The 576,716-nt window shown below is 47.7% G+C and overlaps 1 protein-coding gene across 1 annotated transcript; it reads right to left on the bottom strand.

The window, feature by feature from the left end:
• Window positions 1–143,263: 143,263 nt before the first annotated feature.
• SMARCA5 (SNF2 related chromatin remodeling ATPase 5) lies at window positions 143,264–557,249 on the bottom strand. Its single transcript, XM_069242595.1, has 24 exons — window positions 556,937–557,249; window positions 544,422–544,496; window positions 539,392–539,558; window positions 539,094–539,194; window positions 537,247–537,347; window positions 528,250–528,429; window positions 527,839–527,994; window positions 526,784–526,915; window positions 525,901–525,969; window positions 524,944–525,053; window positions 460,776–461,002; window positions 460,269–460,390; window positions 459,595–459,747; window positions 454,941–455,073; window positions 397,909–398,057; window positions 395,366–395,485; window positions 333,428–333,538; window positions 288,176–288,289; window positions 228,069–228,191; window positions 213,662–213,794; window positions 210,373–210,491; window positions 167,881–168,093; window positions 167,614–167,724; window positions 143,264–143,552 (listed from the first exon to the last, which is right to left on the bottom strand). The coding sequence occupies exons 1-24, from the start codon at window positions 557,048–557,050 to the stop codon at window positions 143,487–143,489; spliced, it is 3,099 nt and encodes a 1,032-aa protein (XP_069098696.1). The 5' UTR covers window positions 557,051–557,249; the 3' UTR covers window positions 143,264–143,486.
• Between the last annotated feature and the right edge of the window lie 19,467 nt (window positions 557,250–576,716).

The raw sequence follows: 576,716 nt of genomic DNA, 5'->3' as shown, positions 1-576,716 counted from the left end.
TCTCACAAAGTGCCCACAGTGCTGCCTTCGTAGGCTGGGTGTCTTGATGCAGACCTAAAATGAAAACACGACATGGCACACAGCCTGTGTTCCCTGTGCCCTGCACACTGCATGAACATATATAAGACACCCCTCTGGCAGGCCTTCCAACCCTAAATTCAGGGTACATTATATATCACATATGAGGGCATACCTGCATGAGCTATGCCCCTATTGTGTCTCTGTCGATTCGCAGACCTAGTAAGTAAATAGTGCCGCTGTTTTAAGTACAGGTGCTGGACACCGGTCATTACGAGCCTCCCTCATAATGGCTTCACTGACAATAGGGATGTTTGGTATCAAACCTCTCATAATAATAAATCCTCGCTGAATCCAGTAATGGATTTATTAATACGTGCACTCAGAGGGCACCGTAGAGGTGCCCCCTTGCAACCTACCAACTCCGTAAGTGGACACTGACTGGTCAGAAACAGTGCAGTCACTTTATACAGAGTTCTGGCCCCCTGAGGTGAAAGCCAATGATCAAGGGCTAGAATAAAGCCCTGCTCTGGGCAGAGGTCTGACCTTCTCTCCCAAGCAGGATAAACATTTTAGGGCAGGGTGCTTCAAAGGCCTTGCTGCCTTTGAAATTCGACCCAGGCTTCCACAAGTGGTGGAAGAGGCCAATCCCCAGTTCTTGACCCCACTCTTGGCGGCAGGACTGGCGGGAAAGTTAGTTAAATTAGGAGGAGTGCCCACTCCATGCCAGTCCCACCCCTAGGGTGGACGAGCTGAAGTGGACACTACCTTTGAAATTCCTCCATCTTGTGTGGAAGGCATTAGGCCAATAGGGTTAGGGCTATACCCACCTCCCAAAGGAAGTGGTCATAGGAAGGGTGTAGTGTCACTAAATGTGAGTAGCCCATTGGCTACCACCTGGCACTCCCTGTAACACCTCTATATTTAGTATTTAGGTGGCACGCCTGAACCCTAGAATCAGATTCCTGTTGATGTAAGAATAGCCGGACACTGTAGATGTCGCCCAGCAGAGAAGACTGAAGATACCAACTGACTTGGCTCCATCCCTACAACCTGTCTGCAGCCTTGAAAGAACCTGCACCCAGAAGACAACTGCCCTGAAGCCCATCGACCTCCAAAGCCTTTGGAGGACTGTCTGGCTTCAATAAAGAACAAATATTCCTGTGGATAGCGCTTCTGTCCAAAAGAAATATCTCCAAAGAAGAAAGAAGAAGTCTGCCAAAGGGAACTGAGAAACCGCCACCTGCAACCGCCTCTGCACCCAACGCCCACGGCCCGAGTCCAAGTGGTCCACCATTCCAGTGAAGGTTTCCCCGCAGTTTTGACCTAGAGTCCATTGTGGGCTGATCCCTGCCGGACTCCACAGCAACGCCTGCAGCCTAAATCTGAGGGCTCCCCGACTGCGACCTACCCAGTAAGCTGTTTCCAATGAAAAAAGACACCCCTGCACCCGGAGCCAATGGGCCTTTGGGAGCTAGACCACTGGTGTCCCTACAACCCCTGGCATCTTCACTTACCTGGGCAGCTGTGTGGTGACCACTTCCAGCCCCCTGGCCAAAGTCTGCAGCCCATTTCTGAACGTGATCTCCTTTATAGACTAACAATGGGAGCCCAACACTGTGTTGGCACTCTGCACCCGGCCGCCCGTGCCACTAAGGCTGTATGTTTGGTGCTGCCTTGAGGCCCCTCTTGTCCTTGCTTCAACCCTAGGATATCACCCCTGACCCTGCTCTACTCACCTGTAAGCAGTACTGCTGCAGCAGATGCCCCGTCTCCATTGGATAGCATTGGGCACCCAACACTGTGTTGGCACACTGCACCCGGCCGTCCCAGTGCTGCTGAGGGTGTACGTTGGGTGCTGCCTTATGCCCCCACCCCCTCTGGTGCTTGCCTCACTCCCCAGAGATCAACCTCTTACACCACCTGCACTTACCTTCGAGCAGTGCATCTTCAGCCACCCCCCCAACCCTCCTAATTTTCCATTGACAATCATTGGGTACCGACTCTGACTTCGACCTTGCCACCCAGCCGTCCCTGTGCCACTGTGGGTACACTCTTTGCACCAACCTGAACCTTGCTCGGTACCAGCCTGAAGCCCTGAAGACTAGGGTTGTAAGTTATGTACTTACCTGAGAAACTGCATTCTTGTTTTCCTTCCATAGGTTAACATTAAAGCCTCTTTAAATTGAGTGTCGATTTTGAAACAACAAAGTATTTTTAATTCAAAAACTGTTTACCTTGTAACAAAGTTCTTATGTTCAAAGCATGTATAAAAGCAACTGTTATTTTTCTAAATTGGTCTAGGATTTATACTTTGATTCTGTGTCTCATTTATTGCCTTTGTCAGTACAACAAATGCTTAACACGACTCCTTGATAAGCCTAGCTGTTTGCCCTCACTACCACAAAAAGGCACTAGACCTATCTATTTCTGTCTCTGCAAACCATAGGGGATCCACTGGACACTCTGCACAATGTACTTCATTTTAGTGCACTATATAGGGAACCAGCTTCCTACAGTGTACAGAAAAAAGGAGGGTAAGTATGATCACAACCCACCGCAAAGGAAATAGCAAATGAAGAGTAATGTAAATGTGGTAATGTGAACAAACTACTCTCTGACCCGGGGACAGAATACTATTCTGGCCCACCCACTGTGTCACCTAGACAAAATGGCACCTAAACCCCCTCCCGGGGGTCGGCTGCTGCCCCAAAACCCCTTGGACTATAACCCCTACCTCAAACTCCCCTGTCTTCCCCCCACTTCCTAGCTGGAAAAGTCCCCCCTACCCCCGGCCTCCCATATTTCAGCTCTCATCAAACTAATGTCAAACAAGAAAACCCTTTCAAATGTGTTTTCCTGCCTCACCACAAACAGGTTTCACAGCACACAGTGCTGGGTTGAGTGCTGCTTCAACAGTCTCACATTTGTGCGATTTTCACCACCAAAATGTGAATCCAAAACTCCTGGAACTCATTTTCTTCATGTGTTCATTGTCAGGGGAACTTCTAACAGTGTGTCAACTGAACCATTTTACCACCAATACGTGACCCACTAAGTCCTTTCCAAAAAAAACACCCCAAACTCCAAGATATATTTGTTACCCATAATGGACAACTGAATTCTATTTGGCCTAACAAATGAAAGTCATCCTGTATAATATTCCTATGACAAATCATGCTGAAACATTTGAACTTGCAAAACATCCACATTTTCCTTTACCTTTCTTTCATGCTGTCTCATAGCGTTATGCTCAAAAGCAGGGCCGTCTTTTGGGCGGTGTGAGCTGTGCAGCCGCACCGGCGCTGAACTCAGGGTGGCGCTGTGTTTAGCAATAAGTTCAGAAACTTGCGATTTAAAATCACCTGCTGAAAAGTTTCTTGTGTGTACAGACTCAGGAAACACTTAAAATGTCAAGATAACTCTTGTGATTAATGTTCCTTCTAGGGAGAGAGATGGGAGTTTTGCCTAGTGCCAGCTTTGACTCACCATAAAGTAGCATAGAGAGTTAATATGCCTGCTGCAAAAAACAGAACTATGGTGCAAATTTAAGAAAAGTAGCTCTGCTCCTTGCACACCTTAGTGCCCCCCCTAACACCACCAAGTGTGCATCATATTTAAAACACAGCGCACCACGGCGGTAGTTAGGAGACTAGCATCAGAATTTTTTATGCTAGTCCAGCGCTTTGCAGGATTAGCATAAAAAATGTTGGCGTTAATCTTCCAAAGCACTCAGAGGCCCACTGTAACCAATGGAAGCCTCCTTTTAATGCATACCCTGAGCAGGCGTTAAAAGTGCCAGAACAAAATGATCCAAAGAAATCTGTCAGATTTATTGCGCCATTTGTTTGGCCCCCCGCTAACGGGGGGATGCCCCCTTTGCATACATTATGCCTGGCGCAGTCATAATGTAGTGCAAAGGGTTTTAAAGTGGCGCAATGCATGCATTGCACCACTTTGTAAATATGGCATGGCGTTTTAGGCCTTCTAACGTCACATTAGCGTTAAAAACAAAATTACCCTAAGGTGGCGTTAAAATCGTGCTAGGGGCTCTTAAATATGTCCCTATATTTTATGTGGATAGCTGAGTGGATTAGTAAAGCCAACCTTAACAAGTGCTTTAAAACACATGAATGTGGGGGCGTGGCCGGACCGCAAGCGAAGATGGCCGCCTAACCCAGGAGCTCTGTGCCGAGGCGGACTCGTGGGGGCGGCGGGGGCCCTGCGGCCGTCGCAAAGCACGATAAAAGTCCTCCGGAGGCTCCCTGAACCACTGGGGACCCGATCCTTGTGAAAAAGGAACAGCAACAGCAGCGGGGAAGACCGCCACGCACTTCGCCAGGCAGGGATTGACTCGGGAAGGAGTCGCGTCTCCAGAGGCCGGAGAGAATCGGCCAGGCAGGAGGGAGACAGCGCCCCCCCCTCCCAATCTTGGCCAACAGTGCCCACAGCACCGCACTGACCTCTGGACGCCGCATCTCCCCCCTGACCCCCTCCCTACCATCCCCAGAGCGCTGGAGCCGGCTCTGGATGGAGGGAAGACGGCGGACTCACAATAGCCACTGCAAAAGGCAGCATAAGGCCCCCGGAGTTCCCCCAAAAACTTAAGGAGCCCTGACCTCAAGGGAGAGGGCCCAGAGACAACGTTAGCAGGAACCACTACACATCGAGAGGACAGGCCGAGACAGGGGGTGGAGCCACACCTTATGAGGCCTGAACGAACTGGCCTGTCAGGTACAAGGGCCACAGCCCTCTCCCATCATCAGTAACCAGAAGAGCAGGGCTGCACACCTAGGCACAGCAACCTCCTTCCCCGGTCTCCCTTCCACCATCAGGGAACAGTAACAGGCAAACAGAGAGGGAAGGGCATCCACCCTCACGGAGACATAAGGGGGCAACGAAGTACCGAAGCACCGAAGTACCGATACGGACCAACACTGGCTACTTCTCCTAGTCACCCAACCAACCACATAATCGCAATGGCACGGACATTAATTCCATAGCCAGAGACCTCCTTGCCACCACAAGGTGAATAAACCAACACCCCTACGGTCTCCTATGAATAAGACGAGGATCCTGCTAAACGGCCTCTCGCAGCACTGAAAAGAAAATAAATAAATAAATAATATAACGACCAGAAGAACGAGCAGCCCCACAGTGGTGAACCCAGTCCTGCAGCGCTAACAGAGGTGGCCGGGCAGTGACCAGCCCACGCTCTCTTATTTTCATCAGCCTATGAGAAAAACAGAAGGGAAAGGACAAGGGCCTCAGACCCCATAGGGCCTCTTCCACAGACTGGAACGGAGATGCCCGGAGGCAAGTCAGGCCACAAACCCACAGGTAAACCGTCACGTCAATTGCTGTTCTCAGAGGCGCTCCAACATAAACGTACTGCACCTCCGACGGCGGGACTGAACACAGCCCCAACGCAACCGACCTTCCACGATGGCAGACAGAGATCAACCTGCAACTATGGAACGGATACTGCAGGAGATTACCGCTGTCAGCCGCCGGATAGAGGGGATGGATTCTTCTATTTCCTCCTTGACATTGGAGACCAAATCCATACGAACAGACATCGCAAGCTTCCACTCTCGGTGACGGGATTGGAACACTGCATGGGGATCCAAGAAACCCACATGTCCACTATCCAGGACAAAGACCAAGACCTTTCCTATCTACGGAGCAAAATGACGGACCTGGAAGACAGAAGTAGAAGGGATAACATCCGCCTTCCCGGGATCCCCGAAAATGAAGAGGGTCCAGACATGCAGGCCTTCCTTAGCTCTGTTATACCCAAGCTAACCTCAATATCCTTCGACCCGCTGCTGGAATTCCAACGAGCACATAGAGTGGGCCGGAAGCACCCTGACGGGGCCTCAAGACCCCGCTGATCATTGCCTGCCTGCTATGCCACACTCAGACCCGTCAACTCCTTCAAGTATCACGAAGTCACGGACCCTTCCGGGTAGACAAATATGAAGTCTGCATAACGGCCGACTACTCCCAGGACACCAATGAACGCAGGAAGGCCTTTCTGGACTTAAGACCCCGACTCCGCCAGCTGGAGATGAAATACGGCCTTTTCGACCCTGCGAGAATGTGGGTCACCAAAAATGGGATTTCCAAAGACTTCTACAATCCAGAGGACCTGAGACTCTTTTTGGACTCCTTTCAGTACCAGGCCAAAGACCCTGCCACCTTGAACCAACCACATGACACTATGGAAGACGACGACCACATCCCTTCCTCTGGACCTGAGAAGGGAAACATGGGCCGGTACGACCCTGATAACTGCCCCAGAGGCAGAGACCTGAGCCATTGTTCCGCCACAGGGGCTATAGAGGGGATTCACTGAGACAACGATGAGAGCCACAGAGTGCGACTGCCACCAGCCCGACGGACAGATGAGTGTTTGTTCGGACTCTGCTTTTATGCTCCATATCGCCTTTATCGCCGCTGATAGAATTGTTACTATAGAGCTAATATGTCCCGTCCCCTATACTGTAATGAGAGACTATACAAGGCAATGTTAGAATGCAAGACACCTATAGCTCAACTCAGAGAATACAATACCTGTACTCAGACCAGACTCTATTGATACTCACTGTTCAAGCACAGGACAGGTTTCTGCCCCATACTGAGGCTACGAATGCATAGTCTGTCTGTTTGCTCATACTTCTCTAACAGACAACAGAATGCAGCGACAATGTAGCAGAAGCAACCTTTGGTCCTTCGCCGAGTTTATATTGCCTACATTAAGATCACGAAACGTTTATTTCCACAGATTAAACGTATGCCAAGGATTTGCTTTAAAATATAAAACATAATGTTTTACAAGTAGTGTTATGAAGTCAAGCTAGGGAGACATTACCTGTGTAGGATGAGACTCATGCGCACGATTGTGCCTCAAGGGAGTGCGCTCCTCTCCAGTATCTAAGACAGACCTTGTTGATACTCACTGTTTACGCATAGGATAGGCTTGCGGTTTACACCCTATGCAGATGTTAAGATACTATTGTTCGCTCGCCTCTACTCTCTCTTTCAACGTAGTATGAAGTAATACTGCAATAGATGCTACCTCTGTCCCATCGTCGAGTTTACATTGTTTATATTGTCAATATTGCTTATACCAAGACTAAGAATTTGTATACTTCCACTATCTACCCATAGATCATCGATGTGCCCCAGAATTTAACTCAACACCATCCATGCTATAATATGACACTAAGCAACAAACACATTTTTTTACCAATGCAGGATGTAATGCAATGTATGTACATGTAGAAGCTTGTATATTCTGAAATCCCCCCAGACCCACTGCAGGCCTAAACTGCCCTCCCCCTTCCGTCCCCCTTCCGTCCCCCTTCCCTCCTGCCTCTCTTCCCTCCCACCCGCCACACTGTCCCTATAACATAGAACCTTGCATAATAGCGACACCCAGACAAGAAGGTCCCCCACTACATTGTCAGGAAAACATATTTATATGAATAACATCAGCTCTTATCCGTCAATAGAATGACCCCCCCCCCATGCCCACACTTAACCGCCCTCTCCTTCCCACCGCTAACATAACAAGGCTCTATTTGGACACCAACCACTAATACACATACCTCTCCCCTCCTATATCAATCCTCTCCCCCCTTCCCCCTCCTTCTCTCTTCGATATAGGATAACCCCAGTACGGCCATTCCTCCCCACGACCTCCGCGACATATCTACGACACTCCTTCCCCCCTCTGGAGCCAGATAGCAAGCCTCTCAATAAAAGATAACGGCAGCCGCTCTTTTGTTCCCCCGCCCCCGACAGGAACCCAACCGTCGGCACCAGGAGCCCCTAAAGGATATGGACCCGCAGCCGACAGATCATCCACTTAGGGGAAATTTTTGCCCCTAATTCTCCTAACTTTGCCCCTCTATTCTATATTCTATTCTCATCTCTACCCTTTCCTGTCCCTTGTCTCTCTCCCTCTCTTTTTCTCTCTTTCTCTCTCCCTTTCCTTCTTTCTTTCTTCCTTTCTTTCCGCTAGCCTCCTCTCCCCCACCTTCCTTTCTATCTCCCCCCCTTCCTTTCCCTCTCAGCTCTACCTACCCTCCTCTCCCCCCCTCCCGTAGGATCACCCAGCGTTCACCAGCTACCCCCTTCCTGCCCTCACCATAATACCATTAAGACACTCTCCCCGCCTCAATACAAAAAAGACAACCCCCCACACTATCCTATGAATCGCTGAGACCTAACAACCACATCCAATATGTCAAGAGCTTCCCTCAGCGCGACACCCCCACAACGAATCATCTCATGGAATGTTCATGGCATGACAAATTACAACAAGTGAAAAAAGGTGTTGTCCTTTCTCCAATCTAAAAGAGCAGACTTAGCCCTGATTCAGGATACCCACCTGGACAATACGGAGGCCAGAAAGCTCAGTTGGGGCTGGGTGGGAAGGGTTTCCTTTAGCTGCTGTCCAGGAGACCGAGGGCCCAGAGGATGCACCCCTCGCAAATGCGTACTAGTGATTTTACTACGCAAAACCCTTCTGGTTACAATCATTAAAACATGGAATGACCCGGAGGGGAGATACGTATTTGCAAAACTGAAGGTAGGAGACACTTCCCTGTGCATAGGCTCAGTCTATGCGCCGACTGGCTCTAAAAGATCTTTTTTCCTACAGCTAAACCGCCTCCTGACTGAAATAGGGACTACCCGTTACATTATAGGAGGGGACTGGAACCTTGCCCAGGACGCCATATTAGACAGAACGGGACCGATCGGCACAGGCAATAATCACGACAGGGCATTGCTGACAGATCTCATCACTGACGCAGGCCTGGCTGACTATTGGAGGTGGTTACACCCAAAAGACAAAGAATATACATTCCTGTCGCCAGTCCACGGTACCCAATCCCGCCTGGACTATTTCTTAGTGTCGTGCACCATAGTTCCCCAACTCCACGATTCCAGTATACTTGAAAGCGGACTCTCAGACCACTCTCCTATCCTGCTCCAGATTCAAATAGGCCTTGCCTCCCCCGGCCGTAAGCCATGGCGATTTGCGGTGCACAGATACCATTCCCCCCAGGGGAAAGAACAACTGAGGACCCATATATCCACATACATGGTCGACAATTCCAGCACTGTGTCCTCCAAAAGAGTCCTATGGGCTGCGGCAAAAGCAACCCTAAGAGGCAACATGATGCACGACGCAGCATTGGCCAATAAGGACAGGATGAAACGCCAACGAACCCTCGAAGACGACATCCGGAGTTTCACCAGACAATACACTGCCCAACCATCCCTTGCATTACGCCTCTCTCTCGAACAAGCCAGCATGAACCACAACGAGCTTTACACTTTGCAGGCAGAATATACACTGCAAAGATTGCGCGGCATCCCTATGAACAGGGCGAGAAGGCGGGACGACTTCTGGCGGCACAACTTCGGCAACGAAAAGCGGCCTCCGCCATCCCGGCCATTACATCCCCCTCAGGAGTAGTACTATCCCTCCCGCAAGACATTGTAAATGAATTTGCGGCCTTCTACCATCATCTTTATACCTCTGAGACAGAGACCACTAAAGAGCAAACTGAGGCCTTCCTTGGTGCGACCAACCTACCTCACCTTTCGGAGGCGGGCCAGGCTCTCCTAGATGGTGGCTGTAAAGAAATGCCTCCTTGGCATGGTTACCCCCTGACCTTTTGCCTTTGCTGATGCCAAGTTGTGATTAGAAAGTGTGCTGGGACCCTGCTAACCAGGCCCCAGCACCAGTGTTCTTTACCTAAAATGTACCTTTGTCTCCACAATTGGCAGAACCCTGGCACCCAGGTAATTCCCTTGTAACTTGAAGCCCTGGTACCAAGGTCCCTGATGCCAAGGAAGGTCTCTAAGGGCTACAGCATGTCTTATGCCACCCTTCGGACCCCTCACTCAGCACATACACACTGCTTGCCAACCTGTGTGTGCTGGTGGGGAGAAAATGACTAGGTCAACATGGCACTCCCCTCAGAGTGCCATGCCAACCTCACACTGCCTGTGGCATAGGTAAGTCACCCCTCTAGCAGGCCTTACAGCCCTAAGGCAGGGTGAACTATACCACAGGTGAGGGCATATGTGCATGAGCACTATGCCCCTACAGTGTCTAAGCAAAACCTTAGACATTGTAAGTGCAGGGTAGCCATAAGAGTATATGGTCTGGGAGTCTGTCAAACACGAACTCCACAGCACCATAATGGCTACACTGAAAACTGTGAAGTTTGGTATCAAACTTCTCAGCACAATAAATGCACACTGATGCCAGTGTACACTTTATTGTGAAATACACCCAGAGGGCATCTTAGAGATGCCCCCTGAAAACATACCCGACTTCCAGTGTGGGCTGACTAGTTTCTGCCAGCATGCCACACACCAGACATGTTGCTGGCCACATGGGGAGAGTGCCTTTGACACTCTGTGGCCAGTAACAAAGCCTGTACTGGGTGGAGGTGCTTCACACCTCCCCCTGCAGGAACTGTAACACCTGGCTGTGAGCCTCAAAGGCTCACCGCCTTTGTTACAGCGCCACAGGGCATCCCAGCTAGTGGAGATGCCCGCCCCTCCGGCCACTGCCCCGACTTTTGGCGGCGAGGCTGGAGGAGATAATGAGGAAAACAAGGAGGAGTCACTCCCCAGTCAGGACAGCCCCTTAGGTGTCCTGAGCCGAGGTGACTCTTACTTTTAGAAATCCTCCATCTTGCAGATGGAGGATTCCCCCAATAGGTTTAGGGATGTGCCCCCCGCCCCACCGGGAGGAGGCACAAAGAGGGTGTAGCCACCCTCAGGGCCAGTAGCCATTGGCTACTGCCCTCCGAGACCAAAACAAACCCCTAAATTGAGTATTTAGGGGCTCCTAGAACCAAGGAAGATAGATTCCTGCAACCTGAAGAAGAAGGACCGCTGACCTGAAGCCCTGCTGTGAAGACGGAGACGACAACTGATTTGGCCCCAGCCCCACCGGCCTGTCTCCCTACTTCGAAGAAAACTGCAACAGCGACGCATTCAACAGGGTCAAGCGACCTCTGAAGCCTCAGAGGACTACCCTGCATCTAAAGGACCAAGAAGCTCCCGAGAACAGCGGCCCTGTTCAAGAAACTGCAACTTATTGAAACAAAGAAGCAACTTTTAAAGACCACACGTTTCCCGCTGGAAGCGTGAGACTTTCCACTCTGCACCCGATGCCCCTGGCTCGACCTGCGGAAAACGAACACTACAGGGAGGACTCCCCGGCGACTGCAAGCCAGTGAGTAGCAAGAGTTGACCCCCCCTGAGCCCCCACTGCGACGCCTGCAGAGGAAATCCAGAGGCTCCCCCTGACCGCAACTACCTGCTTCAAGGAACCCGACGTCTGGAAAACACACTGCACCTGCAGCCCCCAGAACCGGAAGGAACCGAACTCCATTGCAGGAGCGACCCCCAGGCGACCCTCTGCCTAGCCCAGGTGGTGGCTACCCCCGAGGAGCCCCCCCTGTGCCTGCCTGCATTGTTGAAGAGACCCCTAGGTCTCCCCATTGATTCCTACTGAAAACCCGACGCCTGTTTGCACTCTGCACCCGGCTGCTGAGGGTGTACTTTCTGTGCCTGCTTGTGTCGCCCTACAAAACCCTCCTGGTCTGCCCTCCGAAGTCGCAGGTACTTCCCTGCTGGCATACTGGAACCGTGGAACCCCTATTTCCATTGAAGCCTATGTGTTTTGGGCATCACTTTGACCTCTGCACCTGACCGGCCCTGAGCTGCTGGTGTGGTAACTTTGGGGTTGCCTTGAACCCCCAACGGTGGGCTACCTTCGACCCAACTTTGAACCCTGTAAGTGTTTTACTTACCTGTGAACTTAACATTTACTTACCTCCCCCAGGAACTGTTGATTTTTGCAGTGTCCACTTTTAAAATAGCTTATTGCCATTTTTGTCAGAACTTTACATGCTATTGTGATAATTCAAAGTTCCTAAGATACCTGAGTAAAATACCTTTCAGTTAAAGTATTGTTTGTAAATCTTGAACCTGTGGTTCTTAAAATAAACTAAGAAAATATATTTTCTATATAAAAACCTATGGGCCTGGAATTTGTCTTTGAGTGTGTGTTCCTCATTTATTGCCTGTGTGTTTACAACAAATACTTAACAATTCCCTCCTGATAAGCCTACTGCTCGACCACCCTACCACAAAATAGAGCATTAGAATTATCTCTTTTTGCCACTATCTTACCTCTAAGGGGAACCCTTGTACTCTGTGCACACTATTACTTACTTTGAAATAGTATATACAGAGCCAACTTCCTACAGTGACATAAGCAGGAAGGAAATAGTACAAGCCATCAAAAACCTCCCATACCACAAATCCCCAGGCGAGGATGGCTTCCTGGCTGAATTCTACAGATGGGCGGGGAGGAGGCGATTACTGCGGCCACTATTGTTTTCCTGCCTAAACCAGGCAAAGACCCCCTATTCTGCGGCAGCTATCGCCCCATCTCTATTCTGAACGGGGATGTCAAACTCATGGCCAGCATTTTGGCGGCCCGCTTACGGAAAGTGATACCGTCCTTGATCCATAACACCCAAGTGGGGTTCGTACCGGGCCGCACCTCCAGAAATCATGTGCGTACCCTCTGTCATACTCTACATGAATCTCTAAATATGCCGGAAGAAGCCCTAGCCCTGTCCCTCGACGTAGAGAAGGCGTTCGACCGTATTGAATGGCCCTACCTATTCGCTACCATGAAACATTTTCGCCTCGGAGAACAGTTTATCTCCAAAGTCCGCTTATTATATGACCATCCTACAGCATAAGTCAATTGCGGGGGCTTTCTATCGGACCCATTCCCCATTGGTAGAGGCACGAGGCAGGGCTGCCCTCTGTCACCGTTATTGTTCTTACTAGCGATGGAGCCATTGGCGTCCACCATACAAAATTCCCAACAGATACAAGGCATCCCCCTAGCAGGAGGTACCTCCAAAATCTACCTCTATGCTGATGATATCTTGCTCACCCTATCTGACTTGGAAAGGTCTCTGCCAGCACTACTCTCAATCATAGGGGACTTTGCATCCCTGTCAGGATACCGAGTGAACTGGGACAAGAGTGAATCGTTACCCCTCTCACAAATAACGAGGGCTGCAATTCATGGTCTTCCATTCAAATGGACACCAACACCCCTCAGATATCTGGGAACACTTGTCAATAGAGGTTTGGAGCATGTGATAAGAGATAACCTAGACCCTCTCATATCTTGGATGAAACAGGACTTCGCCAAGTGGTCGCTGCCGGGACTCTCTATGTGGGGCAGGACGCAGGCGGTCAGGATGGTCACCCTTCCGCGCTTCACGTATATACTGGGAATGCTCCCATTGCACGTGCCTCTTACTCTGCTTCGGGGGATAGGTGCCTCAATAAGAACCTTCGTGTGGGGCTCTACACGCCCGAGACTGACACCAGCAAAAATACTGACAACAGAGGCCTAGGCCTCCCCTCAGTGGAGTACTACTCATTGGCCCTACAGTTGTCACAATTGGCGTGTCTACTCCCCGGAAACACAGACCCCCCCCCAATGGGTAGCCATAGAGAATCTCCTACGAGACCATGGCGAAGGATTAGGAGGGGTATATGCAGACCACCCCCCCAACTGTCTAACCCGGTCATTACGGCAACAAATACGGCGTGGCGTGGGGCTCATCGTTTCTTAGGAGTGCACCCCTTCTTACACTCACAAGCCTCTATAGAGGGTAACAAAACCATTAAAATAGGGGGTAACACCCTAAAATGTCCCCATTGGAGCATCACCGGCATCAGCTATATAGCCCAAATCATAGATGGCGATCAGCTCCGATCCTTCGCCACCTTAAGAGACGAGTTTGACATGCACAATAGTCAAGAATGGCAATACCTGCAGCTCAAGCACGGTCTACATAAAGTATTGGGAACCCTATTGTGGGAAGTCAAAACCTCGCCAATTGTCGCCAATCTACAGACGTGGGGCCACCATAAGGGCGTAATGGCAGGTTTATATGGAGTGCTAGTCTACCACCTTTATTTGCAACCCCTTCTTGATAGCTTACGCCATAAGTGGCAAGACTGGCTTGGAACGACATATACCGAGGAGGACTGGTCAGATATCCTAGAAGCACTCAACAGGGGCACCCGAGAGGCTCGACTGAAGTTCTGCCTATTCAAAATCCTCCAAGACTGGTATTGGACCCCCATGAGGCTCTTCAGGGCGGGCTTAATACCACATGCAAAATGCTGGAGATGTGCAGACCCTCACTGCGACCTATTGCATATCTTGTGCCTCTGCCCCTCGAAACAACCCTTATGGGACACCGTGCGTCACACTCTTAAGGACACCCTCCAGATACCATGCCCGTTCCCATTGTTGCTCATCTTCCTCAACGATATGCGCCCGTACCCCTTCCTACCATGCTCACGGCTGAGATTACTGCACTAGGCATTAGCTACAGGCAAAATCTGCATACTCCGGCACCGGAGATCTAGCATGGCCCCACACCGACAGAATGGATGACAGCTATGATACAAACTGCCACGCATGAACGAGTAATCTATAATAACAAGACCAAGCGGCCCTATTCCTGGAAGTCTGGAGTCCCTTTCTGTCAGGATCGTAGGGGTCCTCATTACTTACTCACGCCACCACCTCTCTCCTGCCCCCACACACAATGGCTGGTGGACAGCCGGAGAAGGCCAACAAGACCCTCCCCTCCCTTCCTCACCCCCTTTTCTCTCCTTCCCCTCCCCAAATACTATGTAACATACCCCGGTCTCTTGCTCTACTGTACCTCCCCTTTCTTTCCTATGTTAACCTTTCCACCTCCCTCTTTCCCTGATTCCTAGCTCTCCCACTCTGGACGGCATCCCCCAATCCTGCGACGTCCCAAACCTCAACCAACAATCCAGTCTCTCCTTCTCCCCACCCAGACCGCGAGGTCTCCCTCCCCCCCTTCCTTCTACAACCCCCTCCCTCTCCATATCTAACTTATCATGGGATTAGACCACAAGAAATCCTGAGCCCCACTCAGCTCAAGGACACCCATAAAGACTTTCTCCGATCAGTCCCCTTACCCTACTCCCCTACCCTAGATCTTGTATCCTGTACCATAGGCAGACACGCACATATTCACACAATACCCAACATGAAAATTCATACCATAAAAGAAACTACTACTACACTCTCTGAGCCATCCCGAAGCATTGACCTACCCCCGTCCCCATCACCCTCTCCCTCCCCTCTCTTCCCCTACTCTCCCCTCTCCTCCCTTCCCCACTTATTCCCCCTGCCCAATTCTACCTTCACTCCCCGCCCCCTCCTTCCGTCCCACCCCTTCTCACTCTCTTACCTCATACCCCAATGTGCATACTCTATTCCTGTTAAACTAATATGTATGTCAATCGAGATTCCAGCCTTTGTCATCACCATATGGGCGCCACCCTATACTGTACCCTTTATCACCCTGTATCATTTCTCAATTTCCAACAAAAAGATTTAAAAAAATAAAAAAATCAATAAAACACATGAATGTATGTGAAAGGGGAGCGATGGAGAGACGCGTGGCACATTTGATGGGTGGTAGTGAGTGAAACTGAGGAGGAGGTCACAGGGGGGATGCCAAAATAAACTGTCGCACAGGGCGCCACCAGTCCTAGAGCCGGCCCTTCTCGAAAGCCCCTTACCCAACCCTACTCTATACAAAATCTGTCAGTGCTATATCCCTGCCCACAACCTCTTCATCTGCAGTAAATATGCCTTCACCACTTTTACATAACCAAACCGTCAACTGCACTAAGTCATTCTCTCTCAGATCTATCACCAACAAAACTGGTCAGGTTTACCCCTGGACCAGCCACGGTAACAATTGCTTCCAACGCATGCCACACATATCACCAACCAGTGACCAATAATCCAAATAGTGACAAGAGCATGTAACAGTCCCAGAAAGGGACCTGAAACAAAACAGACAAACATATTAACCCCTTCGCTGCCGGGCCTTTTCCCCCTCCTGTGCCGAGCCTTTTTTTGGCTATTTTGGGCAGTTTGAGCTTAGACCCTCATAACTTTTTCTTCACATAAGCTACCCACGCCAAATTTGCGCCCTTTTTTTCCAACATCCTAGGGATTCTAGAGGTACCCTGACTTTGTGGGTTCCCCAGAAGGAGGCCAGGAAATTAGCCAAAATACAGTGAAATTTTCTTTTTTTTTTAAAAAATGGGAAAAAGGGGCTGCAGAAGAAGGCTTGTGTTTTTTTCCCTGAAAATGGCATCAACAAAGAGTTTGCGGTGCTAACATCACCAGTTCCCAGCTTTCAGGAACAGGCAGACTTTAATTAGAAAACCCAATTTTTCAACCCAATTGTGGCACTTTACTGGGACATACCCCATTTTTACGTTTTTTTGTGCTTTCAGCCTCCTTCCAGTCAGTGACAGAAATGGGCGTGAAACCAATGCTGGATCCCAGAAACCAAAACATTTCTGAAAAGTAGACAGAATTCTGAATTCAGCAAGGGGTAATTTGTGTAGATCCTACAAGTGTTTCCTACAGAAAATAACAACTGAAAACAAAAATTGAAATTTAGGTGAAGAAAACTGCAATTTTTCTCTACGTTTTACTCTAACTTTTTTCTGCAATGTCAGATTTTTGAAAGCAATATACCGTTACGTCTGCTGGACTCTTCTGGTTGTGGGGATATATAGGACTTGTAGGTTCATCAAGAACCCTAGGTACCCAGAGCCAATAAATGAGCTGCACCCTGCAGTGGGTTTTCATTCTATACCGGGTATACAGCAATTCCTTTGCGGAAATATAAAGAGTAAAAAATAGCTATCAAGAAAACCTTTGTATTTCCAAAATGGGCTCAAGATAAGGTGTTGAGGAGCAGTGGTTATTTGCACATCTCTGAATTCCGGGGTGCCCATACTAGCATGTGAATTACAGGGCATTTCTCAAATAGATGTCTTTTTTACACAATCTTTTATATTTGGAGGAAACAAATGTAGAGAAAGACAAGGGGCAATAACACTTGTTTTGCTATTGTATGTTCCCCCAAGTCTCCCGATAAAAATGGTACCTCACTTGTGTGGGTAGGCCTAGCGCCCATGACAGGACATGCCCCAAAACACAACGTGGACACATCCCATGTTTTCACAGAAAACAGAGGTGTTTTTTGCAAAGTGCCTACCTGTAGATTTTGGCCTCTAGCTCAGCCGGCACCTAGGGAAACCTACCAAACCTGTGCATTTTTTAAAACTAGAGACGTAGGGGAATCCAAGATGGGGTGACTTGCGGGGCTCTGACCAGGTTCTGTTACCCAGAATCCTTTGCAAACCTCAAAAGATGGCAAAAAAAACATGTTTTCCTCACATTTCGGTGACAGAAAGTTCTGGAATCTGAATGGGGCCACAAATTTCCTTCCACCCAGCATTCCCCCAAGTCTCCCGATAAAAATGAAACCTCACTTGTGTGGGTAGGCCTAGCGCCCGCGACAGGAAATGCCCCAAAACACAACGTGGGCACATCCCATTTTTTCACAGAAAACAGAGGTGTTTTTTGCAAAGTGCCTACCTGTAGATTTTGGCCTCTAGCTCAGCCGGCACCTAGGGAAACCTACCAAACCTGTGCATTTTTTAAAACTAGAGACCAAGGGGAATCGTACAAATGAAAGTCAGGAAAATATGCTTTTTTAAGTGAATTTTGAGGTTTGCAGAGGAGTCTGGGTAAGAAAATTTTGGGGGATCCACGCAAGCCACACCTCCCTGGACTCCTTGCGGTGTCTAGTTTTAAAAAATGTCTGGGTTTGGTAGGTTTCCCTAGATGAAGGCCACACCCAGGACCAAAAACATAGGTGACCCCCCCCCCCCCCAAACACAGGTAGTTTTGTAATATATCATTTTGATGTGTCCACATACGTCTGTGATGTGCCAAACACTAAAATTGTGAAAAGAAACGTACTTAGGTTATGTGAAAAAGACCCCTCACCCATCAACCAAGTTGGTGGCATGCTTCATCATCGGGGTCCCACCCGAGGCACCTAGCGTGTCACAGGTGTGCTGCAACGCCTGATTACAGCGGAGCAGGTTTTGGCATTTTTACCACACATACTGGTTGGATTTGGCACGAGGGTGAGTGATGGTTCAGTGGATCAAATTTTATTAACAGAGATTTCACAAAAATGAAATGCACTGTTAATAACTGAAAGGCAAAAAACTGAACCAATGACTCACAGCTCGTGAGCTGTAAAGCCACGACAAGGCACCAACCGCTTTACAGTCCATTCACACACCTTTCATACATGACACGCACAAGACCATTCACACCGCCAGCCACGGGCCCAGCACATTACAAAACTCACATCAACAGACAGGGCCACTCAAGGGCCCATCACTTACATACGCCCACATGCCTGATACAACAATCACACCAGCTGATGGCAGTGTGTGGACTGATGTTTGGCTGGCAGTGTGTTGCAGTAGCCAACAGCAAGTCAATGTGTACACTATGTACACCCTCAGCCAAGCCCCACTCCACACACAATGGCATCACCTTTTTATTTATTTTTTTAAACAAAGAAACCCCTAACTAATTAGAAATCATTACAAAACTACAAACACAAAAGCTCTAACTAAGTACATGACAGAAATGCTAACCATGAAACTGAACACATGAAAATACAAAACAGACATGAGTTTACACTCATGGTTGTTCCCAGTAATTCTTCTGGGTTTGGTAATTCTTAAAACAACCACCCACACACAGCCCAGGCTTTGGAGGACAATCTGGGCAGTACATTCGAGTCTCTCTCCGGATACCTCTTCGAAAACACACTCTACATTTGTTAGCTGGAAAGTCTTTTTTGGGTGTGGGAGGAATGTGCTCAGCAAAGTGGCGATCTTTAAATCTAGCCACATCCTCCACCACTGCTTCTCTAGGAACTCTGGCCTGTTCCACCACAATAAGGCTCTCTATCACTGACTCCTGAAATTTCACAAATGTCATCTTTGACTCTGGAGACCTATCCTTAAACACAATAAAAGCATTAAAAGTTGCTAAGTGGAAGAGGTGAATTGCTAACTTCTTATACCAAACGTGAGACTTACGAATAGCAGTATAAGGTTCCAACCTCTGATCAACTCTATCTACACCTCCCATGTGCTTATTATAATCTAAAATGCACACAGGTTTGCGCACTTCAGCAACCTGGCCCCAAACAGTCACGGGGGAAGTACTCTCATCATGGATGGTACTTAGCATGTAGACATCCCTCCTGTCTGAAAACTTCAAAGCTAGCAGCTCATCATTCCGGAAGACACTGCACTGTCCCCTCTCAAATTTTTTACAGACAGGCTCCCTTGGATAGCCTTTCCGGTTACAACAAATTGTGCCACAAGCAACAGTGTCCACTCTAAACAATTCCTTGAACAACTGCACTCCACTGTAAAAGTTATCTACATACAAATGGTGACCTTTGTTGAACAGCCGTCTACCAAGTACCCACACAATTTTCTCAGTAACTCCAAAAGTGGGAGGACAACCAGGGGGGTCAATACTGCAATCCCTACCAGTGTAGACACGGAAATTATACACATATCCTGTACTACTTTCAGACAGCATATACAATTTAATTCCACATCGTGCACTTTTGCCAGGAATGTACTGCCTAAAAACCAAATGACCCTTGAAGAGGACCAAAGACTTGTCCACAGCTATTTCTTTGCCTGGAACATAGACCTCTGAAAACCGATCTACAAAATGATCAAGGACAGGCCTAATCTTAAAAAGACGGTCAGAATCAGGGTGAGCTCGTGGCAAGGCTAATGCATTGTCAATAAAATGCAGCATCCTAAGAAGAAGCAAATACCGATTACGACTCATTGTTGCAGGAAATATAGCTGTTGCCATCAAGGGACTAGTAGACCAACAAGAAGCCAGTGACGGCTTCCTTATCAACCCCATCAAAAGAGTCAAACCTAAAAACCTTTTCATCTCCTCCAAATTTGTGGGAACCCACTGGACAGCTCTAGAGTGCGGCCTAAGTCTAGCAGCGTTGTCCCTCAAATACTGCTGCGTATACAAATTAGTCTGCTCAACAATCTCTTCCAAAAACACATCATCCACAAATAACTCAAAGAAATTGACAGGCAAAAAGTTCTCAGTATTGACTCTACACCCCGGGAGACCAGTAAAGGCAGGCAACTCTGGCTGCTCCATGTTTGGGGCAACCCAGAGTTCAGGTCTTCTAACGGGAAACCTTTCAGCCCCAGGTTGCTGCACTAATGGCACATCAGTGTCCTCCTCTGAAACAGGCCCTTCATCTGCACTGAGTGTGGCTTCCTCATCAGAAGATTTGTCTCCGGCAGAAACTTCACTGCCAGAATCCCTCACTTCCTCCTCTGCCTCAGATGCAGAGTCCGTCTCATTATTATGATCAGACAATGACTCAAAAAGCATACCAACCACCTTCTGAGCGGTCATCCTGCGGCTAGCCATGATCTTTCCTACTAAAATTAACTGGACAAATGCACCACCAACAACCAGCACTGTGTAAGATAAGTAATAAAGTGTAGCTTTTTTAGTGAGAGTTATAAACTCAAAAACTGTACCGCTCACTTGCCTGAAAAAGCTTGAATCACCAGCAACTACTCTGCACAGACACAGCAATCACCAATGATATCCCACTAAAAAGAAAGAAAGAAAAGCAAATTAGAAATAAGACAACACAAATATCATTGTGCACAAATCTATGGCCAATTTCACACAAACCTGCATTTAGTACACCACCTACAAACATGTCATTCATGCATGGCAACAATACTCCTTTGGAGTAAATTGTTTTTACTTACCTAAAACATGCAACTATGCAAACCGCAGGTCAACCACCGCCAAAACCGCAAGGAGCCACAGCAAAGAAAGCAAAAGCTTTGAACTAGAACAAAAATGAGGAAAAAAATTATCAGAAATGTAAATACTTCGTCAGTTGACAAACATCCCACCATCAAGCATTTAGAAATTGGTGCCTAAGTGGATTCTGCCATGGGGCAGATGGGCCTACTAAAAAAAAGGCCTATCTTCCCCAAGGAGGGCAGAAAATACCTTTAGTAGTGTGCCCTCAAGGGCCCATCCCCAAACAAAAAACAAACCACACACACACACTATTCCCTGGTGCCTACGTGGCTTCTGCCCCCCTTGGGGACAGATGGGCCTAAAAGAAATAGGCCCATCTGCCCCCAACGGGGGCAGAAATGGCCAACAGTTCAATGCCCCCCTTCGGGGGGGTGCCCCTTGCCCAAGGGGACGCCCCACATAAATAAACATATTTTTAAAAAACCGATCTGCCCCCAAGGGGGGCAGAAATGGCCACAATAAAGATGCCCCCAAAAGGGAGCGACCCTTGCCCAAGGGGCCGCTCCCACACACAAACAATGCAAACAAAATGTAAAAAAAAAATCCCTGGTGTCTAGTCGATTCTGCCCCCCTTGGGGGCAGATCAGCCTAAAAATAATAGGCCGATCTGCCCCCAAGGGGGGCAGGAATGGCCACAATAAAGATGCCCCCAAAAGGGAGCGACCCTTGCCCAAGGGGCCGCTCCCACACACAAACAATGCAAACAAAATGTAAAAAAAAAATCCCTGGTGTCTAGTCGACTCTGCCCCCCTTGGGGGCAGATCAGCCTAAAAATAATAGGCCGATCTGCACCCAAGGGGGGCAGAAATGGCCACAATAAAGATGCCCCAGAAGGGAGGGACCCTTGCCCAAGGGGCCGCTTCCACACACAAACAATGCAATCGAGCAGCAGGAATGCTCAAAGAGACACCGGGGAAAAGGGAAAGCCTTTCCTTTCCCCCGGTGCCTCTTTGGCACAAACCCCCCACCCGACGGAGGTGAAACTTACCTGTTTCTCCATGGATCGCACTGGAAACAAATGGCTTCCAGTGCGACCGGCACTGGGTAATGAGGTCAGCGCGCGATCGCGCGCTAATGTCATTACGGGGGGGGGGAGTGGATCCCCGCCTTGGGGAGGTTGGGGGGGGATCCCCACGGAGGGAGCGCTCCCTTCGGGCTCTGTGCCGAGGACGTAATGGTTACGTCCTCGGCACAGGAGCACTGTGCGCGGGACGTAACTGTTACGTCCGCGGTACAGAAGTGGTTAACCGTAATACCATGGCAAAACCATTAGGCCTCATCAAAATGAAATCCCCAGCAACCTTTTCTATTAATGGATAGTCCAGAAAAGAAATATAAACACTCCACCTCTGTGGCTGTCTTAATGCGAAGTGAATGTATGTCAAACTGCTCTGCCTTTAAGTCCAGTGTGCACAGAACCTTTGTCCTCATACCCAATAACTGAAAAGTCAGACAATCCGGACCCATCCTAAAGGCAAACCCCCAAGTCCCTTCATGAGACACCTGAAAAAACTATACTACCTCCACACAGCTATAGGACATAAAGGGCTACCTGCCATATCTTTCAACACCATTCATAGCCCCTTATTTATGGATCTGTTTTCAACAGCCACAGTTACAATGACAATTCTTTATGCTTCAGCAAAACATGTTTGAACCGCATGCTCTGTCTTTTTCTGGTACTTAACTGTGAAACCATAAAATCTGCCACAAACAACCAAACCATACACAACCCGAACAAAGTAATGACAAAGTTGTAGTGTTATATGTAATCTATTATTATAAATGCGTATTACTCTATGGTCTATATTAGAGCAGGATTGCCTCGTGACATTCTTTCTATGTCCTGATGTAAACGCGTTCTATTCCATCATAGAGAATGTTACTTTTGGTTGCCAGGTGAGAGGCAGTTGATTCAAGGCTTCTCATCTGGACGGCAATGAAGAGCTGTGGCTCTTATCCTATGCTCTTTACTTTGGATAATTAAAAATCCTTGTTATATCCCATCAACTCGTGGATCTCAACTTTTTTACTGATACCCTACTACATTTGGTACCAGGAGTCGGGTGCTCAAATCATTGTGCAGGATTACGCAATGGGTAACGTGGTCTACAATGTTTACTTCATTACCCAAGAGCCACAGGTTGTCACAGTCGTCACACTCTCCGTGTGTATTGTTTGTCGTCGCATTTCGGATCTTGCTGTCCATTGAAAACTGGTTAACTGAAGGTGCGTAATGCTGACTAAATAATGGCAAGCTCTGATGTTTTATTTTGAATTGTTCATTTGTTTGCTGTGGAAGTTTCTATTTTGCCAATTCCAGCCACTTCAAATGAAGCCTTCTTCCGCTACATTATATCGCTTATCTTCAAACTTTATCTCGCGCTGCTGCTTACGTATGGTGTCCGTGCGAACAGACCGTGCATCTGTGAGTGCGTGAGGTGTTAACACGCTACGTTCAAGGGCCAATTTTCTATAAAAACAAATGTTTTGCCACACTTTCACTAAGCACTCAGCAGCCATTTTAAAAGGTTGGGAAAGTTTTCATTAACTGTTAAGAAGTGTTGGTTACCGTTACATTTCATTGCCTACACAATGAAATGTTATTTGAATCTTACGAGTCACTGCCACATTTTTGCTGTATTTGATATATCGTACTCTTTAATTAACGAAGTGTCTTTGAATTCTACATGTCACCACTACATTTTATATTGTGGCTTTGCATTTCAACTCATTATTCAGTCCTTTTGGCAAGAAGTTACCTGGAACATTACCACAACTCAAAATGTCATAAATACTCCACTGTTCTTATCAGAACCTGCAAACCAGAAATACAATGGAAATGGTGGATGTGCATTTTTGAAAACTATTTAGCGGCTATATATGGTCTCTGGTATGAACCACCTAGAAAATTTACACTGTTGTTTAATCATTTAGGAGTGGCTGGCCAGAATGTGTTTGACAACCTTCCTCAGATTCCCAATCCCAGCGGTGATGGCATATGGAATGTCTAAACTTAAATCATAGAAAGATTGAAAAAACAATTTGCTGAAGAATCTAGTGTGCCTTTAGGAAGACAGTTTCTTTAAACGCAAGCAGTCCAGCGATGAATCGGTGGAGGAATATATTGCAACATTACGAATTTTAGCAGCACCATGTGATTTTGAGAACTCAGTTACACTTCTATCAGGGATCAATTCATTTTCAACACTTTTTTAAAGAAGATGCAGGAAAGATTGCTCTCCTGTAGGAACCCATCTTCCAGAGCTTACTGACATTGCTAAAAGCACTGAATGATCTATAATTTCTACAGAAACTCTGATTAAGCAAGACGGACTCTCACCTGTGTCATGTATTTCAGATGACTATACAATTGCAACTGTAAGAAATGTAAAAGAAAAATGAAACAAACGATTTGCTAGAGATGTGGATCACAAAATCACCTAGGGAACTATCCCTTATGTCCAGCTGTTGGCAAGAAGTGTAAGAAGTGCAAGAAAATTGGTCATTTCCAAGCTGTTTGCAGATCTCAACCCTCAAGCTCAAATGTTAGAATGCATAATGTTGAAGGTGAAAGTTCTTATGATATTGATAATAGTTATGACACTCAAATTCAAAATTGTTCTAACAAATTTTCTAATGTAGTCCTTACTATTGTTAATGATCAATCACATGTCAACATTAAGGGTCCTATTTGTCAAGCCATAATCAATGGTAAATCTCTATTAGCCATGGCTGATTCGGGGCCGTCAGTCACTACACTGGCAAACAGTACATTTTATTCTCTATGGTCGATGACTTTTAGACTGGAAAATCCAGACATTAGTTCCAAAGCATTTGGTGACGAAGAGATTGAATTGCTTGGCTACTTTTATTCACATTTACAAATACTTGGCAGAAGTATTTGGACCAAAATGTATGTTGCCGTTAATGGGAGGAATATTGTAGGTTGGATGGATCTGGCCAAGTTAGGAATTCATCTCAAACCTGGACAGGATGATCCTATTGTGCTTGGGGAGATACCGGTGATATCTATTGAAAAAAGTACTGGAAAACTTGGAACATGGAGGAATAACTCACAATGAATCTTCTGAATGGGTTTCTCCCATTTTTCTTGCTTAAAAAAAAAAAAACAATCGGGAGACCTTCGCTTGTGTGCAGACCTTAGGTCACTTAATAATAACATCCTTGTTGATTGTCATCATTTACCACGGATATACGAAATGTCGGCCAACATAGAAGACGTATTTTTCAGTGATTGATTTACATGCTGCATATCATCAGATAACCTAGAATGCGGAATCTCAAGAGCTCACTACATTCATTACACCTTTTGGAGCGTACGAGTATTTAAGGTTACCTTTTGGTCTCACCTCGGCAGCAAGGGTTTTTCAGAGGGTAATGTATATTTTATTTAAAGATTTACAAAATGTGCAAGCATTCCAAGATGATATTCTGATCTTTACGAAAACTAAAGATGAACCTCTTACTGTTTTGGAAAAAGTGCTCACTATTCTTAATGATAGAGGAATCACTATCAGGCCAGAAAAATGCACATTTTTGGCACAACAAATTGATTATCTTGGTCATTCCATTTCCACTGAAGGCATCAAGCCAAAATTCTACAATGTGGAAGACATACTTAAAGCTCCAGCACCCACTGACAAAGATACACTAAAGTCATTTTGGGGTTATGTGAATACTATGCTTGCTTTGTTCCCAACTATGGGGGTCATTCCAACCCTGGCGGTCGGTGTTAAAGCGGCGGCCAACCCGCCAACAGGCAGGCGGTCAAAAAAATTGAATTCTGACCCTGGCGGAACCCGCCAACAGAGCCCGCCACTTTTTCACTCCGACCGCCACGGCGGGACAAACAAACAGCGCGGCGGTCACCGCCAACAGACAGGCGGGAGACAATATACCGCCCACCCTATCACAACCCACCAATCCGCCACCTTTTCCGGGGCGGTAGCCCCGCCGATAAAAACATGGCGGAAACAGCCATTTCAAACGGAAAATGCTCATCTCCATACACCCCACGAGGAATCTGGACAGCATGGAACCCGAACTACACATCCTACCAGCTATTGTCTTCCTGCTCCTCTACCAGGAGCACGAACGCCGGCGCAGAAGACAACGGTGAGTACTGCACCGACGACACAGGGGAGGGGGGAGGGAAAAAATTACGGGGACACACATACGCGACACACCCACCCTCACCCACAACTACATACACATCAATGCAGAGCAACAACTCAGAGTGACACTCCCAAACCCCCCGGAAGAATGCAAAGACAAAATAAAATGATCATGAAATTTGAAGTATATTGTACGGCTAAGTAAAAAAAAATATCAAACATCTATAACCATATATACATATGTAAATTGTCCAGTCCAAATTGGGTATTAGCCATTGTTCGTGGGCCAATGGGCCTAAACACATGGGCAAAGCCCACACAGGATACCCAAGTCCAATGGAGAGAACACTGCATCAGATAGCAAAACTACAGGCACCTCAGGGGGAAGGGAAGGGGGGGCACCTCAGCCAGATGAGTCCACGACACCAGATCCACGAGGCGCCTCCATGGCCACTGTTCAATCCTGGGGAGTGCAAAGCCACAGTCTCACAAGTCTCTACAGTGGGTGGATTGCCCACTGTGCCATCCTGGGGAGTGCAAAGCCACAGTCTAACAAGTCTCTACAGTGGGTGGATTGCCCACTGTGCCATTCAGCCACAGTCTCACAAGTCTCTACAGTGGGTGGATTGCCCACTGTGCCATCCTGGGGAGTGCGAAGCCACAGTCTCACAAGTCTCTACAGTGGGTGGATTGCCCACTGTGCCATCCTGGGGAGTGCAAAGCCACAGTCTCACAAGTGAATTACAGACTCCACTGGTTCTGGAGGAGGCATGGTGCCCAGAGTGCTTCGTGCAGCCCTGCCCGAAACAGATGCGGGCCTGCCCCTTCTGCCAATGGGCCAGCGGTGCTTGAGACGGCGGTGCCCAGCGGAGCGGTGCAGAGACGGCGGTGCCCAGCGGAGCGGTGCTTGAGACGGCGGTGCCCAGCGGAGCGGTGCTTGAGACGGCGGTGCCCAGCGGAGCGGTGCTTGAGATGAAGGGCCCAGCGGAGCGGTGCTTGAGAAGAAGGGCCCAGCGGAGCAGTGCAGAGACGGCGGTGCCCAGCGGAGCGGTGCTTGAGACGGCGGTGCCCAGCGGAGCGGTGCAGAGACGGCAGAGACCAGCGGAGCGGTGCAGAGACGCTGGTGACCAGCGGAGCGGTGCAGAGACGGCGGTGACCAGCGGAGCGGTGCTTGAGATGAAGGGCCCAGCTGAGCGGTGCTTGAGAAGAAGGGCCCAGCGGAGCGGTGCAGAGACGGCGGTGCCCAGCGGAGCGGTGCAGAGACGGCGGTGCCCAGCGGAGCGGTGCAGAGACGAAGGGCCCAGCGGAGCGGTGCAGAGACGGCGGTGCCCAGCGGAGCGGTGCTTGAGATGAAGGGCCCAGCGGAGCGGTGCTTGAGAAGAAGGGCCCAGCGCAGCGGTGCAGAGACGGCGGTGCCCAGCGGAGCGGTGCAGAAACGGCGGTGCCCAGCGGAGCGGTGCTTGAGATGAAGGGCCCAGCTGAGCGGTGCTTGAGAAGAAGGGCCCAGCGGAGCGGTGCAGAGACGGCGGTGCCCAGCGGAGCGGTGCAGAGACGGCGGTGCCCAGCGGAGCGGTGCAGAGACGAAGGGCCCAGCGGAGCGGTGCAGAGACGGCGGTGCCCAGCGGAGCGGTGCTTGAGAAGAAGGGCCCAGCGGAGCGGTGCAGAGACGGCGGTGCCCAGCGGAGCGGTGCAGAAACGGCGGTGCCCAGTGGAGCGGTGCTTGAGATGAAGGGCCCTGTTCAGCGGTTCTTGACTTGAAGGGCCCTGTTCAGCGGTTCTTGAGACGGCGGTGCCCTGTTCAGCGGTGCTTGACTTGAAGGGCCCTGTTCAGCGGTGCTTGACTTGAAGGGCCCTGTTCAGCGGTTCTTGACACGGCGGTGCCCTGTTCAGCGGTGCTTGACTTGAAGGGCCCTGTTCAGCGGTTCTTGACTTGAAGGGCCCTGTTCAGGGGTTCTTGACACGGCGGTGCCCTGTTCAGCGGTGCTTGACTTGAAGGGCCCTGTTCAGCGGTTCTTGACACGGCGGTGCCCTGTTCAGCGGTGCTTGACTTGAAGGGCCCTGTTCAGCGGTTCTTGAGACGGCAGTGCCCTGTTCAGCGGTGCTTGACTTGAAGGGCCCTGTTCAGCGGTTCTTGACACGGCGGTGCCCTGTTCAGCGGTGCTTGACTTGAAGGGCCCTGTTCAGCGGTTCTTGACTTGAAGGGCCCTGTTCAGCGGTTCTTGAGACGGCGGTGCCCTGTTCAGCGGTGCTTGACTTGAAGGTCCCTGTTCAGCGATTCTTGACTTGAAGGGCCCTGTTCAGCGGTTCTTGACTTGAAGGGCCCTGTTCAGCGGTTCTTGACATGTGTGTCCAGGTCACCAGATCCGGCCATTACATGGATTTCACTCGCCACCTGACATGTGCCTGCCGGGCCCTTCGTGCACATCTGTCTTCTCGCTTGCGCGGCCCTCCTGTGCTGCCGGCCCGGGCCCGTGGGTGTCCTCCTGCACACCTGGAATGGGGCTGGTGGGGCCCTCCTGGGCAGCTCGCCTGCTGCCGGACTTGTCGGGCGTGCTGCCCTTGCCACCCTTCCCTGCTCGTCTGTGGCCCTTTCCTCCCTTTGGCGGAGTGCCAGGTGGCACACCACTTCCTGACGGATGCCAGGGTAGTGCTTTTGGAGCCTGCTGTCTGTGGCCTCTCGCGCCGGGCACTGGCTTTCTTTGCTTTTTTGGCTTTTTTTCCAGGGGGTGGGCTGGCCCTCTCTTTACTGCTAGCCGAAGTAGCTGGCCTTGAAGGTAGTGGACTCCAAAATCCTTCGACTATTGTCCTTGTAGGTCCAGGTTTTGTGGTGGCTGAGGTGCTGACTGGAGTCTTATGAGATGGAGGGGGTGGGTCAGTTGTTGGGAAGAGGTCAAGGTTGGAAAGGAAAATCAATTTAGAAAGACAGGGACGGGTAGTAGTAGTGGGTATGGGAGTGGAGGAAGAGGATGTGGTTGTAGGAGAGTCAAGTCTGGTGTCTTTGGGTGCACTTGCTTGGGCTGGAGGCTGTCGTGAGGTGGATGGCTGTTGGGTGGGTGGCTGCCTGCGTTTGTGTGGTTTGGAAGAGGGGGTGACAGACACACTGGGAGAGGACACAGGGGACGTGCAAATGGTAGTGGGGGTGGTGACTGCACGTGTGCGGAGTGTTCTGGTGGGTGTGCTGGTGATGGACGTAGTGGCTGAAGATGTTGTGCATGCAAGTGTGAGTGGAGACGTCACAGGGAGGGAGTAGGGAGACGAGGAGGAGGGGGACACAGAGGAGGCAGTGGCTGTTGGCATGTCTGCATGTGTATGTTGCTTGTGTGAATGCTTGTGTGATGTGTGGTGCTTATGTCGGGATGAGCTTCCCTTGGGTGTTGAGGTGTGTGCAGGCTGGTCTGTAGGTGTGTCTGGGATAGGCAGAGGTACAGGGGAGTGGGACTGGGTTGAGGAAGTTGGAGGAGGGAGGCAGGAGACAGGGACAATGGCTGCCGTCAGTGCTGAGGCCAGAGCGTTGAACGATCGCTGATGGGCAGCCTGACCCGAATGAATGCCCTCCAGGTATGCATTACTCCGGTGCACCTCCCTTTCTACACCCTGGATGGCATTCAAAAGGGTAGACTGCCCAACAATGAGCGTCCTGAGGAGGTCAATGACCTCCTCACTGAGGGCAGCAGGGGTAACTGGGGCAGGGCCTGAGGTGCCTGGGGCGAAGGAGATGCCCACCTTCCTGGGTGAGCGGGCACGGGGCGAACGCTGAGGGGCTGCTGGGAGGGCGGAGCTGGTGCGCTGGGTGGCAGCTGTACCTGTTGTTGGGTGGGCACGGATGTTGCCGCCACCACAAGGGAGCTCCCTTCCGAGGACATGTCTGTGTCGCTGGTGTCACCACGTGTCCCCGCTGTGGAGCTCCCCTCGCCCTCCGTCTCACTGGTGAAATCCGACTCAGTTGCATGCCCTCCATGGCCATGTGAGATGCAGCTCCCTCGTGCTCCGATGCCACTTCTCCTCCGCCTGATGATGCTAATGCACACATGAACAGGAAGAGGAAAGAAAAGGGGGGGGAGAAAGAAACACATTTTGAGTGCATGCATTGACGACACCGTTGGCGGAGAGGACAGACACAGAAGCCCCCTGCACTATGCCGCGCACTTGGGGTACACTACTCAATCCGTGGGACATGGCCTACAAGCCTATGGACGTCAACTCCACACATAGGTGACACAGGGCCATGAATAGCTGTACTAGGCAACCTACAGAGGTGGGGGGCGGAGGCACAGGGCCATGCATTACGGAGGGGCCTAGCCTACAGAGATCGCCCTGGCCTAGGGATACCCACAGCCCTCCTCCCCCACCCAGACACCTCCACTGTGCGCAAAGTCAGCAGTATGTGCTTGTACTCACCCCCTTGTGTCTGCTGTGATGTCCTCACGCGCCCATCCAAATCGGGGTAGGCCACCGCCAGGATCCGGAACATCAGGGGGGTCAAAGTACGACTGGCACCCCTCCTACGTTGGGAGGCCATCCCCAGCTGAGCCTCCTCCGTCTTCCTGCTCCAGCGGCGGATGTCCTCCCACCTCTTCCGGCAGTGGGTGCCCCGTCTGTTGTGGACCCCCAGGGTCCGGACGTCCTTGGCGATGGCACGCCAAATGTCGATTTTCTGATGGGCGCTGACCTATGTGACATGTACAGGGGGAGAAACAAAGCATCACCTTCTGCATGCTTGATGTGAGTGGCCCCCCATCCCCACCCTTGCCATGTTGCACATGCTCTCATCTGTCGTTTGATGCATGCCTCAATCGCTCCCCTCCCCACCATCTTTCATTCACCACACTCAACACTGGCATTGCCCACAAAGCATGGTCCCAGTGTACTTACCTGTTGGTCTGGAGGACAGTAGAGTAGAGCATACTGGGGGAGGACCCCATCCACGAGTTTCTCCAATTCTTCAGAATTGAAGGCAGGGGCCCTTTCCCCAGTCGCAGCAGCCATTGCCTCTTCCAGACCGAGGTCACAGCAGCACTTGCAGTATAGGTCCTCTCCTGTGGATGATCAGGTATCGAGTGATTAAGCAGATAGAAAATGGCGGTCACGCCCGTGGCGGTGCGTACCGCGACCGCCGGGGCACATCGTCATTGGCTCCTGAAATGTTAACCAATGCGGCTTTGCGCCGCGGTCTTCGACCGCCTACCCCCACGGTGTGCCACGCCAGCGCATTGACCTCACATCCCACTGTCGCACTTCACAGGTCAGGCAGCCGCCATTTCAAGGGCCCACATGGCTTAATTTCTACAGCGTCACACATACCTAGGCCTTGCATCGACACTCATACAAGCCATACAATGCATTGAGAATCGTGTACTGTGCAAGCTGTGGGAACGTACCTGTGGGTTGATTGACTCTGTGCTCGCTGTTGTCCTTCCTAGGCACCGTCCGCTGGGACTTGCGAGGAGATGGAGGAATGTTCCTGTGTACAGACCGCTGGTGGACCTGTCGACAATGGAAGAAAGACATGTCATACTGACATACAGGCTTGACCGAGCCACTATACAGGAACTGTGTGCCCAGCTGGAGCCAGACCTGATGTCACCCATCCGCCAACCCACAAGGATTCCCCCTCCAGTGCAGGTTCTGTCAGTACTCCATTTTTTGGCAAGTGGGTCATTTCAATCAACAGTGGCCATTTCATCAGGGATGTCTCAGCCTATGTTTTCAAAGGTGTTGTCCAGAGTGTTGTCTGCCCTGATGAAATACATGCGGAGCTACATCGTTTTCCCTGAGGTGGGGGATTTGCCTACAGTGAAGGGTGATTTCTATGCCCTTGGACATATTCCCAACATCATTGGTGCCATTGATGGGACACATGTGGCTTTGTTCCCTCCCCAGCAGGAGTGAACAGGTGTACAGGAACAGAAAAAGTTATCATTCCATGAATGTCCAGGTGGTCTGTTTGGCTGACCAGTACATCTCCCATGTAAATGCCAAGTTCCCTGGCTCAGTGCATGACGCGTACATCATGCGAAATAGCAGCATCCCTTATGTGATGGAACAACTTCAGAGACACCGTGTGAGGCTAATTGGTGAGACTGGTTACCCCAACCTGTCGTGGCTACTGACCCCAGTGAGGAATCCCAGGACAAGGGCAGAGGAACGGTACAATGAGACCCATGGGCGTACTAGGAGGGTGATCGAACGGACCTTCGGCCTCCTGAAGGCCAGGTTTAGGTGCCTCCATATGACAGGTGGATCCCTAATGTACTCACCAAAGAAGGTGTGTCATATCATCGTGGCCTGCTGTATGCTTCACAACCTGGCTTTGCGACGCCAGGTGCCTTTCCTGCAGGAGGATGGTCCAGATGGTGGTGTTGTGGCAGCTGTGGAGCCTGCGGAGAGTGAAGAGGAGGAAGACGAAGAGGACGACACAGACAACAGGAACACAGTAATACAGCAGTATTTTCAATGACACACAGGTAAGAATCAACACCGGCATTTTACATTTACTTACAGTCTCCTGCCTCTCTACTGTCTGAGTTTCCCCCCAGTGTATGTTAACTGAGTTGTGACTTTCCCTTCCAATTTCAGAGATGTGGGCCCCACTGCGTGACCTCTGCTTTCTTTCCCCATGGACTACAGCTGTGTGACAGTGGTATGTTGTCATCACAATGTAACTGGACTTTTTGGCACGGTTATGTCTAATACATTTGTTAAAAAATACAGGCAGACTCCAGATTATTTTTGTGCAATAAGTGTGTTTATTAAAGTGCTCAATTTTGGGAAATGGTTGAAAATCGGTGATGGGTGATGGTGGAGAAATGTCCATGGCAGAGTCCAGATTCTCAGTCTCACAGGTGCATTGTCCATATCCCTGTGGAAGGTGGAGCAGGGGCAGTTTAAGGTTGGACAGGGTGACAATGTGGGACAGTGGGATGACAATCAGGGGGTATCCTTTCCTGGCGGGGTTCTTGGCATCCTACTCTGTCTTCTTCCGAGATCTCAGTCCCCGCTTGCGGGGTGGTTCTCCTTCTGCAGGGGGTGGGGTTCTGGTGGCCTGTTGTTCTTGTGTCGGGGCCTCCTGTCCACTAGCGCCGTCGGAGGTGGTAGCCTGTTCTTGGTCCATGCTAGTGACAGGGGCCCTTTGTGGTGCCACATGGTCCCGCAATGTGGTGACAATCTGGTTGAGAGCCACAACAATGGTGCCCATTGCGGAACTGATGTTTCTGAGTTCTTCCCTGAACCCCATAAACTGTTCCTCCTGCAGTACCTGGATCTCCTGGAACCTGGCCAGGACCGTCGCCATCGTCTCTTGGGAGTGGTGGTATGCTCCCATGATGGAGGAGAGGGCCTCGTGGAGAGTGGGTTCCCTGGGCCTGTCCCCCCCCCCTGTCGCACAGCAGCCCTCCCAGTTCCCCTGTTTCCCTGGGCCTCCGTCCCCTGGACTGTGTGCCCACTACCACTGCCCCCAGGTCCCTGTTGTTGTTGGGGTGGTGGGTTAACCTGGGTGCCCTGTAGTGGTGGACACACCGCTGATTGACGTGTCCTGGAGACAGAGGCATGGGCCCGCTGGGTGGGTGCTGTGCTGGTGTGCCCAGAGGGGGGTAGGTCTGCTGTGGCCTGTGGCTGTCTGAGGGGAACCGACTGTCCCGAGGTCCCCGATGGGCCGGGCTGGTCATCTGGGTCCAGGGAGACAGAGCTGCTGTCATCACTGGGGGCCTCTTCTGGGGGTGGGATGGCCATTTCTGGACCCTCCTGGGCGTTGTCGTGGCGTTCGGGTCCTGCAGGGGTATAAGAGTATGGTTATTGCTTCTGTGTGTGCCATAGCGTGCAATGGGTGGGTGCCCGTGTACCCCAGTGCTGGCATTCCCTTGTGGGGGCTGTTGTGACGGTGGTTTGTGGGGGGGGTGGGTATGTGCAGTGGGCATGCTTAGGTGATGGGTGTCCATGGTTTGTGGTGGCATGCAGGGCTTGGTGTTGGGATGGGTGGGTTGTGATGGTGAGACATTAGCAAGGAGAATGTGTGATGGGGGTGGGGGGGGAGGGTGGGGGTATGAGTTGGCATGCTGGTGGGTGGGGGGGATGAAGTAGTTGAGATTAGACTTACCAGAGTCCATTCCTCCGCCTACTCCTGTGTGGCCCTCAGGATGCAGGATCGCCAAGACCTGTTCCTCCCATGTTGTAAATTCTGGGGGTTGAGGTGGGGGTCCGCCGCCAGTCTTCTGCACTGCGATGTTGTGTCTGGATACCATGGAACGCACCTTCCCCCGTAGGTCGTTCCACCGCTTCCTGATGTCGTCCCGATTTCGTGGATGCTGTCCCACAGCGTTGACCCTGTCCACTATTCTTTGCCATAGCTCCATCTTCCTGGCAATGCTGGTGTGCTGCACCTGTGTCCCGAAGAGCTGGGGCTCTACCCGAACTATTTCCTCCACCATGACCCTGAGTTCTGCGTCTGAAAACCTGGGGTGTCTTTGGGGTGCCATGGGGTGGTGTGGATGAGGTGTGGGGTGGTGTTTGCGGTGATGAGTGTGGTGGTGTGTGGTGTTTTGTGCGTGGATGTTGTGTGGGTGATGGTGTAGTGTGCCTCTGTGTGATGGTGTTCTCTATTCTGTGGTGTCTCTCTCTGGCCTTCGTCTCTGTTTTGTGGTTGTAGTAGTTTGTGGGTGATGTGGGTGTGTGTTTTATAGTTAATTGGGTGTGTGGCAGTGTTGTTTGTATGTGTATCAGGTGTGTGTATTTCAAATTGTCCAATGTGGCTGTGTTTTGGAGCTGGGTGTGTATTCTGACTGCGGCGGTGTGTACCGCCAATGGAATACCGCGGTTGAAAGACCGCCGCAGGGATTCGTGGGTCGGAATGGCATGGGCGTATTTCTGTTGGCGTGAAGGTGGAGGCTTGGTCATCGCCAGTTTATCGCTGGCCGTTGGTGTGGCGGACTTTTGTGGATGTCGGGTTTTTGGCGGTTTGCCTCTTGCGGTTCAGAATGACCGTGGCGGTTTACCGCGACCGCGGCGGTGTTATGGCGGTCTTCTGACCGGCGGTAATCGCCTTTTACCGCCGAGGTCAGAATGACCCCCTATGTCTCCACAGTTCAACCTCTGAGAAATATACTCAAAAAAGGTGACAAATTTACATGGTCTACAGATGTTGAGTTAGCCTTTGCTAGCATCAAAAATCTAGTAATCAAGGATCCGGCTTTAACCTCTTAGCTGCTGGGCCTTTCCCCCCTCAGTGCTGAGCCCTTTTTTGGCTATTTGGGGTAGTTTGCGCTTAGGCCTTCATAACTTTTTGTCCACATAAGCTATCCACACCAAATTTGATTCCTTTTTTCCCAACATCCTAGGGATTCTAATGGTACCCAGAGTTTGTGGTTTCCCCTGGAGGAGACCAAGAAATTAGCCAAAATAAAGTGAACATTTTGTTTTTTTTTCAAAAAAATTGGAAAAAAGGGCTGCTGAAGAAGGCTTGTGGTTTTTTCCCTGAAAATGGCATCAACAAAGGGTTTCTAGTGCTAAAATCACCATCCTCCCACCTTTCAGGAACGGGCAGACTTGAATCAGAAAAACACATTTTTCAACACAATTTTGGCATTTTACTGGGACATACCCCATTTTTACTATTTTTGGTGCTTTCAGCCTCCTTCCAGTTAGTGACAGGAATGGGTGTGAAACCAATGCTGGATCCCGGAAAGCTAAACATTTCTGAAAAGTAGACAACATTCTGAATACAGCAAGGGGTCATTTGTGTAGATCCTACAAGGTTTTCCTACAGAAAATAACAGCTGAAATTAAAAAATATTGAAAGTGAGCTTAAAAAACCAGCAATTTTTCTCCACGTTTTACTCTAACTTTTTCCTGCAATGTCAGATTTGTTAAAGCAATATACCGTTACGTGTGCTGGACTCTTCCGGTTGCGAGGATGTATAGCGCTTGTAGGTTCATCAAGATCCCTAGGTACCCAGAGCCAATAAATGAGCTGCACCTTGCAATGGGTTTTCATTCTATATCGGGTATACAGCAATTCATTTGCTGAAATATAAAGAGTGAAAAATAGGTATCAAGCAAACCTTTGTATTTCCTAAATGGGCATAAGATAAGGTGTTGAGAAGCAGTGGTTATTTGTACATCTCTGACTTCCGGGGTGCCCATACTAGCATGTGAATTACAGGCCATTTCTCAAATAGACGTCTTTTTTACACACTGTCTTACATTTGGAAGGAAAAAATGTAGCGAAAGACAAGGGGCAATAACACTTGTTTTGCTATTCTGTGTTCCCCCAAGTCTCCCGAGAAAAATGGTACCTCACTTGCGTGGGTAGGCCTAATGCTCGCGACAGGAAACGCAACATGGACACATCACATTTTTACATTGAAATCTGACGTGTTTTTTGCAAAGTGCCTAGCTGTAGATTTTGGCCTCTAGCTCAGCCGGCACCTAGGGAAACCTAGCAAACCTTGGCCTTTTTGAAAACTAGACACCTAGGGGAATCCAAGATGAGGGGACTTGTGGTGCTCTGACCAGGTTCTGTTACTCAGAATCATTTGCAAACCTCAATACTGGCTAAAAAAAACAAATTTTCCTCACATTTCAGTGACAGAAAGTTCTGGAATCTGAGAGGAGCCACAAATTTCCTTCCACCCAGCGTTCCCCCAAGTCTCCCGATAAAATTGATACCTCACTTGTGTGGGTAGGCCTAGCGCCCACAGCAGGAAATGCCCCAAAACACAACGTGGACACATCCCATTTTTTGACAGAAAACAGAGGTGTTTTTTGCAAAGTGCCTACCTGTAGATTTTGGCCTCTAGCTCAGCCGGCACCTAGGGAAACCTACCAAACCTGTGCATGTTTGAAAACTAGAGACCTAGGGGAATCCAAGATGGGGTGACTTGTGGGGCTCTGACCAGGTTCTGTTACCCAGAATCCTTTGCAAACCTCAAAATTTGGCTAACAAAACACATTTTCCTTACATTTCGGTGACAGAAAGTTCTGGAATCTGAGAGGAGCCACAAATTTCCTTCCACCCAGCGTTCCCTCAAGTCTCCCGATAAAAATGGTACCTCACTTGTGTGGGTAGGCATGGTGCCCGCGACAGGAATAGATCACACAACGGTCAATGTTGGTCCTTACATGAGTCAGCTGTCGGCCCTGGGGTGATCCATTCCTGATGCAGACACTAGGTGTAGGCACTCAAGTGGGGTAAACAGGTGAGGAATCACTGGGTGGTAGGAATTCTGTGTATCCTAGAATATTCCTGTAGTTTGTGTGACAGAAATGCGAGAAAAATAGAGGTTTTTTTCAACATTTCAGACTTGCAGGGTATTCTGGGTAAGAAAACTTTGGGGAATCCACACAAGTCACACCTCTATGGACTCCCCCGAATGTCTAGTTTGCAGAAATGTTTGGGTTTAGTGTGTTTCTCTATATGGCTGCCGAACCCAGGACCAAAAACACAGGTGCCTGCCTTCCAAAACCAGTTTGTTTTGCGATAGATAATTTTGATGTTTCCACAATACGATTTGGGCAGTGGAATTTGGGGCTGAACTAAATTGGGGAGCTCCCAAGAGAGCACTCTCTCTCTCTGCTTGCTGCCGCATTCACCTGCTCTCTGGGTTGGGCTAACCCACTATTACCCAGTTGCACAGACTGCTTGCGAAGGGACAGCAGGACTGTCCTCATCACCTCCCTCATAATTTACTGGAAGAGGAGTTATCGAATGGGACTCCTCCGACTGAAAAACCACTCCCAGAGTCTGTGCCATTGTCCTATCCCTCAGATGCTGTCTCAGTATCTGATGTCTCAGTCTCTGATCCTATGTCAGAGCTGTCCTCTGTAACCCGAGTGACGGCAGCAGTCATCCATCAAGATGCCATCTCTGCTATTGGCTAAACTGTTGCCTAAAACACTAGCCTACGTAGACAGTCACATAATCGATGGTGTGTGTGAGATACGTGCAACAGTAGAGGCCACCTTACCTGCGCTTCTTCCCTCAATCAGCACGTTCTTTCAAGACACTCAAAAAACACTTTGCCACATACCATTCGTCACAGTCTTTAGTATCTCCTGCGCCCAGTCCAACAATCATTATTGGTGCTCCCACTCCCTCCTCCTCGGATTCCCTCATTACCACCCAGCAAAAGTGCCCTTCATCTCTCCATAGCCGCCCTCCACCCTGCACATACATTTCATTTGTATTATAGCGCAGGTAATGGCTGACTTTACTAATGTACTCAGCTATTTACATAAAATACAGATTTTCTCTTTGCAGTAGGCATATAAACCTTCTGCGCTTCTTTATGGCACTAAAACTGCCACTAGACAAGTTGGACCCTTTTGTAGCAGAAACATAATCACAATACCTACTTGACTTTTTTATTGCTGCCTAAAAGCTACAGTTGAAAAGAGTCAGTTGAAGTATGTGCATTGCTTTGAAGACGCAAGCTGCAACTGCAAGACAACTGGTGGCAAATATATATATATATATATATATATATATCACTTTTATATGTGGGTCTGGTTTTCCTGGGGGCCAATCGCAGCCCCCAGGGAAACCACACACGTATTGACAAAAGTGATATTTATATATATATATATATCTATATAAATATATATATATATATATATATATATAGAGAGAGAGAGAGAGAGATCTATATTTATTTTAGTTGTTTTATGGTTTCCTTGGGGGCCAAAATGGCCCCTAGGGAAACCCTACAACAACTAAAAAAAATATTGACCCCACAGGGGTTCGCCCTGCCCACGGGCGACCCCTGTCCATTTATTTTTATTTTTTAAATAAAATTTAGCCCCTGGGGGGGGGCGCGATAGTAACAGATAATGGTACTAATTTAATTTCCAACTAAATGAGATCATTTATTTTAAAATATGATATTAAACATCTTCAAGTAGCCTTATATAGCCTTTCTGCAAATGGTTTAGTAGAGAGGGTAAACCGTTTTCTCAAGGAAGGCATTCTATCTGCTCTTTCTTCAGGTGTAGAAGTAACGAAGTTTCTAAAAAATAAAATTAAGGCTTACCACTCTACTCCACATTCCACAACAGGTGTTTCTCCTTTTGAATTGCTAGGAGGAGGAAATGTATGTCAAAAGTTTTTCCCACTTGGTTGGATCATATACATAAATGTCCTGAGCAACTTGAATTGAGAACTTTGGTTCAAGAAAGGGTGCGAACTAAACAAACTCAACAAAAACACTATTTTGATTTTCATAAACACGTAAATGAGAAACATTTTAATGTGGGAAAAACCTTTCAAAGTTAAAAAAGGGATGTCTCAGTTATCTTCTCCTTTGGGAATTGAGCGTGTTTCAAACAATACTGTGCTTCTGACAGGTGAAGGTTGGTGGAATAAAAGTAGGTTAGTACTCATATCTGAAGCACAAAGGGAAATATACAACAAGACGTGTATGGCATTAGAGGATGATTCCATTGTTTTTGAGGCAGAGATTCCTAGAAATAATGAAAATCAAATAGCTTCCAATTCAAATGTTTTTGATTCTTTGGCTAGTTCTTCTGGTGAGTTGAATTCAGAACCATCAGAATTGTTGAAAAACAGTGTTGTTGACAATGATGCAAAAATGCCAATAGTTCCACTCCCTTTTCTTCACAGGATTCCGTTGCCAAAAAAAGAGAGTTTCCAAATTGTCCGTAAGACTTTTGGATTATGATCTTGGTTAATTTGTTTATGGGCGGGAGATGATGTAGCGTGATATGTAATCTATTGTTATTGTTTATTATAAATGTGTATTACTCTATATGGTCTATATTAGAGCGGGATTGCCTTGTGACGTTCTTTCTATGTCCTGACGTAAACCTGTTCTATTCTATTGTAGAGAATGTTTACTTTTGGTTGCCAGGTGAGAGGCAGTTGACTCAAAGCTTCTCATATGGACGGCAATGAAGAGCCGTGGCTCTTATCCTATGCTCATTACTTTGGATAATGAAACTTCCTTGTTATATCTCATCAACCCGTGGATCTCACTTTCTTTACTGATGCCCTTATTGTAACTGGCCCAGCATTGACACACTGCCCCTAAAGGATGCCTAGGTAATCTCTTTAAATTCTGCATTCTATCCCAACCTGCCGAAATTCACCTTCCATTTCTCCAGCTGATCGTTCGTAATCTCCAAAAGTATTTCACGTTAATGGCAAGACTGGCTAATTTACCCACAATTGTATCCTCTGGCGTGTGCATGTCAATCAATTATTGAAGAAACAGTTCTACCCTTCTGTCAACAATCCCGCCAACTTAGTTTGCTATCTGCTGTGCCCCACACTCCACAAATTCTGTTTGGGACTACTGATAACTTTGATTTGTCTTGTCTACTATGCCAAGAACATTTAACCAAGCTCCAGCACCCCTCCTCATCAAAGGCCCACACCCTGAAATAATATTAAAGTGCAAACAAACAAGTTACTTACCTTTCTTTACCCACAGGCACCAGACTGGATCTGAAGATTTCTCTCAGCAATTCTATTGTGAACTAGTAGGTAACATTGTATGTGCTCCACGCTGGATTCGTTCAGGGCTCCTACACAGTCTCCATCTCCACACACTGACATCAGTTTCTTTCTGATATCTGGCAGTATCGTCAAATGCAGAAATTAGAAATCATGTTGTGCCAGTGTGGAGATCTCTAAGATGGAAACATATTATATAGATTAGAAGGGTTCACTTCACAGAAGGAGGGTGGTGTGAGGAAATGGAGTTTATATATGGTGTGGTTGTGCAACCTCACCGTGTAATACACTCATCAACCCCTTTAGGACCCTAAGGTTTTTTCTGTCAAATCCTCAGCTCAACCCTGGGTACTGTGGCACTGAGCAGCAAGGCTTACACAGAGGAACACGTGCTAAGCATTTATACAACACCAAGACAATTGAAAAAGAAATTGACAACACTCAAGAAATCTGACACCAATTTATAAAAATAGACCGTATTTTTAGAAGAATTTGGACATTCGAATGAAAAAGATCCACTAGTGGCTTCTGGACATAGAGATTTTACAGGTAATAATAAATGAAAGACATTTCACTAAACTGTGAACAAGCCTTGGCAAAGTCAACAAATTTAACACAAAAACCTTTTCAGGGAAAACCTAGGTAATGTCAATGCAGTCATATGGAAAAACCTGGGGTGATCAACCCTGACAGGAAGCTGGCCAGCGGGACAAACAAGGTCCGCTTGCTGAAGCAGAAATTAAATGACAAAGTGGAGCCAACATTGGCACCAAAGGTGGCTGCTGGAACTAACAGTGAGAAGGGATGTCATGGGGATATAAGCCCCCAAATGAAGTGAGACAAGAGGGCTTAGGCAAAATACAGTTTGATAACAGCTTGTAACATCTGTAACATAGCAAAGACAAGAACTGAAAGTACCTGAAAGGAAGAGGATGCAAGGGGGGATTTGAAATTATAATGTATTTGTGCCTGTCATTCATCCAGCTTGTGCAATAAAGCTTAGTGGAAGGAGGATCCCAGGCTAGTCCACCCAAAAGTAAAAGCAAGCTGATTACACACACAAGTGAGACACATTCAGAGGAAACAGGGTATGGGCAAGGATGATTAAAAACAAGGCATGTTAGCCTTTGAATCCAAGAAAATAGTGTACATGCTGGATAAAGGCGTGGAGCCTGAAGAAAACATGGTGGCAAGGGACAGGAGGAGAGCGCACCCTATTACTGGAGATGAGAAGCAACCTGGCTAGAATAGACAACAGAGTTGCTTTAACACTGAGATTAGAAGCAATGAAATATAAGCTAGGATGCCATGACTCACGTTTGACTGTAGCTGAACACTCAGAGACATCTCTGAGACAGAGGATGGATTGAGTGAAGTGGCCCAAAAACAAAAAAACATGGAAGATCTAGAGAGAGCCAGGAGAAAGAACAAGGATTTGGAAGTGTGATTGTGAAGGAGTAACATGAATAATGTGAGAGGAGGCCTCTTTTTGCATGGTTAGCCCCCGCTTTTTGCTTCCTAAAACTGTTGTGATGCTTGGCACAATAGGTTATACTCTTAAATACCCCTGTAAGTTCCTAGTAAATGGGTACCTCAGTACCCAGGGCAAGCAATATTAAGAGTAGGCCCCTGGGGGCAGCAGCAGTGATTGTGCCACCCCCAAGGGCCCTGCACCCAGATGCACCCAGCATTGCCAATGCAGGCTGAAGGTACTGGGGCAACCCTAAAAAGATAAACTCGACATGGCACACTCTGTGTGCCCTGTCCACCATACACTGCATATGTTATGGGTAAGCCACCCCTCTAGCAGGCTTTTCAGCCCTAAGGCAGGGTGCACCATACTATATGTGAGGGCATAGCTACATGAGCAATATGCCCCCACTGTGTCCTTGCTAAACCTAGGACATAGTGAGTGAACAGGGCAGCCATTTTAATGTATGTACTGGGCACTGGTCAAACACGAGTTCCCCAGCTACATAATGGCCACTCTGTACCCTTTTTGGTATCAAACAACTCAGAATAATAAATCCAAACTGATGCCAGTATTGGATTTAACCTTAATTGTACTCAGGGACCACCTTGGAGGTGCCCCCAGCAAAAGCTAACCCTAACTGGCAGAGTTGCTGGCTGGTTCCGTCCAGCTGCACTCCAGACAGCCAACATACAAACCTGGGGTACAGCCCTGGTTCTCTGGTTTGTAAGACAATGCCCTTTCTGGGTGGAGGAGCTAACTCCTTCTCCCTCGGGAATGTGCAACACCCTGGCGGTGATCGTCGAAGGGCTACAGTCCCTGAAACTCAAGCCACCAGGCCTGCTACTAGCAGCAGAAGGCTTCCCGCTTTGCAGACCCCCACTTTTGGCAGGAGCAAAGGTGGGAAACCAGACAAAGGGTAGGAGGAGTGGTCTCACTGAGCATGCACCACCCCTAAGGGCTTGCATGCAAAGTGGACCCTCTGATTAAGATTTCTCCATCTCGGAATACAGAAAAACAGCCAATGTGGTTTAGGGAAGTGACCCTTCCCACAGGAAGTTGTCACTGTAGTGGGTGTAGCCACCCCAGGGTAAGTGCCCCATTGCACATTACTAGGTTCCCCCTAAAATGCCCACTAAATTCAGTATTTAGTGGGCTCCCCTAGACCAAGATTTCACATTTGAAAAGGACTCGAAGAAGATTCCAAGAAGACAGGAAAACGAGCACCAGAGAAACCGCTAGGACGAGAACTGAGGACCTGCTACACCAGAAGAGGCGCCAAAACCCTTGCTTGCTGCACCAGAGTCCCGACAATAGCGACAGCGGAGGAGCTGAACACTGGACTGACCCCAAGAAACCTAAGGGACCTCCAGGCTTCAAGCATTACCCCAGATCTCCTTCCTAAGTAAAGGCATCACTCAAGAAAAGCAAGTAAACTGCAAAAGACCAAGAAGGACACTTCACTGAATCGCCAATATCTTCGCGACCGGAAGTCACAGCTGGACCCAATGACACATAGACGACAGTCCAGAAGTGCCCTCCCCCCCCCCAACTGTACCATGTTTGGTGGCGCTGTGACCCCCCTAGTGGCCAAGATAGAGCAACACCCTGGGTCCTGGTCAGTTGACATCAGACCAGGAGAATACTAGGTCCCCCAGAGCTAACAAAGGATCAGGAGGAAGCCCTAGTCAAGGGACTTCAGGAACACCCTGGACCTCCGACCAGAGTGCCCCTGTTGTCCTGCAAGCGACCCCCAAAGAGACTTACCTCCAGCTCCAGAGGACTCAGTTGTGCACAGCCTCCAAGACCTCTAAAACCCTCTGCACCTGGCCGCCCTGGGCCTTACATCGAGGATTCTGCTGTGTGCCATGGGTCCCCAACCCCTTGTGACCTCGACAGCCAAAGGGAACCCCCCCCCCTAGGCACCACTTTGATTTTGCAAACCAGCTCCTTTTCCAAGTGGCCCATCCAGGTGGGCCTGTGCCAAGAACTTTGCCAACACTGCTCCCACCGGAACCGGGAGCTGCCCGAAGCTCTCCAGCTGGCACAAGGTGCCCACTGACTTCTACGACCATCCTGCAAAAGAAGAGACTGGTAACTCAACCGTACGATTTTTAATGGATTTTTAAAAAATGACTGCCTATTGATGCCAATGGTGCATAATTACGCACAGAAAGACTAACTTTGCTAAACTTTTGAAAAGTCCTAACAAGAAAAGTACTTAACCTATTCTTAAGATTTTGGTCTTAAAAATTATTTAAAAGTCAGAGGTATTTTGTTTTTATAAAATCTGGTTTTGAGTTATTCATTGAGTGTGTGTGGTTCATGATTGGATTTGTGAGTACAGCCAATACTTAGCACATCTCCTGGATTAGCCTAACTGCTCGAGCAGCTACCTTAAAAATTAGAGCATTAGGTGGTCTGATTTTTATCCCTGAAAACGTACATGTGGTTGTTCGGACCCTCTGCATAGTGTACTTGGTTTTTGTATACTACATAGCGGGCCAGCCTCCAACAAATAACATGTGAAAACCTGAAATAACAGTGATGTGGAAATGTAAGTCTTTTGTTAAAAAAAATGTTGGTAGATTGGGTGTAAAAGCCAGTCTCCACTGTTCATGGCTGAGCAACCATGGTGAAGGAGGTAGACTCTTCAGTTGATAGGCTAAATGTAAGAAAATGGAGGATGGTGTCAGAGAAGGTATGAAGACCACTGGTCACCTGTAGGTACAGAAAGAGGTTCTCATCAATATAAAGTTGAGAATTGTTTCCATTGTCATCAAAGTCAGGAAGTCTGAAATGCAAAGGAAGTGTCTCTGAATCTGGTGTTGCTTCTGTGGACAACACTCAAGGCTTCGGTCATGGCGCCGCATGTGGCATCAGAGTAGATTTCAGCCCCAGAGTCAAGGCTGACCCCGGAAATGGTTGAAGAGGAACAATCAGTGTCTGGGTCAGATCTGATGACGGCAGACCGACCGGCGGGCTCCATGGATCCATAGGTCCTGAAGGAGCTCCAGAGGGATCCATTAGGGTACCAAAAATATCAGGATGGCCTCCTTAAAAGCCTGGGTCTGCTTTGGCGTCGCAGATGGGTCCGATGACTCAGGTTGAATCAGGATCAGGGCCGGGATGAGTTCCACGGTTTGATGCAAAGTCTGTGACATGGACCTGGGGGCTGTGCAACTCCTCATGGCTAGAGTGGTGGACGAGGAGGAGCTGTGCTTTGACATTTCTCTGTGCTTATATAACTAGTGTTTTGCAGTCTGACTCCAATCCATGACTAGGGCAAAGTGACAGCTACACTTTATGCATACTTTCCAGACAGCCACAACACAGGAGGGGCTAGGTGTGACAAGAGAGGCATCTGCATACTGATAGTCTTCCCGGGTTGGGGAGAGGGAGGGTCGTTCAGACAGATCAATAGGCTGTGTCCTGATTTACCCCCTACTGAAGTCTGGAGCCAAAGCTGGGTTGAAGGGGGTTATGTTACACTTGAAAGGGTTCATTTGAATCACCCCCAAAACAAAGGCATTTTTGAGTATACATACAGGGGCTCTGACTCCATGATTTGGAGTGCATTTTTGGACCTGGGACTGAACCTCCGCCAGAAGGACTGCTGAGCTGCAAAAGGACTCATCTGGACTGCTCTTCTGCTGTTGCGCTGCTACCTGCTGGGTGGCATAAAATACTCACTGCATTGCTTTTCTGCCTGTTGCAGAATGGCCCAGTCACTACCAAGACTGCCAGGAGGAATGGCCACCCATCTAGCTGAACTGGCTGGTCTGCCTCTGTTGTTCCACCCCTAAGTGCCTCACAAGGAGCCCAGCGCCGAGATAGCACTGATGTCCTGCTCCTTGGCCTCTTCTAAAACCTAGTGAATGGAGCACACTTTTGTCCACTCCACCGATCAAACCGTGCATGCTGAGCGTTGTGCTGTGCCCTGGCGCCTTGTGAGCGCTTTATACCTTCCCTTTATTTCAAACCTGGCGAGTGCTGTATTTTTCTTAGGGCACTCCTGTCCCTCCTGAAACTGCGTAGTGAAGTCAGCAAGGCGCTGGCAACCATGAAGCATTCTCATAGCCCACGCTCTGTGTGACTTGAGACAGAGCGTGGGCTGTGGAGTAAGAGTCCAGCGCGTCCCTGGCACAATGTGTTTCCATGTCAAAACTTGGGAGTCGTGTTGGAGACTTCTTCCCCGGAGAGCCCCCCATAGGAGCCGCTGCCAGGAGACAACATGCCTCTGGAGCCTACAGCGATGCCTGGAGGGGTCACGGAGACCGCCTCCAACCTTTCGCGCTGTAGGAACCAGCACCACCTGCCTACGCATAACTTGATGCATTTTTCATGACCAAAGTATTTACTGCTCTTATGATGCTGTGTTGCTTTGCATTTTCGGAACGCCGAGTCCTACTACAGTAATTGCAGTGCAGGTGCCACATTTATGACTTATGTCACTTTTGGTCTTATGATATTGATATATATATATGCATAATGCAGGACCATATGTTTTATATAATCCTGTTTGGAGTCTCTTTTGTTGTGTAATTTATTGTGTCACTGGCATGAGTATGTTGCGTAAATGCTTTACACTACCTCTAGGGATAAGCCTGACTGCTCTGTGCCAAGCTACCAAGTGGGTGAGCACAGGTTATCTTTGCTGTGTAACTTACTTGCCCTGACTAGAGTGGTGGGTTCTGCCTGGCTTAAGTGCAAACCCTAGTCAATCAGAACACCCATTTCTAACACACAGGGAGAGCAGCCTTCTGACCTCCACTGCTAAGTGGAAAGTTCTGCTAATCTTCTTAATCAGGTCCTTCAGTCCATTCATGCAAGCTAATGGTGGCCCATGTATGATCACTCTGTGCCTTGTAACAGAGTGAGATTGGAGTATGTGATTGCAAGGACTTCTGAATCCATTTTGGTTATTCTGGGTAGATTGGTGTAAAAGATGGGGGAATGAAGAGAGCTTGCCAGACAGGGATGTATATTGTAGGTAGCCCCAAGAATGTTCTGAAGACTTTTGAATTAAATGAGACTCGTGTGAAAGGAAGGAGAGAGGCAAAATCTCTTTTGATCTCTGCAGTCTTCCTGCTCCATTCTTCCACAAAGGTGTGAAAACAAATGTTTTGTATGTCAAATGGGAAAGAGAAGCTATGTTCCTTTTGTGTCATTTGTCTTGGAAGCCCTAGTCAGGAAACACCTGGCTCCAACCGTATGTTGATAAATCTGTGGATCAATTAAATGCAGCTAAGTGTCCAGATTCGAAGAGTGGGGTTCATCTCACACCTAGTTTACCAGCAAAAGATGGAGAATACACACTTTTAATCATATTAGGCCAGTACATATAAAGGCAGCGTCCACAAATCAGTGTTCCATGGATTTCCCGCTGACCAGTGGCCAGGGTTTAAGTCATTGAAAGCTCAACTACTTCAAGTTCAGGAATGGACCCCAAGTCCTACTCAAAGTGTAGATTGGGAGGAGGCCTGAATGAGGAAGCCTGAATGAAGCTATCTTTGAAGAAACCGGTGTATTAGAGGTATCTCTATAGCAAGGAACTGCATAGAAGAGCAAACTGGACAGCTGAAGAACAACGCTGTACCTAGGAGTTACTACAATGGTGCTGTTTCATAAAGTGCCTCAATGAAGAGAAAGAGTTCTTGTGTATGCCATATTTATTCTGCTTGTGTACCCCTGGTCTTAATCATTTATTCACATTTCATGTATTCTTGTGTGCACCTTTTTATTACACATCCATGTTTTGAGAATGTAGAGGTAAATCATATATTGTTTAATAATAGTGTGATTAAAAAGTGTAATATTTGGCAAATGTGCAACAGAATGTGTATGCCACTTTGTGCATTTTACATCCCAAACCACAAGGACTGATTTTTTTCATAATAATGTTGATACGGTAATTTAACCCCTTAACTACTGAGACTCTTCTAGACCTTGCCCCTCAGACCCTCCCACCCCATTGCGACTGCGAGCCCCCACTCCACACAAGGTATCCACCACAGAAAATTAGCATTTTTTTCCCACCAAAATCCCGGGGATTCTAAAGGTACCCATGGTATGTGGATTCCTCTGAAGGGGACAGAGAATATGGGCAATATATAGCTACATTTTTATTTTTTTGGAGAAAAAATGGAAAAAACTGCTCTGAATGACAAGTGCTTTTTTCCCCTAAAAATGGCATTAACAAAAGGTTTGCTGTGCTAACATCACTATCTTTCCAGCTTTCGGGAACATGCAAAGCTGAACCAAAAAGATTTTGTATGTACGACAGTTTTGGCATTTTTCAGAGAGGCAGCCGATGTTTACTATTTTTTTGTGCTTTCAATCTATTTCCAAGTTGTGGTGGAAACCGGTGTAAAACCTATGGCTGATCCAGGAAAGCTATACATTTCTGGAAAGTAGGCAACAGTCTGAATTTAGCAAGGGGTCATGTGTAGATTTGTCAAGGTTTTTTCCGAAGAAACTAACTGTTGAATTTATTGAAATGATTTAAAATGAGTAGGAAAAAATGGCCATTTGTAACAATGTTTTCATCAGTAACTTTTTGTCACGATGGCCGATTTGCAAAACCAATATAGTATTACATCCACTGGGTCCTTCTGGTTGTGAGGATATATGTGATGGAAGGAAGTATAGAGCAATTCCTATGGTAAAATATGTAGAGTGAACAATGGGCATCATAGACCCATGTATTTCTGAAATGGGCACCAGTTATGAAGTTTAGAAGATTATTTGTATATCTCTAAATTTGTGGGTACCTATACTAGCATGTGATTCAGAGGTATGCTGCAAATTGTCTTCTTTCTTACATACTGGCTGCCATTTGAAGGCACAAAGACAGAGAAATCCAATTGATAACTGATTTTCTACTATTCTGTGCCCCATGTGTCTTCCGATGAAAATGGTATTTGGATGACCACTTTGGTGTGGCCCCCATAGAGGAAACTCATTTGGTTCAGTTCTAGTCTATAAGCTGGGTTGCCTCAGCAGCCGTTAATTGCAAGAAGCTGTAAAGCCCAGTAATAAAAGGTGCATGTCAGCCATGCCACTGTCATAGGGCTGTTGGCAACATTTGGGAAAAGCAATGTGCGGGAGTTTGCCTGCCCATAAGAAGGAACAGATGTTTGACGTGGGATTACAGAACTACCGCACTGGTAATGCCGAGGGAAGGTTTTGAAGAAAATAGAGTAGGCGTGATAGGATCATCATCTTGAAGAGTGCCGCTTTATCAAGGATATTCAGTAGTAATGCCTTCCAGTTTTGAAAATCTTGTTTCTTGCGTACTTCAATTGGAGTTCTGTTAAGGGACCAGGATAACTCTGGGAGCATCAAAATATATACGCCAAGATATCTGAAAGTGAGTCAATGGATTGGAATTCTTCCCTGCCATCTTTGTGTAGGTTTCCCAATTTAGGGACCAAAAGGGATTTAGCCCAGCAAGTGCGTAGACCAGAAGCCTCTTCTAAAACGTCAGGCCAGGAGCCAAGCAGTTGAGGCCCTCTAACTGCGGGCTCAATTACATAAAGGAGCACATCATCTACACAGAGGGAAATGAGATCCTCCCCACCAGGGCCCCAGTTCCAGCCTTGTATTTAAGCATTGCAACAAATGAGACAGGCCAAAGGTTCAATTGCCAGAGCAAAACGTGGGGGCAAAAGGGGGCAGCCTTGTCTAGTGCCCTGCATAATCAGGAATGGCTCCGACAGTGTGCCTTTGATGCAAACTTTCCCCTCTGGTGTAGAATAGAGAAGGCTGACGTATCCATAGATTCTAGGTCAGAAGCACACGTGTTCCAGGACTTGGTCTAGAAAGGACCAACGGATGGAGTCGAACACCTTTTTGAAGTCTACGAGAAGCAGGGCACATGTGTTGGGTAGTTCAGACTTAGGCACCAACGCTAGATGGAGGCACCCAAGACAGTGATGGGTACTGCGCCATGCCATAAAGCCATACTGATCCAGGTGGATAAGATCTGGAAGTACCCTCAAAAGCCAGCAACCAGAGCTTTAGCAAATATCTTGAGTTCAGTATTAATTGAGGAAATAGGCCTGTACGAGGCACAACGATCAGGGGGACGTTCCGCATTATGCACAACTACATTGGTTGCCAGAGCTAGGCCTTTATGAAATACACTGTTAATTGTCACTTCTAGGTAAAGGTCCAGTAATCAGGGTGCTAACAGGTCACGGAACCTTCAGGATTATTTAGTTGGGTAGCCCCCTGGGCCAGGCATCTTGCACAGGGCATTTCTAACTCCTTCCAAAATCAACCAGTACTTCAACCGCACAGATGCGGACTGTCCTCACTGCCACATACAAGATGCAGACTTTTTGCCGTCACCAGTTGGGAATTGGATAGAGTTCACAACACACTCAACTTGTTGCACGGGCCAAGTCAATGTGTACACCTAGGCTTACAACAGTGTGCCAAAAGTAACAAAGCTAGAACTCACTTCATAGATTTCACCCTTATCCTGGCAAAACATCTGCTCACCCCCAGGTGGAAGGAGGCACAAACTCCCACTTCCAATGCCTGGATGCTTTCAATGGTGGCCTGGGCCCAAGTAGAGTAAGGCATTACACAGAGAGGAGGTGAGACATCTAAGCAAATACCCCATCACAGAGAGCTAGGACATCCTCTTGGAGCAATTCCGTGAGGGTCAACAAATTCTAGAATAGCCCTCCTAACACAAGACCCAGGATGCTCCCCAACTCCATAATGCCAGCTTCAGATGGAAGTGACTGTTTACCTGTAGTCCTCCCCCAAGCTCACACTCTGTGAAAGTTGTTAAAACTTCATCTGTCTGGACACTCCCTCCCTCCCCCCCACCTCCCTAAGGCACATGCAGTGAGTGCAGGTCAGATACTTTTAGTATGGTGATAATCAATTCTGTTCTAAATCATGTTTGGCAGTCATGAATAACACCTTCCATGGGTGCATCGGTATACGCAACACAAAATTCCAACAGTGACTTTCTACTGTTGCAAAAATTGTTCAATAACCTGCTACATTGAAATACTTACAATGCACGTGCCGCTGCACACCTTGTCTCCTGTATTGTAACTATTTAAAAAAAATGCCAATACAAATTATTTAAATAAAAAAAAAACACATATGCAAGTATATGTGATCTCTAGTTGAGATTAAATTGATGAGGTGGCCGTTGGCAAGGGGTGAACTATGAGGAGCCTAGTGTATTGTGTTTGTAAGCTAGAAATTGTAACCAAAACTTAACAAACCGAAATGAAAACTCTTCCCTTACCCCCACCTCACCTCCCAGAAGCATCTGTTGCCCAATAATCCCATAGAACAAAACAGAAACACAGGAGAGGGAGGAGGCGAGAAAGAGACAGCCACGCCCTCACCAGTGCCGAAGGGCCTGGTCAGCCTCCACACCCGTCATGTTCCGCTGCTTCTATCTGGCCCCAACAGTCGCCCTCTAGTTGAACTATCTCTAGATGCAGACATACCTGGTGGTTGGCATTTAGGTATCATGCCCGATGGCCAACAAGTCCAGGAGATCCGCTGAAGGTCCAGCCAGAACCTATTGTAGGAAAGTACCATCTTTCTTGGCATGTTATCCACAATTTTACATGTATGTCAGTATGTTTTTGCCTGTCTCTCTGGGATCCTGCGAGCCAGGACCCCAGTGCTCATAGTTTGTAGCCTAAATGTGTATGCCTGTGTAGTGCCTAACTGAGGCTCTGCTAATCAGAACCTCAGTGCTCATGCTCTCTCTGCCTTTAAAGTTGTCACTAGAGGCTAGTGACTACATTTACTAATTTTAGTTGGCATACTGGACCCCCCTTATAAGTCCCTAGTACATGGTACCCAGGTACCCAGGGCATTGGGGTCCCAGGAGATCCATATGGGCTGCAGCATTTCTTTTGCCACCCATAGGGAGCACAGACAAACCCTTACACAGGACTGCTATTGCAGCATGCGTGAAATAATGCACACGTTATTTCACAGCCATTTTCACTGCACTTAAGTAACTTATAAGTCACCTATATGTCTAACCTTCACTTGCTGAAGGTTAGGTGCAAAGTTACTAAGTGTGAGGGCACCCTTGCTCTAGCAAAGGTGCCGCCACATAGTTCAGGGCCATTTCCCCGGACTTTGTGAGTCCGGGGACACCATTACATGCGTGCACTACATATAGGTCAATACCTATATGTAACTTCACAATGGTAACTCAGAAAATGGCCATGTAACAGGTCTAAGATCATGGAATTGTCCCCCCATTCCAAATATGGTATTGGGGAGCCAATTCCATGCATCCTGGGGGCTCCACTATGGACCACCAGTACTGCCAAACCAGTTCTCTGGAGTTTTCTCTGCAGCTACAGTTGCTGCCACCCTACAGACAGGGTTCTGCCCTCCTGGGGTCTGGGCAGCCCAGTCCCAGGAAGGCAGAACAAAGCATTTCCTCTGAGAGCAGGGTGTTACACCCTCTCCCATTGGAAATAGGTGTTAAAGGCTGGGGAGGGGTAGACTCTCGCAGCCTCTGGAAATGCTATGAAGGGCACAGATGGTGCCCTCCTTGCATAAGCCAGTCTACACCGGTTTAGGGAACCCCCAGTCCCTGCTCTGGTGCGAAACTGGACAAAGGAAAGGGGAGTGACCACTCCCCTGTCCATCACCACCTCAGGGGTGGTGCCCAGAGCTCCTCCAGTGTGTCTCAGACCTCTGCCATCTTGCTTTCAGAGGTGTAGGGGCACTCTGGAGGCCTCTGAGTGGCCAGTGCCAGCAGGTGACGTCAGAGACCCCGCCTGATCGGTGCATACCTGACTAGGTAGCCAATCCTCCTCTGAGGGCTATTTCTGGTCTCTCCTGTGGGCTTCTTATCAGATTACGACTTGCAAGAATCCAGCAGGATTCCTCTGCACTTCTCTCTTCGACTTCTGCCAAGGATCGACTGCTGACTGCTTCAGGACGCCTGCAAAACTGCAACAAAGTAGCCAGAAGACTACCAGCGACATTGTAGCGCCTAATCCTGCTGGCTTTCTCGACTGTTTCCTGGTGGTGCATGATGCCTGCCTTCACCCTGCACTGGAAGCCACAAATAAATCTCCTGAGGGTCGACACAATCTTTCCCCTGCTTCAAGAGGCACCAAACTTCAGCTACACCGGTACTCTGGGTCCCCTCTCATCCTGACGAGCATGGCCCCTGGAACACCAGTGGTGGACCAAAGTGACTAAGACAGTCCAGAGGTCCAACTGTCCGAATTTGGAGGAGCTAAGTCCTTGTCTCCCCTCCCCAGACAGTAATCCTGTGCACTGTGTGATCTGCAGCTACAAGGGCTTATGTGCACATTTCCAAGAACTCCTGCATGCACAGCCGAGCCTAGGTCCCCAGCACTCCATCCTGCGATGGTCAGCTCCCTGAATTGACCTTCGGTGTTGTGGGACCTCTCTTTGCAATGTTGAGACGACCGCCGTGTTCAGTCTTCTTGAACGCGTGTTGAAGGACTTCTGCTCGTGCTTCCTTCCTTTCCATGCTCTCTAAGTTGCTGAGGGCCCCCTCTGTCTCCTCTCCCAGGGTCGACATCCTGGTCCTTCCTGGGCCCGGGCAGCACCCTTTTTCTCTAACTGCGACTCTTGATGGTAGCAAGGCTTGTTTGTGGTATTTTGCCAAGGAAACAACTCTGCATCCTCAAGCACGCCGTGGGACGTCTTGTCAACTAAGAAATACCTTCTACCTCCTTTTGTTGGTGCAAAACCAGCATCTTCTTCCAATCGGGGGCAGCAATTTTGCACCTTCATCCGGGGTTTAGTGGGCTCCTGCTCCCCCTGGACACTTTAGTGACTCTTGGACTTGGTCCCCTTCCTTTGCAGGTCTTCAGGTTCAGGAATCCATCTTCAGTGCTTTGCAGTCTGTTGTGGTCCTTGCAAAATCCTTTATCACAACTTTAGTGTGTTTTGGGGGAAATAGTCCTTTACTCCTACTTTCCAGGGCCTGGGTTGGGGTCTCCTTTATACCCCTAGTGTTTTCTCACACTCCCAGTGACCCTCTACCCACTACACTTGCCTACGGGTGCTGTTGTGGTTTGCATTCCACTTTTAGTATATTGTTTGTGTTGCCCCTAGGCCTATTGTGTTTTACAGTGTTTGCACTACTTTCTGATTGTTTTAATTACCTGATTTGGTTAGTTGTGTATATTACTTACCTCTGAAGGGAGTATATCATCTGAGATATTTTTTGGCACATTGTTACTAAAATAAAGTATCTTTATTTTTTAGTAACTTTGAGTATTGTCTTTCTTATGGTATAGTACCTATAAGATATAAGTGGTATTGCATGAACTTTGCATGTCTCCTAGTTCAGCCTTGGCTGCTCTGCTATAGCTACCTCTATCAGCCTAAGCTGCTAGAACACTACTACACTGTACTAATAAGGGATAACTGGACCTGGCATAAGGTGTAAGTGCCACTGCTACCCACAACAAGCCAGGCCAGCCTCCTACACCTATGATCCCACACTGCCCTGCTTGCCGCAGTACCACATGACAGTTATGTTGTCTATCAGAACCTGAACACAGCAGCCAATTATTGAATGATGAAAAGACTAGAGAGCTTGTCAGATGGCATGCAGCTCCACAGACGTGATGCCTCTGCTCCTACAAAGATCAGAGGACTCTGATCTCCACCTCATCTAGATGGCCTTTCCAGCCCAAAGCTGATGCAACGATTATCACTGTGAGCTCTGAATGATCTAGGAAGAACAGCCAGCCGCATGTCAGGTCTGTGTGCTTCATCCATCATTAAAGGTCTGGAGCTGGCTCATCTGACACGCAGATGTTGCCCACGAGGCATCCCAATTGTTGGAGGCAGAGGTTACACTGGGGAACCTGCAAGTGTCAATGGGTACTAAGATATGGACGAAAACATGGCCAGGAGATCAAAAAGCCACAAAACCATACAGGCCGCAACCCAGGCTCAAACCTTAAACTTCAGGATCATATCCAGATCGTTCCAGACTTGTTGCAAGTGTAGAAAGGCTTTGAATCCCATAATGTCCAGCACTTTCACTACAAAGGGAATCCTCTGCACTGGTCAGACATGGGATTTTGGTCCACTGGTGGAGAACCTTATAGACAAAAATATTGAGATGGCCTGCATCTGACTGTGACAAGCCTGCCTTTAGTAGCTAGTCATTAGAGTACAGGAAGTTTACGTCTGACCCACAAAGTACACAGTGTCCTAAGACATCACTTTCATGATGATATGGGTTGCATAGAGGGGTATAATAGTGAACTGAAAGTGTTCCTTCATGATGACAAATCAAATAGAACACTTGTGGGACTGCAAGAGGGCACATGGAGTACATGTCCTGCCAGTCCAAGGACACAATCCAGTCTCTGGGGTCTGGAGCAGAGGACTTGAGTTAGTATTTAGAGTTTGTTCCTCTGAAGAAAAACACATTCAAGATTTGAACAGTCAACATCAATCTGAGCTGCCAACCTTTTTTGGTACCAGAAAATAGAGAGAATAGTTCCTCTCGCTCTACTTCCTGGGCACCCTCTCAATTGCACTTCTGACCAGTAATGACTGGAAAATTAAGGGATGTTCTGCTGAAACAAGAGGGTGAAAAGAGGAGAAACTAGAAGCGGTTTTGACAAAAAGGAAAGGGTGTAAACTTGAGACAACCTGAAAGACCCACTGGTATGAGGTAAATGATCACAGACTCAGCAGGTGAAATTGTATTCTACCCTCTTTTGCCCACCAGTGACTCGCTAATGGGGAATCATAGTAGTCAGGTTGCAGCAGGGAAAGCGTAAGCACAGAGAAGTGAAAATGCTCCTGCCCCACCATGAACAAAAGGTAGCGCTTGTGGGCCTAGAGGGTATATGAAAATAGGCATCCTTCAGGTCCAGGTTCCACCCTCCACTTTCCAGGGTCAAGGGAAAACAATACCTGAGCTAGTGAACATCTTGAACTTTTCCTTCCAGGTAAGGTGTCGAGAGTGCAGAACTAAAATAGGATGGAAGCCTCTGGCATTCTTTGTCACCAGGAAGTGGCAGGAGATGCAACCACAATGTAGACACCCTCTCAATAGCCCTCTTGGCCAAAACGGCTTGTATTTATTGCCATAAAATGGACCAATGGTCCTCAGTCAGTTGTTCTGGGGATGGAGGAAGGTGCAGTGGAGCAGTCAAGAAGGGTAGAGCATACCCCTGTTTTATGAACTGCAGGACCCACCTGTCAAATGATATGACCTGCCAGCCCAACAAGGATCATTCAGTCCTGCCTCCAAGCAGGGGCTGTGCTCCATAGCACCAATGGCATGTTAAAGGCTAACAGGTATGGCCAACTGGGGGTGGGGGGCAGTAGTTCTATTGGCTCGTTGATCCAGACCGTGGAGTCAGTGGGTGCCACAACCACAAAACCTGTGCACCCTGCTGATAATTTGTTACTGAAGCCAACTCCCTCTTTGGATCCAGATGATGGAGTCCCTCCTCCTCACGAGAAGGATGTGGGGGTGCATAAAAAGTAGGCAAGCTGATGGATTGACCTACATGAAAGGGCATGGCCGCGTTAGGGAGGAAAGAGGCCCTAGTACGAAGCACCACTTTGTCAGGATGGACAGAGATTAAGGGTGGCTTTGAAGAAAGAGCTTGCAGCTCACTCACTCTCCGTGCAGAAGTAATGGCCACAAGGAAGGCCATTTGTAAGGTGAGGAACCAAAGAGGACAATTATGAAGAGGATTAAAAAGGAGCATACATGATGAAGGTAAGGACCAGGTTCAAATCTCACTGGGGCATATGAATGGGGTAAGTGGAAATTTATGGGTAAGACCTCTGAGGAATCTCACAACAATGGGAGATTTAAACAAGGAGAGTTGATCAGGAAGTCTGAGGAAGGCAGAGTGCAGACAGATAACCCTTACTGGTACCCAAAGCAGAGCCCTGCTTGGCAAGAGAGAGTAAACAAAAGAACCTCCAACAGAGGAGCAGAAAGGAAATGAACAGTTTTTTGTTGGTAAACCATGCCACAAATTTATGTCAATGACAGGCCTATATCTTTTTGGTGGAGGGATGCCTGGCTGGCAAGATAACATCAGACTTCAGGCAGAAGGTCGAAAGCTGTCAACTGCTGCCGCTCAATCTCCATACAAGAAGACGGAGACTAGACAGGTTCAGGTGGAGGACCCTCCCCTACTGCTGCGACAGAAGATCCTCCTGAAGAGGCAGACTGAGTGGAGGATTGATGGCCATGCTTAGAAGCTCGGGATACCATACTCTCAGTAGGGAGCAACAAGAATTACTTGGGCCCAGTCGTTCTTGATCTTTTTGAGAACTCTGGGCAGAAGTGGTATTGGCAGAAAGGTGTACAGGAGGCTTGAACTCCACATGAGATGAAAAACTTCACAACGTGGGTGCCGCCTTGGAAACTCCAACATGCATAACAACTGACATTGTGCGTTCTATGTGGAGGTAAACAGATTTAACCAAGGCTCTCCCCACTGCTGAAAGACCTTGTGACTCCTCCGGATGGAGACACCACTTGTGATCGACTATGCAAGGACGACTGCGTGTGTCTGCTCTGGCGTTCAGAGAGCCTGACAGATGTTGAACACCCAGGGATAAGCCCAGACATTCCTGCCATGTCCCGAGATGCAGGGCATCTTGACAAAGGGTCCATGACTCCACTCCACTCTGCTTGATGCAGTACCACATGGCGGTGGTGTTGTCTGTGAACACCTGCACCACTTTCCCTTTGAAAGAGGGCAAAAATGCCTTCAATGCCATCATGATCACCCTAAGCTCCAGAAGGTTGATGTGGAGCCCGAACTCTGCTGGAGATCAGACGCCTCTGATCTCTGCCTCTCGCATGTGGCCACTCCATCCCAGGCATCTGTCACTACTGTTAAGCCTGGTTGGGGAAGGGAAAGGGATCTGACTCTGACCCAATTTGGTTTGTTAGCCACTACTGCAGATCTTCTGCAGTTCCCTCTGCACCGTGTCAGAGATTCCTCCTGATGCTGCACCCACTGGAACTTCAGATCCCACTGCATAGCCCGCATATCCCATCTGCTAATTGTGACCAGCAGGAGGCCATGAGGCCCAGCAGCCTCAGAGTCATTTGCACCGAAATCCAGGATAGAGGCTGAAGCATCTGTATCATAGCCTGTATATCCTGGACTCGCCACTCTGGAAGATAGGTCCAAAACTGTACTGTGTCCAAAACAGCTCAGATGAAAGGGAGTGCCTGAGACGGAGTCAGGTGTGACTTTGGCATGTTTATAGTTAACCCCAGCGAATTCAGGAGGTCCGCCGTAGTCTGCAGGTGGAAGACGACAGTCTGGGGCAAGCCCGCCTTCAACAGCCAGTCATTGAGGTAGAGGTAGACTGAAACCCCTAGCCGGCGCAAATGAGCTGCGACTACCGCCATCACTTTCGTGAACACCCGAGGGGCACTGGTAAGGCCAAAGGGGAACACGGTGAACTGAAAATGCTCGTGACCTACCACGAACTGCAAATAATGTCTGTGGGCAGGCAAGCCAGGCATATGAAAATAGGCGTCCTGCAAGAACAACGCTGCCATGCAGTCTCCCGGGCAGAAAGGACCTGAGCCAGAGTGAGCATTTTGAACTTCTCCAAAGGAAGAGGTTGAGGGCCAGGAGGACTAGGATAGGACATAGGCCCTTGTCCTTTTTGGGCACCAGAAAATAGCAGGAATAACCACCATAACCTACTTCTGGCACAGGGATCCTCTCTGTCTCCCTTGGCCAAGAGAGTCGTAACTTCCTCGCTGAGAAGTGCCAAGTGATCCTCCATCATCCAATCATAGGATGGTGGCATGAGAGGAGGGGTAGTCTTGAAGGGGAGGCAGTAGCTCCTTCGGGAAATTTGCAAAACCCACCTGTCCATCGTGATGGAATCCCAGGGAGGCAGGTGATGGCAAATCCTGCCTCCAACTGGTCCGTGATGGGACAATGGACTACGAAGGTTTGGAGGCTGCAGCAGGGGTAGTGGACTGGGCCGACCACTGGCTCCCTGACCCACAGGGATGTTGGATCCTGCGTCCTCAGCCACGCAGAAGCTGGGTAGTATGCGGGGCACGGTGGCTGGAGGGAAATGGATGCTGTTAAGTGCCCCTTCCATTGCCATGAAAGGGGCAAAAAGTGGACTGAGGGGGGTGAGGAGCAGCTGCGAGGCCAAGGGACTGAACTATAACCCGGGACTCTTTAAAGCGCTTGAGCACCAAGTCTGCTTTGTCTCCAAAGAGACGGGTGCCATTGAAGGGCATATCCATAAGCGATTGCTGGACATCCCCCGAAAAGCCAGGCGTCCTCAACCAAGCGGGGCGCCAAAGGGCCAACGTTGACACAACAGATCCGGCCAGTGAGTTGGTGGTGTCCAGTCCACATTAAATCATTAACTTGGCTGCCTCTCTCCCATCAGGAACAGCTGGGAAGAGCATGTCCCAGGCCTCCTCCAGGACCAGTGGTAGCAGCACCTGCACGACGGTATCCCATAAAGAATGGGTGTAACGGCCCAAAAGGCAAGTGGTGTTTACAGACCGCAATGCCAGACTAGAGAAAAATAATATTTTCCTCCCAAGTTGGTCCAGTCTTTTTGATTCCCTACCAGGGTTGCAGAAGGAAATGTGCCAGAAGAGGAAGAAGACTGAATGACTAAGCTCTCAGGTGTAGGGTGTTGGGTCAAGAATTTAGGGTTGTTAGGCGCAGGCCTATGGCGGCAGGCGATTATCCTGTTGACAGGAGCCCCTGTGCTGGGTTTAGACCACATCCCCAGCAGGATATCAGTGGACATCAGTGAGGGCCTCATTGAAGGGCAATTGGGATTTAGATGTGGAAGCCCCGGGCTGAAGCACCTCAGTCAGGAGGTTAATCCTGACCACCACTGAAGGCAGTTCGAGGCCAAGGACCTCAACCGCTCTTCACAACACCATCAAGTAGGAGGCTCCCTCCTCCATAGCCACGGTAGGGAGAAGAAAGCATACCAGAGTCAGGGGAGGTGTCCAACCCCGCTGGCTTCCCCCAATTCCTGAGCCCAGTCCATATAAGGGCTGGTATTCTTTTGGTTCAGCGACCCCTTGCATACTCTCACCATACCCATACCCATAAGGGTCAGGATCCAACCTGCTGAGTGATGTCCCCATCAAAATCGGAATCAGGCGTCATCGTTCCGGCTCAGAGTCAGGAATAAATATGGGATTGACATTGACGGTGGGCTCAAACTGTCATGGGGAGCGTTGACTTCTGCAGCGGCGCTAGGGAAGGTCACAATGGCATGACCAGCATTGGCTTGGATCTGGAAACTGATCTTAGGCTGCCCTCCGGAGCTGAGGCCGAAGCCGAAGACATGGAACCTGAGGGGGGCCCACCGACCCAACTGGGTCTGAAGCCCTGACAGGAGGATCAGTCTGCCAAAATATGAGGCGCACAGCCTCAAAACTGGGTTGGTCAGGGGTGGCTCCAGCTTCTGGAAACTTGGGAAGGTGTGGAGCCGACCAAGAAGCAGGCTCAGAGGATGGCTGCCTAGAAAGACGACACTCCTCCCGCGTCTCATCAGCTGAGACTTCTTGTGACCCGAATGTTCCAAGGACTTGGAGTGGGATGAGGATGAGTGGTGATGGCTCTGAGAACAGTGTTGTGACCTTCCTCTTGAGCGAGACCAGGACCAGGACCGACGCAGAGCCGACCGCCAGGCTGCCATCCGTCACCAACATCATGCGGTGAGAGGAGTCACACAGCTTGAATCCACTCTTCGGGGAAAACATCTCGATGCACTAGAAGTCAAAAGGTTCAACAAAAGGGTTGAAAAATCTGTCAAAAAGCGACTGAGGATAGCTCTTCTCCGGAACTGCACGTAGGCTGGCGCGGAAAGAAAAGAACTGAAGTTGGCACGCCGGGGTGGCACCTATATAGGACCACATCATCATCACGGTGACTACAACGGCCACGACGGACGCGGAGTTGACCAATGCCACCTGACTGCACACAAGGGTACTGCTCGAAGAAAAATCTCCAGATCCAGTCTGACTCCTGGAGGAAATTCTATGGTAAGGAACCTGCAACTAGAATTCTGTATCAGATAAATATAACAATGTAACCCAGTGTTAATCAATGGGAGAGACAGGCTTTACAACAGTGAAAAACTAATTTAGGAGATTTTCACTGCCAGGACACACAAAACATATGTATCCATGTCCTACTCTTTAAATGTTTAGTAGTGGCACAATGAGTGCTGCTGCCCACTATTAGTTTTAATTTACAGGACCGGGGTACATTTAGTACTAGTTAATACAGACTTACAAGAAAATTAAATGTGACAAATTTTGCCATGTGGAGATTTTTGCTATATTCGGAAGAGAGAGCACAAACACTGGCTAGCAGTGGTAAAGCACATAGAGTCCTCAAGCCAACTAAACAAATTCAGCAGCTGGGAGGAGTGAAATTAATAGGTTTGGGGAAATACCAAACCAAGCACGGGCGGACTGGCCATACCGGGCATTACCCCTAGGAGGCTGGAAGGCCGCGGTTGTTACTGGGGACCGGTTTCGTAGCAGTGCAGCAGTTTTAAAAGCACTGCAGACTTCCATGTATATCAGACAATTTTCAAGCAACAATAAAAGTACCAAGATAACTCTGATGATTAATGTACATGTGGAGAGAGATGGGCTTTTGTCTAGTGACAGCTTTTACTCATCTAAGGTAGCACAGAGGGCTAATATGCCGGATGCAAAGAACGTGTACTATGCAGATAACACCATAGTATTTTATGTGCATGGCTCAACGAGATACTGCTTTGGTTACAGAGCTCCTTTTGTTATTGTGCAGTTCATAAGTTACAATCATAATCAAGCACAGTGAGCTATATACGGTCACCAAAGAGCTGCATGCAAACTGCATGGTACAGGTTAGAAAGTTATGTTTTTCACAGTCTTTGATTATCCTAATTTTGCTGAAAGGGTTTGTTTGGGTAGAAATAAATTGTTATGAGTAAAGTCAACCCTAACCACTGTGTTACATTCTGAGCTTATGCTTCCCCAGACCAGGCACTGTTAATAAATGCTTACCAATAAGAATTGACATGTGAATCTTTGCTTTGCAGTCCCCTTTGTCAACCTTTCATACACACTGATTTACACACAAGATTCTGTGTCTCTTTGTGTATGTGATGTAAAGTGCTACAACATCCTATGCTGGTAAGAGAGACACTATAAAAAAGGGAACACGTGAGGGGATATGGAGAGATGAGAGGCACTGCTAGAGGATGAGGGAATAATTGAAGAACCCCATTAAAGATTGCCATGTCCTGGTGCACTGTAAGGCCATCTTTTACGATGCTTTAAAAACTAATACACCTGAATATATAATAAAATGTGCTAGAATGCACAGTGTTTGCTATTTTTTCCAACATTTTCTTTGGGGAGGGGGGTGTAACTTCTCAAGCCCAATTGTGTGTGGCCAGGCTCACTCGCTGTTTTTTTTTTTTACCAGAACTGCTTTGGGTTCCTAGTCCAGCCCTGACTTCCAGGGCGACAGACCTAACAGAGGCCACCTGTGATCTGCCAAACAACACCTGCCCAGTTCATCCACTCTGGCATGCAGCAACCTTGCTAGGCGATTGGCGACCAGGTGAGCCACCTGCAGAGGAATAGGGACTCATTGCACAAGGACTCTATTTTGCCAGCTCTTTACAGTACCACAGAGCAGTAGTGTTGTCAATAAGGACGTACATCAGCCTCTATTTCACAGCTTAAAGGAAGCCTTTGAGGGTCAGACTAATTACTCAAAGCTCCACTAAGTTGATTTATGAAGCTAGCTGTCCACAAGAGACCATAGGTCCCTTATCTGAACTTTTCCCTGGTGGTTCACGCAACCCAGAAGCTATGTGTCATAACTGAACATTGGCTGGTGGAGGAAGAGTGGGATCGCAGGTTCCACTGGAGAGCCCATGTGTGCCAACTGCTGTTTGGGAGTTGGATGTGAGGATGCACTAGGCCAGGAAAGCAATGATCCCTAAATGTCAAGGTCACATACTAATGTTCCTAACTTGCTTCAGAGCTGGGGAGGACTTGAACACCACCATGTCCAGGATTGCCCGAACCAATGAATGAATGGGATCCCCTTGTTTGGTTCTCCAGTGGATTTTCAGGTCCTTGTTAGTGAATCTCAATGATATCAGGAATATGGCCATCTTCAGAAGCTGGTCTACAACTGACTGCAGCAGAGCGTGCCCTTACCAGCAAACCATCGAAGACAAGTACTCCAATCTCAACCACCGCTATCACTCTGGTGAATATCTTGGGACAAAGATAATGTTTAGGGAGAGTACTGGAAGTTGAAAGTGGTCTTGGCCCACCTTGAAAAGTAGGTAATTCCAGCAGGACTTGTATATGGAATAGGTGTCATGCAAGTGCAGGAACTCCATCCATTCCACTGGGTCCACAGCAGGGAGGCCATGAAGAGAAGGGCATAGCCCTTTTAGACAAAATGAAAGATCCATCTGTCTGATTTGACTGATCTAATGCTGGGAAGGAAATGTTGAATCCTATTTCCTACTGGCCTGGCATGATTCGATGAAGGCAAACTAAAGCATCTTGGTAACCATTGCAGCAGGGGGTGATGAATTGGAAGATTGCTACCCTTGCTGGCTTGTACAATTCCGGCTGGTGCAATGCCCACTTCTCAAAAGTCCTGGACTGGCTTCGGTATCCTCTAAGCTATCCCTCAGAGGTTGCCTTTGAATTTCCTAAACTGCTGTAGAAAATGCTTCACTGATGTCAATAATCCCAAGGATAGTGCTACTGCTATGGGTGACTTTCTTTGAATCATACTAGCACAGAATCCACCTTTTCTGTGATGAGCCTGGACCTACAAAAGGGCATATACACTTGAGATGCTTGCACATCACCCCACAAAACCTGGTTGACCTGATTCAGGCACGCATTCAGAGCAAACACTGGTGCTAGCCGCTCTGCCAATGATGTGAATAATTGTCCAGACTGGCCCAGAAGAATATGTTACTTACGCTCTTTCTGGTAGAGACTATCTAGCTGCAGATTCCACATCTTTTGAATGCTCACCAGGCATCTGTTGTGGGTACACTAGCACATCCAAGAGCGTGATTACAGTAAGATGCTGTTGCTTGCAACATTCAGACTTATTGGGGTATATTCATTACATCCTTGAAAATCAAGTTTGCAATAACCAATGCAAGTTAAATGTTTCATTTGTTATAACCAATGCTGGTTGATTATGCACATTGTATCCCACCTGCTAAACCTGCACCAGTTTGGGTTCTTCTGAAATTTTCAAGCAAGTAGCTTCATTTCAAGGAAAGGAAAGATTAAGGTGGTCATTACAACCCTGGCGGACGGTGTTAAAGCGGCGGTAAATATTTTGCAATTACAACCGTGGCGGAAACCGCCAACAAAGACAGCCACTTTAACACTCCGACCGCCAAGGCAGTACAAACAAACAGCGCGGCGGTCACCGCCAACAGACAGGCGGGAGACAATGTACCGCCCACACTATTATGACAGGCCAATCTGCCACCTTTTCCGGGGCGGATTCACCGCGGATAAAAACACGGCGGAAACAGCCAGTTCAAAGGGAAAATGCTCACCTCTACACACTCCACGAGGAAGGAGGACACCATGGAGCCGGAACTCCATATTCTTCCTGCTCCTGTACCAGGAGCACCAACGCTGGCAGTGAAGAGCACGGTGAGTACTGCACCTACGACATAGGGGAGGGGGGAGGCAAAAAACAGGGACACACACACGCAACACCCCCACCCTCACCCACTACAACACACACACCAATGCATATCCAAACATTACAGTAACACCCCCAACCCCCCCGGAAGAATGCAAAGACAAAAGGAAATGAGTGGAACCATTGTAATATATCAAAATAGAGTAAGCAAATATATACATATATACACTATGAACATAATATACATCACGAATAGTAGTCCAGGTATTGCACTATTCATAGTCCGTGGACCACTGGGCCCAAAATGCATGGGCGAGGCCCACACAAGATACCCGAACATGACGGAGAGAACACTGCTGGGGCATCAGATTGAAATACAACAGGCACCTCAGGGGGAAGGGAAGGGGGGGCACCTCAGCCGGATGAGTGCACGACGCCAGATCCACGAGGGGGCTCCATGCCCATTGATGTATCCTTGGGAGTGCAAAGCCACAGTCTCTCAAGTCTCTCCAGTGGGTAGTTTGCCCACTGTACCATCCTGGGAAGTGCAAAGCCACAGTCTCTCAAGTCTTTACAGTGGGTGGTTTGCCCACTGTACCATCCTGGGGAGTGCAAAGCCACAGTCTCTCAAGTCTCTACAGTGGGTGGGTTGCCTACTGTACCATCCTGGGGAGTACAAAGCCACAGTCTCTCAAGTCTCTACAGTGGGTGGTTTGCCCACTGTACCATCCTGGGCAGTGCAAAGCCACAGTCTCTCAAGTCTCTACAGTGGGTGGTTTGCCCACTGTACCATCCTGGGGAGTGCAAAGCCACAGCCTCTCAAGTCTCTCCAGTGGGTGGTTTGCCCACTGTACCATCCTGGGGAGTGCAAAGCCACAGTCTCTCAAGTGGATAACAGTCTCCACTGGTTCTGGAGGGGGACTGGTGCCCAGAGTGCTTCATCCTGCGCAGGACAGACTGAGTGGATGCAGGTCTCCACTGGTTCTGGAGGGGGAATGGTGCCTAGAGTGCTTCATCCTGTGCAGGACAGACGGAGTGGATGCAGGTCTCCACTGGTTCTGGAGGGGGACTGGTGCCCAGAGTGCATCACTCCCCCCTTGACGGTCCCTGTTGCGTCACTGCTCCTGCCGCTCATGGGCTAGCGGTGCTTGAGTTGGCGGTGCTTGCCTTGGCGGTCCTTGCCCTTTTCAGCGGTGCTTGCCTTGGCGGTCCTTGGCCTGTTCAGCGGTGCTTGCCTTGGCGGTCCTTGCCCTGTTCAGCGGTGCTTGCATTGGCGGTCCTTGCCCTGTTCAGCGGTGCTTGCCTTGGCGGTCCTTGGCCTTTTCAGCGGTGCTCGCCTTGGCGGTCCTTGCCCTGTTCAGCGGTGCTTGCCCTGTCCAGCGGTGCTTGCCTTGGCGGTCCTTACCCTGTTCAGCGGTGCTTGCCCTGTTCAGTGGTGCTTGCCTTGGCGGACCTTGGCCTGTTCAGCGGTGCTCACCTTGGCGGTCCTTGGCCTGTTCAGCGATGCTTGCCTTGGCGGTCCTTGGCCTGTTCAGCGATGCTTGCCCTGTTCAGCGGTGCTTGCCTTGGCGGTCCTTGGCCTGTTCAGCGGTTTTTGCATGGCGGTCCTTGCCCTGGCGGTGCTTGCCCTGTTCAGCTGTGTTTGCCTTAGCGGTCCTTGGCCTGTTCAGCGGTGCTTGCATTGGCGGTCCTTGCCCTGTTTAGCGGTGCTTGCCCTGTTCAGCGGTGCTTTCCTTGGCGGTCCTTGGCCTGTTCAGCGGTGCTTGCCTTGGCAGTCCTTCATTGCCCAGCTGGGCTGTGGGTCCTTCATTGCCCAGCTGGGCTGTGGCTGGTGGGGCCCTCCTGGGCAGCGATGATGGGGCCGGCGGGGCCCTCCTGGGCAGCGACGATGGGGCTGGCGGGGCCCTCCTGGGCAGTGACGATGGGGCTGGCGGGGCCCTACTGCCCAGCGGGGATGATGGCGGTCTTCTCCGCCGTGCTGCTCCTCCCAGACTTTGCAGGTTTCTTCTGCCCCTTACCCACCTTGGGAGGAGTCACAGCAGAGTCCACACTCCCCCCGAGACCCCTGTGATCTGCTTGAGTGGATGGAGTCTTCCCCCTCTCCCGCTGGGCACTGGCCAACTTCTGGTGCTTCACAGGGGGGGGGGGCTGGCTGTGCTCAGGCTCCGTGATACACTGGCTGGCCTGGTGTCAGGTGCACTCCACATACCTGTGACAACAGGCACCACTGGTCTCGGTGATTTTGTGGCTGAGGTGCTAATACGGGACCTATGAGTTGGACGGGGGGTGTGGTGGGAAATAGGTTAAGGGTGTTTGGAGACACTGGAATGGGTAGCTGGAGGGGGTTTGGGAGGGGAGGAAGAGGATGTGGTTGTAGGAGGTGTAACTTTTGTGGCTTTGGGTGCAGGTGCATGCGCTGGAGGCTATCGTGAGGTGGGTGTATGTTGGGTGGGTGTGTGCCTGCGTTTGTGTATCTTGGGAGGGGGTGTCACAGACACACTGGGAGAGGACACAGGGGACGTGTGTATGGTAGTGGGGGTGGTGACTGCACGTGAGCCGGGTGGGCTGCTGGGTGTGCTGGTGCGGGATGTAGTGGCTGTAGAGGTAGTGTATGCAGGTGTGAGTGTAGACGAGACTGGGAGGGAGGAGGGAGACGAGGAGGAGTGGGACACAGTGGAGGCAGTGTATGTTGGTGTGTCTGTATGTGTGTGATGCTTGCTTGAGTGCCTGTGGGATGTGTGGTGCTTATGTTTGCCTGAGCTTCCCTTGTGTGGTGAGGTGTGTGCAGGCTGGTCTGATGGTGTGCTTGGGATAGGCAGAGGTACAGGGGATTGGGTCTGGGTGGAGGAAGTTGGAGGGGGGAGGCTAGACACAGGGACAATGGCTGCCATCAGTGCTGAGGCCAGAGTTTGCACGGTTCGATGAAGGGCAGCCTGACCAGAATGAATGCCCTCCAGGAATGTTTTTGTGTGTTGCAACTCCCTTTCTACACCCTGGATGGCATTCAAAATGGTAGACTGCCCAACAGTGAGGGACCTGAGGAGGTCAATGGCCTCCTCACTTAGGGCAGCAGAGGTGGCAGGGGCTGAGGTGCCAGGGGCGAAGGTGATGCCCACCCTCCTGGGTGAGCGGGCACGGGGCGAAGGCTGAGGGGCTGCTGGGAGGGCAGTGCTGGTGGGGGGGGGGGTGGCAGCTGTACCTGTTGAAGTGGGGGGCACAGATGTTGCCGCCACCACAAGGGAGCTCCCATCGGAGGACGAGTCTGTGTCGCTGGTTGCAGATCCTGTGACCGCCGTGGTGCTCCCCTTGCCCTCCGTCCCACTGGTGTATTCAGAGTCCGTAGTGTGGGCCTCCATGCCCATGTGGGATTCAGCTCCCTCGTGCTCCGGTGCCACTGCACCTCCGCCTGACGATGCTAAGGCACACAAGAATAGGGAGACCGCAAAAAAAAGGGGGGGGAACAGAATAAAGACATGTTGAGTGCATGCAGTACCGCTACCGTTGGCGGACAAGACGGACACAGCAGCCCCCGCACTACATCGCGCTGTTGCGCTCTACAGTGCAATTCCTGGGAAATGGCCTACAAGGCTATGGACAACATCTGCACACATAGATGACACAGGGGCATGAATACCTGTACTTGGCACTCTACAGAGGTGGGGTGGGTGGCCACAGGGCCATGCCTTACGAAGGGGCCTAGCCTGCGGAACTCGCCCTGGCCTAGGGAAACCCACATCCCTCCTCCCCCACCCAGACACCTCCACTGCACGCAAAGTCAGCAGAATGAGAGTGTACTCTCCCCCTTGTGTCTGCTGTGATGCCCTCAAGCGCCCATCCAACTCACGGTAGGCCACCGCCAGGATCCGGAACATCAGGGGGGTCATGGTTTGACGGGCACCCCTCCCACGTTGGGAGGCCATCCCCAGCTGAGCCTCCGCCGTCTTCTTGCTCCAGTGGCGAATGTCCTCCCATCTCTTCCGGCAGTGGGTGCTCAGTCTGTGGTGGACCCCCAAGGTCCGGACGTCCTTGGCGATGGCACGCCAAATATCCTTTGTCTGGTGGGCACTGACCTACATGAAATGTACAGGGGAAGAAGAGAAGTCATTACCAACTGCACCGTCAAAGTGAGTGGCCCCCTTACCCTTGCCATGTGGCACATGCACCCACCGGCTTTCAGGCACGCAGAACTCTGAACCCTTCCTTCTTACAACCAGCCCTCTCCACACAGGCATAGCCCATACAGCATGCTCCCTGTGTACTTACCTGTTGGTCTGGAGGACCGTAGAGTAGCGTGTACTGAGGGAGGACCCCGTTGACGAGCTTCTCCAACTCCTCCGCAGTGAAGGCAGGGGCCCTTTCCCCAGACGCGCGAGCCATTGTCTCTTCCAGAAAGAGGTCACAGCAGCACTTGCAGTATAGGTCCTCTCCTGTCGAAGATCAGGTATAGAGTGATTCAACAGCTAGAAAATGGCGGTCATGTCCGTGCGGTGCGTACCATCACCGCCGGCGTACATCGTCATTGGCTCCTGGGACCCATAGGTTCCAATGTTAACCAATGCAGCATTGCGCCGCGGTCTTCGTCCGCCTACCGCGACAGTGTACAACGCCAGCGCTGTTACCTCACATCCCATTGTCCCGCTTTAGAGGTCAGGCAGCCGCCATTTCAGGGGCCCACATGGCCTAATTACCAACTGCGTCACACATACCTAGGCCTACTCTCAACACACATACAGGCCAGATTTTGTGTATGAATCGTGTTCTGTCTATACTGTAGGTACATACCTCTGAGTTGTTTGACTCTGTGATCGCTGTTGTCCTTCATAGGCACCGTCCGCTGGGACATGTGAGGAGATGGCGGAATTCTCCGGTGTACCGACCGCTGGTGGACCTGTCGACAATGGAGGAAAGACATTTGATAATCACCCACAGGTTCGACCGTGCCACAATCCAGGAACTGTGTACCCAGTTGGAGCCAGACCTGATGTCAGCAATCCGCCATCCCACAGGAATCCCCCCTCAAGTGCAGGTGCTATCAGTGCTCCATTTCCTTGCAGGTGGTTCTTTTCAAACAACTGTGGCCATGGCATCAGAGATGTCCCAGCCTATGTTTTCAAACGTGTTGTCCAGAGTGTTGTCTGCCCTGCTGAAACACATGCGGAGCTACATCGTTTTCCCTCAGGTGGAGGACTTGCCTACAGTGAAAGGTGACTTATATGCCCTTGGACATATCCCTAACATCATAGGTGCCATTGATGGGACCCATGTGGCTTTGGTCCCCCCCCCACGACAGGAGTGAACAGGTGTACAGGAACCGGAATAGTTATCATTCCATGAATGTACAGATGGTGTGTTTGGCAGACCAGTACATCTCCCATGTGAATGCCATGTTCCCTGGCTCAGTGCATGACGCCTACATCATGCGGAATAGCAGCATCCCTTATGTGATGGGTCAACTACAGAGGGACCGGGTGTGGCTATTAGGTGACTCTGGTTACCCCAACCTGTCATGGCTACGGACTCCAGTGAGGAATCCCAGGACCAGGGCAGAGGAACGCTACAATGAGGCCCATGGGCAGACTAGGAGGGTGATCGAATGCACCTTCGGCCTCCTGAAGGCCAGGTTTAGGTGCCTCCATATGACAGGTGGATCCCTATTCTACTCACCAAAGAAGGTGTGCCAGATCATCGTGGCCTGCTGTATGCTTCATAACTTGGCTTTGCGACGACAGGTGCCTTTTCTGCAGGAGGATGATCCAGATGGCGGTGTTGTGGCAGCTGTGGAGCCTGTGGATAGTGATGAGGAAGAAGAAGACATTGACAACAGGGACTCAGTCATCCAGCAATATTTCCAGTGGGACACAGGTGAGAATACATTCCTGCTTACTACAAGTACTTTTACACTTCTACCTCTCTCCTGTCTGTCGATTTCACCCAGTGTATGGTCACGGAGTTGTCACTTTCCCTTACGGTTTCACAGGTGTGGGTCCCAGCGTGTGTCATCTGCTTAGATTCCTCATGGACTAGAGCTGTGTGACAACAGTATGTTGACATTACTATTTCCTGGAAATGTTGTCACTGTAATTGCAAATACACTATTTCAAAATCACAGACAGACTCCAGATCTTTTGGTGTTTTAGGTGTGTTTATTTACATAAAAAATATTGGAGGGGGAAGTTAAATGGTATGGGGTGATGGCAGAGGAATGTCCATGGCAGAGTCCAGTCTATTTGTCTCACAGGTGCATTGCCCATATGGGCATCAGAAGTGGAGCTCGGGCAGTTCAAATATGGACAGGGTGACAAAGTGGGACAGTGGGTTGACAATCAGGGTGGTCTCATTTCTTGGCGGGGGTCTTGGCATTGTGCTCTGTCTTGTTCCTGGATCTCAGGGACCGTTTGCGGGGTGGTTCTCCATCTGCAGGGGGTGGGGTGCTGGTGTGGTGGTCCTGTGGCGGGGCGTCCTGTCCACTAGCGCCGGCGGAGGTAGTGGGCAGTTCATCGTCCATGCTAGTGTCAGGGGCCCCTTGGAGTGCCACAGTGTCTCTCCTGGTGTTGAGTATTTCCTTCAGCACCCCTACGATGGTGCCCAGGGCGGAGCTGATGGTTCTGAGATCCTCCCTGAACCCCAAATACTGTTCCTCCTGCATGCGCTGGGTCTCCTGAAACTTGGCCAGGACCGTTGCCATTGTCTCCTGGGAGTGGTGGTATGCTCCCATGATGGAGGAGAGGGCCTCGTGGAGAGTGGGTTCCCTGGGCCTGTCCGCCCCCTGTCGCACAGCAGCCCTCCCAGTTCCCCTGTGTTCCTGGGCCTCCGTCCCCTGGACCGTGTGCCCACTACTACTGCCCCCAGGTCCCTGGTGTTGTTGGGGTGGTGGGTTATCCTGGGTTCACTGTAGTGGTGGACACACAGCTGATTGACGTGTCCTGGGGACGGAGGTATGGGCCCGCTGGGTGGGTGCTCTGCTGGTGTTACCAGAGGGTGGAAGGTCTGTGGTGGCCTGTGCCTGTGTGAGGGGAACCAACTGTCCCGCGGCCCACGATGGTCCGGGCTGGTCATCTAGATCCAGGTGGACAGAGCTGCTGTCATCATTGTGGGCTTCTTCTGTGGGTGGGGTGGAGATGTCTGGACCCTCCTGTCTGGTGACTTTGGGTAGTGGTCCTGCAGGGGTGGAAAAGCATGATTATTGCATCTGTGTGTGTCATGGTGTGCAATGGGTGATAATGGTTTAGGGGGGTGTATGGGTATGTGCAGTGGGCATGCTTTAGTGATGGGTGTCCATGCTTTGGTGTTGCATGCAGGGCTTGGTGTTGGGATGGGTGGTTTGTGATATTGGTACATTTGTGAGGAGTTGGAGTGCTGGGGGTGAGGGTGGGGGTATGTGCTGGCATGTAGGTAGGGTGGGGGATGTAATAGTTAAGATTTGTCTTACCAGAGTCCATTCCTCCACCGACTCCTGCGAGGCCCTCAGGATGCAGAATTTCCAAGACCTGCTGCTCCCATGTTGTTAGTTGTGGGGGAGTAGGTGGGGGTCCGCCGCCAGTCCGCTGAACCGCCTGGTGGTGTCTTGAGACCACGGAATGCACCTTCCCCGTAAGTCGTTCCACCTCTTCCTGATGTCGTCCCGATTTCTTGGGTGTTGTCCCACTGCGTTGACCCTGTCGACTATTCTTCGCCATAGCTCCATCTTCCTTGCAATTGAGGTGTGCTGCACCTGTGCTCCAAATAGCTGTGGCTCTACCCGGACGATTTCCTCCACCATGACCCTGAGCTCCTCCTCCGAGAACCTGGGGTGTCTTTGCCATGCCATGGGGTGGTGTAGGTGATGTGTGGGGTGGTGTGTGTGGTGATAACTGTGGTGATATGTAGTGGTGTGTGGTGTTTTGTGCAAGGAAATTGTGTGGGTGATGGTGTTGAGTGCCTGTGGATGCTAGTTTGTAGATTGTGGTGTCTCTCTCTGGCCTTCTCTCTGTAATACTGGTCGTAGGGGTTTGTGGGTGAGTGTTTTATATTGTATTATGTGTGTGAGAGTGGTGTGTGTATGTGTATCAGGTGTGTGTATTTGGATTTGTCCAATGTGGCGGTGTTTTGTATATGTGTGTGTATTTTGAGCGCGGCGGTGTGTACCGCCAATGGAATACCGCAGTTGAAAGACCGCCGCGTGGATTCGTGGGTCGTGATAGTGTGGGCGTATTTCTGTTGGCGTGACGGTAGAGGTTTTGTTCTTGTCAGTTTAGCACTGACCTTTGGTGTGGCGGAGTTGGGTGGGTGTCTGAATTTTGTCAGATTTCGAGATGTGGGTCATAATTAGTGTGGCGGAATTCCGCGTCCGCAACGGTGTGTTGGCGGTCTTCTGCACGGCGGTAGGCGCCTTTTACCGGCAATGTTGTAATGACCCCCTAAGTCTTTTAAATAATTTATGACAATAAGAACTAACATGATTTATCGCTCTGCTGGAAATTCAAGATACCGCTAAACAGACATTAAGGAAAGATGTATTTCCAGTAACAAGCGCTACCCTGAGAATTAGGAGATTGGAAATAGAGGAAGTTTATCAAAATTATTATTGGCAAGAGATTACGCCAGAACACAAAGAAGCCCTTTAGTCAAGTTGATTGTTTTTGAGTTTGGACATTGCTTCAGAAACTCTGAAAATATTGTCAAAAAGAGGAAGAGACTTGTTCAGCCTTATAGAAACGTATGCACAATGTGTCAACAATAACTGACATTATGCTATGTACAATAGTTTATGAAAGTTCAATGTATTAATGAAGTAATTCTTTTGCAGCCCAGAATCCTAAAAACAAAGAACCCAGGCCTATTTTTATACTTGTTTTTGCGCCGCATTTGCGTCGTTTTTTGACGCCAAAACGGCGCAAACTTGCAAAATGCCATTGTATTTTGGAGGTTTGCGCCGTTTTGCATCAAAAAGCGGCGCAAATGCGGCGCTAAAAAAAGTATAAATACGGCCCCCAGTATTTTGAGAAATCAGAAGTCCTTTCGCCCAATACAACACACAGCCCAGGGTCGAGGAGTCTGATTCTGCAGTCCACAGTGCAGAAGCTGGTATTTTCTCTTCCGAAAACCCCCTTCCCCTTGGGGACTTGTGAGAGGGTAATGTACACTCTATCATGTCAGTCCTCACCGTGATTGGGGAATTGTCATCGCCCCATCGAAACGCCTGAAATTCAGGTGAGTGGCTCACACAGAACAACATCAGACTGGATCTGGAAACTTTTCAGCAGTACCTGTGCTCGCCAGTACCAACGCTGTTCTGCTTCGAAAAGGACCTGCAGAGCCTTTATAGGAACCACTCCTGTGTACTGTCAATTGCTTTCAAGATGCAGTGCTAGACCTGGCAGAATTTTGGCACATCTCCCCTGTCTTTTTGCCTTCTGACCTCCTGATTTTATGGTGTACTGTACTCTGTTTTTACTGGTTTATTGTCTCTGCACACATTACCACTGCTCATCAGTGCTAATGTGCAAGTGCGCCCTATAGAAATTGTACTGTTGAAAGGTTTATCCATGATTTGCATATTTGTTTTACTGGTAAGCCCCTAGTAAAGTGCACTATAGGTGCCCAGGGCCAGTAAATCAAATGCTACTAGTGGGACTGCAGCACTGGTTGTGCCACCCACATTAGTAGACCTGTAAACATGGCTCAGACCTGCCACTGTGGTGTCTGTGTGTGCAGTTTTAAACTGCCAATTCGACTTGGCATCTAAATTTTCCTTTTTACTACATGTAAGGCACCCCTAAGGTAGGCCCCTAGGTAGCCCCATGGGCAGGGTGCAGTGTATGTTAAAGGTGGGACATGTACTTATGTGTGTTACATGTCCTAACCCTTGAAATACTGCTAAGTTCGGTTTTCACTGTGCCAGGCCTATCTCTCTCATAGGTTAACGTAGGGGCTGCCTTTAAATATTATTAACGTACATATTTCCTTTGAGAGCAGACAGAAATACGGAGTTTAGGGTCTCTGAACTCACAATTTAAAAATACATAATTTGGTAAGGGTTGTTTTTAAATTGTGTGTTTGAAAATGCCATTTTTAGAAAGTAGGCATTTTCTTGCTTAAACCATTCTGTGACTGCCTGTTTGTGGATTCCCTGTCTGGGTCAGTTTGACAGTTGGGCGGTTTGCACCTCTCCTCTAGACAGTGACACAAAAGGAGCTGGGGTGTACCCTGCATATTCTGATGAGCCATCTGTGCTCGGAAGGGAGGGAGAGGTGGTCACTCACACCTGAAAGGACTGTGCCTGCCTTCACACAATGCAGTCTCCAACCCCCTGGTGTGTGGCTGGGGCCTGGACAAGGAAGGCTCTTGCAAACACCTGAGACTTTGCTTTGAAGTTTGCCTACTTCAAAAACAGAAAGGGTATAAGTAGTGGACACAAAATCCCAGACTTTTAGAATCTTTCTGGAATCAAGAGGAACCTCTGCCCAGGAGAAGAGCTGAAGGAGGAGTACTGTCCCTTTGCGGTGTTTCTTTGTTGGACTGGCCTGCAGTTGCTGCTTTTGCCTGAAAAGAGTGCAAAGGGTGAGCTTTGCTGTGTGTCTTGCTTGAGAATGTTCTCCAAGGGCTTGGAGTAGAGCTTGCCTCCTGTTGGAAGTCTCAGGGAACCCCAAAGACTTCAGTTTCCTCGACCCTCAGCACTGGAAATTGCGAACCACCGAGACGCCACCAACAACAAAACTGCACTGCCCGCTTCGCACTGGGACCCTGGTCTTACTGATGCCCTCATCGGATGACTTCACCGAGCCACTTCTCGTACCGCGACCTGTGGGCCCGCACTCCGGCATTGCATGCTCTCACAGCAGCCTGGGCATCCCGGACGCCGCCGGTCCTGCTGTCAGCGGCGCACTTTCCTGCACCGTGGTCTGGGGACACCGCATGGGAGGAACACAAAGCACCGTCCCATCCTGTACTGTAGCACTGGTCCACCGCCGCCAGCATCATCGATTCCAGTGTTGTCACAAGGCGTCCTTGCCTGCACCATAGCTTGTGAGGGTCACAAAGCACCGCCCGCACCGCTGGCTTGGGCCTACTGATGACAGCGCTACAGCAACGCCACTGCCTGCACCGTGACCTGGTGACACCACACGTCTCACTGCCCCGCTTTACACCGCAGCTGAGGTCTCACCGACGCCGCTGGATGCAGTCACTGAGCCTCTGCCTGCACCGTGACCTGTGGGCACCGCACATCGCATTGTCCCGCTTCGCACCGCAGCTCCGACGCCATCCACGCCAGCTCTCCTGACTTCATCAGCCCAGAGTTCGATCTACAACATGTGTGACTTCAAGGGCCCAAAGACTCCTGCACCAACTTTGGAACCAACACTGCGACTTCAGCGACGCCGCTCTCCAGAGCTCACTGCGAGGATAATGATGCCCTGCAATTCCAAAGGTACTTTTTGCAGGTCTTCCCAACAGTGTAGCTGGCCCGCAATGCTACAGCCGGCCTGAAATGTTGGTTTTGTTAATCACGACGCCGTGATAGCCCCAGGCGGAGCTATCAACGTTAAGGAACTGTATTTTTAAGTTACATCTTACAAAATTCATATTTTTAACACTGTATGTTGGATTTTCTCATTTTTGTTTTTCAAAGATAAATATTGGCTCTTTTGTCTAAAACTGGTGTGGTGTCCTTTTGTACTGTTTTCACTGTGTTTCTGTGTTATGTGCAAATGCTTTACACATTGCTTCTAAGGTAAGTCTGACTGCTCATGCCAAACTACCAAGGGGTGAGCAGGGGTTATCTGAGCGGGTATCTCCCTTATCCTGACTAGAGTGAGGGTCCCTACTTGGACAGGGTTCAAACCGATTGCCTACTAGAGACCCCATTTCTAACACACAGCTTTTATAGTCACCAATCTTGTGCACTGTCAGTCGTTAATAAATGCAGAGCCCCAAAAACAAAGAGGTAGACCAGTGTGCAGATTCTTACATTTGGTATCTTATTAATGGATAGAGGCCAATCACAGGGCCAGTGAGGAATCTGAGGCTAGATAGTCTCTCTACCAGGAAGAGCATTATGAAAGATAAGTAACTTGTCCATCTGATTTCAAGCCACAGGTTCCTCACCTTTTGAACAGATACCAAAGCAGTAATTATTTGGAGGTGGACTGGGAATGGACTCAAACCAGAAAGTCCTGTAGAGCCAAGCAGGCAAAGTGCTCTTCTCTGCAGACCTGATGATTCAGATAATAATGCTTTATGACAATATGGCGAGGCACCCATGTAGTCGCCTGACAAATCTTTACAAAAGGGACTCCACATGCTGATGTAGTGGAAGCAGCTTTTGCCCTGGTATAATGAGCCCGTAGTCTTTCCAGAAGTTTCTTTTTAGCCTGTCGGTAGCAGATCTTAATGCAGAGCACAATTCAGCGAGAGATGGTTCTCTTCTGCACAGCCATGTCTTTTTTGCTCCAACGAACCCTAGAAAGAGTGAATTGCCCATGTGGTGTTCTTTGGCACGATCTTTGTAGAAGTTCAGAGCTCTTTTGGGTTCCAAATGACAGTCTCTCCTTCTTAGAGGGGTGGGCCAGAACATAAAATGCTGGAAGGGTGATGTTTTGACAGATAAGAAATGACGTCACAACTTTTGGCAGAAAGAATGGCAGACACCGAGAACCATTTTGTCGGGTTTGAAGGTGGTGTACAGCAGGTTGTCAGATCTTGCAGCTCACTCGCATGCCACAGCAGCTCAAATGGAATGCACACTAGAAAGGTGAGGACCAAGTTAAGGTCCCACTCTGGCACGATAGCGAAAGTGCAAGGCAACAAGTGTAACTCCTTAAAAAATCTCATAACAGGAAACATGAAGGAGGGCTGATCTGGCAACCAGAAGAGCTGAAAGGTACAATTTTACTTGTACCCAGAGCAAAGCCTTGCCGGCCAAGGACAAAACAAATAAAAACATCAGATCACTTTGTCAGGGAGGGGTGTCTATCAGTCAAATTCTACACCAAGCCATCTCAGTGACAAAAAGATACATACCACCTCTCACAGATGGCCATCCCAACCCAGATGCAACGGATCAGTCACAAATGTCAGCCCTGGGTGAGAAAGGGAAAGGGGTCTGCTGCAGACCAAACTGTGGTGAAGTAACCAATAGTGCGTTGCAGTCCCAGCCAAAATCTGAATGGGATCAGAGGTCCATGATGCTGGGGCTACTAAGAGTTCAGATCCCACTACAGAGCCTGCATTTACCACCTGGAGTGCTTGATCAACAGAAAGCAGGAGGCCATCAGATCCGGCAGCCTCAGTGTAGGCCTCACTGAAATCCAGATCCAATGCTGAAAGACCGGGGTCATAGCCTGAATGTCCTTGACTCTTTGCTGGGGGAAAAGGCACACAACACTGGACCCAGAAGGTCTCAGATGAAGGGAAGCTTGTGAGAAGGAGTCCGGAGTGATTTTGGCACGTTGATAATGAACTCCATAAGTTCATCGTAGTCTGGAGGTGGTTGATGACTGTCTGGGGTGAGCCAGATTTCAACACCTGGTCATCAAAGTAGTGGAAGACTGGCACCCCTGAACTTCAAAGGAATGTTGCCACCACTACAATCACTTTTGCGAACACTCCAGTGACAATGGTGATACCGAAAGGGAGCACAGTGAACAAAAAACGCTGCTGTCCGTAGGTAGCATATACCTGCAAGATGGGTATATGGAATTAGGCGTCCTGCAGGTATGACGCCTCTATCCAGTGTCCAAGATAGTGGGCAGAACCCAGAGGTCTAAAACTGGACTTTTTGGGCACCACAAAGTAGCTGTAATATCAACCATTTCCTACTTCTGGTGCAGGCATCCCTGACAGCCCCTGAGGCCAAAAGGGCTTGTACTTCCTATCACAAAATGGAGATTGTACTCTGTCAGTCAATGGTATTGGTGGAAGATACAGCTGTACGAGAATGAAAGGTAGGGTATATCTCCCAATTAAACAATTTGCAGGACCAACTTGTCTAAAATGATGTTAACCTGGCAAGTATTTTTTAATATTGCCTCCCAAGGGTAGTTGCGCTCCATTAAGATCACACTAAAGGGGTTTGGCAGGTGGGGCTGCAGGGAAGGTGGTGGACTGGGAGACCCAATGACCATGCAGACGGTTTTGGTGGGCAAGATGTCCTCAACCAAGAAATTCTGGACGCCTTGTGGAGGTTGGAATGGCAGGCAAAGATACCACTGCTAAAACTATGAAAATAGTAGTAGGGTTGATTCAGCTGGCAAGGTTGGGTATCAAAGCCCAGGGAGTGTGCAGTGGCCCTACTCTCCTTTAAATGCTTGAGAGCAGAGTCTGACTTGTCCCCAAACAGGCGAGTCCCTTTGAAGTGTGTGTCTATGAGGGGCAACCGGACAACTCCTGAAAAACAGGTGGACTGCAGCCAAGCATGGTGGCAAATAGTGACATTGGTGCCAAAAGTTTTGCCTGCAGGAATCTGTGGTGTCCAAGCCACAAGGAATTATGAGCTTGGCTGTGTCACAACCGTCTTGTACAGGCTGGGCGAGGATAGTTCATGAACATCTAGGACAACCTGAGCAACAGAATCCCAAACTGCACCAGATGACAGGCGACAATAACAGATTTTAGAAGCAAGGTGGTAGACATGAAAACTATTTTTCCGAATGTCTCTAACAGTTTTGACTCCGTTAACAGGGGAGTAGTTGGGGATGTGTTGGGGTTAGTTTTGCAGACACCAGCACCACTAAGCTTTCAGGGAGCAGTGCAGAGAGAGAACTGCTGGGTTGCCCGGGTAGGCGCAGTGGCATCATGCAATCTACCAATTGAGCATGGATCAGAGCAAGATTTGGTCCATGCCCCAAACAAAGTGTCTGTAAGGGCCTTGTTAAAAGGTAGGATGGGATCAGTGGACTTTGCCTCAGGTGAAGGGCTTCCATAAGAATGTTGGTCTTGACCTCCATGGTGGGGAGCTGCAAGTCAAGGACTTTGTCCACACTATGCATGACCACGGCATAACAAGCACTCTCCTCCATGGCAGGACCACTGGCCGAGAGGAGCCCAGTCTCAGAGGCTGTCAAAGCACTAACCTGTTTATCCCACGGAGAAACAATATTGACCAAACTGCTTGTTCCCAATTCCACATAAACGTTGCATGCCTCCCACTGAAATACACATGATCAGCACCGCAATGTCCCAGGGGAAGGGAGATGGACGAAGGAGAGAGACACAGGGCTGGATCCTGACACCTAGTGATTGTTCTTGAAGAGCTGGTCTTGCTTAGGATAAATTATACATCAGTAAAATAACTAATATCTCATAACCCATGTGTACTCTACTGTTAAACTATGATGTGCAAGATAGATGTAGACCTGTTGGGGATCCCTTTCCTGCTTTTGATGGCTCTCCATCTCTCTATACATTTTTGGAAACCATGTGGATTACCTGTAATTAAATAAGAGCCTTGAACCTCCTATACTGTCTATAACTACTCCCACTGTGATCCTAGATTAGTCCTGCGTCACCTCAATTAAGCCTACCTAGATTTTCCCTAATGTTCAGTAGATATCTTGCGTGTTTCACCTTGATGAGATTTCCCAAGATGCTGACTCATTCGACTCAAACATATAGATAGGCTACAATAAGAAGAACAAACTCTCAGGGAATTAGATCATCCAGAAATATTAATGGGCCAATCATTGTACTGTGCTAGTATTGCGAGGAATACAATTCAGTGTTTAAATCACACTGAAAACATAGGATTAATATCAAGGATTATGGCTCACGTTGCATTGCTGTGAAAACATAGGATTAATGATTAGTGTTCAACTTCATGAATAACTGGCTTCTCACTGTTACATCACAGTGTAATTTTGGGTGGTGCAAAGATGCACTTAAACTTCCTTTAAGCGCCAAAAACAGAATGTTCCGCATCACCAGCAACAATTTGAAATAATGCCAATGCCACTTTGAACTGAGCGATAATAACTGTATTCACAGTACATCGTATCGCTAACAACAATAGTAATGCCACATTAAACTCAGCGATAATAAAAGTATTCACAGTTTATCGTTTTCATAATTGTTCAATAGAAACTCCTTTCTGTGGTATAATGCAAGCAATTACAATACACGTTATAGCATGAAAAGTGGCAAACATCCCAATGACCTTAAAACCCAAAGATGCGCCCTTTCAGGCGCATCGCATCCTGTAACATTCACTTATCGAGTTTCAAGTCAGCAAGTATCAAGTTTTAGCAATAAATGTTCTTAAATCGTGTGCGGCATGTTACTGGCTTTTCAAGGGTTAATTTCCTCGGTCTCTTCTTCTAGAAGTGGCATCTAAGATGCTACCCAAAACAGACCGTGAAGATCAAAAGCGAAGAAGCAGAGATTCCTTCTCTGCAGCCAGTGACCTTTACAGCAAGCAATTGACTCAGGCCCCATGTGGTTTGAATACCTGCTGCATCCAGCCACACCCAGTCTGAGTCACAGGGATGCTGGAGGCTTGTGCAACACGGGCTCCCAAACAAGCATTCGGCTCTAACAAGCATTAGTTTCAACAAGCATTGGTCCCTGTAAACAAGCATTGGTCCCTGCAAAGGCAAATGATCGACTCAAATGTTTTACTGGGGCCTATCCGGGTTTGCAGGCCCGACAGTGGCAGTATCAAGACCACTAGCGTCCTGTATGTCATTATACCAATTTTCCCCAGGATGCAGTTGGCCAGTCTCATCACCCGCATCATGGTAATTGTCCAAATCCATGTCAACATGGAATGCAGGGTGTGCGTTTATATTTGTGGAGACAGATACATTGGATGAAGTAGGGTCTGGTCAGACCGGTGCAGATTCTAGATCACAGGACAATTAAGTCCTTGTCTCTCAGTGTCAATGGAGTCAGCATCCAAGTACTGAAAATTGTCATAGGCAGTAGTGCCGGAGACACTTTCAAAGTAGACTTGGAAGGTTCAGCTGGTGACGAGGGCACACTCACCAGAATTAATCCAGGAGGAGAACCTTGTGGCTTCATCGGAAACACAGGTGTGCCACAGGGAGTCAGCAAGGATCCAAAGAGTTGGAGCATGGCCTCACAGAACTTTTGGATCTGTTTAGGAGTGGTAGATGGCTCAGAAACTCTGGCTGTACTGAAACAAGTTGCAGGATCGGCAGTGAAGTCGAAAGACTGCGGGAGCGAGATCAAGACATGCAGTCAGTGCCTTCTCAGGGAAGATTGAACAGCGGGAAGAGGCAGAGACCCACTTAGATTTTTTTTTTAAACTTAACTGAGAACTTTGATCGAAACAAAGCTCTACCTCTGGACCAACTCCTGCAACTTTTGGATTTAAAACGAGATCAAACTTTTGATTTGGACCAGTCTTGCTGCCTTGTCTTGCTGTGCCTGGCAATGTAAAATTCTCCTCACTGACTTATACAGCCTTCGGGTGCATCAACGAGCAATCGTAGGCCTTAGCATCATGGCTCGATCCTAGGCAAATCTGATGATGATGATTAGTCACGGATATTTGGTTGCAACAGTCCTTCAAACCTGTTTTTGGAGGGGACATGTCCTTTGCACACTTAGAGACATTTTTTTGACCAAGGTAAAGGCTTAGACTGGAAATAGCTCTGGCTCTACATCTGGTGGTGTAGAAAGAAAGTAACTGAAATAAGTCTGCAGGATTGGCGCCAATCAGTCATAGTCAAAGGATATTTGTTGGGGTACACTCACTGCGAGAAATTAAGTTGTTGGTTGACTGGGTTGTGAGCCCTGGTCAAGCAGCAACCACAATTCTTGTCAAGGAAAATTACAAGCACACCCTAAATTAACCTGTGCTTGGGACAGAGCAGTCAGGCTTAACTTAAGAGGCAATGTGTAAAGTATTTGAACAACACTTCAAACAGTGCAACAGTGAAAATGCCACACAAAAAGATACCACACATGGTTAGGAAAATAGAACTTAATTAAAATAAATAAAACAAGACCAAAACTGTAATAATCCAATAGGTAGAACTTGAGTTATTAATTTTTTTAAGAACATTCTGTAGAAAAGAAATTAGAAGCAAAAAGCGCCAACTGGGGCAATCTGGTCACGCTGGACCGGAACAAAGTCAAATGTTTAGGCCGACCACGATCGAACGCGGGCAGGTTACAGGCATCATATTGGGCCTGCTGAACCAAAGTACTTTAAATCCTAAAGAGGGAGCAATGCGCTGGTTCCGAACCACAACGTTGAAGAGAGGTGCAATTTTCCCCACCCAGCCAGGAAATGCAGCTAATTTCCCCATGCAAAGGTGGCGAGGCATCGAGCCAAGATGTGATGGAGTTTGGGTGCTGCTGCATCAATGTCAAGGTGATGGGCTGATTCCGACAAGTACAGTGATGGAAATGTGGAAGTTGTTGAGGCTGTCACCGTTGGAGATGCAGGGACCTTGCACCAAAGAAAACACTGCAGTGCTGGTTCTAAATGCGATGCTCCAGTTTTATCTACACAACTGCAGGGCTGCGTAGGTTCTGTCCCCGCAATGGAAGAGGTGCTGTGGGTCTGCTGGAGCAGCACCTGAAGATCTACCTCCGCGGACACAGGACTTGAGTGGCACACTTGGCACTTCAGGCTCACAGCTGGCCAAGCCCAGTTGAAGTGTTGGATTGGTTGGAAGCCTTATGTCCTTGAGACTTCAGAGCTGGAGACCAGTCAGCTGGCCGTATGACTCACCCTGGGTTGGAGTTGCAGGTCCAGTCCTTCTCACCCAGGCAAAAAGGACAGCGGGTCACACAGACAGGCAGCAGTTCTTCAAGACCAGCAGAGTGGAAATCCTTGAAACAGCACAACAGTCCTTCCTGGCAGGGTATCCACAGGTCCAGAAGTATAATGAGTGGTAGTGTCTGAGGTCCAGTTCGTATACCCAGTGGTGCCTTTGAAGTGGGGGAGACTTCAAAGAAGTCTTGGAAGTGCACAGCGGTCCTCCCTTCCTGCCCTGGCTCCAGACTCATTACAGGGGGGTGTTGTAGTCCTTTTTGTGAGGATAGGAAACCGCCTATTCAGGTGGAAGTGAGGCTGTGGCCAGCTTCCCCTCCATCCTGCGAGGATGGCTCATCAAGTCACACTTAATCTCCCATTGTGTGTGGCTGTCTAGAGGGAATACACAAAGCCCAGCTGTCACCCACCCTATAGGTCCTAAACATGACAGACCTACCTCCTCTCAACTAAAAATTACAGCTTATTAAATGTAATAAGGAATCCCCAATATTATCCTGTGTGGGGGGGTAGGCCTCACAGTATTGAAAAATGATTTTGGGAGTTTTTCACTACCAGGACATGTAAAACTGAAAGGCACATGGTCCTACATTTTAATTTCAAATCACCCGGCCCTACAGGCTACCAAAGGCCTACCACCTTAGGGATGACGTGTAAAAAATGGGGGTTTAAGGCTTGGCAATGGATTTTAAATGCCAGGTCGACATTAGTAATATCACAGTTGGTAAGCCAGAGTGCAAGCTTCCCCCCCCCCAAAAGGGACAATAGGTACAACAGAGGTAACGGCAGCGCAAGCTTCTTTCACACACAAAACATCTATATATTATAGACAGCAGCAATTCAAGATTAACTCCCAGTGAATGTAGGTGTGTTGAAGGCAGGAAAAGCTCAAGTGTCAAAGCAGGGGCCTACTCCGGGGGGCCCTCATTATCCCAACGAACAAGTTACTTACCTTTGGAACTTCAGACATGGGTGCAGAGGATTACATGATTTGAAACGTTTCCCATCAGCAGACAGATCGTTTTGGTAGAACACCTAGCTGCCAGAATGACATCACGTACTTCGGTAGGGAGATCAAAAATTCTGAAATGTCACTCAATCTCCATGCATACAGGTGGAGAATAAACAGGTTTGGGTGCGGTACCCTGCCCTGTTGCTATGACAAATTTCCCCCTGAATGGGCAGCCTGACTGAGGGACAGATGCTCAGGAGTTTGGGATACTACAATCTCAGTGCTCAGTAAGATGACTTTGACTTGATAGTTCTTTATTTTCTTGAGAACTGTGGACAGGAGTGGTATTGATTAAAACAAAAAGAAAAAAAAATCCACAAACTTAAAGGAGACCTGAGCTCCACTCGCATTGAAGTGTCACCAAGCGACAGCCGCCTTGTAAACTCCAGTGAGCAGTCTGACTTTGGTAGTGAATAGATATAACTAAGGCTCTCCTTAATATCAGAAGAGACCATGCACCACTTTCAAATGAAGACAGCATTTGAGATCCACTAGGCATGGACAGTGAAGTTCCTCTGCTCTGATGTTCACAGAGCCAGTCAGATGTTGAACCACCAGGAATATGTCCTGTCATTCATGCCATTGTCCAGCGGTACAGAGCTTCCCGATATGGGTCCATGACCCCAGCTCACCCTGCTTGTTGCAATACTACATGGCAGTGGTGTTGTCCGTGAACACTTGAACTAGCCAGTTAGATTGCTGTCAGTTCCAACAGACTGATGTGGAGCTAAGACTGCCGAAGACCAGAAGCCTCTGATCTCCACCTCTCCAGGTGGTTGCCCCAACCCAGAATGGACACATCTGTCACCTGTGAGCTCTTGATAGGAAAAAGAGGTCTGCCACCGACCCAATTGCGGTCCGTGAGCCACCACTGCAGGTCGTTTGCAGTTTCCTCTGATATCTGGACCAGGTTTGAGAGACTTCCCCAATTCTGTCACCACTGGGTCTTCAAGACCGTTTGCAGAGCCTGCATATGCCAACGGGCACGTTTTACCAACAGTATGACGTAGGGGATGAGACCCCCACAGCCTCAGACAGTCTCACCAAACTCTAGGTTAGAGGCTGAAACATCATAGCCAGAATATCCTGGACTTGCTGGTCTGAAGGATACGCCGAAACTGCACTGTGTCCAGAACAGTTTCAATGAAAGGGAGCATGTGAGAGGGAGTTAAGTGTGACTTCTGCATGTTATTGGTGAACCCCAGCGAGTGCAGGAGGTCCACCGTAGTCTGGAGGTGGGCGACAACTGCCTGAGACAAGTCAGTCTTCAACAGCCAATTGTTGAGGTAGGTGAACACTGGACTCCCTGACCTCCACAGATGAGCTGTAACCATCACAATCACCTCGTTTAACATCTGAGGGGTACTGGAAGGTCAAAAGGGAGCACAGAGAAATGATAATGCTCCTGGCCCACCATGAACTGAGAATACTTTCCAGATGCCAGAAGCAGTCTGTGGGTAGGCAGAAAGGGAATGTGGAAATACAAGTCCAACACTACTATCCTGTATCCAGGGTCAAGGGGAGATCAGACCTTAGCTAAGATGAACATCTTTAATTTTTTCTGTAGCAAAAGTAAGTGAGAGGGCACAGATCTAATATAGGATGGAGGCCTCCATCCTTCTTTGGCACCAGAAGGTAGCAGGAATAGCAACCACGATCTACTTCCCACACTTGCATCCTCTTAATGGTGCCTTTGGCCAAAAGGGCCAGTATGTCTTGTTGCAAGAGCGCAAGGCTGTTCTTGGTCAACAGATCGAGGGACGGAAGAAGTGGCGGTGGGTTTTGTTGGAACAGGAGGGCGTAACCCCATTAGACAATCTGGAGCACCCATTTCTCTGGTTTGATCTCCCGCCGCTGGTGCCGATGGTGTTGGATTCAGAAGCCAACCATGTGCCCATGCTGGAATAATGGAAAATGAAATGCTTTGACTGTTTGGCTGCGAGGGTAGACGGACCACTGGCTCTGGGCTGCACGAACCTTGCGGGAGCCGTTCTGGCCGTGGGGCCGGGAGTGGTGTGCAAGCCCCTACCATAAACACAGAAGGGGGTAAAGAGGAAAGCGGCTGTTAGGGGCCAACATAGAGCTCCAATGACAGTAGTGGTCCAACTGTCCTTGAATCTCTCCAAGGCCAAATTGATTTGTCTCCATAGAGGCAGGTTCCATTGAAGGGCATGTCCATTAGCAAGGCCTGAACATCCCTCAAAAAGCCAGTACTCTTAAACCAAGCGTGACATAGATGTTCTACCAATGAAACAATGGCTCTGCCCAGTGAGTCCACTGCATCCAACTCGCATCTGATCATGTAATTTGCTGCATCCCACCAGTCAGCAATAGGTTTTGGCGGGGGTGGGGTTCAACTTTGTCATTTTAACAGTACATGCGGTGCCTGCATTTTATTATAAATGTTTTTATGTTATAATCAGTTGCAATTCCAAGAATGCATCAGTCTCAGTACTGAATTATGTCCCTCCGCTTCATAGAATATGAACGTCAGGCATTTTTGCTATGGTATTGACGATCAAGTTTGTGCACACAATCTTACGCTTAGGTACATACCCACATGAGGATGTCTGCACAAACCATAAATGGGCCTTAAACACTCTGTGAGACCATGGTCATTAGATGGGGTTACACACAGGATCTTTCATCTCCCCTTCACGTCATTTTGCAGCAGATCTCAGCCTTTGAATATCTACATCTCTTGATTTGGGGACCAGAGGCCAACCTTGTTCCAAGGTAACGGGTGTTGGGGCACTTCTCATGGACATGGTTTGGGCAGATTGGGTTTATCATACCTTGCTCTCTTTATGGTAGACAATACACCTCAGGGAGAAGTTTGTGTATTCATGTTTATTGCAAAATGTTAGGATTGTTCATATTCACATCGCTTATTTTCACAATCCTGATTTTGTCTCATTATCCTAATCATTGCATCTGATGTATTTTACTGTAGACTGCAGTCTTTTCAATAAATATATTGAAAACTTTGACATCTTCTTTCCCTGTCTGTGTGTAAGAGACTCATTTCTAACAAAAGAAAAGGGTAAGACGGTGCACCGCGAATCCCTGAGAGAATTTCCGAGTCCCAGCGCTAGGCTGCCAGAAATCACCTTTACTGTTCATGTTTTGGGTGAGGTGCTGCCAACTGTTGTGGGAGTGACTCAGTCACCTACAATCTGAGGTGCTGCCTCCCTTAATCCAGCAGTCTTGTAGATACAAGGGTCTTTACGACATGGCGCCACCAATGATAGTGTAGGCACTGATTTCTGAGTCTTTTGAGTATCTCTGTCTCACACACAATAAAGGTATCCTAAATACCATTATACAGAGACATCCGTGGTTTTAGGGATAATCCTCCTTAGCTGAATAGGTAGCACCTATCGAGGTTGTAGGTTGATCAAGCTTGAATGTTAAAATGATTTTTCCCTGTTGGTGTTCCATACTTTAACAACTCCTTAACATGGTAAACCCCATAAACATTCCAGAGAACTGCAGACAACCACTTACGCAGTTTCTTCTAGCCAATGGATTAAGAGATGAGGGCAGAGAAGTAACATTTGTTGTGAAAGCTCATGAAGCATACCAAACAAGCATTTTACTATTCAGTTCTTTCCTGAACTGAATGGCAATTCACACATTTCTCATTTACAGAATAGTGAACGTTCCACAGCGGTTCCGAGCTTATCAACACTTAGAAATACCACTTTATAAAGAACATCGAAATTGGTTCAATGATGCCCTTCCACATATAATCCGCCCCGTGAGATTAGGTCCTGTAAGCAATGACAGATCAACATGGCCCACGTTTGGCATGTACATACCACATCCCAAGGTCCAGGCTATGCAAGTAGCAGACACATGCACATTTTATAATGAGCTAGTAGCAACATATAGACAACTAATTCAGTTTGCAACATGGACTTTGAACACCTCCCCTGCGAGGGCTGCTCCAGCTATGCATCAATTGGCAGTTATAGGAATTAGTCCTCAAACAGTACATTCAATAATGGGCAAAATACCCACGGAACGGGAAAGGATTCTGTTGTGGATAGCACACAAAACAAATCAGCTGGAAGCAGTGCTTCCCCGTTCGGGACCCCAAGACCAACATAGAATTCTCAGTATGTGCTGAACATTTAGAATGGTTCCCTCAAGAGTGGACTGCGCCACTTTGGGGTACAGTCTTCGCTGAAATGTACACAACAAAACATGGCCAATTTGCAGGAAGTGTTAAAACAAATTAAAAATAAACACGGGGCAGCTACGACCCTGGACCTAGGATGAAACTGATACATAACTTCGACACAGTCTCCTCAATTATTTCATGCAATATTAAAGGGGAAGCAGCCAAATATCTCTGAAACCTATACTAGTATAGGTCGGGATAGTCTGGGGGCCGGACCAACTAAACTGCAAATTCAGAGTACCACCCCTAAGGAAGGTAATAAACAAGCACAAGAAGGTTCTAAAAAAAAACACTGGGATAAACAAAGACCAAAGGTGTCAGAGAGCAGATCCTTCGCACCTGGAGACTTCTAAATGGAGATATAGGGGGTCATTCTGACCCCGGCGGTCTCAGACCGCCGGGGCCAGGGTCGGCGGGAGCACCGCCGACAGACCGGCGGTGCCCCGCAGGGCATTCTGACCGCGGCGCTTTGGCCGCGGTCAGTGCAGGAAAACCGGCGGTCTCCCGCCGGTTTTCCGCTGCCCGTCAGAATCCTCCAAGGCGGCGCAGCATGCTGCGCCGCCTTGGGGATTCTGACACCCCCTACCGCCATCCTGTTCCTGGCGGTTCGCCCGCCAGGAACAGGATGGCGGTAGGGGGTGTTGCGGGGCCCCTGGGGGCCCCTGCAGTGCCCATGCCAATGGCATGGGCACTGCAGGGGCCCCCGTAAGAGGGCCCCGCTTGTATTTCACTGTCTGCATAGCAGACAGTGAAATACGCGACGGGTGCAGTAGCACCCGTCGCACCTTCCCACTCCGCCGGCTCGATTACGAGCCGGCTTCATGGTGGGAAGGTCGTTTTCCCCTGGGCTGGCGGGCGGCCTTTTGAAGGCCGCCCGCCAGCCCAGGGGAAAACTCAAAATCCCCGCCGCGGTCTTCTGACCGCGGTACGGTATTTTGGCGGCTCCTGCCGGGCGCGCGGTGACCGCGCCCGGCGGGAGTCAGAATGACCCCCATAGTCTCTGAAATAGGGAAACTTTCAAGACACCTGATATCAAAATACTGATACACGGCCCTCTTGTTCCTTTGAGGACATGCTGGATAAACTGAGTAAGAGTGGGTGTAGGAAGTTGGCTCTGTATGCACTATTCCAAAGTAAGGAATAGTATGCACAGAGTCCAAGGGTTCCCCTTAGAGGTAAGATAGTGGCAAAAAGAGATAATACTAATGCTCTATTTTGTGGTAGTGTGGTCGAGCAGTAGGCTTATCAAAGGAGTAGTAAGCATTTGTTGTACATACACAGGCAATAAATGAGGAACACACACTCAAAGACTATTCCAGGCCAATAGGTTTTTGTATAGAAAAATATCTTTTCTTAGTTTATTTTAAGAACCACAGGTTCGAGATTTACATGTAATACTTCAAATGAAAGGTATTGCAGGTAGGTACTTTAGGAACTTTGAATTAGCAAAATAGCATATACAGTTTTCACATAAATCACATATAGCCGTTTTAAAACTAGACAGTGCAATTTTCAACAGTTCCTGGGGGAGGTAAGAGTTTGTTAGTTTTTGCAGGTAAGTAAACCACCTACCGGGTTCAAGTTTGGGTCCAAGGTAGCCCACCGTTGGGGGTTCAGAGCAACCCCAAAGTTACCACACAAGCAGCTCAGGGCCGGTCAGGTGCAGAGGTCAAAGTGGTGCCCGAAACGCATAGACTTCAATGGAGAAGGGGGGGCCCCGGTTCCAGTCTGCCAGCAGGTAAGTACCCGCGTCTTCGGAGGGCAGACCAGGGGGGTTTTGTAGGGCACCGGGGGGGGGACACAAGTCAGCACAGAAAGTACACCCTCAGCAGCGCAGGGGCGGCCGGGTGCAGTGTGCAAACACGCATCGGGTTTTCAATAGGTTTCAATGGGAGACCAAGGGGTCACTTCAGCGATGCAGGCAGGCAAGGGGGGGGGGGGGCTCCTCGGGGTAGCCACCACCTGGGCAAGGGGAGGGCCTCCTGGGGGTCACTCCTGCACTGGAGTTCGGATCCTTCAGGTCCTGGGGGCTGCGGGTGCAGAGTCTTTACCAGCCGTCGGGATCTGAGGAGCAGGCAGTCGCGGTCAGGGGGAGCCTCGGGATTCCCTCTGCAGGCGTCGCTGTGGGGGCTCAGGGGGGGGAAACTCTGGCTACTCACGGTCTCGCAGTTGCCAGGGAGTCCTCCCTGAAGTGATTGTTCTCCACAAGTCGAGCCGGGGCGTCGGGTGCAGAGTGTCAAGTCTCACGCTTCCGGCGGGAAACGCAAGTTGTTTCAAAGTTGCTGCTTTGTTTCAAAGTTGCAGTCTTTGGCGAACAGGGCCGCTTTCCTTAGGAGTTATTGGTCCTTCTAGAGCAGGGCAGTCTTCTGAGGATTCAGAGGTCGCTGGTCCCTGGGGAAAGCGTTGCTCGAGCAGTGTCTTTAGAAGTGGGGAGACAGGCCGGTAGAGCTGGGGCCAAAGCAGTTGGTGTCTCTGTACTCTCTGCAGGGTTTTTCAGCTTAGCAGTCTTCTTCTTAGGTTGCAGGAATCTAGTTTCCTAGGTTCTGGGGAGCCCTTAAATACTAAATTTAAGGGCGTGTTTAGGTCTGGGGGGTTAGTAGCCAATGGCTACTAGCCCTGAGGGTGGGTACACCCTCTTTGTGCCTCCTCCCTGAGGGGAGGGGGGCAAATCCCTAATCCTATTGGGGGAATCCTCCATCTGCAAGATGGAGGATTTCTAAAAGTTAGAGTCACCTCAGCTCAGGACACCTTAGGGGCTGTCCTGACTGGCCAGTGACTCCTCCTTGTTGTTCTCATTATTTCCTCCGGCGTTGCCGCTAAAAGTGGGGCCTTGGCCGGAGGGGGCGGGCAACTCCACTAGCTGGAGTGCCCTGTGTTGCTGTAACAAAGGGGGTGAGCCTTTGAGGCTCACCGCCAGGTGTTACTGTTCCTGCAGGGGGAGGTGTGAAGCACCTCCACCCAGTACAGGCTTTGTTTCTAGCCACAGAGTGACAAAGGCACTCTCCCCATGTGGCCAGCAACATGTCTGGTGTGTGGCAGGCTGCTAGAACTAGTCAGCCTACACGGATAGTCGGTTAAGGTTTCAGGGGGCACCTCTAAGGTGCGCTCTGGGGTGTCTGTTACAATAAAATGTACACTGGCATCAGTGTGCATTTATTGTGCTGAGAAGTTTGATACCAAAATTCACAGTTTTCAGTGAAGCCATTATGGTGCTGTGGAGTTCGTGCATGACAGACTCCCAGACCATATACTCTTATGGCTACCCTGCACTTACAATGTCTAAGGTTTTGCTTAGACACTGTAGGGGCACAGTGCTCATGCACTGGTGCCCTCACCTATGGTATAGTGCACCCTGCCTTAGGGCTGTAAGGCCTGCTAGAGGGGTGACTTATCTATACTGCATAGGCAGTGTGAGGCTGGCATGGCACCCTGAGAGGAGTGCCATGTCGACTTACTCGTTTTGTCCTCACCAGCACACACAAGCTGGCAAGCAGTGTGTCTGTGCTGAGTGAGGGGTCCCCAGGGTGGCATAATACATGCTGCATCCCTGAGAGACCTTCCCTGGCATCAGGGCCCTTGGTACCAGGGGTACCAGTTACAAGGGACTTACCTGGATGCAAGGGTGTGCCAATTGTGGAAACAAAAGTACAGGTTAGGGAAAGAACACTGGTGCTGGGGCCTGGTTAGCAGGCCTCAGCACACTTTCAAATCAAAACTTAGCAGCAGCAAAGGCAAAAAGTCAGGGGATAACCATGCCAAGGAGGCATGTCCTTACAGTGGGCCAGTCTGTACACTGCATGGACTACACGAAACAGAAAAAGGATGCACAACGCTTCTCACAAAAATTAAACAAGCATTTGCAATGCAATGGGTCTCGCGTTAGCTCGGGTTAGAGCTATTAGCGTTGTAAATTCCTAACTGGACTTTTTTTGCCACTTGAATTGTAAAATGAAAAGTAAAACAGTTGACAGACACACATGCAGCAAAGAGGACGGACCGTGCAGAAATGAGACAGACCAGAATGGCCAGGCAGACACGGAGAGAGGGCCACCTCTCAGCACTTTGTCCTGAGCTGTTCACCTACAAATTATTACTTTCAGGTGCACGTGTGTAATTTAGTGGAAGGGAACAAAATTACATTACCCACAATGCACCAGGTTGGGTCATAAAAACTCATGACTGGGAAACGTGTCTGTGATGGTATGGAGCGAACTGGTCCCCCCAAGAAGGGCAGAAAACATGTAAAGTTTGTAGAGCGGATAGCTTGCACTCCGTTAGGAGTTGCGGTTCAAGGGGGCATTGAGACGGTATCAGGGAAAGGCAGCAGCGGGGCATGTAGCAGACAGGGGCCGGGGCGTAGTAGATGGAGAGTGTAGGTGAACGGGCGGGGAGGAACCATGTTGTGGCAGAACAGGCTGAGAATGCCAGAGGTGGTACAATGGAGGCACATGGCGCAGAGGACCCACAGGGGGACGGTGTTGGGGGCTTGATTATAATACAGAAGCCATAAGGCAGGGATTATATAAATAGGAGAAGCAGAGTCGGCTCATGGAACATGTGAGTGAAACCCTAGGGGCAAAGGGAAAGAGGACGAATGGAGGCGGTGGTCTGAATAATGAGAGGGCCCGATGTGGCAGGGGGTGAGAGGAGGTAGAAAGGAGGCCCTGGTGGCAGATACAATGCACATTGCATACAGGGACTTAGGTTGGCCTGTAAAATTAAAAAAGGGGGGGGGGGTGGCTTCAGTTTTCATAACAGTCACGCTGGTACGTTATTTTAAAAATAATTTACACGAGGAGCGCGGCTTGAGGAGGCTTAAGGGGTAGTGGAAAGGAAGAATGGGTACTGAAGGGGGACTGAAAACTCGTTATTTTGTAAAATAACCAACATGTTTTAAGACCTGCAAAATAGAGACACGAGTTTGTGTGTGTGTGTAAAAATCCCAGGTGAAATCCGACAGACACCTTTTTATACCAGACAGAAAGTGCCCCAACCAAAATATTCATTAGAGAATACATTTATGAGGGGGTGTAACACCCCAAACACCCCGCCTTCGGCTACGCCCCTGATACAGTGGGCATGGACTGGCGGAATTTTTGACTCAGACAGGAGGCTCAATGTAGGTAGGAGGCAACAAAGGCACAAAAGGCACAGCAGCGCGGGGATGAGGCCCATGCGGCAGAGGCAAATCACGCAGAAGAAGGGGCACTGGTAACAGAAAGGAGGCCTGACACAGGGAGGAGGTATTAAAAGCACAGAGGTCACGGAGCAAAGAGAAGACCTGGGCAGTGTGGTGCATCCAAGGGCTTCAGAAATGCACGGGGTGCAGGGTGGAGGCATCAAAGAGTAGGGAGGCACAGGGGTGAATGAATGCAGGTGATAAGGAAGGACTCAAGGACAGAAGTGAGGCACGTGGTGAAGGGATGCGCATGATTCAGAAAGGCACAGGGGTGAAGCATACACGAGGTACAAGAAGGAGGAATCAAGGGCAACAGGGAGGCGCAGGAAATAAAGTATGCACTGGGTACAGGAAGGCGGCATCAAGGTCTGCAAAGAGGCGCAGGAATGAAAAGATGCAGAGTTACAGGAAAGACTCAAGGGAAGTAGGGAGGCACGGGGTGAAAAGGTGCACAGGGTTCAGGAAGGAGCCATCAAGGGCAGCACGGACGCAAAGGAGTAAAAGGATGCACAGGGTTCAGGAATGAGACATCAAGGGCAGCAGGGGTGAAAGGATGCACAGGGTTCAGGAAGGAGCCATCAAGGGGAGCAGGGAGGCGCAGGAATTAAAAGATGTAGGGGGTACAGGAAGGAGGCATGAACAGCAGCAGGGAGGCACAGAGGTGAAAGGATATGCAGGGTACACAAAGAAAGTACCAAGGGCAACAGGGAGACACGGGTGAAGGATACATGGGGTTCAGGAAGGCAACATCAAGGGCAGCAGGGAGGCACAGGTGAAAGGATGTACGGGATACAGGAAGGAAGCACCGAGGCAGCAGGGAGGCACACAGTGAAGGATGCACATGGTTCAGGTAGGAAGCATTAAAGGCAGCAGGAAGGTGCAGGAATGAAAGGATGCGGGGGTACAGGAAGGCGGAATCAAGGGCAGCAGGGATACAGGGGTGAAGGATACAGGGGGTTCAGGAAGGCGGCATCAAGGGCAGCAGGGAGGCACAGGTGAAAAGATGTACTGGGTTTAGAAAGGAGGCATCAAGGGCAGCAGGGAGGAACAGGAGTGAAAGGATGCAGGGGGTAAAGGAAGGAAGCATCAAGGTCAGCAGGGAGGCACAGGGGTGAAAGGACTCACAATGGTAGAACCCAGGGAGGAGCCCTGGACACCGCCGCTGGGGTGGTGGTGAACAAGGGGAGTGGTCACTCCCGTTTCCATTGTCCAGTTTTGCGTCAGAGCAGGAACTGGAGGTCCCTGAACCGGTGTAGGCCGGTTTATGCATTGAGGGCATCAAATGTGCTCTTCAAAGCATGCCTGTGGTTGAGGAGGCTACCCCTCTCAAGCCATGTAATATCCATTTCCAAAGGGAGAGGGTGTTACACCCCCCCCCCCCAAAGGAAATCCTTTATTCTGCCTTCCTGGGCTTGAGCTATTCAAGCAGCAGGAGGGCAGAAACCTGCTTGAGGGGTGGCAGCAGCTTGGGCTGCCTGGAAGACCCCAGAAGGCTGGTAAGAGCAATGCTGGGGGTCCCCAGAGTGCATGGAATCATACTTCCAGTACTGGCAACAGTACTGGGGTATGATTCTGACATGTTTGATACTAAACATGCCTAGGTTCGGAGTTACCATTATGTAGCTAGACATAAGTAGTGACCTATGTCTAATATACACATAAAACGGCATCCCTGCACTCATGAAGTCCCGGAAAATGGAACTGGAGTTCGTGGGGGCACCTCTGCTAGTCCAAGGGTGCCCTCACACACAGGTACTTACACCCTGCCCTCTGGGCTAGGAGGGCCTGCCATAGGGGTGACTTACAAGTGACCTGGTTCAGTGACCTGTAGTGAAAGGCTGCATGCACCCTTTTCATGCAATGGCAGGCCTACAGAACACTTTGCATGGGCTCCCCATGGGTGTCGTAATACATGCTGCAGCCCACGGGGATCCCCGGGTCCCTGAATGCCCTGGGTACCATATACTAGGGACTTACATAGGGGCACCAGTGTGCCAAATGTGGGGTAAAAAGGGATTAAGTAATAATTTTTGAATGGAGAGAGCATACTCACTGGGGTCCTGGTTAGCAGGATCCCAGTGAGCAGAGTCAACCACACTGACAACAGGCACAAATGTGGGTAACCATGTAAAAAAAGAGATACTTTCCTACCCAACCCTTCGCCCCCCTCAAATGAAGGAGAATAAGGCTAACCTTGCCCAGATGAGTCTTCATTGTCGAAGTGCACATATCTGGAGAGTCCATCTGCATTGGAGTGGATACTCCCAGGTCTATGTTCCACTGTATAATCTATTCCCTGTAGGGATATGGACCACTGTTAGAAATGGGGTCTTTGGTTGACAGTCAGGTTCCCACACCCTCCTCCCGTCTAAGCAAGGACCCTCACTCTAGTCAGTGTAAAGGAGAATCTCACTCCATTAACCCCGCTCAACCCCTAGGTAGCTTGGCACGAGCAGGCAGGCTTAACTTTAGAAGCAATGTGTAAGGTATTTGCACCAACACACACAGAAATACAATGAAAACACTACAAAATGAACACCACACCAGTTTAGAAAAATAGGTAATATTTATCTAAATCAAACAAGACCAAAACGACAAACATCCAACACACATAAGTCAAAATATGAATGTTAAAAAGAATAAGTCTTACTCCATAGAAAACAATGGAAACATTGATTTTACACAAAATACCTGGTTAGCGTAAAAAATAAAGATGCACGGGCGAGTGTGCGTCGGAAAAGTCAGCAATGTGTCGATTCCGTACTCGCAAGTGAGGCCATATGCATTTCTTTCTCTGGTCGGGTCGGCGATGCGTAATGTTTCTCCCTTGCAAGAGAGCGGTGCGCTGATTTCCGGGCGGGGCACTTGGATCTGCGCAGGTTCACGATGACTTGAAACAACCAGGGATGATACATGAGAAATCCGGTTGCATGGTGTTAGAAAACCGTGCTGCATGGGGTTTGTCTCATTATCAGCAGCCACAAGCGGGTGTTGCGCATCATTTCTCCAGCCACAATGCATCGATCCCCCAGCCACGATGCAGGTGAAGCTTCAATTTCAGTTGAATTGCAGAATTTCCCCGCATGTTGTTCTGTGCGCGGATTTCAACTCTTGTGCTGCCAACTTCACTTTTCAGGGGCCCAGGAACTCGATAGGGCACCTCTTGGCAGGGCAGGAGTCTCAGCAGAGAGTCCAGGTGCTGGTAAGATTTTGATGGCCCTGAGATTTCAAAACAGGAGACAAGCTCAATTCAAGTCCTTAGAGATTCTTCCCAAGCAGGAATGCACAACAAAGGCAGAAGCAGCAACTGCAGGATAGTCCAACAAATCACAAGCAGGGGCAGCACTTCTACTCAGATCTTCCTCTTGGCAGGGATTCCTCTTGATTCCAGAAGTGATCTAAAAGTCTGGGGTTTTGGGTCCACTACTTATACTCCTTTCTGCCTTTGAAGCAGGCAAACTTAAAAGGAAAGTCTCTTTTGTTCACAAGATACTGCCTTCACCAGGCCATGCCCCAGACACACACTAGGAAGTTGGAGACTTCATTGTGTGAGGGCAGGCACAGCCCATTCAGGTGGAAGTGACCACTCCTCCCTCCACTCTAGCACAGATGGCTCATCAGAATATGCAGGCTACACCCCAGCTCCCTTTGTGTCACTGTCTAGAGGAGAGGTGCAAACAGCCCAACTGTCAAACTGAACCAGACAGGGAATCTACAAACAGGCAGAATCACTAAATGGTTTAAGCAAGAAAATGCCTACTTTCTAGAAGTGACATTTTCCAACTAAATCTAAAAACCAAATGCACTAACAGATGTATTTTTAAATTGTGAGTTCAGAGACCCAAACTTCATATTTCTATTTGCTCTTAAAGGGAATCTGCACTTTATTAATATTTAAAGGCAGCTCCCATGTTAACCTATATGAGAGAGATGCCTTGTGAACAGTGAAAACCAAAATTAGCAGTAATTCAGTTTGGACATGTAGTACAAGTTACTTACCTTTGGTAATGGAATATCTGGTTGAGACATATTCTATGTGCAGATTCCTTACCTTAGAGTTTCACCCCAGGCGTCAGACTGGATCCAGAGAATGTTTTCTTCAAGCATTACCCTTGCACGTCGGTAGATGGCGTCTGTCAACTCCGCGGGCGTCAGCTGATGTGATGACGTCTGGAATAGTACATAGATGCTGCCTCAGCACAGTGATATCAGTTTCTTTAAACGACTTTCTATGCCAAAGCGCAGAGCCGCTAAGAACACTGAATTTGGTGCGTCAGAGGTAAGGACCTGAAGGGGGACTCCCTGTCCCTATAAATCAGTTCACAAGCGGGGAGGACGGGTGGGTCGGTAAGGAATCTGCAACTAGAATATGTCTCTACCAGATATTTTGTTACCGAAGCTAATTAACTTGAGCATCTGATAGAGACTTCTAGTTGCAGATTCGTTACCTTAGAATAAATACTCAAGCAATGCCATCCTCAGAGGTGGGCTGCGAACCAAGATCATCCTCGAAAGTCCTGTAGGACCGAACGACCAAAGTAGCCACCCTGATGGACCTGACTGTCCAGGCAGTAATGTTTAGCAAACGTGTGCAGTGCTGCCAACGTAGTCGCCTGCCAGATATCCAGGACAGGAACTCCGCGTGCTAATGCAGGGGAAGCAGCAGTTGCCCTGGTGTGAATGAGTCCGCAAACCCTCAGGGGGTTGCTTTTTGGCCAAAGCGTAGCACATCTTTATGCAAAGAAGTACCCATCGATGGCACCGCCTTCTCTTTCTTTGCACCCGCATACCTGACAAAGAGTTGATCTTCCACCCTGAAATCTTTAGTGCGATTTAGAGAGAACACCAACGCTCTTTTGGGGTCCAGATGGTGGAGTCTCTCCTGCTCATGGGAAGGATATGGGGGGGGGGGGGGTGTAAAAAGTAGGCAAGGTGATGGACTGGTGTAAGGAAATGCCTCCTTGGCATGGTTACCCCTGACGTTTTGCCTTTGCTGATGCTAAGTTTTGATTGAATGTGTGCTGGGACCCTGCTAACCAGGCCCCATCACCAGTGTTCTTTCCCTAAACTGCACCTTTGCTTTCACAATTGACACAGACCTGGCACTCAGATAAGTACCTTGTAACTGGTACTCCTGGTACCAAGGGCCCTGATGCCAGGGAAGGTCTCCAAGGGCTGCAGCATGTCTTATGCCACTCTGGGGACCCATCACTCAGCGCATGCACACTGCCTCACAGCTTGTGTGTGCTGGTGGGGAGAAAATGACAGTCAACATGGCACTCCCCTCAGAGTGCCATGCCAACGTCACACTCACACTGCCTGTGGCATAGGTATGTCACCCCTCTAGCAGGCCTTACAGCCCTAAGGCAGGGTGCACTATAACACAGATGAGGGCATATGTGCATGAGCACTATGCCCCTACAGTGTCTAAGCAAAACCTTATACATTGTAAGTGCAGGGTAGCCATAAGAGTATATGGTCTGGGAGTTTGTCAAACACGAACTCCACAGTTCCATAATGGCTACACTGAAATCTGGAAAGTTTGGTATCAAACTTCTCAGCACAATAAATGCACACTCATGCCAGTGTGTAATTTATTGTAACATGCACCCAGAGGACATCTTAGAGATGCCCCCTGAATACCAACACAACTTCTACTGTGGGGCTGACCAGTTTCTGTCAGCCTGCCACAACCAGACGAGTTGCTGGTCACATGGGGAGAGTGTATTTCTCACTCTGTGGCCAGGAACAAAGCCTGTACTGGGTGGAGGTGCTTCACACCTCCCCCTGCAGCAACTGTAACACCTGGTGGTGAGCATCAAAGTCTCACCCCCTTTGTTACAGTGCCCCAGGGCATCCCAGCTAGTGGAGACTGCCCCCCTCCGGCCACTGCCCCCACTTTTGGCAGCATGGCTGGAGGAGATAATTAGGAAAACAAGGAGGAGTCACCCACCAGTCAGGACAGCCCCTAAGGTGCCCTGAGCTGAGATGACCCCTGCCTTTAGAAATCTTCCATCTTAGTTTTGGAGAATTCTCCCAATAGGATTAGGGATGTGCCCCCCCCCCCCCCCCACATGGAGGAGGCACAAAGAGGGTGTATGACATAGGCAGTGTGAGGTTGGCATGGCACTCTGAAGGGCGTGCCATGTCGACTTAGTCTTTTTCTACCCACCAGCACACACAAGCTGTGAGGCAGTTTGCATGTGCTGAGTGAGGGGTCCCCAGGGTGACATAAGACATGCTGCAGCCCTTAGGGAAAGAACACTGGTGCTGGGGCCTGGTTAGCAGGGTCCCAGCACACTTTCAAATCATAAATTAGCATCAGCAAAGGCAAAAAAGTTAGAGGGTAACCATGCCAAGGAGGCATTTCCTTACACTCCGGCTCTGAGAAACTCAGAGAAGCGCAGAGTCGCCCCAGACGCAGGCTCTGAGGACAGAGGCCTAGTGCGTGGACGCTCGCCCCGTGTCGGCTGATCGACAGGGTGAAGTCGGACATCGATGGGACTTTTAACTTCTTCTTACCTTGACCCGAGGATTTCGAAGAAGACGAGTGGTGATGACTCCGCGACCGATCGAGACCTTCCTTTTGAGCAAGACCGGGACCTATGTGGAGTCGAGTGCTGGGCCGCCATTAGCTTTAGGGACCGCTCCCTCAAAGCTTCCGAGTGCATGCCCGACACTCGGAGCACGACTTCAGGTCGTGGTCTCGCTTGAGGCACCACAGACAAATGCAATGAGGATCCGTCACCGACATCGTCTGATGGCAGTCCTCACAAGGCTTGAACCCGGTCTTTGGGGACTCTCGATGCACCAAAGTAATACACAAAAACCAACAAAACAGTGAAATTTGGCCCCCAAAATTGCCAGGGTAGCTATCTCCGGATCAGCGCATAGTGCAGAAAGAAAAGAACTGACGTCACTGCGCGAGGGCGGCTTCTATGTACTATTCCCAACGTCATCACAGTGACCACGACGCCTACGGAGTCGACCGGCGCCACCTACCGACGCGCAAGGGTATTGCTCGAAGAAAAATCTCCGGATTCAGTCTGACGCCTGGGGGGGAGAAATTCTAAGGTAAGGAATCTGTAACTAGAAGTCTCTATCAGATGAACCTCCTGTAATACCCAGTGAGGCCTAAGAAGGCTCTTACCCGAATGAGTAGTAGGCGGGAGTCCAATCCAAAATTGTTTGGCTTTTCCCCTGTAGTGGTTGAATCTGGCCTCCACCTACCAGGTGGCCCAGATACACAGCCTTTTCCTGCCCTATTTGGCACTTAGAGGCCTTGATAGTGAGGCCTGCTTTTTGCAGAGCCTCCAAAACATTCCACAGGTGGACCAGGTGATCCTCCCAGGTGGAGCTAAAGATAGCTATATCATCTAGATAAGCTGCACTATAGGCTTCCAATCCTTGGAGGACTATTCACCAGCCTCCAAAATGTGGCAGGTGCATTTTCCAGAACAAAGGGCATCACTGTAAAGTGATAATGCCCTCCAAAGGTTGAAAATGCTGTTTTTGGTTTAGCATCATCCGATAGTTTAAGCTGCCAATATCCAGCAGTCAAATCAAATGTGCTTTGATACTTGGCAGATGTCCGTGTATCTATTAGCTCCTCTGCCCTAGGGATAGGATAAGCATCTGTCTTTTTGACAGTGCTGAGTCCTCTATAGTCAACACAGAACCTCATTTCTCTTTTCTCATTCTGAGAGTGAGGTTTTGGGACCAGCATCACTGGGATAGCCCAGAAGCTGTCAGTGCTCAATGACTCCTAGGTCCAGTATCTTTTGCACCTCTGGTTTGATGCAATCCCTAACATGGTCAGGTTGCCTATAGGTTTTGCTTTTAATGGGCAAACGGTCCCCTGTATCAATGGTGTGTTCACACCATGTTGTTTGACCAGGTGTTAGAGAGAACAGTTCTGAGAACAGTTCTGAGAACTGCCCCGGGAAATTCCTGCAGTCTTCTTTTTGAGATTCAGAAAGACAGTCTGCCAGGACTACTCCATCAACTGAGCCATCAGCTGCAGTGTTGGAGAAGAGGCCAGGGAGAGCATCACTCTTCTTCCTGTCCCTCGTCAGTGGCCATGAGCAGGGTCATGTTAGTCCTGTCATAGTAGGGCTTCAGGCAGTTCACATGAAGCACCCTGAGGGGGCTTCTGGGAGTTCCTAGGTCCACCAAGTAGGTGACCTCACCCTTCTTTTCCACTATTGTGTGGGGGACACTTCACTTGTGAGAGTGCCATGGGAGCCACAGGCTCCAGGACCCACACCTTCTACTCTGGATGGTAAACAGTCAGAACAGCCTTCTGGTCATGCCACTGCTTCTGCAGTTCTTGGCTGGCCTGAATGTTTTTTGTGCCCTTTTTATTGTACTCAGCCATCCTGATCTGAGGCCAAGTACATAGCCCACTATGTCTTGTTTAGGAGGCTTGAGGGGTTGCTCACAGCCCTCTCTTATAAGAGCAAGAGGACCCTTAACAGAGTGCCCAAACAGAAGTTCAAATGGGCTGTAGCCCACTCCCTTCTGAGGAACCTCCCTGTAGGCAAAAAGGAGGCATGGCGATAGGACATCCCATCTCCTTCTGAGTTTCAGAGTCCCATGATTATGTCCTTGAGAGTTTTGTTAAATCTCTACCAAACCATTGGTTTGGGGATGGTAAGAGGTGGTGAACTTGTAAATAACACTACATTCCTTCCACATTGCCTTGAGGTATGCAGACAAAGTTGGTACCTCTGTCTGATACCACCTCTTTAGGCAAGCCCACTCTTGAGAAAAATCCTAGGAGGGCTTTTGCTGCTGTAGGAGCTGTAGTGGTCCTTAGAGGAATAGCTTCTGGGTACTTGGTGGCATGGTCTACCACCACCACCAGAATAAATCTGTTCCCAGGGGCTGTGGGGGGCGGGTCTAGGGAGCCAACAATATCCACCCAACTCTCTAAAAAGGAACCCCAATCACTGGAAGTGGTATTAAGGGGGCTTTTGGGGTGCCACCTGTCTTGCCACTGGCTTGACAGATGACACAGGAGCGTCAAAACTTCTTAGTATCTTCTGACATGTGGGGCTAGTGAAAGTGAGGGACAAGCCTGTCCCAAAACTTGCTTTGCCCCAAGTGACCTGCCAGGGGAATGTCATGTGCCAGGGTCAACAAATAATCTCTGTATTGCAGAGGTACTCCCAATCTCCTGGTGGCACCAGGTTAGGGTTCCCTTGGCTCTGAACATAAGAGGTTGTCTTCCCAGTACACCTTTTGGGTACTACTGACATCCCCTGCTTCTTGAAGTACAGCTTGCTGTCTCAAGCCCTCCATTGTGGGACAGGTTTTCTGTGCCATATTGAATTCCTCCCTGGAAGCCCCCCTGCACCTAAACGCTCAGCTGTATCAGCTTTCAGCTCCTCAGGTGTAGGTTCTGCCAGGGTAGTAAATTTCTCCTCCTCAAATGGGGAATCATCACTGGAGGGTAAGGGGCAACTTTTTACCCTTTCTACACTTGGGTTTCAGATGTTCTTGGGCCACTTTTCCAGGCTCCAAGTTCCCCTGATCTTTTTGCTTTTTGGCCTGTGCCCTGATCAATGCAAAAATATGCCCGGGATGCCCAGCACTGCTGCATGGGCCTCCGATTCTACTTCAGCCCAAGCCAAAGGCTCCAAGTTGCTCCCAGTAGACATTCTATAGGTTGGTCTGTGGACACGACTTTGTTTTAGGACCAGTAACTCCCCTCCTCCCTAACCCCCCCCCCAGCTGAAATCAACAACTGCCATAGGGTGGCACACAGTATTATTATGGGCGTCAGTCACTTGGTACTGATGGCCAAGTAGGTGTTGCTCAGGTGACAACAGTTTTTCAGTATCCATGGTGACACTGGCACCTGTGTCCCTGTAGGCTTCTGCCAGAACACCATTTATCAAGGGCTGCTGCCTGTACTTACCCACATTAATGGGACAGGCAGTAAGGGTGACAAGATCAATGCCCCATCAGAGACTAAAACAGTCTCTGTTGTCTCTGACTAATCCAACCCCAATACACTTCCTAATGTAAGCCCAGCTACACCCTTGGATTGGTTATTGTTACCAGACCCACGACTACTGCTAATACTAGTGGTAGAAGAGGGGGTTGTCATGGTGGGTGGCTTGGTGCCTTTCTTAGAGCAGGAGCTGTCTCCTGGCCTATGTTCTTACGCATATAGCAACAAGGCTTTTTAACATGGGGGGGGTGGTTTTAGACCCACCCCCAGAAGAGTTTTGTGGGCTTGAGGAACACTGCTTGTGTTTATCTTTGCCCCACCTTTGTCCTGAGATTTAAGTGCTTCCTTTTTCTTGTTGTCACCCCCTGTATAAACATTTCTGCTCATCCTAGTTCTGACCTGGTCTGTCTTATTTCCCAATTCTTGGGGAAAGGTCAGATCTGAGTCTACCATGTATTGGTGCAACAGGTCAGACACAGTAGTTCAAAATATGCTCTCTCAAAGTCAGACTATACAAGCCCTCATAATCACGGACTTTGCTGCCAGGTAACCAGCCTTCCAAAGCTTTAACAGAGCAGTTCACAAAATCAACCCAATCCTGAGAGGACTCCTTCCGGATCTCCCTAAACTTGACCCTATATTGTTCAGTGGTAAGACCAAACCCATCTAAGAGTGCAGATTTCAGAACAGCATAGTTGTCAGTATCTTCCTCTCAGACAGTGAGAAGTCTATCTCTCCCTTTGTCAGAGGAGAGACAGAGGATAACAGGCCACTGCCTAAGATGGACCCTTTGTTCCTCTCCAGAGGAGTGAAACACTTGTATATGATATCCCCCCCCAGGGGGACAACCTTGTTCAAGCTTCTGGAGTCAAGAGTCCTCCTGGACCTTAGGCTCTCTAAAACTAAAGTTGCTGCCACCCTAGGGTGTTAACTCCAAACTCTGTTTCTCTCTCTTTCCACTGTTAAGGCCTCCTTGTCTAAGGCTAGCTGCTGCAGCCTCAGGTTGGCCTCCTCCAATCTCAGCAGTCTGAGCTCCCTAGCTAGGGAATCTTCTCCTGGATATGAGCAGTGTGTCCCCCTCAGAGACTGAGGTGACATGAGTGAGCAGAGGAGGATCTATCCATATTCTTGGTGACCCTTTCAATTAGTCCTTTGGGTACAAAGGGAGCCCTACTGCTATGGCTTCCCTTCCCACTACCTGAAGTGCTCCCAGCTAGGCTAGAGGATTTACTAAGGAGTCTGATAATCTGAGGGACCCTGTTGACCTTCCTCAATGTCTAGATCCTGTCTTTCTAACACTGGGGGGGGCTTGAGTCTGCATCTTTCTCTCCATCTCCTGGCTACCACCATGGTTCTGGTCATCCCGGATGAGCAGGCCCAGAAGCAGACTCTTGTTAGGTTTCCTACCCGTCTTCAGGTTCCTATCTGAGCACATCCTCAACTCTTGGAAAGTGAGGCCAACATATTGTGAGTCCATGGCATGGTGTTGTAGGTGTACCTAAACTACCCTAACCCCTATTCTCAGAAGAACATTTAGAGCAGGGGCTATGCCTAGACCCCTAGCTTACCTACACTTGAGACTAGATCCCTGACACTAAGTACAGTGTGTACCCCTAGTCAGTAAGTGGTCTTTCCTGTGGAAAGTACCAAGTGACAGAGTGGTAAGGCAAAGGCAAGTGCTTATCCCACAGCTGCATCACCAATGTAGGAAGTTTGCCTGGTGGGTACCTAAGGTACTTACACCTTATACCAGATCCAGGTATCCCCTATTAGTATAGCGTAGGCAGTGTCTAGAAGCCAGGCTCTCTAGATGTAGCTGTGGATGAGCAGTCAAGGCTGATCTAGGAGACATGCAAAGCTCATGCAATACCACTCTAGTGTCACAGCACTTACACACATGAAAGAAAACACTCAGTGTTATGAAAATAAAGGGTCTTTGTTACAGTAATAGTACCAAAACACTAGACAGGCATCCCTCAAATAGGAGGTAAAAGAAAACACTAAATATGTACACTAGTTATCAGAAATAGGCATAAAAAGTGTTAGAAAACAGTGCAAATGCCATAAGACAATAGTGACCCTAGTGGAAGTCCAAGCCATATAAAAAAAATGGAATGCGAACACAGGACCCCACCTAGGTAAGTGGAATGTGAAGAGGGGAGCTGGGAGGACGGGGGGGGGGGGTTTACTAGGAAACCAAAAGGTAAGTACCACAGTGCCCCCTAGCAACCAGGAGGAAAGGAGTAAATTACTAGATTTCCCCCCCAAAACCACCCAAAAGGAAGAAAATGCAACACCCAGACAAGACTACAAGAAACCAGCGGTGGATTCCTGAAGAAGAAGACCTGTGTAAGAAGGGGACCAAGTCCAGAAGTCACAGAAGAGTCCAGGGGGAGTAGGAGCTACTACCCACCCAGCTGTGGATGCAGGAGTTAGTCCATGGTAGGACAAAGACGGTCAGGAATGCAGCCCTGCAGCAGGTGAAGAGATCCTGGGGGAAGCAGTCAACGTCCCACGTTGGATGGAAGATTGCAGTCTGTCAGTGGCATGGAAAAGCCACCAACAAACCTTGGCAGAGGCAGAAGTTGCACTGAAGCAAAGTGGAGCTGCTGAGGACCAGCAAGGAGCAGGTGGACTCAACCCCTGGGGCCGGGGGAGGGGCAAAACACTTGGCAGGGGGGGGGATGGCAGATAGTCCTAGGGGGACCCTCAGTAAGACAGAGTCCAAAGAAGAAGAGGCAGCCTCCACAGGAGACCCACTGGACGAGGAACCAGGAGTCACAGACGAGCCCACGCAGCACTACTGGAGAAAGGTCCCACCCAGCAGGAGAAGCACACAGAGGGCTGTGTGTCGCAGGAAGGAGTGCTGGGGCTACACGGAACCTGAAGATCCCTTGGAGGAGATGGAAACAATCCTTGGCAGCTGCAAGAGATGCTGTGCACGGGCAACTGTCCTGCGTGGGAAGGCAAGGGCTTACCTCCACCAAAGCTGGACAGCTGGCATAGAGGACCACCACCCGTGATGCAGGATCCAAGCAGCTCAAGATGAGGAGATCCACGCAGCTGGTATTCGTTGCAATTGGTGCCTGCAGATGCAGGGTAGTGACTTCTTCACTCCAAGGGAGATTCCTTCTTCCTTCTTGTGCAGACTGAAGACTTGCCGCCCTCAGAAGATGCACCAGCAGGGAAATGTTGCAGAAGCTGGAAGGAGCAGTGGAAACAATGTTGCAAGCAGAGTCTTCGTCGTGAATGCAGATTGTCGGTTCCTGGAGGGTCCAGTCGCAGTTCCAGTGGCTAGAAGTCTAGGTTGCAGAGGAGTCCTGCTGGAATATTGCAAGCCGAATCTGAGGACCCACCCAAGAGAGTGACCCTAAATAGCCCTGAAAGGGGGGATTGGTCACCTAGCCAGATGACCACCTATCAGGAGGGGGGCTCTGACGTCACCTGCCTGACCTGGACACTTAGATGCTCCCAGAGGTCCCTGCCAACCTTGGATTCAAGATGGCAGAACCCAAAGACCGTCTGGAGCAGCTCTGGGCCCCAGGGGTGGTGATTTGACAGGAGTGTGATCACTCCCCTTTCCATTGTCCAGTATCGCTCCAGAGCGGGGATTGGAGGTCCCTGAACCAGTGTAGACTGTTTTATGCACGAAGGGCACCAAAGTGCCCTTCAAAGCATACCAGTGGCTAGGGGAGGCTACCCCTCCCAAGCCACGTAACACCTATTTCAAAAGGGAGAGGGTGTGTAAGGAAATGCCTCCTTGGCATGGTTACCCCCTGATATTTTGCCTTTGCTGATGCCAAGTTTTGATTTGAAAGTGTGCTGAGGCCTACCAACCAGGCCCCAGCACCAGTGTTCTTTCCCTAACCTCTACCTTTGTTTCCACAATTGGCACACCCTGGCATCCAGGTAAGTCCCTTGTAACTGGTACCCCTGGTACCAAGGGCCCTGATGCCAGGGAAGGTCTCTAAGGGCTGCAGCATGTCTTATGCCGCCCTGGAGGCCCCTCACTCAGCACAGACACACTGCTTCCCAGCTTGTGTGTGCTGGTGGAGAGAAAATGACAAAGTCGACATGGCACTCCCCTCAGGGTGCCATGCCAACCTCACACTGCCTATAGCATAGATAAGTCACCCCTCTAGCAGGCCTTACAGCCCTAAGGCAGGGTGCACCGTACCATAGGTGAGGGCATAGGTGCATGAGCACTATGCCCCTACAGTGTCTAAGCAAAACCTTAGACACTGTAAGTGCAGGCTAGCCATAAGAGTATATGGTCTGGGAGTCTGTCATACACGAACTCCACAGCACCATAATGGCTACACTGAAAACTGTGAAGTTTGGTATCAAACTTCTCAGCACAATAAATGCACACTGATGCCAGTGTACATTTTATTGTGAAATACACCCCAGAGAGCATCTTAGAGATGCCCCCTGAAACCATACCCGACTACCAGTGTGGGCTGACTAGTTTTAGCAGCCTGCCACACACCAGACATGTTGCTGGCCACATGGGGAAGAGTGCCTTTGTCACTCTGTGGCTAGTAACAAAGCCTGTACTGGGTGGAGGTGCTTCTCACCTCACCCTGCAGGAACTGTAACACCTGGTGGTGAGCCTCAAAAGCTTACCCCCTTTGTTACAGCACCCCAGGGCACTCCAGCTAGTAGAGTTGCCCGCCCCCTCCGGCCATGGCCCCACTTTTGGCGGCAAGGCCAGAGGAGATGAGAAAAACAAGGAGGAGTCACTGGCCAGTCAGGACAGCCCCTAAGGTGTCCTGAACTGAGGTGACTGACTTTTAGAAATCCTCCATCTTGCAGATGGAGGATTCCCCCAATAGGAATAGGGATGTGCCCCCCTCCCCTCAGGGAGGAGGCACAAAGAGGGTGTAGCCACCCTCCGGGCTAGTAGCCATTGGCTACTAACCCCCCAGACCTAAACACCCCCCTAAATCGAGTATTTAGGGGCTCCCAGAACCTAGGTAACTAGATTCCTGCAACCTAAGACGAAGAAGGACTGCTGACCTGAAAGCCCTGCAGAGAAGACGGAGATACAAACTGCTTTGGCCCCAGCTCTACCGGCCTGTCTCCCCACTTCAAGAAAAACTGCAACAGCGATGCGTTCCACAGGGTCCAGCGACCTCTGAAGCCTCAGAGGACTACCCTGCATCTAAAAGGACCAAGAACTCCAGAGGACAGCGGCTCTGCTCCAAAGAAGAAACATCATTGCAACAAAGAAGCAACTTTTAAAGACAACACGTTTCCCGCCGGAAGCGTGAGACTTTGCACTCTGCACCTGACGCCCCCGGCTCGACCTGTGGAGAAACAACACTACAGGGAGGACTCCCCGGTGACTGCGACCCTGTGAGTAGGCAGAGTTGTCCCCCCCCCTGTCCCCCCCCAGCAACGCCTGCCGAGGGACTCCAGAGGCTCCCCCTGACTGCGACTGCCTGCTTCTAAGAACCCGACGCCTGGTAAAGACCCTGCACCCGCAGCCCCCAGTACCTGAAGGATCTGACCTCCAGTGCAGAAGCAACCCCCAGGTGGCCCTCTCCCTTGCCCAGGTGGTGGCTACCCTGAGGAGCCTCCCCCACCCCCCTTGCCTGCCTGCTTCGCTGAAGAGACCCCTGGGTCTCCCATTGAACTCCAATGCAAACCCCACGCCTGTTTGCACTCTGCTCCCGCCGCCCCCGTGCCGCTGAGGGTGTACTTTTTGTGCTGACTTGTGTGTCCCCCCGGTGCCCTACAAAACCCCCCTGGTCTGCCCTCCGAAGACGCGGGCACCTACCTGCTGGCAGACTGGAACCGGGCCACCCCCTTCTCCATTGAAGACTATGTGTTTTGGGCACCACTTTGACCTCTGCACCTGACTGGCCCTGAGCTGCTGGTGTGATAACTTTAGGGTTGCCCTGAACCCCCGACGGTGGGCTACCTTGGACCCAACTTTGAACCCTGTAGGTGGTTTACTTACCTGCAAAACTAACAAACACTTACCTCCTTCCTAAAGTACCTAAATGAAATACCTTTCATTTGAAGTATTACTTGTAAATCTTGAACCTGTGGTTCTTAAAATAAACTAAGAAAATATATTGTTCTATACAAAAACCTATTGGCCTGGAATTGTCTTTGAGTGTGTGTTCCTCATTTATTGCCTGTGTGTGTACAACAGATGCTTAACACTACCCTCTGATAAGCCTACTGCTCGACCACACTACCACAAAATAGAGCATTAGAATGATCTCTTTTTGCCACTATCCTATCTCTAAGGGGAACCCTTGGACTCTGTGCATGCTATTTCTTACTTTGAAATAGTACATACAGAGCAAACTTCCTACAGGGTGTTACCTTCATCTCCCAAAGGCATTCATTTATTCTGCCTTCCTTGGCTTGAACTGGCTTGCAGGAGGGCAGAAACCTGTCTGAGAGGTGGCGGAAGCATCGGCTACCTGGAAAAACCCAGAAGGCTGGTAGGAGCATAATACCAAACATGCCTAGGTTCAGAGATGGAAGGGGTGTTATTGGGGGCACCTCTGCTAGTGCAGGGGTGCCCTCACACACAGGTACTTGCTCCCTTCCCTCTGGGCTAGGGGGGCTGCCATAGGGGTGAGTTACAGTGATCTGGTGCAATGGCAGGCCTGCAGAACACTTTAAATGGGCTCCCCAAGGGTGGCATAATACATGCTGCAGCCCATGGGGATCCCCTGGTACCCCCAATGCCCTGGGTACCATATACTAGGGACTTGAATGGGGGTGCCAGGGCGCCAAATGTGGGGTGAAAATGGTTCAAGTAACCATGTTCGAAGGGAGAGAGCATACTCACTGGGGTCCTGGTTAGCAGGATCCCAGTGAACAGAGTCAACCACACTGACAACAGGTAAAAATGGGGGTATCCATGCCAAGAAAGAGGGTACTTTCCTACACATGCGATGCAAAGGCATATGGTGTTTGTTTAGTAAAATAAGCTTATTTTAGGAGGTAAATGAGGACAGCACTGGAATAAAGCCAAAACAAATGTCGAACAGAATGCTACAAGAAAAGGCAGGCAGCTATACCAGCCTAAAACAAACACGCACAGTGAAAGGGGACCATCAAGGAAATGTAAAAAAAATAGTCCATCACAGCAACAGATAAGGAAACCAAAGTGGAATAATACAGTAGTTGGTCACTGCTCTGAAACAGAAAAAGGAGAGAGAAAAAGACAGAACTGACCACTAGCAAGCAACAATTCTTAAAAGACACTGCAACCAACAAATGAAATTGCTTTAACCCATAGTATAAGTATACTTAATTATACACCAGGTCGAACACTTACGCTCAACCTAAAAAGAGGATAAATAGCCCCAAAAGAAGCTCCAATTTAAAAAGGAAAAGGTGCAGCAATTTGCATTAAACATGCCAGCCATCTTGAGAACATTGCTCAAGAACAGGACATGAGCAGCAACTGTGCTGTACAGTGCAGCAGAAGTCACGATTTGTCAACGGAGTCCTAAAGATCATCTGGATGTGACAGCAACTAATTACTTTCTCATCACAGAGACAGCGGTCAGGCGTGTTTCCCCACCCAACAGCTTATGAGTTAAAAATTCAAATTGAAGGGGACATAGAACACACTGTTAGAATCATATTCTGGGAAGCACTTAACTGATATTTATTAGCAGAAAAAGACTGGCCACCTGAATTTGTCCACAAGCTCCCACATGGGGAAGATGTAATTTTGCCTTCTTTCTGAGTCCTAGATCCAAATGCAGTAGAGGAAGCCTATGAGGCTAACTGGACTTTAGTGCAGGTTCCCCCGCTGTAAAGCAACCATGTGGGATGAGATAAGGAATCTCCCATACCACAATTATTAAACAGGAAGGCCAACAGCACACAGAATATAAAGTTCAATAGTGTTGCAGGGATAGGTATCCCTGGTGGTGTGTTGTCGAAGTGAAAGAGTTGAATGGAGTCTCAGGTCTGGTTTGCAGAAGGTGTCTTTATTTGGGGCAACTATAAATCAGAGTGCCATCAACGAGATACAGCCAACACGTGTTTCGTCACACAAGTGACTTTATCAGCCCTACTGAGGTAATTCAAATTCATATGTGTTTAAGATATCAATGACTGATGTTATTACACCTGGTGTTGTCACCAACGACTGGGATGTTAAAACAGTTGATTCTATGCTTACTGAGCTAGTCTACTACACTGTTTTCAAAAGTGAAGATATATATAGGAACACAGCAAATTTCTGCATCAAGTGAGAAGACCCAGATCAGTTTTCAATTATACACAGAGGTAACATTGTCAGACTCCACCTGTCGGATATTCCAAAACATATGTACAAAAGTTTACATGTTTTAATGGGCACGACACTAGAAAACAGAGTGGTATTATTTCAAATTACCACTTTCTAGAATGAGGAAAATATTGCTAACCAATACAAAACTGATTAAATCAGACTTTTGTTTCCCTGCTTGCTGTTGAAGGTTACGAGTTTTGGAAGAATATTGATGTGAAAAGTGTATGGGGAAACAATAGATTGGCAGATACAGGGTAGGGAAGCTTTGTTCAGACCATGCCTTATTCCATTACAAATAATATTTTTAAATGAAAGTTCAACAAACATCATGCTTGGGGTTAGCAAAAAATTAAAAAAATTAACACGACCAGCATCTTCACAGCCGCTAAATTTCACAATTGGCAAATGCTTTTAAATGTTACTGAAGATCAACTAACAAATTGGGTTAAGAATAGTACCTTTAATTCCTCACTTTCAAGTCCCGGCGGGTGGTTATTGTTGCCGAAGGACACAAACTCTTGCCAGGCACGTCTTGTTAATTCCTCAGGGGGGTTTCAAAGCAAGCAAGCCAGCCAGACCTACGCTATGTCTCATGGAACACTCAGATATTATTACATACAAGGTGGGTAAACTGTGCCAACAGTGGTTACATTCCTCCACTTTAGCAGCTGTTAAGCAACATCTTAGTCTTCTGAGGGAATGGATTTACAAGATTTTTTTGTTAGAATCTCAGAAGCCACGCCTCAAAACGCTTCCTGTATGCCATATATAATGAGATTTCGAAACTTTCCCAAATAGAAGCTGCTGCACATTTGAGGCAGATAAGGAAAATATGGAAAAAGCTTTAGCTGTTGTCGATAATGGCATGAACACCTTGCCCAATAGAATATATACTTTAAATAATATTGTGTCTTCTGCGATTGACATCATACAGAATGATGTCTCTTCTCCAACAAAGGAAGAATCAACTGCACTCCATCATGCAGTTAGGTTGGACACTGCACGTCCTGAAAAATGACCTCATGCCTTGGAAGTACATAAATAGTAGTGATCTATTTGCTGCTTTTAATCTATCCGGACAGCAGCAGACAATAACTAAGAAAGAAGCTAGTTATACCATGCTTAACATTCAAGAATGAAAAGTTGCCTTTTGCTGTGGTAGAAATTCCCTCAGCAGTATGGTTGATACATGGGGTTATAAGTCTATTGATTTCCACCTTTCGTTTTCACAAACTGGTTGAAACATTTTGCTGTAGGCAGATGTGAGAGGCTAGGAGACAGTCACACATACAAAGTGTGGGAGTTGCCTTTCGATTACAAGTGTCTGAACAGCAAAACAGAGGTCTTCCTAAGCGGAAGCGAATGTAAGACTACTGTCATTCTATGATTTGTAAGCAGGTGTCCTTGCATGGCTTTTGCAATGTGGATGTCGACCAACTTGGCATCTGAATGGTACTCCCGTCCCTTTGATTTACCCAGTATTTTACATACTTTCAAACAGAAGTTATTTGGTTCTGAATGAAGAAAGCTGCAGCGGCAGGAAGCCTGAAATTCCTTATGTGATTTTGGTTTCTCAAATTGCACTTGTTGCGGTCATGTTTTCTTCCCCCCAGACAAGAGATGAAAGTAGCAGAATTGTGGCCTCACACTGCTAATTCGAATGAAAATTTTGACAAGCTGAGCAGAATGAAGGCGCTACTGTTCCAAAAACAAGTAACTTTAACATCAGCAAGAGACGCACAAGATCTCCTGATAGCAAGGTCATCAGCTGAGGTACAGTGCCTATCAAATATCAATTTCCCAAAATATTTTGGAAAATTGGTCAGCAGAATTTTCAATCTCTTTTGCACGGACGAGATTGAGCACTTTAAGGCGGTCGGTTTGGGGATTGTCAGTACATTCCAGACCGTGCTTTTAGTCATACCTTCAGCCATATGCTCACTCTTTTTGAGCCTCTTTGGTGGATTCCCCATTACTTTGGCATTGATTGGCAGGATTTTGCTGCTATTATTTTTGCTACACAGCGGTTGCCCTATTGTAGAAAAGCAGAGTGATGGCACTACCATCAAGCCGGCCACAAGATGCAGTACTTCGGAGCATCGCTTTTGGAAGAGCTGAAGCATGATTGCTCATTGACATGATCAATCCTAGCCTGTGTGACGCCGGTTTTCCACTGCATTTGGTGTACCTCTGAATGTGCACCAATGGTGTGCCTTGCTGTGCAGCCTCTGGACAAGGATCAGTTATTGTTCTTGATGAGGGTTCGTTCCTGGACATGCCCCTTGAGACTGAGGCTGGTTCACAAAGGAACTTATGAGCCACCACTAGTGGATTTCCTAGCTCCAATGACGTCTGGCACAATGGACAGGTCATTCTGCGTTTGAGGACCCCTGCACACTTCTGCTCCATGGATCCCTCTGCTAATCCTTTGATTCAACCTGTTGCTTGCCGAAGTGGAATCCCTTTTGGTTTCAATCTCCATTGACAACGGAGACCTCTTGCAAGACCATAAATATTGTTAATTTGACCATTGGCCTTTTTTTTTTTTTTTAAACAAAATATACGAAGTGTGACACCAAATTGCCCGTTTTGCTTGCCACTGTTCACATTTCATCTCTTCTATATGATTTTAAACTTGCTTTTAGAATATTAGTTTAGAACATTTTAGTCTTTGGATTTCGCACCCTTGTTTCATCAAAAAGGGGGGGGGTGTGGTGGATCCACTTTAGTTTGCTTGCATACAGGAGTTTAGCTTAGCTTCAGCTTGCAGGCCTGTATCCTTATACCTAGATAAACATGCTCTTTTTTATTATTCATTTTAACAGTACTTGCAGTTTCTACATTTTATGAGAAATGTTTTTATAATCAGTTGACATTCCACTAAAACATCATTCTCAGTAAGGTACCTATTGAATTATGTCCCTCCGCTTCACAGAATATGAACATGTCAAGCATTTTTATTATGGTATTGACAATCCAAGTTTGCGCAATCTGACATACCAAACATACCCACATAAGGATGTCCACATGAACAATAACACAGGCATTATTTAAACACTCTGTGAGACCAAAGTCATTAGAGGAGGGTTTCACCCAGGATCTTCCATCTACAGTGCATGTCATTTTGCAGCAGGCCTCAGCTTTGGCATCTCTACATCGCTTGATCTGGGGACTGGAGGCCAATCTTGATCCAAGATAATGGACTGGGCGCATTCTCATGGACATGGTTTGGTCAGATTAGGTTTATCATACCTTGCTCTCTTTAGAGTAGACAATGCACCTTAAGGAGGAGTTTGTGTATTTGTTTATTGCAAAACGTTAGTATTGCTCATATTCACATTGCTCATTTTCACAATCCTGATTTTCTGGATTTATTATCCTCATCACTGAAGCTCATGTATTTTACAGTAGATTGCAGTCTTTTCAATAAATATATTGAGAACTTTCCTGCATCATCTTTGCCTGTGTATATAAGAGACTCATTTATAATGGGAGAAAAGGGTAAAACGTGTTGCACCCCGATATCTGGAGAGGATTTCAGAGTCCATGCGCTAGGCTGTCAGAAATCACCTTTACTGTACATGTTTTGGGTGAGGTGCTGGTAGAGAACTGGGATGGTTGGGCCGACAGCTGCCAACTGTTGTGGGAGTGATTCAGTCACCTACAATCAGACGTACTGTAGCCCCTAAATCCAGCAGCCTTGTAGCGATACAAGGGTCCGTAAGACAGAGCTCAGCCACCTTTCAGCCCACGCGAAAGGAAGCCCCTTCATCTGAAGCCGCTGTGGAGGAGGCCGGTGTCTGGTGAGATGTACAGACGATTGGCATTAGCCAAAACCTGATGCCAGTTGCCAGCTACGACATCCACTAGGGAGTCAGTGTAGATACAGGGATCCCCAGATCCTCCATTTGTGTTGCTTAGTAAGCACTTCAGTGAAATAGGGCTCCGTCTCCAATTCAGGCCTTGTGGGCCTGGTTGTGCCACAACAGATGTCATGCAACACCGGTTTGTATCAAAGTCAGGAATCATGATGGGTTTGGCATCACTGGAACGTTCCCCAGAGGTCACGAAGTCCCAGCTGATCCAGATTCATCAACAGATCCCAAGGGGTTAACTGACACTAAAAACGGACCGGCCACAGAGCCCCCATCAAAGACCCTCCTGAACTGTGAGACCCAAAGGTGCTCCAGAGGGGTTCGACCACCCAAAAGTGACCGTCAGGGCCTCATAAAACTCTTGCAGCTGGACGGGGAATGGCACCAGGAAATTCTGAGACGCATGGAGCGGACTCAGTTGCCGAAGCAATCTGCACAGGACCCACCTGCGAGCAAGGTCTGGATTTGTGTAGTGGAAGAATAGGACTGACACAGAGAAGTCAAAGAGCGCCTCTACCTCTTAGGGGACTTACCTAAAGAGTGGGATGACGACCAACCACTGACGCTGAGAGCAGTCCCGAAACCTATGTGAACTGTACCTGGAGCAGCAAGGAGTCACATAGCTAGCTTCATGGCCCCCTTGCAGATGGCCTTAAGGCTCCGGGTTTTAAACTCCGCACATAATGTGGAGTTGTGTTCCCTCTCCAGGCATCAGACTGCAAGTGGGGGTTCGTCACGGACATCAGTTGATGACAGGAGTCGCATGGTGTAGGAAGTTGGCTCTGTATGTACTATTTCAAAGTAAGAAATAGCATGCACAGAGTCCAAGGGTTCCCCTTAGAGGTAATATAGTGGCAAAAAGAGAGAATTCTAATGCTCTATTTTGTGGTAGTGTGGTTGAGCAGTAGGCTTATCAGAGGGTAGTGTTAAGCATTTGTTGTACACCCATAGGCAATAAATGAGGAACACACACAGACAATTCCAGGCCAATAGGTTTTTATATAGAAAAATATATTTTCTTAGTTTATTTTAAGAACCACAGGTTCAAGATTTACAAACAATACTTTAAATGAAAGTTATTTCACTTAGGAACTTTTAATTAGCAAAATAGTATATACAGTTTTCACATAAATGACACATAGCTATTTTAAAACTAGACAGTGCAATTTTCAACAGTTCCTGGGGGAGGTAAGTGTTAGTTTTTGCAGGTAAGTAAACCACCTACGAGGTTCAAGTTTGGGTCCAAGGTAGCCCACAGTTGGGGGTTCAGAGCAACCCCAAAGTTACCACACCAGCAGCTCAGGGCCGGTCAGGTGCAGAGGTCAAAGTGGTACCCAAAACACATAAGCTTCAATGGAGAAGGGGGTGCCCCGGTTCCAGTCTGCCAGCAGGTAAGTACCCGCGTCTTCGGAGGGCAGACCAGGGGGGTTTTGTAGGGCACCAGGGGAGACAAGTCCGCACAGAAAGTACACCCTCAGCGGCACGGGGGCGGCCGGGTGCAGCGTGCAAACAGGCGTCAGGTTCGCAATAGGTTTCAATGGGAGACCAAGGGGTCTCTTCAGCGATGCGGGCAGGCAAGGGGGGGAGGGGGCTCCTCGGGTAGCCACCACCTGGGCAAGGGAGAGGGCCACCTGGGGGTAGCTCCTGCACTGGAGGTCGGATCCTTCAGGTCCTGGGGGCTGCGGATGCAGAGCCTTTACCAGGTGTCGGGTCTTTGAAGCAGGCAGTCGCGGTCAGGGGGAGCCTCGGGATTCCCTCTGCAGGCGTCGCTGTGGGGGCTCGGGGGGGGGTCAACTCTGGCTACTCACGGTCTCGTAGTCGCCGGGGAGTTCTCCCTGTGTTGTTTGTTCTCCACAAGTCGAGCCGGGGGCGTCAGGTGCAGAGTGCAAAGTCTCACGCTTACGGCAGGAAACGTGTGTTGTTTCAAAGTTGATCCTTTGTTGCAAAGTTGCAGTCTTTGTGAAACAGAGCCGCTGTCCTCGGGAGTTCTTGGTCCTTCTAGATGCAGGGCAGTCCTCTGAGGCTTCAGAGGTCGCTGGTCCCTGTGGAACGCGTCGCTGGAGCAGTGTCTTTAGAAGTGGGGAGACAGGCCGGTAGAGCTGGGGCCAAAGCAGTTGGTGTCTCCGTCTTCTCTGCAGGGTTTTTCAGCTCAGCAGTCCTTCTTCGTCTTAGGTTGCAGGAATCTAGTTTCCTAGGTTCTGGGGTGCCCCTAAATACTCGATTTAGGGGTGTGTTTGGGTCTGGGGGGGGTAGTAGCCAATGGCTACTAGCCCTGAGGGTGGCTACACCCTCTTTGTGCCTCCTCCCTGAGGGGAGGGGGGCACATTCCTATCCATATTGGGGGAATCCTCCATCTCCAAGATGGAGGATTTCTAAAAGTCAGAGTCACCTCAGCTCAGGACACCTTAGGGGCTGTCCTGACTGGCCAGTGACTCATCCTTGTTTTTCTCATTATCTCCTCCGGCCTTGCAGACAAAAGTGGGGCCGTGGCCGGAGGGGGCGGGCAACTCCACTAGCTGGAGTGCCCTGGGGTGCTGTAACAAAGGGGGTGAGCCTTTGAGGCTCACCGCCAGGTGTTACAGTTCCTGCAGGGAGAGGTGAGAAGGACCTCCGCCCAGTACAGGCTTTGTTACTAGCCACAGAGTGACAAAGGCACTCTCCCCATGTGGCCAGCAACATGTCTGGTGTGTGGCAGGCTGCTAAAACTAGTCAGCCCACACTGGTAGTCGGGTATGGTTTCAGGGGGCATCTCCAAGATGCCCTCTGGGGTGTATTTCACAATAAAATGTAAACTGGCATCAGTGTGCATTTATTGTGCTGAGAAGTTTGATACCAAACTTCACAGTTTTCAGTGTAGCCATTATGGTGAGGTGGAGTTCGTGTATGACAGACTCCCAGACCATATACTCTTATGGCTACCCTGCACTTACAATGTCTAAGGGTTTGCTTAGACACTGTAGGGGCATAGTGCTCATGCACTTATGCCCTCACCTATGGTATAGTGCACCCTGCCTTGGGGCTGTAAGGCCTGCTAGAGGGGTGACTTATCTATACCTATAGGCAGTGTGAGGTTGGCATGGCACCCTGCAGGGAGTGCCATGTCGACTTAGTCGTTTTATCCCCACTAGCGCACACACAAGCTGGCAAGCAGTGTCTCTGTGCTGAGTGAGGGGTCCCCAGGTTGGCATAAGACATGCTGCAGCCCTTAGAGACCTTCCCTGGCATCAGGGCCTTGGTACCAGAGGTACCAGTTACAAGGGACTTACCTGGATGCCAGGGTGTGCCAATTGTGGAAACAAAGGTACAGGTTAGGGAAAGAACACTGGTGCTGGGGCCTGGTTAGCAGACCTCAGCACACTTTCAAATCATAACTAGGCATCAGCAAAGGCAAAAAGTCAGGGGGTAACCATGCCAAGGAGGCAGTTCCTTACACATGGCTTGAACTCTTGACTTACAAAACGTAAAAAGAAGTCAGTGACTGAGGAGACCTCCATCCAGATCTGCACAGATGGTACAGAAAAGTAGTAATTGAGGTCAACATGCTGGAGGGATGTATGTATAGCCACTGCACACATTACTTCTTGCACAGATTATGCCATGTGGAGCAGAACAATCCCACCTACATGCACGCAATTTCCAGATCGAAACAGACGCATGAGAATATTCTAAGGTAAAGATGCAGGCGTGTGGTGAGGAAAAGGAATCAAGAAGATGATAGAAGGCTTTTACTCTGGTGTCCTCCTGCCCTACATCAAATGCAGATGAAAGGGTGAAGCTATAGCCCTGCTCAGAATGTCATTGTAGGAAAGTACCCTCTTTTTGGCATGGTTACCCCCACTTTTTGCCTGCCGTCAGTGTGTTTTGACTTTGTTCACTGGGATCTAGTTAACCAGGAGCCCTGTGACAGTGCTCTCTCCTTCTAAATTTGGTTGCTTAGGACTTTGCACACCCCACAATTGGCATACTTGTGCCCCATATGAGTCCCTAGTATATGGTACTTGGGTACCTAGGGCACTGGGGCACCAGAGGTTACCCATGGGCTGCAGCATGTATTGTGCCACCCATGGGACCCAAGCAAAATGTGTCTACAAGCCTACCATTGCAGCCTGCGTGAAAAGGTGCATGCACCCTTTTACTACAGATCACTGCACCAGGTCACTAAGTCACCCCTGGGGCAGGCCCTCCTAGCCCAAAGGGCAGTGCTCAGGTACCTGTGAGTGAGGGTACCCCTACATGAGCAGAGGTGCCCCTACCAACTCCAGTCTCATTACACTGGACTTTGTAAGTGCGGGGAAGCCATTTTACCCATGTACTGGACACAGTGCCCAGTTACATAATGGTAACTCCGAACCAAGGCATTTTGGTATCAAATGTCAGAATCATACCCCAATACTGTTGCCAGTGTTGGCTGTATGATTCCATGCACTCTAGTCTGGAAGCTCCTTAGAGGACCCCCAGCATTGCTCCTAATAGTCTTCTGGGGTTTTCCAGGCAGCCCGCGCTGCTGCCACCCCTCAGATTTCTGCCCGCATGCTGCTTGACCAGCTCAGGTAGAACAAAAGATTTCATGTGGGACAGGGAGGTAACACCCTCTCCCTTGGAAATAGGTGTTAAATGGCTTGGGAGGGGTAGCCTCCCCAAGCCACCAGTGCGATTTGAAGGGCACATTTGGTGCCCTCCTTGCATACACCAGTTTGCACCAGTCCTGGGACCCCCCCGGTCCCTGCTCTGGCGCAAAACTGGACAATGGAATGGAGAGTGACCACTCCCCTGTCCATCACCACCCCAGGGGTGGTGCTCAGAGCTCCTCCAGGTGGTCACTTGATTCTGCCATCTTAAATCCAAGGAGGGGAGAGGCCTTTAAGAGCATCTAAGTGGCCAGGTCAGGCAGATGACGTCACAGCCTCCCCCTCCTAATAGGGGGACACCCTAAGTGACCAACCCCCTTCCTGGGTTATTTAGGGTCTCCCTCTCAGGTGGGTCCTCACATTCCAGAAGGACACCTCTGCATCGTTTACTTCATCTTCTGGCCACTGGGACTGCAACCAGACCCTCCAGGAACCGACAATCTGCAACTCCAGCGACAACTCCCCATTGCAACATTGTTTCTCTGGCTTCTTCCAACAACTGGCTATGCATCCTCTGAAGACGACGAGCCTCAGCCTGCACAAGAAGTAAGAAGGAATCTGCTTTAGAGTGAAGGAGTCACTACCCTGCATCCACAGGCACCAACTGCAACAACGACTGGATGCGTGGAGCCTCTCTCCTCCGGTACTGTGTGGATCCTGCATCACAGGTGGTCCCCTTGGTCCTCTCTACCAGCTGTTCAACTTGGGAGACAGCAAGCCCTTGCCTCTCTTTGCAGGACAGTACCCCTCCTGTGCACTGTGACTCTTGCAGCTACCAAGGCTTGTTAGTTCCGCCTCGAAGGGATCTTCAGGCTTTGTGTAGCCCCAGCCCCTAGCACTCTATTGCAAAGCACAGTCTCCTGACTGCTGCTCCAGCAACTTGGGACTCCTTCAGGTGTGCTGAGTGGGCCTTACTGCAACTCCTGTGCCTGCTGCCTGTGGGGGCTGCCTCCACTTCTTGTGACTCTACCAGCTGCTGAGTGACAACTCTGACTCCTCTCCTTAGGTCGAGTCCCCTGGGACTTCCTGGCCCTCTTCAGTCTTGCAAAACCTTCTTCTCAGACTCTTGCATTTGCCAAGGCTTGTTGGTGGTTTTCCAACACCACTGACAGCCGACACGGGACATCACTTGCATCACTTCTGGAATTCCTCTTCTGCTCCTGTGCTGCACTGCTGACCATCCACTGTCGACCTGGCCCTGCATCAACAGAAGGGTGGGTAGTGGCTCCTGCCACAGCTGGAGACTCCAACCGGACTTGGTCCCTTTCTTTTGCAAGTCCTCTTTTGTCAGGATCCACCTTTGGTTTCTTCCAGTCTTGTCTGGGTCTTGCACAGTACTTTTCCAAATTTCTCCTGTGGGGTTGGGGAAATAACAGGTACTTACCTCTTCTCTCCTGGTCGCTGGGGGGCACCCTGGTTGTTACCTTTTGGGGTTCCTAGTTCCTCCAGCTCCCCTCTACAGATTCCACTTCCTTGGGTGGGGGACTGCCTTTCACATACCATTTAATTAGCATATGGTTTGATTCCTCCCCCCGCCCTTCACTATTTGCTATTGTTTTACTATTGTTTTCTACGCTAATCACAGACTTACGTGTACATAGGTGTGTTTACTTACCTCCTATTGGAGTATTGCCTATTCAGTATTTTAGTATGTGTTACTATGATTATCTTTATTTTCGGGACACTGTGTGGTTCTCCCATGTAAGTGCTGTGTTACTGTAGTGATATTGCATAAGCTTTGCTGGTCTCCTAGATAGGTCTTGGCTGCTCAACTACAGCTACCTCTAGAGAGCCCTGGCTTCCTAGACTGTCTGCACCTCACTAATAGGGGATACCTGGACCTGGTATAAGGTGATACACACGTTATTTACCTCAGTAACACTTTCTAGTAGCTATTCTATCTACACAGATTGCCTACCTTAGAATACTCCCCAGGAGCCAGGTTGGTACTGGAAAAATGTAACCAAAGCAGTGCTGCCAAGTGTGCTGGTAGGTGGTTTTGGGTGGCTCTGTACAGATTCCATACCTACCTCGAAGTGACAGCGGAGCCACATAAAAAGCACCACTACTGCATGCAAATAAGTTTCTTATTATAAGAAAGTGGGTTTTTGGTTGAGGGGGTGAAAATCATTTAAGCAACAAGTACATTCCTTGTAAGGTTGAATCACAAAAGTCACTAAATAATCTGGGCTTAAACCTCTGGTAGCTTGACACAAAAGTAGTCAGGCTTAACTTAAAGGCAACTAAGTATGTATGCAGCACACAATCAAGTGAAAAACAGATTCCACAAAAATCCAAACATTAGAACCGGAGAGATGCAATTTTAAAGGTTTAAAAAAAAAATAGCACAAAGAAGGAGAAATCGCTAACAATCTAGAAAGGGAAAAAGTTAAAAGTTCAGATGGATCATGGTGAAGTGAAGGCCAGAGACCGGGTTAAGGTTAGTCCTGCTGAAAAAATTACCTTCTCAATGTCAGACACAGCTCAATGTTTGGAATACACAGGGGTTCAGGTGATGCCATCCAAGGGTCCAGGACCCAGGGAGAGAACTCTTGCGATATCAGGAACTCACTCCAGCAGAAGCTAGCGGGGTCAGGATGGTCCAGTTGCAGCAGGTCTGCTGAGCAGTTGCAAAGAGGCCTAAGGAGTTGGTTGTATCCCTTTAGCTCCAAACAGGAGGTCAGGCAACCAATCCTTGGAGTCATTCAGGTTAGCCTGGGTTGAAGGAAGCAGGTCCAGTCTTTCTACTCAAAGAGCAGGGCAATCCTCTGGGAAACAAGGCCGTCCTCCTGTAATGTCCACAAGTCCAGGAGTGTGTTGAGGAGTGGCTCAGGAGATCCTAAATGTATACCTGGTGCCACTCTTAAGCAAGGTAAACTTCTAGTCCACCCCACATTTGTTCTTGGAAAGTTTCTTCCTTCCACTGCCAAAGCTCAAATAGGTCTTGGGTGACCAAAGGCTGGTGTCAAGTTGCTTTGTGAGTTTGCCGGAGGCAAACATTTTCAATATAATTTGAGCAATTAAGAGCTCCTCCTCTCCCAACCTGGCAAGATTGCCCTCTCCCAGCTTCACCTAGGTCCTGCTGTTCAGTGTCTAGCCCAATAAGCATTTCTGATGGAGGAGCATTTAATATTTCGCAGACAGCTGGAAACTTCTAGAAGGCCTCAAAGTTTAGGCAAGGAAAAGGTCAACTTTCTAAATGTGGCATTTTCAAACTTGCAACCTAAAATAGACTATCAATAAAGAGAATTTTAAATGACAATTTGAGTTCAAACATGGCATTCCTACATGTTCCCAATTAAAGGTTAGCACCTATTAAATATAATAATTACACCCACGTTATCCTATGGGAGAAGTAGGACTCACCATAGTGAAAAACTGATCTGAGTTTTTGCATTACTATGATATAAAACTTAAAATTACACGTAGAGCTTTTTAAATACACAAATACACTGCGCCTTGCCCTCTTTAGCTGTTAAGGGGTGGCATGTGTTAAAAAGTGAGATTTAACCTGGCAAAAGGTTAATTTTGCCAGACCGAAATGGCAGTTTAGAACTGCACACAGGCTGCAGTGGAAGGCCTAAAGCTATTTAAGTGTGCGGCACAAAAAGTGCTGCAAGGTGGCTAGTAGCAATGTATTTACAGGCAATGGATACAAGTCAGGTAATACACCTTTACTGGGGAATTAGAAGTAAATCAAATGTGCCAATTGGGTGTGACCCAATTTTACCATGCTTAAAGGAGAGAGAGCGCGCACACACACTTTAGCACTGGGTAGCAGTGGTAAATTGCACACCCTCTTAATGAAAAAAAATCCAAATAAACAGTTCAGAAAGCAGGAGGTTCGAAGGCAAAATGTTTGAGGGTGACCCTGCAGAGGGGGCCAAGTACAACACTTATCTTTTACTCTTTCTGCACCCTCAGAAGAAGAGCCTGAACAACTGTGTGCTAAGTACTAAATTGGGACATTTAGATGTTAAAAAAGAGGCCACTTCACAGAACAGAGGTGAAGAACTGGTGGTATGCACCAGAGGAGTGCAGGCTAGAAAGGTCTGTGGAGTGGACGCAGACCAAACTGTACACAGGATCCCAATCCCCTGCTATAAAAGTACTAGTGTGACTGTAGTGGAGGCCTGGAGTTGCCTCTACAGCAACTCTGCATTAACCTCAGAAAGGCTAAAACTTGGGTTTGACCAGGATCAAGAGACCCAAACAATGTGCTGTGGCCCAACTTTCCTTAAATCAGGCTGAATCAGCTTTTTCACCAAGTAGGCAGGAAGCATCAAAAGGGATGCCAGCACATTTGTGGAAAAACCTATGGATCGCAGCCACACATGGTGATAAAGCACCATACTAGTGCACATTCCTCACCCCAAGTAACCAGCAGTATCCAGGCCAGCATGGCAGAACGCCTTTGGGTGCGTGACTGCACTCCATGCATGATGAGTCATGCCTCCCAAGTTCAAACACTAAAAGTACACCTCATGCAGGTTTGTTACCAACACTGGTTTTCTACAGTAAAGGTATAGTTTGAACACTGTAGTTCTAGGTGTAGACATCATTCCCCTTGCACACTGGAATCTGAGATTGGAAAGTTGTTGAATACCAACAAGAGGAACAGGAGGGCAGGATCCGTATTCAAAGGAGAAGAATAAATTAACTAATGTTCGCGCACAGGAGTTGCACTAACAGACAGCTCCACTCCATCACTTCTGGGAACAACAAAGCCAATGCAGAGCCACTCAGATCCACCTAGCAGTGGGAGGGAGCACTGCTCTAAAAAAGTGAGGCTTTGCAGTTAGAAGAATCAATCAGAAGCAGCTTACTGAGTTCACCTGCTCTGGTGCGCCAACTACCTCCAGAGATGCAGCAAATTGTGACACGGGACTCACTCAGTTCTGCTTGTTGTAGTGCCAAACGGTGGTGATGTTGCCCCCTGAGAATCTGCACCAGCTTCCTCTTGATGGATGGTAGAGAGGTTTCAGAGCTGGACAACATGCTAGCAACTTCAGCAGACTGATGTTAGGCCAGCCCTCTACTGGTGACCAGAGTACCATGAACTCCATCTCCTCCCCAATAACCTTCCTGGCTTGGAAGCAACAGTTGCCATCACCATCAGCTCTGGAGAGGTGCCTCGTGCTGTACCAATGATGTTTGAGCAGCTGACACTGCAAATCTTGAGCCTTGTCCTCAGAGACAGGTCTTCGTCAGATGGCCCTGATGCAGAGCCCACTGGAACTACAAATTCCAGTCCAGAGCCTGCAAGTTCCACCTGGCACAACTGACAAGGAGAATGCACAAGTCTGAAAGGCCAAGACACCTTGATGTCTCGGAACCACTCTCACCATGACCAGGACCGAGCATGAAACATTGGGATCATAGCTCAATGTCCTGGATTCAGTGTGGCTGAGGGAAAGCCTGGAACTTCACTGTGTCCAGGAGTGCCCCACTGAACGGAAGCCTGTATGGAAATAAGACAGGAACACGACTCAATAGTAAACTACAAGGATATCAAGATGTATGCAGCAATTTGGAAGTGGTCCACGATTATAGCGAGCCCACCCTTAACTGTCAGTTGCTGAAGTACAGGAATACTGGTATCTCTGACCTGCAAAGACAAGTGATAACTATCATCACTTTTGTGAAAACATGAGTGGCGGTGATGAGGTCAACACGGGCGCACAAAAAATTGAAAATCTTCCTGGTCTCTCTTGAACCGCAGATAACATCTGTGCTGAACTGCAAGAGTGGTATAAGATAATATGCATCAACCTGGTCCAAGGACACCATCCAGTTTCCCAGGTCCGGAGCATTCTGAATTTGCCCCTCTGCAGGAAGGTACTTTGAGGCCGAAGGTCCTAAACAGGCCTGTGGTCCCATCCTACTTCAGAACAAGGAAAGAGCAGGAGTAACAATCACCTCCTCTTTCTGAGCCCGTCACCCCTCTTGATGGCACCCTTGGAGAACAACTGCATCTCCAGTAGCCAAATGTGCAGGTTCTTGTCTGAATTTTGCTTAGATGAAGGAGGAAGAGAGTGTGGCAGAGAGGAAAGGTAGGGCATAGTCATTTTATACAACCTGTAAGATCCATCTGCGACATGAGATGGATTGCCAACCTGGGAGGAAATCCTGAATCCTGCTCCACACTGGTTGGACATTAGCCACTACTGACAAACCAAAGTGGTATAGCAGCTATTGTAGCAGAGGGAAGAGGAACTGAAAGACCGATACCTCTGCTTGGCTACACACTGCCTGCCAGACGAAAGTCCAGGACATTGAAAGGGCTGGGTTGTCTGCAGCACCACAGATTCCGACAGCTGCTTCAATGTATTAGCTGACTCTCTGTACTAGCCTGTAACCTTTTGGAATTGACACAAACTGTTAGGCAGGTGTCAACAGCTACAAGTATCCCTGACTCTACCCTCCTTAAAGCATACCACTGCAGAGTCTGCCTTCTCACTGAAAAAGGTGGGACCCATCAAAAGGCATACCCATAAGGGCGGCTTGCATTGCCAGAGAATGTGGTGGATCACATCCAGGCATGTCAAAGGACAACACTGGTAAAGACTACTCTGGCAAACCAGAATATTCAGACCTGCGTGGACAGCATATTTGACTGAGTTCCGTCCATCATGAACCCTCTGGGCCCAAAGTTCCAAGTTATTCTAGGAATGACAGCAAAATTGCAGTGGCCATGTCTCAAAGAACATGTCTAATGGCCCAGCAGACAAATCGCATTAATGGATAACGGCGCTAGACTGGCAGAAGAAAACACTTTCAAAAGTATCAATAAGCATTACCTATGTGGTGGAGTGATGTAAATTGAGTGTGGATTCTGTGGTGGAGTGATGTAAATTGAGTGTGGATTCACCTTACCTGTTGAAGGCCTGTACAATAAGGCTGTGGGGTGCTTGGTGACTAGGTCACCAGCTGACGTCTGACTGTTCACACAGGCACAGAATAACGCTTCGACCAAGTTCCCAAAGTATCAGTGAGGGTATCATTAAGAGGAAGGGCTCTGAAAGTCAATGCCCCAAGTTTAAAAACCTGTTAGAACGTTTGTCTTGGTCTCGATGGAGGGTAGCTGCAATTCTAGTGCCTCAGCTGCCCCCCCCACACCACCACTGCAAATGAAGAGCTCTTACGTTGGTGGCCCAGGTGGAAAGTCAGGCTGTCTCACATGAGGTGTCATTCACACTGACATTTTTTAAATCAATGTAGATGGTATCCAAGCATGGGGCTATTGGGAGCAAGCCATCACCTTTATCTTGGGGAGCACTCATCTAGCACAGGATCAGAGTCAATCAAAATGATAATTGAGCGTTTAACGGTAGGTGCAACGTAGCAGAGGCATTAAGAGAAGGTACATGTTCATTGGTTGCACTTCATGTAATTTCATAGTGCAACTTCAGTTGGGCTCAAGTCGGTTAGGTGTTCTGACAATGGTGTCCTGCAACAAAGCATCTTCAGGCATCAGTGGTATTTACACTAGCATCCGGGTAGCAGGTACTGCCATGGATCTCAGTGCCAGTTGAGAGGTCTGTACCCCTATTTGTACAGGCCCAGTAACTTTTTAAGGTGCATCAGGATCATCTGAGGAAATCAGCTCACTGACCTGCAACCTCAATGGAGATGTGAATTGGATTTTGACTCTCTCAAGCCCGTTCTTTGGAGCAGAGCAGCAGTAAAGGGTCTAGTCCCGCTTTGCTTTATGCTTGGACTTCAACTTACTGGAGTAATTCGAGAGCAAGGGTGAAAGGTTAGGGTAGAAGTTGAGCAGCGACCTATGTGAAGGCCACGACTACCGCATGTGTTCACCAACATACTACCTCACTTCCCAGTCATGGATTGCTTTCATGTGCACACAATGCACAATTGAGTCATGTTTCAAGCCTAGACACTTAAAATACCGTAGGCCGGTCCATGACAGACCTCTACTTCCTGCAATTACGGCATGGCTAGAAATCTGTCATTTTGGGAGGGGACATGGTTTCCTATAACTTTTAAAGTAGTGGTTTGAAAACTGACCAGCAGAGCGACCCTTGGCCCTGCTTCAGGCACGTCACTCCCCCACACTGCGTGCCAGTTTCCTCCGCTGCTCCTTATCCGTTTGGTCCTGCATGGTGTTCCCCGCCTTGGTGTCCCCTGCGTCCCTGCCCCCCCCCCTCCACATCGTTTTTTGCCTTTTCCCGCTGCTGCGGCCCCGCCCCCCCCTCCACATCGTTTTTTTTTTGCCTTTTCCCGCCGCTGCGTCACTGCGGACCCGCCCCCTCCCACCCCATTCGCTGCCCAGCTCCATCCCCCCTGCTGCCCCTCCCTCCCACCTCCTCTTATATGGCAGCCAAGGCGCAGCCGCTGGCACGCCTAAGGCAAGCCCGTCTGCGCCCATCCAGACCGTGCCCAGCAGCAGTACCCCTGGTCCCTAAGACCGCCACGGCAACCAACGCCTCTACACCGCCAGCACCCTCCACGCACTCAACATGGGACGAGCACACGCCTGCTTCCTGGCCTCCCCTAAGAACACACAGGGACCCTTCACCTGCCAGAATTGCAGCCTCAACAGCCTCCAAATCGCCAAACCTCCTGCCAAGCCAGACCGCAACTACCTTCGATGCATCCTACTGAACACCCGCTCCGCACGCAAACACGCTGTCGATCCCTGGGACCTGCTTAACACCACCACCCCAGACATCGCCTTCCTGACGGAGACTTGGATAAATGCCTCCTCATCCCAGACATTCCCATAGCCATTCCGGATGGCTACAAGATCACCTGCAGGGATCGCACCAACAGAGTTGGAGGCGGAATAACCATCGTCCACAAGAACACCATCAGGGTCAGGACCGGTACCAACGACCCCCCTCAGCACCGCCGAAAATCTGCACTTCCAGATCTACACCTACCCCAACACCACCCTCAGAGGCACTCGTCTACAGACCCCCAGGACCAGGACCTCAGTTCTGCAACTCCATCACCGACCTAGTCAGGAGGCACGCCCTAGCCTCCGCAGACTACATCCTCCTCGGCGACCTGAACTTTCACCTGGAGAATAACAACTACCCCAACACCACCACCCTAATTGACAACCTCCCCACCCTTGGACTCAAACAACTAGTCACTACTCCAACACACTCCGCCGGCCACACGCTGGACCCCGTCTTCTCCGCTAGCCCCCACGTCACCTTCAGCCACACCACCGAACTCCCATGGACTGACCATCGCTGCATCCACTTCACCTTTCAGAACCCCACCACACACCACCATACCCAACAGCTCCCCCACCGCAACTGGAGCAAAGTCAGCCAAGACCAGCTGAACACCAACCTCGCCCGAGAACCTCCCACCGAACCCACCAATCCTGACCTCGCAGCCCGCAACCTCCGGCGCTGGATCGATGACTGTGCCAACACCCCGACAGATGCCAACAAGAGAGCAAGCTAGTTCACCTCGGACCTTCGAGCCTCCAAGCAAACCTTACGAAAACTGGAAAGAAAGTGGCTCCACGAACAGACACCGGACAACCATGCCGCCCCTCAAGAACGCCATCCGCAATCACCATCACCTCATCAGATCTGCCAAGAGAATCTCCTTCAAAGACCGCCTGGACAACAACGCACACAACAGCATGGAGCTCTTCAACATCGTGAAGGAAGTTGCCAACCCCAGAACAAACGACATCCCGCCATCGCAAGACCTATGCAACTCCCTCGCCACCTTCTTCCACCACAAGATCACAAACATTCATGACAGCGTCAACAGCCAGACCTCCTCTCCACTCACCGACTCCACTGACTCTCCATCCACCTTCAACCACGACCCCCTGCTCATCTGGTCCAACGTAAACGACACAATCAAAAAACCATGAGCACTATCCACTCAGGATCTCCGTCAGATGCATGCCCGCACCACATCTTTAACAAAGCAAGGACCACCTCCGCAAAATCATCAACATCTCCTTCGAGACCGGGACCTACCCCGAGAGCTGGAAGCATGCTGAAATCAAACCCCTACTCAAGAAACCCATGGTGTACCCGAGAGATGTCAAGAATTTCCATCCCATCTCCCTGCTCCCACTCCCGGCCAAGGTCATCGAGAAGATCGTCAGACAACTGACCCACTTCCTCGAAGAAAACAACATCCTAGACCCTTTTCAGTCACGGTTCCGCAGAAACCACAGTACCAAAACCACCCTCATTGCAGCTACCGACGACATCAGGGTCCTGCTTGACAACGGCGAAACTGCAGCACTCATCCTCCTGGACCTCTCGGCCGCCTTCGATACCGTCTGCCACCTCATCCTGCGCACACGCCTCCATAACACAGAGATCTGGGACAGAGCTCTGGAGTGGACCACCTCCTTCCTCTCCGGCAGAACCCCCCTTTCTGCTCCGAAGCATCCAAGATCATCTGCGGCGTTCCCCAAGGATCATCCCTCAGCCCTACACAATTCAACATCTACATCGCCCCTTTAGCCCGGCTACACAAACTCATCATCCTCTCCTACGCCGACAACACAACTGATCCTTTCTCTCACCAAGGACCCCCTCACGGCCAAATCCAACCTCCACGAAGGAATAAAGGCCATCGCAGAATGGATGAGAAACAGCAGACTGAAGTTGAACTCGGACAAGACGGAGGTCCTCATCCTCGGCACCAACCCCACAGCCTGGGACGACTCCTGGTGGCCGACCTCTCTGGGGGCAGCCCCAAAACCCACCGACCACGCACGCAACCTGGGTGTCATCCTCGACTCACTCTCCATGTCCAAGCAAGTCAGCGCCGTCTCCTCATCCTGCTTCAACACCCTCCGCATGCTCCGCAAGATCTACAGATGGATCCCCACAGATTCAAGAAAAACAGTCACTCAAGCCCTCGTCAGCAGCAGACGACTATGGAAACGCCGTCTACGCAGGAGCCCTGGCCAAACTCCTCAACGAATGCAACGCTTACAAAACGCCTTCACACACCTGATCCTTGATGCCCACCGCCATAGCCACATCACCTCCTGAAAGACCTGCACTGGCTCCCCGTCGGCAAAAGGATAACCTTCAAACTCCTCACCCACGCACACAAGGCGCTCCACAACACCGGTCCAACCTGCCTCAGACGAATCACCTTCTACACCCCATCCCGCCAACCTCGCCACCATCCCCCGCATCCGAAGAGCGACAACCGGAGGCAGATCCTTCTCCCACCTCTCCGCCAAGACCTGGAACACCCTTCCTCTGCCCCTACGTCAGACCGAAGACCTGCTGGCTCAAAACCTGGCTATTTGAGCAGTAGCAGCACCCTTCCCCCCCCCAGCGCCTTGAGACCCTCACAGGTGGTAGTGCGCTCTACAAATACTTGATTGAGTGGAAGCAAAACTCTGACATCCTCTGAAACTCTGCACTCAATACCCAGAGCACCATTGCAGGCCTTCCAGCCCCCTAGGGTTTTGCTAGGTTAGATTTTTGGGCATCCCTCAGCCTGCCCTCATTCACCATCAGCCAACTCTTCAGTGGGCTCCAAATTAGCCCCTCATGGTCTCTTAGCCCCAACATTAGTTCAGCCAGACATCCTAAAATGTCATCTTGCCCTCGTAGATCCTTAGTCAATCCCACGATATCTCAAGCTAAATCTAAGCCAACTATATGATAGCTACGAGACAGGTGTGTATTCTAGTGGGAGAAATGGCACACCAAATATTTGGATTATATTGATTCAATATCTAAATCTACAACGGTGCACTACAGTGGGGAATACACCCTAAAACCCCCAAAATTGATTGGACTAACAATCAAATACCATTATAACAATGCTGAGGCACTCATTGATCAAGTATTCAAATATCATAAAACTTTTTAATTTTTTTTTACAAAAGTTGCTACAATAGTGAAAAACAAAACGAATGTTTATCAGTAGTAGACTCAAAGATAAGCAGTAGTACGAGAGAATAACAGTTCACAGAATTCCAAAATTTTAATTCCCATTCAAACAAATCAATGACCTCCCATCTAGTAACAATTATTTCCCCTTTCCCTCAGAGTTCAAAACATGAGTCCATTTCATTCAAATTTACAGATAAACCGTAGAGTGATTCCAGATAATTTTCCTAGTCCATTGTTATTTATTCTTGACAGGTCCTCCAACCATCTTGTAAACTAATAGTTGATAAAGCATCCAAGATCCTTACGACCTCACAGCCAACATGTGTTTCGTCGCTTGACTTCTTCAGGGCTGAAATTTAGACGCTTCTTATAACAACCTTCCTAGATCCCAAAAGTCATCAAAACACAAAAGAGTTATGTTTAAACCAAGAACAAACACTCCCAAATGCTTAAAACGTACAATCATTCTGAAAATAAAGATTTCAATCAAAAAGCCCTACTTGGGTGATTAATACCCTACGACCCAGTCATATCTCAAAGTAATACCTATTAATATGTGAAAGCACCCATTGTGAAGCCTGTCCCAACACAAGCAGATACCATCCGAAGTGCCAAAGAGAAATTAGCAGTATTAGAACCACAAATGCAGCCACAATCATAACAGTGTAAATACAGGAATAGAAACATTGAGAGATTAAATAAGATAGAAAAGAATAAAACTAAACAGAAATTAAAATAAAATGTGACCCGTTTACTGTCACGTTATATCCATGGACAGCAAAGCTAATAACCCATCCCGGAATGCCCAGTCAAACTTTACCTCCAAAAGGACTATATCAAGAAACTCCGTAACCTTATTCATAACATGGACGCACAGTCAAAGAGTTTCGAAAATCTCCCATCCAAATCGAGCACCGCTCCAAACGCTGTCCTCAGCTATATAAACAAGTATAACGCAAGCCCTTCAATATCTGCCTATAGACATCCTAATCTTGTTAAGCATAGGTAATAACACGAAGTCATCAGACCCCATTTTTTAAACATTCCACATCCCGTGAGAAACCATAATAAAATACCTGAGATGGATAGGTTACATCTCTCCACAGGCGCCTGCAGAAATATTCAGTGCCTCAGCACACAACCTCAGACGGACGCGTGAACGCTGTACGCATCGTGCCCGTATAGCCGGCATTTAAGTCTTACGAATCATAGCAAGAGAGAAAGGACTAATTCACATTCATCCTTCACTAAAAATAAAAGGAGGACTAAGCCTCTTACTCCGAAACCTTTCGAGTCCATAGAAAAGGAAAATCTGAAAATAGAGAAAAATATAGAATGGGTCCTACACAAAATAGTAACACTACAATTTGCGATTCAAACAGTAGTGACTCCTGGGCAGTAGTGACTCCTGGGCACTAACTACTTATGTATCTCTAAAATGAAGTAATAACTTCAAGGTGCCAATCATACAATTGACTGGTAACTATAGTACTGACATTCTACTCAAATAAAAACAATTATAAAGACTGTTAAATTAATACTTGCTGAAAGCTAGTAAAGATACTTAACCCCGTGTATAAATATGCACAATATAAAAAAATTAGTAAAGCGGAGCATAAGGCAATAAATATCTAATGAAGAGGGTACACAGTAACTAGCTAACTAATTTTAGAATAAACCACTTTATTTTATTTTTTAAATGTGTTTTTATTGTTATATCACACAACAGAATTACACAAATGAAACATGACAGGGGGGGTGGGGGTAACATTTTGCAAGGGGTGTATTCATCTCGTCGCGCAATGCGGCTGTTTTTACCATGCCAGGGCTGATGTGCCCTTCGCCTGCGCCGCTGCCAGGGAGCCCAAGCAGCTGGGAGCCGGGGCAAGGGGGCGCGGCCCAGGCAAAGCATCTTACTAACGCACCCAGTTGCACTGAAAATCAACTAATGGGGGGGCTTCAGAGATACTGAAAAGATACAGAGGAAGTGTGGGGGCGGAGGAGGCCCAGGGGGACGGGGAGGCGAGGGCAGAGAAGGGGGAGCGCAACAGCTGGTGTTACTGTTGGGGGAGGTCCCCCTATGAGGTTGTACTATCTTATTGTCATTGTTATGAGTCCCTGTCCCCCCCCCTTTTTTTATTCTGCTTTTTTATTTGTATATATCTCTTCAGCGCTTTGTCCCTGCACGTCTCCGGCCTATTTTGTTTTGTGTTACTGGTTAGAGAGCTTGCGCCGTGATTGGGTTCCATTATATGTTAATTAGCTTAATAGCTAATGAGGGGCGGTTGCGTACTGTTCATGAGGGAGTGCTGTTATTTGGGGGTATATGGTACAGTTGTCGCATGACTTTTAGTGCTTTGGGAGAGTATTCAGGGCGGGCGTTCGTCGTCTTTGCTTTCTATGATTGCAACGAAAGAGTTCCAGGTGTCAAGACCTTTGACCGGAACGCCTTTTACTGTTAAGAGCTGCAGCGTCCCGGCCTCGGCCCAACGCAGTAGTTCAGTTCACCATTGTTCGATACCCGGTGCGACTGGGGCCTTTCAGTGCATGGCTATGAGGCGTCTGTACAGCACCAACGCTAGCGCTATGCATCTGAGTGTTTGTTTCCGATTTTTAAGACTTGGGCCTATACCCAGCAAACATAACTCTGGGGTAGGGGACAGTGTAACAGCTGTCCAGTCGGCAAGCAATTCTGTTATGCCGCACCATACTTTCCGGATTGGAAGACATTCCCAGGTCATATGATAAAAGGTGGCTGCGGGAGTGGTGCATTTGGGGCATGTCTGCATCGATTGGGGGAACATGCGGGTTATTCGATGAGGTGATAAGTAAGTTTGGTGTAAATAATTAAACTGGGTGTAGCGAAAGCGCGGGTTGCGTGATACCTCTTATTTTCAAAGCCTGATTCCAAGCGGGCTGCGACAAGGGTTCAGCTAGCACTGCATCCCGTCTATTCTTTGCTTGTTCTTGTTTATCATCCAGGCAGGAAGTTAAAATGATATACGCTCTTGATACATTTATTGGGTTTTCTATGCTTCCTAGCAATTCGTGCAACCTGGGGGAAACATTTGGTTCGGAGCTTCCGCTATTCAGTGGGACCATAGTATCTGTCGCACTGCTCCAAATGCTATAAAGCTTCCTCGTCCCAGGTTATACTTATCGATTAGGGCATTAAAGGCTATGAGGCAACCTTCGTTATAGATGTCACCGATGGTGCATATTCCCCTTTCAAGCCATCCCCTCAGGCCTACCCCAGCTGCTATATTGGCAAGTTTCGGAATGGCTAGGAATGGTAACCTGGGGGAATACTGTGGTGTTTTATTGGCGGTAAGCACGTGGTGGCCCCATATCCAATGCGCAATATTCAGTAAAATATTGCGTGGGTGTTTGGGGGATTCACGATTCATCAAGTATTGTATTAAACTCATATTTCCTAATGATGTAAGAATCACTTGTGATTCAGCACCATCTGGGCGGCCTAGCCAAGTGGATATCCACTGTAATTGGGAAGCTGCGTAGTACAGTTCAAATCTTGGTGCTTCCAATCTGCCCGATGTTAATGGCTGGTATATTTTTGATAGTGCCACTCGCCGCCTTCCATTGCCCCATATGAGATCTATTAATAAGCTATTTAGTGGCTTAAAGAAGGAGGCTGGGAGAACCAGTGGGAGGGCCATGAAGAAATACAACAGTCGGGGTAGGATTATCATCTTCGCTATGGCTACTCTGCCCATCGGTGATAGTGGGAGTGAGCACCAAAAGGGCAGGGAGCCTCTAGCGGATCTAATCGCTTGTCCTAAATTGCCGTCTCTGAGGTCTCATGCGTCGTGGTATATGTTTACACCCAAGTATTTGAAGGTGGTATAGCACCATTTCAGATCTCCCGGGTTAGGGGGCAGCCTATGTGTTTCGGGGACATGGCACAAGGGGAAAATGCAAGATTTTGACCAGTTCACCTTCAGCCCAGCCAGTGTGCCAAACCTGCGTAGTAACCTCAGCAAGTCGGGCAGGTATTCTGTATGATCCCAGAGAAATATGAGTGCATCATCGGCGTATAGAGACACTATGCGATATATGTGGTCATCTCGGACGCCCCACAAAGGGGCTGCCGCCCGTAGTCGAGCTGCTAATGGTTCGATTGCAAGGGCAAATAAGAGTGGGGATAATGGACAGCCCTGTCTGGTGCCTCTCTCGATACTAAACGATTGAGAAATCATATCGCCTGTTTTAACTCTCGCTGATGGGTTAGTGTAAAGTACCCTTACCCAACTAATAAATATCCGTCCGAATCCCATGCAATGTAGTGTTTCCATCAGGAAGGGCCAACCTAGCATGTCGAATGCTTTTTCTATGTCCAGAGAGACTGCTACTTGAGCATAGTCATCCACTTGTGACTCTGCCATTAGGCGCAATAAGTTTCGAATGTTGCTAAATGTGCTCCGACCAGGTATAAAGCCAGACTGATCGTGGTGTATCAGGTTTGACATGCATGGGAGTAAGCGGTTGGCTAGGAGTTTACCGAGTAGTTTACAGTCTGTGTTCAGTAGCGATAGTGGTCTGTATGAGCGTACGTCTAGAGGGTCTCTCCCCGGCTTAGGAAGCACTGCTATCAGTGCTTCACGACATGTGTCAGGTAGTTGGCCCCGTTTTAGCGCCTCAGTTAACATCCCTAGATATGGGGTTAGTGTTTGAGTCGGGAACGTGTTGTAGTATTCAATGGGTAGTCCATCGCTACCGGGTGCTTTTCCATGTGGTAGTTGTTTTAGGGCCTGTTGTATCTCGGTGATATCAATCGGTCTTTCCAGGTCCGCAAACTGTGGAGCAGTTAGGCAATTCAGCTCAATGCCGCAGAAAAACTCATTCAGTGGTGTTTCTGGTGGGGGGGGGTTGGGGGAAGCTTTATATAGTGTGCTATAATACTCCTTAAAAGCTGTGTTGATATCGGCCTGGGCGTTTACAATTAGACCTGTTTCTAGTCGGATGGCTCCTATAGGGGAGTTCCGGCGGTCGTCGTGTATAAGCCACGACAATAGTTTACCCAATCTGTCGCCTTCAGCATGTGTTAGAGTCAGGTAGTGGCGATAATCAAACAGACCTAATCGTTTGTCAGCATCGTACCATTGCAAGCGCTTCCCAGCTAGCTCGGTTTGTGTAATCTCGCCCCTAGCGAAGTTACTCTCAAAAGAGTGTACTTCCTTTTCTAGTTTGCCGAGCTCACCTACCAGTGTTTGACGTGCACCGACTATTGCTGAAATGCATGCTCCTCTGATGACTGCTTTGTGTGCATCCCATTCTATTGATCTGGAGCTCGTTGTCCCCTTATTTTGGGTAAAGTAAGAGGAAATGTGTGTGGCAAATTCTGCTCGAAATGGGGGATCTTGTAGTACTTGGGTCTGGCAGCGCCAGGTTGGTATACATGCGCGCGGTCTGCCCGATCTAATATGGGAGACAAGAGGGGAATGGTCGGAGATTACCCTGTCAGCATACTTGACACCTGTGATCCTATGGGTAATGTCTTGAGAGGTGAGGATAAGATCTATGCGGGTGTGAAGGAGATGTACCGGGGAGTAGTAGGAGTATTCGTGGTCGTGAGGGTGTATATGTCTCCAAATGTCTGTGAGACGGCGATCTGACATCCATTGGCGTAACATCTGCGAGATTTTGGTTACTGGAGAGGCTGCTATGGGGGTGGGGTGTGATCTGTCCATGTGTGTTTGTGGAACGCAGTTCATGTCTCCGCCCCAAATACATGTAGAGGGAAGGTCATTTAATAAGTGTGAGATCGTTTTTTGTAGGATTTCACTCTGTCCGGTTTTCGGGACGTACAGTCCGTTTATTGTCACTAGTTCCCCGTCCAAGCGGCCTATTAAATGTATGTACCTGCCCTCCGCATCGGTAACGCTGTGTTGTAAAATATACGGGACCTCTGGCGAATGATGAATTTCCCGATCCATAAATCTGTATCCTATTGCGTTTTCTTAAGCCCGCCATTCCCTTAACGTTCCAAGTCATTATATTGTATATTGGTTCCTTATTTATCACCTTGGGTTAGGTCGTAGCGCGCCTGCTTTTGTGGACAGAGGGACCCAATTCAAAGCGCGTCTACTAATTGCCGCTAGTCTAGTATGCGCGTCCTCTCCACGAGTCCCTCCCGCCACTTGCCCCATCCCGAAAGCCCCCTCTGGTCTGATAGAAAACATTATAAAGAGAGAATAAAAAAAGTGAAGAGGGAAAAAATGACAAGCAAAAGGATATTTTGGGTATAGCCCGGAGGTGAACGTAGTGGCACAACCGGTACCAAAACTACAGTCTGTAAAATTAAGTTCCATTCGGGAGTGGTTGGGATGTCGGGTAGCGTGGGTTTATGGCGGCCGGGCATCGAAAGGCCCATCTCTAGGATAGTTCTGTCCCTGCGTGGTCCAGGTTGTGGTCTCGTGCTTCAGTTATCGCTTAATTCTCTGCCGAGGTGGCAGGCGGTCAGGCCCCGTCCTGAGGAAACTGCCAAGATCCCCGTGCGGCCACAGGGGGCCGCATGAACCTCCACCAGGATCACGTTGGCGGTACAGTTCGAATTCGCACTTAGGGTCTAGAGTTTGTCCGCAGAGCGCGGGGTGAAGTCAGGACGGGCCAGGAGGGGGGAGAAGGATGCACTGGATTCCCCTCCAGGGGATCCGCTGTCAGTGACATCTGTCTCACTTCGGGTGTCTATCTGTGATCGGGTGAAGGTGCTGGTCTCCTTTAGTATTTGTGCTTGGTCGGCTTCCATTTGCGATTTCGTTGGGCGCGATGTTGCCTTGTTTTGTTTTGTTTTTTTCCTCCTGGCGCTGGGGGTTATCCACTCCTCAGTTGTTGCCTTTTCCGTTGGGGGGCTGATCAGGCCTTTAGCGTGAATCCATGTCCATGCATCCTCAGGGGTAGGAAACATGAGAGAGTAAGTAATGTTATTTAGTCGCAGGAGTTGTTTAATTTTTATGAAATTTGCTCTTCTGCGTTGTACTTCCATTGTGTAGTCCGGGTAGGCAGACACGTTATTGTTTTCCAGGCTGATTTGATTAGAGGTTCTAAAGTGTTGAAGGACAGAATCTCTGTCTCTATGGTTAAGGAACCGAGCTATCATGGGTCGAGGTGGAGCTCCGGGCCGCGGGGGCCTGCCCAGGTTCTGTGTGCTCTCTCTATCATTGGCATTTTCGTGGCATCCTGTATTTTCATTATTTCTTTCAGCCAGGTTTCTAAGAAGTCCTCGGCATTTGGTAGTTCCAATCGTTCAGGGATGCCGAGGAATCTGATGTTGTTGCGACTTGAGCGTCCCTCAGCCTCTTCAGCCCTGCGCTGCAGCTGCGCCAGCTCCGTTTCCATTTGTTTTTCATGTCTGCCATTTCCGGTTGGACAGTTTTTAGCGACAGTTCGATGTTGTGCACTCTGTCAGTGTGTGATGGTCAGCGCGGAGTAGGGAGACCTCCAGCGCCACTGCATCAATTTTCCCTTCCAGCGAGGTTTTGGTTTCCATTATTGCCTGCATGATTTTGTCGAACTGCAAAGAATGCGTGCGTAGTGTTTCGTTCAGTTGGAGCAGAGTTTCAGATTGCATGTCCGAGTGGCTTGCGGGAGGGGGGGGGGGGGGGAAATGGGGGAGTTCTCCCTCCATGGAGGACCCTGTTTTGGGGTGCTTAGGTTTGACCATGGTGCTCCTTGTGTGGTCAGGGAGGACGAAGCCGCGAGAGGCCAGCTATGTACCCTGGGAGGGTGAGGCAGGGGCCTTGCACCTTAAGAGTGGGTGATTTTAGAGTGTCCGGTAGTACAAACGGCATTGCGTTCTTTTAGAGCTCTTCAAAGTCTAGTGTAGTTGTTTGCTGCTTGAGGCCCGCTTGTAGTTACGCCTTCGGCCCAATCCTCTGTGTCAGGTTGGGAGCCGACACCTTTAGCCTGGAGCAGGTGCGGTAGATTTTTCTTTTACGTGCTTGTGGCTTGCTATAATGGCGGCCCGATGCAATCGTTTTGAGCCTTTAATTTAATATTATCTTGTTTCCTGCACAACGCTCCGATCACTTGCATTAATTTGGCAGAAAGGCCGCACTCTTCCTCCGCGGGTCCCACTGATTAAAGGCCGCTCCGTAGGGCCGCGGCGAGTGTTACGGAGCTCCCGCGGCCACTCCCTGGCCAGCAAGCCCACCGTCTGGGCGTGCCGCAACCCGGGCTCACCTGCCCTGAAGTCCCCGGCGATCCCAAGGGGGAGCCGCTCCGCCGCCGCGTGCGCGTCTCACCAGCCTCGGGCGGGCTGGCTCGGCTCCCGGTCCGGGGCGCCAGACGCACCTTTCTCCATCGGACCAGTTAGTCCGCTGCAGGGCAAACTGCAGCCAGGTATGGTTACTTGAGGGTCACCCCTGGTTCGGGGGGGGGGGGGGGGGGGGGGGGGGGAAGGGGGGGGGGGGGGAAGGGGAGGGAAGCCTCATCAATATTGTGCCGGGCAGGATAATCGGCAAGAAGGTGGGCCACGAGCGGAGTTCTTTGCTCAAGTGTCCGCTCCGGCCGCCAACATGGCCACGCCCTTAGAATAAACCACTTAACGGGTAAACATCTAAGGTGTCCCCCAGATGGGTAGACCTAAACCACAGAGCACCCAGATAATGTTAGACTGATCTAACAAGAGTAATGTCAATCCAAATTGCCTTAATATTCCATCATAAAGGATCTGAATGATTATAGCGTGACAGTAAAAAATTATAAAAGAAAAGGAGATAAAAAGACAGAAATAATAAAAGTGAAGGTAGACTTATCAAAGCCACTACGGAAAATGAATATACATAACGTCCCAGGTAGACTATTGTAGGAACTTTTGTAAACAAAATGTTTTTAATGATATTTGAATACTTGATCAACGAGTGCCTCAGCATTGTTACAACTATATGATAGTCCTCAGCCAGCCTCAAAGCACTCTTTTTACCATAAGTAAACTTTTGCTTGTTCGCAGGCCGCTCAAAGCAGGTTTGGCAGACCAGAGGGATTGACCTGACCCTGAAGAGCTTTGGCCTAACCCACCGATTCAGCTGGCCTTTGCAGACTAACCCCAATAGGCTGGTATATGTACAAAGGCTCTACATAACTGTTTGTCAATTAGCCTTACTGTTTCAATATTGCTAAACTTCAATTTCTGCCATATTTCTCCATCTTCAAAGAAAATATTAATGGAACTACAAGATGTAGGCATTGAAAAAGAAATCAAAGCAAATATTCACTTTTTCACATCCAGCCAAACAAATTAGGCAGAAAAAGCACCTTTGATAACCTGATGGTTTGCTGATTGACCTCTTCGGTGAACACCTGCAGGCTGGTTTAACTTCCGAATGGAACTCTGGGACATTCAAACATTTACGGGTTGTAAGTTGTGGCCTCTTATGTAATTTACACAAGTTGTTTTATTTCTAATGCTGGGTCCGATCTCACCCAGATGCGGCTTTGCTTGGGCCACAGACTAAAAACCACAGCAGTAGGGACACACTTAATGACTAACGCTTGATGGAAGTCAAATAACCACTCGTGTGCTTGTACATACCTATTCTAAGTAGTTTCAGATACACATTTCGAACTTTTCAGTGCTGGAAGAATTTAGTGTTATGTACATTTTTATTTACAGTGTGCAACAAGCAACTGCTTCTTGGAGCTATAAGAAACGGACACTATGCAGTGGACACAGCGCAGACACAAAACTTAGATATACAACCAAAAACAATAAATCAACCCTGAAAGTCAACATCTGACAACATTAACAAAGACTAGCCTTGTTCGGCGCCAAGCTACTCCACTTGGGTGATAGTCTGAGCTTTAACAGCACCATAAAAAGTTTATTGGATGAAGCCGTGATCTTAATTTCTAACGAAATTTAAGCGGTGGAGGAATACAATGCATTAAATCTTCTTGTCATTGGAACCAACACATTTTACCAGACAACTGTCTGGAGAAGGCTTTCCACTCTATAAAAGCACTAGCTGGATTGTGTGAAACTCTTCTATCTAAAGCAGGTTACGTAAATGAAATTAGGGGTGCAAAGGTGTCTCTTTGTAAAGAACATTAAAGTCCATTCCGTGGGAACAGCACTTTTAGATTTTGAAAGACAAGGGTTTTAGGAATATCCTGTTAAACCTTTAGATACCAATCCACATTTCGGCTGACAAATCATAGACCTTCCAGTTCACAAATGGATGACCAGTAGCTGTGCAGCGTACAGTGAGTTTGTCAAAATGGTAATCTGCAATAGCTTTCACAGTGCCAGCTGCCTCTTCAACTACGTGAGCAAAAAGTAAGTGCTCTTGAAAGAAATAAAAACCTTGACATACCCACAGTTTCAAACAGACGACGCAGAAAATACGTTGCTATGAAAAAGCAACATTTGAGTTATCAAAGATTAAAAAAACACGCCTAAAATTCAAAGCAGCTGTTTCAAGTCACGCACACAACGGATGGCAGTCAAAAAGAATCTCAAGCTGGAGCCACATTCTAGACATCCGAGTTTCTCATTGACGTGTCCACTACACGAACATAGAGGTATGGCAATTTTCTTTGAACAAAAAAAAAAAACACAACTTCATGTTTACTAAATCGACTGCAAACTGATGCAAAACGAGCAGTTTGAATCAAATCCACACTGAAGAGTAGTATTACAACTTCACACCATTCAGTGTGACAACTGTAGTATTTCAAGCGTTTCGTGATCCAAGCCTGGATAGAGAAAACTGATGTGGCCAAGAGACAATGTTTTGCTTCCTCATGATGGTCCAACACAAATTGTTCTTGATCTGCCCGAGTTGTCCTTCAAAAAGCAATCCGCGGAAAGCAAAGTAAATGGAGACTATTTTATTTTGTCAAGTGGTTATGGTAAAAAAAAGTTCAGCACAGCTGTTTATTTTAAAAAAGGGAAGTATAAACTATAATGTTGCTAGTAAACGGATGAACCTGATGTCCTTTAATGACATAATAGTTTATCATTGTACAGTACATCTTATGAAGACCCGTAAAATAAGGAACTACTTTTTAAATTTAGTGATCCAAATTAAAAGTCCTTTCAAAGCTTCAGTTTCTTTCGCCTTCCTCGGCCATCTGGAGCACCATCAGATTTACGCTTCTGTGCCTGAAAAACAGAAAAAGTGCATTACTAAAGTCTCCCAGCTCACTATTCAGTGCAATCCTGACAACTGTGCGCCATCTCAGTAAATCTCATTACTTTCTTGCGCTGCTCTTCGAACAGAGCAGTACTACGGCGTAAATGAACAAGTTACTTACCTTAGGTAACGCCTTATTTGGTACGGATTAAATTTAGCTGCATCCCTTGCCTTTGAGTTCTCTAGTACCCCTGAGCGCCAGTATGTGGCGATTGGATCTGCGTTCGTGGTGTGCATCAGAAATGTCACAGTTAATGTGTAGGGGCAACCCAGGCGTGCCAAAGTCAGCTTCGTTTAAAGACTTTGCACGCCAGAAGCCCGTAGCCATGAAGAACACTGACCACTAGTCTGTCAAAACTAGGGCCCTGATAGGGAAGTCCCTGCCCCTAGAAATCCTTTCATAGAGCAGGAAGGATGGGTGGGTCAGTAAGGAATCTGCAGCTAGCTATTGTCTATAAAGTCTTTACCAGAACTTACTTTTGAATGGATACCCCCAAGCAATACTATCCCAGGAGGTGGGTCTGCAAAACAATTTAAACGTGAAAGTCCTCAGAACTGACAGTCCAGGTAGTAGTGTTTGGTAAATGTGTGCAGGAATGTCCAAGTTGCTGTCTGACAGATATCCAGGACCAGAACTCTGCATCCTAACGAAGTGGATGCAGCTTTAGCTCTAGTAGAATGAGCACGTAAGCCATCAAGGGTTTGTTTTTTTGGCCAGTGTGTAGCAGACGCTAATGCAGCTTATGATCCATCTGGAGATGGTCCTCTTCTGCACGCCCTGACCTTTCTTTGCACCCACATACCCTACGAAAAGTTGGTCCCCCAACCGGAACTCTTCTGTACAATCCTGGTAGAACTCCAATGCTCTTTCTGGGTCTAGACGATTGAATCTTTAGTGTTCCATAGAAATATGTAGGGGTGCATAAAAAGTAGGCAAGGTGATAGAATGGCCTAAATGAAAAGGCGTGACCAGTTTTGGCAGAAAAGAGGTCCTAGTGCGAAGCACCACTGTCAATATAAATAGAGAGGTAGGGTGGCACATAATGAGGCCTGCAGCTAGCTCACCCTGCAGGCAGATGTAATTGCCACAAAGAAGGTGGTTTTCAATGTGAGAAGCCTAAGGGGACAGTTGCAAAGAAGCTTGAAAAAAAGGTTAGAAGAAAATTAAGATCCCACTGGGGAATAATGAATGGGGATGGAGGGAAGAGATGAGTAATACCTTTGAGGAACCTATGTACAATAGGAGACTTTAACAAGGAGGGTTGATTGGGCAGCCTCAAAAATGCAGAAATAGCAGATATATAGCCCTTAAGAGTGCCCAGAGCAGAACCCTGCTGGGCAAGGGAAAGAATGAACAGCAGAACCTCAGGAAGAGGGGAAGAAAAGGGCTCAGACTAGTCTGTGCACCATGCCACAAATTTCTTGTTACAGGAGTATATTGTTTTGGTTTATTTTGGATTACCAAGGCACACCGAAGTAGTCCACAAAGTCTATATTGTGTAAAGCATGACAACAAAAGTTTTTTTTTTTTTTTAAATGTATGAGCATAAATTTAATAAAGTCTCTTAACATAGATCACAATCTATTCTGTAAGCATGGAATAGATTTAATGCCAAAAATCAGAGGATGGTAAAATAATTATTTTTATCGAGTAATAAACTCCTGCATACAATAGTGATGCTATACTTGTTGCCATATATAAGGTCTACAAAGAAACCAAGTCTCAAATCAGTTTGAAAACCAATTAAAACAAGATAGAAAAACACCGCCATGTGTGTGGACAAACATGCACAGAAACATACCCTATAAATGGTGGTCTTCTTCATAATAAAAAGATTCAGAAATATTCATGAAAAAGTGGCCATGATAAGCCTGTGGTAAACATAAGAACCAATGACGTACCCCAAATGTATAATCCAGATGTCCACAGTATCGTTTAACAATGACGACTCCAAATTTAAAGTGCTCTGCAACCTATCAAGCATGTGTGGCTTGTGTCGGTAGCGTTAACGTAGTAATGAAAGAATATGAGTGCGGGTAGCGTTTGACCAAAAATTAGCGGTCACAGCTAATCGCCTATCAAGCTTAAGTGGCATGTGCTATCGGTACCCTTAACGTACTAATGCAAGAGTATAAGTATGGGTAGCGTTAACCAAAGAGAGCCAGTCAAAGCTAATTGTTCATGAGGTGACAGTCACGGGCAGTGATAGAAAGGAAAATACCAACTTGATGAAAGTAAAAGACCTGGGGCACAGAACAGAGTGTTTACTGGGCTGGAAACTCATCTAAACAACATAATTAATGTGAGTCCCCGTGTCTGCTATTTGTAAAACCATATAGTCCCCAGCCCAGCGACTCACCTTAAGGTCAGTGTTGTGAACGAGTAGAAGTGAAAGTAGCAGTCATGTATGCAACATCAGCATATGGATTTAGTAAAAGAGAGTACTTGCTACACAAAATAACTCGTATTATGGGTTGAGGAAAAAGGAGGCGCCATCTTGAAATGTACAAAATGGCATTTAAAGCCAGTGACACTGACAGAAATTTGACGGATAAGCTCAATAGAACAAGTACAATTTCATTTGTATAAAACCAATTATAAATTTAAGACCACATATGTGGGAACATTTCAAAGTGAATGTAGGAAGTTGGCTCTGTATATACTATTTCAAACTAAGAAATAGCGTGCACAGAGTCCAAGGGTTCCCCTTAGAGGTAAGATAGTGGCAAAAAGAGATAATTCTAATGCTCTATTTTGTGGTAGTGTGGTCAAGCAGTAGGCTTATCAGAGGGTAGTGTTAAGCATTTGTTGTACACAGGCAATAAATGAGGAACACACACTAAAAGGCAATTCCAGGCCAACAGGTTTTTATATTGTAAAATATATTTTCTTAGTTAATTTTAAGAACCACAGGTTCAAGATTTACAGTTAATACATTAAATGTAAGGTACTTCATTTAGATACTTTAGGAACTTTGAATGAAAACAATATCATGTACAGTCTTTGTAAAAACGGCAATAAGCTATTTTCAAAGTGGACACAGTGCAAAAATCAACAGTTCCTGGGGGAGGTAAGTAAAGGTTAGATTAGGAGGTAAGTAAAACACTTAAGCCTCAGTCCTGGGGCATAGGCAGCCCACCGTTGGGGGTTCAAGGCAACCCCAAAGTTACCACATCAGCAGCTCAGGGCCGGTCATGTGCAGAGGTCAAAGAGGTGCCCAAAACACATAGGCGCCTATGGAGAACAGGGGTGCTCCGGTTCCAGTCTGCCAGCAGGTAAGTACCTGCGTCCTCTGGGGCAGACCAGGGTGGTTTTGTAGAGCACCGAGAGGGGTGGGGGGTGGGGGGGGGGGGGGGGGGGGGGGGGGAGGGAGGGGGGGGGGTGGGGGGGAGGGAGGGGGGGGGAGGACGGGGGGGGGGGTTGAGGGAGGGCACAAGTAGGCACACAAAACACACCCTCAGCGGCACAGGGGCGGCCGGGTGCAGTGTGCCAAGCAGGCGTTGAGTTTCAGGTAGGAAACAATGGAGGGACCCGGGGGTCACTCTAGCTGTGCAAGCAGGAACAGACAGCCATCATATGGGCTAGGCAGAGGCTCGCCTGGGGGGTCACTCCTGCATCGAAGTTCGGGTCCTTCAGGTGATGGGGGCTGCAGGTGCAGTGTTGGTTCCAGGTGTCAGGTCCCTTGTTACGGGCAGTCGCGGTCAGGGGGAGCCTCTGCATTCTCTCTGCTGGCGTCACTGTGGGGGCTCAGGGGGTCGTCTCTGGTTACTCACGGGCTCGCAATCCCCGGGGAGTCCTCCCTGAGGTGTTGGTTTTCTGCAGGTCGAGCCGGGGGTGTCGGGTGCAAAGTGTAGAGTCTCACGCTTCCGGTGGGAAACGTGAAGTCTTTGGAAGTTGCTTCTTTGTTGCAAAGAAGTAGCTGGTTTTGAACAGGGCCGCTGTTCACGGGAGTTTCTTGGTCCTATAGTCCAGGGCAGTCCCCTGTGGCTTCAGAGGTCGCTGGTCACTGTCTGATGCGTCGCTGGAGCAGGTTTTTGAAGTTGGAGACAGGCCGGTAGGGCTGAGGCCACAGCAGTTGTCTTCCTCCTTCTCTGCAGGCTTGTAGGTCAGCAGTCCTTTCTTCAGGTTGCAGGAATCTGATTTCCTGGGATCTGGGGAGCCCCTAAATACTGCATTTAGGGGTGTGTTTAGGTCTGGGAGGAAAGTAGCCAATGGCTACTGTACTTGAGGGTGGCTACACCCTCTTTGTGCATCCTCCCTGTGGGGAGGGGGGCACATCCCTAATCCTATTGGGGGAATCCTCCAAACCCAAGATGGAGGATTTCTCAAGGCAGGGGTCACCTCCGCTCAGGACCCCGGAGGGGCTGTCCTGACTGGTGGGTGACTCCTTGTTTTTATCATTATCTCCTCCAGCCTTGCAGCCAAAAGTGGGGGGCAGCGGCCGGAGGGACGGGCATCTACTAGCTGGGATGCCCTGGGGCGCTGTAACAAAGGGGGTGAGCCTTTGAGGCTCACCGCCAGGTGTTACAGTTCCTGCAGGGGGGAGGTAAGAAGCAGCTCCACCCAGTGCAGGCTTTGTTCCTGGCCACAGAGTGACAAAGGCACTCTCCCCATGTGGCCAGCAACTAGTCTGGTTGTGGCAGGCTGGCAGTAACTGGTCAGCCCCACACTAGAAGTCTGGCTGGTATTCAGGTGGTATCTCTAAAATGCCCTCTGGGTGCATGTCACAATAAATTGCACACTGGCATCAGTGTGCATTTATTGTGCTGAGAAGTTTTATACCAAACTTCCCAGATTTCAGTGTAGCCATTATGGAACTGTGGAGTTCGTGTCTGACAAACTCCCAGACCATATACTCTTATGGCTACCCTGAACTTACAATGTCTAAGGTTTTGCTTAGACACTGTAGGGACAGTGCTCATGCACATATGTCCTCACCTGTGGTATAGTGCACCCTGCCTTAGGGCTGTAAGGCTTGCTAGAGGGGTGACTTACCTATGCCACAGGCTGTGTGAGGTTGGCATGGCACTCTGAGGGGAGTGCCATGTCAACTTAGTCATTTTCTCCGCACCAGCACACAAGCGGTGAGGCAGTAAGCATGTGCTGAGTGTGGGGTCCCCAGGGTGGCATAAGACATGCTGCAGCCCTTAGAGACCTTCCCTGGCATCAGGGCCCTTGGTACCAGGGGTACCAGATACGAGGGACAGAGTGCCATGTCTGTGCCAATTGTGGGAGCAAAGGTACAGTTTAGGGAACAAACACTGGTGCTGGGGCCTGGTTAACAGGGTCTCAGCACACTTTCAATCAAAACTTAGCATCAGCAAAGGCAAAAAGTTAGGGGGGTAACCATGCCAAGGACGCATTTCCTTACAATACTTTAAACCCAAGAACTTCATAATAAGCATAAATTCTTTTTAGTCAAAAAACAAACCAAATAAACACCCCAAAACTAGTTCAATGTTTACCTATGGGAGGAAAACAGTCAGCAAACAAGCACTTAAACGACTCACGGGACCAATCTTGTAGACTTAGAGTACTGGGCACTGAACAGAACCATACCAAAAGGTCACTCAGGGCAGCCGGGTGCAGAACGCATCAGATGCCCAATGTATTTCAATGGGGATTGGTCTCTGTGGTTTTAGGCTGCAGGATCCGGCTGGGAGTCCAGCAGAGAGCAACCAACAGGTAGGTCACAAACATGGGATGCTTAGGGACGTTGGTGCACCTTTCATCTTTTTCTTGAAGGCCCTGGGGCTACAGATGCAGAGGTGCCCTTTGGCGTCAGGTTTCCTTGCCCAGGAGCACTCGCGGTTGGGGGGGGGGTGCTGTGGTCTGAGGCTGCAGATATCGTTGGGGAGTCCAGAAGGGGTGAAACCACAAGGGACTGACAGCTGGGGGACCTTGCTGGCACCAGAGGTCCACTCCCACTTGGAACAGTGACTGCAGGTGCAGTGGTGTCTTCAGGTGTAAGTCCTTGCGGTTCCGGAGGCTGCAGAGCCCTTTCCTGGGAATTGGTTGGAGAGCAGGTCCGCTGCTCACGGGAGACTTGAGTCTATTTCAAAGGCGGGCAGTCCTCCCAGGATTCTGGAGGTTCAGATGCAGGATGAGGCATCTTTTGGTGCAGAGTCAGTCGATGAGTGCAGACGGGCTGGCAGGGTTGGTACCAGGTCAGTTGCTGCATCTCTACTTTGTCCTTTTCTTCTTAGGTCTTCAGGATCCAGGTTCAGGGGTGCCACCTAAATACTCAATTTAGGGGCACTGCAGGGAGTGCCAGGTGGTAGCCAATAGGCTGACCACCTCTACTGTAACTACACCCTTTCTGTGACCACTTCCGCTATGAAGTGGGCATGGCCCTACCCCCAGTGGCCTAATTCCTTCCAAACAAAGATTGAGAATTTTTTTATTTTTTGTCCCCTTCAGCTCATCCCCTTTAGGGGGTGCTCTGGCATCTGCCTCATTTCATGCCTATTCTCCTGCCAAAAGTGGGGATCAGGACAGGGGAGTTATCCATTTGTTTGCGTAACAATGTCTTGTAGTAGGTTTTCTAGCTTGTTTAATAACTTCCATACATTCTTGTGTAAGGTCTAGATGTCCAAATTCTAAGACTTTAGGAGCCAGATTGAGCGATGCTGGATTCGGGTGTCTGATCTGTTGTTTGTGTTGAGTTTACAGATCTGGTCTGTTTGGCCAGCTGCGGAGCCCAGGAGCTGCAGAGGAGTCCCCAACACCCACCCCTCTCCAAGTCATGCAGAAGATGTCCTTTGATGGTCGTCATATTGCAAAGAGCTCAGCAGTGAGGAAGAGTGACCAACAAGCCTTGGCAAATGCAAACCAAGGCGGAAGAGGAGTTGCAGAGCTGAAGAGGACCAGCAAGGCCCTGGGGGCTCGACCCTTAGAGGGGAATCAAGGCTGACCCTCAGCAGTCAGAGCCAGCAGAACCAGTCGCAGCCCCCACAGCCAAACCACTAGCAGTAGGCACAGTAAGTTGCAGTGAGGTCCAGTCAGCACACCTGGAGAGGAGTCCCATGTCACTGGAGCAGCAAAGGAAAGACTGTCCTTGCAAGGATAAAGTGCTGGAAGCCAGGGCTTCTTGGAGCCTGAAGATCCCTCAGAGCAGAAGTCAACAAGCCTTGGTTGCTGTAAGAGTCGTGGTATACAGGGATACTGTCCTCCAAGGAGAGGCAAGGGGTCACCGTCTCCAAAGTTGGACGCAAGGCATAGAGGACCACCCCGACCCACCACCTGTGTTGCAGGATCCACACAGTTCCAGAGGAAAGCAGATCCATGCAGCCAGACGTCATTGTCTTAGGTGCCTGCAGACGCAGGGGACTGACTCCTTCACTCCAAGGGAGATTCCTTCTTGCTTCTTGGTGCAGCTCAAGTCTTGCTGACCCCAGAGGATGCACAGCTGTGGAAATGTTGCAGTTGCTGGAAGGAGCCGGGAAAACAATGTTGCAAGGCGAGGTCGTCTCGGGAGTTGCAGTCTTGTTCGGTTCCTGAAGGGTCCAGTTGCAGTTACAGGTTGCCAGGAGCAGAAGAGATTGATGCAGGAGTCCTTGTGGAGTCTTGCGCGCCAAATCTGGGGACCCACCCGTAAGGGAGTCCTTAGGTAGCCCAAAAAGAGGGTTTGGTCACTTTGCACGGTGACCACCTATCAGAGGGGGTTACTGACATCACCTGTCTGACCTGGCAACTCAGATGCTCCCAGGGGCCTCTGCACATCTTGTTTCCAAGATGGCAGAATCGAGTGGCCACCTGGTGGAGCTCTGGGTACCACCCTTGGGGTGGTGGACAGGGGAGTGGTCACTCCCCTTTCCTTTGTCCAGTTTCGCACCAGAGCAGGGACCGGGGGTCCGTGGACTGGTGCCAACCGGTTTATGCAAGGAGGGCACCAAATGTGCACTTCAAAGCAGTCTGGTGGCGCTCAAAGAAAACCAGTGGCTTGGGGAGGCTACCCCTCCCAAGCCTTGTAACAGATTTCCAAGGCCAAGGGTGCTGCATCTCCTCTCCCACAGAAAATCATTTGTTCTGCCTTCCCCTGCTTGAGCTGGGCAAGCAGCAGGAAGGCAGAACCCTGTCTGAGGGGTGGCAGCAGCGTGGGCTGCCTGCCAACCCAAGAAGACTGGTAGGAGCAATACTGGGGGGTCCTCTAAGGAGCCCCCAGAGTGCATGGAATCATGCCGCCAATACTGGGGTATGATTCGACATGTTTGATATCAAAATGCCTACATTCGGAGTTACCATTATGTAGCTGGACCACCGATAAGTGAACTGTGGCCAGTACACGGGTAAAATGGCTTCCCCGCACTCCTGCCTCGTGCCCCAGCTCAGAGTAACGGGTTGTGACAGAACCTCGTTCACTTTCACTCTAACCAAGGGAGTAGGAAGTTGGCTCTGTATGTACTATTTCAAAGTAAGAAATAGCATGCACAGAGTCCAAGGGTTCCCCTTAGAGGTAAGATAGTGGCAAAAAGAGATAATTCTAATGCTCTATTTTGTGGTAGTGTGGTCGAGCAGTAGGCTTATCAGAGGAGTAGTGTTAAGCATTTGTTGTACATACACAGGCAATAAATGAGGAACACACACTCAAAGACTTACTCCAGGCCAATAGGTTTTTGTATAGAAAAATATATTTTCTTAGTTTATGTTAAGAACCACAGGTTCAAGATTTACAAGCAATACTTCAAATGAAAGGTATTTCATGTAGGAACTTTGAATTGGCAAAATAGCATATACAGTTTTCACATAAATGACAGCTATTTTAAAACTAGACAGCGCAATTTAACAATTCCTTGGGGGGGGGGGGGGGGGGTGTAAGTGTTTGTTAGTTTTTGCAGGTAACTAAACCACCTACGGGGTTCAAGTTTGGGTCCAAGGTGGCCTACAGTTGGGGGTTCAGAGCAACCCCAAAGTTACCACACCAGCAGCTCAGGGCCGGTCAGGTGCAGAGGTCAAAGTGGTGTCCAAAACATAGGCTTCAATGGAGAAGGGGGTGCCCCGGTTCCAGTCTGCTAGCAGGTAAGTACCCGCGTCTGAGGGCAGACCGGGGGGGGGGGGGGGGGGTTTGTAGGGCCCTGGGGTGGGGGGGGCGGGGGGGTGTACACAAGTTAGCACAAAAAGTACACCCTCAGCAGCACGGGGGCGGCCGGGTGCAGTGTGCAAACAGGCGTCGGGTTTCCAATGGAAATCAGTGGGAGACCAAGGGGTCTCTTCAGCGATGCAGGCAGGCAAGGGGGGCTCCTCGGGGTAGCCACCACCTGGGCAAGGGAGAAGGCCACCTGGGGGGTTGCTCCGGCACTGGAGGTCAGATCCTGGGGGCTGCGGGTGCATGGTCTTTACCAGGCGTTGGGTCTTTGAAGCAGGCAGTCGCGGATAGGGGGAGCCTCGGGATTCCCTCTGCAGGCGTCGCTGTATTGGGGGTGGGGTTTCAACTCTGGCTACTCACGGTCTCGTAGTCGCCAGGGAGTCCTCCCTGTGGTGTTTGTTCTCCACAAGTCGAGCTGGGGGTGTCGGGTGCAGAGTGCAAAGTCTCACGCTTCCGGCGGGAACCATGTGTTGTTTCAAAGTTGCTCCTTTATTGCAAAGTTGCAGTCTTTGGGGAACAGAGCCGCTGTCCTCTGGAGTTCTTGGTCCTTCTAGATGCAGGGTAGTCCTCTGAGGCTTCAGAGGTTGCTGGACCCTGTGGAACGCGTCGCTGGAGCAGTGTCTTTAGAAGTGGGGAGACAGGCCGGTAGAGCTGGGGCCAAAGCAGTTGGCGTCTCAGTCTTCTCTGCAGGCTTTTCAGCTCAGCAGTCCTCTTCTTCTTAGGTTGCAGGAATCGGAGTTCCTTGGTTCTGGGGAGCCCCTAAATACTGGATTTAGGGGTGTGTTTAGGTCTGGGGGGTTAGTAGCCAATGGCTACTAGCCCTGAGGGTGGCTACACCCTCTTTGTGCCTCCTCCCTGAGGGGAGGGGGGCACATCCCTAATCCTATTGGGGGATTCCTCCATCTGCAAGATGGAGGATTTCTAAAAGTTAGAGTCACCTCAGCTCAGGACACCTTAGGGGCTGTCCTGACTGGCCAGTGACGCCTCCTTGTTTTTCTCATTATCTCCTCCAGCCTTGCCGCCAAAAGTGGGGCCGTGGCCGGAGGGGGCGGGCAACTCCACTAGCTGGAGTGCCCTGGGGTGCTGTAACAAAGGGGGTGAGCCTTTGAGGCTCACCGCCAGGTGTTACAGATCCTGCAGGGAGAGGTGAGAAGCACCACCACCCAGTACAGGCTTTGTTACTAGCCACAGAGTGACAAAGGCACTCTCCCCATGTGGCCAGCAACATGTCTGGTGTGTGGCAGGCTGCTAAAACTGGTCAGCCTACACGGATAGTCGGGTAAGGTTTCAGGGGGCACCTCTAAGGTGCCCTCTGGGGTGTATGCTACAATAAAATGTACACTGGCATCAGTGTGCATTTATTGTGCTGAGAAGTTTGATACCAAACTTCACAGTTTTCAGTGTAGCCATTATGGTGCTGTGGAGTTCGTGCATGACAGACTCCCAGACCATATACTCTTATGGCTACCCTGCACTTACAATGTCTAAGGTTTTGCTTAGACACTGTAGGGGCATAGTGCTCATGCACTTATGCCCTCACCTATGGTATAGTGCACCCTGCCTTAGGGATGTAAGGCCTGCTAGAGGGGTGACTGATCTATACCTGTAGGCAGTGTGAGGTTAGCATGGCACCCTGAGGGGAGTGCCATGTCGACTTAGTCGTTTTATCCCCACTAGCACACACAAGCTGGCAGGCAGTGTGTCTGTGCTGAGTGAGGGGTCCCCAGGGTGGCATAAGACATGCTGCAGCCCTTAGAGACCTTCCCTGGCATCAGTGCCCTTGGTACCAGGGGTACCAGTTACAAGGGACTTACCTGGGTGCCAGGGTGTGCCAATTGTGGAAACAAAGGTACAGGTTAGGGAAAGAACACTGGTGCTGGGGCATGGTTAGCAGACCTCAGCACACTTTCAAATCATAACTTGGCATCAGCAAAGGCAAAAAGTCAGGGGGTAACCATGCAAAGGAGGCATTTCCTTACAAAGGGCCTTTGATATAGGAGCTGGAGACAGAACTGAGAGCCAAAGCCTAGTCTATCCAGGGTTGCAAATAGGTACAGCCATTCAACACTATTGAACACAATTTTAGTGTCTAAGGGGAGCTGCACCGCTTCCTCAATATAGGGAGGACTGGTCATGTGGAGGCCACCGTAAAGTTGTCTAAGGTGGAGACGTGTACTCCTATGCAGCATAAAACCAAACTGATCCAGGTGCATCACTGAGGCCAGTAATTTCTGTAGCATAGCGGCAGGGACCTTAGCCTCTACATTGAGGAGTGAGATCAGCCAGAATGAACCACATTTTGCTGGGTGCTTACTCTTTATAGGGACCACCATTAGGGTGGCTAACCTCGTCCTCTGGTAGGACACCCTCACAGCTTGCCTTCTGAAACATTCTAAAATGTATTTGGACACTTTGACACAAACTTGTACAGCTCTGGGACAAGACCACTGGGGCCCGCAGCCTTACCAGACCTTAATCCATGGATTGCACTTCTCAATTCCTCTACCGTCAGGTCTAGCTCAAGCTTCTCCCCCTGTCCTCCGCAGATAGTTTTAAGAACAATATCCCCCAAGAGTTTCGCACACTTTTCACTGATGGTCACATTGGCCGCAGCACAGACCCCTTCATAGTATGTTGTGAAGGCCTCCACTATCGCTTCCCCGGTCAGGTGAACCCCACCCCCCCCCCATCCCTGATTGCCACCGCCCAGTTCCTGCATTTTTCTCTTCTATCTAACCAGGTTAGCAGCTCGCTTGCCTTATCACCAACGTCCGAGGTGGCACTGCACGGCCAACACCTGGGATCGAGCAGCATCTTCTGCTAGGTCCTTATACTCCCGTTGGTGAAGTCGAATCCCACTGTACCCTCATCTTCCTGAACGTATTGTGCCATCTGTTCAAGGAGCTTATCGCGAAGCGATGCATCCTTTAGGTACCACAGATCTATTCAGGGGAGGCTTGTATTTCGTACCACAGGGGACCAGCAAACATCACTTCAACTGGGGCGAGTAGGAGACTGGCACTCTATGTAGTGCGCAAAACTAAGCACACTCTGCAGGGGGTCCAGGCAACCACGCTTTGGTTTCCAGAGGTAAAAACTAAAACCAGTTAATGCTCTAATTTTTATGGTAGCTCGGTCAAGCAGTTGGGCTTATCTTGGAGAAGTGCACAGCATTTGTTGTACTCACAGTATCAATCATGCAACTCACATTCGAAGGAATAACTTGAGACCAATTTATAAAAAATATGTCAGTTTTATATACATTTTAAGATAAAGGTTATCAAAATTGGTTAAGTACTTTTGAAGATATGGATTTTTGAAGTTTTAATAAATGCACTTTGTGCTTAATTACGTACCATAGGAATCAATAAGGAAGACCCTTTTAAAAATGTATATAAAAAACTGTTTGCTTTACCATGTTCCGCTTATACAGTATGGTTGACTTCATCAGTGGGCATGCTGTGCCAGCGGAAGAAGTTCGGGCGCCTCCTGGTTCCGGCAGAAGCAGTGGTGGAAAGTCTCTTTAAGCTGGTGCTGGGCCACTAAGAGGGATCACTTGGAAAAAGTCTGCTCTGGTCAAGTTAAAGGTGGTTCCTTGGGGGTCCTCTTGGGGTGTTGAGGTCACAAGGGGTGAGGGTCTCTTGGGGCACAGCTGGTTCTTCTTTGTAGGGCTCAGGGCGGCCAGGTGCAGAGCAAGTTGGTGATGAAGGAGCTGTGTGCAAAGGTGGCCTTTGGATCTGGAGGTAGGTTTCTTTCAAGGCTGCTTTCAGAACGGGACACTAGTGGGAGGTCCGGGGTGTTCCTTAAGTCCCTCAACTGGGGTTCCTCCTGGTCCTTTCAGCGAGCTGTTTTCCTGGTGTCCGATGTCAGCGGACCAGTACCCAGGGTATTGGTACAGTCCGGGAGGGCGCAGTGCCACCAAACTTGGTACACTTGCAGGGTTTGTCCTGGTGGTCGTCTGTGTGTCATAGGGTCTGGCTGAGACTTCTAGTTCCAGAGTTAGAGGCCGGTCAGTGAAGTGACCTTCACTGGGGTGCTGGTTCTTGGGGTGTTGCATAGTGGTACCTCCACTCTGGAGGGAGTTCTTGGGCTATTGGTAAAGTCTGGAGGTCCTCTGGGTTTCTTGAGGTCAGTCCAGTTTCTCCACAGAGGCAATTGTCTGGTCCTGGGTGCAGCAGGCAGGCTTTTCTTGTGCAGTAGGTCCACAGCTTTCGTGCTTTGGTTCTTCTCAGTGCTGGTCTTCTAAGTGCCCTTCAAATCGGTCTTGTTCTGGGGATGGCCACTAAATATTTAATTTAGTGGGCGCTTTAGGGGATGCCTGGTATTGTCCAATGGGACACTTACCTTTGGGTGGCTACACCCACTATAGTGACCACTTACTGTGGGAAGGGTTACTTCCCTAAACCTGATTGGCTATTTTCCTTCCATCTAGGATGGAGAAAAACGAAAGGGTGTCCACCTCACAGGCAACACCTTAGGGGTGGTGCATGCCAGGTGAGCCACTCCCCCTACCCATTGTTATCACATGGCTGTTTGAGCAGTAGCAGCCCCCGTCACCCTCAGCGCCTTGAGACCCTCATGGGTGAGTAGTGCGCTTTACAAATACTGTGATTGATTGAGGTTTCCCGCCTTTGCTCCTGCCAAAAGTGGGGAGTGGCAATGGGGGAGGCCATCTGATGCTAGCAGCAGGCCTGGGGGTCGAGTTTCAAGGGTGTTAAGCCCTTTGAAGCTCACTGCCGGGGCAGTGCACATTCCTGAGGGAGGAGGTGTTAGCTTGTCCACCCAGGAAGAGCATTGTTTTTACAAATCAGAGAGAGAGGGCTCTCCTCCAAGGTTTGTGTATTGGCTGTCTGGAAGTGGCAGGCTGAACAGAACCAGTCCACAACCATGCCAGGACAGTTCGCTTTTGCAGGGGGCACCTCTAAGGTGACCCCTGGGTACGTTTAGGGATAAATCCAATACTGGTAACAGTTTGGATTTATCATTCTGAATTGTTTGATACCAAACAACCCAGGGTTCAGAGTGGCCATCATGTAGCTGGGAAACTCATGTTGACCAGTGTCCAACTTGTGTATTAAAATGATTGCTTTGTTCACTCAGTATGTCCCAGGTTTGGCAAGGACACAGTGGGGCATATTGCTCATGCAGCTATGCGCTCACAGATAATATGGAGCACCCTGCCATAGGGCTATAATGCCTGCCAGAGGGGAGTCTTACGCATAGTAAATGCAGTGTATGGTGGACAGGGCACACAGGCAGTGTGCCTGGTTGAGTCTGTGTTTAAGGTACCCACCAGGACACTCAACCTGCAATGGCAGTGCTGGATGCATCTGGATGCATGGCCCTAGAGGGTGGCACAATCAGTGCTGCTGCTGCCCTCAGGGGCCCACCCATAGTACCCCATGCCCTGGGCACATAGGTACCCATTTACTAATGGTGCCAATGCATCACAACATTTTAGGGAAGAGCTCTGTCCCAGGGAACCAGGTTAACAGGGGCCCTGGGCACTACAACTTATAGGATACAATCAAACATCAAGCAAAAAGTGGGAGCTAACCATGTCAAAAAGAGGCTTTTCTCACAGGGAGTGGTCAGAGATGCCCCTCGCCAGGTGCCTAGCGCTATGGAAGCAACCCACCGTTGTAGCATGGGTGAACAGATCTAACTGTGCTGCGTAACTATTATAAGCGGCTGCCAAATGTGTTTAGTGTCGTACCAGTGGATGCTGCTCGCGCCAGAGATCATCTAGGCCCATAGCTTCCATGAAGACTAGTACTATCCGATCCCGCTTGCGAAGCAGAAATCTTCTCCATGTCCAATGCCATGATGGCGTTCATGCCGCCCCCGAGTACCAATACCCCAGCTGGCAGGTCTAAGAGAAGTGCACTAAGTACTGGGAGAGTGGTCGCATGTAGTCGTGGCGGTATATAGATTGAACAGAGATTCAATGTGTGCCCCTCCCAAGAGGGCATCTGGGCCACATAGTGGCCCAGAGGTCTGGACCATGTATTTTGAGGCATATATGGCACTGAGGATTTAATAAGGATGCCAGCCCCTCTGGAACTGGAGGCAAATTGCTAGTGAGCTGTGAGGGAGTATCCCATTTGGTTAAGCACTTTGTATTGATTCCCTTTAAGATGAGTTTCCTGCAACAGGACAATGTCTGGGGAGTGTCTACGAATGTACTGTAGGGCCAGGAGGTGCTTGATTTTGTTGCCCAAGCCAGTGACTTTCCATATCATGACCTTTTTAAAGCTGATCTAGCCATTGTGCAGAATAGGATAAAGCACATCTCCCAGAGTGTAGTCTGAAATGTATAGAACCCTCTTCCTCCTCAAGCAGTCCCTCCGCGTCACCCAATGTTGCTAAGCTTGAACATAACAGCATGCAAACAATAAAAAAAATGGTCACAACCATCGCCAACTAATGCCCCCCGCACCATGCTACCCAGCATTATAAATGATTGTCCACCCAGTTCCCCAACTAGCAAAGTGCTTGTCGCCCAATTAATAACAAGAAAAACACAATCAAAGAGTGGACAGCACAACCCCAACAATCTACAAAACCATAGCAGGTAGTTGAACCCTAACTTGGTAGCATATTTTGTTATTCCCACATCTGTAAGCTTAAATTTCCAAACATTGTTAGTTTCCACTTGAAATAACTTTTAGCTGAGTGACACCTTTGGCAAAGTCCATGTGGCAGGAATACATCCCCCTCGGCTTCTGGAGTCTTATCAGTCTCTGGACTCTCCACTGTTCGTGACCTGCCTAACTCGGTCCTTCATCCCTCCCCTTCGTGTTGATCCAAGGGGCTCCCCTTCTTCCCTCCCTGAGGGGACCGTGCCCAGGGTGTGTGCCATCCCTCAATCCACTCCCATGCCTCCACTGTGGTGGTAAAGTACCAGGACTTCCCATCTGAAAGTACTCAGTTTTGCAAAGTAGAGCATCAAGTACTTAATCTTTAGCTTGAAGCGCCTTTTTCATCTCATCGAAACCCCCATGCTGGCGCTGTACCTGGAGCGTGAAGTGTTTGGGGGAAAAACATGTCACAGATTTCTCAAAATGTATATCACCATGGGAGAGGTCCACCTGGAGTACAGCATCTTGTTCCCTGTAATTAAAAATCCTGCCAATGTTTTTTCTTTGGGGGGGGGGGGGTGCTTGGGCTGGAGAGTTGTACAAAGCCCTCCACAAAGATCCACACTATCCCTCCACCCCCTCTGGAACCTGCACCACTCAGTTTCTTCTGGCCCTTCCTTCCTGGTCTTCTAAGTTTGGTAGACATGATCGCATTGTGTTTCGTGAGATGTTGCACCTGGTCTTCGATCCTTTTAGTGGTGGCCTGGAGCATATGAATGTGCGTTTCAGCAGTCTTGACTTTCTGAATTTTTTTCTCTCTTTAAAGTCAGTCTGCTACTGCATCGATTTTTGGTTCAAGAGCTTGTTTGAGATCCTGAAAGTCGGCCACAATAGCACCCAAGGAGGGTTCCTGCACAGGAGTCGTCTCGTGCCTAGACTCCGCAGGGCGTAGGGTTACCGCATATTTATCCATTCTGTTGGTCTGTGTAAGGAAATGCCTCCTTGGCATGGTTACCCCCTGACTTTTTACCTTTGCTGATGCTAAGTTATGATTTGAAAGTGTGCTGAGGCCTGCTAATCAGGCCCCAGCACCAGTGTTCTTTCCCTAACCTGTACTTTTGTTTCCACAATTGACACACCCTGGCATCCAGGTAAGTCCCTTGTAACTGGTACCTCTGGTACCAAGGGCCCTGATGCCAGGGAAGGCCTCTAAGGGCTGCATGTCTTATGCCACCCTGGGGATCCCTCACCCAGCACAGACACACTGCTTGCCAGCTTGTGTGTGCTAGTAGGGATAAAAAGACTAAGTCAACATGGCACTCCCTTCAGGGTGCCATGCCAACCTCACACTGCCTACAGGTATAGATAAGTCACCCCTCTAGCAGGCCTTACAGCCCTAAGGCAGGGTGCACTATACCATAGGTGAGGGCATAAGTGCATGAGTACTATGCCCCTACAGTGTCTAAGCAAAACCTTAGACATTGTAAGTGCAGGGTAGCCATAAGAGTATATGGTCTGGGAGTCTGTCATGCACAAACTCCACAGCACCATAATGGGTACACTGAAAACTGTGAAGTTTGGTATCAAACTTCTCAACACAATAAATGCACACTGATGCCAGTGTACATTTTATTGTAACATACACCCCCAGAGGGCACCTTAGAGGTGCCCCCTGAAACCTTAACCGACTATCCGTGTAGGCTGACTAGTTTTAGCAGCCCGCCACACTCCAGACATGTTGCTGGCCACATGGGGAGAGTGCCTTTGTCACTCTGTGGCTAGTAACAAAGCCTGTACTGGGTGGAGGTGCTTTTCAGCTCCCCCTGCAGGATCTGTAACACCTAGCGGTGAGCCTCAAAGGCTCACCCCCTTTGTTACAGCACCCCAGGACACTCCAGCTAGTGGAGTTGCCCGCCCCCTCTGGCCACGGCCCCACTTTTGGCGGCAAGGCCAAGGGAGATAATGAGAAAAACAAGGAGTCACTGGCCAGTCAGGACAGCCCCTAAGGTGTCCTGAGCTGAGGTGACTGACTTTTAGAAATCCACCATCTTGCAGATGGAGGATTCCCCCAATAGGATTAGGGGTGTGCCCCCCCTCCCCTCAGGGAGGAGGCACAAAGAGGGTGTAGCCACCCTCAGTGCTAGTAGCCATTGGCTACTAACCTCCCCAGACCTAAACACACCCCTAAATTCAGTATTTAGGGGCTCCCCAGAACCTAGGAACTCAGATTCCTGCAACCTAAGAAGAAGAGGACTGCTGAACTGAAAAACCTGCAGAGAAGACGGAGACACCAACTGCTTTGGCCCCAGCTCTACCGGCCTGTCTCCCCACTTCTAAAGACACTGCTCCAGCGACGCGCTCCCAGGGTCCAGCAACCTCTGAAGCCTCAGAGGACTACCCTGCATCTAGAAGGACCAAGAACTCCCGAAGACAGTGGCTCTGTTCACCAAAGACTGCAACTTTGCAACAAAGAAGCAACTTTGAACCAACACACATTTCCCACCGGAAGCGTGAGACTTTGCACTCTGCACCCGACGCCCCCGGCTCGACTTGTGGAGAACAAACACCACAGGGAGGACTCCCCGGCGACTACGAGACTGTGAGTAGCCAGAGTTGACCCCCGAGCCCCCACAGCGACGTCTGCAGAGGGAATCCCGAGGCTCCCCCTGACCGCAACTGCCTGCTTCAAAGACCCGACGCCTGGTAAAGACTCTGCACCCGCAGCCGCCAGGACCTGAAGGATCTGACCTCCAGTGCAGGAGCGACCCCCAGGAGGCCCTCTCCCTTGCCCAGGTGGTGGCTACCCAGAGGAGCCCCCCCTTGCCTTCCTCGGTGAAGAGACCCCTTGGTCTCCCATTGATTTCTATTGCGAACCCGATGCCTGTTTGCACACTGCACCCGGCCGCCCCGTGCTGCTGAGGGTGTACTTTTTGTGTGGGCTTGTGTCCCCTCCCCCCGGTGCCCTACAAAACCCCCCTGGTCTGCCCTCCGAAGACGCGGGTACTTACCTGCTGGCAGACTGGAACCGGGGCACCCCCTTCTCTATTGAAGACTATGTGTTTTGGGCACCTCTTTGACCTCTGCACCTGACCGGCCCTGAGCTGCTGGTGTGGTAACTTTGGGGTTGCTCTGAATCCCCAACGGTGGGCTACCTTGGACCCAAACTTGAACCCCGTAGGTGGTTTACTTACCTGCAAAAACTAACAAACACTTACCTCTCCCAGGAACGGTTGAAAATTGCAGCAAGTGTCTAGTTTTAAAATAGCTATATGTCATTTACGTGAAAACTGAATATGCTATTTTGCCAATTCAAAGTTCCTAAAGTTCCTACATGAAATACCTTTCATTTGAAGTATTACTTGTAAATCTTGAACCTGTGGTTCTTAAAATAAACTAAGAAAATACATTTTTCTATACAAAAACCTATTGGCCTGGAATTGTCTCCGAGTGTGTGTTCCTCATTTATTGCCTGTGTGTGTACAACAAATGCTTAACACTACTCCTCTGATAAGCCTACTGCTCGACCACACTACCACAAAATAGAGCACTAGAATTATCTCTTTTTGCCACTATCTTACCTCTAAGGGGAACCCTTGGACTCAGTGCATGCTATTTCTTACTTTGAAATAGTACATACAGAGCCAACTTCCTACAGTCTGCATCTGCAGGTGCACCTTAGGCTTCACCATCTCAGTCCTGGCCCCAGAAGGTCCAAACCAACAAGGAGGCCCGCTCCTGAACCCCTAGTCACGTGAGGGCCTCAAAGCCACCACTGACCCCAAGGGCCCCACCACTAGCTGGGCCCGCAAGTTGCCTGGGCTGCTCCTTGTCACAACTCCCGCAGTTCTAGGTTACCTCTGCGTTCCCTTCCTAGTGGTGTCTCAGGCCGCTCGCCTTCTGGTGGGCCGACGCAGGCTCCAGGCCCAGCCCTCTTCCTTCAAGGAGCAAGGGTCCCTCCCCTGTGGCAGCACAAATGCCTAGGCCCAATCGGCCACCCCTTGCTCCCATCTGCCGCTTCAATCAGTGCGTCCCACTCCCTCATTAATGGTTCCTAGGGGCCCACGATGACCCCCTTGCGTTCTCACCTCGACCAAGCCTTAGGGGTGTGGGAGGGGAAGAATATTTCCTCCGTCTCCACTTCAAGGAAATGGAGCACCCGCAGGACTCTTCGGCACCATCCGCATCGGCGTCAGCCTCCTTCCCTGCCAAATCAATTCAGCCTGGGGCCTGGCAATCCAGATTTTGGTGACTGCTTGAACACAGGGACAGTGGGCTGCAGCAGTTCGCTTCCTTCTCTGCAGGCCTCATCTGCACTCTGGAGCAAAGCCCATCCATGGTGTCAGCAGTTGTTCAGACCTCCCTTCCTGCCCCCAGTCATCCTCAAGTGGGGCAGTTCATGTCCAATGCGGTCAGATTATGGATGGCTGTGTGACTAAAGAGTGTCCTAAATGCTGCAGCATGTATTGTGCCTCCCTAGAGGATGCCTCAACAAGCTCACCAAGCACACTGCCATTGCAGATGTACTGGTGAGGAGAAAAGTCAAAGTCGACATGGCAACCCTCTCAGAGTGCCATGCCCACAAACCACTGCCTGTGGCATAGGTAAGTCACCCCTCTAGCTAGCCTTACAGCCCTAAGGCCGGTACTATACCACAAGTGAGGGCATAGCTGCATGAGCAATATGCCCCTACAGTGTCTAAGTCCATTCTTCGATATTATAAGTGCACTGTGGCCATATTAAGCCCAGTGTGGCTGGAAGTTTGTCATTATGAACTCCACAGCTCCATGATGGCTTCACTGAAGACTGGGAAGTTTGGAACCAAACTTCTCAGCACAATAAACCCATACTGATGCCAGTGTTGGATTTATTGTAAATGCACCCAGAGGGTACCTTAGAGATGCCCCTGCACCCTAACCAACCCTTTAGCGTTAGGCTGATTAGTCTGTGCCAGCCTGTCACTAACAGACAGGTTTCTGACCACATGGGGTGAGGGCCTTTGTGCTCTCTGGGGTCAGAAACAAAGCCTGCTCTAGGTAGAGGTGTGTCACACCTCCCCCTGCACGAACTCTAAGACTTGGTGGGGGGCCTCAGAAGCTCAGGCCTCCTGTTACATGGCACTCCAGGTGGTGGAGATGCCCGCCCCAGGACAAAGGCCTACTTTTGGCAGCAAGTCCGGCAGGAAAATTAGGTAGAACAGGGAGGAGTGATCACTCCAGCTAGGACCACCCCTAAGGTGTCCAGAGCTAAAGTGACCCCCTCCCTACAGAATCCTCCATCTTGGTTTGGAGTGTAGCCACCCTCATGGACAGTAGCCATTGCCTACTACCCTCTGACCCCCTTTAACGCCCCTAAATCTAGGATTTAAGGGCACCCCGGAACCTAGCTCAACAGATTCTTGGTGTCCTTAGAAGAAAGGACTGCTAAGCCAACCCCAGCAGTGACAATTTCAGATGACAACTGACTTGGCCCCAGGCTTACCGGCCTGTCTGCAGCATCCATATGCATTTTCAGAGAGTCAGTGTCTTTATCAGCTTCCTTCATTTCTGGTGTAGCACCTTTCCCTCCGGAGCGAGGATGTACCATTTCGCTGGCTGGCGTGTTCAGCAGTTGCACCGTTTCTTCTGTGGAAGTCTATGACCCAAGATTTACAGTTTTAAGTTCTTTGTAAGATTTGGGGGGGGGGGGGGGGGGAGGGATTCGCTGGGTTGGTGTGTGTTTACTTCGCGCGGGCTTACCCTGCAGCAGATCCCGGTCGGGGTGCTCACCTCCAACAGTTTTCCTCCCCTCAACCACTGCTGCGGTCACCTGCCACATTCACAACTCTGATTCCGTAGTTGCAGACACCAGCCTTTTTTGCCCCCTCTAATGCTTTCGGACATATTTTCCCTGCATCTCCTCTATGCCTAATGGCGCAATTTTCAGTGTTTCTCTTTGGCGTATGTCACCTCTGTATACCACAGTGTTTAGATCTCAGTTGTGCACTTCATGGAGGTCGGATCCTCGAATGGGCTGGAATTCTTATTTATAAAGGATAATTGGGCCTCCGAGTCTCTCCAGAGCTCCAGGAGCTGTGTGCCACTCAATGTACGGTCAAGCCACGCCCAGAGGCTATGACTAATGTTTTTTTTATGTCTCTTCCGATTGTCCCGATGACCTGGAGTGGGATGAAAAGGACTTGGGGCTCCTGGAGCAGTCCAGCAACCTTCTACTCGATCGGGACTGTGACCTCTGAGAAGTCACACTCAGTGGCGTGGACTGCTGGGACGCAAGCAGCTTTAGAGACTACTCCCTCAAAGCTTTCAGTGTCATGACCCACCAGTCCAAGCATGACTTCGAGTCTTGGTGGCACATAAGGCACCACAAGCAGACCAAATGAGGTTTTGTGACCTACATGGTGTGGTTACAGGCACCACACAGTTTAAAACCTGCATTTTCAGAAGACATTCTTGAAAAGAAAGAAAAAGAAAAACTGACAAAATTACAAAAAAAAAAGAAACAAAAAAAAAACAGTCAAAGATACAGAGGGCGAGCTTTTCACCAATCACACAATGGCCCAGAAAGAAAAAAAATGACGTCCGCGTGCCTGGATGGCACCTATATAGGTGACCACGACATCACTTCTGTGCCGCCGAACCTAACAAAGCCTCCCCAACAGGACACAGGGATAGTGCTCATGCAAAATTCTTCCAGATCCAGCCTGATGCCTGGGAAATTCAAAATGTAAGGAATCTGCAGCAAGAGAGCGAGAGCCAGAAACTGCAAATAAATGGAAGACGGAAATCCTTTCAGGAACTGGCCTTCAAAAACTTTATAAAATGGTAGACAATACTTCTGAGGTTGTAACTTCATTAATGCATTCACTTGAGCATGGCGTCAAGCACAGTTGCATCAAATTCCAGGGCCTTTAACCGAATTGCTTCAAAACAATTGGGTTGTCAAATATCCTTTGGGACATATCCTATTCCTTCCCACTGTGTAGGGAAACACTTGAACTCAAATCTCTAGATGCTTTTTAGGTACAAAACAGGCCTGAATGTTAATTTGAATCCTACTTGCAGGGACCTTGCTGCACATCAGAAAGTATTTTGAGTATACTATAGTGATTCTAAGAACTGCTTGCATGCTAGATCACCTGATTCTCCTAAAAGGGACAAAATTCCTAGATAATCTAGCTCAGGCAAATTGTTTGCACTCTGTCAAAGTGGGTAACTAATGTGGAAGGGGAAAGTCACTGTATGGTTGAAGCTGAAAGCTTCCTACCTAAGAAGATGGGTACTGTCCTTTTCACTTCACCGATCACAGATATCAGTGCTGTTCCCTCTGAATGTTTTGATGGCAGTAGCTTTAATATCAACCATTTAAGTGTCAACTGCTTTCATGCAACCTTAGGGCCAATGCTGAAATCTTTTTGATTTTTCAAACTGAACTGTCTCAGTTTTGAAGTATGGCGTGGCTGTTAAATGCTCTCACACGGTGATGGAACAATGAATAGACTTAACTGAAAATATTACTGATTGTTTTGGAGGGTCCAAGCCCTTTCAAAGAACATAGAAGTTTCCAAGGGAATAGTAGGCCCCAGATTTCAACTGACTGGCAGGTTTAACTTGCAGCAAACTTTAGAAAAACCATCACACTTAAAACAGTATCAGAATAGGGGACTTTCTTGTGCAGCACATGTCAAAATGGATAATGAGACAACTATAGGTGGTACACCTATAATTTGTATGGGTTAGTAGAAACAAAACTGAGAAAAGAGTCAGACTTTTAGGAGCATCTTTACACAAACTACAAAGCTTTGCCTCAAGCATTAAACCTTACTCACTGAGACTGATGCCACAAGTTGGTATGGGGGACTTTAGACAAATCTTGGGTTACACAAATTATTTTTCAAAGAAACAACAAAGCTGTAAAGAATCCATAAGGTCCCAACATTCAGGCTAACAGTCATGCACAACGACTCATGTAGTCATTGATTCTGGACAGTCCATCCCCATCACCTCAAATATGGAACGACTTAATGGAGGCACATAACAGAGATTATTCATGAGAATGCAATAAAAACAAGTTACATAAGCTAAGAAATGGGGTGCTTACGAAATCCCCAATTTTTTTTTTTTAGAGGTTATAAATGTAAGGGTTTCAGGATGCTGCAAATACAAATGTTTGTCAAATGAAGTCCTTGCCTACTGATACACAGTTGCATGTTTTGTATTTAAGTATTACTGCACAACATTCTTGAAATAAAAGGTTGGAGACCATCATCAAGGATTTACAAAACAACCAATGTGAACTCTGAATGTCTTAGCCAGCTTGGAAGCCAAATATTTATGCAGACTTTTATAGGTATTTTTCGTCACTCTTACCGAAGATTTTGGTCCGCCTCGTTTCTTCTTCTCTGCCTTTTCTTTCTCTTCTAGTTCAAGATTTTCCCTTTCAATCAATGTAATTAGGGTATTACATCGCCTCTGCAGTTCCTAGAAAATGTAGAATAATTTGCAACGTCAATACTATAGGAACAGCTAGACCTCTGTGTGTCAAAGGATGGAAAACTGCACTAGTAAACACCCAAAGGATTGTGCAGGGGTACCAAATTTGCATCCACGTGAAATAGGATGGTAATTTTTACTCACCATTGCGGTCCTTGATTTGAGAAACCAGTCAAATCTGAACTGGGGAGAGTTACGTATACACTGTCGAAGCTCATCATAGACATTTTCCTTGTCGAAGCCTAGCTTGTGCAGCATACAGATAAGAAATCTGTCCTCTTCCTCTGTATAGTTTTTCCCTTTGTTGGTCCCATAGGAAATTCTCAGCTGGTGGAAAGGTGCTTTATACCTGCCAATCTAAAGGAGAGATTTGATCCAATTTCAATTTTGAAATAAACAACCTGATTAAGGTTAAGTGTGCTAAATGAAGGCCAAAAGGTGGTATGGTAACAATCACAAAATTCACATCTTTACAGTTAGTCTAAAAAAGCTTACTCTACCTTTGGCTTTGTTAACAGCGGATCCAGGGTTTTCAGAATTTATAACTACTAGTGGCTCCACCGTTACTTTACAATACGTTTCGTGAGTGATCAGCATCATTCACTTTGATGCGTTTTCCATCTCAGTCATAACACATCAGATTACAGATGCTAAGATACACATGACAAAAGTGAAAAATACTACAAAGATAGTCTTCTGGCCTTGACGGACGTTGGAAGAAAACTGAGTGAGAAGAAAAGTGCTGCAACATTTATGAGACAAATATTTCAAACCTCAAATTCTAGAAATACAAGTCTCTAAAATCCTATACTTTCACGACCTTCCACAAACCTCAAAGATAACTGCACACTGGTCACATTTCCAAAGCACGTGTGGTTAGACCCAAATTGGGTCTACAGGACATGCTTCGAGTATTAACCTCACACCACCCAAAACTGTAAACAGCTTCCACACCACATTGCCCATACATCAGACAAATGAAAATAGCAGCTCAGTTACCATCTTGTGAATAGTTAACACTTTAAGCACAGTTAAAAGCCTATGGACATCGGTTTGTCTAAAGGGTACTAAATTTTGTAGTGTAAAATGGGACTGTTTGATCTCATGGACAAAACCATGCAGAAGAAGTTTTATAAAACCCTAAAACTGACTTGTAGAAAAGTGCCTCTTGACATGGTCACACCACACACACTTTTTGCCTGGTTTCTGGTGCAATTCCGACTTAAAGTGCACTGGGTCCCTGCTAAACAGGTCCCCAGTGCCAGATCTCTTTCCTCCAAAACGGCAGTCATTTATCCCAATTGTCAAAACTTTAGCACCCACTGTAAGTCCCTAGTAAATAGTACCCCTGCTACCTAGGGCATGGGATTCTAAAGGAAGGCCAGAGGGCTGCAGCACGAATTGTGCCAGCCTCAGGGACCCTCTCAATAAGAGCACAAAGTGATGCTTTCGCAGGCTGTGTGTCTTGGTGTAGACCAAAATGAAAACACAACATGGCACACAGCCTGTGTGCCCTGTCCCTTTTACACTGCATACAATCTATGTAGGTCACCCCTCTAGAAGGCCTTCCAGCCCTAAATGCAGGGTGCCTTATATTACAAGTCAGGGCATACCTGCATGAGCAGATATGCCCCTGCTATGTCTTTGTCGATTCTCAGACATAGTATGTGAACAGTGCAGCCAATTTTAGGTACAGGTGCTGGACACTGGTCATTGCGAGGTCCCTAAATACATGACAGCTTCACTGAAGACAGGGATGTTTGGTATGAAACTTCTCGTATTAATAAACTCTCAATGACTCCAGTGATGGGTTTATTAAAACACAACCTCAGAGGGCAACTTAGAGGTGCCCCCTGAAAACCTACCAACTCCTAGCATGGACACGGACTGGTCAAAATCAGTTTAGCAACCTTAGACATAATTCTGGCCCCCTGAGATAAGAGCCAGTGCTCTCGAGGGCTCAGAACAAAGGCCTGCTCTGCACAGAGGCGTGACCTCTTCTTCCAGGCAGGATGGACATTCTAGGGAGAGGAGCTTCAAAGGCCTTGTAGTATTTGAAGTGTGACCCAGGTCTCTACAGATGGTGGAGATGACCCACACCCCAGTCCTGACCACACATGGCTGCAGCACAGGTGGGAAAATCAGTTAAATTAGGAGGAGTGCCCAACTTCATGTCAGTCCCACCTAAGGTGGATGAGCTGAAGTGGACACTACTTTTTAAATTCCTCCATCTTGTTTGGAAGGAATTAGGCCATTAGGGTTAGGGCTAAGGCTATGCCCACTTCCCAGTGGAAGTGGCAATAAGAAGTGTGTAGTCACCCTAAAGGTGGTCAGCCCATAGGTTACCACCTGGCACTCCCTGTAACGCTCCTAAATTGAGTATTTAGAGGGCACCCCGAACCCTAGAACTCAGATTCCTGATGACCTAAGAAGAGCTGGAGTCACACCAGCAGAAAAGACAGCAGACACCACCTGACTTGGTTCCAGCCCTACTGGCCGGTCTGCAGCCCTTGACTATCTTGTGCCAAAAGATGACCTGCCCTGCAGGCCACTGACCTCCAAAGCTTTGGGAGGACAGTTTGCCTACAACAAAGATCAAGGTCTCCCGAGAACAGCGGACCTGCTCAAGAAGAAACCATCTTAAAAAAATAAAATAAAAATAACCCTGCCTTGAGGAACCCCGAACCAACCTCCGGATACACCTCTGCACCCGATGCCCAAGGCCCGAGGCCCGAGTCCAAGTGACCCACTGGTCCTGTGAAGGTTCCTGAGCATTTCTGAATCTACTGTGAGCTGACCTCTGCCAGACCCCTACCGGAGTCTGCTTCAAAGCCTACAGCCTCAAACCAGACACACCCCTGACCACGACCTGCCCAGTAAATTGTTAGACACCAAAAGACACCCCTATATCTGGAGCCCATGGGCCTCGAGGAGTTGGACCATCAATGTCCCTACATTCCCTAGCATCTGAAATTACCTGGGCAGCTGTGGGTTTTCTTTGTTCAGCCTCATGGCTCGAGCCTACAGCCTTTTTACAAAACTGATCTTTCCCATTGATTTGCATTGGGTGCCGGACACTGTTAGCACTCTGCACCCACTCTGAAATCGACCTCTGAAACCGCTTTACTCACCCATGAGCAGCACATGTGCGTTCACGCAGAGTCTCCATTGGTTAACATTGGGCACCTGTCTCTGAATTAGGATAAGCCTAACTGCTCGACCACCCTACCACATAATGGAACATTAGTCCTATCTATTTTTGCCTCTGCAATATTGAGGATCCACTGGACTATCTGCACAATGCACTTAATTTTAATACACTATATAGAGAGCCAGCTTCGTACATGATTGAAAAAGGAAAACTGATTTTGCACAAAAGAACTTAAGGCTCTGAATGACAGAAAGAGGACATTTGAAACATCCACTAGAATCACCAATGACAATGAAAGTTTAATGGAAGCAAAGATAAAATGCCCATAAAATGGTACATAATATAAACACAGCTATTAACTCATAGCAAGGCTTATAAATATACAATAAAATAAGAATAATGTTTCTCACTTTCAAAACCTTAGTTAAAAGAAGCACTTGCCTAAAACCGAGTCTTCTACATCATACTGTATGCGTAAAGTCAAAGAAAAAAAGATCGTGATCCACCTTCCCACAAACTAAGATAATGTAAATAGGATAAATTGCTTACCTGAAAATTATAGTTCTCTTCCAGGGGAATACTCCAAGTCATAAGCACGGAATAGTCCTGCCCACACGTGTGGACCCCAGAGCACATATTAAATATAATATATGTATGTATGTTTAATCTCATTAATGTACGTAGTACTCCAAAACACACACACAGCCTATAGAAATAGAGGCTAAACATTTCCAAATTACATTGTGTTTTTCATTTAAAATGCGCCACAACCATTCAACACTTCTGAAATACAGAAAATAAAACTTTAAAATGTAAAACATAGCCTTTATTTTAAAGGAAAAGACAAGGGAATGGAATGCAAAATTAGCAAATAGGCTGCATTGAAAACCATAAGAGAAAACTGGCACTGTGCCTTTAAGACCTCAAGGACCTCCTGAATCCCATCAGGCCCCACAGATGGCAGTTAGGTCAGGTCTTTTTTTTTCCACGGTGAAATGAAAATTAAGAGGATAAACGATATAACAAGTGCTGTCTTGAGTATTCATCCGGGGAGGGTTGCCTATGACTTTGACGAGTATTCACCTGGAAGAGAACTAGGATTACAGGTAAGCAATGTATACTTCTCTTTCAGGGGATGCTCAGTAGTCCTAAGCACTGACTAGGATAGCTAGCCAAACCCACACCACTGTGGACGAATAGAACCATTGAATAGCAGATGAAAACCAATTAGCCAAAGAGATTTCTTAAAGAAGCCTGCCCTACTTGAGCATCTGCCTGAGTAAAGACAATAATGCTTAGCAAATATATACACGATCTCCATGTTGCAGCTTTGCAAATTTCCACAATGGGTAAATTTCTTAGAGCAGCAGTAGCTGTTTTACCTGCTCGTAGATTGGGCCTTGGGTCTAAAAGGTAAGCACTTGGTTAACTGGTAGGCAAGCACTACAAAGAACACTCAACCTAGAAATGGTTTGCTTAAAAGAAGCTGTAGGAAGTTGGCTCTGTATGCACTATTTCAAAGTAAGGAATAGCATGCACAGAGTCCAAGGGTTCCCCTTAGAGGTAAGATAGTGGCAAAAAGAGAATACTAATGCTCTATTTTGTGGTAGTGTGGTCGAGCAGTAGGCTTATCAAAGGAGTAGTGTTAAGCATTTGTTGTACATACACACAGGCAATAAATGAGGAACACACACTCAGAGACAATTCCAGGCCAAGAGGTTTTTGTATAGAAAAATATATTTTCTTGGTTTATTTTAAGAACCACAGGTTCAAATTCTACATGTAATACTTTGCATGAAAGGTATTGCAGGTAAGTACTTTAGGAACTTTGAATAATCACAATAGCATATATACTTTTCAAATAAAACACATATAGCTATTTTAAAACTAGACAGTGCAATTTTCACAGTTCCTAGGGGAGGTAAGTAATTGTTAGTTCTTGCAGGTAAGTAAACCACCTATGGGGTTCAAGTTTGGGTCCAAAGTAGCCCACCGTTGGGGGTTCAGAGCAACCCCAAAGTTACCACACCAGCAGCTCAGGGCCGGTCAGGTGCAGAGTTCAAAGTGGTGCCCAAAACGCATAGGCTTCAATGGAGAAGGGGGTGCCCCGGTTCCAGTCTGCCAGCAGGTAAGTACCCGTGTCTTCGGAGGGCAGACCAGGGGGGTTTTGTAGGGCACCGGGGGGGGGGGGGGGGGGGGGGGGGGGGGGGGACACGAGTCAGCACAGAAAGTACACCCTCAGCAGCACGGGGGCAGCCGGGTGCAGTGTGCAAACACACGTCTGGTTTTCAATTGGAATCAATGGGAGACCAAGGGGAGGGCCTCCTGGGGGTCACTCCTGCACTGGAGTTCCGATCCTTCAGGTCCTGGGGGCTGCGGGTGCAGGGTCTTTTCCATGTGTCGGGATCTGGGAGTCAGGCAGTCGCGGTCAGGGGGAGCCTCGGGATTCCCTCTGCAGGCGTCGCTGTGGGGGCTCAGGGGGGGACAACTTTGGTTACTCACAGTCTGAGTCGCCGGGGAGTCCTCCCTGAAGTGCTGGTTCTCCACAAGTCGAGCCGGGGGCATCGGGTGCAGAGTTACAAGTCTCACGCTTCTGGCGGGAAATGCAGTTGTCTAAGTTGCTTCTTTGGAAACAAAGTTGCAGTCTTGGGTGAACAGGGCCGCTGTTCTCTGGAGTTTCTTGGTCCTTTTAGAGCAGGGCAGTCCTCTGAGGCTTCAGAGGTCGCTGGTCCTGGGGAAAGTGTCGCTGGAGCAGTTTTCTTCCGAAGGGGGGGGAGACAGGCCGGTAGGGCTGGGGCCAAAGCAGTTGGTGTCTCCGTCTTCTCTGCAGGGTGTTTCAGCTCAGCAGTCCTCCTCTTCTTAGGTTGCAGGAATCTGAGTTCCTAGGTTCTGGGGAGCCTCTAAATACAGAATTTAGGGGTGTGTTTAGGTCAGGGAGGGCAGTAGCCAATGGCTACTAGACCTGAGGGTGGCTACACCCTCTTTGTGCCTCCTCCCAAGGGGAGGGGGGTCACATTCCTATCCCTATTGGGGGGGATCCTCCATCTGCAAGATGGAGGATTCCTAAAAGTCAGTCACTTCAGCTCAGGTTGCCTTAGGGGCTGTCCTGACTGGTCAGTGACTCCTCCTGGTTTTTCTCATTATCTCCTCCGGCCTTGCCGCCAAAAGTGGGGCCGTGGCCGGAGGGGGCGGGCAACTCCACTAGCTGGAATGCCCTGTGGCGCTGGAACAAAGGGGGTGAGCCTTTGAGGCTCACCGCCAGGTGTTACAGCTCCTGCAAGGGGGAGGTGATAAGCATCTCCACCCAGTGCAGGCTTTGTTACTAGCCACAGAGTGACAAAGGCACTCTCCCCATGTGACCAGCAACATGTCTCGAGTGTGGCAGGCTGTTAAACCAGTCAGCCCACACAGGTAGTTGGTTAAGGTTTCAGGGGGAACCTTTAAGGTGCCCTCTGGGGTGTATTTTACAATAAAATGTACACTGGCATCAGTGTGCATTTATTGTGCTGAGAAGTTTGATACCAAACTTCACAGTTTTCAGTGTAGCCATTATGGTGCTGTGGAGTTCGTGTGTGACAGACTCCCAGACCATATACTCTTATGGCTACCCTGCACTTACAATGTCTAAGGTTTGGCTTAGACACTGTAGGGGCACAGTGCTCATGCACTGGTGCCCTCACCTATGGTATAGTGCACCCTGCCTTAGGGCTGTAAGGCCTGCTAGAGGGGTGACTTATCTATACTGCATAGGCAGTGTGAGTTTGGCATGGCACCCTGAGGGGAGTGCCATGTCGACTTACTCGTTTTGTCTTCACCAGCACACACAAGCTGCCAAGCAGTGTGTCTGTGCTGAGTGAGGGGTCCCCAGGGTGGCATAAGATATGCTGCAGCCCTTAGAAACCTTCCCTGGCATCAGGGCCCTTGGTACCAGGGGTACCAGTTACAAAGGACTTACCTGGATGCCAGGGTGTGCCAATTGTGTGAACAAAAGTACAGGTTAGGGAAAGAACACTGGTGCTGGGGCCTGGTTAGCAGGCCTCAGCACACTTTCAATTCAAAACATAGCATCAGCAAAGGCAAAAAGTCAGGGGGTAACCATGCCAAGGAGGCATTTCCTTACAGAAGCTATACCAGTTCTCATTGGGCCATAGTTGACAAAGAAGATCATATTGTAGGAAGCTGGCTCTGTATATACAATACTAAAGTGAGGTATATTGGGCACAGACTCCAAGGGTTCCCCAGAGGCTAAAATAGATAATACTAGTGCTCTCTTTTGTGGTAGATGGTCGAGCAGTTAGGCTTATCAGAGGGTAGTGCTAAGCGTTTGCTGTGCACAGTCAAGAAATGAGGCACACACTCAATGACTCAAACCCACGTTTTATGTATAAAAATACACAGTAACTTCATTTCTAGAACTCCCAAAAGGATCTTTGTTGCAGGTAGGTACAATTTCAAGAAAGAATCACTTTCAAGTATCAAAGGAAATTTGTTTCTAATTCACAGGTAAAACAGTTTTCAAGTAATACTTTTGAATATCAAAAGTAGACAGTGCAATCTTCATTGAAAGCAATGTAGTTCTAGGAGGGGAAAAAGTACATACACAGCTTACAGGTAAGTACTAGACTTACGGTCTACAGGGTTAAGATGTCCACAGGCCAAAGTATAGAAAAACACCAAGGGTGCACTACCAGCAACACGGGGCCGGCTGGATGCAGAGGTCCAAGTTGGTGTTTGGTGCCCACTGGAATCCTTTGGGAGTTTGGATCAGTACCGAGGGGATACAGGTCAGCACCAAACATCCTCAGCAGCAAAGGGGGCACCGGGCGCAGGGTGCAAACAAAATTGGGCGTCCAATGCTTTTCAAAGTGGAACAATCAGGTGTCACAAAGAGGCTGCCATCTTAGTCTAGGGAGTTGGCTGAAGAAAACCAACGGCTGGACAGGTAAGTAGAGATCCCAGTGGACATTGATGGACTGTTGGTTGCATTCTGCAAGGCCAGGAGGCTGCAGGTGCAGGGGTAACTTTAGGTGTAGGGAATCTTTACCAGAGCCAGTCGCAGTCCGGGAGGCTCCTCTGGATTTAGGCTGCAGGCGTCGTCATGTTTCTCAGGAGGGGTGAACCCAGGGTGGACTCTAGGTTAGAATCACCTGGGGACCTTCATTGGACTGGTGAGACACATGGACATAGGCCATTGGCGCCATGCGCAGAGTGGCCATGACTCCTGGATAAGAAGGGCTCTGGAGTCCTTGTTGTATTTTCCTTTGTGGACAGGACCGCTGTCCTTGGGAGTTCTTGGTCATTAGGTAAGCAGGCAGTCCTCTAGGGGTTTGTAGAGGTCGCTGGTAAGGCAGGATCCAATGTCTTTGTAGCAGGAATCTTGAAGCTGCAGACAGGCTGGTAGGGCTGGGGCCAAGTCAGTTGTTGTTTGAAGACTTCTCTACTGGTGCAGCTCTTCAGTCCTTCTTTAAGGTGGTCAGGAATCTCAAGAGCAAGGTTCAGGGGTGCCCCTAAATACTATATTTAGGGGCATTACAAGGGTCAGAGGGCAGTAGCCAATGGCTGACCCCAAGGGTGGCTACACCCTTCCTGTGCCCTCTTCCTTTGGGGAGAGGGGCACATACCTAAACACTAGTGGCTATCTCCCTCCTAAACAAGATGGCGAGTTCTGCCAAGAGGGATTCACCTCCACTCTGGGCACCCTAGAGATGGTCCCAGCTAGGGTGGACACTCCTTGTGCTTATTAACTTTCCCACTGGACCTGCCGCCAAAAAGTGGGGCCTGGTGTGGATGGGGTAGTCATCTCCACACTGGCTGAGTGCCCTGAGGCACCGTAACAAGGAATGTGGAGGAGTGCAACATTTTGTATTGAGGATCTCTCCTCCAAAGGATGCACACTTGTGTCTATCTAGGGACACTCCCAAGTAGTGTATTCTTTGAGACAGTATTTGTATAGACTTTTTGAAGTTGACTTTTAAGCCCAGATCTTGTAGGGTTTTGAGATAGATCTGAAAATGTTCCTGCGTTAGCACTGGTGAGTAGCTTTTGATTCAATAGTTGTCGAAGTAAGAGTAAATGAATATTTTCTTCCTCTGCAGGTATGCAGCGACTACTGCCATCCATGCATTTTGAGAATGTGTGAGGTACTGATTTGGGCCCGAAGCCCAACACTTTGTACTGGGAGTAATTGGATGCCACTCTGAAGGGCAGAAACGTTTGATGTTTCCTGGTGATTGGAATGAGGAAGTAGGCATCCAGAAAATCAATGGCACACATCAAGTCCTCAAAACAACAACAGAGGAGGGGCAAAAAATTGGAAATTCGGAGTCTAGCTCCTGGTCCCGTGTGTAAAGTTCCCGCTAACAGTCAATCAAATACAGATTACACAGGGTTCCATCTAATTGTGAGTTTCTTTCAAGTGAGAAGCTTTGGTCAGTGATTGAGAACCAAAGGTATTCGAAGCAAGAGCCCTCACTCACCATCCGGTGACATGCTTCATCATAGGGCTAGCTCCTCGTCAGGCCGGCGCTGCAATGCCTGACGGGCCCCACAGGGGGGCTCTTTGCCAGAGATCTTTTATGAATCGAGTGTGGCCGGTCAGAGACAAAGGAGTAAAGGATTGGTAAATAGAAAAATTAAAAATGTCTAGAGGTAACTACTAATAATTTTAATTCTTATATTTATACCGCTGACAAGATTAAAAACCAGAAAAAAGGGGGGGGAGTTAGTGGAATAATGACCACAAACCCCACAGAAATACACATCGGTATGGTAAAAATAATGGCGGTCATTCTGACCCTGGCGGTCAAAGACCGCCAGGGCGGAGGACCGCGGGAGCACCGCCGACAGGCCGGCGGTGCTCCAATGGGGATTCCGACCGCGGCGGTAAAGCGGCGGTCGGACTGGCAACACTGGCGGTCTCCCGCCAGTGTACCGCCGCCCCATTGAATCCTCCAAGGCGGCGCAGCTTGCTGCGCCGCCGAGGGGATTCCGACCCCCCCCCTACCGCCATCCAGATCCCGGCGGTCCGACCGCCGGGAACCGGATGGCGGTAGGGGGGGGGGTCGCGGGGCCCCTGGGTGCCCCTGCAGTGCCCATGCCACTGGCATGGGCATTGCAGGGGCCCCCGTAAGAGGGCCCCTACAAGTATTTCACTGTCTGCTTGGCAGACAGTGAAATACGCGACGGGTGCAACTGCACCCGTCGCACAGCTTCCACTCCGCCGGCTCGATTCCGAGCCGGCTTCAACGTGGAAGCCTCTTTCCCGTTGGGCTGGCGGGCGGCCTGAAGGCGGCCGCCCGCCAGCCCAGCGGGAATGTCAGAATTACCGCCGCGGTCTTTCGACCGCGGAACGGTAACCTGACGGCGGGACTTTGGCGGGCGGCCTCCGCCGCCCGCCAAGGTCAGAATGAGGGCCAATGTCTCTTAGAGAAAAGTGGCATATAAGAGACAGAGCACACAGGGTCCCCTGTGTCACTCTATGTGGTGGGTCGACATGTTTCTCGCTACTTATAGAAGAATTAACTTATGCGATTCATCAGGACCTAGTAACATACCTAATCCTATAGAACGTGGGAAATTCCACACATATGATAGTCAAAAAACCTAGAAAAATGTAAAAGAAAGAAACCACAATTAGCATAACGTAGTTCATATACAGGAAAAACTTCACACTAAATTACATAGTGCAACCCCAAATTTGAAGTGCAGAAACACTCAAGTGCCAAGTGGTATATGAACATTTTATACGGGCAAGGACAAGTGAAAGGCCAATAAGGCAGAAAAACATCCAGATTGCTAACCCTCCAACAATTAATGGTAGGGCCACATCGGGGGAGTCCAGGCTAAAAAAATCAACTCTGATCTAGATATATGTACACAAAAGAGGAACATGAAAACAAATGTCACTGAAAAGTTACGAACTCCATTAAAACTAGTTAGACAGCATGATGAAATAGTAAATAAAATACACTACTATGCTCCTGTGTCCAAACGTTAGATTAATCTCAAATATAAAGGGAACATAAGAAATAACAGAGTATTCCTATCTGTCAAAGCATGACCGAAAAAGAAAACAAGTTGCAGCAATGAAACAACCAGGTTTCAATAATGAAACACCCCCGGTAGTGACGCCCATGTGGTGCTGTCAAGATCGGGTGTTTCTGTAAATACAACCGATCGTGCTGAAAAATGGAAGGGGAAAGCATGATAAAGACAAAATAACAGCGCGTGTATAATCGCGAGTAATATAAAGCTGTTACCGCGTTAGGTCTGCACGCTGCGAGCCAGGACACACATTACGGACGGGGGAGTCCCAAAGGGAAACCGTCGAGTATCCGGGCTCGTAAAGAAGGAAAAAATGCGTCGCAGAGGTGCCGAAAGAGAATGGCACATGTCAGCCAGGGCACTTACTTTAGGAGATAGCGGTCACTGCCGGAAAACCTACGCCATTACTCGCACCCGGTATCCAGGTCGATACTGGACTCGAGGAGTTTTTTAACAAAAAGGAAGGAAATAGAAAAAGGACTTATCCGCACCGGATAGATGACTGCCATCTTGAGGGATGAAAACGCGTCGGCCATATTGGAATGTATAAGAGACCAATTTGATCTGAGTGTGAAAAAATAGCAAACCAGCGTCTCACAGCCGTAGATGAATATATGATGTGGGACACATATAAAGCCAGGATAGTGGTATTGTGTAATCACAAAATACCATAGTGAACAGATGGTTAGAACTGAGTGTCATTGTTAACGGATAAAATTAATCCATGGAATATCGTCATTCAGCCCAAGTGTATGGGTCTTAAGTCTAAAGACCCACCGTTGTTCTTTTTCAAAGAGCTTGTTGGTGCTATCAATACTGTCTCTCATAGTTTCTAGAATCACCCATTTCATATCATTAGGTCCATGCTGTTTCTCAACGAAGTGATTGGTCAGTTTCGTGGAAGATCTTTTACACCTGATAGTGCTACGGTGTTCGTTAATACGAATTTTCACCATCCTTGTCGTCATACCAATATATTTCAAATTGCACGGACAGGTAATCATGTAAATACAACTCTTAGTCCGACAGTTGGTATGAGATCTAAGTTGCCAGGTCTTTATTTCACCTATGTCTACCTCTTGGATGTTGTCAGTTAAGGGGCAAATATTACAGGAGCCACAAGGGTAGTGCCCCTTCACTGGGAGCCATTGACCAGTGCCCAAGTTATTGGGGGTCCGATTCACTTTGGGTCTTGTGTGGATCACCAAATCCCTAATATTGGGTGTTCTTTTAAAGGCAAATAGGGGACGTTCTAGAGTGGCACCTGCGCTGGTGAGAATGGGCCAAAGCCTGCGGATAATGCCCTTTATTTGATTACTGTGGGGGGTAAAGGTAGTAACGCAAGTTAGGCTGGTCTGCTGGGAACGGGTATTGTTGGTTAGTAATATTTCTCTCGGAATGTTACCTGCCCTCTTTTTTGCCTGTCGAATATTAGATAAGGGATAGTTACGTTCACGGAGTTTGTGACATAGAGTGTTGGCCTGTGTGTGGTAATCATTTTTGTCAGAGGAATTACGTCGTATCCTAAGAAATTGACCAAAAGGTAAGTTATCTCGTAGGGCTTTGGGGTGATGGCTATTGTAAAGTAAAAGACTATTTCTGTCCGTAGGTTTGTGATATACAGATGAATTAAGGAACCCATCTCTAAGTGAGATTCGTAAGTCCAAAAAAGAGACTTCTTTGTCAGAGACAGTAGAACTAAAACGCAGATGGGTATCCAAGGTATTAATCCATTGGGTAAAAGCTATGGCCCGGTCCATTTCGCCCCTCCAAATTACCAAAATGTTGTCTATATAATGGCGCCATACAATAATGTTGGAAAAAAATGGTTGTTCAGGGGTCAAAATGTGGAGTTGTTCAAATGTGAACATGTAGAGGCACGCCAGACTAGGCGCAAAAGTACTCCACATAGATGTGCCTTGTATCTGGTGGAAGAGACTCTTCTCAAATTGAAAAAAATTCTCTTGAAGGGCCACGCTGGCACATTGCATAATGAAGCTCACTGGGGTTTTGTAAGTCCATGTATCAGCTAAGTGTATTTCCTCTACAGCAGTGAGTGTGGCTTCTTGTGGGATATTGGTATAAAGTGCCTCTACATCTAGACATATCAGGATATCGGTAGTGCCAGACTCATTTATGTCATTCAGTAGAACCAAGGTGTCTTTTGTGTCCTTCAAAAAGGTGGACGTTCTCTGTACGATAGGTTGTAGGAAAAAGTCACAATTTGGATAGAGGCTCTAGTACAGAGCCAATGCCAGAAACTATAGGGCGGCCAGGAGGCGGAAGACCTTTGTGGATTTTTGGAAGACAGTAAAAGTATGGAGTTCTCGGATACTTTGTGTCAAGGAATTCCGCTTCTTGCCGGGTAATCCAACCAGCTGACTCTGCTTCCGAGATCATCCCACGGATTTTGCGTTGTAGGCGTGGATTCGGGTCAGTGGAGATAGGATGGTAGTAGGAAGTATCCCTAAGTAGTCTTCTACATTCCTGTTGGTAGTAGGTGGTATCCATAACCACTATTGCGCCGCCTTTATCTGCTGGTTTTAGCGTGATATCAGGGTTGGAAGATAAGGAGTTGATGGCCACCCGTTCTGATTTGGAGATGTTCTGGAAAGCTCTAGAGGGGTTGAGGTGCTGAATTTCATGTCGGACTGCTTTTTCAAAAGTGAGTACTTCCAGTGGGACCGAGGAACTGGGGGGCATAAAAGTGGAGGGATTCCTCAAGTTGGTATCTCCCCTAGTCTCCATACTTGGACGGTCTTTAAAGAAGAAGTGCAGCCTTACTTTGCGAAACAGGGCTGCCATCTCACAGTGTAGTTGAAATTGATCTTCCCTTGGAGTAGGAACAAAGCCTAAACCTTTCTCCAGGACGTTCAGTTCTGGTGGAGTCAAGGTGGAGCTTGAAAGGTTGACCACTAGGGTCTCTTTTGGCTTGTCACACTGCGGCTTCTGGTGATCATCGGAGGCTCTTCCTGTGCCCAATGGACATTTCTTCCTCTCCTTTTGTTTCTGCCTCTGCCTCTGCCCCGGCCTCTTCCTAAAAAAGGGTTGAAGTTGTATTGGGGCTGTGGTTGAAAATAAGGCATAGGCATTGGTTGCCAATGTGGTATCGACTGGTAAGGAGAAGGAGGGTTAAAATGGGTCGGTGGAGCATAGCGATTCCGATTCTGTCTCTGTCCCTCATCCCCGCTCCAGTCATCCGAGCTGGAGCTATTCTGTGGAAAGCGGGGCCTCCGTTGTTAAGTATCGGAATCATCTGAAGTCTCAGAAGAGCCCTCACATTGATAATCGTCTTTGGTGTAAGGATACACTTTCTCTCTACTGAAACGTTTGATGTCTTTCTGTAATTTATTAATTTTCTGGCGTGTTAGATATTCATCAAGTCCCCCTGATGGCGCCGGGGGAAGATCTGGTTAAGGGCAAGCATCATGAACAACTTTTTGTAGATAAGTAGCCTTAAGTCTAAAATTGGCCTCCACTCTTGATTCTTGCCTTTTTTCTGGACCAGAAAGTAGCGCAAGCATATTCCCAGCCCCTTTTGAGAGACTGGAACCTCCTCTATGGCTTCGTTTTGGAGCGACGTGTCTACTTCGTTTTGCAATAAGACTTGTTGATAACAGGATATTATTCTTGGTGGTACAGCAGGAGAAGGGGAGTTGAAGCTGAGTGAGTAACCATTTTTAACAATATTCAAGACCCACTTGTCGATTGTTATTTTGCACCACTCATCCAGATGTTTGACAATACTTCCCCCTCCAGAGAGGGGAAAAAGGGGGGAAGCAATTGTTCATTGTATTGCTTGTGTCTGGGAGAGGAGGCTGATAGACGAGGAGATCCTTTTCCATGTGCTGGTTGTCTGGGATGATAGTGTGATTGGGCTTGATGATGTCGCTATGGTACCCAGTGGGAGGTTTGAACTCTGTTGGTAAGATCGCCGATCATAGGGTTGGAACCTACAGTGGAATTTCTTGCATTTTGAGTTCCACTGCTTTGAGTATCTAGTTACAATTTCATTTTCGCCACATATCTGCGTGTGTTCAAACGCAGAATTTCCAGTGAAAGGTAGATTTAGCCTCAGGTTTCAGGCCTCTAAGGCGGAGCCAGGACAAGTGTCTTGCACAAATCCCATGACAGTACTAGTCAGCTGCATGGTTAGAAGCATCAGCACTAATAGCCAGGTTTGCAACCAGGCCACCCCTCTTGAGAAATCTCCTGAAAGTTTGGTCTTACCTATTTTGGCAACTTTTCCATAAATAGACAGCGAGTCCCAGAGTGATCGGTCATAACTCCCCAGTAATGCAGAGGTGCTGGCAACTTTCATAAAAGATGCAGAGATGCTGCACATCTTTTTGCCTACAGAATCTATTTGTTTGCGGTCGTTATCTAGAGGCACTGTTGATGACTCAGCAGTATGCGTTTTTCTTGCAGCAGCTATGATCACCGAATCTGGATGAGGATCAGATTGCAGAAAAAGTGGGTCTTGGTCAGGAGCCTTGTATTTAAGTATACGTGATGGTACAGCCCGTAGAGATAGTGGAGTCAAAACATTGGCATAACAGGCTCAAATAGACCTGGAACCAGAGGTAAAAATGGCATTGAAGCCATTCTGTAATGGAGTCTCGAATATGACTGATGAAGTGACAGTTGTGGAAATGTCCATATTCAGCTTTGCTGTCCCTCTGATGAGTAAGTCATTAAAAGTGATGAGATCAGCCACAGGAGAGACCCTCATCAGGGTGAGTCTGAAAGTTGGTGAGTAATCTCACACCAATGAGCAAGAGGTTGTTGATCAGGAAGGAGTCCTGTGCCTGTCTCAGGAAGATCTAGATCAGTCAGATTGAGATCTGGATAGTGTGTTTCTATGTGGTGTCCTAGACATTGATCTGCATCTCTGTGGACTCTGATCTTCTCAGAGGTCTTGTCTGTACCTGAGGAATTGAGGATGGAGCTTCATGAGAAAAACATACAAGGGGGTTTAGGTGTTTGCGTGGGTGTACGTTCAGAGACTCCAGATTGTGAGTAGGTCTGAGAAGAATCAGACCCCGGGCTCTGATGGTCACGCCATTTAATAAGTGGGTCAGTAGTAGAGTTTATTTTGCAACTGGAGACCTGGTATCCCCTTAAAGGAAAATCCTAACTTCTGAAGAGAGGGACTGGCTTCTCTTTGTGGTATGTTGCACATTCCTCGACGTCCATGATTGTCTCTATGTCTGACACCAAACTTCCTTTGATGGCGGAATAGAGGTCACTGGTGACAGTGGCAACATCAACTGCCAGTGTGATTTGATTGCCTTGACGTTGAGCCTGGTGATCTTGATGCTTGCTTTGATGCCGATATTCTGTGTGACGCTTTTTGGCTCAATGGTGAATGCCTTGACATCGATGAATGGTGCCTCAATGGCGACCTTCTATGAATGACAGTGTCTCGACGTACAAGTTAATTACCTTCGGTAACACCGCATCTGCTAGAGACATTCTATTTGCAGATTCCTTACCTTAGAATTCCCCCGTGTGCCAGTCTGGATCTGGACATTTTTCTCGAGCAGTACCCCTGCACTGTTAGCTGGCATTGGTCTGTTCCGGGTCCGTCGTGTATGCCAGATACGTCGCAGGACTTAGGCAGGTGCCACCCCAGCGCACCGCCATCCATTTCTTTTCATGAATTTCCACACCAGAAGCGATGCGCTATTAACACTGACCCCAGGTGCGTCTGGAGTAGGGCCCTGAAAGGAAGTCCCTGTTACTAGAAGTCAGTTCAAAGAGCTGCGTGGGTCGGTAAGGAACCTGCCACTAGAGTGTGTGTCTATCAGCTAAGGCATTAGCTAAGGTAAGTAGCTTGTTCTTCTGATCGAGATTTCTTGTTGCAGATTCATGAACTTAGACTAGATACCCAAGAAATACCATCCCTGGAGAAGGGTCTGCAAACCAAGATTATACTAAGAAGTCCTGCAGGACTGAAAGGGCAAAGTGCCAGTCTCTACAGACCTGACTGTCCCGGCAGTAGTCTTTGGTCAACGTGTGCAAGGTTGACCACGTTGCTGCCTGACAGAAGTCCAGGACTGGAACTCCCCGTGCTAACGCAGTGGTTGCAGCAATCGCTCTGCTAGAATGAATGGGCAAACCCTTCGGGGGTTGTTTTTTAACAGATGCATAGCAGTTTAATGCACAGAACAACCCATCTAGAGATGGTTCTCTTCGGCACTGCCTTTAGGAGGCTGGCTCAGATTATGGTGTGGCACCCTATACCTAGTCCAGGCAACCCTTAGTGATGGTGAATTTGTCATGATAGCAAAAACTCTAGAGGTAGCCGAGGCGAGCAGCTGAAGCTTATACAGGAGGAATGTAAAGCACTTGCAATACCACAGTTGTCAGATGCCAAGGTGGTGTAGGTGGCAATGCCCACCTCCTAGAGGTGAAGTTACTGCAAGTTGGTGAAGTGGAAGTCCAGCTGTGTGCTCCAGGAGCTGCAGAAGATCCCAGCAGTCCCCTATGAACTTCCCTCAATGGCTGCCAGATTGCTGGAGGGTAAGTGACCAGCCAGGTCACCAACAAGCACTGGCAAATGTAAGCATGAGCTGAACAGGTATTTGCAGACTTTGAGACCTGCAAGGTCCAGGAGACTCTACCCAGGAAGGGGGCCAGGGCTGGCCCTCAGCATGCAGGAAGGCCAGGAGAAGTCGATGGAGCCTGCATGAGTGACCCACATGGAATTGACACAAGGAGGCCTCAAGCAGCACAACAAAACAAAAGTCCCATGTCACAGGACAGGGGATGATCTTCGAGTTGCTGTGGCTTCTTGGTGTCTGAAGATCTCCTGGAGAAAGCGTAAACAAGCTTGGGCAAGTGCAACAGTCGGAAAGCCCAGGGGTTCCAGTCCAGTGGCAGGAACCAGGGCCCACAGTCTCCCAAGTAGGTCAGAAGGCAAGCCGGACGCAGAGGAAGCCACACATTCACCACCTGTGAAGCAAAGCCTTTCGATGTTCGTGAAACATCCGACCCCACAGGCCAGTGGACATTGTCTTGAGGTACCTGCAGATAAAGGGACTGACTCCTTCACTCCAAAGGTGAATCCTTCATGTTTCCAGGTGCAGAGTCCTTGTGACCCAGGAGGATACACAGCCTTGAATGTTGTAAAATTCTTGCAGGATCCGGAGAAACAATGTTGCAATGGGAGTCTTCCCACCACAAGCAGACGTGTTTCGGTTCCAAAGCAGACTAGCAGTGGTTGCAGAGGCCAGGAGCAGATGTTTTGCAGAAAGTTCCTTGAAGAGTCTTGCTCAACGAATCTGAGGACCCAACGATGGGGGGGGGGGGAGGGGGGGAGAGGGGGAGGCCTTAAGTAACCCTACAATGGGGTTGGTCACTCTCTTAAGTGACCCACCTATCAGGTGGTCAGAGATGTCATCTACCTGGCCTAACCAGTCAGATTCTCCCAAGGGCCACTGCCCATCTTGTTTCCAAGATGGCAGAATCAAGTGGCCACTTGGCAGAGCTCTGTGCATCTCCATAGGGAAGAAGCTGGACAGGGGGGTGTTCACTCCCCTGTTCTTTGTGCAGTTTTGTGCCAGAGCGGGAACTGGGGCAAACCAGATTATGCAAGGAGAGCACCAAATGTGCCCTTCAAAGCAGTCTGGTGGAGCTCAGAGGTCACCCCACTCCAGCCCTTAGACACTTAATACACAGGGGGAGGTGGTCACATTTCTCCCTTGCAGGAAATCCATTGTTTTGCTACCCCAGCCTGAGCCTGGCTCACCAGCAGAAGGGAAGACCCAGGAACAGATCCATAGGTGCCCTCCAAAGCCACCAACAAAGAACACATGGGAGGTCCCATGCCAACTCCTTGGGACCCGAAGGAGCTCTGGCGGAGTCAGACTGCCCAAATATGAGGTGCAATGCTTCATATAACTCGCAGAGGTGGGCAGGGGTCACTCCGGTTCCAGGAAACTCAGGGGAAGCGCAGAGCTGACCCAGGCGTAGGCTACAAGGACAGAGACCTGGAACGACAACGCTCCTTTTCCTAGTCATGTCGGGTGACTGACAGGGTGAAGAACATTTGTAATTCTTTGTCTTCTTGTGCCTTGACTTACCCGATTGCCCTAAGGACTTTAAGAGGGACGACAAAGAATGGGGGCTCTGTGACCATTCTCAGGAGCTTTCTCAACCGAGATTGGGAGCGGAATGCCAGGCCACAATTAGCTTTAGGGGCGGCTGTAGGAGGCTGGTTCAGTATATGGTGTACACCTATAGGCAAGGCACCCTGTACGGAGTCTAGGCAACCCTTAATGATAGTGTAGGAGGTTCTAGGTAACCAGATCTCTCAAAGGGTAGCTGTGGAGAGCAGCCAAGGCTTATCAGCAACCCCCGGCAACCACTCACACCACAAATAAACCTCCGACCAACCTCCTAATCTCTTGGACCCCTGTCAACGACACCATTGAAACCATGAACACCGTCCAATCCAGCTCTCCATCGGACTCCTGCCCTCATCACATCAACAAAGCAAGCTCCGTCATCGCACCCTGTAGGAAGTTGGCTTTGTATATACTATCGCAAAGTGAGAGCTAGTGTGCGCAGAGTCCAAGGGTTCCCCTTAGAGGTTGATAGTGGCAAAATTAGATAATTCTAATGCCCTATTTTGTGGTAGTGTGGTCGAGCAGTAGGCTTAGAGGGTAGTGTTAAGCATGTGTTGTACACAAATAGGCAATAAATAAGAACACACTCAAAGACAATTCCAGGACAATAGGTTTTATATAGAAAAATATATTTCCTTAATTTATTTTAGAACCACAAGATTCAAGATTTGAGGTAAATACATAAAATGCAAGGTACTTCATTTAAACTTACTTTGATTTAAAACAGTAGTACACACAGTTTTGATTAAAATGGCAAACTATTTTAAAAGTGGACAGTGAAAACAAATCAACAGTTCCTGGGGGAGGTAAATTTGGTTAGGTTTCTCAGGTAAGTAAATCACTTACACAGTCAGTCTCCTGGGCATAGGCACCGTTTGGGATTCAAGGCAACCCCAAAGCCACAGCACCAGCAACACAGGGCTGATCGGGTGCAGAGGTCAAGGGAAGGCCCAAAAACACACAGGTGCCTATGAAGAACAGGGGTGCTCCAGTCCTAGTCTGCTTACAGGTAAGTACCTGCATCCTCGGGGATCAGACCAGGTTTTTTTTGTAGAGCACAGGGGGTGGGGGGGGGGGGGGGGGGGGGGGGGCACAAGCCCACAAAACACTTATGCGATGCAGGCAGGGCACGGGGGGGGGGGGCTTCTCGGGCCAGCCACGTACTCTAGGATGTGGGCCGCCTGCTGGTCACTACTGCACTGGTAGGTGGTTCCTCTCGGTCCCGGGGGCTGCGGGTGCAGTGCTTGGTCCAGGCATCTGGTTCCTTTGTTACTAATCAGGCGCAGTCAGGGGGAGCCTCTAGATCCTCTCTGCAGACGTCGCTGTGGGGGTGCAGGGAGGTCAACTCAATGTGGCCACGTCGGAGTCAGCAGGAGTCCGCTCTGCGGCGTTAGTTTCTCTAAACTCCAGCCGGGGGCATCAGGTGCAGTGTGTGAAGTCTTACGCTTCCGGCGGGAAGGGAGAGTCTCTTTAAAAGTTGCTTCTTTGTTGCAAAGTTGTTGCAGGTTTTGAACAGTGCCGCTGTTCTCTGGAGTTTCTTGGTCCTTTAGGTTCAGGACAGCCCACTGAGACGTCGCTGGTCCCCATCAGATGAGTCGTTGTGCAGGTTCTTTGAGTCTGGAGACAGGCCTGTAGGGCATGGGCCAAGTCAGTTGGTGTCTGTCGTCTCTGCAGGGCTTTCAGGTCAGCAGTCCTTTCTTCAGGTTGCAGGAATCTGATTTCCTGGGTTCAGGATCACCCCTAAACACTAAGATTAGGGGTGTGTTTAGGTCTGGGGGGCCAGTAGCCAACAGCTACTGCCCTGGAGGGTGGCTACACTCTCTTTGTGCCTCCTCCCTGAGGGGAGGGGGGGCACATCCCTATTCCTTCTGGGGGAATCCTCCAAACTCAAGATGGAGGATTTCTAAAGGCAGGGGCCACCTCAGCTCAGGGCACCTTAGGGGCTGTCCTGCCTGATAGGTGACTCCTCCTTGTTATTCTCATTATCTCCTCCGGCCTTGCTGCCAAAAGTGGGGGCCGTGGCCGGAGGGGCAGGCATCTCCACTAGCTGGGATGCCCTGGGGTTCTGTAACAAAAGGCAAGAGCCTTTGAGGCTCACCGCCAGGTGTTACAGTTCCTGCAGGAGGAGGTGAGAAGCGCCTCCACCCAGTACAGGCTTTGTTCCTGGCCACAGAGTGACAAAGGCACTCACCCCATGTGGCCATAAACTTGTCTGGTTGTGGCAGGCTGGCAGAAACTGGTCAGCCTAGCACTAGGAATCTGACTGGTATTCAGGGGGCATCTCTAAGATGCCCTCTGGGTGTATTTTACAATAAATCCCACACTGGTATCAGCGTGCATTTATTGTGCTGAGAAGTTCGATACCAAACTTCCCAGATTTCAGTGTAGCTATTATGGAAATGTGGAGTTCGTGTTTGACAGACTCCCAGACCATATACTCTTTATGGCTACCCTGCACTTACAATGTCTAAGGTTTTGCTTAGACCCTGAAGGAGCATGGTGTTCGTGCAACTATGCCCTCACCTGTGGTCTAGTGCACCCACCGCCTTAGGGCTGTAAGGCCTGCTAGAGGGGTGACTTACCTATGCCACAGGCAGTGAGAGGTGGGCATGGCACTCTGAGGGGAGTGTCATGTCGACTTGGTGATGTTCTCCCCACCACCACACACAAGCTGTAAGGCAGTGTGCATGTGCTGAGTGAGGGGTCCCCAGGGTGGCATAATATATGCTGCAGCCCTTAGAGACCTTCCCTGGCCACAGGGCCCTTGGTACTAGGGGTACCACTTACAAAGGACTTATCTGTGTGCCAGGGCTGTGCCAATTGTGGGAACAAAGGTACAGTTTAGGGAAAGAACACTGGTGCTGGGGCCTGGTTAGCAGGGTCCCAGCACACTTTCAATCATTACTGGCATCAATAAAAGGCAAAATGTTAGGGCGTAACCATGCCAAGGAAGGCATTTCCTTACACACCCCAACTAAGATCATCAACAGCTCCTTCGAGTCCACCACCTTCGCGGAGAGCTGGAAACACGCAGAGATCGATGTCCTCCTCATAAAACCAAAGACGGACCCAAAGGACCTCAAGAACTTCGGGCCTATCTCCCTGCTCCCCTTACCGGAAAAAGTCACAGAGAAGGCTGTCAACAGACAACTATCCCGCTTCTGAGGAGAACCACACCCTGGACCCTTCCCAATCTGGATTCCGCAGCAACCACAGCACCAAAAACACCCTCATCACGGACACCGACATCAGAACCATACTGGTCAGCGGCAAAATCGCGGCCCTCATCCACCTGGACCTCTCGGCCGCGTACGACACCGTCTGCCACCACACCCTACACTCACGTCTCAGCAATGCTGGAATCCGCGACAGAGCATTGGACTGGGTCACCTCCTTTCTCACCGGCAGAACCCAGAGAGCCTGTCTCCTCCCATTCCGCTTGGAGGCCACCAAATCTGCGGTGTACCCCAGGGTTCGTCCCTCAGGCCCACCCTCTTCAACGTTTATATGGCCCCGCTCGCTAACATCGCCCGATTCTACAACTTCAACATCATCTCATATGCTGATGACACCCATCTTATCCTCTCCCTCACCAAGGACTCCGCCAAGACCTATCTCCATGAGGGAATGAAGACCATTGCCGAATGGATGAAGAGCAGCTGCCTCAAACTCAATTCCGACAAGACGGAAGTCCGCATCTTCAGCTCCACCCTCTCTGCATGGGATGACTCCTGGTGGCCTGCCACTCTCTGAACCACTCTAACTCCAACTCCCACTCCCACTAACCATGCATGCAACCTAGGATTCATCTTGGACTCTCACTATCCATGACCCAGCATGTCAACACCATCTCCTCCTCCTACTTCAACACCCTCCGCATGCGCCGAAAGATCTACAAATGGATACCCACCGAAACCAGAGGAACAGTCACCCAAGCCCTCATAAGCAGCAAGCTGGACTACGGCAATGCCTTCTACGCAGGAACCACGGCCAAACTCCAGAAGAGGCTGCAACACATCCAGAATGCCTCTGCACACCTCATCCTGGACATCCCCCGCCTCTGCTACATCACAGACCACCTGAAAAACCTGCACTGGCTCCCAGTCAACAAGAGAATCCCCTTCAAACTCCTCACCCACGTTCACAAAGCACTGTACAACACTGGATCAGAATATAACAGACTACTCTCCTACATCCCGACCTGGCATCTCTGCTCCGCCGACCTCACCCTCACAACAGTCCCACATGTCCGCAGAACTTCAACCGGCGGTAGATTATTCTTGCACCTCGCCGCAAAAACGTGGAACACTCTTCCCACCCACCTGTGCCAAACCAAAGACATCTTACCTTCAGAAAACTTCTCAAGGTCTGGCTGTTTAAGCAGTAGCAGCCCCCCCCCCTCCCCCTTCCCTTGAGACCCTCACAGGTGAGTAGTGCGCTTTATAAATTCCTGATTGATTGATCAGGGAGGATGTAAAGCAATTTCAAATACCACATAGGTCAGTCAGTGATGTAAACACAAGAAAGAACCACAACAGTGTCAGAAAAATAATGTATTTATTACAACACAGGCACTAAACTAGCTTTGGTATATCTCCTACCCGGAGATATATATATACACATAAAACTGTCCTTGGAAAGAGGTAAGTAAAGACCTAAAATAACATGGGCTGCTATGGGGAAGCCACACCATATACTAAAGTGGGATGCAGAAGTCACTACCAACCAAAACTACCACCCAAGGACCTTCAGGACTGGGGAAGCACTAAAATACCAGCGGTAAGTAGCTAGGATTCCCCAGGTGCCCATGTGCAGAGGTGTTATCCCCATACTGGTGGCTAGAGGATAACATGGGTAAATCATGTTAGATTTTGTGTTCCAGGACCCTTCCCAGAGGACGCCGAAGAAACCCTTTGGGACGAGGGAGGTTCAAGAATGCCCACACCCGTGGATAACTAGAGAAGTGGAGTACCTAACCCAGGAAGCCCAGGCAAATAGGGGTCAATTTGTCAGAACCACCTGTTGAAGTGAATGGGGACCTCAAATGTCAAGCTGCTTTCGTGACTGGTGGACCACGTCAGTGGGAACCCAGGTGTGGATTCCTGACAGAGGACCTAAGGAAACCTAGGACAGAGTTGTCTAGGGGGTGGTGGAGGGAAATGCTCACCCTTCTTGAAGATGGTTTAATTAGGAATGGGTGTCATGGAAGTGCAACTGTGGTGTCCAGGTGATGCAGGAAGATCCCAGGAGTCGTCCACAAGCTGTCCCGCGTTGGTCCACGAATTGCAGGGGGGGGGGGAGGGTGTCAGTGGTCAGCTGAAAGTGTTGCACAAAGTGCTGCAGGATTTGGGGACCAGCAAGCCAGCAAGGTCTGAAGGACTCAACTTTTGCCGAAAAGTCAGGGCCAGCCCTCAGCAAGCCGGAGAGCCAGCAGGAATCTTTGGAGATTGCAGGATCTCTGGAAGCAGGCACAGGGAGTCGCAGAGAGGCCTCAGTAGCACAAAGATGGATGCCCACGTCACAGGGTAGCAGGAAGTGTGTTCTAGGAGCTGTGTGATGCTGGGGGCTAGGAGGTCTTCGGAATGAAGTGCCAACGAGCCTTCGCAGCGCAGATGTGGTGCACAGGGGGTTCTGGTCCAGCAGCTCCAATGAGGGACCACATCTCAGATGCAAAGACAGCTCAGACCTCTGTAAAGCCACAGAATCACTACCTCTGTTGTAGAGCCTTGAAGAGTCTGTGGATCAGCATGCTCCACAAACCAGTCATTGATGCCGAGGTGCCTGCAGATGCGTAGGAGTGACTCCTTCACTCCAAGGAAAATTCCTTTTGGCTGTCCTAAGTGCAGGCAGAGTCCTAGTGACTCTGGAGGATGCACGGCCACAGGGCTTACAGAGTCCTTGCAATGCACTGGGACAAAGTTGCAGTAGGAGCCCTACTACTAGTTGCAGTCTTGTCTTGGTTCCTGGTAAAATCCAACAGCGGTTCCAGTGTCCAGGTTGGAAAAGAGTCTTGCAGATGAATCTTGCAGAGGACTATTGCAGGCCAATCCTGCAGATGAATCTGGGGTTCCACCCTTAGGGTAGCCCTTAAGTAACCCAGAAAGGGGGTGGGACAGCTTCTGAAGTGACCCACCTGTAGGGAGGGGGGTGTTTGTGTCAGGGAGGCTAATTTGGTGGACTGACAGGTCAGAGGCTCCCAGGGACCTCTGCTCATCGTATTTTCAAGATGGCAGAATCAAGTGACCACCTGGCAGAGCTCTGGGAACCTCTCTAGGGGAGGAGCTGGACAGGGGGTGGTCATTCCCCTATCCTTTGTGTGGTTTTGTGCCAGAGCTGGGAGCTCCTGCACTGGAGTAAACCGGTTTATGCAAAGAAGTCACCAAATGTGCCCTTCAAATCGGTCTGGTGGCACTCAGGCACACCCCCACCCCTAGCCCAGAGGCACCTATTTCTAAAGGAGAGGCGCTCACACCTCTACTCTACAGGAAATTCTTTGTTTTGCCTTCCCCTGCTCGAGTTAGGCTCAGCAGCAAGAGGGCAGAACAGTGTCTGGAGTCGACGGCAGCACTGGCTTGCACACAGACCCTCCAAGACTGTACAGGCAGACAAGGGGGTGATCCTCTAAGGAACACCCACAGTACATGGTAGCGTGCAACTGGAATTGGTGTAGTTGCATCATTTAAACATGTTGGATACCAAACATGACTAGGTTCGGTGAAGCCATTAAGTAGTTGGATATCTTGTGAAGACCAGTGTCCACTATACACCTTACAAAACCCAGAAATTGTGTCTGGGGTTTGTAGGGGTACCTCTGCTCATGCAGGGGCACCCTCACACTTGGGGACATGCACCCTGCCCTTAGGTTGCAGTGCCTACCATAGGGGTGACACTGGGTCAGAGTGCAGTGACCTGGATATACGATAAACCTTATATCTGGGGTGAAAAGTGCATACACTATTTTACATAGGCTGCAATGGCAGGCCTGTAGACAGGTTGCATGGGCTCCCATGGGTGGCCTAATACATGCTGCAGCCCCCTCGTGTACCAATGCCCTGGGGTACCTAAGTACCATATACTAGAGACTTACAGGGGTACACCAGAATGCCAAATGTAGGGGTACAAAGGTTGCTTACCAACTAAATTTAGGGGCAAGAATACAGACACTAGGGTCCTGGTTAGCAGGATCCCAGTGCACTACAGTCAAAACACACTGACACCACAAAAAAAGTGGGGGTAACTGTCAAAAAGATCCTACTTTCCTACAACTGCTCCCTCGAAGCTTTCGGATTCATGGTCCGACACTCCAAGCACAACTTCGGTTCGTGGTCGTGCTTCAAACACCGCAAGCACACAAAGTGCGGATCTGTCAGACATCGTCAGATAACAGGATCTGCAAGGCTTGAACCTGGTCTTGCGTGATGACATCTTGACACCAGGAGTGAAAAAAAAAAAAAAACAGCAAAACGTTGAAATAGTTCAGTCAAAAAATGACTGGGGGTAGCTCTTCTTCGGATCTGTGCTTGGCCGGCGTGGAAAGATAATTACATCACAGCACTGGGTTGGGGGCCTTTGTAGATCCCGCAACGTCATATCCTGCGTGCGCAAAGCAGACGGACACGGAGTCGAACAACATCACCTAACAGTGCACAGGGGTACTGCTTGAGAAAAATCTATGGATCCAGACTTATTCCTGGGGCAAATTCTACAGTACAGAATCTGCAACTGGAAGTCTATCAGATGGCAATTCTTCCAACGTTGGCCTCTTGGATGTAGACCAATACTTGGCGGGCACTTTTGACACCGATCCTGATGAGCAGACCGTTATATCCTTTGATGTAGATCTACCTGCCGACAACTGGGAACAGTGTTTGTGCTTTTTCTGTTCTTCCTCTGTGTGCAGATTTGTTTTTCGAGAGGAGGGTGTAGGAGGCTGGCTCAGTTTATGGTGTACACCTATACAGAGTCCAAGCAGCCTTTAGTGATAGTGTTTTGGTGCCTAGATGACCAAAGCTCTCTAGGGTAGCTGTGGAGAGCAGCTCAGGCTTATCAAGGAGGAGTGTAAATCACTTATAACACCATAGTAGTCAGTCAGTAACTGTTACACAAGAAAGAAACACACAGTGTTAAAAAACAAAGTATTCTTTCTTATAACACTAATGACTATACCAGTGGTTCCCAAACATTTTCGACCCACGGCTCCCTTGATCTATTGGCCACTGGCTGCGGCTCCCCATTATGTTACTTTTTGTTGGCGGGTGGGGGATGTAAGCCTGGCCTAGGGAGTACATCCATTTTTCTCCCTGAAAAGAATTGGGATGACGCCAATGAAGGTATTGTAATTCTATATACAACTGTAAAAAATAAAAATGTAACAGTTGTTTAATTACAGCATGCATAGGGTTTTTTAGTAAGGGGAAAATATTGGTTGACGGTAACCCTAGTAAAATGGGCAGGTCTCATTTTTATGTAGTTATAACATAACTGTTTAAATATTGTGAAATGTAGAATCCCTTTAGTTGTGTTTAACCACCAGAGGGCGCTCAAGGACAAAATTAAAAAAGAGCTGCTACAACTGAGTAGTTTTATTTTGTACGAACTGGCCCAAGGGCTATAAATAGCTCAGTGGTTCCCAAACTGTGTGCGGCGCCCCTGGCTAGTTTTGATGGCGCACCAGCGAGCCGCGGCGCACAGATTGGGAACCACTGGACTATACTAATTCTGGTATACATCCCCTTGGAGATAGCTACACACAAAAATATATATATACACTCAGAAACAAATAGGAATAGCATAGAAACACATGGGACCCTATGGGGGACCCAAACCATAGATTAAGTGACCAGAATGGAGGTGCCCGACCAAGGTAAGTGTGTTAGAATCCCAGGGGCTGGGGGAGTAAAAAATTACCAGAGATGAATACCAGAAATCCCACAGGTACTCTGGTGCAGAGTTGTCCCATAGGCGAACACAGGACCGTCGCAGTTGGATTTTTATGGATTCAGGATCCTTCCCAATGGACCCAGAGGAAACCACTTGGCACAAAGAAGGTTGGATAGTACCCCCACCTGTGGATACCTAGAAGATCAGAGTACCTACACCTGGGGAGCCTAGGTGCATGGGGTGAAGTGACGTCGGAAACCTTCGTTGGAGTCAATGGGAGCCTCGGTTGTACAGCTGTACAGACAATTGGATCAGGTCAGTGGAACCCAAAGGTGGATTCCAGACGTAAAGAACCTGAAAAAGAAGGGACCAGTGTCCAGACCACTTAGAGATGTCCAGGCAGTGAAGGAAGGCAATGCCCACCCTCTTTGAGGTGAAGTTCCTGCAGGATGGTGAAGGATGAAGTCCAGCTGCAGGAGATCCTTGGAATCACCCACGAGCTGTCCTGTGTCGGTCGCCATAATGCAGGAGGGTCAGTGGCCCACAGGACCAACAACAAGCCTTGGCAAATGCAAATAGTTGTAAGGAAAATTGTAGGTTTTTGAGGACCAGCAAGGCCCTAGTGACTCGACCCTTAGAGGGAAGCCAGGGCAGGCCTTCAGCAGGAAGGAAAGCCAGCCAGAGTTAGAGGAGCCCCCACAAAACAAACACTGGGCAGCAGGCACAGGGAGTCGCAGGGAGACCTCAGCAGCACAACAGAACAGGAGTCCAATGTCACAGGAACTGCAGAGTGAAAGTTGAACTTGGAATTGCAGAGTGCTGGGGCTCCTTGGAGCCTGAAGGTCTCCTGGAGCAAGAGTCAACAAGCCTTGGCAACAGCAACAGTTGCGATGCACATGGGTTCCGTTTCCAGTGGCTGCAGCACAGGCCCACCATCTCCCAAGTTGTTCTGAAGACAAGTTGGACTCAGAGAGGACCACAGAACCACATGTGTTGCAGAGCCTTTCAATGTCCATTGGACAGCAGGATCCATCAGCTGGTCACTGTAGACCTAAAGTGCCTGCAGATGCAGGGAATGGCTCCTTCACTCCATGGGGGATTCTTTCTTGGATTCAGTGTCCCCGTGACCCTGAAGGATGCACAGCCACAGATGTTGCAGAAATCTTGCAGGAGCTGGAGAAACAATGTTGCAGTAGGAGCCCTCCCAACTGGACACAATATTGTTTCTGTTCCTAAGGCAGAACAGCAGCATTTCCAGAGGCCAGGAGCAGATGTCTTGCAGAAAGTTAATTTGTAGAGTCTTGCTTGACGAATCTGAGGACCCACCCTCGGGGGCCCTTACGTAAACCTAAAAGGGGGTTGGCCACTATCTGCAGTGACCCACCTATCAGAGGGTGTCGGGGACTTCAGAAACCTGGTTCAACTAGTCAGATGCTCCCAGGGGCCTCAGCCTACCTTGTTTTCAGGATGGCAGAATCAACCGGCCACCTGGCAGGGCTCTGTGCACCTACCTAAGGGAGGAGCTGGATAGGTGGTGGTCACTTCCCTGTGTGTTTTGCACCAGAGCAGGAACCAAGGGCCTTTCTGTCCCTTGCTTTTCCTTTAAAAAAAAAAAAAGGCTATGTTTTCCATTTTAAAGCTTCATTTTCTGTTTAGGTCAGGGGTGCAGTAGCCAATAGCTACTGTCCTGAAAGGTGGCTACACCCTCTGTGCCTCCTCCCAGAGGGGAGGGGGGCACATCCCTATTCCTATTGCGGGAATCCTCCCAAATCAAGTTGGAGGATTTCTAAAGGCAGGGGTCACCTCAGGTCAGGGCACCTTAGGGGCTGTCCTGACTGATAGGTGACTCCTCCTTGTTATTCTCATTATCTCCTCCGGCCTTGCAGCCAAAAGTGGGGGCCGTGGCAAGAGGCGGCCATCTCCACTAGCTGGGATGCCCTGGGGTGCTGTAACAAAAGGCAAAAGCCTTTGAGGCTCACCACCAGTTACAGTTCCTGCAGGGGGAGGTGAGATGCATCTCCACCCAGTACAGGCTTTGTTCCCAGCCACAGAGTGACAAAGGCAGTCACCCCATGTGGCCAGAAACTCGTCTGGTTGTGGCAGGCTGGCAGAAACTGGTCACCCTAGCACTAGGGGTTGGACTGTTATTCAGGGGGCATCTCTAAGATGCCCTCTGGGTGTATTTTACAATAAATCCCACACTGGAATCAGTGTGTGTAAGGAAATGCCTCCTTGGCATGGCTACCCCCTGACATTTTGCCTTTGCTGACGCTAAGTTATGATTTGAAAGTGTGCTGGGACGCTGCTAACCAGGCCCCAGCATCAGTGTTCTTTCCCTAAACTGAACCTTTGTCTCCACAATTGGCACAACCCTGGCACTCAGGTAAGCCCCTTGTAACGGGTACCCCTGGTACCAAGGGCACTGATGCCAGGGAAGGTCTCCAAGGGCTGCAGCATGTCTTGTGCCACCCTAGGGACCCCTCACTCAGCACATGCACACTGCTTCACAGATTGTGTGTGCTGGTGGGGAGAAAATGACTAAGTCGACATGGCACTCCCCTCAGAGTGCCATGCCAACCTCACACTGCCTGTGGCATAGGTAAGTCACCCCTCCAGCAGGCCTTACAGCCCTAAGGCAGGGTGCACTCTACCACAGGTGAGGGCATAAGTGCATGAGCACTATGCACCTACAGTGTCTAAGCAAAACCTTAGACATTGTAAGTGCAGGGTAGCCATAAGAGTATATGGTCTGTGAGTCTGTCAAACACGAACTCCACAGTTCCATAATGGCTACACTGAAATCTGGGAAGTTTGGTATCAAACTTCTCAGCACAATAAATGCACTTACTAGTGAACAGTTCCCAAAGGAGAGCTCCCCAGTGAGACTTTTTCAAGCTTCTGGGTCCACAAGCCCACTCAAAGACTGGGAACCACTTGGTGATGTCATCACCTTCCTCATACTTGGGGACAATCCCTTTGGGGATTTTAGGGGTGTCAGATTGCGGTCTGTCCTTGGTTATTAAGTTGTTGCAAACATTAATGGGTGCTAAGCCCATTTCTGATCTCTCCCTTTCTATAGGGAGGAGCCGCCACTCCAAAGCTAATCTTTTGGCCATCCTTGCTAAAAGGAGGTCCTCTTCATGGAGGCGTCCCTCAATGTTCCCAGAGGAACTGGTACAGTTTCAAAAAAATATGTACATTTGAAAAGTTTAACATGAGGCTAAGTATAATGCTCCTAGAATGCTCTGATTAGATTCAAATTTTTGTGGAGGCTTGTAATCAACAGTGATGATTCTTTGCTTTCAAAATAAAATGTTCCATATAAAAATGCAAGCAGGAAAAAAAAAAAGAAACTCACTACAATGATATTTTAGGTGCTATTTCTTTGAAGCATCATTTTTGTAAAATGTGTTGATGCATGTTAGTATTTCTCCAAAACATCCTAATGGAAAATCAGTATTACCATTTTTAACAAGATTATGGGAAGCATGAAAACAAACAAGCACTGGCAAAGCCAACTTATGAATTTTTTTTTGAGAGTCTCTTATAGTCTCGTCAATGTGCGTCTCGTTTTGGCTTGACTTTTGTAACACTTTATTGTTGTTGGAGCTGTCAGGCCCTCACCGTTGCAATGAACACTGTCAAAAAAATATTTTTGGTCTAAAAAAGCAGACAATGCCACCAGTGGCGTAACGAAGGCCCCTGTTGCCCCTGCAGTGCAGGGGGGGGGGGGGGGGGGGGGGGGGGGGGGGGCTGGCCTCCAGTGGGCCCACTAAACACCTGACCAGCCCTGAGTCTGGAGGGGGGCCTCCATGTTCTTTCCAAGGGCCCCCCTCCAGTTTCGTTACACCACTGACTGCCACAGTAGTTCTGCAACTGAACAAAACTACTTTGTGTGCCAATGTGCTCCTTCTGGAAGAACAAAATGTGATCACTCACAGTAAAGCCAGCTGATAGAGAGAGAAGTAAAAGTTTAATAAAAACTAAATGTTGTGGTTAAACCAGACTTAATTAGGGACCGGATTCTTAAAGAAAGTCTCAAACATGTACCCAAGGTGTATGTCTGTGTAAGTAGTGGTTTTCATGAATTCACAAGAACTTGCAGAAGTAGACCAGGAAATCTTACTCCTAGAAAATATTTGTGAACTGTATTTTAGCATGCGCTAATACATGTGCAGGTTTATTCATGTGAAAATATATTGAGCGCTTGCAAGTTCACTTTCACTCCAACCACTTTTTTCCCAACCCTGGAAGAACTTCTGCCCTTGTCAGGAGGAAATTTCCAACCTTTTTCAGTATGGGAAAAGATTAAAAAAGAGCTGGTGAAAATCCTTTAAACATGCAAATTAATAGGTTTGCAGACTCAAAGGCATTCCAGCCCTGGAACTATTGCTTACTGCTACCTCCAGGTCCAGTATGTAGATCTGTGGAAAGGTGGTAAAATAAGCAAATTGCTATAGTAGGGATTGAAATCAGAAAGTATTGAAGCCCTACTATAGTTTTAGCCCTGGCATAATCAGAGAGACTTATCAGAGCTCTTACATGATGAAACTGCTAGCATAATTTCTCGCTGCACTACATAGCACAAAAGGGACAAGTAGATTTTTTTGCAGGACAACTCGATTTAAGAAGAGCAACCTGTCCCATGGACAAGTAGATAGTTTAATAAATTCCACACCCGTGGCTAAGGGGTGAAGTTGAGTTCCACCACCATGTCCTCTGAGCTGCTCATTTTGTTACTAGAATTGGGGATTTCTTTTAGGAATTAAAAACTACTTTTGATGTAGTCGAAGGATAAACTTGAGTCCACACAAGTGAAGGCTTATGTGGATTTGTTTGAAATACGAAAAGGCGATAATGATAAAATTCAACGATTGAAAACGTTCAACCTATGCATGGACTCTTGCAACATATAAACAGCTCAAAAATAAAAGGTATGTCTAGACTTTTTTCTAATAGCCAATGCATATTTAGTTTCATTGCAAAGCGCAACTGTATTGTTTGGATCTCTCCAAAATTATTTTATTAGGAAAAGTAAAACTAATAAATAACCTAGGTAAGAAGCATTAGGTGAATAAAAAGCTGCAGCTAAATAATAAAAAGCTGCCGCTAAATGACTGCCAGGGGGTCCTGGAGTCACAATAACAATGCAGCAACCAATGTCTGCAGTTTATTTTTACAGTAAAAAAAACAACAACAAAAAACGACTTATTGGTAATGCTCTGGTGGATACTTTAACTGTAGATTACTTACCTTGTGAATGTTTCCAAGCACCAGACAGGAATCAAACACTCATGAAACAGCTCTTGCATAGCTGTGGTCACACGGGCATTTGTCATGATGGAATCACATTGTTAGGACAAATTTCCAAAATAAAGAAAACAAGCCTGATGAAATCTGACTGAAAGAAATTAATTTTGGAGAAATGGCATAATGGCAGAACGCATTTCCCACAAAAAACAGTATGTTTTCCTGTAAAGGTAAATTACTAGTGTTTTTTTCTTAAATAAACAAGGTCACAGTTGTCTTTCTACGTACAGGCACTATAGTCCCTGAGGAAAATGAAAAGGACATAGGAATGGAAAAGGCAGTGGGAAAAGAAACCAAGGGCATTAGTAGGAGATACAGCATTTTTTCAACTTTTTGAGGAGCCTCTCAATCATTATGGGAATCCAGGGAGCCCCACTCCATTATTAGAACCTGGGATCTTTATTGGAAGAGAGGGTCCAGGCAAAAGCAAATTTTGATAATTTGAATCACAAACCAATTCACAAAAAATACAAACATTCATCAAAACACTAAAATAGATTCAGAAAAAAAATAATAATCTTACTGTTGACTACAATGGGAAGGTTGGACATTTTCTAAATTTGTCTACCCATCAACCAGATTCTCTTGTGTTTATTGTACTTGCACTGCTTCCACAAATCTGAGGATATAAACTTCATTTTAAGCTAAAATGTAAAACTCATTATTTATAAAGACTTTATTGCTCTTAATATTTGGTCTTCTAAGCAGTCACAGACCTACTGAGTAGTTGTTGCGGACCCTAGGGGTCACCAAATCACAAATTAAGAACCCCTGATTTAGGGCAGAAGTTAGACAACACACCAACCCCTCCACAAAAAATTAAATCATGTAAAGCACAGAGGAAAGAAAATGTCAATCACGAGTAGACATCGGTTTGTGGCATGTAGTGGTGTAGATTTACATGCTGTGCGTTATCCTGCCATCTAGTGTTGGGCTCAGAGTGTTGCAAGTTGTTTTGTTCGAGAAGTGTTTAAGTCACTGGATCGAGTGGCTTCTTCTCAGTGATACTGCACTTCGAATTCTTTGTTAGATTGTTTTCCACAGGCAGGGGAGATATAGTATAGAGAATTATAGAATGAAGTTTGCTCATGTGAATATAAGTAACTATATCCAAGTACAAAGAAACTGCAATGGCCACAGGTTTCCGGGGAGGAGGCATGTGAATATACAGCACTACTTTCCACGAACAGATGCCTACTGGCGAGTAACATTTGTTAGATGGCATGTGTGGCTGTGGGTACACATGCTGTGAATAGACTGAAGCAGTCCTTCCTAAAAAAAAAAAATGCTCTGGCTAACCTGTGAGAGTTAAAGTTGTGTTCTTACGACAGCTTGTCCTACTTTGGCTTGTTGACAAGTTTGCACATTTACGCAGTAGTGCTTTGTAAATGTATGTGGCGTAGACCAGGTAGCTGCTTTGCAAACGTCAGCTAGGGGAATATTTCCTAAAAATGCCATAGTGGTGCCTTTTTTCCTTGTGGAATGTGCTCTAGGAGTAAGTGGTAATTGTCCTTTTGCTTTAGCTTCACACATTTGTATACATTTTACAATCCATCTAGCAATCCTATTTTTTGTAATAGGATTTCTTATGTGGTACTGAAAAAGCTACAAGAAGCTGCCTAGTTTTTCAGAACCCTTTTATCCTGTCAATGTAATACACGAGAGCTCTTAACATCTAATGTGAGGAGTGCTCTGTCTGCCACCGAGTTCAGAGTTCAATTGTGGTAAAAAGAACAGCAAGTCATTGTGAAACAACTTTTGGTAGAATGTTAGGGTTTGTACGAAGGACTAGTTTGTTCGTATGTATTTGAAAGAAAGGCTCTTCTAACGTTAAGGCTTGTAGCTCACTAACACGTCTTAGTGATGTAATAGCTACTAAAAAAACTACTTTGCAAGAATGGAATTGTATAGGTCATGAAGAGGCTCAAATGGCAGTCCCACGACCCTAGTGAGTACAATATTAAGATTCCAGGAGGGCACTAGCAGTAGCCTGGGTGGGATTACTCTTTTGAGACCTTCCATGAAAGCTTTAATGACTGCTATTTTTAATAATGAAGTATGTGGTCTTTTTTGTAAATAGGCTGCAATTGCAGCCAAGTACAACCAAATTGATGTCTAAGCCAGATTTGCTTTTTACAGGTGAAGCGAATGACAAAGAATATCTTGCAATGATGGGGTTAGTGGATCAACGTGTTTAGATTGAGAGTAAGACAAAATGTTTCCATTGGTCTACGTGCCTGTTTTAGAATGTCCATACACTCTGCAGGTAACTGAAGGTAACCAACTTCTATGCCTTCAGGAGCCATATCGCAAGGTTGAGTGATTTGTAATCTGGATGTATTATCTGTTGTAGATTTTGTGATAAGATCCTGTCTGTTGCAGTCTCTCGTGAGGTACTAGGGAGAGATTCACTAGGGTTGTAAACCAAGGCTGGTGAGCAGATGGACGTGCTACCAGGATCATTTTGAGAGAAGTTTGAGTTTGCACACCAGGAACAGAATGAGTGGGAGAGGTGGATAAGCATTAGCAAATATCCCTGATGAGTTGATCCATTAGGGCATTGCACTTATATAAGAAGTGTGGGTACCTGGATGCGAAGTTTTGGTATTTTTAATTTTTAGCTGTGGCAAATAGGTCTATGTGAGGTGTTCTCCACTTTTGAAAGTAATTTTGAAGGACTACTGGGTTAAGTTCTCATTCATGGACTTGTTGATTCGTCCTGCTTAGCAGGTCTGCAAAGTCATTGTCTGTCCCTGGGAGATATTCTGCTGGAAGATGAATGTGGTGATAAGCTCACCTCCAGCTTGCTGAGACAACTGTGGAGAGAGCATGCATCCCCCCCATTTTTGTAGATAATATATTGCAGTCATGATGTCTGTGTGAATCATAACAGATTTGTGCATTAAGTGAGGCAGAAAAGCTTTCGGGGCTATAAAGACTGCTTGAAATTCCAAAAGACTGATGTGTATGGTCTGGTTGCTGGAGTCTCATGATCTCTGCACTGTGAGGTTGTTGAAATGAGCCCCCCCATCCTGTAAGGGAGGTAGAGGTCAGAACTATTTGGGGGTAACAGGGTCTTGAAAAGGCAGTCCTTTGAGTAGATTGGTAGAATTTCACCACAGGAGAGAGATGTAAGCTGTACAATATACCAACACTAGATCCTGAAGATGACCCTGAGCTTGCGACGGTTGGCAAGAGAGACATTGTTGTAGGGGACACAGATGAAGACTGGCATAAGGGACGATGGCAATACAGGATTCAGTTACATCAGCGTTTTGACTGTGTAAATCTGATTAAGCTGTATTTAAGATTGTTTACTGAAAAGTGTGGACACGTGCTGAATTGGGGTAAGCAGGCCTCAATTGTGTGTTGAGAATAGCACCCAGATACGGCTGAATCTAGAGAAGCTGCAGTTGTGACTTTACGGTGTTTATCGTGAACCCTATTTTGTGTAGAAGGTTTACTGTTTGAGTGTGAGACTGACATTGATTTGGAACCAAGTTTTAATTAGCCAGTCGTCCAAGTAAGGAAATACATGTATGTGTTGCCTTCTGAGATGTGCTGCAACTACTGCCAGACACTTGGTAAATACCCTGAGAGCAGTTGTGACTCCGAAAGTTAGAACTATGAACTGATAATGTTGTTCTGCTACTACAAATCTTAGATATTTGTGATGTGCAGGATGAATTGTGATGTCCTTCAGATCTAGAGAGGTCATGAAGTTGCCTTTTTGTAGTAATCGAATTACACCTTGAAGGGTAACCATATGAAAATGCTCAGAGAATATAATGATTTAGTGGACTGAGATCCAAAATAGGCCTGAGCGTGTTGCCCTTTTTGAGAATCATAAAGAGTACACTTCTGTTCCTTGATATTGTATGGAAACAGTGCCCATTGCTTCTTTTAAGAGTAGAGATTGTACCTCTTCTTTTAAAACAGTGAGATGTTCTGTTGACTTTGTGTCCGCAAGGTGAAATGTCTGGGGGTGTTGATGACCACCATGTTGGATATAAATAGGACCCATTGGTCCGATGTTCTCTGTCCTTTGTTGGTGGTAAAAGAAGACATTCCTCTACTGGAGTGGAATGAGGAGGGCAAATGTGGAGGTAAGTCAATGTTTGGTTGCAGAGGGAGAACCATGAGTGTTGGTAGTTTTTCCTATGCCCTTAGAGCTACTTCCTCTATATGTTCCTCTGAAAAACCCTCAGGAGTAGGAGGAAGAGGCTTGGCGCTGCTGTGAGTTGGTATAATTTGAGGACATGGTGCCTCTGTAGCCACCCCTAAACATTAGTTTTGGGGGTGGAGTCAGCCTGGGACCCAAATAGGTGCTCCCCCATCAAAGGGCATATTAAGGACAGCTTATTGGACTTCTGGTTTGAAACCCGAACACCTTAATCAGGCATGTCTTCTAAGAATGATGCTGTTATTGACCCCTCGTGCAGCTGTGTCTGCTGCATCCAGTGCACATCTAATTGAATTATTTGCTGACCTTCAGAGACAATTTGCTGTGCACATTTACGGTGTTCTTCTGGGATTATCGTGCCCTATCATAGCTTGCAAGCAGTGCCTGGGATTTAGCAATGCGCCAATGATTGTCCGCTTGTGCAGGAACCCTTTTGTAGGAAGTTGGCTCTGTGTATACTATCTCAAAGAGAGAGATAGTGTGCACAGAGTCCAAGGGTTCCCCTAAGTGGTTGATCGTGGCAAAATTAGATAATTCTAATGCTCTATTTTGAGGTAGTGTGGTAGAGCAGTAGGCTTATCAGAGGGTAGTGTTAAGCATTTGTTGTACACACACAGGCAATAAATGAGGAACACACACTCAAAGACATACTCCAGGCCAATAGTTTTTTTTATATAGAAAAAAATATGTTCTTAATTTATTTTAGAACTACAAGATTTGAAGTAAATACATAAAATGCAAGGCACTCCACACAGTTAAGTAAGGAACTTTGAATTAAAGCAGTAGTACACATAGTATAGGTTAAAATGGCAATAAGCTATTTTAAAAGTGGACACAGTGCAAAAATCAACAGTTCCTGGGGGAAGATAAGTATGGTTAAGTTTCTGAGGTAAGTAAGGCACTTACAAGTTCAGTCTCCTCAGTATAGGCAGCCCACCGTTAGGGGTTCAAGGCAACCCCAAAGTTACCACACCAGCAGCTCAGGGCCGGTTAGGTGCAGAGGTCAAAGAGGTGCTCAAAACACATAGGAGCCTATGGAGATCAGGGTTGCTTCTCGGGACAGCCATCACCTGGGGTCAACTCTTGCACCAAGGTTCGGTTCCTTCAGGTCCTGGGGGCTGTGGGTGGAGTGCTTGGTCCAGGCATAGAGTCCCTTGTTACAGGCAGTCGCGGTCAGGGGGGGAGCCTCTGGATTCTCTGCAGGTGTTGCTGTGGGGGTCGTCTCGGGCTACTCAGGGGGTCGCAGTTGCTGGGGAGTCCTCCCTGTGGTGTTGGTTCTATGGATCCTGAGCCGGGGGCGTCGGGTGCAGAGTGTGAAGTCTCACGCTTCCTGCGAGAAGAGTGAGTTCCTTAAAAGTTGCTTCTTTGTTGCAAAGATGTTGCTGTTGAGCAGAGCCGCTGCTCACGGGAGTTTCTTGGTCCTGGTGGTCAGGGCAGTCCTCCGAGGACCCAGAGGTCGCTGGTCCCTGTTGGATACGTCGCTGGTTGCAGGTTTGACTCTGGAGACAGGCCGGTAGGGCTGGGGCCAAAGAAGTTTGTCATCCGTCGTCTCTGCAGGCTTGTAGGTCAGCAGTCCTTTGTAGTTCAGGTTGCAGGAATCAGATTTCCTGGGTTCTTGGGTACCCCTAAATACTAGATTTAGGGGTGTGTTTAGCTCTGGGAGGGCAGTAGCCAGTGGTTACTGTCCTGAAGGGTGGCTACACCCTCTTTGTGCCTCCTCCCTGTGGGGTGGGGTGGGGGGGGGGGGGGGGGGGGGGGCACATCCCTAATCCTAATGGGGGAATCCTCCAAAACTAAGATGGAGGATTTCTAAAGGCAGGAGTCACCTCAGCTGGGGGCACCTTAGAGGCTGACCTGACTGGTGGGTAACAACTCCTTGTTTTTCTAATTATCTTCATCAGCCTTGCCGCCAAAAGTGGGCGCAGTGGCCGGGGGAGCGGGCATCTCCACTAGCTGGGATGCCCTATGGCGCTGTAACAAAGGGGGTGAGCCTTTGAGGCTAACCGCCAGGTGTTACAGTTTCTGCAGGGGGAGGTGTGAAGCACCTCAACCCAGTGCAGGCTTTATTCCTGGCCACAGAGTGACAAAGGCACTCTTACCTTTGTGGCCAGCACCTCATCTGGTTGTGGCAAGCTGGCACACGCTGGTCAGCCACATGCTAGAAGTCGGATTGGTATTCAGGGGGCATCTCTAAGATGCCTTTTGGGTGCATGTTACAATAAATTCCACAATGGCACCAGTGTGCATTTATTGTGCTGAGATGTTTGATACCAAACTTCCTAGATTTCAGTGTAGCCATTATGGAACTGTGGAGTTTGTGTTTGACAAACTTCCAGACCATAAACTCTTAGGGCTACCCTGCACTTACAATGTCTAAGGTTTTGCTTAGACACTGTAGGGGCATAGTGCTCTTGCACATATGCCCTCACCTGTGTTATAGAGCACCCTGCCTTAGGGCTGTAAGGCCTGCTAGAGGGGTGACTTACCTATGCCACAGGCAGTGTGAGGTTGGCATGGCACTCTGAGGGGAGTGCCATGTCGACTTAGTCTTTTTCTCCCCACCAGCACACACAAGCTGTGAGGCAGTGTGCATGTGCTGAGTGAGGGGTCCCAGGGTGGGATAAGACGTGCTGCAGCCCTTAGAGACCTTCCCTGGCATCAGGGCCCTTGGTACCAGGGGTACCAGTTACAAGGGACTTATCTGAGTGCCAGAGCTGGGCCAATTGTGCAAGTAAAGGTACAGTTTAGGGAAAGAACACTGGTGCTGGGGCCTGGTTAGCAGGGTCCCAGCACACTTTCGATCAAAACTTAGCATCAGCAAAGGCAAAAAGTCAGGGGGTAACCATGCCAAGGAGGCATTTCCTTACATAAGCGGTTTAGCAGTTTTTGACCATCTAGCTAGAACGGCTATTTCTCTTCACTAACACATGCCATTATGGGTCAGGAGCTAGTCAGAGGGACAACGTAAGTCTAGAAACACAGGTATCTTTTGGGTGCAGCAGTCCTAGGGACTTTTCTGAAATGTTTTCCTGTATGACGGACCAGCCAAGAAGTGCCCCTGATGCAGGATGCTGAAGCAATGCAAAACTATTCTTCTGGGCACCCCTGCCACCCACAAACATCAGGGGTCGTCTGTCCTTGGACACAAACTCAAAATGCAGCAGGGGAGTCCAGTGCAGATCAAGTTGCCACTGGCCTCCTTGTTACAGCAGACTCAGCTGTTGCCTACAGGTAAGTCAATTTCTTTCTGGGGACCAGTATCCACTTTGGCTACCCGTCCCAAAGGATGGTTAAGGCTTGGTCATCCAGCAGGTAACTCTAGCATCCAGCAGCAGGCAGGTTTTTCTGGGCAGCTGGTTTCTTTGAGGGGTGCAAGGTTTCTTAGTTTTTGGTGATCCTGAAGCTAAAAAGGTGGCTAGCCAACTAACCCTTGGAGTCACTTCTGCTCTCGCATACGTCCATCTCGTTTCCACAAGTTAAATGCGGCAGGTGCAGCACAGCAGTTGGTGCAGCTTCTTTGCTACGTCCAGGTAGCAGCAGGGAAGCCCTTCTGTCATATTTCAAGTCCAGCAGTGATCTGGGAGGTGTGTTTGGGATGCCACTCATATGCCATCTTTGTGTTTGGGGAGGGGAGAACTCACTAGCCAATGGAGCAGTAGTTCTGAGGCATCGTTTCCCACTTTACATCACTACCTTTGGGTGTGGCCACAAGTAATCCCATGATACTCCTCTTCACCCAAATCTAAGATGGTGCAAGCCCTTTTCCTCTCATAGGGAGCCCCGGACACCCTTGCGGTGTACCCTGCACAATGAGCTACTCCTCAAGGCAAGCCGGTTCTGCAACAGGTTTTCACCTTCTGGAGATCTCAGCCTGTCTGCCTACACAAGGGAGCAGGCAGCTGAAGGTATGATCGCTGTTTGCTTCACTGAGGCGACAGGCCCTTTGAAGCTGGGCCGTTTATGGCCACCCGCCTGGAGTCATTCGGTTGTATTAGGTCACACCACTTTCCGCCAGCACTTCCCTGTTCCTGAGAGCACTTCACACTTGCTAGCAGGGTGCAGAATGTTGTGGCAGGTGACAACTGCTGCAGTTAAACAGGAAAGGCTATTTAAGGTTTGGCCAACAATGTGGTACTATAAATAGTCACCTTTCTATAAGATTTTACCTTAAATACAATCTCAGAAATGAGTTGTGGTTAATGTAAATAAAATGTTGCTATCTTGGAATACTATCGTTGGTGGTCTCAAACAAAAATTAGCACTTAGCAAGGTTACAAGCAAACCCCATGTTAACCAATAGAACCTCTGGCTTTGCTACAGTGAAAACAGCAACAACATGTTTTCACAGCCAGGCCATGCTAAGCAAAAAAAGAACAAATCTTTTTTAGTATTCAGCACTCTGCCTGATGGGCTACCACGTCCTCCCCTAGGTGTGGCTTATTAACATACAACTATTATCATATAAAATGAGGCACTTTCCTACAGCTGGCACGCTAAGGAAAACTTAACTGAAGCGAAGAAAATCATGCACAATTTTAACAGATGCAAAGCCTAGTGTACAGAAATTCTTATTAGGCAGCAGGTTACTGCACGGAACTGCACTGAGGGACTCATTAGCAACCTTTGAAGAGGCAGACTAGTTCCTTTTCTCAAGTATCTGTTCATTCTCAAACAGAATTTTAGAAAAGATTAATGATCTCACTCTTAAGTGTTATTCTGTATTGCAAAAAACACTTTAATAGTCAGTTATTTTGTCTCAGAAATACATTGCTCTTTATAAATCTTTCAAGGCCCCACAGATGTAGATATTCTAGTGTAGTATTAAGAAATTTTCTGATAGCTTATTTTTCAAGGCAACACACTGATATGCCAACGCGCTGATGTAACAATGGTGAACTACTAAGGACATTTTGTTTTTGCAAATAAATTCAGTATACCTTTGTGTCAAGTGCTTTCTTAATACTAATTCTTCTTTGAATTCTTGCTTCTCCCCTTTCAATCTGAGCCATTATTTTTTCAATGTCTTGGAGCTCATTGCATCTTTCCCAGAAGACAGCTGTAAAACAGAAATATCTTATGTAACACTTACTTGGGTGGGATTCAAACCCTTTTGAAATCTTAATACAGAAGGAACTGGCACAATGCAAGCTCTTACTCCATGCATTAATTCCAGATCTCAGTGTGGCTATCATATCCTCACAGTATCTTTTACTTATTAATGCATTTAAAGTAGCAAACTACAAATGGAAAACTCAAGCAACAAACGTTCCCCAGTATTCATCACATTCAATAATAAGGTTAAGCTTAATGAGCAGATCCTCCATCACGGTTTAATTACTCAAAATACATTAAGTTTTGCATATTCTTAGAACAAGCTGAAGAGGGTGCATTTGAAATGGGCAACAGTAAAACCGATTTAGAAATTAAATCAGTGTGATTTCAGCAGAACAAAACGTTTAATGGCTATGAAGTGATACAGGAGAGTAGACCATTGTGCGTACAGTGGTTTGCTAGCACAAGCTTTTGATTGCCACAATCAAAATTTACCATCTCACTACACCACAGAAGTAGAGTACAGCCATTTTACTGCAAACATCAAAACAGTGCTGAAAAACAGGCAACATGCAAAGGGCAATCCTATCCTGAAAGTAAGGATAGTGGAGGATGCTTTAAGGGAAATTAATAGGACAGTTTTTGATCAGGACAAGGTTAAGTTTGAAAGAGGAGGTTCTCCCTGCAGCTAGGGAATTAGAAACAAAGTTCCAGCATCTCACTTAGGTATTTTTGCTTTCGAACTCACTTGAAATGCAATTTTATAGAAAACACTGCCATCAAAGTCAGAGGAGGGGCAATGTGTATTTCGATGTGATTGTCATCACATTCGATAAGAACAAGTAGATACCTCAAAAATATAAAAATTATAAACAATTGCACATATGAAATCTACCCTTTATATTTCGCAGTGTGCAGACCTGCAATGCAGGTGCACCACAAGCCAACCACTGAGAAATAAACTGCGAAACCCCACATGCAATCGCGAGAAACTCATTAAAACAATTTTTGTTGGCATTCCTGCTTGTTCCCTTATTCAAAAGTAGGAAATAAGCACTTAAGGAGAACACCATTTATCACTAATCAGTATTCCTGGACCAACTTAACCAGTTGCAATTCAAGTCATGATTTTTTTTAATATAAAAAAGTGAAGTGTTCTCGTAAAACATTAAAATCCTAACATTTTGGGAAATTTATAAAATAAGCAATATTTGCCAAATCTACTCATTTTAACTATTAAGGCCTAAAACTCCAATTGTTTCACAAGAGGGAACGATAGTGTCTCCAGTGCTACATGATCAGTTGATTCCATTGCAGGGGGAAGTAGCACCATTTTAAGTTGATATGCAGTTTAATTGCTGTAGGAAACTGGATTCTGGTTGCAGAAGCCCCCCACTTTTGCAACTGGCTTGTGCAGTGGGTTATTTCTAACCAGGTCCCCAGTGCCGGTGTTTCTTCCCCAAACAAGACCTCTGGGGTCACTCTCGTCCCCAAGTGACCAGGCCTTTAGCACCTTTTTTTAAATCCCTAGCAAATTGTATCTCGGGTACTTAGAGTATGGGTACTAAAGAGGGTCCCCTAAGACCTGTAGCATAACTTGTGCCACTCTAAGGGACTCCGCACCAATCTCATGCAGACTACCACCGCAGGCTGAGTGACAAGGTCCTCCAAAAAGTGAAAGCACAACATGGCACACTTGTGTGCCAGGTCTCCCAACACTGCCTATAATATTTGTAAGTCACCCCTACAGTAGGCCTTACAACCCTAAGGCAGGGTGCATTAAATTACAAGTGAGGGCATATGTGCATGAGCAAATATGCCCATACTATGTATGTCGATTCTTAGACATAGTAATCGAACAGGGAAGCGATTTTAAAAACATGTGTTAGACACTAACCAATACAAGTTCCCGAGCTACATGATGGCTTCACTGAAACTAGGGATGATTGGTGTCAAACATCAGTATTAATAAACCCTCACTGATTCTAGTGATGGATTTATTGATACATGCACCCAGAGGGCACCTTAGATGTCCTCCTGAAAATCTACCAACTACTGGTGTGCTGATGGACTAGTTTTAGCTCGGTAGCCTGCCACCAACAGATTTCTGACACAACCTCTCCCCCCCCCCCCTTCACCTCCTCTGTAAGTTGAGTATTTAGAGGAGCCTATGATGCCAGGGCTTCAGATCTTCGCTGGACACAAAAGAAGAGTGAGAAAAGACGCCTGCTTACCCAAGAACTGAAGAGCACAGCTGACATCACGCCAACCCTGCAAGCCTGCCGGCTGCACCCAACCCATAAGAAGCAACTGACCTGTCTTGCCACTGCAGCTTCCAAGAAACCGGGAGAGCTGCCAGTGCTTCGCAAATCACGAAGAACTCCTCTCTTGGAGCAATGGAGCTGCTTCCCTGCATCTGTAGGCAACCAAAGAAGAACTGAGGACCCAGGACCGCTATAACCCAATGCTGGATATCACCACTGCACCCTAGTCTCCTATCCCAAGCTGAAGTGGGTAAACATTGTCAGCGTGGTTCCCAGGCCCTCAAGAGATGAAGCCCACCTAGAGTTTGCCCGCTGTGGACTTTCCGATGGCATCTACTGCCTCTTTCTGCAGGTCCCACCTCCCACCGCCACCCTGTACTCACCTTAAGTCCAAAAGACTTGACCTGTAAGTTGTTGTGAAGTACCCGTTTGCCATATATATTTTCTCTAGCATAGAGTAACATTGCAGCTTCAGAAAAAAGAAAAAAAAAAAAAAAAAAAACTTTTGTGAACTCTAAAAATCGACAGCAAGTCCACTACCTGCAATCACCCCATGCAGAGACTGTCTACACAGTGAAACACAGAGACTGCCCATTCAATATCAGTTGCTGACATAATGGAGCCACAATTAAATTTTGTAGGAGTGAATCTCCTTGGCAGATAATTAAGATAAAAATTGCTCAGTCAACTAGCATGTAGCATTAGGTGAAGAGTGAGCCAGTTGACAATGTAATTTGCGAAAAGACAGGCTTGTAAAAGCAAAACTAATGAGGCAATGCCCCATATAAAACTGAATGTAAACCGTAATGACAAGCAGAGTGAAAGGCACAGGTCCTAAATAATACAACGCCCCTTTGTTATGAATAGCAAAGGCATACATTTCCAGTCCCACATATATAAACAAGGATACCTGAATATTCAATAACTTCCTCTGGTATTTTTCCTTCTACTTCTCGAGCAATGTTTTCAATGTCATCGCGGCCCCATTTTTCATTTGCTTTGATAAACTGGTTGAAATCTCTCTTGTTCCAGTTAGTGAATCCCTGAAAGACGTAATGGTAAATAAAGACATTTAAACACTGAAATGTTTATCAAATAGCATTGGTCAACAGTCAAACCACTACTTTGAATGCCATTCCTACAGTTCAGCATACCATTGCCATTATAAAATGTGTTTTTTATTCTCATAACAGGAGCTTTCTGCTAGTCTGTTCGTCAATATTTCACTACTGAGATGGGTGCAGCATTTTGCAGATTGAGCCTAATAGCCTGTGCTGCAGGCTTTCTGTCTCCAACTATCAACTTTTCTTGACGTTCCTATGGAAACCTAAAGAAACAGGTGTACAGACCAATATTTGTTTTAGCAACAGGGAACATAGGAAGCCATGGGGTCTAACTGAAAACTCTAGATTAACATTTTGAATCAGAGGGATTGGAACACTAAGGTAGTATCCAGTCTGCAAGAGTTTTCAGCACAAGTTCTTCCGCATGGAAGTTTAACAGGGAATATTCCCTTAACCAAACATTTCATAAAGATTTACTCTGAGTGAATCAAATAAACATATGAAAGAAACCCTCAAAAACTATAAACGGTGGAAACAAGACTACCTCCTCAGCAGCCTCCTCATGTCAGCTACTGTTTTTGTTTCTTTTTAACACTGAAACTTAATGGCAAGGCAGCTATAGCAAGACATCTTCAGATCGAGGCAAGGTGGAGGTGGGTGCTTTTGGAACAGCTTAGAAAGCCCCTGATTAAGGAGTGCAATGTTGGTAAGCTGTAGCGATTCTTTAAAAGCCCTTTTTCTCTGCAATTACCACAGCAGCCAAGACCTTAAATTAGTAAGTTGTTGGGTGTAGTCGACAGAACACAGCTAACTTATGGGGAGGAAGTGAAAACATCCCCAAACAACCCAGTGGATCACTACCAGGTGTGGCAAAGCAAAACTCAACATGTTCCACAAGGCATGGGAGTATCTTCCTAAGAAACATGCGGTGTCCACCGAATACAGGTATAAGGTAAAAACATGCGCTTCCCAAAGGTGTCCAAGTTCTTGACTTTCCTGTCCAGTGGGGTGGAAGGAAAAGCATATGGGTTCACTTTGGACGTGGAGGTCTGCACGACCAGGCTCTCCTGGAGGGATGATGGAAGAGGAAGACTGGATCCCCTAGGGTAAGGCAGTGAAGTCTGGTAATCATGCAGCACACAGATTTAGCGAAGACCCCCAAGGAGAACATCTGTGAGGGCGTAACTGAAGAGGAGCAGCGGCTCAGCCAAGCCAGTTCCTAGGTGAAAAACCTTTGTCAAGACAGTCTTGACATCGACAGCTGAAGGTCAAGGATCTCAGTGGCGAAGGATGAGCCATTCTCCAAAACAGGTCCCAGAGGGGACATCATGCCAAAGTCTGGGGAGGTGTGCAAACCGCTGAAGTCAGTTCCTCACACCAGTTTTCTTGTGTCTCGTAGCCCTCCTCTAGGGGACCAAACCCTTTTCCCTCAAATCCCCCTTCAGGACAGGTCAGGTCAGGTCTATCTAGGGGTGTGGGGCCCAGGTATAGGTAAGACCTTGATCGTGCCAAAGTCTACGTCAAACTGTGCCAGATCGGACTCCGGAATGATGGGCTTTGCCCAGTTAGAGTACAGCCAGGATGGGGGAAGGTTCCTATAGCATGTCAGTCTGGATCTGGGGCAGATCCAGAGGGCCTGGCTGGCATCAGGGCCAAACTCACTGCCTTAAGTCCAGCAGGTGCACATCTGAGCTCTGTGGGGCCCAAAGGTTCTTAAGGGAGACAGTGACCAGAATATGGCATGCACAGCATCATGAACTTCTTTTAATTGGGCGGGCATTGCTACGGGGAACTCAGGGTTATGTGGAGTAGGCCCTGATGTGGAGTAGGCCCTGATATTGGCTCCACAGGTGAAGTACAAGAGCGGAACGTCAAAGCACAATGTTGTAGGGAAGAAATTGAAGGACGCTTCAACTTTTTTGCACCTTTTCTACTAACCTGACTTCGGGGATTAAGTCTTCGAGTGGGAAAAACAACTGTTTATTGAAACAGTTCTGGGAGCGGCCCAGAGATCAACTTCAGAAACGGCAAGGTGCCTTCTTCTGCCATGCCACCAGGAACAATTGCCTGCTTACAAATCGGTTTGGGGTGGATCTACTTGCACTCAGAGCGGGCCATGGGGTAGTGCCCTGACACCAAGAAAAAAAAGACAGTGGGGATCAGACACACACGTCTGACACTCAACACAAAGTTTAAATCCTGTAGGTTTTTATTCCTAGCACACTGGTAACAATAGCTCAAAAGATGGCCGCCAAAAAGTCGAATGTTGGTAAACAAAATGACTGACTTAGCGCACCCGATCTACAATGTTGGAGCGGAAATAAAGGAACTGATGTCAGAATGCCAGGGTGAGGCTTATGTGAGCACCACAATGTCACTTCTAATGTGGACAATGCTGAGCCAACTGATGCCACCTAATGGTGCGAAGAGGTACTGCTCAAGATATTCTGGATCCAGTCTGACACCTGGTGAATATTCCAAGGTGAGGAACCTGCAGTTAGCAGTCTCTATCAGAAAATGAATTACTTTCCCAGGTACCAGCACTGAAGTGAAACAGGAATAGCAACAGGGGTTAACTTCTGGCCTTACAGAATGGGCAGATGTCACTTTCAACAGGGCATTTGCCTACACAAGCATTACAGAATATTCTGCATTTCTACTTGTCTAAAACAAGGACCTAAACAGAGTAACTAACTTTATGGGCAATACACTAGTCCCAATTAGTTAGACAAATACAACAATGCTGCAACAGTACTATTTAAAGGGAACTGACAATTGCCCTGTGTCTGCTCCTCTTAGGATATACTTCATCCTTCCTCCTGGCTCAGTCTCCTCACATCACATCAGGCAGGATGCAGCTGCACAGAGAAAGACAGACATTGCTGCCTTTTAAACAGCCAGTCCACCTTTCACTAATGCGATGCCCTCAGGGCAGCTTATTAATTGTAATAGGTTGCGCAGTCCCTGTTTGCGCAGAGTGCACTAGTTTAAAGGTATTCTTTTCTCGCACAGGGACAGTGCACTAGTTATATAATAAAGGACCTAGTGTTTAACAGACAAACACCTGTAAATTCTATGGGGCCTGGTGCTATCAATGATCTGGGAAGAGAACTCGAGTAGACTTCTTACCAGCTACCAAACAAGCATAGTACTCATTTGAAGAAAAATGCTTAAATTATCTTTGTCATAAACCCACTATACCTAGTTTGAAAAGGCACTCTAATTCTCAACTATGGGGTTATTTAGCACCCAAAAGCGTGGAAACAGAACTGCTTTGCAAAGAATAATGCATGCTGAGACATATTTTCAACGACAGCCTCTTCATTGCCCCACAGACATCCACCCTCACCAGTTCTCAGTCTACCCAAGCAAATTATTTGGACTAATTAAAGAGGCCAAGACAAAAGTCTGCAGCTTGACAAGAGCCTGTGCAGACCAAGTGTAAATCACAAAAATCATTTTGGCCTAAACCCTGGCTCTCTCTCCTATTACAAACCAAGAGGTAGATCAGTCTGTAAAAGTTTAGCAGTCTGATCCGGGTTAGGATGAAGTGTGTGTGCTGAAAAGTGCTTGTAACTCCTCCTGCAAAAGTCTTGGATGTTACCAACTGATGGCATGACGTGTGAAGTTTGGTGGTGTTAAACTCCAAGGTGTGTCCTTTCAGAACAATGTACAGCACTCACTTGTATGTGGTTATTTACTCCCAACAGGAGTGGCTGGGGTTGGGCAAGGTTGGTGAAATGGTGGGTAAAGCAATGATTGGAGGTAGACCATTTCCACGGCTGCATCTATCATTTGCCTTGAGACACTCTAAAACACCATCAGGTGAAAGTCTTCGGCGTTGTCCCTCCTGAATGGCTGCTGTTGATGAAACAAAATGCTCTGGTGTTGCTGCACCTTTGGCACCCCTTCTCAGTTAGCACCGGAAAGAGGTTCATTGTCTGAAGAGGAAAAAAATGCCTGCTTCCCACGAATGAGTGTCTGTGGGCCCCACAGGCTTAAATTAAGCAATGATTTGTGGCATTCCTCGCTGACAGAAGAATGTCTGCTATGAATCATTTTTGTCTCCCCTCATGAGTCTAGCATGTTTGCCCGCATCTGTGTTTTCTATTACGGGAACGTTTGCTATCAGTGTGATGTTCCTCGCAATGACCAGTCTCCTGATGGCTTGCACAAGCTCAGAGAGTTGGGTAAAATATAATTCCTTCCTGTCTGTTAAGGTAGAACACTGTAGTTGTACTGTGCTAGTAATGGTATGGTCTTGATCGGCATTTGGCTCAGAGAAGTCATCAATGCCAAGAAAATTTAGTTGATTTGTTTGGTTGATTCGTTTGTGGACCCCAGACCTTATTTTGAGGCTGCCTATGTATGCTTCCAATCCTGTGTGCGTGGCATCTGTTATGATGGCCTGCAGGAGTGGTGCCAGGAACAGTCTCCTTACTAGCAAGTTGTCTGCATTCCACCACCTGATTTTAACTGCTGACCTTGGCTATCAAAACTACTAGATCCTCCCGATCATACATAGTTTGTGAACACAGGTTCTTTAACCAGTCCTGAACGGGCCTCATGTGTGTGGCCTGGTGTTTGGGACAAAGAGAAAGCAGGATGCCATCATCCTCAACAGTCTGGTGTGCAATCACTTATACCCACCTAGAAGTCAAGTAGGCCACTGCCATAGCTGTATCACAAAACTGATAGTGGAGCACTCATACATATGAACTGGCCAATTGGTAAACTCATCACCCTATTTTGTACTAATATAATGGATATGATAAAATGTTATCATTCTACATTACTTCAACAATCAAGTACATGCATAGCCTCAGGGCGATGTCAGTGGCAAGCTGACCACTTGCTATTTCTGCAGCATCCAAGGCAGATTTCTATCAGGGATTAGCCATGTTTTTGCCATCAGCAATACTTCTGCCAATCATTCAGGGGTGCAAACTAAGATCCTTGTGTATCCTTCCAATGCTTGTGTGCCAGTGCGTTAATGGAGAACTTTAAAGTTCACTATCTTCCATTGGATGGCAGCATCTCATGCTATCTTCCTAGTCTCTTGATCTTTATCTGTGGAGACCCCATGGATACTAGTGACATGGCTCTCTTTCTCACTGTGGAGACTATCAAGAAGTTCCCCCTCAACATGTCCCTGAATGTACTTTGGGTCCTGTCAAGATAACCTATACTACTGTAAGGGGGATGCTTTGGATGTTGCAGTTTGAGAGGATTCTTGTTGCGTGGAAGCATGGGAACCTACCTTCACTTCCACCACAAAGGCGCCTGCGGCCTTTTTAACCAAGAAGAGGTACATAGAAACACTGTACAGAAGGGAAGGCTTCAAGGGCAACATTTGACCCTCCTGAGGAAAGTCTGAATCAACATGTTCCCACTGTTTCTTTTTTGGGGTGGGGGGTGGGGGGGGGGGGGGAGGAGAAGTGATTTGCCTTTGATTTTAGCAAATTCCCCAGGAGCCCTCTCAATGCACCTCAATACCCAACATCAGAAAACAAGCAATTAGGATGGACACGTGGAGGAGCATTGTGGTTTTAAGTCATCATACTGAAGGCGAATTGTGAAAAGAATGTTAACATAAAAAGACATTACACACATTTTTAACTTCCAGGCAAAGCCTGCATTTCAAGATATCACTGTAAGGTTGCAGGAACCTTGTGTGCCCATCCTACCCAGACATCTTACCATCATTGGGGCAGCAGTACTCTTATGGCTAAGCTAACCTCAAACATGAATCAGGCACAGAAAAAATGAATATAATAAACATAAAAATATATTATAACACAAGATGTTCACTACAACTGCCCTCATGAGAGGCCAAAAAAGAACCAGTGTAAAATGCCAGCCTACAGGCTGGACTTTTCCACTACATAAGATAAAAGGACAGCAGATAAAGTCTTAAATATTCTACCACTTCTGGACTGCTGCACATATTTTAGGTTTTCGTCTGAGTATCCACGTTTTAAATGCTTACTAAAAAAATAGTTTGTTAGAAAAACAGTTTAATACAAAATAATATAAGTGTTGAAATGACTAGCATGGTATGGGTCCAAACCTTGCTGAAGAAAGTACAAATGCATCCCAACTCCTGTGAACTGCTTGCAGGATTTTGCACATGGGCTTTAGTTTTGTGTCACAGGCTGCTGAGCCTGAAAGAATGGCAAGAAATCAAAGAGTGACCTAGTAGATGCCTTGTGTTCTTGAACCGCAGGGGCCATGAGGTAAAGGAATACAAGAAGTATGTTCTGTATGTTCCAACAGAAGGAGTAATGGCTTATTTGGTAGAGAATATCTAGCTGCAGATTCCTTACCTTAGAATAATTCCCAGATGACAGACTGGATCCGAATTTATTTTAATAGTACCCCTATGCACTGATAGGTGGCATCGTCTGGGCAGGAAGTGACATGCGCACTGCCTACACAGGCACTACCCTCAGTGCAATGACATCAGTTTATTTTTGAGACTTTCTACGCCAGAAGCGTAAAACCATAAAGCGCACTGGTACAGTTCCTTACTCTCAAATCTGTTCAGAGAGAAGGAAGGATGGGTGGGTGGGTTAGTAAGGAATCTGCAGCTAGACGGACTACCAGATAAGGCATTACGAAAGTTAAGCAACTTGTTCAGCTGGTAGACTGCTAGCTGCAGATACCTTACCTTAGAATAGCTACCCAAGTAATAGCTACCCAGAGGTGGTGCGGCAACACTGATTTATACTACAAACTCCTGTGGGACCTTACAGGCAAAGTGCTTGTCTTGCCGGACCCAACTGTACAGGCAGCAGTGCTTCATAAGCGTGTGCAGGGCAGCCCACGCTCCTGCTAGACATCCAGGACAGGGCCTCTGAGAGCCAATGCAGTGGTCGCAGCCTAGATCATCCACCTGGAATGGTAGATGTAAAATCACAACAGTGTTTGGGTCCAGTGGAGGGAGTCCTTCCTCTTCTTTAGAGCAGTAAGGCACAGCGTAAAAGGCAGGCAGGGTGATAGACTGGCCTACATGAAAGGGAATTGCCACCTTCAGCTTAGGCAAGAAGCTCTACTTCGAAGAACCTGTTTGCCTGGATAAATAGTAAGGTATGGATTTTGAGGTGACTGCCAGTAGCTCACTGAAGCTCCCGGCAGACAATTGCCACAAGGAAGGTAGTTTTGGTGGTAAGTAACTGTTGTAAAGCACATTAAGGCCCGCTTAGTGCCTCCATTTTTAAAAGCACATTTTCATTTAGCATTTCTTTCTTGATGGTGGCCTTTTACATGGCTTTTTCACTCATATGATAATGTACTGAGAAATCACTGTACATCCAGCTTGTTTCTTGTAAGTGTTGCTGCCCCTTCCAAGGCTGGGCACACAGAACGTGATGCCCTAGTATTGATTGTCCGTGGAGACAGCTCTTCACTTACAGATATTTCACATTTTCCCAACACCAATGACAAATCGACACGAACAGTGCTTGAATTAGAAAAACTGCCTCTGTACTACATTCAGCATAGGAGAACTTCAGCTGGGATTATCCTTGAATGTGGTTCATAGTGGCCAAGATGCAGCTTTGCTGACTCCTACCTCTACCCTGCACAGGACAATAGCCGGCACAACACCACACCGGCTTCATGGCTCCCCAGTACATGTTACCCAGGTATGAGAGGTTAGGCAATCCCAGTTGATCTGGTAAACGGTACTCCCACTATGCTCTCGACAGTGTAGGTAGTGACAGATAGGAATATACCAACATAATAACATTATAATGGTTGACCTGTTAATCTTTTGGAACATTTTTGTAATGGTTACCATGTTTGTCTTGTCTGCATAATAATCCCATCTCATGCTTTTTATGCAAGAATAAGATAGACCCGTCTGGTCCCATCTTGGATAAGCATGGTGCCCTGCTAGGGTGAACTAAGAATAAACAGGACTTGAGAAAGGGGTGCAGAAACAGAATCAACTTGTCTGTACACCACGCTACAAACTTGTTCTAATGGCAGGAGTACATTGTTTTGGTGGAGGGACGCCTGGCTGCTAAGGTAACATTACAGACTTCAGTTGGAAGGTCGAAAGCAATCTATTGTCGTTGCACCATCTTCATATGAAAGCAGAGGGTTTTCATGTTTGTGCAGAACCCTGCCCTGTTGCTGAGACAGAAGATCCTCGCAGGACTCATGCTCAACAGCTTAGGATGCTAGACTGTGCCCAATCTTCTTGAGGACTATCAGCAGGAGTAGTATTAGCAGAAAGGCTTAAAGGCGGCCCAAGCTCCACTAGACACAAAATGTGTTTCAGAGTGAGAGCTGCCTTGGAAACTCCAATGTGCAAAACTGCTAACATTGAGAGTCCGATGGAAGCAAAAACATTCAACAAAGGTTCTTGCCATTTCTGGAAGAGAACTTGCGCCACTCCAAGATGTTGATCAATAGGCAGCAACTGCTGAGTTTGTCTGCGCTGGCATTCAGAGAGCCTGCTAGGTTTTGAACCACAACCGGTATGCCCAGACGGTCCAGCCATGTCCAAAGGCGCAGAGCCTCTTGACAAAGGGTCTACAGCCCCCACCCTGCCCAGTTATTTGCAATATCACAAGAAAGTAGTGTTGTCCGTGAACACCTGTACCAGCCTTACCCAGATTGATGGAACAAAGGACGTTCATGCCATCCGGATCGCTCCAACAGGTTTATGTAGAGTCCAAATTATGCCGGAGACCAGAGTCCTCTGACCTTTACCTCTACCAGATGGCCCCCCCATCCCAGAAGTGATGCAGCTATCTCTACAGTCCGCTCTGGTTAGGGAAGGATGAGGGTGTCTGCCACTGACAACTGCAGATCATTAGCCACCACTGCAGATCTTTTGCATTTCCTTCCAAGATCTGGACCATGTCAGAGAGATTCCCCTGATGCTGTGCCCACTGGAACTTCAGATCCCAATGCAAAGCCTTCATATGCCAACAGGCATGTACTGTGAAAAGTAAGCAGGAGGCCAAGAGGCAAAACAGCCTCTGAGTCAGTCAACAAAATCCAGAATAGAGGCCGAAACATTGCTATCCTAGCATGAATACCCTTGACATGTCGCTCAGGAGGATAGGCCAAAAACGTCACTATGTCCAGAACAGCTCAGATGAAAGGGGGCATCTGAGAAAACATCAGGTGTGGCTTCTGCACGTTTATAGTGAACCATAGCAAACGTAGAACGTTCGCCTTAGTCTGAAGGTGGGGGATAGCTCCATCCAATCGAGCATGCCCTGCAACTGGCCAACAATGAAAATTATAGCAAAAAACACAGCATAGACAAGACCAGTGCCTTTCTGTGTGGCGCCAGACTAGTAGTTCCCCCTATTATAAACCAATTTAAGGTAGACCCAAACAAGACTCTGGAGTGTTCATGAAGTTCTATCTATGACTCACAAAAAGGAATTCTCTACTTTCAGTATTAAGCAGCTGTGGCAAAATGTTCATATTTAAAAGAAATGGTCAGAGGGTGTTACAACCAAGCATAATCAAAGATGCGAACTCCCAACAATTTTTAAAAAGCTGATTCAGTGGGAAATTATTCATACTGTGAAAAGGCATGCAACTACAGAATCATAATCTGTTGGATTCTCTGGGAACACAGACGCTCCAATATGCCAGGAACCGTTTTTACAAACATAAAAAGAAAATGTTAAATATGGCTCGCAGATTTATACCACAACAATCAATTTCAATGTAACTATCAGTAAAATATGGATTTACTGAGTTGAGATGGATCCAACAGTGCCAGGATGACCAAATGCAAGACAAGTCCACACAAGCCCAAACCAGTTGCTAAAAGGTTTACAAAAAGTGCCTGAATGAGTAACCAGAATGATCACTAGATACGGTTATGGGATGCAAAGAGATCTGCAGGTTGCATCGAGTAAAACCAGTCCAAACTCAGGTGGCTGAGCAGATGACCATTTCTCCTTCTGTGCTTGCTTAAAAAAACAACTAAAAACAAACCACCAGTGTGTTTTCCAAGTTAGTCCAATTGATGGATTTGATGTTTTCCAAGATAATCCCCAATGATATGCAAATAAAAAAATTAAAAAAGACACCAAATGAATCCATGAAATGCTGAAATGGCATCAGGCTACTGGAACCCAATCAAACGTCAACTAAAATGATTTCAGGGTGAATGTCCCCTTGACTAACTGTAGTACGGTTTGCTAAATGAACTCCATTTGACACAAATAAAACCAAGACATGTTAGACTTTAAAATCACAGAAACAGTGTTATTTCACAAGCTACATTTACCTACAATGACCACCTTTTGAAGACCAACTGTTTGCCTCTTCCTAAACAGAAACTTGGTGTCAGTTAACTAGTACACTGTATCAGTGTTTTGAGACATGAAAATTAGCAGTGTGTTGGTGTGTGCCAAGTAAACCAACGGACTTTGATACCACCAAGTCCTGCAGGTAATGTTGGGGGCAATCCAGATCTTGTTCATAACCAATCATAGCATTCTATTCCAAGAATAATAAAATCATTTTTCTCTATTCCTGGTGTTTCCCCAGTAGGTCTGGGGAGCAATCACCGTTCTAACCTGCCATCTATGTGTAGGACTCTACCTTCCTTTCTCTGGCCCAGGGGTTTTATATTGGGGATGGGGCAGAATAAAGCAGCCAAACTTCTCTTCTACTCCTAACCTAGTGACCAAATCTCTGCCACATTACAAGCACCACACCACTGACTAACCTCTTCCTGCAGCAAAAGCTACAAATTTGCCAAAAAGAAAGATTCTCAGCTCTAAAGGCATGGTATTGGTAGTTATTTCTAGGTTCAGGAATGGCCATCGATCTCTGTTCAAGCTACTGAACCTCAGAACACAAACCGGAACATACAGACCCATCTTCCATTCTGGAAAGCAAAAAAATTCCTCTTCACTTGAACCATACAGGCTCCACACTGTGGTAGGATGTATACTGATCTTATGTTACCCGGTTTATGGTCTCCCTGATATAACTGAAACATGGAAATAAGATTTGTTTCAACGTTTTCCAGAACTTTTATTGCTGGATAAGATACACCTATTCCCAAAGACAGAGCAAAGCATGCCAGCCACCAAATCAGTAACCATGCACACATACTCAAGCTGCACCTAATAAAACAAGGTATTCAAACTTGTGACCTCCTCATTTAAACTGAGAAAAGCAAACATGTTACAGTTGATAGCTGTAGGAAGTTGGCTCTGTATATACTATTTCAAAGTAAGAAATAGTGTGCACAGAGTACGAGGGTTTCCCTTAGAGGTAAGATAGTGGCAAAAAAAGAATTCTAATGCTCTATTTTGTGGTAGTGTGGTCGAGCAGTAGGCTTATCAGAGGGTAGTGTTAAGCATTTGTTGTACACACACAGGTAATAAATGAGGAACACACAGACAATTCCCGGCCAATAGGTTTTTATATAGAAAAATATCTTAGTTTATTTTAAGAACCACAGGTTCAAGATTTACAAACAATACTTTAAATGAAAAGTATTTCACTCAGGTATCTTAGGAACTTTGAATCACCACAATAGCATGTACAGTTTTTCCAAAAATGGCAATAAGCTATTTTAATAGTGGACAGTGCAAAAATCAACAGTTCCTGGGGGGATGTAAGTAAATGTTAAGTTCATAGGTAAGTAAAACACTTACAGGGTTCAAAGTTGGGTCCAAGGTAGCCCACCGTTGGGGGTTCAAGGCAACCCCAAAGTTACCACACCAGCAGCTCAGGGCCGGTCAGGTGCCGAGGTCAAAGTGGTGCCCAAAACACATAGGCTTCAATGGAAATAGGGGTGCCCCGGTTCCAGTCTACCAGCAGGTAAGTACCCGCGACTTCGGAGGGCAGACCAGGGGGGTTTTGTAGGGCACCGGGTGGGGTGCGCACAAGCAGGTACAGAAAGTACACCCTCAGCGGCACAGGGGCGGCCGGGTGCAGAGTGCAAACAGGCGTCGGGTTTTCAATAGGTTTCAATCGGGTGACCCGGGGGTCTCTTCAGCGATGCAGGCAGGCATGGGCGGTGGGGTGGGGGGAGCTCCTCGGGGTAGCCACCACCTGGGCTAGGCAGAGGGTCGCCCCTGCACTTGAGTCTGGTTCCTTCAGGTCCTGGGGGCTGCGGGTGCAGTGTGTTTTCCAGGCATCGGGTTCCTTGAAGCAGGCAGTCGCGGTCAGGGGGAGCCTCTGGATTCCCTCTGCAGGCGTCGCTGTGGGGGCTCAAGGGGGGGTCAACTCTGGCTACTCACGGGCTTGCAGTCACCGGGGAGTCCTCCCCTGTAGTGTTGGTTTTCCGCAGGTCGAGCCGGGGGCGTCGGGTGCAGAGCGGAAAGTCTCACGCTTCCGACGGGAAACGTGTGGTCTTTAAAAGTTGCTTCTTTGTTGCAAAGTTGAAGGTTTGTTGAACAGGGCCGCTGTCCTCGGGAGTTTCTTGGTCCTTTTAGATGCAGGGTAGTCCACTGAGGCTTCAGAGGTTGCTGAACCCTGGGGGATGCGTCGCTGTTGCAGTTTTTCTTGAAGTGGGGAGACAGGCCGGTAGGGCTGGGGCCAAAGCAGTTGGTGTTTCCGTCTTCTCTTCAGGGCTTCAGGTCAGCAGTCCTTCTTCGTCTTCAAGTTGCAGGAATCTAGTTTCCGGGGAGCCCCTAAATACTGAATTTAGGGGTGTGTTTAGGTCTGGGAGGGCAGTAGCCAATGGCTACTGTTCTTGAGGGTGGCTATACCCTCTTTGTGCCTCCTCCCTGTGGGGAGGGGGGCAAATCCCTAATCCTATTGGGGGAAATCCTCCAAAACCAAGATGGCTTAGGGGCTGTCCTGACTGGTGAGTACCTCCTCCTCCTTTTTCTCATTATCTCCCCTGGACTTGCCGCCAAAAGTGGGGGCTGTGTCCAGGGGGAAGGCATCTCCACTAGCTGGAGTGCCCTGGGGCATTGTAACACGAAGCCTGAGCCTTTGAGGCTCACTGCTAGGTGTTACAGTTCCTGCAGTGGGGTGGGGGGGTGTGTGTGCGAAGCACCTCCACCCAGAATAGGCTTTTGTTTCTGTCCTCAGAGCGCAAAAAGGCCCTCACCACATGGGGTCAGAAACTCTTCTCTCAGCAGCAGGCTGGCACAGACTAGTCAGTCCTGCACTGAACAATTGGGTAAAATACGGGGGGATCACTATGATGCCCTCTGTGTGCATTTATTAATAAATCCAACACTGGCATCAGTGTGGGTTTATTATTCTGAGAAGTTTGATACCAAACTTCCCAGTATTCAGTGTAGCCATTATGGAGCTGTGGAGTTCGTTTTTGACAAACTCCCAGACCATATACTTAATATGGCCACACTGTACTTACAATATCTAAGAATGGACTTACACTGTAGGGGCATATTGCTCATGCAGCTATGCCCTCACCTGTGGTATAGTGCACCCTGCCTTAGGGCTGAAAGGCCTGCTAGAGGGGTGACTTACCTATGCCATAGGCAATATTTTGTGTGCATGGCATCCTGAGGGGGATGCCATGTCGACTTTGCCTTTTTCTCCCCACCAACACACACAATCTGCAATGGCAGTGTAGTGTGCATGTGTTAGGTGAGGGGTCCCTAAGGGTGGCACAACACATGCTGCAGCCCTTAGAGACCTTCCCTGGTCACAGAGCCCTTGGTACCACTGGTACCTTTTACAAGGGACGGATCTGTGTGCCAATTGTGGAAACAATGGTACGTTTTAGGTGAAAGAACACTGGTTCTGGGGCCTGGTTAGCAGGGTCCCAGCACACTTCAGTCAAGTCGGTATCAGGCAAAAAGTGGGCGGTAACTCCAACAGGGAGCCATTTCCTTACAATAGCTATTTGCACAGATCTATCCAACACACTGAAGACTAGAACCAGTGAAGTATACATTGATCATCAAGTGTGTAGTGCTACTTCCTCCACATTCATAGCAGAAAAAAAGCATGCACAACATTAAATTGCAATAAATTTGGAGCACCACTCTGAACACTCTCCCATCCAATCATCAACACTAACCTACACACAACAGTTTACACTACAACCAAGCATCCCAACTTTACGTACACCAATTGAGACTAGGCCACACAATACACAAAGCCTGTTTGCACTATGTCAGACAAAGCAGCCATTCAGGGATGCTTCAGTTTGTAACCAATTCAAATGGAAAGCCACACTAGTGGAATCAATACACTATTCAAATACCAATACAACACAGAAGACCAATAATTCCAAGAAGATAAAAAAAAAAGGTTTGCAATGTACAGACATACCTGTGTCAGAAGCTTCTCTTTTTCTTCCAACTCTTCTTCATTGAGAGGTTCTGCTTCATCTATTTTAACCTGTTCTTCCTTTTGTGCTTGAGATGAATTTGGTAGTTCAGGATTACGAGGTACCTAAAAAGATTTAAAATAAGTATTACTAACAGTTGGTTATTTTTCAGCTTTTTCTAATTTTAGTATTATTTCAGAGATCTCTCACCAAGAAAGCTTACCAAGGATATAACCAGGTCTTGTTACAATAGTTCTAGCCCCTGTTTTTTGTTATAGAGCGCTGAGGAACATGTCAATGTTGCAAGTTAGTGGGATTTTCAAGGCAAAGACTATAAATTCATTTTCTTTTTCTTTTAATAACAATGCAGTCTGAAAGGACTACCAGATAGTCAATCCTTCACATAGGTAGTAGCTAACTAGTACTGATACTGGGACCGAACTAGAAAATCATAACCTTTGACAACCATACAATGTTGCCTACAGAACTACTATAGAACCAAGGGTGGGAACAAATAAAAAGTGAACGATTAGCACATTCAACAATATCAGCCATTCATGACACTGCTATGAGACGATGGACAACACCTACCTGCCCACCTCTCGTTGAGGTTGTTGAAGTTAGAGTCCATTGTCAATTTGGGGAGGGGGGGGTGTGAGGTGGAGATAGAGGAACTACGCCCTTTATTAATGCAATAATGAAATCGTTATTTACCAGTATAAATAGTCTTGCAGCTTGAATAGTTTTCTGAATTCACATGCTGTGCATTATTCTACCATCTAGTGGTTGGCTCTGTAATTGTTTTTCTATTCTGTGGGTGTTGACCACCATTTGGTGGTAGGTCCATCCCCTGTGTGACAGATGGCATCCCAGATGTTCCTGTGAGTATTGGCCATCTTAAGATTGTTTTTCTTTTTCTGGTATACTTCCTTTTTTTTCCCCGTTTCCCACCTGGTTGATTCATCTCCCAATTTCGGGAAGGAGGGTGGATCACATATGAATCCAGCAAACTCTTAAAAGTTAGAATATTACTACACGTAAGTAACCATTTTGTTTTGTAGTATGAAGCCTTTTCTGGATTCACATGCTGTTCATTAGGTTTTGTAGCGGTATCTTCTCATGGGTTGGTTGGGATGAAATGCAGAAGTGTGAGCAAACAGGTGTTGTAGTACCTTTTGTCCCGCCAGCACCTCTGTTCATCTGAAGGTCCACACAATATTGTTGTGCAAAGGTGTGTATTGATGCCCAAGTCCCTGCTCTGCAGATTGAGTGTATGGGTACTTTTACTAGGAACGCTAACGCTGCTCCCTTTTTCCTTGCTGAGTGGGCTCTTGGGCATGTGGGCAGTATCATGCCCAACCTAGAATAGCAAGTGTGTTTTTATCCCACAATCCATTTGAGATGTTTTCTTTAGTTACTGGGGAACTCTTGGATGCTTTGGCAAATGAGAACAGTTTTTCTGTACAAAATGTTTGTTTCTTGCAGATTGTACATTAAAACCCTCTTTACACCTGATGTGTGTAGGGCTCTGTCTGCATCTTTAGTTCTTTGAAGAAAGATGGTAGCTGAATACTTTGGTTGACAAGAAAGTGGGTCCCCACCCTGTGTAGAAACTGTGGGTTAGTTCTGAGAACTACCTTGTCTTTGTGCATTTGCAGGTATTGATCCTGTATTGTTTGCGTGTGTAGCTTGCTCACTGTGTGTAGTGATGTGATGGCAATTAGAAACACTCATGATCAATTTTGTGAATAGGTTCAAACAGTTTTGTCATTAATTGGGTGAGCATGGTGTTTATGTTTCAAAATGGTGCTGAAACTGATCTTGATGGTGCAATCCTTTCCTTCCAAGAATCTCTTCACCACTGGTGATGTGAAGAGGTTGTTACCTGAAGTAGCCCTGGTGTAGGCTACTATTGCTGCCAGGTGACCCTTTAAGGGTCAATAGGTTAACCTTGAATTTGAACAGGTAAGTGAGGTAAGTCAATACAGTTTCCTGTTTTGTCCGAGTCTCCATATTTATGGACCAGTAAATGGGTCTGTTCCATTTTGCAGCATAGCATTTTCAAGCGGTAACTTTTCTTGCCTCTAAGGATTTTCATTGTCCTGGGCAGCAGTTGTAGTTGCCCAAATTCTAAGTATTCAGGAGCCAGGACTCTTTGCTGAGAGTTGCTGGCTCTGGGTGGTACACTCTCCACTCCTGCCCTGTTAGCAGATCCTGTTTTAGTTTGATTGTCATCATTTGTCCCTTGGGCATCTCTTTTAGGTCTGAGAACCAGGTCTGCCTGGATCACTGTAGAGTAATGAGAATAAGAATTGTCCATGGCTGTTTGGCTTTTTCCAGCACATTCAGTATCTGGCGAGTCGGAGGTAAAGTGTATGGAAATCTTCCTGACCAGTTTACCGATAGGGTATTCCCTTCTGACTGGTGGTGTTGAAACCTTGAGACAAAGTTAGCATTCTGCGCTTGTGGCTGTTATGAACAGGTCTACTGTTGGTCTCCAGCAGACCTTGACAATATTTCTTCCAGTGTTTATTTTAATTACCACTCATTGGAGCTGCTTCCTTGTCTGCTCAGTCTGTCTGCCTTAATGTTCTATATCCCTGGTGGGTGGACAGTTTGTAGTAGGATATTCCTTCCTATTGCCCATTTCCATGTTTCTTGGATTAGTTTGCTCAGGGTGAACAATTTTGTGCCTCCCTGTTTGATGAGCTAAAACATGGTTGCTGTGTAGTCTGCCTATATTAGTATGGCCTTGCCTGTTTTGTGTGATTGGCGTCCAGGGCTAGGAAAAGCAGTCCCAGGTGGTATGTATATAAAAAATTCCCAGACATAATTATCTCAGCTGGTTGAGTCGGAATAAGAAAGCTTCTAAAAACCTTCTCACTTTCTCAACCTAAAAGTTTCCTTTCCTGTGGATAGGATTATACATAGCAATACAAAGTATGGTTAAGCGATTATCAAAATTCAGTTGAACACCTTGAAAAAAAGGGCGAGTTAGTGGGAGTCACTTTGGGGTTACAGACCAGATCTAATTTCACAACTGTGACTAGGCCCCCTCTTGCTCAGCCATTTGAATATAGTGCCTTTCACACTAAAGGATGCATAGCCTTGTAAGTGAAATTCCCCTTTAGAGTCCCACATTTCAATATACATCCCACCAGGGACTGCGTTTTATATGACCCTCGAGGCATTAGAGAGCTTTCCTGTGGAACAGGTGCACGCTAAGTATTCCATCCAAAGGAATGTTTTGAACGATCTGGCTGCTATTTTTAATTTATTCAACTTGCTCTCCATACGAGCTCTTAAGCATCCGGAGGGTATCCACAACTTAAAGGGCCCTGGAGTGGGGACCATTATTGATTATATCTTTGTGTCGAGGGGGGCTCTCTTCCTCTCAGTTTCTCACAGGAATAGAATACAAATAGTGATCATAATCCCCTGATCGCTAGTTTTACATGGGAAAATAAGTCTTCGGGCACAAGTGACCTTTATAAAACCTTAGTCACTAGCAAAGATGAGGTAGGATTTAATGGGGGTAATGTTATCCCTGGGAAATTCAATGCCAAGATGCACAGTCGTGTCAGGAGGATTTTAGAATCGGTCTTGATGAGGCCTCAGAAGCCCACATTCTTAAATCTTTTGACTCCATTTGTGAGTACATAAACTTGACACTTACCAACCAAGGACTAGCAGGTCCAACCAAACCCAGTAGCTGGTTCAATAAAAACTGTCAGGGTAAAGGATCTCCTTATGTCCTTATGTCACTGACAAGCACCCCACAACATAGGGAAGAGGTCAAAAGATGTATATCAGTTTATAAAGCTGCACTTGCTAATAGGAAGTTGCAGCTTAAGAAAGATTTGTGAAGTGACTAGGTAGCAGCTAGTACATTTAAGGATAGGACTACGTTCTGGAGGGTTTTGAATCATTCTTTCTTCAAGAACGATCAGTTGCTGGACCCGTTGGGCTCTGTCCCGGCACAGACCTGGGTAAACTACTTCACAGCCCACTATGACTGGGAGGAATCTGAGCCCTACCCTACTCCCATTGTCAATATGATTACCATTCTCTGGCCATAAGTAAAGGATGCAATTCCATCCCTACTCCAGGGCAAGGCCCCCAGTGCCAATAGGGTTCTGGGTGACCTGTTTAAGTCATTAGGAGAACTTTGGGTTCGAGCAGAACTTACATTTACATCTCTTGACATCTAAATATACTCTGGCCACAGAGGGGTCTGTCCATTTGGCTTTCATGGACCTCAGTTCAGCCTCTGATTGTATCAGATCAGCTCTGGGCTGAGATGGGGTGAATCATGCATTTTGTTCCTTCATGACAGATCTACCTAATGGCAGAACACACTTAGTATTCTGAACTTGAAAAAAAGCATCTGCCAGGCCTGTATTCTGGTCTCTTTTTATTATGAATATAAATCTGTTATAGAAGGTGTTTTTACACATCAGCCCCGATGTTCACAGTGTTGGTGAGAGAGCGATTCCATTGCTCCTATACACTGACCATGCAGTTTTAATTGCTCCTACAGCTAGGAGCCTCCAACGACTTTTAGACTCATTTACGGATTTTATCAACAGTTTGAATTTATCTTCCAATTTTAAGAAGCACATTTTATGGAGATAGGCCCTAAAAATACAAAATCTTGTGGTCTTTCAGCACAGGGTCAGGTCTTAACTAGAGTGGAAAGTTTCTTTTATCTGGGACTATTACTTAACTTGGGTCTCAGTTGGAATCCTTTAATAAAAAAAAAATGAGGGGGGTATTCTACAAAGCCATCGCTGGGCTACATTACTTTGCTAAATGTATCAGGCATAAGCCCCCCCCCCCCCCCCCCCCCAGAACCTCTATTAGACATATACAAGACCAAATGTATTCTGATGGCCACCTTTGGTTGTGAAATTTGGGGGTACACAAGCTCAGATTGTGTCCAGGTGGTTGAAAATACGTTTTTGAGAAACTTACTGGTGGTGGGGCAGGGAATTCCTGCTGAAATCATCCATGAAGAACTGGGCATGTCTTATTACAGATTTCATTTGTATCTGCCCGCTTTTATTGTGGTGTCCTGAATAGTTCGAGAAGTTACACTTTAACAGGCTTATTCTTCAGGATTGTTTGCTTTTAGATTATGAAGCTCAGATCCCATGCCTGCAATATATTAAGAAATCTTTCTAGGACTTAGGGCGACCAGGTTTATATATTAACCCCAAGGGCCTAATGAAAAGCGATCTTGCATGGTTCAAGCAGGTCTTCTTCCAAAGGGTGGCAGGCAATCGTGGGAATTCAGCTTTAACAAAGCAGTTCATGCGTAGGTATGTCTTGGTTAAATCTATGCCTACGCAGCACCACCACCTTTTGAGATTGGATATATATCATCAGTTCTTGTTCCCCAAAGTGGGTCTTGTATAAGTCTTCCAACCTGCCAATTCGCAGCCATCTCTCAGTTTGGGATACCATGCATGTAGTACTAATTTGCCCAAAGCTTTCTCCAACATAAGTACGTAAGGCCCCTTTGAATTTCTGAATTCAGACAGATTTGACCTGCATTTCTTTATTTACAGCTTCAAGCTACACCCAAAGTGTTTTTTGTTTCCTATCTTTTACATTTTTAGCTGATGTATTTTTAACTGATGTATGTTTGTGTCATATTTTGAGATGTACACTTATGATTTCATAAAAAAAAAAAAAGATTAAGTTTAATGACTGACTCATGGGAAGAGGTCTCCAGTGGGCATGTTCATTATATAGGCTTGTACCTCTAGCTTGAACCCAGACTCTATTAATGTCTTCTTAATGTGATGCCTGTGCACATCTGCCTGCTGGCAGTGTCTGCTGCATTCAAGGCTGATTTCAGGCAGGTGTTTGCAATGTTTCTCCCCTCTTGCATCAATGCCTTGGCCCTCTTCTTGCACTCCTCTGGACTCCATCTCATCCCATCCCATTGTTGAGGTACCTACCTGTGTAACAGGACAGTGTGAGTTGATAATCAGCCACTGAGTTGCAGCCTCCATCTCCATTTTCCATCCCACCAGGTCCAGTCTCTTACTTTCCTTTTCAAGTAGTGGGCCTATGGAGATATGTGCGCGTCTTCTCTTCCTTGCGGTTGCCATGATGACGGACTCCACATGAGCGTTTCCCTGGATGTACTTGGGATTTTGAATTCATGGCTTATACTTCTTTCTTTTCTACTCTGGGTTTAGCTGCCCTTGCAATGGCTGGTTGATGGAAAGTTTCCTTCCCCTAGTCCAATATGCTGGGGAGCATGGGTAAGGAAAATGTTACTTACCCAGTGTACATCTGTTGGCGGCATGTAGTGCTGCAGATTCACAGTGTTTGAGTGTTACAAATTGTTTTTCTTCGAATAAGCTTTTTTTCAAGTCACACAGTTGAGTGACTCCTCCTTTCGGTGATAGTGCGCATGGGCTTCAAGTCTTTTGTTAGATTGTTTTCCCACAGGAGTTAAAGTAAAGAGTGAAGAATTGCATATGTACATATATATATTAAGTAAAGAATCTGTCCATGCAATGTATATGGAAAATGTCACTTACCCAGTGTACATCTGTTCGTGGCATGAGACTCTGAAGATTCACATGCTGTGCACTGTTCCTGCCATCTAGTGTTGGGCTTGGAGTGTTACAAGTTGTTTTTCTTCGAAGAAGTATTCGAGTCACGGAACAGAGTGACTCCTCCCTTTCGGATCCATTGTGCATGGGCGTCGACTCCATCTTAGATTGTTTTCCCCGCAAAGGGTGAGGTAGGATTTGGTAAAGTGAGGATACTAGAGGTGCCCATGCAATGGAGTAGAAATGTATGTACATAGTGTGTATTAAAAGAATATTTATTTACATATTTACAATTTTCATGCAACTAAAAACGGCTACAGGCTCCCGTGGAGGTGGGAGGGCGCATGTGAATCTGCAGCGTCTCATGCCACGAACAGATGTACACTGGGTAAGTGACATTTTCCGTTCGATGGCATGTGTGGCTGCAGATACACATGCTGTGCATGGACTACAAAGCAGTAATCTCCCCAAAAGCGGTGGTCAGCCTGAAGGAGTTGAAGTTGTCTGAAATAATGTTCTTAATACAGCCTGTCCTACTGTGGCTTGTTGTATTGCTAACCCGTCTAAACAGTAATGCTTAGTAAATGTATGAGGCGTAGACCAGGTGGCTGCCTTACAAATTTCTGTCATTGGTATTATCCCAAAAAAAGCCATTGTGGCGCCTTTCTTTCTAGTGGAATGTGCTCTTGGTGTAATGGGTAATTCTTTTAGCTTTAAGGTAACCAGTCTGAATGCATTTAACTATCCATCTGGCAATGCCTTGTTTGGATATAGGGTTACCTGCATGAGGTTTTTGGAAAGCTACGAACAATTGTTTTGTTTTACGAAACTGTTTCGGTGTCAATGTTATACATTAGTGCTCTTTTTATGTCTAATGTATGCAAGGCCCTTTCAGCTACTGAGGCTGGTTGTGGAAAGAAGACTGGGAGTTCTACAGTTTGGTTTAGATGGAATGGTGATATGACTTTTGGTAAGAATTTTGGATTTGTACAGAGAACCACTTTGTTTATGCATTTGTATAAAGGGTTCTTGACTAGTAAATGCTTGTATTTCACTCACTCTTCGAAGTGAAGTGATGGCTACAAGAAAGGCTACTTTCCAAGTTAGAAATTGGATTTGACAAGAATGCATGTGTTCGAATGGTGTGCCCATGAGTCGTGTTAATACAATATTAAGGTTCCACGAAGGTACTGGTGGTGTCCTTGGGGGTATGATTCTTTAGTCCTTCCATAAAGGCTTTAATAACTGGGATTCTAAAAAGCGATGTATGTTTAATTTGCAGATAGGCAGATATTGCAGTGAGACGATTTTAATGAAAGAGAAAGCTAGATTAGACTTTTGTAAGTGTAGTAAATAACTTACAATTTTTTGTGTGGAGGCTTCTAGTGGCATAATTTGATTAGCCTGGCAGTAGCAAACAAATCTTTTCCATTTGTCGCGTAACAATGTCTTGTTGTGGGTTTTCTTGCTTGTTTAATAACCTCCATACACTCTTCTGAAAGGTTTAAATATCCGAATTCTAAGACTTCAGGAGCCAGATTGCTAGGTTGAGCGAGGCTGGATTCCGGTGTTTGATCCGTCTGTGTTGTGTCAACAGATCTGGTCTGTTTGGTAGTTTGATGTGGGGTACTACTGATAAGTCCAACAGTGTTGTGTACCACGGTTGGCGAGCCCACGTTGGTGCTATAAGTATTAGTTTGAGTTTGTTTTGACTCAGTTTGTTGACCAGATAAGGAATGAGCAGGAGGGGGGGAAAGCATAAGCAAATATCCCTGACCAGCTGATCCTTGGAGCATTGCCCTTGGACTGAGGGTGTGGATACCTGGACGCGAAGTTTTGGCATTTTGCGTTTTCTTTTGTTGCAAATAGATCTATGTTTGGTGTCCCCCAGCGGTAGGAATGATCCTGTAGGATCTGGGGATGTATTTCCCATTCGTGAGTTTGCTGTTGATCTCGACTGAGATTGTCGGCTAATTGATTTTGAATGCCTGGTATGTATTGTGCTATCAGTCGAATGCTGTTGTGAATTGCCCAATGCCAAATTCTTTGTGCTAAGAGATACAGCTGTGACGAGTGTGTGTCAGCCTGTTTGTTTAGATAATACATTGTTGTCATGTTGTCTGTCTTGACAAGAATAGGTTTGTGGGCTATCAGTGGTTGAAACACTTTTAATGCTAGAAATACCGCTAGCAGTTCCAAGTGATTTATGTGAAGTAGTTTTTGTTGATTGTCCCATTTACCTTGTATGCTGTGATTGTTGGTGTGCTCTCCACCCAGCCATGGAAGCATCTGTTGTGATAATGGCGTGAGGCACTGGGTCTTGAAAGGGCTGCCCTTTGTTTAAATTTATAGGGTTCCACCATTGAAGCGAAGAGTGTGTTTGGCGGTCTATCAACACTAGATCTTGTAGCTGACCCTGTGCTTGCATCCATTGTTTTGCTAGGCACTGTTGTAAGGGCCGCATGTGTAGTCTTGCTTTGGGACAATAGCTATGCATGAGGACATCATGCCTAGTAGTTTCATTACAAACCTTACAGTGTAGTGTTGGTTTGGTTGTATGCTTGATCTTACATTTTGGAACGATTGAACTCTTTGTGGACTTGGAGTGGCAATTGCTCTTTGTGTGTTGAGTGTTGCTCCCAAGTATTGTTGTAGTTGGGATGGTTGCAGATGTGAATTTTGGTAATTTATAGAAAGCCCTAGTTTGTGTAGAGTTTCTATGACGTATTGCGTGTGAAATTGACATGGTTGTTGAGTGTTGGCTTATTAGCCAGTCCAAATATTGTCTGAATCTTGCCTGTATCTTTTTGGATTTGTAACCTTTGTTGCCTTTGGCCAGGTTCTTCTATATCCAAATCTTGCTCAAATCTATTTCTTTCCTTGTATGAGGATTTTTTCGGCTCCGAGGCAGTTTTTTTTCGGTACCGAAATTCCTAATGTAATAGTCTTTTTCGGTTCCGAGGAGCTTTTTCGGGGCTTGCTTGATTCGACCCCTCTGTGTCTACATTTTTCGGTGCCGGAATCTCGACCAGAGTCGGAAGTCTTCCACAACTCTTTGGCCTTTTTCGGTGCTGATGTTATCTGGTCACCTTCTCCTCTATGGGTAGAGCCATGGCCTGCTGGCATCCCCGTGGCCTTGAGTTTCTTGGTTTGACCCTGGGTTTGGGACGGGGCAGGTTTACTCACGGTTTGGTGCACCGTTGAGGGTCGTTCACTGTCAGATTCATCCGAGTCCGTTTCTTGAATGGAGATTCTTTCTTCCTCCTCGACATCGAGCGGTTTTTTCGGCTTCGACGCCATTTGTAGTCTTCTTGCGCTTCGTTCTCTCAAGGTTTTCTTCAATCAAAACGCTCAGCAAGCTTCCCAAGTATCCTCCCTTGGTTCCGGCGACAAACACAGGTTACAGACCCGGTGCTGGTCTGTTTAAGGATACTTTGCGTGACAGTTAGGACAGAAACGGAAGGGGGTCTGGTCCATTAGTCTTGGAAGACGGGTGTGGTCGGGCCGACCAGGCCTTGATGAAGAGTGGAAGCGCCAAAGCGGTCTTGATGTCTGTGCGATACACTAACACTAACCCGGTACCGAACGAGAACAATAAGGTTGAATTTTCGATACTTAGCTAACTTTCCCGATTCGAAATACGGAGCGAAGAGGAATACGTCCGAACCCAATGGCGGAAAGAAAACAATCTAAGATGGAGTCGACGCCCATGCGCAATGGAGCCGAAAGGGAGGAGTCACTCGGTCCTATGACTCGAAAAGACTTCTTCGAAGAAAAACAACTTGTAACACTCCGAGCCCAACACTAGATGGCAGGAACAGTGCACAGCATGTGTATCTGCAGCTACATATGCCATCAAACACATTTACACAAAAAGAAAATACCACAACGGCTACAGGCTTCGGGTAGGGAGGCGGGCACATGTGAATCTGCAGCACTACATGCCACCAACAGATGTACACTGTAAATGACATTTTCAGTTTGATGGCATGTATAGCTGCAGATACACATGCTTTGCATAGACTGAAAAGCAGATCCCTCCTAAAGTAAGCGGTGGCTAGCCTGTAGGAGTTGGAGTAGTTTGAAATAGCGTTTTAAGTACTGTTTGACCAACATTTGCTATCCACACATGTAAGGAAATGCCTCCTTGGCATGGTTACCCCCTGACTTTTTGCCTTTGCTGATGCTATGTTTTGAATTGAAAGTGTGCTGAGGCCTGCTAACCAGGCCCCAGCACCAGTGTTCTTTCCCTAACCTGTACTTTTGATTCCACAATTGGCACACCCTGGCATCCAGATAAGTCCCTTGTAACTGGTACCTCTGGTACCAAGGGCCCTGATGCCAGGGAAGGTCTCTAAGTGCTGCAGCATGTATTATGCCACCCTGAAGACCCCTCACTCAGCACAGACACACTGCTTACCAGCTTGTGTGTGCTAGTGAGAACAAAATGAGTAAGTCGACATGGCACTCCCCTCAGGGTGCCATGCCAGCCTCTCACTGCCTATGCAGTATAGGTAAGACACCCCTCTAGCAGGCCTTACAGCCCTAAGGCAGGGTGCACTATACCATAGGTGAGGGTACCAGTGCATGAGCACTGTGCCCCTACAGTGTCTAAGCAAAACCTTAGACATTGTAAGTGCAGGGTAGCCATAAGAGTATATGGTCTGGGAGTCTGTTTTACACCAACTCCACAGCACCATAATGGCTACACTGAAAACTGGGAAGTTTGGTATCAAACTTCTCAGCACAATAAATGCACACTGATGCCAGTGTACATTTTATTGTAAAATACACCACAGAGGGCACCTTAGAGGTGCCCCCTGAACCCTAACCGACTATCTGTGTAGGCTGACTGGTTCCAGCAGCCTGCCACACTAGAGACATGTTGCTGGCCCCATGGGGAGAGTGCCTTTGTCACTCTGAGGCCAGTAACAAAGCCTGCACTGGGTGGAGATGCTAACACCTCCCCCAGGCAGGAGCTGTAACACCTGGCGGTGAGCCTCAAAGGCTCACCCCTTTGTCACAGCACAGCAGGGCACTCCAGCTTAGAGGAGTTGCCCGCCCCCTCCGGCCACGGCCCCCACTTTTGGCGGCAAGGCTGGAGGGAACAAAGAAAGCAACAAGGAGGAGTCACTGGCCAGTCAGGACAGCCCCTAAGGTGACCTGAGCTGAAGTGACTCTAACTTTTAGAAATCCTCCATCTTGCAGATGGAGGATTCCCCCAATAGGATTAGGGATGTGACCCCCCTCCCCTTGGGAGGAGGCACAAAGAGGGTGTACTCACCCTCCGGGCTAGTAGCCATTGGCTACTAACCCCCCAGACCTAAACACGCCCTTAAATTTAGTATTTAAGGGCTCTCCCTGAACCTAGAAATTAGATTCCTGCAACTACAAGAAGAAGGACTGCCGAGCTGACAAACCCCTGCAGAGGAAGAACAGAAGACACCAACTGCCTTGGCCCCAGACTTACCGGCCTGTCTCCTGCCTTCCAAAGAACCTGCTCCAGCGACGCTTTCCAAGGGACCAGCGACCTCTGAATCCTCGGAGGACTGCCCTGCTTCGAAAAAGACAAGAAACTCCCGAGGACAGCGGCCCTACTTCAAAAGAACTGCAACTTTGTTACAAGGAGCAGATTTAAAGACCCCTGCAACTCCCCGCAAGAAGCGTGAGACTTGCAACACTGCACCCGGCGACCCCGACTCGACTGGTGGAGAACAACCAACTCAGGGAGGACCCTCCGGCGACTCTACGACTGAGTAACCAAAGTTGTCCCCCCTGAGCCCCCACAGCGACGCCTGCAGAGGGAATCCCCAGGCTCCCCCTGACCGCGACTGTCTGAACTCCATTTCCCGACGGCTGGAAAAGACCCTGCACCCGCAGCCCCCAGCCCCTAAAGAAACGGAACTTCTGTGCAGGAGTGACCCCCAGGAGGCCCTCTCCCTTGCCCAGGTGGTGGCTACCCCGAGGAGCCCCCCCCTTGCCTGCCTGCATCGCTGAAGAGACCCCTTGGTCTCCCATTGAAACCTGAAGGAAACCAGACGCATGTTTGCACACTGCACCCGGCCGCCCCCGCGCTGCTGAGGGTGTACTTTCTGTGCTACTTTGTGTCCCCCCCGGTGCCCTACAAAACCCCCCTGGTCTGCCCTCCGAAGACGCGGGTACTTACCTGCTGGCAGACTGGAACCGGGGCACCCCCTTCTCTCCATTATAGCCTATGTGTTTTGGGCACCTCTTTGACCTTTGCACCTGACCGGCCCTGAACTGCTGGTGTGATAACTTTGGGGTTGCTCTGAACCCCCAACGGTGGGCTACCTTGGACCAAAAAACTCAAACCTGTTAGTGACTTACTTACCTGTGAAAACTAACAATAACTTACCTCCCCCAGGAACTGTGAAAATTGCACTGTGTCCACTTTTAAAACAGCTTATTGTGTTTTATGTAAAAAGTATACATGCTAAAGTAATGATTCAAAGTTCCTAGAGTACTTACCTGCAATACCTTTCAAATGAGCTATTACATGTAAAATTTGAACCTGTGGTTCTTAAAATAAACTAATAAATGAAAATGTCACTTACCCAGTGTACATCTGTTCGTGGCATCAGTCGCAGTAGATTCGCATGTTTTGCAATAGCTCGCCATCTGGTGTTGGGCCGGAGTGTTACAAGTTGTTTTTCTTCGAAGAAGTCTTTCGAGTCACGGGACCGAGTGACTCCTCCTTTTGTCTCCATTGCGCATGGGCGTCGACTCCATCTTCGATTGTTTTTCCCCGCAGAGGGTGAGGTAGGAGTTGAATTGTAGTAATAGTGCCCATGCAATGGAGTGACTAAGTATGCACCTATTTAAGGTTGAGATGATACATATATAAATAGCTGAAGGTAACTTCCAAGCTGCTACAGGCTCCCGGGGAGGCGGGTGGGCACATGCGAATCTACTGCGACTGATGCCACGAACAGATGTACACTGGGTAAGTGACATTTTCAGTTCGATGGCATCTGTCGCTGTAGATACGCATGTTTTGCATAGACTAGTAAGCAGTTATCTCCCCAAAAGCGGTGGATCAGCCTGTAGGAGTGGAAGTAGTCTGAAATAATGTTCTTAATACGGCTTGACCTACTGTGGCTTGTTGTGCGGAGAACACGTCTACACAGTAGTGCTTGGTGAATGTGTGAGGCGTAGACCATGTGGCTGCCTTACATATTTCTTGCATTGGGATGTTTCCTAGAAAGGCCATGGTATCACCTTTCTTTCTGATTGAGTGTGCCCTTGGTGTAATGGGCAGCTGTTTAGCTTTAAGGTAGCAGATTTGGATGCATTTAACTATCCATCTGGCTATACCTTGTTTTGATATTGGGTTTCCTGCATGAGGTTTTTGAAATGCAATAAATAGTTGTTTAGTCTTTCTGATGTTTTTTGTTCTGTCAATGTAATACATCAATGCTCTTTTGACATCTAATGTATGTAGTGCCCTTTCAGCTACGGTATCTGGCTGTGGAAAGAACACGGGAAGTTCCACTGTTTGATTTAGATGGAACGGTGAAATAACCTTTGGCAAAAATTTAGGATTGGTCCTTAGGACGACCTTATTCTTGTGTAGTTGTATAAAAGGTTCCTGTATTGTAAACGCCTGAATCTCGCTTACTCTTCTTAGGGAAGTAATGGCGATGAGAAATGCCACCTTCCAGGTTAGTAACTGTATTTCGCAGGAGTGCATGGGTTCAAAAGGTGGACCCATAAGTCTAGTTAGGACAACATTTAGGTTCCATGAAGGAACAGGTGGTGTTCTTGGTGGTATAATTCTCCTAAGGCCCTCCATGAATGCTTTAATGACTGGTATCTTATATAGGGAAGTTGAATAGGTAGTCTGCAGGTATGCAGATATTGCTGCAAGGTGTATTTTAATGGAAGAGAAAGCCAGGTTAGATTTTTGTAAGTGAAGCAAGTAACCCACTACATGTTCTGGAGTTGTGTGTAATGGTTTTATTTGATTAATATGGCAGTAGCAAACAAACCTCTTCCATTTACTTGCATAGCAGTGCCTGGTGGATGGCCTTCTGGCTTGTTTTATGACTTCCATACATTCTTGGGTAAGTTGTAAGTGCCCGAATTCTAGGATTTCAGGAGCCAGATTGCTAGATTCAGCGATGCTGGATCTGGGTGTCTGATCTTTTGGTTGTGCTGTGTCAACAGATCTGGCCTGTTGGGCAATTTGATGCAGGGTACTACTGATCGGTCTAGCAGCGTTGTGTACCAGGGTTGCCTTGCCCAAGTTGGTGCTATTAATATGAGTTTGAGTTTGTTTTGACTGAGTTTGTTTACCAGGTAAGGAAGGAGAGGGAGAGGAGGAAAAGCGTAAGCAAATATCCCTGACCAGTTCATCCATAGGGCATTGCCTTGGGACTGTTTGTGTGGGTATCTGGATGCAAAGTTTTGGCATTTTGCGTTCTCCTTTGTCGCAAACAAGTCTATCTGAGGTGTTCCCCAGAGTTTGAAATAAGTGTTCAGAATTTGGGGGTGAATTTCCCATTCGTGGACCTGTTGGTGATCTCGAGAGAGATTGTCTGCGAGTTGATTTTGGATCCCTGGTATAAATTGTGCTATTAGGCGAATTTGGTTGTGAATTGCCCAACGCCAAATCTTTTGTGCTAGCAGGCTTAACTGCGTGGAGTGCGTCCCCCCTTGCTTGTTTAGATAATACATTGTTGTCATGTTGTCTGTTTTGACGAGAATGTATTTGTGAACTATTATTGGTTGGAAAGCTTTTAGTGCTTGAAAAACTGCTAGAAGTTCTAGGTGATTTATATGCAGTTTTGTTTGATGTACGTTCCATTGTCCTTGTATGCTGTGTTGATCGAGGTGTGCTCCCCACCCTGTCATGGAAGCATCTGTTATTACGTATTGTGGCACTGGGTCTTGGAAAGGCCGCCCTTTGTTTAAATTTATGTTGTTCCACCACAGAAGCGAGAGGTAAGTTTGGCGGTCTATTAACACCAGATCTAGAAGGTGACCCTGTGCTTGTGACCATTGTGATGCTAGGCACTGTTGTAAGGGCCTCATGTGCAGTCTTGCGTTTGGGACAATGGCTATGCATGAAGACATCATGCCTAGGAGTTGTAGTACCATCTTTGCTTGTATCCTTTGTGTTGGATACATGCGTTGTATGATGGTGTTGAAATTTTGAATTCTTTGGGGACTTGGAGTGGCTACTCCTTTTGATGTGTCTATTATGGCTCCCAGGTATTGTTGTACCTTGCGCGGCAGGATTTTGTGAAATTGACGGTGAACCCTAATTTGAAGAGGGTTTGTATGATATGATTTGTGTGATATGAGCACTCTATTAACGAATGGGCCTTGATTAGCCAGTCGTCTAGATATGGGAACACATGTATTTGCTGCCTTCTTATGTGTGCAGCGACTACCGCTAGACATTTGGTAAAGACTCTTGGTGCGGTTGTTAATCCGAAAGGCAGTACTTTGAATTGGTAATGTATTCCCTTGAATACAAACCTTAGGTATTTCCTGTGCGATGGGTGTATTGGTATATGGAAATAAGCATCCTTGAGGTCTAAAGTTGCCATGTAGTTGTGTAGTTTTAGCAATGGCAATACTTCTTGTAGTGTGACCATGTGAAAGTGGTCTGATTTGATGAAAGTGTTCACTACTCTGAGGTCTAGGATTGGTCTCAGCGTTTTGTCCTTCTTTGGTATCAGAAAGTACAGTGAGTAAACTCCTGTGTTTATTTGTGTGTTTGGCACTAATTCGATTGCATTCTTTTGCAATAGTGCCTGCACTTCTATCTCCAGGAGATTGGAATGGTGTGTTGTCAAATTTTGTGCTTTTGGTGGTATGTTTGGAGGGAATTGTAGAAATTCTATGCAATAACCATGTTGGATAATTGCTAGAACCCAAGTGTCTGTAGTGATTTCCTCCCATGCTTTTTAATAATGACTTATTCTTCCCCCCCACTGGTGTTGTGTGGAGGGGGTGAGTGACATGTGAGTCACTGTTTAGTAGTAGGGGTTTTGGGGCTCTGAAATCTTCCTCTATTTCTAGGGAATTGCCCTCCTCTATATTGTCCCCGAAAACCTCCTCTATACTGTCCCTGGTAACTGGACGGTGTTGCTTGTGAGGTGCTGGCTTGTGTGCTCTGACCCCGAAACCCCCCTCGAAAGGGTGTTTTACGGAATGTGCTGTAATTGCCTCTGCTCTGCGGGGAGTAGTGCGCCCATGGCTTTGGCAGTGTCCGTATCTTTTTTGAGTTTCTCAATCGCGGTGTCCACTTCTGGACCGAACAGTTCTTTTTCGTTAAAAGGCATATTGAGAACTGCTTGTTGAATCTCTGGTTTAAATCCAGACGTTCGGAGCCATGCATGCCTTCTGATAGTTACAGATGTATTAATTGTCCTTGCAGCTGTATCTGCAGCGTCCATGGAGGAGCGGATCTGGTTGTTGGAAATGGTCTGTCCCTCCTCAACCACTTGTTTTGCCCTATTTTGTAAGTCCTTGGGCAGATGTTCAATGAGATGTTGCATCTCGTCCCAGTGGGCTCTGTCATAGCGCGCAAGTAGTGCCTGGGAGTTCGCGATGCGCCACTGGTTTGCAGCTTGTGCTGCGACTCTCTTACCAGCTGCATCGAACTTGCGGCTTTCTTTATCTGGGGGTGGTGCATCTCCAGATGTGTGGGAGTTGGCCCTTTTCCTAGCTGCTCCTACAACGACAGAGTCTGGTGGCAGCTGTGTAGTGATGAAAACCGGGTCTGTAGGAGGCGCCTTATACTTTTTTTCCACCCTTGGTGTGATAGCCCTACTTTTGACCGGCTCCTTAAAGATATCTTTTGCGTGCCGGAGCATACCAGGGAGCATAGGCAGGCTTTGGTATGAGCTGTGGGTGGAGGAGAGTGTGTTGAATAAAAAATCATCCTCGACCTGTTCTGAGTGGAGGCTTACGTTGTGAAATTGTGCTGCTCTAGCCACCACTTGAGAATACGCGGTGCTGTCCTCTGGTGGAGATGGCTTCGTAGGGTATGCCTCCGGACTGTTATCTGACACTGGGGCGTCGTATAGGTCCCATGCGTCTTGATCTTGGTCACCCTGGCTTATGGTGGTGTGAGCTGGGGAGTGTGATGGAGTTTGTGCTGGTGAGACGTTAATCACGGGCGGAGGAGAGGGTGGTGGGGTAACTCTTTTCACCACTTTTGGTTGTGGTGTCTGTTCAGTTTGGAACTCCAACCTTCTCTTTCTTCTAATGGGGGGAAGGGTGCTTATTTTTCCTGTCCCCTGCTGTATGAAAATACGCTTTTGCATATGGTCTACATCAGTTGATTGTAGCTCTTCCTCAAACCTATGCTTTTGCATTTGGGAGGTTAGCGAGTGCTCTTCTGTATAAGAGCCTGAAGCTGGGTCGCTTGCAGTTTGTTTCGGCACCGAAACCCTGTCTGAGTGTTTTTTCGGCTCCGAGGTGACTTTTTTCTTTTTCGGGGCCGAAACCTCTCGGCGTCGATCTTCTTCGGTGCCGCTGTCTCGGCGTCGAGCCGTGTCCACACCGGCATCTCGGTGTCGAGGCTTGTCTCCAGCACTTTCTCGGTCCCGAGAAGGCTACGTGCCGGTGTCTCGACCGGAGTCGGACGATCTCGGCACTGATTGGGCCTTTTTCGGTGCCGACGGTCGGTCACCGAATTTATGGGTGGAGCCATGGCCGGATGGCAGTGGCGTCCCCTGGGCCTTGTAAATCTTCTGTGTGGTTTTCGACGTCTTACTCACGGTTTGTGTATCGTCGAATCCTTCGGAGTCCGATTCTTGGATCGAGAAGGTACCTTCCTCTTCTTGTTCCTCGAACTCTCGGTGGGCTGTCGGCGCGGACGCCATCTGAAGTCTTCTGGCTCGACGGTCTCGGAGTGTTTTTCGGGACCGGAACGCACAACAGGCCTCGCAGGTGTCTTCACTGTGCTCAGGTGACAGGCACAGGTTACAGACCAAGTGTTGGTCTGTATAGGGGTATTTATTGTGGCATTTGGGGCAGAAACGGAACGGGGTCCGTTCCATCGGCGTTCTTCAGCACGCGGTCGGGCCGACCAGGCCCCGACGGGGGATCAAAAAACTACCCCGAAGGGCACCGGAGCTCTTCGATGCGGTGTTGAATCTAACTACGCCGATCCCGAACGCAACAATACCGACGAAAATCTTCCGAAATTAGCTATCTTTCCGTTCCGAAACTCGGAGCGACAGGAACACGTCCGAACCCGATGGCAGAAAAAAAACAAACAATCGAAGATGGAGTCGACACCCATGCGCAATGGAGACAAAAGGAGGAGTCACTCGGTCCCGTGACTCGAAAGACTTCTTCGAAGAAAAACAACTTGTAACACTCCGGCCCAACACCAGATGGCGAGCTATTGCAAAACATGCGTATCTACAGCGACAGATGCCATCGAACATATATTTTTCTATAACAAAACCTATTGGCTGGATTTGTCTCTGAGTGTGTGTACCTCATTTATTGTCTGTGTGTAGGTACAACAAATGCTTAACACTACTCCTTTGATAAGCCTACTGCTCGACCACACTACCACAAAATAGAGCATTAGTATTATCTCTTTTTGCCACTATCTTACCTCTAAGGGGAACCCTTGGACTCTGTGCATACTATTCCTTACTTTGAAATAGTGCATACAGAGCCAACTTCCTACAACACAGTAGTGTTAACTAAATGTGTGTGGTGTGGACCATGTGGTTGCTTTGCATATGTGCCATTGGTATATTTCCTAAGAATGCCATTGAAGCTCCTTTCTTTCTAGTAGAATGTGCTTTAGTAGTTACTTATAGTTGCCTTTTAGCTTTGAGATGGCAAGTTTGAACACACTTTAATATCCATCTGGCCAATCCTTGCTTGGAAATATAATTACCTTTAAGAAGCTGTTGAAAAGCCACAAAAAGTTGTTTAGAGCTCTTTCAGCAACTGAATCTGGCTGTGGAAAGAAGACTGGCAATTCCACTGACTGACTGATGTGAAATAGTGAAACCACACTGGGTAGAAACTTCAGGTTTATCCTAAGAACTATTATGTGTTTGTGAACTTGGAAGAAGGGTTCTTCTAAAGTGAATGCTTATATTTCACTTACTCTCCCTTAAGGAAGTAATTGCTACCTGGAAAGCAATTTTCCATGACAGAAATTTAAGAGCGCAAGAACGCATGGGTTCAAATGGTGAACCCATAAGCCTCGTGAGCAAAATGTTAAGATTCCAGGCAGGAGCTGGTAGAGCTCTAGGTGGAATAACTCTTTAAAGGCCTTCTATAAAAGCTTTTATGACAGGATCGATTTCAAAACAGAGGTATGCTGTCTATTTTAGAGCTAGGCTGATATTGCTGTTAAATTAATTTTAATAGATGAATATGCAAGATCTGCTTTTTGCAAGTAAAGCAAATAACATACAATATGTTGTACCGATGCCTTAAGTGGATCAATGTTTTTGGGTTGATGTAATATACAAAACATTTCGATTCAGCTGCATAGCACTGCCTAGTTGTAGGTTTACATGCTTTTCTTAGAATGTCCATACATTCTGATGGAAGCTGTAGATATCCAAGCTCTATGACTTCAGGAGCCAAATCGCCAGGGTGAGCATACTGGGATTGGGATGCCTGATCTGACCCTTGTTTTGAGTCAATAGGTCTTGTCTGTTTGGAAGCTAGTGATGTGGTACTACAGACAGATCAACAGTGTGTACCAGCATGGACGTGCCCAGGTGGGAGCTACTAGTATCATAGTAAGAGGTGTGACAAATCTTGTTGACCAGAAATGGAAGTAGTGGGGGGGGTGGTAGCAAATATTCCTGACCAATTGATTCATAGAGCATTGCCCTTGGATCGAGGGTATGGGTACCTGGATGCGAAGTTAGAGCATTTTGGCTTGTTACGAAAAGGTCTAGGTCTGGTATTCCCCACATGTGAAAATACTGTTGAATTACTTGTGGTTGACTCTTCCATTTGTGTATTTGTTGCTGCATCCTGCTTAAGAGGTCCCCGGTAGTTGGTTGTGTATCCCTGGGATATACTCTGCTAATAGGTGAATGTGACTGAATTGCCCACTTCCAATTAGTCTGTGCTAGAAGGGACAATTGAGATGAATGTGTGTCCCCCGTTTCTGCAGATAATACATTGTTGTCAAGTGTTCTGTCCTTATTAACACTTGTGTGTGATATGTGGTTGGAATACTTTGATTGCTAAGAACACTGTCAACAATTCCAAGTGGTTTATGTGATAAGTCTGCTGAACTGAATCCCATTCTCCCTATATCGTAAGATTGTTGAGATGGGCTCTCCAACCGGTCATTGATGTATCTATGGTGATTATGGTCTGTGGCACAGGGTCCTGAAATGGCTGTCCTTTTGATAAGTTGGTGTGATTCCACTGCTGCAGAGAGTTGCAAGTCTGGCAGTCCAACAACACAATCTTGAAGTTGACCTTGTGCCTGAGACCGTTGTTGTGAAAGACACTGTTGCAGGGGTCTCATGTTTAGACGTGCATTGGGTACTACTGATAAATGAGATGCCATCATTCCCAAGAGTTTCATAATAAACCTTACTGTGTAAGTTTGATTGCATTGTAGTTGAGAAATGAGACTGGAACGCTTGAATTTTTTTGTGGGTTTGGGTAGGTGTAGGAAGTTGGCTCTGTATATACTATCTCAAAGTGAGAGTGTGTGCACAGAGTCCAAGGGTTCCCCTTAGAGGATGATAGTGGCAAAATTAGATAACACCAATGCTCTATTTTGTGGTAGTATGGTCGAGCAGGCTTATCAGAGGGTAGTGTTAAGCATTTGTTGTACACACAGGCAATAAATGAGGAACACACACTCAATGACTTAACTCCAGGCCAATAGGTTTTATTTAGAAAAATATATCTTTTCTCAATTTATTTTAGAACCACAAGATTAATACATAAAATGCACGGTACTTAGCACAGGTAAGTATAGAACTTTGATTTAAAACAGTAGTACACATAGTTTAGGTAAAAATGGCAATAGGCCATTTTAAAAGTGGACAGTGCACAAAATCAACAGTTCCTGGGGAAGATAAGTTTGGTTAGTTTTCTTAGGTAAGTAAAGCACTTACACAATCATTCTCCTGGGCATTGGCAGCCCACTGTTGGGGGTTCAAGGCAACCCTAAAGCCACAGCACCAGTAACACAGGGTCGGTCAGGTGCAGAGGACAAAGGAGGGCCCAAAATACAGGTGTCTATGGGGAAGAGGATTACTCCGGTTCCAGTCTGCTAGCAGGTAAGTACCTGCGTCCTCGGGGAGTAGACCAGGGGGGTTTTGTAGAGCACAGGGCGGGGGGAGGGGACACAGGCACACAAAACACACCATCAGCGGCACTGGGGCGGCCGGGTGCAGTGTGCAAAGTAGGTGTTGGTTTGCTATAGAAAGCAATGGGGGGATCCGGGGGTCACTGGTGATGCAGGCAGGGCACAGGGGGGCTTCTTGGGCCAGCCACCGACTGGGCCAGGATGAGAGGCGCCTGCTGGTCACTCCTGCACTGGTAGGTGGTTCCTCTCGGTCCTGGGGGCTGTGGGTGCAGTGCTTGGTCCAGGCGTTTGGTTCCTTTGTTACCACGCAGTCGCGGTCAGTGGGAGCCTCTGGATCCTCCATGCAGGCGTCACCGTGGGGGTACAGGAAGATCGACTCAGGGTGTCGATGGAGTCGCCTGGGAGTCCTCTCTGTGGTGTTGGTTGTCCTGGACTTGAGCTGGGGGCATTGCGTGCAGAGTGTGAAGACTCACGCCTCTGGCAGGAAGTGAGTCTCTCTTTAAAAGTTGCAAAGTTGTTGCAGTTTCTGAACAGTGCTACTGTTCTCTGGAGTTTCTTGGTCCTTTAGGTGCAGGGCAGTCCTCTGAGTCCTCAGAGGTCGCTGGCCCCGATGGATGTGTCGCTGTGCAGGTTCTTTGAGTCTGGAGACATGCTGGTAGGGCTGGGGACCAGCCAGTTGTCTCAGTCTCTGCAGGGCTTTCAGGTCAGCAGTCCTTCAGGTTGCAGGAATCTGATTTCCTGGATTCAGGGTCGCCCCTAAATATTAAATTTAGGGGTGTGATTAGGTTAGGGAGGGCAGTAGCCAATGGCTACTGTCCTGGAGGGTGGCTACACCCTCTTTGTGCCTCCTCCCTATGGGGAGGGGGGCACATCCCTAATTCTATTGGGGGAATCCTCCAATCTCAAGATGGAGGATTTCTAAAGGCAGGGGTCACCTCTGCTCAGGGCACCTTAGAAGCTGTCCTGACTGGTGGGCGACTCCTTGTTTTCCTAATTATCTCCTCCAGCCTTGCCAACAAAAGTGGGGGCAGTGGCCAGAGGGGCAGGGGGAGGTCAGAAGCACCTCCACCCAGTGCAGGCTTTTTTCCTTGCCATAGAGTGACAAAGGCACTCAACCCCATGTGGCCAGAAACTCGTCTGGTTGTGGCAGGCTGGCAGAAACTGCTCAGCCTAACACTAGGAGTCAGACTCGTATTCAGGGGGCATCTGCCCTCTGGGGTGTATTTTACAATAAATCCCACACTGGCATCAATATGCATTCATTGTGCTGAGAAGTTTGATACCAAATGTCCCAGATTTCAGTGTAGCCATTATGGGACTGTGGAGTTCGTAATTGACAGACTCCCAGACCATATACTCTTTATGGCTACCCTGCACTTACAATGTCTAAGGTTTTGCTTAGACACTGTAGGGGCACAGTGTTCATGCAACTATGCCCTCACCTGTGGTCTAGTGCACCCTGCCTTAGGGCTGTAAGGTCTGCTAGAGGGGTGACTTACTTATGCCACAGGCAGTGGGATGTAGGCATGGCACCCTGCGGGGAGTGCCATGTCGACTTAGTCATTTTCTCCCCACCAGCACACACAAGCTGTGAGGCAGTGTGCATGTGCTGAGTGAGGTGTCCCCAGGGTGGCATAATACATGCTGCAGCCTTTAGAGACCTTCCTTGGCCACAGGGCCCTTGGTTCCAGGGGTACCATTTACAAGGGACTTATCTGTGTGCCAGGGCTGTGCCAATTGTGGGAACAAAGGTACAGTTTAGGGAATGAACACTGGTGCTGGGGTCTGGTTAACAGGGTCCCAGCACACTTTCAATCATAACAGGCATCAACAAAAGGCAAAACGTTAGTAGTTACCATTAAAAGGGAGGCATTTCCCTACAGTAGGCTAATGCTGACTGAGTATTCAGAATTGCTCCCAGATATTGTTGTATTTGCGCCGGCTGAAGGTGAGGCTTCTGGTAATTGATTGTGAACCCTTGACTGTGAAGGGTATTAACTGTGTATTGGGTATTTTGTGTGTTTTTGACAAGTTTGAATGGTGCTGGCTTTTATGAGCCAGTCCAGATAGGGAAAGACATGTATATACTGTCTTCTGAGGTATGCTGCCACCACTTATAAGCATTTGGTAAATACCCTTGGTGCTGTTACTCCAAAGGGTAGCAATTTGAATTGGTGCCTATCACAAACCTCAAGTATTTGCGGTGTGCTGGATGTATGGGAATATTGAAGTAAGCATCTGTTAGATCTAATGCTGTCATGTAGTCTTGTTTTTGTAACAAGGGGACGACATCCTGTAGAGTGACCATGTGAAAATGCTCTGAGAGAATGTACTGATGGAGAGGTCTGAGATCGAGGATTGGTCTGAGAGTGCCATCCTTTTTTGGTATGAGGACGTATGGAGGAAAATATACTCCTGTTCCTTGTCGAGTGATAGGTACTACCTCTAATGTACCTTTGAGAAAAAGAGATTCTACCTATGTTCTGCTAAAACAAATGTGTTCTTGAGAAAGCCTGTGTGAGCGAGGGGGAATATTTTGTGGAGTGGAGATGAGTTCTGGGCAATAACCATTGTGGATAATTGACAGTACCCAATGATCTGATGTAATTTTGTGCCACTGATGGTAGAAATGTTTCAGTCGTCCTCCCACAGGAGATGTGTGCTGTGTGGAGATGCAGAGAAAGTCACTGCTTTGATGAGGTGGAGGCACCTCTTGTGGCAGTGGATTTGCCCCTACTTCTGAAGTTATGTCCTCTATAGGTTCCTCTGAAAGATCCCCTAGAACAGTACTGTTGTCCCAGTTTTTGATGGGAGGTAGAGCCTCTGATATTTGGGGTTTAAAATCCTCTCTGAATTGGGGCTTTCGAAAAAGTACCCCGAGAAGGGGTTGTGTAAAGGGCACCCATGGCCTTTGCTGTACCTAAGTCCTTTAATTTTTCAAGGGTGGTATCCACTTCTGGGCCAAATAATTGCGGTTTGTTAAACGGATATTAAGGACCACTTGCTGTATTTCAGGTTTGAATCTTGAGGACCGCAACCAAGCATGCCTTCTGATCATAACGCTAGTATTTATTCCCCTAGCTGTGGTGTCAGCTGCGTCTAGGGCGGATCTAATTTGATTGTTGGCAATAGCCTGTCCTTCTGCCACTACCTGCTGTGCCCTTTTTTGGTGTTCCGTAGGGAGATATTGGAGGAACTCCTGTATCTCATCCCAATGGCCACTGTCACACCTGTCTAAAAGAGCTTGGGAGTTGCCAATTCTCCACTGATTTGCAGCTTGAGTTGCCACTCTTGCCTGCTGCATCAAATTTGCAGCTTTCCTTATCAGGGGGAAGAGCATCCCCTGTAGACTGACTATTTGCCCTTTCCCTAGCTGCACTGACCGCAATGGAATCAGGTGGCAATTTTTGTGTTATAAAAATTGGATCTGAAGGTGCAGCTTTATATTTTTTGTCCACCCTTGGTGTTAGCACCCTAGCATTTGCTGATTCTTTAAAAATGTCATCAGCAGGTTTTAGCATGCCTGGTAGCATTGGCAAACATTGATACTATTTAGGTGTAGAGGATAGGATGTTGAATAGGAAATCATCCTCAATGGGTTCATAGTGCAGCTGCACATTGAGATATGTGGCTGCTCTAGCAATCACCTGGTTAAAGGCTGTGGTGTCTTCGGGTAGAGATGGCCTTGTGGGATATAGATTGGGGTCATTAGATGGAATAGGGTCTGGATCATACATATCCCAGGGGGCTACATTATAAAGACTGTCACCCATATAATCCCCATGTGAAGAGGCAGGAGATTGTATATAAAAATGTGTATCAGGTGGTGGAGAAGTAGGAAGGAAAGGAGAATGTGGTGGAGAAGGCGGTGGAAAAGGCTGATGTGCTGTCTTTGGCTTCTCCTTGTGCTTAAATATTTTTTAGGTTCAGGCCCAGCTTCCAGACTTTCTTGGAATAACAGTTTCCTTTTGGTTATAGGAGAAGGAGGAGGAGGTGAGGCAATCTTCCCTGTATCAATCTCTGTTTGTGGTCCATCACTTCCACAATGGAAGTAATTTCTCTCTGTTGACTCCTCTGCATATCGGTCTGAAAATTTGCTTTCTGATGCAGATGGAAGTTTTTGGTCTCCGAAGAGGAACTTGGATGCTTCAGCTCCAAAGAGGAGCTTGGATGTTTTGGCTCCGAGGTGGTATGTACGCATTTCGGTTCTGAAGTGGAAGCTTCCACAATACAACTCAATCCTGAAACAGGCCTGACAGTGTTCTATCAAATGCATTTTGGCCTTTTTTGACACCGAACCAGAGGACCGGTCGTCGAGATGATGTAATTTCGGGTCCAACCATGGCCAGCAAGCAGTGGTGGACATAAGACCTTCTGTGCTGACTTCTTAAAATGTTTTTGGTGATGGGAAGGGGCTGGTGTACTCACATACTGCGCCACAGGAATAACTTGGCTGTCTCCATCTAAGTCACCGTCTGAATCGGAGTCTTAGTTGGAAACTGCAATCTGCGCCTGTTCTTCAGTGAAAATGTCAGGCGTTTGTTCGGTCAACTTCGAAGCCACCTCTAGCAGATGCGCTCTTTGATCCCGCAGAGTCTCCTTGGAGCGGAAGGATCGGCACACCTCACAAGTTTCCTCTTTATGATCCGGATAGAGGCAGAGGTTTCACACGGGTGTTGGCTGATGTAGGGGAACTTGGAGTAGCACCGAGGTCAGAATCACAATGGAGTCCAATCCATGACCCTATGACGCAGTAGGCCCAAGAAGGGTGCGGGCACACGAAAGGGCGTTTAATCTATCCAGATGCTACAATAGGATCGAGTGTAGTTAGAGAAACTTGTTCGAAAAATACTGACGTTTAAAGGATAGCTAGCGAAGTTCAGATAGGACCGAACAGATCTACCGGAGCGAGAGGGAACACATCCGAACCAGACAGCAGAAAGAAAACAATGTAACACAGCACTCTATGCCCATGCCCACTATCACCGAGAGAAGTCACTCTATCTCGAAACTCGAAAAAGCTTCTGCGAAGCAAAACAACTTGTAACACTCAAAGCCCAACACTAGATGGCGAACTTATACAAAGCATGTGTATCTGCAGCTACACATGCCATTGAACATAAAGATTCCCCTTGCTTGATGGCATTAAAGTCTCAACAAGAAAACCTGAGTCATTCTTCCTCCTCCAATTGGACCTCATAAGTCTCTGCAGCCCCCTTTAGAGAAATAGGCCAGCTGGTGGTGATGGCCTTTAAGGGTAGTTGTCGGCACCATCTTCTGGAGACTATGCGTCAAGATTCAGCCATGATTCTTCCTCAAAGCCTGATGCCTCTTCAACCTCCTTGAGTTTGTAGAACTCTTCTGGTTTCTCTTTGTGAGGTTCTGGTGTTGCTGGGGCCTCCAGGGTCGACCGCTGTCGATTTCAAAGGCTTGCTCAAGGTCTGAAAATCCTTCAAGGAGGAGTCAAACTCCTTCCTTTGCAGGAGTGTGGCTATGTTGGCCTCAAGCCTTCTCTTCTGTCTTTTGAACTCTTTCGGTCCGACAGAGCGTTGAAGGTAGCTCCCCCCCCCCCCCCCCCAATTCACCCAAACACCCCCACAGGTTTGATGGGTCTATCTCCAGAGGAGTGGTCTTCTCTCCTGCTCCCTATCAAGCAGATGGAATTATCAAGTGTTTTGATGGTGTTTTGCCTCCATCAATATCTCTTGGTGGGGATCTGCATGGCTCATTGGTTTCGGTTGACTTTCGGTCGAGGATTGTGGTTCAAACCCCAAGTCTCTGCAGTTTTGTTACCATGGGCTTCTACCTTTTGGTGGCCTGCTCTGCCTTCGTTTCACCTGTTGCTTTTTTCTTGGCATCAGCCTCACAGATCGACGTCTGACTCCCCTCCCTGAGCTGTCACCTGCTTCTTCGATATTCTCCTTGTAGCCACTGAACAGGCAGAGGTCCTTCATCGAAGCCTGTCTGCATGCTGGCCATGGGTGTAGTGTTCAGGCCCCTGTCGGGAGACAGATTGCAGACCTAGTGGGAGTCTCAGTGGGCAAACTTGAGATGGCCTTTGGGGCAGAATTTAAAGGGGATTTTTTCCATGATCCATACCTGCCTTCATTCTTTGACCATGCGGCTGGTACCAATATGGTCCCCCCATCAGATGGTGCAGAGAAGGGTCTCTTCTCAGCACCCCTCTTGCAGTCTTAAGAGAATTGGGTGTTTCAAAGTAAGGAATAGTATGCACAGAGTACAAGGGTTCCTCTTAGAGGTAAGATAGTGGCAAAAAGAGAATACTAATGCTCTATTTTGTGGTAGTGTGGTCGAGCTGTAGGCTTATCAATGGAGTAGTGTTAAGCATTTGCTGTACTTACACAGGCAATAAATGAGGAACACACACTCAGACAATTCCAGGCCAATAGGTTTTTGTACTTTAGGAACTTTGAATTAGCAAAATAGCATATACAGTTTTGACATAAATCACATATAGCTATTTTAAAACTAGATAGTGCAATTTTCAACAGTTCCTGGGGGAGGTAAGTGTTTGTTAGTTTTTGCAGGTAAGTAAACCACCTACGGGGTTCAAGTTTGGGTCCAAGGTAGCCCACCGCTGGGGGTTCAGAGCAACCCCAAAGTTACCACACCAGCAGCTCAGGGCCAGTCAGGTGCAGAGGTCAAAGTGGTGCCCAAAACGCATAGGCTTCAATGGAGAAGGGGGTGCCCCGGTTCCAGTCTGCCAGCAGGTAAGTACCCGCGTCTTCGGAGGGCAGACCAGGGGGGTTTTGTAGGGCACCGGGGGGGGGAGAGTACAGAAAGTACACCCTCAGCAGCGCGAGGGCGTCCGGGTGCAGTGTGCAAACACGTGTCGGGTTTTCAATAGGTTTCAATGGGAGACCAAGGTGTCTCTTCAGCGATGCAGGCAGGCAAGGGGGGGGGGCTCCTCGGCGTAGCCACCACCTGGGCAAGGGAGAGGGCCTCCTGGGGGTCACTCCTGCACTGGAGTTCGGATCCTTCAGGTCCTAGGGGCTGCGGGTGCAGAGTCTTTTCCAGGCGTCGGGATCTGAGGAGCAGGCAGTCACGGTCAGGGGGAACCTCGGGATTTCCTCTGCAGGCGTCGCTGTGGGGGCTCAGGGGAGGCAACTCTGGCTACTCACGGTCTCGCAGTCGCCGGGGAGTCCTCCCTGAAGTGATTGTTCTCCACAAGTCGAGCCGGGGGCGTCGGGTGCAGTGTGTCAAGTCTCACGCTTCAAGCGGGAAACGCAAGTTGTTTCAAAGTTGCTGCTTTGTTTCAAAGTTGCAGTCTTTGGTGAACAGGGCCGCTGTCCTCTGGAGTTCTTGGTCCTTCTAGAGCAGGGCAGTCCTCTGAGGATTCAGAGGTCGCTGGTCCCTGGGGAAAGCATAGCTGGAACAGTGTCTTTAGAAGTGGGGAGACAGGCCGGTAGAGCTGGGGCCAAAGCAGTTGGTGTCTCTGTCTTCTCTGCAGGGTTTTGCAGCTTAGCAGTCCTCTTCTTCTTAGGTTGCAGGAATCTGAGTTCCTAGGTTCTGCGGAGCCCCTAAATACTGAATTTAGGGGTGTGTTTAGGTCTGGGGGGTTAGTAGCCAATGGCTACTAGCCCTGAGGGTGGCTACACCCTCTTTGTGCCTCCTCCCTGAGGGGAGGGGGGCACATCCCTAATCCTACTGGGGGAATCCTCCATCTGCAAGATGGAGGATTTCTAAAAGTCAGTCACCTCAGCTCAGGACACCTTAGGGGCTGTCCTGACTAGCTAGTGACTCCTCCTTGTTTTTCTCATTATCTCTCCTGGACTTGCTGCCAAAAGTGGGGGCTGTGTCCAGGGGGGTGGGCATCTCCACTAGCTGGAGTGCCCTGGGGCATTGTAACACGAAGCCTGAGCCTTTGAGGCTCACTGCTAGGTGTTACAGTTCCTGCAGGGGGGAGGTGTGGAGCACCTCCACCCAGAGCAGGCTTTTGTTTCTGTCCTCCGAGAGCACAAAGGCCCTCACCACATGGGGTCAGAAACTCGTCTCTCAGCAGCAGGCTGGCACAGACCAGTCAGTCTTTGCAGTGAACAATTGGGTAAAATACAGGAGGCATCTCTAAGATGCCCTCTGTGTGCATTTTGTAATAAATCCAACACTGGCATCAGTGTGGGTTTATTATTCTGAGAAGTTTGATACCAAACTTCCCAGTATTCAGTGCAGCCATTATGGAGCTGTGGAGTTCGTTTTTGACAGACTCCCAGACCATATACTCTTATGGCTACCCTGCACTTACAATGTCTAAGGTTTTGCTTAGACACTGTAGGGGCATAGTGCACATGCACCTATGCCCTCACCTGGGGTATAGTGCACCCTGCTTTAGGGCTGTAAGGCCTGCTAGAGGGGTGACTTACCTGTGCCACAGGCAGTGTGAGGTTGGCATGACACCCTGAGAGGAGTGCCATGTCGACTTAGTCTTTTTCTCCCCACCAGCACACACAAGCTGGCAAGCAGTGTGTCTGTGCTGAGTGAGGGGTCCCTAGGGTGGCATAAGACATGCTGCAGCCCTTAGAGACCTTCCCTGGCATCAGGGTCCTTGGTACCAGGGGTACCAGTTACAAGGGACTTACCTGGGTGCCAGGGTTGTGCCAATTGTGGAGACAATGGTACATTTTAGGTGAAAGAACACTGGCGCTGGGGGCCTGGTTAGCAGGGTCCCAGCACACTTCTCAGTCAAGTCAGCATCAGTATCAGGCAAAAAGTGGGGGGTAACTGCACCAGGGAGCCATTTCTATACATCCCCCTTCCTTTCTTTTTAGTTTATTAGTGTCATTTTGGAGAAGGCAGATCCCTTAAGGATGTTTGTTAAGTGCTTCCGGTCTCAAAACTATAGCAAAATCCAAATTGAAGAAGCCTTTTCAGAGTCGACTTTTGCAACAATTAAAACAATTACAACTGTAATCGCAACTTTTGTTACAATTACATTGGTAGGTAAGAGAACTTTGTATAGTTTGGTCTCAAAACTGCATCAAGTAGGACAACTAAACGTAATTTAGCAAACAGGCCTTTCGTTTTAAGAACATTACAAAAGGCATGTGTGCAAGTTTGTTTCATGAAAATATGCATATACACCAACCTGTTCCTTAATCGATGAATGTAGTACAATGAACAGTCTGATGCCATGATACAATTTTCAGTATTTACTCAAATCTTTGCAGATTCACTGTATACAAGATGTCAGAGGGTGAAATTAAGGAGACCTAGCATCATACACGTTAGGGCCCTTTACGAGTGAGGGGCAAAGTCCAACACTTTGCCTTGTGGTTGAGGTAACTATTTGAACATGGGACCAAGATGCAGGGTCATATCTTGAAGACTATAGGACAGGATTGATCACCTCAAAACCTTTTACATAACAATTCCTCTACTGTGCTCAAGAAAAGCATTTGCCTAGCAGTTCCTTAGCCCTTTTTCCAAAGAGGGGGTGAAGCCACTACTTGACATGACAAAATGAATAACCAGCAATTTTACAATTCACTTAAATGTTTAACCACAACAGAAATACAACTAGGGCACCAATGTTGCTCTACCAATGTTTATATAGCCTATGGACAGAAGACCAAGCACTGAAGATGCAAACTGTTTAGGCCTTACTATAGTTAATAGTTAAAAATATATAGCCACCAGTCTAGGTTGTGTACACTCTCGGCATGCATACTCCTGCCATTTAGTGTTTTTTTAAAAAAATGCATGTTTTTCTCAAAGTGGGCTCAAGTGTGCTCTGAAAAACACCTTCACGCATCACGCTGAAACCTATAATGTACAGTGAGACAAACCCCACTTCATATTTTATATGTGTACATGGATTTCCCCCCAAGCAAGATACCTGGGCCAAACTAAACTTTTTGCCCCCTATATCTTTACACAGCATACTGGGCAGATACAAAATCTTCCTACTGGAAGCAGTCCCACCACCACCACCATAAATGTATGCATCAACTGGGAACTTTTCATCCTGTGCCCTAAAACCAAGTACTCTCTTCATCTAGTGGTGATCCCCAGTGGTTGTGGTGTTTACAGATCTGTAAGGAGATGCCTCCTTAGCATGGTTACCCCCTGACTTTTTGCCTTTGCTGATGCTAAGTTTTGATTGAAAGTGTGTTGGGACCATGCTAACCAGACCCCAGCACCAGTGTTCTTTCCCTAAACTGTACGTTTGCTTCCACAATTGGCACAACCCTGGCACTCAGATAAGTCGTTTGTAAATGGTACCCCCTGGTACCAAGGGCCTTGATGCCAGGGAAGGTCTCTAAGGGATGCAGCATGTCTTATGCCACCCTGGGGGACGCCTCACTCAGCACATGCACACTGCCTCACAGCTTGTGTGTGCTGATGGGGAGAAAATGACTAAGTCAACATAGCACTCCTCTCAGAGTGCCATGCCAACCTCACACTGCCTGTGGCATAGGTAAGTTACATGTGCACCCCCTCAGCGGCACAGGGGCAGCCAGGCGCAGTGTGCAAAGTAGGTGTCTGGTTTGTTGAAACCAAAAGATTCAGAATTTAGTGAAATACATAAATTGTAAGGTACTTCACACAGGTATGTATGGAACTTTGATTTAAAACCGTAGTATACATAGTTTTGGCAAAAATGGCAATAAGCTATTTTAAAAGTGGACACAGTGCAAAAATCAACATTTCCTGGGGGAGGTAAGTAATAGTTTCACTGGAAAATAAAGCATTTACAAGGGCAGTCTCCTGGGCATAGGCAGCCCACCGTTGCGGGTTCAAGGCAACCCCAAAGCCACTGCACCAGCAACACAGGGTCAAAGGAGGGCCCAAATAACATAGGCACCTACGGAGACTAGAGTTGCTCCGATTACAGTCTGCTAGCAGGTAAGTATCTGCGTCATCAGAGAGCAGACCAGTGGGGTTTTATAGAGCACTTGGATGGGGGGGTGGAAGGTTGGTAGACACACAGGCACATGAAATGCAAGAGCACTATGCCCCTACAGTGTCTAAGCAAAACCTTAGACATTGCAAGTGCAGGGTAGCCAAAAGAGTATATGGTCTGGGAGTCTGTCATGCACGAACTCCACAGCACCATAATGGCTACACTGAAAACTGTGAAGTTTGGTATCAAACTTCTCAGCACAATAAATGCACACTGATGCCAGTGTACATTTTATTGTAACATACACCCCAAAGGTCACCTTAGGGGTGCCCCCTGAAACCTTAACCGACTACCCGCGTAGGCTGACTAGTTTTAGCAGCCTGCCACACACCAGACATGTTGCTGGCCACATGGGGAGAGTGCCTTTGTCACTCTGTGGCTAGTAAAGCCTGTACTGGGTGGAGGTGCTTCTCACCTCCCCCTGCAGGAACTAACACCTGGCGGCCCCTTTGTTACAGCATCCCAGGGCACTCCAGCTAGTGGAGTTGCACGCCCCCTCCGGCCACGGCCCCACTTTTGGCAGCAAGGCCGGAGGAGATAATGAGAAAAACAAGGAGGAGTCACTGGCCAGTCAGGACAGCCCCTAAGGTGTCATGAGCTGAGGTGACTGACTTTTAGAAATCCTTCATCTTGCAGATGGAGGACTCCCCCAATAGGGATAGGAATGTGTCCCCCCCATCCCCTCAGGGAGGAGGCACAAAGAGGGTGTAGCCACCCTCAGGGCTAGTAGCCATTGGCTACTAACCCCCCAGACCTAAACACACCCTTAAATCGAGTATTTAGGGGCTCCCAGAACACAGCAAGATAGATTCCTGCAACCTAAGAAGAGGACTGCTGAACTGAAACACCTGCAGAGAAGACGGAGACACCAACTGCTTTGGCCCCAGCTCTACCGGCCTGTCTCCCCACTTCTAAAGACACTGCTCTAGCGACGCGTTCCCAGGGTCCAGCAACCTCTGAAGCCTCAGAGGACTACCCTGCATCTAGAAGGACCAAGAACTCCTGAGGACAGCGGCTCTGTTCCCCAAAGACTGCAACTTTGCAACAAAGAAACAACTTTGAAACAACACACATTTCCCGCCGGAAGCGTGAGACTTTGCACTCTGCACCTGACGCCCCTGGCTCGACTTGTGGAGAACAAACACTACAGGGAGGACTCCCCTGCGACTGAGACCGTGAGTAGCCAGAGTTGACCCCCCTGAGCCCCCACAGCGACGCCTGCAGAGGGAATCCAGAGGCTCCCCCTGACCGCGACTGCCTGCTTCAAAGACCTGATGCCTGGTAAAGACTATGCATCCGCAGCCCCCAGGACCTGAAGGATCCGACCTCAAGTGCAGGAGCGACCCCCAGGTGGCCCTCTCCCTTGCCCAGGTGGTGGCTACCACGAGGAGCCCCCCCCCCCACCCTGCATCGCTGAAGAGACCCCTTGGTCTCCCATTGATTCCTATTGCGAACCCGAAACCTGTTTGCCCACTGCACCCGGCCGCCCCGTGCCGCTGAGGGTGTACTTTTTGTGCTGACTTGTGTCCCCCCCCCGGTGCCCTAGAAAACCCCCCTGGTCTGCCCTCCGAAGACGCGGGTACTTACCTGCTGGCAGACTGGAACCAGGGCACCCCCTTTTCCATTGAAGCCTATGCGTTTTGGGCACCTCTTTGACCTCTGCACCTGTCCGGCCCTGAGCTGCTGGTGTGGTAACTTTGGGGTTGCCCTGAACCCCCAACTGTGGGCTACCTTGGACCCAACTTTGAACCTTGTAGGTGGTTTAATTACCTGCAAAAACTAACAAACACTTACCTCCCCCAGGAACTGTTGAAAATTGCACTAAGTGTCTAGTTTTAAAATAGCTATGTCATTTATGTGAAAACTGTATGCGCTATTTTGCTAAATCAAAGTTCCTAAGTGAAATACCTTTCATTTAAAGTATTGTTTGTAAATCTTGAACCTGTGGTTCTTAAAATAAATTAAGAAAAGATTTTTCTATACAAAAACCTATTGGCCTGGAATTGTCCGAGTGTGTGTTCCTCATTTATTGCCTGTGTGTGTACAACAAATGCTTAACACTACCCTCTGATAAGCCTACTGCTCGACCACACTACCACAAAATAGAGCATTAGAATTATCTCTTTTTCCACTATCTTACCTCTAAGAGGAACCCTTGGACTATGTGCATGCTATTTCTTACTTTGAAATAGTACATACAGAGCCAACTTCCTACACACTACCTTTGCAATGCCGTCCACAACGAGTACAGAATCAAGTATCTCCGGTGAAGCGTCCATTGGCTGCTTGATCAGCCAAAGCCAAATTTAAGTTTCACCAGATGGAAATTTAGAACGAAAGAGATTACAGGTGTTTAGGTCAGAAGAACAAGTTATTTACCTTCGGAAACACATTATCTGGTAGAGACATTTTAGCTGCAGATTCCTTACTTTAGAATTTCCCCCCAGCATCAGTCTGGATGTGGAGATTTTTTCAAGCCGTACCCCTGCACGCTGTTAGGTCACGTCGGTCATCTCAGTGCATGCCAGATAGGCGGTCACAGGATCTATCTAGGCACCACCCCGGTATGCTGATGTCAGTTTCTTTTAATGAGTTTCCATAACACAAGCGCAGAGCAATGAAGAACACTTACTACTGGCGTGCCAGAGCTAGGGCCCTGAAAGGGAGTGTCTACCCTTAGAAATCAGTTCGCATAACAGGGACGATGGGTAGGTCGGTAAGGAATCTGCAACTAGAATATATCTTGACAAGATAATGCGTTACCGAAGGTAAGTAACTTGTTAATCTGATAGAGACTTCTAGTTGCCAATTCCTTACCCTAGAATGATACCAAGCAATACCATCCTTGGAGGTGGATCTGCGAACCAAGATTATACTAGGAAGTCCTGCAGGACCGAAAGGCGAAGTACTCATCCCTTCAGACCAAACTGTCCAGACGGTAGTGCTTGGTGGACGTGTGCAGAGACGCTCACGTTGCTACCTGGCAGATGTTCAGGACTGGAACTCCCCATGATAATGCAGTAGTTGCAGCTGTTGCTCTGGTAAAGTGCATGCAAACCCTCTGGGGGAAGGTTTTTATAGCCAATGCGTAGCACATTTTAATGCAGAGAACAACCCATGCGGGTCCACTTTTAAAACAGCTTATAGCCATTTTTGCCTAAACTGTGTGTACTACTGTTTTAAATCAAAGTTCCCTACTTACCTGTGTGAAGTACCTTACAATTTATGTACTTACCTAAATTCTGAATCTTGTGGTTCTAAAATAAAGAAAATATATTTTTCTATATAAAGACTATTGACATGGAGTTAAGTCTGAGTGTGTGTTCCTCATTTATTGCCTGTGTGTACAACAAATGCTTAACACTACCCTCTGATGAGCCTACTGCTTGACTACACTACCACAAAATAGAGCATTAGTATTATCTAATTTTGCCACTATCAACCTCTAAGGGGGAACGCTTGGACTGTGCACACTATCTCTCACTTAGAGATAGAATATACAGAGCCAACTTCCTACACATTGTTTCCACAATTGGCACACAGTTAAGTGCCATGTAAAAGGTACCAGTGGTACCAAGGGCCCTGTGACCAGGGAAGGTCTCTAAGGGCTGCCGCATGTGTTGTGCCACCCTAAGGGATCCCTCACTTAACACATGCACACTGCAGATTGTGTGTGTTGATGGGGGGAAAAAGGCAAAGTCGACATGGCATCCCCCTCAGGATGCCATGCACACAAAATACTGCCTGTGGCATAGATAAGTCACCCCTCTAGCAGGCCTTTCAGCCCTAAAGCAGGGTGCACTATACCACAGGTGAGGGCATAGCTGCATGAGCAATATGGCCCTACAGTGTCTAAGTCCATTCTTAGACATAAGTACAGTGTGGCCATATTAATTATATGATCTGGGAGTTTGTCAAAAACGAACTCCACAGTTCCATAATGGCTACTCTGAATACTGGGAAGTTTGGTATCAAACTTCTCAGAATAATAAACCCACACCAATGCCAGTGTTGGATTTATTAAACAATGCACACAGGGCATCTTAGAAGATGCCGCCTGTATTCTACCCAATCCTTCAGTGGAAGACTGACTTGTCTGTGCCAGCCTGCTGCTGAGAGACGAGTTTCTGACCCCCTGGGGTGAGAGCCTTTGTGCTCTGAGGCCAGATACAAAGCCTTCACTGGGTGGAGGGGCTTAACACCTCCCCCCTGCAGGAACTGTAACACCTAGCAGTGAGCTTCAAAGGCTCAGGCTTTGTGTTACAATGCCCCAGGGCACTCCAGCTAGTGGAGATGCCCACCCCCTGAACCCAGCCACAACTTTTGGCGGCAAGTCCAGGGGAGATAATGAGAAAAAACAAGGAGGAGTCCCCCACCAGTCAGGACAGCCCCTAAGGTGCCCTGAGCTGAGGTGACCCTTGCCTTAAGAAGTCCTCCATCTTGGTTCTGGAGGATTCCCCCAATAGGAATGGGGATGTGCCCCCCTCCCCTCAAGGAGGAGACACAAGGAGGATGTAGCCATCCTCAAGGACAGTAGCCATTGGCTACTGCCCCCAGACCTAAACACACCCCTAAATGAACCCAGGAAATCAGATTACTGCAACCTACATCAAGGACTGCTGACCTGAAAGTCCTGCAGAGACGTCGAAGACGACAACTGACTTGGCCCCAGCCCTACCAGCCTGTCTCCAGACTCAAAGAACCTGCACAGCGACATCTGACAGGGACCAGCGACCTCTGAGGACTCACAGGGCTGCCCTGAACCCAAAGGACCAAGAAACTCCAGAGAACAGCTGCACTGTTCAAAAACTGCAGCAACTTTAAAGCAACTTCTAAAGAACTCTCTCTTCCCGCCGGAAGCATGACACTTCACACTCTGCACCAGACTCCCCCAGCTCGAGCTCCAGAGAACAAACACCACAGAGAGGACTCCCAGGCGACGACGTGAGTACCCTGAGTCGACCCCCCCTACACGCCACAGCAACACCTGCAGAGAGGATCCAGAGGCTCCCCCTGACTGCAACTGCCTGGTAACAAGGAAGCCGATGCCTGGACCAAGCACTGCACCCGCAGCCCCCAAGACCGAGAGGAACCACCTTCCAGTGCAGGAGTGACCAGCAGGCGGCCTTCTTCCTAGCCCAGTCGATGGCTGGCCTAAGAAGCCCCCCTGTGTCCTGCCTGCATCGCCTTAGTGAGCCCCCTCTCCCCCCACAGGTCCCTCCATTGCTTTCTATAGCAAACCTGACGCCTACTGTGCACACTGCACCCGGCCGCCCCTGTGATGCTGAGGGTGTGTTGTGTGCCTGTTTGTGTCCCCCTCCAATGCTCTACAAAACCCCCCTGGTCTGCTCCCCGAGGACACAGGTACTTAACTGTTAGCAGACTGGAACCGGAGCACCCCTGTTCTCCATAGGCGCCTATGTGTTTCAGGCCCTCCTTTGACCTCTGCACCTGATCGCCCCGGTGTTGCTGGTGCAGGGACTTTGGGGTTGCCTTGAACCCCCAACGCTGGGCTGCCAGTGCCCAGGAGACTGACTGTGCAAGTGCTTTACTTGCCTTAAAAACCTAACCAAATTTACCTCCCCCAGGAATGAAAATGTCACTTACCCAGTGTACATCTGTTCGTGGCATCAGTCGCTGAGATTCACATGGTATGCATTAGCTCGCCATCTGGTGTTGGGTCGGAGTGTTACAAGTTGTTTTTCTTCGAAGAAGTGTTTTCGAGTCACTGGACCGAGTGGCTCCTCCTTCTGTGCTCATTGCGCATGGGCGTCGACTCCATCTTCGATTGTTTTCCCCGCAGAGGGTGAGGTAGGAGTTGTACTATAGTAATAGTGCCCGCGCAATGAAGTGTGTAAGTATGTACCTATTAAAGGTTTAAATAATATATATACAAATGTACAAAATTGAAGGTCACTTCTGAACTGCTACAGGCTTCCGGGGAGGTGGGTGGGCCCATGTGAATCTCAGCGACTGATGCCACGAACAGATGTACACTGGGTAAGTGACATTTTCAGTTCGATGGCATCTGTCGCTGTAGATACACATGGTATGCATAGACTAGTAAGCAGTTATTTCCCCATAAGCGGTGGATTAGCCTGTAGGAGTAGAAGTTGTCTGAAATAGAGTTCTTAATACAGCTTGACCTACTGCGGCTTGTTGTGCGGATAGCACATCTATACAGTAGTGTTTGGTGAATGTGTGAGGCGTAGACCATGTGGCTGCCTTACATATTTCATGCATTGGGATGTTTCCTAAAAAGGCCATTGAAGCACCTTTTTTCCTGGTTGAATGTGCCCTGGGAGTAATGGGCAGTTGTCTTTTTGCTTTAAGGTAGCAGATTTGGATGCATTTAACAATCCATCTGGCTATACCTTGTTTTGATATTGGGTTACCTGCATGAGGCTTTTGGAATGCAATAAATAGCTGTTTAGTCTTTCTGATGTTCTTTGTTCTGTCAATGTAGTACATTAATGCTCTTTTGACATCTAATGTATGTAGTGCTCTTTCAGCCACAGAATCTGGCTGTGGGAAAAAAACAGGTAGTTCTACCGTTTGATTTAGATGGAACGGTGAAATAACTTTTGGTAAAAATTTTGGATTAGGTCGTAGGACGACCTTATTTTTATGTATTTGTATAAAAGGTTCCTGTGTTGTGAACGCTTGAATTTCACTTACTCTTCTCAGAGATGTAATGGCGATGAGAAAGGCAACTTTCCAGGTTAGGAATTGTATTCCGCAAGAGTGCATGGGTTCGAAAGGTGGGCCCATGAGTCTTGTTAGGACCACGTTTAGGTTCCATGAAGGAACAGGTGGTGTTCTTGGTGGTATAATTCTTTTAAGACCTTCTATGAATGCTTTGATGACTGGTATCCTATACAAGGAAGTTGAATAGGTAGTCTGCAGGTATGCAGATATTGCTGCAAGGTGTATTTTAATAGAAGAGAAGGCTAGCCTTGCTTTTTGTAAATGGAGCAAGTAATTTATTATATGTTTTGGAGTTGCGTTTAGTGGTTGTATCTGATTATGATGGCAGTAACAAACAAATCTTTTCCACTTACTTGCGTAGCAGTGTCTAGTGGATGGCCTTCTGGCCTGCTTTATGACCTCCATACACTCTTGGCTAAGTTGTAAGTGTCCGAATTCTAGGATTTCAGGAGCCAGATTGCTAGATTCAGCGATGCTGGATCTGGGTGTCTGATCTGTTGGTTGTGTTGCGTTAACAGATCTGGTTTGTTCAGCAGTTTGATGTGGGGTACTACAGAAAGATCTAGCAGTGTTGTGTACCAGGGTTGTCTTGCCCACGTTGGTGCTATTAAAATGAGTTTGTTTTGACTCAGTTTGTTCACTAGATAAGGGAGGAGAGGGAGAGGAGGAAAAGCGTAAGCAAATATTCCTGACCAGTTCATCCATAGGGCATTGCCTTGGGATTGCTTGTGTGGGTATCTGGACGCGAAGTTTTGGCATTTTGCGTTCTCTTTTGTTGCAAATAAGTCTATCTGAGGTGTTCCCCAGAGTGTGAAGTAGGTGTTCAGAATTTGTGGGTGGATTTCCCATTCGTGGACTTGTTGGTGATCTCGAGAGAGATTGTCTGCCAGTTGATTCTGGATCCCCGGAATAAACTGTGCTATGAGGCGAATTTGATGGTGGATTGCCCACTTCCATATGTTTTGAGCTAATAAGCTTAACTGTGTTGAATGTGTTCCTCCTTGTTTGTTTAGATAATACATCGTTGTCATGTTGTCTGTTTTGACAAGGATGTATTTGTGGGTTATGATTGGTTGGAAAGCTTTTAGTGCTTGGAAAACTGCTAATAATTCTAGATGATTTATATGCAGTTTTGTTTGATGTATGTTCCATTGTCCACTTATGGTGTGTTGATTGAGATGTGCTCCCCACCCTGTCATGGAAGCATCTGTTATTACGTACTGTGGCACTGGGTCTTGGAAAGGCCACCCTTTGTTTAAATTTATACTGTTCCACCATAGAAGCGAGAGGTAAGTTTGGCGGTCTATTAACACCAGATCTAGAAGGTGACCCTGTGCTTGAGACCACTGTGAGGCTAGACATTGTTGTAAGGGCCTCATGTGCAGTCTTGCGTTTGGGACAATGGCTATGCCTGAGGACATCATGCCTAGGAGCTGTAGTATTGTTCTTGCTTGTATTGTTTGATTTGGAGACATGTGTTGAATGACTGTTGAAATTGTGAATTCTTTGTGGAGTTGGCGTTGCTACTCCTTTTGTAGTGTCTATTATGGCCCCTAGATATTGCTGTACTTTGCTTGGCTGAATGTTCGATTTTGCAAAGTTGACGGTGAACCCTAGTTTGTAGAGGGTTTGTATAACCTGATTTGTGTGGTTTGAGCATTGTGTGAGCGAACTGGTTTTGATTAGCCAGTCGTCTAGATACGGGAATACATGTATTTGCTGCCTTCTGATGTGTGCAGCGACTACTGCTAGGCATTTTGTGAATACCCTTGGAGCGGTTGTTAAACCGAAAGGCAATACTTTGAATTGGTAATGTATTCCTTTGAATACAAACCTTAGATATTTTCTGTGTGATTGATGTATTGGTATATGGAAATATGCGTCTTTGAGGTCTAGGGTTGTCATGTAGTTGTGTTTTTTGAGCAATGGTAACACTTCTTGTAGTGTGACCATGTGAAAGTGGTCTGATTTGATGAATGTGTTTACTACTCTGAGGTCCAGAATTGGTCTCAGTGTTTTGTCCTTTTTTGGTATCAAGAAGTACAGTGAATATACTCCTGTGTTTATTTGTGTGCTTGGTACTAATTCTATTGCATTTTTTTGCAGTAATGCTTGAACTTCTATCTCTAGAAGCTGTGAATGGTGTTTTGATAAATTTAGTGATTTTGGTGGTATGTCTGGAGGGAATTGCAGGAATTCTATGCAATAACCATGTTGGATAATTGCTAGGACCCATGTGTCTGTAGTTATTTCCTCCCATGCTTCGTAATATTGACCTATCCTTCCCCCCACTGGTGTTGTGTGGGGGGGGGGGGTGAGTGACGTGTGAGTCACTGCTTGTTGGTAGTGGTTTTGGTGCTTTGAAATCTTCCTCTATTCCTAGGGAATTGCCCTCCTCTATACTGGCCCCGAAAGCCTCCCCTGTACTGTCCCTGGTAGGTGGACGGTGCGGACTGTGAGGTACTGGCTTGTGTGGCCTGACCCCGAAACCCTCCTCTAAAAGGTGTTTTGCGGAAGGTGGTATAAGATCCTCTGCGTGGAGTAGAGTGCGCCCATGGCCTTGGCAGTGTCAGTGTCCTTTTTGAGCTTTTCTATGGCTGTGTCGACCTCCGGACCGAACAGCATTTTTTCGTTTACTGGCATGTTAAGTACTGCCTGCTGAATTTCCGTCTTGAATCCAGACGTTCTGAGCCATGCGTGCCTACGGATGGTAACCGACGTATTAATGGTCCTTGCGGCTGTGTCTGCTGCATCCATAGAGGAGCGTATTTGATTGTTGGAAATGTTTTGACCTTCTTCAACAACCTGTTTTGCTCTTTTTTGTAGATCTTTTGGGAGATGTTCAATGAGATGCTGCATCTCATCCCAGTGGGCTCTGTCGTATCGCGCTAGCAGCGCTTGTGAGTTTGCGATGCGCCACTGGTTTGCTGCCTGGACAGCGACCCTCTTCCCGGCTGCATCAAACTTTCTGCTTTCTTTATCTGGGGGAGGTGCATCCCCAGAAGTGTGTGAATTTGCCCGTTTTCTGGCAGCCCCTACCACCACAGAATCTGGTGGCAGCTGAGAGGTGATGAATACAGGGTCCGTAGGAGGCGCCTTATATTTTTTGTCCACTCTAGGCGTTACTGCCCTGCTTTTGACTGGCTCTTTGAAGATCTCCTTTGCATGGCGAAGCATGCCTGGGAGCATAGGCAGGCTCTGGTAGGAGCTGTGGGTGGAGGAGAGGGTGTTAAATAAAAAGTCATCCTCTACTTGTTCAGAGTGTAGTTCCACATTATGGAACTGAGCTGCTCTAGCCACCACTTGTGAATAGGCTGTGCTGTCCTCAGGTGGTGATGGCCTAGTTGGGTATGTGTCTGGGCTGTTATCAGACACTGGTGCATCGTACAAGTCCCACGCGTCTTGATCTTGGTCATCGTGGCTCATGGCGGTGTGAGCTGGCGAATGTGACGGGGTGTAAGTTGGTGAAGCCGGAGTTACAGGTGGAGGCGAGAGAGGAGGTGTTACCGTCTTTGCTGTTTGTTGCTGAGGAGCCTCTCGTGCTACAAACTGAAGTGTTCTCTTTCTTTTGACAGGTGGAAGGGTACTGATCTTCCCTGTCCCCTGCTGAATAAAGATACGCTTCTGCGTGTGATCCACTTCAGTGGATTGCAGTTCCTGTTCGAATCTGTGTCTTTTCATTTGTGAAGACATAGAAAGTTCTTCAGTATAGGAGCCTGAAACTGGGTCTGTTGGTGCTTTTTTCGGCTCCGAAAACCCTGTTGTTTGTTTTTTCGGCTCCGAGGTAACCTTCCTCTTCTTATGTGCCGAAAAATCTTCGGCGCCACTGTCTCGGCGTCGATCCGTGTCGACACCGAACTCTCGGTGTCGATGCTTCTCTTTAGCACTCTCTCGGTCCCGAGGAGGCTGCGTGCCGGTGTCTCGACCGGAGTCGGACGATCTCGACACTGAATGGGCCTTTTTCGGTGCCGATTGTTGGTCACCGTGAATTTGGGTTGAGCCATGGCCGGTTGGCAGTGGCGTCCCCTGGGCCTTTTTGCCTTTTTTAATTTCTGATCTCGACGTCTCACTGTTTTTGGATGGTCGAGTTCGTCGGAGTCTGAATCCTGGATGGAAAAGGATTCCTCCTGTTCCTCTTCTGTCTCGAACTGTCGATGCTCTTTTGGCGTGGACGCCATCTGCAGTCTTCTCGCTCGACGGTCGCGCAGAGTTTTTCGGGACCGGAACGCCCGACAGGCCTCACAGGATTCTTCGCTGTGCTCGGGTGACAGGCACAGGTTACAGACCGAGTGTTGGTCCGTATAAGGATATTTGTTGTGGCATTCAGGGCAGAATCGAAACGGGGTCCGTTCCATCGGCGTTGTTCTCCACGCGGTCGGGCCGACTAGGCCCCGACGGTGTGCCGAAATCTACCCCGAAGGGCACCGAAGCGCTTCGATGTTCAATGTGTTGTCGTATGTGTTTATCTCGAACCGGATCGCAACGATACCGTCGAAAATCTTCCGTTTTCAGCTATCTTTCCGTTCCGAAACTCGGAGCGACAGGAACACGTCCGAACCCGATGGCGGAAAGAAAACAATCGAAGATGGAGTCGACGCCCATGCGCAATGAGCACAGAAGGAGGAGCCACTCGGTCCAGTGACTCGAAAACACTTCTTCGAAGAAAAACAACTTGTAACACTCCGACCCAACACCAGATGGCGAGCTAATGCATACCATGTGTATCTACAGCGACAGATGCCATCGAACCTGCTGATTTTTGCAGTGTCCTCTTAAAATAGCTTATTGCCATTTTAACAAACTGTGCGTACTACTGCTTTGAATCAAAGTTCTATACTTATCTGTGTGAAATCACTTTCATTTTATGTACTTACCTCAAATCTTGAATCTTGTGGTTCTAAAATTAAGAAAATATATTTTTCTATATAAAACTTTTGGCCTGAGTTAAGTCTTTGAGTGTGTGTCCCTCATTTATTGACTGTGTGTACAACAAATGCTTAACACTACCCTCTGATAATCCTACTGCTCAACCACACTACCACTAAATAGAGCATTAGAATTATCTAATTTTGCCACTATCAACCTCTAAGGGGAACCCTTGGACTATGTGCACACTATCTCTCACTTTGAGATAGTATATATAGAGCCAACTTCCTACACCAGTGATACTTGCATGATCTCATGTACTCTGGGGGTTCCTTAGAGGATTCCCCCATTTCTGCCTGTGCAGCCTTACGGGGTCTGGCTCCCATCCCTCGCTGCTGACCCCAGACACTGTTCTGCCCTCCTGCTGGTGAGCCTAAATAAAGCAGGGAAGGCAGAACAAAGGATTTCCTGCAAGGGAGAGGCATGTCCACCTCTCCCTTTGAAATGGGTTTTTCTGGGCCGGGGGTAGAGTGGCCTTTGATTGCCACCAGACAACTTTCAAGGGCACATTTGGTGCCCTCCTTGCATAATCTGGTTTGCACAAGTTCACGAACCCCTGGTTTCCGCTCTGGCATGAAGCTACACAAAGGACAGGGAGGTAACCACCTCCCCTGTCCAGCTCCTCCCCTATAGATGTGCACAGAGCTCTGCCAGTTGGGCACTTGATTCTGCCATCTTGAAAATAAAATGTGCAGAGGCCCTGGGAGCATATGACTGGTTCCAGCAGGCAGATGACATCCCGGACCTCTTCTGCTAGGTGGGTCACTTCAGAGAGTGAGTGTGACTGTAAGGAAATGGCTCCTTGTTGCAGTTACCCCCCACTTTTTGCCTGATACTGATTCGAATGAGAAGTGTGCTGGGACCCTGCTAACCAGGCCCCAGCACCAGTGTCCTTTCACCTAAAATGTACCATTGTTTCCACAATTGGCACACCCCTGGCACACAGATAAGTCTCTTGTAAAAGGTACCAGTGGTACCAAGGGCCCTGTGACCAGGGAAGGTCCCTAAGGGCTGCAGCATATATTGTGCCACCCTAAGGGACCCCTCACCTAACACATGCACACTGCCACTGCAGATTGTGTGTGTCGGTGGGGGGATAAAGGCAAAGTTGACATGGCATCCCCCTCAGGATGCCATGCACCCAAAATGCTGCCTGTGGCATAGGTAAGTCACCCCTCTAGCAGGCCTCACAACCCTAAGGCAGGGTGCACTATAACACAGGTGAGGGCATAGCTGCATGAGCAATATGCCCCTACAGTGTCTAAGTCAATTCTTAGACATTGTAAGTACAGTTGTGGCCATATTAAGTATATGGTCTGGGAGTTTGTCAAAAACGAACTCCACAGCTCCATAATGGCTACACTGAATACTGGGAAGTTTGGTATCAAACTTCTCAGAATAATAAACCCACACTGATGCCAGTGTTGGATTTATTCAAAAATGCACACAGAGGGCATCTTCGAGATGCCCCCTGTATTTTACCCAATTGTTCAGTGCAGGACTGACTGGTCTGTGCCAGCCTGCTGCTGAGATACAAGTTTCTGACCCCATGTGGTGAGGGCCTTTGTGCTCCACACCTCCCCCCTGCAGGAACTAACACCTAGCAGTGAGCCTCAAAGGCTCAGGCTTCGTGTTACAATGCCCCAGGGCACTCCAGCTAGTGGAGATGCCCGCCCCCCTGGACACAGCCCCCACTTTTGGCGGCAAGTCCAGGGGAGATAATGAGAAAAACAAGGAGTCACCCACCAGTCAAGTCAGCCCCTAAGGTGTCCTGAGCTGAGTTGACCCCTGCCTTTAGAAATCCTCCATCTTGATTTTGGAGGATTCCCCCAATAGGACTAGGTATGTGCCCCCCCCTCCCCTCAGGGAGGAGGCACAAAGAGGGTGTAGCCGCCCTCAAGGACAGTAGCCATTGGCTACTGCCCTCCCAGACCTAAACACACCCCTAAATTCAGTATTTAGGGGCCCCCAGAACCTAGGAAACTAGATTCCTGCAACCTGAAGATGAAGGACTGCTGACCTGAAGCCCTGCAGAGAAGTCAGAGACACCAACTGCTTTGGCCCCAGCCCTACCGGCCTGTCTCCCCACTTCGAGAAAAACTGCGACGCTCTGAAGCCTCAGAAGACTACCCTACATCCCGAGAACAGCGGCCCTGTTCAACAAACCTGCAACTTTGCAACAAAGAAGCAACTTTTAAAGACCACACGTTTCCCGCGTAACTCCAGTGCAGGAGCGACCCCCAGGCGGCCCTCTTCCGAGCCCATGTGATGGCTACCCAGAGGCACCCCCCCCCGCATCGTTAATGACCCCCAGGTCTCCCATTGAATCCTATTGCAAACCCGACGCCTATTTGCACTCTGCACCCGGCTGCCCCTGTGCCGCTGAGGGTGTACTTTCTGTGCCTACTTGTGTGGTTAACCCCCCCCCCCCGTGCCCTACAAAACCCCCCTGGTCTGCCCTCCGAAGTCACGGGTACTTACCTGCTGGCAGACTGGAACCGGGGCACCCCTATTTCCATTGAAGCCTGGGTGTTTTGGGCACCGCTTTGACCGTTGCACCTGACCGGCCCTGAGCTGCTGGTGTGATAACTTAAGGGTTGCCTTGAACCGCCAACGGTGGGCTACCTTGGCCCCAACTTTGAACCCTGTAAGTGCTTTACTTACCTGTGAACCTAACAAATACTTACCTCCCCCAGGAACTGTTGATTTGTGCACTGTGTCCATTTTTAAAATAGCTTATTGCCATTTTTGCCAAAACTGCTATTGTGATGATTCAAAGTTCCTAAGATACCGGAGTGAAATACCTTTCATTTAAAGTATTGTTTGTAAATCTTGAACCTGTGGTTGTGAAAATAAACTAAGAAAATATATTTTTCTATATAAAAACCTATTGGCCTGGAATTGTCTTTTAGTGTGTGTTCCTCATTTATTGCCTGTGTGTACAACAAATGCTTAACACTACCTTCTGATAAGCCTACTGCTCAACCACACTACCACAAAATAGAGCATTAGAATTCTCTTTTTGCCACTATCTTACCTCGAGGGAGAACCCTTGGACTCTGTGCACACTATTTCTTACTTTGAAATAGTATATACAGAGCCAACTTCCTACAGTGACCAACCCCATTTTAAGGTTAAGGGCTCCCCCGAGGATTGGTCCTCAGATTCGTCATGTAAGACTCTTCAAGGAGCTCTCTGCAAGATATTTTCTGGTCCTGGCCTACGGAACCACTGCTGGTCTGCTTTTGGAACAAACACTGTACCCAGATGGGAGGGCTGCCACTGCAAAATTGTTTCTCCAGCTCCTGCAAGATTTCTGCAACATCAGTGGTTGTGCATCCTCCAAAGTCACAAGGACTCTGCCTGCACCTAAGAAGCAAGAAGGAATCTCCCTTGGAGTGAACGAGTCACTCCCCTGAATCTGTAGGCACCTCAAGAGGATGACGACCGGCTGGTGGATCCTGCTGTCCCACGGGTAACAAACGCTCTGCTCACAGGTGGTGGTTCTGTGGTCCTCTCCGGGTCCAACTTGTCTTCTGAAAAACTTAGGAGACAGTGGACCCTTGCCTGCAGTCACTGGAACAAAATCCCTGTGCACAGCGACTGTTGCTCTTGTCATTCTTTATACTTTTGTGGACTGTTAAAGTGTATATTTGTGTGTGTTGATATCTCCAGGTGGAGACAAACCAATGTTAGTATAGCTATAGTGTTGTCAAAGAAACCTTTATTTTTGCAACACATGGTGTCGTTCTTTCTTGTGATTGGTTACTGACCAACTTTTGTGGTATTTCAAGTGCTTTACACTCATCCTAGATGAGCTTTAGCTGCTGACCACAGCTACCCGTAGAGAGATTCTGCTATCTGGACACCTAAACACTATCACTAAGGGTTGCCTGGACTAAGTATAGGGTGCCACACTGTAGGTTTACACCATAAAGTAAGCCAGCCTCCTACACCCCTGACCAGCGCAGATGAGCTACGACCACTGCCATGACTTTGGGGAACACCTCAGGGACGCTGGTAAGGCCGTATGGGAATACGGTAAACTGAAAATGCTTGTGGCCTATCGTGAACCACAAATGAGGTCTGTGGGCTGGCAGGACAAGAATATGGAAATATGTATCCTGCAAGTCCAATGCTACCAACCAGTCGCCTGGGTCCAGGGTAGATACAGCCTGAGCCAGAGTGAGCATTTTGAACTTCTCCTTGAGGAAGAGATTGCCCTATTCTGGAACTTCGGTCCCGCAAAGACCCTTGTTCTTTTTTGGTTTCACAAAGTAGCAGGAAAAACGACCACTGCCTGCTTCTCACATCGGGACCCTTTCTGTGGCTCTCTTGGCCAAGAGACGTAACTTCCTTTCGAAGCAGTGACAAATGATCCTCCGCCAGCTGCTCGAAGGCTGGCTTTAAGGAAGTGCCTCCATAGCATGGTTACCCCCTAACATTTTGCCTTTTCCTGATGCTAAGTTTTGATTGAAAGTGTGCTGGGACCCTGGTAACCAGGCCCCAGCACCAGTGTTCTTTTCCTAAACTGTACCTTTATTCTGACAATTGGCACAGCCTTGGCACACAGATAAGTCCCTTGTAACTGGTACCCCTCGTACCAAGGGCCCTGATGCCAGGGAAGGTCTCTAAGGGCTGCAGCATGTCTTATGCCACCCTGGGGACCCCTCACTCAGCACATGCACACTGCCTCACAGCTTGTGTGTGCTGGTGGGGAGAAAAAGACTAAGTCGACATGGCACTCCCCTCAGTGCCATGGCAACCCCACACTGCCTGTGGCATAGGTAAGTCACCCCTCCAGCAGGCCTTCCAACCTTAAGGCAGGGTGCATAATAACACAGGTGAAGGAATATGCGCATGAACACTATGCCCCTACAGTGTCTAAGCAAAACCTTAGACATTGTAAGTGCAGGGTAGCCATAAAGAGTATATGGTCTGGGTGTTTATCAAACACGAACTGCACAGTTCCATAATGGCTACACTGAAATCTGGGAAGTTAAGTATCAAACTTCTCAGCACAATAAATGCACACTGATGTTCAATTTATTGTAACATGCACCCAGAGGGCATCTTAGAGATGCCCCCTAAATACCAACACAACTTCTAGTGTGGGGCTGACCAGTTTCTGCCAGCCGGCCACACACCAGACATGTTGCTGGCCACATGGGGAGAGTGCCTTTGTCACTCTGTGGCCAGGAACAAAGCCTGCACTGGGTCGAGGTGCTTCTCACCTCCCCCTGCAGGAACTGTAACACCTGGCGGTGAGCCTCAAAGGCTCACCTCCTTTGTTACAGCACCTGAGGGCATCCCAGCTAGTGGAGATTCATGCCCCTCTGGCCACTGCCCCCACTTTTGGCAGCAAGGCTGGAGGAGATAATTAGGAAAACAAGGAGTCACCCACCAGTCAGGACAGCTATTAAGATACCCTGAGCTGAGGTGACCCCTGCCTTTAGAAATCCTCCATCTTAGTTTTGGAGGATTCCCCCCAATAGGATTAGGGATGTGCCCCCCTCCCCACAGGGAGGAGGCACAAAGAGGGTGTAGCCAGTGGCTACTGCCCTCCTGACCTAAACACACCCCTAAATCTAGTATTTAGGGGAGACCCAGAACTCAGGAAATCAGATTCCTGCAACCTGAACTAAGAGGAAGGACTGCTGACCTGTAAACCTGCAGAGACAGAAAACGACAACTGCTTTGGCCCCAGCCCTACCGGCCTGTCTCCAGACTTGCAAAACTGCAACAGCAACGCATCCAACAGGGACCAGTGACCTCTGAAACACCCCGCCCCCCCGCGGCTCGAGATCCAGAGAACTAACACCACAACAGGGAGGACTACCTGGCGACTGCGACCCTGTGAGTAGCCCAAGACAACCCCCTGGGGCCTCACAGTGACGCCTGAAGAGAGAATCCAGAGGCTTCCCCGTCCACGACTTCCTGTAACAAGGGTCCCCGACGCCTGGAACCAGTACTGCACCCGCAGCCCCCAGGACCTGAAGAAACCAAACCTCAGTGCAGGAGAGACACCCCCCCCCCCCCCCCAGGCGACCCTCTGCCTAGCCCTAGTGGTGGCTGTCCCGAGAAGCCCCCGTGCCTGCCTGCACGGCTAGAGGGACCCCCCCGTGTCCCTCCATTGAATCCTATCTAAAACCAGCCGCCTGCTTTGCACACTGCACCCGGCCGCCCCTGTGCCGCTGAGGTTGTGTTTTGTGTGCCTACTTGTCTTCTCCCCAGTGCTCTACAAAACCCCCCTGAGGACGCGGGTACTTACCTGCTGGCAGACTGGAACCGGAGCAGCCCTGTTCTTTTATAGGTGCCTATGTGCTCTGGGCACCTCTGACCTCTGCACCTGACCGGCACTGAGCTGCTGGTGTGGTAACTTTGGGGTTGCCCTGAACCCCCAACGGTGGGCTGCCTATGCCCAGGAACTGAGACTTGTAAGTGTCTTACTTACATCACAAACTAATCTTTACTTACCTACCCCAGGAACTGTTGATTTTTGCACTGTGTCCACTTTTAAAATAGCTTATTAACATTTTAACAAAGACTGTATATGATAAGGCTTTTATTCGAAGTTCCTAGCTTACCTGTGTGGAGTACCTTGCATTTTATGCATTTACTTCAAATATTGAACCTAAGAAAATATATTTTTCTATATACAAAAACCTATTGGCCTGGAGTAAGTCTTTGAATGTGTGTTCCTCATTTATTGCCAGTGTGTGTACCACAAATGCTTAACACTACCCTCTGATAAGCCTACTGCTCGACCACACTACCACAAAATATAGCATTAGAATGATCTCTTTTTGCCACTATCTTACCTCTAAGGGGAACCCTTGGGCTCTGTGCACACTATTTCTTACTTTGAAATAGTACATACAGAGCCAACTTCCTACACTGGCGGAATGGGGAGAGGAAAGGATTGGAAAGGCAGGGTATAGTCCGTGGGCGATCGTCTCTCTTACAGTGGCACCTGTGCTGTGCTTGGACCAAGAACCCAGCAGGACATGCTTCGTTAAAGGGCAGAAGGGGTTCAGATGAAGCAGTCCAAGGCTAAAGCACTTCCGTCAAGATGTTAGTCTTGACAGCCACAGAGGGCACTTTGAGGTAGAGGACCTCTGCTTCCCTATGCACCCCATTGCATTGGAAGCTCCTTCCTCAGTAGCCACATTGACGGGGGGAAGCAAGCCAGTATCTGGAGAGGAACATTGGCCTCCCCTTGCTCCTCATACTAGTCCAAACTACTCTCTAACAGGAAGGGGGTGCTAGGAGGGTGGGGGAGGAAGACCGTGTCAACAAAGGCCTGTCAGAAAGAGACAGAGGGGTATCTTTCTATATCTGCGCTAACTGGCGCCTGGGTGGTGGTTATATAGTGACCATAACGTCAGTTCCAGTGCCAACGACCATGCAGAGCCTTGACCGCTGTAATGTTATTCTATGGGAGCAACACACCGCATAGGGTCACTTGCAAATGACTTACAGGACTGTTAAGGACTTCAGTAGGGGCGAAGGTCCAAGAAAGCACCAACAGTTCAAGTGTGTCCCGGTGCAGAGTTGCTTCAAGCGGTGGTAGCCTCAGACGTTACACCCTAAAGTCAATGGGGAAAAGTACCTGTAAAAAAAAAAAAAAAAAAAAAAAAAAAAAAAAGGCTGCAAATGAAGACTGGGTGGACCTGTCCGGCAGATCCCAAAGAGAGGGGCATGTCTCTTTAGGGTCTCACGACCACAGAGAGACTGTTTCAAAGGACTCAGGTGGGGGTGTCATCAGGTGAATAGGTGCTATGCCTGGCAGGTCAGCAAGTTTGAGGCTCTCACAGTTTAGTGCACCTGCAGCAGAGGGAAAAGAAACACCAGGACAACAGGCATGGAGCTGCCCTCAACGTGTGGGAAAGTTTTGGCTGGGGTGGTGTTCAGACTGAACACAAACAAACCTTGGTGCTTGCAACAGGCTCTGGTACCCTGGGTATTGGTGCAGGGAGCCTCCGGGGTGTATCAACATCGCAAAGACTGGATGGATCGACAGGGCTGACATCCTAGACATGTAAGCTCCTCCTGGTTGCTGCTGTGTAGGTGGACCAGGTGGTCAGTAGATTGCTGAACTGGATTGTGCGATCTGAGCCTGCAGGCAAGTGGATCCTCCACTTTAAGGGAGATGCTGGCTGGTTGGCAAAGTGCTGACAGCCTTCCAAAGCTCTGGAAAGGTGCACAGCTGCAGGATGAGTCGTGTCATTGCAATTGTCGGGACAGGAGCAGGCAGGTAGGGTTTGTCACTAAGTCCACTGCTAACCCACAGTTTTTGCGTCTTTGGCTCTTCTTTGTCCTCTTTTTGCAGTCAGGCAACTCTGAGTTCCTGGTGTCAGGGGCCAGCTAAACTAAATTTACAGATGTTAAGGGGAGTGATTAGTAGCTTGTGGGCTAGCTACCCCAGGGGTCGCTATAAGCCTATTTGACCACTTCCTAAAGGAAGGGGGCATAATACTCTCCCAAAGTTCCTAATTCCACCAAAAACAAGTTGGTTGATCATTTCTTTCGTGGAGCACATCAGGCTGCCCACCTTAGGGGAATAACTAGCGTGAAGTGCAACATGTCTATTGAATTGCTAACTTCCTCCTTGTCCTGGTGCCAAATAGGCATCAGGGAAGTGTGTGTGGGTGTGGGTGGGGGTGGGGGCATTCCCCAGATCTGGGGGAAGCCAGGATTGCATTTCAAAGGGAGACAGAGACTTTGAAGCCTCCAGCCCAGATATGCTTATTTGCTAGCCATCCTACTGGAGGAGGTGACAACACATTCCTCCAGAACAGGCATTCTTTCTGACCTCAGACTACAGACTCACCTACAGAGGGTAATAAACTTGTCTTTGGTGGCAGGCTGGTCGATACCAGTCAGCCAGCACACTAAGAGACCAGTAGTGTTTTCAAGGGGCAGCTCTATCGTGCCTTGTGGGGTCATGTTACAATAAATCCAATTCTGGCATGCATCAGTATGCATTTATTAAGAGAAGGTTTTTGAAAACCAACACCATAAGTTTCAGTGAAGCCATTATGTAGCTGGGTAACTTGTAATGACCAGTGCCCAGCACATCCCTTAAAATGGCTTCCCTTTTCACTTGTAATATCTAGTAATTGAACTAGACATCACAGGGACATATCTGCTCATGCAGGTATGAGCTTGTAGGAACCTGGCTCTTTATATAGTGGACAAAAAAAAAGAAAAAAAGAGGTAGACTGTGCAAAGAGTCTAGGAAAACCCCAACGGTACCACAGAGGCACAAATGACAACCCAAATGCTCTATTGTGGTAGTGTGGGCGAGCAGATAGGCATATCAGAGGGTAATGCTAAGAATGTAAGTCACACACATAAGCAGTGAGACTCAATCAAATAAAGCCAACAGCAACTTATAAAAATAGCACATACTTTTATATAAATTTAGATCAAGATGATCGGAATCAGGCAAGTACTTTGAGTTTTCTAAAGTGCATTTTTCTATAGCTGGGAGGTTACTCTATGGGAAAGAGCATACATGGCAAACAGGTACTTCATAGCAACTTACAAGACCAATCTTCTGGACTTACGGTGAATTCAGGGTAGGGTCCTAGGCCACATCAACAGGTCACCTTAGGTGGCACTGGGGCGGCCAGGTGCAATGGTGCAGTTCAGCACTGGGTTCCTGTGTAAGTCAAAGGGGATCGGTCGGGTCACAAAGATGTGGCAGGGGTGGACTGAGAGTCTGATTGGGGTGAACAACCGAGGGGGGTTCAGTTCTTGCGATGCACGGGGACATTGGACCACTGGTCTGGTGTCCCCGTTCTCCTCAGTCTGGGGAATCCAGGTGCAGAGGTGGTTTGGACTGTCTGGTTTACAGTCACCAGTGGCAGTCGCCGTAGAGGGGGCCCACTGAAACATGTTGCAGGCATGGACAGAGGTCAGCCTGACCATAAAAATTGCGCTCAGCTCTCATGAGCCTTGGGAGCGCAGCGACACCAGTGGTCCCCTTCTCCACAGTTCGGGGCATCCAGGTCCAGAGATGCAGTGGACCATCATGTCTCCATCACCAGAGGTAGTTGCGGTGAAGGCAGGTCTGCAGAAAGAGGCTGCAGATGCTGCCAGGAAGTCCACAGTGGGTAAACTCAAAGTGGGCTTCACCTCTGAAGGGCCTGGGAACCACACTGACACAGCTGACCCACTTCGGCTCAGGGCAGTGGTGATATCCGGCGTCAGGTTTATCAGTGGTCCCAGTCATTGTTCTTTCTTGGGTTGCCTTCAGATACAGTGAAGCAGCTCCTCTATTCCAAGGGAGTTCTTCTTGACAATTTACGAAGTGCTGACAGCTCTCCCGCTTTCTTGGAGGCTTCAGTGGCAGGACAGGTCAGTTGCCCCTCGAGGGTCTGGTACAGCAGGCAGGATAAAAAGGCTGGCGCCAAGTCGGTCATGCTCCTCAGTTCTCGTGTTCAGCAGAATTTCTTGTCCACTCCCTCGTGTCCAGCGAAGATCTTTCCTCTTGGTATTAAGGTGACCCCTACATCCTCAATTTGGGGGGGCTTTGAGGGAGTGAAGGGTAGTAGCCAATAGGCTGCTTACCCTTGGGGTCCATACACCCCCCAAGAAGACCACTTTGGGGAGGGACATCACCCTGTTCTAGAGTTCCTAAGTGCACCACACACAAGATGGTGGAATACGTAAGGCTGTGTTCATTTCATGTTGGTCACTCTAGGGGTGTGTCTAGTCTGCAAACACAACACACCTCATGCATAGGTAATTTACCCACCTGTCAAAGTGCCAAATGGGCCCTGGGGCAGGAGGTGGTTGCATCTTCCTCTGAGGACAGCCAGATCTGCATACCAACGGCAGTGGGATTCTTGAAGCCTCCTGCCTTGGAATGCAGATTTGCAGGTCATGCTGATGGGATGGGTGTGGAACACTCCTGCTAGAGCAGGCTTTTGTTCCTGACCTCCCGAGAGCAAAGGCCCTGGCTGTTGGTGGGCAAACTGGTCTGAAGGTGGCAGGCTGGCTAGAACTAGTGAGTGAGACCATCAGCAGTTGGGAGGTTTTCCGGGGGCACCTCTAAAGGTGCCTTCTGGATGCAGTTATCAATAAAACCATCACTGCAATCAGTAAGAGTTTATTAATATGACATGTTGGATACCAAACATCCCTAGTTTCAGTGAACTCATCACGTAGCTGGGGAGCTCGTATTGACCAGTGTCCAGGACATGTACTTAAAACGGCTTCCCTGTTCACTTACAATGTCGAAGAATCAACAAATAGCAGGAGCAGATCTGCGCATGTATATATGCCCTCAAATGTAATATAATGAGCCCTGCCTTAGGGCTCAAAGGCCTGCTGTAGGGTTGACTTACAAATATTACATGCAATATTTAGGAGACATGGCACACAGGCTGTGTGCCATGTCATGTTTTCACTTTTGGGAGCACCCATTCACGCAGCCAGCCACGGCAGTCAGCATGAGGTTGGTGCTGGGTCCCTTAAAGGGACACGGGATATGCTCCAGCTCTCAGGGATTCCCTTTAGTACATAGGCCCTAGGAACCAGAGGTACCACTTGCTAGGGATTTACAAAGGTGCTAAAGGCCCGCCACTTGAGGATCAAGTGACCATGGGTCTTGTTTCAAGGGGCTAAAACACTGGCCATGGGGACCTGGTTAGCTTGACACCAGTGCACTTCAGCCCAAATTGAATAAAAAAAAGGCAAAAAGTGAGGTGGGGACTGCAACAAGAACCCATCTTCCTGTCCTCACATAAAATATAATGCACCCTGCCTTGGGGCTCTAAGACCTGCTTGTAGGGGTAACATACTGTAGGAAGTTGGCTCTGTATGCACTATTTCAAAGTAAGGAATAGTATGCACAGAGTCCAAGGGTTCCCCTTAGAGGTAAGATAGTGGCAAAAAGATAATTCCAATGCTCTATTTTGTGGTAGTGTGGTCGAGCAGTAGGCTTATCAGAGGAGTAGTGTTAAGCATTTGTTGTACACACACAGGCAATAAATGAGGAACACACACTCAGAGACAATTCCAGGCCAATAGGTTTTTGTATAGAAAAATATATTTTCTTAGTTTATTTTAAGAACCACAGGTTCAAGATGTACAAGTTATACTTCAAATGAAAGGTATTTCATGTTTGAATTAGCAAAATAGCATATACAGTTTTCACATAAATGACATATAGCTATTTTAAAACTAGACAGTGCAATTTTCAACAGTTCCTGGGGGAGGTAAGTGTTTGATAGTTTTTGCAGGTAAGTAAACCACCTACAGGGTTCAAGTTTTGGTCCAAGGTAGCCCACCGTTGGGGCTTCAGAGCAACCCCAAAGTTACCACACCAGCAGCTCAGGGCCAGTCAGGTGCAGAGGTCAAAGTGGTGCCCAAAACACATAGGCTTCAATAGAGAAGGGGGTGCCCCGGTTCCAGTCTGCCAGCAGGTAAGTACCCACGTCTTCGGAGGGGAGACCAGGGGGGTTTTGTAGGGCACCGGGGGGACACAAGTCCACACAAAAAGTACACCCTCAGCAGCACGGGGGCGGCAGGGTGCAGTGTGTAAACAGGGGTCGGGTTCGCAATAGAAATCAATGGGAGACCAAGGGGGTCTCTTCAGCGATGCAGGCAGGCAAGGGGGGTGGGGGTGGGGGTGGGCGGCTCCTTGGGGTAGCTACCACCTGGGCAAGGGTGAGGGCCTCCTGGGGGTCGCTCCTGCACTGGAGGTCGGATCCTTCAGGTCCTGGGGGCTGCGGGTGCAGTGTCTTTACCAGGCGTGGGGTCTTTGAAGCAGGCTGTTGCGGTCAGGGGGAGCCTTGGGATTCCCTCTGCAGGAGTCGCTGTAGGGGCTCCGGGGGGGGTCAACTCTAGCTACTCACGGTCTCGTAGTCGCCGGGGAGTCCTCCCTGTGGTGTTTGTTCTCCACAAGTCGAGCCGGGGGCATCGGGTGCAGAGTGCAAAGTCTCACGCTTCCGGCAGGAAACGTGTGTTGTTTCAAAGTTGCTTCTTTGTTGCAAAGTTGCAGTCTTTGGTGAACAGAGCCGCTGTCCTCAGGAGTTCTTGGTCCTTCTAGATGCAGGGTAGTCCTCTGAGGCTTCAGAGGTTGATGGACCCTGGGGAATGCGTCGCTGGAGCAGTGGGGACACAGGCCGGTAGAGCTGGGGCCAAAGCAGTTGGTGTCTCCGTCTTCTCTACAGGTTTTTCAGTTCAGCAGTCCTCTTCTTCTTAGGTTGCAGGAATCGGAGTTCCTAGGTTCTGGGAAGCCCCTAAATACTGAATTTAGGGGTGTGTTTAGGTCTGGGGGGTTAGTAGCCAAAGGCTACTAGCCCTGAGGGTGGCTACACCCTCTTTGTGCCTCCTCCCTGAGGGGAGGGGGACACATTCCTATCCCTATTGGGGGAATCCTCCATCTGCAAGATGGAGGATTTCTAAAAGTCACAGTCACCTCGGCACAGGGCGTCTTAGGGGCTGTCCTGACTGGTTAGTGACTCCTCCTTGTTTTTCTCATTATCTCCTCTGGCCTTGCCGCCAAAAGTGGGGCCATGGCCGGAGGGGGCGGGCAACTCCACTAGCTGGAGTGCCCTGGGGTGCTGTAACAAAGGGGGTGAGCCTTTGAGGCTCACCGCCAGGTGTTACAGTTCCTGCAGAGGAGAAGCACCTCCACCCAGTACAGGTTTGTTACTAGCCACAGAGTGACAAAGGCACTCTCCCCATGTGGCCAGCAACAGGTCTGGTGTGTGGCAGGCTGCTAAAACCAGTCAGCCTACACGGATAGTCGGTTAAGGTTTCAGGGGGCACCTCTAAGGTGCCCTCTGGGGTGTATGTTACAATAAAATGGACACTGGCATCAGTGTGCATTTATTGTGCTGAGAGGTTTGATACCAAACTTCACAGTTTTCAGTGTAGCCATTATGGTGCTGTGGAGTTCGTGCATGACAGACTCCCAGACCATATACACTTATGGCTACCCTGCACTTACAATGTCTAAGGTTTTGCTTAGACACTGTAGGGGCATAGTGCTCATGCACTTATGCCCTCACCTATGGTATAGTGCACCCTGCCTTAGGGGTGTAAGGCCTGCTAGAGGGGTGACTTATCTATACCTGTAGGCAGTGTGAGGTTGGCATGGCACCCTGAGGGGAGTGCCATGTCGACTTAGTCTTTTTATCCCCACCAGCACACACAAGCTGGCAAGCAGTGTGTCTGTGCTGAGTGAGGGGTCCCCAAGTTGGCATAAGACATGTTGCAGCCCTTACAGACCTTCCCTGGCATCAGGGCCCTTGGCACACCCTGGCACGACTTACCTGGATGCCAGGGTGTGCCAATTGTGGAAACAAAAGTACAGGTTAGGGAAAGAACACTGGTGCTGGGGCCTGGTTAGCAGACTTCAGCACACTTTCAAATCATAACTTCGCATCAGCAAAGGCAAAAAGTCAGGGGGTAACCATGCCAAGGAGGCATTTCCTTACACATACTATATGCATTGACTTTGGCATGACACAGTAAGGGTGTCATATTTTGTTTTCACACATGGGTTACACCATGTCATGCAGCCTGCAGGAGCAATCTGCGTGCAATTTGTATGGGGGTCCCTTAGGGTGGCATAATGCTTGCTGCAACCGTCATGGACCTCTAGTACCCATGCCCTAGGCACCGGGGTACCATTTACTAGGGACTTTCAGGGATGCTGAAGTGTGCGCCAACTATAACACAATTAGACCACTTTAGCTTGTTTTAGGGAAAGATCACTGGGGACCTGGTAAACAAGGACCCAGTGCACCTTCAGCAGAAAAGCAATCAGTACTAGGGCAAAACGTGGGGGTGACCACATCAAAAAGGGCACTTTTCTACAAGATGTGTCTAGCTTACACCTGTGCAGTCCTAGATTAAGACAGAGCTAATTAAAAAAAAATAACTCACTTGCCTGGTTAGGACACCATGATGTTAAAAGGATTTTAATTCTGTTTCAAGGACTACCACTGACAGAGAAACAAAGTCATACCACAACTCCTATTCAGCTTGCACAAACTTCACAGACGGGAGGAAAGATGAAGCAAGTCATACCAAAAAAAAACTAAAATAGATTAGTAGCCACTGTAGTTTGGCGGCCAGGGATTCACAACTTTATTAGACTATCAGGCAACATACTTAAAATAACTGCAGGAATTTCAAAAGCAAGGACGGTGCAACATTGCTGGTTCCGTTATCACACACTGGCAGGAAAGGAAGGAAAAGTGGCAGAAAAAGCAATCCTTTGCGCCACACATCAGCATAGTACAAGTTCATAGGCTGCATTGGACTCAACTTCTTTCAACGTGCCCTTCTTTCTGTCTTAAGGGACAACTGGAAAAACCAGGAAAGAGGGGGCATGGTGGGATTAATATTTCTTTAACAGGGTACAATACAGAGGGTTTTAAACTGGACAGTCAGGTGAAATAAGAACAAAACCGTGGGACGTGTGAACAGCAGTCAAATGGTGTGAATAAGAGGCAGAGGAAAACAAAACACCATATAGTAAGAGATGACCTCACAGGCAAGATCATGGAAGGAGCAGCCTGGTGGAGAAGTGATAGCTGTAAAAGCCTAAGGATACAGCACTTAAAGACACTACCTTTTCATCCTACATCACTGCATGATGTTGCAATGCTGAATAGCTATCTTACTAGCTGACAAAACAGATTTTGTGCCTACCTTGTACCCAATAGTTTTTCTGTAATACAGAATCTCTTTCTCCAAAAGCTCAAACAAACGTGGAGGGAAGAATTGAAAATCTTGAACATTTGGTTGTTTTGGAGGTCGAGGAGCCTAGAACACAATGAAGAGTGTTATGCTTAGCCATTTTTCATATATTTAAGAGAACAAATGTTACATAAAGCAAAGAATATTACAAGCAGAAAAAGCTAAAGGAGGCAAGTACCTTGGTCAGCTTTAATTTCACATGACAATGATTAAGCAATATGTGCAACAAGTTACATTAATAGTCCCTTTGACCATTTCTCTTTTGCAGGCTTTATTCAGTCTCTATAACCCCATTATATGGCACTTAATCCGTATTTCATTTCCTTCAAGACCAGATTTCTTCTGTAGCTTCTTTGGGCTCCCTCTATACAATTTTCTCCAAGAGCCTACAGTGGTGCATTCTACTCCATACAGATTCTGGGCAGGTGGGGGGGGGGGGGGGGGGGGGTGAACGGACCCCTGTATACATTGCAGGCATGTATGTCTTTTCTATTTGAAAACCCAGAGTTAACATGCTCTTAACATATCCCTTGTGAGGCACCAAAGACTATTGGGCTTGTGCAATTAAGAAGTGCATATTGTAGAAAGTGCCCTTTTTTGGCATGGTTCCACCCCTCCCTCAAAACACGTAAATGTTGCCTGATATGGATACTGACTTGACAGTGTGTGCTGGGATCCTGCTAACCAAGCACCAGCACCAGTGTTCTTTCTCTAAACTGTACCATTGTTCCCACAATTGGCACACCCCCGGCACACAGCTAAGTCCCTTATAAAAGGTACCAGCGGTACCAAGGGTTCTGTGACCAGGGAGGATCCCCCAAGGGCTGCAACATGTATTGTGTCACCCTAAGGGACCCCTCACCATGCACACTGCCATTGCAGATTGTGTATGCTGGTGGTGAGAAAAAGGCAGTCGACATGGCACCCTCTCAGGGTGCCATGCGAACCAACCACTGCCCATGGCATAGGTATGTCACCGCTCACGCAGGCCTTACAGCCCTAAGGCACTATACCACGGGTGAGGGCATAGCGCATGAGCAATATGCACCTAAGGTCATTCTTAGACACTAAGTGCAGTATGGCCATATTAAGTACATGGGCTGGGAGTTTGTCATTACAAACTCCACAGCTCCATGATGGCTCCACTGAAGGCTGGGACGTTTGGTAATGAACTTCTCAGCACAATAAACCCACACTGCCAGTGTTGGCTTTATTGTACAATGCATCCAGAGGGCATCTTCGAGATGCCCACTGTACTTTAACCACCCCTTTAGTGTAAGGCTGGCCAGTCTGTGCCAGAATGCCACTAAAAGAAGTTTGACCCCATGGGTTGAGAGCCTTTGTGCTCTCCGGAGTCAGAAACAAAGCCTGCTCTTCACACCTCCCCCCTGCAGGAACCGCAACACTGGGCAGTGAGCCTCAAAGGCTCAGGCCTCCTGTTTCAGTGCCCCCAGGGCACTCCACCTAGTGGAGATACCAACCCCAGGACAAAGCTCCACTTTTCTCGCTGGACTTGCTGCCAAAATTAGGTAGAACAGGGAGGAGTGACCACTCCAGCTAGGACCACCCCCATAAGGTGTCCAGAGTGTCCAGAGCTGAAGTGACCTCCTCCCTGCAGAATCATCCATCTTGGTTTGGAGGACAGGGACCAACAGGGTTAGGAGTGTTCACCCCCCCCAATAACGACACTAAATCTCGAATTTAAGGGCACCCCTGAACCTAGCTCACCAGATTCCTGCCGACCTCAAGAAGAACTGCCTAGCTGACCTCAGCAGAGGACTCCCTGTCCAGAAGAAATCACCCAAAGGTCTTCAGAAACGCCTTGGATCTGCAAGTCCTGTCCAGTCTGCACCAGACACCCACGGCCCGAGTCCAGGGGGCCCACCGTTATAGAGGAGGTCCTAACGGGATTCCAATCCCAAGTCCATCTTGGGTTGACCCCTCCTGGACAACACTATGGTGCCTGCAGCCTGAACCCAGAGGCTCGTCCTGACCTGATCCAATGATGATAACCGAGACCCCTGCACCAGCAGCCCTCTGGCCTTGGGGAATCCAACTGATGGTCCAGCAATGTCCAGCAGGCACCTCTCCTGCCTGTCCAGCCTTTGGTTTCCCGTAATCTACCCCCTGGACCAGCCTGCAGCATCTTTTGTGACTCCTGGGGTCTCTCTCTCTCTCCAAACTCCCCTATAGAATAACTCTGGGTCACTGTTCTTTGTTTGCACCCTGCTGCTGAGAGGGTGTGTTAGGTGTGATCCTGTGCGCCCCCCTTCCTCCAGCGCTCACCTAAATCCCCACAGGCCTGTGTCCTGGAACCACAGGTCCTTACCTGCAGCAGATCATCCCCCCCAAGTGCTCACCTAAATCCCCACAGGCCTGTGTCCTGGAACCACGGGTCCTTACCTGCAAGCAGATCCCCCCCGTGCTCACCTAAATCCCCACTGGCCTGTGTCCTGGAACCACGGGTCCTTACCTGCAAGCAGATCTTTTCCAAGTACCCCTCCAGTCCTCATAGGATTACATTGCAAACCTGCCACCAACTTTGACCTCTGCACCCACCTGGCCCAGTGTTGCACTTTTGGGGTCAACCCAAACCTCATCGTATGAACATCCTGACCTCTGAAGACTTAAGTTGTATACTTACCTGTTTTCTGTACCAACACTTCTGCTGCCACCCTCCTTCCCCCTGACTCTTTGAACTCCTATGGAAAATTGCACTAAGTGTCAACTTTTGAAATAGAAAATTGCTACTTACTTGTAAACTGCTTTATCTGCTAAAACCAAACAAAGTACATTTGATACATATGCTTGATATCTACTCACAACTGTACTTACCTGCAACAAAGTTCTTCTTGTTCTAGTAATTAAGTAACATAATATATGTTTGCTATATAGAAACAATTGGCCTGGATTTAGTCATTGAGTGTGTGCCACATTTGACTGTGTGCGCTTCCCCTCTAATAAGCCTTACTGCTCGAGCACACTATCTCAAAAGAGAGCATTAGTATTATCTACTTTAGCCTGCGTTAAGCCTCTGGGGAGCCCGTGGACCCTGAACACTATCTAATTTTGCTAAAGTATATACAGAGCCAGCGTCCTTCACATATACTATAGCATACTGTACTTTGTATCCCCGGGAACACCATGTTTGGTTGTGGGGTAGGGTTGTCCTACTACACCCACTAGCAAATATACTACTTCCTGAATTTCTTAGATTTTAATACTGGCATGCAAGATTCTCCATCTCACAGGTCGGACAGTTGAAGATCTCACACCGATCAACTTTATTTAATCATTCCCCTCTTGCGATAACCTCTGAAGGAGCCAGAGTCGAGTTAACAGTCTCACCTAAAATGGCCAGACAACAGGCATTTAACTACATGTTAATTTCTGTAAATCCCATATGTTTTGCCCATCTCCCTTTACATTACTACTGCTTGGTGTAAATGAAATTATGGAGCTCTAAAGTTTACAGATCAAAAAACCCAAATGTAACATTTGCCTCCAGCAGAGATGTGGTCCTCCTTACAGACAAAAGGGCAAATTCGAACCTAGTATCATTTGCGCCATTCCAGTGAGGAAGAACCCCAGATCTCCCTGAAATGAATGGTCTAGGATTACGCCACCAAGAGATGACTATTTTGTAACCAATATGCTGTTCAATTAAAAAAAAAAAAAAGAAAAAAGAACCCTTACAACAAAAACCTGCTCAACATTGCAAATCGCAACAATTCAAGTTAAAACAAGCAAATGTGACTGAAGATTTAAAACCTTGTAAAACCTCTCCTCCAACAGAAAAAAGTAACTATAAATGTAGAAGCTTTGCATGTCATGAGAAGCAAACAGTTACTTCAGTAATGACAATCATTGCAGAAGGGCTTACAGCAGGTTTTAGGTATTTCCTTTGAGCAGAAAAATTAAATGCCTCTCAGTTTCAGAAATTTGTGGCTTTAAAGTGACAGCATTAGGTTATTTGACAAGGCTTATCCGATTTGTACAGGGCCCTAAGTTCTTTACCAATTTGGACTGTTATCTATTGTCTACATATCAAGTCAGCAATTTTTTATGAAAGCTTTAGAGTGTAGGAAAGTACCTTTTTTGGCATGGTTACCCCCACTTTTTTGCTTGTCAATGTTTTGACTGTGTTCACTGAGATCCTGCTAACCAGGACCACAGTAACTGTGCTCTCTCCCTCTATATTCGGTTGCTGAGACTTCACACCCCCCACATTTGGCATACTGGTGCCCACATACAAGTCCCTAGTATATGGTACCCAGGGCATTGGGGGCACCAGGGGTTCCCTGAGGGCTGCAGTATGTATTATGCCACCCATGGGAGCCCGTATAAAATGTGTTTGCAGGCCTGCCATTGCAGTCTGTGTGAAAAGGTGCACGCACCCTTTCGTTCAGGTCACTGAGTCACCCCTATGGTAAGCCCTCCTAGCCCAGGGTGCAGGTACCTGTGTAGAAGGGCACCCTTGCATGGGCAAGGGTGCCTCCATGAACTCCAACTCCATTTTACTGGACTTCATCAGTGCAGGGATGCCATTTTACGCATGTATTGGACATAGGTCACTACCTATGCCCAGCTACATAATATTAACTCCGAACCTGGCCATGTTTGGAATCATTTATATAGAAAGGTACACTGTTCCAAAAGGACCATTAATAAATGCAGGGACAGAGGATGTCTATGATATCAGGAAAGCCCTCAAGCACCCAAAGGGTGACAAGTATCATCACTGGGCTACCTCCTCGTCAGACCGGTGCTGCAATGTCTGGCGGACCACCCAGACAATGGGGGTAGTGCTAAACCGGAGGCAATTTGCCAGGAAAGGTCTGAAACGAATACTAAGTGAATAGACAGGGAGTAAGTGTGTAGGGGAGAGTGAAAGAATAAAATTAGCTCTGTGCCTCTAACATCACTTTAATGAATCAGGGGAAAGGCGCAGGCCAAGATTAAAAATAGTCCAGAGTGCTAGTGGGGATAATGTCCCACTGAACTCTATAGGGAAGAAAAAGTAGCAGTCACAATTTTTCGACCCTGGCACGGTCCCAATTTTTGAATATCCAGGCTGTATAAGTCCCCCTTTTGTATGAACAGGACACCCCACCTGTGAACTAATTAGATATGCAACTTACTTTACTTGATAAGGTGACCCAGGTGGTTTATTTACATCTACCTTACAATCATACCTTGTTTGGGAATGGCCTTAACTGTGACTGTAGGCTACATTACTACTAGTAAAATGGCTGCTCCTTTACACATTTGTTGTCCTACCCCTATTTTTATGCCCATAACTACAATTCAGTTTTTCCTGTTATACCACGATATGACATTGCTCGTGGATGTTTTTATTGTAACTGCCACTCAGATTTCTGTTTGGCGTTTATTTAATCTTTTTTCTTGAGGTTCGCTCGGGGCGTTATCGGGTTTGGCTTTTTCACAACATTTGTGTCATTCAACACATACGGAGAAGTACTCGAGCAGCCTTTTCAAGATGGCCGCCACAAAAACGTTAGCCCGTTTTTAATGTTTACCTCCATAGTTACCGGCCGGATCCTTCCGGATCGGGACGCGGCAAAGATGTGTCCTGGTAACTATATTTAAACCGCCTTGCAACACCGCTCAGCCGTCCACAGGCGTGCGGCTTAAGGGCAGGTTTCAGGTTACAGGTTACACCAAGGAGGAATACAAGTGAGTGCACCCTTTGACACGGGGTTTATAAAGGCGGTCAGTTGTTTCTATGACCTACAGACTATTGTGCACAGGCATATATGCGAAGGTTTTTATATGCCCGACTTGTGACCGGATAATCTCTGATTTTCTCTCATCCTTTGCACTACTGCTTTTGACTGCCATCTACATTTTTTAGGAATGTACTCTTTGATACACACTGGACTCTTGGTCTACTTTTGGAACCTTGGATCTATTATTTCTATTTTGAGCTATGCTCGGTATCCATACAGTAAATAGACCTTACAGAAAGCGTCCAGTTTCTTCTTCTCATTGATGTTTGACACTCCTACATTGATAACCACTATTTCATGTATTACTTGACCAGCTATGTAGTGATGGCTTAGGCGCTTCCTTTGTGACCTATCATTATGCATCTGTTACCGTGTCATTTATATATTTAGTATTACCTCCTTGATTGTGGCTAGCGCGGTCCTAGGATGCCAGATCTCGAATGTGGGATGGTATGCCTATTTACCTTTTTTCTGTGTGGCACTTTGGGGTTGCTGTTTACTGCTGTCTTTACTGCGATTGCACTGTTTTTTTTTTTTTTTTTTAGCTTATTTGCACCTTTGCACTAATATTTATTTGTCTTTCACTTATATGCAGGGCGACTGATTGACCAACTGACAGACAATTCGTCTGCAGTTTGTAACTGACCCTAGTATATTTTTTTATTTGAATAAGAGAAGTAGTTTTCCGGGTCCTGACGAAGCGTTGCGGGATCATTGATTGACCCATAGAAGACGCGAAACATGTTGACCACAAATTAGCAGGATGAGGCACACTACCTTTTCTTCCCTATAGAGCTCAGTGGGACATTATCCCCACTAGCACTCTGGACTATTTTTAATCTTGGCCTGCGCCTTTTCCCCGATTCATTATAGTGATGTTAGAGGCACAGAGCTAATTTTATTCTTTCACTCTCTCCTACACACTTACTCCCTGTCTATTCACTTAGTCAGTATTCGTTTCAGACCTTTCCTGGCAAATTGCCTCCGGTTTAGCACCACCCCCATTGTCGGGGTGGTCCGCCAGACATTGCAGCACTGGTCTGACGAGGAGATAGCCCAGTGAAGATACTTGTCACCCTTTGGGTGCTTGAGGGCTCTCCCGATATAGATATTCTCTGTCCCTGCATTTATTAATTGTCCTTTTGGAACAGTGTACCTTTCTATATAATAGGTTACTTTGGGAGACCGTACACAGACCAGTAATCTCCCCGTCCCTCTTTTGTATTGCATGTTTTGAATCAAACATGTAGGAATCATACCCCAATACTGTTGCCAGTATTGGGCGGACCCCCAGCATTGCTCCTACCAGCTCTGAGGTTTTCCGGGCAGCCCACGCTGCTGCCGCCCAACACATGGGTTTGTGACCTCCTGCTGCTTGACTAGCTTAAGCACACGAAGACAGTGTAGGAAGTTGGCTCTGTATATACTATTTCAAAGTAAGAAATAGTGTGCACAGAGTCCAAGGGTTCCCCTTAGATGTAAGATAGTGGCAAAAAGAGATAAATTATAATGCTCTGTTTTATGGTAGTGTGGTCGAGCAGTAGGCTTATCAGAGGGTAGTGTTAAGCATTTGTTGTACACACACAGGCAATTAATGAGGAACACACACTGAAAGACATACTCCAGGGCAATAGGTTTTTATATTGAAAAATATATTTTCTTAGTTTATTTTAAGAACCACAGGTTCAAGATTTACATTTAATACTTTAAATGTAAGGTACTTCAATAGATACTTTAGGAACTTTGAATGAAAGCAAGATCACATACAGTCTTTGTAAAAATGTCAATAAGCTATTTTCAAAGTGGACACAATGCAAAAATCAACAGTTCCTGGGGGAAGTAAGTAAAGGTTAGTTTTGAAGGTAAGTAAAACACTTATAAGTCTCAGTCCTGGGGCATAGGCAGCCCACCGTTGGGTGTTCAAGGCAACCCCAAAGTTACCACACCAGCAGCTCAGGGCCGGTCAGGTGCAGAGGTCAAAGAGGAGCCCAAAACACATAGGCGCCTATGGAGAATAGGGGTGCTGCGGTTCCAGTCTGCCAGTAGGTAAGTACTTACGTCCTCGGAAGGCAGACCAGGGGGGTTTTGTAGAGCACCGGGGGGAGAGGGGAGAGAGGGGGTGACACGAACAGAAAGTACACCCTCAGCGGCACAGGGGCGGCCAGGTGCAGTGTGCAAACAGGTGTCGGGTTTTAGATAAGAAGTAATGGAGGGACCCGGGGGTCACTTCACCGATGCAGGGAGGCACGGGGGGGCGGCTCCTACCACCTGGGCTAGGCAGTGGGTCGCTCCTGCACTGGAGTTCGGTTCCTTCAGGTCCTGGGGCCTGCGGGTGCAGTGTTGGTTCCAGGCGTCGGGTCCCTTGTTACAGGCAGTCGCGGTCAGGGGGAGCCTCTGGATTCTCTCTGCAGGCGTTGCTGTGGGGGCTCAGGGGGATCGTGTCTGGTTACTCATGGGCTCGCAGTAGCCGGGGACTCCTCCCTGCAGTCTCACGCTTCCATCAGGAAACGTGAAGTCTTTAAAGTTGCTTCTTTGTTGCAAAGAAGTTGCAGGTTTTTGAACAGAGCCGCTGTTCACAGGAGTTTCTTGGTCCTTGGGTGTAGGGCAGTCATCTGAGGCTTCAGAGGTCGCTGGTCCCTGTTGGATGCATCGCCTTTTTTTTTTAAGTTGGGAGACAGGCCGGTAGGGCTGGGGCCAAAGCACTTGTCTCAGTCTTCTCTGCAGGGCTTCAGGTCAGCAGTCCTTGTTAAGGTTGCAGGAATCTGATTTCCTGGGTTCTGGGGAGCCCCTAAATACTGAATTTAGGGGTGTGTTTAGGTCTGGGAGGGCAGTAGCCAATGGCTACTGTCCTTGAGGGTGGCTACACCCTCTTTGTGCCTCCTCCCTGTGGGGAGGGGGGCACATCCCTAATCCTATTGGGGGAATCCTCCAAAACCAAGATGGAGGATTTCTAAAGGCAGGGGTCACCTCAGCTCAGGGCACCTTAGGGGCTGTCCTGACTGGTGGGTGACGACTCCTTGTTTTTCTCATTATCTCCCCTGGACTTGCTGCCAAAAGTGGGGGCTGTGTCCAGGGGGCGGGCATCTCCACTAGCTGGAGTGCCCTGGGGCATTGTAACACGAAGCCTGAGCCTTTGAGGTCAGAAGCACCTCCACTCAGTGCAGGCTTTGTTTCTGGCCTCAGAGGGCACAAAGGCCCTCACCCCAAGGGGTCAGAAACTCATCTCTCAGCAGCAGGCTGGCACAGACCAGTCAGTCCTGCACTGAAGGATTGGGTAAAATACGGGGGGTATCTCTAAGATGCCCTCTGTGTGCATTTTGTTTAATAAATCCAACACTGGCATCAGTGTGGGTTTATTATTCTGAGAAGTTGGATACCAAACTTCCCAGTATTCAGTGTAGCCATTATGGAGCTGTGGAGTTTGTTTGACAAACTCCCAGTCCATATACTTAACATGGCCACACTGTACTTACAATGTCTAAGAATGGACTTAGACACTGTAGGGGCATATTGCTCATACAGCTATGCCTTCACCTGTGGTATAGTGCACCCTGCCTTAGGGCTGTAAGGCCTGCTAGAGGGGTGACTTACCTATGCCACAGGCAGTATTTTGTGTGCATGGCACCCTGAGGGGGATGCCAGGTCGACTGCCTTTTTCTCCCCACCAACACACAATCTGCAATGGCAATGTGCATGTTAGGTGAGGGGTCCTTAAGGGTGGCACAACACATGCTGCAGCCCTTAGAGACCTTCCCTGGTCACAGGGCCCTTGGTACCACTAGTACCTTTTACAAGGGACTTCTTATCTGTGTGCCAGGGGTGTGCCAATTGTGGAAACAATGGTACATTTTAGCAGGGTCCCAGCACACTTCCCAGTCAAGTCAGCATCAGTATCAGGCAAAAAGTGGGGGGTAACTGCAACAGGGAGCCATTTTCTTACAGACAGAACAAAGGATTTCCTTTGGGAGAGGGAGGTAACACCCTCTCCCTTTGGAAATAGGTGTTATGTGGCTTGGGAGGGGTAGCCTTACCCAAGCCACTGGTATGCTTTGAAGAGTTCATTTAGTGCCCTCCATGCATACACCAGTCTGCACCAGTTCAGGATCCGCCAGTCCCTGCTCTGGCACGAAACTGGACAATGGAAAGGGGAGTAACCACTCCCCTGTCCACAACCACCCCAGGTGGCCACTTGATTCTGCCATTCAAGGTGGGCAGAGGCCTCCGGGAGCATCTGAGTGGCCAGGTCAGGCAGGTGATGTCACAGGCCCTCTCCCCCCTCCTGACAGGTGGTCACCTTGCTAGGTGACCAATCCCCCTTCCAGGGCTATTTGTGGGTCTCCCTCTTGGTTGGGTCCTCAGATTTGACATGCAAGACTCCAGCAGGACTCCTCTGCAATGTTTACTTTGAGTTCTGGCCTCTGGAACCACAACTGGACTCCACAGGAACCTACAATCAGCAGCTACAGCGATTACCCCACTCTACAACATTGTTTCTCTGGCTCCTTCCTGCAACTGCAACATTTCCCCGGCTGTGCATCCTCTGAGGGTGCCAAGTCTTCAGTCTGCACCAGGAAGCAAGAAGGAATCTCCCTTGGAGTCACTCCGCTGCATCCACAGGCACCAACTTCAATGACAACCAGCTGCGCGGATCTCCACTCCTCCAGAGCTCCATGGATCCTACATCAAGGGTGGTGGTCTAGAGTGGTAACCTTGGTCTTCTCTGCCGGTTGTCCAACTTTGAAGATGGTAAGTCCTTTCCTCTCCCCATAGGACAGTAACCCCGTGCACCGCATCTCTTGCAGCTATCAAGACTTGTTGGTATCACCTCTAAGGGATCTTCAGGCTCTGTGTAGCCCCAGCACTCTTCCCTGCGACGGACAGTCCTCTGCATGCTTCTCCTGTGACGTGGAACTCCTTTCTAGGTGTGCTGCATGGGCCTCGACCCTTGTGCTTGCTGCCTGTGGGGGCTGCCTCCTCTTCCTGTGACTCTCCTCACTGCTGAGGGTCACACAGAACTCCCCTCCGTGGGTTGAGTCCCCCCTGGACCTTGCTGGTCTCCGTCAGCTCCAGTTTTCTTCTCCAACAACATTTGTCTTTTCCAAGGATTGTTTGTGGTTTTTCCACACCACTGACTGCAATCCTTCTGGCCTGGCAAGTCAACTGCATCACTCTAGGAACTCTTCAGCTGCTCCAGTGCTGCACTACAGACTGTCATTGTCCACCGTCAACCTGGTCCTGTATCCACCAACGGGTGGGTAGTGTCTCCTGCCACCACTGGACACTCCAACATGAACTGGACTTGGTATCCTTCCTTTCCAAGTCTTCCTCTTCCAGGATCCACCTTTGGTTTCTTGCAGTCTTGTCTGGGTCTTGCAATATCCTTTGCTGAAGTCCTTTTTGCGGGTTTGGGGAGAAACTCTTTTCTCCTGGTCGCTGAGGGTGGAGGGGTTTACGCTGGTAATTACCTTGTACGTTTCCTAGTTCCTCCAGCTCACCTCTACAGATTCCACTTCCTTGGGTGGGGGCCCGACTTTCACATTCCACTGGTGTATATATATAGTATATGGTCTGGTGTTCCCCCCACCCCCAAGCTTTCAATATTGTGTCTATTGCTTTGACTGTTTTCTATTGCATTTTATGCTAATTCCTGACTGCTACTGTACATATGTAGGAAGTTGGCTCTGTATGTGCTATTTCAAAGTAAGGAATAGCATGCACAGAGTCCAAGGGTTCCCCTTAGAGGTAAGATAGTGGCAAAAAGAGATAATACTAATGCTCTATTTTGTGGTAGTGTGGTCGAGCAGTAGGCTTATCAAAGGAGTAGTGTTAAGCATTTGTTGTACATACACACAGGCAATAAATGAGGAACACACACTCAGAGACAAATCCAGCCAATAGGTTTTGTTATAGAAAAATATATTTTCTTAGTTTATTTTAAGAACCACAGGTTCAAATTCTACATGTAATATCTCATTTGAAAGGTATTGCAGGTAAGTACTTTAGGAACTTAGAATCATTTCATTAGCATGTATACTTTTTTCATAAAACACAAATAGCTGTTTTAAAAGTGGACAGTGCAATTTTCACAGTTCCTGGGGGAAGTAAAGTATTGTTAGTTTTAACAGGTAAGTAAGTCATTTACAGGTTTCAGTTTTTGGTCCAAAGTAGCCCACCGTTGGGGGTTCAGAGCAACCCCAAATTTATCACACCAGCAGCTCAGGGCCGGTCAGGTGCAAAGGTCAAAGAGGTGCCCAAAACACATAGGCTTCAATGGAGAGAAGGGGGTGCCCCGGTTCCAGTCTGCCAGCAGGTAAGTACCCGCGTCTTCGGAGGGCAGACCAGGGGGGTTTTGTAGGGCACCGGGGGGGACACAAGTCAGCACAGAAAGTACACCCTCAGCAGCGCGGGGGCGGCCGGGTGCAGTGTGCAAACACGCGTCGGGTTTCCTATAGTTTCCTATGGGAGACCAAGGGGTCTCTTCAGCGATGCAGGCAGCCAAGGGGGAGGGGGGGGGGGGGGGGAGGCTCCTTGGGGTAGCCACCACCTGGGCAAGGGAGAGGGCCTCCTGGGGGTCACTCCTGCACAGAAGTTCCGATCCTTCAGGTGCTGGGGGCTGCGGGTGCAGGGTCTTTTCCAGCCGTCGGAAAATGGAGTTCAGACGGTCGCGGTCAGGGGGAGCCTGGGGATTCCCTCTGCAGGTGTCGCTGTGGGGGCTCAGGGGGGACAACTTTGGTTACTCACAGTCGTAGAGTCGCCGGAGGGTCCTCCCTGAAGCGTTGTTTCTCCACCAGTCGAGTCGGGGTCGCCGGGTGCAGTGTTGCAAGTCTCACGCTTCTTGCGGGGAGTTGCAGGGGTCTTTAAATCTGCTACTTGAAACAAAGTTGCAGTTCTTTTGGAGCAGTGCCGCTGTCCTCGGGAGTTTCTAGTCTTTCTTGAAGCAGGGCAGTCCTCAGAGGATTCAGAGGTCGCTGGTCCCTTGGAAAGCGTCGCTGGAGCAGGTTTCTTTTGGAAGGCAGGAGACAGGCTGGTAGGACTGGGGCCAAAGCAGTTGGTGTCTTCTGTTCTTCCTCTGCAGGGGTTTTTCAGCTCAGCAGTCTTCTTCTTCAGGTAAGTTGCAGGAATCTGTTTTCCTAGGTTCAGGGAAGCCCTTAAATACTAAATTTAAGGGCGTGTTTAGGTCTGGGGGGTTAGTAGCCAATGGCTACTAGCCCTGAGGGTGGGTACACCCTCTTTGTGCCTCCTCCCAAGGGGAGGGGGTCACATCCTTAATCCTATTGGGGGAATCCTCCATCTGCAAGATGGAGGATTTCTAAAAGTTAGAGTCACTTCAGCTCAGGACACCTTAGGGGCTGTCCTGACTGGCCAGTGACTCCTCCTTGTTGTTTTCTTTGTTTCCTCCGGACTTGCCGCCAAAAGTGGGGGCCGTGGCCGGAGGGGGCGGGCAACTCCACTAGCTGGAGTGTCCTGCGGTGCTGGAACAAAAAGGTGAGCCTTTGAGGCTCACCGCCAGGTGTTACAGCTCCTGCCTGGGGGAGGTGTTAGCATCTCCACCCAGTGCAGGCTTTGTTACTGGCCTCAGAGTGACAAAGGCACTCTCCCCATGGGGCCAGCAGCATGTCTCTACTGTGGCAGGCTGCTGGAACCAGTCAGCCTACACAGATAGTTGGATACAGTTTTAGGGGGCACCTCTAAGGTGCCCTCTGGGGTGTGTTTTACAATAAAATGTACACTGGCATCAGTGTGCATTTATTGTGCTGAGAAGTTTGATACCAAACTTCCCAGTTTTCAGTGTAGCCATTATGGTGCTGTGGAGTTCGTGTATGACAGACTCCCAGACCATATACTCTTATGGCTACCCTGCACTAACAATGTCTAAGGTTTGGCTTAGACACTGTAGGGGCACAGTGCTCATGCACTGGTGCCCTCACCTATGGTATAGTGCACCCTGCCTTAGGGCTGTAAGGCCTGCTAGAGGGGTGTCTTACCTATACTGCATAGGCAGTGAGAGGCTGGCATGGCACCCTGAGGGGAGTGCCATGTCTACTTACTCATTGTGTTCTCACTAGCACACACAAGCTGGTAAGCAGTGTGTCTGTGCTGAGTGAGGGGTCTCCAGGGTGGCATAAGACATGCTGCAGCCCTTAGAGACCGTCCCTGGCATCAGAGCCCTTGGTACCAGAGGTACCAGTTACAAAGGACTTACCTGGATGCCAGGGTGTGCCAATTGTGGATACAAAAGTACAGGTTAGGGAAAGAACACTGGTGCTGGGGCCTGGTTAGCAGACCTCAGCACACTTTCAATTCAAAACATAGCATCAGCAAAGGCAAAAAGTCAGGGGGTAACGATGCCAAGGAGGCATTTCCTTACAACATATAATAGTGTTTTACTTAACTCCAGTTGGGGTATTTGCCTATATAGTATTTGTGTCACTAAAGTAAAGTACCTTCATATTTTTTAACAGTGTGTTGCTCTTTCATGTGTGTAAGTGCTGTGTGACTATAGTGGTACTGCATAAGCTTTGCATGTCTTCTAGATAGGTCTTGGCTGCTCAACCACAGCTACCTCTAGACAGCCTGGCTTCCTAGACACTGACTACACATCACTAATAAGGGGATACCTGGACGTGTTATAAGGTGATAATACCACAGACCAGGCCAGCTTCCTACAGAGAGGACACCTCACTTGCTTATATCTACTGATGAAGAGCCCACATTCTATCAGTTTTGTCGCAACAGTTGATGCTAGTTGCAATACATTTTTAGGCAATTGATAACCCTTGTGAATTACTGATCTGAGAGCTGTCAATTTGTTCATAAATTTCAGTGAACTAAGTGACATTTCTATTAGACTTGTAGTGTTTCAAAAATCTCTAGTCCACTGGGTGGAATTCGGTTACCAGTTAAGTTACTAACTCAATGACAGCAAAGACTGTCACTTGGCATTGCAGAAATAATAAAGTTGTTGAGTGTAAAAACATCTCTCCTACATGCTGGTACAATATGAGAACGAATAAAGGCATTTTCAAGTCACAGTCTAATTTCAGCTTTATGAATAAGCGCAAGAAGCGATGGCGATGTGACCATGGATTGAAATGCATAAAGCTACCTTCAAAGGAAAAGTTATTCACCTGTAAGAAAACATGTTACTTACCTGTAACTGCAGTTCTCCAGTATTGGTATATTTCACAGATTGGCATGAGACGCTGCAGATTCACATGATGTGCATTATCCTACCATCTAGTGTTGGGCTCGGAGTGTTACAAGTTGGTTTGTTCGAAGAAGTCTTTTTTTCGAGTCACAGGACCGAGTGACTCCTCCCTTTTGGCTCTATTGCGCTAGGGCGTCGACTCCATCTTAGATTGTTTTCCCCGCAGAGGGTGAGGTAGGAGTTGTGAGTATACTAGAGGTGCCCATGCAATGGAGTAGTAATGTATGTATCTAATGTATTAAAATAATATTTTTTCATATTTACAATTCTCATGCAACTAAAAACGGCTACAGGCTACCGGGGAGGTGGGAGGGCGCATGTGAATCTGCAGCGTCTCATGCCACGAACAGAGGTACGCTGGGTAAGTGACATTTTCCGTTCAGTGGCATGTGTAGCTGCAGATACACATGCTGCGCATAGACTAGTAAGCAGTTATCTCCCCAAAAAGCGGTGGTTTAGCCTGTAGGAGTTGAAGCTGTCTGAAATAATGTTCTTAATACAGACTGTCCTACTGTGGCTTGTTGTGTTGCTAACACGTCTACACAGTAATGCTTAGTAAATGTATGAGGTGTAGACCAAGTGGCTGCCTTACAAATTTCTGTCATTGGTATATTCCCAAGAAAAGCCTTTGTGGCGCCCTTCTTTCTAGGGGAATGCGCCCTTGGTGTAATAGGTAATTCTCTTTTTGCTTTAATGTAGCAAGTTTGAATACATTTAACTATCCATCTGGCAATGCCTTGTTAGATATAGGGTTACCTGCATGAGGTTTTTGGAAAGCTACAATTGATTTACAAAATTGTTTCGTTCTGTCAATGTAATACATTAGTGCTCTTTTTATGTCTAATGTATGCAAGGCCCTTTCAGCTACTGAGTCTGGTTGTGGAAAGAAGACTGGGAGTTCCACAGTTTGGTTTAGATGGAATGGTGATATGACCTTTGGATTTGTACGCAGAACCACTTTGTTTATGTATTTGTATAAAGGGTTCTTGAATAGTAAATGCTTGTATTTCATTCACTCTTCCAAGTGATGTGATAGCTATTAGAAAGACTACTTTTCAAGTCAGATATTGAATTTGACAAGAATGCATAGGTTCAAATGGTGGGCCCATGAGTCGTGTTAATACAATATTAAGGTTCCACAAAGGTACTGGTGGTGTCCTTGCGGGTATGATTCTTTTTAGTCCCTCCATAAATTTTTTAATGACTGGATTCTAAAAAGTGATGTTATATGTGTAATCTGCAGATAGGCAGATATTGCAGTGAGATGGATTTTAATGGAAGAGAACGCTAAATTAGACTTTTGTAAGTGTAATAAATAGCTTACAGTGTCCTTTGTGGAGGCATGTAGTGGTTGAATTTGATTAGTGTGGCAGTAGCAAACAAATCTTTTCCATTTGTTTGCGTAACAATGTCTTGTAGGTTTTCTTGCTTCTTTAATGACCTCCATACACTCTTGTGTAAGATTTAAATGTCTGAATTCTAAGACTTCAGGAGCCAGATTGCTAGATTAAGCGATGCTGGGTTTGGGTGTCTGATCTGTTTGTGTCGTGTTAACAGATCTGGTCTGTTTGGTAGTTTGATGTGGGGTACTACTGATAAGTCCAACAGTGTTGTGTACCACGGTTGGCGAGCCCAGGTTGATGCTATGAGTATTAGTTTGAGTTTGTTTTGACTTAGTCTGTTGACCAGATAACGAATGAGTGGGAGAGGGGGAAAAGCGTAAGCAAATATCCCTGACCAACTGATCCATAGTGCATTGCCCTTGGACTGAGGGTGTGGGTACCTGGACGCGAAGTTTTGGCATTTTGCGTTTTCTTTTGTTGCGAATAGGCCTATGTTTGGTGTTCCCCAGCAGTGGAAGTGATCCTGTAGGATCTGGGGATGTATTTCCCATTCGTGAGTTTGCTGGTGACCTCGACTGAGATTGTCTGCTAACTGATTCTGAATGCCTGGTATGTATTGTGCTATTAGGCGAATGGTTGTGAATTGCCCAATGCCAAATCTTTTGTGCTAAGAGACACAGTTGTGACGAGTGTGTCCCCCCCTTGTTTGTTGAGATAGTACACTGTTGTCATGTTGTCTGTCTTGACAAGAATGTGTTTGTGGGCTACTAGTGGTTAAAACGCTTTTAATGCTAGAAAAACCGCTAGCAGTTGCAAATGACTTATGTGAAGTTGTTTTTGTTGATTGTCCCATTGACCCTGTATGCTGTGATTGTTGAGGTGTGCTCCCCACCCCACCATGGAATCATCTGTTGTGATAACAGATTGAGGCACTGGGTCTTGGAATGGCCACCCTTTGTTTAAATTTATAGTGTTTCACCATTGAAGCGAGGAGTGTGTTTGGCGGTCTATCAACACTAGATCTTGAAGATGACCCTGTGCTTGTGTCCATTGTTTTGCTAGGCACTGTTGTAAGAGCCGCATGTATAATCTTGTATTTGGGACAATGGCTATGCATGAGGACATCATGCCTAGTAATTTCATTACAAACCTTACAGTGTAGTGTTGGTTCGGTTGTATGCTTGATCTTACATTTTGGAACGATTGGACTCTTTGTGGACTTGGAGTGGCAATTGCCCTTAGTGTGGAGTATTGCTCCCAAGTATTTGGGATGGTTGCAGATGTGATTTCTGGTAATTTATAGAGAACCCCGGTTTGTGAGGAGTTTCTATGACGTATTGCGTATGAAGAAGACACTGTTGTTGAGTGTTGGTTTTTATTAGCCAGTCGTCTAAATATAGGAATACGTGCATGTGCGGTCTCCTTATGTGAGCGGCTACTACTGCTAGGCATTTTGTGAATACCCTTGGGGCTGTTGTTATTCCGAACGGTAGCACTTTGAATTGATAGTGCATGCCGTGCATTACAAACCTTAAGTATTTTCTGTGAGAAGGATGGATGAGTATGTGGAAATACGCATCCTTGAGATCCAATGTTGTCATGTATTCCTCCTTTTTGAATAAGGGAACTACGTCTTGAAGTGTTACCATGTGGAAGTGGTCTGATTTGATGAAGAGATTCAGTGTTCTGAGATCTAAGATCGGTCTTAACGTTTTGTCCTTTTTTGGAATCAGGAAATATAGGGAGTAGACGCTTGTTCCTTTTTGATGATTGGGTACGAGCTCTATTGCTTGTTTTTGTAGTAGTGCTTGGACCTCTATTTGTAATAGGTCTAAGTGTTGTTGGGACAGTCTGTGCATTTTGGGTGGCATATCTGGCGGGAATCTCGTGAATTCTATACAATAACCATGTTGGATAATTGATAGGACCCATGCGTCTGTGGTAATATGTGTCCAGTTTTGGTAGTATGTGGTTAGCCTCACCCACACTGGTGACAAGTGTTGGGGTGTTGTGACATTGAAGTCACTGCTTGGTCTGGCTTGGTTGTTTGGAATTTTTCCCTTCCTCTTGGGAATTGTCCTCTATAGGAACCACAAAACCCTCCCCTTTGGTATTGTGCCTGATAGGTGGGTCTGGTTTGAGAGGTGGAAGGTTCGGGTGTTTGTTGCCGAAAACCTCCTCTGAATTGTGGTTTTCTAAAATGGTGCCTCTGACTTGTGGGGAGTAGAGCGCGCCCATGGCTTTGGCAATGTCCGTGCCTTTTTTCATTTTTTCAATGGCTGTATCGACTTCCGGCCAAAACAACTGTTAATTAAACGGCATATTTAACACCGCTTGTTGAATCTCTGGCTGGAATCCAGAACTTCTCGGCCATGCATGTCTGCGAATGGTCACAGCAGCACGGACTGTCAACACGGCTGTGTCTGCCGAGTCTATTGCGGACCTTATCTGGTTATTAGATATGGCCTGTCCCTCTTCCACTACTTGCTGGGCACGTTTTTGGTGTTCTTTGGGCAAGTGCTGTATGATGTTTTGCATCTCTTTCCAGTGTGCCCTGTCGTAGCGTGCTAGTAGGGCTTGTGAATTCGCTATTCGCCATTGATTGGCTGCTTGTGCTGCCACTCGCTTGCCCTGCTGCATCCAATTTTCTACTCTTTGTCAGGTGGTGGAGCGTCTCCTAACGATTGAGAGTTTGCTCTTTTTCTTGCCGCCCCTACAACCACCGAGTCCGTTGTGAGTTGCTGTGTTTTGAACACAGGATCTGCTGGGGGGAGGTTTGTACTTTCTCAACTCTAGGTGTGATAGCTCTTCCCTTTACAGGCTCCTGGAAGACCTGTTGCGCATGCTTTAGCATGCCCGGAAGCATTGGCAGACTCTGAGAGGAAGCGTGGGTGGATGCCAGAGTGTTAAAAAGGAAATCATCCTCCACTGGCTCTGTGTGCATTGCTACATTGTGGAACGTAGCTGCCCTGGATAGTACCTGCGTATATGCAGTACTGTCTTCTGGTGGTGACGGCTTTGTTGGATAACATTCTGGACTGTTATCCGATACTGGCGCATCATATAAGTACCATGCATCAGCACCATCCTGCGTCATCCCAGTATGTGTGGGTGACTGCATTATAGGTGTTCCCACTGGTGACAGTTGTGGTGAGTGCGGTGGGGACGGCTGTGGTGAGAACATTGGTGGTGGAGATTTGTCTCTAACCACTTTTGCCTTAGGTTGCATTTCTGTCTCCTGAAATGAAAGTTTCCTTTTTGATTTGAGTAAAGTTTGTAATTTTCCAGTCTCTTTTTGGATATGTAACCTCCTTTGTGTATGGTCAGTGTAGGAAAGTACCATCTTGCCTGGCATGTTACCCCCATATTTCACTGTATATATGTTGTTTTAGTCTATGTGTCACTGGGACCCTGCCAGCCAGGGCCCCAGTGCTCATAAGTGTGCCCTGTATGTGTTCCCTGTGTGATGACTGTCTCACTGAGGCTCTGCTAACCAGAACCTCAGTGGTTATGCTCTCTCTGCTTTCCAAATTGTCACTAACAGGCTAGTGACCAATTTCACCAATTCACATTGGCATACTGGTACACCCATATAAATTCCCTAGTATATGGTACTGAGGTACCCAGGGTATTGGGGTTCCAGGAGATCCCTACGGGCTGCAGCATTTTTTTTGCCACCCATAGGGAGCTCTGACAATTCTTACACAGGCCTGCCAGTGCAGCCTGAGTGAAATAACGTCCATGTTATTTCACAGCCATTTACCACTGCACTTAAGTAACTTATAAGTCACCTATATGTCTAACCTTCACCTGGTTAAGGTTGGGTGCAAAGTTACTTAGTGTGCGTGCACCCTGGCACTAGCCAAGGTGCCCCCACATCGTTCAGGGCAAATTCCCCAGACTGAGTGCGGGGACACCATTACACACGTGCACTGTACATAGGTCACTACCTATGTACAGCGTCACAATGGTAACTCCAAACATGGCCATGTAACATTTCTAAGATCATGGAATTATCACCCCAATGCCATTCTGGCATTTGGGGGGGGGGGGGGGGGGGAGGGGAGGGGACAGTTCCATGATCCCCCGGGTCTCTAGCACAGAACCCGGGTACTGCCAAACTGCCTTTCCGGGGTTTCCACTGCAGCTGCTGCCAACCCCTCAGACAGGTTTCTGCCCTCCTGGGTTCCAGGCAGCCCTGGCCCAGGAAGGCAGAACAAAGGACTTCCTCTGAGAGAGGGTGTAACACCCTCTCCCTTTGGAAATAGGTGTGAAGGCTGGGGAGGAGTAGCCTCCCCCAGCATCTGGAAATGCTTGGATAGGCACAGATGGTGCCCATCTCTGCATAAGCCAGTCTACACCGGTTCAGGGATTCCCCCCAGCCCTGCTCTGGCACAAAACTGGACAAAGGAAAGGGGAGTGACTACTCCCCTGACCTGCACCTCCCAGGGGAGGTGCCCAGAGCTCCTCCAGTGTGTCCCAGACCTCTGCCATCTTGGAAACGGAGGTGTCTGTGGCACACTGAACTGCTCTGAGTGTCCAGTGCCAGCAGGTGATGTCAGAGGGTCCTTCTGATAGGCTCTTACCTCTCTTGGTAGCCAATCCTCCTTCCTAGGTAGCCAAACCTCCTTTTCTGGCTACTTAGGGTCTCTGCTTTGGGGATCTCACCAGATAACGAATGCAAGAGCTCAGAGTTCCTCTGCATCTCCCTCTTCACCTTCTGCCAAAGGATCGACCGGTGACTGCTCAGGACGCCTGCAAAACTGCAACAAAGTAGCAAAGACTACTACTAGCAACCTTGTATCGCTTCATCCTGCCGGCTTTCTCGACTGTTTCCAGGTGGTGCATGCTCTGGGGGTAGCCTGCCTCCTCTCTGCACCAGGAGCTCTGAAGAAATCTCCAGTGAGTCGACGGAATCTTCCCCCCCGCAACCACAGGCAACAAAAGACTGCATCACCGGTCCTCTGGATCCCCTCTCAGCACGACGAGCGTGGTCCCTGGAACTCAGCAACTCTGTCCAAGTGACTCCCACAGTCCAGTGGCTCTTCAGTCCAAGTTTGGTGAAGGTAAGTCCTTGCTTCCCCACGCTAGACTGCATTGCTGGGTACCGCGTGATTTGCAGCTGCTCTGGCTCCTGTGCACTCTTCCAGGATTTCCTTCGTGCACAGCCAAGCCTGGGTCCCCGACACTCTAACCTGCAGTGCACAACCTGAGTTGTCCTTCGGCGTCGTGAGACTCCCTTTTGTGACTTCGGGTGGACTCTGGTTCACTTTTCTTCTATGTGCCTATTCAGGTACTTCTGCGGGTGCTGCCTGCTTCTGTGAGGGCTCCCTGACTTGCTGGGCGCCCCCTCTGTCTCCTCATCCAAGTGACGACATCCTGGTCCCTCCTGGGCCACAGCAGCATCCAAAAACCCTAACCGCGACCCTTGACGCTAGCAAGGCTTGTTTGTGGTCTTTCTGCGTGGGAACACCTCTGCAAGCTTCTTCACGACGTGGGACATCCATCCTCCAAAGGGGAAGTTCCTAGTCCTCTTCGTTCTTGCAAAACACCAAGTTTCTTCTATCCAGTGGCAGCTTCCTTGCACCCTCAGCTGGCATTTCCTGGGCTCCTGCCCACTCTTGACAGTATCGCGACTCTTGGACTTGGTACCCTTGTCTTACAGGTACTCAGGTCCGGAAATCCCCTGTTGCATTGCTGGTGTTTGTTTTCCTTGCAGAATCCCCCTATCACGACTTCTGTGCTCTCTGGGGGTAGTAGGTGCACTTTACACCTACCTTTCAGGGTCTTGGGGTGGGCTATTTTTCTAACCCTCACTGTTTACTTAGTCCCAGCAACCCTTAACAAGCTCACATAGGTTTGGGGTCCATTCGTGGTTCGCATTCCACTTTTGGAGTATATGGTTTGTGTTGCCCCTATACCCATGTGCTCCTATTGCAATCTATTGTAACTTTACACTGCTTGCATTACTTTTCTTGCTATTACCTGCATAATTTTTGTTTGTGTACATATATCTTGTGTATATTTCTCATCCTCATACTGAGCGTACTCACAGATACTTTTGGCATATTGTCATAAAAATAAAGTACCTTTTATTTTTAGTGTATCTGTGTATTGTGTTTTCTTATGATATTGTGCATATGACACCAGTGGTATAGTAGGAGCTTTACATGTCTCCTAGTTCAGCCTAAGCTGCTTTGCCATAGCTACCTTCTATCAGCCTAAGCTGCTAGAAACACCTCTTCTACACTAATAAGGGATAACTGGACCTGGCACAAGGTGTAAGTACCTCTGGTACCCACTACAAGCCAGGCCAGCCTCCTACAGTCAGGTTCTTCCATACCTAACTCTTGTTCGAATCGACGTCTTTCCTTGAGTTGGCTGGAAAGTCCTTGCTCTTCTGTATAAGAGCTTCTTTTCGGCTGAGAGGCCGCTTTTTTCAGTACCGAGGTTTCTGTTACAGTCTTTTTTGGTTCCGAGGAGATTTTCCGTGGTTTGGTCGATTCGAACTCTTGGTGTCGAGATCGTTCGGTGCCGGATTCTCGACCGAAGTCGGAAGTCTTCGGCAATTCTTTGGCCTTTTTCGGTGCCGATGCTTGGTCACCTTCCTTTCGGTGGGTTGAGCCATGGCCTGCTGGCGTCCCCATGGCCTTAAATGTTTTGGTGTGACCCTGAGTTTTGGACGGGGCAGTTTTACTCGCGGTTCGTTGCACAGTCGAGGGTCGTTCACCTTCAGATTCATCTGAGTCAGTCTCCTGGATGGAGATGCTTTCCTCCTCTCCGACGTCGAGCTGTTCTTTCGGTTTCGACGCCATTTGTAGTCTTCTTGCGCGTCGATCCCTCAAGGTCTTTTTCAATCGGAACGCTCGCCAACCTTCGCAAGTATCCTCTCTGTGTTCAGGTGCTAAACACAGATTACAGGCCCGGTGTTGGTCTGTATAAGGATACTTTGCGTAACACTTAGGACAGAAGGGGGTCCGGTCCATTACAGGGAGTGCAGAATTATTAGGCAAATGAGTATTTTGACCACATCATCCTCCTTATGCATGTTGTCTTACTCCAAGCTGTATAGGCTCGAAAGCCTACTACCAATTAAGCATATTAGGTGATGTGCATCTCTGTAATGAGAAGGGGTGTGGTCTAATGACATCAACACCCTATATCAGGTGTGCATAATTATTAGGCAACTTCCTTTCATTTGGCAAAATGGGTCAAAAGAAGGACTTGACAGGCTCAGAAAAGTCAAAAATAGTGAGATATCTTGCAGAGGGATGCAGCACTCTTAAAAATACAAAGCTTCTGAAGCGTGATCATCGAACAATCAAGCGTTTCATTCAAAATAGTCAACAGGGTCGCAAGAAGCGTGTGGAAAAACCAAGGCGCAAAATAACTGCCCATGAACTGAGAAAAGTCAAGCGTGCAGCTGCCACGATGCCACTTGCCACCAGTTTGGCCATATTTCAGAGCTGCAACATCACTGGAGTGCCCAAAAGCACAAGGTGTGCAATACTCAGAGACATGGCCAAGGTAAGAAAGGCTGAAAGACGACCACCACTGAACAAGACACACAAGCTGAAACGTCAAGACTGGGCCAAGAAATATCTCAAGACTGATTTTTCTAAGGTTTTATGGACTGATGAAATGAGAGTGAGTCTTGATGGGCCAGATGGATGGGCCCGTGGCTGGATTGGTAAAGGGCAGAGAGCTCCAGTCCGACTCAGACGCCAGCAAGGTGGAGGTGGAGAACTGGTTTGGGCTGGTATCATCAAAGATGAGCTTGTGGGGCCTTTTCGGGTTGAGGATGGAGTCAAGCTCAACTCCCAGTCCTACTGCCAGTTCCTGGAAGACACCTTCTTCAAGCAGGTGTACAGGAAGAAGTCTGCATCCTTCAAGAAAAACATGATTTACATGCAGGACAATGCTCCATCACACGCGTCCAAGTACTCCACAGCATGGCTGGCAAGAAAGGGTATAAAAGAAGGAAATCTAATGACATGGCCTCCTTGTTCACCTGATCTGAACCCCATTGAGAACCTGTGGTCCATCATCAAATGTGAGATTTACAAGGAGGGAAAACAGTACACCTCTCTGAACAGTGTCTGGGAGGCTGTGGTTGCTGCTGCACGCAATGTTGATGGTGAACAGATCAAAACACTGACAGAATCCATGGATGGCAGGCTTTGGAGAGTCCTTGCAAAGAAAGGTGGCTATATTGGTCACTGATTTGTTTTTGTTTTGTTTTTGAATGTCAGAAATGTATATTTGTGAATGTTGAGATGTTATATTGGTTTCACTGGTAATAATAAATAATTGAAATGGGTATATATTTGTTTTTTGTTAAGTTGCCTAATAATTATGCACAGTAATAGTCACCTGCACACACAGATATCCCCCTAACATAGCTAAAACTAAAAACAAACTAAAAACTACTTCCAAAAATATTCAGCTTTGATATTAATGAGTTTTTTGGGTTCATTGAGAACATGGTTGTTGTTCAATAATAAAATTAATCCTCAAAAATACAACTTGCCTAATAATTCTGCACTCCCTGTAGTCTGGGACGAGTGTGGTCGGGCCAGCCAGGCCTCGGTGAAGAGTGGAAACCCCGAAGGGCCGCCGAAGCGGTCTTGACGTCGGTGCCGATACACTAATTCTAACCCGGTACCGAGCCATAACAATACCGTCGAATTTGATATTTAGCTAACTTTCCCGATTCGAAATACAGAGCGAAGAGGAACACGTCCAAACCCGATGGCGGAAAGAAAACAATCTAAGATGGAGTCGATGCCCTTGCGCAATGGAGCCGAAAGGGAGGAGTCACTCTGTCCCGTGACTCGAAAAAAGACTTCTTCGAACAAAACAACTTGTAACACTCCGAGCCAAACACTAGATGGCAGGATAATGCACAGCATGTGTATCTGCAGCTACACATGCCACCGAACATACATACATATACATACGGAAAATGTCACTTACCCAGTGTACATCTGTTCGTGGCATGAGACGCTGCAGATTCACATGCTGTGCATATCCTGCCATCTAGTGTTGGGCTCTGAGTGTTACAAGTTGTTTTTCTTCGAAGAAGTCTTTTCGAGTCACGAGACCGAGGGACTCCTCCCTTTCAGCTCCATTTCACATGGGCGTCGACTCCATCTTAGATTGTTTTCCCGCAGAGGGTAGGGTAGGAGGGATAGAGTGTAACGAAAGATGTCCATGCAATGGAATAGAGATGTATATGGAAAATGTCACTTACCCAGTGTACATCTGTTCGTGGCATGAAACGCTGCAGATTCACATGCTTTGCATATCCCGCCATCTAGTGTTGGGCTCGGAGTGTTACAAGTTGTTTTTCTTCGAAGAAGTCTTTGAGTCACGAGATCGAGGGACTCCTCCCCTTTCGGCTCCATTGCGCATGGGCGTCAACTCCATCTTAGATTTGTTTTCCCCGCAGAGGGTGAGGAAGGAGTTGTGCATTATACAAATAGTGCCCATGCAATGGAGTAAATATGTATGTACATAATGTGGTGTAAAGTGATATATTTACAAATGTTCAAGATCAACTTCAAACGGCTACAGGCTCCCGGGGAGGTGGGTGGGCGCATGTGAATCTGCAGCGTCTCATGCCACGAACAGATGTACACTGGGTAAGTGACATTTTCCGTTCGATGGCATGTGTAGCTGCAGATACACATGCTTTGCATAGGCTAGTAAGCAGTTATCTCCCCAAAAGCGGTGGTTCAGCCTGTAGGAGTTGAAGTTGTTTGAAATAGTGTTCTCAGTACAGCCTGTCCTACTGTGGCTTGTTGTGTTTCTAACATCTACACAGTAATGCTTGGTAAATGTATGGGGTGTTGACCAAGTGGCTGCTTTACAGATTTCGGTCATTGGAATATTTCCTAGAAATGCCATTGTTGCTCCTTTTTTCCTAGTGGAATTTGCTTTTGGTGTTAAGAGCTGTCTTTTAGCTTTTAGGTAAAAAGTTTGGATACATTTCACTATCCATCTGGCTATGCCTTGCTTTGATATAGGATTACCAGCATGGGGTTTTTGGAATGCGACAAACAGTTGTTTAGTTTTTCTGAATGATTTTGTTCTGTCAATGTAATACATTAAAGCTCTTTTAATATCTAATGTATGTTAGTGCTCTCTGCCACTGAGTCTGGCTGTGGGAAGAAGACTGGAAGTTTCACTGTGATTTAAATGAAACTGTGAGATGACTTTAGGTAAGAATTTAGGGTTTGTGTGAAGTACTACCTTATGTTTGTGTACTTGTATAAAGGGTTGTTCAATAGTGAATGCTTGTATTTCACTAACTTCGTAATGAAGTGATTGCCACTAGAAATGCTACTTTCCATGTTAGGAATTGAATCGGACAGGAGTGCATGGGTTCAAAGGGTGCACCCATGACTTGTGTGAGTACAATATTAAGATTCCATGAAGGTACTGGTGGCGGTTCTTGGAGGTATGTTTCATTTTAGACCCTCCATGAAAGCTTTGATGACAGGCACTCTAAATAGAGATTTGTTTTGTATATTTTGAAAATAAGCCGAAATTGCTGTGAGATGTATTTTAATGGCTGAAAAATCTAAATGAGCTTTTTGTAGATGGAGTAAATAACCTACAATGTCTTGTATTGTTGTGTCTAGGGGTGTTGTGTTTGGCTTGACAGTAGAAAACATATTTTCCATTTGTTTGCATAACACTGCCTGGTGGTAGGTTTTCTTGCTTGTTTAATCACTTCCATACATTCTAGTGGAAGGTGTAGATGTCTAAACTCTAAGATTTCAGGAACCAGATTGAGCATTGCTGGAAGACCACTCCCTCAACTGAACCATATTTGGGATTCCTATAGAGGAGATCAAGGAGAGGCTCACTCAATTTCCTATTTCTCAACTGTGACCATGAGCATGGTCAGCTCAGCTCTGTCATGGTAGGGTTTCAGGCAGTTTACATGGATTACCCTCTTGAGATTCCTGCACCTGCCAAAGTCCACCAGACAGGCGACTTATCCTTTCTTTTCTAGGATGGAGTATGGTTCCACTCCACTTATCTTGGAGGGCCCCAGGGCCACAGGCTCCAGCACCCAAACCTTCTGTCCAGATTGGTATACAACCAGTACAGAGTTTTGGTCAAACCAGAGCTTCTGCAGCTCTTGGCTGGCCTCAAGGGTTTTGATTGCATTTTTCTTGTACACCTCCATCCTTGAACAAAAGACAACTACATAATCCACTGTGTCCTGCTTGGGGTCTCAGAGGTCTCTCCCATCCTTCCTTTACAAGGCAAAGTGATCCCCTAACAGGATGCCCAAACAAAACTTCAAATGGGGAGAACTCCACTCCTTTCTAAGGCACTCCCCTGCAGGCAAAAAGCAGGCAAAGAAGTAGGACATCCCACCTCATTCTGAGGTTTTGAGGGAGCCCACCAATTATGCCTTTGAGAGTCTTGTTAAATCTCTCAACAAGACCACTGCACTAGGAGTGATAGGGGGTTGTGAACTTATAAGTCACACCACATTCAACCCACATGTGCTTCAGGTAGCCAGACATGAAGTTGGTATCTTTGTGACACCACCTCCTTAGGAAAACCCACTCTGGCAAAAATACCAATGAGGGCCCTAGCTACTGCAGGGGCAGTAGTAGTCCTTAGTGGGATTGCTTCACAGTACCTAGTGACATGCTCTACTACCACCAGTTTAGATCTGTTCGCTGATGCTGCTGGGGTTGGGTCAACTGTCAATCCCAGCCCTTTCAAAGGGAACCCCCAAACACTGGAAGTAGAATTAAGGGGGCCTTTGGTTGATAACCTGTCTTGCCACTGGCATGCCAGCTGGCACAGGAGTTGCAAAAATCCTTCACTTTCTGGGACATGCCTGGCTAGTAGAAGTGGTTGACCAACTGACTCCATGTTTTTGTCTGGCCAAGATGCCCATCTAGGGTGGATGTCATGGGACAATGTTGGGAGAAACTCTGTATTGCTGAAGCACTACCAGTCTCCTGGTGGCACCAGGTTTAAGGTCTCTGGCCTCAGTATACAGGAGCCCCTCCTCCTAATAGCTCCTGTGGGTACCACTAACAACAATTTTTTTCTGTGCCGCAGCCTGCTGTCTCAGGCCTTCAAGAGGTGGCCAGGTTTTGTGTACCTGGCTCAGATCGTCCCTAGAAGGTCCCCCAGGTACTAGGAGCTCTGCCGTGTGAGGCCCAAGCTGATGAGTCTCCGTTCCCTCTGGGCTATTCAGTCTTCTCCCGGAGGAGAGAGATTCTGCTCTGTGATCTGTTTGGAAACTGGTTCCCTAGTCTTCCTGCCTTTTCTCTTGGTAGGTTGGGTTATTATCCCAGGCTCCAACTCTACTTTTTCATCCTGTGCTTTGCTCTGTACTCCGGTTTTGACACAGCCACTCAGGTATACCCAACATAGTTGCATGGGGTTTTCTTTCTACTTCAGCCCAGGCTGAGGAATCCAGATCATTCCCTAGCAGACATTGGGCAGGTATAGCAGGAGATACCCCCACCTTCTTTTGGACCACCTTCTTTTGGACTGTAACCCCTCCCCATTCTAAGGGGATCATTGCAATGGGATGGACCTTGACCCGACTGAAAGCGCTGAGGACAGTATGTCTCTCTCCAGGAAGATACTGGTCTGAGGACACCAGTTGGTCAGTCACTGTGGTGACACTGGTACCACTGTCTCAGTGCTTCAACTTGAATCCTATTTATATGAGGCGGTCGTCTGAACTTCTCCAGAATACTGAGCCAGTCAGCCAGGCTACATACATCTACCCTACACTCAGACTTACAATGCCTTTTAACCAGCCACCTAGAGATTTCACTGAGAAGTCTACAAAATCAACCCAGGACTGACCGGGTTTTTCCAGTTTCCCTGAATTTAATTCTGTACTCCTCAGGAGTCAAACCAAATCCTTCAATCAAAGTAGCCTTCATGAGATCACAGGAGGCTGCATCTGCCTCACTCAGTGTTAGTCTTTCTACACTTTCCTGAGAACAGTTCCCAAAGGAGAGTTCTCCAGTACTCATACTTAAGTTTCCTGGAAACACAGGCCCTCTCATAGGATGTGAACCCACTTGGTAATGTCATCAACTTCCTCATATTTGGGGGCAATCCCTTTGGGGATTTTAGGGTCACAGTGCTCTACTTTGTCCCTAGTTATACTGCTGCCACCAATCATGGGTGCTAAAGCGATTTCTGCTCTTTCCTTCTCAATAGCTAAGATACTGTTTTCCAGATCCAGTCTCTTAGCTAACCTCTAAGAGTGCATCTTCCTCAGAGGTTCTATCTCTGGATCTTGAAGAACACTAGTCATTCTCTAGAGGGAGGTGTTCTAGACTCCTGGGGTATAGATACCTATATTTCAAGTTGAAAAGGGTCCCTTTCTTCCTCCTCACTTGAGTTACAGGATCAGTGGCCTCATCAGGATGGGCCTGGTCATACACTGCTAGTAGCTCCTAGAGCCTTGCACTGGTAGGGGTTGAGACCGTTTTTATTCTGTGTCCTTTAAAGAGGGCCCTTAACTGCTTGTGAGAAAGCTGAAGGTAAGGGATGACTGAGCTCCAGAACACTGTCTGAGAAGAACGAGTTACTTACCTTCGGTAACAACTTTTCTGGTGGATACATTAGCTACCTGTGGATTCCTCACCTAATGAATACTCCCATGGCGCCAGCATTCGACGGAAATCTTCTTCCTAGTCTCTGCACGTCGACGAGGACGTCACTCTAGCCCACGCGACGCCGTCTGACGTCATACAGGCAAATAAGAGGTCCTCGACGACGTGCCGACGTCAGTACCAACATTTTTTACGTGCATGAGAACAACCACCCAATGCAATGAAAGAGCAAGGCAACATCCCATAACCTTGTAAAATACACAATATTGCAATGAATAGCTGTAAATTTAATATAACGAACAAATATATGCAAATCATGTATGTACACAAAGATATATACATATATATATATATATATATATATATACAGATAATATACACATGTATCCATATATACAACGTCTATTGCAACCTTGAAGACCAAGAGGAGCGCACTCAAGGATTACTTGGTAAGACCAGAAAGGCAACGGGGAGGCGGGTGGGACCGTGAGGAATCCACAGGTAGCTAATGTATCCACCAGAAAAGTCGTTACCGAAGGTAAGTAACTCGTTCTTCTGATGGATACTACTACCTGTGGATTCCTCACCTAATGAATAGAGTCCCAAAGCAGTACCACGCCCGGTGGCGGGTGCCTAAATGGTCAAACCAAGAAATCCTGCAGCACTGACCGTGCAAAATGGCCGTCCCTTCTGACCTCAGAGTCCAAACAGTAATGTTTCGCAAAAGTGTGAAGGGACGACCAAGTTGCGGCCTTGCAGATGTCAACCACAGGAACACCCCTGGCCAAGGCCGAAGTGGCCGACTTAGCTCTGGTGGAATGAGCTCTAATGCCCTCAGGAGGGTCCTTCTTTGCCAAAGAGTAACAGATTTTAATGCAAAGAACCACCCACCTGGAGAGTGTTCTCTTGCGGACTGCCTTTCCTCTCCTCTTGCCCACGTACCCGATGAACAGCTGATCCTCCAGCCTGAAATCCTTTGTTCTATCAATAAAGAAGCTCAACGCCCTCTTTGGGTCCAGACGGTGCAGTCTTTCTTCCTCTTTAGAAGGATGAGGCGGAGGATAGAACGTGGACAAAGTAATTGTCTGAGCCAAATGGAAGGGTGAAACAACCTTCGGGAGGAAAGCAGCCTTGGTCGTCAACACCACCTTATCCCCATAAAAAGTTGTATAAGGGGGCTTTACCGATAAGGCCTGCAACTCACTCACTCTCCTTGCAGATGTTATCGCTACCAGGAAAACTGTTTTTATAACCAAATACCTTAAGGGGCAAGAATGCATAGGCTCAAAAGGGGACCCCATAAGGAAAGTCAGGACCAAGGACAAATCCCATTGCGGCATAACGAATGGTTTTGGAGGATATTTATTTAGAAGACCTTTCAAGAATCTGATAACAATAGGGGATTTAAATAACGATGGTTGGTCTGGAAGACAAATGAAGGCTGACAAGGCCGACAAATAACCCTTAATGGTAGCCACTGCACAACCTTTCTGCGCTAGAGAGAGAGCAAAAGACAAAACGTCCGATAGAGGAGCATGTAAGGGATCAATCTGCCTCTCTCCACACCACGCAACAAATTTAGACCACCTATTAGCGTAGATAGATTTAGTGGAGTGTCGCCTGGCCGCTAATATAACATCCACTACATCAGGCGGGAGAGAGAAGGAACTCAGGTTGCCCTGTTCAATCTCCAGGCATGTAGGTGCAGACTCTGGAGGTTGGGGTGTAAAACCTGCCCCTGCGACTGCGAGAGGAGGTCTGCCCTGAAAGGGAGACGGAGCGGAGGGCACATTGAGAGTTGGAGAAGGTCGGAGTACCACACCCTCCTTGGCCAATCCGGAGCTATTAAGATGACTAGCGCCCGGTCTTGGCGAATCTTCCTCAATACTCGAGGAATCAAGGGTATGGGAGGAAACGCGTAAAGCAACTGGCCGCACCAGGTTATTTGAAACGCGTCCCTTAACGCTCCCTGCATCGGATACTGGAGGCTGCAGAATAATGAAAATGTCACTTACCCAGTGTACATCTGTTCGTGGCATCAGTCGCTGAGATTCACATGGTATGCATTAGCTCGCCATCTGGTGTTGGGTCGGAGTGTTACAAGTTGTTTTTCTTCGAAGAAGTGTTTTCGAGTCACTGGACCGAGTGGCTCCTCCTGTGCTCATTGCGCATGGGCGTCGACTCCATCTTCGATTGTTTTCCCCGCAGAGGGTGAGGTAGGAGTTGTACTATAGTAATAGTGCCCGCGCAATGAAGTGTGTAAGTATGTACCTATTAAAGGTTTAAATAATATATATACAAATGTACAAAATTGAAGGTAACTTCTGAACTGCTACAGGCTTCCGGGGAGGTGGGTGGGCCCATGTGAATCTCAGAGACTGATGCCACGAACAGATGTACACTGGGTAAGTGACATTTTCAGTTCGATGGCATCTGTCGCTGTAGATACACATGGTATGCATAGACTAGTAAGCAGTTATTTCCCCATAAGCGGTGGATTAGCCTGTAGGAGTAGAAGTTGTCTGAAATAGAGTTCTTAATACAGCTTGACCTACTGCGGCTTGTTGTGCGGATAGCACATCTATACAGTAGTGTTTGGTGAATGTGTGAGGCGTAGACCATGTGGCTGCCTTACATATTTCATGCATTGGGATGTTTCCTAAAAAGGCCATTGAAGCACCTTTTTTCCTGGTTGAATGTGCCCTGGGAGTAATGGGCAGTTGTCTTTTTGCTTTAAGGTAGCAGATTTGGATGCATTTAACAATCCATCTGGCTATACCTTGTTTTGATATTGGGTTACCTGCATGAGGTTTTTGGAATGCAATAAATAGCTGTTTAGTCTTTCTGATGTTCTTTGTTCTGTCAATGTAGTACATTAATGCTCTTTTGACATCTAATGTATGTAGTGCTCTTTCAGCCACAGAATCTGGCTGTGGGAAAAAAAACGGTAGTTCTACCGTTTGATTTAGATGGAACGGTGAAATTACTTTTGGTAAAAATTTTGGATTAGGTCGTAGGACGACCTTATTTTTATGTATTTGTATAAAAGGTTCCTGTGTTGTGAACGCTTGAATTTCACTTACTCTTCTCAGAGATGTAATGGCGATGAGAAAGGCAACTTTCCAGGTTAGGAATTGTATTCCGCAAGAGTGCATGGGTTCGAAAGGTGGGCCCATGAGTCTTGTTAGGACCACGTTTAGGTTCCATGAAGGAACAGGTGGTGTTCTTGGTGGTATAATTCTTTTAAGACCTTCTATGAATGCTTTGATGACTGGTATCCTATACAAGGAAGTTGAATAGGTAGTCTGCAGGTATGCAGATATTGCTGCAAGGTGTATTTTAATAGAAGAGAAGGCTAGCCTTGCTTTTTGTAAATGGAGCAAGTAATTTATTATATGTTTTGGAGTTGCGTTTAGTGGTTGTATCGGATTATGATGGCAGTAACAAACAAATCTTTTCCACTTACTTGCGTAGCAGTGTCTAGTGGATGGCCTTCTGGCCTGCTTTATGACCTCCATACACTCTTGGCTAAGTTGTAAGTGTCCGAATTCTAGGATTTCAGGAGCCAGATTGCTAGATTCAGCTATGCTGGATCTGGGTGTCTGATCTGTTGGTTGTGTTGCGTTAACAGATCTGGTTTGTTCGGCAGTTTGATGTGGGGTACTACAGAAAGATCTAGCAGTGTTGTGTACCAGGGTTGTCTTGCCCACGTTGGTGCTATTAAAATGAGTTTGAGTTTGTTTTGACTCAGTTTGTTCACTAGATAAGGGAGGAGAGGGAGAGGAGGAAAAGCGTAAGCAAATATTCCTGACCAGTTCATCCATAGGGCATTGCCTTGGGATTGCTTGTGTGGGTATCTGGACGCGAAGTTTTGGCATTTTGCGTTCTCTTTTGTTGCAAATAAGTCTATCTGAGGTGTTCCCCAGAGTGTGAAGTAGGTGTTCAGAATTTGTGGGTGGATTTCCCACTCGTGGACTTGTTGGTGATCTCGAGAGAGATTGTCTGCCAGTTGATTCTGGATCCCCGGAATAAACTGTGCTATGAGGCGAATTTGATGGTGGATTGCCCACTTCCATATGTTTTGAGCTAATAAGCTTAACTGTGTTGAATGTGTTCCTCCTTGTTTGTTTAGATAATACATCGTTGTCATGTTGTCTGTTTTGACAAGGATGTATTTGTGGGTTATGATTGGTTGGAAAGCTTTTAGTGCTTGGAAAACTGCTAATAATTCTAGATGATTATATGCAGTTTTGTTTGATGTATGTTCCATTGTCCTCTTATGGTGTGTTGATTGAGATGTGCTCCCCACCCTGTCATGGAAGCATCTGTTGTTATTACGTACTGTGGCACTGGGTCTTGGAAAGGCCGCCCTTTGTTTAAATTTATACTGTTCCACCATAGAAGCGAGAGGTAAGTTTGGCGGTCTATTAACACCAGATCTAGAAGGTGACCCTGTGCTTGAGACCACTGTGAGGCTAGACATTGTTGTAAGGGCCTCATGTGCAGTCTTGCGTTTGGGACAATGGCTATGCATGAGGACATCATGCCTAGGAGCTGTAGTATTGTTCTTGCTTGTATTGTTTGATTTGGAGACATGTGTTGAATGACTCTGTTGAAATTGTGAATTCTTTGTGGAGTTGGCGTTGCTACTCCTTTTGTAGTGTCTATTATGGCCCCTAGATATTGCTGTACTTTGCTTGGCTGAATGTTCGATTTTGCAAAGTTGACGGTGAACCCTAGTTTGTAGAGGGTTTGTATAACCTGATTTGTGTGGTTTGAGCATTGTGTGAGCGAACTGGTTTTGATTAGCCAGTCGTCTAGATACGGGAATACATGTATTTGCTGCCTTCTGATGTGTGCAGCGACTACTGCTAGGCATTTTGTGAATACCCTTGGAGCGGTTGTTAAACCGAAAGGCAATACTTTGAATTGGTAATGTATTCCTTTGAATACAAACCTTAGATATTTTCTGTGTGATTGATGTATTGGTATATGGAAATATGCGTCTGAGGTCTAGGGTTGTCATGTAGTTGTGTTTTTTGAGCAATGGTAACACTTCTTGTAGTGTGACCATGTGAAAGTGGTCTGATTTGATGAATGTGTTTACTACTCTGAGGTCCAGAATTGGTCTCAGTGTTTTGTCCTTTTTTGGTATCAAGAAGTACAGTGAATATACTCCTGTGTTTATTTGTGTGCTTGGTACTAATTCTATTGCATTTTTTTGCAGTAATGCTTGAACTTCTATCTCTAGAAGCTGTGAATGGTGTTTTGATAAATTTTGTGATTTTGGTGGTATGTCTGGAGGGAATTGCAGGAATTCTGTGCAATAACCATGTTGGATAATTGCTAGGACCCATGTGTCTGTAGTTATTTCCTCCCATGCTTCGTAATATTGACCTATCCTTCCCCCCACTGGTGTTGTGTGGGGGGGGTGAGTGACGTGTGAGTCACTGCTTGTTGGTAGTGGTTTTGGGGCTTTGAAATCTTCCTCTATTCCTAGGGAATTGCCCTCCTCTATACTGGCCCCGAAAGCCTCCCCTGTACTGTCCCTGGTAGGTGGACGGTGCGGACTGTGAGGTACTGGCTTGTGTGGCCTGACCCCGAAACCCTCCTCTAAAAGGTGTTTTGCGGAAGGTGGTATAAGATCCTCTGCTCTGCGTGGAGTAGAGTGCGCCCATGGCCTTGGCAGTGTCAGTGTCCTTTTTGAGCTTTTCTATGGCTGTGTCGACCTCCGGACCGAACAGCATTTTTTCGTTTACTGGCATGTTAAGTACTGCCTGCTGAATTTCCGTCTTGAATCCAGACGTTCTGAGCCATGCGTGCCTACGGATGGTAACCGACGTATTAATGGTCCTTGCGGCTGTGTCTGCTGCATCCATAGAGGAGCGTATTTGATTGTTGGAAATGTTTTGACCTTCTTCAACAACCTGTTTTGCTCTTTTTTGTAGATCTTTTGGGAGATGTTCAATGAGATGCTGCATCTCATCCCAGTGGGCTCTGTCGTATCGCGCTAGCAGCGCTTGTGAGTTTGCGATGCGCCACTGGTTTGCTGCCTGGACAGCGACCCTCTTCCCGGCTGCATCAAACTTTCTGCTTTCTTTATCTGGGGGAGGTGCATCCCCAGAAGTGTGAGAATTTGCCCGTTTTCTGGCAGCCCCTACCACCACAGAATCTGGTGGCAGCTGAGAGGTGATGAATACAGGGTCCGTAGGAGGCGCCTTATATTTTTTGTCCACTCTAGGCGTTACTGCCCTGCTTTTGACTGGCTCTTTGAAGATCTCCTTTGCATGGCGAAGCATGCCTGGGAGCATAGGCAGGCTCTGGTAGGAGCTGTGGGTGGAGGAGAGGGTGTTAAATAAAAAGTCATCCTCTACTTGTTCAGAGTGTAGTTCCACATTATGGAACTGAGCTGCTCTAGCCACCACTTGTGAATAGGCTGTGCTGTCCTCAGGTGGTGATGGCCTAGTGGGGTATGTGTCTGGGCTGTTATCAGACACTGGTGCATCGTACAAGTCCCACGCGTCTTGATCTTGGTCATCGTGGCTCATGGCGGTGTGAGCTGGCGAATGTGACGGGGTGTAAGTTGGTGAAGCCGGAGTTACAGGTGGAGGCGAGAGAGGAGGTGTTACTGTCTTTGCTGTTTGTTGCTGAGGAGCCTCTCGTGCTACAAACTGAAGTGTTCTCTTTCTTTTGACAGGTGGAAGGGTACTGATCTTCCCTGTCCCCTGCTGAATAAAGATACGCTTCTGCGTGTGATCCACTTCAGTGGATTGCAGTTCCTGTTCGAATCTGTGTCTTTTCATTTGTGAAGACATAGAAAGTTCTTCAGTATAGGAGCCTGAAACTGGGTCTGTTGGTGCTTTTTTCGGCTCCGAAAACCCTGTTGTTTGTTTTTTCGGCTCCGAGGTAACCTTCCTCTTCTTATGTGCCGAAAAATCTTCGGCGCCACTGTCTCGGCGTCGATCCGTGTCGACACCGAACTCTCGGTGTCGATGCTTCTCTTTAGCACTCTCTCGGTCCCGAGGAGGCTGCGTGCCGGTGTCTCGACCGGAGTCGGACGATCTCGACACTGAATGGGCCTTTTTCGGTGCCGATTGTTGGTCAACGTGAATTTGGGTTGAGCCATGGCCGGTTGGCAGTGGCGTCCCCTGGGCCTTTTTGCCTTTTTTAATTTCTGATCTCGACGTCTTACTCACTGTTTTTGGATGGTCGAGTTCGTCGGAGTCTGAATCCTGGATGGAAAAGGATTCCTCCTGTTCCTCTTCTGTCTCGAACTGTCGATGCTCTTTTGGCGTGGACGCCATCTGCAGTCTTCTCGCTCGACGGTCGCGCAGAGTTTTTCGGGACCGGAACGCCCGACAGGCCTCACAGGATTCTTCGCTGTGCTCGGGTGACAGGCACAGGTTACAGACCGAGTGTTGGTCCGTATAAGGATATTTGTTGTGGCATTCAGGGCAGTTCCATCGGCGTTGTTCTCCACGCGGTCGGGCCGACTAGGCCCCGACGGTGTGCCGAAATCTACCCCGAAGGGCACCGAAGCGCTTCGATGTTCAATGCGTTGTCGTATGTGTTTATCTCGAACCGGATCGCAACGATACCGTCGAAAATCTTCCGTTTTCAGCTATCTTTCCGTTCCGAAACTCGGAGCGACAGGAACACGTCCGAACCCGATGGCGGAAAGAAAACAATCGAAGATGGAGTCGACGCCCATGCGCAATGAGCACAGAAGGAGGAGCCACTCGGTCCAGTGACTCGAAAACACTTCTTCGAAGAAAAACAACTTGTAACACTCCGACCCAACACCAGATGGCGAGCTAATGCATACCATGTGTATCTACAGCGACAGATGCCATCGAACCGGACAATGCGCGTTCTCCCGAGTGGCAAACAGATCTATCCGAGGAAACCCCCACATCTGGAAGATTAAACGGACTTGATCTGGATGGAGACGCCACTCGTGGTCGGCCAAGAATTGGCGACTGAGACTGTCCGCACGTACATTCAAGACCCCGGCCAGATGATTTGCTACCAAGCAAATCTGATGGTCCTTTGCCCAAGACCATAGTCGAAGAGCTTCTCTGCAGAGAAGGTACGACCCTACTCCTCCCTGTTTGTTTATGTACCACATCGTGGTAGTATTGTCCGTCAGGACCTGTACCGACTGACCACGAAGGGAAGGGAGGAAGGCCTTGAGAGCCAGACGTACAGCCCGTAACTCTAACAGATTGATATGAAACATCTGCTCCTCTGGAGACCAAAGGCCTTTGATCTCCAGATCCCCCAGATGAGCTCCCCACCCTAGAGTGGAAGCATCCGTTATGACCGTGGCCACTGGTGGCGACTGCGCGAACGGCTTTCCTTGTGAAAGATTGTTGCTCGCAATCCACCACTTCAAGTCCACAGCAGCATCTCTGGAGATCTTGACAGCACCTTCTAGATCTCCTTTGTGTTGAGACCACTGCCTTCGGAGGCACCACTGAAGAGCCCTCATGTGCCAGCGAGCATGCGTGACCAACAGAATGCAGGAGGCAAACAGACCGAGCAGACGAAGGACCTTGAGGACTGGAACTACCGCTCCATTTCGAAACATTGGAACCAATTCCTGAATATCTTGAATCCGCTGAGGCGGAGGAAAGGCTCGACTCAATGTTGTATCCAGTACTGCCCCTATGAACAGGAGGCGCTGAGAGGGCTCCAGGTGAGATTTGGGCTCGTTCACCGAAAAACCCAGGTCGAACAACAACTGAGTCGTTGACTGCAGATGATGCGACACAAGCTCCGGCGACTTGGCTTTGATCAACCAGTCGTCCAAGTAAGGGAATACTGCTATCCCCTTCCTTCTGAGCTCTGCCGCAACCACCGACATCACCTTCGTGAAGACTCGAGGTGCTGAAGTAAGACCAAACGGAAGGACCGCAAACTGATAGTGCTGCGATCCCACCATAAACCGGAGATACTTCCTGTGTGACTTGAGTATCGGGATATGAAAGTAAGCATCCTGCAAGTCGACAGACACCATCCAATCTTCCTTGTTCAATGCCAAAAGCACCTGAGCTAGGGTCAGCATCTTGAACTTTTCCTGTTTGAGGAACCAATTCAAGATCCTCAGGTCCAGGATTGGTCTCAACCGACCATCCTTCTTGGGAATCAGGAAATACCTTGAGTAACAACCTCGACCCCTTTCCTGCTCTGGGACCAACTCCACCGCGCCCTTTGAAAGGAGGACTTGAACCTCCTGTTCTAGCAACAGGAGGTGTTCTTCTGAACAATAAGATGGGCGGGGCGGGATGAGGGGCGGGAAATCCCGAAAGGGAAGGGTGTAGCCTTTTCCCACAATACTGAGAACCCAAGTGTCCGTTGTAACAGTCTTCCATTTGCGGAGAAAATGCTGTAATCTTCCCCCTACAGGAGAGGAGTGAGTGGGAAATGGTGGAAGCCTAAGGCTGCTTCCCCTGCTGCACCCCTCCAGAGGATGAGGAAGAGGCAGAGTGCTGCTGAGAGGCTCCTCTGGTGCGGGCCCTCCCTCTCCCTCTAAAAGATCTATAGGGATGGGAAGAAGCAGGTTGCTGGTATCTCCCCCGAAAGGAAGAGGAGGAAGAGCCACGCCCAAATCCACGAAACCTCCTGAAAAATCTGGAAGAGGCAGAGGAAGGAGCTTGGAGCCCTAATGATTTAGCTGTGGCCCTGCTCTCCTTAAAACGTTCCAAGGCCGAATCTGCCTTGGCCCCAAACAGCTTGTCCCCATCAAAAGGGAGATCCAATAAGGTTGACTGCACATCCGCAGAAAACCCGAGTTACGGAGCCAGGCCTGTCTCCTTGCCACCACAGTTGTGCCCATCACTCTGGCCACCGAGTCGGTTGTGTCTAGCCCAGTCTGAATAATCTGGGTCGCGGCAGCCTGGGCATTTGAAACAACATCCAAAAGACCCTGGGGAAGCTCCGTAAATGATGAGGAAATGTCATCCATAAGAGCATGAATATATCTCCCCAGGATACAAGTTGCATTGGTGGCCTTAAACGCCAGACTGCAGGACGAAAAAATCTTCTTGGACTGCGCATCCAGTTTCTTCGAGTCCCTGTCTCCAGGCACCGTCGGGAACGAACCAGGCGCTGATTTGGATGAACAGGAGGCCTGCACCACCAAGCTCTCCGGTGTAGGGTGCCTAGAAAGAAAGCCAGGGTCAGTTGGTGCAGCTCGATACCTCCTGGCTACGGCTCTGTGAACCGCTGGGGAAGATACTGGTCTCTTCCACACCTCTAGCACCGGATCCAGCAAAGCGTCATTAAACGGCAAGAGTGGTTCCGCCGCAGCTGAGGCCGGATGTAGCACCTCTGTCAAAATGTTCTGTTTTGCCTCTACCACCGGCAAAGGCAGGTCCAGAAAACTAGCCGCCTTCCGTACCACTGCGTGAAAGGAAGCAGCCTCCTCCGTGTATTCCCCTGGAGACGAAAGATCCCACTCAGGGGAAGTGTCCAGCCCACTGGCCGTCTCTAGACCATGCAGTCCATCACCCGAGTCCTCTAGTTCTCCTTCTTCCAGGACTCTTTGGTACTCCTGCTCCTCTAATAAACGGAGAGCACGTCTCCTCGAATGAAGCCTATGCTCGATACGCGGAGTCGACAATGCCTCCGCCGAATTCGAAGATCGGCGCCGATCTTCAGAAGCCACCGACGCCACGTCCGGCGCCACAGGTAACTTCGGCGCCGATGAAAGAGCACTCGGAGCGGATGGACCCAACGGAGTCACAGGATGAAATCCCGACGTCGACGGGATGGAAATCTCCGGGGCCAATCCCTCTGAAGCCACCGGAGCAGCCACCGGCGCCGAGCCCACGTTCCCAAAAGGGAGAAAGGGCATAAAGGGTGCCGGCCGTAGAGGCGCAGGATCACCCAAAGAAAAGGCCAAAGGGCCAGCTGGAGCACCCCCTGGAGCCATCTGTTGGAAGATGGTATACATCGCATTTAGGAATGCGGTACTATCGGCTCCAGGGGTGGGGAAAGCCGGATACTGGGGTGCCTGTCTCGAAGGCGACCCCGACGCCGGCCTCGACGTCTGAGACGCCGGAGACAACACTTGAGGCTGCACCACTTCAATCACCGACGCCTGTCCAGGTGAAGTTGGCGACGCCGGAGAGGGCAACGGCGTCGATGGATGCGGCGTGACCGTGGGACTGACCTCCCAAGCCCTCCGGCGCCGATCCGAAGACCTGGAACGAGTCTCCTTGCTTGAATGGCACCGTGATTCTTTACGGCGCCGGGAGTCTCGATGACGCCGATGCCTTGGTGAAGAAGACTTCTTGTGATGTTTTTCTTTTTTCGACTTCGCCATAAACAACTTCGCTCACATTCCTTGAGGGCCTTTGGATTCATGTGCTGGCATGAATCGCAAGTCGCGACGTCGTGGTCGGAGCTCAAACACCAAAGGCAGTCGGAGTGAGGGTCCGTAACTGACATCTTGCCCCCACACTCCCGACAAGGCTTAAAACCCGACATTCTCTGCGACATTCTTACTGTAGCGAAGGACTACGCAGCAAAAATACACTGTAACCACGAAAGTAACAGTTGCTCCCTCGAAGATAACCGTTTCGAATGCATGGAAAAAAGGGAACTGACGTCGGCACGTCGTCGAGGACCTCTTATTGCCTGTATGACGTCAGACGGCGTCGCGTGGGCTAGAGTGACGTCCTCGTCGACGTGCAGAGACTAGGAAGAAGATTTCCGTCGAATGCTGGCGCCATGGGAGTATTCATTAGGTGAGGAATCCACAGGTAGTTGTATCCATCAGAAACTCATTGTACTAAAGTAGGGACCTTTTTGAGCTAGAGGAAAGATCCTAATACGTTTTTGCAGTCCTAACTGAATAAAGTTTTTAAGTTTTACTGTTTAACTACAGGGACCGAACCAGGGCCTTAACAGTTACTTTTAGGAATTTGGAAAAATACCCAATTTGAAAAATGCAGTTTAACTAAAGGCAATTTTTGGATTTACTCGTGTAGTCACGTATTGAGCAAGTGGTTTCAGCAAATGCAAAGTCGCAGGCCCCACTGTCGTTTCACCAATGCAGGAAGCTGGTTCTCAATGTAGTGCACTAAAATGAATTACCAAACAGCCAGCATGGTGGCTCTACAGACCAATGTAAAGATGAACCTATGGAAGAGAACCAGTTTAATAAACCAGATTAATAGGGGAACGTCTGAGGAAAGTAGTCTTCATTGCCAGATGTTTTAGTTCTGCCTGGTGCATAGGCACCAAGGGAGCCTCTATTTGTGTTCGCATCAGATTGAAATCCGATATACTTATGGGTGCCGGCCTGTTGATGCGATACTCTTTCCCCCTTACAAAAACATCTTTATGGCAAGTATGCTAAACAGGTTCCTGACTGATGTGCTTCATGTATGCCACTATTGCTGATGTGGATACTTTAACAGATGCCCACTATAATTTCTACTCTAGCAGATGCATGCAATACCAAACAATGGTAGTTTCCTCTTATATTATGCATTCATTTGTGTCTTGCACAAGTGCAAATCCGGTCCATTCCCCTGTGTAACATTTGCATGTTATGGGTCTTACTGTTTCTTCTAAATACATCTGTGTATAGTAACACTAGAGTGGCTGGTTCTAAATGCCATTTCTTGCCCTCTTGGATTGTTGGTAGGTTCTGTTAGACTAGTAATGCTTTTGTAACAAATTTCCTTATCCCATTGTGGTGCTGAGCATCAAAGTCTTGGCTGTCTGCACTTGTTTATTGCTAAAAGTATTAGTGGTATCAGGGGAGACATACACTTGGAACAGGTTGTAGGGGTACAAATATGCACATTTTGGCATTTTCACTTCGTGTTGCAAGCAGGTCTACATGGGGTGCCCCTCCAGACAAAGTAATTTTTCCACTACCTATTCCAGCTACCCCTTGTGAGAGATACACTTTGTCTGCTTAGTGCATTTACTTTATGTTCTGTTTTCTCAGATGTACGACTATTAGTAATCTCTCTGAAACTTCAATGTCAATAACTCCTGTGAGGGAATAGATAGCGTAAGAACATGTCCCTCCCTGTTTGATCAGGTAGAACATGGTTGTTGTGTCATCAGTTATTTGTACAGCTCTCAGGGATGTGCTTACAGCCAACTTTCAAGGCTAAAATTGTCCTTAGTTTGAACTTGGCTTCAATGACCCTTGTATCTCAGATTGTCCATGTGTGTACCTCAACCCAGATGAGGTCTGCATCAGCAGTGATTAACTTGTTTAGGAATCTGAGGTCTATGGTGAGCCTCACTCTGCAGTCTTGTTTGGGGATGAGGAAGCAAAACAAGTACACTCCTTGGTTGTGTCTTTTGTTGTAACTTCCTCTATGGTTGCCTTTCGTAACAGATCTTATCTCCTTCTGTAGAAGACGTGGCTCCCTTATAAAACCCTCAAATTAGTTTTACATTTAGTGGTCTGTCTTGTAGTTCTGTTTAATATATTTGTATTGTATTATTTTTTAGTACCTTTTTGTCGAAGGCTCTCCCCATTCCTGGAGGAACCCTCCCAGCCCAACACTATGGTTGTTTGGTATCTGCAATCCTTTCTAGAGTCACTAGTTGGCTGCAGCCAACACTGGAGGTTCAGGCCTTTTTCCTAGCTCTACCTTCAAAGGGCCACCTCTGATACTGCTGCAACTGCCTTGCAGTGCTTGTTCGCTATATGATAGTGGCCTGTCGGCCTTGTGCTTACTGTAGAACCTCTTGGAAGCTGCCTCTGTCCACTTGACCTGTAGGGGGTGTCCTTTTCCAGAATGTTCCCCTAAATTGTAGGGACTCTACATTGCTTTGGCCGTTTTATAGCCCTTCTCACTTGGACATTCGTCTAGTTTAACCCCACCCCACCCCTCCCCCAAACAAACAAACTTATCCTAGTGAATGACATGGTGATGAAGGCTTTAACCCCAAGACTCTGAGCCATGCCTGTATCCTTAATGTAGTGGCAGTACAAATTTGGCTGCTGACCGTGTTTATTGCTGTTCTAGCTTGACCCTGCTAGGTGGCTTCATAGTAACTGTCAAAGGAGGTGGCGCATTCAACGGTTAAGGCCCTATACAAAGGAGCTTGCGAACAACAAGTATCTAGTCATTGACTGGGCATCCACATTCATTTGAAAGGCCTTCCGTGACCAGGTTTGTAGAGCACCTCTTCCTTGGCTGGATAAAATAGGGAAACTATTATTTAACCTTTAGGCATATGTTCATAGCATGTAGTGGTGTAGATTCACATGCTGTGAAAAACAAATGTTGCTGAAGGAGTATGCATAGTATGCACCGGCAAAAGTGCAACAAACATCTATTTCCCTGGGCTTTAAAATCCATTCATAGGCTTCATGGTAAGTCCTGGTTCACAACAGGGAATAACAAACCCAGGAGTGGGGCCAGAGGACCAAAACAAAAAAATAAATTAAAAAAAAAAAAAACTCACAGCAAGGCAGGCATCTTACTTTAAAGTAAAGATGAAAATCTCTGAAAACATTTAACTGAAGTGGCCACACTCTAAGGCGTAACACCAACAAAGTGCAAAAAGCCTACCTGCTAGAGTTTAGACACTGACAATTACGTGAATCTTCTAAACAAACATCTGGAATAAATGCACGTTTTAAGTAGTGCTTTCTATAAGCTGCCAGGCATCTAGGACGGTTTTGGCATGAATTCTTTTTTAAATGATGTATGAGAAGTGAGGCTTGCCTTTTGTAAGTGAACAATTCCACAAAACATAAAAATGCTTGTGCTAGGAAACTTGATGGGGCAAGATGAGAGGAAGATTTTGTACTGTAGCCATACATCAATTGGTACAGGAGAACAAAAAGGGAAGCACAGGGTGAAAAGGATTACATTACAAGGTACACTAATTTAAAAAAAATGAAATATGTGGAATGGTCTTGCTGAAAGAATGTCTAATAAACAAACATACAAGGAGGTTTACGAAAGGGGAGCCTTGATGTAAGAGTTGGTCAATAGTGCTACAGAGAAGGAAAACCCTTTGAAATATTTTGTGTTCTGGCTAAATGGAGGAAAAAGTGTAAGCTAAATTTACAACACTTTAGAGTAAGGAAATAACCAACTGCAGAAATAAGTGTTAATCTTAATTGTTAAACAATTACTGTTGTATTTGCAAGCAATTTCAACTGAACATAAATGCTGAAGTGTAGAACTGAGTGCACAAACAAAAGCCATGCAAAAATGTAAACAGCTCAAAGAACAAACCCTTCCTTTCATGCCCACATACAGTTTCCAGTCACCCTACTTCACGCACTCTACCTTGGGTGCCTTTGGCTCACTGACACGAAGTGCTTCTCTGAAATATGCATCAACAGCATAGTTGGCTTTTCGTTCTCGCTTTGGAGGTTCAATCCATTCTGTGAAAGCTATCTGAAAAATAAAGTCAGACAGTATTTTTTGGGAATTTGAGAAACTAGGTTAGTGAAACAGTTCAGAAGGATATTCTCCATCTTAACATTAGAGAGCAGTGATAGGCAAGGTGCCTTTGAAGGCACTTCATAATACTAGAGACAAGAGTCACAGGTGTAACAAGAGCCAGTTACAGTAAGTAAAATTGGCTCAAACTACACATTTCCAAAAATCGAGGTACATAAATGCTACACAGACGACATGATGAACAAGTATCTTACCTTCATTAACGCCTTATCTGGTAGAGACTACCTGGCTGCAGTTTCCTAATTTTAGAATATTCCCCAGGTGTCAGACTGGGTCCGTAAACTTACCCCTGCATGCTTGTAGGTGGAGTCAGCTGCGCCGGAAGTGACATGCGTGATGCCTACACAGGAGCCACCCCAGTGCATTGACAGCAGTTTATTTTGCGACCTTCACTGCCAGATGTGCACAACTACGACTAACACTTACTATTTGTGTGGAAATCTATGGCCCTTTCAGGGACAATTCTTAACTTTATAATCCAGTTGCAGAGCAAGAATGAGTGGGTCGGTAAAGAATCTGAAGCTAGATGGTGGCTCTACCAGATAAGGTGTTACTGAATATCAAGTTAGTTACCTTCAGTACCGCCGTATCTGGTAGAGACATTTTCTAGTTGCAGATTCCTTATTTTAGAATTTCACCCCAGGCGTCAGTCTGGATATGGAGGTTTTTCTCAAGCAGCACCCCTGCGCACTGTAAGGTGGTGTGTCGCATTCGCGTCCGTCGTCATGCATGCCGAATACATTGCTGGACCTATATAGGCACCACTGATGCGCTGTCAGTTTGTTTCACAACTTTCCACACCAGAAGCGTGGAGCTAAGAAGACGGACCATTGGTGTGTCAAAACTAGGGCCCTGAAAGGGAAGCTCCAGCCCCTAGAAATCAGTTTGCAAAGCGGGAAGGATGGGTGGGTCAGTAAGTAATGTGCAACTAGGATATGTCTATCAGTTAGGGCGCTACCAAAGAAAAGAACTTGCTCATCTGATAGAGACCTCTAGTTGCAGATTCCTTACTTTAGAATAGATACCCAAGCAATACCATCCCCAGAGAAGGGTCTGCGAACCAAGATCATACTAGGCAGTAGTGTTTGGTAAACGTGTACAAAGATGCCCACATTGCCGCCTGACATGTCCAGGACTGGAATTCCGCATGCTAACCTAGTGGTTGCAGACGTCGATCTGGTAGAATGAGTGTGCATACTCAAGAGGGATTGCTTTTTAGCCAATGCATAGCACATTTTAATGCAGAGAATGAGCCATCTGGAGATGGTTCTCTTCTGCACTGCCCAACCTTTCTTCGCACCCACTTATCTTTGGTACAATCTGGGTATAACGCCAACAGTCTTTTAGGATCCAACCGGTAAAGTCTTTCCTCTTCCTTGATAGGATGTGGGGGCGCGTAAAAGGTAGGCAAGGTGATGGACTGGCCTACATGAAAGGGCATAACCACCTTAGGGAGTAAAGAAGCACTATATGAGGATAGATGGTGAGGTAGGGAGGCTTAGATGACAATATCTACAGCTCACTCATCCTGCAGGCAGAGGAAATGGCCACAAGGAAAGTGTTTTGTTTTTAAAGTCAGAAAGCTTAGAGGACAGTTATGGAGCGGCTCAAAAAGAGAGCACATTAGGAAGGTCAGAACAAAATTTGAATCCCATTGGGGCATGATGAAAGGGGATGGAGGGAACATGTGGGTAAAGCCTTTAAGGAACCTAATAACAATTGGAGACTTAAAGAGGGTTGATCAGGTAATGCAGAGATACAGGGAGTGCAGAATTATTAGGCAAGTTGTATTTTTGAGGATTAATTTTATTATTGAACAACAACCATGTTCTCAATGAACCCAAAAAACTCATTAATATCAAAGCTGAATATTTTTGGAAGTAGTTTTTAGTTTGTTTTTAGTTTTAGCTATGTTAGGGGGATATCTGTGTGTGCAGGTGACTATTACTGTGCATAATTATTAGGCAACTTAACAAAAAAAATATATATACCCATTTCAATTATTTATTATTACCAGTGAAACCAATATAACATCTCAACATTCACAAATATACATTTCTGACATTCAAAAACAAAACAAAAACAAATCAGTGACCAATATAGCCACCTTTCTTTGCAAGGACACTCAAAAGCCTGCCATCCATGGATTCTGTCAGTGTTTTGATCTGTTCACCATCAACATTGCGTGCAGCAGCAACCACAGCTTCCCAGACACTGTTCAGAGAGGTGTACTGTTTTCCCTCCTTGTAAATCTCACATTTGATGATGGACCACAGGTTCTCAATGGGGTTCAGATCAGGTGAACAAGGAGGCCATGTCATTAGATTTCCTTCTTTTATACCCTTTCTTGCCAGCCACGCTGTGGAGTACTTGGACGCGTGTGATGGAGCATTGTCCTGCATGAAAATCATGTTTTTCTTGAAGGATGCAGACTTCTTCCTGTACCACTGCTTGAAGAAGGTGTCTTCCAGGAACTGGCAGTAGGACTGGGAGTTGAGCTTGACTCCATCCTCAACCCGAAAAGGCCCCACAAGCTCATCTTTGATGATACCAGCCCAAACCAGTACTCCACCTCCACCTTGCTGGCGTCTGAGTCGGACTGGAGCTCTCTGCCCTTTACCAATCCAGCCACGGGCCCATCCATCTGGCCCATCAAGACTCACTCTCATTTCATCAGTCCATAAAACCTTAGAAAAATCAGTCTTGAGATATTTATTGGCCCAGTCTTGACGTTTCAGCTTGGGTGTCTTGTTCAGTGGTGGTCGTCTTTCAGCCTTTCTTACCTTGGCCACGTCTCTGAGTATTGCACACCTTGTGCTTTTGGGCACTTCAGTGATGTTGCAGCTCTGAAATATGGCCAAACTGGTGGCAAGTGGCATCGTGGCAGCTGCATGCTTGACTTTTCTCAGTTCATGGGCAGTTATTTTGCGCCTTGGTTTTTCCACACGCTTCTTGCGACCCTGTTGACTATTTTGAATGAAACGCTTGATTGTTCGATGATCACGCTTCAGAAGCTTTGCAATTTTAAGAGTGCTGCATCCCTCTGCAAGATATCTCACTATTTTTGACTTTTCGGAGCCTGTCAAGTCCTTCTTTTGACCCATTTTGCCAAAGGAAAGGAAGTTGCCTATTAATTATGCACACCTGATATAGGGTGTTGATGTCATTAGACCACACCCCTTCTCATTACAGAGATGCACATCACCTAATATGCTTAATTGGTAGTAGGCTTTCGAGCCTATACAGCTTGGAGTAAGACAACATGCATAAAGAGGATGATGTGGTCAAAATACTCATTTGCCTAATAATTCTGCACTCCCTGTAGATAACCTTTGAGAGTTGCCAAGGTAGAGCCCCGCTGTGCCAAAGAAAGTATGACCTCAGAGAGGGAATCAACAGACTTGTCTATGCACCATGCAACAAATTTCTTCCAACTACAGGTTTCGCTGAGTGATGCCTGGCTGCCAAGATAACTGTACCGAAGTGCATCTTTTTGACATGATCACTCCACACTTTTTGCCAGGTACCTGATATGATTTCGACAAAGAGCACTGGGTTTCTGCTAACCAGGAACCCAGTGCCAGATCTCTCTCAAAACTGCAAAGTTGTTTCCCCATTTGGCAACACCTTTAGCACACTGTGTAAGTCTCTAGTAAATGGTACCCCGGATACCTAGCGCCTGAGGTACTAAAGATGGTCCCTAAATTCTGCAGCACAAATTGTGCTATCGAACAGTATCCCTCACCAAGCAGGACAGGTTGTCATTGCAGGCTGCATGTCTTGATACAGACAAAAACTATAATACAACATGGCACACAGCCTGTGTGCCATGTCCCGTAACATTGCAAGCAATACATGCAAGTCACCCCTCTAGCAGGCCTTACATCTGTCAGGCAGGTGCATTATTTTACATGTAAGAGCCTATCTGCATGAGCAGATATGCCCCTACTAGGTCTGTCAATTATCAGACATAGTAAGTGACCAGAGAACCCATCTTAAATGCATGTGCTGGACAGTGATCAATAAGAGCTCCCCAGCAACATGGTGGCTTCACTGAAGATAAACATCTCGTATTGGTTAACCCAAACTGATGCCAGTGTTGGATTTACCAATACATGAGCCTCTGGTGTGCTCGCTGACCAATTTCTGTTAGCCTGCCACCCGCGACACTGTTCTGGACCCCTAGGGTGGGAACCTTCTGCTCTCAGGAGGCCCAAAACAAAAGCCTGTCTGTAAAGGGGATTTTACAGGATGACATGCTGATTAGTCTTCTTAAGGCAGCAAGCCTCAAAGGGCTGCAGCCTTTGAAAGGCAAATCTGGCTTCCCTCACAGGAGGGGACGCTCCCCACCCCCAAAACACTTTTGCACTCTGCACCCAGCCACTGAGGGTGTACTGTGGGAGTACTCACCTTAACTCCTGGAAATTGGTCTCGTAAGTCACTGTACTCTACCTGTTTGCAGAACTTGTTTCTCCTCACGTGGGATAATGCAGAACTAAGAAATTGCAGTAATCCCTTTTTAAAGACAAAATAATTTGTATTTAAAAATGTACTTACCTGAACTATTTTTTCCTGCCCACACATATATAAAGATACCTGCTATTTTTATAAATTGGTGTGGATCTCCTCGAGTCGTGTGTCTCATGTATTAACTATTGTATTTGTAGATGTCTTGCACTCCTCTATATTAATCCTAAGGCTGCTCGACCACACTACCCTTATATAGGACATATTGAGATTGCATAGCAAGCCCTGTCCATTCACTGGAGATACTCTGGACCTTTTACATGGTATCTACATACTACATAAAGGGCCAGCTTCCTACATTGTTGGTGCAGAGGTTGGGATGCAAGACTTGACATCTACTATACCACTTGGTTTATAAGCGATTCCACAGAGGAATCTAAAAGGGAAATGTTACTCAACCAGTAAGCATCTGTTTGTGGCATGCAGTGCTGTAGGCTCACATGCTCTGCATACCCCTGCGACCCCCTTGCACCAGGGTGGTGCAAGTTGTTTTTCTTCAAAGAAGCATTTTGAGTCATTGGATCGAGTGACTCTTCCACTCAGTGATAGTGCGCATGGACATTGACTCCTTTGCTAGATTGTTTTCCTGCAGGCGGGTGAGAAAAGGAGTATAGAGAAAGATGTCCATGCAAATGTCACCACATTTGTACAAATATATACAATTATAATATAACTGGAACAGCCAGAGGTGCCGGAAGGAAGCATGTTGATCCACAGCACTACATGTCACAAACAGATGCTTACTCGGTAAGTAACATTTTCCATTCGATGGCATGTGTGGCTGTACATACACATGCTCTGCATAGGCTAGAGCAGTCCCTCCATGAAAGCAGTGGCTAGCCTGTGGGAGTTGCAGTTGACTGGAAAAGTGTAGCACAGCCTGATCTACTTTGGCTTGCTGTCATGCTAGTAAGTCCACACAGTAATTTTTTATGAACGTATGTGGTGTAGGCCATGCAGCTGGCTTACAAATGTTAGTTATAGGGATGTTACCAAGGAAAGCCACAGTGGCCCCTTTTTTCCTAAAAGAATGTGCTCTGGGAGCAACCTGTAACTGTCTCTTTGCTTTAGCTTATCAAGTCTGTATACACTTAACTATCCACGTAGCCATGCCATTTTAGGCTAATGGACTGACCTTGTGAGGTAGTGAAAAGGCTACATTCTGGTTCTGTCAATGTAAAATGTGAGTGCTCTTAACATCTAGAGTGTGGAGAGCTCTTTCCGCAACGGAGTCAGAGTCAGGATGCAGAACGACAACTGGTCGCCCAATGGACTGGTTTATATGGAATTGTGAAGCCACTCAGGAAGCAAATTCGGGCTTGTGAGGAGGACCACCTTGGCTCTATGGAAGAGAAGATCTTCCAAGGTTAAGGCCTGGAGGTCAATGACACACCTGAGTGATGGAAACTAAAAAAGTCACCTTCCAAGAAAGGTATTCAAGAGACCATGAATGAAGTAGCTCGAAAGGAGGGCCCATGAGCCTGGTAAGCACAATACTCAAGTTTGAGGATGATACAGGAGGCACCCTTGGTGGAATGACCCTTTAAAGGACTTCCAAGAAAGCTTTAACGTCTGGAATTCTGAACAAAAAACTAGGTTGTCTGTTCTGTAGATATGCAGCAATAACAGATGTAGGCGAATGGAAGTTTAAACCAAGTTGGATTTTTGTAAATGGAACAAAAACAATATCTTGAACAGTAGCTTTGACTGGGTCAATGCACTGAGGTTGGCAGCAGCAAACAAAATGTTTCCCTTTTGCAGCATAACGTGCTCAAGTTGTGAGCCTACGAGCTTTCCTGGGAATGTCCATAAATTCCCTAAGTAACCAAACGACGACTTCAGGAGCCATATCGCAAGGTTGAGTGACCTGGGGTCTGGATGTCTGATCTGTGCTTGTTTTGAGGGAAAGTGTTTGGCTTGTTGGAAAGCTTCTTGTGGGGAATTAGTGATAGGTCCAGAAGTGTGGCGAACCAGGGCTGACGCGCCCAAGTGGGAGCTACAAGGATCACAGTGAAACGTTTGCCGATCCTCCAAACCAGAAGTGGGATGAGGGTGATGTGGAAAAGCATAAGCAAATATGCCTGACCAGTTCAACCATACAGTGTTGCCCTTGGACAGAGGGTGTGGACACCTGAAGGCAAAGCTTTGGCATTTAATTTTCTGCTGTGGTGAAAAGGTCTATTTGAGAAGTTCCACACTTTGCAAAGTATGTTTGAAGGACTTGTCGGTGGAGTTCCCATCTGTGGACTTGTTCCTGCATCCTGCTGAGCAGGTCAGCAAAGCTGTTTCGGTGCATGGGAGATACTCTGCCACCAGGTGAATATGGTGTTGGAGAGCCCACTTTCATATTGGCAGAGTAGTGACAACTGGGATGACCGTGCCCACCACCCCCTCGTCCCTGTAGAGAATACATGATTGTGATGTTGTCGGTGCGGACTAAGACAACCTTGTGAGACAAGTAAAGAAGACATGTTTTCAGGGCTAGAAATACTGCCTGGAGCTCTAGGTAATTGATATGGAGGAATTGGTGACAGATCCCAGAGGCCCTGTACTGTAAGGTTTTGAAGGTGAGCACCCCCACCTGTCAGTGATGCACCTGTGGTCCGAGTGACCTGCAACACAGGGTTTAGAAACGTCTGTCATTTCAACAGGTTAGTGGTGTTCCACCATTGCAGAGAGCAGCAAGAATGGCGATCTAACACTAGACCTTCCATGTGACCCTGTGACTGAGACCACTGACTAGACACTGCTGTAGGGGATGCATGTGGAGTCTGGCATGGGGAAAAATGTCAATGCAGGACACAATCATCCCTAGCAGGCGCATCACAATCGTGACTGTACGATTCTCCTGAAACTGGGGGAGAAGAGACTGAAAACTCTGAACGCAGGCTGGGCTATGCTAACCCCAACTCTGCACTGACAATAGCTCCTAAGTAGGGCTGTATCTGAAGGGGTTTGAGATGGGATTTGGGAAAGTTGATTGTGAAGCCCAGAGCGTGAAGGACATCCACTGCTGAGTGGTATTGGCACTGTGCTAATGTGCTGCCTTTAATGAGCCAGTCTTCTAGGTAAGGGAACACATGTATGTTCTATCTTCTGAGGTGTGAGCAACTACTGCTAAGGATTTGTAAGACTCAGGAAGCAGTCGTGACTCCGAAAGGCAGGACTCTGAACTAGTAAAGTTTGCATGTAACCACGAATCCTAGGATTTTTGGTGTGCAGGGTGGATGGGAATACAAAAGTAGGCATCCTTTAGATCAAGAGCAGTCAAAGTTGCCTTGTTGCATAAGTGGAACAACATCTTGAGTAACCATGTGAAAGTGTTCCGAGATAATGTACTGGTTTAATGGTATGAAGTCTTGAATAGGCCTGAGAGAAGTCTTTTGAGAAGGAGGTGGTACAGGGAGTATACACCTGATCCCTGGTGTTGTAAGTGAACAGGCTCGATGGCCCCTTTGAGAAGAAGGTATTGAACCTCTTGCTGGAGAAGGGCATGGTGCTCGTTGGATAGCCTGTGATTGTGAATGTTTGGAGGAGTGGTAATGAGCACCAGACAAAAACCATGTTGGATAATGGAAAGGACCCATTGGTCCATGATGATGTGGACCCTGTTGTAAAGTGCCATCTTTCTGGTGGCATAGTTACACCCCCTCCACTTTGTGCCTGATGTCAGTGTTGGGACTGTAGTTCACTGGGATCCTGCTAACCAGGACCCTTTTGACTGCTCTCCCCTAAATTTATTTTTGGTAACCTTTCACACACACAATTGGCATACTGGTGCACCCATTCAAGTCCCTAGTAAATGGTACCAAGGGCATTGGTACACCAGGGGGCCCCATAGGCTGCAGCATGTATTATGCCACCCATGGGAGCCCATGCAAATGTTGACTGCAGGCCTGCCATTGCAGCCTGTGTGAAATGCACCCTTTCACTGCCAAACCTAATAAAGTAACCCCTCTGATAGGCCCTTCAGGCCAAGGGCAGGGTGCATGTCCCTAGGTGTGAGGGCATGAGCAGGGCACCCCTACAGACCCCAGATTCCATTCCCTTGGCTTTGTAGGTGCAGGGAAGCCATCTTAAGGTATGTAGTGGACACTGGTCAATACAAGTGGTCCAGCTACATAATGGCTTCTCTGAACCTAGGCATGTTTGGTATCAAACATGTTGTAATCATGCAACTACACCGATTCCAGTGTTAGTTGCATGATACCACATACTCTGGTGGTTCCCTCGGGGATCCCCCTGTTCTACCTGTGCAGCCTTATAGGGCCTAGCTGCCAGCCCGGGCTGCTGCTGACCCCAGACACTGTTCCGTCCTCCTACTGGTGAGCTAGACTCAGGCCAGAGAAGCCAAACAAAGGATTTCCTGCAAGGGAGAGGTGTGCCCACCTCTCCATGTGTATTAGGTGTCTAAGGGCTGGGGTGGCCTCTGAGCACCACCAGACTACTTTGAAGGGCACATTTGGTGCCCTCCTTACATAATCCAGTTTGCACCAGTTCAGGAACCCCTGGTTCCCACTCTGGTGCGAAACTGCACAAAGTACAGGGGAGTGACCAAACACCCACCCTCTTCAGCTCCTCTCCTAGGGCGATGGACAGAGCTCTGTCAGGTGGCCAATTGATTCTGCCATCTTGGAAATAAATTGTGCAGAGGCCCCTCCGAGCATCCGACTGGTTAGGCCAGGTAGATGACATCCCTGACCCCCTTTGATAGGTGGGTCAATGCAGAAAGTAACCAACCCCCTTTTAGAGTTATTTAAGGGCTATCTTGTCGGTGGGTCCTCAGGTTCGTCAAACAAGACACTTGAAAGAACTCTCTGCAAGACATCTGCCTCTGGACCTGCTGCTGGTCTTCACCGGGAACCGAACAAGTCTGCTTCTGGTGGGAAGGCTCCCACTGCAGCATTGTTTCTCCAGATCCTGCAAGAATTCTGCAACATCCAATGCTGTGTATCCTTCAGGGACACAAGGACTGTTTGCACCAGAAAGCACAAAGGGAATCTCCCTTGGATGAAGGAGTCCCTTCCCTGCAACCGCAGGCACCTCAAGACAACATCGACTGGCTGGTGGGGTCTGCTGTCCCTAGACATCCAAAGATCCAGCAACACAGGTGGAGAGTCTGTGGCATCCCCTGGGTCCTGCTGGTCTTCTATCCAAGTTGGGAGACTGTAGGCCCTTGCTCCTGCCACTGCCCTGGCACCCCTGTCCCCCGCAACTGTTGCACTTGCTAAGGAATGCTGCCTCTTCATGCTGAAGATCTTCAGGCTCCAAGAAGCCCCAGCCTCCAGCACTGTGAAAAGCAAAGATCACCCCTTGTCCTGCAACCCCTGACATGTGAGATTTCTGTTTTGCTGGGCTGGTAAGCCCTTCCTATGACTCCCTGTGTTCAGCACCTGTGGGTCACTCGTGTGGGCTCCACAGACTTCTGCTGGCCTTCCTGGGTGCTGAGGGACACACCTCTGACACCCTCTTGAGTAGTCTCTTCTGGACCTTGCTGGTCCCAAAAAAGTGCAAACTTGTCCAACTCCTATTTGCACTTGCTAGAGCTTGTTGGTGGCTGGTCGCTAACCCTCCTGCAATCCTGGCAACTGTCAAGGGAAAGCTCGTAGGTGACTCCTGGGAACTTCGGCAGCTCCTGGACCCCACCCCCTTTATCTTCAGAAGGGTGAGCAATGCAACCTGCATCGTGATAGCAGCTGGACAATCCGAGACATGCACAGCTTTCAGAGACTTCCCTCTTCCCTTCTGCATATAGGTCCCTGGTGTAGGTACTTTTGTCTTCTGGGTATCCTGGTGTAGGGACATTCTCCATCCTTCCCCGCTGGTTTCCTCGGGGTCCACTGGGAAGGGTCCTGAATGCCCCAAACTCCATCCACTACTCTGTGTTGGTCTATGGGGCAACTGAATGGGTAACTGACTTACTTCTGGTTGCTGGTGTCACTTAATGTATTTACCTCTGGTGTTCCTAATTTCCCTCAGCCCCTAGCTAACCACCAAACTTATCTTGGCTGGAGTCCCACTTTCACATTCCACTTTTTTAGTATATGTTTTGGCCGGTCCTAGGGCCCTGTATATTTCTATGGTATTTTTGCTGGTTATTTTATGTGTATATTGTATGTAATATCTCCAAAGGGAGCTATACCAATGTCCATTTAGTAGTAGAGGTAGAATAAAGTATCCTTTATTTTTACAACACTTGTGTGGTTCTTTGTTGTGACTAAGTTACTGTCTGACTACTGTGGCATTGCAAATGCTTTACATTCCCCCTGAATAAGCTTTAGCTGCTAGCCTCAGCTACCCCTAGAGAGCTTCTGCTACCCGGACACCTATTCATGATCACCAAGATTAGCCAGGACTCAGAATAGGGTGCCACACCATAGGTGTGCACCATAAACTGAGCTAGCTTTCTACAGACCCTTTCTAAACGAAAATCCTGAATCCGTCCCCTGACAGGTGGGGGGGAGGGAGACTAAGGTAGTCACTGCTTAGAAGTGGAGGAAGAGCCTTGGGAGGTGGTGCTCTTCCCTCTGCCCTAGTATATGGTTTAATCAGTAGGACCCCGCCCAATAGAAACTCCTAGATTAAGAGGGTGGAGGCTGTCTAGTCTGGGAACTAGACGCCTCAGAGGATGTGAATTTATAAGCACCTCTGGAAGTGGGGCGATGAAGTGCTCCATTGTGTGGGGGACTGAGAAACACCTATGGCCTTAGCTGGGTCTGTGCATTTTTTTAAGCTTCAAGGGTAGAATCCACTTATGGAGCATCTTTTTGGCCCTCAAAGGGCATGTTAAAGGCCACTTGCTGTACCACTAGTTTGAACCAGAGCATCTGAGCCACACATGCCTTATTAGGACACTTGTATTGATGCCGACTGAAGCATCTAAGGCACATCGTACAGAATTGTTGTTGCCCCTGTGCAGCCATTTGCTGCCCTCTCTTGTAGTGCTCCTCTGGGAGAAACTCGAGGAGCTCCTCCTTTTCATCCTAGTGAGTCTTGTCACATCTAGCCAGTAACATCTATGCAGTCACTCTTGCTGGCAGCATAGATTTTCCTTTTGTCCTTCTCAGGTGGAGGACAGTCCCTTGTAGCCTGACTACTCGCACATTTTCGTGAATGAAATCTGGAGGAACCTGTGACCTAATGTATAGTGGATCTGAGGGAACAGGCTTATATTTGTCTACTCTAGGGGGTGACAACCCTAGAGAGGATGGGCTCCTTGAAAATTCTTAGCATGACAAAGCATGTCAGGGAGCATTGGGAGGAATTTGATATCAACGTGTCCCTGTGGGACAGGATGGGGTCATGGTCATGGATTCAGATCATGCTATGTCCCACCCAAATCTTCCAACATATAAAGGGGATTCCTTGGGAGTATAGTCTCCTGCAGTCGACGAGGCAGGTGAATGAGGAGGGGAGGGAGGTGGAAGAGAAGGGGGTGGAGGCGGTGAAGGCTTGCTGGTAGCCTTTTCCTTACTAGTCTCCTTTGGAGGAGAAGTGTCCAAAGCTTCTTGGAAAGACAGCTTCCTTTTGAATAGTATAGGGAAAGAAGCAATAATGCATCTAGTACCCTCCTGGATATAGAGGTGGCACTGACGAGCATCCATGGTCTCCAGAATGGGTTTCACAGGAGAAGGTGTAGCTGGAGACTGACTGGAGTTCTTCTGTTCTGGTGTATTCGGATCCATGGACTTTGCCACCAAAGTCTTTGGTCAGTGTGATTTTGTCAGCACCAACATGGATGGGGTAGCCAGCCAGCTTGGAGCGGACATGATGCTTGAGGTGGAAGCGAGCCGAAGGGTGGGGCGGCTAAAACAGATTTTTGGATCAGGCCATGGCCTGTGGCAGAAGCGGTCTGGTGACCTCTACAAGGTTCCTTTTCATAGTCTTGCTATGGTACTCGTACGTTATGCAGATGTTACCTCATGGCTTTTGATGTCTGACTGCACGTCGGAGTCAGAGTCCTGGACCGAGAAGGCCTCCTCTTGAAGTTTAGGTTCCCCCTGGACATGTTCCTCCCCAAAGATGTCTGGGGGTGTCAACCGGAGTCTTGTGCTCTGTAAAGAAATGGCTCCCTGTTTCAGTTACCCCCCCACTTTTTGCCTGATACTGATGCTGACTTGACTGAGAAGTGTGCTCAGACCCTGCTAACCAGGCCCAGCACCAGTGTTCTTTCACCTAAAATGTACCATTGTCTCCACAATTGGCACAGCCCTGGCACCCAGGTAAGTCCCTTGTAACTGGTACCCCTGGTACCAAGGGCCCTGATGCCAGGGAAGGTCTCTAAAGGCTGCAGCATGTCTTATGCCACCCTAGGGACCCCTCACTCAGCACAGACACACTGCTTGCCAGCTTGTGTGTGCTGGTGGGGAGAAAATGACTAAGTCGACATGGCACTCCCCTCAGGGTGCCATGCCAACCTCACACTGCCTGTGCATAGGTAAGTCACCCCTCTAGCAGGCCTTACAGCCCTAAGGCAGGGTGCACTATACGACAGGTGAGGGCATAGGTGCATGAGCACTATGCCCCTACAGTGTCTAAGCAAAACCTTAGACATTGTAAGTGCAGGGTAGCCATAAGAGTATATGGTCTGGGAGTCTGTCAAAAACGAATTCCACAGCTCCATAATGGCTACACTGAATACTGGGAAGTTTAGTATCAAACTTCTCAGATAATAAACCAACACTGATGCCAGTGTTGGATTTATTAAAAAATGCACACAGAGTGCATCTTAGAGATGCCCCCTGTATTTTACCCAATTGTTCAGTGCAGGACTGACTGGTCTGTGCCAGCCTGCTGCTGAGAGACTAGTTTCTGACCCCATGTGGTGAGGGCCTTTGTGCTCTCTGGGGACAGAAACAAAAGCCTGCTCTGGGTGGAGATGCTTCACACCTCCCCCCTGCAGGAACTGTAACACCTAGCAGTGAGCCTCAAAGGCTCAGGCTTCGTGTTACAAAGCCCCAGGGCATTCCAGCTAGTGGAGATGCCCGCCCCCTGGTCACAGCCCCCAATTTTGGCGGCAAGTCCAGGAGAGATAATGAGAAAAACAAGGAGGAGTCACTGGCCAGTCAGGACAGCCCCTAAGGCAACCTGAGCTGAGGTGACGGACTTTTAGAAATCCTCCATCTTGCAGATGGAGGATTCCCCCAATAGGGATAGGAATGTGACCCACTCCCCTTGGGAGGAGGCACAAAGAGGGTGTACCCACCCTCAGGGCTAGTAGCCATTGGCTACTAACCCCCCCCAGACCTAAACACGCCCTTAAATTTAGTGTTTAAGGGCTCCCCTGAACCTAAGAATTTAGATTCCTGCAACTTACAGAAGAAGAGGACTGCTGAGCTGAAAAACCCCTGCAGAAGAAGAAAGAAGACACCAACTGCTTCGGCCCCAGTACTACCGGCTTGTCTCCTGCCTTCTAAAGAAACCTGCTCCAGCGACGCTTTCCCCAGGACCAGCGACCTCTGAATCCTCAGAGGACTGCCCTGCTTCAAGAAGGCCAAGAAACTCCCGAGGACAGCGGCCCTGTTCCACAAAGACTGCAACTTTGTTTCAGAGGAGCAGATTTAAAGACTCCTGCAATCCCCGCAAGAAGCGTGAGACTTGCAACACTGCACCCGGCGACCCCGACTGGTGGAGAAACAACGCTACAAGGAGGACCCTCCGGCGACTCCAAGACTGAGTAACCAAAGTTGTCCCCCCTGAGCCCCCACAGCGACGCCTGCAGGGGGAATCCAGAGGCTCCCCCTGACCGCGACTGCCTGACTCTAAAATCCCAACGCCTGGAGGAGACCCTGCACCCACAGCCCCCAGGACCTGAAGGATCGGAACTCCAGTGCAGGAGTGACCCCCAGGAGGCCCTCTCCCTTGCCCAGGTGGTGGCTACCCCGAGGAGCCCCCCCCTTGCCTGCCTGCACCGCTGAAGAGACCCCTTGGTTTCCCATTGAAAACCATTACACACCCGACGCGTGTTTGCACACTGCACCCGGCCGCCCCCGTGCTGCTGAGGGTGTACTTTTTGTGCTGACTTGTGCCCCAACCCCCCCCCCCCCCCCCGGTGCCCTACAAAACCCCCCTGGTCTGCCCTCCGAAGACGCGGGTACTTACCTGCCGGCAGAATGGAACCGGGGCACCCCATTACCTCCATTGAAGCCTATGTGTTTTGGGCACCTCTTTGACCTCTGCACCTGACCGGCCCTGAGCTGCTGGTGTGGTAACTTTGGGGTTGCTCTGAATCCCCAACGGTGGGCTACCTTGGACCCAAATCTGAACCCTGTAGGTTGGTTACTTACCTGCAAGAACTAACAATACTTTACCTCCCCCAGGAACTGTGAACATTGCACTGTGTCCACTTTTAAAACAGCTATTTGTGTTTTATGTGAAAAGTATATATGCTACTGTAATTATTCAAAGTTCCTAAAGTACTTACCTGCAATACCTTTCAAATGAGATATTACATGTAGAATTTGAACCTGTGGTTCTTAAAATAAACTAAGAAAAGATATTTTTCTATAACAAAACCTATTGGCCTGGAATAGTCTTTGAGTGTGTGTTCCTCATTTATTGCCTGTGTGTATGTACAACAAATGCATAACACTACTCCTTTGATAAGCCTACTGCTCGACCACACTACCACAAAATAGAGCATTAGTATTATCTCTTTTTGCCACTATCTTACCTCTAAGGGGAACCCTTGGACTCTGTGCATACGATTCCTTACTTTGAAATAGTACATACAGAGCCAACTTCCTACATGCTCCAGCTCTAGTTGACAAGCTGTTTAATCCCAAAGTGTCTTCTTCAACCAGAAGGATTTGCAGGCATCACAAGTAGCTTCCTGGTGATTGGGGGAAGAGGCATGGTTACACACTAGATGTTGGTCGGTGTGCGGAAATCTAGCATGGCACCAAATACAGAAACAAAACTGTAATTTGTTCCATTAGCCCAACATAATTGGTCAGTGCCACATGGTGAGAAGGACTGGAGACAAGCAAGGATGCCCCGGAGGGCACATGGTCAGCGCACCCGTTGACTATTCTAGACAAACGCTTAGATAGTAATACATGATCGAGATACAATACAGTCGAAAAACAGAAGATGGAAAGAAAAGTTTTTAAGAGAAGCGAGTTGAAAGACTGAGAAAAGAAACGTCCAAACCAGATGGCGAAGAAAAAAAATAATTTATCAAAAGGAGTCAATGCCCACGTGCAGTATCACCAAGAGGAGGAGTAACTCAATCCTGTGACTTGAAACACTTCTTCGAAGAAAAACAATTTGCACACTCTGGACCCAACACCAGATGGCAGTAATCTGCAGAACATGTGTATCTACAACCACACATACCATCGAACACTGTCTTTTGTTAAGTAATTTTTTCAATTTTTTACCTTTTTCTAAATGTTTTTAAATAGCTGTAGGGCTTTGGTTAAGTCCCTCTTGCAAAACTCTTTAGAAATTAAAATAGCCTTTCATGGCAGAGCTCTTGGGCCCAGAAGATATGTGCCAGGAGCATTGGGCCTTTCCAGAGACGGCAGGGTGCTGATCAGGAAAAGGGAGATGTCAGTGGCTCCCACAGGACCTATTGGGAGGAGGGACTCCTACACAGAAGCCATAGACCCCCAAATCTGGTGCCACTAGGAGAGTCATAGTGCCTCAGAAGTTTAGAGAATTTCTTCTCACGTTGGCCTATGCTACCCCCTAACTGGGCATCCTATCCAGGCTAAAACGTAGAGTAGGTTAGTAAACCACTTCTATTGGCCAGGTATGTCAAAGAAGGTGAAGGAGTTTTGTAACTCCTGTGCCACCTGTCAAGCAGGTGTCAAGACAGGTGGCCACTCAAAGCCTCACCCCCCCCCCCCCCCCTTTAATTTCACTTCCAGTGGTTGGGGTTCCATTTGAGAGGTTAGGGATTAAAATTGTTGGTCCCCTAGACCCTCCAAAGCATAAGGAAACAAATTTATAGTGATTGTAGCGGATCATGCAACCAGGTATCCGCAGGCAATTTCCCCGAGGACTACCACTGCCCCTGCAGTAGCTAATGCCCTCATTGGTATCGTTCCCAGAGTGGGTTTTCCAAAGGAGGTGGTGCCACAGAGGTACAAACTTCATGTCTGGCTAACTAACATGTGGGCTGAATGTGGTGTCGCCTATAAGTTCACTACCCCATACCACCCCCAAACCAATGAACTTGCTGAGAACATGACATTGAAAGGTTTGATTGGTGTACTCCCTGAAAAACTCAGCAGATGGGATATCTTACTTCCATGCCTGCTTTCGCTTAGAAGGAAGTGCCACAGAAGGGAGTACGTTTCCACCCCCTCCCCCCCTTTAACCTTCTGTTTAGGCATCCTAGAGGGGACCACTGTGTTGTGAAGCAGAGACGGGACAGACCTCTCCGAGAACCCAAACAGGCTATTGTGGACTATGTGGTTGGCCTTTCGGTCTCAAGTGGCAGAGCACATGGAAAAAAACCTAAAAAATCCTGGAGACCAGCCAAGAGTTCCAGAAGCTCTGGTATGATCAAAATGATGCACTGGTGGAGTTCCAAACAGGGTAGAAGGTGTGGGTTTGGGAACCTGTGGCTCCTAGGGCCTTCCAGGGTAAATAGAGCAGACCCTACCATATCCTAGGGGGAAAAAAGGGGACTTCACCTACATGGTGGACTCTGGCTCTTGCAGGAACCCCAAAGGTGTATCCATGTCAATCACCTTAATCTGTATCATGACAGAGCTGAGATGACCATGCTCATGGTCAATAATGAGGGACAGGAAGCGGAGAGTGAACCTCTCCCTAATCTCCTCTCCAGCAACTCCAAAGATGGCTCAGTGGAAGAAATTGTCTTTTCTGACACTCAATGACCAACAGCAGACTGACTCCAAGCAAGTCTAGCATCAGTCTGCTCAGCTCTTCTCTTTGACCCCCCCCCTCCCTCCCTTCTTGGCATGACTGGTGTAAAGAAATGGCTCCCTGTTGCAGTTACCCCCCCACTTTTTGCCTGATACTGATGCCGACTTGACTGAGAAGTGTGCTGGGACCCTGCTAACCAGGCCCCAGCACCAGTGTTCTTTCACCTAAAATGTACCATTGTTTCCACAATTGGCACAACCCTGGCACCTAGGTAAGTCCCTTGTAACTGGTACCCCTGGTACCAAGGGCCCTGATGCCAGGGAAGGTCTCTAAGGGCTGCAGCATGTCTTATGCCACCCTAGGGACCCCTCACTCAGCACAGACACACTGCTTGCCAGCTTGTGTGTGCTGATGGGGAGAAAATGACTAAGTCGACATGGCACTCCCCTCAGGGTGCCATGCCAACCTCCCACTGCCTGTGGCATAGGTAAGTCACCCCTCTAGTAGGCCTTACAGCCCTAAGGCAGGGTGCACTATACCACAGGTGAGGGCATATGTGCATGAGCACTATGCCCCTACAGTGTCTAAGCAAAACCTTAGACATTGTAAGTGCAGGGTAGCCATAAGGGTATATGGGCTGTGAGTCTGTCAAAAACGAACTCCACAGCTCCATAATGGCTACACTGAATACTGGGAAGTTTAGTATCAAACTTCTCAGAATAATAAACCCACACTGATGCCAGTGTTGGATTTATTAAAAAATGCACACAGAGGGCATCTTAGAGATACCCCCTGTATTTTACCCAATTGTTCAGTGCAGGACTGACTGGTCTGTGCCAGCCTGCTGCTGAGAGACGAGTGTCTGACCTCATGCGGTGAGAGCCTTTGTGCTCTCTGAGGACAGAAACAAAGCCTGCTCTGGGTGGAGGTGCTTCACACCTCCCCCCTGCAGGAACTGTAACACCTAGCAGTGAGCTTCAAAGGTTCAAGCTTAGTGTTACAATGCCCCAGGGCACTCCAGCTAGTGGAGATGCCCGCCTCCTGGACCCAGCCCCCACTTTTGGCGGCAAGTCCAGGAGAGATAATGAGAAAAACAAGGAGGAGTCACTGGCCAGTCAGGACAGCCCCTAAGGTGTCCTGAGCTGAGGTGACTCTGACTTTTAGAAATCCTCCATCTTGTAGAAGGAGGATTCCCCCAATAGGGATAGGAATGTGACCCCCTCCCCTTGGGAGGAGGCACAAAGAGGGTGTACCCACCCTCAGGGCTAGTAGCCATTGGCTACTAACCCCCCAGACCTAAACACGCCCTTAAATTTAGTATTTAAGGGCTCCCCTGAACCTAAGAATTTAGATTCCTGCAACAACAAGAAGGACTGCCTAGCTGAAAACCCCTGCAGAGGAAGACCAGAAGACAACAACTGCCTTGGCTCCAGAAACTCACCGGCCTGTCTCCTGCCTTCCAAAGAACTCTGCTCCAGCGACGCCTTCCAAAGGGACCAGCGACCTCTGCATCCTCTGAGGACTGCCCTGCTTCGACGACGACAAGAAACTCCCGAGGACAGCGGACCTGCTCCAAAAAGACTGCAACTTTATCCAAAGGAGCAGCTTTAAAGAACCCTGCAATCTCCCCACAAGAAGCGTGAGACTTGCAACACTGCACCCGGCGACCCCGACTCGGCTGGTGGAGAACCAACACCTCAGGGAGGACCCCCGGACTACTCTACGACTTTGAGTACCAAAACCTGTCCCCCCTGAGCCCCCACAGCGCCGCCTGCAGAGGGAATCCCGAGGCTTCCCCTGACCACGACTCTCTGAAACCTAAGTCCCGACGCCTGGAAAAGACCCTGCACCCGCAGCCCCCAGGACCTGAAGGACCGGACTTTCACTGCAGAAGTGACCCCCAGGAGTCCCTCTCCCTTGCCCAAGTGGAGGTTTCCCCGAGGAAGCCCCCCTTGCCTGCCTGCAGCGCTGAAGAGATCCCTTGATCTCTCATTGACTTCCATTGCGAACCCGACGCTTGTTCTAACACTGCACCCGGCCGCCCCCGCGCCGCTGAGGGTGAAATTTCTGTGTGGGCTTGTGTCCCCCCCGGTGCCCTACAAAACCCCCCTGGTCTGCCCTCCGAAGACGCGGGTACTTACCTGCTGGCAGACTGGAACCGGGGCACCCCCTTCTCTCCATTGAAGCCTATGCGTTTTGGGCACCACTTTGAACTCTGCACCTGACCGGCCCTGAGCTGCTGGTGTGGTAACTTTGGGGTTGCTCTGAACCCCCAACGGTGGGCTACCTTGGACCAAGAACTGAACCCTGTAAGTGTCGTACTTACCTGGTAAAACTAACAAAAACTTACCTCCCCCAAGAACTGTGAAAATTGCACTGTGTCCACTTTTGAAATAGCTATTTGTGAATAACTTGAAAAGTATACATGCAATTGAAATAATTCAAAGTTCCTAATGTACTTATCTGCAATACCTTTCAAACAAGATATTACATGTTAAATTTGAACCTGTGGTCCTTAAAATAAACTAAGAAAAGATATTTTTCTATAACAAAACCTATTGGCTGGATTTGTCTCTGAGTGTGTGTACCTCATTTATTGTCTCTGTGTATGTACAACAAATGCTTAACACTACTCCTTGGATAAGCCTACTGCTCGACCACACTACCACAAAATAGAGCATTAGTATTATCTCTTTTTACCACTATTTTACCTCTAAGGGGAACCCTTGGACTCTGTGCATGCTATTCCTTACTTTGAAATAGCACATACAGAGCCAACTTCCTACAACTGGGCACTACAGGAGGCTTGTGAAAGGATATGGTACCATTGGGGCACCTCTCACAGAACTAACCTCCAAAAAGATGACACAAAGAACTGGACAGTGAGCTGTCAAAAGGCCTATGACACTCTGAAGGAAGCAATGTGCTCTGCACCTGTCCTAAAAGCTTTAGATTACTCTAAAGAGTAGAACGTGCAGACAGATGCCCCTGAACATGGGATAGGAGCAGTCCTGCCCCAAATCAATGATGGTGGCCATGACCAACCTGTTGCTTTCATTAGCAGGAGGTTATCTCCCCGACAGCAGCTTTGGAGTGCTATTGAGGGGGAACCCTTTGCTGTGGTTTGGTCCCTGAAGAAGCAGAGGCCATACCGGTTTGGCTCTCACTTCCTAGTTCAAACTGGCCTCAGGCCTCTCAGACGGCCAATGCAAATGAAAGGTGAAAACCCTAAACTGTTAAAGTGATCCATCTCCCTACAGGGAATCAAGTTAACAGGGAACTCAGGCCTGGGACTGACTATGCCAATGCAGATGGCCTTCCTGGTTCTTTCACTTAGAAGATGAAGACTTTTGGGAAAAGTTATTCTCATCCTCTTTCGTTTGGGAGGGGCTAATGAAGGAAAGTGCCTTTTTTTGACATGGCCACCCCCCTACTTTTTTGCCTGGTATCGATGTGGTTTTGACTAAAAGTGCATGGGGCTCCTGCTAACCAGGTTCCCAGTGCCAAAACTTTCCTAAAACTGCACACTTGTTTCCCTCAATTGGCAAAACCTTTAGCACCATCTCTAAGTCCTTAGTAAAAGGAACTCCTAATACCTAGGGCATGGTGTATGAAAGGTCCCCCAAAGGCTACAGCACAAATTGTGCCACCCTAAGGGACCCCTCGCCAAGCACATGACAGGCTGCCATTGTAGGCTTCGTATCTTGGTGCAGACAAAAGTGAAAACACAACATGGTACAGAGTCCCTTAACACTGAATGTAATATATGCAAAGTCACCCCTCTAGCACAAATTACAGTCCTAAGGCAGAGTGAATTATATTACGTGCAACAGCATATCTGCACGGGCAGATATTCCTCTTCTGTATTTATCAGTCCTCAGACATAGTAAGTCACCAGGGAAGCCATTTTAAATGAATGTGCTGGACACTGGTCAATACGAGTTTCCCCAGTTAAAGGATGGCTCCACTGAGATTAGGGATGATGGGTATCAAACATTGTGTATTGATTCCACATTGATGCCAGGGTTGGATTTACCAATACATGCACCAGAGGGGACCTTCGAGGTGTCCCCAGAAACCCTACCAGCCTCTGGTGTGCTCGACCAATTTCTGCTGGCCTGCCACACGAGACACCATTCTGGACCCCTAGGGTGAGAGTCCTCTGCTCTCACTAGGCCCAGAACAAAAGCCTGTCCAGGATTAGGGTGTAACTCTTCTCCCCCCCCCCCCCCCCTCCACAGGATGACCTGCTGATTAGCCTTCCTAAGGTGGCAAGCCTCAAAGGGCTGCAGCCTTTGAAATACGAATTCCCCCCTGCCCTCCCCTTTCCAAAGACCACTTGGCCCCTGGACAGGTGAGCAAATTAGCTGCTCAAGGTAGATGTGCCACCTCCAGGCTGGTACCACCCATAAAGTGGGCTAAGCTGAGGTGAACATGGATTTTCAGAAGTAGCCATCTTTGGGATGGCATACCCAAGAATTCTGAGACAGGGTTATGTCCACTTCCCTAGAGAAAGTGGTCATATAGGGGGCGTTGTGACCTCAAGTGTCAGTAGCCCATTGGATACTACCCTACACACCCCTAATGGCCCTAAATTCAGTACTTAGGGGAGCTCCTGGCACCAGAGAAGCATATTCTGATGTCCTAAGAAGACCAGGGACACCAAAGAGCCACAACAGCAGAATGTGAAAAGAAGCCGCCTTACCTGGTACCAACCACGCCGGTCTGTCTGCATCCCTTGTCAGAATCTATACCAAAGTCGACTTGTCCTGCAGCTGCAACTCCAGAAACCCAGGAGGACTGCCTGTCTTCAAATAAAGACTTAAGACCTCTGAAGCCTCTGGAACCATCAAGACCAACACTACATGTCACCATTGTTCCTGCTGTGATCGACCCAAGTTTAAGTGAACCACCGGTGCCAACAAGGTTCCCTAGCCCTCCAGAGTCTGAGTCCATCGTGATTTCACCCCTCCTGGACTTGGACGACGCCTGCAGCCTCTGCACGCAGGCTCCCCTCTATTGCGGCCGCTCCAGTCAGAAAAACCTGACACCTAAGGCCACCTCTGCACCAGTCGCTCCTAAGTTGTGGAGAAGAGAACCAAAGGTGCCTACCTGTGCCCGAGCATTGAGGCCTAAACCCCGCTGTTGGTTCAGCCCGACTGGCCTCCTGGCCAGAGCCTGGAGGCTCTTTCTGCCTTGCCTGATCCCCATAAGAATACATTGGGTACCCAATGCTGTTCTGCACTCTGCACCCGGCCACCCCTGTGCCGGTGAGGGTGTACACTGTGGGTGCTGCCTTGGACCTTGAGTTGAGGGTCTCATTTAAGAACTACTGTGTGTATTTATGGTTCTCTTCCAGGGGATCCTCATCAATAGTCATAAACATTGAATATTCCCGCCCTCGTGCGGGGACCCGGGAGCATACATAAAATACACATATAAAGTATGAAATATGCACGAAAAAAAAAATATATATATAGCATTTTTAGTAGACAAATTTTCATACTAAACTCATATATACGTGTGTGAAACAGCAATGCAGACTATAATCATAAACAGGCTAAAATGCTTTATTTCTATGGAGTTTTTTTTTTTTTTTTAACAGTCCTTTTCAAAATTACAATAAGAGAAAAAACACTTTCCAAAGCCCCCTAACTGGGCCCAGGGAAAGAAGCAGTAGCAACATCAGAGAAAAAACTACATTGAAAACAATGGAGCATTCTTAGCCAATAGGCTGCATGCAGGTTAACACAGGAGAACCATAAAAATTCTGGCACAGTGCCTTTAAGACCCTGAGCACCTCCAGTATCCCACCATGCCTCAGGGGTGAAGGAGAGGTGACAGTTAGGTCAGTACTTTTTTTTACGGTAACAAGTTGTGCAGCAGATTTGAAAGATAGTGTGTCCTGCACTTCCAGAAGACTTGCGTCCGGGGAGGAGGGAGGGTTGTTTATGACTTGGATGAAGATACTCCTGGAAGAGAACTAGGATTTACAGGTAAGTAACTTATCCTTCTCTTCCATAGTCATAAACATTGAATAGATTAGCAAGCCCATCCCTTAACTCTGCGGACTGTCTAATAGAAGTGCAGGAATAGATCTGTATCATGCAAACAAATTTCTCAGATGCTTGCCCAACTTGGGCGTCTACTCTGGCATCTGAGTCTAAACAGTAATGCCTAGTAAATGTATGTACAGACTTCCTTGTAGCAGCCTTACAAATTTCAGAGATTGGAACATTATTAAGGAGGGCAGCCGTAGCCGCCTTTCCTCTTGTCGAATGCACCTTAGGCCTAGCAAGTAGTAGTTTATTAGCCAATTGATATGCAGTAACAATACATGAAACTATCCATCTAGATATGGTTCATTTTGAGGCTGCCTCGCCTGTTCTCAAATGACCATATTTAACAAATAAGTGGTTAGATTGTCTAATTAGTTTGGTTTTGTCCAAGTAAAATTTCAGCACTCTTTTCAAATCTAGGGAGTGCAAAGCTTTCTCCGCCGGAGTATCCGGATTGGGGAAAAAAGTTGGTAGTGAAATAGTCTGATTGATTGATTGTGGAAAATCTGACACCACCTTCGGTAAGAATGCTCCATTGTTTTCAATGTAGGTTTTTCTCTTTTTTTCCTCTGATGTTGCTACTGCTTCTTTCCCTGGGCCCAGTTAGGGGGCTTTGAAAAGTGTTTTTTCTCTTATTGTATTTTTGAAAAGGACTGTTTAAAAAAAAAAAAAAAAAACTCCACAGAAATGAAACATTTTTGCCTGTTTACGATTATAGTCTGCATTGCTGTTTCACACACGTATATATGAGTTTAGTATGAAAATTTGTCTACTACAAATGCTATATGGAAAGTGTCACTTACCCAGTGTACATCTGTTCGTGGCATGAGACGCTGCAGATTCCCATGCTGTGCATATCCCGCCATCTAGTGTTGGGCTCGGAGTGTTACAAGTTGTTTTTCTTCAAAGAAGTCTTTGAGGCACGAGATCGAGGGACTCCTCCCATTGTGGCTCCATTGCGCATGGGCGTTGACTCCATCTTAGATTATTTTTTCCCCGCAGAGGGTGAGGTAGGAGTTGTGTATATAGTAGTAGTGCCCATGCAGTGGAGTAAGTATGTATGTACATAATGTGATTAAAAGTGTTGTATTTACAAATTTACAAATGTACACAATTATTTTTATCACCTTATAATGGTTACAGGCTCCCGGGGAGGTGGGAGGGCGCATGTGAATCTGCAGCGTCTCATGCCACGAACAGATGTACACTGGGTAAGTGACATTTTCTGTTTGATGGCATGTGTAGCTGCAGATACACATGCTGTGCATAGACTAGTAAGCAGTTATCTCCCCAAAAGCGGTGGTTTAGCCTGTAGGAGTTGAAGTGGTTTGAAATAATGTTCGTAATACTGCCTGTCCTACTGTGGCTTGTTGTGTTAACACATCCACACAGTAATGTTTAGTGAATGTATGAGGCGTAGACCATGTGGCTGCCTTACAGATTTCGGTCATTGGTATATTTCCCAGAAAGGCCATGGTGGCACCTTTCTTCCTAGTGGAGTGTGCCTTTGGTGTAATAGGCAGTTCTCTCTTTGCTTTAATATAACAGGTTTGAATACATTTAACTATCCATCTGGCAATGCCTTGTTTGGATATTGGATTCCCTGCATGAGGTTTTTGGAAAGCTACAAACAATTGTTATATTTTGCGAATTTGTTTGGTTCTATCAATGTAATACATTAGTGCTCTTTTTAGGTCTAATGTATGTAATGCTCTTTCAGCTACAGAGTCTGGTTGTGGAAAGAACACTGGAAGTTCCACCGTTTGATTTCAGTGGAACGGTGATATAACTTTAGGCAAAAATTTGGGATTTGTGCGTAGAACCACTTTATTTGTGTATTTGTATAAAGGGTTCCTGTATGGTAAAGGCTTGTATTTCACTTACTCTTCTGCAAGATGTGATATCTATTAGGAAGGCTACTTTCCAGGTTAAGTATTGAATCTCACAAGAGTGCATGGGTTCAAAAGGTGGACCCATGAGTCGTGTTAATACAATATTGAGGTTCCACGAAGTAACTGGTGGTGTTCTCGGTGGAATGATCCTTTTTAGACCCTCCATAAATGCTTTTATGATTGGAATTCTAAATAGCAAAGTTGAATGTGTAATTTGCAGATAGGCAAAAATTGCTGTGAGATGTATTTTAATGGATGAAAAAGCTAACTTAGACTTTTGTAAGTGTAGTAAGTACCTTACAATGTTTTTCACGGACGTGTGTAATGGTTGAATTTGATTATTATGACAGTAATAAACAAATCTTCCATTTATTTGCGTAACAAGGTCTTGTAGTAGGTTTTCTAGCCTGTTTGATGACCTCCATACATTCTTGTGTAAGGTCTAGATGTCCGAATTCTAAGACTTCAGGAGCCAGATTGCTAGATTGAGCGATGCTGGATTCGGGTGTCTGATCTGTTTGTGTTGAGTTTGATATGAGGCACTACTGACAGGTCTAGTAGTGTTGTGTACCAAGGTTGTCATGCCCAAGTTGGTGCTATTAGTATTAGTTTGAGTTTGTTTTGACTCAATTTGTTTACGAGATACGGAAGGAGTGGGAGAGGGGGAAGCGTAAGCAAATATCCCTGACCAACTCATCCATAACGCATTGCCCTTGGAGTGAGGCTGTGGGTACCTGGATGCAAAGTTTTGGCATTTTGCGTTTTTTGTTGCAAATAGGTGTATTTGCGGTGTTTCCAGGTTTGGAAGTAGGTTTGCAGTGTCTGGGGATGAATTTCCCATTCGTGGATCTGTTGGTGATCCAGACTGAGATTGTCGGCTAACTGGTTTTGAATTCCTGGTATGTACTGCGCTATTAGGCGGATGTGATTGTGAATCGCCCAATGCCAAATCTTTTGTGCTAAGAGGCACAACTGTGTTGAGTGTGTCCCTCCCTGCTTGTTTAGGTAATACATTGTTGTCATGTTGTCTGTTTTGACAAGAATGTGTTTGTGGGTTATTAGTGGTTGAAATGCTATCAACGTTAGAAACAGTGCTAGTAGTTCTAACTGATTTATATGAAGTTGTTTCTGTTGAGTGTCCCATTGTCCCTGGATGCTGTGCTGGTTGAGGTGTGCTCCCCACCCTACCATGGAAGCATCTGTTGTGATCACGTATTGAGGCACTGGGTCTTGGAAAGGCCGTCCTCGGTTTAAATTTATAGGATTCCACCATTGTAGCGAGGTGTGTGTTTGGCGGTCTATTAACACTAGATCCTGAAGTTGACCCTGTGCTTGTGTCCATTGTGTTGCGAGGCACTGTTGTAGTGGACGCAGGTTATAATCTTGCGTTTGGGACAATGGCTATGCATGAAAACATCATGCCTAGAAGTTTCATCACTAATTTTACTTGATACTGTTGGTTTGGGTGCATGCCTTGTATTACGTTTTGGAATGCTTGTACCCTTTGTGGACTTGGAGTGGCAATCCCTTTTTTTGTGTTGATTGTTGCTCCTAAGTATTGTATTTGGCACGGTTGTAAGTGTGATCTCTCAGGTAGTTTATTGAGAACCCTAGTTTGTGAAGGGTTTCTATGATGTATTTTGTGTGTTGAAGACACTGTTGCTGAGTGTTGGTTTTTATTAACCAATCGTCTAGGTACGGGAATATGTGTATGTGCTGTCTTCTGACATGTGCTGCTACTACTGCAAGGCATTTTGAAAATACCCTTGGTGCTGTTATCCCGAATGGTAACACTTTGAATTGGTAATGTACTCCTTGGATTACAAACCTTAAGTATTTCCTGTGTGAAGGATGTATGGGTATATGGAAGTACGCATCCTTGAGATCTAATGTTGACATGTAGTCTTGTTGTTTGAGCAAGGGGATTATGTCTTGAAGTGTCACCATGTGAAAGTGATCTGATTTGATGTAAAGATTGTGTTCTGAGATCTAAGATGGGTCTCAGAGTTTTGTCCTTTTTGGGTATTAGAAAATACAGGGAATAAACACCTGTTCCTTTCTGATGGTTGGGTACCAGTTCTATTGCGTCTTTTTGTAACAACGCTTGGACTTCTAGTTGTAATAGATCCAAGAGCTGTTTGGACATGTTGTGTGTTCTTGGAGGCACATTTGGTGGTAATTGTAGGAATTCTATGTAATAACCATGTTGGACAATGGCTAGGACCCACGAGTCTGTTATTTCCTCCCGATGTTGGTAATAATCTGAGTCTCCCCCTCCCACTGGTGTTGTGGATTTGTGACACTGAAGTCACTGTTTAGTTTGAGGTGTTTTTGGGCCTTTGAACTTTCCCCTAGTTATAGGAACTGTCCACCTCTGTATTGTCCACGAAAGCCTCCTCTTTGATACTGGCCCTGGTATGTGGGTCTGGTTTGTGAGGTTGAGGGTTCTGAGCTTTGGGCCCAAAACCCCCCTCTAAATTGTGTCTTCCTAAATGTGCCTCTGTTCTGTGGGGAGTAGAGCGCGCCCATGGCCTTGGCCATATCAGTGTCCTTCTTCAGCTTCTCTATAGCTGTGTCCACCTCCGGCCCAAACAACTGCTGTCCATTAAAAGGCATATTAAGAACAGCCTGTTGGATCTCTGGCGTAGCCATGCGTGTCTCCAAATAGTGAACGCTGTATTCACAGTTCTTGCGGCTGTGACGGCTGCGTCCATTGCCGATCGTATCTGATTGTTCGAGATACTTTGGCCCTCTTCCACCACTTGCTGTGCACGCTTTTGGAACTCCTTGGGCAGATGTTCTATAAAGTGTTGCATTTCATCCCAATGAGCTCTGTCATATCTTGACAATAAAGCTTGTGAATTGGCAATGCGTCATTGATTGGCCGCTTGTGCTGCAACTCTTTTCCCCACTGCATCAACCTTTCAACTTTGTCGGGTGGTGGTGCATCTCCAGAGGTGTGTGAATTTGCCCTTTTACGTGCTGCGCCTACTACTACTGAGTCAGGTGTCAGTTGTTGCGTGATGTACACAGGGTCTGTAGGGGGAGGCTTGTACTTTTTCTCCACCCTAGGAGTGATGGCTCTGCCTTTGACGGGCTCTTGAAATACTTGTTTCGCGTGCTTCAACATCCCTGGTAACATTGGAAGACTTTGGTGCCGACTGTGTCGACGACAAAGTATTAAATAAAAAGTCATCCTCAATGGGTTCAGCGTGCAGTGTCACATTGTGAAAAGCCGCTGCTCTGGACACCACTTGCGTGTAGGCAGTACTGTCTTCAGGGGGTGATGGTCTTGCTGGGTAGCAGTCTGGACTATTGTCTGATACTGGCGCATCATATAGATCCCACGCATCTGCGTCATCCTGGCTCATCCCGGTGTGCGTTGGAGATTGAATCATAGGGGGGGGTTGCAATTGGTGACAGTTGAGGTGAGTGGTGTGGTGATGGTTGTGGTGAAAAGCGTGGTGGAGTTACTGCTTTTGCCACTTTTGCTTGTGGCTGTTTTTCTTTGTCTTGGAAAGCAAGTTTCCTTTTCATCCTTATAGGAGGGAGAGTTCTTATTTTCCCTGTTTCCTTTTGAATACTTTGCGTATAATCTGGCTCCCCTGCTTATAGCTCTTGTCCAAATTTATGGCCTTGTAGTTGTGCTGAAAGGCCTTGTTCTTCGGAGTAGGAGCTTGTTTTCGGCTCCGAAGCTGGGTGTTTCGGTACCGAAATTTTCTACAGTCTTTTTCGGCTCCGAAGCCACTTTTTTCGGTTTCGGTGTGCCGATCTCTCGGTGCTGACTTAGCTCGGAGCCAGTATCTCGGTGTCTAGTCTGGTCGGAGCCAGGTTCTCGGTGTCGAGTATACTCTGTGCCGGGATCTCGACCGGAGTCGGATGACTTCGACACGTGTGTGCTCTTTTTCGGTGCCGATGGATGGTCACCGTTTTTACGGGTTAAGCCATGGCCTGCCGGCGGTGGCGTCCCCTGGGTCTTCATAATTTTGGCGTGAGTTTTTGCCAGGGCTGGTTTACTCACGGTTTTCAGCTTCTGCTCCGTTTTGGGCTCGTCCGAGTCCGCAATAGAGAAAGTCTCCTCTTCTTTGACGTCGTGGTGTCCTGACGGCGCCGATGCCATTTGAAGCCTCCTTGCTCTCCGGTCCCGTAGAGTTTTCTTCGAGCGAAATGCCCGACAGGCTTTGCAGGTATCCTCTGTGTGTTCGGGGGACAAACACAAATTACAGACCAGATGTTGTTCTGTGTAAGGATACTTGTTGTGGCATTTGGGGCAGAAGCGGAATGGGGTCCGTTCCATTAGCCTTGAAGACTCACACGGTCGGGTCAACCAGGCCCCACCGGGGGATAGAAGCCCCGAAGGGCTACCAGAGCTTTTCTTTTCTTCAGTGTCGATTCTGCATTAACTAACCAGATACCGAACGCAAACAATACCGTCGAATTTTCCGAGATTTCACTAACTTTCCGAACCGAAACACGGAGCGAAGAGGAACACGTCCGAACCCGATGGCGGAAAGAAAACAATCTAAGATGGAGTCGACGCCCATGCGCAATGGAGCAGAAATGGGAGGAGTCCCTCGATTTCGTGACTCGAAAAGACTTCTTCGAAGAAAAATAACTTGTAACACTCCGAGCCCAACACTAGATGGCGGGATATGCACAGCATGTGTATCTGCAGCTACACATGCCATCGAACATATATATATATATATATTTTTTTTTTTTTTCGTGCATATTTCATACTCTATATGTGTGTATTTTATGTATGCTCCAGGGTCCCCGCACGAGGGCGGGAATATTCAATGTTTATGACTTTGATGAGGATACCCCTGGAAGAGAACTAGGATATACAGTTAAGTAACTTATCCATGTCTTGCACTCCTCTTTATTAAGCCTAAGGCTGATCGACCACACCACCCCTAGAGCACTTTGGGTTTGCATTGCAAACCCAGTCCTCTCACTAGGGGAACCCCTGGACACTTTACATGGTATCCACATACCAAGTAAAGAGCCAGCTTCCTACAGTAACATTAGACTTTGGACAAAAGGTCGAAAGCTGGCAATTGCCACTGTTCAATCTCCACGCAAGAGAGCAGGGATTGGACACGTTCAGGTGGAGAAACCTCCTCTGCTGCTGCGACAGGAGAACCTCCTAAAGGGGCAGTCAGATCAGAGGATTGGTGCCCATGCTCAATAGCTTGGGATACCCGACTCTTTGTGTCCAGTCCAGAGCCATAAAATTACTTGGGCCTGGTCATTCTGGATCTTCTTGAGAACTCAGAAGTGGAATGGGCAGAAAGGTGTACAGGAGGCCTAAACTCCATTCACAACAAAAATGTGTTGCAGAGCAAGTGCCACCTTGGAAACTCCAACATGCAATACTACGGACATTGTGCCTTCAGGAGGTTTTTTTCTTATCAAAGCATAGCAGATTTTAATACAGAGTATGACCCATATGGAGACAGCCCACTTCCATACTACCTGACCTTTCCTCGCACCCACATAACCTACAACAAGTCAGTCATCCACCCAGAACTCATTTCTACCATCAAGGTAGAACGGCAATGCTCATTCAAGGTCAAGACGGTGAAGTCTCTCCTCTTCCTTAGAGGTTGTGGGGGTGCATAATAAGTAGGCAAGGTGATGGATTGTCCTACATGAAAGGACGTTACCACTTTTGGCAGAAAGGAGTCCCATGTGCGAAGCACCACTGTCACAGGAAAGATGGAAAGGAAGGGAGTCTTAGATGACAATGCCTGCAGCTCACTCATCCTTCAAGCAGATGTAATGGGCACAAGGAAGGCTGTTATCGAAGTAAGAAGCCTGAGAGGACAATTGTGGAGATGCTCAAAAAGAGCGCATATCAGAAATGTCAAAATCAAATTCAGATAATTAACGCAGATGGAGAAAGATGTGGATTTCGTTAAGGAACCTATGTACAATAGGAGACTCAAAGAAGGTTAATCAAGCTACCTCAGAAAAGCAGAAATAGCAGAGGAATAACCTTTAAGAGTGCCCCTAGCAGAGCCCAGCTAGGTCAGTGTAGGAAGCTGGCCAGGTGTGCGGTGGGTACCGAAGGTAGTTACACCTTTTACCAGGTCCAGGTATCCCCTCTTAGTGAAGTGTAGGCAGTGTCTAGAAGCCAGGCTCTCTAGGAGGTAGTTGTGGATTAGTAGCCAAGGCTTATTTAGCAGACATGCAAAGTGCATGCAATACCACTGTGGTCACACAGCACTTACACACATTAAAGAAAACACTCTGAACAAGTCACCACAAAATACTAGACAGGTAACCTACCTTTAGGAGGTCAGTAATACACTAATAATCAGGAACAGAAAAGGTTAGAAAACAGTGCAAATAATAACCAATAGTGACCTTAGGGGGACCACAAACCATATACTAAGAAAATGAAATAAACAAAGTACCCCCAAACCTAGTTAAGTAAAATGTGTAGAGGGGAGCTGGGAGTACCAGAAAGCCACAGAGGTAAGTACAGTACCCCCCAGCGACCAGGAATGCAGGAGTAAAACACTGAAGTTTCCCCAAACCAACCAAAAGGTAGAAAAGAAGACACCCATAGAAGCCTGAAAGAAAACCAGTGGTGGATTCCTGAAGAAAGAAGACCTGTGGAGAGAGGGGATTAAGTCCAAGAGTCACAGTTGAGTCCAGGAGGAGTAGGAGCTACTACCCACCCAGCTGTGGACCCAGGAGTTGGTCGACCGTGATGACGAACAGGTCAGCACTGCAGCCCTGGAGCTGGTATAGAGTTCCTGATGGATGCAGATAAATCCAAAGCTGGAAGGAAGATTGAGGGCGGGTGTCGGTGCAGGAATTTCACCAACAAGCCTTGGCAAAGGCAAACTCGCGGTTAGTGGAAAAGAGTCACAGAAGAAGCCCATACAGCCTTACAAAAGAGGCTCCCAATCTGCAGGAGAACCTCGCAAGAGACTGTGCTTTGCAGGATGGAGTGCTGGGGGCTGGAGCTGCACGTCGCCTGAAGATCCCTTGGAGGAGATGCAAACAACCCTTGGCAGCTGCAAGATATGCAGTGCACGGGGGTACTGCCCTGCGTGGGAAGGCAAAGGCTTACCTCCACCAAAGTTGAACAGCTGGTAGAGAGGACAAAGAGGACTACTCTAGACCACCACCCATGATGCAGGATCCATGCAGCTCAGCAGGAGGGGGATCCACGCAGCCAGTTGACGCTTGTTGTAGGTGCCTGTGGTTGTAGGGAAGTGACCGCTTCACTCCAAGGGAGATGATTCCTTCTTTTACAGGCTGAAGAGTTGCAGTCTTCTGAGGGAAATGTTGCAAAGCTGGCAAGAGATGTGGAAACAAAGTTGCACAAGAGTATTCCTCATTGTAGCAGTGTGTCGGTTCCTGGAGGGTCCAGTCGCTGTTCCAGTGGCCAGAAGTTGAAGCAGAGGTTGTAAAGAAGTCCTGATGGAATCTTGCAAGCTGAATCTGAGGACCCCACCCAAAAGAGACCCTAAATATTCCTGAAAGTGGGATTGGTCACCTAACCAGGTAAGCACTTATCAGGAGGGGGCTCAGACATCTCCACCTGGCCTGGCCACTCAGCTGCTCCCAGAGTTCCCTGACAAACTTAGAAACAAGATGGCAGAACCCAGGGACCCTCTGGAGGAGCTCTGGTTATCACCCAGTCACACCTATTTCCAAAGGGAGAGGGTGTCACCTTCCTCTCCCAAAGTTAATTCTTTGTTCTCATCAAGCCCAGGAAGGCAGATCAAGCAGCAGGAGGGCAGAAACCTGTCTGAGGGGTGGCAGCAGCCAGGCTGCCCGAAATACCCTGGATGACTGGGGATAGGAATGCTGGGGGTCCTCTAAGGAGCCCCCAGAGTGCATGAAATCATACTTCCAATACTGGCAACAGTATTGGGGTATGATTCAGACTTGTTTGTATCAAACATGCCCAGGTTCGGAGTTACCATTATGTAGCTGGACATAGGTACTAACCTATGTCCAGTACATGTGTAAAATGGTGTCCCCGCACTCACAAATTTAAGGAAAATGGATCTGGAGTTTGTGGGGGGGCCTCTCTGTTACTGCAGGGGTGTCCTCACACACAGGTACCTGCACCCTGCCCTCTGGGCTGAGAGGGCCTACCATAGGGGTGACAGTGACCTGTAGTGAGAACAGGTGCATGCACAGGTTTCACACAGGCTGCAATGGCAGGCCTGCAGAATGTTTTGCATGGGCTCTCTATGGGTGGCAGAAAAGCTGGTGCAGACCATAGATCTGATAAATCCCAGGAAGGCAGAACAAAGGATTTCCTTTGTGCGATGGAGGTGACACCCTCTCCCTTTGGAAATAAGTGTGACTGTCTTGGGAGGGGTAGCCTCCCCAAGCCACTGATTTGCTTAGAAGGGCACATTTGGTGTCATCCCTGCATAAACCAGTCCACACCGGTTCAGGGGTTCAGCCCCCACAAGTCCCTACTCTGGCACAAAACTGGGCAATGGAAAGGGGGAGTGACCAGTGGCCAGGGGTGTTGCCCAGAGTTCCTCCAGAGGGTCCCTGGATTCTGCAATCTTATTTCTAAGGTTTGCAGGGAACTCTGGGAGCATCACAGTTGCCAGGCGGAGACGTCCGAGCCCCCTCCTGATAGGTGCTTACCTGGTTAGGTGACCAAACCCCCTTTCAGGAATATTTACGGTCTCCTTTGGGTGGTTCCTCAGATTCGACTTGCAAGGTTACAGCAGGACTCCTCTGCAACCTCTGCTTTGACTTCTGGCCACTGGGACTGCGACTGGACCCTCCAGGAGCCAAACACTGGTACAGCGAAGAAGACTCTTATGCAACTTTGCTTCCACATCTCCTGACAGCTTTGGAACATTTCTCCTGCCGTGCATCCTCAGAAGACTGCAACTCTTCAGCCTACACAAGAAAAAGAAGGAATCCCCCTTGGAGTGAAGGAGTCACGTCCCTGCAACCGCAGGCACCTACAAGAAGCGACGACCGGCTGCATGGATCCCCTCTCCTGCTGAGCTGCATGGATCCTGCATTATGGATGGTGGTCCTGAGTAGTCCTCTTGGTCCTCTCTACCAGCTGTCCAACTTTAGTGAAGTTAAGCCTTTGCCTTCCAACGCAGGACTGCATCTCTTGCAGTTGCCAAGGCTTGTTTGCATCTCCTCTGAGGGGTCTTCAGGTGACATGTAGCTCCAGGCGCCAGAGGTTCAGCCTGCAAAGCACAGCCTCCTGTGTGGTTCCCCTGCGGTGTGGGATCCTCTTTTGCAGTGCTGCGTGGGCTTCTTCTGTGACTGCTGTGTCCATTCCAGTGGGACTCCTGCGGGTGCGGCCTCTGCTCCTGTGGATTCTCTGTGAAGGTAAAGGTCCCCTTTGACTCCCCCTCCAGAGTCAAATCCTCGTGGGCCTTGCTGCTCCATGGCAGCACCTCTTTTCCACTAATCGCAAGTTTGCCTTGGCCAAGGCTTGTTGGTGGAAATCCTGCACCGACACCCATCTGCAATCTTGCTTCCAGCGTGGGACATCTTCTGCATTCATCAGGAACTCTTCACTGGCTCCAGGGCTGCAGTGCTGACCTGTTCATCACAGTTGACCAACTCCTGCATCCACAGCTGGGTGAGTAGTACCTCCTACTCCTCCCTGGAATCCACTGTGACTCTTGGACGTGGTCCCCTCTCCCCACAGGTCTTTCTTCAGGAATCCACCGCTGGTTTTCTTGCAGGCTTCTCTGGGTGTATTTTCCTCCTTTTGGGAGGTTTGGGTAAAATACAGTGTTTTACTCCTGCATTCCTGGTTGCTGGGGGGTGTACTGTGTTACTTACCTCTGGTTTTCTAGTGCTCCCAGCTCCCCTCTACACAGTTAACTTACCTAGGTGGGGGTACCTTGTTCACATTCCATTTTTCTTTAGTATATGGTTTGTGTTCCCCCTAGGGTCACTATTGGTTATTGCTGTTTGCACTGTTTTCTAACCTTTTCTATGCCGGTTTCTAATTATTAGTGTATGTATATTTAGCGTATTGCTTACCTCCAAAGGATAGGTTACTTGTCTAGTAATTTGTTATAACTTGTTCCAAAAATAAAGTACCTTTGTTTTTTGTACAACTGAGTGTTTTCTTTCATGCGTGTAAGTGCTGTGTGACTACAGTGGTATTGCATGAGCTCTGCATGTCTCCTAGATAAGCCTTGGCTGCTCATTCACAGCTACCTCTGGAGAGCCTGGCTTCTAGACACTGCCTACACTTCACTAAGAGGGGATACCTGGAACAAGGTTTGAGTACCACATGTAACTACCACACACCAGGTCAGTTTCCTACACTGGTGGCGCAGCGGTGGGATAAGCACTTGCAACTGCCTTATTACTCTGTCACTTGGTACTTTCAACAGGAAAGACCACTTACTAGCTAGGGACATACACCTATTGTCAGGACATAGTCTCTGGGGTTTGGGTAAGAGAGGGGTCTAGGCATAGCCCAAGCGCCAAACTTCTGTAAGAGACCACGAGTTAGGCACAGCCTACACCACTAACATGTCTTCAGTACCTAGCACATCTCAGAACATGCGTTCTCACTATGAGGACCTTACCTTTCAGGAACTTAGGGGAGTGTGTAAGAGTAGGAAACTGAAGACAGGGAGGAACCCTAATAAGAGTCTGCTCTTAGGACTTCTCCAGGATGACCAGGAGCAAGCTGGTAGCCAGGAGGAGAGGGAAGAGGTGCTAGACTAACCCCACCCCCGTGCTTGAAAGAGGATGTGGACACTAGGGAGGATCAGGAGGCTCCCTCAGAGGATCACATGGTCTCTAGTAAGCCCCCCCCAGGGTATATGGGAGCACTACAGGTAGTGCCAAAGGTGGCCATGTCAGTACCCCCCCCCCCCTTGTTCCCAGGGGACTAGTTCAGAGGGTTACTAATCCTAGGGACAGATCCTCATCCTGCCACTCTCGTCACACCTCTGTATCAGAGGGGACAAACTGCTCAACTGCAGAAGATGATTCCTTGGAGAGGGAACTTAAGAAACTGCAGCTGGAAGACGCCAAGCTGAGGCTGCAGCAGCAGCAACAGCTAGCCCTAGACAGGGAGGCCTTGGCAGTGGAAAGAGGCAGGGATTGGGGTTAGTGCCCCATGGTGATAGCAGCTTTGGTTTCAGGGAACCTAGGGTCAGGGAGGACTCTTGATACTAGAAACCTTATCAAAGTTGTTTTCCCCCTACAAGGTGGGAAATTACATCCAGAAGTGGTTTGCTGCTCTGGATAGGGCCTGTAATGTTCAGAAGGTCCCCAGAGACAGTGGGCTGCAATCCTTTGACTCTCCTTCTCTGACAAGGGGAGAGATCGACTCCTTACTGTCAGAGAGGAGGATGCTGATGACTACACCGTTTTTAAGTCTGCTCTGCTAGAAGGATTTGGTCTCACAACTCAACAGTATAGACTCAAGTTCAGGGAGACCAAGAAAGAGTCCTCCCAAGATTGGACTGCTCTGTAAAAGGTTTGGAAGGCTGGTTACATGGTAGCAATGTCAGTGACTTTGAGGGCTTGTATAATCCAATTCTGAGAGAGCATATTCTCAATAATTGAGTGTCTGATGTGCTGCACCAACACTTGGTAGATTCAGACCTGATCTCTCCCCAAGAATTGGGAAAGAAGGCAGACAAATGGGTCAGAACAATGGGGAGCAGAAAAGCTCACACAGGCGGTCAGAAAGACAACAAAGGAAACCGGTCTCAAGACAAGGGTGGGGACAAAGATAAAAGTAAAGACTCCTCATCAAGTCCACAAAACTCCTCTGGGGGTGGGACTAAAACATCCTCCTTCTCTGCACACAGTAAAAAGCCTTGGTGCTATGTGTGTAGGAATAAAGGCCATAGGCCACCACTACTACATCCGTATCGACTACTAGTGTCCCTAGTAGTAGTACTAGTATTAATAGTGGTGGGAATACTGGCAGTAGTCAGCCCAGAAGTGTAGTTGGGTTCACATTTGGGACCATAGAGGAATATGGGGTAGGTGTAGAGACCCCTAAAACAGCGTCTGTCTGAGGCACTGGTCTTGCCACCATAGCTGCTTGTCCTCTTAACCTGGGTAAGTACAAGCAACACATTCAGGTAAATGGTGTTGAGGTCTACAGGGACACAGGTGCCAGTGTCACCATAGTTACTGAAAGGTTTGTTTCAGCTGCACAACACCTTCTTGGTCAGAAGTACCAAGTCACTAATATGAATAACTCAGTCCCTCCCCTTCGCTGTAGTATACTTTAGCTGGGGTGGGGTTACTGGCCCTAAACAGGTGGTAGTCTCTCCTAACCTACCTGTTGAGCGTCTCTTAGGAAATTATCTGGAGACCTCAGATTGGGCTGAGGTAGTTCCTTGCCCATCCAGCCATGCTGAGCATCCCCAAACATTTGCTACCTTTAATCTCCAAACAGACTAAAGAGTAAAGTAGGGCAAGAGCCTGAAATAATGATCCAGGACACTCCTAGAAACACAGGCAAGCAGGATACAAACCTATATCTGCTGCCCACCCTCCCACTAAGGAATCTACTCCTCAGAGAGGATGCCACCCCTACGGTGGAGACTTTACCACAGGAGCCAAAAGATATCACAGCTGAGCTCCCAGGGGTAAAAGTACCCCTTTGGAAGGAACTTAAGACAAAAAAGCAAATCTGCCCTCTTAGAAAACCTGGACCATTCCTCCTGCCCTCCCAGAGAAACTTTGGAGAAGCAACCCTGCACCACCCCAGACATTACAACTGTCCTTCTGAAGAGCCTTTAGGACAGCCACCATGTCCTGCTTTACCCCAGGTAGGACAGCAACCCTGTCCTCCTTTAGAGCCTTTTAGGACCCTTATTTTGCCCTACTTTAGCCCTACTAAGACAGCAACCCTGTCTAGCTTCACAACCCTTAAGGCAACAACCCTGCCCTAACAGAGCCTCAAGGACAGTCAACCTGCCCTGCTATCACTTTTACCACACCTTAAAAATAGGGAATTGCAGGGTCCACAGTTTAAATGTACTTCAGAAAGGAGTAACCAAACAGGGTGGTTCACCTCCCCAAAGGGAAGTAACCACAGTGGACGATAAAGGGAGTAACCACTACTGTAGAGCTACTCTCCACTTATAACCACTTAAACAACATCTCAACTGGCCATGTTAGCCTTATTGTCCTTTGTTTGGGGGGTGAGGTGTTGTGTAGGAAAGTAGCCTCTTTCTAGCTTGGTTACCCCTACTTCTGGCCTGTTTGTCAGTGTGTTTAATGGTCTTCACTCGGATCCTGCTAACCAGGACCCCAGTGACTATGCGCTCTCCTCTAAATTTGGCTGCTGGTAACCTTTTCGGCCCACAATTGGCATACTGGTCCCCCCCTCCCCTCCATGTAAGTCCCTAGTATATGGTACCTAGGTACCCAGGGCATTGGGGTTCCAGGGGATCCCTATGTGCTGCAGCAGTTATTCTGCCACCCATAGGGAGTACATGCAAAGGGTTCTGCAGACCTACCATTGCAGCCTGCGTGAAATAGGTGCATGCACCCATTTTCGCTACAGGACGATACACCAGGTCACTATAAGTCTCCCCTATGGTAGGCCCTCTCAGTCCAGAGGGCAGGGTGCAGGGTGCAGGTAACAGTGTGTGAGGGCACCCCTGCACTAGCAGAGGTGCACCCAAAAACTCTAGATCTACTTTCCTGGACTTTGCGAGTACGGGAACACAATTTTACACGTGTACTGGACATAGGTCACCTACCTATGTCCAGCTACATAATGTTAACTCCGAATCTGGGCATGTTTGGTGTCAAACATGTCTGAATCATACCCCAATACTGTTGCAAGTATTGGAAGTATGATTCTATGCCCTCTGAGGGCTCCTTAGAGGACCCCCAGCATTGCTAACACCAGTCTTACAGGGTTTTCCAGGCAGCCCAGCTGCTGCCACCTCTGACAGGTTTCTGCCCTCCTGCAGCTTGATCTGATAAATGCCAGGAAGGCAGAACAAAGGATTTCCTTTGTGAGAGGGAAGGGACACCCTCTCCCTTTGGAAATAAGTGTGACTGTCTTGGGAGGGGTAGCTTCCCAAGCCAAAGGTTTGCTTTTAAGGGCACAATTGGTGTCCTGTGCATAAACCATTCCACACCGGTTCAGGGACCCAAGTCCCTGCTCTGGAGTGAAACTGGACAATGGAAAGGGGGAGTGACTACTCCCCCTGTCCATCATCACCCCAGGGGTGGTGCCCATAGCTCCTCCAGAGGGTCCCTGGGTTCTGCCATCTTGTTTCTAAGGTTGGCAGGAAACTCTGGGAGCATGTGAGTGGCCAGGCCAGGCAGGTGACGTCAGAGCCCCTTCCTGATAGGTGCTTACCTGGTGACCAAGCTCCCTTTCAGGGCTATTTGTTGGTCTCTCTCTTGTATGGGTCCTCAGATTCAGCTTGCCAGATTCCAGAACTCCGAGACCTCTGCTTCGACTTCTGGTCACTGGAACTGCGACTGGACCCTCCAGAAACTGACAAACTCTGCTAAGACGACTCTTTTGGATCTTCGTTTCCTCATCTCCTGCTAGCTTTGCAACATCTCCCCAGCCGTGCATCCTCAGAAGACTGCAACTCTTCAGCCTGCACAAGAAGGAATCTTACTTGGAGTGAAGGAGTCACTTCCCTGCAACTGCAGGCACCTACAACAAGCAATGACTGGATGCGTGGATCCCCCCCTCCTGCTGAGCTGCATGGATCCCGCATCATGGGTGGTGGTCTGAATTAGTCCTCTTGGTACTCTGCCAGCTGTCCAACTTTGGCGGAGGTAAGTCTTTGCCTTACCACGCAGGACAGTATCCCCATGCACTGAGTCTCTTGCAGCTGCCAAGGCTTGTTTGCATATCCTCCAAGGGATCTTCAGGCGATGTGAAGCTCCGGTCCCCAGCAGTCCATCCTGCAAAGCACAGCCTCCTGTGTAGTTCCCCTGCAGCGTGGGATCCTCTTTTGTAGTGCTGCGTGGGTTTCTTCTGCGACTTGTGTCCCTATCCTATGGGACTCCCGAGGGTGCTGCCTCTGCTCCTGTGGAGAGACTGCCATGCCAAGGGTCCCCTATGATGCCCCTTCTGGGCTGAGCCCTCCTGGGCCTTGCAGGTCCATGGCAGCACCTCTTTTCCACTAACCACGAGTTTGCCTTTTGCCAAGGATTGTTGGTGGAATTCCTGCACTGACACCCATCTACAATCTTCTTTCCAGCGTGGAGAATCATCTGCATCCATAAGGAATTCTTCACTAGGTCCAGGGCTGCAGTGCTGACCTGTTCATCACCACCAACCAACTCCTGCATCCACAGCTGGGTGGGTAGTAGTGACTCTTGGACTTGGTCCCCTCTCTCCATAGGTCTTCTTTCTTCAGGACTCCACCACTGGTTTTCTTGCAGGCTTGTCTGGGTGTCTTCTTTTCCTGCTTTTGGATGGTTTGGGGAAAAACCAGTGTTTTACTCCTGCATTTCTGGTCACTGGAGGTGTACTGTGCTACTTATCTCTCTAGTTTTGTGGCACCCCCAGCTCCAGTCTACACGTTTTACTTACCTGTGTGGGGTGGGGGTACCTTGTTCGCATTTCATTTCTTTTTAGTATATGGTTTGTCATTATTGGTTTTTGCTTTTTGCACTGTTTTCTAACCTTTTCTATGCCGGTTTGATTATAAGTGTATATATTTATTTAGTATATTACTGTAGGACGTTGGCTCAGTATGTACTATTGCAAAGTAAGAAATAGCATGCACAGAGTCCGAGGGTTCCCCTTAGAGGTAAGATAGTGGCAAAAAGAGAATTCTAATGCTGTATTTTGTGGTAGTCTGGTCAAGCAGTAGGCTTATCAGAGGGTAGTGTTAAGCATTTGTTGTACACACACAGGCAATAAATGAGGAACACACTCAAAGACAATTCCAGGCCAATAGGTTTTTATATAGAAAATGAAAATGTCACTTACCCAGTGTACATCTGTTCGTGGCATTAGTCGCTGCAGATTCACATGTTTGGCACAGTCCGCTGCCTGGTGTTGGGCTCGGAGTATTACAAGTTGTTTTTCTTCGAAGAAGTCTTTTTGGTCACGGGACCGAAGGACTCCTCCCTCTTTGGCTCCATTGCGCATGGGCGTCGACTCCATCTTAGATTGTTTTCCCCGCAGAGGGTGAGGATGGAGTTGTTTGGTATAAATAGTGCCCATGCAATGGAGTGAATATGTATGTATGATAAGAGTTTCTAAAAATTATTTACAAATGTTCAGATGTTTAAGGTTTATGAATGCCAGGTAAGTGACATTTTCAGTTCGATGGCATATGTTGCTGCAGATACACATGTTTGGCATAGACTATAAAGCAGTTACCTCCCCTAAAAGCGGTTGTTTAGCCTGTAGGAGTTGAAGTAGTTTGGAATAATGTTCTTAGCACAGCTTGGCCCACTGTAGCTTGTTGTGCATTTAGTACGTCTACACAGTAGTGTTTAGTAAACGTATGAGGCGTAGACCAGGTTGCAGCCTTACATATTTCGCTCATAGGAATGTTTCCTAGAAAGGCCATTGTAGCACCTTTCTTTCTGGTTGAGTGTGCCTTTGGTGTAATAGGCAATTCTCTTTTGGCTTTAAGATAGCATGTTTGAATGCATCTGACTATCCATCTAGCAATGCCTTGTTTAGAGATTGGATTTCCTATGTGTGGTTTTTGAAAAGCTATGAACAGTTGTTTTGTTTTCCTGATTAGCTTTGTTCTGTCAATGTAATACATTAGTGCTCTTTTGATGTCTAATGTATGTAGTGCCCTTTCAGCCACAGAATTTGGTTGTGAGAAGAACACTGGCAATTCTACTGTTTGATTTAAATGGAATGGTGAGATTACTTTTGGCAGAAATTTTGGATTTGTTCTTAGAACTATTTTATTGTTGTGTATTTGAATAAATGGTTCTTGTATGGTAAATGCCTGTATTTCACTTACTCTTCTGAGGGATGTGATTGCAATGAGAAATGCGACCTTCCAGGTTAGATATTGCATTTCACAGGAATGCATGGGTTTGAAAGGGGGACCCATGAGTCTTGTTAAGACGATGTTAAGGTTCCATGAAGGAACTGGTGGTGTTCTTGGTGGTATAATTCTTTTTAGCCCTTCCATGAATGCTTTAATAACTGGTATTCTAAATAGAGACGATGAATGAGTAGTTTGTAGGTAAGCAGATATAGCTGCGAGGTGTATTTTTATAGATGAAAAAGCGAGATTCGCTTTTTGCAAATGTAGTAAGTATCCTACTATGTCTTTAGTAGAGGCATGTACTGGTTGTATTTGATTGGCATGGCAGTAGTAAACAAATCTTTTCCACTTAGATGCATAGCAGTGTCTAGTGGAAGGTTTTCTAGCTTGTTTTATGACCTCCATGCATTCTTGTGTGAGGTCCAAGTGTCCAAATTCTAGGATTTCAGGAGCCAAATTGCCAGATTCAATGATGCTGGGTTTGGATGTCTGATCTGTTGTTTGTGTTGTGTTAACAGATCTGGCCAGTTGGGTAGTTTGACATGCGGTACTAGTGAAAGGTCTAGTAGAGTTGTATACCAAGGTTGTCTTGCCCATGTGGGTGCTATCAGTATGAGTTTGAGTTGGTTTTGACTCAACTTGTTTACTAGATATGGAAGGAGAGGGAGAGGGGGAAAAGCGTACGCAAATATCCCTGACCAATTCATCCATAGAGCATTGCCTTGTGATTCGCGGTGTGGGTACCTGGATGCGAAGTTTTGGCATTTTGAGTTTTCTCTTGTTGCGAACAAATCTATCTGGGGTGTTCCCCAAATTTGAAAGTACTTGTTCAGAACTTGGGGGTGAATTTCCCATTCGTGGACTTGTTGGTGGTCTCGCGAAAGGTTGTCTGCTAGTTGGTTTTGTATTCCTGGAATAAATTGTGCTATTAGGCGAATGTTGTTGTGAATCGCCCACTGCCAAATTTTTTGTGTTAGGAGGCACAATTGTGTTGAGTGTTCCTCCTTGTTTGTTTAGATAATACATTGTTGTCATGTTGTCTGTTTTGACAAGAATGTATTTGTGTGTTATTATGGGTTGGAAGGCTTTTAACGCTAGAAATACTGCCAACAGTTCTAGGTAATTGATATGAAGTTTTGTTTCGTGTATATCCCATTGTCCTTGAATGCTGTGGTGATTGAGGTGTGCTCCCCACCCTGTCATGGAAGCATCTGTTATAACGTATTGAGGCACTGGGTCCTGAAATGTCCGCCCTTTGTTTAAATTTTTGCTGTTCCACCATAGAAGCGAGAGGTATGTTTGGCGGTCTACCAACACCAGATTTTGAAGTTGACCCTGTGCCTGTGACCATTGCGATGCTAGACACTGTTGTAAGGGTCGCATGTGTAGTCTTGCGTTTGGGACAATGGCTATGCATGATGACATCATGCCTAGAAGTTTTAGCACAAATTTTGCTTGTATCTTTTGGTTTGGAAACATAGCACTTATTAGCTTGTGGAATGCTTGCACTCTTTGTGGACTTGGAGTGGCAATTCCTTTTGATGTGTTGATGGTTGCTCCTAGATATTGTTGTGTTTGACACGGTTCTAGGTGTGATTTTGTGTAGTTGATGGAAAACCCCAGTTTGTGAAGGGTTTGTATGACAAAGGTGGTGTCGTTTGCGCATTTTTTTACTGTGTTGGTTTTGATTAGCCAGTCGTCTAGGTAAGGGAACACATGTATCTGTTGTCTCCTGATGTGTGCTGCTACTACTGCTAGACATTTTGTGAACACTCTTGGTGCAGTTGTTATTCCGAATGGCAACACCTTGAATTGGTAATGTATTCCTTTGAATACGAACCGTAGGTACTTTCTGTGAGAAGGGTGTATTGGTATATGAAAGTACGCATCCTTTAGGTCTAATGTGGTCATGTAATCTTGCTGTTTGAGCAGTGGAATGATGTCTTGTAGTGTGACCATGTGAAAATGGTCCGATATGATGTAGGTATTTAGTGTCCTGAGATCTAATATTGGTCTCAATGTTTCGTCTCTTTTTGGAATTAGAAAGTACAGGGAGTAAACTCCTGTGTTTTTTTGTTGTACTGGTACTAATTCTATTGCATCCTTTTGCAGTAGTGCTTGAACTTCTAGTCCTAAAAGTTCTAAATGTTGTTGTGACATTTTGCGTGTTTTGGGGGGGATGTTTGGTGGGAAGTTGTGGAATTCTATGCAATAGCCATGTTGGATTATTGCTAATACCCAATTGTCTGTTGTAATCTGTTGCCAAGATTGGTAGAATTGGCTTAGTCTTCCCCCCACTGGTGTTGAGTGAAGGGGTTGCGTGACGAAAGTCACTGTTTAGGTGGAGGTGTTTTTGGAGTCTGGAATCTTCCCCTACTCCTTGGGAATTGACCCCCCCCGATATCCCCTGAAACCACCCCTTTGGAAGGAACCCTGATACGGTGTGGTTCTTGATTGTTGGCTGGTGGTGTCTGTGGGTTGGCCACGAAACCCCCCTCTAAATGGAGTTTTTCTGAAAGAGCCTCTGCTCTGCGGGGAGTAGAGTGCGCCCATGGCTTTGGCCGTGTCTGTGTCCTTTTTAAGTTTTTCAATGGCTGTATCCACTTCCGAGCCAAACAGTTGTTTCTCGTTGAAGGGCATATTAAGGACAGCCTGCTGGATTTCAGGTTTGAAGCCTGAAGTGCGTAGCCAAGCGTGTCTCCTTATGGTGACAGCAGTGTTGACTGTTCTTGCTGCAGTATCGGCTGCGTCTAGTGAAGAGCGGATTTGATTGTTTGAGATCGTTTGTCCCTCTTCCACTATTTGCTGCGCCCTTTTTTGGTATTCCTGGGGAAGATGGTCTACGAGAAGTTGCATCTCGTCCCAGTGTGCGCGGTCATATCTGGCCAGCAGCGCTTGTGAATTTGCGATGCGCCACTGGTTGGCTGCCTGTGACGCCACTCTTTTCCCTGCGGCGTCAAATTTTCGGCTTTCTTTGTCCGGAGGTGGGGCGTCGCCAGATGTATGTGAATTTGCTCTTTTGCGAGCTGCCCCTACTACCACAGAGTCGGGTGGTAACTGCGAAGTAATAAACACTGGGTCTGTGGGTGGTGGTTTGTATTTCTTATCCACCCTTGGGGTGATGGCTCTTGATTTTACGGGCTCCTCAAAAATTTGTTTTGCGTGCCGTAACATCCCTGGTAGCATTGGGAGACATTGATATTGGCTGTGTAGCCGAGAGGGTGTTAAATAAGAAATCATCCTCTATAGGATCGGAATGCAGTTGGACATTGTGGAAGTCTGCAGCCCTAGCCACCAGTTGCGAGTATGAGGTACTGTCCTCTGGCGGTGACGGCTTTGTGGGGTATGACTCGGGATCATTGTCCGGCACTGGGGTGTCATACAGGTCCCAAGCGTCTTGATCCTGATCGTCATGACTTATGGTAGTTTGCGCTGGTGAGTGCATTTGTGGCGGTGTTTGTGCCGGCGATGCCTGTGGAGGAGAGGGCGGAGGCGTGACTTTTTTAACCACTTTGGCTTGTGGTTGTGCGTCATCCTTTGGAAGTCCGATCTTTCTTTTCCTCATGATTGGGGGAAGGGTTGATATCTTCCCTGTATCTTGCTGGATGCACAGTCTCTTTTGTGTGTAGTCCGATTCTACACTTTGGAGCTCTTGTCCAAATTTGTGCATTTGGCCACTTAGTCCTTGTTCCTCTGAGTAGGATGAAGGTGTGGTATTTTTCGGCGCCGAGAGAGAATCTTTTTTCGGTTTCGGCACCGACAGAATTTTTGTTCCTTTCGGCATGGATTCTCAGTGCCGATGTCTTTCGGTGCCGGTATCTTGTTTTTGTCTCTCGGAGCCGCTTTCTCGGCTCCGAGGTTGCTCCATGGCGGTCCCTCGACCGGAGTCGGGTGTCTTCGCTATGGGCGTGCCCTTTTTCGGCCCCTTCGACGGGTCGCCTGATTTATGGGTCGAGCCATGGCCTGTTGGCAGTGGCGTCCCCTGGGCTTTTGGTTTGTCGATGGATTTACATTTCGACGTCTTACTCACAGTTTGTTGCTGTTGTTCGACGTCGGAGTCTCCGGATTCTGATTCCGGAACCGAGAATGTTTCCTCTTCGTCGTCGAAACGTTGTTTTGTCGACGTGGACGCCATTTGGTGACGCCTGGCTCTTCGGTCCCGGAGTGTTTTTCTGGACCGGAAGGCTCGACAGGCTTCACAGGTATCCTCCTTGTGCTCGGGGGACAAGCACAAGTTACAGACCAAGTGCTGATCTGTATAAGGATACTTACTGTGACATTTTGGGCAGAAACGAAACGGGGTCCGTTCCATCGGCTTCGATGTCGCACGCGGTCGGGCCGACCAGGCCCCGATGGGGGATCAAAACTGCCCCAAAGTATTCCGATGATCGGTGTCGATGTACCTAACTATCCCGATACCGAACGGAATAATACCGACGCTTTCTTCCGAGATTCTGACTAACTTTCCGAACCGAAACACGGAGCGAAAAGGAATACGTCCGAACCCGACAGCGGAAAAAAAACAATCTAAGATGGAGTCGACGCCCATGCGCAATGGAGCCAAAGAGGGAGGAGTCCTTCGGTCCCGTGACCAAAAAGACTTCTTCGAAGAAAAACAACTTGTAATACTCCGAGCCCAACACCAGGCAGCGGACTGTGCCAAACATGTGTATCTGCAGCAACATATGCCATCGAACATATATTTTCTTAGTTTATTTTAAGAACCACAGGTTCAAGATTTACAAGTAATACTTCAAATGAAAGGTATTTCACTTAAAAACTTTGAATTAGCAAAATAGTATATACAGTTTTCACATAAATGACATCTGGCCATTTTAAAACTAGACACTTAGTGCAATTTTCAACAGTTCCTGGTGGAGGTAAGTGTTTTAGTTTTTGCAGGTAAGTAAACCACCTACGGGGTTCAAGTTTGGGTCCAAGGTAGCCCACCGTTGGGGGTTCAGAGCAACCCCAAAGTTACCACACCAGCAGCTCAGGGCCGGTCAGGTGCAGAGGTCAAAGTGGTGCCCAAAACGCATAGGCTTCAATGGAGAAGGGGGTGCCCCGGTTCCAGTCTGCCAGCAGGTAAGTACCCGCGTCTTCAGAGGGCAGACCAGGGGGGTTTTGTAGGGCACCGGGGGGGACACAAGTCAACACAAAAAGTACACCCTCAGCGGCACGGGCCGGCCGGGTGCAGTGTGCAAACAGGCGTTGGGCTCGCAATAGGTTTCAATGGGCGACCAAGGGGTCTCTTCAGCGATGCAGGCAGGCAAGGGGGGGGGGGGGGAGGGGGGGGGGGGGGGGGTGGCGCTCCTCGGGGTAGCCACCACCTGGGCATGGGAGAGGGCCACCTGGGGGTCGCTCCTGCACTGGAGTTCGGATCCTTCAGGTCCTGGGGGCTGCGGATGCAGAGTCTTTACCAGGTGTCGGGTCTTTGAAGCAGGCAGTCGCGGTCAGGGGGAGCCTCGGGATTCACTCTGCAGGCGTCGCTGTGGGGGCCCATGGGGGTCAACTCTGGCTACTCACGGTCTCGTAGTCGCCGGGGAGTCCTCCCTGTGGTGTTTGTTTTCCACAAGTCGAGCCGGGGGCGCCGGGTGCAGAGTGCAAAGTCTAACGCTTCCGGCGGGAAACGTGTGTGGTTTCAAAGTTGCTTCTTTGTTGCAAAGTTGCAGTCTTTGTGGAACAGAGCCGCTGTCCTCAGGAGTTCTTGGTCCTTCTAGATGCAGGGCAGTCCTCTGAGGCTTCAGAGGTCGCTGGTCCCTGTGGAACGCGTCGCTGGAGCAGTGTCTTTAGAAGTGGGGAGACAGGCCGGTAGAGCTGGAGCCAAAGCAGTTGGTGTCTCCGTCTTCTCTGCAGGGTTTTTCAGCACAGCAGTCCTTCGTCTTAGGTTGCAGGAATCTATCTTGCTGTGTTCTGGGAGCCCCTAAATACTCGATTTAGGGGTGTGTTTAGGTCTGGGGGTTAGTAGCCAATGGCTACTAGCCCTGAGGGTGGCTACACCCTCTTTGTGCCTCCTCCATGAGGGGAGGGGGGCACATTCCTATCCCTATTTGGGGAATCCTCCATCTGCAAGATGGAGGATTTCTAAAAGTCATAGTCACCTCAGGACACCTTAGGGGCCGTCCTGACTGGCCAGTGACTCCTTGTTTTTCTCATTATCTCTCCTGGACTTGCCGCCAAAAGTGGGGGCTGTGTCCAGGGGGCGGGCATCTCCACTAGCTGGAGTGCCCTGGGGCATTGTAACACGAAGCCTGAGCCTTTGAGGCTCACTGCTAGGTGTTACAGTTCCTGCAGAGGGGGGGGGGGGGGGGGGGGGGAGAGAGAGAGGTGTGAAGCACCTCCACCCAGAGCAGGCTTTTGTTTCTGTCCTCAGAGAGCACAAAGGCCCTCACCACATGGGGTCAGAAACTCGTCTCTCAGCAGCAGGCTGGCACAGACCAGTCAGTCCTGCACTGAACAATTGGGTAAAATACAGCGGGCATCTCTAAGATGCCCTCTGTGTGCACTTTTTAATAAATCCAACACTGGCATCAGTGTGAGTTTATTATTCTGAGAAGTTTGATACCAAACTTCCCAGTATTCAGTGCAGCCATTATGGAGCTGTGGAGTTCGTTTTTGACAGACTCCCAGACCATATACTCTTATGGCTACCCTGCACTTACAATGTCTAAGGTTTTGCTTAGACACTGTAGGGGTATAGTGATCATGCACCTATGCCCTCACCTGTGGTATAGTGCACCCTGCCTTAGGGCTGTAAGTCCTGCTAGAGGGGTGACTTACCTATCACACAGGCAGTGTGAGGTTGGCATGGCACCCTGCGGGGAGTGCCATGTCGACTTAGACATGTTCTCCCCACCAGCACACACACAAGCTGGCAAGCAGTGTGTCTGTGCTGAGTGAGGGGTCCCTAGGGTGGCATAAGACATGCTGCATCCCTTAGAGACCTTCCCTGGCATCAGGGCCCTTGGTAACAGGGGTACCAGTTACAAGGGACTTGTCTGGGTGCCAGGGTCGTGCCAATTGTGGAGACAATGGTACATTTTAGGTGAAAGAACACTGGTGCTGGGGCCTGGTTAGCAGGGTCCCAGCACACTTCTCAGTCAAGTCAGCATCAGTATCAGGCAAAAAGTGGGGGGTAATTGTAACAGGGAGCCATTTCCTTACAATTACTTACCAACTAAGGGTGGGTTACCGTAATAATAATCTGTGGTGACTTGTTCCAAACAAAGTACCTTTATTTTTGTACAACTGAGTGTTTTCTTTCATGTGTGTAAGTGCTGTGTGACTATAGTGGTACTGCATGAACTTTATAGATCTCCTAGATAAGCCTTGGTTGCTCATCCACAGCTACCTCAAGAGAGCCTGGCTTCTAGACACTGCCTACACTTCACTAAGAGGGTATACCTGGACCTGGTATAAGGTGTAAGTACCATAGGACCCCTGGAGCCCCAATGCTCTGGGTACCTAGGTACCATACACTAGGGACTTACATGTGGGGGGTGGGGGGGTGGACCAGTATGCCAATTGTTGGAAGAAAAAGGTACAATTTAGAGGAGAGAGCAAAACTACTGGGGTCCTGGTTAGCAGGAACCCAGTGGACAGTCAAACATACTGACAACAGGCAGAAAATTGGGGCATCCATGACAAGAAAGAGGGTACTTTCTTTCTTATAGTCAGGGAAAGGATAAACAGAATTTCAGAGACAGGGGTCAGACATGTCTGTTCACCACGCCACACATTTTTTTTCCAACAACGATTTGGTAGATGGACACCAGGCTGCCAAGATTACATTATAAACTTCAGGATTAAGGTCAAAAGCGGTCATCTGTCACCTCTCAATCACCGTGAAAAAGATGGAGTGGACATGTTAAGAGTGCAGAACCCTCTCCTGCTGCTGCAACAGAAGATGCGCCCAAAGGGGCAGTCTGATCAGAGGACTGATGGACATGCTCATCAGCTCCAGATTCCAGACTCTGTGCCCAGTCTGGAGCCACAAGGATTACTTTCGCCAGGTCTTTGATCTTCGTGAGAACTCTGGGCATAAGTGGTATGGCCTGGAAGGCATTCTGGAGGCCTGAGCTCCACTTGAGACAAAGCGTCTCCAAGCAATTATCGCCTCAAACTCCAACATGCAAAACTGCTGACATTCTGTATTTTCTGCAGAGGTGAACAGATCTAACCAAGGATCTCCTCACTTCTAAAAGAGACCTTGCGCCACCTCCAGATGGAGATGCCATTTGTGATCGAACTGCTACTGTTGGCTGAGTCTGCCTGCTCTGGTTTGCAGTGAGCCAGCCAGATGTTGAACCAGTAGGAAAGCGCCCTAATGTTCCAGCCATGTCTAGAGGCACAGAGCCTTCTGACAAAGGGCTCATGACTTCACCCTGCCCTGATTGTTGCAACTGCACAAGGCAGTGGTGTTGTCCATAAACAGCACTTATTTCCCATGAGAGAAGGAAGGAATGCTTTCCATGCCAGTCTGTTCGGCCTAAGCTCCAAAAGACTGATGTGGAGCCCAGACTCCTGATCTCCGCCTCCCCCATGTGGACACCCCATCCCAGGAGTGACGCATCTGTCACTGTCAGATATGGTTTGGGGGGGGGGGGGGGGGATCTGCCTCAGACCCCAATCGCAGTTCGTAAGCCACCACTGCAGACCTTGCACAGTTCCTTCCGATATCTTTACCATGTCAGAGATCCCCTTGATGCTGCACCCATTGGAACTTCAGGTCACACTGCAGAGCCCGCATATGCCATCTGGCATTATTAACCAGTATGATGCAGGAGGCCATGAGGCTCAGCATTCTCAGTCATTCTCACCAAAATCCAAGACCGAGGTTGAAACATTGGTATAGCCTGAATGTTCTGGACTCGCCTCTGGGGAGTATAACCACAAAACTGCATTGTGTCCAGAACAGCTCTACTGAAAGGGACCGTCTGAAAGTGAATCTATTGCAACTTTGCCACGTTTATAGTGAACCCCAGCAAGGGCAGAAGGTTCGCCTTAGTCTGGAGGTGGGAGATAACTGGGTGAGCCTGCCTGCAACAGCCAATTGACAAAATATGGAAAGGCTACAATATCAGACCTTCATAGATGAGCTACAAACGCCACCTTCACTTCCGTGAACACCCAAGGGGAGCACGGCAAACCGTAATTGCTCTTGACTGACAATGAACCACAGATAATGCCTGTGAGCAGGCTGGACAAGGATGTGAAATTAAGCTCCCTATAGTTCCAGTGATACCATCCAGTCTCCTAGGTCTAGGGCAGACAGGACTTGCATGAGCTTTTTCAATTTCTACTTTTTCAGAAAGAGATTGAGAAGGTGCACATCTTCGTCCTTGGATACCAGAAAGTAGCAGGAACAGAAACCAAAATCTACTTCAGTTGCCAGCACCTACTCTATAGCCCCCTTGGTCAAGAGAACTAACACTTCCTGATGAAGCAAGGTAGCTTGTCATAAGTGAGTGGTGAGGAGGTGGGTAGGCTGGGGTGGAGTGTTTGGCCACAAAGGGGAGGGCGTAGCTTCTTAGGACAAGTTACAAAACTTAATACTATGGGGTTACTGACCTCCAGTGGTGCAGGTGCTGGTTTAACCTACCCCCACTCAAGGCCCATTATTTTTCCGGAGGACAAATTAAAGAGTGTTGGAGGCTGTGGGGGTATATTTGCCCAACCTCTGGCTGCCAGTCACACATGGTCTGTGGGAACCACGTTCCCTGCCACAAAAGGATTTCAAAAGCTGCAGGCCGTGATGGCTGGTAGTGTAGAGATCTGGTTAAAAGCCTCTTCCATGATCACGAAAGGGGCATAATGTGGACTGGGGTTGGAAAGGAGCCATAGAAAGACCCAAGGACATGGCCGTAGCACTACTGTACTTAAAGTGCTCTAGCACCGAGTCTGCCTTCTCACAAAGGGCATGAGCTAAGCTTAGACATTCCCGGAAAGGCTAGTGGTTGTCAGCTAGGTGTGACCCCCAAGGGCCACTGACTAGGAAACTGCTCTGCACAGCGAGTCAATCATGTTGAGCTCACATCTTATGAACTTGGCTACATCTCTCCCATTAGCAATTTGTATGGAAATGCCTCCTTGGCATGGTTAACCCCTGACTTTTTGCCTTTGCTGATGCTAAATTTTGATTTGGAAGTGTGCTGAGGCCTGCTAACCAGGCCCCAGCACCAGTGTTTTCCCTAACCTGTACTTTTGTTTCCACAATTGGCACACCCTGGCATCCAGGTAAGTCCCTTGTAACTGGTACCCCGGGTACCAAGGGCCCTGATGCCAGGGAAGGTCTCTAAGGGATGCAGCATGTCTTATGCCACCCTGGAGACCCCTCACTCAGCACAGACACTGCTTGCCAGCTTGTGTGTGCTGGTGAGGACAAAACGAGTAAGTCGACATGGCACTTCCCTCAGGTTGCCATGCCAACCTCACACTGCCTATGCAGTATAGATAAGTCACCCCTCTAGCAGGCCTTACAGGCCTAAGGCAGGGTGCACTATACCATAGGTGAGGGCACCAGTGCATGAGCACTGTGCCCCTACAGGGTCTAAGCAAAACAGACTTTGTAAGTGCAGGGTAGCCATAAGAGTATATGGTCTGGGAGTCTGTCATGCACGAACTCCACAGCACCATAATGGCTACACTGAAAACTGTAAAGTTTGGTATCAAACTTCTCAGCACAATAAATGCACACGGATGCCAGTGTACATTTTATTGAAACATACACCTAGGAGGGCACCTTAGAGGTGCCCCCCCTGAAACCTTAACCGACTATCCGTGTAGGCTGACTAGTTCTAGCAGCCTGCCACACACCAGACATGTTGCTGGCCACATGGTGAGAGAGTGCCTTTGTCACTCTGTGGCTAGTAAAGCCTGTACTGGGTGGAGGTGCTTCACACCTCCCCCTGCAGGAACTGTAACACCTGGCGGTGAGCCTCAAATGTTCACCCCCTTTGTTACAGCACCACAGGGCACTCCAGCTAATGGAGTTACCCGCCCCCTCCGGCCACGGCCCCACTTTTGGCCGCAAGTCCGGAGGAGATAATGAGAAAAACAAGGAGGAGTCACTGGCCAGTCAGGACAACCCCTAAGGTGTCCTGAGCTGAGGTGACTAACTTTTAGAAATCCTCCATCTTGCAGATGGAGGATTCCCCCAATAGGATTAGGGATGTGCCCCCCTCCCCTCAGGGAGGAGGCACAAAGAGGGTGTAACCCACCCTCAGGGCTAGTAGCCATTGGCTACTAACCCCCCCCCAGACCTAAACACACCCTTACATTTAGTATTTAAGGGCTCCCCAGAACCTAGGAACTCAGATTCCTGCAACCTAAGAAGAAGAGGACTGCTAAGCTGAAAAACCCTGCAGAAAAGACGGAGACACCAACTGCTTTGGCCTCAGCTCTACCGGCCTGTCTCCCCACTTCTAAAGACACTGCTCCAGCGACGCTTTCCCCAGGGACCAGCGACCTCTGAATCCTCAGAGGATTGCCCTAGTCTAGAAGGACCAAGAACTCCAGAGGACAGCGGCCCTGTTCACCAAAGACTGCAACTTTAAAACAAAGCAGCAACTTTGAAACAACTTGCGTTTCCCGCCGGAAGCGTGAGACTTGACACACTGCACCCGACGCCCCCGGCTCGACTTGTGGAGAACAATCACTTCAGGGAGGACTCCCCGGCGACTGCGAGACCGTGAGTAGCCAGAGTTGCCACCCCCGAACCCTGCGACACCTGCAGAGGGAATCCAGAGGCTCCCCCTGACCGCGACTGCCTGCTTCTCAGATCCCGACACCTGGTAAAGACTCTGCACCCGCAGCCCCCAGGACCTGAAGGATCCGAACTCCAGTGCAGGAGTGACCCCCAGGAGGCCCTCTCCCTTGCCCAGGTGGTGGCTACCCCGAGGAGCCCCCCCCCCCTTGCCTGCATCGCTGAAGAGACCCCTTGGTCTCCTATTGAAACCCTGACGCGTGTTTGCACACTGCACCCGGCTGCCCCTGCGCTGCTGAGGGTGTACTTTGTGCTGACTTGTGTCCCCCCCCCGGTGCCCTACAAAACCCCCCTGGTGTGCCCTTCGAAGACACGGGTACTTACCTGCTGGCAGACTGGAACCGGGGCACCCCCTTCTCCATTGAAGCCTATGCGTTTTGGGCACCACTTTGGCAGCACCTGTGCAATCGAGTTCCAGATCGTATGGGATTATCAGCCCAAGAAGCAAGCTGGGTTCACTGACCACAGTGCCAGATTGGCAGAAGAGGACAGTCTTCCCAAAGGGTATCTAGCCTTTTGGATTCCCTATCCAGTGGGGTGGTAGGGAATGCTCAGGGGTTAGTTTTAGACGTGGAGGCCTGGATCACCAAGTTCTCCGAGGTGGGATGCTGTGTGAGGAAAATGTGTCTAGCACAGCAATGGCAGCAGGCAATTATCCTATGCACTGGAGCCCCTGTGCAGACCTTGGACCAAGCCCTCATAAGGGCTTCATTAAACAGGAGTAAAAGTTCTGTTGGGGCAACTCCCAAGCCAAGCACCTCAGTCAAGATGTTTGTCTTGACTGCCACCTCTGAGGGAAGCACAAGGTCCAAGACCTCAGCCACCCTCTGCACCACCAAAGCAAATGAGGCACCATCCTTCGCAGCCACAGTAGGATGATTATGCCAGTGTGTCGAGGTGTCTAGACCACTGGCATCCGCCAGATCCTCATACCAAGTGTCCTCCGGTTCTTCCGTTTGACCGTCATAGGGGGCTGCAGGCCCTTTCCACTCTTCAGCCAGTCCAGGCCTGCCATAGGAATAAGGGTTGACTGTCTCCTGTCAGTGCAGAGTCTGAGAACACCCGCCCGGCTCTGTAGTTGGAAACTATGGGGGTGGCGCCATTGCTGGAGCAGGGGAAGGCTAAGGTTGCTAAACCAACACCACTCAGGGTCTGTCAATGGACTCCATGGGCCAGACTGACTGAGGGTGAACCTGCAGAAAGCTGGCTCTGTATATACTGTAAGAAAATTGGGTATATTGTGAAGAGTCCAGTGGATCCCCAGAGGCTAAAGTAGATGTAGGAAAGTACCCTCTTTTTGGGATGTTTACCCCCACTTTTTGGCTGCTAACCAGGACCCCAGTGATTGTGCTCTCCCTCCAAAGCTGGTTACTTTGGACCTTTGTGCACTCCACAATTGGCATAGTGGTGCCCCCTTTTAAGGCCCTAGTATATGGTACTTAGGTACCAAGGGCATTTGGACACCAGGGGTCTTTCTCCCCCCCCCCCCCTCCATGTGCTGCAGCATGTATTATGCCACCCATGGGAGCCCATACGAAAAGTGTCTACAGGCCCTCCATTGCAGCCTGCATGAAAAAGTGCATGCACCCTTTCACCACAGGTCACTAAGTCACCACAGGGCAGGCCCTTTCAGCTCAAAGGTCAGGGTGCAGGTCCCTGTGCGTGAGGGCACCCCTTCCAGTTCCATTGTACTGGACTTTGTAAGTGCAGGGAAGCCATTTTATGTGTGTATTGGACATAGATCACTACCTGTGTCCAGATACATAATGTTAACTTTGAACCTGGGCATGTTTGGTATCAAACATGTCGGAATCATACCCCAATACTATTGCCAGTATTGGTTGCATGATTCCATGCAACCTGGGGGCTCCTTAGAGGAGCCACCTGTATTGCTCCTACCAGTCTTACAGGGTTTTCCCGGCAGCCCGCGCTGCTGCAGCCCTTCAAACAGGTTTCTGTCATCTGCTGCTTGACCAGCTCAGGTAGGGGAAGACAGTACAAAGGATTTCCTGGGGGAGAGGAGAGGCAACACCCTCTCCCTTGGAAATAGGTGTTACAAGGTGTGGGAGGGGTAGCCTCCCCAAGCCACCGGTTTGCTTTGAAGGGCACATTAAACTCGTTGCTTTGAAGGACTTCTATAAACTCGTTAGCACCAGCTCAGGAACCACCGGTCCTTGCTCTGGCACAAAACTAGACAAAGTAATGGGGAATGGCCACTCCCCTGTCCATCACCACCCCAGGGGTAGTGCCCAGAGCTCTTCCAGGTGGCCACTCGACTATGCCATCTTAAAACCAAGATGGGCAGCGGCCCCTAGGAGCATCTGAGAGACAAGGCCAGGCAGGTGATCGAGAACCCTCCTCATAGGTGGACACCATGCAAGGTGACCAAGCCCCCTTTTTCAGGGCTATTTAGGGACTACATTGCAGGTGGGTCAACATGCAAGACTCCACCAGGACTCCTGTGTATAGTTTACTTCTGCTCCTGGCCACTGGAACCACAACTGGATGCTTCAGGAACCGATAAGACTGCAACTCTTGAGACAACCTCACCTTGCAACTTTGTTTCCCTGACTCCTTCCAGCAACAGCAACATTTCCCTGGCTGTGCATCCTCGGAGGTCGGCAAGACTCCAGCTGCACTAGAAAGCAAGAAGGAATATCCTTTGGCGTGAAGGAGTCACTCCCCTGCATCTGTTGGCACCTATAGCAACGACATTCGGCTGCGTTGATCTGCCCTCCTCTGGAACTGCGTGGATCCTGTATCACAGGTAGTGGTTTGGAGTGGTCCCCTTAGTCCCCTCTGCCCACCCTGTCCAACTTGGGAGACAGAACACTTACCTCTCCTTGCAGGACAGTACCCCTGTTCACAGAAACCCTTACAGCAACCAAGGCTGGTCTCCTGCTCCAAGGGATCTTCAGGCTCTGAGTAGCCCCTGACCACCAGCGACCAGACGAACATAGGACACCATATGCACCACTCTAAAGACTCCTCTGCAACTCCTGGGCTCCACAGCCGGTCTTCTTCCGCATCTTCATCTACAGAAGAGTGGGTAGTGACTCCTGCCCCAACTGGACACTCCATTGAGGTCTATTACAAACCCACAGATTGCAACAATTTACTTAGGTGTGACAGTTTTCATCCTATGCCGCCGAGGGATAATCTACCTGTGGGCCAATTCCTAAGGTTACATAGGAATTGTACCAATAAAACAGATTACGACAAACATGCTAAACTTCTCTGAGAAATTAGAAACAAAATGGTACCCGATCCCTTTGATCATGAAAGCAAAGAAGCAGGCTTGAAATAATGCTAGAAAAAACAGTTGTTAGAAACATTCACAAAACCCTGTATGTCCCGACTTGCACGGGTCACCACTTTTTTTTATTTATTCCAACCAATTAAATGAATACATCCTAAAGCATTGGAGAATTTTGAATTTGAGGTCCCTGGAATTTGAAAGGCCATTATTTGCTTTTAAGAAAGGGAAGTCCTCAAGAAACATTTGGTACATACCAGACCAAAAAAAAGACATGCAGACTCATGATAGAGGCTTTGTCGAGTCTTCCACCAGTGGTGGGCCACTTTGCATGTGGCAGATGTAATATCTGCCCCCTCACGAGTCAGACTAAACAATTAGATTTAGGACCGAGAACCCCATGGATCATGAGAAATCACCCTACTTGTAACTCTACAAACTGTATTTATGTATTGATCTGCCCCTGTGGCCTGAAATACGTGGGCATGGCCATGAGAAAAGCAAAGGTGAGGATAAATGAGCACTGAAGCACTTTCAGGTGCAAAAAAACAGTCCCGAAATTGATGCGCCACTTTGTTGACTTTCCTCACTCTGAGAAGGATTTCAATTCATAAATCGAGAAGTCACAAGGGGAATCGGAGCGACAACTTTTCAGGTTGGAACAACGTTGATTTATAGATCATCCAGCCTCACACAGGGGTTAAACGATGATATTTCCTGGACACAACTTGCACAGAAATAAGAATCCCCTTGAAACCGCTTTTGGATTGCTTATCAATAAAGGGGGAATGCTGAATTACTTTTAACATACAGACAAAAAAGATTGTCAGAGGACCAATTTTGACCAACTGTGTCCTGAATATTCGTCAGCTAGAAATTAAGTTGACATATTTCCTAAGGAAGCTGATAGGATCATGAGCGGAATTAAGTAAATAGACAAGCAACGATCCTCTAGCTAATACTGCATGGATTAACTTCCATGAAGAGTACATGAACAAAAGATCGCTATGCATTGGCACCCGTGTAACAGATGGCTCATATGTTAAGGAGGTAAATTTGACCATCTGCCTACATAATTGCAAGTATTTAAAAACCTGGTTGAAAGGTTGTAACATGAGCCCTTGGAGAGACGGGGGTTGAAGTAATCAATCCACTGTTCCGACGTTGGTGTAGACGTACGAAGTGGACTTCATTTCCCATGAGTACCTTAGGAAGGCGCACATCAGTGACATCAGAAGCCGGCCAAAGGGACAACTCACGAAGCACCGCAACTGCACAGATGTCTCCGGTGGTCTGTGACAGACTATGCAGGTCAGATGGCAGTGCGAGAACCTTGACAAAGTAAGATGATTTTTCTTTGTGATGGGGTGCCTTGGGGCCTCTAATACATGCTCACCCATGTGTTTGAGTGCAACGAGTGTCGGTGGGAGAAGGCATCTCGCCAATTCTAAGAAATTATTTGCTTCGGAGATCCAGGGGTGGGAGGGGGGGGGCGGGCTTGCTTCCTATAGAATTCCTTAAACAGGGTACAGTGGGCAGCTACCACAAGGATGAATTAATTCACAATGGTATCAGTAACCGATACAGTTGTGCGGCACGTATGCACCGGATAGAATTAGTGGTCTGATGCTACACACGACGATACCGATAGACATTGAGAATTCTACCTTTTTTTATGATCCAACTGGCATTTGAAGTTGATACGTAACAATGTTGTAGCATTTAACACTATGCCTATGATACCAATGGGCATGAAAACAACCCCTTTCCTTACAACGATAATGTTGGCGATCATGGATCTTATTAGATTGTGACAAACCATAATATTATGTCTATAATGAGTCTTGCAAAAAGAGAATTTCAACCATGTGATCATATTCTGATAAGTTGTTTTATCACCCCGTGTGTGACTACAGGACCGCACTCCGCCAGACATGTATAATGTATGAATAAACAATGGATAGGGTAAGAGTGTTGAATGTGACTCACGCACGCGGGATGTGTGAAGTTGGCACCTAGGACACGGAATGATGCATGTTCCCCTTCCCCACAGGCATTACAGCAGGACAAATCAGTATGTGTATGAATTGGGGGGGGGGGGGGGGGGGGGGGGGGGTGTAGCGGCACAGTCAGATCACCTTGGCAGATATGGCACGACTGATTGCAAATTAACAAGGCTTTATAACAGACAAATGATTCTTAGGAATTTGTTGTGGGCATGACCCGGTATTACTTGATAAAAGTGTACTCATACTCTTAGGGAATGTTTTCAGAATAGGATAAGGGGGTAGGCCAGACATACAACCTTGATACCTATAGAAATTATTCTGCATGTATCCTAACCATACTGATATTTGGAAAATACAGCACCCTTAGACTTTTGAAGAAAGGGTATGTTTACACAATAGAAGAGCAGTAATCCTATGGGTAACAATATAGTTCCAGAAGTGGATCCAGCTTTGAGGTTCCCAGGGTAAAGTTAGTGTAATTGAGATCAGGTTTGAAGAGGGTGTATTGATTATGAAGTGTTTACAAGAGGTCAAGTGGTATCACTGTAAGAAAATACATTGTTTGGGAAGAGCAGAGGGAAGCCAATAGAAGAACGACCCATTTATAAAGAGGAAAACACTAAGTTGGCTGAGAAGCACGCTGTGTACCAATTAAAGAAATGTTTTCATAGGGAGTTCTGGTTAGCTCAAGAGGTTCATAAATTCACCAGCCTCTGAGGGACTAATGTCTCCTTGTCTTTTTGTTTCAATTTATTTCCAGGTACTTCAAATCATCTTTGAAGCAGGTGAGAGCAATTGGCCTCGCATGTATGAGACACTGATGTAATGAGCAGGGAAAGCTGTTATTGGCCCTGATAAAGTACCCTAAAACTGATTAGGCTCCTAGAGACAGTCGAAATATGTTGGTTTGGAACTAGGGTTTCCTGGGAACATTCAAAACCCACATGAAACAGAAGGTAGTTTGATTGTATCTATACCTTTGCTAACCTGTATTAAAAATACCGACTGGTATACCCCAAGAAATTTTCTTTAATATGATTCCTGCTGCTGTCCAGTTGGCATTTTATTTGGCATTTCCAAGAACTCTTGGCCGAGTCTGCCCCTGTAGTATCATCTCACCGGGGTGTGGATAGACAGACTATTATGCATGCCACTATTTAGTGGGCGAGGCGTATATTCCATTTCTTGGAGGAATCCTATTGGTTAGTAGTATGAGAGGCTAGTTCAATAAATCCTGAGAGGGATGCCATGCAGACTTTGCCTACCCATCAACACACCCTTAGGGACCCTCCCTGGTCACAGGGCCTTTGGTACCACTGGTACCTTTTACAGGGGACTTAGCTGTGTGCCAGGGGTGTACTAATTATGCAAGCAATGGTACAGTTTAGGGAAAGAACACAGGTGCTGGGGCCTGGCTAGCAGGATCCCAGCACACACACTCAGTCAGGTTAGCATCAAATATCACACTTTCTTACAGAACCCACTAGAGAAAGAACAGCAGGGGCCCCTCCCAGACCCATGGAGCACAAGGGCACACTAGAGGGGTCAAGCCACCTGAAAAGGTGTTACACGACCTCAAAATTCTCACATTTGGGTGGGAGTCTCTATGGCTCCCAGAAACACAGGAAGGCGTGGAGACAGCCAAGTGCAGGCTCCACCACAGACCTAGACCTCTGGTACCAACATCACCTCCGACTCATCTGAAGACTTGGACAGTGAAGTCCAAGACCTCTTCGAATCAATTTTCTTGTAGGACTTGAAATAGGATGATGACTGCCAGGTACGTCTTTGGGGAACTTTCTCTGGACATTCCTTGCGACAGATCTTCAGCGTCTTTCAACGTCAGGCAGTGAGGAGCTTGATGGACTCAACCCTCAGCACCTTGGGATGCATGGCACAGCAATCCTCACGTCTTGACATTGTAGTCAAGCTCTAGAGACCAGAGACAAACCAAGTGCAGATCCTTAACCAACATCTGGTGGTGACAGGTGTCGCATTTTTTAAAACCTGCCATTCTGGTGGACCTCCTACACACCAGGAAACAACATTTTTTTAAAAGTCTTCGAAAAAAGGCCAGTCAAAGTGACTGGGGTAGCTCTCCAGATCCACGTTGACTCGGGACAAAAAAAAAAAAAAAAAAAAAAGAACAAAAGCCGGTGGGGTGGCACCATATAGGCACCACAAGTCACTTCTGGCACAGACGCCACGTGGAGACAAACACAACCGGTGTGTATGGGTACTGCTCACAAAAAGTTTCTGGATCCAGTCTGACACCTGGGGAATCTTCCAAGGTAAGGAGTCTGTGGCTAGATGACTATCAGATAAATAGGAATGCTACAGTATGTGGGAGGCATTTTATTTTCTACACAATGGACTTAATGTTTTGCTTAAATATGATTTAGCTATTAGCACCTGGCTTACAAAAGCCACATGCATGAGGAAAATATGCTTACCTTTTGTTTTCCTCTGTAGTCTTCACCTTCAAAGTTGTAGACACTGTTATCTGTATCGACTGTGAAATTCCTTAAGGAACTTTCTCCCAAGTTTGAGAGCTTCTCATTCATTTCAGCAGTCTGAAACAAAAAGCTTGAGGTGAAATAGACATAATATCATTATAGAGGGCAACAGCCAACTTTCCTCTCCATTTCAAAACAGCTGCCACAAGGTAGATTGCCCACATACCCGAAAGGATCACACCTTTTTAAATTCAGGTTCTTTCAAGATTTGGAACAGACAAAAAAAAGACACTTCATCATAATTACTGTGAAGAAACTAGAAACAAAATCAGAGTGCCATTTCATAATGGAGTAGATTTGATTATATTGTCTAAGACAGTGGTTCTCAACCTGTCGTCCGGGGACCCCTGGGGGTCCACATAGCCTCCCCAGGGGGTCCGCGACTGCTTAGAAAATTAAATATTAACAGATTAGGTCCCCAGCTTTCAGTAATGACTTAGTAGGGCGGTCCCCAGATTCCAACAATGATTCAGTGGGGGTCCCCGGGTTCCAGTAAAGATAGTGGGGGTCCACAGAAGTCAAAAAGGTTGGGAACCACTGGTCTAGGAGTGTGAAACTTTGGGAGCATTCATTGGTGAATCAGAGCACCATTACTGTTCTGTTAATTTTATGTTCAAGGAAAACTTTTCTGGTTTTAATTAACTAATAAATAAACATTCTCTCATTGGTGATCGACTGGCATACCAAAATAATAAAAAAAAAAAAAAAAAAAAAATACAATTTGTTCCCTGAGAATTAATATCCCAGGAGAGAGGGGTGATGCAAACTGTTTTCAGATCAAATTTTTCCTCTCACCTCTAACAGTGGCAGCAAAATCTACCAAAGCCCAACCTATATAAACTAATCGAAGTGGACTTTAAAGTTTGACAGCGTCTAAGACTACGCCGTGAGCCCCATTTCAACACCCCTCTCATGTAGATCTGAGTAATTCAACAGTCCGCAGATTAGGTGAAGTCGTAAAGGAGACCAATGGTGGAGGTATGAGTGTCATTTCTAAAGTACACCAATGAAACCCCTTCAATAAAAGTTATTAATGTGACTATTAGGAAGTGATCTGAATTGAAACCCAGGACTTCGCTGGGTACTTGGAGTGAATTTTGGCCATGCACAGTGCTGAAGACTCCTGGCCAGTTCTCAACCTGTCCAAAGTCTGCGGTCATTCCCAGTGGGCTATGATGAAAGACAATATGGGGCCAGGGTAAATCCTTAAACTAGGTCTTCTAGGCTCCGAGTTCTGGACAGACTCACAAGTCACCACAAGGTGCGTCACCCAGAGACATCTGAAAACCAGGAAATGGTGAGCTAAGCCAAAATTATCAGTTTCTCGTCCAATCTGATTTTTCTATTTGTAAACTGGCTCACAACCCCAGACAAGAAAAACACTTAAGTGTACAGCAAACAAACTAAAATAACTGACCTATTTGAAGTTTGGTATGGATTCAATGATTTCTGCTGTTCTGGAGCACCATTAATTCACAAATGAAAAAGAAAGCCATTGTCATCCTATAACATTCCCTTATGAACTGTATGCAAAATTACAGGGGCCAAATACATGAACTTATAATTTGATGAGCATTTCATGTGTTAACCCAATAGGGCCAAATTTGTTACAGCGCTCTAGTTATACACTGTGATTCAGCCATAACTACATGGTTGATGGATATGTAGACATTCATTTAAATAGACCTTTATTCAGACAGTAAGTTAGTCATAATGCAACACCTTAAGCATGGGAAACATCACTGAAGAGAACCACTCAATAGGCTCTTCCAAGGTGTGGATCTCAAAACAATTAGAGCACACTTTTGAAAACCAACACACCTATTTAAAAGGCACCGCTTTATTTCAGTAAAGCAGCCACTCAATCTGTAAAACAGACAAACACACCAGAACAATGAATTTAAAACCAAGCACATGCCCAACATTTGGATCATTGAGTGCATAACAGCTGGCAAATTGTAAGATGTCCATCAATTAGCCAAACAGGATGACAACGAAGCTAGGCCTATTGATTATCTTTGGAGTTAAGTCAGGGAGCAGTGTATTGCAAATTTTAGGAAGGATCTCAGTCAGACTAATCAGAAAATGTCAGCACCAGTGACATTTCAGAAAAGGTCTGTAGTAGCCATATTAGCACTACGGAACAGGTCTCTGGTATTCCTGGAAGACTGCCATCATTAACTCTGGAAGGATACACTGGTCTAAAAAACAAATGCACACGCAAAAGTCAAACGCACACCACCACCCCAGGGGAGAAATCAAAAAAGACAAAGCCACTGAAAAGTAGCAAGATGATAGAATGGACTAAAAAGCCAGCCAATTAAATGCAGTGGGTAGACCTAAATCAAACTAGATAAAGTACGTCTTGTGTCAGACATCTTTGTTGAGACCACAAAAATTAAATTCCGAGCTCAAAAGAATTTTCGAACAGGCCACTAGGGAAGCAGGCTTTTCATTAACAAATCAATGATGAGTTTTACCTTCTTTGCTCCCCTTTCTAGGATGGCATTGATGTCTTCGTCTGTGATTTCACTGTCCTTTGAGGCAAATACATGTGTTGCACCGTGTCTAATCATTTGAAGCATTTCATCCTTGCCCAATTTATTCAGGTTCTGATCCACTAATCTTCCTGTAATTAGGATAGACAAAAGCGTTCATTTATACACCATATTTATGTGAGATATGGAAGCACTTTACAACAGTAAACTTAAGATATGCACCCAGTATCGAGGCATAACAAAATGAAGCAAATTTAACTTTTGGTTTAATACAGGCCATTAAAGGTGAGAGGCTCACACTACTGATCCTATAGCACTGTAACTTCTGCATGCCCCTTACAAGTTACTCTGACAACTGTACTGTATTAACAAAAAGGGATAACTGGATATCCCTTCAGAGTTTCTGGTTCCCTTGGTTACTCCCATATTGGCTTCAATGTAAGAACAAGCATTTACAATGCCAATAGGTTAAGCATACAAACACCGTCTCCTATCTGGGCTGCACCCAAAGACAAACCATAATTATCTAGTTAACTAAGACACTTTAACAGAATTAAAATGGCACGTGTGTCCCTTAACGTTCAAGCTAAGGCAGATGGATAAACAAAATGATCACAGCTGTGTGGAGGGCAAGCACTTTGTGGAAGCACACAACCTCTGCCCAATGAAGACATACTTCTGCCCACCAACATGTGGGTCGAGCCAAATCTCCTCTCCTGGTGGTTCTTACATAATTGTCTGGCAACAGCTGCGCTGTCAAACCAGTCTAACAAGCACTGGCAAAGCCAATAGGTCTAGCCTATGCGAGAGCTATGGGCTTTGCCAATGGGTTTTAACCACACTGTACACCAGCATGGCTAAAGGTTAATGGCGTGGAGGACACAGAGGTGCAGAGGGAGCAGAGTGGCGTACAGGGGCCTATGCATGGTGTGGTAGAGCACTGCCATTGCAGACAACACATTTTCAATTGAACTGACCATTACATTTGCCCAGACATACAGTTTTACAGATAACTATACAGCATACAAACGATAAATGTGAGGAATTGGATCTGCCACGAAGAAAGTAAACCGAAGATTCAGGTAACACTATTGCACTATAGAGTAGAAAAGGCAAGGTTTCAGAAAACGTGCCACAAAAGGAGACTTAGACAATTGCTGATCAGACAGACCCATGAAAGCAGACAAGGCTACCTTCACTGTAGCTTTGCCTGTACCAGCAGTGCAAGGGACAGCATGAAATGCAGGACATCAGAAAGGAAAGATTTTAAAGGATCCAAGTATTCAAACTCATCATTATAAATGTATTCCAGCTATCCTGGGTTTCTGACAGCCAAGATATTCATCTGAAAACACCAGCTTTCATGGTTTAATCTACAAGTGTGAATACACATTGCTTGGGGTGGAAGTCCTTATACAACTGCGAAACCAGGTCCACTGTGAATGGGAGAAAAGCCAGCTAAACACGGAGTGCCAACAGCTCATCATACTAGATCCTCTTTGTTCATTCAGGGGAAGAGGGAGGAATCAGCTCTGCCAGATCTTCTCACATGACTTGACCGAAGCAGCATCAGTGAGAATGCATACAGGAGACAGACCAGCTGAACTTGAAGGCATCCCCCTAAGAACCATTCAAACGTACGTGTATGGCACAAAACTAAAGACTCTCGATTTAGGGTCACAGCAAATAGATGTACAGATGAATATCCCAATCTAAAGAAGATCAGCTGTGAAACTGGGCTGCAGTTTCCCACCACTGGTCCTACAACAAGAGGCAGCTTTGAGAGTCCACTTTACCTTTGAGGGAAGCACCAAATAAACTGCTACAGGGAAAAATCCCGCAATCGCTCCATCCACGTCCCCTGGTGACTACTAAGCAATGGACCCAAGAAACCACATGACCTTGCTTGCTGAGGTCTTTGATGGCTGTCGTGTCTGATGGAATTTGAATGGAGCTCAATGAAACAAAGACCTCCTGGTAGGGCAGGCCACCTGCAGCTTCAGGACATTTATATGCAGACGCTGCTCTGACCTGCAAATTCCCAGAGCCGTAATGTCTCCCACATGGGTGCTACAGCTCAGTGAGCAGACATTTGTGACCACTTGTGGACACAGAATCCACCTCCAGACTGCAGCGGTTTATCAACTACTTCATGTTCACTACTGGAATGTCTATCTGAGAAGAAAAGCTCCCTTGATGCTGGAGCTACTGATATCTCAGACCCCACTAGAGAGCCCTCGCCCACCCCATCTGGGAAGCAGATCCAAAAATGCAGCAGGCCATAGGTCGACCAAGACAAAAAGTGAATCAAATCTCAAATATTTCTTGAAATCCATCATCCTCCCAAGGCGGGAAGAGTTTAATACAAGTCCAACAAGTTACTTACCTTTGGTAATGGTCTTTCTGGTAGAGAATCTCAAGCTGCAGATTCCTCACCTGTGAAATATTCCCTGGGCATCAGACTGGACCAGGAAATTTTGCAGTAGTATCTCTGGGCACCTGTAGGTAGTACCATGCAGCTCCTCACTGAGATCGCTTTCCTCCAGAAAGAAAGTGCAGTCCTATATAGCCACCAATAACATGCACCGAATCAGTTGCTTTTGAGAGTGGCCAAGCCCAGACAGCCACAAAAGCAAATTGAGGTGACTAGTGTGCAGATGCCTAGACTTGGGATCTTTAGAGAAGAGCTCAATCATAGAACAGGGAGAGTTGGTGAGGAATCTGCAGCTAGAATCTCTACCAGAAAGAAATTAACCATAGTTAAGTTGTTCTTCTGACAGACTTCTGGTCGCAGTTTCCTCACCTTTTGAATAGGGAAAGAACACAGGTGCTAGGGGCTGGCTACAGGGATCCCAGCACACACTCAGTTGGGTTAACAAAGCAATACCAAATTGGTGGTGAGTTTGTGAATGGAACCAAACCAGAACGTTCTGTAGAACTGAGCAGGCAGAGTGCCCCACTCAGTGGACTGGACTGTCCAGATAATAGTGCTTCATGAACTTAATCAATGGAGGGACACCCACGTAGACACCTAGCAAATGTCTAGGATAGGGACTCTGCATGCTAGCGCAGTGGTAGCAAGTTTAGCCCTGGTAGAATAAGCACAAAGGGCCAGATGTACCAAAGGATTGTACCCATTCTGTGTCTATGGGAAAAAGCTTTCGTACATATGGCTCAAAGCCTTTCCATAGGCTGCTTTTTAGCCAATACGTACTGTAGGGCAATGTCTCCCTTGGCATGGTTACCCCTAACTTTTTGGCTTTTTCTTGATGCCAGTTATGATTGAAAGTGTGCTGGGACCCTGCTAACCAGGCCCCAGCACCACTGTTATTTCCCTAAAGTGTACCTTTGTTTCCCCAATTGACACAGCCCTGGCACACAGATAAGTCCCTTGTAAATGGTACCTCTGGTACCAAGGGTCCTGTGGCCAAGGAAGGTCTCTAAGGGCTGCAGCAGGTATTATGCCACCCTGGGGAGCACTCACTCAGGAAATGCACACTGCCTCACAGCTTGTGTGCGCTGGTGGGGAGAAAATGACTAAATGACTAAGTTGACATGGCACTCCCCTCAGGGTACCATGCCCTCAACCCACTGCCTGTGGCATAGGTAAGTCACCCCTCTAGCAGGCCTTACAGCCCTAAGACAGGGTGCACTATCCCACAGGTGAGAGCATAGTTGCATGACCACTAATGCCCCTACAGTGTCTAAGCCAAACCTTAGACATTTTAAGTGCAGGGTAGCCATAAAGAGTATATTGTCTGGGAGTTTGTCAAACACGAACTCCACAGTTCCATAATGGCTACACAGAAATCCGTGAAGCTTGGTATCAAACGTCTCCGCACAATAAATCCACATGGATGCCAGTATGGGATTTATTGAAAAATACACACAGAGGGAATCTTAGAGATGCCCCCTGAACACCAGTCCTACCTCTAGTGCTAGGCTGACCAGTTTCTGCCAGTCTGCCACAGCCAGACGAGTTTCTGGTCCACATGGGGTGAGTGCCTTTGTCACTCTGTGGCCAGGAACAAAGCCTGCACTGGGTGGAGGTGCTTCTCACCTCCCCCTGCATGAATTGTAATACCTGGTGGGGAGCCTCAAAGGCTCATGCCTGTTGCAGCACCCCGGGGCACCATCTAGTGGAGATTCCTGCCCCTCCGGACACAGCCCCCACTTTTGGCGGCAAGTCAGGAGGAGATGAGAAAAACAAGGAGTCACCTACCAGTCAAGACAGCCCCTAAGGAGGCCCTGAGCTGATCCCTGCCTTTAGAAATCCTCCATCTTGGTTTTGGAGGATTCCCCAAATAGGAATAGAGACGTGCCCCCCCCCCTCCCCTCCGGGAGCAGGCACAAGAAGGGTGTAGCCATTGGCTACTGCCCCTCAGACCTAAACACACCCCTAACTTTAGTATTTAGGGGCGATCCTGAGCCCAGGAAATCAGGTTCCTGCAACCTACAACAAGGACGGCTGAACAAAGCCCTGCAGAGAAGACAACTGACTTGGCCCAAGCCCTACCGGCCTGTCTCCAGACTCAAAGAACCTGCACAGTGACGCATCCAGTAGGACCAGCGACCTCTGAGGACTGACCTGCACCTGAAGGACCAAGAATCTCCCCAAGACAGCAACTCTGTCCAGAAACAGCAACAAAATCGCAACAAAGAAGCAACTTTAAAGAGACTCTCACTTCCCGCCAGAAGCGTGGGTTTTCACACTGCACCAGACGCCCACGGCTCGAGTCCAGGACAACCAACACTGCAGAGGACTCCCAGGTGACTCCAACAACGTGGACACCCCGAGTCAACCTCCCTGCACCCCCACGGCGATGCCTGCAGAGAGGATCCAGAGGCTCCCCCTGACCGCTACTGCCTAGTAACAAAGGAACGCAACGCCTGGACCAAGCACTGCACCCGCAGCCCCCAGGACCAAGAGGAACCACCTACCAGTGCAGGCTAGCCCTCATCCTAGCCCAGTCGGTGACTGGCAAGAGTAGCCCCCCCGTGCCCTGCCTGCATCGCCAGAGTGACCTCCGGGTCCCTCCATTGTTTTCAATAACAAACCCAACACCTACTTTGCACACTGCCACCCCTGGTCCGCTGAGGGTGTGTTTTGTGTACTTGTGTCCCCCCCCGGTCTGCTCCCAGAGGACGCAGCAGACTGGAATCAGAGCCCCCCTGTTCCCTATAGGCACCTATGTGTTTTGGACCCTCCTTTGACCTCTGCACCTGACCAGCCTTGTGTTGCTGGTGCTGTGGCTTTGGGGTTGCCTTGAACCCCCAACGGTGGGTTGCTTATGTCCAGGAGACTGACAGTGTAAGTGCTTTACTAACCTGAGAAATTAACCAAAACTTACCTCCCCCAGGAACTGTTGATTTTTGCACTGTGTCAACTTTTAAATTAGCTATTTGCCATTTAACCAAAACTGTGTGTACTACTGTTTTAAATCAAAGTTCTATACTTACCTGTGTGAAGTACCTTGCATTTTATGTACTAACCTCAGATGTTGAATCTTGTGGTTCTAAAATAAATTAAGAAAATATATTTCTAAATAAAAACCTAGTGGCCTGGAGTAAGTCTTTGAGTGTGTGTTTCTCATTTATTGCGTGTGTGTACAACAAATGCTTAACACTACCCTCTGATAAGCCTACTGCTCGACCACTCTACCACTAAATAGAGCATTAGTGTAAGGAAATGCCTCCTTGGCATGGTTACCCCCGGACTTTTTTGCCTTTGCTGATGCCAAGTTATGATTTGAAAGTGTGCTGAGGATTGCTAACCAGACCCCAGCACCAGTGTTCTTTCCCTAACCTGTACCTTTGTCTCCACAATTGGCACACCCTGGCATCCAGGTAAGTCCCGTGTAACCGGTACCCCTGGTACCAAGGGCCCTGATGCCAGGGAAGGTATCTAAGGGCTGCAGCATGTCATATGCCACCCTGGGGACCCCTCACTCAGCACAGACACACTGCTTGTCAGCTTGTGTGTGCGGGTGAGGAGAAAATGCCTAAGTCGACATGGCACTCCCCCCAGAGTGCCATGCCAACCTCACACTGCCTGTGGCACAGGTAAGTCACCCCTCTAGCACACCTTACAGCCCTAAGGCAGGGTGCACTATACCACAGGTGAGGGCATAGGTGCATGAGCACTATGCCCCTACAGTGTCTAAGCAAAACCTTAGACATTGTAAGTGCAGGGTAGCCATAACAGTATATGATCGGGGAGTCTGTCATACACGAATTCCACAGCACCATAATGGCTACACTGAAAACTGGGAAGTTTGGTATCAAACTTCTCAGCACAATAAATGCACACTGATGTCAGTGTACATTTTATTGTAAAATGCACCCAGAGGGCATCTTAGAGATGCCCCCTGAAAACATACGGACTTCCTGTGTGGGCTGACTAGTGTTTGCCAGCCTGCCACACACCAGACATGTTGCTGGCCACATGGGGAGAGTGCCTTTGTCACTCTGTGGCTAGTAACAAAGCCTGTACTGGGTGGAGGTTCTTCTCACCTCCCCCTGCAAGAACTAACACCTGGTGGTGAGCCTCAAAGGCTCACCCCCTTTGTTACAGCGCCACAGGGCATCCCAGCTAGTGGAGATGCCCGCCCCTCTGGCCACAGCCCCCACTTTTAGCTGCAAGGCCGGAGGAGATAATGAGAAAAACAAGGAGCCACTGGCCAGTCAGGACAACCCCTTAGGTGTCCTGAGCTGAGGTGACTGACTTAGAAATCCTCCATCTTGCAGATGGAGGATTCCCCCAATAGGATTAGGGATGTGCCCCCCTCCCCACCTGGAGGAGGCACAAAGAGGGTGTAGCCACCCTCAGGGCTAGTAGCCATTGGCTACTAACCTCCCAGACCTAAACACTCCCCTAAATCGGGTATTTAGGGGACCCCAGAACCAAGGAAGATATATTCCTGCAACCTGAAGATGAAGGACTGCTGACCTGAAGCCCTGCAGAGAAGACGGAGACACCAACTGCTTTGGCCACAGCCCTACTGGCCTGTCTCCCCACTTCAAGAAAAACTGCAACAGCAACGCATCCCCCAGGGTCCAGCGACATCTGAAGCCTCAGAGGACTACCCTGCATCTAAAAGGACCAAGAAACTCCCGAGGACAGCGGCCCCGTTCCAAAGAAACTGCAACTTTGCAACAAAGAAGCAACTTTTAAAGACCACGCGTTTCCCACCGGAAGCGTGATACTTTCCACTCTGACTCCGACGCCCCCGGCTCGACCTGCGGAAAACTAACACTACAGGGAGGACTCCCCGGCGACTGCGAGCCTGTGAGTAGCCAGAGTTGACCCCCCCGAGCCCCCACAGCGACGCCTGGGGAGGGAATCGAGAGGCTCCCCTGACCGCGACTGCCTGTTTCAAGGAACCAGACGACCCGCAGCCCCCAGGACCTGAAGGAACCGAACTCCAGTGCAGGAGCGACCCACAGGTGGCCCTCTTCCTAGCCCAGGTGGTGGCTACCCAGAGGAGCCCCCCCCCCGCATCACTGAAGAGACCCCTGGGTCTCCCATTGAAACCTATTTCAAACCCGATGCTTGTTTGCACTCTGCACCCGGCCGCCCCTGTGCCGCTGAGGGTGTACTTTCTGTGCTGACTTGTGTCCCCCCTCCCCGGTGCCCTACAAAACCCCCCTGGTCTGCCCTCCGATGTCACGGGTACTTACCTGCTGGCAGACTGGAACCGGGGCCCCCTTACTTCCATTTAAGCCTATGTGTTTTGGGCACCACTTTGACCTCTGCACCTGACCGGCCCTGAGCTGCTGGTGTGGTAACTTTGGGGTTGCCTTGAACCCCCAACGGTGGGCTACCTTGGACCCAACTTTGAACCCTGTAAGTGCTTTATTTACCTGTGAACCTAACAAATACTTACCTCCCCCAGGAACTGTTGATTTTTGCACAGTGTCCAATTTTAAAATAGCTTATTGCCATTTGTGCCAAAACTGTACATGCTATTGTGATGATTCAAAGTTCCTAAGATACCTGAGTGAAATACCTTTCATTTAAAGTATTGTTTGTAAATCTTGGACCTGTGGTTCTTAAAATGAACTAAGAAAAGATGTTTCTATATAAAAACCTATTGGTCTGGAATTGTCTTTGAGTGTGTGTTCTTCATTTATTGCCTGTGTGTGTACAACAAATGCCTAACACTACCCTCTGATAAGCCTACTGCTTGACCACACTACCACAAAATAGAGCATTGGAATTATCTCTTTTTGCCACTATCAACCTCTAAGGGGAACCCTTGGACTCTGTACACACTCTCACTTTGAGATAGTATATACAGAGCCAACTTCATACACATACCAGATCTTAATGCAGAGCACAATCGAACAGGAGATTGTCCCTTCTGCACAGTCTTGCTGTTTTTCGCTTCAAATAACCCCAAAATAAGCTGATCGTCCACCCTGTTGGGTTGGGTACAGTCAACGTAAAATCACCCTACACTCTTGGGATCCAAGTGATGAGTCTCTCCTCCTCCCATGAGGGGCGAGGGGAGCATTGAATGCCCGCATCGTGATGGTTTCGCAAACGTGGAACTGCATCACAAAGATTAATAAATATGCTTGAGTTGCAGAGCCACTTTGTCTGAGAAAAAGGTGGTGTACGCCAGGATGACTATGCTCTTGAAACTCAATAATCCACTGCACCGATGTAATGGCAATAAGGAACACAGTGCTGAGGATGAGAAACCACAATGGGCAGCTGTGAAGCGGCTCAAAGGGAGTACACATCAGGAATGTAAGGACCAAATTGAAGTCCCACTGTGGCACGATAATGGGGAGGGAAGAAACAGGTGATGTGATTCTTTAAAAAAAAAAAGTGCATAGCTAAAGGCACAAAACAATGAGCTGATCCGGCAACCACAGGAAAGCCGAAAGAGCTGAAAGAGACCCTTTTAGAAGCACCCAAAGCGAAGTTTTGCTGGGCAAGGGCCAAAACAAACAAAATGTTGTTACTTTGCCTGGAAGGTGTCTACCTGGAGAGTGCCGCACCAAGCTACAAATATGTCCTCTCAGGAGTATACAGTTTATCAAGAGATTTTTGGCTGCCAAGATTAAATCAACAACCTCTGGCGGTTTGTCGAAGATGTCCAGCTGCCACCGCTCAATCTCCAAGCATTAGGGTTTAGATTGTGAAGTCCCGGATGCAGAACCCTGCCCTGTTAAGTAAATCCTGCCGGAGGGGCAACCTTACTGGAGGACAGATTCTCATGCCCAAAAGTTCTGGATACAATACTCTCCGTGGTTAATCTGCAGCCACCAAGATGACTTGGGCCCAGTCTACCCGGATTCTTGATCAACCGGGGCAGGAATTTTAAGAGGAGTCTAGAATGAGTCTCTGGCAACGGATGCCCTGGAAACGCAAACATGCTGACATGGAGCATTCTTGGCAGTGGCAAAGAGATAGTGAACAGGTTCTCCCCCATTCTATTCGACCTTACTGGAGACAAAGGCTGAGGCTGAAAGATAAGTATCACAGTTTGAATGTCCCTGGGGGAAAGGAACAAAATCTAACATTGCCCAGAATGGCACCAATGAAGAGGAGTGCCTGAGAGACAGATGTGATTTTGGCAAGCTGATAGTGAATCCTTAAGATGAGGTGGTCCACTGCATCCTGGAAGTGGTTGACAAGTGCACAGGGCAAGCTCACCTTTAACAGCCAGTTGTTGAGGTATTAGGGCGGGAAGGCTGTCACATCTGACCTCCAAAGGTGTGCTACCCCCACAGCCATCACTTTCATGAACAGCCGAGAGGCACTGGAGAGACATAAGGAGAGCACAGAGAACAGAAAGTGTTCTGCCCCTGCAACAAACCATAGGTAGCAACAATGGGCTGCAGAACGGGGATACTGAAATAGGAATCCTCTAAGTCCAACACCAACCAGTCCCCATGGCCAGTGGAAGACGAGACATGGGCCAGGATGAGCATCTTTAATTTCTCACTCTGGAAGAAGTCATGTCTGGGCCTTCAACCTTACCAGACAACAGAAAGTAACTGGAATAAAAAGCATGTCCTACCTCTGGAGCTGGCATCCTCTCAACAGCTCCTTAGGCTGGAAGGGCTCGGACGTCTTCCTGCAGAATGGAGAGATGGTCCTCAGTCAGCCGATCTGCAGGACCCACTATTCTGATGTGTTAGCTTGCTAACCTGGGAAGAATCGCTGGATCCTGTCTCCACCAGGTGGCTTTGTTCCCCTAATGGCAAGCTGAAGGAGTTTAGCAGGTGGGGCTGCATGGAGTAGAGGGAATGGACTGGACAGCCTGCTGACCTTGGCTGCCCGGGATGGTGGGTACCACAGCCTCTACACATCTGGCTTCTTTGCTGAGGTTGGACAGTCTGGTTGTACAAGACTCCTTGACCAAATCTGCTAAAGGAGCTGTAAAGATGGTGAGGTAGGAAATATAAGCCCAGAGAGTTTGCAGTAGCGCTGCTCTCTAAATTGCTCTAAAGCAACATCAGCCTGATCAATAAATAGGAGAGGACTGTCATTTGGCATATCCATAAGGGAGGACTGGACATTGCCTGAGAACCCAGTCGTTTGCAGCCATGCACGGCAGAGAATGGCAACACTGCTAGCAATACCTCACCCGATGGAATCTGTGTTGTCTAAGTCACAATGAATTGTGAACTTGGCATCACAACTGTCCTGGATAGCCTGAGCAAGGACAGGCTAAAAATGTTAAGGGGTCACGAGGGAGGACTTGAGCCACTGATCCCCAAAGCACTTTAAGGAATCCGACAGTCAAGCTGGTGGATGACCAAACTTGCTTTCCAAAGGTTTCCAACCACACTATTGGAAAAAGAAGTAGAAAAGTTGCTGGGATTAGACCTGCTCATGGACACTTGGACCACTAACTTGCTATGGGGAGTAGGGGGCTTAGGGGGACGGGGGATTTGAAGAAAGGGTGCTGAGAGGAAAGCAGGGTGGCTGAGGCAGGGCAATGGTGTCTCGACATTTGTCTGTTGACTTTGAAGCAGGGGCAAGGTTTGCCCTAAGCCCCCAATAAGGCATGAGTGCCTCAAATGGTAAAAGGGGTTCAGAAAATGTCTGCCCCAGCTGAAGAACTCATTTCAACACATTACTCTTGACCTTCAAGCTGAGGAGCTGCCCTATGCATCACCATGGCATAGGTAGCAGATCTCTGTGGCTGGTCTAGGGTGTGAGAGCAGGCCTATTTCTGAGGAAACGGACTACTAGACTCCAGGTTTTACTAAGATTGTAGCATACTATAGAGAATTTGGAAAATATTGAGGGGGGTGTCTGAGGCAAAACAGAGCTCCAGAATGGAGTCTGACTAAACGGAAAGAAAGTAATTGGCCTCAACGAGCTTGAGTGGCACCTCTATGGACTGTTAATTCCTCGGGAGGAACAGTATCAGTGCTGAGCCACAGTGTCACCCACTGGGATGCAAAGCTACTGCTTCAAAGTTTCTGTGCCCAGTTTGACAACTGGGGATAATTTAAAAGTGAGCAATCTGCATCTAGAAGTCAGAAATATCCAGCACTGTACCTATGAAGGTCAGCATCTACAATGGAGACGAGGCTTCTGCACTTTTCTGGAAACACCCAAGTTGCGGAAAACAGTCATAGTACACTGAATTGGTCTTGTGACCAGCACTGGGGTGGCCACCTTTAGCCGTCAGTCATCCAATTATGTAATTACATGAACTGCTGACCATCGCAGTGAAGAAGTTTCAACTGCTAGCACTTCCACAAAAATATAACATGTGGTTCTGGGATCCCCTCAGTGAACCTCATGTAACACCTGAGAGTAGGGATCCATCACCCACATTCAGAACTGATAAAACATGGCTCAGGGGCAGCATCTTAAACTGTCCTACGGAATGAGCACGTTCAGACGGTGGAGATCCATGTTGGGTCGAAAGCCTCTGTCCTTATAGGGGACCATATAAAAAGGAATATAGTTACTTGCTCTTTTCTTCCAAAGGCACCACTGCTATGGCCCTATTTCAGAGACAGAGGTCCTTGCCCTGCTGAACAGAGGCGTGTGCTGAAAAGTACACACTCACGGAAAGAAGCCAGTCTAGAAGGAGGGGCAGAAGTGTGAGTATATCCCATATTGAACAACTGGGTGACTCAGCAGACTGCTGCGAAAGTATTTCAATTGACAGGTGTAGGAAAATGCCTCCCATGGCATGGTTACCCCCTAACCTTTTGCCTTTTGTTGATGCTAGTTATGATTGAAAGTGTGCTGGGACCCTGCTAACCAGGCCCTAGCACCAATGTTCTCTCCCTAAACTGTACCTTTGTCTCCACAATTGGCACAGCTCTGGCACACAGATAAGTCCCTTGAAAGTGGTAGCCCTCGTACCAAGGGCCCTGTGGACAGGGAAGGTCTCTAAGGGCTGCAGCATATATTTTACAACCCTGGGGACCCCTCACTCAGAACAAGCACACTGCCTCACAGCTTCTGTGTGCTGGTGGGGAGAAAAAGACTAAGTAGACATGACACTCCCCGCAGGGTGCCATGCCCACATCCCACTGCCTGTGGCATAGGTAAGTCACCCCTCTAGCAGGCCTTACAGCCCTAAGGCAGGGAGCACTATCCCACAGGTGAGGGTATAGCTTCATGAGCACTATGCACCTACAGTGTCTAAGCAAATTCTTAACCATTGTAAGTGCAGGGTAGCTATAACGGGTATATGGTCTGGGAGTTGGTCAAACACAAACTCCACAGTTCCATAATGGCTACACAGAAATCTGGGAAGTTTGGTATCAAACTTCTCAGCACAATAAATCCACACTGATTCTAGTGTGGGATTTATTGAAAAATGCACAAAGAGGGCATCTTAGATATGCCCCCTGAATACCAGTCCGACTCCTAGTGCTAGGCTGACCAGTTTCTGCCAGCCTGCCACATCCAGACGTGTTTCTGGCCACATGGGGTGAGTGCCTGTATCACTCTGTGGCCAGGAACAAAGCCTGCACTGGGTGGAGGTGCTTCACACCTCCCCCTGAAGGAACTAACACCTGGTGGTGAGCCTCAAAGACTGATGCCTGGTGTTACAGCACCCCACGGCACTCCAGCTTGTGGAGATGCCCGCCACCTCCGGACACAGCCCCCACTTTTGGCAGCAAGTCCGGAGGAGATACGAGAAAAACAAGGAGTCGTCACCCACCAGTCAGGACAGCCCCTAAGGTGCCCTGAGCTGAGGTGACCCCTCTGTTAGGAAATCCTCCATCTTGTTTTGGAGAATTCCCAATAGGATTAGGGATGTGACACTCCCCACAGGGAGGGGGCACAAAGAGGGTGTAGCCACCCTCCAAGGCAGTAGCCATTGGCTACTAAACCCCAGACCTAAACACCCCCCTAAATTTAGTATTTAGGGGTGACCCTGAACCCAGGAAATCAGATTCCTGCAACCTGAAGAAAGAAGGACTGCCGACCTGAAAGCCCTGCAGAGATGAGACATCTGACTTGGCCCCAGCCCTACCAGCCTGTCTCCAGACTCTAAGAACCTGCACAGCGACACATCCAGCGGGACACCAGCGACCTCTGAGGACTTTGAAGACTGACCTACACCTAAAGGACCAAGAAACTCCCGGGAACAGCGACTCTGGAAGCGTGAGTCTTTACACTGCACCAGACGCCCCCAGCTCGTGTCCAGAGGAACTAACACCCCAAAGAGGACCCACAGGCAACTCCAATGACGTGGACACCCTGATCAACCTCCCTGCACCCCCACAGCGACGCCTGCAGAGAGGATCCAGAGGCTGCCCCTGACCGCTACTGCCCAGTAACAAAAGGAACCCGACGCCTGGAGAAGCGCTGCACCCATAGCCCCCTGGATCAAAAGGAACCAACCAGCAGTGACCAGGCCTGAGAAGCTCCCCATTCCCCCCTCCCCGTAACCCGCTTGCATCGCCAGAGTAACACCCCCCACCTCCCCCCCATGTCCCTCCATTGACTAACACAAAACCCGAGACGCCTTGTTCACACACTGCACCCGGCCACCCCTGTGCCGCTTAGGGTGTATTTTGTGTGCACTGCAAAAACCCCCCTGGTCTGCTCCCCAAGGAAGCAGGTACTGACCAGCTAGCAAACTGGGACCGGAAAAACCCCTGTTCTCCATAGGCACCTATGTTATTTGGGCCCTACTTTGCCCTCTGCACCTGACCGGCCTTGTGTTGCTGGGTGTTTGGGGTTGCCTTAAACCCCCAACGGTGGGCTGCCTATGCCCAGGAGACTAACTGTGTAAGTGCTTTACTTACCTGAGAAACTATTACTTACCTGATGCTGGAACTGTTGATTTTTGCACTGTGTCCACTTTTAAAATAGCTTGCCATTTTTGCCAAAACGGTGTATACTACTGTTTTAATTCAAAGTTCCATACATACCTGTGTGAAGTACCTTACAATTTATGAACTTACCTAAATTCTGAATCTTGTGGTTCTAAAATACCGAAAATAATATTATTCTATATAAAAACCTACTGGACTGGAATTAAGCCTGAGTGTGTGTTCTCATTTATTGCCTGTGTATTTACAACAAATGCTTAACACTACCCTCTGGTAAGCCTACTGCTCGACCACATTAAAATATAGAGCATTAGTGGTATTTAATTTTGCCACTAAAAACCTCTAAGGGGAAACCTAGGACTCTGTACACACTATCTCTCACTTTGAGATAGTATATACAGAGCCAACGTCCTACAACAGGAAAGTTGGAGTCCCTCACCCCCACCTGACGATTGTGGTGCAAAGGAAGGGAAGAGACTGACGATAAGGGGACTGTATTTGCTGCTGCTGGAGACCCTGCCATCCACCCTGAGATCAGGATCAAGGACCAAGCCACAGCCATGCTATTTCTAGAGCTCTCAAGGGAGGAGTTCTTCTCTACAAAAATCCAACCCCCCATTGAACTGCATGATTATAATATTATATTAAACACCAGAGAAAAGCCAATGCAAGGAGTCCAGGCATGGCAAGTGTGACAGTAGTGCTTAAGGACCTGGGAAGAGTGTCTATGGAACCCAAGATACTTTTCAGGTTCGGCTTTGACAAATCCATGCCACAACTAATTGGAAAATGCCTTAAAGTATTTCATTGAGTGACTACTGAAGCACTACAGCACCTCCTGGCAGCAAAGGTCTTCCTTAAGGTGAAAAAGATGTACCCACCAGAACACCCTTTGATTTATCAAACATGTTTAAGGCTCAATAGAAACAAACCTCATGCAGGAGGTACATCAGGCATCCCAATTACCCCACTGATTCAGTATGTGAGTCCAGTGTAGGAAGCTGGCTCCTTATATGATATATCAAAATGAGAATGTGCAAAACGTCCAGGGGTTCCCTTACTAATGGAAAGTGGCCTGCACTAGCAATCCCAAGGTGCTCATTTTAGGGGTAGTATAATCGAGCAGCCTTAGGCTTATCAGAGAGGAGTGTGAGACATTTGCAAATATACACAGTCAATAAATGACAACTCAAGAAGGAGCGCCACACCAATTTACAACAACAAAAAAACGATATATACATATACATGTTCACATATACATATATCCATATCCACATACACATACATATGTATGGAAAATGTCACTTACCCAGTGTACATCTGTTCGTGGCATGAGACGCTGCAGATTCACATGCTGTGCATATCTCGCCATCTAGTGTTGGGCTCAGAGTGTTACAAGTTGTTTTTCTTCGAAGAAGTCTTCTCGAGTCACGAGATCGAGGGACTCCTCCCATTTTGGCTCCATTGCGCATGGGCGTCGACTCCATCTTAGATTGTTTTCCCCGCAGAGGGTGAGGTAGGAGTTGTGTATATAGTAGTAGTGCCCATGCAATGGAGTAAGTATGTATGTGCATAATGTGATTAAAAGTGTTGTACTTACAAATTTACAAATGTACAAGATTGTTTTTATCAACTTATAACGGCTACAGGCTCCCGGGGAGGTGGGAGGGCGCATGTGAATCTGCAGCACCTCATGCCACGAACAGATGTACACTGGGTAAGTGACATTTTCCGTTCGATGGCATGTGTAGCTGCAGATACACATGCTGTGCATAGACTAGTAAGCAGTTATCTCCCCAAAAGCGGTGGTTTAGCCTGTAGGAGTTGAAGTTGTTTGAAATAATGTTCGTAATACTGCCTGTCCTACTGTGGCTTGTTGTGTTAACACATCCACACAGTAATGTTTAGTGAATGTATGAGGCGTAGGCCATGTGGCTGCCTTACAGATTTCTGTCATTGGTATATTTCCCAGAAAGGCCATGGTGGCACCTTTCTTCCTAGTGGAGTGTGCCTTTGGTGTAATAGGCAGTTCTCTCTTTGCTTTAATATAACAGGTTTGAATACATTTAACTATCCATCTCGCAATGCCTTGTTTGGATACTGGATCCCCTGCATGAGGTTTTTGGAAAGCTACAAACAATTGTTTTGTGAATTTGTTTGGTTCTATCAATGTGATACATTAGTGCTCTTTTTATGTCTAATGTATGTAATGCTCTTTCAGCTACAGAGTCTGGTTGTGGAAAGAACACTGGAAGTTCCACCGTTTGATTTAAATGGAACGGTGATATAACTTTAGGCAAAAAATTGGGATTTGTGCGTAGAACCACTTTATGTTTGTGTATTTGTATAAAGGGTTCCTGTATGGTAAAGGCTTGTATTTCACTTACTCTTCTGAGAGATGTGATATCTATTAGGAAGGCTACTTTCCAGGTTAAGTATTGAATCTCACAAGAGTGCATGGGTTCAAATGGTGGACCCATGAGTCGTGTTAATACAATATTGAGGTTCCACGAAGGAACTGGTGGTGTCCTTGGTGGAATGATCCTTTTTAGACCCTCCATAAATGCTTTTATGACTGGTATTCTAAATAGCGAAGTTGAATGTGTAATTTGCAGATAGGCAGAAATTGCTGTGAGATGTATTTTAATGGATGAAAAAGCTAACTTAGACTTTTGTAAGTGTAGTAAGTAGCTTACAATGTTTTTCACGGATGTGTGTAATGGTTGAATTTGATTATTATGACAGTAATAAATTGCTTCCATTTATTTGCGTAACAATGTCTTGTAGTAGGTTTTCTAGCCTGTTTGATGACCTCCATACATTCTTGTGTAAGGTCTAGATGTCTGAATTCTAAGACTTCAGGAGCCAGATTGCTAGACTGAGCGATGCTGGATTCGGGTGTCTGATCTGTTTGTGTTGAGTTAACAGAGCTGGTCTGTTTGGTAGTTTGATATTAGGCACTACTGACAGGTCTAGTAGTGTTGTGTACCATGGTTGTCGTGCCCAAGTTGGTGCTATTAGTATTAGTTTGAGTTTGTTTTGACTCAATTTGTTTACGAGATACGGAAGGAGTGGGAGAGGGGGAAAAGCGTAAGCAAATATCCCTGACCAACTCATCCATAACGCATTGCCCTTGGAGTGAGGCTGTGGGTACCTGGATGCGAAGTTTTGGCATTTTGCGTTTTCTTTTGTTGCAAATAGGTCTATTTGCGGTGTTCCCCAGGTTTGGAAGTAGGTTTGTAGTATCTGGGGATGAATTTCCCATTTGTGGATCTGTTGGTGATCCTGACTGAGATTGTCGGCTAACTGGTTTTAAATTTCTGGTATGTATTGCGCTATTAGGCGGATGTGATTGTGAATCGCCCAATGCCAAATCTTTTGTGCTAAGAGGCACAACTGTGTTGAGTGTGTCCCTCCCTGCTTGTTTAGGTAATACATTGTTGTCAGTTGTCTGTTTTGACAAGAATGTGTTTGTGGGTTATTAGTGGTTGAAATGCTTTCAACGCTAGAAACACTGCTAGTAGTTCTGATTTACATGAAGTTGTTTCTGTTGAGTGTCCCATTGTCCCTGGATGCTGTGCTGGTTGAGGTGTGCTCCCCACCCTACCATGGAAGCATCTGTTGTGATCACGTATTGAGGCACTGGGTCTTGGAAAGGCCGCCCTTGGTTTAAATTTATAGGATTCCACCATTGTAGTGAGGTGTGTGTTTGGCGGTCTATTAACACTAGATCCTGAAGTTGACCCTGTGTTCGTGTCCGTTGTGTTGCTAGGCACTGTTGTAGTGGCCACATGTGTAATCTTGCATTTGGTACAATGGCTATGCATGAAGACATCATGCCTAGAAGTTTCATCACTAATTTTTCTTGATACTGTTGGTTTGGGTGCATGCCTTGTATTACGTTTTGGAATGCTTGTACCCTTTGTGGACTTGGAGTGGCAATCCCTTTTTTGTGTTGATTGTTGCTCCTAAGTATTGTATTTGGCACGGTTGTAAGTGTGATTTCAGGTAGTTTATTGAGAACCCTAGTTTGTGAAGGGTTTCTATGATGTATTTTGTGTGTTAAAGACACTGTTTTTGAGTGTTGGTTTTTATTAACCAATCGTCTAGGTACGGGAATATGTGTATGTGCTGTCTTCTGAAATGTGCTGCTACTACTGCAAGGCATTTTTATAAATACCCTTGGTGCTGTTATCCCGAATGTTAACACTTTGAATTGGTAATGTACTCCTTGGATTACAAACCTTAAGTATTTCCTGTGTGAAGGATGCATGGGTATATGGAAGTACGCATCCTTCAGGTCTAATGTTGACATGTAGTCTTGTTGTTTGAGCAAGGGGATTACGTCTTGAAGTGTCACCATGTGAAAGTGATCTGATTTGATGTAAAGATTTAGTGTTCTGAGATCTAAGATGGGTCTCGGAGTTTTGTCCTTTTTGGGTATTCGAAAATACAGGGAATAAACACCTGTTCCTTTCTGATGGTTGGGTACCAGTTCTATTGCGTCTTTTTGTAACAACGCTTGGACTTCTAGTTGTAATAGATCCAAGTGCTGTTTGGACATGTTGTGTGTTCTTGGAGGCACATTTGGTGGTAATTGTAGGAATTCTATGCAATAACCATGTTGGACAATGGCTAGGACCCACGAGTGTCGTTATTTCCTCCCAATTTTGGTAATAATCTGCGAGTCTCCCCCCACACTGGTGTTGTGTTGGGGATTTGTGACACTGAAGTCACTGTTTAGTTTGAGGTGTTTTTGGGCTTTGGAACTTTCCCCTAGTTTTAGGGAACTGTCCACCTCTGTATTGTCCTCGAAAGCCTCCTCTTTGATACTGGCCCTGGTATGTGGGTCTGGTTTGTGAGGTTGAGGGTTCTGAGCTTTGGGCCCGAAACCCCCCTCTAAATTGTGTCTTCCTAAATGTGCCTCTGCTCTGTGGGGAGTAGAGCGTGCCCATGGCCTTGGCCGTATCAGTGTCCTTCTTCAGCTTCTCTATAGCTGTGTCCACCTCCGGCCCAAACAACTGCTGTCCATTAAAAGGCATATTAAGCACAGCCTGTTGGATCTCTAGCTTAAACCCGGAGGTGCGTAGCCATGCGTGTCTCCAAATAGTGACCGATTGTGAGAAGGTAGCCTCTTTCTAGCCTTGTTACCCCCACTTTTGGCCTGTTTGTGAGTGTATGTCAGGGTGTTTGTCACTGTTTTCACTGTCTCACTGGGATCCTGATAGCCAGGCCTCAGTGCTCATAGTGAAAACACTATGTTTTCAGTATGGTTGTTATGTGTCACTGGGATCCTGCTGGTCAGGACCCCAGTGCTCATAGGTTTGTGGCCTGTATGTGTCACACAGGGCCCCAGTGCTCATAGGTGTGCATGTATATGTTCCCTGTGTGGTGCCTAACTGTCTCACTGAGGCTCTGCTAACCAGAACCTCAGTGGTTATGCTCTCTCATTACTTTCAAATTGTCACTGACAGGCTAGTGACCATTTTTACCAATTCACATTGGCTTACTGGAACACCCTTATAATTCCCTAGTATATGGTACTGAGGTACCCAGGGTATTGGGGTTCCAGGAGATCCCTATGGGCTGCAGCATTTCTTTTGCCACCCATAGGGAGCTCTGACAATTCTTACACAGGCCTGCCACTGCAGCCTGAGTGAAATAACGTCCACGTTATTTCACAGCCATTTTACACTGCACTTAAGTAACTTATAAGTCACCTATATGTCTAACCTTTACCTGGTAAAGGTTAGGTGCAAAGTTACTTAGTGTGAGGGCACCCTGGCACTAGCCAAGGTGCCCCCACATTGTTCAGAGCCAATTCCCTGGACTTTGTGAGTGCGGGGACACCATTACACGCGTGCACTACATATAGGTCACTACCTATATGTAGCTTCACAATGGTAACTCCGAATATGGCCATGTAACATGTCTATGATCATGGAATTGCCCCCTCTATGCCATCCTGGCATAGTTGGCACAATCCCAGGATCCCAGTGGTCTGTAGCACAGACCCTGGTACTGCCAAACTGCCCTTCCTGGGGTTTCACTGCAGCTGCTGCTGCTGCCAACCCCTCAGACAGGCATCGTCCCTCCTGGGGTCCAGCCAGGCCTGGCCCAGGATGGCAGAACAAAGAACTTCCTCTGAGAGAGGGTGTGACACCCTCTCCCTTTGGAAAATGGTGTGAAGGCAGGGGAGGAGTAGCCTCCCCCAGCTTCTGGAAATGCTTTGTTGGGCACAGAGGTGCCCAATTCTGCATAAGCCAGTCTACACCGGTGTAAGGAAATGCCTCCTTGGCATGGTTGCCCCCTGACTTTTTGCCTTTGCTGATGCTATGTTTACAATTGAAAGTGTGCTGAGGCCTGCTAACCAGGCCCCAACACCAGTGTTCTTTCCCTAACCTGTACTTTTTTATCCACAATTGGCAGACCCTGGCATCCAGATAAGTCCCTTGTAACTGGTACTTCTAGTACCAAGGGCCCTGATGCCAAGGAAGGTCTCTAAGGGCTGCAGTATGTCTTATGCCACCCTGGAGACCTCTCACTCAGCACAGAGACACTGCTTGCCAGCTTGTGTGTGCTAGTGAGGACAAAACGAGTAAGTCGACATGGCACTCCCCTCAGGGTGCCATGCCAGCCTCTCACTGCCTATGCAGTATAGGTAAGACACCCCTCTAGCAGGCCTTACAGCCCTAAGGCAGGGTGCACTATACCATAGGTGAGGGTACCAGTGCATGAGCATGGTACCCCTACAGTGTCTAAACAAAACCTTAGACATTGTAAGTGCAGGGTAGCCATAAGAGTATATGGTCTGGGAGTTTGTCAAACACGAACTCCACAGCACCATAATGGCTACACTGAAAACTGGGAAGTTTGGTATCAAACTTCTCAGCACAATAAATGCACACTGATGCCAGTGTACATTTTATTGTAAAATACACCCCAGAGGGCACCTTGGTGGTGCCCCCAGAAACTTAACCGACTATCTGTGTAGGCTGACTAGTTTTAGCAGCCTGCCACAAACCGAGACATGTTGCTGGCCCCATGGGGAGAGTGCCTTTGTCACTCTGAGGCCAGTAACAAAGCCTGCACTGGGTGGAGATGCTAACACCTCCCCCAGGCAGGAATTGTCACACCTGGCGGTGAGCCTCAAAGGCTCACCTCCTTTGTGCCAACCCAGCAGGACACTCCAGCTAGTGGAGTTGCCCGCCCCATCCGGCCAGGCCCCACTTTTGGCGGCAAGGCCGGAGAAAATAATGAGAAAAACAAGGAGGAGTCACTGGCCAGTCAGGACAGCCCCTAAGGTGTCCTGAGCTGAGGTGACTCTGACTTTTAGAAATCCTCCATCTTGCAGATGGAGGATTCCCCCAATAGGGTTAGGATTGTGACCCCCTCCCCTTGGGAGGAGGCACAAAGAGGGTGTACCCACCCTCAGGGCTAGTAGCCATTGGCTACTAACCCCCCAGACCTAAACACGCCCTTAAATTTAGTATTTAAGGGCTACCCTGAACCCTAGAAAATTAGATTCCTGCAACTACAAGAAGAAGGACTGCCCAGCTGAAAACCCCTGCAGCGGAAGACCAGAAGACGACAACTGCCTTGGCTCCAGAAACTCACCGGCCTGTCTCCTGCCTTCCAAAGATCCTGCTCCAGCGACGCCTTCCAAAGGGACCAGCGACCTCGACATCCTCTGAGGACTGCCCCTGCTTCGAAAAGACAAGAAACTCCCGAGGACAGCGGACCTGCTCCAAGAAAAGCTGCAACTTTGTTTCCAGCAGCTTTAAAGAACCCTGCAAGCTCCCCGCAAGAAGCGTGAGACTTGCAACACTGCACCCGGCGACCCCGACTCGGCTGGTGGAGATCCGACACCTCAGGAGGGACCCCAGGACTACTCTGATACTGTGAGTACCAAAACCTGTCCCCCCTGAGCCCCCACAGCGCCGCCTGCAGAGGGAATCCCGAGGCTTCCCCTGACCGCGACTCTTTGAACCTAAAGTCCCGACGCCTGGGAGAGACCCTGCACCCGCAGCCCCCAGGACCTGAAGGACCGGACTTTCACTGGAGAAGTGACCCCCAGGAGTCCCTCTCCCTTGTCCAAGTGGAGGTTTCCCCGAGGAATCCCCCCCTTGCCTGCCTGCAGCGCTGAAGAGATCCCGAGATCTCTCATAGACTAACATTGCGAACCCGACGCTTGTTTCTACACTGCACCCGGCCGCCCCCGCGCCGCTGAGGGTGAAATTTCTGTGTGGGCTTGTGTCCCCCCCGGTGCCCTACAAAACCCCCCTGGTCTGCCCTCCGAAGACGCGGGTACTTACCTGCAAGCAGACCGGAACCGGGGCACCCCCTTCTCTCCATTCTAGCCTATGTGTTTTGGGCACCACTTTGAACTCTGCACCTGACCGGCCCTGAGCTGCTGGTGTGGTGACTTTGGGGTTGCTCTGAACCCCCAACGGTGGGCTACCTTGGAAAAAGAACTGAACCCTGTAAGTGTCTTACTTACCTGGTAAAACTAACAAAAACTTACCTCCCCTAGGAACTGTGAAAATTGCACTAAGTGTCCACTTTTAAAACAGCTATTTGTCAATAACTTGTAAAGTATACATGCAATTTTTATGATTTAAAGTTCCTAAAGTACTTACCTGCAATACCTTTCAAATGAGATATTACATGTAGAATTTGAACCTGTGGTTCTTAAAATAAACTAAGAAAATATATTTTTCTATAACAAAACCTATTGGCTGGATTTGTCTCTGAGTGTGTGTACCTCATTTATTGTCTATGTGTATGTACAACAAATGCTTAACACTACTCCTTGGATAAGCCTACTGCTCGACCACACTACCACAAAAATAGAGCATTAGTATTATCTCTTTTTGCCACTATCTTACCTCTAAGGGGAACCCTTGGACTCTGTGCATGCTATTCCTTACTTTGAAATAGCACATACAGAGCCAACTTCCTACAACCGGTTCAGGGACCCCTTAGCCCCTGCTCTGGCGCGAAACTGGACAAAGGAAAGGGGAGTGACCACTCCCCTGACCTGCACCTACCCTGGGAGGTGTCCAGAGCTCCTCCAGTGTGCTCCAGACCTCTGCCATCTTGGAAACAGAGGTGCTGCTGGCACACTGGACTGCTCTGAGTGGCCAGTGCCACCAGGTGACGTCAGAGACTCCTGCTGATAGGCTCCTTCAGGTGTTAGTAGCCTTTCCTCTCTCCTAGGTAGCCAAACCCTCTTTTCTGGCTATTTAGGGTCTCTGGGGAAACTTTAGATAACGAATGCATGAGCTCAGCCGAGTTCCTCTGCATCTCCCTCTTCACCTTCTGATAAGGAATCGACCGCTGACCGCGCTGGAAGCCTGCAAACCTGCAACATAGTAGCAAAGACGACTACTGCAACTCTGTAACGCTGATCCTGCCGCCTTCTCGACTGTTTTCCTGCTTGTGCATGCTGTGGGGGTAGTCTGCCTCCTCTCTGCACCAGAAGCTCCGAAGAAATCTCCCGTGGGTCGACGGAATCATCCCCCTGCAACCGCAGGCACCAAAAAGCTGCATTACCGGTCCCTTGGGTCTCCTCTCAGCACGACGAGCGAGGTCCCTCGAATCCAGCGACGCTGTCCAAGTGACCCCCACAGTCCAGTGACTCTTCAGCCCAAGTTTGGTGGAGGTAAGTCCTTGCCTCACCTCGCTGGGCTGCATTGCTGGGAACCGCGACTTTGCAGCTACTCCGGCCCCTGTGCACTTCCGGCGGAAATCCTTCGTGCACAGCCAAGCCTGGGTCCACGGCACTCTAACCTGCATTGCACGACTTTCTAAGTTGGTCTCCGGCGACGTGGGACTCCTTTGTGCAACTTCGGCGAGCACCGTTTCACGCATCCCCGTAGTGCCGGTTTCTGGCACTTCTCCGGGTGCTACCTGCTTCAGTGAGGGCTCTTTGTCTTGCTCGACGTCCCCTCTCTCTGCAGGTCCAATTTGCAACCTCCTGGTCCCTCCTGGGCCCCAGCAGCGTCCAAAAACGCCAAACGAACGAGTTACTTACCTTCGGTAACGACTTTTCTGGTGGATACATTAGCTACCTGTGTATTCCTCACCTCATGAATACTCCCATGGCGCCAGCATTCGACGGAAATCTTCTTACTAGTCTCTGCACGTCGACGAGGACGTCACTGTCTCGCACGCGACGCCGTCTGACGTCATACAGGCAATAAGAGGTCCTCGACGACGTGCGGACGTCAGTACCAATCATTTTTTACGTGCATGAGAACAACCAGGCAATGCAATGAAAGAACAAAGCAACATCCATTATATTGTAAAAATACACCACATTGTATGAATAACTGTAAATCTTTTTATGTACATATATATATATAAAACTCTCTCTTTTAAAATATATACACACACCAAGTATATACATAAAGATATATACACATATACCTATATATATATATATAAATATATTATATATATATATACATCTATTGCACCCTCAAAGACCAAGAGGAGCGCACTCAAGGATTACTTGGCAAGACCATAAAGGCAACGGGGAGGCGGGTGGGACCGTGAGGAATCCACAGGTAGCTAATGTATCCACCAGAAAAGTCGTTACCGAAGGTAAGTAACTCGTTCTTCTGATGGATACAACTACCTGTGGATTCCTCACCTCATGAATAGAGTCCCAAAGCAGTACCACGCCCGGCGGTGGGTGCCTAAATGGTCAAACCAAGAAATCCTGCAGCACTGACCGTGCAAAATGGCCGTCCCTTCTAACCTCAGAATCTAAACAGTAATGTTTTGCAAAAGTGTGAAGGGACGACCAAGTTGCGGCCTTGCAGATGTCGACCACAGGAACACCTCTGGCTAAGGCCGAAGTGGCCGACTTAGCTCTGGTGGAATGAGCTCTAATGCCCTCAGGAGGATCCTTCTTTGCCAAAGAGTAACATATTTTAATGCAAAGAACAACCCACCTGGATAGTGTTCTCTTGTGGACTGCCTTTCCTCTCCTCTTGCCCACGTATCCAATAAACAGCTGATCCTCCAGCCTGAAATCCTTTGTTCTATCAATAAAGAAGCTCAACGCTCTCTTTGGGTCCAGACGGTGCAGTCTTTCTTCCTCTTTGGAAGGATGAGGCGGAGGATAGAACGTGGACAAAGTAATTGCCTGAGCCAAATGGAAGGGTGAAACAACCTTCGGGAGGAAAGCAGCCTTGGTCCTCAACACCACCTTATCCCCATAAAAAGTTGTATAAGGGGGTTTTACTGATAAGGCCTGCAACTCACTCACTCTCCTTGCTGATGTTATAGCTATCAGGAAGACTGTTTTTAAAACCAAATACCTCAAGGGGCAAGAATGCATAGGTTCAAAAGGGGACCCCATAAGGAAAGTCAGGACTAAGGACAAATCCCATTGCGGCATAACGAATGGCTTTGGAGGATATTGATTTAGAAGACCTTTCAAGAATCTGATAACAATAGGGGATTTAAATAAAGATGGTTGGTCTGGAAGACATATGAAGGCTGACAAGGCCAATAAATAACCTTTAATGGTAGCCACTGCACAACCTTTTTGCGCCAGAGATAGAGCAAAAGACAAAACGTCCGATAGATGAGCATGTAAAGGATCAATCTGCCTCTCTCCACACCACGCAACAAATTTAGACCACCTATTAGCGTAGATAGATTTAGTGGAGTGTCGCCTGGCCGCTAATATAACATCCACTACCTCAGGCGGGAGAGAGAAGGAACTCAGGTTGCCCCGTTCAATCTCCAGGCATGTAGGTGCAGACTCTGGAGGTTGGGGTGTAGAACCTGCCCCTGCGACTGTGAGAGGAGGTCTGCCCTGAAAGGGAGACGGAGCGGCGGGCACGTTGAGAGTTGGAGAAGGTCGGAGTACCACACCCTCCTTGGCCAATCCGGAGCTATTAAGATTACTAGAGCCCGGTCTTGGCGAATCTTCCTCAATACTCGAGGAATCAAGGGTATGGGAGGAAACGCGTAAAGCAACTGGCCGCACCAGGTCATTTGAAACGCGTCCCCCAACGCTTCCTGCATCGGATACTGAAGGCTGCAGAACAACGGACAATGCGCGTTCTCTCGAGTGGCGAACAGATCTACCCGAGGAAACCCCCACTTCTGGAAGATTAAACGGACTTGATCTGGATGGAGACGCCACTCGTGGTCTGCCGAGAAGTGGCGACTGAGACTGTCCGCACGCACGTTCAAGACTCCGGCCAGATGGTTTGCTATCAAGCAAATCCGATGGTCCTTTGCCCAGGACCATAGTCGAAGAGCTTCTCTGCAGAGAAGGTACGACCCCACTCCTCCCTGCTTGTTTATGTACCACATCGTGGTAGTATTGTCCGTTAGGACCTGTACCGACTGACCACGAAGGGAAGGGAGGAAGGCCTTGAGAGCCAGACGTACAGCCCGTAACTCTAACAGATTGATGTGAAAAATCTGTTCCTCTGGAGACCAAAGACCTTTGATCTCCAGATCCCCCAGATGAGCTCCCCACCCTAGAGTGGAAGCATCCGTTATGACTGTGGCCACTGGTGGCGACTGCTGGAACGGCTTTCCTTGTGAAAGATTGTTGCTTGCAATCCACCACTTCAAATCCACAGCAGCATCTCTGGAGATCTTGACAGTACCCTCTAGATCCCCTCTGTGTTGAGACCACTGCCTTCGGAGGCACCACTGAAGAGCCCTCATGTGCCAGCGAGCATGCGTGACCAACAGAATGCAGGAGGCAAAAAGACCGAGCAGACGAAGGACCTTGAGGACTGGAACTACCGCTCCATTTCGAAACATTGGAACCAAATCCTGAATATCTTGAATCCGCTGAGGCGGAGGAAAGGCCCGACCCAATGTTGTATCCAGTACTGCCCCTATGAACAGGAGGCGCTGAGAGGGCTCTAGGTGAGATTTGGGCTCGTTCACCGAAAAGCCCAGGTCGAACAACAACTGGGTTGTTGACTGCAGATGACGCAACACAAGCTCCGGGGACTTGGCTTTGATCAACCAATCGTCCAAGTAAGGTAATACTGCTATCCCCTTCCTTCTGAGCTCTGCCGCAACCACCGACATCACCTTCGTGAAGACTCGAGGTGCTGAAGTAAGACCAAACGGAAGGACCGCAAACTGGTAGTGTTGCGATCCCACCACAAACCGGAGATACTTCCTGTGTGACTTGAGTATCGGGATATGAAAGTAAGCATCCTGCAAGTCGACAGACACCATCCAGTCTTCCATGTTCAACGCCAAAAGCACCTGTGCTAGGGTCAGCATCTTGAACTTTTCCTGCTTGAGGAACCAATTCAAGATCCTCAGGTCCAGAATTGGTCTCAAACGACCATCCTTCTTGGGAATCAGGAAATACCTTGAGTAAACTCCTTGACCCCTTTCCTGCTCCGGGACCAACTCCACCGCGCCCTTTAAAAGGAGGACTTCTACCTCCTGTTCTAGCAACAGGAGGTGTTCTTGTGAACAATACGAAGGGCAGGGCGGGATGAGGGGCGGAAACTCCCGAAAGGGAAGGGTGTAGCCTTTTCCCACAACACTGAGAACCCAAGTGTCCGACGTAACAGTCTCCCATTTGGTGAGAAAATGCTGTAATCTTCCCCCTACAGGAGAGGAGTGAGTGGGAAATGGTGGAAGCCTAAGGCTGCTTCCCCTGCTGCACCCCGCCAGAGGATGAGGAAGAGGCAGAGTGCTGCTGAGAGGCTCCCCTGGTGCGGACCCTACCCCTCCCCCTAAAAGATCTATAGGGATGGGAAGAGGCAGGTTGCTGATATCTTCCCCGAAAGGAAGAGGAGGAAGAGCCACGCCCAAATCCACGAAACCTCCTGAAGAATCTGGAAGAGGCCGTGGAAGAAGGAGCTTGGAGTCCCAACGACTTAGCCGTGGCCCTGCTCTCCTTAAAACGTTCCAAGGCCGAATCAGCCTTAGCCCCAAACAGTTTGTCCCCATCAAACGGGAGATCCAACAATGTGGACTGTACATCTGCCGAAAAGCCAGAGTTACGGAGCCAGGCCTGTCTCCTTTCCACCACAGTTGTGCCCATTGCTCTGGCTACCGAGTCGGTGGTATCCAGTCCCGTCTGGATAATTTGGGTCGCAGCAGCCTGGGCATCAGAGACAAGATCCAAAAGACCCTGGGGAAGCTCTGTAAACGAAGAGGAGATGTCATCCATCAGAGCATGAATATACCTCCCCAGGATACAGGTCGCATTAGTGGCTTTTAACGCCAGACTGCAGGACGAAAAAATCTTCTTCGACTGCGCCTCTAGCTTTTTTGAGTCTCTGTCCCCAGGCACCGTCGGGAAAGAACCAGGCGCTGACTTGGACGAACAGGAGGCCTGCACTACCAAGCTCTCCGGCGTAGGGTGCCTAGATAGGAAACCAGGATCAGTTGGAGCCATCCGATACCTCCTGGCCACGGCTCTGAACTGCTGGGGAAGATGCCGGCCTCTTCCACACCTCTAAAACCGGATCCAGCAGAGCGTCATTAAAAGGTAACAGAGGCTCCGCCGCGGCTGAGGCCGGATGCAACACCTCCGTCAAAAGGTTTTGTTTCGCCTCCACCACCGGCAAAGGCAGGTCCAAAAAACTAGCTGCCTTCCGTACCACTGTATGAAAGGAAGCAGCTTCCTCAGTATATTCCCCCGGGGACGAAAGGTCCCACTCAGGGGAAGTGTCCAGCCCACTGGCCGACTCCAGTCCACGCAGCCCATCACCCGAGTCCTCTAGCTCTCCTTCCTCTAGGGCTCGTTGGTACTCCTGCTCTTCTAGTACCCGGAGAGCACGCCTCCTTGAATGCAGTCGTTGCTCAATCCGCGGAGTCGACAATGCCTCCGCCGAAGTCGGAGATCGGCGCCGATCTTCCGAAGCCACCGACGCCGCATCCGGCGCCACGGGTAACTTCGGCGCCGACTGAAGAGCAGCTGAAACAGATGGACCCACCGGAGTCACAGGCCGAAATCTCGACGGGATGGAAATCCCTGGGGCCAATCCCTCCGAAGACACCGGAGCGGCCACCGGCGCCGACACTGGCGCCGAGCCCACGTTCCCAAACGGGAGAAAGGGCATAAAGGGTGCCGGCCGAAGAGGCGCAGGATCACCCAAAGAAAAGGCCAAAGGCCCAGCCGGAGCACCCCCTGGAGCCATCTGTTGGAAGATGGCATACATCGCATTCAAGAATGCGGAACTATCGGCTCCAGGGGTGGGAAAAGCCGGATACTGGGGTGCCTGTCTCGGAGGCGACCCCGACGCCGGCCTCGGCGTCTGCGCCGGAGAAAACACTTGAGGCTCCAATACCTCAATCACCGACGCCTGTCCAGGCGAAGTTGGTGACGCCGGAGAGGGCAACGGCGTCGAAGGATGCGGCCTCACCGTGGGGCTGACCTCCCATGTCTTTCGGCGCCGATCCGGAGACCTGGAACGAGCCTCCCTTGAATGACGCCGAGATTCTCTACGGCGCCGGGAGTCTCGATGACGCCGATGTCTTGGAGAAGACTTCTTGTGATGCTTCTCCTTTGACTTGGCCATAAACAGCTTCGCCTCACGTTCTTTAAGGGCCTTCGGATTCATGTGCTGACATGAATCACAAGTCGAGACGTCGTGGTCGGAGCTCAAACACCAAAGGCAATCGGAATGAGGATCCGTCACCGACATCTTGCCTCCGCACTCACGACAAGGCTTAAATCCAGACTTTCTCTGCAACATCATTTCCACAGAGAAAGAGTACGCAGCAAGATATACACTGTAACCGCAAGAGTAACAGTTGCTCCCTCGAAGATAACCGTTTCGAATGCACGGAAAAAAGGGAACTGACGTCCGCACGTCGTCGAGGACCTCTTATTGCCTGTATGACGTCAGACGGCGTCGCGTGCGAGACAGTGACGTCCTCGTCGACGTGCAGAGACTAGTAAGAAGATTTCCGTCGAATGCTGGCGCCATGGGAGTATTCATGAGGTGAGGAATCCACAGGTAGTTGTATCCATCAGAAGCACGATTTGCGTGTAGCAAGGCTTGTTGGCGTCCTTCCGGCGGGAAAACACTTCTGCACGACTCTCCAAGGCGAGAGGGATCCGTCCACCCAAAGGGGAAGTCTCTAGCCCTTTTCGTTCCTGCAGAAACCTCAGCTTCTTCTGTCCAGTCGAAGCTTCTTTGCACCCGCAGCTGGCATTTCCTGGGCATCTGCCCATCTCCGACTTGCTTGTGACTTTTGGACTTGGTCCCCTTGTTCCACAGGTACCCTAGATTGGAAATCCACAGTTGTTGCATTGCTGGTTTGTGTCTTTCCTGCATTATTCCTCTAACACGACTACTTTGTCCTTAGGGGAACTTTAGTGCACTTTGCACTCACTTTTCAGGGTCTTGGGGAGGGTTATTTTGCTAACTCTCACTATTTTCTAATAGTCCCAGCGACCCTCTACAAGGTCACATAGGTTTGGGGTCCATTCGTGGTTCGCATTCCACTTCTGGAGTATATGGTTTGTGTTGCCCCTAGCCCTATGTTTCCCCATTGCATCCTATTGTAACTATACATTGTTTGCACTGTTTTCTAAGACTATACTGCATATTTTTGCTATTGTGTATATATATCTTGTGTATATTTCCTATCCTCTCACTGAGGGTACACTCTAAGATACTTTGGCATATTGTCATAAAAATAAAGTACCTTTATTTTTAGTATAACTGTGTATTGTGTTTTCTTATGATATTGTGCATATGACACTAAGTGGTACTGTGGTAGCTTCACACGTCTCCTAGTTCAGCCTAAGCTGCTCTGCTATGCTACCATTATCTATCAGCCTAAGCTGCTAGACACCCTATACACTAATAAGGGATAACTGGGCCTGGTGCAAGGTGCAAGTACCCCTTGGTACTCACTACAAGCCAGTCCAGCCTCCTACACCGATGTATTCACAGTTCTTGAGGCTGTGTCGGCTGCGTCCATTGCCGATCGTATCTGATTGTTCGAGATACTTTGGCCCTCTTCCATCACTTGCAGTGCACTCTTTTGAAACTCCTTGGGCAGATGTTCTATAAAGTGCTGCATTTCATCCCAATGAGCTCAGTCATGTCTTGACAATAAAGCTTGGGAATTGGCAATGCACCATTGATTGGCCGCTTGTGCTGCAACTCTTTTCCCCGCTGCATCAAACTTTCGACTTTTTGTCGGATGGCGGTGCATCTCCAGAGGTGTGTGAATTAGCCCTTTTACGTGCTGCGCCTACTACTACTACTGAGTCAGGTGTCAGTTGTTGCGTGATGTACACAGGGTCTGTAGGGGGAGGCTTGTACTTTTTCTCCACCCTAGGTGTGATGGCTCTGCCTTTGACGTGCTCTTGAAATACTTGTTTCGCGTGTTTCAACATCCCTGGTAACACTGGAAGCCTTTGGTACTGACTGTCGACGACAAAGTATTAAATAAAAAGTCATCCTCAATGGGTTCAGCGTGCAGTGTCACATTGTGAAAAGCCGCTGCTCTGGACACCACTTGCGTGTAGGCAGTACTGTCTTCAGGTGGTGATGGTCTTGCTGGGTAGCAGTCTGGACTATTGTCTGATACTGGCGCATCATATAGATCCCACGCATCTGCGTCATCCTGGCTCATCCCTGTGTGCGTTGGAGATTGCATCATGGGGGGGGTTGCAAATGGTGACAGTTGCGGTGAGTTGTGTGGTGATGGTTATGGTGGAGTTTCTGCTTTTGCCACTTTTGCTTGTGGCTGTTTTTCTTGGTCTTGGAAAGCAAGTTTCCTTTTCATCCTTATAGGAGGGAGAGTTATTATTTTCCCTGTTTCCTTTTGAATATGGAGCCTTCTTTGCGTATAATCTGGCTCCCCTGCTTATAGCTCTTGTCCAAATGTATGGCCTTGTAGTTGTGCTGAAAGGGCTTGTTCTTCGGAGTAGGAGCTTGTTTTTGGCTCCAAAGCTGGGTGTTTCGGTACCGAAACTTTTTCTACAGTCTTTTTCGGCTCCGAAGCCACTTTTTTCGGTTTCGGTGAGCTGATCTCTCGGTGCAGAGTTAGCTCGGAGCCGGTATCTCAGCGTCAAGTCTGGTCGGAGCCAGGTTCTCAGTGCTGAGTATACTCTGTGCCGGGATCTCAACCGGAGTCGGATGACTTCGACACGTGTGCCCTTTTTTGGTGCCGATGGATGGTCACCGTTTTTACGGGTTAAGCCATGGCCTGCCGGCGGTGGCGTCCCCTGGGTCTTCATAATTTTGGTGTGAGTTTTTGCCGGGGCTGGTTTACTCCCGGTTTTCGGCGTCTGCTCCGTTTCGGGCTTGTCCAAGTCAGCAATGGAGAAAGTCTCCTCTTCTTCGACTTTGTGGTGTCCTGATGGTGCCGATGCCATTTGAAGCCTCCTTGCTCTCCGGTCCCGTAGCGTTTTCTTCGAGCGAAATGCCCGACAGGCCTCGCAGGTATCCTCTGTGTGTTGGGGGGACTGTAGGAAGTTGGCTCTGTATGTGCTATTTCAAAGTAAGGAATAGCATGCACAGAGTCCAAGGGTTCCCCTTAGAGGTAAAATAGTGGTAAAAATAGATAATACTAATGCTCTATTTTGTGGTAGTGTGGTCGAGCAGTAGGCTTATCCAAGGAGTAGTGTTAAGCATTTGTTGTACATACACATAGACAATAAATGAGGTACACACACTCAGAGACAAATCCAGCCAATAGGTTTTTGTATAGAAAAATCTCTTTTCTTAGTTTATTTTAAGAACCACAGGTTCAAATTTAACATGTAATATCTTGTTTGAAAGGTATTGCAGGTAAGTACATTAGGAACTTCAAATCATAAAAATTGCATGTATACTTTTCAAGTTATTGACAAATAGCTGTTTTAAAAGTGGACACAGTGCAATTTTCACAGTTCCTGGGGGAGGTAAGTTTTTGTTAGTTTTACCAGGTAAGTAAGACACTTACAGGGTTCAGTTCTTGGTCCAAGGTAGCCCACCGTTGGGGGTTCAGAGCAACCCCAAAGTCACCACACCAGCAGCTCAGGGCCGGTCAGGTGCAGAGTTCAAAGTGGTGCCCAAAACACATAGGCTAGAATGGAGAGAAGGGGGTGCCCCGGTTCCGGTCTGCTTGCAGGTAAGTACCCACGTCTTCGGAGGGCAGACCAGGGGAGTTTTGTAGGGCACCGGGGGGGACACAAGCCCACACAGAAATTTCACCCTCAGCAGCGCGGGGGCGGCCGGGTGCAGTGTAGAAACAAGCGTCGGGTTTGCAATGTTAGTCTATGAGAGATCTCGGGATCTCTTCAGCGCTGCAGGCAGGCAAGGGGGGGGGTTCCTCGGGGAAACCTCCACTTGGGCAAGGGAGAGGGACTCCTGGGGGTCACTTCTCCAGTGAAAGTCCGGTCCTTCAGGTCCTGGGGGCTGCGGGTGCAGGGTCTCTCCCAGGCGTCGGGACTTTGGATTCAAAGAGTCGCGGTCAGGGGAAGCCTCGGGATTCCCTCTGCAGGCGGCGCTGTGGGGGCTCAGGGGGGACAGGTTTTGGTACTCACAGTATCAGAGTAGTCCTGGGGTCCCTCCTGAGGTGTTGGATCTCCACCAGCCGAGTCGGGGTCGCCGGGTGCAGTGTTGCAAGTCTCACGCTTCTTGCGGGGAGCTTGCAGGGTTCTTTCAAGGCGGCTGGAAACAAAGTTGCAGCCTTTCTTGGAGCAGGTCCGCTGTCCTCGGGAGTTTCTTGTCTTTTCGAAGCAGGGGCAGTCCTCAGAGGATGTCGAGGTCGCTGGTCCCTTTGGAAGGCGTCGCTGGAGCAGGATCTTTGGAAGGCAGGAGACAGGCCGGTGAGTTTTTGGAGCCAAGGCAGTTGTCGTCTTCTGGTCTTCCTCTGCAGGGGTTTTCAGCTAGGCCGTCCTTCTTCTTGTAGTTGCAGGAATCTAATTTTCTAGGGTTCAGGGTAGCCCTTAAATACTAAATTTAAGGGCGTGTTTAGGTCTGGGGGGGTTAGTAGCCAATGGCTACTAGCCCTGAGGGTGGGTACACCCTCTTTGTGCCTCCTCCCAAGGGGAGGGGGTCACAATCCTAACCCTATTGGGGGAATCCTCCATCTGCAAGATGGAGGATTTCTAAAAGTCAGAGTCACCTCAGCTCAGGACACCTTAGGGGCTGTCCTGACTGGCCAGTGACTCCTCCTTGTTGCTTTCTTTGTTCCCTCCAGCCTTGCCGCCAAAAGTGGGGGCCGTGGCCGGAGGGGGCGGGCAACTCCACTAAGCTGGAGTGCCCTGCTGGGCTGTGACAAAGGGGTGAGCCTTTGAGGCTCACCGCCAGGTGTCACAGCTCCTGCCTGGGGGAGGTGTTAGCATCTCCACCCAGTGCAGGCTTTGTTACTGGCCTCAGAGTGACAAAGGCACTCTCCCCATGGGGCCAGCAACATGTCTCTGGTGTGGCAGGCTGCTGGAACTAGTCAGCCTACACAGACAGTCGGTTAAGTTTCAGGGGGCACCTCTAAGGTGCCCTCTGTGGTGTATTTTACAATAAAATGTACACTGGCATCAGTGTGCATTTATTGTGCTGAGAAGTTTGATACCAAACTTCCCAGTTTTCAGTGTAGCCATTATGGTGCTGTGGAGTTCGTGTTTGACAAACTCCCAGACCATATACTCTTATGGCTACCCTGCACTTACAATGTCTAAGGTTTTGTTTAGACACTGTAGGGGTACCATGCTCATGCACTGGTACCCTCACCTATGGTATAGTGCACCCTGCCTTAGGGCTGTAAGGCCTGCTAGAGGGGTGTCTTACCTATACTGCATAGGCAGTGAGAGGCTGGCATGGCACCCTGAGGGGAGTGCCATGTCGACTTACTCGTTTTGTCCTCACTAGCACACACAAGCTGGCAAGCAGTGTGTCTGTGCTGAGTGAGAGGTCTCCAGGGTGGCATAAGACATGCTGCAGCCCTTAGAGACCTTCCTTGGCATCAGGGCCCTTGGTACTAGAAGTACCAGTTACAAGGGACTTATCTGGATGCCAGGGTCTGCCAATTGTGGATACAAAAGTACAGGTTAGGGAAAGAACACTGGTGCTGGGGCCTGGTTAGCAGGCCTCAGCACACTTTCAATTGTAAACATAGCATCAGCAAAGGCAAAAAGTCAGGGGGCAACCATGCCAAGGAGGCATTTCCTTACAGGGACAAACACAAATTACAGACCAGATGTTGATCTGTGTAAGGATACTTGTTGTGGCATTCGGGGCAGAAGCGGAATGGGGTCCGTTCAATTAGCCTTGAAGACACACGTGGTCGGGCCGACCAGGCCCCGCCGGGGGAAAGAAGCCCCGAAGGGCTACCGGAGCTTTTCTTTGGTGTCGATTCTGCGTTAACTAACCCGATACCGAACGCAAACAATACCGTCCAATTATCCGAGATTTCACTAACTTTCCGAACTGAAACACGGAGCGAAGAGGAACACGTCCGAACCCGATGGCGGAAAGAAAACAATCTAAGATGGAGTCGACGCCCATGCGCAATGGAGCCGAAATGGAAGGAGTCCTTCGATCTCGAGACTCGAGAAGATTTCTTCGAAGAAAAACAACTTGCATTATCCTGACATCTAGTGTTGGTCTCTGAGTGTTACAAGTTGTTTTTCTTCTAAGAAGTCTGAGTAACGAGACCGAGGGACTCCTCCCTTTCGGCTCCATTGCGCATGGGCGTCGACTCCATCTTAGATTGTTTTCCCCGCAGAGGGTGCGGTAGGAGTTGTGAATATAGTAATTGTGCCCATGCATTAGAGTAAGTATGTATATACATAATGTGTCTTAAAAAGTATAAATTTACAAATTTACAAGTTTTACAGTTTTCATCCAACTTATAACGGCTACAGGCTCTCGGGGAGGTGGGAGGGCGCATGTGAATCTGCAGCATCTCATGCCACGAACAGATGTACACTGGGTAAGTGACATTTTCCGTTCGATGGCATGTGTAGCTGAAGATACACATGCTGTGCATAGACTAGTAAGCAGTAATCTCCCCAAAAAGCGGTGGCTTAGCCTGTAGGAGTTGAAGTTGTTTGAAATAATGTTCGTAATACAGCCTGTCTGTAGGAAGTTGGCTCTGTATATACTATTTCAAAGTAAGAAATAGCATGCACAGAGTCCAAGGGTTCCCCTTAGAGGTAAGATAGTGGCAAAAAGATCATTCTAATGCTCTATTTTGTGGTAGTGTGGTCGAGCAGTAGGCTTATCAGGGGGTAGTGTTAGGCATTTGTTGTACACACAGGCAATAAATGAGGAACACACACTCAGACAATTCCAGGCCAATAGGTTTTTGTATAGAAAAATCTCTTTTCTTAGTTTATTTTAAGAACCACAGGTTCAAGATTTACAAGTAATACTTCAAACAAAAGTTATTTCAGGTAGGTACTTTAGGAACTTTGAATTAGCAAAATAGCATATACACTTTTCACATAAATGACATATAGCTATTTTAAAACTAGACAGTGCAATTTTCAACAGTTCCTGGGGGAGGTAAGTGTTTGTTAGTTTTTGCAGGTAAGTAAACCACCTACGGTGTTCAAGTTTGGGTCCAAGGTAGTATCACCGTTGTGGGTTTAGAGCAACCACAAAGTTACCACACCAGCAGCTCAGGGCCGGTCAGGTGCAGAGGTCAAAGTGGTGCCCAAAACGCATAGGCTTCAATGGAGAAGGGGGTGCCCCGGTTCCAGTCTGCCAGCAGGTAAGTACCTGCGTCTTCAGAGGGCAGACCAGGGGGGTTTTGTAGGGCACGGGGGGGGGGGGGGGGGGGACACAAGTCCACACAGAAAGTACACCCTCAGCAGCACAGGTCGGCCGGGTGCAGTGTGCAAACAAGTGTCGGGTTCGCAATAGAAATCAATGGGAGACCAAGGGGGTCTCTTTAGCGATGCAGGCAAGGGGGGGAGGCTCCTCGGGGTAGCCACCACCTGGGCAAGGGAGAGGGCCACCTGGGGGGGTCGCTCCTGCACTGGAGGTCGGATCCTTCAGGTCCTGGGGGCTGCGGGTGCAGTGTCTTTACCAGGCGTCGGGTCTTTGAAACGTCGCTGTGGGGATTCAGGGGGGTCAACTCTGGCTACTCACGGTCTCGTAGTCGCCGGGGAGTCCTCCCTGTGATGTTTGTTCTCCACAAGTCGAGCCGGGGGCGTCGGGTGCCGAGTGCAAAGTCTCACGCTTCCGGCGGGAAACGTGTGTTTCAAAGTTGCTTCTTTGTTGCAAAGTTGCAGTCTTTGGGGAACAGAGCCGCTGTCCTCGGGAGTTCTTAGTCCTTCTAGATGCAGGGTAGTCCTCTGAGGCTTCAGAGGTTGCTGGACCCTGGGAACGAGTTGCTGGAGCAGTGTCTTTAGACAGGGGAGACAGGCCGGTAGAGTTGGGGCCAAAGCAGTTGGTGTCTCCGTCTTCTCTGCAGGTTTTTCAGTTCAGCAGTCCTCTTCTTAGGTTGCAGGAATCGCAGTTCCTAGGTTCTGGGGAGCCCCTAAATACTGAATTTAGGGGTCTGTTTAGGTCTGGGGGATTAGAAGCCAATGGCTACTAGCCCTGAGGGTGGCTATACCCTCTTTGTGCCTCCTCCCTGAGGGGAGGGGGTCACATCCCTAATCCTATTGGGGGAATCCTCCATCTGCAAGATGGAGGATTTCTAAAAGTCAGAGTCCGCTCAGGACACCTTAGGGGCTGTCCTGACTGGCCAGTGACTCCTCCTTGTTATTCTCATTATTTCCCCCGGCCTTGCCGCCAAAAGTGGGGCTGTGGCCGGAGGGGGCGGGCAACTCCACTAGCTGGAGTGTCCTGCAGTGCTGGAACAAAGGGGGTGAGCCTTTGAGGCTCACCGCCAGGTGTTACAGCTCCTGCCTGGGGTAGGTGATAGCATCTCCACCCAGTGCAGGCTTTGTTACTGGCCTCAGAGTGACAAAGGCACTCTCCCCATGTGGCCAGCAACATGTCTCGGGGGTGGCAGGCTGCTGGAACCAGTCAGCCTACACAGATAGTCGGATACAGTTTCAGGGGGCACCTCTAAGGTGCCCTCTGGGGTGTAGTTTACAATAAAATGTACACTGGCATCAGTGTGCATTTATTGTGCTGAGAAGTTTGATACCAAACTTCCCAGTTTTCAGTGTAGCCATTATGGTGCTGTGGAGTTCGTGCTTGATAGACTCCCAGACCATATGCTCTTATGGCTACCCTGCACTTACAATGTCTAAGGTTGGGCTTAGACACTGTAGGGGCACAGTGCTCATGCACTGGTGCCCTCACCCATGGTATAGTGCACCCTGCCTTAGGGCTGTAAGGCCTGCTAGAGGGGTGACTTATCTATACTTGCATAGGCAGTGAGAGGCTGGCATGGCACCCTGAGGGGAGTGCCATGTCGACTTACTCGTTTTGTTCTCACCAGCACACACAAGCTGGCAAGCAGTGCGTCTGTGCTGAGTGAGGGGTCTCCAGGGTGGCATAAGACATGCTGCAACCCTTAGAGACCTTCCCTGGCATCAGGGCCCTTGGTACCAGGGGTACCAGTTACAAGGGACTTATCTGGATGCCAGGGTGTGCCAATTGTGGATACAAAAGTACAGGTTAGGGAAAGAACACTGGTGCTGGGGCCTGGTCAGCAGGCCTCAGCACACTTTCAATTCAAAACATAGCATCAGCAAAGGCAAAAAGTCAGGGGGTAACCATGCCAAGGAGGCATTTCCTTACAAGGAGTTTTTGGGCTCTGGAATTTCCCGCTTGCCTTTGGGAATTGTCCACCCCTGTATGTTCCTCGAAAACCTCCTCTTTGGTACTGGCCCAGATATGTGGGTCTGACTTGTGAGGTGGAAGGATCTGTGGTTTGGGAACGAAACCCTCCTCTAAATTGCGGCTTTCTAAAAGTGCCTCTTGTAAAGAAATGGCTCCCTGTTGCAGTTACCCCCCACTTTTTGCCTGATACTGATGCTGACTTGACTGAGAAGTGTGCTGGGACCCTGCTAACCAGGTCCCAGCACCAGTGTTCTTTCACCTAAAATGTACCATTGTCTCCACAATTGGCACAACCCTGGCACCCAGGTAAGTCCCTTGTAACTGGTACCCCTGGTACCAAGGGCCCTGATGCCAGGGAAGGTCTCTAAGGGCTGCAGCATGTCTTATGCCACCCTAGGGACCCCTCACTCAGCACAGACACTGCTTACCAGCTTGTGTGTGCTGGTGGGGAGAAAATGACTAAGTCGACATGGCACTCCCCTCAGGGTGCCATGCCAACCTCACACTGCCTATGGCATAGGTAAGTCACCCCTCTAACAGGCCTTACAGCCCTAAGTCAGGGTGCACTATACCACAGGTGAGGGCATAGGTGCATGAGCACTATGCCCCTACAGTGTCTAAGCAAAACCTTAGACATTGTAAGTGCAGGGTAGCCATAAGAGTATATGGGCTGGGAGTCTGTCAAAAACCAACTCCACAGCTCCATAATGGCTACACTGAATACTGGGAAGTTTAGTATCAGACTTCTCAGAATAATAAACCCACACTGATGCCAGTGTTGGATTTATTAAAAAATGCACACAGAGGGCATCTTAGAGATACCCCCTGTATTTTACCCAATTGTTCAGTGCAGGACTGACTGGTCTCTGCCAGCCTGCTGCTGAGAGACGAGTTTCTGACCCCACCCCATGCGGTGAGAGCCTTTGTGCTCTCTGAGGACAGAAACAAAGCCTGCTCTGGGTGGAGGTGCTTCACACCTCCCCCCTGCAGGAACTGTAACACTTAGCAGTGAGCTTCAAAGGCTCAAGCTTCGTGTTACAATGCCCCAGGGCACTCCAGCTAGTGGAGATGCCCGCCCCCCTGGACCCAGCCCCCACTTTTGGCGGCAAGTCCAGGAGAGATAATGAGAAAAACAAGGAGGAGTCACTGGCCAGTCAGGACAGCCCTTAAGGTGTCCTGAGCTGAGGAGACTCTGACTTTTAGAAATCCTCCATCTTGTAGAAGGATTCCCCCAATAGGGATAGGAATGTGACCCCCTCCCCTTGGGAGGAGGCACAAAGAGGGTGTACCCACCCTCAGGGCTAGTAGCCATTGGCTACTAACCCCCCAGACCTAAACACGCCCTTAAATTTAGTATTTAAGGGCTCCCCTGAACCTAAGAATTTAGATTCCTGAAACTACAAGAAGAAGAGGACTGCTGAGCTGAAAAACCCCTACAGAGGAAGAACAGAAGACACCAACTGCTTTGGCCCCAGACTTACCGGCCTGTCTCCTGCCTTCCAAAAGAAACCTGCTCCAGCGACGCTTTCCAAGGGACCAGCGACCTCTGAATCCTCTGAGGACTGCCCTGCTTCAAGAAAGACAAGAAACTCCTGAGGACAGCGGCACTGCACCAAAAGAACTGCAACTTTGTTTCAAGGAGCAGATTTAAAGACCCCTGCAACTCCCCGCAAGAAGCGTGGGACTTGCAGCACTACACCCAGCGACCCCGACTCGACTGGTGGAGAACCAACACCTCAGGGAGGACCCTCCGGCGACTCCAAGACTGAGTAACCAAAGTTGTCCCCCCTGAGCCCCCACAGCGATGCCTGCAGAGGGAATCCCGAGGATCCCCCTGACCGCGACTGCCTGAACTCTATTTCCCGACGGCTGGAAAAGACTCTGCACCCGCAGCCCCCAGCACCTGAAGGAACGGAACTCCTGTGCAGGAGTGACCCCCAGGAGGCCCTCTCCCTTGCCCAGGTGGTGGCTACCCCGAGGAGCCCCCCCTTTGCCTGCCTGCACCGCTGAAGAGATCCCTTGGTCTCCCACTGAAATCAACAGAGAACCCGACGCTTGTTTACACACTGCACCCAGCCGCCCCCGCGCTGCTGAGGGTGTACTTTTTGTGTGGACTTGTGTCCCCCCCGGTGCCCTACAAAACCCCCCTGGTCTGCCCTCCGAAGACGCGGGTACTTACCTGCTGGCAGACTGGAACCGGGGCACCCCCTTCTCTCCATTGAAGCCTATGTGTTTTGGGCACCTCTTTGACCTTTGCACCTGACCGGCCCTGAGCTGCTGGTGTGATAACTTTGGGGTTGCTCTGAACCCCCAACGGTGGGCTACTTTGGACCCCAATCTCAAACCTGTAGGTAATTTACTTACCTGCTAAAACTAACAATACTTTACCTCCCCAGGAACTGTGAAAATTGCACTGTGTCCACTTTTAAAACAGCTATTTGTGTTTTATGTAAAAAGTATACATGCTAATGTAATGATTCAAAGTTCCTAAAGTACTTACCTGCAATACCTTTCAAATGAGATATTACATGTAGAATTTGAACCAGTGGTTCTTAAAATAAACTAAGAAAATATTTTTTTCTATAACAAAACCTATTGGCTGGATTTGTCTGAGTGTGTGTTCCTCATTTATTGCCTGTGTGTATGTACAACAAATGCTTAACACTACTCCTTTGATAAGCCTACTGCTCGACCACACTACCACAAAATAGAGCATTAGTATTATCTCTTTTTGCCACTATCTTACCTCTAAGGGGAACCCTTGGACTCTGTGCATGCTATTCCTTACTTTGAAATAGCACATACAGAGGCAACTTCCTACACCTCTGTTCTGTGGGGAGTAGAGCGCGCCCATGGCTTTGGCCGTGTGTGTCCTTTTTGAGCTTTTCGATTGCTGTATCCACCTCCGGCCCAAACAATTGTTCTTGGCTGAACTGCATATTTAGCGCAGCTTGCTGGATTTCTGGTTTAAAACCCGAGCTCCGTAACCACGCGTGCCTACGAATGGTTACTGCAGTGTTCACTGTCCTTGCTGCAGTGTCTGCCGAGTCCATCGCAGACCTTATTTGGTTGTTTGAAATCGTTTGTCCTTCCTCAACAACCTGTTGGGCACGTTTTTGGTATTCCTTGGGCAAGTGCTGAATGATATGTTGCATCTCATCCCAGTGTGCTCTGTCGTAGCGAGCCAGTAGAGCCTGAGAATTGGCAATCCGCCATTGATTGGCTGCCTGTGCTACCACCCTTTTGCCTGCTGCATCGTATTTCTGACTTTGTCGGGCGGTGGTGCGTCTCCTGAGGATTGGGAGTTTGCCCTCTTTCTGGCTGCTCCCACTATCACCGAATCTGGTGTTAGTTGCTGTGTTCTAAACACAGGGTCCGTTGGGGGAGGTTTATATTTCTTCTCCACCCTAGGCGTGATGGCTCTGCCTTTTACTGGGTCCTGGAACACCTGTTTGGCGTGTTTTAACATGCCTGGGAGCATTGGCAAACTTTGGTAAGAGCTGTGAGTGGATGCCAAGGTGTTAAATAAAAAGCCGTATTCTATTGGCTCCGCATGCAGTGCTACATTATGGAAGGTAGCTGCCCTTGATACCACCTGCATATATGCAGTGCTGTCCTCAGGTGGTGACGGCCTTGGCCGGTAGCAATCGGGACTATTGTCTGAGACCGGTGCATCATATAAGTCCCATGCATCCGGGTCATCTTGTCTCATCCCCGTGTGTGTTGGCAACTGCATTGGAGTTGTTGCTATCGGGGACAGGTGTGGTGAATGCAATGGTGAAGGCTGTGGCGAATCCCTTGGTGGTGTCTTGTCTCTTGCCACCTTTGCCCTTGGCTGCATTTCCGCTTCCTGGAATGCTAGCTTTTGCTTCATTTTTATTGGAAGAAGAGTTTGAATTTTCCCCGTCTCTTTCTGTATGTGCAACCTCCTTTGGGTATGGTCTGGCTCTCCCATGCCTAGTTCCTGCTCAAATCTGTGCCATTGCATTTGGCTGGAAAAGCCGTGATCTTCTGTATAGGAGCCTGTTTTCAGCTCAGAGGCTGCATGTTTCGACACCGAAGGTTTCGGTATGCTCTTTTTCGGCTCCGAGGAAACTTTTTTTTTTTTTTTTTACTTTGGGGGGTGTCAAACTCTTGGTGCCGAGATGGTTCGGAGCCGGTATCTCGACCGGGGTCGGATGTCTTCGGCTGCTGGGAGGCTTTTTTCGGTGCAGATGTTTGGTCACTGTGTTTTCGGGTAAAGCCATGGCCTGTTGGCAGTGGCATCCCCTTCGGCTTTATAATTTGAGTGAGTCTTTGCCGGGGCTGATTTACTCAGTTTGTTGCTGCGCCTTCAGCTGCTCAGTTTCGGACTCGTCCGAGTCCGAATCTTGAATGGAGAATCTCTCTTCTTCCTCGACGATCTGTCTGGCCAGTGTCAACGCCATCTGGAGTCTTCTAGCACTTCCATCGCATAGGGTCTTCTTCGATCGAAATGCCCGACAGGCCTCGCAAGTATCCTCCCTGTGTTCCGGTGATAGACACAGATTACGGAACAAGTGTTGGTCTGTATAAGGATACTTTGCGTGGCAATTCGGGCAGAAACGGAAGGGGGTCCGGTCCATGAGGTTTGGAGATGGACGCGGTTGAGCCGACCAGGCCCTGCTGAAGAGTGGAAGCCCCAAAGGGCCGCCGGAGCGCTTCTTTTTTTCGGTGTCGATGTGCTAACACTAAACCGGTACCGAGCGCGAACAATACCGTCAAATTTTCCGATAACTAGCTAACTTTCCAGATTCGAAATACGGAGCGAAAAGGAACACGTCCGAACCCGATGGCGGAAAAAAACAATCTAAGATGGAGTCGACGCCCATGCGCAATGGAGTCGAAATGGGAGGAGCCCCTTGGTCTTGTGACTCGAAAAGACTTCTTCGAAGAAAAACAACTTGTAACACTCCGAGCCCAACACCAGATGGCGGACTGTGCACAGCATGTGTATCTGCAGCTACACATGCCATCGAACATATATATATACATACATACACACACGTACACTGAGTAAGGGAGATTTTCCATATATATATCTGTTCGTGGCATGAGACGCTGCAGATGTCTAATGTAGGTAAGGCTCTTTCGGCTACTGAGTCTGGTTGTGGAAAAAAAGTCTGGGAGTTCCACTGTTTGGTTTAGGTGGAACGTGATATGACTTTTGGTAAGAACTTTGGATTTGTACGGAGCACCACTTTATGTTTATGTATTTGTATAAAGGGTTCTTGTATAGTGAATACTTGTATTTCGCTTACCTTTCTAAGAGATGTGATAGCTACTAGGAAGGCTACTTTCCAGGTTAAGTATTGCATATCACAAGAGTGCATGGGTTCAAATGGTGGACGCATGAGTCTTGTTAATACAATATTGAGGTTCCACGAGGGAACTGGTGGTGTTCTTGGGGGTAGGATTCTTTTTAAACCCTCCATAAATGCTTTGATGACTGGGATTCTAAAGAGTGATGTTGAATGTTTAATCTGCCGGTAAGCAGATATTGCTGTGAGATGTATTTTGATAGAAGAAAATGCTAGGTTTGAATGTTTGTAAGTGTAATAAATAGCCTACAATGTTTTTTGCAGAAGCATGTAGTGGTTGAATTTGATTAATATGGCAGTAATAAACAAATCTTTTCCATTTGTTTGCGTAACAATGTCTTGTAGTAGGTTTTCTAGCTTGTTTAATGACCTCCATACATTCTTGTGCAAGGTCTAAATGTCCAAATTCTAAGACCTCAGGAGCCAGATTGCTAGATTGAGCGATGCTGGATTCAGGTGTCTGATCTGTTTGTGTTGAGTTAACAGATCTGGTCTGTTTGGTAGTTTGATATGAGGTACTACCGATCAGGATTAGTAGTGGTGTATACCATGGCTGACGGGCCCAGGTTGGTGCTATTAATATCAGTTTGAGTTTGTTGTGACTCAATTTGTTTATTAAGGAAGGAGTGGGAGAGGGGGAAAAGCGTAAGCAAACATCCCTGACCAACTCATCCATAAAGCATTGCCCTTGGACTGAGGGTGTGGATACCTGGACGCAAAGTTTTGGCATTTTGAGTTTTCTTTTGTTGCGACTAGGTCTATTTGTGGCGTTCCCCAGCTTCGAAAGTAAGTTTGTAGTATCTGGGGAAGAATTTCCCATTTGTGTGTTTGTTGGTGATCTCAACTGAGATTGTCGGCTAACTGGTTTTGAATCCCTGGGATGTACTGTGCTATTAGGCGAATGTGATTGTGAATCGCCCAATGCCAAATCTTTTGTGCTAAGAGACACAGTTGTGATGAGTGTGTCCCTCCCTGTTAGTTTAGGTAATACATTGTTGTCATGTTGTCGGTTTTGACAAGAATGTGTTTGTGGGCTATTAGCGGTTGAAATGCTTTCAATGCTAGAAACACTGCTAACAGCTCTAAATGATTTATATGCAGTTGCCTTTGTTGAACGTCCCATTGTCCCTGTATGCTGTGCTGGTTGAGGTGTGCTCCCCACCCTATCATGGAAGCATCTGTTGTGATCACGTATTGAGGCACTGGGTCTTGGAATGGCCGCCCTTGGTTTAAATTGTAAGTGCGGGGAAGCCATCTTAAGGTATGTAGTGGACACTGGTCAACATGAGTGGTCCAACTACATAATGGCTTCTGCAACCCTTTTTACATGTTTGGAATCAAACATGTTGGAATCAAACATGTTGGAATCATGCAACTACACCGATTAGAGTGATAGTTGCGTGATCCCCATGTACTCTGGGGGTTCTTTGGAGGATCCCCAGTTCTGCCTGTGCTGCCTTATAGGGTATGGCTGCTGCTGACCCCAGACACTGTTCTGCCCTCCTGCTGGTGAGCCTAACTCAAGCGGGGAAGGCAGAACAAAGGATTTCCTGCAAGGGAGAGGCGTGACCACCGCACCCTTTGAAACAGGCGTTCCTGTGCTAGGGTGGCCACTGAGAGCCACCAGACTGCTTTAATTCCCCCCCCCCCCCTGCATAATCCGGTTGGCACTGGTTCCCGCTCTGGCATGAAGCCACACAAAGGACAGGGGGAGGGGGAGCAGGGGGGTGTGACCACCTCCCCTGCCTGGCTCCTTCCCTACGGAGGTGCACAGAGCTCTGCCAGGAGGCCACTTGATTCTGCCAACTTGAAAATAAACTGTGCAGAGGCCCCTGGGAGCATATGACTGCTTAGGGCAGGTAGATGACATCGGACTCCTCTGATAGGTGGGTTACCTCTGAGAGTGACCAACCCCCTTTTACGGTTACTTAAGGGCTACCCAAAGGGTGGGTCCTCAGGTTCGTCGAGCAGGACTCTACAAGGAACTCTGCAAGACATCTTCTGCGTCTGGCGTATGAAATCGCTGCTGGTCTGCTTTTGGAACTGAAGCATGACTGTATCCAGTTGGGAGAGCTCCCACTGCAACATGTTCCTCCAGCTCCTGCAATATTTCTGCAACATCCATGTCTGTGCATCCTCCAGGGTCACAAGGACTGTTTGCACCAGGAAGCATGAAGGGAATCTCCCTGGAGTGAAGGAGTCACTTCCCAGCATCCACAGACACCTCAAGACGACTGGTTGGTGGATCCTGCTGTCCCACAGACAACGTAAAGACTCTGCTCACAGGTGGTGGTTCTGTGGTCCTCTCCGGGTCCAACTTGTCTTCTGACCAACTTGGGAAACGGTGGGCCCTTGCTGCAGCCACTGGAACGGAACCCCTGTGCACTGCGACTGTTGCACTTGACAAGGCTTGTTGGCTCTTCCCCCCCCTAAGAGATATTCGAGGTCCTAGAAGATCCAGCCTCCAGCACTCCGCAAATCCGGATTCAGCTTCCACTCAGCAGTTCCTGCGACGTGGGACTCCTATTTTGTTGTGCTGCTGAGGCCTCCCTGCGCCTACTGCCAGTGGGTCTCTTGTGGGGGCTCCTACGACTTCAGATGGCATTACTCACTGCTGAAGGCCTGCTAAGGGTGAAGTAACAAGGACCTTGCTGGTCCTCCAAAACCTGCAATCTTCCTTGCATCAGCTATTTGCATTTGCCAAGGCTTGTTGGTGGTCCTGCTGGCCACTGACTCTCCTGCAATCTGGCGACTGACGTGGGAAAGCTAGTGGTCTACTCCAAGGAACTCCAGCATCCCCCTTGACTCCCCAGGTGGATTTCTTCCTTTACTCTCCTGTGGAACTTCACCTCCAAGAGGGTGAGCATTGCCTACCTGCACATCTGAGTAGTTTGGACACAGTCTCCTTTTTCAGGCTCTCCACCTCCTGGTTTCACCGGCCTGGTCCACAGTTCGTGACAACAGAGGCTTCCATTGACCTCGAGGGTTTCCGACACCACCTCACCCCTATGCAACTGGGCTCCCTGGTATAGGTACTCCTAGGTATCCACAGGTAGGGGCACTCTCCAACATTCTTTGTGCCAACTGGTTTCCTTGTGGTCCACTGGGAAGGATCCTGAATCCATAAAAACAACAGTCCTGTGTTAGCCTCTGGGACACCCCACTCAGTAACAGCTCTGCACCCGGGCGCCTGTGGGATTTCTAGTACCTACCTTTGGTAATTTCCTATTCCCCAAACCCTGGACCCTAACACTTACCTTGTTTGGGCACCTTTATTCCTATACCACTTTTAGTATACGATTTACCCTCCCCCATCCCCCTCTCATAGGGCGCCATGCATTTTTATGCTTTTGCTGACTGTTAAAGTGTATATTTTTGTGTGTTGATATCTCCAGGTGGAGATACTAATTTTGGAGTAACTTTAGTGCTGTAATAAATAAACCTTTATTTTTACAACACCTGGTGTGGTTCTTTCTTGTCAACAGTGACTGACCGACTACTGTGCTATTGCAAGTGCTTTACATAACTCCAGGATAAGCTTCAGCTGCTCGCCTCGGCTACACCTAGAGAGCTGTTGTTATCTGGACACCTATTCACTATAACGAAGGGATGCCTGGACTTAGTAGAGGGTGCCACATCATAGGTGTACGCCATAAACTATGCCAACCTGCTACACATTTATATACTGTTTATTTGCAGATGTCTAACACTCCTCTTTGACATGCCTAAGGCTGTTCGACCACACTAATCCCCTTAATAAAACATTACTTTTTTTTTTTTTTTTTTAAGCACATTGGGATTGCTACAGCAAACCTGTCTACTAGTAAGGGAACCCCCTGGACTCTGCAGGATATAGCTAATTTTGATATATCATATACACAGACAGCTCACTACACAAGTCAAATACACAAGGAAACCCAACATCCAGTAGCACAGGCATACTACCCAAAACTGATACCGCAATTTACTCAGACCTTATGGGAGAGAACACACAAACCGTAACATGGCATGTAGGACATAAGCAATGGACACCAGATACAGAGCACTGAACAGAGTTCATTAGAAACAGCCAGTGGGCAGTATTATGAAGAACAGAGGTAAAAAGTACAGTGCCTGTCAGACTCTGCGCTTGTGAGGCAGGCAGTGACTACTGGGCCTCAATAACAGGGGTTGAGTTTATTTGCTGCCTAAGTCCTGGGGCCAGCCCTTGGCTCTGCAAACTGGGCTAAGTGACATCTTTGCCACACTTGACCTTCAGGTGGGCAAGGAGTCATGCTGATCAGCAAGGTGGTCTATCAACAGACACAAAGTGAATGTGCAGCCCACTTTGTGTCTTTGAAAAATTACTTTAATATCACTGTTGTAATAAATTCTACACACTCCAATAGTCACATATTTGGTGTTACTGGTGGTATTTCCTGTGGTCGCTACAACCACTCTGTTATCTCACCATCCCTTCCCGACTACTGGGTTTTCCTTGCTCTAAGGGCAATTCAGGAGCAAAGTGAATTTGGGTAAAGTCCACTCTCACAATTCCTTTTGTCTGCTGCCATGCATCACAAGGGGTTCTCCCACACACCGGGGGAAAGCTGCAGAGAAATGGAAGCTCCATTTCAGTCTGGCAGGCCAGGTGCAGCCAATATTCAGCAACAAATGCAGGTGTCATCTTACAGCTGCTGCACTGGGTAGGCTTTAAGGCACTTCAGGGCAAGAAATCCAGACTGTTCAGATGTTCTCTCACCTCTGGGAGGCTCGCTGTCAGCGAGACACAACCCTGGTGGCACAACAGTGCTCAGTACTCAGTTGAGAACTCCCTTCCCTTGGTCATAGAGAACTTGAAACTGGAACAAAGTGGGGTGGTTGGTGGTCACAGCTTTATACACTGCCTCAAACCGTAGTACCCATTTGAGAGGGGTCTGCTTTCAAGGGCCCATCCAAGGCTGTTCTCCAGACAGTGTGTTCATTAAGGTTTCACACAGCAGGTAGTACTGGGTTCTCTATCCTGAAGTACACAAAGGTGCACAAAGAGGTGTGACGTTTCTGCACCACCAAAGGCAACTTCATCACTTTTTACAACAGAGCCTGCAGCCTCCTCCATCTACCATACACCAAATTACAGTGATGAAGACTAATCAGCTCCTCACGACCCAAATACCTCAGCAAATATCTAGAGGAGCCCTGTCTTCACACTTCTCCCTTAAATGACTGGATCCCCCTCCCTCCACCAACAGGAATATTAACCATCTACATCCACTTCCTGGGAAAATAGTTCAGTTTCCATCTTGGATATGCCAGGCCAGGGGGGTCTTCAAAAAGGATCTCATAGGCTGCCACATTATGGTCACTCACCCACCCACCATAGATGTGTTACACTGGCTCACAACCGCATCTAACACGAGTGCTGGATAACAGTGCAAGGGTCTAGGTTAGCAAAAAGAAGCAGCACTTTACACAAGTGGGCCAGCAGGGTGCAACCAGAGTGAGACATAAAAAAAATTTGATAACAGATTCTATTCAATTCTTTTAACACTGGATTGATGCCATGGAGGCTCTATGTTCTGAACCCACAACAGGTGGCCTCGGATGAGGGGTACGTAGTGACCCTCACTCAGAGGAGCATTCATTTTGGGTGACCACTGTTAAGGCCTGCAGGAAACTAGCTTCATATTAGCATGGTTACCCCCACTTTTTGCTGGTCAGTGTTCACTGGGATCCTGGTAACCAGGACCCCAGTGACTGGGCTCTCTCCCTTTAAACTTGGTTGCTTGGACCACAAACATCCCATGTAGGAAGTTGCTCTGCATATACTATTTCAAAGTATGAAAGTGTGCACAGAGTCCAAGAGTTCCCCTTAGAAATAAGATAGTGGCAAAATTAGATAATTCTAATGCTCTATTTTGTGCTCTATTAAGCAGTAGGCTTATCAGAGGGTAGTGTTAAGCATTTGTTGTACACACACACACACACACACACAGGCAATAAATGAGGAACACACACTCAAAGACTTACTCCAGGCCAAAAGGTTTTTATATAGAAAAATATATTTTCTTAGTTTATTTTAAGAACCACTGGTTCAAGATTTACAAACAATACTTTAAATAAAAGGTATTTCACTCAGGCATTCTAGGAACTTTGAATTATCACAATAGCATGTACAGTTTTGACAAAAATGGCAATAAGCTATTTTAAAAGTTGACAGTGCAAAAATCAACAGTCCCTGGGGGAGCTAAGTAAATGTTAAGTTCACAGGTAAGTAAAACACTTACAGGGTTCAAAGTTGGGTCTAAGGTAGCCCACCGTTGGGGGTTCAAGGCAACCCCAAAGTTACCACACCAGCCGCTCAGGGCCGGACAGGTGCAGAGGTCAAAGTGGTGCCCAAAACACATAGGCTTCAACAGAATTAGGGGTGCCCCGGTTCCAGTCTACCAGCAGGTGACATCGGAGGGCAGACCAGGGGGGTTTTGGACAAGCAGGCACAGAAAGTACACCCTCAGCGGCACAGGGGCGGACGGGTGCAGAGTGCAAACAGGTGTCGGTTTTCTAATAGGAATCAATGGGAGTGGGAGACCCGGGGGTCTCTTCAACGATGCAGGCAGGCACCGGGGGGGGGCGCTCCTCGGGGTAGCCACCACCTGGGCTAGGCAGAGGGTCGCTCCTGCACAGGAGTTCGGTTCCTTCAGGTCTTGGGGCTGCAGGTGCAGTGTGGTTCCCAAGCGTCTGGTTCCTTGAAGCAGGCAGTAGCAGTCAGGGGGAGACTCTGGATTTCCTCTGCAGGCGTCGCTGTGGGGGCTCAACTCTGGCTACTCACGGGCTCGCAGTCGCTGAGGAGTCCTCCCTGTAGTGTTAGTTTGCACCCGATGCCCCCGGCTCGACCTGCGGAAGAGTGGAAAGTCTCACGCTTCCGGAGGGAAACGTGTCTTCTTTAAAAGTTGCTTCTTTTTTTCCAAAAGTTGCAGTTTCTTGAACAGGGCCACTGTTCTCAGGAGCTTCTTGGTCCTTTAGATGCAGGGTAGTCCTCTGAGGCTTCAGAGGTCGCTGGACCCTGTTGGATGCGTTGCTGTTGCAGTTTTCTTTGAAGTAGGGAGACAGGTCGGTGGGGCTGGGGCCAAATCAGTGGTCTCCGTCTTCACTGCAGGGCTTCAGGTCAGCAGTCCTTCTTTAGGTTGCAGGAATCTATTTTCCTCGGTTCTGGGAGCCCCTAAATACTCAATTTAGGGGTGTGTTTAGGTCTGTGAGGGCAGTAGCCAATGGCTGCATGTTACAATAAATTGCACACTGGCATCAGTGTGCATTTATTGTGCTGAGAAGTTTGATACCAAACTTCCAAGATTTCAGTGTAGCCATTATGGAACTGTGGAGTTCGTGTTTGACAAACTCCCAGACCATATTCTCTTATGGCGACCCTGCACTTACAATGTCTAAGGTTTTGCTTAGACACTGTAGGGGCATAGTGCTCATGCCCATATGCCCTCACCTGTGGTATAGTGCACCCTGCCTTAGGGCTGTAAGGCCTGCTAGAGGGGTGACTTACCTATGCCACAGGCAGTGTGAGGTTGGCATGGCACTCTAAGGGGAGTGCCATGCTGACTTAGCCCTTTTCTCCCCACCAGCACACACAAGATGTGAGGCAGTGTGCATGTGGTGAGGGGTCCCCAGGGTGGCATAAGACATGCTGCAGCCCTTAGAGACCTTCCGTGGCATCGGGCCCTTGGTACCATTTACAAACGACGAGTGCCAGGGCTGTGCCAATTGTGGAAGCAAAGGTACAGTTTAGGGAAAGAACACTGGTGCTGGGGTCTGGTTAGCAGGGTCCAAGCACACTTTCAATCAAATCTTAGCAAAGTCAAAAGGTTAGGGGGTAACCATGCCAAGGAGGCATTTCCTTACACCCCACATTTGGCATACTGGTGCCCTCTTATAAGTCCCTATTATATGGTACCCAGGGTATTGGGTGCACCAGGGGTTCCCCATGGGCTGCAGCATGTATACTGCAACCCATCGGAGTCCATGTAACATGTGTCTGCCATTGCATCCTGCATAAAAATGTGCATGCACCCTTTCACTACAGGTCACTGCAAGTCACCCCCATAGAAGGCCCTCCCAGCCCAGAGGACAGGGTGCAGGTACCGGTGTGTGACGGCACCCCTGCATGAGTAAAGGTGCCCCTACGAAATACAGCTAATTTTCCTGGACTTTATGAGTGCGGGGACACCATTTTACACATGTACTGGACATAGGTCACTACCTAACCACTCCCCTGTCCACCACCACCCCAGGGGTGGTGCCCAGAGCTCCTTCAGATGGCCCCTGGATTATGCCATCTTGAATGCAAGGTGGGCTGAGGCCCCTGGGAGCATCCGAGTGGCCAGGTCAGGCAGGTGACGTCACTGCCTCCTCCTGATAGGTGGTCACCTGGCTAGGCAACCAATTCTCCTTCCAGGGCTATTTAGGGTCTCCCTCTTGGGTGGAGCCCCAGATTAGACGGGCAATACTCCAGCAGGACTCCTTTGCAACTCTGAAACGTTGTTTCTCCGGCTCCTTCCAGCAACTGCAACATTTCCCCAGCTGTGCATCCTCTGAGGGCGGCAAGTCTTTTGTCTGCAAAAGAAGGAAGAAGGAATCTCCCTTGGAGTGAAGGAGTCACTCCCCTGCATCCGCAGAGACCAACTGCGTGTATCTCTGCTCATCCTGAGCTGCGTGGATCCTGCATCACTGGTGGTGGTCTGAAGGGTCCCTTGGTCCTCTCTGCTAGCTGTCCAACTTTGATGAAGGTAATCCCACACAGGACAGTACCCCCGTGCACCGCGCCTCTTGCAGCTACCAAGGATTGTTGACATTTCCTCTAAGGGATCTTCAAGCTCCGTGTAGCCCCAGACTCCACCACTCTTCCCTTCGACGCACAGCCCTCTGCGTGCTTCTCCTGCTGCATGGGACCCTTCTTCAGTTGTGCTGCGTGGGCTCCTCTGCAACTCCTGGGTCCTCTTCCAGTTGGTCCTCTACGAGGCCACCTCTTCTGTATACTCTCTGCATTGCTGAGGGTCCCCTGGGACTCCCCTCTGTGGGTTGAGTCCACCTGGACCTTGCTGGTCCCCGGCAGCTCCACTTTTTGTTTACTGCGACTCTTGCCTTTGCCAAGGCTTGTTGGTGGCTTTTCCAATACACAGAGGGTCTGCAATCTTCCATCCGGCATGAGACGTCGACTGCACCCTCGAGGAACTCTTCGACTCCAGGGCTGCACTGCTGACAGTCTTCATCCTACAGTCGACCAACTCCTACACCCACAGACAGGTGGGTAGTGGCTCCTGCCACCACTGGACACTTCCAAGAGTACAGGACCTGGTCCCCTTCTTTTTCAAGATCCTCTTCAGGAATCCACTGCTGGTTTCTTGCAGTCTTTTCTGGGTGTTGCAATATCCTTCTTTTTAGGACTTTAGGTGGGTTGGAGAAAAAAAAGTAACTTACCTCTTTTCTCCTGGTCGCTGGGGGGCACTCTAGTACTTACCTCTGGGGTTTCCAGGTTTCCACAGCTTACCTCTACCGGTTCTACTTCCTTGGGTGGGGACCCAACTTTTGCATTCCACTTTTAGTCTATGGTTTGGTCCCCATCCCCTCATTATTGTCTATTGCTTTTTACTGTTTTCTATTACTTTTTATGCCGGTTTGTGATTGCTACTGTACATATATAGTGTGATGTCTTACCTCCACCAGGCCAGCTTCCTACAGAGTCAGCTTCTCCAAGCAAGCATCTCCAGGGCACTCTCAGATTGTAGCGGTCAGAGGAGGAAAACCATAGGTCAGGGCAGAACAAACATACAAGAAAGGACAGCACAACCCTTCCAAGCTGCAGAGAGTACTCCTAAAAAGAGCACTTAAATTATAGCAGATGTCATGTGTAGGAAGTTGGCTCTGTATGTGCTATTTCAAAGTAAGGAATAGCATGCACAGAGTCCAAGGGTTCCCCTTAGAGGTAAAATAGTGGTAAAAATAGATAATACTAATGCTCTATTTTGTGGTAGTGTGGTCGAGCAGTAGGCTTATCCGAGGAGTAGTGTTAAGCATTTGTTGTACATACACATAGACAATAAATGAGGTACACACACTCAGAGACAAATCCAGCCAATAGGTTTTGTTATAGAAAAATATCTTTTCTTAGTTTATTTTAAGAACCACAGGTTCAAATTTAACATGTAATATCTTGTTTGAAAGGTATTGCAGGTAAGTACATTAGGAACTTTGAATCATTTCAATTGCATGTATACTTTTCAAGTTATTCACAAATAGCTATTTTAAAAGTGGACACAGTGCAATTTTCACAGTTCCTGGGGGAGGTAAGTTTTTGTTAGTTTTACCAGGTAAGTAAGACACTTACAGGGTTCAGTTCTTGGTCCAAGGTAGCCCACCGTTGGGGGTTCAGAGCAACCCCAAAGTTACCACACCAGCAGCTCAGGGCCGGTCAGGTGCAGAGTTCAAAGTGGTGCCCAAAACGCATAGGCTTCAATGGAGAGAAGGGGGTGCCCCGGTTCCGGTCTGCTTGCAGGTAAGTACCCGCGTCTTCGGAGGGCAGACCAGGGGGGTTTTGTAGGGCACCGGGGGGGACACAAGCCCACACAGAAATTTCACCCTCAGCAGCGCGGGGGCGGCCGGGTGCAGTGTAGAAACAAGCGTCGGGTTTTCAATGTTAGTCTATGAGAGACCAAGGGGTCTCTTCAGCGGTGCAGGCAGGCAAGGGGGGGCTCCTCGGGGTAGCCACCACCTGGGCAAGGGAGAGGGCCTCCTGGGGGTCACTCCTGCACTGAAAGTCCGGTCCTTCAGGTCCTGGGGGCTGCGGGTGCAGGGTCTTTTCCAGGCGTCTGGACTTAGGTTTCAGAGAGTCGCGGTCAGGGGAAGCCTCGGGATTCCCTCTGCAGGCGTCGCTGTGGGGGCTCAGGGGGGACAACTTTTGGTACTCACAGTCGTAGAGTCACCGGAGGGTCCTCCCTGAAGTGTTGGTTCTCCACCAGTCGAGTCGGGGTCGCCGGGTGCAGTGTTGCAAGTCTCACGCTTCTTGCGGGGAGTTGCAGGGTTCTTTAAAACTGCTCCTTGGAACAAAGTTGCAGTCTTTTTGGAGCAGGTCCGCTGTCCTCGGGAGTTTGTCTTTTTCGAAGCAGGGCAGTCCTCAGAGGATTCAGAGGTCGCTGGTCCCTTGGAAGGCGTCGCTGGAGCAGGATTCTTTGGAAGGCAGGAGACAGGCCGGTGAGTTTCTGGAGCCAAGGCAGTTGGTGTCTTCTGTTCTTCCTCTGCAGGGTTTTTCAGCTAGGCAGTCCTTCTTTGTAGGTTCAGGAAATCTAATTTTCTAGGGTTCAGGGTAGCCCTTAAATACTAAATTTAAGGGCGTGTTTAGGTCTGGGGGGTTAGTAGCCAATGGCTACTAGCCCTGAGGGTGGGTACACCCTCTTTGTGCCTCCTCCCAAGGGGAGGGGGTCACAATCCTAACCCTATTGGGGGAATCCTCCATCTGCAAGATGGAGGATTTCTAAAAGTTAGAGTCACCTCAGCTCAGGACACCTTAGGGGCTGTCCTGACTGGCCAGTGACTCCTCCTTGTTATTCTCATTATTTTCTCCGGCCTTGCCGCCAAAAGGGGGGGCCGGGGCCGGAGGGGGCGGGCAACTCCACTAGCTGGAGTGTCCTGTGGTGCTGTGACAAAGGGGTGAGCCTTTGAGGCTCACCGCCAGGTGTTACCGCTCCTGCCTGGGGGAGGTGTTAGCATCTCCACCCAGTGCAGGCTTTGTTACTGGCCTCAGAGTGACAAAGGCACTCTCCCTATGGGGCCAGCAACATGTCTCTAGTGTGGCAGGCTGCTGGAACTAGTCAGCCTACACAGACAGTCGGTTAAGTTTCAGGGGGCACCTCTAAGGTGCCCTCTGGGGTGTATTTTGCAATAAAATGTACACTGGCATCAGTGTGCATTTATTGTGCTGAGAAGTTTGATACCAAACTTCCCAGTTTTCAGTGTAGCCATTATGGTGCTGTGGAGTTCGTGTTTGACAAACTCCCAGACCATATACTCTTATGGCTACCCTGCACTTACGTCTAAGGTTTTGTTTAGACACTGTAGGGGTACCATGCTCATGCACTGGTACCCTCACCTATGGTATAGTGCACCCTGCTTTAGGGCTGTAATGCCTGCTAGAGGGGTGACTGACCTATACTTGCATAGGCAGTGAGAGGCTGGCATGGCACCCTGAGGGGAGTGCCATGTCGACTTACTCGTTTTGTTCTCACTAGCACACACAAGCTGGCAAGCAGTGTGTCTGTGCTGAGTGAGAGGTCTCCAGGGTGGCATAAGACATGCTGCAGCCCTTAGAGACCTTCCTTGGCATCAGGGCCCTTGGTACTAGAAGTACCAGTTACAAGGGACTTATCTGGATGCCAGGGTCTGCCAATTGTGGATACAAAAGTACAGGTTAGGGAAAGAACACTGGTGCTGGGGCCTGGTTAGCAGGCCTCAGCACACTTTCAATTGTAAACATAGCATCAGCAAAGGCAAAAAGTCAGGGGTCAACCATGCCAAGGAGGCATTTCCTTACATCATGCAAATATTAAAAGCATCTAAAACACTGAATGAACTACAACTTTTGAGCATCCAAAACAGGTAACTGATGTTAAGTTTGGAAACAAAATGTGCACGTCGTAAGGCAAGCCAATCATACCCTGCTGAATAACTATTGAATCGAGCCGGAGTTTCATTTCAGCACGCTCCACTATTCTTTCTTCCACAGTGTTATCGGTGATAAAGCGAAAAACTCTAACAGTCTTGGTTTGGCCGATCCTGTGGGCACGATCCTGGAGAGGAGAAAAATCCAAAGCAAAAACATGTGACAAGTGGGCTGGAAATTGGCTTACAGTTAAAATGCCAAAAATTACAAACTTCAATATTATCAACATTATGCTTTTCAAAGTCAAATCAAAGGAAAAAATATTTTTTTATCTGACAAAGGCAGAATGACTGGCCTGCAAAGGGGAAATCTCTTTGTGAATATGTAACTGTAGTGCTTCTTGGCACAGATAACTGGACAAAATCCTAAGAAGAACCAGTGACGAGAAACCAGGAACAAGGTTTCCTCAAATTATCCAGATTTGGAGTACCCTCAGAATTCAAAGTGCACAGAATTCCAGTTATGCAATGGGCATAGAAAGACTTGGCTGCATCAGGGACATATGGCCTTGAGTATCATGAGGAGACACCGATTAAAAAAGCTCATGGAGAAAGTTGGGCAGTATAAATGAAGTTTGAAAGGCGCAAAACACGTTTTTTGGTACACTATTCCATCTACAATAGTCATTGATTGAATTAAATGCTAGAGCCAATTATGGTTATGTGGACATACAGGAAGAGCCAAGTGAGACATTAATGCCTCTCATTTAATGAAAGGGCAGGGGGAAATATGAAATAGAGGCTACAGTTGCGTCAGGAACCTTACATCTATGGATTATTCAATTGCTTATATTCATCTGCTACACACAAAAGTTTGGGTGCGTTTCCATTTGATTCTATGTCAGGACCAGAGGGTCCGATTATGCTGCTCTTCCTTTACTGCCAAAACCAGAAAATATCAAAACAGTTATGAACAAAAAACTAAAGGCCATATGGATATCAAAACACATTTCACATTAACACCACCTCCCCAGTCCGCCCTCCTCCATGCAGTCAAATCAGAGTAACACCATCTAGCTGCCTCTTTCTTTGCTGCTTGGCAGTCAACATTAATGCTTTGTGGATTGCTTTATCTATAGATTCTTACATTTCTACATTGATTTGTTTTTCACTGCTACTGCATTGGCTCATTTGGTCATATTTGTGAGTGCCCACTTTCTCCTTCCTCTCCATAAAATACTTAGTTGTGAGCCTCTCTGCTTGCTCATTTTAGCAGTTGTCTCAGATCGTTGTGTGCCCTTTGGGTGCGAGGCCTGAGCATGTGTAGTCCAATTGGGTGCCGTGTGCAGCCATCCTTTGCAGTCTACAGCCTGACCCTCCTTCGCAGCTCTGTGGTGGTTGAACGTGGCTGCAGTCACTGACTGGGAGCCAGCAAGAGGTTCCAAATCAGACGCCCCATCCCCACCTCCAACCTCAGGGACAATCTATACACCACGTCTGGCTCATTCTCCCTGCTCTATTCCTGGCATAACATTTTGGAGAACTTTTTGTTGCAGTCACAATCCTTTTTGGAATCTTTGGCCTAGGAACTTAACACCCCTCCCTGCAGGACCTACTGGGTGCTGCAAGAAATCTGGTGACCGGCTGTGCCTGGGAAGTGCTCGCTTCTCCTTCAGAATGCTATTTTGGGTTTCATTGCCAACTCTTTCTACTTCCTGTGTCTGAAGACTTGGTAATTGCCATCATGTCTGCCTCGGAGCCCTATGACTCCACATGGCATAGAACTTTTGAGGAGGAAGGTGAATATTTTGATGGTTTTGAGGAGACTATGGACATGTCAGTAAAAAAAAAAAAAAAAAAAAAAGATTATATTTACACATTTCTATTTAAATAATCGGTCAGTCAGGCCATGGCTTTTGCTCTTCAACCCATTACTGATCAGTTGGAGCATTTGATCAAAATGAAGAAATCTGCCTCGGGTTCCTCCACTTCCACTCAGGGGAGTTCCTAGAGTCCTCAAAAGAATCCTATTAAACTGCAGAATGGGCATCATGCCAAGGTTCTGGCTCAACTCTCAGGATTGGCTGGGAGTTCATAGATAGTGCCCATGGACCTTCACAGCCCCTGACTCAGAGCCTGGCCAGGGTGATTATGACAGTGACTCTACCTCCTCTCATTCCTCTACTTAGATCCCCCAAAACAACCCAAAAAAAAAAAGTCAAGAAAAGAAATCCTGTGATCTCCCCAAAGTGCAACTTGGGCCTAGAAGCTCCAATCCTTTACAGTTTGCACCTATGGAGATTACCCACCCAAGGCCTCAGAGTGGTCTCCTGCCCCAGCTGTGGCAGAGTACAGGCAGCAGTCTGAGAAAGAGTTTTGACAAAGAGGTCATAAAAGATTGTGTGCTGAATGCCCCAGACCTGACTCCCAGACAAGATGGTCTCGATCCTGAATAGAGACCAGAGTACTAACCTTTTTGAAGAAATATGCCAGGGACCCCAAAAAGGGTACTAACAGGTGTAGGAAGCTGGCTCTTTATTTATCAAAATGAGATACATTGTCCAAAGAGTCCAGGGGTTCCTAACCAGCGGAGAGGGGCTTGCCCTTGCAACCCAAAAGTGCACTTTTAGGGGGTAGTGCGGTTGAGCATCCCTAGGCTTATTAGAGGAGTGTTAGACATTTGCAAATACACAGTCAATAAATGATACGCAAACGCAACTCAATAAGGACATCAATGCCAATTTACAAAAAACAAGTATGTTTATATATGTTTAGGCAGCAGAATCAATACAATCTGGTAAGTATGTTTTGCAAGAAAAAAATCTTTACTTTTGAAAAGTCGACAGTGCAGTTTTTGGAAGCTGAAAGGTTATCCTATGGAGGAAAATCAAATATGGCTAACAGGTATAGTACAGCGACTTACATGACCTCCTGAACGTAAGTTAAGTATTGGGCAAGGGTTAGCACCACACCAACAGGTCACACCGGGCAGCCGGGTGCAAGGTGTGGTACAGCATTGGGTACCCAATGTTAGTCAATAGGGATCGGTCCAGTTGAAAAGAGGCTGCAGGCTTGGACAGGGAGTCCCGTCAAGGAGAACCAACAGGTGGGTTCAAGTCTTGAGATGCTCGGGGAAGTGGGGACACCTCAGGTCCTCTTCTCCACAGGCCAGGGGAGAAGGGTGCAGAGGTGCTTTGAGGTGTTGGGGGTTTCTCCACCAGGAGCACTCACAGTCACCAAGTCCAGAAGAACAGTCCTTTAAGTTGTTGCTAAGTACCGTATGCAGTGCAGTCCATAGGACAACATTAGGGCACCGGAGGCTGAAAAGCAACTACACCCAGATGCCTTAGTGCCTCCCGAAGTGACCTGTTGGTGCTGCTTTGGACCTTGCCCATACTGCCTTTAACTCAAGATGGGTCCTGTAAGTCCCTACCAAGTAACTGCATGCAGTTTATGTTTCCCCCCCCCCCATAGGATGACATTAACGCTCCGAAAAACGCACTGTCAACTTTTAAAAACTATAGAGATTCATAACTCAAAGTAAATCTTACTCCAGTGATCTTTGAATCAAAATGTACATAGAAGTATGTGTTCTTTTTATAAATTGGTGCCTGATTTTGTTTGAGTGCGTCACTTACTGCCTGCCTGTGTGTGCAATACATGCTTAGCACTACCCTCCACTAGGCGTAACTGCTCACCCACAATACCACAAAAGCGAGCATTTGGGTTGTCATTTGTGCATCCAATTCCTCTGGATTTTGCTTGGACTCTTTACACAGTGTACCTCTTTTTAGCCCACTAAAAGAAGAGCCAGCTTATTACATGCACTGATTAGCCTGCTTTTCCTCATGACGAGACGTTGTGTAGCAAGATGTTTAAAACTCATGAGAACTGTACTAGATTGTTACTTGCTGATTCGAATGGTGAACTTTTGATTGCTATACAAAAAAATGTAAAACCTGTGGCAGCTGCCAATCTGGCCCGGTGGGTCAGATGGGTTATGGCTGAGGCAGGTATTTATGTTAGTAGCAAAGGGCATTAGAGGCAATAGCCACACAAGCAGAATGTACACTCTGCTCATGTGGCTATGGCCTCTAAGGTTCTTTTGGGGTTTTAAGTGGAAGATATCCTGAGGGCAGCGGAGTCGTCCTCGGATTTGACGCTTAATCAGTTTTATTATAAACCAGTTATTCATACATCTACTTTGGTTGTTAGCTTTGAACTAGCATAATCTGAGCCACTGGTCTGGGACACAGGATACAAAAAATTATATATTTCGTGACAAGATTTTGATTCTAGTGTTTATGGTGGAGTGCATACTGTAGTACTGTAATGACAGATTCTTTATATATAATTTAATTTCTGTGGACTTTGGATTTCTTTCCCAGCCAGATTCGGAACATATTTGTTGTATATAGCTTAAATGGTTTGATGTGCAAGGGGATTTGTAGTATTTTGTTTACAAATGTTTTGATTGCCAGGTGTGGTTTTAGCAGTAAAGGAAGAGAAGCATAATTCTTGCCTCCATGTCCTTTATAGGATCAAAAGTTCTTCTCGCAAAAGCTAGAAAATGTTTAATTCACTGCATGAAACCTTGATTCTCTGAAGCATGTGTTTGGAACATCCCAAGTTTAAAACATAATCAAAAGCCAAGCTCTGAGAAGATGGTTAGCTTTCCGACCTGGCAGGCACAGCATGTGGCCACTCACCATAGCTTGAAGATCAACTTGAGGATTCCAATCTGAATCATACATAATAACAACATCGGCAGTAGCAAGATTAATTCCAAGTCCACCAGCTCGAGTGCTCAGCATAAAGATGAACTTTGTGCTGTTTGGGAAATTGTAGGCATTGATCGATTCCTGTAAGAAAAAGGAAAATGATTATCCCAAAATTTGCCAATTCTTCAATAGTTAGCCAAGTACTCTGAAAATCACTTTTTCTATGTGTTGAAACAGCAAGAGAGAGGTCAGTGACAGACAGAACTTCCTCTATGAAGAGGCAAGATATATTCTGTTATGACAAACTAGAACGCCTTAATAGGCAGGTTTTAGCAATGTCTAAGATCAGCCTAACAGACAAGCTCAGAAGACTCTGTAGGCATGCCGCAATATAGCATTTTCTAGTCTAATACACGTTTCCAGTCAAAGCCCTGGCAGACCTCCAATTATAACCTGATAGGATACTGCAATATGCAGATCCCAAGACCACCTTCCCAACATAGAGAACACTGGAAAGACTGCTTCTTAACTTTTCACCTTGCAGAACGGCAAAACCAGATGCTACACAAGCCAAGCATCAACAAGCTTCTTAGTTCAGGCATTACAATTCTCTCAACTCAAAATGCTATCTTGGCGCAAACTGGTACTTCAGCTATACTCACTTGTCGTTCTTCATGAGGAGTTTGTCCATCAAGTCGGCAATATTCATAGTTGCGCCACATGCAGTAATCTTCCAGGATGTCCAGCACCCTAGTCATCTGGCTAAATATCAGGACGCGAGAGTCTTAAACAAAAAGAAAAAAGTGAAACAGCACCTGTAACAAGTAAGTCACACACAAAAAGCAAATACACAATACGATTAAAAGTTCTTTAAAATGACGGGAAAATGACAAAAACAAACTACAAATGAATGCACAATACAATCTGCTATGGTTTCACACAATCCTTGAATTGTTGCAAACCACCCAATCAAATTCATCAGCTCAAGAGTCAAGTCCTTAAATTACAACCTAAAAGCACCAATTCTCTCCCCACACCCTACCCCAATACTTCTTTGCCTCCCCTCCATCCCTTCAACCATTCCACACACAACAGCAACATTTTCTACACTAGAGACTGGAAGTGATGGTGTCTTGCAGTAAAGTGATTAACTTGGTATTTCAACTTACTTTGTTCTTTGAGTTTTGGCAGCAGTTTGTCTAGCACCACCATTTTGCCTCCATTCGTAACCAAGTGCATGTCTGTTGTGTATGGTGGGCCAGGTTCAGCACCATCGAAGAGATAAGGATGGTTGCAGCACTTTCGAAGCTGCATCAAAATATTCAATAGCCTCATTTTGTCAGTCTTGCCTGAAGAGTTCAAGATGTCTATATCCTTCATTAAAATCTTTGTGTACCTGTGGCATAACCATTTAAGCATGTTACTTTTCAAATTCTGACATTTACAGAGCAAACAGATGACTGCAACAAATTAATTTCATATGGGAACGGACGTTCTAATAAGTGTATAACAATTGCTTCTGTAATATCCTGTTCAGACCACCTTCCGACTGCTGCAAGAAAAACATTAAAAACATTCAAGTTAAGAGGGGGGGGTAGGGAGTACTTAGCAACCACCCCGCAGAGGTAGTAGCTGTAAATAACCAGGGAGAACCCGGTTTCATTGCAGGGGAGAGGTGTGCTTCCCCTGGACACTGCCCTGCACACAGGGGAATGGGGACTTGGAATGGGGACTGCTGAACTGGGCACACACTGAGCAGCTCAACTTGTCTAACCTAAATGAACCGCAAATATGGGCACACTCTAAATGGAAAGGTGCCTGGAAAGAGGGGTTGTGGGGGGTGGATGACAACTGCCCGACCTCCACCACCCCCTTGCCCCCACAGTGACACGGAGGAGGAACCTTTCAGCACTACTCAGGTGTCCACTGGCACCACTGAGACTGCTCGGGGGGGTTGTAAGGTGTCACCTATTTATCCCGGGGAGGGTGTTAGGTGTTTGATGCTAGAGTTCATAGAGCCATCTGCATATTATGAGAGCTGGGTCCCGATTATCAGTGAGGGATAGCTGCATGACAGTCTCATACCTTGGTATACTTTACATCGCCCGGATGACTCGATATCACAAAGGATATAGAATGATATCATGGAACAGTAGGAGGCTCAACAGTATGTCAGCATCGGAGAGTTATCTGGGGGGGGGGGGGAATGTGGGGGGTGCAAATATTTTTACGACTCAACATATGCATCCAATTCTAACCAGCCTAGATTTTTTAACGCAATATCGCAGTACCCTGTATGTCCAACCCTGCTGTCACTGGTGTTGACTTCAACTGTCATCGATTTTAGATTAGATCGCTCACAGACTCCTTTCACTTACCATTATTTGACCTACATGTACGCCTGGATGCCTTCCACTGCACCCCTACAGTACATAATATAGATCACAAACTCAGAGTACTCCGCTAGAACATCGACCACAACCTGATCATCATACTTACGTGATACCACCCCAAACCTGTACTCATATTTGCAGGCTTAAAACTGAGAACCTACAGGACCATGCCTTTCAGCAAATAGGAATGGCAATACATAATTACTTGCAAAGGCAGGGTCTACCACACCAGTCTTGGTAGCGTGGGAAGCAATTAGGGGAAAATGTATAGCAAATGCAGGAGGTATTTGACAGTCCCTGACCTTCCCTGATATCTAAGGCCCAAGCACAGGAACTTACACTTAAAGTTTTAGAACAAGGTAGATACTATGACTAAGGCAAACCAATCACTGTTTGCTGAGAAAGAAAAGCCAGCAGAATTAGTAGAAAAAAATAGTCTGCTTTGTTTACAAGGAGTATATGGTCACGGCTCCAGCAGAAAAGGATAAAACTGGAACGTTGCTGGCTTGGCTCGCGCATCCAACTAAAGCTATAGCCAGCGGTAAGGTGCCGGGATCCAATGGACTCCTGTTGGAGTTTTAAGTCACCATTAATTCACCAACTAGCAGCAAACCTTATCGAGGTCATACCAGAGTGTAATACAGCTATGAATATTAGGTGGGTGACAGTAATATATGTTATGTCAATTAATTCAGATACAGAAGTAACTTCTGGATACTGAAAAGGATTTTGATAACCCTGACAGGGAGTTTCCATATACAGTGATGGGACTGGATAGAGGCTTGGACTGGACCAAACTCCTGGGGCAATGTTGGATGCTTACAGAGTGAAATGGAGCATGAGGCAGGGATGCCATCTATCCTCGCTGTTTGACACCGTGGTGGAGCTGCTGGAGAGTAGAGCAAGGCACTTATTACTATGGTATAATAATCCAAGGTAATATAAATCTCATATACATACATCAAATTGTCCCTCCAAACAATGGCAATGCTGATCTTTTTCAACGACAAACAAGCCGACATCTTAGGCCACCCACCTTCTTAACGAATTCAGAAATGATAGTCTCCCTACATCACATGCCAAAGGAGACTCCCACCCCAATGGGGATTAAGTCTATAGAACGGAACTATACATCCTCAAAGGTAACGTGGGTCGAGTGATTCCAGTACTATGCATGGGAAGGAAGGGCTTTCCCCCTGCTCCAGTGGCTGAAAACCCAAGCGGCTTAAGGTGGAAACCCATGGCTACAGCCGGTTGCTAAATAGGGTTTGCTGCGCTATTTAGAGAAAAGTGAAGCAGTAACCCCCATTTTCTTCCCTCTATTCCCCACACCTCCCTTTAAGCAGGTTGGCAGGTTCCCTAAAGGGATACGCTATTAGACTGGGTGTCTTTGCGAAGGTCCAAGACTTATAATGCTGGAATCCTTTGAGGACCTGCAGGCCACCTATGACTCATCTGCAGGACAATTGCTCTTCTTCGAAACACTAATGGCAACACTGAAGCAGAAATGGCGGTGGCAGTCTGAACCCAGAACACTGCAGGGATGCCACATTCTTTAACACCTAGGGTAAATGCAAAGCAATCATGGGTCTATATAATGCATTACGATCAGACAGGCACACCCCCCGCATAGCCTCATGGTCACGCGGGCACCCCCATATCAGACGAGGAGTGGACACTAACACTGAACAGCATTCCTCATGTGTCTAGGAATGCTCACTTTAAATTCATGAACTTTTATTATGTACTTAGGGCCTAACTTGCCACAAATAAAATCAAAAAATTCTTCCAAAACGTCCAATAAGTGTGTCCCAGGTGCAGAGAGGAGGGAGCCAATGAGTACCATATGGTGTGGAACTGCCCACACCTCACAGAGTACGGCACGGAAGTGATGGCAATCAGTGACTTAACCAAGTTATCCCTTACCCTAACATGCTTACTGGGACTATTTCCTAGACCTGCTAAACAAACTTACAACCAACTTTGCCAACCTTGCCCTGGTACTGACCAAGCAACAAATCATACTCAATTGGAAAAATGTTAGAGGTCCTTAAGTATCTAAATGGCGAACTGAGCTGCTGGGCAAAGAATGAGGACCCTAACTACTTTAGAGATGCCAAGGAAGAGGTGGGCACCCTTGGACAAAGCCTAAGCATGGGACAGCTTGTTGGATGACCTACGCTCAGAGGAGAATCACTTGATAAGACAGTACTCACCACCCCCAAAGCCCTACCTCCCTCCAAATGGGAATAACTGGTCTAACATCCACACCTACCCTAACTCATACGAACCAATAACTGACTTGGCTATCCCAGCCTTCTGCAAAGAGGGCACTCCCTCATGCTCTCTCTCCCCCCTCCCCCCTCGACACACCATGTGTCTTAGATTGATAACACATAACAGTCTTAGTATATCTACAATAGAGTTCTTCTTGGACAAAGCATGTTGGGGGTAAGGGGAGTGGGTGGGGGAATGGGGTTGTTTGGAATGTTGGTGTTTCGATATTAGTAACTTTGCTACAGCAAATGACCATACTAATCTAGCCTATATAATTTAAAAAAAGGACAGGGAGATTAATGGTCGAGTGTACGGCCTCCCTAATAATAATTCAATACATAAAATACACCGTTCCACAGAGGATAATAGATTCCACTAGGCACTCCTATATCTAGAAGCAAATACCCTCACACATCCAATGGCTGTCATGCTTCATCATAGGAATTGCTCCTCGTCAGACTGGCACTGCAATGTCTGATGAGCCCACCGAAAGGTGGCACTTTGCCAGACATCTTTACTGAAAGTCTGTGCCGTGGTTTAAAGAATGTAGGAATGTGTTCAAACCCACATGCAAGGAAAGAGCAGGAGAGAGAAAAAGGATAAAATTGACTCAAGAACCCTCCAAACAACCTACAATTTATTGATCAGTGAAGGGTCTTGGTCAAGGTTAAAAGAATGCTAGGGAGTGAAAGATGATGCTCAGCCACCCTCCCAACAGAACAGAGATGGGAGAAGAAACATATCTTCAACCATCATAACGGGTCAACATGTTTCGCGCGAAAGTACGTACAGATCAAGTGGCACTTCATCAGGACCAAATAACGAAACACTTCTCCTAAACTACTTGGAAAGACCTCAGTGTGTCTGAAAATGTGTATGCAAAGAAGTGAGTCACTTAGTCACAACTACATTGTAAATGAAATGGATGTTGTAAAAGGAAGCCTACGGAAAGAAAAGGGAACATATTAAAAAGGCCAACTAAAATTCGGGATCCAAAACTGTAGGAAGTTGGCTCTGTATGTACTATTTCAAAGTAAGAAATAGCATGCACAGAGTCCAAGGGTTCCCCTTAGAGGTAAGATAGTGGCAAAAAGAGATAATCCTAATGCTCTATTTTGTGGTAGTGTGGTCGAGCAGTAGGCTTATCAGAGGGTAGTGTTAAGCATTTGTTGTACACACTCAGGCAATAAATGAGGAACACACACTTAAAGACTGATTCCAGGCCAATAGGTTTCTGTATAGAAAAATATCTTTTCTTAGTTTATTTTAAGAACCACAGGTTCAGGATTGACAAACAATGCTTTAAATGAAAGGTACTTCACTTAAGAACTTTAGGAACTTTGAATTAGCAAAATAGCATATACAGTTTTCACACAAATAACATATAGCTATTTTAAAACTAGACAGTGCAATTTTCAACAGTTCCTGGGGGAGGTAAGTGTTTGTTAGATTTGCAGGTAAGTAAACCACCTACGGGGTTCAAAGTTGGGTCCAAGTTAGCCCACCGTTGGGGGTTCAGAGCAACCCCAAAGTTACCACACCAGCAGCTCAGGGCCGGTCAGGTGCAGAGGCCAAAGTGGTGCCCAAAACGCATAGGCTTCAATGGAGAAGGGGGTGCCCCGGTTCCAGTCTGCCAGCAGGTAAGTACCCGCGTCTTCGGAGGGCAGACCAGGGGGGTTTTGTAGGGCACGGGGGGGACACAAGTCAACACAAAAAGTACACCCTCAGCGGCACGGGGCGGCCTTGTGCAGTGTGCGAACAGGCGTCGGTTTCGCAATAGGTTTCAATGGGAGACCAAGAGGTCTCCAGTGATGCAGGCAGGCAAGGGGGGGCTCCTCGGGGTAGCCACCACCTGGGCAAGGGAGAGGGCCACCTCGGGGTCGCTCCTGCACTGGAGGTCGGATCCTTCAGGTCCTGGGGGCTGCGGGTGCAGTGTCTTTACCAGGCGTCGGGTCTTGGAAGCAGGCAGTCGCGGTCAGGGGGAGCCTTGGGATTCCCTCTGCAGGCTTCGCTGTGGGGGCTCAACTCTGGCTACTCACGGTCTCGTAGTCGCCGGGGAGTCCTCCCTGTGGTGTTTGTTCTCCACAAGTCGAGCCGGGGGCGTCGGGTGCAGAGGGAAAAGTCTCACGCTTCCGGCAGGAAACGTGTGCTGTTTCAAAGTTGCTTCTTTGTTGCAAAATTGCAGTTTTTGGGGGAACAGAGCCGCTGTCCTCGGGAGTTCTTGGTCCTTCTAGATGCAGGGTAGTCTTCAAAGGCTCCAGAGGTTGCTGGACCCTGTGGAACGCGTCGCTGGAGCAGTGTCTTTAGAAGTGGGGAGACAGGTTGGTAGAGCTGGGGCCAAAGCAGTTGGTGTCTCCGTCTTCTCTGCAGGTGTTTCAGTTCAGCAGTCCTCTTCTTAGTTTGCAGGAATCTCTCTTGCTGTGTTCTGGGAGCCCCTAAATACACGATTTAGGGGTGTGTTTAGGTCTGGGGGTTAGTAGCCAATGGCTACTAGCCCTGAGGGTGGCTACACCCTCTTTGTGTCTCCTCCCTGAGGGGAGGGGGCACATCCCTAATCCTATTGGGGGAATCCTCCATCTGCAAGAGGGGTGACTTACCTACGCCACAGGCAGTGTGAGGTTGGCATGGCACCCTGAGGGGAGTGCCATGTCGACTTAAGTCGTTTTCTCCCCACCAGCACACACAAGCTGGCAAGCAGTGTGTCTGTGCTGAGTGAGGGGTCCCTAGGGAGGCATAAGACATGCTGCATCCCTGAGAGACCTTCCCTGGCATCAGGGCCCTTGGTACCAGGGGTACCAGTTACAACGGACTTACCTGGATGCCAGGGTTGTGCCAATTGTGGAGACAATGGTACATTTTAGGTGAAAGAACACTGTTGCTGTGGCCTGGTTAGTAGGGTCCCAGCACACTTCTCAGTCAAGTCAGCATCAGTATCAGGCAAAAAGTGGGGGGTAATTGCAACAGGGAGCCATTTCCTTACAAAAACACTTATAGTAAAGCTTAATCTTTAAGGTGACGTGGCACTCGGTGATCAAAATGTGGCCATGCTCAGTGTGAATGAAAACAAAAAATAGCTAGAGCAGCACTGCTTACCATCAGATAAGGACAAGGGTTCATGGGAACAAGCATGTCATGGGACTGGTGTGGTATATTGTCACACGCCAAGTCCAGCTCGGAGACCAACACTGAGGACGCATTCCCGAATAGTAAGAAGGGATCGAGTCTCTCGGGTCAAAGGGAGCGAACTGCAGCTGGTGCATCAATCAGTATCACTGATTAGGCAGCCAGGGAAGGGCTTTTCACCCATCCCTAGAAACAGAAGGATGAGCTCGGAAATAAAGGAAAAAACGCCGATCAAATTAGAAATCGAGATGGGACGAAATCTGCATTCCAAGGTCAGGGCTTCAAAGAAGCCCACTGCCCTCGATATAGAGATCTTGTTTCCCCACAAATGAGAATATGTTGCCCCGCCAAACCTCCTACCACCAGGATCCATTTGCCACCTAGACAGACAGGAACATTATTAGTCAGGAAGGTGTCCACCCCTCAGCTCAGTCCCAACCTTAAGGAGCGCTGCCTGATGTGGACACACATTTAGAAATCGGCCTTGATGGAAGATGTAGGACCTCTAGGACAGGGGTATGCCCACTTCCCACAAAGTGGTCATATAGGAGGTGTAGTGACCCCCAGAGGTAAGTAGTCCTTTGGCTACTACCATACACTCCCCGAAATGCCCTTAAAATCAGGACTTAGGGGAGGGAGCCCCTGGCACCAGGAAATCAGATTCCTTCTGACCTACGGAGGACACTCAATAGTCGCAAAAGCAAATCCAGAGGAAGAAGCACCTGACTTGGCCCCAGCCCTGCCAGCCTCTCTGCTGTTCCCAAAGTCGACTCATCCTGCCAGCTGCTGTGGCTCCAAAAGCCTGGGAGAACTCCCTTTCTTCAACAAAGACCCAGGAATTCCCATGAAGCATCAGAGCTGCTTCCCTGCAACATGCAGGCACCCCAAAAGACGTGAGGACTCTGGACCACAAAAACCAGACACCAGAAAGCACCACTGCACCCTTACTACCTAGCCCGAGCTGAAGTGGGCCAGTCATCTAGGTAAGGGAACAAGTGGATGTTCTGTCTTCTGAGGTGTGCACCAAATACTTCTAAACAGTTTATGAAGACTCTGGGAGCGGTAGTGACCAAGAAAGGCAGTACTTTGAACAGATAATGTTTGCCTGCAGTAACAAACCTTAGGTATTTTAGGTGCGCAGGATGGATAGGAATATTGAAGTAGGCGTCCTTTAGGTCTAGAGCTGTCAAAGTCACCTTGTTGCAGAAGTAGAAAAATATCTTGAAGGGTAACCATGTGAAAGGGTTCTGACAAGATGTATTGGTTTAGAGGTCTTGAATAGGTCTGAGATCACGGTCCTTTTTGGGAATGAGGAAGTATAGCGAATACACCCCTCACCCCTGGTGTTGTAAGGGAGCAGGTTTGATGGCCCCCTTTGAGAAGAAGGAAGTGAACCTCTTGTTTGAGGATGAGGTGCTCATGGGATAGCGTGTGTTTGTGTGTGTGTGTGTGTGGGGGGTGGGGGGGTTGCAAATGTCTGAAGGAGGGGTAAGGAGCACCAGACAATAACCATGTTGGATAATGAAAGGGACCCATTGGTCTGTGGTGATGTTGACCCATTCTAAATAAAGGTTTCCCCCAACAGGTGTGGATTTTTTTTGTTGGGGGGGGGGGGGGGGATGGGGGAACATGTCGGAGATGGAGGTTGTCACTGCTTCACAATTGTGCAAGATCTGGAGGAGGTGCTCTTACCTCTGCCCTTATTGTTGCCTCTTCAAGACTACCCTATATAAACCCATGTAATAGGAGTATGGAGGATCTAGAATGGGAAGTAGATGCCTGGGAGAATGTGGATCTGTAGGCACTTCTGAAAGTGGGGTGACAAAAAGAGCATGTTTATGCAGGGGATTATAGTTCACCCATGGCCTCTGCTATATCTGTCCTTTTTTTAGCTTCAAGGGTAGTATCCACTTGAGGGCCAAAAAGATGCTCCTTACCAAAGGGCATGTTAAGGACCGTCTACTGTACTCCTGGTTTGAAAACAGAGGCATGCGTGCCCTCTTGGTACGACACTTGTATGGATGTTGCGTGCAGCTGTATCTGCGGCGTCCAGAGTACAACGGATAGAATTGAGATTCTTTGCCCCTCAGCAACAATTTGTTGGACTCTTTTGCTGGGTTCATCTGGGAGAACTAGGAGGTGCATTTCCATTTCATCCCAGTGAGCCCAGTCATATCTAGCCGGTAATGTCTGGAAATCAGTGATACGCCAATGGTTAGCTGCCGGCGCAGTAACTCTTTAGCTAGCAGCATCGATTTTCTTGATCTTTCTCGGGGGGGAGGAGAGTCACCTATAGCCTGGCTATTACCACGTTATCGTGCAGTGGTGGCTATGGTAGAATCAGAAGGCACCTGGGACCTAATATATAATGGGTCTCAGGAAGCAAGCCTATATTTTTGTCTACTGTAGGGGTGATTACTCTAGAGTGGAGAGGCTCCTTGAAGATTGTCAGCATGACAAAGCATGGCAGGGAGCCTTGGAAGAAATTGGAAATCCACGTGAGTAGATGTGAGCATGTCAAACTGGAAGTCCTGTTCGATAGTCTCTACAGTTCCACATTTTGAAATGTGGCTGCTCTTGCCAGTACTTGCAGGTAGGAAGTAGTGTCTTCTGGTGGTGAGAGGCATGCGGGGAATAAGTAAAGATCATTGGAAAAGGTGGGATCAGGGTCTTAAGTGTCCCAGGGGTCAGTGTCCCCCATCCAAACCTTCCCTAACATATAAAGGGGATCCTTGAGGGGAATAATCCCCCTCGAGTATGTGTAGGAAAGTGCCCCTTTTGGCATGGTTACAAACCCCCCCTACCCCCACTTTTTGCCCAATATTGATGCTGACTTGACAGTGTGTGCTGGGATTGTGCTAACCAGGCCACAGCACCATAAGTTCCTTCCCTAAAACTGTACCATTGTTCCCACAATTGGCATACCCCTGCCACACAGCTAAGTCCCTTGTAAAAGAGTAGCAGTGGTACCAAGGGCCTTGTGACCAGGAAGGGCCCCTAAGGGCTGCAGCATGTATTGTGCCACCCTATGGGACCTCTCACCAAACACATGCACACTGAAATTGCAGCTTGTGTGTGCTGGTGGGGAGAAAACGGTAAAGTTGACATAGCATCCCTCTCAGGGTGTCATGCCCACAAACCACTGCCTGTGGCATTGGTAAGTCACCACTCTAGCAGGCCTTCCAGCCCTACGGCAGGGTGCACTATACCACAGATGAGGGCATATAGCTGCATAAGCAATATACCCCTACAGTGGCTAAGTCCATTCTGAGACATTGTAAGTGTCATGTAGCCACATTAAGTACATGGTCTGGTACTTTGTCATCACAAACTCTGGGAAGTTTTGTATTAAACTTCTCAGCACAATAAACCCACACTGATGCCAGTGTTGGATGTATTGTACAATGCACCCAGAGAGCATCTTAGAGATGCCCCCTGTATTTTGACCAACCCTTTAATGTAAAGCTGACCAGTCTGTGCAAGCCTGCCACTAAAAGACAGGTTTCTGACCTCATGGGGTGAGAGCCTTTGTGCTCAGAGGCCAGAAACAAATCCTGCTCTGGGTGGAGGTGATTCACACCTCCCCCTGCAGGAACTGTAACACTTGGCAGTGAGCCTTAAAGGCTCAGGCCTCCTGTTAGTGCCCCAGGGCACTCCAGCTAGTGGAGACCACCCCTTGGACAAAGCCCCACTTCTGGCAGCAAGGCCAACAGAAACATTTGCTAACACTCCAGCTCTGGACACCTTATAGGGGTGGTCCTAGCTGAAGTGACCCCCCCCCCCCCCTCCCTGCAGACTCCTACATCTTGGTTTGGAGCACAGGGAACAATAGGATTAGGAGTGTGCCTCCCCTCCAAAAAGGGAGTGGGCACAGTAAGAGTGTAGCCACCCTCAGGGACAGTAGCCATTAGCTACTGCCCTCTGACCCCTGTCAGCCCTAGGATCTAAGGGCTCCCCTGAACCTAGCTCAGCAGATTCCTGGTGACCTCAAGAAGAAAGAAGGACTGCAAAGCCGACCCCCCCAGCAGTGAAGACTCCAGACGACAACTAACTTGGCCCCAACCCTATTGGCCTGTCTGCAGCTTCAAGGACTGTTACCAAAAGGAGACGCATCCAGAAGGACCAGCTACCTCTCTAAACCCCTAGTGGACTGCCTGCCAACCAGAGGACCCAGAATCCCCAAGGACAGCAGCCCTGTCCAGAGGAAATCCTCCAAAAGACTCCAGAACTGCCTTGGGTGGCCCACCCGTCCAAAGCAGGTCCTCAGGCGATTCAGACCTTGTGTTCACTGTGAGTTGACACCTCCTGGCCAGCACGACACCTCCTGCAGCCTAAATCCTGAGGACAACCCTGACCACAAGGGAACCGGACGAAGATTCCCCCGACACCTAAAAGGTACCCCTGGACCCGCAGCCCCCTGGCCTTGGGGAATCCGACCACCAGTCTAGCAGCATTCAGCAGGCAGCCTTCCTCCTTGTCCAGCCTGTGGTTTCCTTAAATCGACCACCTGGACCCAGCCTGCAGCATCTTTATGACACCTGGGGTCCCCCTATTGAAAAGCATTGGGAGCGCAACGCTGTGTTTATAACCTGCACCCGGCCACCCCTGTCAGCCGAGGGTGTCTGTTTGGTGATGACCTGTGGCCTCCCCAGTGCTCACCTAAATTCCATGTCTGCCCACTGAAGTCACAGGTACCGAACTGTTAGCAGATCTGTTTCAGAATGCCCCCAGTCTCCAAAGAATCACAACTAGAACTCATCATTCAAGGCATCAACAAGATAGCGAGAAGCCTCTACCCACTGATACTCCCAGTGCCGACTCAGACACTCACACCTCTGTCGGTCAACAACTCCTCACAGAGTATCCGCTGGCCCTCTAGACCCTTTCTTCAAAACACCTCAAGACCAAGAAGAACAATCTCTCCTTTATATCACAAGGAAGCTACTAAACTCGCTAACTCCTACAACCCGCCCCTCCCTACCCCGACTCCCCCATCTAACATACAGGTCATCACTGGCCTCAGGAGACAACATACAGCCTCCCTCTCCCAGACCCCCTGCTCACCTCGTTAATATCCCCCCATTCCCTTCCAGGCCAGAACCAAAGATCCATCCTCGCACTAACTGCATGCTCATAAATTGCAGATCAACCACGCTAAGTATCTTGCTGACGCTATTCTCAACCATAACATTGACATTGCCTTCATCACAGAGACCTGGATAACCGAACTCTCGCAACCGATCATGGACACCCTCGTCCCTCCTGGCTACTCTATTTCCAACAAAGAGAGAAAGGACCGCCCGGGGAAGGCATTGCCATCATCCACAAAAATACCATAGAAATAGATTTGAAAGAAGCTCATTTTCAATTCCTGTGAACACTTGAACACCTCTATAAAGACCAGCGACAACTCTAAGGTGACCTTCCACTTTCACAACCACCCTCCTGGTAACACCCAACCTTTTGCGGACTACCTAGCTGACCTAATAACGCACTGCTCCCTCTCCGACCCCAACTTCATTATCTTGGGTGATCTCAACCTTCGCTGGAACGATGAGAACAATGCACTTATCCAAACCCTAAAAGACCTTCACAGCAACAACCTTTCCCAACACTGCAAGGGCCAAACCCACATCAAAGGCGCTACACTGGAGGCGATTATAGCGCATAAAGATTCACTCACGGTCGACGACAGCCTTCCTGTCAACTGGTCAGATCACCACATCATCCTTTTCCATCTCAACTATATCCCCCAACTCACTACTCATCCCCAAAAATCTTTTATTTGGAAAAGAAATGTCAGCCAAATCCCCCTATCTACCCTGGAAGAAAAAAAATCAGCTCCTCACCCCCCACCCCCTTTGACCAACCTCTCCACAACGGATTTAACCACCCACTGCAACTCTATTATAACTACCATACTTGATCAGCTAGCCCCTCAAACTGAAAAGACTGCGAAACATCCCATCCAGAGCTTGGTTCAACAATGACCTCAATTCAGAGAGAAGACAACTCAGAGCTACTGAAAGACTTTAGAGATCCGACCCCTCCTCCACCCACATGGAGCAGCTCAGAAGTGCATGGAGAAGTTACAAAAAACACATACATAATGAAAAAAGATCTTTTCCAGAATGCCCTTGACAGAGCCATAAACCGCCCGAAGAAGCTCTTTATCATCATTAAACAACAAACTACCAAACCTGCTCCCAACCCCTTACCCACTACCACGGACACTTGCGTTAACTTTGCCAAATTCTTCAACGATAAAATCACTGAGATTGAAATTTACCTAGCACTGGACACCCCCACCCCACATTGTGCCCCGCCCTCATTCCACTAACAATGTTATCCCTGCTCCATACCTCTCCGACAACCCGCCCCCCAAAACTGAAATCACTCACCATCCGGACGCAGCTGTCGGCCCCCGCAAGCTGGAGATCTTTCCAACTCCTCCTGGTATCTGACATCTCCAAACTTATGTCCTCCTCCAAAACCTCCTCCCACCTAGCTGACACCCTTCCTTCCTCCCTGGCAAAAAACCTCCACCAGTCCCTCTCCCCTACATGGACTATGATCATCAATAGCTCCCTTCAGTCTGGCGTGTTCCCGGACTTCCTAAAACTAGGCCAAATCATGCCAATTTTAAAGAAACCAGGAGCCGACCCGAACAACCTCCACAACTACAGACCCGTCTCCAACCTTCCCTTCCTGGCCAAAGTTCTTGAAAAATGTGCTCTCCAACAACTAACCCAACATATCGATACCAACAACCTCCTCAATCCTCTTCAATCAGGCTTCCGGAAAGGCTGTAGCACACAATCAGCCATCCTTAACATAGTAGACGACCTACACAACTCCCTTGACTCTGACCGACCCTGCCTACCGATTCTCCTTGATCTAACAGCGGCCTTTGACACTGTCGACCACAAACTCCTTCACGACTCCCTCCAAAAGAGACTAGGCTTTGAAGGTACTGTCCTCCGCTGGTTTTCCTCTTTCTTACAAAACCGAACGCAACAAGTAAAACTTATCAACTCTACCTCAACCACCTCCCTAATTACCAGAGGGGTCCCCCAAGGATCTGTCCTCTCTCCAACTCTTCAACATCTACATGGACCCTCTTACCACTATCCTTACTCGAGCCAATATCCCCTTCCACCTCTGAGGATGACACACAACTCTATATTGAACTATCCTCCTTAGAAGACATCCACTGTCTGAAAAATACCCTTAAAGAAGCCCTATGTTGGCTCTCTCATAACCATCTCAAACTCAATCACGACAAGACAAAAATACTCCTCCTATCGAAATCTAACCAGCTTCCTCAACTGCAAGAATGGCTAAAATCTATTGACGCACTCAAATGTAGTCTCTCCCCGTCTACAATGGTCAAATCCCTGGGAATTTCTCCGGACTCCAAACTGACTATGCAGGACCACATCAAGACAAACGCTGGTAATGCCTTCCTCAGCCTTAAGCTTCTTCACAAAATCAAATCCTTCATTCCCCAGGATGACCTCAAACAGGCCATTCAAGCACTGGCACTCTCAAAACTAGACTATGGGATCTCCATCCTTACTGGCACGGGCAAATCCAGACTCACCCCTATGAGGTCCACTCTTCATGCAGCTCCCAGACTAGTGACGGGAATTAAAAAAAATTGACCACATCTCCCCAGCCTCCTCCTCCTCCATCTAACAAGCAAAAAACTTGGTCATGCTCCTTCTCAAACAACGCTCCGAGAATATGGAACTCCTTACTCATTCACATCAGATCGAACCCTTCCCATCTGACCTTCAAGAAGCTACTGAAAGAATACCTCCTAAACCAACCCTCACATCATTAAGGGTCTCTCACGCCCCACCCCACCATCCTCGGATCGCTACCCTTCTATTCATGAGAACCCCTCTATTATCGTTCTGTAATGTGACTCGACTTTTCATATGTTTCTTATTTTTATTTTCTATTCTGTTGTAAAGTGCTCTGATACCCTCTCAGTCTTGCCAGCGCTATAGAAAACTCTCAAATAAATAAAGGATCCCATTTTAAATCTAACACCAACTTAGACCTCTGCACCCAGATGGCCCCGTGTTGCTGGTGATATATGTTTGGAATCATCTTGAACCTTGACCAGCAGACATCCTAACCCCGGGAGACAGGAACTGTAAGTCAAGTACTTACCTCAAAACTGCACTAACTCGCAGCTTCTGCTTCTTCCTCATCTGCTGCCTCCTGCACAGCCAGGTCATGCTTGGGTATTTCCACCTACCCCCTCTCCCTATCCTTGCAACAGGTTTTTCATAAACAACTGGGCGGCATTAACATCAGACCAATGGGTTTTAGAGATGGTTGTACGTTTCCACCTAGAATTCTTTGGAGTACCCCAACAAAGGTCCTTGCCACACCCTGTAAGGAAATGCCTCCTTGGCATGGTTACCCCCTAACTTTTTGCCTTTGCTGATGCTACGTTTTAATTGAAAGGGTGCTGTTCTTTCCCTAAACTGTAACTTTGCTTCCACAATTGGCACAGCCCTGGCACTCAGATAAGTCCCTTATAACTGGTACCAAGGGCCCTGATGGCAGGGAAGGTCTCTAAGGGCTGCAACGTGTCTAATGCCACCCTGGGGACCCCTCACTCAGCACATGCACACTGCCTCACAGCTTGCTTGTGTGTGCTGGTGGGGAGAAAAAGACTAAGTCAACATGGCACTCCCCTCAGAGTGCCATGCCAGCCTCACACTGCTTGTGGCATAGGTAAGTCACCCCTCTAGCAGGAGGCCTTACAGCCCTAAGGCAGGGTGCACTATACCACAGGTGAGGGCATATGTGCATGAGCACTATGCCCCTACAGTGTCTAAGCAAAACTTTAGACATTGTAAGTGCAGGGTAGCCATAAGAGTAAATGGTCTCGCTGAGCAACATGGTTGTAGTGTAAACGCATGGCTTGCTAGCCCCGCCCACCCGGGATCCTGAGACCGCAGTTGGTGCCGCGCTCCCGGCCAAGCAGCATTGGTCATGGAGACTGGGGATAGGAGCCCCCGGTAATCTCCAGCACGCCGGCGGAGGTTCCCTCAGAACAGAGGCTAAAGTGGCGGCAGTTCAAAGAAACGCCGTGTGTCCCGCAAATCGAGGAGCCGCCTCTGAGCAGGGCGGCTTAAGCCCTGATCGCGGGCTGGATTCCCACGAGGCTGGGCTGTGATGGCCTTTAAACTTTGAGGCTGGGCCGAAATAAGAGACGCTGCGAGGGGGGGTGAGCTCCATGGAACGCTGCTCGCTCACACCCAGGCAAGAAGAGGATGTAAGGGGACTGCAACACTGGTTTTGGATCAAGTATTGGAGTATCAGGCAGCAACCAGGTACCAGGATGATGATAAATGAAAGCTTTCTGATGGTATGTACTTCAAGCAACCCGCTCCTTATCCAAATAATAAGCGAGGAAAGAACATAAAAAATATACTTAATGGTGCTATAGACTACAATGCTATAATTGAAATTGAAGCAGTTTCTTCTTTAGGGGTGGGGGGGAGGGAGTAAGTTACTCAGCAAGTGAATTAAAAGAGACATTACTATTCAGTAGGTGAAACTGCTATCTGCCGCTACTATAGGGGTCCTGGTACGAGTACAGAATGAACTACTAGACTGCTGCTGAAATGGGGTATTGGCAACATAAAAAAAAAACAAAAAAAAAAAGAAAACTAATGACTTTGGGCCCCAATGCTGTTTGATGCACAAGCTGGCATATCTAGGTACCCATACACTCCATCTCAGCCTGTAAGGAGTGTGATCAAACGGGTAATATCCGACATGATAGCGGCAGTAGCAGGAATAGCAGGATTTATGAGAGTGTTGCCTCACATTCTGAAAATAAGTATGGCACCTAAAACAACTCAATCCCTGAGATAAGTTGGACGGAGCTAAAATGACACGTATTGGAAGAGATAAAGGAGATCTAGTGGGAGCAAATAAGCGCCTTACGTCGATAATAGGCAAACCAGCTGGGAAAAATATGTCTGGCTCGGGGAAAGATACAAGACGAGTGATAGCGTTACCCCCTGCTGGAAGTCAAGGGCAAAGGCAAAAGTCAATCTACTATTATGTCCTTTCTTGCAGGAGGGGCGCAAGATAGCTCTCCTGCACACACAACCCTCCCCTCTGAAATCAATCCATCGGTGATAGAAACTATCCTGTCGGATACCAGTAGTGAGAAGATGCTTATCAAAAACAATGAGCCCCTTATTAAAGCCATACAAGGCAGCGAGGATTCGCTAGGGACCGGAGACAGTAAGTAACAAGAGAGAAGGAGCTGCCCCCCCCACCGGAAACTAGCAGTTTCAAGCACAACTTCAAGTACAGCAACCAGAGTATCATACCAGGGAAGGAACTGTGAGTGCATCAAGAGCCACACTGGATATTGAGGATCTGCAGAAGATTTCATTAAACCCTAAAGGGTGGAATAAGGCAACTGAAAAAGACCTAAAATTCTCGGACTGGGTTAAAGATCGTAGTGATAAATTTTACTCTCTGACAGAAGAATCTGATCTCAGTAGTGGCAAGCATAGCTTTAGTGAATCTAGCAGCAGTGAAACCTCTGAGACTGGAAATAAATCATCAAGCAATGAACCTACAAGTGCGGCAGCTGTGTCGACAGCGGAAATGCACAAAATTACGGCCCTGTCCTCAGGAGGATCTTGAAAATTCGACGTCTACGGGTGGTAGGACTTTAAAGTGGGATTACTCTGGTATTAGACTAACAAACATGCCTACCACAAATGATCAGGGGTCAGTCAATAACAATATGGAAGGAAACATAGGAGGCCCTGCAAGCAATATGTGTTTGGCGGGCACCGAGGCCGGGATGCTGCAGTCGACATATAACTCAATTAAAGAGCTTCAAACGGAGACCAGGATTGAAAGCCGGCGCGCAAGAGTTGCTACAAAGCGACTGCAGGGAACGGTTTGCAAGGTTGCAAAGTCATGCACAGAGATTGAAGCTAAGCTATGTTCGATGGATGAAAGGATAGGGGCAGTCGAAGAGGGCGTCGATGCCCTGAAGCAACAGAGTGCTACAAGGGATGACCAATTGACAGATGTAATGTGGAAACTGGAAGACTGAGAATCGACAGAGAAGAAATAATCTACGATTCTTGGGTATACCCGAAGGGCTGGAAGGAAGCAATATATGGACCTATATGGTCAAGCTCCTGCGTGGGGCTTTCCCGGAACTGGGTAATTGGGATTAGGAGAATGAACTTCAGTGTGTTCACAGGTTTCTGCCAATCCGGCTGCTGCCGGGGGGGGGGGGGGGGGGGGGGGGGGATGGGGGTATTGGGGTGTCCAGCTGGCAGAATCCAAATACCCTAGAGCTATTTTGGAAATTACCTATTACGACAGGAGATTTTTGATAAAGCTCGCCCTAACGCCCCACGTAGTGTGGACGGGGTTACCTTCTTTACCCGGCCGGATTTTTGCCACACTACCGTCGAGCGGAGATGGCGGCTCCGACAGCTCATTAACCCATTTCGGACAAAGGAGGGGAGGCCTATTTGTTGGCCCCTGCTCGACTCAAAACAGTAATGAATGGGAAAGTAAAAGTATTCACCTCAGAAATTAAAGAAGCAAAAGAATACTTGATGGGGCTTAAATAGTAGAGGGCAGAGACATGAAGAAGAGAAGGGAGCTCGGGGGTGGGCGGGCGAACGGGCCCACACTTGCACGACACAAACATTCAGGCCATTGGGTGTCTGATTGCTCAACAGGATGGGGGACCAGCCCTAGGGGGGTGGGAGGGGTGGAGGAAGGGGATGGAAGAAGGGTGGGAGGGGATCGCAGAGGGATTGGGGAGAAGGTCAGGGCGTGGGGGAAGGTGGTAGAAGGGGGGAAACAAAATGGAAAGGATTATGGGAAGTGTAAGGAAATGCCTCCTTGGCATGGTTACCCCCTGACTTTTTGCCTTTGCTGATGCTATGTTTTGAATTGAAAGTGTGCTGAGGCCTGCTAACCAGGCCCCAGCACCAGTGTTCTTTCCCTAACCTGTACTTTTGTATCCACAATTGGCACACCCTGGCATCCAGATAAGTCCCTTGTAACTGGTACCCCTGGTATCAAGGGCCCTGATGCCAGGGAAGGTCTCTAAGGGATGCAGCATGTCTTATGCCACCCTGGGGACCCCTCACTCAGCACAGACACACTGCTTGCCAGCTTGTGTGTGCTGGTGAGAACAAAAAGAGTAAGTCGACATGGCACTCCCCTCAGGGTGCCATGCCAGCCTCTCACTGCCTATGCAAGTATAGATAAGTCACCCCTCTAGCAGGCCTTACAGCCCTAAGGCAGGGTGCACTATACCCTAGGTGAGGGCACCAGTGCATGAGCACTGTGCCCCTTCAGTGTCTAAGCCAAACCTTAGACATTGTAAGTGCAGGGTAGCCATAGGAGTATATGGTCTGGGAGTTTGTCAAACACGAACTCCACAGCACCATAATGGCTACACTGAAAACTGGGAAGTTTGGTATCAAACTTCTCAGCACAATAAATGCACACTGATGCCAGTGTACATTTTATTGTAAACTACACCCCAGAGGGCACCTTAGAGGTGCCCCCTGAAACTGTATCCGACTATCTGTGTAGGCTGACTGGCCCCAGCAGCCTGCCACCCCCGAGACATGTTGCTGGCCACATGGGGAGAGTGCCTTTGTCACTGTGGCCAGTAAAAGCCTGCACTGGGTGGAGATGCTATCACCTCCCCTAGGCAGGAGCTGTAACACCTGGCGGTGAGCCTCAAAGGCTCACCCCCTTTGTTCCAGTACCGCAGGACACTCCAGCTAATGGAGTTGCCCGCCCCCTCCGGCAACGGCCCCACTTTTGGCGGCAGGGCCAGAGGAAATAATGAGAATAACAAGGAGGAGTCACTGGCCAGTCAGGACAGCCCCTAAGGTGTCCTGAGCTGAAGTGACTAACTTTTAGAAATCCTCCATCTTGCAGATGGAGGATTCCCCCAATAGGATTAGGGATGTGCCCCCCTCCCCTTGGGAGGAGGCACAAAGATTCTGATCACCCCCTTTTGGCAAGCTCAGCCTTGGTTTCCAGTTCTTCTGGAAATGTCAAGAGATTGTCCAGTCCAAATTCCCCCAATCCCAGAATTATTGCTGGACCCAGGGGGGCAGACACATCCTCTTTTGATCCAAGACAAATTGCTCCTCTAGCAGGCCTTACAGCCCTAAGACAGGGTGCACTATACCCTAGGTGAGGGCACCAGTGCATGAGCACTGTGCCCCTACAGTGTCTAAGCCAAACCTTAGACATTGTAAGTGCAGGGTAGCCATAAGAGTATATGGTCTGGGAGTCTGTCAAACACTAACTCCACAGCACCATAATGGCTACACTGAAAACTGGGAAGTTTGGTATCAAACTTCTCAGCACAATAAATGCACACTGATGCCAGTGTACATTTTATTGTAAAACACACCCCAGAGGGCACCTTAGAGGTGCCCCCTGAAACTGTATCCAACTATCTGTGTAGGCTGACTGGTTCCAGCAGCCTGCCACATTAGAGACATGTTGCTGGCCCCATGGGGAGAGTGCCTTTGTCACTCTGAGGCCAGTAACAAAGCCTGCACTGGGTGGAGATGCTAACACCTCCCCCAGGCAGGAGCTGTAACACCTAGCGGTGAGCCTCAAAGGCTCACCCCTTTGTTCCAGCACCACAGGACACTCCAGCTAGTGGAGTTGCCCACCCCCTCCGGCCACGGCCCCCACTTTTGGCAGCAAGGCCGGAGGAAATAATGAGAATAACAAGGAGGAGTCACTGGCCAGTCAGGACAGCCCCTAAGGTGTCCTGAGCTGAAGTGACTAACTTTTAGAAATCCTCCATCTTGCAGATGGAGGATTCCCCCAATAGGATTAGGGATGTGCCCCCCTCCCCTTGGGAGGAGGCACAAAGAGGGTGTACCCACCCTCAGGGCTAGTAGCCATTGGCTACTAACCCCCCCAGACCTAAACACGCCCTTAAATTTAGTATTTAAGGGCTTCCCTGAACCTAAGAATTTAGATTCCTGAAACTACAAGAGGACTGCTGAGCTGAAAAACCCCTGCAGAAGAAGAACAGAAGACACCAACTGCTTTGGCCCCAGTCCTAACGGCCTGTCTCCTGCCTTCCAAAGAAACCTGCTCCAGCGACGCTTTTCCAAGGACCAGCGACCTCTGAATCCTCAGAGGACTGCCCTGCACCAAGAAACTCCTGAGGACAGTGGCCCTGCTCCAAAAAGACTGCAACTTTGTTTCAAAGACCCCTGCAACTCCCCGCAAGAAGCGCGAGACTTGCAACACTGCACCCGGCGACCCCGACTCGACTGGTGGAGAACCAACACCTCAGGGAGGACCCTCCGGCGACTCCAAGACCATGAGTAAACAAAGTTGTCCCCCCTGAGCCCCCACAGCGACGCCTGCAGAGGGAATCCCGAGGCTCCCCCTGACCGCGACTGCCTGAACTCTAACTTCCCGACGGCTGGAAAAGACCCTGCACCCGCAGCCCCCAGCACCTGAAGGATCGGAACTCCAGTGCAGGAGTGACCCCCAGGAGGCCCTCTCCCTTGCCCAGGTGGTGGCTACCCCGAGGAGCCCCCCCCTTGCCTGCATCGCTGAAGAGACCCCTCGGTCTCTCATAGGAAACTATTAAAAACCCGACGCGTGTTTACACACTGCACCCGACCGTCCCCGCGCTGCTGAGGGTGTACTTTGTGTGGACCCGTGTTCCCCCCCCCCCCCCCCGGTGCCCTACAAAACCCCCCTGGTCTGCCCTCCGAAGACGTGGGTACTTACCTGCTGGCAGACTGGAACCGGGGCACCCCCTTCTCTCCATTGAAGCCTATGTGTTTTGGGCACCTCTTTGACCTTTGCACCTGACCGGCCCTGAGCTGCTGGTGTTATAACTTTGGGGTTGCTCTGAACCCCCAACGGTGGGCTACCTTGGACCCAAATCTAAAACCTGTAGGTGATTTACTTACCTGCTAAAACTAACATTACTTTACCTCCCCAGGAACTGTGAAAATTGCACTAAGTGTCCACTTTTAAAACAGCTAAATGTGTTTTATGTGAAAAGTATATATGCTACTGTAATTATTCAAAGTTCCTAAAGTACTTACCTGCAATACCTTTCAAATGAGATATTACATGTAGAATTTGAACCTGTGGTTCTTAAAATAAACTAAGAAAAGATATTTTTCTATAACAAAACCTATTGGCTGGATTTGTCTGAGTGTGTGTTCCTCATTTATTGCCGGTGTGTATGTACAACAAATGCTTAACACTACTCCTTTGATAAGCCTACTGCTCGACCACACTACCACAAAATAGAGCATTAGTATTCTCTTTTTGCCACTATCTTACCTCTAAGGGGAACCCTTGGACTCTGTGCATGCTATTCCTTACTTTGAAATAGCACATACAGAGCCAACTTCCTACAGTCAGTGACTAGCAAAGCCACCAACAAGCACTGACAAATGCAAGTAGGAGCTAAAGAAGGATTTGCAAGGTCCAGGAGACTACCCTTGAGGGGTAGTCAGGGCTTGCCCTCAGCACACAGGAAGACCAGCAGAAGTCGACAGAGCCCCCACATCGAGCCAGCTCTTGATGGCAAACATTTGGGCGCTGTACCGACAGGGACAGATTTCTTCTTTGGCTAAAAAACACACTTATCTGACCTTCCACGTTCACTGGAAGCGGAGGGAAGAGCCCTGATGGAAGACTGACCTTACCCTCACTCAGAAGTCCCACTGGTAGGCTGTGCTCGCAGGCGATGCCTCTTCTCTTCCTTGAAGGCAAATCTTCTCTTGGTCGCGCAGAGCACACCTGGAAAACTTCCTGCAGATGTCACAGGTGTCAGGAAGGTGTCATGAAGGTAGGCAGATGATACAGACCGCATGAGGGTCTGGTTTTGGCCTTTTTTCCTGCCACAGTGAAGACACTTAAAGAAGGCATTTTATTTGACAAAATGCCAGTTTTCTGTCAACAAATAACAGAAAAGGACAGGAGAACTTAAGACATTAAGTCTGTGTTGTCACAAATTACTGGCAAAAATAAAACTATAAAAAAGGTCAAGCTCAATGCTTCAGGGTCCCTTCAGCAGGAGCTGGAAAAAAAAAACTGAAGCAACTGCACCTGCTGAGCATGGTGGGATACTGGGGGTCCCTAGGTTCTTAAAGGAACAGTCTAAAATAGACATAATGGCAGCCTATGAAGCTACTCTGCCCTGCTCTCCCTCATCTCTATCATTATAAAGGGGCTTGTGAAGGAGATTTATACTGCTTGCAAAACATCTGAGATTATACTCATTTGTAATGTATTGGCCTTTTTTCACTTTATAATATATAAAAGATGCATTATCTGTCTCTTTCTTTAGAGTCTTTACAGGCCTTCCTGAAGAAAGGCAAAACGCTTCACTTACAAAGATATGTTAAAGAACTGCTCCGGGGTCCCTGCACGTGGACGGCACTATTTAGTGTTTATTACTTATCATGGAAAACCCCTACGAAATAACCTAAACTGTGTGCTTCTTGACCCAAACACATTCTCCATGCCACGTGACCTTGTGGTCTAGCTGAAATCTTTGGTGGAGAATGGTAGTTTTACTCTGTTTCTTTCAGTGTTAAAAAAACGTATTTCTTTCAACAACATTTTTTCTTCTGCACATGTGGGAGCAATCATCTCAGCATCCACACCCAATCGTGGAAAACAAAAAAAAAGTGAAGATGGCAACCACACTCTAGCACTTCCAGGGTGTATGTATGACTTCATCACAAAAGAGAAATAACGGCAAACAGCAAAAGGCACCCACCAAAAAAAAATAGACAAAAAGAAAAAAAAACAATTTTGGGCCCATCCGTGACCAGAATGTGATTCAAGATTTGCAGTACAAAACAAGTCTTACAGTTGGAGTACTCGTTTCATTTCTTAACTTGGAGGACAATTAGGACCCCCAGTGCCTGGCTCTGCTGCGGACTTTGTGATCCTGATCCAACTTCAGTGGATACTTTCATGCTGGTATTACTAACCATGTTCCACGACCCTCCATCTTGGGTACCTTTGAAGGCCAAGCAGCCTCAACTAGGACCCGGGGGGTGACACAGACGTCAGTCAACCCTAATGTCAACGTAGTTGCTGCTGAAGCATCAGCAGCTACTGTTTTGCCACCAAAGGCCTTGCCACAAGTTTCAGCTGCAATACAAATACTGGTGTCTTCTACATCACTGGCTTGGTTCTCAGAATTGTCCAAGAGTCAGGAACACACAGTTAAGTCTACCTAGGTCATTCTACACCCCTTGCCAAGTATTTAGTCAAGGGCTTGCCTGGACACAAGCTTGCATAAGGCAGACTTGTTCTGTTTATTCAGACCCTCAATAGAGCCGCTCATTAGTTCCGCATCAATCGAAATGACAAAAAATCCAGATCTGCATCAAAGGGTACAGAGAAATGAAGCAATGTCGGCTTTGAGGTGGCACTGCATCTGGCTCTGTAAAGAAAATGTGACTTACCCAGTGTACATCTGTTCGTGGCATCAGTCGCTGAGATTCACATGGTCTGCATAGCTCGCCATCTGGTGTTGGGTCGGAGTGTTACAAGTTGTTTTTCTTCGAAGAAGTGTTTTCGAGTCACTGGACCGAGTGACTCCTCCTTCTGTGCTCATTGCGCATGGGCGTCGACTCCATCTTCGATTGTTTTCCCCGCAGAGGGTGAAGTAGGAGTTGTACTATAGTAATAGTGCCCGCGCAATGAAATGTGTAAGTATGTACCTATTAAAGGTTTAAATAATATATATACAAATGTACAAAATTGAAGGTAACTTCTGAACTGCTACAGGCTTCCGGGGAGGTGGGTGGGCCCATGTGAATCTCAGCGACTGATGCCACGAACAGATGTACACTGGGTAAGTGACATTTTCAGTTCGATGGCATCTGTCGCTGTAGATACACATGGTCTGCATAGACTAGTAAGCAGTTATTTCCCCATAAGCGGTGGTTTAGCCTGTAGGAGTAGAAGTTGTCTGAAATAGAGTTCTTAATACAGCTTGACCTACTGCAGCTTGTTGTGCGGATAGCACATCTATACAGTAGTGTTTGGTGAATGTGTGAGGCGTAGACCATGTGGCTGCCTTACATATTTCATGCATTGGGATGTTTCCTAAAAAGGCCATTGAAGCACCTTTTTTCCTTGTTGAATGTGCCCTGGGAGTAATGGGCAGTTGTCTTTTTGCTTTAAGGTAGCAGATTTGGATGCATTTAACAATCCATCTGGCTATACCTTGTTTTGATATTGGGTTACCTGCATGAGGTTTTTGGAATGCAATAAATAGCTGTTTAGTTTTTCTGATGTTCTTTGTTCTGTCAATGTAGTACATTAATGCTCTTTTGACATCTAATGTATGTAGTGCTCTTGCAGCCACAGAATCTGGCTGTGGGAAAAAAACTGGTAGTTCTACTGTTTGATTTAGATGGAACGGTGAAATAACTTTTGGTAAAAATTTTGGATTAGGTCGTAGGACGACCTTATTTTTATGTATTTGTATAAAAGGTTGCTGTGTTGTGAACGCTTGAATTTCACTTACTCTTCTCAGAGATGTAATGGCGATGAGAAAGGCAACTTTCCAGGTTAGGAATTGTATTCCGCAAGAGTGCATGGGTTCGAAAGGTGGGCCCATGAGTCTTGTTAGGACCACGTTTAGGTTCCATGAAGGAACAGGTGGTGTTCTTGGTGGTATAATTCTTTTAAGACCTTCTATGAATGCTTTGATGACTGGTATCCTATACAAGGAAGTTGAATAGGTAGTCTGCAGGTATGCAGATATTGCTGCAAGGTGTATTTTAATAGAAGAGAAGGCTAGCTTTGCTTTTTGTAAATGGAGCAAGTAATTTACTATATGTTTTGGAGTTGCGTCTAGTGGTTGTATCGGATTATGATGGCAGTAACAAACAAATCTTTTCCACTTACTTGCGTAGCAGTGTCTAGTGGATGGCCTTCTGGCCTGCTATATGACCTCCATACACTCTTGGCTAAGTTGTAAGTGTCCGAATTCTAGGATTTCAGGAGCCAGATTGCTAGATTCAGCGATGCTGGATCTGGGTGTCTGATCTGTTGGTTGTGTTGCGTTAACAGATCTGGTTTGTTCGGCAGTTTGATGTGGGGTACTACAGAAAGATCTAGCAGTGTTGTGTACCAGGGTTGTCTTGCCCACGTTGGTGCTATTAAAATGAGTTTGAGTTTGTTTTGACTCAATTTGTTTACTAGATAAGGGAGGAGAGGGAGAGGAGGAAAAGCGTAAGCAAATATTCCTGACCAGTTCATCCATAGGGCATTGCCTTGGGATTGCTTGTGTGGGTATCTGGACGCGAAGTTTTGGCATTTTGCGTTCTCTTTTGTTGCAAATAAGTCTATTTGAGGTGTTCCCCAGAGTGTGAAGTAGGTGTTCAGAATTTGTGGGTGGATTTCCCATTCGTGGACTTGCTGGTGATCTCGAGAGAGATTGTCTGCCAGTTGATTCTGGATCCCTGGAATAAACTGTGCTATGAGGCGAATTTGATGGTGGATTGCCCACTTCCATATGTTTTGAGCTAATAAGCTTAACTGCGTTGAATGTGTTCCTCCTTGTTTGTTTAGATAATACATCGTTGTCATGTTGTCTGTTTTGACAAGGATTTATTTGTGGGTTATGATTGGTTGGAAAGTTTTTAGTGCTTGAAAAACTGCTAATAATTCTAGATGATATATGCAGTTTTGTTTGATGTATGTTCCATTGTCCTCTTATGTTGTGTTGATTGAGATGTGCTCCCCACCCTGTCATGGAAGCATCTGTTATTACGTACTGTGGCACTGGGTCTTGGAAAGGCCGCCCTTTGTTTAAATTTATACTGTTCCACCATAGAAGCGAGAGGTAAGTTTGGCGGTCTATTAACACCAGATCTAGAAGGTGACCCTGTGCTTGAGACCACTGTGAGGCTAGGCACTGTTGTAAGGGCCTCATGTGCAGTCTTGCGTTTGGGACAATGGCTATGCATGAGGACATCATGCCTAGGAGCTGTAGTATTGTTCTTGCTTGTATTGTTTGATTTGGAGACATGTGTTGAATGACTCTGTTGAAATTGTGAATTCTTTGTGGAGTTGGCGTTGCTACTCCTTTTGTCGTGTCTATTATGGCTCCTAGATATTGCTGTACTTTGCTTGGCTGAATGTTGTATTTTGCAAAGTTGACGGTGAACCCTAGTTTGTAGAGGGTTTGTATGACTTGATTTGTGTGGTTTGAGCATTGTGTGAGCGAACTGGTTTTGATTAGCCAGTCGTCTAGATACGGGAATACATGTATTTGCTGCCTTCTGATATGTGCAGCGACTACTGCTAGGCATTTTGTGAATACCCTTGGAGCGGTTGTTAAACCGAAAGGCAATACTTTGAATTGGTAATGTATTCCTTTGAATACAAACCTTAGATATTTTCTGTGTGATTGATGTATTGGTATATGGAAATATGCGTCCTTGAGGTCTAGGGTTGTCATGTAGTTGTGTTTTTTGAGCAATGGTAACACTTCTTGTAGTGTGACCATGTGAAAGTGGTCTGATTTGATGAATGTGTTTACTACTCTGAGGTCTAGAATTGGTCTCAGTGTTTTGTCCTTTTTTGGTATCAAGAAGTACAGTGAATAAACTCCTGTGTTTATTTGTGTGCTTGGTACTAATTCTATTGCATTTTTTTGCAGTAGTGCTTGAACTATCTCTAGAAGCTGTGAATGGTGTTTTGATAAATTTTGAGATTTTGGTGGTATGTCTGGAGGGAATTGCAGGAATTCTATGCAATAACCATGTTGGATAATTGCTAGGACCCATGTGTCTGTAGTTATTTCCTCCCATGCTTCGTAATATTGACCTATCCTTCCCCCCCACTGGTGTTGTGTGGGGGGGGGGTGAGTGACGTGTGAGTCACTGCTTGTTGGTAGTGGTTTTGGGGCTTTGAAATCTTCCTCTATTCCTAGGGAATTGCCCTCCTCTATACTGGCCCCGAAAGCCTCCCCTGTACTGTCCCTGGTAGGTGGACGGTGCGGACTGTGAGGTACTGGCTTGTGTGGCCTGACCCCGAAACCCTCCTCTAAAAGGTGTTTTGCGGAAGGTGGTATAAGATCCTCTGCTCTGCGGGGAGTAGAGTGCGCCCATGGCCTTGGCAGTGTCCGTGTCCGTGTCCTTTTTGAGCTTTTCTATGGCTGTGTCGACCTCCGGACCGAACAGAAGTTTTTCTTTTACTGGCATGTTAAGTACTGCCTGCTGAATTTCTGGCTTGAATCCAGACGTTCTGAGCCATGCGTGCCTACGGATGGTAACCGACGTATTAATGGTCCTTGCGGCTGTGTCTGCTGCATCCATAGAGGAGCGTATTTGATTGTTGGAAATGTTTTGACCCTCTTCAACAACCTGTTTTGCTCTTTTTTGTAGATCTTTTGGGAGATGTTCAATGAGATGCTGCATCTCATCCCAGTGGGCTCTGTCGTATCGCGCTAGCAGCGCTTGTGAGTTTGCGATGCGCCACTGGTTTGCTGCCTGGACAGCGACCCTTTTCCCGGCTGCATCGAACTTTCTGCTTTCTTTATCTGGGGGAGGTGCATCCCCAGAAGTGTGTGAATTTGCCTGTTTTCTGGCAGCCCCTACCACCACAGAATCTGGTGGCAGCTGAGAGGTGATGAATACAGGGTCCGTAGGAGGCGCCTTATACTTTTTGTCCACTCTAGGCGTTACTGCCCTACTTTTAACTGGCTCCTTGAAGATCTCCTTTGCATGGCGTAGCATGCCTGGGAGCATAGGCAGGCTTTGGTAGGAGCTGTGGGTGGAGGAGAGGGTGTTAAATAAAAAGTCATCCTCTACTTGTTCAGAGTGTAGTTCCACATTATGGAACTGAGCTGCTCTAGCCACCACTTGTGAATAGGCTGTGCTGTCCTCAGGTGGTGATGACCTAGTTGGGTATGTGTCTGGGCTGTTATCAGACACTGGTGCATCGTACAAGTCCCACGCGTCTTGATCTTGGTCGTCGTGGCTCATGGCGGTGTGAGCTGGCGAATGTGACGGGGTGTAAGTTGGCGAAGCCGGAGTTACAGGTGGAGGCGAGGGAGGAGGTGTTACTGTCTGTAGGAAGTTGGCTCTGTATGCACTATTTCAAAGTGAGGAATAGTATGCACAGAGTCCAAGGGTTCCCCTTAGAGGTAAGATAGTGGCAAAAAGAGATAATACTAATTCTCTATTTTGTGGTAGTGTGGTCGAGCAGTAGGCTTATCCAAGGAGTAGTGTTAAGCATTTGTTGTACATACACATAGACAATAAATGAGGTACACACACTCCGAGACAAATCCAGCCAATAGGTTTTGTTATAGAAAAATATCTTTTCTTAGTTTATTTTAAGAACCACAGGTTCAAATTCTACATGTAATATCTCATTTGAAAGGTATTGCAGGTAAGTACTTTAGGAACTTCAAATCATAAAAATTGCATGTATACTTTTCAAGTTATTGACAAATAGCTGTTTTAAAAGTGGACACTTAGTGCAATTTTCACAGTTCCTAGGGGAGGTAAGTATTTGTTAGGTTAACCAGGTAAGTAAGACACTTACAGGGCTTAGTTCTTGGTCCAAGGTAGCCCACCGTTGGGGGTTCAGAGCAACCCCAAAGTCACCACACCAGCAGCTCAGGGCCGGTCAGGTGCAGAGTTCAAAGTGGTGCCCAAAACACATAGGCTAGAATGGAGAGAAGGGGGTGCCCCGGTTCCGGTCTGCTTGCAGGTAAGTACCCGCGTCTTCGGAGGGCAGACCAGGGGGGTTTTGTAGGGCACCGGGGGGGACACAAGCCCACACAGAAAGTTCACCCTCAGCGGCGCGGGGGCGGCCGGGTGCAGTGTAGAAACAAGCGTCGGGTTCGCAATGTTAGTCTATGAGAGATCTCGGGATCTCTTCAGCGCTGCAGGCAGGCAAGGGGGGGATTCCTCGGGGAAACCTCCACTTGGGCAAGGGAGAGGGACTCCTGGGGGTCACTTCTCCAGTGAAAGTCCGGTCCTTCAGGTCCTGGGGGCTGCGGGTGCAGGGTCTCTCCCAGGCGTCGGGACTTTAGGTTCAAAGAGTCGCGGTCAGGGGAAGCCTCGGGATTCCCTCTGCAGGCGGCGCTGTGGGGGCTCAGGGGGGACAGGTTTTGGTACTCACAGTATCAGAGTAGTCCTGGGGTCCCTCCTGAGGTGTTGGATCGCCACCAGCCGAGTCGGGGTCGCCGGGTGCAGTGTTGCAAGTCTCACGCTTCTTGCGGGGAGCTTGCAGGGTTCTTTAACGCTGCTGGAAACAAAGTTGCAGCTTTTCTTGGAGCAGGTCCGCTGTCCTCGGGAGTTTCTTGTCTTTTCGAAGCAGGGGCAGTCCTCAGAGGATGTCGAGGTCGCTGGTCCCTTTGGAAGGCGTCGCTGGAGCAGGATCTTTGGAAGGCAGGAGACAGGCCGGTGAGTTTCTGGAGCCAAGGCAGTTGTCGTCTTCTGGTCTTCCGCTGCAGGGGGTTTCAGCTGGGCAGTCCTTCTTCTTGTAGTTGCAGGAATCAAATTTTCTAGGGTTCAGGGTAGCTCTTAAATACTAAATTTAAGGGCGTGTTTAGGTCTGGGGGGTTAGTAGCCAATGGCTACTAGCCCTGAGGGTGGGTACACCCTCTTTGTGCCTCCTCCCAAGGGGAGGGGGACACAATCCTAACCCTATTGGGGGAATCCTCCATCTGCAAGATGGAGGATTTCTAAAAGTTAGAGTCACCTCAGCTCAGGACACCTTAGGGGCTGTCCTGACTGGCCAGTGACTCCTCCTTGTTTTTCTCATTATTTTCTCCGGCCTTGCCGCCAAAAGTGGGGCCTGGCCGGAGGGGGCGGGCAACTCCACTAGCTGGAGTGTCCTGCTGGGTTGGCACAAAGGAGGTGAGCCTTTGAGGCTCACCGCCAGGTGTGACAATTCCTGCCTGGGGGAGGTGTTAGCATCTCCACCCAGTGCAGGCTTTGTTACTGGCCTCAGAGTGACAAAGGCACTCTCCCCATGGGGCCAGCAACATGTCTCGGTTTGTGGCAGGCTGCTAAAACTAGTCAGCCTACACAGATAGTCGGTTAAGTTTCAGGGGGCACCTCTAAGGTGCCCTCTGTGGTGTATTTTACAATAAAATGTACACTGGCATCAGTGTGCATTTATTGTGCTGAGGAGTTTGATACCAAACTTCCCAGTTTTCAGTGTAGCCATTATGGTGCTGTGGAGTTCGTGTTTGACAGACTCCCAGACCATATACTCTTATGGCTACCCTGCACTTACAATGTCTAAGGTTTTGTTTTAGACACTGTAGGGGTACCATGCTCATGCACTGGTACCCTCACCTATGGTATAGTGCACCCTGCCTTAGGGCTGTAAGGCCTGCTAGAGGGGTGGCTTACCTATACTGCATAGGCAGTGAGAGGCTGGCATGGCACCCTGAGGGGAGTGCCATGTCGACTTACTCGTTTTGTCCTCACTAGCACACACAAGCTGGCAAGCAGTGTGTCTGTGCTGAGTGAGAGGTCTCCAGGGTGGCATAAGACATGCTGCAGCCCTTAGAGACCTTCCTTGGCATCAGGGCCCTTGGTACTAGAAGTACCAGTTACAAGGGACTTATCTGGATGCCAGGGTCTGCCAATTGTGGATACAAAAGTACAGGTTAGGGAAAGAACACTGGTGCTGGGGCCTGGTTAGCAGGCCTCAGCACACTTTCAATTGTAAACATAGCATCAGCAAAGGCAAAAAGTCAGGGGGTAACCATGCCAAGGAGGCATTTCCTTACACAACCCCCCCCCCAAACGAAAGAGGATGAGACTAACCTTTCCCAAGAGAGTCTTCATTTTCTAAGTGGAAGAACCTGGAAAGGCCATCTGCATTGGCATGGGCAGTCCCAGGTCTGTGTTCCACTATAAAGTCCATTCCCTGTAGGGAGATGGACCACCTCAACAGTTTAGGATTTTCACCTTTCATTTGCATCAGCCATTTGAGAGGTCTGTGGTCAGTTTGAACTAGGAAGTGAGTCCCAAAGAGGTATGGTCTCAGCTTCTTCAGGGACCAAACCACAGCAAAGGCCTCCCTCTCAATGGCACTCCAACGCTGCTCCCTGGGGAGTAACCTCCTGCTAATGAAAGCAACAGGCTGGTCAAGGCCATCATCATTTGTTTGGGACAAAACTGCCCCTATCCCATGTTCAGAGGCATCTGTCTGCACAATGAACTGCTTAGAATAATCTGGAGCTTTTAGAACTGGTGCTGAGCACATTGCCCGTTTCAGGGTGTCAAAGGCCTGTTGGCATTCCACAGTCCAGTTCACTTTCTTGGGCATTTTCTTGGAGGTGAGTTCAGTGAGGGCTGTCACAATGGATCCATATCCCTTCACAAACCTCCTGTAATACCCAGTCAAGCCAAGGAATGCCCTGACTTGAGTCTGGGTTTTTGGAGCTACCCAGTCCAGAATAGTCTGGATCTTGGGTTGGAGTGGCTGAACTTGGCCTCCACCTACAAGGTGTCCCAAGTAAACCACAGTTCCCTGCCCTTTCTGGCATTTGGATGCCTTGATAGAGAGGCCTGCAGATTGCAGAGCCTTCAAAACCTTCTTCAGGTGGACCAGGTGATCCTGCCAGGTGGAGCTAAAGACAGCAATATCATCAAGATAAGCTGTGCTAAAGGACTCCAAGCCAGCAAGGACTTGATTCACCAACCTCTGGAAGGTGGCAGGGGCATTCTTTAAACCAAAGGGCATAACAGTAAACTGATAATGCCCATCAGGTGTGGAGAATGCTGTTTTCTCTTTTGCTCCAGGTGCCATTTTTATTTGCCAGTACCCTGCTGTCAAGTCAAAGGTACTTAAGAATTTGGCAGCACCTAATTTATCTATGAGCTCATCAGCTCTTGGAATTGGATGAGCATCTGTCTTGGTGACAGAATTGAGCCCTCTGTAGTCCACACAAAACCTCATCTCTTTCTTTCCATCTTTGGTGTGAGGTTTGGGGACTAAGACCACTGGGCTAGCCCAGGGGCTGTCAGAGCGCTCAATTACTCCCAATTCCAGCATCTTGTGGACTTCCACCTTGATGCTTTCCTTAACATGGTCAGATTGTCTAAAGATTTTGTTCTTGACAGGCATGCTGTCTCCTGTGTCCACATCATGGGTACACAGGTGTGTCTGACCAGGGGTTAAGGAGAAGAGTTCAGGAAACTGTTGTAGGACTCTCCTACAATCAGCTTGCTGTTGGCCAGAGAGGGTGTCTGAGTAGATCACTCCATCTACTGTGCCATCTTTTGGGTCTGATGACAGAAGATCAGGGAGAGGTTCACTCTCTGCCTCCTGATCCTCATCTGTTACCATCAACAGATTCACATCAGCCCTGTCATGGAAGAGCTTAAGGCGGTTCACATGGATCACCCTCTTGGGGCTCCTGCTTGTGCCCAGGTCCACCAGGTAGGTGACCTGACTCTTCCTTTCTAGCACTGGGTAAGGGCCACTCCATTTGTCCTGGAGTGCCCTGGGAGCCACAGGCTCCAGAACCCAGACTTTCTGCCCTGGTTGGAACTCAACCAGTGCAGCCTTTTGGTCATACCAAAACTTCTGGAGTTGTTGGCTGGCCTCAAGGTTTTTGGTTGCCTTTTCCATGTACTCTGCCATTCTAGAGCGAAGGCCAAGTACATAGTCCACTATGTCCTGTTTAGGCTCATGGAGAGGTCTCTCCCAGCCTTCTTTAACAAGGGCAAGTGGTCCCCTTACAGGATGACCAAACAGAAGTTCAAAGGGTGAGAATCCTACTCCCTTCTGTGGCACCTCTCTGTAAGCGAAAAGCAGACATGGCAAGAGGACATCCCATCTCCTTTTGAGTTTTGCTGGGAGCCCCATGATCATGCCTTTTAATGTCTTGTTGAATCTCTCAACCAAGCCATTAGTTTGTGGATGGTATGGTGTAGTGAATTTATAAGTCACTCCACACTCATTCCACATGTGCTTTAGGTATGCTGACATGAAGTTGGTGCCTCTGTCAGACACCACCTCCTTAGGGAAACCCACTCTGGTAAAGATACCAATGAGGGCCTTGGCTACTGCAGGGGCAGTAGTCGACCTAAGGGGAATAGCTTCAGGATACCTGGTAGCATGATCCACTACTACCAGGATATACATATTTCCTGAGGCTGTGGGAGGTTCTAGTGGACCAACTATGTCCACACCCACTCTTTCAAAGGGAACCCCCACCACTGGAAGTGGAATGAGGGGGGCCTTTGGATGCCCACCTGTCTTACCACTGGCTTGACAGGTGGGGCAGGAGAGGCAAAACTCCTTAACCATGTTGGACATATTGGGCCAGTAGAAGTGGTTGACTAACCTCTCCCACGTCTTGGTTTGTCCCAAATGTCCAGCAAGGGGAATGTCATGGGCCAATGTTAGGATGAACTTCCTGAACAGCTGAGGCACTACCACTCTCCTAGTGGCACCAGGTTTGGGGTCTCTGGCCTCAGTGTACAGGAGTCCATCTTCCCAATAGACCCTATGGGTTCCATTTTTCTTGCCTTTGGACTCTTCAGCAGCTTGCTGCCTAAGGCCTTCAAGAGAGGGACAGGTTTCTTGTCCCTTACACAGCTCCTCCCTTGAGGGTCCCCCTGGGCCTAAGAGCTCAACCTGATAAGGCTCAAGCTCCAAAGGCTCAGTTCCCTCAGAGGGCAGAACTTCTTCCTGAGAAGAGGGGTTCCCTTTCTTTTGCTGTGTTGCAGTTGGTTTCCCAACTGACTTTCCTTTCCTCTTGGTAGGCTGGGCCATTCTTCCAGACTCCAGCTCTACTTGTTCACCCCGAGCCTTGCACTGTGCTCTTGTTTTCACACACACCAGTTCAGGGATACCCAGCATTGCTGCATGGGTTTTTAGTTCTACCTCAGCCCATGCTGAGGACTCCAGGTCATTTCCAAGCAGACAGTCCACTGGGATATTTGAGGAGACCACCACCTGTTTCAGGCCATTGACCCCTCCCCATTCTAAAGTAACCATTGCCATGGGATGTACTTTTCTCTGATTGTCAGCGTTGGTGACTGTGTAAGTTTTTCCAGTCAGGTATTGGCCAGGGGAAACCAGTTTCTCTGTCACCATGGTGACACTGGCACCTGTATCCCTCAGGCCCTCTATCCTAGTCCCATTAATTAAGAGTTGCTGTCTGTATTTTTGCATGTTAGGCGGCCAGACAGCTAGTGTGGCTAAATCCACCCCACCCTCAGAAACTAGAGTAGCTTCAGTGTGGACCCTGATTTGCTCTGGGCACACTGTTGATCCCACTTGGAGACTAGCCATACCAGTGTTACCTGGATGGGAGTTTGGAGTGGAACCTTTCTTGGGACAGGCCTTGTCTCCAGTTTGGTGTCCATGCTGTTTACAGCTATGACACCAGGCCTTTTTGGGATCAAAGTTTTTACCCTTGTACCCATTGTTTTGTGAAGAGGCTCGGGGCCCACCCTCCTGTGCAGGTTTTTGGGGGCCTGTAGAAGACTCTTTACTATTTTTAGTTTTGGTTGTCTCATCACCCTTCCCCTGGGGAGTCTTTGTGACCCCTTTCTTTTGGTCACCCCCTGTTGAAGTCTTGGACACCCTTGTCTTGACCCAATGGTCCGCCTTCTTTCCCAATTCTTGGGGAGAAATTGGTCCTAGGTCTACCAGATGCTGATGCAGTTTATCATTGAAACAATTACTCAATAGGTGTTCTTTCACAAATAAATTGTACAGCCCATCATAATTACTTACACCACTGCCTTGAATCCAACCATCTAGTGTTTTCACTGAGTAGTCAACAAAGTCAACCCAGGTCTGGCTCGAGGATTTTTGAGCCCCCCTGAATCTAATCCTATACTCCTCAGTGGAGAATCCAAAGCCCTCAATCAGGGTACCCTTCATGAGGTCATAGGATTCTGCATCTTTTCCAGAGAGTGTGAGGAGTCTATCCCTACACTTTCCAGTGAACATTTCCCAAAGGAGAGCACCCCAGTGAGATCTGTTCACTTTTCTGGTTACACAAGCCCTCTCAAAAGCTGTGAACCATTTGGTGATGTCATCACCATCTTCATATTTTGTCACAATCCCTTTGGGGATTTTTAACATGTCAGAGAATCTCTGACCCTATTTATATTGCTGCCACCATTGATGGGTCCTAGGCCCATCTCTTGTCTTTCCCTTTCTATGGCTAGGAGCCGTCTCTCTAAAGCCAATCTTTTGGCCATCCTGGCTAACAGGAGGTCATCTTCACTGAGAGCATCCTCAGTGATTTCAGAAATGTGGGACCCTCCTGTGAGGGACTCACTATTTCTGACTAACACAGTTGGAGACAGGACTTGAGGGGTCCTGTTCTCCCTATTTAGGACTGGAGGAGGGACATTGGCCTCCAAGTCACTAATTTCTTCCTCTGTGAGGTCATCATCAGAGGGGTTGGCTTTTTCAAACTCTGCCAACAGCTCCTGGAGCTGAATTTTGGTAGGTCTGGAGCCAATGGTTATTTTTTTGATATTACAGAGAGACCTTAGCTCCCTCATCTTAAGATGGAGGTAAGGTGTGGTGTCGAGTTCCACCACCTGCATCTCTGTATCAGACATTATTCTGCTAAGAGTTGGAATACTTTTTTAAGAATCTAAAACTGTTTCTAGAATCTAATTCAAACTTTTAACAAGCTTTTTAAACTCTAAAAAGACAATGCTAAACAGGGACTTAACACACAAGGCCCTAGCAGGACTTTTAAGAATTTAGAAAAATTTCAAATTGCAAAAATGAATTTCTAATGACAATTTTGGAATTTGTCGTGTGATCAGGTATTGGCTGAGTAGTCCAGCAAATGCAAAGTCTTGTATCCCACCGCTGATCCACCAATGTAGGAAGTTGGCTCTGTATGCACTATTTCAAAGTGAGGAATAGTATGCACAGAGTCCAAGGGTTCCCCTTAGAGGTAAGATAGTGGCAAAAAGAGATAATACTAATGCTCTATTTTGTGGTAGTGTGGTCGAGCAGTAGGCTTATCCAAGGAGTAGTGTTAAGCATTTGTTGTACATACACATAGACAATAAATGAGGTACACACACTCAGAGACAAATCCAGCCAATAGGTTTTGTTATAGAAAAATATCTTTTCTTAGTTTATTTTAAGAACCACAGGTTCAAATTCTACATGTAATATCTCATTTGAAAGGTATTGCAGGTAAGTACTTTAGGAACTTCAAATCATAAAAATTGCATGTATACTTTTCAAGTTATTGACAAATAGCTGTTTTAAAAGTGGACACTTAGTGCAATTTTCACAGTTCCTAGGGGAGGTAAGTATTTGTTAGGTTAACCAGGTAAGTAAGACACTTACAGGGCTTAGTTCTTGGTCCAAGGTAGCCCACCGTTGGGGGTTCAGAGCAACCCCAAAGTCACCACACCAGCAGCTCAGGGCCGGTCAGGTGCAGAGTTCAAAGTGGTGCCCAAAACACATAGGCTAGAATGGAGAGAAGGGGGTGCCCCGGTTCCGGTCTGCTTGCAGGTAAGTACCCGCGTCTTCGGAGGGCAGACCAGGGGGGTTTTGTAGGGCACCGGGGGGGACACAAGCCCACACAGAAAGTTCACCCTCAGCGGCGCGGGGGCGGCCGGGTGCACTGTAGAAACAAGCGTCGGGTTCGCAATGTTAGTCTATGAGAGATCTCGGGATCTCTTCAGCGCTGCAGGCAGGCAAGGGGGGGATTCCTCGGGGAAACCTCCACTTGGGCAAGGGAGAGGGACTCCTGGGGGTCACTTCTCCAGTGAAAGTCCGGTCCTTCAGGTCCTGGGGGCTGCGGGTGCAGGGTCTCTCCCAGGCGTCGGGACTTTAGGTTCAAAGAGTCGCGGTCAGGGGAAGCCTCGGGATTCCCTCTGCAGGCGGCGCTGTGGGGGCTCAGGGGGGACAGGTTTTGGTACTCACAGTATCAGAGTAGTCCTGGGGTCCCTCCTGAGGTGTTGGATCGCCACCAGCCGAGTCGGGGTCGCCGGGTGCAGTGTTGCAAGTCTCACGCTTCTTGCGGGGAGCTTGCAGGGTTCTTTAACGCTGCTGGAAACAAAGTTGCAGCTTTTCTTGGAGCAGGTCCGCTGTCCTCGGGAGTTTCTTGTCTTTTCGAAGCAGGGGCAGTCCTCAGAGGATGTCGAGGTCGCTGGTCCCTTTGGAAGGCGTCGCTGGAGCAGGATCTTTGGAAGGCAGGAGACAGGCCGGTGAGTTTCTGGAGCCAAGGCAGTTGTCGTCTTCTGGTCTTCCGCTGCAGGGGTTTTCAGCTGGGCAGTCCTTCTTGTAGTTGCAGGAATCTAATTTTCTAGGGTTCAGGGTAGCTCTTAAATACTAAATTTAAGGGTGTGTTTAGGTCTGGGGGGTTAGTAGCCAATGGCTACTAGCCCTGAGGGTGGGTACACCCTCTTTGTGCCTCCTCCCAAGGGGAGGGGGACACAATCCTAACCCTATTGGGGGAATCCTCCATCTGCAAGATGGAGGATTTCTAAAAGTTAGAGTCACCTCAGCTCAGGACACCTTAGGGGCTGTCCTGACTGGCCAGTGACTCCTCCTTGTTTTTCTCATTATTTTCTCCGGCCTTGCCGCCAAAAGTGGGGCCTGGCCGGAGGGGGCGGGCAACTCCACTAGCTGGAGTGTCCTGCTGGGTTGGCACAAAGGAGGTGAGCCTTTGAGGCTCACCGCCAGGTGTGACAATTCCTGCCTGGGGGAGGTGTTAGCATCTCCACCCAGTGCAGGCTTTGTTACTGGCCTCAGAGTGACAAAGGCACTCTCCTCATGGGGCCAGCAACATGTCTCGGTTTGTGGCAGGCTGCTAAAACTAGTCAGCCTACACAGATAGTCGGTTAAGTTTCAGGGGGCACCTCTAAGGTGCCCTCTGTGGTGTATTTTACAATAAAATGTACACTGGCATCAGTGTGCATTTATTGTGCTGAGGAGTTTGATACCAAACTTCCCAGTTTTCAGTGTAGCCATTATGGTGCTGTGGAGTTCGTGTTTGACAGACTCCCAGACCATATACTCTTATGGCTACCCTGCACTTACAATGTCTAAGGTTTTGTTTTAGACACTGTAGGGGTACCATGCTCATGCACTGGTACCCTCACCTATGGTATAGTGCACCCTGCCTTAGGGCTGTAAGGCCTGCTAGAGGGGTGGCTTACCTATACTGCATAGGCAGTGAGAGGCTGGCATGGCACCCTGAGGGGAGTGCCATGTCGACTTACTCGTTTTGTCCTCACTAGCACACACAAGCTGGCAAGCAGTGTGTCTGTGCTGAGTGAGAGGTCTCCAGGGTGGCATAAGACATGCTGCAGCCCTTAGAGACCTTCCTTGGCATCAGGGCCCTTGGTACTAGAAGTACCAGTTACAAGGGACTTATCTGGATGCCAGGGTCTGCCAATTGTGGATACAAAAGTACAGGTTAGGGAAAGAACACTGGTGCTGGGGCCTGGTTAGCAGGCCTCAGCACACTTTCAATTGTAAACATAGCATCAGCAAAGGCAAAAAGTCAGGGGGCAACCATGCCAAGGAGGCATTTCCTTACACTGTCTTTGCTGTTTGTTGCTGAGGAGCCTCTCGTGCTACAAACTGAAGTGTTCTTTCTTTTGACAGGTGGAAGGGTACTGATCCTCCCTGTCCCCTGCTGAATAAAGATACGCTTTTGCGTGTGATCCACTTCAGTGGATTGCAGTTCCTGTTCGAATCTGTGTCTTTTCATTTGTGAAGACATAGAAAGTTCTTCAGTATAGGAGCCTGAAACTGGGTCTGTTGGTGCTTTTTTCGGCTCCGAAAACCCTGTTGTTTGTTTTTTCGGCTCCGAGGTAACCTTCCTCTTCTTTTGTGCCGAAAAATCTTGGCCTCTATGGTCTTCGGCGCCACTGTCTCGGCGTCGATCCGTGTCGACACCGAACTCTCGGTGTCGATGCTTCTCTTTAGCACTCTCTCGGTCCCGAGGAGGCTGCGTGCCGGTGTCTCGACCGGAGTCGGACGATCTCGACACTGAATGGGCCTTTTTCGGTGCCGATTGTTGGTCACCGTGAATTTGGGTTGAGCCATGGCCGGTTGGCAGTGGCGTCCCCTGGGCCTTTTTTAATTTCTGATCTCGACGTCTTACTCACAGTTTTTGTATTGTCGAGTTCGTCTGAGTCTGAATCCTGGATGGAAAAGGATTCCTCCTGTTCCTCTTCTGTCTCGAACTGTTGATGCTCCTTTGGCGTGGACGCCATCTGCAGTCTTCTCGCTCGACGGTCGCGCAGAGTTTTTCGGGACCGGAACGCCCGACAGGCCTCACAGGATTCTTCGCTGTGCTCGGGTGACAGGCACAGGTTACAGACCGAGTGTTGGTCCGTATAGGGATATTTGTTGTGGCATTCAGGGCAGAATCAAAACGGGGTCCGTTCCATCGGCGTTGTTCTCCACGCGGTCGGGCCGACTAGGCCCCGACGGTGTGCCGAAATCTACCCCGAAGGGCACCGAAGCGCTTCGATGTTCAATGCGTTGTCGTATGTGTTTATCTCGAACCGGATCGCAACGATACCGTCGAAAATCTTCTGTTTTCAGCTATCTTTCCGTTCCGAAACTCGGAGCGACAGGAACACGTCCGAACCCGATGGCGGAAAGAAAACAATCGAAGATGGAGTCGACGCCCATGCGCAATGAGCACAGAAGGAGGAGTCACTCGGTCCAGTGACTCGAAAACACTTCTTCGAAGAAAAACAACTTGTAACACTCCGACCCAACACCAGATGGCGAGCTATGCAGACCATGTGTATCTACAGCGACAGATGCCATCGAACCAGTACATTTAAGGAGGTACCAGTGTAGAGGATGAGCCTTGGCACCACCTACCAGCACCATTTCAACACTTTTTGATCCAACTGGGTGCCTGAGAAATCTCAGGATATGAGCAATTTGCAGAAAGACATAACCATCAGGAGGATTGTAGGAAGTTGGCTCTGTATGTGCTATTTCAAAGTAAGGAATAGCATGCACAGAGTCCAAGGGTTCCCCTTAGAGGTAAAATAGTGGTAAAAATAGATAATACTAATGCTCTATTTTGTGGTAGTGTGGTCGAGCAGTAGGCTTATCCAAGGAGTAGTGTTAAGCATTTGTTGTACATACACATAGACAATAAATGAGGTACACACACTCAGAGACAAATCCAGCCAATAGGTTTTTATATAGAAAAATATCTTTTCTTAGTTTATTTTAAGAACCACAGGTTCAAATTCTACATGTAATATCTCATTCGAAAGGTATTGCAGGTAAGTACTTTAGGAACTTCAAATCATCAAAATTGCATGTATACTTTTCAAGTTATTCACAAATAGCTGTTTTAAAAGTGGACACATAGTGCAATTTTCACAGTTCCTAGGGGAGGTAAGTATTTGTTGGGTTAACCAGGTAAGTAAGACACTTACAGGGCTTAGTTCTTGGTCCAAGGTAGCCCACCGTTGGGGGTTCAGAGCAACCCCAAAGTCACCACACCAGCAGCTCAGGGCCGGTCAGGTGCAGAGTTCAAAGTGGTGCCCAAAACACATAGGCTAGAATGGAGAGAAGGGGGTGCCCCGGTTCCGGTCTGCTTGCAGGTAAGTACCCGCGTCTTCGGAGGGCAGACCAGGGGGGTTTTGTAGGGCACCGGGGGGGACACAAGTCCACACAGAAATTTCACCCTCAGCAGCGCGGGGGCGGCCGGGTGCAGTGTAGAAACAAGCGTCGGGTTTGCAATGTTAGTCTATGAGAGATCTCGGGATCTCTTCAGCGCTGCAGGCAGGCAAGGGGGGGGTTCCTCGGGGAAACCTCCACTTGGGCAAGGGAGAGGGACTCCTGGGGGTCACTTCTCCAGTGAAAGTCCGGTCCTTCAGGTCCTGGGGGCTGCGGGTGCAGGGTCTCTCCCAGGCGTCGGGACTTTAGGTTCAAAGAGTCGCGGTCAGGGGAAGCCTCGGGATTCCCTCTGCAGGCGGCGCTGTGGGGGCTCAGGGGGGACAGGTTTTGGTACTCACAGTATCAGAGTAGTCCTGGGGTCCCTCCTGAGGTGTTGGATCGCCACCAGCCGAGTCGGGGTCGCCGGGTGCAGTGTTGCAAGTCTCACGCTTCTTGCGGGGAGCTTGCAGGGTTCTTTAAAGCTGCTGGAAACAAAGTTGCAGCTTTTCTTGGAGCAGGTCCGCTGTCCTCGGGAGTTTCTTGTCTTTTCGAAGCAGGGGCAGTCCTCAGAGGATGTCGAGGTCGCTGGTCCCTTTGGAAGGCGTCGCTGGAGCAGGATCTTTGGAAGGCAGGAGACAGGCCGGTGAGTTTCTGGAGCCAAGGCAGTTGTCGTCTTCTGGTCTTCCTCTGCAGGGGTTTTTCAGCTAGGCAGTCCTTCTTCTTGTAGTTGCAGGAATCTCTCTTTCTAGGGTTCAGGGTAGCCCTTAAATACTAATTTTAAGGGCGTGTTTAGGTCTGGGGGGTTAGTAGCCAATGGCTACTAGCCCTGAGGGTGGGTACACCCTCTTTGTGCCTCCTCCCAAGGGGAGGGGGTCACAATCCTAACCCTATTGGGGGAATCCTCCATCTGCAAGATGGAGGATTTCTAAAAGTTAGAATCACTTCAGCTCAGGACACCTTAGGGGCTGTCCTGACTGGCCAGTGACTCCTCCTTGTTTTTCTCATTATTTTCTCCGGCCTTGCCGCCAAAAGTGGGGCCTGGCCGGAGGGGGCGGGCAACTCCACTAGCTGGAGTGTCCTGCTGGGTTGGCACAAAGGAGGTGAGCCTTTGAGGCTCACCGCCAGGTGTGACAATTCCTGCCTGGGGGAGGTGTTAGCATCTCCACCCAGTGCAGGCTTTGTTACTGGCCTCAGAGTGACAAAGGCACTCTCCCCATGGGGCCAGCAACATGTCTCGGTTTGTGGCAGGCTGCTAAAACTAGTCAGCCTACACAGATAGTCGGTTAGGTTTCAGGGGGCACCTCTAAGGTGCCCTCTGTGGTGTATTTTACAATAAAATGTACACTGGCATCAGTGTGCATTTATTGTGCTGAGAAGTTTGATACCAAACTTCCCAGTTTTCAGTGTAGCCATTATGGTGCTGTGGATTTCGTGTTTGACAGACTCCCAGACCATATACTCTTATGGCTACCCTGCACTTACAATGTCTAAGGTTTTGTTTAGACACTGTAGGGGTACCATGCTCATGCACTGGTACCCTCACCTATGGTATAGTGCACCCTGCCTTAGGGCTGTAAGGCCTGCTAGAGGGGTGTCTTACCTATACTGCATAGGCAGTGAGAGGCTGGCATGGCACCCTGAGGGGAGTGCCATGTCGACTTACTCGTTTTGTCCTCACTAGCACACACAAGCTGGCAAGCAGTGTGTCTGTGCTGAGTGAGAGGTCTCCAGGGTGGCATAATACATGCTGCAGCCCTTAGAGACCTTCCTTGGCATCAGGGCCCTTGGTACTAGAAGTACCAGTTACAAGGGACTTATCTGAATGCCAGGGTGTGCCAATTGTGGATACAATGGTACATTTTAGGTGAAGGAACACTGGTGCTGGGGCCTGGTTAGCAGGGTCCCAGCACACTTCTCAGTCAAGTCAGCATCAGTATCAGGCAAAAAGTGGGGGGGTAACTGCAACAGGGAGCCATTTCTTTACAAGGATGACTTGAAATCTGACAGTGGTGGCCACAGTTGACAGTCTCAGAGGCTGCTGACTTCGTGAAGCAAATGGCGAACACACTTTTAGAAACGATTTCCCAGGAGTGGCTAATATCTCAGTGCACCCAGGGCTCCTCAGAAGTGTAAAAGTCTTGTGCAAGCTTATTTGAGGTTAGACATGGGTTTCCTGGGATTGCTGAAGGGCAAAAGGACTGCCCTGCTGCTTCCTGGCAACAGCAACAGGGCTGCACTAAACACAGAACTGGCCCTGCTGAACCTGTCAAAAGGAATGACCCTGTTGCGGCCATCTGTGGAAAAGGATCAACTTCGCCAAGTCAGAAGTGATCCAAGGGCTAGGTGGTTATCCGCTGGTTCCATACCAGGGACACAAAAGGTGAAAGATGTCTGCACTTGTCAGAGCCCAGCTGCCCAAATCATCTGACCCCACTACATGCCAAAGTGCCCACTGGGAGACAGAGTCCTGACATGCCACAGGTAACCCCAAAGTCTGTGGGACCAGTGGCAGTCGTTTAAGTGGACCCTGGTCCTCTGCGAGAAAGGCACTCACTTGTGGACAACCGATGAAGACCCCTGTAACCAAAAACCAGTTGCCTAGTGGCAACAGGACCTGCACTCAACTCCACTGGGGCATTGAAGGAGATGGAGTCCTTATATAGTGGGCAACCCATGCAGTTAGTGGTCCCCAGAAACACCCCAGACACACTGTGTAGGAAGTTGGCTCCGTTTGCACTATTTCAAAGTAAGGAATAGTATGCACAGAGTCCAAGGGTTCCTGTAAAGAAATGGCTTCCTGTTGCAGTTACCCCCCACTTTTTGCTTGATACTGATGCTGACTTGACTGAGAAGTGTGCTGGGACCCTGCTAACCAGGCCCCAGCACCAGTGTTCTTTCACCTAAAAAGTACCATTGTTTCCACAATTGGCACAACCCTGGCACCTAGGTAAGTCCCTTGTAACTGGTACCCCTGGTACCAAGGGCCCTGATGCCAGGGAAGGTCTCTAAGGACTGCAGCATGTCTAATGCCACCCTAGGGACCCCTCACTCAGTCATTTTCTCCCCACCAGCACACACAAGCTGGCAAGCAGTGTGTCTGTGCTAAGTCGACATGGCACTCCCCTCAGAGTGCCATGCCAACCTCACACTGCCTGTGGCATAGGTAAGTCACCCCTCTAGCAGGCCTTACAGCCCTAAGGCAGGGTGCACTATACCACAGGTGAGGGCATATGTGCATGAGCATAGTGCCCCTACAGTGTCTAAGCAAAACCTTAGACAGTGTAAGTGCAGGGTAGCCATAAGAGTATATGGGCTGGGAGTCTGTCAAAAACGAACTCCACAGCTCCATAATGGCTACACTGAAAACTGGGAAGTTTAGTATCAAACTTCTCAGAATAATAAACCCACACTGATGCCAGTGTTGGATTTATTAAAAAATGCACACAGAGGGCATCTTAGAGATACCCCCTGTATTTTACCCAATTGTTCAGTGCAGGACTGACTGGTCTGTGCCAGCCTGCTGCTGAGAGACTAGTTTCTGACCCCATGTGGTGAGGCCCTTTGTGCTCTCTGGGGACAGAAACAAAAGCCTGCTCTGGGTGGAGGTGCTTCACACCTCCCCCCTGCAGGAACTGTAACACCTAGCAGTGAGCCTCAAAGGATCAGGCTTCGTGTTACAATGCCCCAGGGCACTCCAGCTAGTGGAGATGCCCACCCCCTGGACCCAGCCCCCACTTTTGGCGACAAGTCCAGGAGAGATAATGAGAAAAACAAGGAGTCGTCACTGGCCAGTCAGGACAGCCCCTAAGGTGTCCTGAGCTGAGGTGACTCTGACTTTTAGAAATCCTCCATCTTGTAGAAGGAGGATTCCCCCAATAGGGATAGGAATGTGACCTCCTCCCCTTGGGAGGAGGCACAAAGAGTGTACCCAACCTCCGGGCTAGTAGCCATTGGCTACTAACCCCCCAGACCTAAACACACCCTTAAATTTAGTATTTAAGGGCTCCCCTGAACCTAAGAATTTAGATTCCTGCAACTTACCTGAAGAAGAAGACTGCTGAGCTGAAAAACCCCTGCAGAGGAAGAACAGAAGACACCAACTGCTTTGGCCCCAGTCCTACCGGCCTGTCTCCTGCCTTCCAAAAGAAACCTGCTCCAGCGACGCTTTCCAAGGGACCAGCGACCTCTGAATCCTCTGAGGACTGCCCTGCTTCAAGAAAGACTAGAAACTCCCGAGGACAGCGGCACTGCTCCAAAAGAACTGCAACTTTGTTGCAAGTAGCAGATTTAAAGACCCCTTCAACTCCCTGCAAGAAGCGCGAGACTTGCAACACTGCACCCGGCGACCCCGACTCGACTGGTGGAGAAACAACGCTTCAGGGAGGACCCTCCGGCGACTCTACGACTGTGAGTAACCAAAGTTGTCCCCCCTGAGCCCCCACAGCGACGCCTGCAGAGGGAATCCCCAGGCTCCCCCTGACCGCGACTGTCTGAACGCCATTTCCCGACGGCTGGAAAAGACCCTGCACCCGCAGCCCCCAGCACCTGAAGGAATTGAACTTCTGTGCAGGAGTGACCCCCAGGAGGCCCTCTCCCTTGCCCAGGTGGTGGCTACTCCGAGGAGCCCCCCCCCCTTGCCTGCATCGCTGAAGAGACCCCTTGGTCTCCCATAGGAAACTATTGGAAACCCGACGCGTGTTTGCACAGTGCACCCGGCCGCCCCCGCGCTGCTGAGGGTGTACTTTCTGTGCTGACTTGTGTCCCCCCCCCCCGTGCCCTACAAAACCCCCCTGGTCTGCCCTCCGAAGACGCGGTTACTTACCTGCTGGCAGACTGGAACCGGGGCACCCCCCTTCTCTCCATTGAAGCCTATGTGTTTTGGGCACCTCTTTGACCTTTGCACCTGACCGCCCCCGAGCTGCTGGTGTGATAACTTTGGGGTTGCTCTGAACCCCCAACGGTGGGCTACCTTGGACCAAAAACTGAAACCTGTAAGTGACTTACTTACCTGTTAAAACTAACAATACTTTACCTCCCCCAGGAACTGTGAACATTGCACTGTCCACTTTTAAAACAGCTATTTGTGTTTTATGTAAAAAGTATACATGCTAATGTAATGATTCAAAGTTCCTAAAGTACTTACCTGCAATACCTTTCAAATTAGATATTACATGTAGAATTTGAACCTGTGGTTCTTAAAATAAACTAAGAAAATATATTTTTCTATAACAAAACCTATTGGCTGGATTTGTCTCCGAGTGTGTGTTCCTCATTTATTGCCTATGTGTATGTACAACAAATGCTTAACACTACTCCTTTGATAAGCCTACTGCTCGACCACACTACCACAAAATAGAGCATTAGTATTATCTCTTTTTGCCACTATCTTACCTCTAAGGGGAACCCTTGGACTCTGTGCATGCTATTCCTTACTTTGAAATAGCACATACAGAGCCAACTTCCTACAGTTCCCCTTAGAGGTAAGATAGTGGCAAAAAGAGATAATACTAATGCTCTATTTTGTGGTAGTGTGGTCGAGCAGTAGGCTTATCAAAGGAGTAGTGTTAAGCATTTGTTGTACATACACAGGCAATAAATGAGGAACACACACTCAGACAATTCCAGGCCAATAGGTTTTTGTATAGAAAAATATCTTTTCTTAGTTTATTTTAAGAACCACAGGTTCAAGATTTACATGTAATACTTCAAATGAAAGGTATTGCAGGTAGGTACTTTGGAACTTTGAATTAGCAAAACAGCATTTACAGTTTTCACATAAATCACATATAGCTATTTTAAAACTAGACAGTGCAATTTTCAACAGTTCCTGGGGGGAGTAAGAGTTTGTTAGTTTTTGCATGTAAGTAAACCACCTACGGGGTTCAAGTTTGGGTCCAAGGTAGCCCAGCGTTGGGGGTTCAGAGCAACCTTAAAGTTACCACACCAGCAGCTCAGGGCCGGTCAGGTGCAGAGGTCAAAGTGGTGCCCAAAACGCATAGGCTTCAATGGAGAAGGGGGTGCCCCGGTTCCAGTCTGCCAGCAGGTAAGTACCCGCGTCTTCGGAGGGCAGCCCAGGGGGGTTTTGTAGGGCACCGGGGGGGGGGGACACAAGTCCACACAGAAAGTACACCCTCAGCAGCACGGGGGCGGCCAGGGGTCAGTGTGCAAACACGCGTCGGGTTTCAATGGGAGACCAAGGGGTCTCTTCAGCGATGCAGGCAGGCAAGGGGGGTGGCTCCTCGGGGTAGCCACCACCTGGGAGAGGGCCACCTGGGAGGGGTCGCTCCTGCACTGGAGGTCGGATCCATCAGGCCCTGGGGGCTGCGGGTGCAGAGTCTTTACCAGGCGTCGGATCTTTAAAGCAGGCAGTCGCGGTCTGGGGGGAGCCTCGGGATTCCCTCTGCAGGTGTTGAGCCGGGGGCGTCGGGTCCAGAGTGTCAAGTCTCATGCTTCCGGCGGGAAATGCAAGTTGTTTCAAAGTTGCTTCTTTGTTTGAAAGTTGCAGTGTTTGGTGAACAGGGCCGCTGCCCTCGGGAATTCTTGGTCCTTCTAGACGCAGGGCAATCCTCTGAGGCTTCAGAGGTCGCTGATCCCTGGGGAGAGCGTCGCTGGAGCAATGTCTTTAGAAGTGGGGAGACAGGCCGGTAGAGCTGGGGCCAAAGCAGTTGGTGTCTCCGTCTTCTCTGCAGGGTTTTTCAGCTTAGCAGTCTTCTTCTTAGGCTGCAGGAATCCGAGTTCCTAGGTTCTGGGGAGCCCTTAAATACTAAATTTAAGGGTGAGTTTAGGTCTGGGGGATTAGTAGCCAATGGCTACTAGCCCGGAGGCTGGGTACACCCTCTTTGTGCCTCCTCCCTGAGGGAGGGGGGCACATCCCTAATCCTATTGGGGGAATCCTCCATCTGCTAGATGGAGGATTTCTAAAAGTTAGTCACCTCAGCTCAGGACACCTTAGGGGCTGTCCTGACTGGCCAGCGGCGACTCCTTGTTTTTCTCATTATCTCCTCCGGCCTTGCCTCCAAAAGTGGGGCTGTGGCCGGAGGGGGAGGGCAACTCCACTAGCTGGAGTGCCCTGTGGTGCTGTAACAAAGGGGGTGAGCCTTTGAGGCTCACCACCAGGTGTTACAGTTCCTGCAAGGGGGAGGTGTGAAGCACCTCCACCCAGTACAGGCTTTGTTACTAGCCACAGAGTGACAAAGGCACTCTCCCCATGTGGCCAGCAACATGTCTGGTGTGTGGCAGGCTGTAAAAACCAGTCAGCCTACACGGGTAGTTGGTTAAGGTTTCAGGGGGCACCTCTAAGGTGCCCTCTGGGGTGTATGTTACAATAAAATGTACACTGGCATCAGTGTGCATTTATTGTGCTGAGAAGTTTGATACCAAACTTCAGTTTTCAGTGTAGCCATTATGGTGCTGTGGAGTTCGTGCATGACAGACTCCCAGACCATATACTCTTATGGCTACCCTGCACTTACAATGTCTAAGGTTTTGCTTAGACACTGTAGGGGCATAGTGCTCTTGCACTTGTGCCCTCACCTATGGTATAGTGCACCCTGCCTTAGGGCTGTAAGACCTGCTAGAGGGGTGACTTATCTATACTGCACAGGCAGTGTGAGGTTGGCATGGCACCCTGAGGTGAGTGCCATGTTGACTTAGTCGTTTTGTCCTCACTAGCACACACAAGCTGGCAAGCAGTGTGTGTGTGCGCTGAGTGAGGGGTCCCCAGGGTGGCATAAGACATGCTGCATCCCTTAGAGACCTTCCCTGGCATCAGGGCCCTTGGTACCAGGGGTACCAGTTACAAGGGACTTACCTGGATGCCAGGGTGTGCCAATTGTGGAAACAAAAGTACAGGTTAGGGAAAGAACACTGGTGCTGGGGCCTGATTAGCAGGCCTCAGCACACTTTCAAATCAAAACGTAGCAGCAGCAAAGGCAAACATCAGGGGGTAACCATGCCAAGGAGGCATTTCCTTACAGACTGCCTATGTGTGTGCACTACTTGCTTGGCATTACCCTCTGATATGCCTAACAGCCCACCCACACTACCACAACAGAGCATCTGGGGTGTCATTTGTCCTTTGGGGGTTTGCTGGGACTCTAGACAGTATCTTTTTGGTCCACTATATAAAGAGCCAGTTTCATACAATTATCACGCCATTTAACAAGCCTTATTGGACCCATGTAGTCCCAGTGATTGGCTCCCAACCTTTTGTGGCCAGTCCAAGAAATTGTTAGTCGTATTAGCCTGTTGGCTCAGAAACCGCAACACAGATTACAAAGTTTTATTGGCATTTAGAAAAATTTAAGTAGCCTACTAAAAATCTCTCGGTTCCCCTCAATAGATTAGTCTATTTTTGTATTTAACTTACGATAGAAAATACACTATTATCACAAATTAGTGTTAGATTTTTACTGTAATGTTTCTTACTAACATTTTTGTTTTGGTACTTCTAAATAGTTATTAATTGTTCCTTTGACTAAGCCAGACTTCTCTACAACCCTGCTACCCACAACTGACCTAAAGGTTTTTGTTAAATAACTTGACTGGAAGCTGATCGAGATTGTGAGATTATTTCATGGTGAACATAGTTTAGTGGACACTGAACCCATGTCTTGACACGAGGGACTGGTAGCCAGACAACAACACAGACATGCTTTCTTGAGGTGTGCATTGGGGGTGGGGTGAGAATGTAAGGAAGTAAAGGAAGAATGGTGAAGAACTGTCTTAATCAGTGGAGGTTTCTGCCTCACAAGAACAGGAGTAGAGTATGAGTAAATGCATTAAGAGCACTTGTTAATTCATACAGATACTCTAAAAGTAGGTGAGCTCAACCAAAAGGTCAATTAACAGGTGTAGGAGGCTGGCTCAGTTTATGGTGTACACCTATGGTGAACCACCCTGCACTGAGTCCAGGCAACCCTTGTTGATGATGTTTAGATGTCCGGATAGCAAAAGCTCTCTAGGGGTAGCTGTGGTGAGCAGCTAAAGCTCATCTAGGAGGAGTGTAAAGCACTTGCAATACCACAATAGTAAGTCAGTAACCAATCACAAGAAAGAACCAAACCAGGTGTTGCAAAATGAAAATGTCACTTACCCAGTGTACATCTGTTCGTGGCATTAGTCGCTGCAGATTCACATGTTTGGCACAGTCCGCTGCCTGGTGTTGGGCTCGGAGTATTACAAGTTGTTTTTCTTCGAATAAGTCTTTTTGGTCACGGGACCGAAGGACTCCTCCCTCTTTGGCTCCATTGCGCATGGGCGTCGACTCCATCTTAGATTGTTTTCCCCGCAGAGGGTGAGGATGGAGTTGTTTGGTATAAATAGTGCCCATGCAATGGAGTGAATATGTATGTATGATAAGAGTTTCTAATAATTATTTACAAATGTTCAGATGTTTAAGGTTTATGATCTACTTCTAAACGGCTACAGGCTTCCCGGGGAGGTGGGAGGGTACATGTGAATCTGCAGCGACTAATGCCACGAACAGATGTACACTGGGTAAGTGACATTTTCAGTTCGATGGCATATGTTGCTGCAGATACACATGTTTGGCATAGACTATAAAGCAGTTACCTCCCCTAAAAGCGGTGGTTTAGCCTGTAGGCGTTGAAGTAGTTTGGAATAATGTTCTTAGTACAGCTTGGCCCACTGTAGCTTGTTGTGCATTTAGTACGTCTACACAGTAGTGTTTAGTAAACGTATGAGGCGTAGACCAGGTTGCAGCCTTACATATTTCGCTCATAGGAATGTTTCCTAGAAAGGCCATTGTAGCACCTTTCTTTCTGGTTGAGTGTGCCTTTGGTGTAATAGGCAATTCTCTTTTGGCTTTGAGATAGCATGTTTGAATGCATCTGACTATCCATCTAGCAATGCCTTGTTTAGAGATTGGATTTCCTATGTGTGGTTTTTGAAAAGCTATGAACAGTTTTTTTGTTTTCCGGATTAGCTTTGTTCTGTCAATGTAATACATTAGTGCTCTTTTGATGTCTAATGTATGTAGTGCCCTTTCAGCCACAGAATTTGGTTGTGGGAAGAACACTGGCAATTCTACTGTTTGATTTAAATGGAATGGTGAGATTACTTTTGGCAGAAATTTTGGATTTGTTCTTAGAACTATTTTATTGTTGTGTATTTGAATAAATGGTTCTTGTATGGTAAATGCCTGTATTTCACTTACTCTTCTGAGGGATGTGATTGCAATAAGAAATGCGACCTTCCAGGTTAGATATTGCATTTCACAGGAATGCATGGGTTCGAAAGGGGGACCCATGAGTCTTGTTAAGACGATGTTAAGATTCCATGAAGGAACTGGTGGTGTTCTTGGTGGTATAATTCTTTTTAGCCCTTCCATGAATGCTTTAATAACTGGTATTCTAAATAGAGACGATGAATGAGTAGTTTGTAGGTAAGCAGATATAGCTGCGAGGTGTATTTTTATAGATGAAAAAGCGAGATTTGCTTTTTGCAAATGTAGTAAGTATCCTACTATGTCTTTAGTAGAGGCATGTACTGGTTGTATTTGATTGGCATGGCAGTAGTAAACAAATCTTTTCCACTTAGATGCATAGCAGTGTCTAGTGGAAGGTTTTCTAGCTTGTTTTATGACCTCCATGCATTCTTGTGTGAGGTCCAAGTGTCCGAATTCTAGGATTTCAGGAGCCAAATAGCCAGATTCAATGATGCTGGGTTTGGATGTCTGATCTGTTGTTTGTGTTGTGTTAACAGATCTGGCCTGTTGGGTAGTTTGACATGCGGTACTAGTGAAAGGTCTAGTAGAGTTGTATACCAAGGTTGTCTTGCCCATGTGGGTGCTATCAGTATGAGTTTGAGTTGGTTTTGACTCAACTTGTTTACTAGATATGGAAGGAGAGGGAGAGGGGGAAAAGCGTACGCAAATATCCCGGACCAACTCATCCATAGAGCATTGCCTTGTGATTCGCGGTGTGGGTACCTGGATGCGAAGTTTTGGCATTTTGAGTTTTGTTTTGTTGCGAACAAATCTATCTGGGGTGTTCCCCAAATTTGAAAGTACTTGTTCAGAACTTGGGGGTGAATTTCCCATTCGTGGACTTGTTGGTGGTCTCGCGAAAGGTTGTCTGCTAGTTGGTTTTGTATTCCTGGAATAAATTGTGCTATTAGGCGAATGTTGTTGTGAATCGCCCACTGCCAAATTTTTTGTGTTAGGAGGCACAATTGTGTTGAGTGTGTTCCTCCTTGTTTGTTTAAATAATACATTGTTGTCATGTTGTCTGTTTTGACAAGAATGTATTTGTGTTTTATTATGGGTTGGAAGGCTTTTAACGCTAGAAATACTGCTAACAGTTCTAGGTAATTGATATGAAATTTTGTTTCGTGTATATCCCATTGTCCTTGAATGCTGTGGTGATTGAGGTGTGCTCCCCACCCTGTCATGGAAGCATCTGTTGTTATAACGTATTGAGGCACTGGGTCCTGAAATGTCCGCCCTATGTTTAAGTTTTTGCTGTTCCACCATAGAAGCGAGAGGTATGTTTGGCGGTCTACCAACACCAGATCTTGAAGTTGACCCTGTGCCTGTGACCATTGTGATGCTAGACACTGTTGTAAGGGTCGCATGTGTAGTCTTGCGTTTGGGACAATGACTATGCATGATGACATCATGCCTAGAAGTTTTAGCACAAATTTTGCTTGTATCTTTTGGTTTGGAAACATAGCACTTATTAGCTTGTGGAATGCCTGCACTCTTTGTGGACTTGGAGTGGCAATTCCTTTTGATGTGTTGATGGTTGCTCCTAGATATTGTTGTGTTTGACACGGTTCTAGGTGTGATTTTGTGTAGTTGATGGAAAACCCCAGTTTGTGAAGGGTTTGTATGACAAAAGTGGTGTCGTTTGCGCATTTTTTTACTGTGTTGGTTTTGATTAGCCAGTCGTCTAGGTAAGGGAACACATGTATTTGTTGTCTCCTGATGTGTGCTGCTACTACTGCTAGACATTTTGTGAACACTCTTGGTGCAGTTGTTATTCCGAATGGCAACACCTTGAATTGGTAATGTATTCCTTTGAATACGAACCGTAGGTACTTTCTGTGAGAAGGGTGTATTGGTATATGAAAGTACGCATCCTTTAGGTCTAATGTGGTCATGTAATCTTGCTGTTTGAGCAGTGGAATGATGTCTTGTAGTGTGACCATGTGAAAATGGTCCGATATGATGTAGGTATTTAGTGTCCTGAGATCTAATATTGGTCTCAATGTTTCATCTCTTTTTGGAATTAGAAAGTACAGGGAGTAAACTCCTGTGTTTTTTTGTTGTACTGGTACTAATTCTATTGCATCCTTTTGCAGTAGTGCTTGAACTTCTAGTCCTAAAAGTTCTAAATGTTGTTGTGACATTTTGCGTGTTTTGGGGGGGATGTTTGGTGGGAAGTTGTGGAATTCTATGCAATAGCCATGTTGGATTATTGCTAATACCCAATTGTCTGTTGTAATCTGTTGCCAAGATTGGTAGAATTGGCTTAGTCTTCCCCCCACTGGTGTTGAGTGAAGGGGTTGCGTGACGAAAGTCACTGTTTAGGTGGAGGTGTTTTTGGAGTCTGGAATCTTCCCCTACTCCTTGGGAATTGACCCCCCCCGATATCCCCTGAAACCTCCCCTTTGGAAGGAACCCTGATATGGTGTGGTTCTTGATTGTTGGCTGGTGGTGTCTGTGGGTTGGCCACGAAACCCCCCTCTAAATGGAGTTTTTCTGAAAGAGCCTCTGCTCTGCGGGGAGTAGAGTGCGCCCATGGCCTTGGCCGTGTCTGTGTCCTTTTTAAGTTTTTCAATGGCTGTATCCACTTCCGAGCCAAACAGTTGTTTCTCGTTGAAGGGCATATTAAGGACAGCCTGCTGGATTTCAGGTTTGAAGCCCGAAGTGCGTAGCCAAGCGTGTCTCCTTATGGTGACAGCAGTGTTGACTGTTCTTGCTGCAGTATCGGCTGCGTCTAGTGAAGAGCGGATTTGATTGTTTGAGATCGTTTGTCCCTCTTCCACTATTTGCTGCGCCCTTTTTTGGTATTCCTGGGGAAGATGGTCTACGAGAAGTTGCATCTCGTCCCAGTGTGCGCGGTCATATCTGTCCAGCAGCGCTTGTGAATTTGCGATGCGCCACTGGTTGGCTGCCTGTGATGCCACTCTTTTCCCTGCCGCGTCAAATTTTCGGCTTTCTTTGTCCGGAGGTGGGGCGTCGCCAGATGTATGTGAATTTGCTCTTTTGCGAGCTGCCCCTACTACCACAGAGTCGGGTGGTAACTGCGAAGTAATAAACACTGGGTCTGTGGGTGGTGGTTTGTATTTCTTATCCACCCTTGGGGTGATGGCTCTTGATTTTACGGGCTCCTCAAAAATTTGTTTTGCGTGCCGTAACATCCCTGGTAGCATTGGGAGACATTGATATTGGCTATGTGTAGCCGAGAGGGTGTTAAATAAAAAATCATCCTCTATAGGATCGGAATGCAGTTGGACATTATGGAAGTCTGCAGCCCTAGCCACCAGTTGCGAGTATGAGGTACTGTCCTCTGGCGGTGACGGCTTTGTCGGGTATGACTCGGGATCATTGTCCGGCACTGGGGTGTCATACAGGTCCCAAGCGTCTTGATCCTGATCGTCATGACTTATGGTAGTTTGCGCTGGTGAGTGCATTTGTGGCGGTGTTTGTGCCGGCGATGCCTGTGGTGGAGAGGGCGGAGGCGTGACTTTTTTAACCACTTTGGCTTGTGGTTGTGCGTCATCCTTTGGAAGTCCGATCCTTCTTTTCCTCATGATTGGGGGAAGGGTTGATATCTTCCCTGTATCTTGCTGGATGCACAGTCTCTTTTGTGTGTAGTCCGATTCCACACTTTGGAGCTCTTGTCCAAATTTGTGCATTTGGCCACTTAGTCCTTGTTCCTCTGAGTAGGATGAAGGTGTGGTATTTTTCGGCGCCGAGAGAGAATCTTTTTTCGGTTTCGGCACAGACAGAATTTTTGTTCCTTTCGGCATGGAATCTCGGTGCCGATGTTTTTCGGTGCCGGTATCTTGTTTTTGTCTCTCGGAGCCGCTTTCTCGGCTCCGAGGTTGCTCCATGGCGGTCCCTCGACCGGAGTCGGGTGTCTTCGCTATGGGCGTGCCCTTTTTCGGCCCCTTCGACGGGTCGCCTGATTTATGGGTCGAGCCATGGCCTGTTGGCAGTGGCGTCCCCTGGGCTTTCGGTTTGTCGATGGATTTACTTTTCGACGTCTTACTCACAGTTTGTTGCTGTTGTTCGACGTCGGAGTCTCTGGATTCTGATTCCGGAACCGAGAATGTTTCCTCTTCGTCGTCGAAACGTTGTTTTGTCGACGTGGACGCCATTTGGTGACGCCTGGCTCTTCGGTCCCGGAGTGTTTTTCTGGACCGGAAGGCTCGACAGGCTTCACAGGTATCCTCCTTGTGCTCGGGGGACAAGCACAAGTTACAGACCAAGTGCTGATCTGTATAAGGATACTTACTGTGACATTTTGGGCAGAAACGAAACGGGGTCCGTTCCATCGGCTTCGATGTCGCACGCGGTCGGGCCGACCAGGCCCCGATGGGGGATTGAAACTGCCCCGAAGTCTTCCGATGATCGGTGTCGATGTACCTAACTATCCCGATACCGAACGGAACAATACCGACGCTTTCTTCCGAGATTCTGACTAACTTTCCGAACCGAAGCACGGAGCGAAAAGGAATACGTCCGAACCCGACAGCGGAAAAAAACAATCTAAGATGGAGTCGACGCCCATGCGCAATGGAGCCAAAGAGGGAGGAGTCCTTCGGTCCCGTGACCAAAAAGACTTCTTCGAAGAAAAACAACTTGTAATACTCCGAGCCCAACACCAGGCAGCGGACTGTGCCAAACATGTGTATCTGCAGCAACATATGCCATCGAACATAAAGGTTACTCTAACATTGTGTGTTATCTCCAAGTGGAGATATACCAAACATTTACACTTAGTATTATTCAGGAAAAGCATAAAAATACATGGGGCCCTATGGGGGAGCCAAACCATACTAAGAAAGTGGTATAAGAATAGAGGTGGCCAATCAAGGTAAGTGTGTTAGGGTCCCAGGGGCTGGTGGGAGTAAGAAACCATCAGAGTTAAGTACTGGAAATCCCACAGGCACCTAGGTGCAGGGCTGTTATAGAGCCTAGTGTCCCATAGGCGAACACAGGGCTGTCGCAGTTGGATTTTTATGGATTCAGGTACCCTTCCCAATGGACCCAGAGGAAACCAGTTGGCACAAAGAAGGTGGGAGAGTGCCCCAACTCGTGGATGCCCAGGATACCAGAGTGCCTACACCAGGGAGTCCAGGTGCATAGGGATGAGCTGGCGTTGCAAACCCTTGGAGTCAGTGGCAGCCTCAGTTGTCCAGCTGCTGTTGCAACCCGTGGACCAGGTCGATGGAACCAAAAAGGTGGATGAGAAGAACCTGAAGGGGACAGTGTCCAAACCACTCAGATTTCCAGGCGGTGCAGGTAGGCAATGCCAACCCCTCTTGAGAGGTCAAATTCCAGCAGGACAGTGAAAGAAGACTTCCAGCTGCAGAGTCCAGGGGGATGCAGGAGCTCATGAGTGGTCCCATGCCAGTCGCCGGATTGCAGAAGGGTCAGCGGCCAGCAGGGTCACCAACAAGCCTTGGTAAAGGCAAATCACGGCTGCAAGGAAGTTTGCAGATTTTGGAGGACCAGCAAGGTCCAAGTGACGTGACCCTTGGTGGGGAGTCAGGGCAGGTCTTCAACAGGAAGGAAAGACAGCCAGAGTTGGAGGAGCTCCCACGAGTGACCCACTGGCAGCAGACAGGGAGTCACAAGCTAGTCTCAGCAGCACAACAAACAGGAGTCCCACGTCCCAGGAGCTGCAGAGTGGAAGCTAAATCTGGAGTTGCAGAGTGCTGGAGGCTGGGGCTTCTAGGAGCTCGGGAGTCCTATTGTAAAAGCACTGCACAGGTAAGTTTAAAGATGGTTCCTTGGGGTCCCCTTGGAGTGTCAAAGTCGCAAGGGGACAGGGACTCTTAGGGTATAGCAGGTTCTTTAGTGCAGGGCACAGGGTGGCTGGGTGTGAAACAAATCTGAGCCAGGAGCCTTGCGCAAGGATGCCCTCAGAAGCAGGAGTTAAGTTGGTTCAAGTGTCATTTGCAGGACAACAGTGGCACTCTAGCGGGAGGTCCGGGGTGTTCAAGTCCTCTGACTTGGGGTTCCTCCTGGTCCTTTTTCAGCCCAGGCCACTTGCAGGGTTTGTCCTCGTGGTCGGAGTGTTTGGTCCAGCTGTGGCTTCCAGTTCGGGAGTTGGCGGCTGGTCAGTGAAGTGACAGTCACTTCTTGTTGTAGAGTGATGCCTCCACTCTGTAAGGTGTTTTGGCGATTTACGAAGCCAGGAGGTACTCTGGGGTTCTGTAGTGTTTTCCCAGCTGTCCAGCAGCTCCTCAGTGATGATTGTAGGGTCCTGGGTGCAGCAGGCAGGGTTTGGTGCCTTTTCTTTGTTGCAGCAGGTCCACCGTTCTCATGCCTTGGATCTTCTTGGAGCTAGTCATCTTTTGTCATGCAAATCTTATTTCCTGGTCTAGGGATGCCCACTAAATAATGTATTTAGTGGGTGTTTTAGGAGGAATCTGGTAGTGACCAATGGGTCATCTACCTTAGGGTGGCTACACCTACTGAAGTGACCACTTTCTACAGGAAGGGTCAATTCTCTATCCCCGATTGGCAAGATGGAGGAAAATGAAAAGGGGTGCCCACCTCACAGGCAACACCTTAGGGGGTGGAGCATGCCAGGTGGGGCCACTCCTCCTTCCCTTTATTTCCTGCCATCGCTCCCGCCAAAAGTGGGGGCTTGCAAGGGGGTTACCATCTGCGGTTAGCCGCAGGCCTGTGAGTCGAGTTTTAAATGTGGTTAGCCCGTTGAAGCTCGCCGCCAGGGCAGTGCACCTTCTTGAGGGATGGGGTGTTAGCACCTCCACCCAGGAAGGGCATTATTCTACAAATCAGAGAGACAAAACTCTCCCCCAAGATTTGTAGATTGGGTGTCTGGGGGTGGCAGGCTTGACAGGACCAGTCAGCAACCATGCTAGTGTAGTTAGCTTTGGCAGGGGGCACCTCTAAGGTGACCCCTGTGTAAATTTAGGGATAAATCCTATACCGGTACCAGTTTGGATTTATCATGGAGTTGTTTGATACCAAACAACCCAGGATTTAGAGTGGCCATCATGTGGGAAACTCATACTGACCAGTGTCCAGCAGATGTATTTTAAAATGGCTGCTCTGTTCACTCATGTCCAAGGTAGCTATGTCAGATGCTACTTTCCTACAACAGGCATATCGGTTAGCCCAGTTGCTAACAAAATGAAAAACTTACAATGTGAGACCATCATCGGTGGGCCTTCTGAAGTAACAATTAGCTTTCTAAAACAAGGCCATTTAACAGTAGTAACTAATTAACCTAAACAAGACGTAAAAACATCTTAAGTAGATTTAAAAACACTTCCGCAAACAAGAATGGCAATGTTTTTGAAGGGTGGAGTAAAGAGTCTGCCTTTCTGCATGGTTACTCCGGCATTTTTCCCTTCTGCTGGACCCTATATTTTTGCTGGCTTTAATAACACTGTGGACTTTACTGCAGCTACCATGTAGCAAAGTGCCTGTGCTCAACCTCCAAGTGTGGTTGAACTGACATACTCGTAGTTAGTATATTTAACTTGCCTACAATTCCAGAGTACATGGTACGAAATGTAGCCAGAGTCTGAAAGTTAAATGCCATTAGTAATCTATAGCACCTATTGTTGATCCATTATAGTGGCAGTGCAAACATGGCTTCAGACCTACCACTGAGGCCGGACTTTAACACTGCAGAAACATCCACTTTAACCTGTCAAATAGATATTGGACAGGTAAAAACACTCTTAAATATTACTAAGTCACCTAGGCCTTGTAGCTTAAAAGGTAGGGTGCATGGTATACAAGACTAGTATATGTAGAATGTTTATGTTGACACATCCTCCCAATGACACCACAGCTATCATCACTCCAGCAGGCCTAGCTGTACCACTTAGAAAACAATTAAAATACTAGTACGGTATGTATCTCTGGAATGGGACTAGCTAGAACAACTATTTTTAATAACCTAAAATTTCAATGTACTGGTTACTTCAGGTTTTTAATGATTAAGGTATAGCAACTTACAGAAAGCTATCTTCTCCTTGCCTCAGTTTCTTGGAGGCTAATTTTGCATTTGATCTCCAACTTCTCCCAGCCAGTGATTAGTATCTGAATAGGTGTGAATAAAGTGTGAAATTCTTCCCAGAGCAACAGAATAGTTCACCATGATTGATTTGACCAGAAAGAGCAAAGAGGACGCCTCTGAATTTCACAGAATATGCAGGTTACTGACTGTGGGCATTACTTTTGACAGTCTAAAGTCCTGCTTGATAGTTCTGCTGGGGTGTACATTTAACCCTTGGGGTGCACATGAAATGAAGGAAACAGGATTTAAAACTATTCTTGTGTATGCACTGTGCAGTTGCTGCAAAACGCTGCTTCTGTCCGACCAATCTTCTGGGTTTATTTGGGGGGGAAGGTACAATGGTTCCTCAAAGTGGATTGTAGAGTTAGATATGGGAGGACACTAGGATTACCATTGTACAATCACCACACCCACACCTAGAGTTCAAATGTAGCGTGAGCTAAGACTTTTGTCATCATGAAAATAGACAAAATGGGTAGGGTTAGCCCCAGGAACCTCTAGTCATTCCCAATCACTAGCTCATGACAGGCAAAATCTGTAATCTCCAGACACCCCCTTCAGAACACTCCTAGACCTGAAGAGAATTGGACCTGCCATGTGTGTGATCTGAGAAGAGCCCTGAACAACTGAACCTGCTCCCTCTTGTACCCAGGACTAAACAAGTAGACTCCAAGGGTCAGAAGGCAGCCCTCCTGTTCAAGTCATAGGTTTACAAGTTATGAGAACACTCTTCTACAACTGACCAGTGGTACCTTAACAAAACTCTGCTTTTGGCCTCTCCAAAACACCCTGTGTGTGTCTAGGTGCCACCAATGAGGCTTTGGGGGCTTTAGAAGTGTACCAGAGTGGAGGATTTGGACTTTTATGGACTAAGTAAGTGTAAGGAAATGCCTCCTTGGCATGGTTACCCCCTGACTTTTTGCCTTTGCTGATGCTATGTTTTGAATTGAAAGTGTGCTGAGTCCTGCTAACCAGGCCCCAGCACCAGTGTTCTTTCCCTAACCTGTACTTTTGATTCCACAATTGGCACACCCTGGCATCCAGATAAGTCCCTTGTAACTGGTACCTCTGGTACCAAGGGCCCTGATGCCAGGGAAGGTCTCTAAGGGCTGCAGCATGTATTATGCCACCCTAAGAGACCCCTCACTCAGCACAGACACACTGCTTACCAGCTTGTGTGTGCTAGTGAGAACAAAATGAATAAGTCGACATGGCACTCCCCTGAGGGTGCCATGCCAGCCTCTCACTGCCTATGCAGTATAGGTAAGACACCCCTCTAGCAGGCCTTACAGCCCTAAGGCAGGGTGCACTATACCATAGGTGAGGGTACCAGTGCAGGAGCACTGTGCCCCTACAGTGTCTAAGCAAAACCTTAGACATTGTAAGTGCAGGGTAGCCATAAGAGTATATGGTCTGGGAGTCTGTTTTACACGGACTCCACAGCACCATAATGGCTACACTGAAAACTGGGAAGTTTGGTATCAAACTTCTCAGCACAATAAATGCACACTGATGCCAGTGTACATTTTATTGCAAAATACACCCCAGAGGGCACCTTAGAGGTGCCCCCTGAAACTTAACCGACTGTCTGTGTAGGCTGACTAGTTCCAGCAGCCTGCCACACTAGAGACATGTTGCTGGCCCCATGGGGAGAGTGCCTTTGTCACTCTGAGGCCAGTAACAAAGCCTGCACTGGGTGGGGATGCTAACACCTCCCCCAGGCAGGAGCTGTAACACCTGGCGGTGAGCCTCAAAGGCTCACCCCTTTGTCACAGCCCCGCAGGACACTCCAGCTAGTGGAGTTGCCCGCCCCCTCCGGCCCCGGCCCCCCACTTTTGGCGGCAAGGCCGGAGAAAATAATGAGAATAACAAGGAGGAGTCACTGGCCAGTCAGGACAGCCCCTAAGGTGTCCTGAGCTGAGGTGACTCTAACTTTTAGAAATCCTCCATCTTGCAGATGGAGGATTCCCCCAATAGGATTAGGGATGTGACCCCCTCCCCTTGGGAGGAGGCACAAAAAGGGTGTACCCACCCTCAGGGCTAGTAGCCATTGGCTACTAACCCCCCAGACCTAAACACGCCCTTAAATTTAGTATTTAAGGGGTTCCCTGAACCTAAAGATTTAGATTCCTGCAACTACAAGAAGAAGGACTGCCGAGCTGACAAACCCCTGCAGAGGAAGAACAGAAGACACCAACTGCCTTGGCCCCAGACTTACCGGCCGGTCTCCTGCCTTCCAAAGAAACCTGCTCCAGCGACGCTTTCCAAGGGACCAGCGACCTCTGAAGACTGCCCTGCTTCGAAAAAGACAAGAAACTCCAGAGGACAGCGGCACTGCTCCAAAAGAACTGCAACTTTGTTACAAGGAGCAGATTTAAAGACCCCTGCAACTCCCCGCAAGAAGCGCGAGACTTGCAACACTGCACCCGGCGACCCCGACTCGACTGGTGGAGAACAACCAACTCAGGGAGGACCCTCCGGCGACTCTACGACTGTGAGTAACCAAAGTTGTCCCCCCTGATCCCCCACAGCGACGCCTGCAGAGGGAATCTCCAGGCTCCCCCTGACCGCGACTGTCTGAACTCCATTTCCCCGACGGCTGGAAAAGACCCTGCACCCGCAGCCCCCAGCCCCTAAAGAAACGGAACTTCTGTGCAGGAGTGAACCCCAGGAGGCCCTCTCCCTTGCCCAGGTGGTGGCTACCCCGAGGAGCCCCCCCCCTTGCCTGCATCGCTGAAGAGACCCCTTGGTCTCCCATTGAAACCTGAAGGAAACCAGACGCGTGTTTGCACACTGCACCCGGCCGCCCCCGCGCTGCTGAGGGTGTACTTTCTGTGCTACTTTGTGTCCCCCCCGGTGCACTACAAAACCCCCCTGGTCTGCCCTCCGAAGACGCAGGTACTTACCTGCTGGCAGACTGGAACCGGGGCACCCCCCTCTCTCCATTATAGCCTATGTGTTTTGGGCACCTCTTTGACCTTTGCACCTGACCGGCCCTGAGCTGCTGGTGCGATAACTTTGGGGTTGCTCTGAACCCCCAACGGCGGGCTACCTTGGACCAAAAACTCAAACCTGTAAGTGACTTACTTACCTGTGAAAACTAACAATAACTTACCTCCCCCAAGAACTGTGAAAATTGCACTGTGTCCACTTTTAAAACAGCTTATTATGTTTTATGCAAAAAGTATACATGCTAAAGTAATGATTCAAAGTTCCTAGAGTACTTACCTGCAATACCTTTCAAAAGAGCTATTACATGTAAAATTTGAACCTGGGGTTCTTAAAATAAACTAAGAAAATATATTTTTCTATAACAAAACCTATTGGCTGGATTTGTCTCTGAGTGTGTGTACCTCATTTATTGTCTATGTGTATGTACAACAAATGCTTAACACTACTCCTTGGATAAGCCTACTGCTCGACCACACTACCACAAAATAGAGCATTAGTATTATCTCTTTTTACCACTATTTTACCTCTAAGGGGAACCCTTGGACTCTGTGCATGCTATTCCTTACTTTGAAATAGCACATACAGAGCCAACTTCCTACAGTAAGAAAGAAACATTTTTTGATCAAAACAAGCCTTATTGGTATGTCTGACCAGACCTCCACCGTGGCCAGCCTCAAACTGCACCTATGACCTAGTCTACTGCACCACCAACTAACATTAGCACTTTGTGCTCCTTGGAACTATCCCTACTTGTATGAATTTATAAAGATATTTCCTGGTCTCATTATTGGGTTTGTCATTTTTGTATACGTTTTATAAAATTTTACTCTACTCTTCATATTCAGTTTGGGATTTTTATTGTTTGGCATTTCAACTTTATTACTGTTTCAGTATTGCATAAATACCTTACACATTGCCATAAGCAAGGCCTATCTGCTCTATGCCATAGCTACCAGGGGGTTGAACTCAGGTTAATTTAGTGACTGAGGGTCCACCCCGACATGGGTTGTGATTAACCACTGAGATGGGTCGACTTCCAATTTTTAATAGGATGGCTCTTGGGACTTGCCATCACAGTAAGCTTAAGTGTAGAAATTACAAACTAATTTATTATTTCTCATTTAGCAGCATAAAAACACAAACATTTACCAAATAAAATAGAAAGGTACCAAATACAGAAAATGACCAAATAAAACAAATCATTGAAGTACTGATCAGCTAAAACAGCTCTTTGACAAAGTACCATTAAACCTTGATCACGTATCCCTTGCAGGCATGCAACAATGCAGTAAACTGAATGTGCTTCCTGCTGTTAGTTCTTTACGAAAGAGCAAAATGAAGCCAATTACTTCAAGAATACAGAAGCACCTGCACTAGATTATATTGTGCCTTTAAGCCACAGCACGGTCCAAGGAGCATATATAGGTCCTCTTTCAATAAAGAGAAAAGTACAGCCCTGACTACTCTAAGGGACGGAAGCAAAAAAAAAAAAAATCTGACATGCCATAAATTACCTTCAGGATCAAATGATTTAAAAATATCAGTGTACAAAACGTCTGAATCTGATTGGAAACAAAGGTTCCATTAACCATAATTCACAAATTTGTAATACTACACAGACCACAAGGGTACACTACCATTCTCGTTGCATCTTGCTCAGTCCAACGTAGATTTTAACTTCTTTCTTTGGAGGTAAACTCTTCTCAACATCAGCTTTGATACGCCGAAGGAGGAAGGGACGCAGCACCTATAGAAAGGAAAATCTATGCATCAACTAGAACTTATTAACTTGTTAAACATGCCAAAATAATGGGTTACTGCGTAACTCTGCTACACCAACCAGATGTTCATCAGTTGTCCTTAAACTCTGAGGACCATTCTGGCCTTGTAAGAGAAGACAATTACAAAGCCTATTTAAAGCTGAAACACTCAGAAGGGGTCAGATAAGGGAAAGCTGGACTTTAAGAGTATTTAGAATTAATCCAGCCAAAGAAGTCCAAATGACGAATATTATACCTTCAGTTATAGTCCTACCAAAAATCGAAACAGAATTCAGAATACAATTTTTTATTTTTTTATTTTTTAAACAGTGCATGAACTTTAATGCTCACTGTACTAAATACATTTTTTCACCCAAGGTACACTGCTCTATAAATATAAATGTGTGTATATATTATATACATACACACACAACAACAAGACACAAGGGGTTTTAAAATAAAGCATGTTTTAGGAGAAAAATTATACTGTTGGCAACCGTTAACATTAAGCATGCCTAAGTGAAGGACAATAATACTGTTTCCAAACTTAAGTAGACCACTTTCACAGTACCAAAGCCAATGTAACTCGTTGGCAGCTAGAGCTCATGGACTTATGATAAAAAAAGACTATGCATTCTTTATGGAAAATGCCAAATGTGTCTACTCTGAATAAATTACAAAACAGCGATGCATTCCCACCACGCTGGAATCTCTAGAAGCAATCAAATTCAACTTTAGTGGGTTAGATGTCATCCAACAGTGGAAATTGATTGAGTTTTTACATAAGGAAAGACATGTTCATTCTGCAACTCAAAAAGGCAAACCAATACTTACCAAATGAAGACGCTCCACTAACTTCTGATCCCCAAGGCAGTTGTTGGTATCAAACCATGAGTCAAAATCCTAAAGTGATAAAGTATTGAAATCAAGGCTCAATGATGTCAATAAACCCCCGATAGAAAAGCAGTTGGAAATTTCAAAGGTAACATTCTCAAAAGATTCCATAAATCCCTCTAGTTATGCAATGCATGGCAAGCTGCAGATTTCAAACAACTGCCTCTCTAACAAAACAACTTTGTAGACCGATCGTGTGGCAATGTGACCATTAACTTCAGCCGTTAGGAATAAGACAACCCTGCATACAAGTATTTCACAAGTCTACTGATATTAGCAAAGCTCACTAAAATGGCACTGCTACCCAACCACTGTGTGAGAGAATTTAATTTAGGGGTGGTGGACCTTGTGGAGTCTGACTCCGTGAAATTTCAGGTTGTTATATAAAAACTCCAGAGAGTCTGCAGAGTTCTACCAAAGGGCGGAAAATATGCACATTACGCTGCTTGCGCTACAACCTAGTGCCAGTAGTGCTAGCAGTGCTGAAAATCAGCACGAACTTTATTATGGGGTGCGCAAGGGCACGTGGCTATTCAAGCTGATTTTGCTCCCATCAGAGTAGAAAAACGACTCTGGGCTGCAGCAAATCTACTTGAGAAACAACCCTCTGACTGCAACCATCAATGCTGGAAAATGTGCTAGGGGAGGTCAAATCTCACTTGTGCTTGCATTTCTCAAGCCCTACGGGTAAACATTCCACTACGCAGCGATTGGTTGAATTGAGCCGAAACTTCATGTTACAAATTTAACACGGAGTTGTCAAATTCAGCGGCCAAAATGTCACCCCTAATTTAATCATTACAGCAGGCAGAGCAGTCGTTACCTCTGAGGAGTTGAAGACATCTGGCAACAAAAAGTTCAGAAGTGCCCAAAGTTCATGCAAGTTATTCTGAAGAGGGGTTCCTGTTAACAGCAGGCGATTGGTGGTTTTGAATTCCCTCACAATTTCGGACAGCTGTAGAAAAGAAATAACAATGGAGCATTTGATTAAGCTTCAGAAAAATAATTTGTAAACAAATGTAAAGGGATTTTGCTAAACTAAGCAGGCTTGAGGAAGATGAGGAGCAAGAACAAAGCATATGTTGCCCAGGAGAATTTGAAAGGATAGCAGTACCAATGTATAGATATTACAGACCCACAGGAAATATTAAGCAGCTGGGATCAACAAGAGTGCAGACAATGGACAAATAAATGTTTGAAGCACTGAGGATGGCAAGGGAGAGGTGAAGTCAATGCCTTCGCTAAAGCATGTGTTTATAGACTCTGACCAGCCATTTCCACAAAATTTACCGAACAAAGGGGGACATAACCCTTTCGGAAAAATCCAGGCACCATCACCACTGTTTAATTGAAGGACATATATGCCAATAAATCCTAATGACAGAGTGGTGCATACAAATTCCTGCTTGAAGGTCAGTTTACGAGACTACGTATAGATGGGCAGAACGGAGGAGCCCATGCCTCTTACTAACCATGCGTGGGTTAGTAAGAGTGGTATAGACTACTACACATCCTTCAACAAACTATCTAAACATCATATACAAAAGTGTTTTAAAGAAGAAATCATCCCAGCAACAGAAAAGGCTTCCCAAGGTTAAACATTTTACAAAGTGCAGCTAACTTCAGGTGTTCGTGCAGAAAATACCACCAGTTTCACTCCATACGTTCATAATCCAAATAAATGCAGCCCTAAACACTACAGAAAAACATTAGTCATCCTAACAAATCAGTTCTATTTCAAGAAAGCACTAAAACAAACTAAATTCTTCCATAACTCAGTGTTGAGTACAGCCAAAGTTCAGAGGCATGAGACAAGAGCAACATAGGATTTCAAGCCTGTGCCAATCAACAATGAACAGCGCTCCCAGATACAGTTACCTTAGATTTTTCATTTTTAATCCGATGAGCTTCATCAATGACCAGATATCGCCAGTTAAATTTTTTGAAGACAGATTTCTCCCTAATGAGCATTTCATACGAGGTGACACAGACATCCCATTCTCCTGGCAATAACACGTCCCGGACAAATGCAGCCTGAAGAACAAAGTGACAGAGGTTACTTTTTTGGTGTGTGGGTTAGGAGAGAAAACTATAGAATATCTATTAGCCATTACAGAATATTGCTTATGCCTGTAAAGACCTACAAAGTCTATGCGTCTTTAAAGCCGGTGAGCTTCACTAGCCAAACAAGAGAACAGAGCAAATTACAAGCTTAGAGAAAATAAATAAATAACTTAAAGGGGAGGGATGAGCTGAACGAATATACAAATTTAATCATTCTGCACTCACCCTTTGATCTTTGTCACCTATCAGACAGACAGCACGAAGTGTAGGAACCCATCTCTTGAACTCTGCCATCCAGTTGTGCAATGTGGACTTAGGAACCAAAACCATATGTGGACCAGGAATATTTCGGTAGTGCTTCATGTAGCCAAGAAGGGAGATGGTCTGCAATGTTTTGCCCAGGCCCTTAAACAAAAACAATGCATCAAGATGAAAACAGACTAGGCATTTACAACAACAACAAAAAGTCTCCAATGGAAAACAGTCTTTACTGCTCGCTTCAAAGAACATGTTGGGGATCATTAAACCATGCACAGGTGTAAGAATTCAACACCAAACACTGAAATAAGATAGGAGCATAGCTTTGAAAGAACTCTTCTTTCTGGGATGACCATTAATAATCATGAAACATCACCCAAGAGCTGCTACACTTTTAAATCGTGAAGTGGGGGCCTTAAAAGGTCAGTAAAAGCTGACTGGCTTTCTTGAAGGTTGGCTCTCTAGGGAACCTCAATATTTTGCTGCTATTTTGTTAAGAGGCCAATTGGTAGAGCCCCTGTTACTGTTCATGCTTCAAAGTCCTCATGGTGTATTGTGCAGCAATGTGATTGCTACACAATGTTTGGTATGTAAAGAACATTCAAATGTTTTATGTTCAGAATAAGCTGCTGCAGTTTATTGAAAACACCAATATAAGTCTGACACAAGGGATAACCGGGTTAGATTACCAGGCAGCAAGTGTTAACCTATTAAACAATTCCTTAATTGTATGCATCAACTAATCAAATAAGTGATATATATTGTGGTTTAGTAACGGCAAAGTTGCAACACCAACAACTGATCAGTTTAACAACGAACAGTAGGTCCACGGACTTGGATGTGAGTTCTGGTCTTCAATTACTGGGAGTAGCTTCTCACCTGCACCAATATGCTAGACTACTGGATATGGCAGAAAATAAAAATTGTATAATTTATCTTCTACTGTGATCTTTACAGAAAGTCTGTTAGATATTTTCTTCAGATTTTTTAAGCCTCCCAACGATCCACATCCTGTATTTTCTAGCATCAACCCTTTAACAGAGCGCTCCAGAACTGTACTCCAAGAATCCTTGTCTGTGCAGCACAGAAACGCAAACTGATGCACTTCACTATAACATACTGCTTAATAATCCTTTCCTTAACACAGAAAATAGAACAACGAAGGGATAACGATACTTAGTGGCAGCTGTAGTTCTCCAGTATTGGCATCTTCCATAAATTAATATGCTACAATCATTCCCTGCCAAAGTGAGAGTATCACAATATGATTAGAAAGCAGGAATGTATTATACATATGTCAAACAGCCATTAAAACAACATTTAATAACCAATTCACAACCTCTGGCTGAAGTTCAATTATTTGTAATCAGGCAAGAGCACCCCATTACCGACTTCCCACAGGGACTAACGTACTTCAAATTTGAGCTTTTATAATAACTTGCCAGGTAAGAAAGGTGAGCCTCTAAGGGAAGGAGGGTGGGTCGCATGTGGATCCACGAAAGATGCCAATACAGGAAAAATACAGTTACAGATGAGTAACTTTTCCTTCTACAGTACTGGAACTTTCATAGATTCATATGCCTGAATCAGAATAGTAAGCATTTGACAATACATTATTATAAAGAACACACCATAAAGTGGATGGTGGGTAGATAAGACAGTATACATTTCTATATGGCTTGCCGCACTGGAATAGGTGATTTAAAACTACTTCACCCACTGCATCGTTCTGTACCATTGAAAGAAATGACTAATACTGGGTGAATGTGTATTTTTCCAAGTTGCTGCTTTATAAATGTCCTGTACAGACACTAGCAAAAAGAGCAATCTACATACTACTAATCGAATGTGCTCTCACTGATCCAGCTAAAGGTCTACCCTGCTGTATTACAGCAAAAAGGCTATGGCTGCTGAAATACAAAGTGGTAAGCTTTGTTTTGAGGGGGAAAGATTCTTACGAGATCAGCCATATGCTACCAAAAATTGGTCTGATCTCCTAAAGGTACTGGTTATAGCAATATAACATTTTATGCAACATTTAAAATGTGGTGTTCACTCTGCGATGTCCTTGAGGCTCTGGGAGAATGTTTTAATACCACTGGTTCATTAAGATGGAGTTTAGATAGTACTTTAGGGATCAAAGGGTGATTTGTCATCAGAATTACTCCTCTAAACTGCATGTAGGGCTTCTTAACTGTGAAACTGTGTATCTTGCTTACTATTCTTGCCTAAGTGAGTGCAAAATGCAATGCTAGCTTCCATGAAACATGTTTAAGGCCTGCTTAATAAAGGGGTTCGAAGGAACTCTTCATTAGCTGGGATAGGACTGCCTTTAGCTGCCAAGGACCTGTAGGATTCTTCAAAGTAGGAAAGTCCTGACCAGCCCTTTTAACAATGTATTTTTTATAATTATATTTGACCACGAAAATTGCTCAGACATCTCTTATAACATATGGATGTAAAATGCACTTTAACCAAAGAGTGAAACAGACCACATTTTGATTGATAATATAGATAAGGCAATATCTCCTGAGGTTGTGAGGACGCTGGAAGAACCTAGTTGTCCAGCCACCATAATCAAAATGCTACCACTTGAACTGATGAGCTTCAATCGTTTAGTCCGCTCTGGCCTTATCTAGGATTTGTATACAATCCTCTGGAATGTTTAAATGTGAACATTCTCTGAATTCTGGGCCAAGTCTGCAAGTTTAGGGGTTTCGGGTCAAGGTGAAGCACTTGATTGTTGTTCGAAAATCAGATTGGTATTATGTCCGATGTTTCACTTTTGATAGGATAAGTAGCACACTGAACCAATGTGCTCTGGGCCTCCTTCGAGCGCTTCAACTTATTCTGCACGGTTCCCGCTTCATCTTGTTCAAGAACTTTGGAATTAAAGATATTGGAGGGAAAGCATAGGCAAATATTCTTGTCCATGCTACTGAAATGGCATTTACCCATGATGGTTGTTGGTGGTACTAGCTTGCAAAGAAATGGCAGCCTATTTTTGGGCTATAGCCAAAAGATAGATTTGGCTTTCCCCATCATGCAAAAAAACTTTGTTGAAGATCTTTTGGTTGAGCTCCCATTTGTGACAAGAATGTGTCTTCCTGCTTAACAAGGCCACCCACGGATTGCGATTGCTGGTGAACATGTTCCGCTCTCAGTTGTGCTTGGTGCTTCAATGACCCTTCCCAAATTGTTTGTGCTTCAAGATAAGGGCAAGACCTTGTTCCCTCTTGCTTGCTTAAACAATACATTGAGGCAGTCTTGGCTGTCGGTATCGGGGCTGAAGACCTGGCTACTGTTGCCAGTAAAGTCTGAAGGCTTAATGCCACCACTCTTAGTTCTAGATGATTGATGTTGAGAGCCTTTTCTTGAGCAGTACATTTTTTGCTATCTGTAGGTTTTGTAAAAGAGCTTCCCAAACTTAGAAAGATCTGTTGTGATCACAAATTGTGCTATTAGAGCTCAGAATATAAGACCTGTTAAAAAGTTTGTTCCTTGCATCCAACAAGGGAAAAACAATTTCATTTCAGAGGTGATATTTATCATTTTGTTGGGCTCCAAAGGCTGGAGGAGAAACTTGCCTTATGGCCCCACTAAAGGCCTCCACTTAGCAATGGGTGGCCTGGGTCCTGGCTCTTGAAATTGTGCATTTCAAAAACTACTCTTTGAAGTTCCCACACTTCAAGGGCATTTTGGGGTATATAAACTGGGTCTCTGACCCCACCAAATCACACTTCTTGACCTAGACCTACACTCTTGTCAGAGGAACTGCCTGGCTGCCCAAAGGACTCATCTGAACTGCCTTGCTGAGAAGGCCTGCTGCCCTGCTGGCCTCCGACTAGGCCTTCCCCCTGGAGTGCTCTCCAAGGGCTTGGACTGAGCTTGCCTCCCGTTTCTAAAGACTCAGGGCCAAGAAGGACTCACCTCTTCAAAGAAACTCATTGTGCGTCAAAAATCAACGCAAAGCCTGCATGGCAGCTTGGAAATCACCAATCGCAAAAACAGCACTGACTTCCCGATGGAGAATTTGAAGCAGTGGTTTGCCTTGCGATGGAAAATTCAATGCATCGCCTACCGGATCGACACCGCGCCTGCCCCTTCTACCAGCAGGTCAAGGATTTTCAATGCATCGTCCCTGTGCGTCAGAAGATCCCCTCATCGCAGTGAGGAACCAAGACTGCACGCCTGAAAAACGAAAACCCCTTGCAGCGTGGAAAGAAATTAGGAATTGTTTGTGCTGCGCTGAAAAATCCAAAAACCACCTTATTTTCCCATGCATCACCTCCTCTCTGGTCCCCGTGCATCGTTATTTTTGAAGCATCTCAGGTACTGTGTGCAACAAAGAAACAACTGTTAATTTCTAAGGATTGAGACTCTTTTAAACCTTTAAGTGATATTTCAACGTGTGCCTATTGGATCTTTGTCGTTTTTACCCTAATTTATTCAGATAAATACTTATTTTTCTAAACCTGTGTGGTGTATTTTTGTGGTGTTTTTACTGTGTTACTGTATGATTTCTTGCACACACTTTACACATTGCCTTCTAAGTTAAGCCCAACTGCTCAGTGCCAAGCTACTAGAGGGTGGGCGCAGGATCATTTGCATTGTGTTGAGACTTACCCTGACTAGGACTGTGGTCCCTACTTAGACAAGGGTGTATACCTCTGCCAACTAGAGACCCCATTTCTAACATATGGAAATAGGCATTTTGGAGTTCCAATTTGGACATATAATCTCCGTAAAGAGCTGTTGAATCTCTTGCAACTTTATCATAAGAACAGACTACTTTCTGAGGTATTTGTTCAACTGAGGTCTAACATAGGTCTTCATTCTCTGGAAAAATCTGGAAAAAAATCTGGGGAAAAAAAACTGGTACATTCCCTATAGCTCCCTTGTTCAACATTTTGATGATTTCCACTTGCAGTAAAGCATGGTGAGTCAGTGGTCTTCTTTGAGGAAGACTATGAGGAGACTTCTGTATTAACTAACATGTGACCAAACTGTACTAGGCCCAAGACCCAACGTTTCGTTGTAATCAGATTCCAATTTGAGAAGTAACTGGTTATATGTTCACCTATTGTCTTGTTTTTTATGGTTTTGTGGTCAGCGCTCAAGTCATGTCCTTGTCGTCTGGTTGTGCCTCTTTCACTTGAGGTCCTTGCTTCCTTTACAGAGCTTCCTTTGGTTACACCAGTGAAGTTCAGTGTTGTTAATCGGTACTGCCGACAGTAGGGTCGTTGGTAAAACTGATACAGTTGCTATCTGTAGGACTAGAAACCTCCTGGTAAGGACATTGTGCTTTATCTCTGATCTCTCGAAAATGCTGACATCTCGGATCAAGCGACCTAGCAGTGCTGATATCTGCTTAAATTGTTTAGAGTGAATCATCTAAGCATTCTCCAGAGAGCACTTCTCCATCATAAGGTATTATCAAGTATTTTGCTTTGGAACTCTGGTCTGAAAGATGTTGATTTTAGCTATCTTTGTCTTCAGAGAACAGCTGCTCCTCCTTGTGTCTAAAGCCTGGGGCCCTGCCCCAGACAATGCCTTTTCTCCTTCCAGGAGAATTTTCTTAGATTCCAGCTGTTTATCTTCTGGCAAAAACAGAATAAAGGTATTTATGTCAGACCACATGCTGATCACAACGTCCAATAACGGCTAGGGCATTAGCTACTCTAATTGTGGTTGGTACTATAGTAGAAAATTATTATCGAAACGCCTCCCTTCTCGATCTGGAGAAGTGCATGATGCACATTGATTTCTTGAACAGCATTGAGCAGTTTGTGTTACAACAGAGCCAGTTTTAGGGTGTCCAAAGAGACAAGTAGGAGTGTTGTCTGGGGCCTTATACTTCCTGTTCAGGCAAGTGTAGACTGCGGAGTCACTGGGTTTTTCATGACTTTAATTCCCTTACTCCAGATGCAATCTATTGCGAAAATAGATTCGAAACTAATACCGCCAATCCGCTTATCTGGTCGCACGTCGGCCGGGGCAAAGTCAAAGTCTGTGTGAGGCCTTGGCCAAAAGTTTACCTTCGGACATAGTCGTTTTCTTGAAGATTTTCTTTAGCGGGACCAAGTCACCAGTCCAATCAGACTTCCTTGAACTCTTCCTCAGATACGCATTGCAGGAGCCCTCGGTGGAGATTTTTACCTTCGGACTTAGTTGTTATTTCAAGATGACAATCCTTCGACTGGGGCAAGCCTGAATCTTGAACCGACGTCCTTGGAGCCCTCCTTGGATACATGCCTGGGAGGTCCTGGTCAACTTTCTACGTTTGGACTTAGTCACTTTTTTGTAGATTTTCTTCACCGGGACAAACATTTAAGTCAGGCCAGGTTGCAGTTGATGCAAGCCAGCTAGAGTTGACCGCGGCAGGTTGGTCCCTTTATGGAGCTTTACCCCCCCCCCCCAAAAAAGTTCTCCAAAGATCTGGATCTTTCCCCAGATGTTCTTTTAAGGTCCACAGCTTACCCCCAAGGTTCCAGAAGCTCTGAGATGCTCCTTGAGGGTGTAGACGACTCCCAGAATGCACCTGGCACAAACTCTAAATTGGCCAACTGGTCAGTTTCTTCAGGAGTTGGTGCAGGCAATTTTTCACCAGTAGCAAACAGGGAGTCCCTCCTTGAACCATTTGAAGCCAGGCTAAGTCCTTCTTGTGGTGAAGCCCAATTGTGCTGCTGGTGCAGTCCTCCAGAGTGCAGTGTCCAGGTGCAGGTTAGGGGTCCAGCAGGGCAGTCCTTCTCCTGTAGTTCTTCCTTGTAGGGATCTGCTAGGGAACTGAGGTGTGGGTGCAGGTTTGCCAGTTTTATCCTTGCTCCTGGGTGAAAAAACAGGGGGCGGGGTCCTGGTTCTTTAACCAGGTTAAAGACCCTTCCTGTGATGACCCCTTCCTGGGAAGTATGGCCCCAAAAAAAAAAAGAAAAAAAAAAAAAAAAAGAAACACAATCCCAGGGAGCAACATTCCTCAAAACCCATCATGGCTGAAACTGATTTTTGGAGGTTGTATCTGGCTGAACCCACCCACTGGTGTGGTTAACAGTCTTAAACACACCCCTCTCCTGCCCTCTCTCCGTATAATCAAGGGGGCACTTAATTGTCTGGGGTTGCAGGACGCAGGGGGGTACTGGGCTACTCCAAATGTCCTTACGGCCTTTGAAGACCAGTTTGGCAGCCCTAACCCCTTCCTGCTTCTCCATCTGCTGAGTGAGGGGAGTTCTCCTCCCTCAGGCACATTCCTTTGTGTTCAGCCCAGGATATTTCACACCTCATGTCAGGCTAGCCAATCACATCAGAGCACTACAGGGCTGAAGTAGGCAACTTTTCAGGTAGAGTTAAAATGCTTTACCTGAGCAAGTTATATTAAATCCAACAATTGTAAGTTGTGGGATTTATTATAACTAAAACAATTAATTTGATACCAAACTTAATGTATCTGACTCTTAAGGGCACTACTTAATTTAAAATAAAGTCTCCCCATTCTAGCCTATGGAGGCCATTCACCACAATGAGGGAACAACAAATGTGGGTGTTTTACCTCACCAGGACTTATAAAACTATTTTTATAAGGTCCCTGCTAATAGTTACATGGCACCCAACACTAGGGGTGCACAGGGCACACCTTAGGGGTGGCATATGTAAAAAATAAGGTTGTTTAAGGCTTTGGCACTACTTTTAATTCCAAAGTCGAATTTGCATGTAACTGATTTAAAAGCAGCCAGAGACAGGCCCACCTTTAAAATGACATGGGGCACCTCAGCAGTGCACATATGGGGTCCCTAAACCTACATGCAGTACCATATACTAGGGACTTATAGGTAGGTTGATTTAGCAGTACCCAGGGCACCATCATAGTCAGAAAAACACCAGCAAAAAGTGGAAAATGGGGGCAGAAAGTTAGGGGGCCTCTGTTTTCACACTGTTACAGTTTAAATCTTGAATAGTTTGTTTTCTGAAAAGAATTGAGCAGAGCTTAAGGAGACTCCCATCACATGACGTCCAGTTGAAAATCTAATGTATGGTAGCCCCTGAGGGAAGCAGTTAGGCTGCTGCAGCCTGATTTGCGTTCGTTTTTATTCTTTTTAAAGGATGTGAATTGGTTACTAAATATGTTGTTTTAAGGCCTGTTTGACATATGTATAACACATTACTGTTCATTATTATATTGTGGCACTCCCACTTTAATGACAGGAAATGTTTTAAGCGTGTGACTATGAAAGATCAAACTCTGGAGAATATACATTTACAGTTTTCTTCCTCTACAATAGGTATTCTTTATTCACTCCGGGAGTAAGGGGGTTGAATGCTGTACATGTATTGGTCTACATACTCTTCTGAACATTAGCCACATTCTTGCCACAGCAACAAGGTAAGGCTTAAGTTTACCTTGCTGTGGGATCCAAAGGGGCAAAACCTGAACAGCATTCCTGTAATAGTAAGTTTCACTGTTATTGTGTGGAATTACATCTTCAGAGTGAAAAGTTCTTGCCAGAGTAAGATCAAGAAGCCACTTCAGACTTGCATATTTCTACATCTGATATGAGTGGTTGTAAGCATCCTATACTGCAATTCACAGCTCTTCTGGCTTTTCACTCTGCAGTAAATGGAAATTTGCCATGAATCACTCCTGACAGCAGATGGCCATCGGTCATAAAACACTGGGGAGCTTTCCACTACAAATATTTTAGTATTGCCTCAATATCAAACTGCAAAACTAGTCATTAGGGCATAATCTAATCATCACTCTGCCTTTAACTCATTTCTTAGGGCACCATTTCACAGAGGAGTACTTCAAAATCTAACATACTTCCAAGGGAAAAAGTCACCCCCTGAACAATCAGTAGCCATTTCTACCCAGTCAGAACTGTCTAATGTTAGCACTTAGCTGTTGACAATGCAGGGATTTATTTATTTATTTTTTAAATCTAAACTTCATAAGTACTCCCTTCAATAACTTACCATTTCATCGGCAAGGATACCGTTGATTCCATTTTCATATAAGGAAATGAGCCAGTTCAACCCTCTGACCTGATAATCCCTCATTTTCCCATGCTTAACATCTATCAAAGAAAAGTTAGAATTAATAAAAATTAGACAATAAAAATGCCACCTTATAGCACAGGGTATTAGAAGGGTCAAAACATGGCTAATTCACATAACCCCATCTGGAAGCCCTGCATTGATACCATATCTTCACAAACTAGTCTGCCTTGCATGGTGAGAAAACAAAGGCTCCAATTATCAGAGCAGCAGGACTAGACCTAAGAACTATATTACTTAACCAAAAACCCTACAGAAAAAAACTAAGATTATAACACCAGAAGGATGCTATCAATACTCTGTGGCAAGCATGAATGTAATGCACAAGAACATCCACAGAAGACCACATGGTTAAAATGTTTTGTGTGAGTAATTTTGGTGTCCAAATTCATGCAAACCGGAGCACACGCGAGCAGTAGCAGTTCACTTCTGCCTTCATCCAACTGAGATAGATAGCTACATATAAATTCAGAACTAACAGGCACCTAACAATGTTATGCGCTGTACTTTTTTCCAAATATATAAATATGTTTTTTGGGACGTTTCCAAAATAGAATTAAAGCAAAAATGAATTATACACCTATGGCCTGTACTTGCAAGAACTATGAACTATTCTTTGGTTGAATTACGTAATATATTAAACAAAATGGGGGGGGCTATCAGTGCCAACTTCCCCAAAAACAGGCAGCAACACAAACAAGCATTTGCAATGCAATGGGTCTTGTGTTTGCTCGAGTTAGAGCTACTACTGTTGTAAATTCCTAACTGGACTTCTCTTGCCTTATAAACTGAAAATGAAAAGTAAAACACTTGACATAAGCAAGCCAATTCAAAGCACCATGAGCATGAGTGCAAAAAAGAGAGGCAAAAGGCAAAAGAAGTTTGCTCACAGTCAAACATATCGGCAACGTGCAATTATCTGTGTAACAGGGTCGATGGCCACGGCAGTAACAAAACTGCCTTAAGGAGGGACAAACAAAGCATTTACCAATGGTAAAGAATTTATGAAACGCAAGCCGATGAACCAGTGATTGTGATGGGCGTGGTTAAAAGCCCGCAGATCGATTACAACAGGCCAGGGCGCTTGCGCACTCGACCTAAAAACCCACAAAAGGAAATGCTGGCCAACTTGTAAAGGGTCCTTTATTACAGTAGGAAACGTGTACTCATCAATGAAAAGAAAGCTATGTATGAAAAAAAGGTTTATTAAACCTCTACATGTATAAAACAGGCACTGGTAAAACTAATAAGACTAGCTTGCATTTCGAACCATAGCTAAATAGTTAAGCCTCCTAAAATGAAAAAGAACAATTGCTTTCTGTCTACAATGCATCCGTGAGATCCAGAATTTAAAATGTAAAGTTTCTGCATACTTTTGAGATGTAAATTAGTCCCCAGTGCACTGAAATGCTAACACTCCAAAGGAGGTGGAACAATACACAAACCGAAAATAGTATGAGGTGCTAGAGAAATAAGCCACTTGGCGTTGCAAAAGCCTACTATGTATTTTATAAAGACCTGATAACAATAGGTATGCAGTAAGCTGTGCTGCCAAGCCAGATCTATGCAATGACGAAACAGACAACCAACTTCTTAAAGTTGTTAAACCTGATTATGATGACTGGCAATTCACTTTTTGGCCCTGATGTCCATTATACACCATTAAATATTTACATTACTTCCATCTCTCCAACTCTAATAGAAACTCACATTGCCTTCTGCTCTGCTAATCTAAGTTTGAAAGCACCGTTCAGTCAATCACTTACACGAAGGAGACTCCTCAAATCGGGTGCATACATTGGTTCCTTTTGAACTTTCTGTAAGAAGTTCCTCATCTTCTTCTTGTTCTGTTCTGCGATGTCGATAGCTATGGAGAAAAAAAAGAATGCATCAACGTAAACTTGCATGAATGAGTACAGCCACTATACTAGTAGAGGCATACAAAGTCTGCTTTGCACATACACAAGCATTAATTGCAGAAAACCAAAAATACCAACTATAAATGCAAACATATTAGCCAATTAACCGCACATTAAGGAAACAAAACTTCAAATTGATACTTACTCTCCAGCTGATAGAAGGCTTTGTTTGTCATCACTCTTCATACGCGGTCGACCAGGTTTCATCTTTAGAGGTGAAGTGGGGGTCTTTTGACCAGCTGGCTGAATAAAGTGGGCAAATACTTCTGTTTGCTTTAACAGATAATCAAACCTGTTTGCTCGGTCAGTTTGCTGGAATTCAAAGGAAGAAACCCAAGTAACTATTTTGAAGAAGCTTAACATGTTCTTGTTTGATTTGCCAGATAACTAAGAACATTTATCAGCCACCAGAGTTTGTCTGTTCTGTGTCCCTTGATTCAAACCTGCTCCAGGTTCCCATCCTTTTCTGGCCTGAACCCTACTTTCCTGTCTCTGCTCTAAGGGTCTGTTCTATCTGTTTTCACAGCAGAAAGAAAAGACTGGCACTGAAAGGTAGCTAAACAAATCCAGTGAAACGAGCTTACAAAGGAGGGTTTTAAATATCACCGGCATTTACAAACAATATTCTACAGTTACCACAACTAGGGTAATCATTTGGTCAGACACAACAGATACTGGACCAACAGTCTAGGAGCCCCCACCCCCTATTAATGATCATTTATAGGAAATAGTGTCCAGTTTGACAAAAGGAAGAACTTCTACTGTGCTTTGCCTATCTCTCTGTATCCTAAGGTGTTAAAAAGGACACTCGCTCACTGGGATTCCAGTTATTACAAACCAGACAAAAACAACCTGCTTATATTGGACAGTTTCCATCCAAGACAGATGAAATAAAACCTACCACATCAACAGTCTGTAGAAACTGCAGTAGAACAGAAGATTTCCAAAAACAAGCATGCTAATGAAGAAACTCAAAGCAAGATGCTACCCAGAGAAGATCAGAGGTTAAAAAAATAAAATAAAGAGTATGTAACCAAAATAGGGAAACCCTTTTGGAACCAGGAAGAGGAAAGGACGTTCTGTATGACCACAATTTAACAGACTCAACTCATAAATGAAATCAACAAGAATTGGTGAATTCTGAACTCGGGCAATCTTAGATTAGTTGATTAGTTAATTACTACCCCCCGCCCCCCCATTCCCAGGTAGTAAGACATTAACAATGCAGACATTGTAGGGTCTTTAGTTTGACAACAAAGACCATGACGACTGACTTCGGCTTGAGGAAAATGTTTTTTTTTTTTTTAGGAAAACGTACTAGGTGCAATTCCACACAAGTCATTTTACTCATCATTTGGCCATGCAACATTAGGTACATAGGCATAACAATGAGAAAGGTAAAGATCCAGATTGCATACACAGTAGTAATGTAAGGTGTGGCCAAGTTCAACAAAAAGGACGTAGAGTTGAGGACCTGAGATGGGTAGTAATGGAACAACTACAAGAAGAGAATATCAAAAACCCAGAAAGAGCCAAGAATGAGAAACAATTTTCTATATAAAACGTGAAACATTAGCAGCAGAACAGCCTCTTTTGTCACTCTACTAATGAGAAAGCAGCATGTTGTCATGTGGTGACGCATCTGGGTCATGTGACTAAAGAACACGGGGTATTTAGGGCCAGGAAAATATCCCCATGCGAAGATTCTTTGGAAGGAGGAACCCAAAAGGTTCACGACCCGGAAAAGGCCTTTGACAAAGTAGGTGAGGTACAAGGGGAAGCTTTGAAGGATTTTCTTACTATGAGACCCTTGACCTTAACACTCCGTTTAGACATTTCCACGTCCCTGATAAATCTATTTGTCCAGGGGACAAAATGCAACAGAAATCTTTAGGTCATGTAGGACAATCAACTTGTCCCACCTATTCTCAAATCAATTATGTGGGTTGACACAAACATTAATGGATTTTTGTGAGTTTTTTGGTTTTGTCAATGTGTGTCTTGTTATGACACGGCTTTTGTAACTTTATTGTTGTGGGAGCTGCCAGGCCCTCACTATTTTAACAAATACTGGCAAAAAAAAAAAAAAGTTTTTGGTTTCAAAAAGCACACCCTGCCACCAGTAATATAACAAAGGCCCTGCAGCCCCCTCCAAGGGCCCACCTCAGCACAGTACCTGCCCAGAGCAAATCTGGAAGGGGGGCGTGGGTGCGGACGGGGGCTCCATGTTCTTTGCAAGGGCCCTCTCCAGTTTCGTTATGCTACTGATTGCCACAGTGGTTCCTGGGACTGAATAAAACTATTTTGTGTGCAATATGCTCCTTGTGGAAGGGCAGAATGCAATCACTCATAGCTAAGCCAGCCGATAGATAAATAGAAGTTTAATAAAAAGCAAAATGTCTTTAACGCCAGACTTAATTAGGGACCCAATTCTTAAAGAAGGTCACAAAAGTGCACCCATGGTATAGGTCTTTGAATTTTTGGTTTTCATTAATTCACAAGAACTTACATCAGTAGATTAGGAAATCATACTCCTAGAAAATATTTGTGAACTGTATTTTAGCACGAGCAAATAGGCATGTGTAGATTTGCTCATGTGAAAATCTATTGAGCGTTTAACAAGTTCACTTTCTCCCCATCCACTTTCTTTCACACCCCTGGAAGAACTTCTAATTCTGTCCTTGTCAAGAATACATTTCCAACCTTTCTTATTAAGGAAACAGATTAGAAAAGAGCTGGTGAAAATCCTTAAAATATGCAAGTTAGTAGGTTTGCAGACTCAAAGGCATTCCAGCCCTAAACTATTGCTTACTGCTTCCTCCTGTCCCAGTATGCAGATCTGCAGAAAGGTTGCAAAATAAGGAAATTGCTATAGTATTCAAGCCCTACCGTAGTAGTAGTCCTGGCATATTCAGAGAGGCTATTATCAGAGCTCTTAAATAATGAGATTGTTGCCATAATTTGTCATCGCACTACATGACACCAAAGGGACAAGCAGACTGTTTTACATGACAAGCACATTTAAGAAGCAACCCGTCCCATGGACAAGTAGATATTTTATGAAATTCCACACCCTTGCCAGCGATATCAATGATTTACTCAAAATAAAATGTTTAAGTAAAACTTGACTTTATTGTTGAGAAAAGTGATATTCTCCTCAAGTACTGAATACACAGCAATAAACGATTTTGAATAAATGACTTCAGGTACAGTAGTTTGGTTACACTGGTCCAAAAAGAAAGTTGCAGCATATGTGCACATCCTTCTAGTTTGGCTGTATGTGGAAATAACTATAGAAACACTCTGTCAAAATACTGAAGACCAAAATAGAGTCTGGAGTTAAGAAGGTAAATCTCTACTTACCAATTAACTTCTCAATATTTTGGTCCTCAATATTTTGAATATAATATTCTGAAGTAAAAATTAAGTTGGAGTAGCTCACTGTTGCAGTAGGAAAAGAAGTATTGATAAGACATTCTGTGCAGTTGCGGCGGGCTGTCTGTTACATGATGCCTTGTCTGCTTCCAGCCTAATTGGTTCTCTTCCCTTTGTCTTGCCTTACTAACATACTCACTGCACATATACACAACCCAAGTCCAATGACACACTCCCAGACACAAACACCGACTGCACACCGAAATAGCCCCATCGAACAGACACAACTAGACTACAGATGCATAGACTGATGCATCACATATTGCACATAAAACAACCCCATGCAGAGACATCCCTTGAGACATACCCCCCCACACAAACACCCACTGTAGATAGACCCAAGCACTCCCTGTTGACAGGCACAACTCCCTACTCCCCTCCCCCCATAGACTGAGACACTTTCAGACACACCCACTTCAAATATACATGCCCTGCACACACACATCCTGCACAGAACTCCTGTAGACAAAAAAACACACCCCCTGTAGATTGGCACAGAGAATCACCCCAAGCACTGAGATTCTGTCAGGTGTGGAACAACATATACAAACAAAAGGGAATCGTGCATGCTCTTGAAATGAGCTCTGAATGGGGCTGTTCTGTTGCCTTTAAACGGACCACATGACAGACTGATTCTTTTGAAGGGTCTTAACTCTGCTATTGTGACTAGCAGTCAAACTAACTACTAATCTGAGACCAGAGCCTGGTGTTTCTTGAAAACATAAGTTGAAATATATCGCCTTATGATGGGGGTATATTCATTGGATCTTAGTACTTACATTAACAAATAATTGGAGATTCTTGGGAATAGAGGTTGGGGGCATACAACCATGCAACAACTCTGGTGTGAGAATGGTGAAACCAATTGGGAAAAGTTGTGAAAATGTACATAAAACTTTTATTGGGGTTATACTAAGCCATACAGAAGCAGTCAACTCATCATAAAACATGTGTTTTTTGACAATATTGACAATCTTCTTAAATGTTGGTGATAGCAAATTGAATGCAACTGGAAAGAAAAGTAAATTTATGATTTTGTAGAACGCAATTAGTTTTACAAAACTGTACGCAATAAATGCAAGATGACTTTTTAAACAATGAATTTATATTAGTACATAAAAAGGTCAGTGATTGCAATTAGAAGACCGACTCCACACATATTGTAGCATCCACATACTGCTAATTTGCATGTAATGTGAAATTGTGTGTCCGTTATGGGTGCTATTGAACAAGGTGGGTTTGAGTCTCTGAAGATAAACTGGTAATACACAGGTGTATCTACTCATCCTTACAGAAGGCCTGTTAAGGATAATTGCTCAACATTTAGTATAAATACTCTAATTGACACCAATGTTCCACTCCTGCTTTCTCTCCAAATTAGTTTTTTTTGTTCATATTCACCATTTACTACTAAGGGTTGGCATAATATATATATATATATATATATATATATATATATATATATATATATAAAATTAAAAATATATATATAATAAACTAGCCAACATTGGTGAAGTTAAAAGAAAATGCTTAAGTACTATTTGATGGAAATTTTGCCCATGTGTACATCATTTTCCCTCTTGGCATATTTCTACAGTTTGTAACTTCCACAACCACCAACTTGTTAATTGTACATCGCACAAACAAATGTTCAGCGGCTGATTGCACAACAATCTTTAAAGCAGTTCTACTCAAGATGTAAACAAAGAAATGCATAAAAACAGAGTAATTAAAACGCACCCTTTTTTCTTCATAAGGGAGTTCTGATTCATTGACATCTTGATGCTGGTTTTCAGAGTCACCCGAAGAAGTCTCCTAAGAGAAAGGCAGATTATTTTACAGGTCCGAAAACAACTTGTTCGTCAACAAGGATGAAGTCAATCGACATTTTAGGAACATTCAGATCAGTGCAAAAAGAACATTTGAAATCACTGAAAGCAATCACTTTCTACACAAGCATGTCAAACTAATTTAATGTGCCCTGTGTGGATTACGCTTCACATTTAAGTATGTGAAACAAGCAAAAAGGAAATAAATGCCTGGCACAAAAGTGTCTCTGGTATGACTGACAGAAATACCTGTTAACATGGTCTCTGGCCTATGTACTCACATAAATTTTAGTAGAACATAAGGCAGTAAGCTTACATCGTTATTTACAAACTATATCACTGAACAGACTTGGGCTACATTGGTGCCCTTTAGTCACAGCTGCCTCGTGGACTCGAGTAAACACAGACACCAATATTAAGCTCAACTCACGAACACAAGGCAACATGTCCTAACATGTACTGGCTCCCATGAAGTTCGGGTTCTACTTTGCTGTTAATTGGTTCTGGCGTCTCACAGTGATTCAATGTATATATGCACTCTGCTAAACTTACGTGCTTAAGGGACTCCATGTTTTACCTACAACTTTCAAGGTGGTCCTGCTCTCTCTATCGAAGAGCAGGAGAGGTGGAATGCCTAAAGTATGGAATGGATTCAAGTGGAATCCATGCAACAACTTTATGACAATCGCTTGCCTTTTGTCATAAACACCAAAGTTTGATCTTCTTGGAATTATACTGCCTCACCTCAGCCAAGAACCTCCTAGGACTCCTTTGTTCTAAATTTCGAAAACACCACCAACTTGATTATTAAACAACCTTGTTCCCTGTCCTCCTGCAATCCTAAAATCATTAACCTTGGCTAATCTCAAGACTACTCACCATATTAGTCACCACCCACTGAATTGGTTAGTAGTATCACAAAAGTCAAAAATAGGGTGTCAATGGCAAATTTACTCAAATGTTTTTGCGGTTTACAGGACCACAGGGTTCCCAGAGCAAGGTTAGAATTAACTTAACACATTAGCTGGGTGTGGATACCAGTTAAGGACAAGCTGATCCCACAATTGTTGCAGCAGGACTGGTTGTTTTCAGTAGAAAACATTGACACTCAATCTGACGCAACGGAGTACCCACTGAACAAAAGTGTAAAAGACAACTGAGAAAATCTGTGACCTTTCACAAGGTTAAAAAGACTCCAGAATGATTAAAGTTGAGAAAACTTGACACAATCAAAATATAGGGAAAATTGTTGTTTTCAAAGAATCTGTTAACCTCTTGGTTTAGCAGTTGCTTCTCCTTGATTCTCATACCGAAGTATTCATTGCTCCAGAGCACATAATACTGGAGATGTACTCCATAAAGACTTCAGTCCGCTGGGCCTTGCCAACTATGCTCATAGTCATCAAGTCCTTAGCTTGGTAGGCAGCTAAGCTTTCTGTTCAAGAGAAGGTGCCCAAGCATGAATTATCTCAGAGTGTAAGGCTGGTGCAGGGGCAGCCAACTAACAGCAAACTCCAGTTCATGCAAAGGTATTTTCCGGGATGGTGCAGTTTTACAAACTAAAGACAAATTAGAGGCTACTGGCTCGAAGGGCCAGCATTAATTTTGCAAAGTGGGCATTAACATAATGACAAACCAATTGGTTTTCTTTAAATAAAATAAAAAAAGACTCTTGCAATCACAATAGCGTGCACTTCCTGGACCTTTCCACCCCTTTCGCACGCTTTGGGGTGAAAGGCAGGAGACGCTTCTAACTGGTCAAATTGCTTTGCAGCTTGACCCCAGATATCCTGTCAAGATCCTCAGGCTGCTTGGAAACCACAAGCACAATAGAGAAAATTTGTGTTGAACGCACAGATGTACATTCAGAAAGGAAAAAAGGGTGTAGGAGCAGATAAGCGCTGTGCCACACTTGTTTTGAGAGGGATAGAGGAAATAACCAAAACCCTGTACAAATATGCACACAAAAGGTATGCAAGGAATCCAGTTGAGAGGCTTGAAAAATGTTACAAAGTAGACCCTATGGGTTCTCTCCCATTGAGGGGTGCAATCAAAGTGGTCTTTCCTGCCACATCTAAACTCAGCTTCCACCATCTGTCGCTCTACCACAGCATTTACCACCTGACACTTATGGGCAGATCACAGTCCAATAAAGACATTTCGTAGAGCATGGTCAAGGTTGTGACTTTTACAAACAGCACTGTTAAAGAGCAGCACAAAAATGGTAAAGTATGTTATTTTGTTAATTCATACTATTTCGAAAGCATAACCAATATTACATTAAAAAACAAAAATCACCCTAACTCGTCTGTTAAAGCTGGTGGGTCGTGAAAGTTTGCTTTAAAAATTGGATTGTGGTTCTACAAAAGTCTGGAACCACTGGATTAGCTGGTTACAAACGAGTACAAAAACAATGGTCTAATTAAAAAAAAAAAAAAAAAAAAAAACACAGAGGGCACATACAAATACATAACACGAAATGAAGAGTGCACACAAATGCTAAGCTCAAGTCTACAAGAAGCAGCCCCGTTGCTGTATAAAGTAAAGTAGAAGTGGAAGTCCAAAAGGTGGTGTGTTCATTCCTATTTGAATACCAGAATAGAGGTAGTGTTCCAGCTTGCCGGAACAACAGAAAGCAAGATTTTTTAAGAACACCCCAAGAAAGACTGTTACAAGGAACTCTTTGTCGACCACTAGAATACAGGTAAAAGGGTGCTCAAGCAGCGAAGTTGGCAAGGTACTTTAAATAATTAAAAAACAAAATTTAAAAATGTTTGGGAAAAAAAAAATTCAAGAGTAACAAACGGGCCTGATTAGAGTGTAGGGATTTATGCCCTTAACATACAAGTTTTCTGCACCTACCTTTGAGGAGAAGTAAGCTTAAAGCACAAGTGATTAAAGCAGGCAGTCCCCAATATCAGACTAGCTTGTGGCTATCTCAGAAGGTACCGTATTCCTTTCTACAGACAACCAGGGCTTAGCCTATCTTTCTGAGTTAATGTTCAGGAAAAAAGGTTTAATAACCTTAATCAGTCTCCATGATGTTTATCATTTTTAGTCATATCGTTGATGGGTTTACCTAGACAGAAGCTGGTCGGCAAGAATTAAACCGATTCATAGCCTCCGATATAAGAAAGGGCAGAGTCTAAGACATTAGTGGAATCCAATCATTTTTGTACAAGTATGGAAGCGGAACAAGGCAAAATGATAATTTTTGTTAAGGCCTAATTAAGGTGAAGAGCAGTCCACAAAGATATAGGGTTGATACAAGCAAAGACATATTGCTGGTGATGACACTGCTTCCAGCTTTTAATCAATGTTCAGATGTGGGTAGGTTTCTGCGAAATTGCTGCCACAAAATGTTCTAGAAAAGCTTTTGTTATGAAAGTTGATAGGTTCTATAATAGTTTCAGGGGCATCAATGGTTTGCTCAACAAATACACTTATTCTAGATTTATGAAGCGCAGAGGACATGGAGGGTGTGGCCGAGCATCACAAGATGGCAGGCAGATAGTGCTGAGACTTCGTCGAGAGAGCCTGACATCTGACAGCATTGTGCATCTGACACCGTGCTGGTGACTGCTATCTGACATTCCCCAGATACAACCGCCACCACCCAGGAAGTGATACATAAAGCATTCTTTGTGCACTTCCAGGTCCTTTACCAAACTGCGTTCCATTTCAGGCAGATCCGGATCCCAGACTACTTATTCACTGTATTGTTGCCAGCAGGACCTGCTCAGGACAGAGACTCAAGACTTTGGACTACTGTGGATGACTCAATGGAATTTAATCTTCCTACAAGAGAGAATATTCAAGACTACTTTACACTTAAACAGAAAAATAGGAACAATGCCTGTTTTCTCCATTTCTCTCTGTAATTGCACTGTACCCACTCACTGGGGTCCTTGAGAAGGAGGAAAAATATGAAATGCAGAACACTAGTCCTTCAAACAGGCAGTTTACACAGACATTCTACTATTTGTTTCTAACATGGAAACCGCTCTACCTTTACCCCTGGATGTTTAAAAAAAAAAAAAAAAAAAAAAAAAATGGTTTAGTACTCTGATAAGGGAATAAGAAAATAATGATCCCTCCAAACATACCGAACAACTCCTTGCTTGTCCAAACACTACCAAGAAAAACACTTTATTGTGCAGTTGAAGTCTCCGAATGTATTACTCCAATATTCAATTGCTTAGTCGTTATTCAGAATAATATACAACATATCACAACCCTAACTCATCTTGCACTCTTTCATAACAGCAACCAGGCTCTTTAAAACCCCAGACCAACCAGAAAAGATCTCAGATTCCATACCTTTGATTCTCTTGAGTCCAAGACAAAAGACCATTAACTACCCATGCTCGAAGGACCCCCCTGCTTCACCTGCCATTTAACACAGAGTAATATTCGAAACGAAAGTCCCTCTAGCATCTGCCTGGAAAGAAGCAGTCATTCTAACCCCTAAATTTGCTTCAACTGCTCACAAATATCACTCTCCTACCTTCCTTGCTTGGTTGGTTTAGGCAAGAACTGACCTTTACATTCTTAAGCAGTTCTGTTGCCATCTACCTTGATGATAAGTGCAACTGAATATTAATTCTTAATGTTATGACGCATGCCCCTAATGTATATATGTTTTTAGTCAATGTCATGTTATGGCAGAAGTGACGGGTAGCTCTGACCCTCAACGTTAAAACTGACCACTTGCATTTTAGCATATCACATTAATGAGGAGTGAGAAGCCAAAAAAGCTGGGGACCCTCTTCCCACCAAACCATACAAGAAATTTGGAGGGTTATCCCTTCCTCTCTGTACCGTAAGTCCTACCAGAAGTGGATTGTGAGACCATAAAACCTTAGATTTTGTTATTACAACCCTCACCCACAGTTACCACCCCGTGGCATGTTTCATCATCCACTGCACCTAGTATGAGTGGGTGGGCTCAACGCATTTTGTAAGCAGAGGACTTTCTAAACCGATAATCTAGTTTAAATTGTCTGTGGGATCCTCTGTTTGGGTTTTTAATCAAAGGTCCGTTGGCAGATTTAAGAACAGAAATAAATTAATGTAGCCGAGTATAACTGCCAAAACATCAAGATGGGGATCAACATGCTTCAGCCTCTAACTGTCCCTAGGGGTCAACAGGTTTTTTTCAGGCCAATGAAAATCTAATCCCTACTCTATTGTAATTAGTTTTACCATTTGTCTACTGTATTAAAGGTGCGACACACTCAAACGCATACACGCTAGTACAGGCCATACTTCAGGAAGATTTCCTCTATCAGTCTAAAAGGAGAAAAGAAAAGAATGTATCATATTTGTAATTGTCAAAGAATTGTGCTGCATTCAAAGTGTACCATGCTTAGTGTGTGCGTCAAGGCATACACACATGAAATCCCCACACTGCATCTTTCACCGGAGGCACATATTTCATTTCAAAACACATTTAAAACCACAGCACGCATTGCATAATGTGGTTTCATGCAAATACACATGCTCAAACTCCAGTTGTAGTGACCTATACTTTTTAACAATAGCAAAGATTAGCAGAATCGATTCTTAGAGAAATCCAGACAAGTGAGAACCATCTCAAGACAACAAAGCCCGCCGTTAACAAAGACTTTATAATATGAACAAGAAGATGACCGAGTACAAGGACATCTTGACGCAGTGCAAGATTACAAAATTCCAGAAGGATGTGAAGTTCTCATTCAGTAAAATGGATCCACACTCAGTACCAGAGTATAAAGCATCAACAGATAGGGATAATGATCAAACTGACAACAACTCCTCCGATGAAAGGTCATCCGATTCAGAAGGATGGTCAAGTGACAGTGACCATAGGGTTAAATCAAGGCTGAGCAACAGGTGGAGACCACGGGCCCAACCATGGCAAGGCTTTACCAATTTCATGCCTGCCCCTCTATTCTATCAACCCCCTTTTCCACCACAAGGAAAAAAAATGATGCCATGGGGCCCTCCTTTAATGAAATGATGCCACAGGTTCCCACAAAACCGTTGCCCCCCTGCCCCCTTTTATTTAGCAAAAGGAAAGGCTCTCAGAGAAACTAAAATAAATAAAGAGAACAGAGTACAGCAGGGCATGGAAGAGGACAGGGTACACACATGGAGCATGATCAATGCACTCCCGGGACCCAGCACAGGGTCAATCTAGTGACTAACCTTACTTACAAAAGACTCAGAAATCCAACAGAGTACCGAACAGGAAATTGGTCTTTATTCCTACCCCTACCTTGGATATGTTCCACTTTCACTGCGAACTAGCAGCATTCTTTTGCAAACTGCATTCTAAGGCATACTTTAGTGATCAGGATCCAACATGGGGACAGAAACTGGTTTAGGAAAAAAGTCGAACTCATACCCATCTACACATACAACCCCGGTAGAGTTACTAGAGCAGTGGAAGAACTGGATGCTAACACTGATAAAATCCTCAAAATCCAAGCTAAGTAGAAATAAAGGGTCAGAATTAACTGTAGCAGGACATATGCATAATCAAACCTGCAAACAAAGGTGTGGGGCTTGTCCTCCAGACTACCACTGCATACAGGACACAGTGCTTAAGGCTACTGACCGACCAACAAAATTACAGGATGCTAGACAGTTCCTTCTCCTACACATGAGAAATCAACCATGTGATGGAGGTGGCTGAATGTGGATCAGTAAGCCTGAACTTTTTTTTTTTAAACCAAATACCAATCCAGAAACACCATGCTTTTATACCCACCCTAAGATTCATAGAAAGCGCGACCTACCCGCTTCCATGGAGGCCGATCGTATCACAGATTGGGTCATTGTAAGAACCACTGTCCCAGTTCTGTTCTCAAGTACCTACCCTGGTATGTGTTACAACATACAATATTGCTTCAGATCGTGTCAAGAAAATCATCAAGAAAAACTGGTGTATACTTCATACAGGACCTAGAAAGTGGGACTACCCACTTTTTTCACATAGGAGGGAGAGAAGCCTAAGGGATACGTTAGTACACACAAGACCCAGGGATACGAGGAGGATGATTAACACCATTCTGGGGGTAGTGAGGTATTACCTGTGTGGACAGTGTAACATTTATCATTTGACATCCCTCACCAAAGAGTTAGTCATGACCATACCATTTCTCTGGCAACTAACGAGACACCACCTGAAAACACCAAGCATGTCATACATATAAAAACTTGCCCATGCAACCTTAAGTACATAGGTATGACAGCCTGCAAGGTCAGGATTAAGGTATGCAAGCACAGGAGCAATGCTCGCCGCAAGCGTGATGCTACTAAAATGGGTGAACACTTCATTACTAGATCACACTCTATACAGGACCTCAAATGTTTCGTATTGGAACAATTGGAAGGGGAGAACAGGCACACTGAGAGGATCCTCTTTGAGAAAGAGCAACAATTGATTTATAAATTGTCCACCCATAAACCACGATTAAACTATGACATTCCTTGGTGGAATGTACTATAGAACAAATAAGTGTCTATAGGTTCTGCATTGGGAATATATTGATGCACAGGGATAATTTCACAATACTACACTAATCTTGCGACCACCATTAAGAACTATTGGATTAATAAGGAAGAAGGTGTTCTGACAATATGAAAGGGGGTAAATGAGTGAGGAAGAGAATAGCCGCCTCCACCCTAGACTTGTTAACTATAATCACCTTGATGTTATACCATTATGGAGCAGTACAGAATATTGAACATTATGCACTTTACAAGAGGCATATGGGTTGACGTCTTCAAAAGCATCAAAAAACATTCCTAAAGCAGTTCAATCACCCTGGTATTACTATCAAGTCAACTTAGGAAAAGTCAAGTCAACTCAAAAGAAACCATTGCAAGTGAGCCGACGCACAACCAGGGTAGGACTACCTTTTTCACCAGGTTCTGCGTCGTGACATTTGTTTGAGTGCACAGTAGCTTGACCACATCTATGTGTGTCTGCTATGCACAGAGCATGTGCAACCTAACGCACAACATACGTCTACCCTGAAGCAGGGAGACACGTCAGGATTTCCTCCAATAGGGGGAGGTATATCAAGACAGGAATGGGCAACATTCAAGGCCCAGGTAGTCCTATGCAGGTATAATGCAGGAAGAAATCCCTTGGCAAAGGGAGTTTCAGGGGCATAATTAATTATGGAGGGTACCAATGGCATTGCGCACCACACGCTTACTATCTTGATTATTTTTTACATTCGTAGTGAAAGACTACAAGGATGTCCTCCTCCGGAGCCTTTTGGAGCTAGATGCTATTGACTAAAAGCGCAGATCACTACGACTGGATTTTGAGCATGTGTATTTGCATGGAAACACATTATACAATGCGAGTTGTGCTTTTAAATGATGTGTGCCTTGTGGTGAAAGTCACGGTGTGGAGATTTCATGTGTGTGCATGCTTTGACACACGTGCAAAGGCACACTCTGAATGCAATTACAAACCAATGGGGTTACCCAACAAGTCGAATGACCCAGGTAAATATTGGTGCATGTAACAGGCAGTCCGCCAGATCAAGCAGAAACTTACATAAGAACAATAGTAAACAAATTAAAACAATACGAAGAAAACTATGAAGTGCTGGAAAAGGTGCTCGTGAAATAAGGAGTCAAGAAATATTTTGTAATCTTAAACCTCCAATTCGGCCTTTAAGGAGCAACCATGTACTTTATACATGATGTAAAGACTATTTATGTTTAATACAAATCAAATTGTGTTTATGATTTGGAGTATCTTTGCCTTTTTAGGCTCAAGCGCACAAAGCGCTCTGTCCCTGGTCTAATCTCTCTATGGGCTTTTAGCCACGCCCATCAGTTTGGTTGGTTCGTGGGCTTGTCTTTTAAAGTTTGCTTAATTTCATTAGTGAAACTCATGCACACGTCATGCCTCTTCTAGTGTTCGAGCGCACCGAACAACTACTGAAAACATACGAGGCTCAATGTTTTCCGTGTGGTTTCTGAACTACTTTTTCTCTTTATTTCATAGGCAGTGCGATCTCACTGGGCAGTAATTGAGCGCTTTGCATGACACTGACCCAGTTACATGGATAATTTCACTTCTGCCGGTTACATCGATAATTGCATTTTTGCTAATACGTTTCACTGCAGGCAAACTTCTGTTTCCTTTTGTGTGTCTGCTTTGCGCTTATGGTGGCCGTCAGCTCGCTTATGTGAAACGGTTTTACTTTTCAGTTTGTGTGGCAAGAAAAGTCCTGTGAGGAGTTTAAAAACGCTAATAGCTCTAACTCATGAAAATGTGAGACCCATTACGTTGCAAATGCTTGTTTCCTTTATGTCTCTCCCTGGCTGTTTCTTTACATTATTTTAATATGGCCAGCACTGTTCTTGTATAAGTTGCTGCTTGATTCGGGGGACAACCTATTTATATGTATCAACACTTTGAATGCAGAACAATTCTGTGCTGTTAACATATGATAAGTTATCTTTTCTTCGCTCCTTTTAGACTAATAGTGGAAAATGTCCTGAGGTATTGTATGTACTAGTGTGCATGCTTTTCAGAGTGTGTGAGTGTTGCACCATTGATACAGTAGACAAATGCTAAGACTAAACACAGCAGAGTAGGGATTCGATTTTCATTGGTCCTGAAGAAAGCCTGTTGAGCATTACGACACATAGTGAGGCTGAAACATGTAGGCCCCCTCTTGATATTTGCGCCATTATACACAGCTACATCATTTTAATTCTGTTTTAACCTTGTCAAAAGGACCTCGGATTAAAAAAACAAAAGGAGGCTGCGCGTTACAGAGATAAAGGGATACCCCTCCAATTTTCATTTTATGATCTAACAGTTGAATTTTGGATCAATCCACATGTCATAATTGATTGAAAACACTGGGCTGCACGACCTTTTAGAAATAGTAGGATGGAAACCAGATGGATTACCCAGAATTAAAAAGCACAACAGTTACTCTCATATATTATAAGGCCGATGACAGAACGGATTATTCGTGCCGAGAAGCATAAAAGCCTTCAGTTTTAAGGTGAAACTCTGTTTTCCTGGAGATAACAAAATACCAACTGGACAGGACCCTTGAAAGTGGTCTATAAAAGAATAGAGGGGGAAGGCAAAACAATACTGCAGGACTACTGATCAACATGTTAGAAACAACCTCAAAACAGACAATCCTAATTTACCAACCTGATGATAAAACCAGGCATTATTGAAGTCATTTCAATAAGAAAATAATTCATACCATGTTGGATGTCGCAGACAGGACAAAATACGATGGACTAATTGAAGAAATTTCAACTTGTAATTACTGTGAGCCCCACTACAATGCACTGCTTGGCTCGTCCGTACCATTACAGACAGGGGCCAACCATGTGCAAACTAGTCTTGTCCCAGTATCTGCCACCTGCCTTATAGCTCCTTCTTCCAAATCTGTAACCATCATACATAAATTTTGAACCAGTTTCTCAACATCAGCTGCATCAGGATTATTAAACTGAAAAAGTACAGTATTTGTCAAACACGTCCGAACTTGCCAACCAAAACTGATTAATAGTCCCACTCACTCAGTGAGAAATCCATTCCTGGTATTCTACGTAAGCGTCTTCAAACTCGAAAAATACACAAGAAAGTTCACATTGCTGTAAAGGTACTGTAAAATATTTTTCACTCTGGTCAAAAAGCGGTTCCCCGAGTTAAACACTAACCACAGGAAATAACCTTTAAAACACATCAAAAGTTTAAATCGCAACATTCAATCTTTCCAAGATCAGTATACAGAGCACCATTAAAATTGGAAACACTTATTTACAGTGCATCTAAACAGGAAAGTGTTTGAATGATGTGCATTTATTTAAAGGGGCTATAAAAAGAACCAAAACATTATTCGAAAACCACACACACAACTAAGCTTTCCCGCAAGGCAAGAGGCGTAATATTCCAAATCAGACTGTTCATCACGTCAGACCCCTATTTCCGGCAAAAATAGTAAAGTATACGCACATGCTGGAAGTTGCCAAAAGTAACACGGTATTGGATTTAACGTCAGGAAATTACGGCGGGCCAATCAGCCTTTTGAGGTCTTGAATGTGTAACGGCAAATGTGTGGAGCGATCTGGCCAGACGTTAACGCCCACTGGCTTTGACAGTTGTAAGCAAGGCTAAAGAGAAGGTGCTCTCGAAGTCTATGATAAGAAATGGCACAGTGAGACTAGAAGAAAACCTTCTGCACAGATACCAATAAAATATATAAGTTCCTAAACTACTGCAATATCATCGTTGGGTCAGGACTTGGAGGGTATTTAACATTGCAGGGAGAGTGATGTTCCTGTATTCACACTGCCACGTTAGTAATATGGGATCCCCAATGCTGAAAGCATTACATTCGGACACTGGACCTGAAATTCTCAGAAAGAGATTAAGGCACGAGCGCATTTTTAACAGTTTGATTTATAAGTTTATTTCACCTAATTAGGACCACTTATTTTTCACAATCAATAAAAAATATAAAACCATATAAATCTGAGAACTTTTCCGGGAGATAAAGTGAGCTGTGCAAGTTATATGCACTTAGTAAAACACAAATTAATTAACCGTATGAAATGCAGCGTTGTAACAGCAGAGGCTGGAAAACGTCAGCTTGATATGTAATTCATTACCCCGGAGGAAAGCTAACATTTTACAAGAGCCTGGCCCAAGAGTTTGAAATGCTAGCAACCAGACTCTGGCTATTCCTTCATTATAAAGCAATTCATCCTCCTTAAAGCTGAATTGATCGGGTGTCAGTTATTTTTGCAGAGAATGCGGTCAGAGAAAGGAGAAGGTGTATAAAAGGCCCTTTATTGTTAGTGAATGGTGAAGAGATTGTGACATCGCTTCCCTTATGTGCCCATTGTAACACTTAAGCCAAGGTTGATGACAGATCCTCCCGATGAGGTTTTTTCTGCAACACCCCAAAGGGGGGAAGTGTGACATTCGCGTTGAGAGCCATTTATGTGCCAAAGCCACTGTACGAAAAGCGGCTCACCTGCTTACAGCACTTAGGGGCGGATAGCACACTGAAAATAGAGACCATAATAAGAATGAAAGAAAGGGGCGGAGCCAGGAGAGCCATGGGAGTGGCTATGTGCCCACGAATACTTCCAGTTGTTGATGGTGTGTAGTGTCGTGGGGGAGCAATGACCCGGATTGACAACTACCACTACAGTGAGGGAGGGGGCGCTGGGGGTTAGATTCTTCCTCCCTGGCCATAAGTGGCCTGCTAAGATACAAGTGACACCCCGAAGTGATATGGGCAGGAGTTAGAAGTAAGACGAGAAGAGCTGTATTTAGATTGCAGTTTAGTTCGGTGGCCACGCTGACAGCTTTAGGGGCTTCGATAGATAAAGCGCAACCGCATCCTCCTGGGTTACCCGACACTGACTAACCTGGGTGCCTTCCTTCGGCATGTCCGTGGCGGCGGCTGGCTGTTCCTCAGGATCTTGCAGTGGTATGGTGTCCATGGGCACCTCGGGCTCCCCCCGCGGCTCTTGGTCGGCCATCTCGAGATTGCAGAAAATGAGAGCGGAGATGAGCTCCCGTGCGAGCAGGCTGCGGCGCGAGAGACTCCGCGCTCTAAGTAGGGGGCGGGGGCAGCAAAAGAAAGGGCAGCGGGTTGAGCTCCACGCGCTACAAGAGGAGGAAGCGCGCGCCCGCCTTCCAGCCGGCTTTTCCAGCGCTTCCCACCAACCAGAGACTGAAGCCGGCTGCCGTAATTCTCGCGAGAGTTGGGAAGCGCTTTAGCCAAAACATACAAAAAAAACAAAGGCGCTTCGCCCGCGCACCCTCTCTTTACCAGGGAGGTTAGAATGAGAGCAGCAAACATAAAAAATAGACAACACGAGTAAGTAACTACAACCAGCGCTTTCCTTTGTGAATATAAATGCACGTGATAATACAAATGCAAAGCTGTAGCTGCTTAAGCATGCAGGTTGCCATATTGGAGTGGTACCTAGTCATCCTGGCCGTCAGTTTTGGGGCGGCCGCTGTGAGAGAAGTTCAAAAGTACACACTCCTTATATTTATGTATGATAGTAAGCACTTCCGTATCTGTTTCAATTTTTATAAATAGCACACATTTATAATAAGATAAACGATTCTCCAGAAAGAAAAAAAACAACTTTCCTGCTGAGTTTTGGTTAATTTACTTAAAAAAAATATTTTGGACCACCTTAACATAAATCGCTGTCGCTTTTACCCAAGTCACTCAGAGGAATCCTGACGCGTTATTGTTTTCAAATGTTGGCAACACTTCATTCTCAACATGACAGTTGTGTTTCCCATTGCTATTACTATTATTATTTTTGTGCTTTTATATCGCCCGATATCAGAGTACTTTACATTAGTACTTTTACCAACAATCAATGCAAGAGAGCAATAACCCCTTCGCTGCCAGTGTTCTAACTGTGTCTGTCTGCCTATCCGTGCGAGTCCGCCTGACGTCAGTGGGAGACAGAGGCATACTGCTGCTGCCTGCACGTGTGCGTCTCCCGTCTGCCCCTGTCCCCCACCCCTCCCCCACTCCCCGAAAAACGGTGTTACGCAATGCGAGGAGAGTTACAGTCATAAACTCTCAAGCAGCATGTTGAAATGCATTTTAATGTACTGTAATGTTAGATAAAGCATTCCAGTGTTTGTTTAACTGTTTCATTTCCCCAGTGGAAGGAAAATTTGTATTATTGAATAATATAATAATTACCTTAAAAACACAGGTATATGGACTTTATAGTTAGATGCGATTTTCCACAATGAAAGGAAATTGTTGATTATCATGAATCCCTGTGTGTAAAGTGTTATTTGTATTTGTTCATAGTAACTATATGATATATAATCACATGTAATATATCACTTTTATATGTAACATATTAATATGATGCATATAAGAATTCATAATGATATAATAACATGTAATGATTAGGAAAAATCAAATAAAATGTATGTAATAAAGACAAATAACCCCAAGATGTCAGACTGGATCCGAAAAGTTTTCCTCAGCAGTAATTGTGTGTTTAGAGGTCGTCATGCAACTCCATAGTTATGATGTGGACTCAGTCAATATAGTTCCTTCCCTTGATGCGCTGAAATCAGCTTCTTTTCTGCGCAGCTAGATGCATCTGGAGAAGGAGTTCCTCTGGCCATTTTTGGCCTTCACTATTTTCACAGTATTTTTTCGTGGCATTGGAACAGTGTACATGCCTACTGGCTTTAAGCCCTGTGTGTCATGTGCTTGGCAGATGTCATCACGGACCCCCACTCTGCATGTGCTGCTTTGGCACCCACAACGCTGATGACTGGAATAAGTATCGACAACTGAAGCCTGAGACGTTTGTAGAGGGCGCAGGCCGGTATAATTTCACGGCCTGCCGCCCGCGTGTCTCAGGAGCCGCAATAAAACATGCACACATGCGCTCTGTGGTTCGAGCGCAGAAAAGACCTCGCGGCCCCGCTTCCGTTTATTTTTAAGTCCCTCGCTCCGGACTCCGTACTTCGTCACGGAGTGGGGCAGTGCGCACAAGTAGCGCCCGGGAGGCTCCTTACATCCCCCCTCCGGTTTTAGTACGTCACAACCAACACCAGAACAAAATACAAATCACCCAAACCAAGAAGAGAAGACAGCGAGAGAGAGGGAGAGAGAGAGAGAGAGAGAAAGATATATATATATATATATATATATATATATATATATATATATATATATATATCATCAACAGTCCTCTTCAGCACAGGAAGTCCTTCAGCCGCTGGCTGGGATGGGGGTTCGGCCGCATGTGGTACCTGGACTGTCCATCTCCGGGCTCAGACCTCCCTGCAGGCTGCTCGTCAGGGGAGCCGACTCTTACCGGGACATCATGGCCCAACTCCTCGGTTCTTCGTGACTCTTCTGTCGACCGACCTGACTGCGAACCATCCCCGGTTTCAAACTCTCCGCATTCTTCCTCTTCTCCGTCTCCTGTGCCAACACCCTGTTCCGAGGGTACCACCTTCTGGAACCACGAAACGTTCCTTGTCACCTGCCGTCCTCCTCTCGTGGAGGTCACCATGGTCCCTACGATGCTCTCCACTCTCCAAACATCGGGCTCGAACGGGGTGCGAAACTTCGATCCGGGGTGGCGGTCCTTCAGAATGACCGTGTCTCCGATGTACAGGTCGGGGCGCTTTGCCCTTCTGTTAGCGCTTGTCTTAGCGTTAGTCATTCCTCTTTTCTCCTGCATCCTGGATATGTCCAAGGCAGCCGGAAGCCAGCCTCCACCCGCTGGTACACAGTCTCTGGGTGGTAAGCAGAAAAGCAAAGTCCCCGGGGCGCACCCCGTGGTGCTGTGGCAGGTTTGACGGTAGGCCCTCAGGAAAGTGTGAAGGCAAAGCTCGGGGTTCTCTTGCTGGCTCACACCTATTCGCAGGGTGCGATTCAATGTCCTAATGAAGCGCTCAACGTCTCCATTCGCCTGAGGCCATTGCGGGGTGATTCTTCTATGCGTTATGGCCAGTGAGTGCAAGTAATCATGGAACTCCTGACCATGGAAAGGGGGTCCATTGTCAGTTCGTATCTCATCCATTAAACCCAACAAAGCAAACGTCTTCTCCAGAACAGGACGGACGTGTTCGAACGCCGTCGACACCACCAACTCTACCATGGGGAACCGGGTACATGTGTCAACCATCACAGCCGTCAGACGCCCATTCGGGAAACTGCCAAAATCTAGGCTGATTCTGGACCAGGGATGAGTGCTGGGTGTCTCCGTCACGACAGGGGCAGGGACATTTTCCTGAGCGGTGATGGCACATGGATGGCACTTGCCTATCACATTGTCCACCATGGTGTCCATTCCTGGGAACCACACCTTACTTCGCAGGCGCGCTTTTGTCTTTGCGGTTCCTTGATGGCCTTGGTGCGCCAGATCCACCACTCGACCTTGTAGGCTGCGGGGTATCACCAACCGTTGCCCTCTTAGGAGAAGACCCTCGGGACTCACCGAGATTTCCAGCCTCACTTTCCACAGTTGTTGCATCGCTCTCCTCATATCTGTGTCAGACACCGATTGTTTGTCCAGGAAACGTTTCCAGGAGCGAGTGTGTAGGGCCTCCTTCGCCCGGCTTATGAGGGCGTCTCAAGCTGAGGCGTCAGCAATTTCGCTTACCGTGAGAGCCGTAGGGCAGGCCATGTCCACTATCATGCTTACGAAACTCTCTACCCGCTCACCCTCTTCATCTGATTGTTCCTCCAAGCACGGTGGCAAAGGATGTCGCGACAGATAGTCTGCAGGATTGTTAACTCCGGGGCGGTATACCACTTGGAACTCATACGAATGCAGAAGAGCAGCCCACCTCTCGATGCGTGGAGGAGCAAGCCTGGCGGAGCCTGCGAAGAGGGATACCAACGGCTTGTGATCGGTGACGACTCTGAACTCGTTTCCGCAGAGATATAAGTGGAAATGCTGACAGGCCCACCTAATGGCTAACGCCTCTCTTTCGATTTGTGCGTACCGAGCTTCCATGTTCGTGAGGGCTCGGCTGGAGTAAGCGACCGGCGTCCACTGCTGGTTGCTCTTTTCCTGCAGCAGCACTGCTCCTAGCACAAAGGGGCTGGCATCTACTACTACTTCAGTTCTCCTCTGTGGATGAAAATAAGCCATCACTGCAGTGTCTAGTAGGGCTGCCTTCACGGCCCGGAAAGCTTTGTCCTCTTCCGGACCCCACTCCCACAGAATGTTGGTCTTCGTGAGTCGCTGGAGGGGATCGGAGAGCGTGGCAAGATTAGGGATGAACCTCCCGCAGTAGGTCGCCATCCCGAGGAAGCTCCTGACCTCTGTGGCGTTGCAGGGTATTGACGCTCCTCTTATGGCTTCCACCTTCTTGGGGTCGACTCTCAGCCCCTCCCTCGAGAAAATGTAGCCAAAAAAATCAACGAAGTTGCGGTAGAAGGCACATTTTTTTCTATTCAGCATTAGCCCCGCCTCTGACAATCGTCGGAGAGTGTCTCGCAGGTGCTTATGATGGTCTTCCAGAGACCTGGAGAAAATCAAAATGTCATCACTTAAATTGATAACGCCTGCCAGGCCGGAAAGAGTCTCTCAGATGGCATTCTGGAAAATCTCGGCTGCTGATGATACTCTAAAACTTAAACGTCTGTACCGGCGGAGCCCCACATGTGTTTAAAAGGTGGTAATATTGAGGCTCTCCGGGGTTAGCTCTAGTTGGTGGTATCCTGAGTTCAAATCTAGCTTGGAGAACCATTGTGCTCCGTTCAAGTCCACTATGATGTCATCCATAGTGGGTGTGATGTGGCGCTCCCGTTTGATGGCACTGTTGGGGAGGCGCATGTCCACACAGAGATGAATGGCTCCGGGCTGTTTTGGTTTTGGGGCGATGACCAGAGGTGAAACCCATGGTGTGGGCCCGCTCACTTTCTCTATTACCCCTAGCTCTTCCAGGGTCCTCAGTTCTTGTTCCACCTGAGGCCTCAGGTGAAACGGCACCCTCCGATGTCTCAAGGCCGTGGGGTGAACAGCCGGGTCCACATGTAAATGAAACTGCTTGCCTTTCAGCTTCCCCAGTCTGCGGAAGAGGTTTGGGAACTCTTCTAGCACCGCTTCTGCGTGTGAATCGTGCACCTGGCGGGCGAATAACACCAGCTCCAGATCTTCTGCCGTGTGACACCCTAGGAGTGTGCCCTTTTTTCCTTCCGACACTTGGAATTTTGCTCGCGTGGCATGTCAGTCGCTGCTGACCGTGACTTCTATTGCTCCTCTGAGTGGAAGCGGCTCCACGCCACCGTTCACGTATATCTTAGTGCGGCACGGTTTAAGCTCTGGTGGAGGAGATAGTCTGTTGTATTGCTCGACATCCATAACATTGACCGATGCTCCGGTGTCAATGAGTGCTGATATCGGCGTGCCGTTGACTGTTATGGTGCACATGGGAGGAGGCCGCCGCCTCTGATCCCGTCTGTCAGCAAAAGAGACCACAAATATTTCCTCTTCGTCCTCATCGACATACTGGGTGGTGTCCGGGTGTCGGTCCGCCACTGCCACGGTTGCCGCCGGTCAGTCATCCAGCGCCAACCGCTTTACCATGGCCCTTCGCACGGGAGTGGTTCCAGTACGAGGTCGCCACCTCGGCAGACCTTGGCGAAGTGGTTGGGTTTGCCGCATCTGGAGCAGTTCTTGCCTCTTGCCGGGCACGCACCTGGTGTGCGGTGTTCACCGCCGCAATTGCCGCACCCCTTTTCCTCCATCCGGGCCTGCTGAGCCCGACGGGGCGAGCTTTGGCAACGGGAGAAGGCGGCCACCTGGTCTTCTTTTACAGGGTCCAGTTTGGCTGAGTGTGGAGCAATGGATGACCGTGCCAGGGCGGCAGTCATGTCTTCGGCGCAGCTGCTAGATAGTTCATGCGATCGCGCTAGGATGAGGATATCATCCAGCGAGATACCTGGCTGTCGTAGGATCAGCTTTCTCAGCGCTGAGGAACGACATCCCTGGATTATCTGCAACCGGATTTCTTTGTGTTGCTTGATGCCTGTGAAGGTCTTTGCCAGCTTGCGCAGAAGTGCGTAGAACATGTCTACCAACTTGGTGTCGGTCTGCTGGGATTGCCGTAACTTGAACGTTTCGTAATCAGGGTTGAGCTGCGGGTCAAAGTACTTGTTGAGTGCTTCTACCGCCGTGTCGAAGTCGCCGTCACCATCCCCAGTGTCCGGCAGCGTTTCGAACAGATCATAGAGCTCATCTCCCCCGAAGTGCAGCATCAGAGACCGTTGCACCCCACCATCTTTCTCACGTGTGGCTCGGAAGTAGTGTTGTAGCCTTCCAAGCCAGTGGTGCCATCGGGGCGCGGCTGTGGCGGGGTCAGTCAGCTGGCTGAATGGTGGCAGTGCCGTGATGGATGAGTGGGATCCATGGTGGTGGACTGGGCGGTGGGCGTTGGCATCTGGCCGGGAGCTCATGACCACGCTTGGGAATTAGCCGCAGTTCCCTTCGTGCGCCTGATGTGGATGAGGAGTGGAGCGACGAGAGTAAGGGTACCTCCTTCCCTCGTCCTGAGGGATGCAGCTTCTTGGGCAGCGTAGACACCCCGCCGCGAGTCCACTGAGTGGGGGTGGCAGCCTTGATGTCTTGCTCCAGCGCAGTCTGCCCCTGACAGCAGGACAGCCTCTGGTCAAACACCTCTGCAGGGCTGGCAGTGAGAGGGGCAGGTACTGGTCCTTGCACTCCAGCACACGGTGACAGGCAAACTGAGAGGAGGGGGGGGCAGACTCACTCTTTACTGTGCCGTGGAGATGAGTGTGTCCTCCAGTCTCTTCAAGGAAGAAGCAGCCAGGACACCCAGCAGACTGAGCCAGACATGCGCGTTGTGGAGGGCCTCGAGATCTCCTGAGGCCTGCCGACCTGGTTCCTGCGCTGGGCCCCGAGGGCACCGGGGCCGTGGAGCAGGATAAAGGAAAAAAAGTTCCGCTCTGGTGGAGCGGGCGCAGGCGAGGGGAGTGCGTGGGCACCGCCTCGTCGCCAAATGTAGAGGGCACAGGCCGGTATAATTTCACGGCCTGTCACCCGCGTGTCTCAGGAGCTGCAATAAAACACGCGCTCTGTAGTTCAAGCGCAGAAAAGACCTCGCGGCCCGCCTCTGTTTATTTTTAAGCCCCTCGCTCTGGACTCCGTACTTCGTCACGGAGTGGGGCAGTGCGCACAAGTAGCGCCCGGGAGGCTCCTTACAACGTTGTGAGAGCGGTGGATGAAGTTCCTGGTGAAACGTATTCTATCCTGTAGTGTATGAATGTGATGGGTCCTTGTCTGGTGGCAGTAAATTGTTGTGAGTGCAGAAATGTGTTGGATTTCTGTGTGGGAAAGTCCAGGGATCTGTAGGCAGCCACAATTTTCCTACCACCTAGCGTTCTTCTAAGGCTCCAGAGAAGAACGTTCCCTCACCTGTTTGGGTGTGCAAGTGACCATGACAAGGGAGGGCCCAAAATGTAATGATGAAAGATCAAAATTACCTATCACAAAACTAGCTGGTTTTGTAAGATGTTCACCTGTGTCTTTGGTCTTGGGCTCCGTCGCCATATAAGGGAAGCTACCAAACCCAGAAATTCCCAAAAAATAGACACCCGGGCAGTGCATGGACATGTGGCGTCTGTGGATCCCACAAACGTAGCTTACCCACAATACCCTGCGAAGGTGATACAGTCATTAGAAACAATATTTTTCTTTTTTTCTCCTTTATGTAAACTACAAAAATGTGCAGGGATCTACAAAAACCCTAACACCCTTTCTTTCTCTACTTGGCCTGATAAAAACACAATTCCTCTTGTTTGCCTGTGTCTAGTCTCTGCATTACGAACAGCTAACTCCAGGTTCAACAGCAGCCCTCATGCAAGGACTACCAGACCCTTGTGTGATCCATTCCTGTTACAGGCAGTAAGCCCAGGCACGGATATGGGATAGCGTTTTTATCGGTGCAACTTGGGGAACGCTAGGCGGTAGGATGTTTATGGATCCATGCATATTTCTGTAGTTTAATTCACAGTAATTGCAAGGAATAAGTGCTTTTATTCAATGTTATACCTTTGCATGGTATTCTGTGTTGAAATACTTTGTGGAAACCATGCAAGCCACCCCTCCGTGCACTCCCCTTGGTATCTATTCTTTAGAACTGACTGGGTTTTGTAGGGTGTCCATAAATGGTTTTAGATCCCAGGCTTAATTAGTACACTCACCTCAGTTATCCTTATCGTTACAGTACCTTTTGGGGCCTTCTCTGTTGCAGTCACTTGGCCTACCGGCACAAGCAAGGTACCATTGACTTCGGGGAATGTTGGGTGGAAGGACGTTTGTGTCTCCCCTCAGATTTCAGAACTTTGCATCACTGAAATGTGATCAACATGTTATTTCAGACAAATTTCGAAGTGTGCAAAGGATTTTTCAATATATTCCATTCTACTCTATTCCTCTCTCTTCTCCACTCTAACCTGCACTATGCTCCTGCCATATGACAGTCCATTTACATCACTTGATGCTTGTTGTTGTTTGTGTCTTGGCTTGTGTGTGTGTGTGTTTCTTTCTCACATTTCACCTTTTAGTCTACAAATTGTTACTCTCCTGCTGCTACTGCATTGACTTAATAGTGTTGTATTCAAGTTCTAACGTGTAGTCCTTTTGAGGTCGAGCATAGCAGTGTGCAAGTGCTGCTTTTCTGGCGTGGTGTCATCTATTTGGGCTTTTAGCCATGCCCATCACTATTGCTCGTTTATAGTTCTTTGTTATCAATGGTAAATGCTTTACGATTGTCCCTCCTCGTGGCGGTTTGGTTACTGCCTTGGACATCGACCATGTATTACTTTTCATTTCCAATTTATATGGCAAGAAAAGTACGGTTAGGAGTTTACAATGCTAATAGCTCAAACTCAAGCAAATGTGAGACCAATTGCATTGGAAATGTGTAGTAAGTTGGCTCTGTATATACTATCTCAAAGTGAGAGATAGTGTGCACAGAGTCCAAGGGTTCCCCTTAGAGGTTGATAGTGGCAGTAATAGATAATACTAATGCTCTATTTGTGGCAGTGTGGTCGAGCAGTAGGCTTATCAGAAGGTAGTGTTAAGCATTTGTTTTACACACACGGGCAATAAATGAGAACACACACTCAAACTCCAGGCCAATAGGTTTTTATATAGAAAAATAATATTTTCTTAATTTATTTTAGAACCACAAGATTCAGAATTCAAGTAAATACATAAATTGTAAGGTACTTGGCATAGGTAAATATGGAACTTAGGAGTAAAACAGTAATGTACAGTAGTAGCTGGTAATAAGCTATTTTAAAAGTGGACACTGCAAAAATCAACAGTTCCTGGGGGAGGTAAGTACAAGTTAGTTTAGCAGGTAAGTAAAGCATGTACAAGTTCAGTCTTCGGGGCATAGGCAGCCCACGGTTGGGGGTTCAAGTCAACCCCAAACACCCAGCACCAGCAACACAGGGCTGGTCAGGTGCAGAGGTCAAAGTAGGGCCCAAATAACATAGGCGCCTATGGAGACTAGGGGTGCTCCGGTTCCAGTCTGCTAGAAGGTAAGTACCTGCGTCCTCAGGGAGCAGACCACGGAGGTTTTGTAGAGCACTGGGGGGGGGGTCACAAACAGGCACACAAAATACACCCTCAGCGGCACAGAGGCGGCTGGGTGAAATGTGCAAAGTAGGTGTCGGGTTTTGCATTGAAAGCAATGGAGGGACCCAGGGTCACTCTGGTGATGCAGGCAGGGCACAGGGGGGCGTCTCGTGCCAGCCACCGACTGGGAAAAGATGAGGGCCGTCTACTGGTCACTCCTGCACTGGTAGTTGGTTCCTCTTGGACCTGGGGGCTGCAGGTGCAGTGTTTCTTCCAGACGTCCGATTCTTTGTTACCGGGCAGTCGCGGTCAGGGGCATCCTCTGGATTCTCTCTGCATGGGTCGCCGTGGGGGTGCATGGAGGTCGCCTCAGGGTGTCCACGATGTTGGAGTGACCTGGGGGGCCTTGCTGAAGTGTTGGTTTCACTGGACACAAGCCAAGGGCGTCGGGTGCAGAGTGTTGGGGACTCACGCTTCCGGAGTGAGGCTGGAGTCCCTTTAAAGATGGTTTCTTCTTGGATGTTCAGACAGAGCCGCTGTCCTTGGGAGTTTCTTGGTCCTTTGGGTTGCAGGGCAGTCCTCTGAATCGGCAGAGGTCGCTGGTCCCACTGGATGTGTCGCTGTTGCAGGTTCTTTGAGTCTGGAGACAGGCCGGTAGGGCTGGGGCCAAGTCAGTTGTCTCCGTCTTCTCTGCGGGGCTTTCAGGTCAGCAGTCCTTCTTCTTTAGGGCATCAGGAAATCTGTTTTCTTGGGCTCACAATCACCCCTAAATACTAAATTTAGGGGTGTGTTTTAGGGCTGGAGGGTAGTATCCAATGGCTACTGTCCCTGAGGGTGGCTACACCCTCCTTGTGCCTCCTCCTTTTGGGGAGGAGGGCACATCCCTAATCCTGTTGGGGGAAATCCTCCAAAGCAAGATGGATTTTCTAAGAAAGGGGTCACGTCAGGCTGTCCTGCCTGGAGGGTGACTCCTCCTTGTTTTTCTCCTCCAGACTTGCCGCCAAATTGGGGGCTGTGTTCGGGGGGGCAGGCATCACCACTAGCTGGAGTGCCCTGAGGCATTGTAACACAAATCCTGAACCTTTGAGGCTCACTGCTCGGTGTCACAGTTCCTGCAGGGGGGAGGTGTGAAGCACCCCCACCCAGTGCAGGCTTTGTTTCTGGCCTCTGAGAGCACAAAGGCTCTCACCCCAGGAGGACAGAAACTCGTCACTCAGTGGCAGGCTGGCACAGACCAGTCAGTCCTGCACTGCTGGACTGGGTAAAATACTGGAGTATCTCTAAGATGCCCTCTGTGTGCTTTGTGTAATAAATCCAGCACTGGCATCAGTGTGGGTTGATTATTCTGAGAAGTTTGATACAAAACTTCCCAGTATTCAGTGTAGCCATTATGGAGCTGTGGAGTTCCTTTTGACAAACTGCCAGACCGTATACTTAATATGGCCACACTGCACTTACAATGTCTAAAGATGGACTTAGACACTGTAGGGACATATTGCTCATGCAGCTATGCCCTCACCTGTGGTGTAGTGCACCCTGCCTGAGGGCTTTAAAGCCTGCTAGAGGGATGACTTACCTATGCTACAGGCAGTATTTGGTTTGCATGGCATCCTGAGGGGGATGCCATGTCGACTTTGCCTTTTTCTCCCCACCAACACACACAATCTCCAATGACAGCATGCATGTGTTAGGTGAGGAGTCCCTTAGGGTGGCACAAAACATGCTGCAACCCTTAAGGACCTTCCCTGGTCACAGGGCCCTTGGTACCACTGACACATTTTACAAGGGACTTATCTGTGTGCCAATTGGGGAACAATGGTACATTTTTAGTGAATGAACACTGGTGCTGGGGCCTGGTTAGTAGGACCCCAGCACACTCTCAAGTGAAGTCAGTATGAATATCAGGCAAAAAGTGTGGGGGGGGGTAACTGTAACAAGGAGCCATTTTCCTACAAAATGCTTCTTCGTACATGGTGCAATCCTTTATTTCTATGGCTGGAATATCAATATTTTCTATTTTGTCATAATTCCATCCTTATGTATGATCTGAGTGTTTCAGGATGGCTGTTCTCCACTAAATGTAACTACAAGCCACACAGTGCCACTCCACCTTACTGAATGCAACACTATTCCACACCTCATTTCACACCACAAAATAGCACTCCATTCTATGCCAGTACACTCTAAGCTACACAATGTCACTCCCTGCAAACCCACACCACACAATGGTACACCTCTCTATACCAATCCACACAATACTAACTCCACCAGCACCAAGCCACTACACTCTACACCACCAGTCTTCAAATTTTTTAATGTGAGGCCACTCCTTCCCCCAGTGGGGGAATAATAATTGTGGCCCCCTCTGAATTTTTCACAAATATTCAGTTTCATTGGCTATTTTTAAATCTATCTCAACTGTTTTCATCATTGCAGACAACGTCTGTTAAAGTTTTAAAACATGCATTCAAACACATGATGCCAATCATACTATTCGGGTCTGGCAGACATAACAAATTTGTAAAAGTATCCACAGTATGATTATTAGAAGTTGGGGTGGGCTTGGGCTTTTGAAGAGTACTTGTATTCCCTTCCCTTTTGGCACACACTCCAAAGTTTGGATATAAATGACAAAACTTGTTAGTGATGGCCCATTAGAGACCGGTTTGCTGCTGCTCATTTTTGTCAGAGTAAGACAGCCCTGTTTTCACCATAATGTGTCTTTGCCAGAGCCAGGCTGCCCGAGATGATATCACTCACTTACAGTGGGACTTTTGCTTTATTAAGAGTGGTAAGCAATGGAGGATCTGTAACTCTTTACTCATGCGGCCTAGAGAAAGTGGTAGAGTGGCCTGCCCGAATATCCTCAAGTACTATTGGGCCGCCCACTTACAATTCATCTCTCAGTGGTTGGTCTACGAGAGTGAGAAACACTGGTTCCATATGGATATCTGATGGCCTCACTGGGTTCTAGTAAGGCTATACAAGAATGCTCGACTGAGCAGCACCTATGTAGCTACCCTCATTTGGACTGGACTCAACATATAAGACAGATTGGGATTCAGTAAGGGGGGTTACTAGCCGAGGACTGTGGGAAACGACCAACAGGAAAGGGGGGGACAAGATTAGACAGCCAACTGGGACTGTGGAATAGGGGTTTGTATATAACAGTTCAGTGTCGGGTCGCAAACAGGTACTCACAGGAGAGTTAATCAAAAGTTTTTTTTAATATTGAGTATCAGACAGGCCACTCAAGGATAAAGCAGGGAAGTCTGAATCATTACACGGAATAGGCAGTGGCTACTATAGGGGTGGGTGGCTGGCTGTAAAGTCACACTAATATAAACTGAAGTATGGCGGATTGCGAATGTAGTGTCTGGCATATAGGCAAGGTGATTTCTGTTATCGTTGGGCTTGTGAATACTGTTAGGCCAACCACACCATCAGCCGGCCAGGTTTGTCCCCTAATGAGTGGATTCAGCATGGAGTGTGGGAGAGGGTGGACAGGAGTGAGGTTTAGTTGATTTCAGTCTACCCATGGCGTGTTCCTGATCAGTCCAGCTAACAGGTTTATTGTTCACTGTATGTGGGATGACTCCAGCCATTGCTCATGGTGTAAGTGTCCATTGTGGCATTGGAGCCAGCAACCCTCTTACCACCTGGGTGCCATGCACGCCCCTGCATGGTATGCGGTGTTAGGTCTGCTGAATCGATGACACGTTGCAGCACTTGCTTAGTCCCTGCTGGAATTTTCAGTCTTCTGGCTCTGTATATAGTTGTCCAAAATGATATATAGTGTGCACAGAGTACAGATGTTCCCCTGGTACTTAACAGACGCTAAAGAATACAATACTAATGATCTCTTTTGTGTTAGTGTGGTGAGTTAGGCTTATCAGACGGTAATGCAGAGCGTTTGTTGTACACACACAGGCAATAAATGAGGAACACAATCAATGACCAACTCCAGGCCAATTGTTTTTATGTAGCATTTTATATAGCAAATATATATATAAAAGGATCTTCTTGCAGGTAAGTATATTAGCAAGTAGGTATCGAACATATGTATCAACACCACTTTGATTAGAGTTGCAAAGAAAACGGTTTACAGACAAGTAACACTTTTCACTGTCAACACTTCAACTTTTAAACAGTCCTAGGGTAAGAAAAGTGTTATTGCAGTTTTGTGGTAGTGCTGCCTGCTGGACGTTGCTGTACTGGTGGTTGGGTTCCCTAAGGTCAGGGGGCTCTGGGTGCAATAGTACCTTTCGGTGCTGGGGCTCCTCAATTCTCAGTCAATGGCCGGCATGGGTCCTTCCACCAATATACGCTCCCACTGGGGCCTGTAAGGCTTGTGTAACCATCCCTCAACTCCAACTCGCGGGTCAGGTGCTGAGCTGGGAGATGCAGCAGGCCTGCACCGCTAGTCTATCAGGGGGAGGCAGTCTTCAGACTGCTTACACGCCAATATGGCACCATGGCTCTAGATTTTCCCACCTCTGGGAACAGTACAGCCCCAGTCAACTGACCACTTTCCATTGATCATTGTGATGCGTGTGGGCATGGTCACTCCCTAGAAATCAATATGCCTGCTCCTTACCTCCTTGTAGGAAGACGGGCCCATTTCTGTTAGGCCCATCACCCGCTAGTAGGGCTGAAACAGCTAGGCACAGCAGGTGTGGGGGCAGGTGGGGCCCAACCAAAATGAGGCAATTCGAACCCCAAAGAAGACAGTAAAGTCGAGATATGGGATTCTGCAAAGACAACAACTGACTGCAAAGCACTGAAGACGGATTCCTGGACCTGCAAAGGAAGGGGACCAAGTCCAAGAGTCACGCAAGTGTCCAGGGGGGCAAGTGCCCACTAAACCTCGGATGAAGGTGCAAAAGGGCTGCCTCCGGGTGGAAGAAGCCAAAGATTCTGCAACAACGGAAGGTGCCAGGACCTTCTCCTTTGGTCAGAAGATGTCCCACAGCGTGCTGGAGGATGCAGAGTTGTCTCCACGCAGAAAGACCGCAAACAAGCCTTGCTAGCTGCAAGAGTCGCGGTTGATGATTTTGGGTTCTGCCAAGGCCCAGGAAAGACCAAGAGGTCGCCCCTTGGAGGAGACAGAGGGGGCGCTCAGCAACAGAGAGAGCCCATGCAGAAGCAGGCAGCACCTGCAGAAGCACCTGAACAGGCGTTCAGAAGATCTGAGCACGGCGGTCGTCTCAGCACAACAAAAGAGGGTCCCACGAAGTCAGAGTCCAACTCAGCGAGTTGGGCAATGCAGGACAGAGTGCTGGGGACCTGGGCTGTGCTGTGCATGAAGGAATCCTTGCAATAGTGCACAGAAGCCCTAGCAGCTGCAGTTCACACAGTACACAGGATTACTATCTGGCGTGGTGAGGCAAGGACGTACCTCCACCAAATTTGGACAGAAGGACCACTGGACTGTGGGGATCACTTGGATCCAGCTCCTCTGTTCCAGGGACCATGCTCATCGAGATGAGAGGGGACCCAGAGGACCGGTGAAGCAGAAATTTGGTGCCTGCAGTAGCAGGGGGAAGACTCAGTCAACCCACGGGAGATTTCTTCTTGGCTTCCAGTGCAGGGTGAAGGCAGACGACGCTCAGAGCATGCACCACCAGGAAACAGTCGAGAAGGTCAGCAGGAGTAGGCACTACAATGTCGCTGGTAGTCTTCTTGCTACTTTTTTGTAGTTTTGCAGGCGTCCTGGAGCAGTCAGCGGTCGATTTTTGGCAGATGTCGAAGAGGGAGATGCATAGGAACTCTGGTGAGTTCTTGCATTCGTTATCTGAAGAGAAACCCACAGGAGAGACCTTAAATAGCCCTCAGATGAGGACTGGCTACATAGAGAGGTAAGCACCTATCAGGAGGGGTCTCGGACGTCACCTGCTGGCACTGGCGACTCAGAGGTCTCCATTGTGCCCTCACACCTCTGCATTCAAGATGGCAGAGGTCTGGGATACACTGGAGGGGCTCTGGGTACCACCCCTGTGGAGGTGCTTGTCAGGGGAGTGGTCACTCCCCTTTCCTTTGTCCAGTTTCGTGCCAGAGCAGGGCAGAGGGGGGATCCCTGAATGGGTGTAGACTGGCTTATGCACGGAGGGCACCATCTGTGCCCTTCAAAGCATTTCCAGAGGCTGGGGGAGGCTACTCCTCCCCAGCCCTTCACACCTATTTCCAAAGGGAGAGAGTGTAACACCCTCTCTCAGAGGAAATTCTTTGTTCTGCCTTCCTGGGACTGGGCTGCCCAGACCCCAGGAGGGCAGAAACCTGTCTCAGGGTTGGCAGCAGCGGTAGCTGCAGAGAAAACCCCAGAGAGCTAGTTTGGCAGTACCCGGGGTCCATGCTGGAGCCCCGGGGATGCATGGCATTGGCACCCCAATACCAGATTTGGCATGGGGGGGGGACAATTCCATGATCTTAAACATGTTACATGGCCATATTCGGAGTTACCATTGTGGATCTACATATAGGTATTGACTTATATGTAGTGCACGCGTGTAATGGTGTCCCCGCACTCACAAAGTCCGGGGAAATTGCCCTGAACACTTAGTAACTTGGCACCTAACCTTCACTAAGTGAAGGCTAGACATATAGGTGACTTATAAGTTACTTAAGTGCAGTGTAAAATGGCTGTGAAATAACGTGTGCGTTTTTCACTCAGGCTGCAGTGGCAGCCTGTGTAAAGGTTTGTCTGAGCTCCCTATGGGTGGCAAAAGAAATGCTGCCGCCCATAGGGATCTCCTGGAACCCCAATACCCTGGGTACCTAGGTACCATATACTAGGGGATTATAAGGGTGTTTCAGTGTGCCAATTAGAATTGGTGAAAATGGTCACTAGCCTGCAGTGACAATTTTAAAGCAGAGAGAGCATAAACACTGAGGTTCTGGTTAGCAGAGCCTCAGTGATACAGTTGGGCACCACACAGAGAACACACATTCAGGCCACAGCTATGAGCACTGGGGTCCTGGCTAGCAGGATCCCAGTGAGACAGGCAAAAAACAAACTGACATACATATAAAAATGGGGGTAACATGCCAGGCAAGATGGTACTTTCCTACAAGGACACACAGCGAAGTTCACCCTTTGCACTCTTTTAAGGCAGAAGCAGCAACTACAGGTCAGTCCAGCAAAGCAACACGGCAAAGGGACAGTACTCCTCCAGCTCTTCAGCTATTCTCCTTGGCAGAGGTTTCTCTTGACTCCAGAAAGATTCTAAAAGTCTGGAGTTTTGGGTCTTCTTCTTATGCCCTGTTCTGCCTTTGAAGTTGGCAAACTTGAAAGCAAAGTCTCAAGTGTTTGCAAGATCCTTCCTTGTCCAGGCTAGGCCCCAGGCGCACACCAGGGGGGACAGAGACTGCATTGTGTGAGGGCAGGCACAGCCCTTTCAGGTGTGAACGACCAGTCTTCCCTCCCCATTAGCTCAGATGGCTCATCAGGACATGCAGGATACACCCCACCCTTTTTGTGTCAATGTCTAGAGAGGGGCAAAACAGCTCCAACTGTCAAACTGACCCAAACAGACAATCTACAAAGAGGCAGGGGCACAGAATGGTTCAAGCAAGAAAATGCCTACTTTCTAAAAGTGGCTTTTTCAAATAGACAATTTAAAAACCAACTTCACTAAAAGATGTATTATTAAATTGTGAGTTCAGAGACTCTAAACTCCAGCTTTTTATCTGCTCTCAACAGGAATCTGCTCTTTAAGGATACTTAAAGGCAGCCCCCATGTTAACCTATGAGAGGGATCGGCGTTGCACAGTGAAAACCAAATTTGTCAGTATTTCACTGTTAGGACACATAAAACACACTAGTATATGTCCTACCTTAAATATACACTGCACCCTGCCCCTAGGGCCTACCTTAGGGCCTACTTGACATAGTATAAGGAAAGGTTTTGCCTGGCAAGTGGGAACACTTGCTAAGTCAAATTGACAGTTTAAAACTGCACACGCAGACACTGCAGTGGCAGGTCGGAGCCATGTTTACAGGGCTACTAATGTAGGTGGCACAACCGGTGCTGTAGGCCCATTAGTAGCATTTGATTTACAGGCCCTGGACACCTCTAGTGCACTTCACTAGGGACTTAACAGTAAGTCAAATATGCCAATCATGGATAAACCAATCAACAGTAAAATTTACACAAAGAACACTTGCACTTTAGCACTGTTTTAGCAGTGGTAAAGTGCCCAGAGTCCTAAAGCAAACAAAGACTGGTCAGAACAATTAGGAGGAAAGAGGCAAAAAGACTGGGGGTGATCCTGCACAAAAGGCTAGGTGCAACAGTAATCCTGAGGGAACAGCAAATACATTTAAAATTAAGAAGTATTCCACATAACCAATCAAACTGACAGTTCATAACAGTCTACTGTCGATGTTTATGCCCCCATTTTCTTCTTGTGATGAAAGCCGTCAGTTCTTTCATGTTCGCTCCTATTCAGGAAAGGCAGTTCCTAGAAGAGAAAAGACACCTCATAACTCTTTCTTTCACAATGAATATTACTGTGTAAAGCAACCATTTTAGTCTAATAGCAATGTCACATAATATTCTCCAATACAGTCCTCAAATGCCTGATAACAGCAAAATACTCCTACCATAGGGAAGTCCCAATTGTGTTCTCCATCACCTTTGTCATCATGAGAACAGAAGCCTCCTGCTGTGGGCTGGGGTGATAATCATTGCTTGCCAGCGTGTCCTTGCTAGAAAGCTAGGAACCTGTACATTCTATTTCAGGACCAGAGTTGAATAATAGGATAGCTGCAGATTTTTAACCTTAGAATCAACAGACAAGTATTAGCATTCACTGTGGTTGATGGAAAAGGACAATAACAGTCCCTACTCACCTGGCCTAACTGGCAGTAGTGATTGATAAATGTGTGCAGGGATTCCAATGTTGCTGCCTGGCAGCGATCCAGTTACAGAACTGTGTAGGCTAACGTAGGGATTACAGCTTTAGATATGGGAATATGAACCACGAAGCACTCTGTTTTCCAAAAAACTTCAACATGTTACTATGCTAGTGGTGCTTATTTAATTGAACAGGTTACGGCACCTACCTGTAATATACTTGATGATCACACTGTTGCTATATGCTGTGATCTTGGGCAAATATTTGACGTCGCCTTCGTTTTCGTCATCACCACTTTTGAGAGCAGGTTAAAACATTAGAAGTTCCGTATTTCTGCCACACAAATATTTTGTTGGATGTTGTAGGAAGTTGGCTCTGTATATACTATCTCAAAGTGAGAGATCGTGTGCACAGAGTCCAAGGGTTCCCCGTAGAGGTAAGATAGTGTCAAAATCAGATAATTCTAATGCTCTAGTTTGTGGTAGTGTGGTCGAGCAGTAGGCTTATCAGAGGGTAGTGTTAAGCATTTGTTGTACACACACAGGCAATAAATGAGGAACACACACTCAAAGACTTAACTCCAGGCCAATAGTTTTTATATAGAAAAATATATTTATTTATTTATTTTAGAACCACAAGATTTGAAGTAAATACATAAAATGCAAAGTACTCCATATAAGTAAGTAAGGAACTTTGAATTAGAGTGTAGTGAATCCTAGTTTGTTTTAACGGGATAACAGGAGTTAGCTTAGCCGTAGGCTTGTAAACTCGTGCCCCCGTCACCCAGTGACTTTTAACCTACTTAGCTTGCTCTGTCTTAGTTCATTTAATTATTTATTTCCTTTAAAATGGCGGCCTTGTTTATAGTTAGGCCACTTGTTATGAGTTTTATTATCAGTGTCACTGCGCCAAGGCGTCAAGATCAAGCATGAAAGACAAACAAACAGTAGATGTTCACATTTAGGGATTTTCCCTCTCTATACTTTCGAGGGATTGTTGATATTAATTGCCGTCCCAAGCATGCCTGTTATCTATTGTTTTGAATTACACCTACGTCAGGGGACCTTGTAGATCTGTATAAATACATCACACTTTAGACAGATAATCAGAGGGATTCCGACCAGAGGGCATCGCCACCATCGCTGATATCAATGCTGCAGTCATCTTGACGCTGACCCAGTCTTCGTGTCCCTGCGGAGTCTGAGATAGAGACCTCATTCCA

The sequence above is a fragment of the Pleurodeles waltl genome, chromosome 1_2 (assembly GCF_031143425.1).
Source record: "Pleurodeles waltl isolate 20211129_DDA chromosome 1_2, aPleWal1.hap1.20221129, whole genome shotgun sequence".
Classification (NCBI taxonomy): Eukaryota; Metazoa; Chordata; class Amphibia; order Caudata; family Salamandridae; genus Pleurodeles; species Pleurodeles waltl.
The sequence above is the reverse complement of the archived record's forward strand: the minus strand, read 5'-3'. Positions and strand labels throughout refer to the sequence as shown.

Coding starts and splice junctions, on each gene's coding strand:
- SMARCA5 (XM_069242595.1), bottom strand. CDS start 557,050: ATGGCCGACCAAGAGCCGCGGGGGGAGCCCGAGGTGCCCATGGACACC. Junction 526,916..527,838: donor TTAAAAATGAAAAATCTAAG/GTAACTGTATCT, acceptor TCTTTTCTACAG/CTGTCCGAAATTGTGAGGGA. Junction 167,725..167,880: donor TCAAATCAAGGACCGCAATG/GTGAGTAAAAAT, acceptor TACATTTTCTAG/GAACTGCAGAGGCGATGTAA.